The sequence below is a fragment of the Lepidochelys olivacea genome (genome assembly GCF_965140295.1).
Source record: "Lepidochelys olivacea isolate rLepOli2 genome assembly, chromosome: 17".
NCBI classification, from domain to species: Eukaryota; Metazoa; Chordata; order Testudines; family Cheloniidae; genus Lepidochelys; species Lepidochelys olivacea.
In genome coordinates, this window is record NC_140427.1 from 13,659,519 (window position 1) to 14,236,234 (window position 576,716).

Consider the following 576,716-nt stretch of genomic DNA (forward strand, 5'->3'; position numbering starts at 1 on the left):
TGTAGCAGAGTCAGGGGTTGAGCAGTGAGCAGCCCCCTAGGCCTCCGGCACATCGGAAAGTTGGTGCCTGTAGCTCCAGCCCCGGAGTCGGCGCCTAGACAAGGAGCCGCCGATTAACCTCTGAAGAGCCGCATGCAGCTCCGGAGCCCCAGGTTGGCCACCCCTGCTCTAACCATTAGCATGCACTGCCAGACCCAGGATTGGAATCCAAGCGTCCCGATTCCCATTTTCCCTCTCGGACTACTCCCAGAAGAGGCAACAACCAGAGCAAATGCTAGAGATACAACACATCCCACAGGCTGAGCACTCAGCTCATAGATGGAGCATCATTCAAGAAAGGCAGACACTCCACCAACATCCTTGGCACACTCCTCTAGCACGGCGGCTACCTTCCTTTCCCTCAACAGAGAAGCTGTTGCCACCTGGCTGTTTAGAGGCTGGAGCAAGCTGAGCTGGTGGTCCTAGTCCAGTCCTCACTGGATAGGGATCTACATCAAAAGCCACCCTCCTCATCATGGACGCTTAGCTGCCTCTGCAGAGAGCCTGAGGATCGAACGGATAGGACGGCAATTACTTTTCTGAGGCTGAGGAAAGAAATGGGGAAGTATGCACGAAGGGCCTGATTCAAAGTCTACTCAGGCCAGTGGTAAGTCTCCCATTGGCTTCAGTGAGCTTTGGGTCAAGCCCCCTGTTTTGCACCCTGCCCTGTGGGTGAATGGAGGGCTTCTGGCAGAGCTGCTTATTCAGCCCTTTGTAGGAGAAGAGCTGAGTTCTGGAGCAGCTGTGACGTTACTGTCCCTGCATCAGTAGAGGGGGCAGGAAGAGATGCTTTTAGAACTCTGCGGAGCACAGTCCCTCTCCTTTGGGAGAAGAGAGAGTGGGCAGGAAGACACACAGTGCCTGCATTGCCTTTAATCTTCTGTGCAGCAAGCCCAGAGAGCAGCATAAGATGACGACAGTGATTCACCCTGCGGGCGTTCTTATGGGAGGGAGAGGAACAGATGAAAAGAACTACGAGCAGGATGCGGAAAGTCTCAGATGAGCCCCCGCTTTGTGGCTGTATTAGTCTGGGGCAGTGAGAGCCCTTTGGCTCATGGGCTTAGCATCGCAGAACGAGAGAGAAATAACATCTTACACACTAAAGTATGCCACAAACCCTGTTCTATCTAGCCTCATCCTTATCTTTCAGGTATCCCTGTGCTACACGTGTAGGGAATTGGTCTGGGATTGAGAAAAACTGGCTCTGTTGTATGACCATTGGCAAGTGGTTTTATCTCTGTTTCTCCTTTGTCTTGTCTGTCTATATTATAAGCTCCTCTGGGCAAGAACTAGCTCTTCCTTTGTGTTTGTACAGCACCTTGCACAATCCTATTTAGGGACTATAGATGATACTGTGATAACAGTAAGTCTCAGGATACGGTGTACCTTTACTCTTCAAGGTAATTGTTATGTAACTTTAAACACTGCAGCAAGAGCTACGTTCATCAGCATGCATCCTACATTCTAACCAGTGTTCTATTTAGATAGTATCAACCATGGGCCCTATAAATCTTCACAAAAAAAAAACAAACAAACCAAAGCCGCCAAATATCTTGCACTTTTAGCAAGGTAAAATCACTCCCAAAATATAATTACACTTTGTATTGTACTTCTATCCCAGGCCTCACGAGAGTCTAACATTTTAATGAAATGTAGTTTGGTCACCAAACTATTCCATCAGTAACTTTACCCTATTACTATAAAGGACAATGCCAGAAATATTCTCACTCCTAATCACAATTGGCTTCTTGGGTGATGACTATTAGCATTGTTGACTAGAACGTCTGTCTTATTGCAATTTCACGGCATAACTGAAGAGAACTGGATGAACCTATTACTTTCATTAATTTTACAAATAAATTTGCAGTGTGGAAGAAATTGTTCATTAAAATACAGAGGGAAGCTTGTTTGATCTTAAGGACTAAGGATAGGCTGTGAATAATTAATGTATTTTACCTGTCACGTATCTAGGAAGAAAATCAAATACCTAGAAATACTAACCTTGACTTTGTACGGAATTAAATATTAAGTAACATTTTAGCAGGCACTTTCCACTCTTCCCCTTGCAATTGTAGCACTTAAATAATTCATGAGAGGCTAAAGAGAAAACCCCTTCTCTTCTGATTAGGATGGGTGGCAACTGTAATTTACATCAATTCACTGACAGCCTACACTTTGGTCAAAGAAAACTGGTGCTAAATCTCATCACCAGAGGTGGTGTCAAGGCCATAAGTTTTCCCAGCACACCAAGACCACTTGCACAACGACTGGGGCTAGAACAGTTAATAATTAGCTTCAGAAATCAGCCTGATTTTTTAAAAAGTGTGCGTCTCAGAAAAACTGTGTTTTCCCTCAATTGCTATTGTTAGTGATCACTAGCCTAGCGGCAGTCAAGAGATAGCAGCTGATTAATATCAGATCTCTAGGAGCTGTTAGAGATCCATCAAAGGCCTGAAGAGCGCCTCTCTTGCCTATTGAAACACAGTTTACCCACTGATGGGATTATAATTATCTTGCTATCAACTGCAACAAAGCCGCTCAGCATGAGCTGCTGCACTTCAGCTGCGGAAGTCACCAAAATTACACTCGTGGGAAATGTACCACGAAACTATGAGACTATCACGAGGCTCATCGCCCAGCATGGTCTACATTATCTTTGTTATCTGGGTGGCGGTAGTCCCTAGGAGTCATGGGCGACCACCCCATTGTGTGAGGTGCTGAACAAACACAGAACAACTTCCAGCGGAAAGCTATCACAGGGGGTGATTCCCTTTCTTGGTTGCCTCCACTCTAAGGACTCGTGGCCCAAGGCACTAGAGTTTTGACATTAGGACAATTCCTAAAAACACAGAGGGCCTAATTCGGCTTTTCACACTGCTCCTGTGAAGGGCTGCTCAGGGGGAGGAGGGTTGGTGAACAGCTCTATGCCATACTTCTGTTAGTCCTTCTTCTACCTCCCCCCCAATCCCTGGCATAGGGGAGACAGCTGGGGAGCAAAGTGTGTCTGACGCATTCTTTGCTCCAGCTATTCTGAACATGCTCGAACTTATGTTAAGGAGTACTTGTGGCACCTTAGAGACTAACCAATTTATTTGAGCATATGCTTTCGTGAGCTACAGCTCACTTCATCGGATGCATACTGTGGAAAGTGTAGAATCTCTTTTTATATACACACAAAGCATGAAAAAATACCTCCTCCCACCCCACTCTCCTACTGGTAACAGACTCCAGCGAGAAACTGTTGAATTGGAATTCATTTGCAAATTTGATACAATTAACTTAGGCTTGAATAGAGACTGGGAGTGGCTTAGTCATTATGCAAGGTAACCTATTTCCCCTTGTTTTTTCCTACCCACCCCCCCCAGACGTTCTTGTTAAACCCTGGATGTGTGCTGGAAATGGCCCACCTTGATTATCATACACATTGTAAGGAGAGTGATCACTTTAGATAAGCTATTACCAGCAGGAGAGTGGGGTGGGAGGAGGTATTTTTTCATGCTTTGTGTGTATATAAAAAGAGATTCTACACTTTCCACAGTATGCATCCGATGAAGTGAGCTGTAGCTCACGAAAGCTTATGCTCAAATAAATTGGTTAGTCTCTAAGGTGCCACAAGTACTCCTTTTCTTTTTGCGAATACAGACTAACACGGCTGTTACTCTGGAACTTATGTTACTGACTCTTCCATTTCTCCTAGATTCCTAGAATCCAAGGGGCCACAGTGGTGGCCTATAATTACCTTGCCCCTCCTATGAGGTGCCAAACTCATCTAAGCACTGCTGAGAATTAGGACGAAAGGCTTGACTTTCTCAGCTGAGTCCCTGGCAGCTCCATCACAAGGCTGATGTTCCCCTCTATCCCTCCATCCTCCTACTCAGGGTCCCAGATCAGTTGCTCCTTTCTGGCTGAGATCAGGATAGGGCCCCTAAGTGGTCACCGATGAACAAAGAGAAACACTGCTGCTCTTGCATCAGGAAATGCTGCTGTAAAACTGATGTGGGAAACTGTGCACTGCATACCCTATTGCAGGGCCGTTCTATACATGACCACGGAATTTGGTCCACAGAGCTTTTAGAGATGACCGTGACTAGATTCAAGTTCTCCCACCTTCCCCTTCTCAGAAGTGAGCCTCACAACCAAACACACATTTCATTCAGCTTATGATTTCCCCTCTCTTGGAAACTGGGATCAGCACCGCAGGCTTAGTTCTACCTTTTCTGAATTTCCTTCTCCCCTGTGTGCATCTCCATCCTCTTCCCACATGCAGCTTCTGGGAAGTGAGGGGAACCTCATTTTTCTGAAGCTCTGCTGGCAACAACCACAGCTAAGAGTTCCCAGTGCTTCTGGAAATCAGACCCTAGATATTTCTTCTGTGGGTGACCAATAGTTCTAATCTTCAAGTTCAAAAAGGAATTATTTGGGGGAAGGTCTTGGCTTGTCTTGGTGCAAGAGGGTCAGAGCAGATGATCACAATGGTCCCTTTGGCCTTAGAATCTATCAGTGTAATGAAAAGCAACAGAGAGTAGTTTCTCTGGAGAGAGACTTGTCTTCAAACTCAGTGCTTTGTAAAGCTTGAAAGTCTTTTCCCTTGAGTTGCCAAGTGCACGACAAATGAGGTTTTCTATGGCTCCAATTGAAATAAGTGTTCTCACTCTAAGATAGCCAAATAAAATGCCACCTTATTTTCCGCCCCCCCCCCCCACTATGGTGTAATATCATGGGTCTGTCTCTTCTTGGCTTTGTCTACACTGGGAAATTAACAAACAAATTACAGTGGTTGCTACTGGTGTTAGTGCTGGCAGGAGCTGTAATGTTGATATAAGGACTGGCTTGGTTTTACCATTAAATTACATGCATAATAGGATTAACTAAAGTGGTGGTAAAACCGAGACTGACTTTAGGAGCCTTGCCTATTAACCCCATGAGAGCACTGTTGGGAATTATTTTGTTCATTGTAGACACAGACCTTGGTATTATGGCCTATATTTTATTAGAGCTGGGAGATCCTGGAAAGTTTGACCTCCATAATAATGGCCTGGATTGCTAGGAGTGGACTTACCCTTTCGAAAGCATTTGTTTTTTCTTCTCAGGAAGCGGTATTCCATGATATCAAGTCCTGCTCTAGTGCAGTCCATTGTCACCGGTAGTAAACATTTGGGGCAGCACTGTAGGGAAGAGAGTCTAACACCCTGCAAAAGGAAGCAGCTTTTAAAATCTTTTAGAGGCTGATTCTCAGTTACACTAAGGCTCCTTTCCATGCTGACAGTTTAAAGGGACCGTAAAGTGGGTGCCCAGTACGCTGCCAAAGTGGGACTAAATACAATAAGAATATGCTCATTGGTACCTCCCTACTCTGCTATATATCTTGATCTCAAATGGTGCTGGCTCATCAGAGCTGGGCAGATATCCGTTCTCTCAGAGCTTCTGCTACATTCATCAGCATTCTAGAGAAACCCCAGAGTGGGAAGAAGGAGTACTGAAATAAGCTAAAAACCCAACGCATACTGCACGAGAGCAATTCAGCGTTGATGTAAGGCCGGTTTTGTGTAACTCTGAGAACACGAGTAGCTGTGTGGACACCCATTGATCAGCATTAGAAAGTCAATGCATTTGGAATACAGACACTAATGACTAAAATTTAGAGAGAAAAATATTTAATCATTATACCTAGGTTGGATGCAAACCTCCAAAGGGAAACTTAAGAGGAAAAACAGAGGCATAGTTACTTAGAGGCAATAGAGGAGAAATCTAAAGAGCAAAATGATGACATATAAAGAACAAAGCAACTAGACTAGAGAACCTAATTACAAAGAAAACAGAGCAACAGAAAAATAAGAGAGAGGAGACAAGACATAGAGGAACAAAATAACCAGAAGGGGATGAGTGGAAATAAGCAATTAAGAGAAATGGCAAGAGAAAAAAGACTGAACAAAGAAAGATACATGGAAAATAAAGGGACTGAAGAGGATGTAGATGGAACAAATCCATGCTGAGAACAAAGAGCCAAATCTCAGGCAGCCAGAGTCACTAAAAATAAAACAAGACAGCTAAAGGCAAAGGGAGAGGAGGACAAAAATAGCACTAAAGCTGAAGACATGACAGGAGAGAAGGTAAAAATGACATAGCCTTAAAGACAAGGGGGGAATCTCTCCCCCCCCGCAAGAAAACCCAAACAACAGAACAAAGCACAATCCCTGTGAATATATACAAAATCATCAGCTGGTGTGATCTGGTGTAGTTCTACTGAAGCTAATAGGGCTGTGCTGATTTACACCAGCTCAGGACCAGACCCAAGTCACGTTAACGCCCTGCTCCCAAGAAAATGCAAGGGTTGTTCTCCACATGTGCCCTCACGTTTTATTACTGAGAGTTAAGAGACAGCTCTCTGGGTGCTAGCAGCATGGGTGGGCACTGCTGGAATAACATTATTAGTTCTAACTGGGTCTGTGAGCCATAGGCTGCAGTGAGAAAGGGTTGTCCCATAAATAGGGCCACAAAAGGTATATGCAAGGAGTTCTCTCAGGAGTGGTGCATTTTTACATCCCAGGCCCATCTGTTCCATCAGATGATCCCCCCTATACTGGGTTGATCATCTCATGGCTTTTCAGCAGTAGGGTCCCTTTGTACCAGAGGAGTAGTGAAAAATGACCCCGATGCACAGACAAAGCTTGGAAGACTTAAAAAATTCTCAGGACTTAAAGTTTTTCTCTGTCATCTTCACAGCAGATGACTCATTATTTCTGACCTGAATTTAGAAGCATTTTTGTCTCAGCAGAAGGGGATTTCCTCTTGCTATTTTATGTACCTTTTGCCTCATGCCATTCTAAAATCAGTAGAACCATAAAGCAATGAATGGAGCGACAAAGAGACTCCTCTATTGCCAGCCACAATTAAGAAAAACAAATCACCCGTCAGATAATAAACTTGTCACCACCCACATAATTCACTTCTGTAAATCAGAAAGTACAGGTGTGTATCAGTCATGCCCAGGTTGAACCAGCCAGTATGCCAGCCCAGATGTCAGACTCTCTTCTCCTGAGGTCCTATCCTGCAGGCCTTTGCTCAGTCAATGACAGAGCCTCCAAAGGGGCTTGTTATGGCTTCCTGGGACTCATCAGGTCACAGAGATGCCCTCTGCCAGCTGCACTTTGTCCTGGCCACATCCCCGCTAACTGCAGGGAGGGGGCTTAGAGGAAGAGCAGCTATACTAGCTCTGTTCCATCAGATGATCTCCCCTATACTGGGTTGATCGTCTCATGGCTTCTCAGCAGTAGGGTCCCTTTGTACCAGAGGAGTAGTGAAAAATGGCCCCGAAACACAGACAAAGCTTGGAGGGCTTATAAAATTCTCAGTGTAGCTAGGTTTCAGAGTAGCAGCCGTGTTAGTCTGTATCCGCAAAAAGAAAAGGAGGACTTGTGGCACCTTAGAGACTAACAAATTTATTTGAGCATAAGCTTTCGTGAGCTACAGCCCACTTCATCGGATGCATGTAGTTCACGAAAGCTTATGCTCAAACAAATTTGTTAGTCTCTAAGGTGCTACAAGTACTCCTTTTCTTTTTTCAGTGTAGCTATGGTACCCTCAGAGATTGCCGCTCAAAATGCAGAGTTGTTTGAGGTTCATTGCAGGTTTCCACCCAGTTGAATATTAGTATTGCAAAACATGCTGGTATTCCCATATTCACCCTGTCTGAAGAGCGTAAAAAGGAATTGGTTCCTGCAGGTTTCAGAGTAACAGCCGTCTTAGTCTGTATTCGCAAAAAGAAAAGGAGTACTTGTGGCACCTTAGAGACTAACCAATTTATTTGAGCATGAGCTTTCGTGAGCTACAGCTCACTTCATCGGATGCATACTGTGGAAACTGCAGAAGACATTATATACACAGAGACCATGAAACAATACCTCCTCCCACCCCACTCTCCTGCTGGTAATAGCTTATCTAAAGTGATCACTCTCCTTACAATGTGTATGATAATGAAGTTGGGCCATTTCCAGCATTTCCCGCAGAGTTTCTCGGCTACCTATAAGACACTTAAACATAACAATAAAACCTAGTTAGAATAGCTAGGAAACCAGTTTTCAGGCTATTATCCATCATGTCTCAGAACATAAAATGATCACCAAGTGGGATTAAAAAAGAAATCCCTAGGGAGTTACTCATATGCATTATCTTTTATTATTATTATTATTTTGCCTCTCTCTGAACATCTGACATAGGCCCTTGCCGAAGATATTGCACTGAAGTAGAAGGACCGTTAGTCTCTTCTGGGGTAACAATTCTTATATTCCTTCCAACCAAACATTTAGCATATTAGGAGATATAAGAGCTAGTGCCCCAACTGTTAATTTGTTGACAGTACATATAATATATGGCAGACAATGAACTACCAAAGATCTCGGCCTGGAAGATGGGCCAGATCCACAGCTGGCATAAGTAAGCATAGCTACATTGGATTTATAGGGTCTGATTCTCATTTATATTAGGGTCCCCACTTTACACCAATTTGGCATTGTAAAGGGGCTTTATGTGGGTGGAAAGCAGCCAGAGGGTAAATGTGAATCAAGTCCATTCATGCTTATAATCTACAGACCAAATAGTCCAGTCCTTAGGCAAAACTCCCTTTGGGGTTAATAGAAGTTTTGCCTGTTTTAGGCCTGAAGGCTTGGTCCCAATCAATATAGAAGTCACTTTAACCACCACTGAAGTGCAACCACTTTTTGGAGAGAAACATTTATCCGTGCTCCCACCTCTGGAGAAAAAAAGCGTGGTCACCAAGGTCCAGAGCACAGAGTTTAACAATGTTCAGCAATGCCATACCATAGTTCAGACAGACAGTAAAGGGACCTCCATCCAGTTGAAACTATACTGGGAATTTGTGAAGGAATCCATCCAGGACACTGCAGTTAACACCTGTGTTCTTGAAAAAGAACCATAGGATTTTTAATGAGCACAAATAGTTAGAGCAACTGAGTCTATTTTTTGTTAGAAGTTATTTAGTCATTCTGTTTCTGAAGCAACGTAATTATTTTGCTTCTATTGTAGACCCTAGTCCCCCAAACATTTACACACATTAGTATCTTTATGCACCTGAGTAGCCCCATTGACTTTACAGTGCTGTGTAACTCTTCCCTGTAAATGTTTGTAGGACTGATTTTGGCAACCATCTCCCCCAAATAAATACCTCCAAAGTGCTCAACCCAACTTTCAATTTTCTACCAAAGCTGAAAATTCTGGAAAGCTGGGGAATCTCTCAAAACCTTGCCTTTCTTCACTTGTCAGGTGGATGGGGCTACAAGTGGGAGAAATTCAGATCAGCGAACCTGACAAAAACGTAATCTGATTGTTTATGTACATTTACAAAACACTTTGGTTCAAATGAGGGAGGTCTGGCCCCCAGTGGATTATTCAGCTAGGCTTGGAATTTCAGCTGGGATTCCTAATGGTCACATGAACTTTCTGTACGTTGCATACAAAAGCAAAACCAAGGTCTCATCTACAGTTTTCATAGTTGCTTCCGAGCGCTCGGTATAGGGATTTCACAATGCTTAATTTCACACTGCATAATGGAGTGCTTAACTCCATACCCATTAGCAGTGGATGAATGCCCAAATTACTTAGTGGTCAAGCAAAGAGGCTTTTCTATTGGGAGTTCATGAGTCAAACCTGACTTTGAAAGCAGTCGAACAGTGAAGTTTCTGAAAGCTTGGCTATCTGCCCAGGGCAGTGGCAATAAAGTTACTGCTAAAGAGTTTTGACTGTAGGAATAAATGCTCATTTTTGACTTTGAAGTTCCATAAAATAGGTTGGATTGTATAGTTCTCTCTGGCCTAGACTGGTCCATCATAAAATTAGAAACTTACAAAACTATATGGCAATGACAATGCAGGAGTTCTTCCATTAGTCTTGTAATATCCCTTAAAAGAGCTTTTAGCATAACCCCAAAAGCCCCTCCCCTGTGTGTGTGATGACTTACTCACAAACAATACCTCTGACCAGGTGATTTTTCATCTCCTCAGTATATAATTTCATTATCTTTGTGACTGACAGACCATATGGAGGGATGGAATGGCAAATTAATCTGTATAAGCAATCTCCCTTTCATTCTTCTTTTTCTAAAATTTAAGTTCCATTTCTATAAAAAAAACAACCCACCTTTGTGTTAAATAGGGAGCAGAGGATAACGAGTCCCTCCACATTTCAGTGGCATCCAATCCTTTCTAAATTACTTGAGAGGCAAGCCACCTGGACACTGCTTGTTGAAGCAATTAACTAGAGAGAGAGATGCAAGATGCAACATTTAGATCCAGATCTGTAAAAGCACCAAAGTTTGAATCTCAGGTTTTGTTTTTGGCCTGTCTCTGCATTTTACAATCCTAAATGTAAGAACTTTAAATGAATACAAGAGGTAAAATCCTGGCTCCATTTAAGTCAGTGGTAAAACTCCTGTTGACTTCAGTAGAGCCAGGATTGCACCCAGGTGCTTGTCTGCTGAAGTTTTCTTCTTGATCTTTTTAAAGCCTTCTATGTATGCTGATTGGAAACCAATTTAGGGGAATTTCTTCCCTCTTCCCAAACCTATATCCATTTGAATACCAAATCAGAAATGCCTTGTTCACTTCCAAAATCCTCTTCACTTTTCATTTTCTTACATTTACTTATATGATAATTTATAAAATGATAATATCAAAGAGCTTCAAAATACTCATTGACAATCTCTTCTTAAATGGAATCCCATTACAAAATAAGTCCCGTTTCTTCCCCAGAATCATCTCTTTCAGACAAAGCCCGATGCAAAGAGATGGGTCTTAGTGGCTGACTGTATTACTTCCTGGTTCTATCCAGAACTGGAAGCAGAAGCGATAAAACAACAGGTTCTTCTCAAGCTGTTTCTGGTCAACAAGAAGTACCCGAACTCTCACAGAGAACTGTCTTCACCATGAGATCAGCAGTCCAAATATCAAGACTCACTCGGAACCCAGTCCTGCAAACACTGACTCAATTACATAAGTAACTTTACATGTGTGAGTAAAGCATTCTACATGCCTAAGTGTGGCAGGACTGGCCTCTGGGTTTGGAATAGTCATAAAAGTTTCAGATAAACATGCGAACTTTTGGGGTGGTTATGCTGAAACATTTTGAGTTCTCCCAACACTACGCAATACATGATTTCCACGGCTGACCTTTAGCAAATGAATTGCTCATTTAGAGATAATTGTACTGCATTTATCATTAATTTTGTCGCATAACCCTCCCCCGCCACCACCGCAAGTTTTTTCAGTGAAAAGTTTCTTGGCAAATTATTTTCGTTACCAGGTGGCAATGAACAAGAGGGGGAAACTTACAGACATTTTAAAACATACACATCATGCTGGTTTTGTAAGTGCTAAAATTTATTACACAAGAGATGATGCAACAGCTAATAAGAGAGCAAAGTTTTACAATGACTCCGTACTGTGCAATTCAGGATAACTGAAAGATTTCACTTCATTAAGGACAGCAAGGGTGAAAAAATCAGAGAAATGCCAATGGGGAGTCTTGTCAAGCATGATTGAACAATGATGTTCATTGCTGTAGAAGGAACAATGAAATACATCTGCTTCTGTTCAATAAATTACTAAAACATCAGCTATAAACCTGTTGCATGGCATTGAAAATGAAACTCATTAAACATCAAGGTAGCTTCATCATGACCCGAATGGAAGACAGGCACGAGTGCTCTGCAGCAAACAACTCTGGGTACATCCAGTCTTTGGGAATGATATTTACACGTACTTCTCATATATTAATATATTTTATACTTACCCTGACCAGAGGGCAACCAGAAAAATTATTATTCTGTGAGAAAGACAAAGAAAAGAGGTTCCCCCCTCCCCACAACAGACACAGCTTGATGTGAAATGAATTCTTTTAACGTTCATGTGAACATTGGTAACTTGGTTTGTCACTATTCCCCCTTCTCAATTACCCTGACATTGGGACCCAAACGCAATATCTGGGGGTCACCTATCATGGCTGAATAAATTGGGTAGTGCATATTCTTGTGGTTGAAAATTGAGAACGTGACAATGCCACCTTCACTGTGTTGCTGTAATTAGCCTTGATGGCTGCCAGGGCAGGAACTTGTGGCAAATCAGCATTGAAACAAACTACATTCATTTATCTGTTTACCTCCCTCCCCTGACTTAGCCAAAGCTCATGAAGAATCACAGAGGCCAGGATTGTGGCAAGCAGGGATACACCAGACATGGTACAATGAATGTGCTCGAACACCCACCACAGGGAGTAGGACTAAAGCACTACGAAGATCAGGGGTTTTTATTATTATTTTGTCTTCATTTGTCACGAGTGTATTTTTAAAATTAATCCCACTGCTTCACTCAGAGGATTGCCTTGGTAGGATCTTCTCTCCTCTTACTTGTTCTTGGCATGACCTGCAAACAAGCATAATTATCCTCACTTTCAAAAGAACAGCAATAGGATAAAGAAGAATTGCAGGAGAGGCAGTTCTGGTGCTGAAACTACAGTGTGGAGCAAAGCAAGTCAGCGGCTCAGCATGCTGTTGGCTGGTCAGCATCTTGCTGTTCAGCTGATTGGCTGCCCCTTGGGAAAGAAGACTTCCATTGGCCATCCTCACTAAGAGCACACTGGACTGGTCCTGCAATGGGGTAATCATTTGAAATCAATGTGAAGGAGCAGCAATCACTTTGGGGGGAAAACTGGAAGGTGTTTTTAGAGGAGAACGCATTCAGGAGGGTGGTGGTGGGATTTGGCTGCCATTTGGCAAAGGCGTGGGAAAAGGAGATCCATTCTGCATGTGGTGGGTTACTGCAATTGTTAGAAGGTGGAAAGTACAGGAGATAACTACTTTAAACAGCCTTATAGACTGAAGCAGGGTTTTGCTGTTGCTGGAGGAGGCATACGTGTTAAGTGGAGGGGGAAGCAACAGAAGATCATATTTTTTTTATTTCAGCTGATTTAGAGTAATGAAAGAATTGGCATGAGATAAGAATATATGAATGGCCACACTGGGTCAGACCAATGCTCCATCTAGCCCAGTTCCCTGTCTTCCAACAGTGGCTGGTGCCAGGTGCTTCAGGGGGAATGAACCGAACAGGGCAATTATCAAGTAAGCCATCCCTGTCATTCAGTGCCAGCTTCTTGCAAACAGAATATAGGGGACACTTAGAGCACAGGGTTACATCCCTGACTCTTGTGGCTAACAGCCATTGTTGGACCTATCCTCCAGGAACTTATTTAATTCTTATTTGAACCCACTTATACTTTTGGCCTTCACAACATCCCCCGGCAACGAGTTCCACAGGTTGACTGCATTGTGTGAAGAAGTACTTCCTTATGTTTGTTTTAAACCTGCTGCTTATTAATTTCATTGGGTGACCCCCTGGTTCTTGTGTTATGAGAAGGGGTCAATAACACTTCCTCATTCACTTTCTCCACATCCTCCCTTAGTCGTCTCTTTCCTAAGCTGAGCAGTCTCTGTCTGTTTAATCTTTCCTCATATGCAAGCTGTTTTATACCCCTTATATTTTGTTGCCTTTCTTGGTACCTTTTCCACTTCTAATGTATCTTTTTTGAGATGGGGAGCAGAACTGGACACAGTATTCAAGAAGTGGGTGCACCAGGGATTTCTGTATTGGCATTATGATATTTACTGTCTTATTATCTATCCCTTCCTTAATGGTTCCTGACCTCCTGTTAGCTGTTTTGACTGCCCCAGTAAACTGAACAGATGTTTTCAGAGAACTATCCATGATGATGCCAAAATCTCTTTCTTGAGTTGTAACAGCTACTTGAGACCCCATCATTTTGTATGTATAGTTGGTATCCTGCTGTTGGGAGAGGGAAATCAATGGGCTATTTGGAGATGCCTTTGAGACCTGTCACTTTAAAGCATGCCTGTCCCAGGATGAAGAAGAAGGTGGATAGGAGAGAAGAGACATTTAAAAACACCTAATGACTTTAACTCAGCTCACTTTAGGCTTCCAAACTTGGCAATCTTTTTCTGTTTTAGACAGACAAATGCTCTTGCTTGACAAGTGGGTTTGTCCAAGGTCTCTTAACTCTGGTCCTGGTATAAACCTTGATGGCCCTTGCTAAGAGCTTCAAGTCATTTGTGAAAGCAGCTCTTCCCCGTCAATAAACCATCCATAAGACTGCACAGGTTTCATTCCAGCAGAAATAAGTGATACCTTGAGAGCTCTTGCTAGATGAAACTAACAGTTCTGACCCAACTTCACCCAGTTGGAATCAGCTGTGAGAGACTAATAAACAATAAAAAAAACTCCACAAATGCCCACTTCCCCCAAGGTCCTCTCCTGATACCGTGAATAAAGCTCTGTTTTTATATTTATTTCCAAAGCTGTGAAAAGGATCCCTGTCTGATTGGTCCAAGTCACTTGTGTTGTGAGTGAAGCTCTTCAGACTGCTCTGGCCCTTACACCTTTACTTGATGAAGTTTTTAATTGTCCATCTTTGTCCCGTGCAGCTGCGAAGAATTAGATCAATGCCGGACATTCCTTTGCTCTCCACTTCCAAGCAGCGCCCAGTCCCCTTATTCAGGATCGCACCATTCTAAAATCAAAGATATAGGTAAGAACTTTCTGTGTAGCCAACAGGTGACTGCATGCCATCACTGGGACAGGGACTATGTCTTCCTCTGGACCTGGTAAGTGCTTAACACTTGGTGGGCGGGCACTAAGGCAAACTAAGAAATAATGTCCATTAAAATAATCCATGAAATCCTTCAGCCCTCAGTGCATACATCCCTGCCACTTCAGCTAACTGAGAAAATCTGTAATATGCAAGTAGCAGGGTCTTAACCTCTGTGTGAGGGAGACATGATCACACACATTTAGCCAATATATTACACACTCCCAACATAGACAAAGGCAATTTTCAGTCTCTGAGGTCTGCCTGATCCTATTCTGGGATGCCATTTTGTGACGAATCTATGGCTGCATGGCGTGAATATCGATTTCTGGGCCTTATGCACCAGCAGTACAAGACTTAGGAAGAAGGAGAAACATCCTTAATCTCACCAACGTTAAATTGTTCTTAGGCTGAGCAATTTCTGTGAGAGTAAAAGTAGCAAAGGGGGCACAAAAACATCTCCTCTCGCAGCATGTTGGCTCGTAGCCCCTACCTCTGAAGAAATGCTTCCTCCTTGCTATAAAGACGAGGCATAGGTAAAGGGAGGAGAAGCAGGCGAAAGCCCCAGCCTCACAAACCTGTATGAAATTCCAGCGTTTATGGAGGCTGCTCTTGACCTTTTCACAATCAAGGAGCTGAGGGAGCCGGCTTTTCATGTTATCCACCAGGCAGCGGGTATCTGGCAAGAGAGTCGTGGTCCCAAGGGCCCCTAAGTGAAGAAATCCCTCCTTGGTGTAGCGGGCAAGCTGAGGGGATGGGAGGAAAAAGACTGTTAGCGTTTCTCGAATGTCATTAGAGAAGAGATGCAGAGGGGACTGAGCTAGTGAGTACAGGAGATGGGCATGACATGCAAAAGCCTGTACTCAGGAAATTTCTAGCTCAGTTTTGCAGACACATGCAGGTGACCGGGGGTGGGGGTTGTTTGATACCTAAATACCTTTATGGATCTGAGCTTTAATAACTAACAACCCCCTGGGGGGGATCCTTTGGCCTTTATTTGGTATTGATACTATCCTAGTCATGGTGGTTTTAGACTGTAGCCAGTTTGGGTCATGCTGGACCATTCTATTGATTCTGAGATGCTTAGCTGTGGGTTCTTCTTCTGACAACTAAATGCCTTGTCGGTGTGTCCAGAGCAGCCCTCCAGCTATGCTAGGCATAGTTAGAAAATAGCAGCCAATAGGTAAGGGTAGCCAAGTGAAGGATTTGATTTGTGATCACGTCCCTCACGAACTGATCCAATCTTAGATCCCCCATATTGTTCACCATATGTGTGTACAGCTATAGATGATATAAAAGCCTCCTGGTGTGACCATTTCCAACACACTAGAGTATCCGTCAGTATCCTGCTAATGCATAACTGTATATCTCGTTTCCCCCATGCACCCTGAAAATTCTGTCTGTTCTGGAGGAAATGTTGAATGATAGCACCAGAGGAAGGCATCAGAGCTGTCTTGTCCTCAGCCATGGAAAGAGTGAAGTCTTGCTACTGGTCAGAAATTAGCTATAGGAAGACAACTGCCCCCCTCACGTCCCTTCCTGTTGTTTATTGTCCAACGATCTGCATTGTTGTTTAAGAAAAGGCTGATATTTGCAAAGTTTAAAAAAAAATATTTCCCTAGACGTATTTAAATTCACAGAGTGAAAAGAGATGAATGACAGCAGCCTGCCTTTTATAATTCAGGGGAAAGATATACACAGCTGCTTATTTAAATTATGAATCAATCTATTATCCAGCAGACAAATGAGAAGTATTCAGCACATTAATTAACTGAATATATCTGTGACCCAGATGCTTAAAGAGAGGCAGTAAATCACACTGGGAGTTGTGGTTATCTTTGTTGGAATAATTAAACATCCAAAATCAGGTTAAAAACGATGTAAAGGGGTTTGACTTGAACCAATAAAAGCAGATCCCGCTGATTAAGGTATTTGTTTCTAATTTCATCTTTACTTCACTATGTTGGATTTAGACATACAAGCACATTGCTCTGGGTTGCCGTGCATGATTGTGTCTCTAGAGGCTTGTGACTATAACAGCATGCTATTTATCAACAGCTCATCGACTCCTTCAGATCATTTGGCAGCGTTGTGGTGTGTTTGGTGCTGAAGTTCCCAGGTTTGCTCTCCAGCTGGGACAAAGGGGGCTGGATTCTGACTAAAACTGGCTGAGAACAGGAGAGGGCTATGCAATGCCAAGCCGCCACTGCTGTATGATTCCTTAAGAACATTATACTAGTGTCGTAAATCTAAGCAAGACCTAAGCTATAACTCACAACAAAACCCACTGTCCCCCACCATTCTGCCCACCATGCTCTCCTTGCACTGAAGAAAGCTCTGATACAGTAAAACACATGACCCTTTAGCTGTAACATCGTGATCAAACTTCCCCTGACTGTGCATTGACAAGTTCTTTTTCCCTGTGGTTTTGGCCAGAGCCCTCAGTTGTGTTAGGGTTGGGTCTGTGGAACAGGAGGGAGCGCCTTCTAGAGGTTAATGCAGCACCATATACATCAGGACTGCTGGGGTCTATTCCCAACTCTGCCACTGACTCATTGAATGGGCCCTGGGCAAGACACTTAACCTCTCTGTGCCTCAGTTTATTCATTTGCAAAACAGGTATAATGCTCACCTGCATCACAGAAGCTTAATTACTTCAACTCTGCAAAGTGTGATGAGACTGTCTGGCAACAGGGCTACCATATGAACAAAGCAGTAGAATTACTCCAAGAGCAAATCAAGTATTGCAGAATGGTGAAATTCTGGATTATCTGTTTTTATTGGCGCTGATGTTTTTGTTTCAAATCCTCAGCAGTGAAATTCTTGACTGACAGTTTGTGTTTTAGTAAAGCAACCAAACTGAATTAGTATTTGAACAGTAGCTCACAAATTTTTCAAGGACTAAAAAAATCCATCTGCAAGCGCATGCATGCAGTGCAAGTATTTTTCTTTATGCCGCTTTTAAAACCTTAGTGACCACGTATACAATTATTGTATTAGGCATCTTTCCTTTCATTATGTTTGGCAGCTTCTCTTTAGCCTGTTGGCCTAGTGCCCACAAGGCAATAAAATTTCTGTGCTTAGATGTTATCTCCTTTTGAGGTGGGAAAAGCAACTAGAGCAAAAATCAGATCAGGTCTTGAAGGCAAGGGACAATGGGAAAATGAAATAATCTGAGGAACAAACATGGATCTTATGAGAAATCGATCACAATGGATATATTACATGTGCAACCTATTTGGTATAATAGCCAGATAAATAAAGCCCAGATTGTATTTCTGGATTGACTTCAGCGTATTGCATACTATTTGATCTACCTCACTGTCAACCAAAACAGAGCTTGCAATTGCTTTACTCTTCAGTCTTTTTCATCAGCTCAAAGCGGAGGACAGTTATTCCTGGAAAGTATCACTGCTGGAAAAGGCTGTTTCGGAGAGTTAACGTTGTGCACGTGCATTGATGAGTTAAATAAGTTTAAGGGTGTGATTTTCAAATAAGCTCCAGTGATTGAGGAGTACAAATCCCCTTGTGTTCTGAATGAAGGATGCATGAAAGGTGTGATGTTTTGGTTCTAAAGTTAGGGCCACTATTGTTGAAGTTGCAGTTTTGGTGCCCTCAACTGAAGTAACGTACTCTGCCTTCAGCGTAGAGGTGTGGGTAGGGGGGAAGGAGACAAGTGTATATGGGCAAACTGGGGGGAGGGGATGCAGGACCTAAAATCTATTTTATAACTAACTACATGGCAAGTTGGCAGCAGGGTCCTTTAGCTTGCAACAGGGGTTGGACACCCTCTGCCTTCCTCCAATCCCCACAGCAAGGTGCGGGGGGCCTGACTCCTGTAGTCCCAAAGCCAGCTGTGGCTCCAAGACCCCTGGAGGCATTGTAGGGGGCTGGCACCACCAGGGCTCCCTTGTCCCAGCCCTCTGCTCTTCCCAGGCCCCATTCACCTGCAGAAGTGGAAGATGAAGGCCCTGTGGTCATGCAGGAGCTGTGTTGCTTGGGGGGCCTGGCCCACACCAGCTGGCAGAGAGGAACCATTCAAGGCCATGGCCACATGCAGGTGGCAGCAGAGCTTGCCCCTGAGCCAGGGCAGCAAGTCCCCCAGGGAACCTGGCTGCAACTTGCATGCAGAGCCTAGGCCTGACTCTCACAGGGAGCCTGGCCCCATTCCCCATCTCATCTGCCTCCACCACTGCCCCTCCTCCTCCCCCCGGACTATATGCACCAGCCCACATTTCAACAAGGAGATTGCATAGAAGTCATGGGGAGTGTGGGAAGTCACACTTTCCACAGATCAAAATGGCAGGGTGTGAGATGTTACTTCTAATGGATGTACTCTACACTGCTAACTTCTACAGGCCACCTTGTTCATATTCTTGAATGGGTCCCCCACTGGCAAGGACTGACCATGTTGCAGAGGAGTATGGACATCTCTAGGGATTAGGGAAAAGGAGAGGAAGTAAATCCATAGGAATTACCATATAGACCTCTATGAGTAGGTCTACACTGCATTACAGACCCAAGTGAGACCCAGGCTTGTGGACTTGGTGTTTCTAAGCTAGTGCTCGAGCATCTATACAGCACTGAAAGCCTGGGTTTCAAATTGCTGAACCCGAGTCTCTCAGTCATATTCATGTGACCCTTCTGACTTGAGGCCATGGCTTGACCTGCGTTCACATTGTAAAACAGAGCTTGGACCGGCGTCTCAGTGGGATTTTGGGGGCACTGATCAACCCCCTCAGCAGTGTCTGAGAATTTAGGTCCTGAGTGTACGCTGACCTGAGTGAGACTGATCAGTGTGGACAGAAGGGGGGCTTGAACTCAGACCTGAGCCTGCATTTAGCGTGCAGTACAGACCTACCCTATCAGGCCACTAGGATGTGAGGAGTTCTAGAAAGGGGGAGAGAGAGAGAGAGAAACAGGGGAAAAGGGAAGAAATCCAAGAGGAACCCTTAAGAAAACCAACAACGATCTAATGACCAAACCGTTAAAGGAAATTAATATGGAGTGACACTGCCTCAGGCTCACTGCTGACTTTGGATAAGGTTGAACATGTCCACAAGTAGCCCCATAAGACTGTACCTCTCAGCAAATGCTCACCAATGTAAGGGTTGCACAACCTAACCCTCAGATTAATAAGTGAGGATATGCTAAGAGCCTGGCCCTAGAACCTCCAAGTATCACTATTCTAAATCTCTTTCCAATCCAGAAGGGGATGGTGTAACCATACCTCTGTTGAAAGGGGGTGGCAGCTGCCTGTGTTTTTAAGAGGGAAGGAGGGGGTAAAGTAAAGATTACATAATTTAGCTAACCTGTAGCTTCTGCAAATTTAAACAGTTGGGTAAGCCTCACACTCTACAAATGCACTGTTGCATCATTCAGTTTGATCTCCTCATTTGTAAACCTGACATTAACAATATACACTCTTTGATTACTATTTCTGGCTGATTGCTCCTCGGTGATGGAAGAAAGTTAGACTTCTTCGGACCTGGGAAATAAGTCGTGATGATGTTCCTTGACTATCAAAAAATAATATAGAGTTGTTTAGCTTTTTCTGCAGAGGCCAGCTTCTCAACTAGCCACAATACATAAAAGAGTACAGTATTTTCTTTTTTAAACAACTCAATCTAAATGCTACTTGTCCCCCAATGATACACCATTCTTCTGGATTATTTCAGTATTAGTGGCTTTGTCCCAGGGTCCTGCTGCTTAACAAGTTTGTTTGAGGAAAACATTTTATCCTATAATTAAAGGGAAGGAAGGCACTGCTGGATGGACATTATCTTGTTTTATAGTGCCTTCTATTATGCCAATATATCACCACAGTTCTGTCACTCCAATGACATTACTGTAATACATCATCAAAAATACTTTGCAGTAATGATATATCACTTAAAAGATGCAGCTAACAGAAAGTGAGTCCAAGAACAGATTCAATTTAATTACAGGATAAAGGGATTCTTCATCATTCACTCTTGGTGATGAATTAACCTAGAAATGAATGAAAGCCTTATATGAAAGAAGAGAGGAAGGAACGCTAAAGGGAAGATAAACAGAGGAAACAACAAAAAGGGAGACAAATGCGGCCATAGAGATACTTTGAGCAAAAGCAAAAAAAAAATCTTATCGGCAATACAAGCTGCACTATGCATCTGACCGCAAGGCTCTGAAGCCAGATTGCATTTTACCAGAACACCAAAATCACTGAGCAGACATATCTAATGCTTTGGCTTGTAAATGTTTGCTTTATGTGCCCAAATGCCATTCTCTTTTTTTGAGCAGCTGGGCATACCATTAGATGCCCACATTAATTGGGGCTCATTGTTTCTTTCATGGTTTGGAGAGGAAAGGAACAATGTGGATCAGAAAGAAAAATCTGCTTTGAGCTGGTTTCCTTGAGCCTGCCAGTCAAACAAACAGTAATGCAACATTTTAATGCAGATCACCACACAGGAAAAGAAAACATCATTAAGTTTAATAAAAAAAAAAAAACCCAGTGGAAGGAAGAAATAACCTGCTTTTAGTCATTCATCTCAAAGTCCAAGGTTAGCAGGCAGTATCAGTTTAGTTTCTCATAGTCAGAAACTTAAAGGCATAAGCTTCCGTCTACAAAGTGCAATATGCAGTTTGTGCATAATTTGTTATTAAATGGCACATTCACAACAGTGGCTAAGTTATACTTAGTAAAGAGAGCTACATCATTGGGTGATCTAGTTTATCCTTCCCTTTGTACAAAGAATAGGATATCCATCTTCGCCTTAAGGCTTAACTGTGAATTGATCCCATGCTAGGTACAGGTGGCCCTACAAAAGTTTTCAGTTCAGCTTCAATGCGAGCTAGTATCTCATCACGGAGATGTTGTATCCCATCACTATTCTACCCTGGTGAATCTTCAAAGGTCAGGCTGGAAATATTTTGAGGATGGCTCTCTTAGGGCATTTCTGGCACATGGGCAAATGTTCCAGCTGAAGGCCAGAAGGGAAGACTACTTGTATCTGAACACATCAGAGCCCGAGATTAACCAGGGCCTTTACAGCAAGGGAGGCTTCTATTTATTCATTTTCTTGTGTATTTATATGGCCCCTTTCATCATACTGTCCAATCGCTGCATAACCTTGAATATATTTATCTTCCCAAGACCCCTTTGAGGTAGCTCAGTGCTGCTATCCCAATTTTACAGATGGGGAGCTGAGGAGGGGGAGAGAGACTAAGTGATTTGCCCAAGGTCACAACTGAAATCTGTTCTGGAGCTGGGACTTGAACTCAAGTCCCCCCAAGTCCTAGGTTAGTGCCTTAACTCGAGTACCATCTCTATGGTAATAGTGTTGGTGAACCAGGTGCCCTGAAAGGTGAGCTGAGCAGCTGAGCCCATTGCTGGGCACACCACGAGGGCCAATATCAGGCCCATTCTTTGGGCAAGTTACCAGTCACTGGATCAAGTCTACCTGACACCAGGGCCTTTCTGTAAACTTGAATGCTACCATAATCATCTCCCCTTTCATAAAATGGGAACTCCTTTGTAAAGAGCTCTATTATGGACAGATGGGGAAAATACTATAAAAGAGCTTGATTATTATATGCAAGTGCTACCACAAGCGGGAGGAAGAGAGACTATTTTCAAACATGACTTTGACAAACATCTCTGGTAGACTATCCTACCACTGCTAAAGCTACAGTATGGAGCCAGAGCATGGCTGGAATCAGTTAAATAGGCTGGAACAGCCTTTTGCTCAGCCAGAAAACTAATGCTTTAGCTGCAAATCTTTTCAGTGAATTAATTACCTCAAACAAGTTTAGGAACCTTTTGGTCTTGCAGGAGACCTTTTTGCCCCCCTCGCACTCCTTTCTGGTGTATGTGAGAAATTGATTTCCCTAGGCAAGCTTCTTATTATGCAAATATCTGGTGAGCACTTACTGTGATGGTCTTTATTGTGTTAAATTTCAGAGTTTTGATCTTAATGAATGCAATTGCAGCCCTGAGCGCTCTCATGTAACACTGATGGAAGAAACAGCAGAATAAACCTTAGAGCCTCCCTTTCTCACAACTTCTAATGAGAACCTCATTGACCAGAGAAGAGAGATGCTGGCTTACAGAACAACTGGGACCAGGAATTAAGACTTCACCCAGAGTCCTTGTGGGATACTTATGCACTTTTTTTTTTTTTTGGGAGATGAAGAAGGCTTGATAGGGAACTTACTTTGTAGGTAGGAGTGAACTTGTCAAACAGTGGCAGTTTATAAAGGCACCTTGGAGCTCAGATTCTATTCTGCATATTTTTTTATACCCCCTTATTCCTGTCATATCGGAATGCTTTTCAGTGATGCATTAATCAAGGTGTCATGTGTGGCTAATTTTGTTGCTCATCCTCTGCCCAGGGCAAGAACTGTGTGGCAGTGTAGTGCTTTGCTTGGGTAGAGTTGTTTTTAAATCTACCATTAGAAGACATGGTCATGTATAGGGTGATATACATGATGCTGTCCATCTGGAAGACAGAGGGAATCAAAAAACTAAAACCAACATAGTAGAGCAAGGGAAATAATAATATACATCACATGCAATAAAGCTCCCAGAGCCTCTGGAAGGATAGTCAGTCCTTCCTCTCCGAAAAACCCCACTCAAAGGCAGATGACTTGCCTTCTAATAAATAGAACTCTACCTGGATGTTAAATATGCCTAGATAGAGTGGATCTTGGCACACTTATGGTCCAGGAAAAGTTTTTCTAGCAAAAGGCAAATGATGTAATCCCTTCAGTTCAGATGTTGAGCCAGAGGCAGTAGGGTGAGTAATGCCTGACCTGATTGTTCAGTGCTATGCACAAATTTTTAGTAAGGTAAAAAGGGGAGCAACAGAAGAAAAGAGAATTATGACAGATGAGATGCTGGCAGGTTTGCCTTCCCAATTCTATCTGTAGCCAGTATCTACTGGTGCATTCATTCTCTGAGCACATTGACTGTGGAACATGTGATCTGTATCCTTTCCACCTCACCTCTCACTTGATTATGCTCATATAACGATGGGTAAATCTCAAGCACTTCAGGAGGCTGAAGTTTGATGCACACCCAAAAACTTGGATCTTTAGCTAAATTATCTGAAAAACCTCTTGGGTGTATATATAGAGATTGGGCTGCAGATCCCATGAGAACAAGCTCCAACAGACCCTGGGTTTGGTCAGGCAGGAATTTCATGATTTCTGGTGTCTCCTGCTTTTAGTCAAGCAGGAAAAAAAATGAAACAAGTGGCCTATTGTGTTATGGCTCTTTTACTGCCAGAAGTATCATGAACTTGCTTAGGACTCTTCATTCATATCCCACCTCAAAATGCCCTTCTTCCATGGAGATGAAGGAAGGTGATGACTACCTGGCACATGTGACCAGGACTGTGATCCCCGGTTAAGAGGAAGCACAAAAGTAGACACACAGGTCAGAATGAGAGAAGGATGCAAAGTAACAAAGGAGCCTTGGCAAGTTATTCTTGGAGGCTTGCAGATCTTGGAAGCACAGCATAATCCCCCAGTTTTAAAGATGGATGCAATGGCACTGTTTGTGCTGTACCTGTTCTATGGCAAAACATAGGATTTCCAACTCCAAGGCTGTCCAGCCAGGACTATTCAACTGTAGTGAATTTACTAGGTTTCTTTTTAAAGTATCGAAGGATAAAATTATATCACAGGCTAAGGTAAGCCATCATATCACAAACGCACACCATGACAACAACAAAAGTTAGGGAACTGATCTTTAGCCCAGAAGGTGATTTGAATTAAGACAATGGTCCAAAGAGTCTTTTGGTTGGCCCATACTTTCTTGGGCAAGTAAGAGGTGTCCTACAAGCATGAGGCTAAGGTCTAGTAAGGCTTCATCTTAAGCCTTACCTAGTTGAAAAAAAAACAAACAAAAAAAACACATTCTAGTTATGTCATCAGAAAAAAAATTCCACCACCGTTTGCTTTGTTTTCCCAGGGGTCTCTTTGTCTTGCTGGCATATGAACAGAAAAATAAAATGCCTTAAAATGTGTTGCATGAGGCATGTTCGATTTTGCCGATTGGCTATTTGCTTCGCCTAGCTCTCTCAAGATTACGGTAATTTAATTTAGAAAACTGCTCTAAGTAAATGGAAAAAAAAAAAACATACCCCCCCCACCCTCTTCATTCTTAACAGGAAGACCAGCCTTGTCATTTGAAAGTCTGAACGGATCAGACCCCACCTCACATCTTTATTATGCTTTGCAGCAATCTCGGCCGATTCTCTGTTATTTGTGCACACAGTACGACAGAAAATAAATCCTAACCTGAGGTCCCCAGCCGTGGCACGGATACAGTATTGCTGTGTGGTTCTCCTGCGGACCCTGGTCAAGACATACCTCTTTCGCTTTGTTGTTACGAAGCTGTAGAAACAAACATTGCATATTTACGTATCCGTCCCTTACAGGAGGGAAGACTGGAACTCATGATCACAGTGAAGTCCCTGGCCTTTAGTGTTATGGAAAAGAAGATGCTTTACACATCGTTGGCAATAGGTTTGTGTGCTGCATATGCGATAGTTTTAATAACTTGCATTTATACAATAGCTACCACTAAAAACTATTGTTTACTGACAGTTGCAATGATTTCAGTTGCCTCTGTATTTAGGATATGAGACATGTGTGGTGATATGTTTTCAAGTCTTCCACGGTATGGTGTGGGGGTCAGGGTAGCACTCTTTATTCCTTATGCTGAAGTGCTCTAGAAGCCCTGAAATAAAATTCAGGGTGTCTTATGTGGGTGCAATGGAGTGTGGGGGAAAAAGGACACCAGGAACCCTTTTCATGCTACCATGAGAGAGCAGGATGGGATCCAGGCCTAGCGATTAGGCAAAAGTCCCAACTCCTTTGCCCAGGGGCCCAGAGGATGCAGTCAGCCATCTTGGATACATGGTCAGAGCTCTCTGCTCTTGTGCCCATGTTGCAGTTGGCAGCAAGCACTGGCAACACCCCTTTTTGGAAGAGTAATAGAGGGCATAGGGGTCAATGCAGTGCTTCTTGTGGGCAAGACTGCAGAGTGTTTATAGCTTTTAAATCATCCAGATCATAATGCTCACCTAAGCTGTGGCTGTGAGTGAAACTGGTGCAGTCTTGCCATTAGTCAGGCATTTTTAAGGAACTTAGGAGAAGGGTGGTAACGGAGAGGTGGGCAATGATGTACACATATGCTACTGGTCTGAGGGGGGGTGGGGGGGAAGAAGAGAAATTGAGGAAACTGAAAAGAGCTTTTAAGGTCAAGGAGAAGCTTGCACATACTAATACAGACATTGTGTTAAATTTATACTGTAAAGTGAATGAAGTGTTGAGACATGAGTCAAGCAATGAGATTTGCTCATGTAGTCATTTGTTCTCCAGAATCTCCCCATACAGACCAAGTGAAGTTATAACACACATTAAAAATTCCTGTCTCTGTTTTCGGCTTAAAAGACATAACATTGGTGCGGGACATGTTCTTGGGATTCATGACCAGCTGGGATCCCTGGGCAGTTTTGGCAACTCTGCCCAGGCAGTCACTATTCCATGGGAAACGAACTGCAACGGATCATTATTACTTAATTACTGTGAATAGCTGTTTTTATAATTCTCATGTGATCCTAATGCCAGTCAATACTGAATTCCATCTCTTTACATGGCACAAAGGTATGGCTTTGGGGCAAAGGATTACACCCTATAGAGCACATATGTCCAGGCCCCTGCAAACTGGCAAAAGTTAGGTCAAGTGTAAGTTAAGAAATTACTACAATAGGACAGCACATTCCAAAAAATATTTTTTACACACACGCGCTTATCCAATGGAGTTAGAAGGGACCATGCACAGTATTGTGGTAACTATTTACATTTTAGAGCATGTATGGGACCCCAAAATTGGGAATGAACCTAAAGCTCAAAACATTACAGGGAACGGTGAACAGATTCTAAAATGCAGCTCTTCAAGTTCATCTTGAAATGGGTTTCTGATTAGATACACATTGGCATGCTCATGTGTCATTTCTCTATACAGTACGATACTTATTGGTGTGCGTTAAGAACATGCTTTGTCTTAATTACCTCCCCATAGGCAATAGTATTATTGTATCTCCTCATTTCTGGGTAAACATGGTCCAGGTACCACTGGAAATTCTTACACTTTAAGCTTTTTCTTAATGCTTTTCTCTCCGAGACATCCCCAATGTCAATGCCTGGATTCTGAAAAAGACAGACACACGCAGCACCTTAGGTAAGAGTTTATTCTTGCCATGTTATTTAAGGGATTGGATTTCCTTGAGTTTTGATATGGTTGCTGAACAGCTTGAAGATTTCCAAGCACCGCTCTACATACAGGTGAACTATGCTATTTTCAACCCCCCACCCCATCCATTTCTAAAAAAACCCTTGTCCAAGCAGGTTAATAGAAAGGCAAGTACCTCATAGCCACAAACAGGAAGAAATATACATTTTAAAAAAAGTGTTTAAAATCATTCTTTCAATTGTCAACACCTCAGTACTCGACAGATTGAGGTGAAGTGGGCAGGAATTCAGAGAAGACAAATAAGATTTAGGAAGCTGGAAGAACTGATTTTGAGGAAAGATTAAGAGACTATTAAAGTCAGTGGGCTTTGGATCAGTGCACAAAGTGTTCAGAAGAACTTAGTTCCCATTTAGGCACCCAAGTAAGAGTCCGTCTTTCCAAAAGAGCTCAGTGACCAACGTGCTGATAATCTGGTCATAGGTTATTAGAGTGGGAGGGACTGAGTGTTGAGCTCTCGTGAAAATCTGGCCCCAGTTGTGAGGGCTGTACGCTTAAAAAGCTGTCCCTCCTAAAAGAATGAAATTTGTGAAACTTTGCTAACAGATGGCTGAAGAGCGAGCATGTTTAGGAAGGTGTAAAAGAGACTCAGGGCATCATGGGGGGGGGGGAACCCAAGAGTAATAGAATAAAATTATGGAGACAATTAAATTTAGGTTGAACCTCAGGAAAACCTCCTGACAACTATTATACTTGAAATAGTCTCCCAAGGGAAACAGTAGAAGCCCCATTACTTGTGTTGATTTGAAAATGAGTAAAGCTATTGTATATGTCCCAATGTGAACAATCCTACAGTGGCCAGGAAAAATGACTCAGATTATTCCCATCTTTAACTTCTTTAAGTAATTTCAAGAACTAGAGTAATAGTTTGGTCTGAGAAATTAGAGGCATGATACAACCATCCTTATTCCTTTAAACAGGAGTCTTTTATACTTTTGTATTTTCAAAGTTCATTAGATTCAGTCAGGAAAGCAATTTTCTAGGACAACACTTGTAATGATCTTCTAAGGAATTGTTCACTCTGCTTTTCAGAAGAGAGCATTATAAAATGGTACCAATAAGTAAAACTAAATATGATTCAATTTAGTATAAAATCTGGATGAAGTGAGCTGGGATGATGTGCTAAGCAGGCCCATAAACCAGTCAGACTGAAATATTCAGAGCATGGCGTTTTACACTGAGCAAACATGTTCCACATTTTATATAAAAACAAAAAGAAGGGGTCAATACATATTTGCACTGAGGAAGTTTTGTAATGGTTATGAACAAGGTACTTTAAAATTAAACCCTCACAGGGTGACTAATAATGCCCAAAGAAAATTCCTGAACCATTTGAAAAAAAGACTCAGCTGCTCTTTTAAGACCATTTCTAGTGAGATTCCCTCTGCTCCTTAAGCATAGAGCCCTACTGCCCTCAAAGCTTGGGATCTAATTTTCTACTCTCCCTGGTGTGCTCCTAAAACCAAAACCACTCAACTCAAATGCAAGCCCCCCAAAGAAACTTTTATTCACTTGCCTCTTACACAGAAAGGTCTAAGGCTTGGGTCTGAGCCCACTCAACTTGCTTAGAACCCTGTCCCAAGTTAGGCAGGAATGACTGCAGTTACAGCCTAAGAAAAGCCAGAAAGCAGTCAGACTCCTGATATCTTTCCTTCTTCATCACAGGCACTTGGAGTACTCACAACACTCAGATCATATAAGCCCCAGCTCATCTGTTTAACAGCATTTTAATTAGAGACCATCTGCAGTCCCCAGCACGTCAAATCAGGAAACCCTTTCAGAAGGTTAGTACCTAATCAACTGCACTGAGGAAATACTCTTTGTTCTCTGACAAAGAACAAAGGCTATGTTACTGTGTGTCCAGATGCCAGTAAATCTCCTCAGACTTAACCTTTCTTCAGACTACAGTCTGTAAACTGGCCCACAGAGGCAGACACTTATGCCTGTGCAAAGTCCTGCTGAAGTTAACGGAGTTCTGCACAGAAGCAGAGGTTGACCCACACAGATCAGATTGCAGGAATGTAGCCTTTGTGAGTAACAAAATTGCTGCAAAGCAGGGTTTCGGAAGCTCCTGGCTTCTAGCTTCTGCAGGGAAGCCACAGGAAGTTGTCACAAGAAAGGATTTAACTAAGAAGTTTTTGTTAAAACTCAGTGTTCAAGCATTTATGTGAAATAAACATAGCCACCAAGGATATCACAATGTATTGTACTATTTAGAGCAGCTACACAAACACTAATCTGTTGGAATTGGAGCCCATTTCATGAATAGCTGTTCCATTGTCTTGGATGTTTGTGTATCTAAGGCATCTGTAAACATGGTTTCTAAATGCTGTTTGTCTCTAAACTGTAAGGTCTTCAGGGCAGAGACCCTGCTTAGCCTATGTTTGTGAAGCACTGTGTTCAAGGCTGGGAACTTGGAATAGAAATGGTTTTTCCAACAATTTTTGTAGAATACATTCTCAACAGAATGAGCTTGGGCTACAAGTTGGAGAATTTACAATGGTGTTATTATGGAAGTGATGGATTCCTGTTACTATGGGTCTGTGGAGCAAGGCATGCAATGTACATTCACCACATGAAACAGTGTGTTAAAAAGACATTTACTGACTGTGCAGAAAGATTTGATCATTTGCTATCTTTAATCCCACAGAAAGACTAAATTTACTGGGTAACGTCAGTGATATAAATGCACAACAAATATGAATTGAAGCATGAGGCAAATAAATTGCGTGTTTAATCTTCAGAAACAACAAGCCAGACCCTCAGCTGGTGTTAATCGGCATAGCTCCACGGACTCCTATGTCCTCCAGTAATAGCTCCGTTGAGGGTATGTTTATTTACACCATCAGTACCATGATGCAAAAAGACAGCTACGTACTGTTTATTTAAGATCTTAAAAAGATAAGAGTAAGACTACATGAACTGAGGGAAAGGCTGTACCTCCAGTGGCAAGTTCCACGCAATGTAAACGTGAGACTTGTAATCGTCCATCCACACTTCGGCCACTCGCAAAGCATTCCGCTTGGTGTAGAAACCAATGTTATTGTTGTAGGGCTTCTTCTTGCGTTCAATGTGAGCGACTCTGGAGCATGGCAGGACTTCCATGCTGCCACCACACAGCCACACCTGAAACAGACCAGAATAAGACATGCAACACATTGGTTTAAGGACTGAGTTTTCAGATCAGAATCCAGCACGTTAATCTCTGCTGCTCTCAGAGTTCAATCATCCAAAAATGGAAGAGAAGGAGAGAGAAGGGCTGTTTCTCTCCCTCTCCACTCCCCCACCCCATGAACTACCACAGTCTGTTGACCAGCGTGGATGGCAGTGTCGTCTGATAAACTGAAAAGGCTCTGTAATACCTTGGAGCCCAATCCTTGCAAATACTGTCAGCGTAGTGCTTACCACTGTAAATCCTAATTAGACTACCCATCGTAGCAAGCATTCTGTAGGGAGAAATCTGGGCCCCATTTAAAATCAATGGCAAAACTCCCAATGGACTTCAGTGGGGCCAAGATTTTGCACTACATTTGGTAAGTGCCTGCAGGATTGGGCCCTTAGTTTACATGGCTGTTACTCTTGACCAATAGAGTGTACACACCACTTTTTATTCAAGTCATAGTGGTGTGTGACGTATCAGCATTATTGATGCTGTCAACGGCACCAGAGGTCTGGAAAGGGCCCAATCCAAGCTCACTGACTTCAACTGGAGACTTTCCATTGGTTTGGATCAGGCCTTGAATTCAATTCTTAGCCATGTCCAAACCTGGGAATCTGTTGGGAAGGAAGCAAAGCCCTAAGCCTTTTCCACAGCTGTAAGTGCCTACGGCATTCTGGGTGACCAATGGAATATCGGCAATGTTTGAATCTACAAGAAAGGTAACTCAGTGAAACAGATTGTAGGGACAGATTTCTCTAGGAAACATTTGCTCATGCTTCCCCCGCCCTGCCTAGGGTGACCAGATGTCCCAATTTTATAGGGACAGTCCCGATTTTTGTTTTTTTTTTGTTTTTTTTTTTTAAATATAGGCTCTTATTACACCCCACCCCGTCCCAATTTCACACTTGCTGTCTGGTCACCCTACCCCCACCTAATGGTTTAAACTTCTTTAAATCACAGTTTATATTTTATTACAATAACTTCAAGTCTTTTCTCTCACACAGAAATGGACTGAGGCATACAACACACAATATATTCTTCCCAGAAACCTTTATGTAAAGTCTTAGCATACCTGTACTCTACAATCCCTGCTTTTTCCCCCCCATTGTTTTTCTCCATCTTAAATTGATAATGGATCATACCCAGGGCTCTAGGCACTGGACAGTTATGGCACAAACACATGACAGGGATGCCTAATGATCATGGTTGGGCCTATTTTGTGGTGTTATTCATTAATGTTTTGCATAATTATTACAGCACCCACAGTTTGATATTATTTCCACGCCCACCACTTTTTATTCCATCTGTGTTCTCCAATTTACATTGGCCTCTTTCTGTATGGCTCTAGATAGTGCTGGGATACCAGTTGCGCCATGCCAGCCCTGCTGGGTCAGATTCTGATCTCCATTACCCTGCAGTAAAAATCGAGATTAATTGCATTGGCCCAAAAGGCACACGATTCTAGGAGACATACGAAAAGAGCATATATGTGTATCCATTCAGAACTCTATGGCTACACAGAGGTGGCCCTTAAGAGCTCACCACTTGTATCTAGGAGATACTACAGTAAGCTGCTCTAGGAGTTATTCCCTTGCACTTTCCTACGTTAATAATGCCCAAACTGAAAATAAATATTTAGTTATCCAAGGCAATTAGCCAGTTTTTAAGAACCTCTGCTGTTTATTCAAATGGATAGGTTCAAACGCCTGTTTTCATGCACAAATGCGGAACTACAGTGAGCAAGTGCGCATCTTCCAGGAACACCCTGTAGCTAGTGCTGTACCTTCCTTGCTCTCAGCAGCACATACACCCTATGTATTATTTGTATTCCAGAAGTTCCCAGGAGCCCAATGCACCTATTAGGGTCCCACTGTGCTAGGTGCTGCACAAAACAACCCCCCAACACACCCCAAATATACCCTGATCCTGAGGTTTGCCCTTGACTTCAAACACCACCAAAACAAAGACAGAATTCAGAATTGTGTCACTTTTCATGCATCTGAGCATCCCTGCGAGCATATTTTATTTCAGAACCACCACATTTCAGTGTTTCCAAAAGGAAATATTATGGGATTTCAGTTTCAAGACAAATTTTCAGATTTTGGCTTTTCATCCTGATTGAGGACAGAATAACTCTGACAACATGAAAGTGTTCACAGAACTAAAATTCTTTTCCCCAAACACTACTACTTAGTAGGCTTGGGATGCAACTATTATGGTCTTGTGTTTTACTCACAATCACAAACTTTTCATAGGGGACAAAGTTTGTTTCAGGAATAAATGTACAAAAAATGCACAAACATATGGTAGTAAACTAAGGGATAATGTCTCAGGTATCATTTGAAGGGCACTGATGTGTGTATGTATACACACAAGTCTGTTGCAGTAAGATCAATAAGGTTTATTTTTAAAAAGGAATTATAATATGGATGACCATGCTCTATGCACAAATAGATCAAGCTGTCATAATAAAATAAAAATTGACACATCTCTACCAGATATTTCCTACCTGATGAGAACGGTAGCAGAGAGAAATAATTCCAATGTGATTTAAAACCAAAATTTGTTTAACTACTTGTATTTTTATAGAACTTTTCATCCTAGAAACACTTGTATCTAAGCCTTACCAAACTCCTGTGAAGTAGGCAAATATTATTAGTCTTCCCATCTGAACAATGAGGACAAGGCACAGAGCAGCTGTCACTTGTACTTGCTCACACAAAGCCAGATTGGGTTTCCCTTACTGACACTGGTGGGTAGTGAAGTGGCCGCACTGAAGTGGCCCAGAGGGACTAGGCAGGGAATAGAATCCAAGTGTCTTGCCTTCCCTTCTTGTACACTAAGCATTAGATATACTTCTTTCAGTAAGTTCAAATTGATCTATTTCATGCATATCTATACCCTGTTTACAAAGGACTAACAGTAACTTACTTTGAACATGGAGTTTCCATATAGGTGTTATTGGAGCAAAGAGAACAATATCTGGACATCTTCCTACTGAGAAGTACAGGACTAACCTTCCAATTAAGCCATCTTCCCAATGATCCCAAGAGCCACTTAATGTGGGTCTTAAAGTGACGCAAGTGCTTGAAATGCCATAAGCCTTTAACACACATTAGTACTTAAAGCCACCTATATGTTGCTGGGTCTTAACCTGCCTTAAGTCTTTAGACAGCTTTGCACATGTAATTGAGAAGTTCATTGGAAAGGGCTGTGTTTCATTTACTCTTCACTTATATCCCTGTTGAGTGTCTCTCAGTTAAGCTTTCAAATAATGGGGATGGTCCCCAGGGAACCAGTTTAAGTGGATTTCCCAGTTAAGTGTATAGAAATCTAAATGTCTAGATCATAGCAAAAAAAACCCTGTGCCACCATGAGGCATTGTTTGCTACAATAACTCATATTAACTAGTTAATGTGTCCCACACAGTTATGTTGACTGTATGGAGGATTTTTCCATTACTCACAGCTAATGTTTGATCCACTGAAAGGGAGAACATAAACCAAATCACAACACTTAGATCAATGAGGGGAAAAATCCACTTTTAAATTAAGTCATGTTTGGCCATTTAACTTGGCAGTGTCCTTTGTACATATAGTTACAAAAGGAGCAAATTGTGGGTGTTAAAAATATGCATGCTTAGGATAGAATGCAAGTTTCAAAAGTTTACTATGGTATATTTCCTGGTGGGAAAAAGAATCATGAAAGTCATTATTTTTCAGCATAAGACTCAAATATGCAACAGCTATTAGCCAACCATTCATCCATCCAGAAAGAAGTAAAACTGGATGCATCTCCCTCCACTAGTTGATAATGGTGACTATGTAACCTCTTGTCTGTCAAGCATAGAAAGCCAGGCCATGGGGATACTAGAATGCATAAATAATTTTTTTGAACTAAGCTCTATAGAGCAAATCTCAAAGAAACAAATCAAAAAATAAATCTTTCACCCACAAACCTTTGAAATACACAACAAAAGAGTGGTGGGTGATGCATTTCCAATTATCTTCCAAACAAAAATTTATTGCCTTAGGAATTAATGAGAAGAATATATAATGATTTGTCTTGCATACTGACATTTACTAATGATGTTGAAATGATATCAGTGATCTCTTCTCTAGACGTTTGTCATATGTGAGAAGGAAAAAAAGCGGGGCGGGGGTGTGTGTGTGTGTGCTGGAAATGGCCCAACTTGATGATCACTTTAGATAAGCTATTACCAGCAGGAGGGTGGGGTGGGAGGAGGTATTGTTTCATGGTCTCTGTGTATATAGTGTCCTCTGCAGTTTCCACAGTATGCATCTGATGAAGTGAGCTGTAGCTCACGAAAGCTCATGATCAAATAAATTGGTTAGTCTCTAAGGTGCCACAAGTACTCCTTTTATTTTTGCAAACACAGACTAACACGGCTGTTACTCTGAAGCATGAAAGAACCACTCTATGGGAAATGTCAGGCAGGTTCTTTCCAGAGTTAAAATACTTGCACTATTGGTTGTGATGGGGTTTTTTTGTTTTTGTGTTATGCCAGACCTCAGCGTTTTTCAATGGAATTCATCCTGACAAGCAGGTAGTGTGCATCTGGGAAGGCTCCATGCAATCGTTTCAGTTTGCATTTTCAAAATAGGAGAGGCATTTTTACATTGCTCTTGCTGGAAAGGGAAGCCATTTGCATTTATTTCTCTCAAATGACAGCTAGGAATCATTCACTGTGCTTGTCAGTATCTTTATGTTTCAGGATATTCACATGAGTGTAAGGTCTATGCACTCAGGACTGAGATGGGACTGGAAGATGAAGCACTCTGTAGCCTGTTAGAGAAAAAAAGACTGTGCTGTCTGATTGCCACCTGCTAAGATTTCACTATCTATCTGCTGGTCAGATAAGTGACAGCCTCCCAAGGCTTCTGCAGCTAAGAGGGTCCCTACGCCTTGTCCCTTATTCGTCTTTCCGCGGAATTGAGTGACCGATCCTGGCTTGGCACCGCTGGAATCGAGAGATGCAAGGGGGGTAAGAAGCACCCACACCTGATCTCCTATCTTTAGTGTACACATATTTTGAAATAGAGCTCTATACTTTGTTTTCTTTCTTTGGGATTGTGGCTTCAGTTTTGTAACTTGTTTGTGTGTGTAACATCTCTACATTTAAATAAGTAGGCACTAGCAATTTTGTAACCACATGATTAGAATCTAGCTTAATAAATTTTGGTAACCATTTATGCATAAGCCTGACTTGTTTTCTCTGGTTTACTGTAAAGCAGCCAACACAATTAAAGAACCTCAGCCGTTTTGGCTCTAAAGCCTGGCCATTAGGTGAGAGTACTAAGAGCCTAGCGTTGAGTTGTGCCGCCTCCACGGGGCAAACTCTTGGGGCACCTGTCAGTCAATCCTGGCTGCCCGCTGCGAAGGAGCTCTGAGCTCTAGCAGTTAAAGTCACGGGTGTGGAGAGGCTCTTAGTGCTGCCATTGGGGCACCTGTCAGTCAGTATTGACTGCCCGCTGCGAAGGAGATCTGAGCTCTAGCAGTTAAAGTCACGGGTGGTTAGGACCTTGGGGCATCCGTCAGCCTAGCCCGGGCTGCCCGCCGCGAAGGGACAGTGCATCCTAGCGGTTAAAGTCACGGATGGTATAAACGGGCATAGCTGGCACCTCACCAAACATCCTTGGCCGTCGGCTAACAAGCCATCAATTTGCTTTGCTACTGTTGGACAGCAGCAGCCATCACCCTAAAAGGAATGTTCTTTAAACAAAATGACCCTTCACAATCAGTCTAAGATCAAAATAACTTCAAGCAAAAAGCATAATCCAGGTCTAGTGATCAGGGCTGATCCTGCTCTCATGAAGTAGGTAAAACTCCAAGCTTAGTGGGAGCATCCCTCTGCACAAGCACTGGAGTACAGGGTTTGTACATCTTTTCAGTACTCTCTGCTACATTGTGTGAACTCCCTGGACTGGGACTCTAATGCCTGTTCTGCCACTGATTCACCCTAGCTGAATCCCTGTACATTAATTTCCTCATCTGTAAAATGGGGCCAATGTGTGCTTGATTTACTAGCTAAGCTCATCCTTTGAGATCCATGAAGGAAGACGCACTGAAAGTGCAAAAGATTCTTACTGTTACAGATGCGGTCTTTGAGGAAGGAGACAGACAGGTTTGTTTTGCGCATATTATTGAAGTGATTTTATACTTTAATACACAACTTGTGTGGTATGTAGGTCAACTGAGCCCTAATCCTACAAAGCACGTGCTTTACTGCTCCTGTGCTTCAAGTTAAGCACATGCTCAAGTACTTTGCTGGATTGTGCCGAAGCATAAACGGCAATGTAACGCGGTCAGCACCTGCCTCTCGTGAGCACCCCCTTCCCTGGCCAATAATGCCTAAAATCACAGTTCTTTTGAGCAGGTCTTCAGTGACTCAGCCCTCTGAGTGAGCTGCATTCACAATCCCCCGTTCCAGGGTATACAGTCTCAGGTTCTTTCCCCAGCCTTGGTATGGGGCCATAGCTCTAAGGTTTCTTCCCAGATGCCCTGTTTTCAACAACCCAACCCAGGCTCATCTCTGTACCTGCAGGTAGTGTCCTTTCAGCAGTCCTCCCCGGACTCAATCTGCAACCAGACCCCATCTCAGTGCCCTTACCAGGTTGTGGGCTCAGCCTGCCCACACTGACCTGTCTACAATCCTGCTGCTCAACCAGCCAGGCACCTGGTCCTCTTGGAGCTCCAGGAAGAAACTGAACTCTGCTCGCCTGCTTGCCTTTTATATGGCCCTTCTGACACCTGATTGGTCACTCCAGCAGCCCCTCCAATTGGTTGCTTCTCTGTGGCCACTCTGGCTGCCTGGAGGACTTCTCCTCTACTCTGTTCTGGGGTGGGGTAACGCAGACCCATGAGGCCTCCAAGAGAGGGCCTGCACACCGAGTCCACCCCATCACAGGCAAGATGAAAAGGTGAGTGGTTTTGATTCTCTCAAACAATGATTTTATGGCAGACGGAAGGGGTATTTCCCCAGCCCTATCAAAAAAGTTAGGAAGTGAACTAATTAAAAGAGTCTAGCTTATAGAAACCAATCTCCCAAGCAATTCACGAGAAAACAATACTAGTTCTAACATGGGTAAAATTCTACTCCACCCCATTGACAGCCAGACCTGCTGTTGGGAGACAAAAAAACCACCCCATCCCTGCCAATATGGTGATGAGTGAAAAAGTTGTTCCCAGCCCTCCAAGGAAAATGGCAACTAGCATAATGCCCACAAGTAGGTCAAGAGAAGCCTGGTCTCAACACCAGGCAGACAAATCAAAAGTCAATTCCTTGGCTAGTTAGAAGTGTTTACAGAAGTGGAAATTAACGTAACTTTTGGAATGCTGGATTTGGAAACAAGAAACTGGGGGAATTTCCCAGAGATAAATAGGGGACAATACTAGGGCGGGGGGAGGAGGAAGGGAGAAGAAAATGGGACAGAAAACGGGACAGAAAACACTCCTTGTGGAAACATTGATGGAGCTTCACCCTGATTAGCTAATGAACTCTAACACCTGGGCTTGATAATGAGCTGGGTGAAATCTTTTTTTGGCAAATAGATGTTTTGCCAAAAAAATGCATTTAGGGGGTCTCTGAAATTATTTGCAAATTCAGGTTGAATTTCACGAATAGCTTTAATTGATTTTTTTTTAAAGTCAAAACATGTTATTTTGACTGGACTTAGAAACAGCATTTCATTTTTTCATTTGGCCAATATTTAAAATAACATGAATCAAAATGAAAAAAAGTCTAAGTTTCTTTTCAAGTCAACTGAAATGTTTTGTTTGATTCTAAATGAACTTTTGAGTTTTTCAAGTCAATGAAAATTTTTGGAAACGTTGGTTCTGATTTGAACTAAATTTTATTTTATTTAAAAACCAAAAAAAGCCCCCAACCTTTTGGTTTGGCTCCTGAAGCAAAAAAAAAAAAAAAAAAAAAAAAAAAAAGAGAGAGAAATCCATTATGTACTCAGTTCTGGTTGTTAAGCGGAGGGGAGGTAGGGTGGATGGGGGAGAGAAATGCTCTCTGGACTTAAAAGTGGAAGAGTCAGAAAAGGCCTCCCTTTCTAGAGATGTAGATTTTCTTCTCTTTGCTGTAATTAAGCTAAGGAAAGCCTGTCTCACTGGGCTTTAGTCAAATATACTGATATGTAAACCATTTCTTTTAATCAGATTCTCTGTTTTCGAAACAAATCCTGTTTTTTAAGAAGGGTGCTAGCGGGTTGGTATTGCGCAGAGATTTCCCTGGAAAATGCAAAGCCCTTCAACCTCCACGGAAAAGCAGAGAAGGCAAAAGGTGAGATCTGAGGCCTGAGCCTCTATGCCTATTCTTAGTCAAACATGTGTCCCTCGCCAAGTGAGAGGTGTTGCAAAGGCTATGCCAGGCACATGCTCAGGGTGAAGTATAAGGCCCAAAACAGAGACATGAGTTGTGTGACAGGGATTATTAATTTTTATTTAATGTTTCTGAAAGGTGCCAGATTGAAAACCTGGATGACAAAGGGCTTTTGTTTATCTATAACAAAAGTACAGGATGGGCAATGGTAGTGTCAGATTCAGCCAACTCATGCCAAACTAGTATGCCTCAAATCCTCACTTGAAGGGGCCATTTAAAGGGCTGGCAGGGGGGAAAAAGGGTAATATACTAAACAGACAAAATAATATATTCTTGTGATGCTTTCCCGCTTCTCTCCCCTATCCTTAAGCTGCGTGCTCTATGGGGCTGGAGACTTCTATTATGGGTCTCTTCTGGTGCCATGTAAACAACAGTAATGCCCATATAATTCCTGGCCTTACTGATGAGACTACCATATTAAAGCCATCTGTGGTGGCCATTTGATGTAACCACCTAGCCAGTAGGAACTGGATTGGGACCAGCAACTCCCTATACAAAGCCCACAGTATTTTAATATAAAGTATATTTTATCGCTGAAACTGTGCAAGGAATATAACCAGCTTAACATTTGACATACTGGAGAATATTACAACAAAACTTTTTAGGTCTATGCATTCTACAGTTGGTGGAGCTGAAGCAATTATTGCTCTGTGCCACCCCCTGTCCAATCAGAATGATACATACACTTGGTAATTGGGTTTGTACAAAATTAAGAATTAATGTTGTGTTTCTCCAACAATCCCCAAAACAAGCAGTTTTAAAAAGTGCACCAGTGCCAGCTACCATGTGCATTGATTTGACTGCATCAGCAAAAGATAAAATATTAAAGAATGACCTTTGGCGGAAGTCTATATTTAAGAGACTCCCAATCGCAGATACACTGCACTAGTTGCTATGATGAATTTCTGTACTCTCAGCTCTGAAAAAACTATAGAAAAAGAATGTACCACTTCTTAACCCCTTTGGGGTTGATACTTAAATTGTTACACAGTTAAACTACTGGCATCTAGAACAACTGCATGATCAGACCAGAATTTTGTAATCTTAACTCTAATAGTTTATCCCTCTTTTACATTAGACTATTTCTAAGCAGGCATCTTGGGGAGGTATCAAATTTATCTAACCTGAAGATATAAACTAAATTCAGCCTGAAACCGGAATCCCAAATCCTGCCTGAAACCTAAACTGCAACCAAAAACCCATCTCCTCAGCACATCTCTGGCCTTGGCCACACAGTAACATAGTGTGCAGCAAGCCATGGTATGAATGTGCAACGTGCTAGCCTGCTGCACACTAAGGCTACGTCTACACTATGAGCCAGTGGTGTGACTCCCAGCTTGAGTACACATACTGCTGTTCAAAAGGTCTCATTGAGCTATCGTGAGTATGTGAAAGACACTATGGACATTTTAGTATATGGTAGGGTGGCCAACATGACCACTTAGCGTATGGCACATAAGCGTGCTGTAGATCTACATCCTGGCTTGCTGTGCACTAACTAGTTAGACAAGCCCACTAATATATGGCCAAGTTCTATGGTCCTTGAATGAGCAAAACTATATTTGTGTGCATAAGTTATTCCTAGCTATTGTGATATAAAATCTACCACAGATATGCACAGTACTTAAATTCCCCAACACATTGAGGTTACATGACCAGTCTCATCATAACAAGGACCCTATTATGTTTTAACAGTACAATACAAACATTAGAGGCTTATAAAAAAGATAGTATTTAAAAAGCCACTGTAAACCATAATCACTATCCCCTATGGAACAGACAGAAATAGCCAAACCCTGTGTGTTACCAGGATAGAAAATAGTCTCCAGAAATTGATCCTAATCTACATAGCAATTTTATTGCAGGTCACACACCAAAATAACCTTGATCTTATTTTTCTATTATTGCATCCAGTAAGTATATCCAGTCACATAGTGATACCAGTAAAAATGGCAGAAGATGTTTAACAGAATTTTGATGTATTTTTGATGCAAAGAGGCTGCAGAGCAAATTAGCCATAACCCGTTATTTAGGATAGCGGGGCTCAACGTTGTGTGTGCACATGTCATATTAAGTTTTAATCAGAAGAGGCAGTTCTGAAACAGAATTATTTATGCAGAGACAGGCACCAAGTGTGATATAGCAGCTCCTGTGCTGACAGTGTGCCCACATCCTTCAGCCTATTATTATTCCTCTCAACTCCTGCGCATCATTAAAGTGGCTTTTGCTAGCTGTAATTATAGATAGCCTATGAAATCATTCAGTAGCTTCCATTCAACACATTCTCTGTTCAGATCGGATGATAGGCTCTCTGTTTTCATGTAAGTGATTCAGATCTATTCTTTCTAACGGAAAACCAAAACAGAAAACTTGCTCAGGTAACTCACCATGAAGGATAGAGAATGGGATTAGCATGTACGTATACTTAAGGCTTCCAAACACTTTAAAGCACAACTGACAATAATGCTCCATAGGCTCTTACAAGTTCTTTCTACCATCTCCCTTGATTATTAGTTTCAGTCAGGGTTTAGCAGGTTGTTAAACGGTTTCCTCTGGAACAGCCCACCTTGCCTGTAGGTGCTGTTCCTACTTGGAAAGGTTTAAGTGGGTTCTGCCTGCTCAGTGAAGCATGTATCCAAGTGGTGTAACAGACTACAAAGGAGGAGGCAATGGTGCTCTAGAGGAAAGAGGCTCTGGAGTGTGAGTTGAGAAATCTGAACTAGGAACCCTAGGTGCTGAAGCACCTTGGAAGCAGTGCAAAGTTCAGACCCAAGCATGTGTTATTGTTAACATCTTTGTTAATAAAGCCAAACCCTAGGAAGTATTAAGAATGGCTATTTGCAGTACACAACAAGTTCTACTGATTGTCCAAAACCCAGACACTATCCTACATATTCATGAGCACCATCTACTGACACTATATCTATTAATGCCCCCTCTTACATATGCACAGGTATCGAGCATTTTTGTAACAAGAAATGGATGAGTTTCAGCACTGCACATCTGTCTTTGTTTAAGAGCAGGTTGAGAAAGGCATCTGCTCACAACTGTACGTAAAGAATACTAGTTTGTAGTGACAGTAGTATGGACGGCACAGCCTAATACATGGCCTTCTGCAAAGCAAAAAGTCTGCTAGAGACCTCAGATGTGTGCAGTTTTAAAATCAGGACTCTATAAAGGTCCTAAACAGATGGCCAGGGACTGTAGCAGTTCTGTCATATTTTTGCCATTCATTCTGCCCGTCTTCTATAGCAGGCTAAAAAAATGACTTGCTTAAAATGGAAGTTAAGTACAAGATGACTCCTCAAACGCACAGCATGGGCAATCACTGTGGTTCTGAGGTTATCAGCTATGGAAATAATGTTAATTTCTTACACTTCCGCTGAGTATTAGAGCTCAACCAAAAAACTTCTCAAAAATTCAGGCACATGTGATCAAGTAGCATCCAGAGGCTCGTAAGATTAATAAACCACCAGCGGCACTTTTAAAAATAGTAGACACGGTCATATCTTGACCACTCCTTAAAGTACAGCCAACCCAGACAGCATTTACCTCCAGAATTAGCACTGGAAAAGCAGTTAGGCTGGAACTGTGATTTTAAATATGGAAGTACTATCTTCAGGGGAGCGCTTAATGTAATGAAGATAATGCAGCCATTGGATGTACTGATGGTCCTCTCCATGGCCTACAAATTACCTTTGGTGATAGGCTATCTAGATTCTGTTGTCTTGATAGGTTTCCAAAGCTCGTGGCTCATGAGCTAGTTCAGTATTTATTGATACATGTCTGTTTGATGGAGTCCCTATTATTCACTGGATTCTGAATTGCTTGGTGCCCAACTCAGACCTGATGGACTGAATGCAAGTCTGACTTCAGGGGCCTCACTTGTTTACAGCTGCTAAGAATTTGGCCCCTGGCCTTTGAACATCACACAAGCAACAGAAAAGAAGGCTGAAGGCTGTGAGGGGCATTTGGAATGAGTTTTAACTTTGTCTGTGGACATAAAAATGTGTCTGTTCCAGACAAACAACATATATTAGCATAGTGGGTTTTCCACCTTTTGGCTTATTGGCTAAAGAGCACTCATTTTTATTAAGAGCAATATTCAACACTTTCTGTCAAATCGAGTTCCAAATTAAGGCTTGTTTAGATTCTGAGGGTGAAATCCTGGCTGCATTGAAGTCAACAGCAAAACTCCCATTGACTTAAGGGAGATCAGGATGTCCTCCTGTTTCTATAATGCCAATAACCACAGTACGTTTGCCAAATACAATGTGTTTAAGTATCAGCATGGTCCTAGTTAGGACTTGGGGTGGCAGGAGAGAGAGAGAGAGAGAGAGAGAGAGACTTCCCTATTACTGTGGGAAGATCAGTGTAAACAGGGAGTCTTCGGTTGCATTCTCTAGAAACAAAAGACAAGTTCATCTTGATCTTGCAGGACATTGAGCTCCAGAGCCATATCTTCTTCTTAGTATCCAAAAGATGATTTTGGATCTCCATCCACATTGAATTTTCATATGGATAATGATAGCTTATAATAATTGTAGCTGGTTGGAAAATGCCAATTGTTTCTTGCAGGAAATGTCTTTTAATTTCTCACAATTGTGAGAGTACCTGTCCCCCAAACAAAAAACCAACCCCCCCCCCAAACCCAATACTTTTTGGGCTTTCAGTAAAACATTGTTGAAAACTGAATCTGACTTGAATGGGACTTGAAGATATTCTTAAAATGATGTGTACATCCTTCCTGAACAGGGATACTTCCCTGGATTAGGGTCAAGGGCTCCATTTGTTTGTAGCTTTTTTGCTGGAAAGTTTGACCTTCTTAAGGTCTGATATTTTGGATACTATGATCCTTCGCTAGTTAAAGAAGTCAATGGATACATGACCTACTAAATGACAGCCCATTACACTGCCCGAGATTGAGAAGGTGGGGCAGACTGCTTCTTGTACAAAATTGCTTTCATGACTGCACAGAAATCATGCTGCTTTGTTAGGCCCCGTTATAACCTACGTTGCAAATTGTTCCTTTGATCTCCGGGACCAAATTGCCATGGTAGAGATCAAAATTATTTTTAAACATTTTTCCCACTGGCTGACTTCATTAGCTTTTTACAGCTGACCCCCTACTCTTCAGTAACATGTTCGAAAGCTGTTTGCTTGCTATCTCACTCCAGAAACCTCAGCCAACAGGGGCTTACTGAATATATTTCTGTTTACCTTGGGGTATGGTCACAGCATGGACCCTACTTGGTTGAGCATCATCACTAATGATTTTTTGTGTAGCAAATGCTGGGACACTGTTGTGCTCATTATGCCAGATCTTTTCAGTAGAATTTAATGGCATTGAGATCCAAAGGAAATGTTCTCTCCATTGTCCCTAGATGACTTCTTGTTATTAGTCTGCTCAGTTAAACATTCTGCTATGTTAGGATGCCACTTGTATCTGCCTCAGATGAGGTTGCTAGCTTGGTCTCCATGCTGTCACAATGTGTGGCCATTGTCGGGATGTTTGGCTGAAGGTTAAACTAGACAAGAAACTAATTTACAGCAAGTAATATTTAGAATAACTATTTTTAATACTTTCCTACCCTTGGTGGATTCACAGGGATATAAAAAAGATAAAAAATATGTAGTTTTCATGCAGATAGGTTTTTTATATTTTTAATCTAGTCTCAATAGTCAGACTAATATAGAATATCTACAAGAATCTTTTCTCTGCATAGGTCCTATAGAGTAGCAAAGTACTACTCTTCTAGATATGGGTCTGCTCCAGCATTTTGCTCTTTAAATGATCCATACGAAGCTCAACTCATAAAAGCCATGGGAATGGAGGATGGTGAAGACCGATTACAGCACTGATGTGGCTGTGTACACAGGCAGTAAGTGAGATGCAGTGTGGTCCAGTAGACATTGGACTAGGATCCTAGAGATCTAGCCTCCTTTCTCAGCACTGCCAGTAGCCAGTCATTTGGCTGCCTTTGGACAAGTCATTTCAGTGCTGTGTATCTGTTTCCCCTTCCATGCATTATCGGTCTTGTCTAATTAAAAGTCAAAGCTCTTTGGGGCAAGAGCTACCTCTTATTACAGGTATGGATAATGCCTAGAACAATGGAGCTCTCATCTTGATTGGGCCTCATGATGCTACTGTACACAAACAATTTCAGATAGGTATTGGGTTTTCGGTGTGTGTGTGTGTGTGTGTGTGTGTGTACGTACACACACACAGCCTAGTACAAGAGGGTCTGAGCTATGACTGGGGTCTATAGGTATAACAGTTCAGAGGGGAATATAAATGGAAAGGTTCCCTTTTTAAGGTTAGACAAATCTCTACCCCTTATTTCAACAGAACACAGATCTTCAATAGAAGTTACACCAATAGAGAATTTGGTTCAACTATTTTGCAGGGAGAGTGATGAAACATGGGCATGTGCCAAAGCAATCTATGGGCAAACCTTTTTTAAAAAAAGGTGATCAGATCTGCACCAAAAATGTCTTGGTATTTGTCAGAGCTATTCAAATTTCTTGGGTGAACCTGTGTTAGAAATCTGTGAAAGCAGTCTTTTCCTAAAAAACTTCCAGTGCTTCCAGATTCAGGTGTTTTATTTTATTCAGTTGGCCCATTCCAAGATTAAGCTCATTTATTTGAAAAGTTTTTTGGGGCCAACATTATTTTCCTTGCATGAAATATGCAGAAGCGAAGCAGTGGCAAAAATATGTACTAGCACCTCCATATCTGTGAAGGTGAGAATGTATTGTTTACTCCCTTAATAGCATTCTGCTTATCACGCAAGCATGCACTTTCCCGTACAACATTATTCTAAGGTCCCACTAGGCATTTCATAGATTTTTTAAAAAATTTCTTCCAAGTTCCCAAATGCACAGTAATCACTGAGAAGACAACAGCATTTAAATTCCTATTTATATTGCATTTCTTTGTGTTACTAAACATTAAAAATTGATTCCATGTAGACTACTGAGTAGCAAATAGAGTTGGTCAGGAAAGGAGTATTTTTCCATTGGATTTCTTTAAAAAGAAAAAAAAAAAGCTCAGTTTTTTAAATGCAACCCCGCAAAATGGTTCAATTTTCAAGTGACTGAAAACCAAAAACCACAAAGAGTTTGAAAATAGCTATTATGTCTCAATGCAAGTTTCCATGGGAAATGTCAGTTTTCCAGTAAATATTTGGAGTTCAGTTTTTCAAGGGAAACCTGAAAAATTTAATAGTAAAAATAAACAAACAAAACAAACAAACAAACCAGTCACTTCCAAAGGAAATTCTCATTTAGATAAACAGATCCACTTTCCAACTCTGCCATAAAAATTTCAATCACCTCTAATAGAGTTAGTCCACATCATTTTGTTTGGTGTGTACAGAACATTTTCCAAGCCCATATTTTATTATGAATGAAATATCAGATATTTTTATGAAGATGACTTATAGACATAATTAGGCTGGAGTAACCAGAGCATGTGTGGGTTTCCCAGCTCCATTCCAACTACTGTCTGTGCCCAAACAGAAGCTCTATCCAGCTTTAGAATCCAGTTCAAGCTTTTACTCCTGCCTCTTCCAAGCACTGACTGCCAGCTCATGAATTTTGAGCTATCTGTAGTTAAAGACCAAAAGAAAATTCTCCTGAGCCAGAATTGCAAAATGAAGGACCCTCATTTCAACCTTCTGTCTCTTAATACTCCATTCTCTCTTCCTGTGCCTAGCAGTACTAAAGCAAAATTCTGCTTAGGGGCCAACAGGACTTAACTCCTTTTAAATGCATTTTAAAGTGTGCTGAAAAATGGAGGCTGCTGGTTAAAACAGTTTTTAACAGCAGCAATAGTTCGGCAGTGTCACTGCTCATTTTCCCACTAGGAGACTCTGCTGCACAACCGATACACGCGACACACAGGGACAGTGTATCCTTTCAGTACTTTTGGATATTTGTCAGGCACTTGGCTTGTGAAATCCTGGAAAAAGCTTGAAGACTGAGCTGGTTTAAAAATTTTCCCATGTCAGAAAAGATGTACTGTGTCAAAACTGAACCTTTCTACAGGACTGTCAATGAAATTTCATTTCAAATGTTGTAAAAATGAACTCTTTGGATAAGGTCAGCAATGTTGTGCTTTGACCTTATTGGTATGTAGCGTTTAGATTTTTCATTTTGAAATGACTGTTTCAAAATCTATTTCAATATTATTCCAGCAGAAAGTTTTGCTTAACCTAGCAAAAAAAATTTCAATTTCATTTCATCAGAAACAGATTTTGGTTTTTTTCCTGATTTGGAACAGAAGCAGCTATTCTGCGTTTTAACCATCTCTACTTGGAAACTGGAACTCTATCAGTAAATCACTTTGGAGAAAAAGATGAAAAGATGAAAACAACAAGTAAACCCTATTATCTCCAGCTATTATGAGATCATCCGATTCCTTTTCAGTTGGCTGTCATGTGTTCATATTTAAATAACTGGACAATGAGTTATTCCAGGCTCTAAGCATTTTTGCTACTCATAACCTAGTCACTGAGATCCAAAACAGCAGCACATGCTTTCCCTCCCCACCCCTGCAAATCCATACAATCAACAGGGGAGGGAAAACAAAATTAAAATATTTCCTCCTAAATGCAACTGGAAACCCCCCTCAAGACCATTCCAGTGCCCTGTTAGAAAAGATGCACTTTGAAGCAGGCCTAGAGCTATTTCAGAGCGAGAAAGTGAAGTCCAAAGTTGAGAGGTGCTCAGCGAAAGTTCCCTGCCAGAGCAGCACCTACTTTTCTACATGTAAAGGGACTGTTGCCCCCTTACTAACATTCAGTGGGGGTTTTTTAGTTGCTAGCTCCTAGTACCAAAAGGGGAAGGGTCAATGGGAAATCAGGATTCTGAGACTGACAGTCCCCAGGTACAATGGGGAGAGGCCAATGCTCCAGGTCAACCTGAATGACAGGATGGGCAGGCTAATCAGGGAGTCAGGAGGCCAGGGAGGTCCTGTTCTCCAGTGTGAGCTGGATTTGCCTGGGTCAGACAGAGCAGGGCCAAACTAAGGAGAAAGCAGGGGCCCAAGCTAAGCTGGGGAGCAGAGCTGTGCCAGATCCAGAGAGCAGACCCTGTCCTAGGAGCAGAGCTGCAGCCCCAAAGCCAGAGGCACAGCCCAGAGAGAGCAGACTTGCCCTGGGCGCAGAGCGGCAGCAACCAGAGCCAGAGGGGCCAGAAAAGCAGCCCAGGAAGCAGAGTCACAGAAGCAGCCTGCAGAGCAGACCTGTCCTGGGAGCAGAGCTGTAGCAACCAGAGCCAGAGGAGCCAGAGAAGCGGCCCAGGGAGCTGGAGGCAGAGCAGCAGTGCAGAGACAGAGTGGTGGAGCTGGGACTGGAGCAGTCCGGAGCTGGGTGCGTGAGCAGCTGAGGAGAGCGAGGGGGACCCTGGGCAGTGGGCCCAGCGGAGGGAGACGCCTCAGCCAAGGGGCTCTACATCGTAACCCCGACAGGGCGGGGGCGACACTGGGCAGAAGGGTCCTACCGCTTAGAGCCTGAGAGTGTGTAGCCACCACCAGAGCGAGTGTCCAACCCACAGCATCCCTGCAGCACAGCCAGGGCCTGAGCAGGAGGCCTGGGACTTACAAGGAGCAGACTGAACCGCCCTGACATTCCAGAGACACTGTTTGTGATGTTGCCTGCCACAGAGCGGGGTGATGTGTTTCCTTTAACCTTTCCCATTTTTTCCTTATTCTTTTTAAAAGTAATTGTTGATTAAATAACTTGCATTTGCTTTAAATTGTATGTAATGGTCAGTGGGTCAGAGAAGTGCCCAGTGCAGAGAGAGTAACCCGGAGTGGGGACACCCTAGCCCCTATCCTAGGTGACCACAGCAGGGTTGGGGGGAGGGTCGAGCCCCCACAGGAATCCTGGGCCCAGCCTTGTTGGGGTTACAAGGACTCTGCCAGACAGGAGAGTGGAAGGGGAGTCCTCAAGGGCAGCAAGGCCACTGGGTAAAGGAAGTGGGAGTGAGGACTCAGATCCTTTCGCTAGCCCACTTCACCAGGATAGTGCAGAAGCCAGGAAGTTCCCCACAATAGCAGGGCTATTCCCCTGCTTACATACAGCAAAAAGGCCCCAACTCAAGTACCTCCCCTGAGCTCTGCTGTAGTGGTGTTGAACAGGACAAGGATATAGTCTCTTAGGTAAGACAGTCCTAGGCCATTCAGGGACTTTTAGGTCAAACACATCACCTTACATTCCACCTGGAGGCCAGTGGGCAGCCGCTGCAGATCACGAAGCACACACTGTCCGTGTGAGATCACTAGACCCCTGCACAGATACAACTTTATATCCGCGGAACCGCAGAGCTCTCCTGGGAGCCGTAGCGGTGAAAGGAGAAAAACGTGGGGCTGCCACTCCCAGGGGCCAGCGCCCCAGGCCGGCAGCTCCTCCAGCATGGTACTGCCCTAACCCCCCCCCCTCCCCCTTCCACATGGACGTTTGTCTCCTGTCTGGGGCGTGCAAGCTGCTTGAACACAAGAGTGTGACCAGGGACAGCTGCCAATGAGCATAGTGCCCGCCCCAGTGGTTGGGGCTGGGGTACAGCTGCACTGTAGGAGCTGCTAGTGCAGGGCACTGGCTCCTGGGAGTGGCAGCCCCATGTTCTGCTCCTTTCCCTGCTGTGGTTCCCGGGAGAGCCCTGCGGTTCCATGGATACTGATTGATATTTGCATCTGTGGATATACAGAGATGGAGCATGGCATTTGCATGCAAGTATAGAATTGCATGTTTGTGATGGTCTTTGGTCATGGGAAGCATTGCCTAGTGGTCTGAGCTTAGGCCCTTCAACATGCAGTGAGAGGGTTTGGTAGGGAAGCTTAGGCCCTCCCACTCTACAGGGCTCTGGCCCAGGGCCTTGTGAAGGCCACACAAGGTCTGACGCTCAAGAATGCCTTAAGGCTGCCCTCCCTGGGTCACCTCTTATCACTTCACTATTGCCTGAAGTTTGAAGTCGATCACAGGAGGCAGTGAAGGGCGTCAGCTCACCACTTGGCATCTCTTCACAGCTGAGCATGGTATGGTAGCTCTCCCCCTTTTGAGGAATGCAGCTTGGCCCTCTGGCCAGGTCAGTTCCAGGCCTTCCCCTTCAGGGGTAATCCATAAATATGGGGAATCAATACCAAAACTGGGTTAGTAGGGGAGGGGGAAATGCCTCCCTCTCCAGGTATAACCTTCCATCAGGGAAGGGCCTTCAGGCAAGTGTGAGGGAGAGATTCTGCCTTCCCTCAGCCCTTTTCTCAGGAGCTGCAAGGTAGAGGTCCCTTCCCTTGTCTGCTCACATAGGAGCTGTTCTGCTCCCTTTTAACTCCTCATCCACTCCATGCATCTCTTGCAGTTGTGGTGGGGCAGGGCTGGCTGCTCCCTAACCCCTTGTTGCCCAGTGTAGGGTTTTTATACCCCATCACAATGCCTATCACAGCATACCACAGGATGTCATATGCCCACCATGGGATTCCCTACACTACAGGTTATGTCACTATAACTTGTCCCCCTCAGGGGTGTGAATAAGCCACCCCACCCCCCCCCGAGCGACAGAGTTACACTGACCTAAGCACCAGTGAGGACGGTGCTATGTCTGTGGGGAGCCTCTCCTGCAGACATAGCTACTGCCTCTCGGAGGCGGTTTTATTACACCAGTGGGAGAGCTCTGTCAGCATAGAGCGTCTTCACCAGACCTGCTACAGTGACACAGCTGCATTGGGTGCAGCTGCACCACTGTAGCGCTTCTCGTGTAGACTAGCCCTTAAACAGGCAGCCATTCTGCACCAGCCTCTAAAAAGTCTTCCAGCCTGAGCCACAGCTTGTCAGAGTCGATAGAAACACTCCGATTGACTTCACTGGGCTTTGGATCAGGCCCCTAAGCTGTAGCTGCAGATATGGCACACTGCAGCACTTCAGTCTAGAGGTGACAAAAGCTTGGATCACAGTAACAAGATTTAAATCGCAACGTGGTAACAAGTAATATCTTTACTGGATCAACTTCTGTTGGTAGAAGAAAATCTTTCGAGCGTCAGAGTTCTTCAGGTCTGGAGATCCATAGAGGGACACACTGCTTTGGGTCTGAGGTGTAATTTGTGAACTTCTTTCATTAGTTTAACTAGAAGCATGCACACACTGACCTTCCCGGTAAGTCAGCAATCAATAGAATTTAAGCACAGTTATGCATGCCACACGGGGGGCAGAGGAAGAGGCTATCTGTGTGCTTGCCATTGCTCTGGCTTTAGCAGAGATGCCTGTGGGTGTTGACCATTTCTCCACAAAAAGAACAGGAGTACTTGTGGCACCTTAGAGACTAAGCTTACGCTCAAATAAATTGGTTAGTCTCTAAGGTGCCACAAGTACTCCTGTTCTTTTTTGCGAATACAGACTAACACGGCTGCTACTCTGAAACCTGTCATTATTTCTCCACAGTCTCTCTCAATTTCAAGCCTTCTTTCTGAAGTTAGAGAGAAGGAATCTCCTTCCAATAATGAAGTAGTTCAAAAAATATTTTCAAATGCCTAATTCCCTAAACCAATCACTGTGCTTCCATGTGTCTATTTTCATCATTCCTGAGCTGGCCCATCTCCTGATAAGGCAGCCAAAGTCTTTAACATTTGAAGGAAAAGAAAAGATCAGACTTGTTACCACCAAGCAAAAGTCTGAGGCAAAGCAGTGCATTACAAGCGTGTGTGCAGGTGCACACACAGAATTTGCGGTTATTAACATTACACATTGTACCAAGGATAATAGGTTTTTGTACATGTTCACAAAGCATGTAACTACTTACCTTGTTCTCATTTGCTGTACTCTGTCATGGTTTGGGTGCTTTTAAATGTCTTTAGAATTACTCATCCCCATGCTACCATGAAATGAGAAGGTGAACTTGAATTGCTAGCACATTGGTTGTCACGGACTGTGTTGATCTCTGTATAATTACTTGGAGATAGATACCCTTAACATGGAAAGATGATTCAGCTTTCAAAGACTAATGCTCTTTATATGCCTCAGACACTCTTTGAGGTGCACTAGCAACCTTGTTTGCAGGACTAAGCTCTTTGGGGCCAGAACCATTGTCTTTGTCTATGGCAGTGATACTCAGACTGTGGCTAGTGAGCCGCAAGTGGCCCTCTAATGTGTCTCCTGTGGCTCTTTGCAGCACAGAATATTAAAATGATGTGATTTAATTAACAACCAGTCAGGATGCTTTTTCTGTGTTATTATCCAATTAAGTTATTAACTTATTTGCTGAGAGAATATATACATACATTAAATATTTCCTATCATACTGTTTAAACATGAATACAGTAGAACCTCAGTTATGAGCACATTGGGAATGAAGGTTCTTCGTAACTGAAACGATTGTAACTCTGAACAAAACGTTATAGTTCTTTCAAAAGTTGACCACTGAACATTGACTTGATTCAGCTTTGAAACCTTTACTATGCAGAAGAAAAATGCTGCTTCTCTTTTTTTTTTTTAAAGTAGTTTATGTTTAACAGTACTGTACTTTCTTCTCCCCCCTGCCCCTTCTTTCTGCTGTCTCATTGTGTACTTCCGGTTCCAAATGAGGTGTGTGATTGACTGGTCAGTTTATAACTCTGGTGTTTGAAACAGGTTCTACTGTAGTACTGTAGTGAATGAAAATTAATTCACATGACTGATGCCCTTTTGGGTAATGCTGAACACTAACTTGGCTCCTGAACCACTGAGGTCTGAGAATCACTGGTCTAGGACTTTGGTCCTGCATAAAGCTTTGTATGGGCAGGCACTTGGGCCCACACAGAAATATTAAATTAATCTGAATTTACATAGCTCCCAAATCATGAAGTCACAGAAACATAGGGCCGGAAGGGACCTCAGAGGTTCCTCTAGTCCACCCCTCCATGCTGAGGCAGGATTGAGTATACCTAGCTATAAAATATTATTTAAGACCATTACAGCTGGTTAAAGGTTGGTTGTTTTATTTCAAAAACCAATACAAATGTCTAGCCAAAAGATGGTTTTTTGACCAAAGTTAAATTTTTCATTTTAGTCAGTTTTTCTATTTTTGGATGAAAATGGAAAAACTTGTCTTCAGGGTTTGGTTGTTTTTGATACCCTTCACTTTTCTGCCCCTTTTCTTCTTAAAGGAGAAAAGGAAAAGAAAACTGAAGGTTTTATTTCCAAGTTGTCAAAAAACAGAAATACTGAACATAGTTTGACATTTTCCATAGAAATATAGCATTTTTCAAATATCTTTAAAGATATTGTATTGCACTATGTTGGTAGCTATAGAAAAAATAAAAATCAATCAATCTAGAGCCTTACACCTGAGCGTTTGGGTTTGTAATGCGTGCGTTCATCAACCTGACCACTCTACTTGTATGCTGAATCCCAATTCCCCCTCTGCCCACACACCCACACCACCCTTCGCCTATATTTCTGGTGTCTGTCCACAGACTTATTCCTGAATAACTGTGATAGATGCCCAGAATGTAGTTGAATCCATTTTTAAATAGATTCAACTGTAAAAAGACACTCTTATTCCAGAATAAGAATGACCACATGGAGTTACTCAGGACTGGCTATACTGCCTTAAATTCACACCCTATCTTAGGATATCTCTACACCAGAAATACTACAGCAGCATGGCTGCACCTGCTCTGCTGTAGCACAGACACATCACTGCAAGGGAAAGGGTTCTTCTGTCATTGTAGTAAATCCACCTCAGAGGCATCCGGTAGGTCACTGGAAGAATTCTTACATCAACCTAGTGCCATCTCCACCATGGCTTGTGTGATGAAATTTAGACAACCTAAGGCATGAAATTTTTCACAACCCTGAGTGAAGCAGTGGAATCTCCTGAGTTTTGTAGTGTAGACCAGCCCTCAATTTGCAGTGATTTACACATGTGAGGGCTTGTCTTCTACATTATAAGCTCTTTGAGGTAGTAAGTGTGGTTTACATGTGCCTATACAACAAATAGCACATTTTAGGCCTGAGGCAATCCCCAGTGAAATGACTTCAACACACACTGAATAAGGACTAAGATGTCCAATCAATGGAAGACTTCCAAATCCTTTTAAGATTCTCACTGAAATATACAGAAATTGGTATAAAAATGGAGGGGGGCGGGAACAATTCTCATGGACAATTATCCCTTGACAAAATGTAATCATTACATATGATCATTACCACATCAAAATTTGAAACATGGTGATCAGACCAGCAAAGTAGAGTAAATAAATAGAGTTCAAGAGATCCTACTGAAGATATGAACAATACTGTAAACAAGAAATAATTCAAAGAAAAAAAAAAAAGACCATCTTCATTGACAGATGGTTAACAAAGAGCTAGATTTCAGATCTCAGCAAAATAATGACCTTTGTCTGGTACATGCTAATTATCTGAAGCCCACTTTCAAAATTAAATTTTTTATTTCATTCTGTATGTTCATTTAAGTGACAAATATGCAGGATAATAATCCCACAGTATAGTGCACAACAGTTCCGATTCACTTAGGAGTCAGGCTTTGTGAAAGAAGGAAAAAAGTTCTGTTTCTGTTCTCTGCCTCTAAAAAAAGAAGAAGAATGTATTTTAGGGCAGTGGTAACTTCACACAGCCCCCTCCCAGATATTACTGTATTTGCCGTAACTACAGAAACAAAACAAGCTGCAAATACATGCATAATCAGAATCACACAGCCACAACTGTGGCTGTCCTAATGCTTACGGATTTTCTGACCTCATGTATAAAGTCAGTTATATACAGCATATAGAACACAGTAAAAGAAAACTGACAGAGTGCAGAGTAAAACTTCTTGTTTTTTAAAAGTTTTCAGACATGTCAGTTCACAGAAACTGGAAGATGGCAGAAAAAGTGGGAACTGGGTTACTCAGTGAATAAAAGCTTTCAAATGTAGCCGGTTCTATGAGGGCTGAATGGCGAACCCGCAGCTCACACCGGTGAGCAGTTACTCACATAAGCGATTCCACTGAAGTTAGTGGGTGTAGTTTTATAGCAATGAGCTGAGAATGACCAATTTACAGCCTGACTGTGAACCCTTAATTGCCACTGGTCATCTGGTATGCAGTGGGGCTGCTCATGAGTAACCACCCACCAAAGTAAAAAGGAGACACAATCTTGGATCTAAGTGGAATGAGTTTGGCAGTCTCAGCTCAGTCCCTGGTGATTTCATTCCAACTCTTAAATCTATTGGCTGCAGACCATAAAAAAAGCATGAAAGACATTCCTGGTCCTCCACTGCCATCTGCAAATAATTACCTAGCAGTCCTAAAAATAATTAAGTGCAAATGGTAAGAGGGGGCAAACATACTTTACCTAAAGTCTTTTAACTGGACTTATTAGAGGCCTAAGTGAAGGAAAAAGATTCCAGGTATAGCAATTACCCACGTGTACCTATTGATAGGAAATTTCACCTCACAACTTTTCTTCAGTGCACACAACAGGATTTTGTGCCCCGGATCTTGCCCCTTTTAGCATTAGTCACAGGATTTATCTGCCTAAATTAGCAGCTGGCATGAGACACCCAACAGAGAAAGAATCACCATCTCGCTGTACGGGACCAGCTTAAGGACAAATGGAGAAAAGCTGTACTGCAGAGGCAATTTGCTGCATGTTTAATATTATTAAATGCTCAGGTACTACAGTAATGAGCACCAAAGAAACTTATATGCCTAGATCTTGCCACCTTTACAGTATGTTGATACACACATTTGATTAATCAGAGAGACACAAGGTGGATGAGGTAACCTTTTATTGGACCAACTTCTGTCAGTGAAAGACCACAGAGCTCTTCTTCAGGTCTAATTAAACTAGCATTTCCCTCCAACAAACAGGTTGCAAGAATCCCAGTGCAGAAGGAATGTACCCCTATAAATAAGGGGAAGAGGTTTGTTTATGACTCTGTCCCAGAACAGGTAATACAGTGGAACTTAGATTAAAATGACCAAATCAAGACCCAGGACAAACTGGCTGCCTGATTGGTCTTTAACCAAAGATTGCACCAAATTATTCTGGAGAGCACAATGGGATACTTTAAGGGCACTGCTTAAGAAAGGGGTTTCTCCATGAGAAATAGGGTCCCTAGTGCAGGTTTCTGGGCCTGATTCGCCACTCACTCAGACCAGGTAATTCCACTCAAGCCAATGCAGTTATACTGTAAGTGAAGTGAGAAGAGTATCAAACGATACATATCATGATGCTGGAGTAGGACCTCCAAAGCAATGGTTAAAGGGAATACAAGGATTTGGGTGAGGTCACAGTCTTGTTCGCCATCTGTTTAAAGCCATTTCCCTGTGCCAGTCCTGCTTGAAGTCTTATCCACACCTCCCTTAGCACCGCAGGTGAGCACGTGTTCACTGAAGTGTTTAAAGCTTTGTGACTGTGCTGAAGATAAAAAAGGATCAGTGAACAAACACTTTGGTGGATTTCTTGGTCCACACCCAAGTATGATTTGGGCCACTTGGCACTGGTGTGGTGTCTTATTTCTTTTCCTCAATTTTGCGAAGTGAGGGGATTAGCCTAGTGAAAGAGTTTGCTGGGCTGGTATCTAGTGCGATCTTTTGGACTAACTTTCACACTTTCCAATGTGAATCATGAGACTGGAATAAGTGAGATGGAGTGCTGATAACTTGCTTTATCCTACCATCACTGGAAACATAAAGCCCCCTTTTCTCTGCAATGGTGATTAACAGGGAGCAAAGGCAGATAAAGCCAAGGCACACAGTCTGCCATCCCTGCTTAATCTTCAGATAACTGTTCTTAAAACTCCCTGGTCTGGCTGCTCTGCATCCCCAGCACAGTGGTCACCGTAAATGAGTCTGTCTAAAGAAGAAGGATAAGGACGTAAAGGAAAATAGGAAGATAAAGAGATGGGGAAAATGCCTGGCATGCTAAAAAGGGTGGTGGCCTACAAAGCTATTGCTTAGAACCAAAGTGGTAACAGATGAAAGGAGAAAGATTAACTTTTGTTGTTCAATTGGATGAAGGCACTCGGCTCAGTTTGAGTGAACAATGCTTCTTGCTGAATGTCGTATAGAAAACCATCAGCCGCAGTGTCTAAAGGGACCAAATGTAGGATTTTGAAGCTTGATTCTCAAAACTACATTAATATTTATTCATTAAGCTAATCTATTTAAATGTCATAGCCTTTGAAGTTTCCTATTGCCTCAGTTTGCGGATCTGAGAGAAGGAGCACTGTCTTTAAAAAAAACCAACCAACCAAAACAAAACAGACATTTATTTAGTGATCCTGAAAGTTGTGGCTACACATACCTACAGAACAGATGCAGCGCAGGCAAAGACAGTGCAAAGTTCCCCATACCGGAGGGAAGGTGACCAGATGTCCCAATTTTACAGGGCCTATCACAATATTTGGGGCTGTGTCTTATATAGATGCCTATTACTCCCCACCCCACCCCAATTTTTCACACTTGCTTTCTGATCACCCCGCCCATACCACACATTGACAACGTACACCAAACTCTACTAGAGCAACCAACTCAATCGTCCATGACCATTCGGTTCCTGGACCTTGTTGAGGCTGGGAACAATGGACGAACTTGTGATGGAAGTGCTTTCCATGACACAGATGTTGTCCACTAGGAATTTGATGGAGACCAAAAATTCATTCCACATATGCCAGCAATTATTCCCATAGCCCCATATGACTGCAGAAATAGGTCCCTGCCTCACAAAACATGCAACTTGGACAAACACTGGAAATTATGGGAACAGACAAAGGAGTAGAGTAGGAGGAAAGAAAAGGAGGAAGAGGATCGACTGAAACAGCAGCTAAGTAGGTAGATAGAATCAAAGGAGGGAGTCCTTGAGATAAAAGCCATTGTGAAAGACCTCAGATACTGATGAGTGGACATATGAAAAACAGACACTGGCTTTTGGTCACTCACTTCTAAAGCTGGTTAAAAAATGGCAGTTATTTTTCACAGGAAATGTTCAAAATTTCCTGCAAATATTTTTCAGTTTTTCAACAAAAACCCTAAGTCTAAAATATTTTTATTTCAGAAAACCTGAAACTTTTAACAAACACAAATGGATTTTTCTCATGAATATGTATTTGACTCACTTCCAACTTGAGTATTATGGTCTAGGTATCTTGGTCCTGTCTCAGCACAGGGCTAGATGACCTCTTGAGGTACTTTCTAGTCTTACATTTCCATGATTCTAAAACGCAGTGACCTAGTAGTGAAAAATTGCATATTCCACACCCATTTCCCAGAACCTTATTGAAACAGTTCATTCATGAACAAAACCACCTAGACAAGTACAGCAACACTAATGTCTACGGGATTACCAATTCTACTGCACTTACATGCCATCAGTAATGGGCATACATACTACAAATGGATTAAATACTGTAGACAGATGTTTGATTTGTTTTTCTTGAGCCTAAGACTACACTCCTAGAGGCTATTTTATTTTTTTTAATCCAAAAATGAAACATTAATGAGCACTCTGGATTGCATTAGAGCATCGAAACAACCCCCCCCCTCCCTCAACATCATGGCTCTTATAAAATCATTGTTAAAAAATTTAGCCTGTTTTTCCAAGTCTGAGTAGTCAAAATATTTTACGTGTTCAGTACTCGTGTACACTTATGGTTGCCAATGATCGCTTACTAGCAGAGACATCTGGAATATCTCACATTCTTACTTGTGAACTCCTTTATTCATTCCGTGGAAACACTTGATTCTAATTGTCTATTACAGGCGGGTAAACAAAATGCATTTTCAATAGGACGCCCACATAATGCATGTGGGCGACTACATACCAGATGAATCAGCCAGAATGGAAACTACTAGATAGATTCAGAATACCTAGATAGTTTGGGGTATGGTTTCCAAATAGTGTAGCAGTGAAATCTTACTGGGAATAAGTATGTGGCAGAATTTTAGCCAAAATTTTAACATTTGCTTTGACTAATCTTCAGAGGCACCTCTCGCTGCACAAGTATCTACAGCATAGCTGGATGTGAGTGCTGCTTATCTCGGTGTCTTGGCAGTTTTCACAGGGATCTGGCACAGTTTGGGGTGGAGGAGAATTTAGAAAGAGGCCCCATTTCCTTGTTATCCTTCCCTGGAGAATTTCATGTCAGACTCACCCAGTATCAGAGAGAGACAATTAAAAGCCCCCAAAATTAAATGGAAGATTTGTGCACCTACTGGTCCAGATCCTCAGTCATGTAAATTGGCCCTGATTTACACCAGTTGAATATATGGCCGTGTCAAGGTTCCTCCCCCACTCTGAACTCTAGGGTACAGATGTGGGGACCTGCATGAAAAACCTCCTAAGCTTATCTTTACCAGCTTAGGTCAAAACTTCCCCAAGGTACAAAATATTACCCCCGTTATCCTTGGAATGGCCGCTACCACCACCAAACTAATACTGGTTACTGGGGAAGAGCTGTTTGGACGCATCCTTCCCCCCAAAATACTTCCCAAAACCTTGCACCCCACTTCCTGGACAAGGTTTGGTAAAAAGCCTCACCAATTTGCCTAGGTGACTACAGACCCAGACCCTTGGATCTTAAGAACAATGAACAATCCTCCCAACACTTGCACTCCCCCTTTCCTGGGAAATGTTGGATAAAAAGCCTCACCAATTTGCATAGGTGACCACAGACCCAAACCCTTGGATCTGAGAACAATGAAAAAGCATTCAGTGTTTTACAAGAAGACTTAATAAAAAATAGAAGTAAATAGAAATAAAGAAATCCCCCCTGTAAAATCAGGATGGTAGATATCTTACAGGGTAATTAGATTCAAAAACATAGAGAACCCCTCTAGGCAAAACCTTAAGTTACAAAAAAGATACACAGACAGAAATAGTTATTCTATTCAGCACAATTCTTTTCTCAGCCATTTAAAGAAATCATAATCTAACACATACCTAGCTAGATTACTTACTAAAAGTTCTAAGGCTCCATTCCTGTTCTGTCCCTGGCCAAGACGACTACAAACAGACAGACACAGACCCTTTGTTTCTCTCCCTCCTCCCAGCTTTTGAAAGTATCTTGTCTCCTCATTGGTCATTTTGGTCAGGTGCCAGCGAGGTTACCTTTAGCTTCTTAACCCTTTACAGGTGAGAGGAGCTTTCCCCTGGCCAGGAGGGATTTCAAAGGGGTTTACCCTTCCCTTTATATTTATGACAGGCCGTGTGTCTGTTGGATGAGATTTAAAAAGTGATGTTCCGACCACTTGTGATCATTAGTGTTCCTGTGACAATTTTTATAAGAAAAGGGATGTTAACCATCGGTGGGCTGGCCGAACACAAACTCATGTGAATAGTCAGCCTAGCTAAACTCAATTCAGTTCTTCTTAACTTCCTCTCCTAAACTACTGGGCAGGATTACTATATGCTGCTCAACAGTTACTGTGTTCAAAACAGAAGGCTGCATTTTCATGGTGGGTGAAATGATCCCTGCATATAGTTTGTAACACAACACTGGTATCCGTCAGGATCAAAGGCTCTGTATTAACTTAAGCGAGTGTTATCCACACATCACTTTGAAAATAAAATTCCTTCAGTTATCAAAGGCACAATAAATCATTTAGAAGCGTTTGTTATCTGAAACTCAATTATAGTCAGAGCACCCACACTACCAACACATACATTTATTAGGCCTACTGCTACTGCCAAAAGTACAGGGAAAACCATAACAGTTGGTCAGCTAAAATAAAGAGTTGCTTTGTACTTTTTAAACAAGTGTTCTGCAGCCCCAATTCCCTCATGCCTGCTTTATAAAGTGAGTTGCTTAATTAGCCCATGATGAGGTATTGCAAACAATAATAAGTGAAGCTACAGCGATGAGAGAACCTGTAATTAAGCATTCTGCTGCTGCCTGGTTCTGCAAATAAGCTCTTTAAGACTTTAAAAAAACCCAAACCCTCAAATTAAAGGCAATCTGAAAATGAGTTCTGTGACAGGGGAGTGTTTACTCACCATTGGACAGCTCCTCCTCTTGGAAGTTCTGGGGTTTAGCTCGGCCAGGCCAATACCCCTTCCCTCTCTCTGCGGTTCCTCTCCTTTCAGGAGCTGCAGCCTTCTCTTCGCGACTCAGCCTTCTAGCCAGGCCATGAAGCGGTTTCCTCTTCTGTGGTGGTCTTTCAAAGTCTCTCTCCACGAGCAACATCTGACAATCCTCATACCCACTGCCCTATGTCACTCCTGCTGTCTTCCTATTCGCTGCCCTTAGCAGTAGCGCTCTCCAGTGGCTGGTGGGGGAACCCAGGGCCTCTCTCTATCATGAGCTCTACTGCACAGCCTTGTCATGAACACTTAATATCTGCACTTAATATCATCATGAACACATATATTAATGAACACTTAATATATGAACATCATGTTCAGAACCCTAGACTTCTTCCCCCTTACCTAAGGAGAAGGACCACATGCTTCCTCCCTGCTTCTTGTCTTCCTGGCTTTATAGAAGCCCTGCCTATACCCTCACAGGTAAGCTTCCTTCTAATTAGCTCCCTCCACACAGCCTAAATCTCCACCCTTTACAGCTTAATTGGCTGGTTGAACCCACCTGCCCTAATTCAGCTCTGGCAAGGCTGGTGTGGGGAGCACATTCCCCAAACTGAAGGGTATTTATATGTTTGATTTTTACACAGCCCCCATCCTCCTTTACAGAGGCTTCTCTGTCCATAGCCAAACACCATATGAAGACAGTCAAAGGAATGCATCCTGAACAGATTAAAAGAGAAGGAGGATGGCAGGATCTTCCTGAAGTAATAGGCACTCCAAACAACACAAGTCTCATTTAAAAGAAGGAGTGTCTCCTTCTACATTAGGTGATTTTTCCAGCAAGTCCTTCTGAAAACTTGGTCTCATGTGGTCATACAAAGACCAGGCCCAGGACAGCACCTCACAAAAGGTACTGTGCTGGTTTATCTTGACATGTGTTTCGTTTTCATTTAGGAGAAGGAGAGTACTGTCTAGCAGTTACAGATTATGTAGAGAGTAAAGGTCATCTTCCTGACTTTGCAACGGACCTCTTGCTTGACCCTGGGCAAGACACTTAACCTGAGTGCACCTCAGTTTTCCTTATTTGCACCCTGGGGAGCTATTAGTGGTGTAAAACATTGTAAGACCTTTGAGGTGAAGGTACCAGAGAAGAGCAATGTCTTATTTACAGGAATATTTCACTCGATCATGGTAAACACACCGTACAGAATAACTTCTAAGAACAATAAATTCTTAGTCATCTGAGACCTCACTGTGGCATTCCTCTGTTGCAGTGTTTGCTGAGGAGTGGGTGAGGCTGGATTAATTTTTGTGGAATCTAATTGGCTGAGAAGTGAAGTGAGAATTAGGAAGGTTCTGCTGCACAGGACAGAATTTAACTTGCCAAGAGTACAACATAGAACCTGCCTGAAGGCTATTTTGGGTATTTGCACTGGGAGCCCCTCGGTAGTGCCCATAATATTATATATGCAGTGTTGGTAAACTTGCAAGGATGACAGTCAGTATGCTAACACAACCTTACTTGTAATCATTCGCTAGGGCTCAGGAAGCCACATGGTTTGTATTAATAGCAAATGCATATTATTATTTTTATTATTTGTATTACAGTAGTGCCTCAAAATCCCAACTGAGACTGGAGGCCCAGGGTGCTCAGTGCAGTACAGACACACACTGAGAGGCACAAAGAGCTCATAGTTGAAAAAGAAAACACAAACTCAAGGTGGGAAAAAGGAAGCATTGACATGCCCATTTGACAGAGGAGCAAATGAGGCACAGTGATAAGAAGTGACTTGCGTGAGGTCACAGAGGAAGACCTGTGCAGAGCCAGCAACTGAACCCAGAGCTTGAGTACCAGTTCAGTAACTAGACCATAGGCCACCTTACCACTAGTCCAAAGAGTGATATATCTCATGTATTTTCCAAGAAGTGCATACTTTTAATCACAGTGAAGACCCATCACCAGGAGATGGTATGTTTGATCCCTTGGTGGGAGGGGAGTTGGGACAAGCCTTGCATTACTTTCCTGCCCCCCTCCTCTGGAACAAAGGAGCGGGTGAGTATGGCCATTGGTGGGTCCCAGCAAGAGCCAGCCAGCCAGCCAGCGCTCCCCGACAGAGGGACAACCGTCTAGAAGGGGGCAGGTGGGGAGTTGAAGAGGGGAGGGACAGAGAAATCTTGGGGAGGATTCCTTTTCCCATTCCCTTCCCCATCAGAAAAACAGCCATTTCTATCACGAGGCTCACAGACAATGTTCAGTTTGTCCTACAGTGAAAGTGTGATGCGACTGTTTCGTTTCAGGAAATTTATGATGTCCCTGGAATGGGATATAGACTTGGACTTGGCCAAGAAGTTAGACTGTATTGAATATCACCTGGGGGTGATGGGGGGGGGGAAGGAGAAAAAGTCCTTTCAAGTTGGTTCAATGGATTAGCAAAAACCAACATTTACTCTCAGAGGCTATTACACTCTGACAGGGGAAAAGGCAGAGAAAGTGATTTGTCATGCTGGTTCAGTATTTACAGCTTAGATAAGCTTCGCTACCTTTCAGCGCACGTGCGCACACACACAGGACAGATCCTCAGCTGGTGTAAATTACCGTAGGTCCATAGATCTGGCCAGGCTAACAGTGAATCATAGCATATGCTTTCCCCCTATATTTTAACTGCCATTCCTCCCTAATCCTGTGTCCCCACTCCACACACACACCCAAGCAGATGTGGCTTTTGCAGTAATTGTTAATGATTCTTTGCATGCATCAGAAACCAGGATTAGGAAAGCAACAGAGCCAGACAGAGACAGATGTTGAAAGCTCTGGTTCTGTAGTGCAAAGAGGCCAATCCTGCAAGGTGCTGAGCACCGTCACCTCCATTCGCTGCCAACACCAGGCCCTAGATTTTTAACAGAACAAACGGTTCCTTGCACAGAAGAATTCAGTTAGAGCCCTGGAATGCTCCCTCTCACAAAGCTGCACGCAGACAGGCCCATCCATTTCTGCCCACAATTAGATGAGTGGAGAAAAAATATATATTGAAATCGAGGCTCCTGAAAGAAAACCTCATTCTCTACTGACCAAAATTCATATTCGGCTTCCAGACAAAGGCCATTGCCAATCGATCAGCCTATCTGTCAGCATTAGCCAAACCAGCCTGAACAAGTGTTTAAAGTGCAAGATGCTGAACCTGGTGAAAACTTGAAAATGACAAGAGCAGGCGGCTAGAGGGGGAAGGAAACAGGCGCGTGTAGCAATGGGAGGTTATGGAGCTGCACAGAAAGAACAACATAATCTAAATAACCTTGAAGTCAAGCAATCGTCTTTGCAATGTACTCTAGCTTGAATTTGGTTACCTGCATTTTCATCTCTCTTCACGTATTTTCACTCCATTTATTTAAAAAAAGCTTTTAATGAGTAATCCTGACATTAGCGGAGGCTTTTGGAACATGTTAATGATGATGAACCTGCTAATGAGAGTGAAGGAACTGAAGCCCTTGTAGTTTTCCATAAAGTAAATTCTTCTGCGACAAATGCTTTTTTTTTTTTTAAACTCCTAATACTTAAAGCTTCACGTTCAATATTATGAGAAAGGTGAAGCAGGGTGACAGGGTTCATTTATTCTGCTTTGTGTTTCACTTCTGAGACTTCTCTAGAACTGAGACTGTTAATCAGAATGTCCTTTCAGATGTGTGGTGACTTTCTATGCGGCCCAGTTGACATTTGTTCATTAAAGATTTAACTGTGGCCATGAAGCTTATTTTATTCAGGGCTTCAGGCAAGCCCCAAAGCGAGATGATTTTTTTTTTCTTTCCCGGCAATCCACCAGCTCCAAGCAGTTCTCAGGTATGTGATGGAAACCACATAGACCCAGGGCATCAGCACCTCTGCTGCAACTCAGGAGGAGTTTAAATATGAACAGGACGATGCTGTGTACTCTGTGCAATCTATCTGACTACTTTAACTGACTGCTGGATACATTGTGATGGTTGTTAGAAGGAGAAATGATGCTTTGGGGAGAAAAAAGCCACAGTGGAGAAGCATCTTTCCTCTGTGCAAAGAGCAGGGCAGGACCCCGAAGAACGCTGTGAAAGTGATAGTAACATACCTAGTTTTTATTTCTAAGGTATTTCTAAGGTACTTACTATTTTTAATGTGTTTATCTTCATAACACCCTTGTGAGACAGGTAAGTGCTATTACCCCCATATACAGATGGGAAACTGAAGCACAGGGACACCCAATGACTTGCCCACAGTCACAAAGGGAGTCTTTGGTGTAGCAAAGAATGAACCTGGGTCTCCTGAATCCAAGACTAATGCCCTAGCTAGTGAACCAGTCTTCTTTGTTAGCATATCTCAGCCAATGATTTCAAAGTGATTAACACATAAAATATTATTACTCTCATTTTACTGATGATGAGCCTGAGACACAGAGAGACGAGGTGACTTGTCACACAGTCATCCAGGTCCCTTGACTCATATTCCAGTGCCTTGTCCACTCACACTCTCTCTCTCTCTGGATGAGCAGACAATTAACACACCAGTCATGGATCACTTTCCCAAAGATACATGGTGTTAAGCAGATTAATAGGAGTTTCCAGGTCCACTCATAGTTGGCGACTGCCATGATATACTGTAGATTTCTTATTTTATCCCAAACCAGATTGCTTATCCCTCTGTAAAGTAAGTTCTTTGATTTATTAAACCAGCCCTTCACCCATCCTTCTGTACAAAGAAGTGTTTTATGCAACAGATCCAGAGTTGAAGCCAGGTGTCGTTGCTACTGACCACTCTTTGTAAAAGTTCAATTGCTTACAGAACTCAAAATGAATGTGTCTGTTCTTCTGCTGGCAAATATAAAGTCTGAGAGTCAACTGGAGTTCATACTCTCTGCAACAACGACAGAGAAAAATGGTGTCAGAGACAGCCAAGGAGCTAACTTTTGGCTGTTATAATAATGGGGGTGGGGAGGGATGGCTTAAGCTAGTTGGGTGTAAGAGTTGGATATTTTTCTGTATCAGTTTGAACTTCATAAAGATTACAAGGAATAATCAAACTGCAAGCATTTTAGCACTTTACTCTAGTTATTTTAAATATATATAAAAGTTTCCATAAAAAAGTATTACAAGAAACCAAACTTTGAGAAAATATACACAAGCTTCCATTTAATTACACCTTTTGTTTTTGCTAGGCAAAATGCCTGAAACAGTGGTGTGTGTCTGTCATTTTCCCTGATAGTGTTGGCAACTGTTCAAATGCCCCAAAAGCACGACCAGCAGGGTTGCAAAGGAACATTGCCAGTGATTAATATTACATACTGGTTGACCTGCTGTAATCATTAAGCTGTTTTCCCAGATAAAATTAAAAACATTTCATTCTCACCTTAACTTGCATGTTATTCACCTGCATATTCCATGTTTATTACCGCATTCAGCATTAGAATAATTAGGCTAAAGACTGAATGTAAAATTGAATTTCATTTCCTAATTGCTGTTCTATACTTTATAGTCTAATAATTTTTATATTAACTAGAGCTGTGCCAAGTTGGGACTTTTTTTGTGTGTGTGCGCAAAGTTTTCTGTAAAAATATTTCTTTGAGGTAATTTTTCAGCTCCAAAGTTTTGCTTTTGCATGCAATGTTGGGGTGATGGATTTTTTTCAGATTGATTCATTGAAAAGCCAGTGCTGGGTGAAACTGTGAACAGAAGAAGAGATGGGACAGCTGCCATCTTAGAGACTTTCATTTTGTGGGCATAGAGTGGGAGAGGCAGGGAGGGAAATACTTAATATATTTCCAGAAATGGCTATGGTTTTCAAACAAATGCTTTTGTGCTTCCTCCACATGGCATTCCTCGTACTTGGGAGGAGCTCCCTATAAAAATCCCAAAGCTGCGTCATTGTTCTCCTTCAAATCCCTCTTTAAAACTCTCATTTGCTGTGCTGCCTACAAAAAAACTTGACAACAGGCAGTTGGAGTGCTGAGACCACTGGCTGTCATGCTGACCCATATTGTCTTGTAGTTTCCTTTTGCTCCATTTCTCTCTATATCCACCCGTTGTTTCTTGTTTTATATTTAGATAGCTCTTTGGAGTAGGGGACCATCCTTATGTTCTGTACATGTACAGCGCCTAGCACAATCAGTCCACGACGGTGCTACCCCAATAAAAAAAACAAACAAATAAACATCATTTTGTGTGTGTGTGTACGCATGCACCACTGTCCTCTATTGGGTAGAATCAGAAGTTCTCACCTTTGTGTCATAGAACCTACAGCTGCTGGAAACTCTTCTGTACTTCAAATGGTAGGGGGCATTGCTTGTTGGGACAGAGGTTCTGATTGTATAAAACAAGAGCTGAAAAGTTTTACAGAAAGTCTGCACCAGTTTTTCTTTTGACACAGGAAGGAGTCTGTTACTGGCACAGTTTTTCCACCTCCTGAAGCACTGTGTGAAACTCATGAAAAAGTTTCCACATTGAAAAATAATAGTTTCATTGTTTTATTCCAGGCAATTTTGCAGCTCGTTCAATGAAAACGGAAAAATTGGAATGAGCTCATTTTCACTCAGTAATGGGTCCTTTTTCTTCCCAAGTGAAGAGTTCGCAGATCACGGTTTATTTTTAGGTAAAATTGGGTCCATTTTCTAGTGCACAACAACAGCAAAAAAGTAAAATCCAATTCCAAGTATCTTCTACTTTCATTGCAAATAGTTCACACATTTCTAAGAGTTAAGCCTCCAGTTCCCTTTCAGGAATGTCATATCTGGCTTTGCCAAACAGATTTCATAGTCCAGGTGAGGCACATCATTTAAAGTGGGTTTAGGAGGTTGCAATGTGTTTTTAACTTCTAGGGAAGCTTCATGAGAGCTCTCAGAATCGGAAAAAACAACAAGGAGTCCGGTGGCACCTTAAAGACTAACAGATTTATTTGAGCTTAAGTTTTCGTGTGTAAAAAACCCACTTCTTCAGATGCAGAATCTTATTTCAACCTCTTCAGGCACTGAGAAGTTACACAGCTCGCCTGAAATCAACCTATCTCCAGTACTACAGAAACAAGACGAAAAACACCCAAGGAACCTAACAATGTGTTATCTTTTGCTCGTATAGGCAGGAAAATACATGAAATTCAGCAGTGCAAAACTGAAGTAAGGGAAAATTCAGATGTTTGGAGTGAGTTTTGCTTCAAGGTTTTTGGTACAAGCCCACTAAAAAAAGCTTGTATGACCCTATGGGGATGTTCTTCCTTTACGTCTGTTGTGGACAGCAGGCAGGAGGTGGGTCTGAGGAAGGTTCTGAGCAAAAGCTCTCCAGTGAAGAAAGGAGAGATAGACAATAGTTATGGGGGGGAACACCATTCAGGGTTAGAAGAAAGTGCCTCTATCTCTGATTCTCACTATTGTCACAGAATAAAACACCTTTTAGCTGAAGCTGCTCAGGAAGTGATCTGATTCTCTCAGTGACTTCAATAGGCCATAAAGTTCATTTTTCCTTGTTTTGTTCCAGATGTCTGAAATTAGAATTTTAGGGCCAGAGTATGATCTCATTTATTCTGGCCTATTGACCAGGAGATACCATTTTCACAGATCACGATAATCTACATTACCCCAATTTAACGGAGACCAGAATCTGGTTCTTAGATCAGACATGCTTATTCCCTGAACTGCAACTTTTCTAAATGGCATTTCTCCAGAGTGCTCAGACTCACATTACTTTTTACTGTTTGAGATTTTCTTTCCTGGTTTTAGTGTTAGAGAGAGGTTTTGAGATGTCAGAAAGAAAGTCTGTTTTTTCACTTCTCCTAATAAGCTCGCACTGTGATATGGAAAACAGTTCTACTGCAAAGCAATCTCGAAAGGAAGACCCCACTTTGAGGGATTTTTCTTTTGCTTCCTAATCATTTCAGTATGCTAATTTTTGCCATTAATGATCACTCACTGCATCTGGTCTGTTAGACAGTGATTGCCACTTGAAACGGTTTCCTATATATCAGACACACTTATTCTGGCAGGGAATTTGATCTCTGGTAATGCAATTGCCCTAAATTGGGTAAAACAGACAGTGTTAGTTCTGGGTTGTTTATGCCTACTGTATTGTAAACATATGGCATAAAAATATCCCCTTATGATCTGAAATTAGGGGTAGCCTAACATGATACCCCAACAAAAGATGTGAAATTTGGAAGATGCAATGACTAAAAGCATCCTTTGTTCCGATGACGTGGCTCAGAATCAGATTTCTCTGTTTAGCAATGGATAAGCCAGATAATTTGTTCTGCAAATCACAAACAGATGAGCACAGGTGGTGGAATTAGGTGTGCTACCGCACCCCCTTGGCCTGAACTAGTAATAACAACTCAAATACATGATTTCCTCCTTCAGCACCCTCTCGCCCCACATACACACACTATAAAAATTGCTCCAGCACCACTGCAGATAAGAAAACTGCAGGGAGAAAAATGTGCTAAATAATTAAACCATCCTTCTATAGGTTATCAAATTTTGTTTAAAATAGTTTAAACAAATACTTAAAGAAGAAGACATAACTGAATCTGCACTACTGTGTGCAGTCAATAGACAGTCTTTTTAAAAAAATCTTTTACTTTCAAGGAGAAATAATATAGTGAAAAACAACAGTCTGCCTTCCATTCTGGAAATAATCTGTCTTCTAGTAAGTAATCCATCATTCCAAACTCCTCATTCTTTCAAGTAATTATTTAGAGTTCACAGTTTATTAATTTGACAGCGCATCTCATCTACCTAGTATGTTAAAAAGCTTACATTTAATCAGAAAATCAGCACCACGGCTTGCTGAACAATGGCACCTTCTCTCAGTCCTTTGATTTAACTGATTTCAACATGCTTATGAAGGTCCTTTATTTATATGCAGGTAGTGCAAGTTAATGCAAAGCACATTAACTAATCTTAAATGCCACATTGGCGAGTAATAGAGCTGGGCAAGCTATTCGTAGGGAATAACTTCTCCAATGTATTTAAGCCCCATTTTTCTGCTTATGAATTTTCAGCAAACAGATACATATAATTGTTTTGTGAGCTCTTTATGTTAACATACTGTAACCCAGGGGTATTAGCATGCACTGTATTGCAGTTGTACTTAGGAGTGCCAATCATAGCCCAGGATTCATTATGCTAGGCACTGTACATAATCAGAACAATAAGATGACCCTGCTCCATACAGTTTACAAGCTAAGTAATAACAGTAGCTAACCGTAGGGCAATTATTGAACTATTCATTTCAACTATGTATTCTACTGTTCATTATTTGTGGTCTGTGATTGGTTGCTTCAATTACATGGTATTGTCTCAGCTCCTTGAACTGATGACTAAAACTGCATGAAATGAGGATGAACACCGTTGGTGCAAATAATATTTGCTAATGGATACCCTGGATCACCAGCAAATAGTGGTATTTGCATGAAAAGTAGCGGTTCCCCAATGTCACTCATCTGAATGAGAGCCCAGGAGCACAAATGTTAGTGGAAAAACTACCGTAATCTAAACCGTTTTTTGTAATTCGAGGAAGAGATTTTCAAAAACTGCTTAAGGGATTTCGATGCACAATTCCCTTTAATTTTAAGGGGAATTGGGAAACCAAATTCCTTAGGCAGCTTTGAAAAACCCAGCATGAGTATCTGAATATTGAACATTATTTTGCAGTATTCACCAAATTCTAGCTGGATTTGTATACACATGGTAGTCATTTTATAAAAGATTCAGTTGTATGCTGGTAGATTATTAACAGTAAAAGGAAATGTAACATTGCACCCGTAGGTGGGTATTCATCAGCATGGATTGACTCTGGGATCTCTGATTCTAAATGCTCAGTTAGACGAGGCTGTAAGTAGGCCCATCAACCTCTATGTGAAGACCTCCCACCACTAGAGGGGGATAGAGTCACACTGAGCGAGTTACATAAAATAGGAAGCAAATGTGCGCTGAGACATCGTGGTATGGTGGAACTGTACTAGAGACAATCTCCCACAGTTCTCCTGGTCACATTTTGTATTAGGTTCACATGCATAAAGGGTTAATAAATTATGAATACATGTTATAAGCATAAAAGAAAAGGAGGACTTGTGGCACCTTAGAGACTAACCAATTTATTAGAGCATGAGCTTTCGTGAGCTACAGCTCACTTCCTCAGATGCATATCGTGGAAACTGCAGCAGGCTTTATATATACACAGAGAATATGAAACAATACCTATTCCCACCCCACTGTCCTGCTGGTAATAGCTTATCTAAAGTGATTTCCAGCACAAATCCAGGTTTTCTCACCCTCCACCCCCCCACACAAATTCACTCTCCTGCTGGTGATAGCCCATCCAAAGTGACAACTCTTTACACAATGTGCATGACAATCAAGCTGGGCTGTGTAAAGAGTTGTCACTTTGGATGGGCTATCACCAGCAGGAGAGTGAATTTGTGTGGGGGGGTGGAGGGTGAGAAAACCTGGATTTGTGCTGGAAATCACTTTAGATAAGCTATTACCAGCAGGACAGTGGGGTGGGAATAGGTATTGTTTCATATTCTCTGTGTATATATAAAGCCTGCTGCAGTTTCCACGATATGCATCTGAGGAAGTGAGCTGTAGCTCACGAAAGCTCATGCTCTAATAAATTGGTTAGTCTCTAAGGTGCCACAAGTCCTCCTTTTCTTTTTGCGAATACAGACTAACACGGCTGTTACTCTGAAACCTGTTATAAGCATGTTACAGACACAAGCAGTATGTGTCACGGAAAGCAGGCTGGTGCTAGCCCATCGGGGGCCCCAAGCAGGAATATTTTTGTGTCCTTCTCCCGGCCGCACACTATAATTAATAGGTGGCCTTCTTCAGCTGCTCAGGGGCCTAAGCAAGTGTTTAGTCTGCTTGTGCCTAGTGCTGACTCTTTCTATTAGAAAGTTATAAGCACATCCGTAGAAGGTATTAGAGATGGTTGTAACCAACCGGTTGAAGTCTATAACAAACAATCACCCACTGACTAAAAGATCTACTAAGCATTCATTATTCCTTCATACAACATTTATAAATGGAAACTAACTATAAAATATGCTATTGTGTTAATATAAAAATGAGTTTCTCACCTAGACGCCACAGTAGACATATAGGGAGAGAATGGATTTAATAGATTCTTGTACTTTTAGGGAAAATTAATATTGAATTCAGTTGAGCTTACTTTTTATTTTTCACAACAATAATTTTTTAAACATTGCACACAAATAATTTTCGTGACTGTATTTCCCCAGTATCCCACTGTATAAATCAGAGTGCTGGGTAAACATACAGCAACATGATGCTGCATCTAGCACCCTCGCTTCCCCATAGATCGTGTTAGAAAACACTGCTGGCTGCTTCATTAGCAGGAAGAGAGGAGCCAAATACATTGTTGGAATATGAATATTCCTGAAGTATGGCACGCTTTCAGAGCAAAGTGTTTTGTTACTTTTCTATTAGACCTTCCAATCATATACATTTACAATATCAACACTGCACAGACCACTAATCCATAGACTGTCCCAGACCACAGGCCCATGATTGGGTAGGATAAGAGATCATTGTATGGGCTTTGTACATTTTCTGGAAAAAGTGGCAAGAGCTGTCCAGTTGTGAAAAGTTTAGCAGAGCTCCTACTGGCATTTAGCTCAGCTGACAGGTCTGGTGGAAAGATAAGGAGAGACCTGATGGAAGTCTTTATGGTCATGTGTGGGATGCATACACAGAGGCACAAGATTGGAACTCAGAGCCCAGGGAGAAGGGAAGTGACTTTGGCTATAAGAGTCTGTCCTCTGCAGTGCCTGCACCCACGGTATGCATCCGATGAAGTGAGCTGTAGCTCACGAAAGCTCATGCTCAAATAAATTGGTTAGTCTCTAAGGTGCCACAAGTCCTCCTCTTCCTCTGGCTGAATCAGGAGCTTTTATTCCTCTTTGGCCTTTTAACTCAGCTGACCTCACCCAGAAAGCCCAGATATCCAACTGGGGAGGTTCCACTAACTGATTAAGTCTGCTTCTAGTGCCCAGTCATCAGTTGGCTAACACAACAAGTCAACTTCCACTTGTTAAAGTAGTGAATCCTACAGAGGTATGGCTGAAAGATCAGTGAGGTGGGGCTAGCCACAAGAACAAATTGAGACACTGCTGGATAAACTGAGTTGCTTTTAGGAAAAATTCCTAAATCAGCCTAACTCACCTCAGTATCTTCCGCACTTGAAATCCTTAATGCAAACAAACATGTTGGAGATCAAAGTTACGCCACACACACTTGAATAGCTAACACTGCAAAGAAACAAGAAAAGATCTCAAGGTCACACCTGTGGAAGGTGGGGGTGGGGTGGGAGGGAAGGACCATCTAAGTGTTTAGAATCATGGGTTTTATCAAATCCTGGCTATGCATGTGAACCGGAGGACATAATTGAACTTCTGTGTACCTCAGTTTCCACAACTGTAAAATGGGAATAATGGCCCAATCTCATCACCACCAAAGCCAGTGGAAAGATTCCTGTTCACTTCAGTGGAAACTGGATTAGGCTCACGCTCTCTTTTACTGTGGCTACCTCACAGCTTTGTAAAGAACTAGAACATTATCTGATGCAAAGTCGTACCTGTGGAGGTTCAACCTATTATCATCATCATCATCAATCTCAAGACCAACAGGAGCATCCAATTCCACTAGGACTGATGATTTAATTTAATCACCATCCGTGAAAATTAATTGAAAGAACAAGCAAATATGAAAACAGAGGCTTAAAGACTGCTCAAATGTTAAGGGAAAATATAGCTTTAGACACTTTATTAAATCATTACCACCCAAGGGGGTTGTTGTTATTGTCACAGGTAGGCAGCCTCAAGCATCTGACTGAGACTTTGAGACTGGAATGCTCTAATGCCCACATCTTAATTTTATTTATAATATCTGTGCGTTAGCAATTAGAGCACAGTCCTGTTTTACCAATGAAACAGTGTCACTATGGCTCACTGACCAGATGATAAAAGAATGATGATATGATTATACATCCACATTACCTCGCTTAGGCCTTGCCCACATGGTGTCCTAGTGTGCACCAGCAGGGGTGTAAAGTCTAGTGCCCACCAGCAAGTCACACACTAACTGATCCGTGTGGACCTTGTTGATGCCCACTAAAAGTTCCTTAGCATGCGCTGACATAGTCCCACAATACTACATTAATGGGCCTGGGGGGAACTTTTAGTGTGCGTCAGCAGGGTCCCTTTAGTGTGTGACACACTTGTGCACTTGAGAATTTACCCTTCCCCCCCAGCTGGTGTGCATTAAAGCACTGTGTGGGCCAGCCCTTAGCATCCGTTAGCCTATCTGCAGGGGAGGGCTGAAAAGAGAGTAACAGAGCAAAATGAAAAAGCAGGCTTTCCTATTCACACACTTAGGTCCCAAACTCATGCTAAGCCCCTCTAAAAGTTAAACAGGGATCTGTGTGTATGGTTCCTAGAGCAGGACTGGGTCCTTAATTTCCATTGCCTAGAAATTCTTTATCACTCTTGAAGAAATGGGCCTGGGCTGTAAAGTTTGGTTCTGGATCTGAACTTTCCCTAATTTCTGTGGCACCCAGATGTGGTGTTTTGTTTGTTTACTTCCTCTAGCTATTTGATGTGGGAGCTCTCTAATAATTAAGGGTTTAAGAACAATCCTAGGGAGCCAAATATTTAAACCTTTACTGTCTGTCTTTCCTTGGGAAAATTCCACTGAAGGCAATAGTAACTGAAGGGAACAAGAATTTTGCTGAATAAAAGCTGCCTTAGGCTTCAGGATTTGGCTCAATAAAAATTTGAAGGATTGTTCCTCAATGAGATCCACAAAACAAACCAAGCTGGGGAAAAATTGTTTCCACGGTTTTCTGTGCACAACATATCTAAGTGGAACCTTGGGAAAAGCGTTCTTCCTCCTGCTTTTTACACGTGCATAACTCAAAAGCACACAGCTGGATAGATTTTACTGAATCTATCAACAACAACAAAATTTCCTCTTGGCTGAGACCAGGAAATGGGGCAATTTTACTCCAAAAAGAAGTTGTAGTGAGCAGCTGAAAAAGCAGAATTGTAACAAAAGTTACATTTTAACTTTAATGACAGTGGACACTTACTGCTCACTTACTGTGCCTGCAAAAACATAAAACTGTGTACATGTTCATAGTAAAATAAGTTAGCTTATTCTTTAATGTAGAAATATTTCATTATTATAACTCCTTACTCATTGCAATTGTAGTAAATCGACAATATACAGCAACTTCAGGACAAAATATCGAAGATATTTTTACCTCAGAAACTTAGCTGTTCAGGGTGAAGAGGAGGATCCTTACATCAATGCATCCCTATTTTTTAAAAACCTTTTTGTCTTTCAAAGGGAGCACGTGAAAGTGGGTGAGGTAATATCTTTTATTGGACCAATTTCTGTTGGTGAGAGAGTCAACTTTCCAGCTTACACAGAGCTATTCTTCAGGTCTGGGAAAGGTACTTAAGAGTGTCACAGCTAACTACAAGACAGGTGTAAGGTGCCACAAGTACTCCTTTTCTTTTTACAAGACAGAACAGATTGTTTAGCATAAGGAGTTAACACATAATTCAAGGTACCATTCAAGGTGAAGTGGTCTGTTAACACCTCTCCAGTCATAGTGGGGAAGGGAGAGAGGGGGGGAAAAAAGCTGAGGGGAGTGAGGTTTAGTGGGTTACATATTGCTATAATAAGCCTTAAATCTAGTGTGTATGTTCAGGCCATGATTTCTAGGGTCTAGCGAAGTTATGAATTTAACCTCCCAGGCTTGTCTTTTGATGGTGTCATGCAGGTTTCCCGTGAGGACGATGATCGGGAGGTCAGGTATAGAGTAAAAAGAAAAGGAGTACTTGTGGCACCTTAGAGACTAACCAATTTATTTGAGCATAAGCTTTCGTGAGCTACAGCTCACTTCATTGGATGTATACTGTGGAAAGTTTAGAAGATCTTATTATATACACACAAAGCATGAAAAAAATACCTCCTCCCACCCCACTCTCCTGCTGGTAATAGCTTATCTAAAGTGACCACTCTCCTTACAATGTGTATGATAATCAAGGTGGACCATTTCCAGCACAAATCCAGGGTTTAACAAGAACGTGGGGGGGGGGGGGTAAGAAAAAACAAGGGGAAATAGGCTTGAATAGAGACTGGGAGTGGCTTAGTCATTATGCAAGGTAGCCTAAGTTAATTGTAGCCACTCCCAGTCTCTATTCAAGCCTAAGTTAATTGTATCCAATTTGCAAATGAATTCATCTGATACAATTAACTTAGGCTTGAATAGAGACTGGGAGTGGCTTAGTCATTATGCAAGGTAGCCTATTTCCCCTTGTTTTTTCCTACCACCCCCCTCCAGACCTTCTTGTTAAACCCTGGATTTGTGTTGGAAATGGCCCACCTTGATCATCATACACATTGTAAGGAGAGTGAATCACTTTAGATAAGCTATTACCAGCAGGAGAGTGAGTTTGGGGGGGGGGGGGGTGAGAAAACCTGGATTTGTGTTGGAAATGGCCCACCTTGATTATCATAATCATTGTAAGGAGGGTGAATCACTTTAGATAAGCTATTACCAGCAGGAGAGTGGGGTGGGAGGAGGTATTTTTTTCATGCTTTGTGTGTATATAATAAGATCTTCTAAACTTTCCACAGTATGCATCCGATGAAGTGAGCTGTAGCTCACAAAAGCTTATGCTCAAATAAATTGGTTAGTCTCTAAGGTGCCACAAGTACTCCTTTTCTTTTTGCAAATACAGACTAACACGGCTGTTACTCTGAAACCAGGTATAGAGTGATTGCTTTGTGAAAAGTGTCCACCCACAGGTGATATGGTATTTTTGTCTTTTATAGTTTTGCAGTGTCAGTATATTTGAGAGCGTAGTGATTGTCTGGTTTCACTCACATAGTTGCTATTGTGGCATTTAGTGCACTGGAGGTTACACCCTATGTTGTGAGAGGCATGTGTAGGACCCATGGATCTTGAAAGGTGTGTTGTAGGGGGTATTGATCATCCTAGCAGTGGAGATAGGTCTGCAGGTTTTGCATCCGTTGTTCTGGCAGCATCTGGTGCTACTTTGAGCTGGTGTGTCCTGGTCTGTGGGGAGCTTGGTTCCGATGATGAGCTTGAGATGTGTAACAACTTTACCATCCCAGAGGTCCCGCTTGTGACCTTTCCCAGTGATCTCCTGCATTCAGGCCCTGGGACTCCAGACAGATTCCCACCTCTTTCAGGGCAATAATGTCCTTCAAGTTCCAAATAATGTCCTCCACCAGCATTAAAGCAAATATAGCAATCCTCCAAAGGTCTTCTACCTCTTCTGGGACTTCCCCTCTCCAACCAAACTAGACTCCAAACCATAAATACCCCTGCACCTCTTTGACCCCTCTTGAGTTTGAGGTTTCAGCCTCACCATCCTGTCCCTGGAAAAATCATGGAGCAGGTCCTCAAGGAATCAATTCTGAAGCACTTAGAGGAGAGGAAAGTGATCAGGAACAGTCAGCATGGATTCACCAAGGGCAAGTCATGCCTGACTAATCTAATTGCCTTCTATGACGAGATAACTGGCTCTGTGGATGAGGGGAAAGCAGTGGACATGTTGTTCCTTGACTTTAGCAAAGCTTTTGACACGGTCTCCCACAGTATTCTTGCCAGCAAGTTAAAGAAGTATGGGCTGGATGAATGGACTATAAGGAGGACAGAAAGTTGGCTAGATTGTCGGGCTCAACGGGTACTGATTAATGGCTCCATGTCTAGTTGGCAGCCGGTATCAAGTGGAGTGCCCCAAGGGTCAGTCCTCGGGCCGGTTTTGTTCAATATCTTCATAAATGATCTGGAGGCTGGTGTGGATTGCACCCTCAGCAAGTTTACAGATGACACTAAACTGGGAGGAGTGGTAGATACGCTGCAGGGTAGGGATAGGATACAGAGGGACCTAGGCAAATTAGAGGATTGGTCCAAAAGAAATCTGATGAGGTTCAACAAGGACAAGTGCAGAGTCCTGCACTTAGGATGGAAGAATCCCATGCACCGCTACAGACTAGGAACCGAATGGCTAGGCAGCAGTTCTGCAGAAAAGGACCTAGGGGTTACAGTGGACAAGAAGCTGGATATAAGTGAACAGTGTGCCCTTGTTGCCAAGAAGGCCAATGGCATTTTGGGATGTATAAGTAGGGGCATTGCCAGCAGATCGAGGCACGTGATTGTTCCCCTCTATTCGACATTGGTGAGGCCTCATCTGGAGTACTATGTCCAGTTTTGGGCCCCACACTACAAGCAGGATGTGGAAAAATTGGAACATGTCCAGCAGAGGGCAACAAAAATGATTAGGGGACTGGAACACATGACTTATGAGGAGAGGCTGAGGGAACTGGGATTGTTTAGTCTGCGGAAGAGAAGAATGAGGGTGGATTTGATAGCTGCTTTCAACTACCTGAAAGCGGGTTCCAAAGGGGATGGATCTAGACTGTTCTCAGTGGTAGCAGATGACAGAATGAGGAGTAATGGTCTCAAGTTGCAGTGGGGGATAGGTTGGATATTAGGAAAAACTTTTTCACTAGGAGGGTGGTGAAGCACTGGAATGCGTTACCTAGGGAGGTGGTGGAATCTCCTTCCTTAGAAGTTTTTAAGGTCAGGCTTGACAAAGGCCTGGCTGGGATGATTTAGTTGGGGATTAGCCCTGCTTTGAGCAGGGGGTTGGACTAGATGACCTCCTGAGGTCCCTTCCAACCCTGATATTCTATGATTCCTCATGACATGCACTTATTCAGATTCCTACCTCAACCTGACCACACCCACCCCAGCTGTACCATGTGAGCTCCTAGGCTCCTTAACTCTTTCTCTGCCCTGTTTGTTTGAAGGACCATGTGCTGTGGGCAGCAGTTGGAAGCTATGAGCTTCTAAACAAGAGTTGAAATCTAGAAGCCTCTGTTCATTGGCTGAGCCTTAGGCAGGGGGCGGGGCTATCTAGGAAGCCAGGGCTTTATAAAGCAGTGAGCAAGCAACCAGGGAGGTTTGCAAACAGGGGCCGCTAATAAGGAGTTTCGAGAGGCAGTTGGGAAGGGGATTGGGAAGGGGGCAAGGTCCACCTGCCATTCTTTAAAACCTTTACACTAAACTATTATCAAAACTTCTTGATTTAAACAAAAACCCCATCATTAACCTACGTAGCTGTAGGAGAAAATGCAGGCAGAAGCCCAGCAACAGAGTAGGGGCTACCCTGTTTATTGCACTCAGTGTAGCATGTATGATTACCTGCCCTGGGGGTAGGTGGCGTATGTGTGCATTCGGTGCAAGGAGCTCTGGGCCCTCAGAGACTGTGTATGGGCTTAGGAGGCCAGGGTGGCAGAACTAAAGGAGCTAAGGGAGGCAGAGAGGTATGCTGATGAGGCTTTCCGGGACACTGTAGATTTGTCCCACCTCTGGTCAGACATCCCCTGTGCTGTTAAGGAGGATGAAAGGCACAGAAAAGGAGAGCAGTCAACAGGAACAGAGGGAAACCTTCCCATAGTTGGGACCCTCCTTCCAGATGATGCTGGGGTATCCTCTTGCACTGAGGTTACCTCTCCACGGGAGGGAACTCCAGTCATTAGGAAAAGGCAGGTGTTAGTAATGGGAGATTCGATCATTAGAAACATAGATAGCTGGGTTTGTGATGACCGGGAGAACCGTATGGCGACTTGCCTCCCTGGTGCAAAGGTTGCGGATCTCTCAAGGCATCTAGATAGACTTATCTGTAGTGCTGGGGAAGAGCCGGTGGTCGTGGTACATGTAGGTATCAATGATGTTGGGGAGGGTAGGAGAGACGTCCTGGAGGCCAAATTTAGGCTGCTAGGAGAGAGACTGAAATCCAGGACCTCTTGGTGGCAGTCTCAGAAATGCTACCAGTTCCATGCGCAGGGCCAGGTAGGCAGGCAGAGCTTCAGAGTCTCACTGCGTGGATGAGACGTCGGTGTAGAGAGGAGGGGGTTAGATGTATTAGGAACTGGGGAAACTTTTGGGATGCGGGGAGCCTATACAGGAAGGATGGGCTCCATCTAAACCAAAGTGGATCCAGACTGCTGGCACTTAACATTAAAAAGGTTGCAGAGCAGTTTTTAAACAAAGAGACGGAAAGCCGATTGCTGCAGGGGCGCACGTGGATCAGACAGAGACTTCTCTTAGAGGAGAGTCTATTGATGGAGATTCTCTAGGTTTTAGTCAGGAGGAGAGGATGAAAGAGGACAAAGTATGGGCCAGATCAGATGAGAAACATTCACCAAAGAATCTGACACATCAGAAAAGGGTGGACAAATAAACAGTGACAAGTTTTTAAAGTGCTTGTACACAAATGCTAGAAGTCTAAATAATAAGACGGGTGAACAAGAGTGCCTCGTGTTAAAGGAGGATATTGATATAACAGGCATCACAGAAACCTGATGGAGTGAGGACAATCAATGGGACACAATCATTCCAGGGTACAAAATATATCGGAAGGACAGAACAGGTCGTGCCAGGGGGTGGGGGGAGGGTGGCACTATGGCATGTGAAAGAAAATGTAGAATCAAATGAAATAAAAATCTTAAATGAATCCACATGTTCCATAGAATCTCTATGGACAGTAATTCCAGGTTCTAATAAGAATATAACAGTAGGGATCGATTATCAACCACCTGACCAGGACAGTGATAGTGACGATGAAATGCTAAGGGAGACTAGAGAGGCTATCAAAATAAAAAACTCAATAATAGTGGGGGATTTCAATGATCCCCGTATTGACTGGGTCCATGTCACCTCAGGACGAAATGCAGAGACAAAATGTCTCAATACTTTAAATGGCTGCTTCCTGGAGCAGCTGGTACAGGAACCCACAAGGGGAGAGGCAACTGTCGATCTAGTCCTGAGGGGAGCGCAGGATCTGGTCCAAGAGGTAACTATAACAGGACCGCTTGGAAATAGTGACCATAATATAACAACATTTAACATTCCTGTGGTGGGAAGAACACCTCAACAGCCCAACACTGTGGCATTTAATTTCAGAAAGGGGAACTATGCAAAAATGAGGAGGTTAGTTAAACAGAAATTAAAAGGTACAGTGACTAGGGTGAAATCCCTGCAAGCTGCATGGACACTTTTCAAAGACACCATAATAGAGGCTCAACTTAAATGTATACCCCAAATTAAAAAACACAGTAAAAGAACTAAAAAAGAGCCAGTGTGGCTTAACAACCATGTAAGAGAAGCAGTGAGAGATAAAAAGGCATCTTTTTAAAAGTGGAAATCAAATCCTAGTGAGGTAAATAGAAAGGAGCATAAACACTGCCAAATTAAATGTAAAAATGTAATAAGAAAAACCAAAAAGGAGTCTGAAGAACAGCTAGCCAAAAACTCAAAAGGTAATAACAAAATGTTTTTTAAGTACATCAGAAGCAGGAAGCCTGCTAAACAACCAGTGGGGCCCCTGGACAATCGAGATACAAAAGGAGCACTTAAAGACGATAAAGTCATCATAGAGAAACTAAATGAATTCTTTGCTTCAGTCTTCACAGCTGAGGATGTTAGCGAGATTCCCAAACCTGTGCCATCTTTTGTAGGTGACAAATCTGAGGAATTGTCACAGATTGAAGTGACACTAGAGGAGGTTTTGGAATTAATTGAGAAACTTAACAGTAACAAGTCACCGGGACCAGATGGCATTCACCCAAGAGTTCTGAAAGAACTCAAATGTGAAATTGCAGAACTATTAAGTATGGTTTGTAACCTGTCCTTTAAATCAGCTACCTGTCCAATGACAGGAAGATAGCTAATGTAATGCCAATATTTAAGAAGGGCTCTAGAGGTGATCCTGGCAATTACAGACTGGTAAGTCTAATGTCAGTACCGGGCAAATTAGTTGAAACAATAGTAAAGAATAAAATTGTCAGACACATAGAAGAACATAAATTGTTGTGCAAAAGTCAACATGGTTTCTGTAAAGGGAGATCATGTCTTACTAATCTATTAGAGTTCTTTGACAGGGTCAACAAACATGTGGACAAGGGGGATCCAGTGGACATAGTGTACTTAGATTTCCAGAAAGCCTTTGACAAGGTCCCTCACCAAAGGCTCTTACGTAAATTAAGTTGTCATGGGATAAGAGGGAATATCCTTTCAGGGACTGAGAACTGGTTAAAAGACAGGGAACAAAGGGTAGGAATAAATGGTAAATTTTCAGAACGGAGAGGGGTAACTAGTGGTGTTCCCAAAGGATCAGTCCTAGGACCAATCCTATTCAACCTATTCATAAATGATCTGGAGAAAGGGGTAAACAGTGAGGTGGCAAAGTTTGCAGACGATACTAAACTGCTCAAGATAGTTAAGACCAAAGCAGACTGTGAAGAACTTCAAAAAGATCTCACAAAACTAAGTGATTGGGCAACAAAATGGCAAATGAAATTGAATGTGGATAAATGTAAAGTAATGCACATTGGAAAAAATAACCCCAACTATACATACAACATGATGGGGGCTAATTTAGCAACAACTAATCAGGAGAAAGATCTTGGAGTCATCATGGACAGTTCTCTGAAGACATCCATGCAGTGTGCAGAGACAGTCAAAAAAGCAAACGGGACATTAGGAATAATTAAAAAAGGGATAGAGAATAAGATGGAGAATCTCTTATTGCCCTTATATAAATCCATGGTACGCCCACATCTTGAATGCTGCATCCAGATTTGGGCCCCTCATCTCAAAAAAGATATACTGGCATTCGAAAAGGTTCAGAGAAGGGCAAATAAAATGATTAGGGGTTTGGAACGGGTCCCATATGAGGAGAGATTAAAGAGGCTAGGACTTTTCAGCTTGGAAAAGAGGAGACTAAGGGGGGATATGATAGAGGTCTATAAAATCATGAGTGGTGTGGAGAAAGTGAATAAGGAAAAAAGTTATTTACTTGTTCCCATCACATAAGAACTAGAGGCCACCAAATGAAATTAATGGGTAGCAGGTTTAAAACAAATAAAAGGAAGTTCTTCACACAGCGCACAGTCAGCCTGTGGAACTCTTTGCCTGAGAAGGTTGTGAAGGCTAGGACTATAACAGGGTTTAAAAGAGAACTGGATAAATTCATGGAGGTTAAGTCCATTAATGGCTATTAGCCAGGATGGGTAAGGAATGGTGTCCCCGGCCTCTGTTTGTCAAAGGGTGGAGATGGATGGCAGGAGAGAGATCACTTGATCATTACCTGTTAGGTTCACTCCTTCTGGGACACATGGCATTGGCCACTGTCGGCAGACAGGATACTGGGCTGGATGGACCTTTGGTCTGACCCGGTATGGCCATTCTTATGTTCTTATGGGAGGTTTATGTACCCCATTATACACAGGAACAGGGAAGCATTTAAGGAACTAAGGTCCTGCTCTCAGAATGAGAAGTGTATGGGCAGATCTCTGTATCTGTGTGGAGCCCTACAGACTTCAGTGGAGCTGCATGCAGATGCCAGGGTCCACCTGAGTGAATTTCATTGCAGGGCTGGGTCCTACACAAGTCCTGAGGTACAAAGAATATATAAGATATCAGGTAAATGATACAAACAGGATATTTTACTTGAGGCCTGGCCTGACATGAATAAAATTAACACATGGAGGGATGCCTCATTTCTTGGAAAACAGAATTAGGGAGATAAATGAATCATTGGGTTGAAAACAGAACATTTGTGCTAAATAAAATAAGTAAATAGGGTCAGTAAGCTAAGAAGACAGAATGTTTGAGTCAACTAAGATAAGAGGGAGAAACAGCCAGGGACTTATTTACTATGAATTAGATAACAAAGGACAAAATAAGTTAGAAATGTAGAGATGAGGTCTGGAAGTTGAAACATGGACAGAGTATGTAGTTCAGGGACTGGTTCCTGCTAAGTAACCAAGCCAATCCTAAAACATATGATACAACGTATAGTAAATGCAATGAGATGTGAAAATGTATATAAAGAGAGACAGTTTCTGTGTAACTTTGGAGCCGTGATGTACGCTCCATCCGCCTCCACTCCTGGGTTTGAGTCTGATGAATTCAGTGTAGCACTGCTGTATGCTAAATAAAGATACCTGAGTGATGAAGTCTGGTGTCAAACTGAGTTCTTGGGAAGCTGAACGGAAAGAGCTCTTGGAGGGAATCCCAACAGATATAACATAGGGATAGTCACAGTCAAATACTACACTGGTCTAAGGCACACTAAACCAATAAATCAACAAGCAGCAGGCAGACACACAGGTGAGTAAGTCTATTCTCAGAGTTTGGCATAGCACTCTTATACACAACAAAGCCTAGCTCTTTGTATATGATATGTAGAGTGAATGCTTGCCTACACAGTGGAGTGATGTGCTTATGGGAGTGTGATTTCTAAATTAAACTAATGTGCCACACATTAATTGGTCCAGTAGACCCTGCTGACGTGCACTAATGGTTCCCCAGTGCACTTTAACACGTTACTATTTGAAACACAGAACATTAGTGAGCTTTAGAAATCACTCCCCTGTAGAGAGCATTACCCCCCTCTGCCCAATGTAGATAACCCCTAAGTGTCATGTTGTTCCCCTGGGAGTCTGGAATCAGTTTGCATTGATATTTTAGTTCAGTGTCAAGGTAGCATGTCTGTTGTGAGTTGTGAGTAAAAAGTCTGCTCAGACCTCTTTTCCTTGAACTGAATTTGAGATTAGAGAGTTAGAGATGGGCTATGTTTTTCTCCACCTCTCATATTGACTTGGTTTTTTTCTAATTTTTTCTAACAACATTTCAATCACACAACTCTTCTTTGTGACGACACATTCCCTAGAAGCTGCTGTTGAGACTTCAAATTGGTGTTATTGCAGCTGTATTTATTTCCCAGAATATGTTGGATTTTTACTCAAACTGCACATTGATGATATTTTTTAAGTGATAAACTGAAATTTTGGACCTCATGATGTCCCAGAAAAAATTTGCTTTTTGACCTCTTTGCCTGCAATCTCTCTATAACACATTTCTGTGTGTGTGTATGTACATGTCTTCAGATTTGCACACATTTTTTATGGCACAGATAATACCCGCTAAAGAGGCTTAAAATGAAAAGGCTGACACACCATCTCTGGCTGCAGAACAGGAGTCCCATAAGCGGTACGCTTATCAATTGTATTTTCCCCTTTGTGCACACGCGCTCTCTCTCTCTCTCTCACACACACACACACACACACAGAGAGGAATCTCTGGTGAGGAAAGGTGAGATGATGAGCAGCAGCAGCAGGAGAAAAGTCAAACAAAAAGTCCACGATGTTTGCCGACACCCACTTATTATTGGTTCAGACAGGTGATGGAGCAGCCGTGCAGAGAACACATGTCGTGTGCAGCCAAGCACGCTAATCTGATTAGCGGATTACTGAAGGGCAGAGCTATAGGAAGGATATGGGTAAAGGGTTAACAAAAATTCACAATTCCAGTTGCAGATGTGAGGACTATTTCTGCCTCGATGATGAAATGACTTTAGCTTTGACAGATTTGGGTCTGGAGTGCTTAACCTGCCCTGCAAAGAAATTTTGAGATTATTTGCTTTGTCAGAAGAAATCCTTACTGGTGTGCACCTTCCCATACATATAAACACTTGCTGGTGGCAGAGCACAAAGCCTCCTTGAAAATCACTTGATGTAAAGTTCTGGGCATTTTCTGTGCTTTATGTGTTTCCTAGATTGCAGTTATTCTGTAAATACAGCAAAGTTCTGGAATCTGGGACAACATAAAGACTGGCACTTGGATGCTACAGTGAGAGGCGCAATAAGAAAACCTAAATTAAAACAGCTTAATTCAGCAGTGACATAAATAGAGGGGTCACTTAGTTGGACACAGTTACACTGCAAGTTGCACAGATTTGGCATTTACTGTAAAATGAGTGCGCATTAAAACCGGGGGACAGAAAGGAATTGCAGCAAAGAAGGCAACGAAGAAGAGAGCACAAGATAAAGCAAGTCTTTCCTCTGCTTTGGGCCGAAACTTGGTTGCACTGTGATTCCTGTTGCCTCTGATAGCACAAGGATTTGACACTTTACTTGATACTTTCCTGTTACTTTTATCTCGTACCCAGATACTTAGAACCCATGGAAAACAAGTAGGTAAAAATGAGCTATTTTTATTTATTTCGTCTTTTTTTTTTTTTTTTTGAAGAATAAGGGGCCTCTCTGTCCTCCTCCCCCACAAAGGAAACTGGGTGCAAAGTTAATGCAGGGCATAACCATACAGAAAAGCTGAGAGGGAGAAAGAACCCTAACTGGTGCATCTGATCCTGCATCAGGCAGTGGGTGTGCCAGGTGCCCTCTAATGTCAACGTCCATGTTTGCGGTATCAAATGCTTAAAGGGTAACTTCAGTACAGACATCTGAAAACTTTTGTAAAGAAGCAGCACACTCTCTTCCTTTTGAGACACTCGCCATTAACAAAATAGGCTTTTCATGCATCTGTGGTGTAAGTTATCAGCTATTCATTTCGGTCTGTTCTATTTACATGATGCACACTTACCAACAGGAAAATGCTTTCAGTGAGAACAATGCATTACATGTTACTGGTTTGGAAGGGACCCCTCTGTATTTCTTTACAGTGACATTTTGCAATAATGAAGATAGGGAGTCCTGAATGTTTCCAGGACATATGAATCTCTCCACAGGATATTCTTTCTGCAGGATTTGGGTTTTTTCTTTTTTAAGAGAGTGTAAGCACTGCTTCAGTACCCCCTGCTCTCATAGAACTATTTGTTAAACTATTTCTCGCTGGGAATGAAGTATGGAAATGCAGGAATGCCTCATTTACACAGCTAGTGGCCTGATTCAAACCCCAGAAAAATCAATGGGAGCCTTTCCATTTATTTCAGTGGGCTTTGGATCACGCTCAAAATACAAGTTCCATAAAGATTTCGGTGTTTCTGGAGATCTGCTGCTATGTGCCAGATCTTTGACATCAGCTGAGGATCAGACCCTATAAATAAAAATAAATATCAGTATTTACACAGATGTGATGTATGTATGTATATCTATATCAGCATTTCAAGTAATATATAAAGCATTCATAGTAAGGATAATTAATCATTGGAAAATCTTACCTACAGTTGTGGTGCATTCCCCATCGTTGGCAATTTTTAAAGCAAGACTGGATGTTTTTCTAAATGATATGCTCTAGTGAAAACAGGAATTATTACGGGGAAGTCCTACGAAGGAGGCCAAATCAAATGATCACTGTGGACTCTTCTAGCTTTACCCTATCAATATGTACTCTATGTCTGTGTATAATGCACCATCACTTTAAATTTTGCTCTAAAATAGGTTTCAGAGTAACAGCCGTGTTAGTCTATATTCGCAAAAAGAAAAGGAGTACTTGTGGCACCTTAGAGACTAACCAATTTATTTGAGCATGAGCTTTCGTGAGCTACAGCTCACTTCATCGGATGCATACCGTGGAAACTGCAGCAGACTTTATATACACACAGAGATCATGAAACAATACCTCCTCCCACCATTTGTGCTGGAAATGGCCCACCTTGATTATCATGCACATTGTAGGGAGAGTGGTCACTTTTTGGATGAGCTATTACCAGCAGGATAGTGAGTGTGTGTGTGTGTTTTTTGGAGGGGGGTGAGGGGGTGAGAGAACCTGGATTTGTGCAGGAAATGGCCCACCTTGATTATCATGCACATTGTGTAGAGAGTTGTCACTTTGGATGGGCTATTACCAGCAGGAGAGTGAGTTTGTGTGTGGGGGGGTGGAGGGTGAGAAAACCTGGATTTGTGCTGGAAGTGGCCCAACTTGATGATCACTTTAGATAAGCTATTACCAGCAGGACAGTGGGGTGGGAGGAGGTATTGTTTCATGATCTCTGTGTGTATATAAAGTCTGCTGCAGTTTCCACGGTATGCATCCGATGAAGTGAGCTGTAGCTCACGAAAGCTCATGTTCAAATAAATTGGTTAGTCTCTAAGGTGCCACAAGTACTCCTGCTCTAAAATAGGTTATTTTTATGGGCTTATAGCTTATGATGGTTTGTTAATGATCATTTTTCTTCTTAAACTTATATAGTGGAAAGCAGACCAGTTGTAGAGGAAAAAGAGGGAGCTAGTTTTATGAAAAAAACAAAGGAGCGAATGTGGTTTACAGCTTATTACTATTCCTGTTTCTCCTGCAGATGTTTTAACATCTAAACGACTTTACATTTTAAATATATATTTTCCCTGACACTCAGTAGTTATGACTGGTTTTAGATAAACACGAGTGGTGGAAATATAACTGAAAATAATGACATGTTGTAGATATTGTATTATGCATTCAGCTTTATAGGGCTTGGCTAATAACCATGTCACAGAACTCTGCTCAGTAAAACTGTGAGAAAGTTTTGTAATGACAGCAAAGCTGACCATTTCTGCCTTTATACTGAATTTGTACAAAAGGCTAAAAAACATCTGAAATGTTACAAGTCTTCAGAATTTTCCATTAGCAAAAAAAGCTGTTTTCACTTTTAAAATGTCACAAAAAAGCTTCTATGCAAAGCCCATAAATGTATGTACTACTATGCAAACACTAGGAAACACAATTCTGATTAAATCAAACTAGCTCACATTTGCACTTCTCATGTTTTTGAGTGCATGTGAAATTCATAGCATTTCATAACCGGAGCTTGGCTGTGAGGAGCAACTTGGTACAAGCTTATCATCCTCATCTACATCATGTCACCCTGAACTGGAAATGTGTTTATTATTTTGTAAGTGAGGGGCTGACTTAATGAAAATATAGAACCAGAGGTTCCTTTGACCTTGCATAGACTCCTATGGTTCAGAAACTAGATATGTATTATATTTCATTGGGCCCTAACGGTCAATAAGTTTTATTCTCTCATACTGTCTGTGTCTGTCTGAAAGAGGCGGGGGCTTCAGGAGAGACAAACGATACACACTAAAGACCAAACTTTAAATGCCAATTCCTAATCTGGCAATTTTTTATGCGAGGTTTACAACTATTCATATTTTCCTTCAGAGCATAAATTTTGCTTTTAATTCTGAAAAAGGGTGGTGGTGGGGAGAAGGGGACTCCATTTAAGTGTCACTCCCATGGAATGGAAAGTAAATTTGCTTTCAATGGGGGCATTTAGGAAAATGTTTAACAATAGTGGTTGAGATTTTGGAGGACCCTGTGGATTTAGACATAAAATGCCTGCTGCTACCTCCTCTTACGCAAAGCTACCCTTCAAAACTCTCTGTGATGTGGCTTACCCCACAGCACTTGCAAGGCAAAGGAAAGAACTCAATAATCATGCTCTGCACAAGTATTGGGGGTGAGAACTCATTATCTCTTGGCTAGAGGTAGACTGAGGGAGGTAATGGGGAGACAGGTCTCTCTGATTGAGAAAAAAAAAAAAGGTATCAACCTAGGGCTAAACAGGCAGGGTACACCAGGGACTACAGTGAAGCCTGAGAGGGGTGGAAGGGCTATTAATTTGAAGATTTGTTTGAATCTTTATTAGACTTGTTCAGGCCGGAAGGGGCTTAGACTTTTCTGCGACTTGGCCAGAGTGTCAAGCCACAGAATACTCTGAAGGGGAGTCAGGAGAAGAGACAGACAGAGAAAGGCCATTGCTGATCCAAGAGAGATCTCAGCAGGGGCTGCTAGAGTTGAGAACTCCATGCAATGCTGTGACCAGAGTTGAGGGGCCGCCCACCAGGCGAGGACACGCTCTCACACTCTCTCAGCTCCCTCACTCAGCCCATTCACCTGTTGTTTGTCCTCATCTGGAAGCATTTCCCACCCACACTGAAGAATACAAATAAATCAATCACAAAATTTAAAACAAACAAAACATGCAGTGGGAATTCATGCTCCCCTTCCCCCAAATAATACACACACAGAAAGGAAATCTTTCCATCCTACCCCAGGTGACTGGTCTAGGCCACCAGAAAATGAATACGAGTATTAAATACTACCTATTGCTCCTCCTACCCAAGGGGAGCAGAGAGTTAACATTCTGTGCAGCTTTAGCTATTGCTGAGTATGCTTATGCTCTAGGAAAAAAACATTATTTAATGGCAGTTCTTCAACTTAAAAGGTAGTTTTCTTTTTAATGCTCGCAAATGCTGCTTTTATATCGTATAAATGCTAATCCCCAGTGAACAGCCATTTGCTACTCTTATGTAATCTAAGCAGACAACATAACTCTGACAAGACACTCCGCCTTAAATTTGGCAAAAGTAGCAGATGATCTAAATGAACAGTTCTGAAAGGCTTTGTTAAATGGCTCAGTCTCTATGTTTTCACTGACACCAACACTGTTGTTGCATTGTCCCAGCTCAGAAAGGTGCATTCACTATTGCTTTAGCTGTACTAACTTTTCACAAGTCTGGATAACTTATAAACTATGAAGAAATGATGGGCTGGGCTTGATTTTTTTCATTGCAGTATTTTGGAACTCCTGCTCCTTGTTCTCAAAAGTGCAGAGATACATTGAAATGAAATTCTGGACCCGATTGTGGCCTGTCTAATGTTCCCAGGCAGAGAAGCAAGGGGGCTCCAGGCATCCCAGGTGGACCATTCAAGTTCAATTCAATGAGACTTTATCGGCATGACGAACTATGCAAGTGTTGCCAAAGTGTAGACCCCCATACCAGGTCTGTCGGGGCAGGTATGACCCACGCAGGAAGGATACGGTCACATACTGTGTTTACGGTTTGAGCCCGTGTGTCTCAAGACAGTGCAAGGGAGAAAGCAGCCTTCCCAGAGCTTCTACTCCCACGCCTACAGAGGGTGTGAGGGGAGGGAGTGAACTGGGGAAGAGAGAGGGCAAAGCCCCTGCCCGCTCCACATGCTAGCATACTGGGGCAAGTCTGGAGAGAATCATTCCATGCCCCCAGAGCCAGAGGGAAACCTGGAAGCAGCATGCGAGTCTCTCAGTCACAGTCTGCTTCCTGGGCTGCGACAGCAAAGCCAAAGTTTAGCCCTTAATGGGTGTTGAATGAGCAGAAGTTTTCTAGTTTTCTAAAGATAGTTTGGTTCAAGATTTGGGGAAAATCTCAGAAACGCTCTTATTTTATGCTAATCTATTTAATTCAATGTTTACTTAATACAATCATCTGTAATCACCATTAAAATACTCCTGAGAAACTGTAGGGGGTCACAGAGTGTTAGCACCAGTCACTCAGCATGTCTGACTGTGGGCTGATGCTGGCAGGAATAGAACAACACTTCAATACTTGCCAAATTCAAGGTTTGCCAGGAAGTCCCCACAATGAGACACTAAAGAACCTTCCGCTGAGTTACTGCTAACCAGAACCATGCAAACATTCCACAAAGAACCCTTTATGTTTTAGCCCAACCCAAAACACAGTTCAAGGTCCTGAAAAGATTCACTAAGGGCTTGTCTACACCTGAAACACTACAGCAGCACTGCCTAGACCTTACCTATGCCAACAGGAAGGGTTCTCCCATTGAGGTAGGTAATCACCTCCCCAAGAAGTGGTTGCCATGTTGATGGAAAAATTCTTCCATTGGACTAGTGCTGTCTACACAGGGACTTAGGTCAGTTTAACTATGCTGCTCAGGGGTGTGGATTTTTCAGTAGCCAAAGCTTTCTGCGAACAGGTATCTAGTTTCAAATGAAAGCCGCCAATATAAGCTTTTGGATGGAACTGAAATGGAACGTTGTAGTTTTACACGGGTTTGACCTCACAACTGATAGAACATGGTGGTTTATACATCTCATTTCTTCCCATTGGAAAATGAACATAAGTTGTATTCCTTGGAAGAAACACAGAAAATATTGGTATTCTTTTACACAGTCAATGCGTGAGTGAGGCAGAGACGGCAAACACCTAACAGAAAAGCAATGTTACATCCAACATGCTGAGATGAATTTGCCAATCAGTGAATCTACTCCTTTTCTTCCCGCGCTAGCGAGCCAGAGCTCAAGGTGAAGGGTCCATGGGAGTTGGGAAGAAACAGACCAGAGACACCGTGTGTCCAGAGGCCCCGGTAGGAGTGTGGCAATGGACAGGATGTCATTCAGGTGCTAAATTAGCAGTTGAAGCATCTACAGTGCTTGTGTATGAGTAGGACTCCTGGCCAGCCACTGGGGATTGAGCTATCACAGCACTCTAGCTACCCCATAAGTAAGGATGGATCACAACGGGAAAGGATATTATCCCAGATAAACTGAACACATCTCAAGTCAACATGGAGAAATCCTTATTTTACTACTGTTTGGACACTGTGATCACGAGAAGTCTTGGAAAGGTAGGGACTTATTGGACTTAAAAAAAAAAAAGGCGTCAGTTTAAAGTTTACACTTGAACTTAAGTTCAGCTGTCTTCCCCTACTTTAACCCTGTGGCTTTGGCACAGCAAAACAGCTGTTGCAGAAGGAAACATGGTTTTCCATCCTGTAGGAAATCCAGACAGAAATTTCTCAAGTGGGATCCCATATGGATATTCTGTTGCCACGCTTGTATTGTTTCCAGCAACTTCTGCAGAGTGGTGAAACCCCTCCATACCCACCCACACTGGGCTGCAAGGCATAGATCTGATATACCTAGCGCAGAGCAACCTTCTTTAAAAGGTAGAAAATGTAACAGAAATGCTAATCTTGAAATATTGGTTTATACTACTTCATTTGCATGTGCTCATTCACAACAATGGGGTTAATTAATACATGTTCTGGGTTTTCAGCTGAATATGAAATAGTTACTGCATTGAAGCTTTAAGTATAAATCTATTTAAAATACAGATTACCTTGCTTCCTGGTGTCTTATCCCTGCATTTTCTGTGCAAATGATGTATAATAACTCTCAAAAGTAGAGCCACATGACCCAATCCAAGAAGGATGCACATATAATTTAAAGCCAGAGCCAGGTAATTAGGGCATCAGGCAGAAGATTGTTTATCATCTTTTAAAACTTGTTCAAACCTATGTTCACTTCTAAGAAAAATAAGGTTGAGTGTTTTGCTTCACAAATATTGGTTCTTAAAATGCTTTGGTTCAAGTTTAACTCTTTAAGGCATCGGTCCAACAATGCACTTAAGCATGTGATTAAATTTACAGCATACAGACTAGTCTTAAAGAAGTCAGCATGACTTCTCGTGTGCTCAAAAGTTAAGCATTTGGCTGGATCAGGGCTTATATGGCCAAAGGTAGAGTTCTGGACTAGCTCACCCAAACTCTTTTTCCTTCTGCTTCTGACAAGCATAGGGAGAAAATGTGTGGCCCTAATACTGGGCCAAATCCTGAGGTCCTTATTCTTCCCTATTTTAGTTCTTCTACTGCACACATCACCACAGTGTCTGAGTTTTTAAACAAAGCCAATAAAAGGATGGTGCTTCTGTTGGTCAAGCCCCGAGTCATTACAGAGCTTAAGGGTGGACAATGACCTATAGCCTACTACCAAAGAGGTGCAAGGCAGGAGATGGACTCATACGTTTGGAAAACAGCAACAATTCTCATGCTGACAGCAAGAAAGGAAGCACAATGCACACCATAGTACAGAATTGAGGGAGGTTATGGCTGACACACTAAAACCATGAACCCACTACACATGTGAAAAATAATATAAAAGCGTGCCTTTATCTTTACAGAGTTATTAAATAAGGCTGAGCACTCTCTCGTCAGTGAAATAGCTGGGTTGTAAGTATTTTCTGCTGCTTTGGAACTGCTTGGAAAGCAGTGATGAGAAAGAGACCTCTGAAGTAGCAAGGAGACAAATGAGAACTCAGTGCATTGAGTTATTGAGGTTAACCACCTTTCATGTATCATGGAAACAAGTGCACTGCATGGATTTGATTCTGTATGAACTAGAAGCCTTGCCTTGAATAATAAAAACACCAATGGGAAGCCAGCTAGTGTGGCACTCTGCTACCTTCATATTATAGTGAACTTTGCCTACGACTGTGATTAAAAATGAGTCCCCAGGAGCAATACCCTTGTGATGTCCACAAAACATAACAGGGACACACAAAGGTGGAGGATAAATTCATAGGGATGCAGGACATACACCTTCAGAAATTATTCTATTGTTGTTCTAAATACCACACAGAACAAGTCTCAAGTTATATCACATTAAGAATAACGCATGCTGATCTGGTCATTTACTATCTCAAGGAGAGGACAGATTCTCAAAGGTGGCTTGAGGAGTGAAGCAACCAACTCCTGCTGAATTCTGATGGGAGCCTACGTGCCCTTTGTGCCTTTGAAAAGCTCACCTGAGATTGTTGGGATTGTAAGAATGGTGGCAAAAGTGACCAAATAATCTGAAGAGATGACTAATAAAGAAAGGTTTGTCGTCATTATTGGTGGTGCCCAAAATTCTCTGGACCATTTCCAAATACATAAGATGACATAATTCCTGCCCCAAAGAGCTTGGTCTATATGGAAAATACATAAGTATCACAGTAAGAGCAAACTAAATGTGAGCGGATGGGTGAAGGAATCCACTTTTCACAAAAGAAATCTTGAAGAATAACTGAACCAACACCCAACTGCTGGAGATAGTGGGCCTGATTCTCCATTGACCTGTTCTGTTGTGACTGAAACCCAAATTATCTCATTGGATTTATGCTTCTAAGGACCTAAATCTCTTTTGGAAATGAGACTAAGGCTCCTAAATCAGGTAGGCTTTGCAATGTTGAGCACAGCAACACTAAATACCATTAAAAATCTGGGCCTAAGTGTTTTATACCCACTTGGCTCTCATAGTGCACCGATGTAAATGACAACACATGGTGTCAGGCAACAGAGAATCACGCCCAGTAGTTAAATGAAAAACAAAAAGAGAGGAGAAGATTGGCATATGAACCCTTCAGACGAAATTTCTTTGCACAGAGGAAGCTTGGAACAACCTGCCGAATTCAGCAGGAGAAAGCCGTTGTAAGACAAGTGCCAAAAATCACTCGAGAGGGAATTAGATGTGTGTCTGGAAAAGGACCATCATGTTCACAGGAACTCTGGGAGAAGATGCACCAATTAAGAATCTACCGCTCTAATGTAAATTTTCAACAGTAAAAAAGGTTGAGACCAAGACATTAAAAAGGGGTCGGTAATAGGTGACTAATCTGAGCCCTGCAAAAAGGGATGAAGTCCTACAGAACAAGTGAGGAGCAGGAGGGGAATTGTGATCAGAGTCACAGTTCTTTCCCAGAACTCCTCCTGGGGGAGCACACGTATGTGCTACCCCATTTTCTGAGCCCTATAATGAGAATATTTGGCCATGGGTGGCACCCAGCCTTTAAAAAATAATACTGTGCAATTATTTTCAGAAAGCTGGTTGGAGGGAAATGTCACCTTATTATTCAACATACTACTTTCCTTGCATGGCTTCTTTGTTAGAAAAAAAAAAAGGGGGGGGAAGCAGATATGACCCAGATATATTTTAATCCTGCTAGAATTGCAGAGCCAACATCTATGGACAAGGAAGCCTGATTCTACCCTGTCTAGAAGCATCACCTACCGAACTATCAGCAATGTTTTCACTGTTCTTTACGGGTGATGATTTAAGAGGCAGAAGGAACAGCCTGAGTTTTTGTCAGAGCCCAGGTTTATGTCTGCAGTGCTGGCACTTAGAAAACTGTGTTCTGACTTACGAAAATGAACAGATTTGCTTGGGAAGTCCTTGAGAGAGGACAGATAGGAAACCCCACATCGCTATTTATATAGTTACACTTTTCAGAGTGTAACCTCATGTCAAATTTTCTCTTATCTTTCCCAACGTGCACTGTTTTTTAAATAAGAAGGCAACATTCAGTTTGTTTTTAATGGTTTCGTTTTCCACTTTATAGGGCAATTTATATCTCAGACATTCCAGGAACTTAAGATGAGTTGCTAGCCCATTGTAATAGTGAACAAGGGAGGAAAGTTGGATTATTGTTTCATGGATTAGGGATATTTTAAAGGACAGTTGTACTCTCAAAAGGGATTCTGTAAGAACGACATTGTGGCGTTCCATCTTTGTGGTGGCTCAGTAATTCTCGACTGAATTGCTAATAAAAGGAGGTTTATCTCCAACAATCTTAACCTGTCCTCTGAGAGCTGGGTTCATTCTGGCTCATGCACCATGACCACAGTAATAAATGTTCAGCAAGTGAAATTTAACAATTCTGTAGATGATGACAGGACAGGAATGCAGCTCAATCTCCCAGGACTGCATTGAGTCAGAAGGGCTAACAGCAGAGGTGAAAGTAAGCTGGTAAACCATGCTGCACCAGACTGGCTTCCCCAGGCGGTGATTTAAAGGGCTCAGGGCTCCCGCAGTGGGCGGAGCCCCAGGCCATTTGAATTGCCTCCCGAGCCCCGCTGCCGGAGCCCTGGGGTAGCGGTGGCAGGGATCTGGTGGTGATTTAAAGGGCCCGGGGCTCCAGCCACTGCGAGGAACCCCAGGCCTTTTAAATCACCGCCATAGCCCTGCCACCACTACCCCGGGGCTCCGGCAGTGGGGCTCAGGCAGTGCTTTTAAAGGGCCCGGAGCTCTCCTGAGGTAGCAGTGGCTGGAGACCCAGGCCCTTTGAATTGCCCCTGAGCTCCCAGCTGCCTCTGCAGCTGGGAGCTCCGGGGGTGATTTAAAGGCCCCGGGGCTCCCAGCTGCAGCTGGGAGCCTTTAAATCTTTAAAGTCCACACCTCTTCCGGTTGAGGCCACACCCCTGCTCAGGACTCCGGCATACCGGTAAGTCCTTTTAGTTACTTTCACCCCTGGCTAACCGGAATGGTAAAAACATATCTGAGTCAGAAATACAAGCAGATCTAACTCGCAATGCACTGCAGGACCAGACCTGTTGAACTTTTCTTGTTTTCTGACCATAACTGCATTTTCAAAGGGCAAGTTAAATAACTTACACACACACACACACGCTCAGTGTTGGCCTAACTCTGATTCCATTGAAATTAATGGGAATTATTTACCATTGGCTTCAATGGAGCAGAGTTAGACCAGTGCTGAGTGCTTTTGAAAATACCACTGCATAGAGTACAGATCCTAAAGCAGGGGCGGGCAAACTTTCTGGACCAAGGGCTACACCTGGGTATGGAAATAGTACGGCGGGCCATGAATGCTGATGAAATTGGGGGTTGGGTTGCAGGAGGGGGTGAGGGCTCTGGCTGGGGGTGCGGGCTCTGGGGTGGGACCAGAAATGGGGAGTTCAGGATGCGGGAGGGAGCTCCGGGCTGGGGCAGAGGGTTGGGGTGCGATGTGGGGGAGGGCTCTGGCTGGGCGTGCAAGCTCTGGGGTGGCGCTGGGGATGAGGGGTTGTGGGTTCAGGAGGGTGCTCCAGGCTGGGACCGAGGGGTTCGGAGGGCAGGAGGGGGATCAGGGCTGGGGCAGGGGATTGGGGCGCAGGAGGGGGTCAGGGGTGCAGGCTCTGGCTGGTGCTTACCTCAAGTTCCTGGCCAACGGGTACGGTGCTCGGAGCGGGGGCGGTGCGCGGAACCCCTTGGCTGCACCTACACACTGGAGCTGGAGAGGGGACACGCTGCCTCTTCCAGGAGTCACGCGGTGCCACGGCACGCATTGAGTGGGGCAAGCCCCGACTCCACTCCTTGGTGAGAGCTCAAGAGCCAGGTTAAAACATCTGGGGGGCCAGATGCTGCCCCCAGGCTGTAGTTTGCCCACCCCGTCCTAGACACTAGGCCAGATTCTCCCAAACGAGCCAGTAATGAGAGGTGTAAATCATCCCTGGCCTGAGCTATCTAATCCCCTGAACTCAGGAAGGTGAGATGGTGCTGCAGCTTTCATCCTGCCTTGTGGTTTTCTACTCTCTTTGGGTTCTGCAGACCCACATACCTACAGGCCCTTCAGCAGAGGGCTGCTCTCCACAGCTGGAACATTTGTAAGAGCGGCCTGGAGCCTGCAATGACAGTGGTGGAAGATGGGGCTGTCTGTCTGATTCTGTACGTCCAGCATTAAGTCAGGCCTTTGGCAATTTTTCAATTAGTATTCACAAGAGGCAGCTTATAAGCGCCAAAAGCTCAAGCGGAAATTAAGGGGTGCATAGTCTTGAGAGCAGGACCTCTGTACACAGAAGTGAATTTCATCTGCAATATACTGCCAGTTGGATGGGAAGAGCTAATATTTTTCGATGAAAATGATGAACTTTTTCCCTGCATAAAAAGAACATTGTCGGTAAAAACACTAGAATCAGAGTGGGTGAGAATGCTCCTTTCACCCTTCCTTATTTGAATGGAGATAATGGGCAGGGACAATAAATCATTTTCTATCAGGAGACAGCGAGGGAGCAGCATAAGCGACATGACTGCCTGCTTGCAATTTCCCTTTCTTAAAAGAGACAGCTCTAAATTGCTCACACCACTGCAACTCTAATAGAAGAAAATAGCGTAAATGTCTGGCTCACAATGCATCAGAAAATTAGAGTGACATTTCCTATAAAACATCCTCCAGCACCTACAGTAAATGCGGCACTGACAACAACATGGAGCAAACATTCTAAATTCACAATAGTACCAATTTCTGTGGTTAAAATAAACTTTTCCTGATTGGCTATTTGTCAACAGTGGAAATATTTCTTTCAACCACACAATAATGCTGGCTGAAGAATAAAATCAATCTTAATACAATGGGGATACCGACCGATATAAATAGCATGTGACCAAGCACATGGGCGCATGCGAATTGGTGTGCTGCTTTATTCTAAAGCTATGCTTCTAAGACATTTTCCAAGGTCAGTCTTATTCTATTTCTTCATTTGCTCTGAGTTAACAATATCTTTATCTGGAAATGTCCTTTGTTTAAAAAGTTCCCACTTTCAGTAGTCCCTGTGGCTTTTGCACATAGATTCTGTGGTATTGTGTGAGCCATCCAGGGTCTTTTATGGATCCTGCAAGTTATGCAGGTGCTTCCTTGTTCCTTGAAAGCAGGGATGAAATGGACCCATCTTCATATGTGGCTTTCTTCTTCCCATTCATAGAATCATAGAATATTAGGGTTGGAAGAGACCTCAGGAGGTCATCTAGCCAATCTCCTGCTCAAAGCAAGACCAACACCCACTAAATAATCCCAGCCAGGGCTTTGTCAAGCCAGGCCTTATAAACCTCTAAGGATGGAGGTTCCACCACCTCCCTAGGTAACCCATTCCAGTGCTTCACAACCCTCCAAGTGAAATAGTGTTTCCTGATATCCAACCTCGACCTCCCCCACTGCAACTTCAGACCATTGCTTCTTGTTCTGCCATAAAGCTTGCGCTATTCCCCAGACCAGACCACTCCATTTATGGCTCTCCCACTCCTAAGACTTCATCAGCCCAATGTGGTATCCTGCTTGCCACCCCTCACATCATGACTATCTGCATCTGGCCTATACCCACTTTATAAAGTTTATAGCTGTTCAGTATACATGCTAAGATACATCAGCTGATTAGGCAGACGGGACAGACAAACACCAACTGCATTAGGCCATGAAGACATCATAATGTACGTAATTAATATCTCATAATTCCAGCATCAACCCGCAAAACTCATTTATGGCACATCTCCTTTCCAGGATTGACTGAATCCATGGAATTTGAGGTATATATGCCAAGCCATTTGAGATGTACCAAAAACCAGCCAAGCACACTAAGAAATAAAATTAAGGATATATTCCAAGAGTGAACTCCACTTAAGATTTGAACCTCCATCTCTCTCAGAAGTTTTCTCTGATTCATCCCTAGATTGAAGATCTTGCAGGTGGAATTTCAAGCAGATCAGTTTCGTTTTGGCAAAGTGAGAGTTGGGTGGGTAAAAAAATTGCACATCATTCTAATTGTCTCTTCACGCACTCACAGGGCTAATAAAACCACCCCAAAATGTTTGATTCCACCTATTTGCATATATTACCTGGAGCCAACCTCTCAGAATTCACTACCCTTATTATTTATTACCTTAAATATGGGACCATCCTTCCTGTATTCACTGATGCACAGAACATCATGGAGCAAATTCTCTGTCCTATTCCTCTCCCTTTGCTCCGCTTACATGGCACAAATGGCCGGAGACTTGCTGCAACTTGGTACCACATAAAATTTTGATTGAAAAACTTAGAACAGTATAAAATTAACGTGGCACATCTTAAAACGATTAAAAACTGGCTAACTGACGGGTCTTAATGTATAATTGTAAATTGGGAATCGTCATCAAGCATATGTGTTTCCAGTGGGATCCTGCAGGGGGTTGGTTCTTGGCCCGATGCTATTTCTCATTTTTATCAATGACCTGGAACAAAACATGAAATCACCACACTCCTCCTTTGCAGATGACACAAAATTGGGGGAGTGGGCAAATAATGAAGAGGACAGGTCACTGATTCAGAGCAATTTGGATCACTGGGTAAACTTGGCACAAACAAACAATATTCATTTTAATATGGCTAAATGTAAATGTATACACCTAGGAACTTACAGAATGGGGGACTCTCTCCAGGGAAGCAGTGACTCTGAAAAAAATTGGGGAGTCCTGGTGGATAATCAGCTGAACATGAGCAACCAGTGTGACACTATGGCCAAAAGAGCTAGTGCAATGCTGGGATGCATAAACAGGGGAATCCTGAATAGGAGTAAAGAGGTTCTTTTATTTCTGTATTTGGCAGTGGTGCTGCTAGAATACGATGTCCGGTTCTGATGCCCACAATTCAAGAAGGATGTTGATAAATAGGGGAGAGTGTTTGAACTGAGAATGATTAAAGGATTAGAAAACCTGCCTTAGATTGAGTTTTTGAGTCTATCATTATATTTCAATGACCAAAGAGAAGGTTAAGGGGTGACTTGATTACAGTTTATAAATATCTATATGGGGAATAAATATTTAATAACGGGCTCCTCAATATAGATGAGCAAGAACTAACACAAACCAGCAGCTGGAAGCTGAAGCTATACAAATTCAGACTGGAAATAAGACATATGTTTTTGACAGTGAGGGTAATTAACCATTGGAGCAATTTGCCAAGGGTCGTGGTGGTGGATTCTCCATCACTGACCATTTTAAAATCAAGATTGGATATTTTCCTAAAAGATTCGTTCCAGGAATTATATGGGGGAAGTTCTCTGGCTTGTGTTATACAGGAGGTCAGACTTGATGATCACAGTTGTCCCTTCTGGCTTTGGAATCGATGAACTCTCAAGCTAGCGTAGAGGAACTCAGTGGAAGCCGAAAGATTCAGCTGCTTTCAAAAATCCAGCCAAACTTCTTTATTTTATTCTTAGTAAAGAGTGATAGATTACATTAATTTTATGCAAAATATACAGAGAAAAAAACATTTGATTTTCTAAATACAGAAATACATGAGCTCCTCTGTGCTAAAAAGGAAATGAAATATATTTTTTTTGTTTCTAAGGCCCTGATTCTGCAAACACTTAAGCCTGAGAGTAATTTTACTCATATAAATTCAATGAGACTATTTATGGGTAAAATTCACCCTGTGCACAGGGCCCACCCCGGTAGGGTGACCAGATGTCCTGATTTTAAAAGGACAGTCCCGATATTTGGAGCTTTGTCTTATATAGGCACCGATTCCCCCCCACCCCCACCCTGATTTTTCTCATTTGCTATCTGCTCACCTTACACCCCGGACTTATGTACCACTGAAGTGCCAATTTGAGAACTTATGTGGGAGTTAAGGGGTGCACAGTCCTTGCACCCTCTGCACAGGGGTGAATTTCACCCCTAATTATAAAGTTGCTAATGTGTATTAATGGTTGTGGAATTAGAGCCTAAATAATTATTAATAAAATAACAACCACCCCAAAATGTTTGATTCCCCGCATGTGCATATCTTACCAGGAGCCAACTGCTCAGAATTCGCTACCCTTATTGAGATCAGTCCTCCATTAGCACATATGAATGTTCAAATGGGTTCACTGGGTTACCTCTTTTGCATGCACAGCTGCTCATTTGGATGCGCACATCTGAGATTGACATGAGACATTTAGGTGACTAGTTAGGAAAACCTGGCGTTTGAAATGAGAGAACACTCTTTTTTCCCCTCTAAAAAAAGAAATAGATAATAAATGACCAAACCCAAACTACAATCGATTAAACATTCACATAAAACAAAGACAGAGTCATCCACTGAGCCTCAAAGAAATCCTTGAATTGTACTTTTCTTAATTAAATCTATGACTGATTCTTAGTATACAAATAAGGTGTGGGATGGATCAGCTAATAAGCATTCTGAGTTAATTGTCTTCATCAAGTGACGATTTGTACAAATGATACTATCAAAGGAGTAATAATATCCTTATTGATTAAATTAATCTCTAAAAGACAGCTTAAATGAGTTTAATTAGCAATGCATGACATTGCTGAAAACAACCTTGTAACCCATCCCCAGGGCTTGAAATGATGGCAACACACACAAAATAATCCTTTGTTCAAAACAAACACCATATATAGTTTCCTGGGGCATCTCAGTAACTCGCTGTGACCAACCGTGAAAATCCATACAACCCTCACACACAAAGAAACAGCATGATGCATATTAAAAGCAAATGGTTTCCTTGCAGTTCAAACATTCACTAAAAACCGTATCCACAAACAATCTTCATTTAAAAAAAACACAAAACAAAAGTGGGAATGGAAGTTTTCTGAATAGATTTTTTTGCCAAAGTTTGCAAAAGCAGAAGGGGCACTGTTACAGCTCCAGGAACCTGGATGGAGCCCAGCTACTATCCAGACGCAGTGTGTAGTACTCCTTGTGCGAGCTGGTACCTGTTATCCAGCTGCCTATCCCCATAGCTTAAACACACACTCTCCCAGAACCCCACCAAAGGTGGTGAGCCTTCCAGTTTACTGGTTAAGTCTCTCACATTTTGCCTAAAGCTTATAACACAGACTTTGCACAGAATTTTAACACCCTTGCTCTTTCACCTAACTAAGCACAAGAAAGTACAAATTATTTAGAAAACAATCAGCAGTCTAAATGCAATGCCCACCACTAGCTCACCATTCCCTTGGGAGTCCTTGGGGGCAAGTAGGCACAGTTCCCTATCTCAACAAACTTCTACATGCTGGGCTGCTTCTCCCTCATATTGAGCGGGAGAAAAATGGTCCCCTGAGTAAAACAGCTCCTGCCCTTTTATAGCTTTTAGCCTCCTCAAGTGACTTAATTGCCAAGGCGACCTCTCCTCTGATAGACCAATTCTGCTGGTTAGGAGCCAGTCTATTTTTAGAGCTATTCCATTTCAATAGGAGTGCACTTTAAGTCAGCAATCCTCTTTTCTTATACCTTTGTCACCAGCCTTTTCAATTTGAATTCAACAAGGAGGCAAACAGACAACAGAGAAGGCAGGGGGGCTGCATATTCAAAATGGAGTTTGCAGCTTGATAAAGCTGCAAAGCGTTCATAATCATACACAGAATCCATAAGTTATAGAGGCAGATTCCCCACATCCTCACTGGAGTGGAGAAAAGTCTGTGCGTATTGAGGGGACCAGTTATTTGAGGGAATTGGGTAATGCGTTATAGATTCTCACAGGCCAATGTCACTGGACTAAATCTGTCTCCATTAAGCAATGAATGGAAAACTCATACTGATTTGCCATATTGCTGGCCACCTCAGGAAAGAAGCTACCAGAGCAAATGTTCCTCTCACCACTATAGCAGTACTATGGCTGATAAAACAGTTTTGATATAAAATTTTTGATGTTGGAAAATTGGATTTGTGATTAAATTTTTCATGAAAAGTATGTGCTTAAGTTCTTTCCTGCATCGAGGCTGGAACTGCATGCATAATATACAACCTTGACATTGGTAAATGCCCAAATCTACCTCTGAAGTCAAGGGGAATTCTGAGACCACATTCAAGGGCTTTACATTAGTGAAGTGAAAATGTCCACAGAGTTCAAAAGCTGACGCACTCTTACAATTGCCCTTCACTCAGACATCTAGGGCTTCGATATTCTCCAGCCACAGCAGGTAGAGCTTGTGACCAACTCTGCGGTTGTGGAATAACCGTGAAGAGTAGAATTTGATAAAATGGCCTGCTGTGGAAGGTATTTGTTGCTAACTCTAGGGAATGCTGTTCAAATATACAGGCCTGGCATGCGACAAATGTGGTAAGACCTAGCACTGGGATAACTCAATGTCCAGGAATAGCTTAACATAAATGAATGAATAAATAAATAAATGAATGCTGTTGAAAACATCTCCGTTGAAATATTACCCTGAACTCCTTTGCCTAATGGACACCACCATTTTCTCTGCCAAGAACAGGCTGATAGCGATTTTATTCCTTTTTTTTTTTTTTTTTTTAATGCTGCCTCAGGATATGAAGTCGTCCACTTTAGGGACGAGGAGCAAGACTAAGCACAAGATGAGAACTCCTTCTAGAGTCACTGTAGTGAGATAAAAGGAATGACAGTAATACAAAGAACAATCTGTACTCTATGCCAGGGCCAGGTTTACCCTGCAAGCAGAACAAAAAATTGCCTAGAGCAGCTAGAAATTAGAGGCAGCAAAATGTTTAGTGGGTTTATTATTATTTTAGTGATTACAGGGTAGGAGGATGTTTTCCACTTTGTACAGGGCAGCAAAAACCCTAGCGCCAGGATTATCTGCAGCCCTAACCATGGATAACTTTTTTTGTTAAAGTGAACCACTTAGCTAATCAGTCAATGCTCTCATTTGAGCTAATTAGTAACAGCAATTAAATAGATAGTTTTCTTTATTGCATTTTATAGCCATATGTACTGTATCTATATCTGGACATATTTATAAATCAGATTCTTGTAAAGTATATGTTCTTTTTAAATATAGGACAACATAAAACATTATTTTAGTACTGTTATCCTTTTTGTTTAGATCACCTTCATTTAAATTGTACCATAACTGTGTTTCTCAAATGTGGCCACCGTGGCTGCATGCCACCAGGGGCTTTTCTTGAGGCCACAGCCTCCTGGGCAGTGATGTGGGAGGGGGTCAAAGCAGTGCCCCCTCCCCTGAGGCTGCCAGCAGGGGAGACACAAATGCTGGAGGAACAGGCTCCTACTCAGTTCCCCACCTTCCCTGTGGTGGTGGGCAACAGGCTTTGGCCCTGGGCTCACGCCCGTCCATTCTCCCTTGGCCCCCATTGCCTCCCCCAGCCCCCTATCCATTCTCCCCATTGCCTCTGGCACCCAATGCCTTCCTACCCTCCTCCCCATCCAGAGATCAATTTGTCCTTGGGCTTGCCAGGGCTGAGTAAGTGTGCTGCTGTGAAAAGTGATATTTGTATGTTTGTTATTATCATTTTCACAGCAGCAGCTTACTATCTAGCAAATCTTTAAAACAGAAACCAAAAAAGTAAAAACAAACAACAAAAAAGACAAGATATGCCCTTATTTGTGTTTTCTATTCTGTTTAGGTCCAGTAAAGAACAGAGACGTGTACATTATTTTTATTATTAAGCCTGCAAAAAAATCCCAACATAAATACATTTCAATGATTTGGACAAGTATTTGCATATTTATTTGTCTTTCCTAAACTTAGTTAAAATTGTAACAGCAGCCACCAGCAAGAGTTGGTGGCCGCAATCAGAGGCCACCAAAATATTTGTTGTGAGAACCTCTGCCATGGTTTGTTTAACTGATGTTTTTGCTGGATGTCTGAGATGGTGGGGTTTATTTGTCCCTTGGTCTACTGTCTAATTTTTGTACTTTAAAACAAATGTATACATGCACCCAGAAACATATGATGGGGTTTTTAGTGATATAAATATTAAACTATATTAAAATACAGCATGATTTTCAGAAAGAAGGTGGAACTTGCAGCATCACCAAAGAGAAAACCATTATCTTTGGACTTGTAAACTGAGCCAGTTTTGAGCTGAGAGGCATTGAGACAGAGTAAAACAAAGAACCACACAATTACTTTTTGACAACTGCCACACTTTAAAATTATTCAGCAACCAATCAAACGTTTTATATTAAGATAAACTTTAGCAATGGTTTCTGAGGGTTAATAGGTGTTATAAGCATATTATAGATGGCTGTAAGCCAGAGTTTAAAACAATGTATTGGTTGGTTGGATGCTATAATAATCTATAATTAATGAACCATTTATTAAAATGTCTATTAATTATTTATTAACCCTGTATAAACCATCTATAAATGGAATCTTGATATAAAGTGCAAACCAAACCAAACTATGACAAGAGCCACCACTCTATTGAATTTCGGAGCAAAAACCTATCGACTTCACTGTGAGCAAGACTGGGACCAAACGGTGTAACTGTAAGCTTTACAAGAAGGCCAACATTTTCAAAAGTGACTAGAGATTTTATTAACCAGCACTTTTGGGTGCCCAACTTGAGACACCTTAAAGGAGGCTGATTTTCAGAGGGGACAAGCTCAGCACCATTTGAAAAGGAGGCCTTTTTAAAAGTGTCATAAGTTTCAGCCCCACATGTTTATACACCCAAAACCACTAATTACTTTTGAAAATCTTGGCCAGAGTGTGTGTGTGTGTGTGTGTGTGTGTGTGTGTGTGTGTGTGTGTGTGTGTGTGTGTGTGTGTGTGTGTGTGTGTGTGTGTATGTATATATATATATATATATATATATATGATTAGGATAGGGGTGGTGGGAATTTTCAAAATCTTTCAACTAGAGATATTCTAGTTCTCCTTTTAATAGATCCACAATGTCAAAAAAAATATTACATCTCTGATCATTGCTTGTGCCTTGAACATCTATCTTATTTTTCCAGCAATCTCCCATGAAATCCTCCAAGACCAAAGAGACGGGTTGAATTATTAACTAGGAGAAGAAAATAGTTCTACTAAATACTATACCATCTCTGTCAATCACTGAATGATAGCAACACAAAAAAGTGAAAGAAACAAATGAAGGTGGTGACAAGAGAGTCTGATACCTCTAGACCAAGAGCGTCAATTGCATGCTCATGGTGCAATAATTACCCTATAAAGAGTGGAATTGCATGGCATATTTAAAGGCTTTATCTTCTATTCTCTTGTTTAAATGAGATTACTATTCCTCACACCCAATAAAAATAGATTTTATCAATTGCTTTTTATTTTTTAGCAAAGCAAATACAAGTTGGAAAATCTATGAAATAAACAATGATTTTTCATTTTTTATAACAGCAAACAGTTAATTCAACTTTTCAGATATGAGCAAGTCTCAAGTCTCTCTCACTATCAGTTCCTTTATCTAACCAACAGTATGTTCTAAGCCCAGGCTTGATTGGATCTCCATAGACTCTGCCTTTGCAAGCATTGAAATCTTTTGTATATGAACCACTTTGTGATATATTATGGATAGGGCCCTATCACATTCAGGGTCCATTTTGGTCAATTTCACAGGTCATTGGACTTTAAAAATCGTTAAGTTCATGATTTCAGCTATTTAAATCTGAATTTTCATGGTGTTGTAATTGTAGGGGTCCTGACCCAAAAAGGAATTAGGTGTGTGTGTGGGGGGGTGAGGAGGAAGGTGGGGGTGTTGCAAGGTTATTGTAGCAGGGGGTTGCGATACAGCTACCCTTACTTCTGCACTGCTGCTGCTGGCGGCGGTGCTGCCTTCAGAGCTGGGCAGCTGGAGAGCGGCGGCTGCTGGCCGGGAGCCCAGCTCTGAAGGCAGAGCTGCGGCTAGCAGCAGTGCAGAAGTAAGGATGGCACGGTATGGTATTGACACCCTTATTTCTGCGTGTCTGTCTGCAGAGCTGCGCCCTCAGTCAGGAGCTGCCACTCTCTGGCCGCCCAGCTCTGAAGGCAGCAGCGCAGAAGTACGGGTGACATGGTATGGCATTGCCATCCTTACTTCAGCGCTGCTGCTGACGGGGCACTGCCTTCCGAGCTGGGTACCTGGTCAACAGCCACTGCTCCCTGGCCACCCAGCTCTGATGGCAGCGCAGAAATAAGGGTGGCAATTCCACAACCCCCCTAAAATAACCTTGGGACCCCCCTGCATGTCTCTTTTGGTCAGGACCCCTAATTTGAGAAACGCTGGTCTCCCCCGTGAAATCTGTACAGTATTGAGTAAAACCACACAAATGACCAGATTTCATGGGATGGAGAGGGGAAGGAGACCAGATTTCACAGTCCATAATGCATTTTTATGGCCGTGAATTTGGTAGGGCCCTAATTATGGAAACAATCAAATCATTAAACCACATCTAATATCTTTATAGTAATGAATTGAAGTTGCACTGGTAGATATTGTAAGTAGGAGTTTCTTGTGTAGATTTATTGTGGCAGTTACTGAAAATATGTCTATTGATATATCATAATTAAAGTGGGTTACACCAATTTATACATGTACTTTATGTTGTGGCTGTTAAATGTCTGTAAAAGATGTTTTAGCATTCAAATCATGCTTGTGGTATTCACAACGAGTAGCCCCATCACCTTCCATGAGTCTATTTCTGTGAGAGACACAGGCATGATATTTTCTTTGACACTGGATTTGATATTTTGCATATCTATAACTTGTTATCATGAACTGATGCTATAGACCTGATCCAAAGCCCACTTAAATAATTGAAAATGCTCCCTTTGGCTTTAGCAGGCATTGCATAGGCTCCATATGCAAATGTTGGGGAACAGGAGAAAATATATGCTCCCAAGAAGTAATTAAATGTTTTCTGGACTCTTTCTTTAAGGTGCCACTGAAAGTATCGTGCTCGATTCTCATGCAGATTCTAATTGATTTTGGTCTTTAAAAAAGATCCTTGTGCATGAGTTTTTTAAAAATACAATTTCAAGAAAAACTGCACAGAATGGTAACAATTTCACAAACCTTGATTCCTAGCTCTATGTTCTCTCCTCCATATACATCCATTCCAGGATCCAGAAGACCTATTTCTCCAAAGAACTTCCTGTTTACAACAAACGAACAGCCAATCATAGCAGGTGTCCTGCAGGAAGAGAAAAAAAACAATAGAAACAGCATTATCAGCAATGCAAAATTATTAGTTGTCATTTTTCTTTTTCTTTTTTTAAAGGACTATAGGTTTATTTAATCAATGGAAGTTACCAAATACCTAAAATAAGGCCTGATCCTGATGCCATTGGAGTCTTTGGAAAACTCCTATTGACTTCAGTGGGGCCAACAGCTTCACAGTAGTAAGCACTATGCTTATAGAATTGGAGCATTATTTGGGAGATATTATTTTGCCACTGAAGTAAGACTGCACAAAATTCAACTGCCTATATACGTTAAAGGGAGGAAGGAGAGTTCTGTGGTTACGGCACTGAACTTAAGAGAGCTGGGTTCAATTCTTGGCTCAGCCACAGACTTCCTGGGTGACCTTGGGCAAGTCACTTAATCTCTCTGTGCCTCAGTTCCCCACTAGCAGAGTAGGAATAATACTACTACCTTTCACTCCCCCTTTTTTCTCTTGTCTATTTAGAACATAAGCTCTCCAGGACAGCAATTGGTTGGGTTTTTTTGCTATGCATCTGCACAATGCCTAATCAAATGGCGCCCTGATCGTGGGTGGGATCTGCAGGGTGATGTCAATTATAACAACAATATAATTCCAGAGAAGGAAATATGCCTCACTAATGAATAACAACGACAACCATGTGGCTGAATCAAATTCATTAATAACATTGGACAAATATTCACACAATATTTTGTTGCATAATTTTCCCAGCTCTACCAATAGTCAGAGTTACTCTCAAGTGGGTGGGTGCGAAAGATTTGACTCCAGAATGCTGCAAAAGTTCTTGCTCTCTAATTGATGAAGCAAAATTATTACTCTCATCCTGTGGAAGGCCAGCCAAGCTCACGGTATCCATTAAGGGAACAGGATTAAGAAAAATGAGAGTGTGTCAGGTGCTGGCATTAACATATGCACAAAAAGATAATAGAAGAAATATGGTCCCACTGGATATATTCTTAAGAACTATAAAACATTAAGGGCATTCATAGGTAGGTGTATTTACTGCTGGTGCCAGTTTTCTTTCTTTCTTCTTCAATAACTAGGATAGAACAACTGTAAATATTGTTTGAAAACATTGGGGCAGATCTTCAGCTGGTACAGATGGTTCACTGGAAACAAGGGAGCTATTCTGATTTATGCCAGCTGAGGATCTGACCCATTATTTTGGCATGGTTGAACAGAACCCCATCCCTAAAATTATGATTTACCACACAGCATGTGGCTTAAAACAATTAGATTTTTATGCTCTTGCTACTTTGGGGTTTGCAAATCTGTTGTGGTTGTGGTATATGGAAAGTTGAATTCTCTGGGGTATTTTCCACTGTAAAATGGAATAATAAAAGACACTCCCCCTCCCTCCCCATCTAACCTAGACTCTTATCCTAGCTGTAGAAGCAAAGCCTGAACCCCTCATGGATATCAGCAAGGAAAAAAAATCAAATATACCTGTAGTATTTAGGGGTGCAGAAGAGTCACCAAAGCACCTCAGTCTTAAATTATTCCCATACACAAACAGAGTTCTGTCCCCAATATCCTTTGAAATCAGGAAATAAGCCTAGTATTTAAGAGGTGGTATTGTCCTCACTAGGGTGAAATTCACCCTTGAACAGAGGGACAGCACAAGCCTACGCAGCAGTTAAGCCCATGACTAAGCAAATAGGCCTTGGGTTGCACAGGGAAGAATTTCACCCCTTAATGCAAATTCTGTCATATATGATCATTAGAAAACTCACTGTATTTCCCCATAAGCACATGTTGTTTCCTATAAGGCAGTCTGGTCTTGTGGTAGAAGCCAGGCAGCAGGAGTCAGGAAGTCTGGCTTCTATTCCTGGCTTGACCACTGATATGCTGGGTCATACTTAACAAACATGCTTTAAATGAGGCAAGTCACAGAAAATCCCTGTGCCTTGGTTTCCCAATCTATAAAGTTGCTATTTACAGTACTTCTCTACCATGTCTAGGGCCAGACAGTGAGACTCAGGTTGGGTTGTACCTTACACCATGAGTCATCCTATGGGAGTCAATGGGAGGCAAATACTACGCTACCCAAGTAAAGGTATCACTCGTTGACTCATAGATGGTATGAGGCCTAATTCATTTTTGTGAATTATCTGAGATCCTTGGATGAAAGGTGATATGTATTAAGTGCAGATCATTTCTATTATTTATAGTCATTATAAAATTTAACATAGAATAACAGAACAATTGGCGTGTTAAATTAGTTAATATAGGAACTATCAATAATCTACCTTAAATAGAGTCTTTTTCAGACAGCTATCTGACCCTTAGTTTCAATAAGCACTACAATACTTCATGGCTTGTTCTACTCTAGTACTTAAGAATTCAATTTCATTGCTTTAGTTGTGGCAAGATTACTACATTAGCAGAAACAATTCATTTTGAAACGATAACCACGTTAGAGATTCCAACATCTAATAGCTCTGTTATCCTGGATTAGCATCAGGAATTAAACAAAAGGAAAAGTCACACTCTTTCTGTCACAGAATGTGCACAACCTCTTTTCTCTTTTGTCTTCTGACCTGGGAAGCTGGCATGGACACTTCGAGTCTGTCTACACAGCAACTAGATTCCCGCGGCTGGCCTGGGCCAACAGACTTGGGCTCACGCTGTGGGTCTGTTTCATTGCTGTGTAGACTTCCGGGTGAGCCTCTCGCCTTGCAGGGTTGTAGAGCCCGGCCTCATCCCGAGCCCAGAAATCTGCACAGCAATGAAACAGTCCTCATCCTGAGCCCGGTGAGCCTGAGTTGACGGGCACGGGCCAGCTGCAGGTGTCTAGTTGCTGTGTAGATGTACCCTTTGGGATCTAGTTATGGGAGCTCTGGGGCCTTTTGCTTCTACATCAAATTTAGTTTAGGTCATTAGTGACAGAAAGATACTAATTAGTTCTGGTCAAAAATTTTCCAGTGAAACTTTTTATCAATGGAAAATGGTGGTGTTTACAAAACAACATTTTTGACAAAAAACTGAAAGCCTGATAACTGAAATATCTGGATTCTGAAATGCTGCTGCAGTGACTCGTGGGATAGAGAGTATGAGGTATCCGAACTTTCTCCTCTATGGGCAGGGCTGACCAACTGGACTTCATGATGCACCGCCTTCCCATACCAAGAGGAGAAAACACGGTGCATCATGGGAGATGCAGTCCGACGAAGGAGCACGGCCTATAGAGGAGAACAGGGGCATGAGGCACATGAACTACAACTCCCGTGAAGCACCAAGTTAGCTTTACAAACACTTTTAACCAAAAAAAATCAATTTTTTCCCAGAAGAAAACCCCCAGTTTTCTAACCAGCTCTAATACTAAAATCTCATCACGAGTGGCTTGAGTGAAATCAGCTGGTGGCCACAGACCAGTTCTTAGTGAACAGCGGCCCGCCCATGTGCACACCCCCTCCCGCACAAATTGTTATCCTTTTTAACAGCCAAATATTTTAAGGAGAAAGCTCTGATCCCGCTAATACTCATGTGCTTAACTTAATGTACTGTGAGTAGTTCCACTGAAATCAGTGGGAGTATTTGCAGTGCACAACATTAAACATCCATGCACATCTTTGCAGGACCAAATCCAATGCTTCCTGAAGTTAGTGGGCAGTCTTTCCAATGACTTTATTGGATCAAGCCATAAAGGTCCAACCTAAGCATCCAATAAAGTCAATGGGAGTCTTTCCACTGATCTTTCTGAGCATTAGATCAGACCTTAAATGAACATTAAAACTGAAATTATCCTCTCATCCCTGCTAATGGCCACTCCCTCCAAAGCCAGCTGAGACTCAGAAACAGTGATGAAGCTGTCAGCACTGCTTTGTGTGCATGTTTCCTGGATATACAACAGAAAACATGTCCTTTTAGAAGCTCTGTCTGTGAATAATCTGACAGATTTTATAATTTCACCTCCAAATTTTGCTCAACTATATCACGCTGCATATTAATTTCCGACCCAATGATATCGTTAACATGCAAAACGAGCAAATGCAGCATTCCTGAGCTCCCTTAAGCAATACAAATTAAGTGCTACATTCTTCTTCATAACAATGGTTCCTTATCAAATAAATGAGGGCTCATGTGGCACACTGGAATTTAAATGCAAACTACATTAGATTTAACAGCAAATCCTTCAAAAAAGGTCGACATTTAGAACAACAGAAGCCCTATCCACAATGAAATAATAGCCCGAGGAGACTGGATGATAAAGCCCTTCATTTTCCCTACCCCTTAATTAAAAGCATTAGCACCGTTTGTTTTGAAAACACACAGATCAACTCGCACTCAGTGCATTTTTTATCTGTCCCGATGATAGCTAATTTTTCTTTAATGTGCAGCAAAAAGTAGAATTTGGCAGAAAGAATATTAACAGAGATGATTCATATTTAGTGGAATTATTGGCCTTATATCCTGAATTCCATGGCTTGTTAGTTTCTTGCTATTATTTCACTTGGCTCTTATACACAAATAAGAGACAAAAGATCAAAAAAAGCTGGCTGAACGATCCTCAGTATGAATCTCTAAATACAGATAAATAAGACAGAGGCAAACATTTATCCTAGTCTATTAAGTGACTTTAATATTCTTCCTTTCTCTGGTTCACAGTTATACTCTAGACTTCTAAACCAGTCTCTTGAACTGAAGAGGAAATACAGCCTAGTGAGCTCTCTTGTACAATTAGCACTAGACTTAAAGTACAAGTTACAATACGTATATAGCAAGTAAGGGGTTTTGGTTGGGTTTGTGTTTTTTAAAATTTTCATGTCCATACAAGTAAAGGCTGACAGTGTAAGAAACCACAATGGGCATGGTCAGAGCCATGGCAATCACATCGAGTGGGCAGAGCAGGGGGTATCAGAGCTGGAATCAGGAGCCCAGAGTGGGGCTGGAACAAGGCCTGAGCAAGAACAAGGCCGGAGCAGGACTAGAAACGAGGCTGAAGCAAGAGCAAGGCAGGAGGTAGCTAAGGCTTACGGAGTGTGTTACCACTGACAGGCAGGGGAGAGTTCCAATCCATGAAGCAACATTGAGTAAAATGAGCTACTATTTCTGCCACAAGGTTTATATACCCGCCCCAAGTGTCACCAGACCAGGTCCTGGCTTGTGGATTGGCTGGAGCCTAGCACAGGAAGGCCTCATTTATTCAAACTCTAGTTCAGGGATGACTCATCACCTTACAGGCGGGCTGAAGGAGACCTATTGAATATAGCTGCTGTATGTAGCTTCCACTAAAACGATACTTCAGCCTTGGAATCACTCCATGTTTAGTGCTCTAATCCTGAGGCCACAGCAGGCCCCATGGCTGTTTCCCAGCTGTTCCATTTGGGGGTAAACCTGGAGAGTTTGTCTAGAAACACATCTTCTTGCCCTGCGTCTGCCTCATCCCCTGCCCTTTGCCCATCCCCGCACACCAAACTCAAACAAGCATTTCGATTTTGAGGTTCCAAAACCATAGGAAATTTGCACCCACTATCTTTCATTTTTGCCTATCTCTGCACTTTTGGGTTGCAGCCAGGAGGTATTGCAAAGTTTGTATGGAATGAGAAAAGACTGGGAAAATCATTAAAAAGCCTGTTCTCACAAAATTTTTGGCCCAAATTTGCAAACTCAGAAGGAGATTCAGCTGGTTTGGGTAAATATGAATTCCATTCTCAATTACATTGGGACATTGGGATTACAGTTGGATTTATGGTGACTGCATTGCTATTACATCTGGCTTTATATTGAAGTGAGAACAGAATCAGGCTTACTTATCTAGCAAGCTTCAGGTAAGTTGTCTAACTTGGTTGTATTAACAAAGTGGCTCCCATGTGGTGGACCACCAATTATTTTCTTCTCCCTAAAGGAAGTCTATGTTGGAGATAAGAAAAACAGATTTTATAGACAGCTGGTCTTGGGCCAAATTTTCATTTGCTTTCTGTCATATCTTTGACTGCTTTTTTAAAAAAAGAGCATGTATTTATGGGCATGCACTATACACAACCAAAGAGATTTTAAATTAACTACATCATTGGTCAGTCTCCTGTACATCACTGAAACTCTGTTTGTAAACTCCGATCTTTCTGAGCCATGGGGAACAGAAATCAACAAATCAAGAAAACACAAACTTCTCTTTGAGTTTAAGTATTAAAGCAGAGTGGATAAACAGTTCAATCAGTGGCTAACAGTAATCTATACTTGAAAGCCTTCCTGATCTGCTTTGCGGACTATGCATGTACTGTTCTTGCTGCTCAGTAGATATGCACAGTATATGCTTATTTATAGTATTTAATTTTCTTTTAGCGATGGACAAAATTAAGGACCTAATTTGTAAACAAAAATGACTTGTTACTGTTGTATATGTGTGTTTCTACTCACGGGGTGTCTGGTGCACAGAATGTAGAGTTAATAAAGAACTGGATGCATAACATAGGGGGTTGTTCCAGGGAATGTGTACTCTTAACACAGTATAGCAAAAATCAAATCCCAGCATGTGGTATTGAAGAAAGCCTTTTTCAGTTTATAGCAAGGTTAATACCTTGGCCACAGATGCTTATTCAGCAACTGATAATAGCTATCTAGCTGCCTATTTCTGCTTGCGTAAAGCAAGGCTATAGAAAAAGAGATCAGTCATAACAGTTTTCTTGCGTATCCATCACCCCTAAATACAACAGACTTTCTTCTGAACAAAACTCCTTAGATTAAAAATAAAGAGAGAGCATATTGGTGGAAATAAGTCTCCTGTACCTTCTTTTTGCGGATACAGACAACACAGCTGCTACTCTGAAACCTGACAAACTTCAGTTTCCCATCCAAACGTATTGATGAGGAAGTCATTCCGGAAACATCACACGATCAGACTGTCTCATGAGATTTCAGTACTTTTGGTATTGCGCTGGTCTACAAATACCAGAGAGGACAGCTTCTCTCACAGGGTCCATCCACTTCTGCGGTTGGTCAAAACCAGTTCAGAAGAAACTAGGTACTATCTCCATTACGATTTGCTGATTTAATGTGCCATGTCAAGGACTGTAGGAGAGAGGGCTTCTAGATAGAGAAGGTATACTTTGAACCAGAGTTATGGGCTTCAGGCTTCCTTCGCTTGTATGTCAATTATGTCAAGGATGTCTCTTCCTTCTTGGAGACTTGTATTTGGCAATTCAGTGTCTCAGGCTATGAATACTTGAATTCATGCTCAGGATGAGACCATTAGCTTTACTGAATATGTCCGCAGAGCCTAACTACTTCTTCCAAAGATCATCCCAGCATGCATTGGGCCTGGTTTAAAACCAGGCATGGATTCATCAGGGGTAGCCTTTTGTTTGATTGTTCTGAAATCCTGATCTGGAAGCTGCATCTTCCCAGGTTACTATATCATCATTGTTGGAAGTGAAATGAATTTTAAAACTTCTATTGTGTTAGTGTAATTCCCAGATATAAACTCTTGGTCCCCCGATCCCACAATCACAGCTAGAATTTTTAGGACAGTCATTGGGATCATCAAGTGGACAAGCACAATAATGGAATTTATGTTGGTAATTGAGGTCCCACAAAGGGTTACTGTATATAAATAGGTTTCAGAGTAACAGCCGTGTTAGTCTGTATTCGCAAAAAGAAAAGGAGTACTTGAAGAGTGGTCAGTTTGGATGAGCTATTACCAGCAGGAGAGTGAGTTTATGTGTGTATGGGGGTGGGGGGATGTGAGAAAACCTGGATTTGTGCAGGAAATAGCCCAACTTGATTGTCATGCACATTGTGTAAAGAGTTGTCACTTTGGATGGGCTATCACCAGCAGGAGAGTGAATTTGTGTGGGGGGGTGGAGGGTGAGAAAACCTGGATTTGTGCTGGAAATGGCCCACCTGATGATCACTTTAGATAAGCTATTACCAGCAGGACAGTGGGGTGGGAATAGGTATTGTTTCATATTCTCTGTGTATATATAAAGCCTGCTGCAGTTTCCACGATATGCATCTGATGAAGTGAGCTGTAGCTCACGAAAGCTTATGCTCTAATAAATTGGTTAGTCTCTAAGGTGCCACAAGTACTCCTTTTCTTTTTGTATATAAATAGGTTTCAGAGTAACAGCTGTGTTAGTCTGTATTCGCAAAAAGAAAAGGAGTACTTGTGGCACCTTAGAGACTAACCAATTTATTTGAGCATGAGCTTTCGTGAGCTACAGCTCACTTCATCGGATGCATACCATGGAAACTGCAGCAGACTTTATATACACACAGAGATCATGAAACAATACCTCCTCCCACCCCACTGTCCTGCTGGTAATAGCTTATCTAAAGTGATCATCAAGTTGGGCCATTTCCAGCACAAATCCAGGTTTTCTCACCCTCCACCCCCCACACACAAACTCACTCTCCTGCTGGTAACAGCCCATCCAAAGTGACAACTCTCTACACAATGTGCATGATAATCAAGGTGGGCCATTTCCTGCACAAATTCAGGTTCTCTCACCCCCCTCCAAAAACACACACACACAAACTCACTATCCTGCTGGTAATAGCTCATCCAAAAAGTGACCACTCTCCCTACAATGTGCATGGTAATCAAGGTGGGCCATGTCCAGCACAAATCCAGGCTCTCACCCCCCCCCCCCTTTTTCCGGGACACACACACACACAAACTCACTCTCCTGCTGGCAATAGCTCATCCAAACTGACCACTCTCCAAGTTTAAATCTAAGTTTAACCAGAACATCGGGGGGGGGGGCAGTAGGAAAAAACAAGGGGAAATAGGCTACCTTGCATAATGACTTAGCCACTCCCAGTCTCTATTTAAGCCTAAATTAATAGTATCCAATTTGCAAATGAATTCCAATTCAGCAGTTTCTCGCTGGAGTCTGGATTTGAAGTTTGTCTCTGTCTGAGGGGTTGGAGCAAATGCGGTTGTATCGCAGAGCTTGGCTGTAGACGATGTATCGTGTGGTGTGGTCAAGGTGAAAGCTGGAGGCATGTAGGTAGGAATAGCGGTCATGGTCCTACCTGCATGCCTCCAGCTTTCACCCTGACCACACCACACGATCCATCGTCTACAGCCAAGCTCTGCGATACAACCGCATTTGCTCCAACCCCTCAGACAGAGACAAACACCTACAAGATCTCGGTCAAGCTTTCTTACAATTACAATACCCACCTGCGGAAGTGAAGAAACAGATTGATAGAGCCAGAAGAGTTCCCAGAAGTTACCTACTACAGGACAGGTCTAACAAAGAAAATAACAGAACGCCACTAGCCATCACCTTCAGCCCCCAACTAAAACCCCTCCAACGCATTATTAAGGATCTACAACCTATCCTAAAGGATGACCCAACACTCTCACAAATCTTGGGAGACAGGCCAGTCCTTGCCTACAGACAGCCCCGCAACCTGAAGCAAATACTCACCAACAACCACATACCACACAACAGAACCACTAACCCAGGAACTTATCCTTGCAACAAAGCCCATTGCCAACTGTGCCCACATATCTATTCAGGGGACACCATCACAGGGCCTAATAACATCAACCACACTATCAGAGGCTCGTTCACCTGCACATCCACCAATGTGATATATGCCATCATGTGCCAGCAATGCCCCTCTGCCATGTACATTGGTCAAACTGGGCAGTCTCTACGTAAAAGAATAAATGGACACAAATCAGATGTCAAGAATTATAACATTCATAAACCAGTCGGAGAACACTTCAATCTCTCTGGTCACGCAATCACAGACATGAAGGTCGCTATCTTAAAACAAAAAAACTTCAAATCCAGACTCCAGCGAGAAACTGCTGAATTGGAATTCATTTGCAAATTGGATACTATTAATTTAGGCTTAAATAGAGACTGGGAGTGGCTAAGTCATTATGCAAGGTAGCCTATTTCCCCTTGTTTTTTCCTACCCCCCCCCCCAGACGTTCTGGTTAAACTTGGATTTAAACTTGGAGAGTGGTCAGTTTGGATGAGCTATTGCCAGCAGGAGAGTGAGTTTGTGTGTGTATGGGGGTGGGGGGCTGAGAAAACCTGGATTTGTGCTGGAAATGGCCCACCTTGATTATCATGCACATTGTAGGGAGAGTGGTCACTTTTTGGATGAGCTATTACCAGCAGGATAGTGAGTTTGTGTGTGTGTGTGTGTGTTTTTGGAGGGGAGTGAGAGAACCTGAATTTGTGCAGGAAATGGCCCACCTTGATTATCATGCACATTGTGTAGAGAGTTGTCACTTTGGATGGGCTATTACCAGCAGGAGAATGAGTTTGTGTGTGGGGGGGTGGAGGGTGAGAAAACCTGGATTTGTGCTGGAAATGGCCCAACTTGATGATCACTTTAGATAAGCTATTACCAGCAGGACAGTGGGGTGGGAGGAGGTATTGTTTCATGATCTCTGTGTGTATATAAAGTCTGCTGCAGTTTCCACGGTATGCATCCGATGAAGTGAGCTGTAGCTCACGAAAGCTCATGCTCAAATAAATTGGTTAGTCTAAGGTGCCACGAGTACTCCTTTTCTTTTTGCGAATACAGACTAATAGCTGTTACTCTAAAATCAGATATGTTGGAGTGTCTCACTGCAATGTTATTATATGCATTTTAAAGACTCAAACTACCTTTTCAATCGGATTTGATTTAGTGTGACTCATGTCCTCTGGTGATGCCCTCCAGCTTCCTAACCAAGACTCTGAATAACAGAAAAGAGACACTCCAAAGAATCCAGTCCCAACTTTTACAAGAAGCCCATACAAAACTTCAGTGTATTAATTTGAGCAATTCAAGAAGCTTTCAGTGTGACCATTGCATAGTAGTCCACAGGTGCGATGTGATCTGGATCACATGGGAGTCTGCATACTTATGTCATTACAGTCATTTGTGAGTGCTACCTCTCCAAGAAAAGCTCAAATATTCCTCCGACCTCATACATGAAGGTATGCAGTTACACAGATGAGAAACTTCTCTGAGCCTCGCTCCATAACGGCTTGGGCAGACACTGGCTAGATTTCATTCATAAGAGTGTAATAAAATGTGCACAGAAGGAATGACGGTTTGGCCGCTGGCAATGTACCTTGGTTAATAGTATCCCCGGGTTAGCATTCAAAATAGTTGTTTCTTGAATGATCCTAGCTTCCTTGCGCCAACGACCTTGCTTAATTGTCTGTTTCAAAGGGGCTGATTTTTCCACTCTTGCTAAGTGCTAGTATCCGAGAAACAAATTAAAAATAAGAGCTATCACTTAAAGAGCTTAGATTTAGTGTCTTTTTTGAAATTTGTATGAGTTTAACAAGCCTTAAAGAAACTTTTCATGAAACGGAACCCTTGAAAACTATATATTTTTGAAAGTCTCTGTCAGTTCTACTTATGTATTTGACCTGGTCAGTGTTGTGTAAATGGTTCTATTCCCAGTTCTACAACAGACTCCGTTTGGGACCTTAGGCAAAGTATTTAACCACATGTGCCTCTCCTTCCCATCTGTCAAATGAGTGTAACATCTATGGCGAGCCAACATCTATAAAGCACTTTTGTGATTCTTGGATTAAAGCTGTTACAGTAACTGTAACTATGGTTACATGTGCCACGCACACAGATGCACTACTTCTGTGACGAGAAAAAAAACCAGTAGTTCGGACAGTGTGAGCTGTAACCTTATGACTGAGGAGTCACTCCTGGTCTTCCAACTCCAGCACTGCTTTAGCCAACCAGTAACAATGGTGGAACACATGTTTATTCTTTCTATACCCATGGTGTATTAAGGTGCAGCAGCTGATGCTGTAGCAAATCTTCTATGAAATTTCCAAGCTTCAGGCTTTCAACATAAAATTTCACATCCAACTGCTACCAAGGTCACAGCCTAAGGGCATTTTTTTCCTTATAATTTAAAAACAAAACAAAACAAAAATAACAGAGCAGTCCCAGCATTTTCTATGACAGGACACCCTTAAACACTCACAATTTCCTTGCACACCAACATATTTTTAGGGATATTTAGCAAGGGTTTTAGTGCAGACATGCTTGCCATAACAGACTTCAAAATGTCGGATTACTTCTTGGCATCATATGGTAGGTTATATAGAGTCCCTGATTCTAGTCTATTGCAGTCAATTAGATTTATAAACTCTGTCCAGAACATCATTTGGTGTAACTTGTCCAGTGAAGTCAATGCAGCTATGACAATTTACACCAGCTAAGAATCTACCCTTTATTTTAAAAGGTTTGTAAATTCACAAGGCCAGAGTCTCTGGCACCTTGCTCATGCTGAGTAGTATCTGAATCAGCAAGAAGTCTCACTGAAAACAATCAGACTTTCTGTGGAGTAAGATACTTCTGAATGAGGATGTTAGACTCTGGCCCATATTTATGTGATAAAACACATTAAATCTTTGTCTCATCTTACTGCTTTGTACTCTTACTGCTTCTTGTGGCTTTCCTTTTATTTAACTTTTCAGGCACCAATTCTTACTCAATTTTTCTATTGGCTAACCCGTCACAGGCTACTGTTTGATCTTTTAGATTCTCCCTTTCTTTCCACCTCCTTACTTTTACCCTGTGGTCCAGTTTCGAGCAAAAGTCTATTCAAATGCAATAGAATGCAAATACAGAGTAATCAAATCTGACTCCATTTGCCCTTTTAATGGAATTTGCCAGTAAGCCCTACATACTGATGTATCAGAGGCTGCACATAGTAAATTACACCTATAGGTGTTCATGAGTAAAGATGAGCCTCACCTGAAGAGATGCAGCAGCACCTGAATACAACAGGGAAAACGAAGTTTGATTAGAGCCCAGGAAAAGGGCTGAAGACAAAGTGAAAGAAGATAGACCTCCAGATGGCCTGTGGAAAAGTTGCAGGGAGAAGATTTGGTTTGGGGTTTATGTTGGAGTTTGAGTAAAACTCTGGAAGTGATGTTCTTTTAGATTTAGCCAAAGGGTTAAATCTCTGCAATGACCCTGCAGCACTGGGAGCTGGTGAATGATTGACACTATGGGGAAACTGAGGCAGAGGCCCGACTTAGATTTAGAGAAATCCTACTACAAATCTGAACCAACACCTAGATCCAAAGAGTTCCCAGATCTGAATTTTGCACAGGATAGCCCTCTAGGGGGACCCCACACACATCCTAAACCCTAAACAATGGGCTGTCTGTCTATAATCCAGACCTGCTGTCACAAATGCTCTCAGCTTCGGCCTCTTCATCACCCCTTTCCCAGCTGGCCTTTTACCCTTGATGGAGTGCTAACTCCCAGATCTACTTTCCCTAGACCTTTCCTTCCCAAAAAGTGTTACAATAACCAACCCGAAATAGTCTTGTGTTACAAGATTTTCATAAATGGAGGTTTATTGCATCACCATTAACAGCCACTTGATCATTTGGACCATTCTCTTCTCTTTCCTTCACCCACTTACACCGCTAGCATACCAGGGACAATCAGACCTACAATGCTGAACGAAAAGTGTGTTGGCCTTATCTCTGAATTCCTTTCTTTTTGCTGATTAAAGCAAGGCCCTTAGCAGGCATTATTTGTATCATGCAGTTTGAGCAAAGGGACCCAGGGTTTTATTCCCAGATCTATTGCCAATTCACTGTGTAACATTAAGCAAGGCATTTCACCTCTTTTTCCCATAGTTTCAGTTCCATGCTTTGTTAATATGTGGACAAGAGAGGAGCAATGTTGCATCAAATTAATTTAAAGATATTGTTATGAGTTTGAGGACATCACAAGACACTTGTATGGCAGCCCTGCTGTGAAAAGTCATAGTGGATAAGGCTCATTGGATAGTTACCCTTTAAAATGAGACTGTTTGTTTGGCAAAGGTCTTGAGAAAATTTTACAGCAATTATCTGATTCTTAAAAGCCCAGCTCCCTCAGGATAAACTTAAAAGATGCTATTCAACATCAGCTAATTTTAAGCCATGTTCCAGGGCTATTTCAATACAAGTGACTCCTTACGGCAACGGGAAGATAAACGAAAAGGGAGAACCTAATCCTTTTAAATTTAACACAGAAGCTTTGGCCTGAGGTTATGGGATTCCATGTGCTGGCCTCTGACCATAGAGGGAAAGGCTGTGCTTGCTTTGACAGAACTGACAACATGCAGGAACCACTGAAAGCTACAGTGTCTTCTGCAGTTTCCACGGTATGCATCCGATGAAGTGAGCTGTAGCTCACGAAAGCTTATGCTCAAATAAATTGGTTAGTCTCTAAGGTGCCACAAGTACTCCTTTTCTTTTTGCGAATACAGACTAACACGGCTGTTACTCTGAAACCAGTAATAGGGCTGTGCAGTAGAATTTCCCACCATGCTAGAAAGATTTCTTCTTCTTGCAATCTCCTAGTTCTCAAAGGCAGAGTTGTGGGAAGTAATACGGCCCTTATAAGCTGTGATTTATTAGCGATATTCCTACAGGGGAGAAGGCTACACAGAGGTCTTGGAGTCTCAGATGGAGATAAATAGTGCATCATTTTAATATATATGCCAAATAATAATGAAGCCACTGAAAAATACATGCAGAATGACAGGAACAATACATTCCTGTCTGAGAAGTTATTGAACAGCAAGAATCATGAAAAGAGAGAGCTTTAAAAGGAGACTTTTCCTGTGCTCGGAAAGTTGTGATTTGCCTTTTTGTTTTTAATTCCATTGTATCACTGGTCGCCTAAAAAATCCAGCAAACATCAACTGGTATTAGATTTAAAGGACCAAACATTGAAAAACAGCCTCTGAAATTGCTCCTGGATATTACATGCATGTGTAACATATTGGCAAAGTGTGTACTGCAGTTAGCTCCACTGGCTAGTCCACCAGCCTTGAGTGAGCTAGGCTAAAGGTGTGTTTTTCACTTCGTGTTTGCTAACATATGGTAACTAACACAACATAAATTCCTAGTGAAGACAAGTCAGCTTGTAGTTTTAACCTGAGTTAGATAGTCAAGATAAACCTTGGACTCCTCCATAGTCTTTAGTTCAACCTGTTAACTCATGAAAAGAATGTACCATTTTTCCAAGTGAAGCTTCATTCCTGTAGGATAACAGCCAACTACTGCCATCAGCTAATGGAATTACTTCTTCTGCTCAAGTGATAGAAGTGCATGCTGTGGTACAGAATGTCAAGAGTTCAAACCCTGTTGACTACTTAGGTGGGGGATCTATTACACATACAAACCTTCCATTCACAAGAGTGTGTTGGCATATGCAAATCAGGGTTATTTATTTGATTTGTGAGAAACAGAACTCCTGAGCACAAATTTAGGGAGGGAGTTGAGGCCTGTTTTAAAATCTGGCTAAAAAGCTAATTTCATAATGGTGACAATGACTAAGGGCTTGTCTATACAGGGAATTAAGCTAACCCAAATTGAGGCCTCTAATTCTGAATCAGAGTGTCCACATAAATTTAATGCAGTTTGATTAATCCACTTTAAATTCACATCTTTAGGGCTTGTCTCCACTTGAAACGCTACAGCAGTACCTCAGTGTAGACTCTCACTTCAGTGGCAGGAGGGTTCTCCTACTGGTGTAGGTAATCCATCTCCCTGAGAGGCAGTAGCTAGGTCAATGGAAGAATTCTTAGCTCTGTTGCTCGGGGTGTGGATTTTTCACACCTTCGAGCAATGTAGCTGGGTTGACTTAACTTTTTTAAGTATAGACCAGCCTTAGTTAATGCAGGTTAACTTTCCCGAGTATCCCCATGAAACAAGCTCTAAAACTGATCATTTCAAGCAGTTCCCACAAATAACAATTAGTGGCTACAATAGACCTCCAAGATAACTGTATTTGTACATGTCCCTAGTTAGCAAACCCTTCAGATTTCACAACAGGACACCACTTCCAGATACTTTTCAGGAGGACTTCTTTTTCTTCCCAAATTTCCCACAACCCATATGAGAATTAGTGTTGGATGAACCCCAAAATTCCAGAGATTTGGCTAAGTACCCAAAAGCTTGGATGCTTATTTGACATTCATAGTTCTGCAAAACTGAGAAGTAGTCCTTCTTGTGAGCTTTCTGGCACTTCCTGTTTCCATTTGAATTGGAAGTACAGTGAGAACAACCTCTGTCATGGTGTTTCATCACCTCCGCTTCTGGACTGAACACAACAAATGAGAATGGAAAATAGCAGAGAAAATATGTATCTAAATTTTTTTAATCTCAGAAATGTTTGGGGTGGAGATCTTTGTGTGTGTGTGTGGGGGGGGGGGCACATGTTATTGGGGTAGGGATCATCTAGTCCTAATCTGTGAGTTTTTCAAATCAAAGCACCTAATTTATTATGGAAGAAGCAAACCCCCACATACAGCAAATTAGCATCTGGCACTAAACTAGAGCAATTCTGCTACCACCTCAAAACAAAGCCTCAGTTGGCGTAGCTCCATCAAAATCAGCAGGTAGCTCCACTGACTTTACTGAGCTATGCTGATTTATACCAGTTGAAGACCTGGTCCAAAATACTTTTATCATCATTTTACCATGAACATATCGGTTTATTTGGTAGTGGTAATGAACTTAATGCAACTTCCACTTCATTGAACTTCTATTATTACCAGACTGCTGATTAAAGGAGAATTGCTTTTGGATGTAATATGTGTAATTAACGTACTCTGCAGGAACATGTTATTTACTTTGCTCTTTTTAATGTGAACTTAGTTCTTGTTAAAGATGCCAGAATGACAGACTTGGAAATGGATAGCCTGTATTTATCCACCCAGCACACAAACCCCAGGTAATGGCAGAGCCCATTTCTCACATTTGCCCAACAGTGTGTATCAGGGGTGATCCGGAAGGGCAACCATACTCTAAGTGGGGGAAAGGGTGATCCAGTGGTTAGGGATGTAGATGGATCACAGGAGATCTGTATTCAATTCCTTGCTCTGCCATGGACTTCCTGTGTGACCTTAGGTAAGTCATTTAGCCTCTCTTCCTTAGTTTAATGGGGATAATAGCACTTCAGTATCTCACAGGAATGCTGTGAAGATAAATGCATTAAAGTTTGTGAGGTGTTCACACCCTGTAGTAATGGGACCATATCAGTACCTTAGATAGATGGGGTGAGTTAAGTTTCCACGGCCTTTCAAATCTTCCCTGGATAACTGAGCAGTGATAAACCTATCATATTCACACACGGCACTGTATAGTCAATGACCAGGACTGAATCAGAATCAATATCTCAGAAGGCAATGGCTCTATATCCCATTAACAATCATCTGCACCGTCCAAATCTCTCACAAGAAAACCATATTGACCATGAAAGTAAACAATACTTTTATTATATTTGTCCTATGCCACTTAAAGTGTAGTACTAATCTGAAAACTGACATTGACATTGTTTGCTTTATTGGCTCTGCAGAACTAAAAGGAATAAAAAGCAGTCTAGGCTTGATGTTGTCACTAAATTAGTAGCTAGGGTTCTGAACACACACAAGGAACAGATCTGTTGAGTAAGAAGGTACTATTTTGCATAGTAACTTTTCAACAAGTGGTACTGCTTTTTTAAAAATATTTCGGGCTACATCCCCAGCTCATGTACACTGAATTTAGTGGAACTACACAGACATACAGCTGACAATCTGACCCTTTATTATTAATTTATCTTATACAAGCCAGCATTGCTCTCAGATATGTACAGGTAATGGATATAGAAGTCAACAGTGCAGGGAGAGAATTTCCTAGGTATATCTGAAGACTGCATTTAGCCCACTGTGTTTGTGTTTGCTATAGTCTGTTACTAAGGATAGGAAAATGAGTAATGGATATTGACAGATGGAGCAGTCCCACTTTGTGGGGAAATAAGAGTGCACTGAAATAGCCCTGTAAGCACCTGAAAGAAGCTGAGTAATGCATTTATTCTGACAAATACCGGATGTGATTCTGTTCACAGGGAGGGGGTAACACTCAGGTTTATTTTACCCTTCACACACCTATGGTATCACGGAACAAGAGGGACTGATCAGGAAAATCATAAATAGGCATATTTGGGGCCTCCAGTTGTCAGTGATACTCCTATTCTTTCATTTTTCTTTTTTGAAATTTTAAGGACCAGTTCTCTCTAATTAGACATGAAGTATGCACATTTAACAGCATAATTAAGTTTTCCCTGGTAGCTGTAAAAAGAAAGAAGGGGCAAGGGAAGGAATGTATTGAGAATCTAAAAAGAGAAACAGTGACTAAGGCAGATGAGGGGGGAGGGGAGAGACCGGAACCTGGAGGAATGGATGGAGGATACAGTGAAGAATGGACATAGATCCTCTTAGTGGTCACTGACAGGTAAGGGGCGGGGGAGGGACTGAAAGGGGTTCAGATTTGGATTCATTTCCATCACAGAGAAAACAGATCTGTCTGCACACAACTTAACAAATGGCCCGAGTCTGCAAACTCTTCCTAACAGCAGGAGACTTTGTTCACAAGAGCAGCTACACTGATCCAGATCCACAACTGGGTGTACATCAACATTGACCACAATGGAGTTATGATGATTTACACAAGCTAAAGACCTGTCCCACTGGCTTCAGTGGGGTGACTTGCTTGCAGAAGCCCAGGCGAATCAGGCTCAAAGTTGATAAGTTATCTGAGGTGTTTCTATTAGCATGAGCCACACTTGGTTTGTGGCCTGGTAGAGCTAACACACACTTGAAGACAATTGTTTACGTCTTTTTATATATACATATATATACACACACATATACACACACACACACATATATATACACACACACACACATATATATACACACACAAAATTTAAAAATGGAAAGTGAAATTCTGGCCCTAAAGAAGTTAATGGCAAAATAAAAATTGCTTGTAATTACGGGAGACTGATATGAGTAACTACCACACACTATGCGCCAAATTCTTCTTTCATGTTGCTGAAAATCAGGCCACTCTCTCCACCGAAGTGAATGGAATTACACAGGTGCAAAACTGGTCTGGGTGAGACAGGAACTGGGCATCATCATAAGTTAGAGTTGCAGAATGAGGCCCTTTATTTGGGGGTTTAAATATGAGCACAGTGTAGGGGAAGCTAGTCTGTACTCAGCACCCTCAGGAACCAGAGGAATCTTTGAGCAGGGGGTTGGACTAGATGACCTCCTGAGGTCTCTTCCAACCCTAATCTTCTATGATTCTATGAATCTGCGAAAAGGGACCGTTTTGCCCTTTCAAGTTGATCTCACAAGGGATACAAACTGTTTATTGACTGCACAAAACTGAATCAGGTAAGTCAGCACATCTTTCATCGGCAGCCACATTTTGGAGTGTGCAGCCCTAGCCGAGGTTCATAGAATGAAAAATGATATGGACAAAGAAAGGTTGAGGCAATATCATTCCCCTCCACTCTTCCCTCCCTGCCCCCCATCGTATTCTGCACACCTGGCTTGGCTAGGACCCTGTTGTGACAGATTGACAATATCCCGCAATATCCTGAATGAACTTTACTGAATCAAGTTAACTCTCACTGAATGAGGTGTTAATACCTTTGGGGTCCATTGTATTAAAAATGAAATTGTTGTCGTTATTCAGAGATTGTATGTATGTCCACGGGAAAGGTAAAAAGGGGCACAGCAGAGGGGGATTAGGCAAATTCACTCAGATGGTAACATCTCCAGGGAAACACTGCCGAATTAGAGGTTTGGATATACTAGCTCAAACTGGATTCTCCAGGGACCAACTGACAAAGAAAGAATTTTTAGATAAATAACCTAGTTTTAAAACTGGCTTATGGCCTTCTTCCTGATCCAGAAACGGCCAGGACCTCTGGTCCACGGAGAGCCCCACTCCTTAGAATATGGTTGGAAGTACTTGGTCTACAAAGGCCTATAAGATGGATGCTAATTCTGAACTGATGTTATTATGAACCTGTGTCCATAGAAAAGCCCTTCTTTTGGGTGGGGGTTTGAAGGAATGCTCCTGCCAGAGCCCATGTTGGAGGTGGGGTGAAGTCTGGTAAATGTATTCACATGCATGTAAGTTCTTTTATTGTTTTTAGTAGGTTTTCTCTGTAGTGCTTTTACCTCAAGAATAAAATAGGCTTGCACCAAAAAGAGCTGTCTGGTATCTATAACCGTGGGCAACTGTGCTGTTAACTGTCTCCGAAGAGAAAGACAGCAGGTGTGCTTGGGCAGCCTGTCTCTGCCCAGAACACCACAGTGAAGGTAGGGAACTGTGCAGCCTGGAAATACCACTCAGAAGGGAGTGAGATGCAGGTCTCCACCCAAGAGAGGCAGCTCCTGGGGAGCTAGAAGACTGAGAGTGGGTGCCTTTGCTAGATCACGGAGGGAAAATACAGGTGCTGTTGTCCTGAAATGTGACACTGTCTTTCTTTCTAAGGAGGAACGGTGGCTGGAAATGAAAAGTGAAGGGACAGTGAAGACTTTTGTGGTTCCCAATGTGATTAGTTTTTAGGAAGGGCACACATGGTGTGATGGCTCAGTCCCTGGCTTGAACATTGTGGTTTCCTAGTCCTGCCATTAGGAACAAAGAACTGCTGAAGGGAGCAGAGTGGGGAGTGATTCATATTTTCTTACAGCAAAAGAAGGATTAAAGTTTTACAAAGGGAACCCTAAGTGCTTTACCATTTGTGTTTTGCTAACAGATCCTTTGTCTCACACTACAATACATTCATGGCCAAAGGACTGAATCTTTTATTTGTACTTTGCCTAAAACTTAAGCAATACCAGATTCCTTGGCACAGAGAATCTGCAGTTTGCCCTGGCAGCACTCCAGCATGCTGCAGGCTTTAAACAACTCAAGACTTTGTGAGTGAATCCACAGCCTAGAAAAAACTGAAGGGGGTGGATGTAAGTGTTTGAACTCGTACAAAAGGAGAAGTTGTTCTGATTAGAAAGGGAAGCCTTTATCAGAGGATCATCTGAGGAGTCCTGCAAACCTAAGATGAATTAGAGATTGTCTAATCAAATGATGGGTTTGTCTTTGATTCCAATTCATATTGTTAACACACACTCCAAAATTCTAGTCCTGACTTACTCCTGATTCTCTGTGGCGGGGGGGAAATTTGGTTTAAATTCTATTTTGTAATTTTTTTGCAGTAGGTTCCTGCTTGGACAAAGTTAACAGTTGGAGAAAAGAAGTCATGGTAGAAATCACTGCCAGATATTGCCTGGAATGAGAATTATGTCCACTATTTATATAGTGCCTTTCATGCCAAAAGGCTCAAAAGCACTTTCAGTCTGTTTTTGTTCAGTCTTTAATGAGGCCAAATGTTTGCTGACCGTAACACGAGTTTTATCCGAGTAAGGACTGAGGAGGAACTCGGGAAGATTTGACTCAGCGGGTGCAAGGTCTGTAATAACTTCACCCACTGCTGAAATGCAGCACTTTCTCGGAGTGGAAAGCAGCTGCTGTTTAACAGCACACAACACCACAGACAGCAATGCAGAGAGTGAATAGCAAAAACATATCGCACTGAAACTGAAGGGGCAATTGAAGTAGGACCCGTACAAAACTCTGTACAGAACCTAACACAATAGAATCCTAGTCCACGAGTAAGGCTCATAGGTGCTATGATAATACAAACAATACATAAACCAGGCACTTTGTATGGGTACATTAACCATATGAATTTATTCTGAAGAAACTTCTTTATTCATTTCTTAATATTACCATATTTGTTTGAAATAAAGAGCAAGAATTTGACAGTTTAAAACTAGAGGGGCCAAATCCAGGATTGTAGGATATGACTAAAAAATTAATTCTAGTAATTAGGGTCGCCAGATCAAAAGAAAAAAATGTGTTTCTGGTAACAGTCTAAAAAGCACACTGATTGGTTTGATATATGTCTTTAGAAGTTGGTCTAGAAAATAAAGATGGGATATTGTCAAATTACAAATCATATAGAGTGAGAGTCTTAAAAGCCAATCATGTAATGCTCTTAACACAATTTACATCATTTATGGAATTTGTGGTACTCTGTTCTTAGCATCATGAATTATTGTAAACACCACAAATGAGGTATGGATCCTTATTTTAGTCAATAGCCAATTTTAAAGCTGCTCACTGTATTTAACCCCAAAAGGCTCTTTATTTTCATTAATACCTAGATGTAAGCAAATAAAGAGTAGTGAACAATTTGACAAATTTGGGTCCTGATCTTGCAATGACATTCCTACTTTAAAATGAATTGTGTTAATTAAAATAAGGTCTAAAGTGTGATGATTTTAAATGCTGAATTTTTAACTGTATAGATATTTATTTACATCTGCTCTTCATTCAGGTACTGATTCAGCAAAGCATAGGCTTAACATTAAGCACATGAATAGCTCTATTGACATAAATGGGAGAAATCACATGCTTAATGTTAAGCACATGTTTAAATGCTTTCCTGTATTTAAGCCGCAGCTTGTATGATTAACTTACACTGGCCTGTTTCTGGTCATTCTCATGTCCTAGCACAGTACTGCAGAGTTTAGCTTCAAAGTCTACAAGGGAATATTCAAATTAAACAAAACAGTTCATTGCAATTAATCACGAAACCACTTCCATTCAAATGAAGTTTTGTAAAGCTTTTTTTAGACTGCCAAACAAAAAAACCCCAGTCCTGCAAACACTTACACATGTAACTTTATTCATGCGAAGAGTCCCATTGAAGCCAGCGGGATCAGACCCTAAATTTGGATCCAGAGGGTCTCCAATCAATACAGTAATCTGCATAATGAGTGCTGCAGAGCTAATGTAGGAAGAGAAGGATTAAAACAAAAGAATGTGAACTATCAGACAGATGTGATGATGCATATATCAGGATAAGGTCTAGACTGTAGCAAGAGCAAAGTAAAAATAGGATTTTACAGCAGAATGATCCTATGTCCCTTATTACCTTTATTTTTCATATTGCGACATTAATCTAAGCACATTAGGATTTACCTAATTATTCCTACACTCCTGTAGGATGTATAGGGTGCTTTCCTCTTTCTGATGATAGTCTCTTCATTTGTTATATATGGCAAAGCAACAAACCATTCCTGCTTTCCCTCACCCCACCACCCCCAGTTTTCTCTGCAATTAAAAATAAAATTAAAACAAACAGAAGCTTTGGTGACATAATGCAACTATCATTACCTTTGCCTTAATTATTTCTTCTGTGTGAAATAACACTTGTGTCCATGGTATACATTAACAGCATCACTATTATGCAGCTGCAGTAGCTCGTGCCAATGGATGTCTGTTACTGGGGCTATTTGATCTGGAGCCACTTCATGGCACTCATGAAAGTTGTGAACAGTAACAGGACACGGATAAGATTATAAGTGTTCCTGGAAACTTGGTCCAGTCAGTAAAATTGCCAAACCATCGGCTCTCCTCTCATAACTGTTCGCTGCTCTTTGAAACTAGAGGAATTCCAATCTTTGCTTTTTCCCAGGTGGCTTCTTTCTGCTACATTCATCCTAGCCCAAGGGAAAATCACAACTTTCTCTGGTAGAGCTCAAGCACAGAGACAGAATCAGACACTCTGAAGGAGGATTCTAAGCAGAACTGGTAGATGTATAATTAACAAAGATCTAAAGACAGCAATAACCTAATAAAACAAAAACTGGGCTGGAATTTATCACTTGTGCTGTTATTTACTTTTCAATTTTCCTTTTACTTAGAAAAATGACTCATTGCAATATCCCAAATAAAGAGCTAGCTTTTAGGGTGCCCAATGCATTCAAAGAAAAGGAGGCCTTTCTCTGCATTAACAATTGGAGTTCAGTAGTTAATAGCAGTAAACTGTCCCTGCAGCCAGGACTTGAACCCGCATCTCTGGACTCACAGTCCAACCCTACGAGCACATCACCTCCCAGGACCACATACAAATTATAACTCAGAGTTATAATGCAAATATCGCTACTTTTTCTTGTGTGTCAGAATCCTCCAGTGATGCTATTCAACCAAACAGAAAAGCTGCAAGGGTCCAAACACTGTGGTATTCAACTGGCATTCAGAGGATCTCAAATGTTTTTCCCATTAATTTAATTTAACAGGAAATAGCAAGAAGGCTTTTGGTTCCCATGGGGACAAGTGGACACACAGTAGAAATATTTCAAGGCAAAAGGAAACTTAAGCCAAAGTAAGAGGCCTGTGGCTACCCTTTTGTGTTATTCTACACAGCAGCTTTTCCTATTCCAATCAAATTTCCTGTGCCTTATATGTTAAAATAGGGCTGTTTTTTACACCTAGCATGTGCGTGCACATTTGTTTCAACCTATATTTGGTATTTGGTTTAGATGATTTTGATTTAAGTAGAAAAACTTCTTTTAACTTTTTAGTAAGGCAAAGTTAACACACTACATTGTATACTGCCTATTAATTATTCAGAATGCACTTAATATTCACAGAATCTGGCTCAAGATTCTGGCTTGCTGGCTAGGATCCCTCCTCCTCAGAGTAGGCTAAAAAGGGTGACAACATTTCTAAATACTTTTCTATTTTTGTAAGATTACCTAATTACGCATTCACAGTAGACTTGGCAGTAGGTCACTAATCATGTAATCACACTCTTCTACCCCATTTCCTCTTGACGCCACAGAACCAGTAGTCTAAACCAAATTCTAATCCTGCTATTTCAAAATAAATAAAAGTGCAACAACAAATATTTCCTTAATGGAAAAATTGCAACTCTGTAACACTGACCTTTTTACACCCAGGACGGTGTGAATTTAGTAGTAGTTCTTGTATACAAGCTCTTAAATCCTTCTGTTTGTTTGTATTACTCTTACTGGTGTTTATAAGTTTAGGCAGATATTCTGTTCAGGCACTGGCAGTTCACAGATGAGGCAGAAAGTTTTAGCTACTTTCCCAGTGGTTAACTAGAATTGTTGACTAGGTTTAAATTCAGTTGTTGACACCCATTATACAAATGTTTCTTGAGAGCAGAAATAGGTCCAAACCAAAATCCCAAACCTGAACATCTCTGAACTATAAAAAAGTTTATATCTAGATACCAGCTTTTCCAAACTTTGTGGCTGCCTTTCTCTTTATAATGAGCTGAACCAAATCCAAGAACTCAAATACTCCCACACTTGAAGGTTGTGTGGATTTGATCTTTGCGAGGTTGTTTGAAAATGATCAGGTACATTTCTCTGCCAGTCGATGCGGAGAATTGATCCAGGAGTCCCAATTGTCAGATACAGACATGAAAATGGGACAACAAAACTTTGCATTTGGATGTTAAAGTCAGCGCTTATGAGTGCAAATGCCCATTTTAGGTGCCTAAGTGTATATTAAGATACCTATGGTGAAATCTTGACCACACTGAAGTCCATGGGAGTTTTGCCATTGGTTTCAATCGGGGACAAGATTTCACTTGTTAAATACCAGATTTCAACATCTTATATAGGTATATCCACATTTGAAAACTGAGCCCCCCATATCTGAAGCAGATGCCTCCACCACCACTAATGGCATAATGTTTTCATTAAAGCAGAAACCTATCCTACCAAATCCTGATCTCAGTTACATAAATGCAGAGAACCTCCATTACCAACAATGGAGTTACTCTGAACTTACACCAGCAAAAGAGAGATCAGCATTTGGCCCATCACCTTATAAGGAACATATTAAAAACAATAGCTGCAGCATTATTCCCTATACTTTTATTAACCACCTACTTCAAACAATATAAACAATGAGTACTGAACTGTTACTGGAATGTAAAAATTTTCTACAGCTGAGGCAGGATGTTGACTTTCAGTGGAATGTAGGCTCCTAACTCACTTAGAGGTAAAGTTTTGCACAGATCCTTTATGAGAGTCATGAACCACACAGAAGAACGCTGTTTTCTGCTGCTCCTAAAGCAGGGCTTCTAACTTTCAGTTCCTAGTAGGGTGTAGGTTTGGATTAGATTAAGTCCTTGCTGCCTAGAGAATTTATATTCAATACATTCACCAGCTCATTCCTATTTAAAAACATAGGGAGGCTGGAATTAGAGGAGCTTTGGGTTTGCTTTGGAAAACTCTCTCATCCACCTGACTCCATCATGGCCAAAGAAGGTGTCTCTGTCACTCTGCCCATCCCACACTGAGAATGATGGTCCTAGAACCAGAGTCACCAAAAGAACGAAATCAGTAAAGCCTCGAATGCAGCTGATTTATCCTATTGTTTCTGAACTGCAGCTGCGTTGTCATACAGTGATTTCACTCTGGTATTCTTTCAGTCTGGGTCCCCTCTAGTGAGCTATCAGAAGGAGCAGGCACAAATAGTGCTTTGTTTTGTTTTATCCTGAACAGGCATAAATGTTAACATTTGATTCAAACTGTCCCGTGGCTCACCTCTTTTTCATCAGGGGCTCTTTGAATGAGGCAAAATAATCATGATCCATCTATATAGAGGCAAGTGCCAACAGCAACACCAAAACAATGGATTTACAACCATAGATGTAACTTAATTTTTATAGACGGTATTCAAAAGCAAGAAAAATGGGGATACTGAAGAAACACAAATCTACATTCAGGTGTTTCCCAAGACAGTTCAGCAAGGTTTTATTTGATCTGCTTCCAAATACAAAATGTCTGTGTCATCACATCTACCTGTCTACCTATCAGTTTGACACTGATGTAGTATATGAGTACCTTCCATGTAAAATAAATAGCAGTACTGAAGTCCCTATACGCCATTGTCAAGAAACAAACAAGGATTTTCTTCTCTTCCAGAAAACTGACTGGATGGCTGAAACAATTCCCTGTTGACTTCATCTGTACTTCTGGCAGATGTATGTTTTTTGTATACTGTCAGGCTTGGCAAATTATACACAAGTGAATCCTGACTGCTGGTGGAAAGAAGCAGATGCTGATATTTGTTGGGATTTTTGTGGTGACTGTGTGATGACCCATCACAGATCATCATCAGGTTTTGAAATCTGGGCCTTCAGTACCAAAGCACAGACCTCCACCACTTAACATAAAGGAGTAACTCCATTAGCTGTCAGTAGTGGTAGACTTATCACCTATGTGGACAAGGCATAACATGAGTTTGGGGTGAAAATATGACACACTATTTACAAACATGTTACAAACACACATGATAGATAACGCTAAGTGGCAACAGGATGTCATAAGCCCATACACAACACTCAGCTTGTGGCCAGCTATGGTATATGCCTGGAGATAAAGCCTGTCTGGAATAGTCCCATGCTTGTCACAAGATCTTAACACAGATCTAGAAGAGATATTGGCTTCAATGCTGATATTACCTCAGACTTACACAACTGCTGAGAGGAATCTGGTGAGTTGACACTTTCTGTACTAAATCTCACTCAAAATCCACGGGAGATGGGTGCCTAACTGCCTTTTGTGCCATTAAAAACTTGGTTTACCCTGTCTACACTAGAGCTTGGCACTGCTGCAGCTATAGTGCTAGATGTAATCAGGGCAAACAGAGCAGACGGACTTCCCAGTGTTTAAACAGCACTGGGAACTTCTAAATGTAAATAAAGGCTACAAGGTTCTGAAATAAGATCAGGCTGGCTGGGTAACAAGAGATGCACACCTTGCAAAAACAGAAAAAGAAAAACCCACAACACTCAGTAATGAACCTTTTAAAAGAAGATTAATTTGATAGTCAAAGAAAGCTGTTCCTTCCCTCAGGTTAGGAAAAAAAAAGGGAAGACGGATAAAGGTGATTGATCATTTCCTTTCATCACTTCAAGGAACAGGATGGATCTTTTGTTGCCATTGAATTCCCCTGCAGGTTTAGAAGCTTTTAAATCAATGTTATTAGGTTACTTGATTCTATCTTCTGTGTACTTTTCTGAGCTGTTTGCCATACTCTACTGGCTGGACCTGGAAGCAGGATTTTTTTAAGTCCACTGTTTGGTTCCATGGAGATTTAGAACCCATGGGGCGAATGAGGATTTATGATACGAATGTTTGTTATATATGGGCCTAGTTTACAGGCACTGTTAAGACAATAAAGGTTATTTTCTGTATTATCAAGGCACACAGTGTCAACATTTTCATCATGAGCCCCAAACTTCAGAGGCTCTATGACTTGGCCATAAAAACTGACCCTGGGCTGAACCTTGACACAAAGTTGCAGTCTTCATTTTAAATTGGTTTAGCATTTTTAAACCACATATATAAAAGAGAAGAGTGTGCTTTGGGATATCAGATGCTTTTTTAAAAAGCAACATCTTAAACGGAGACGAGATGCTACCATCGACCAAAGGACAACGGCAAGAAGGAACTCAGACTATGATTTATAATACTAGCGCGTAGCTGAAGAGCCTTCCACTGGTAAATTATGTATATGATATACCTAAGGGCTTCAAGCAGTAACAATGGAACTTGCTTCTTCAGAAAATAACATCCTAACATTCTGTTCTGCACTGTATACACTCAGGAAATATGCAAAATGATTAAAAAAATTTTATGGAAAATTACTGCTATCAGCTAATTCTCTCTCCTATTGCCACTCTTCCCCAACCCCAACTGGTGTCAAAAACAAAAAGGCCCAAGTAGACTCCGGTCTAATGAGTTGTAAAATTTAATTAGTAAGATGGGATGCTACATCTGTATTTCTGGGGTGCAACCACAGAAAAGAAACCAACAACTGCCAGCTTTTTAAAGGAAGTTCTCCAACCGCCCTGGAATAAAGTGAGGGTCTACCGCAATGCCATAAAAGTGAAATTGAAGATAAATGAGCCCGAGGGAGATAAGTGCTTATTTTCAATGGGATTTGAACACCTAACTTCCTTATATTCCTGTGTAAACCTCAGCCTAACTCACTCACTATGCTGAGCTATTGAGTATAATACTGCACAGTGAACAAGACCTAAGACCAGTCCCTTCAGGGGATGACCTCTACACTCCGGGGAGGGAATAAGGACACAGTCCCGTAATGTTTTCAGTGCCCTTAGCTCCTACTCCAGTCATTCATCACTAGATCAAAAAGGGGGGAACATTTTCCATGAACATTTTCATGGAAATTCCATTCTTGTTGTGTTTCCCCCTCAAGAAATATAAAATTGTGTCAAAATGTTGTCTTTTTTACCTTTTTCCAACCAGATCTAGGGCTGATCAGAAAACAGAATTAATTTGGGGGGGAATTTTTTAGAAAAAAGCAATCCCTTTGTTGTGGTTGAAATATGAAGTTTCAACAAAAAAGGTAGCTGAAAAAATTAAAATTTGGTAAAATTTCAACCAGCTCTGCTCAGCACCAATCAGGTGAGTTTAGGATGCACAGGCAGTCTTCGCTCTGATTTTTTTGTTACTTTTCTTATGTCAAAGTTTGACTCAGACTCACAATTTATCAGACCACTCTGTTTTATTAGCAAAGCTGCTCTGCTAATACATTTAGAAGTGAGCCCCCCGAGTGGGGCTTGTGTCTCTTAATTTATAAAGCTTGCTGGAGAACAAGTTACAGAGAAGTTACAGACAAAAGAAGAAAAAGATTTTAGTCACCACCCTTCGAGATCCCTGAGACCAGTCACGTATCTTCAATTACCTGCCACCCTTAACAATCTCCTTTAACAGCTTCCAGTTAACTTAACTAATTGCCCTTCACACCTTCCATTCTGATGCCTGCTTCTTAGACGTGCTGGCTCTATCTTAATTGCTTCTCCATTCAAACGCTAACTGTCCCTACGTGTGCTCCCTCAGATACTTGGTAACATGTTTTGGCATGCCCTCTCGTATACAATGTATCCAGCATGTCCCCTTATACAAGGTTATACAATGTTATACTTCCACACTTGAGAATTGCCCTTCTATTTCAATCAGATCATTGCTACTTGACATCTGAGTTGATGGCAACAGCACTGCATGTGGAGCAAAATGTTGGGAATAACTAAAGAGCATTAGTTATCTAAAAGCCTTCTTACAAATTAATGGCTTGGTCTATGCCTCAGTGGACATCTGGGACCAGATTTCCAAGAGTTTACTACCTCTCACTGTGGCCAGATTTTCAGAAGATCTTAGCTGCACTAAGGCACCTAAACCAGGGCCATATTTTCAAAGATGCTCAATGCCTAGTAGCTCCCACTGGGATGCTTATGGCCAGTTTCTCTGCTCTTCTGAAAACCTGGCCCATAATTCCCATTGATTGCACTGTGAATTGCCTAGGTTTATCTAAGAGCAAATCAGGTTTATGTCTTATCATAAGCAGAAAGGTATTTAGTATACACATGAATATATATTAAAAAATCACTAAATAAAACTGTTTGCTCCAGACATTTGACCTAGAAATCACATCTGTGTTCTTAGCAAATATGTACAGTACACTACATTTGTGTGACCAAAGATTTAATGCTTGCCACTCTCCCCTTAGAGCAGATGCTTTACAAAACTCCAGGGATATAAATAGGGCAATTATTTACTAAAGCCATATGTTGGAAGCACATAACATGTGCTTGGTTAACTTAAAAACCTTCAAATAACAATCATAATAATAGGACTGAACAGATCTCAGATTTAATTTATCGATGGAACTTTTTTGTTTGGGGCACTATGCATGAAAAACTGAAACAACATGTACACAACTTTCCCCTGCCCCCAAACCATCTTCTCCAGTAATATTGGTGAACTAGCGGGTCAGTCTTCAGGGAAAGCATTGAAGATGCCAGGAACTAAAGAGACCCAGAGGTTCCTCAGTCTTCTGTTGTGGAAATGATTTTACTGACCATTTGGGAAAGCGGTTGTGAAATGATCCCCTTTGTTCTGGTTGTGACATGACCCCCTTTTTGTAAAGAGAAATAAAAAGTACAGAGGAATGTGTTGGGAACAAGGCAAACCAGACGGAAACAGTATGGCTCCTGGATCACTGGTGTTTCAAGTTGAGGAGAGAAGGCGGAGGGAGACCTATCCTACAGAACAGAGCTGGGAGTTGTAACCCAAGGTCATTATTCCTGCAACAAAATCACCATGGCTCATTCTGAAGCGCACAGATTCTCTGCGCAGTTACCGTGTGACTGTTAATGCTAATAGGCATTAAATATACTGAAGTCAATGGAATTGCACTTGCTTATGCCAAGGGTAAAGTCTGGCCCAATGTTTTGAACTGTGCTGAGAGGAGAGGTAGGTGTGGAGGCCCAGTCTAAAGAGCATAAGCAAAAGGGCTTCTACAGCCCCAAGTTCAAGTCAACAGACTGATCATACATTACTGGCTTCTCTTTGTCCTGGCTACGATCACACCCAGAAAGCTGTTAATATCTCAGTCTTCCTGCAGTCCTTCCTAGCAGAGTCAGTCTCTTATGGGGTTCACATGTGCGCTGGGTTTGTGGCAATATCTCCAATGAGGGCAGATCCATGAGTAACAACGTCAGGATTTGGACTACAGAGATCCAGACAGGACAGTGTATTTCTATCCTGCCCACCAAGGCAGAGCTGTACCAAAATGCAAAATAAAGCTTCCCTATATACTGCTCACATTAAAGGGAGAACCTTCTCCCTTGCCATCTAGACAAGTATTCCGGCATTTCTCCATCTTAATGACTCTCTATTGCTTTTTCATATCTCATCTAAAAAAAAATCTCTATAATCTCTGAATGTCTCTTCCACTGGGATTATTTGTTAGTTATCTTTCTTCAGCGATCTGCAAATTCTGTGACGTTGTGGGGGGGAGGCAAAAGAGAAAGTTGAATTTTATTGTTGGGGTGACCAAGAGCCCAAGAGATTCACCCCAACTCAATTATTTAAATGTCATTTTCATTATGCAATGCAATGGATGAACTTTGCTGCCCAAAAAACTGTGTCATACTAGTGGTGATTAATAAAATACAAAATTTACTTTATATGAAGTTACTTTTGATTTCTCAGATAGAATCCCCTTCCTTTCACTATTCTCCCCCCTTTGAAATTTCCTCCTTTTTGGGGGGCATGAAATAGTTTCCGTTTTTAGTTTTTAATTAAAAGCCAGCTCTGCCCTACATATGGGGCCATGGAAAGTACTGACTGCCCGGGTCCAGGAGCAATAGTGGCAGGAGGAAGGGAAATCAATACATTCACAACACAAACCTTACAAAGCTTGTGAGCAAAAGCAGGAAGAATATGGTAATGAGGTTTGAGATAGGCCCTTGTTCTATTTCTCAGGTGCCCTAAGGCAAGGGGGAAATGAATCCGGACTTGACATCCACATGGGAAGCATATGGTGAATAATTCACAATCCATCTCAAGATTTCATCGGGAAAAGAAAGCCTCAGCAATAAAGAACAGGAAAGTACAGTACCTATGGGCCTGAGCCTGCAAGATGATGATCCCCTCATCTGAGCTGCTGAGCAGCTAAAAATCCATTTAAGTTAATGTGAGCGGAGATTGCTCAGCACCTTTTTCCCCAATAGCAACTTTTCTGATGCATGCTGAGAGAGTTTAGCTTTCCTTGCTGTTGTCAAAGTACATTTTCAAGCTCACTGCCTAATTTCTTTCCCCCTCTCTCGTTTCAGAGGCTGCACACTCCGTACCTGAGCATGCAGCACTATGCATCAAAGAGGGATCTCTCGTGTGGCTCTAGAATATACTGCTCTCGATAAGAAAATCAAGATGCTTGATTTTAAAGTATAATTGTTATTAAAAAAAAATAAATTCTGCTTCTTGGGAACTCTGTACAGCAAAAAGGAAAAAACTGCTTGTAAGCCCAGAAACAAATGGAGTGTTTACAGCAAAAAATATTTTTACTCTGAAATATGCCTTAATTTATTATTGAGGGGGAAAAAAATGTTCAATGGAGCGTAGGTTCCATTTTCAAAAGTGAATTAGGCACCTAGGTCTAATTGATTTTGGGCAAGTTCTGTCAATTATCTATGCTTCAGTTTCCCCATCTGTAAAATGGGGATAATGAATCTCCTTTTGTAAAGCTCTTTGAATTTATGGATGGAAAAGCACTGCTTAAGAACTAGCTATTATCTTTAAGCCACCTTCTATTCTATTCTGGTTGTCATACTGCTCTTCCTACTGTAGAGCTGACTCCCTTCCAGATGTGTGTTAAGTGATGGTAATAGCATTTGTCACGTGCAATTCTTTCATTTTTTTTCCTCCATGGCGCTATGAGGGGATCAAGGCATTATGCTTCCCCATGATCCTGCTCTGGCTGTGAGGGGTTGGTGCTGAATTGACATCTGGAACAAATTAAAGCAGCCATATGGCTGCTCTGACTTACAAGTAGAAAAGTCCTTCATGGTCCATTCTGCTTGACAATGATCGGTGGAGTGCACCATTCTCTGGTCTCCCCTCATAACACAGATCTGTCTCCGCTTAACGCAGCAAGCCCTGATACATCTTCTACACCAGTTTTATGCCACCCCAGATCTCCCCTTGCTGGGAGTATCCTCAGGTGCCCTTTTCGGGCATCTTTAAGGACACTTTGTGCTGTGCCAGTGTGACAAAGCAACCTTCAGCCAGATTCTGATCTCAAGTTATACCAGTGCAAACCCAGACACTACTGATTTCAAATTTCTTCCTCCAGCTATATTCCCATATAACTGCAATCAGAATCGGACCTCTCTCGTTTCAGAGGCTGCACACTCCGTACCTGAGCATGCAGCACTATGCATCAAAGAGGGATCTCTCGTGTGGCTCTAGAATATACTGCTCTCGATAAGAAAATCAAGATGCTTGATTTTAAAGTATAATTGTTATTAAAAAAAAAAATTCTGCTTCTTGGGAACTCAAAAGTGAATTAGGCACCTAGGTCTAATTGATTTTGGGCAAGTTCTGTCAATTATCTATGCTTTTTGGACCTCTTAGCAGGGTCCAAGATCAAGGCCAACAAATTGGAAAGAACTATTTCAGCGCTTCCTTGGGGAATGATGTTTTATAGGGAGATAGCACCACAGCATAAGATTTTCCTCCATTCTTAGCAAATGGGGTTGTGGCAGTGCTCACTGCTTTTCATTTGAATGAAATAAATGAAAACTCACTTTGCTTTGCTGAACTTCTTAAATCTGTCTCCTACCAGGTAGGATGCCTTTAGTACCATGGGAGCAAAAAGGCAGAAATACTAGTCTTCGCTGGTGCATTGCGAAAATGTGTTGTGTAGCCAGTCTACTATCATGGAAGTAAAATGTTCTGCCTGTTTCATTTGTGACTCCTGTTATGCTGGTGGTGTGGAATACAGCTTTGACAAGCTGTTTATGGGATACCTGACAGTCTCTCTGGCTCACTGCATCAGGGCCCGAAAGACTTAGTTCAGAAGTGACAAAGATGCCTTGTACACAGTCACAAAATGAGCCTCATGCATTATACATGGCAAGCAGGCCATGTTTCTTTGAATTCATTATACTAGTTCAGTCAGCACAGTTCCACAAAGAGCAGGTCATGTCATTCTATGACATACAGCATTTACTTTTTAAGTGTCCAGCTCTCACATCAGTACAGCAGAGTGGACCATCTGTAGCACTTCAGCAATCTAGTGTCGATGTGCAGCTTTAGCTCTGGAAGTCTTTGGAAGTTGTAAAATACATTTTTTTCCTCACTGCATCCTTCTTTTGATTTCTTCATCACATCTTCGCTCTGATGTTATTACACCACCCAAACAGGGAACCCTATTCACTCATTCCACCACTTGACTGCCAAGATGTAGATGTGACCTACCTTGTGCCTCACTGTGTTAACTTATTACTGTCACTATGTATAGTGCCTAGCAAAAGGGGATCTTGTCTGGGATCTGTAGGCATTCCTGTGATATAAATTAAATAATAAATAAAAATAACTCCAGAGAAGAAAACAACTAGGATGAAGGTTTTTTAAATGTATTAATCATCATTCTTCATCTTTTTGTGGAAAAAGTGAACAGACCAGAATGAGGCTCAACCAGTGAACTTGAAAATAAAGGCCTGGGATTCTCATGAGGAAATTAAGAAACTATGATCATGGGAACATTTTTCAGCAGATACGATGCTTTTATATACCAGCTGTTACGATTTTAGATCAGCTATAAAAGCAACTAATGTTTTCAGTTGATAATGTTTGTAGTTTTTAAGAGTGTTTTATGTAGTTATAAGCTAATGTTGGCTCATATGACTCACATTGCCTTTAGTGAAATTCTTCTTCTTTAGGAAATAAATGACATACCTGATTCATCTCCTGTTACAGTCCACAGCTTTTTCCCCCAAGTACACATGGCCCCCTGACAGAGTTCTCAGCAATTAGCATTCACTAGTGGAAGCTAGATAAAATCTAATGAGCCAGATCCACAGCTGGTGTAAAAAACAATGGATCTATGACAGTTTTGACCAGCAAGAGATTTAACCCACACAATTTTCCGCAAAGAAGATTCCTCATAATGACCATCACTCAATTGCTTTGTGTGACATTTCAAAGGCAGTGTACACAATTGACTACACTTTTCTCACCCTATACCTGCCCTCCAAATCTGGGCAACAGATTATCATGAATGTAGGAGGCCAACCAAATATTCAGTTGCCTGTTGTACTCATTTGCCAGAAGGATTCTTAACAGATGTCATACTTGGTGGGATATGGAGAGACGTATATGTGTCAAAGTCCCTTGTTCACCAGCAGTCTCAGTCAGTCCTCCCATTCACTGCCCCAGGTGCCACTCCCTCAGTTGCTGGTAGGGGAACACAGGCCTGCCTTCTAGTCTGGGTTCTGGCTCAGGGACTCTCTAAATAGCAGTTCCTTTCTGCATCTTGCTGCCTTTCCCTGAGCCTCTTCCTTACCTCTTGGCTCTCCTCACTCTTCTGGATTTGCCAGCCTCTCAATTCCCTCCTTCCAAGGAACAACCGTGGGCTACTTGTCTCTATAGATCCCAAACATCTCCCTCCCCCCGGGGCAGACTACTTCCCTTCAGCCCCCCCCCCATGCTTCCAATTTCCTGTCTTTATATAAGCCCCCTGGTCCTACACAGGTGAGCTACCCCTAATTAGAGCTTTCCTCCCAGGCTTAATTCTCCCAGATTGCAGCCTAATTGACTGATTGGGCCCACTTGGCCCAATTCAGCTCTTTGCAGTGCCAATAAGGGGGGTACACCCCATCACTGTATGTCATGAATGAAAAAAAATTAGCCCCCGGTGGCCATTTGATCACCTTTGAAAAACAACACACAATTCAGCATGACTGAAATCCTCCTTTCAGGAGATGCCCAGCACTGGGATAGCAGCACGTTTACACAGCAGGTCTGAGATATACCAACAAAGGTGTAGGATCCGGCAGCTGCCTGCACTATGCTTAGTTTTACACTCTCTCTTCCCTCACTTTGACAAGCATGAATTTCCTTAAGAACATTACAGAAAACACAGGAAGCCATAGACTCGGAGCGGGGGGAAGAACATGACGGTGACCTTTAACATAAAAGTTCACAGCACATAAGCAGTCAGGGAGCAATTCCAAACCAAGAGTCTGATCTGGAATGGTGCTGACCATCTGCAACACCTGTTGACTTCAGTGAGCATTGCTGGTGCTCAGCTCCTCTCAGGACCAGGCTGTGAATGGTCTCTATGATAGCCTGTGCCACGAATCTCGAGCGATTTCGTTGAAAAAAAAAATGAAGGTTGTTTTCTCAATTGCTTCTGCATAGCATGAAAGATTATGCTGTCCTATTTTAAAATAAGAATGCCACTACTTATTTACCCAAGTGCAGAATCATGCATACTGTGCTAGTTAGTTAAAGCTCAATGGAAAAGTAAATCCTTAGGAGCAAGAGCATGGGACAAAAATAGATCAATTGATTTGTGAAGACAAGGTGGTTTGTTTTGAGCCTTATTTATTATTCTAGAGTACTTGAACCAGGTAGAAATTCCACTTCATTTTCTTTTACAGCTTCCATTTGTAGCTAGAGAAAATAGATCAGTGAGAAAAGAGAAGTGGTACATGATCTTGAGAGATTTTGCTTCAGAGGAAAGAAGTACTTGTGGCACCTTAGAGACTAACAAATTAGACTCATGGGTTCCAGCATTAGGACTATCCGTCCACAGCTTCACTCTCAGATGGGATTAGACTGTATGACACATTTGTTGTCTAGTGTTAATAATGAGCACAACACATGTACTGTGTGGCCAATGCTACCCCTGGGCAGGCAGACACAACTTCCTCAGAAGTCAGCAGAGGTTTGCAGGCAGTATGGTACTGGCAGACAGACACATATATAAAGCTGAAGGCAGAATTAGGCTCAGCAGGTTTATTAGTGGGGTGGGCATTGCATCTACTAAGGAATTTTATGAAGAGGTATTGCTCTCTCTCCAGACACATACAGCTAAGAGGTGACTAAGAAACATGGGACCAAATTCTGCTGTGACTCATGCCACATGTAACCCCACTGACACTGATGGAGTTACGTGGAGTGTGGCAAATCACGGTACAAACAATAAATGCTTCATCTATCACACATCTATGCCTCACACTGGAGGAACTCTGGGCTAACTCATGCCTCGGTTACACTGTTGCAGCCCCACTGAAGTCATACAGGTTATGCGATTTTTAACTGAGGCTAGAACTACTCCCACTGAATTTGCACAGGTCAAAAGGAAGGCAGAATTTGGTTTTTTATTACAAAATCCTATCTGCAATCATGCAGTAATGCTCCATAAGACAGGGTCTGTCTTGGCTGGAAAAGTGAGACTTCAAAAGAAGTTTAAACAACAAAGACACTTGAAAAATGACAATCTGATTAGAAGCTATAGTTACAGTTCTTTTAATGAAATGCACTGCTTTATTTCTTAGTCCTTAGTCTAGACTGCATGATTACTTCATAGCTGTAGTTCTTTGTTCCTCATTTACTACGGAAGACATGAGAAAGGAAAAAAAATCTCTCTCATCACTAATATACACATTAAAAATCATTATCTAAATACATTTAGTGTAGCTGATGCAAAGAAAGGGCACTGATGCTCTTAGGAAAATTTTTACCTACTGCAGCCTTCATCCACATGTCTCAAAGCACCCTACAGACACAAATTAATCCTCTGTGAGGTAGGTATTCTTATACCTCAGGAGAAACTGAGGCACTGAGACAAAGTGACTAGCCCAAGTTCACAGAGCTAGTCAATAGCAGAGATGAGACCATAACCCCAGAAGTTCTGATATTGAATCCTTTGCTCTCTAAACACTCAGCCACACTTGGAAATCTTGTTGTTCCAACCACTTTGGTGAATGCAGCCTCAGCACACTAGAAGATGAGTGCAATACAATAAAGGGAACTTGAGCTTTTCTTTATTTGCATGCTGCTCATTCGGGATACCTGAACTCTAGTATAAAAACATATTTAAAAGCAGCAAAGACCTGCGCTGTTTTTCTAGTGGCAAGGAAATGATTCCCCAAAGAATCAGAAAAAAGCCAAATATCTCATCCAATTACAAAATGTGTACAAATTAGATCACATAGCTATTTAATTGTCAACTACAGGCTTAAATCAGACAAGAGGTTCAGACCATTTCATACTGCAAGCAACTTTGAAAGATAAATGTGCTCTATTTGCCATTTTAATAAACTTCATTTCTGTAAAGACTCTTGTTATTTATTACAGACTGAAAGGGAATGATAGAGACAGATGGAGAGACCAGAAAGCCATTCTACAGCTAAAAAGAGATTAGGCTGGCAAAAAGTTAGGGGGCTCAAAACTAAGGTAGTAAGTCATATAGGAAAGACCACCAGGGCCCTACATTTAGATATAGCAGAACTAGAGAAGTGGCTTAGCCAGTACAATGAAGTTGAAGGTCACGACACTGGAGGAAATTCAGAAACGGAGCTGGATTCTAACTTTGCAGCACACACTCATCTTTGCAAAATAAACGCCTTAAAACACATTGCAAATAACATCTTGAGCTCTTAGGTCTAGATGCACTGCAAGGTCCAGGCTGGCAGAAGATGTTGTGGACTAAAGCACAGGACACATCAGTGCTGGAATACCCTCTAGATGGGAGCTGTTCTGGGAGGTTGTTGCAACAGAAACAGGTCATTGTGGCACTCATCGCAGGCCTTGTCTACACTTGCAGTGGCGTGTATTGTTCGCCGCAGTGAAAGGCAAGCTGCATTCACACAGCGATGTGTAGCTACCCATGGCAGTGAAAGGCTCTAATGGGGGGAGGCAGTTGGGAAAATGTTCCAGCAGCAGGACCCTACAGTGCAAAAAAGAGCAGTGTACATTTAGGAAGCACTGCTTGGGTGAGTAGAGAGCCATGTAGGGTACATATCCTAGGGTTCTGGCATGTCTGAGCTTGCCTAAGCAAAGCCTCATCATCTACACTGTTGTTTATACCCATGTTGGCTGGGCAGGCGGGATCTGTACTCTACATGCCACTGTAAGTGCAGACCTAGCCATAGGCACAGATGCGGATGCATCACTGTGACCCAGGAACCTCATGATGCCCACAGGCAGAGGGTACAGGCGGTGTGCAGAATTTTACAGGGTTGGATATATACATAAATAATTCACTCAAGGGTGTCATCTGAGGTCTCTACTGAGACCAGTAGCTCACTGATCATCATACTCAGTGTGAAATGTATGTATGGATAATATTTAAGGAGTTATGTATCTATACTGAAAATTATGTTCTTAAGGCACGTAACCAGGAAGCGACACATCCTAGACAGGTTCCTTTCAAGCAGGAGGTAACAGATGCTTATTTCCCTGTCTGGTCAAGTGCACTGGCTATCATGCCTCACAACTGATGTCTATTTACATTCTTAACATGACACTGATAAAAACATTGCAAAATCTACAAGAGAGGGAAGTCACGGGGGGGAATCAAAGGACTGTTCTGATACATCTGGGGGTGCAAACAGACACCCCGAATCTTTCACCCTGGAGGCAAGCTGACAGTGTGATTTGTCTTGAATGGATCACAGCCAAGCCTGACTGTAAAATGTTGGAAGGACTTTGGGAGAGCTTTGCTGTATAAGACATGAAAGTATCTAGTTGAGTAAGTTTAGCTTCCAGGATGCGTATTATGATTTTATTTTATATGTAACCATTTGTTTCAATACTTCTATTTGCTATCACTTGAATTGCTGTGCTTTGTCAAATAAACTCTTATTTGTTTTCACTATAGACATATCTAAGTGCTGTGTATTAAGAGGAACTGAGTTGTAACTGGTAAGCTGGGGTGTCCTGCTTCTTTGGAAGCAGCGAATCTGTGAATACTGCATCCAGTGGACCAAAGACTGGATATTCCAGGGAGACAGAGGCTGGGTGATGGAGTGTGCGTATCACTAACCTGTAGTGAGAGAGTGGGGCCCACGTAGGCCTAGAGGGAGTGCTTGTGTTTCCCATGGCCAGTGGAGTTGGGGACTTGACCCGCAGCCGGCAAAGATAAGGGTTCTTCATGCTAAGGGCAAGTGGTAGCAAGGTGCTTCCAAACCCTGGGTATCCCTGGGAAGCATCACAATCACTCCAGATGGAACCCCCAGTGGAATTTAAAGCTGTCTCTACCTAATGGAAACTTGATGGGAGGGAGGACACTACAGCAGTGGCTGCCCTCCCTCAGATTGAATCTCCTGCTGAGATACAAAGAGACAAGTGGGTAGAGGCTTTATCTCTTTCTGCACTAGCCCAAGAGAAACTGACCCTGAATGTCAGACATTCCCAGGAGAGCACAGAATTTATTCTGTTGCTTAGATTACACTAGATTGTGTATGAAAGCTGTGAAGTTCTCCCTTATGGAGTATTTTCACCTTGCTTATCCTAACAGGGAATTTAAGACTCACAACATTTGCCTATTAAAAACATCCCTGTACAATTGTTGATGTTTCTTGCTGCAAACATCTGGAGACATTTTTCTTTGAATTTTCAGTCCTCCTAATTCCATCTGGAAAATGAGCCACGACACATGAGCCATTTGCAATTCACGGCAACTATGACATCAGTCAAATTTCCATGGTAACACTCTCTCCCTCCCTAGTTATAGACATGCATTCCCTACAGAGTTAGGTTGCAGATACAGATCATTATATTTAATCTGAACAAATGTGTAGTGGAGCTGACTTCTAGTCCATGAAACTGCATAAGAAATTAAATTACACTCACTGTTTCCTTCTCCTGAGTCCCAGTGTCATTACTTGCAGCGCTGTGCCATTATCTGCTGGCATTTTGCATCAGTACATAATGATCCAATATCAGATAATGTTAAGATGCAAAACCATTCAAAACACCAGACAGCAATTTTCTGCTCAGTTTCCCAGTTTAACCTGAATTGATGCTACACTGCAAATTTGGATGGGGTTGGACTACTCTCATTATAACAGCATCTTGGGCAGCTGTAGTCACTTGCACATGGCCCTTTTGATATTGGCCTTGATAGTGCAATTCAGAGGCAAAGAAGAAGAAAACTTAATTCCAAGATTTATCCTAATCAATAGTAAAAAAAAACCCTGTTCAATCTCTATTGACATTCACTGTGATTTATAAATACCTGCTTTGCTAAATAACATGTTTTTGGGTTTAACTTTAAATCCTTCCATTCCCAATAATAATGTGTGGTTTAACTGTCAACAGGCCTGGCAGGGTCCCATATTCATGTCTCCCAGTGATTTGCAAGTTAAAAGATTGTTTTCCTAACTACCAGCTTGGCAAATTCACCTTGGGCTCTGAGAGTCTTTCCACCTCAGAGACCGTCACCAGAAATCATGGTGCTGCAGGACCAGTGATGACTTCAGTGATACCTATGCAACCCCATTAACCTTAAGTGGGTTTGAACAGGTCACAGAGGACACAATCTGAAGACAATGGAGTTGTACAGGTGGAAATGAGGGTACCATCTGTCCTGTAGTCAAACCAAAGAATAGCTCAGAGGATTGCCTATCCTTCCTGGGCAGTCCTTATAGTTTTCCTATAGTTCCTGTATAGCAGTTAGATGTGAGGAGAGAGAGAAAGATGTAATTTTATCTATAAGGACAAAGTGAGGCCTACTTTAACAGTACTGAATTACTGAGGCCTAAATCTCAACCTCCACATCTGGTCTGAGCAGCCTGAGCAGATGCAGGGAAGAAGGGGAATTACTTCCCCCAAGCCATGAATCCAGATTTAGGAGCCACTCTATCATCAGTCCTATGGATAAAGTAGCCTCCGCGGAAAATTATATGCTCCCAATTCCCAACTCCCCTCCTCCCACAGCAGTGCCAGGTGGGAGACTGCGCATGACTCCGCACAGCACAGGGGATTCTGCTCTTCCACATTCTCTAGCACTGAGCAGCCCACCAAATCCTGCCTCCAAGAAGCCCTTGGGAATGAGCTGGATTTTAATCCTCTAAAACATTTAAATTACTGATCCATATAGCTCCCGATAAAGCAACTGTTCTGTGGGAAACTTTGAAACACTTGTGCCCTGCATGAGAAGAGCCTTCGGAAAGAGCCTGAATTACATGAAACAGCCAAATAAAGGATGATGGTGGATGGGAAACTGGCATATGGGAAGATAAAACATAATTGAAATAGAATGATTTAACATTTCATCTACCTCTATCTAAATTCAGCTTGTGGGCACTTTTGCATGTGTGCACACGTGCACGTGTGTGTGATAATCTCTTTTACTGGATGCCTGTAGATGGTATTTTATGCATTATTAGCCAAGTCAATAAAGATGAAGCAGAATAAATCGCTTTCATGTCTGGTTGGTCCATTTTGGTCCAAATTAAGTCTCATCAAAGTAATTGGAGTGAATCTGGGATTTGTGTGTCTAAATCAGGGGTTCCCAAACTTAGTTCGTGGCTTGTTCAGGGTAAGCCCCTGGCAGGCCACGAGATGCCTTGTCTACCTGAGTGTCTGCAGGTACGGCCGCTTGCAGCCGCTTCCCGCAGCTCCCATTGGCTGGGAACGGCAAACCGCGGCCACTGGGAGCTGCATGTGGCCATACCTGCAGACGCTCACGTAAACCAAGCATCTCGCGGCCCACCAGGGGCTTACCCTGAACAAGCCACGAACCAAGTTTGGGAACCCTTGCTCTAAGTTTTAGATCCATTACCTATTTCTTTGACATTCTAATTGACATATTTTATGCCCTGCTCCATTTCAAAGCTTTGTAAAGTACAGGTGCACAGGATTAGGGTTCTGAGGATGTCACAATAACAAATAAAATCCATTTGGAAAGAGTATGATTAAAACTAAAAAAAATAAGGTTTTCTGCATCCATCATCATATGAACCAAGTTTTGAATATATGCTCAAGTCAGATAATCCTTGGTTTAAATTTAGCATTTTAGGATGATTTGAGTCATTGGACAGTATGATCAAATGCTCAGGACACAGGCTGCCTTACCTTAGATGCATGCTTGCAGCACAGCATAATGTCCAATTTTCTTGTAAATGGCTTAGTCAAATGAACCTGTCTCCGTTTGAAGTGGTGCCAGGAAGACAGACAGGGGCAAGATAACACCTGTAGAGCCATGGTGTGTATTTACATTTTAATGAGCCATCCTCCTGTGACATCACTGATTAGTCTCTTGGATGGCATGCCATGAGTTGCACGGAGGTAATGGTATCACAACCTGCTCAGTATATATTTCTAGGCATAACTCTATTTTCATTTTAGCTTTGCAGTTTGCCTTTAATAAATCATTTTTCCATTAAAATAAACGATCGCGGTGTGCTGTTCATTCATGCATATGAAATTGAGTCATTGCACATACTGTAGTGCTAGTGGGTCATGGCACCATACAAATGCTTCTCGGGGGTGCTGGAAGCATTTAGCTAAGTTTGGTTCGAGTCTGCGGAAGATGTAGTGAGAGGTGGTCAACAGTTTTAATCAAAACATTTTTGAAGTGAAAAAAATCATCAAAATGAAAGTTCCAAGAGGCGAGATTTTGGGGGGCGGTGAGGCGGTCAAGAAACTTAAAACTCAAAAAACAAACTATTTTTGGTTTTTTGGCAACCAAAATCTTTCAGCTGAAAACTTTTAAAGAAAAATTTCACCAATTTGTTTTTATTTTTACTAAAAAAGTGGGAATTTGAGTTGGCTTTTATTTACCTCTCTTTAATTATTATGATCCTTGTTACTGAAGAAAAATACAACTGCCATTAATGCTGCTATAATAATTATAATTTATTATTTGTATTACAGTAACACCTAGAGCCCTGATTGAGATCATGGCCTCAATGTGCTTGTGCTTTATAAACACACAACAAGAGATAGTCCAAGTCCTGACGAGCTTATGGCCCTGACTCAGTGAAATATTTTGGCACATGCCTCGCATTAAGCATGTGATAATTCCATTTAAGGTACTCTTGTACTCAGAGTTAGTCAGGCATTTACATACTTTGCTGAATGGAAGCTGAAACAGATGAGCAAGGAAAGGTGGAAGAAAGAAATGATCATCATCGGTTTCAGAGTAGCAGCCATGTTAGTCTGTATTCGCAAAAAGAAAAGGAGTACTTGTGGCACCTTAGAGACTAACAAATTTATTTGAGCATAAGCTTTTGTGAGCTGCATCAGATGAAGTGAGCTTGTAGCTCACGAAAGCTTATGCTCAAATAAATTGGTTAGTCTCTAAGGTCCACAAGTCCCCCTTTTCTTTTTTTGATCATCATCCTCATTTTGAAGGTGGGGAACTGAAGTGCCAAAGGATGAAGGGCTAGCTTTGCAAAACTGATAAAATTATTTTTAAAAATGATATCTTCTGTGGGCAAAATGATCACCTCATATCTGACCTTTCAGTCCTCATCCTCAAAGGAACCTGCACACCACCTTCAAAAGATGAGCCTGAGAACTTAAATTCATAACTCTGCAACATGGCCTCTACTAAATCCAGAACTCATGGATTTAATACAGACTCTGGATTTATGGCTCATTACAATAATCTGTAACCCACTAACCCTCCTTTGTCCCATGACTGTAGAGGTGTTAACTGTCCACTTCACCTTGAAGTGTCTCTTGCACCTTGAATGGTCTCTTGTTAATTCCTTATCTGTTTCATCTGTAACACTCTGCGTACCTTTCCAAGATCTGAAGAAGAGCTCTTTGTAAGCTCATACATACATACACACCCACACGTATACATGTCAAAAATGTCAACCAATCAAAAAGGATGGGTAAAAAAAAAAACTTGCATCAGCTTGAACTTGAGTTGATAGATGAGAATATATTCCTTTCCTTCAAAGTGTCCGTTTCCTTTCCGAGAAAGAGAAAATGCAGTAAGACCTCTTTTGTCAATGCAGAAGTTGTTTGCAACTATACACAGAAAAATGAGGGGAAAAACATATAGGAAAACTGCTCTGTCATCCCAGGCTCCATTTCAGAGTGAATCAACACACACTTTTCAAGCTCACTTATCAACACCCTATGGTACCAATTTATTTGGCACCTTTCATTTTGAGCTTCCTACAACAGGCAACTGGATGCAGTGTGTGTGCATGTGTGTAATTACTTAATTGTATCAATTGAATTAGTATCTCAGAACAAGCTTGCTCTGTCAAGTTCCATCCTTTCCTATCTTCAGATGCAAGCAGTCCATTGAATCACAGCCAAACAAAATTCTCCATTAACTGCTAACATAATAATAATGGTCCAAATCCCCAAGCCCTTTACGCACTTCTAGGCCATTAGCTGTGTGTTGGGTTGTTCCAAAACACTTGTGATCTGTGGAGCAGTTCAGATCCAAATCCTAACATCGCACCTAGGACCAGTCTCTAATTCCAAAGGGTGAATGGCCACTTGAGTAGAGTCAGAGACTTTCAAATTTTCTCATTCACTCAGCACTCTGTAAAGGTCATAGCTGACACTCTGGGCAGCATGTGACATGGCTTCCTGACACACTATCTTTGCTCACTTTTCACACTTCATGGGAGATGTGTGTCTTGGTCAATAAGAGACTAGTTTTATTATTAGAAAGAAAAGAAAAGACAACCACCAAACTTCTTTCCTCTTTTTAAAAAAAAGCAGGAAGCTGAAATCCCATGTGGAAAACATATTTGTGAAGAATCTCAGCAGAGCATCTGGAAACCTATCAGACATTCTTTTCTCTCCAAGGCTGGACCTGACAAGAACATCTATTTTAAATAGCAAATGAGATAGAAGACAATTATACAGTGCCCATTTGTGAAATTGATTGATGGCTTTTCTAAGTGAAGGGAAAAATAGAAGCAGAGTGGTGATGGTGGTTGTGGGGAAACAGATTATTTCCCTTTCTAATGTCAATCCACTGGTTTAGAAAAGAAAGAAAGAACTTACAAATATTCATAGCTGGTGACTTTATTCTCATTTTCTAGGAAAATGGGCTTGTTGAAAATTAACACAGAACTTTCATATCTTGCTGCACCAATCCAAGAGATTGACAGTCATTTCCTTGAATAGTTTATGTCATTTCTTTCTGAATTACTTGACTTGGAGGGAAAACAGAGATAAAGAGGGGGTACTAAATTGAGGTTACAACTGCTGAGTCATCAACTAGTGCCTGGTAAATGCCACCACAAAAGGATTGTGTTGGGTAAATTCAGAAGTTGTACCATGGTTTTTTTTTCCTTCTCCTGCCAGCAGACTGCACTGCATGCAGTAAAGATGGATGAAAGATGGGTGGGTAGGGAGATACCATGGAACCAGACACCTCAGTGAAAACACAGGGGCTTATAGAACTGCAGGAAACGCAGATGGAAAAGCCCATCTGAGTCCAACCCACCGCAAGACAGCTCTCTCCCTAGTGATGCACAGATGCAACAAAGCACAAGCAGCACGTAGCTAATCCCACTGGCTTCAATGTGAGTTTTATACACCATACTTAAATTGAAGCATGTGTGTAAAAGGATTGGGACCTATTTTACAGTACCCTCCTCCTACCAGACCAGGTTTTGCTCTTGCTGAACGAGCTCCCTTCCTGAGCTTTCTCAAGGAATCCAGGGAAGCTGTTCCCAGCAGGGTTAGTTGTTTTATTTTAAGTCTTCTCAACAAACCAACCAAACCTTGCAGACTCTTCCCTCAAAGTCCATGCAGGCCAAGCAATCCCTTCCCCAAGTCTGTCCCTCACTGCAGTTACTTCAGTAACCCAAATTTCCTGGCTCTTACCTCAGAGCCTCAGCAATAAAAGACTCCACACAGTCTCCCGCTATCTGTTCAGTTCCTGGAACAATTCATCTCTGCAGTAGCTCCAGCAGCAGTCCGTTCAGAGCCTGGCACCCAGCCCCATAGCTTTCTGGTCCTTCAGGTCCTCCTGCCCTCTTTTATAAAGGTTTCTAGCTCAGGTGCAGTGGGTGGGGCTAATCAGCCAGCCAGTCAGCTGCAAGTCTCTGATCCCCAAGCAATGGTATACCTGGTAAATACTTTGCTCAGTGAGGCTTGACTGCTGTGGGACTAATAAGTTATAGAACAAAATACAAGATGAGGGCCTCAACAGACCAAAAACTGGAGACAAACATGTCTGAGAAGGCTATGGTATGGGAGTGAACCTCAGAGCTCCTAAGTGTTGTGGCCCCCCATATGTTAATGGCTTTAATATGGAGTGGCAGGCTTTAACTAGTCAAGCAAATGATGCATGTATTCAGGAATTAAGAAGAACAGTGTGTGTGCTATTTAGAGACAAATATGAACAACTGTAACCCTATCACTCATTAGTAAGAATTTGCTCTCTCTTAAAAGTGGATTGTCTCCAGGGCACTTGGGAACTTAAATAGGCGTAGGGCTCAAAACATAGCATCTGAAATCACATATGGTGAGCAGTGAGAGGGCAGGACGGTCTTAATATACTCAGTGTTGAGTGCTGTGCTATTCATCATGCTTGAGGGGAAAAACAGAGAGCGCAACGAGGACTCAGCCCCCTAATAAAATAATTAGGATCAAAAGCAATGTTGTTACTCTAAAGCCAGTACCGTGGCATTGGAGCATTAAATGGGCAGGGGGAGATTCAGAGTTCATAACTGCCTCGTCGGATACTTGCTTTGTCTATTCAGAGCCAACGCACTTTACATGCTGTCCCTCTAGAAGAGATAATTTTGTGGTATTTACTAGAAAGAGATTTGCTTTGGATAATCAAAAATGCAGTTAGCATTTTTTGGAGCATGTTTTCATTTACATATGAATGGATACCATCAGCAAAAATATCCTACAATCCTGAGTTATTTTTTTTAAGGACATGCTAAGTGCTCTGCTTTATCAGGCTTTCTCAAGGGTACCAACTAATTGCACAGAAGTTAGCCAGATGCCAGTCTCTCCTTTTTGGGGAAAAAGATGACCCTGTAACAAAAAAAGAGCTGACTCGCTCCCAGTGTCTTTCCAAAATACAGCTCCTGCTGGTGCAGCCTGAAATGCATTCCTTGCAATATTCTGTTAAACGTTTGGAATGTTTTGATGTGTGACCTATAGGCAAAAATGCTGGCAACAAGGACTCTATGTTCCAGAGTTCCGAAAATTGTCTCTTTCAAAGCTCAGTTCTTTTTCAGCCATGAGACTAGTGCGTGGCCCACAGGGCATAGCAACAGTGCCTTGCAGGAGCCTCCGCTTGCCCTCAATAATAGCAATTTTGATAGCTGTTGCTAGATCCAGCCTTAAATTCATTTTAAAATGAAATGTTTCAGTTTGATTTGATTTAGTGCTTTGCACCCAGCAGGAGAGACATGTCTGAATCTTCCATTGATGGCAACTTACTCTGAAAAAGCCTGCAGCTTGACCATCTTTCATGTATACCTGGCCTGTCAGGGGTGTGACTCTTCTGTCAACTACCACGACTACTCAGCCCAAGGACATCTAACTATACAGTGTTATCTTCTCCCTTTACTAGCTAACGGGCAAAATTTTAGCTTAATAACTGTCTTTCCATATAACTGAGGTGCTCAAGATCCCATATATTTGTTTTCTCAACTGCTGATCCAAACCAATCAAGCAGGCATAGATTCAGATTTATAGCTGCAATGAGCCACGAGGGGAACTCAGAAGGAGAAAGCATTGGGGACCATCTGGACTTTAAATAACTAAATAAATAAACTCAGAAGTGCTACTGCTTAACTCTTGGATTAGACCAATAGCTTCCCTGTCACCTCTACTGGAGTATGCTTCATATACCTGCTCATTGAACGGGTTCATCCATTAGTAAGAACTGTTTAACAAAGAGAGCTCCCTAGAATCAATGTGGCTACGTGAAGGCTATGAAGTAAGGCCAACTGGTGAAAGAAAATATTTTCACTGGGAAAAAAAATAGTGTTTTCTTTGACTAGCTGAGAACTATTGAACAAGAGGCCCAGAGAGATGACATGTACAGCAGCTGCTGTTTCCGAGAATCCTAGGTCAGTTTTTGATGCTAAAGATTTTAAAGCAGGCAAAATGTATACAGTCATAAGTACTGTGTTGGTGTCCTTGATGAAAAGATTTGGTGGTCCCCATTCAGTTACTTCACACAAAAAACCCCTGCAAACCACTATCACTATTAGCGCAAGTCTGAATAGAGAGGCCAAGGTAACAAAAACTTCTCCTTGTTTTCTAGTGAGGACACGAGGGCAGATAGAGGTTTAGTGACTTGCCACAGTCACATATGGATTTATTGGCAGCACGGGGATTAGAACTCAAGTCTCCTGAATCCCAGTCTCTGTGCTCTAAGGACAGCTCCTGCTACCTTCCAGTGACCCATTTTGTCCATAAAACATGTAAGTTGTGTGAGTACATTTTGCAGGCACAATGTAGCTACTTGTTTCAAAATTTAGCTCAATTTAGACAGGCAAATACAGAGATCAGAAGAGTTAGGTGCGCAGGGCAAAACTGGGCCAATACAGTTTGTAAAGCCTCCAACATTCCAGTATAGAGGCAGCATGGAGCATTCAGGGAGCAAACACTTATGGATATGATAATAAGGATCTTTTAATTTAAACTATACCTATTTATGCAACACTGAGTGAAAAAGACAGTGAATTAAAGTGCACATAAAAGGAAATCATAGCCCCCAGCACTCTCTCTCAAAGATTCACTTTTAAGTCTCTTTGATGAAGGGCTGCTATATTTTGTCACTAAGTGCAATCGACTCTATTATCACTTCTTTGTTTTGAACACCCACCTCAGAAGTCATTAAATACTTGGCTTCTTAATAAGAATAGCTTATTCTTAGCCAATAAATCATTTAAATGCCATCTGCTCAAATAAAAAAGAAATTCAAAGAGCCAATTCACCCCCCAGTATATTTTCCTTCGTTTATGTTTTAAAACTAAAAGACATTAGTATAATCAATCAAAGATAGCTTTTCTCCTAGGGGAAGTGTGAACAGACCACAGAACAGGCTCAGTTTGACTTTGACTTACACATCCACTTTATGCACAACTTATAAGCAATTCTTCCAGCATGACACAAATTCAGTACATTTCTCTTGCCCTGGGTTGTTTTGTTTGTTTGTTTAATTATTATTGAGAATATTTATTGTTATTTATCTTCCATTTATTTAGTAACTTTTATCCCACAAACGCTTTACAAATTATGGGCCAAGTCCTGATTGCCTTACTTCTCCAAGTAACTTTGACTTCGGTACGGCTACTTGTGTGACTGAGGCCTGGTCTACCCTTACAAGTTTTACTGGTAAAATTAGGGAGGAAATAATTTTTTACTGCAATAATTACACCAGGAAAAACCCTAATCTGGGTAGTTATACTGGTGTAAAAGTGACGTATACTGGTATAGTTATTTCCTTTCCCAAACGGGAATAAACTATATAGGTAGAAGCACTTTTATACCAACATAACTGTGTTCATGCTGGAAGGGTTGGACTGTTATACCAGGTACAAGCCCTAAAGGTTCCCTGTATTGGGCCCAGTTTTAAAGCCTTCAAGAAAGGTTTCTGCTGACATCAGTGGGAGCTTTGCTTCAGTAACGACTTCCAGACTTGGTCCTACCAATTCAAAAAGCAGTTATACACAAGCTTAAGTCCCACTGAATTCAATGGAACTTAAGCACGTGTCTGAAATTGACCATATAATTAAATGCTTTGCTGAATAGGGATGAATTTAAGCATATGCTTGCCTGGTTTGCTGAATTGCAGCCTGAGAGAGGAATCACTTCACTCACTGTAGAAATGCAGCCACCTCTGGGGTGAACATGCCAGCTATTTAACACCCTACCCAGCACCTTAGAACGAATTCAACCCCACCCCCCAAATCTCCACCTAGGAATGTTTTGTCAAAAGAGGCATGGAGGAGATGCCTTTCTTGAGACGCATTTAAGAAGACCTCGTTGTCCATTATTTCTGCAGCTTTTTAATCTTGGTTAGTTTATGTCAGAATCTCTGTCATTGCTACACCTGTGCTGACATACAGACAATGTATGAGACCCTGAACCAAAGACCATTGATAGTCTTTCCATTGGCTCCAGTGGGTATTGGATCAGGCCCTTGGCTTCCAAGTAGACCCACCTGCAGCTGTCATTCCTAATCACAACAGCAGCCTTAGGAAAGAGGAGAATCTTTGAAAAAGGTATAATATTGATATTCTTGGAAAGGATGTACTGTTTTTCATCCCATAGGTCTATTACTAACATCTCCCTCTATTAATTAAAAGGAACAGCTACACATAGTCACAGTCCCGATACTTCAGTGATGAAGGGTATTTAGCTCTTCGGGCAATGAGACAAATCTGTTAATCTTATTAAACCAGACAACATTACAAACGATCAGATGCTCCTTTTCCTGACACTTTGCACTAAATTCCGCAACATTAAAGATGACCGGACATAGAATTCTTTATAAAATGACCGGACATAGAATTCTTTATAAAATGCATGACAGACAACCAAAGCTGTGATAGCCTTCAACTATCCAAACCTCACACAGAATTTCCTTAGGGAATCTGCAAAGTTTGGGAGCTTAAAGTATCCCTCTGCAGAGTAAAGTCACCTTTTATAAATGGTGTGTGTGTGTGGGGGGGTATTCTTGCTCAGTTCTCTCGTCAAAATAAGTCATTCGCTATTTTCTCTCATTTAAAAATCAATTTAAAATTAAAATCAAGAAAATCAACTAGGCTGTGTTTTTCGCGTAGCTTGGATTGTCATTGCAAAGCTTATCACCGAAAGATAAATCCAAGATAAGGGAGGTGAAAGCTTCCTGTAAAATAAAGTACTTTGAAGGTGGTAAAAAAATGTATAATTGTGGTTTAACTTTGGGATGGGTGAAAAAGTAAGATCCTAACCCAAATCTGTCCGTCCTGTGAGCTGAAACCAGACCAACCTGTTCTGAGTTTAAAAAAAAATAAATCAGTTCACTTCTTCCTCCCCACCCTCCATTATTTTTTATTTTCATATGCCTCTCTTCTGCTTCGTTCCAGCCAGGGGAAAGTTCTGAAATACATTAAAAAAAAATGACCTAGCTGTATGACTGGCCCATTTGGAAACCAGAATAACTGGAAATTGCACTAAATAAGGCTCTTGTATGATTTATTCATTAAAAAGTTTAAATGTGTAGGTGCTTATTACCAAAGGCCTCTCCAGCAACAGTAAATCACAGTGAAATCAAGCATAAGCCTGCAAGCAAGTGCTCTTCCCAGCCTGGTCTAAGGCTCTGATCCTACATACTCTGCAGTCAATGGGAATTTTGCCTTTGATTTCAATTGGTGCAGGATCAAACACTAAAACAATGTCCATGCAACGCGTATGGTATAGTTGTTACCTCACTTTCTATAGCCCAGTATAAGTCTTCCATCTTCATTAAATAAACAGTTCTTTGCCCCATGATGCCACTGCACTAAGATTTAAAACCTGCCTCAGTTTACAAGCGGGAGATGGCAAGAGAGTGTACTCAGTGAAGGGCCCTTTGGTCTAAAACAGGCTTCTTCTGTTGTCTGAAATTACCCAGATTTATTGACCTTCAGGACAAGGTGCAAGGCCAAGCCATATACGCAGGCTGTTGCAGAGGTGGGTTTTGGGAGGAGAGGATTTTGGGGGCTTGTGAACAGCTTGATTTTGTTGTAGCAATTTATTGCACGAGTACATAGAGCTTTGGATAGGTGCCCCTCCCCCTCTTTGGGTACGAATCTATATAAATAGTTCAGATGATAGCTCTACAGTTGTTATGAAGCTGTCACTGCATTCATACGTCTCACATATAACACAAGCAAAAAGCTACACAAAGTGTTCTTCAGAAAGACCAGGCTGGGATTTCAAAAGCATTCGATGATGGTCTATCACTGTCTTACATTGAAATCAAGGGAAGTTTCACCATTGACTTCAATGACAGCATCGTCAGGCTGGAGCTGAAAGCTTCTGAAAATTCCACTCACTGTGTTTACAAAGGAATAAAAATCTTATTGCAGTTTGTACCATCTCATTAAAAGCAGTAATCCTGCCAGAAATGAACAAAAAATAAAGTATTCCTATGTTTTGTCTAAAGTCAGTTTCCAGAGATGTTCTGGGACTGTTCAGAATAATTGACACCAAAGAAACAATAAATAATCACAATAATTCTGCCTAATCTTATGAGGTCCAACCATTGTCATCTACGATTAATGGTCTGCATAAACTCAGAGTTACTAGATGTCTTCTGATAAAAATGCCACACTAATAGTTTAATGCTGGGTAAAATATTCATAATAGCTAAGCAAGCCTGCCTAAATCAATATATTGCAGTTTTGATGTGCTGCCATAATAGGTTAACCTGTAAAAGCTTACAAGGCAGAATGGAAGTGAGCTCCCCTGAGCCTGAAAACTCATTTGCCATCAAAATGCATGACTACAGATGTTATTCTGTGAAATCTACTTGATAGTAAAGACCAATCTAAAAATATGTGCTTGTCCTGTGCAAAACAAATACTTCAGACTTGAAGTGTCGCCTGCAAGGATTCTCAAGGGCTAGACTGGGAGAAGACGGAATCCACCAATGAGTGGCGATAAAGCAAGCACATTTACTGATAGGATTGAATCTGCACAAGTCCAGAGTAAAGATCAACATCAGCAGATGAGTGCTTCGAGAACTAGAAAAGACTTGGGATCTGGAATCTTAGGGCCTGATCCAAAAACCAGCTGGCTTTCCATTGACTTTAGTGGACTTGGGATCACATATTTAGAGCTGAACCTAATGGGAAAGCAGTCACCTCACCATAAGCATACTGACCACTTTGTTGGCCATCTCAGCAAAGAGGCTGAATGAGTGAATATGATGACTGAAATATCTTTCTACCTCTGGAGATGGCACTTTTCACAGTGGTACATTAGCTGAGAACTTCAAGGAAAGCTTGCCCTACCTTCTACGTGTAACAGGCGCATAAAATGGAGAACTCCACTTTCCTGTGTCATCAGTGTGGCCCTTTTCACTATCATTAAATTCAATCTGAAAGTCAAAGTCTAAGAGGAAAACATAGGGGAAAAACACAAGATAAATGCTGAAAAATTTATTATAATAAAACATTATGTAAAGGTAATAAACACACACATAATCCCCTCATTCTGGGTGAAATTCATTATTGTGCAGGGGTTCATCACAAGATCTGTATGCCACTTAAGCCCTATGATTGATACTATAACAATATACAATAAACACAAAGTCCATCTTTTAAAATGTGGGTGATGGCTAAAGATAGACACCTAAATCCACACTTAGTCCCCAATATTGCATCAGCATCTTTGATAGCATACACCCTTGTCTGGGTGCAAATTCCCATTAACCCACCAAGTCAGGATTGGGAGAAGCATTAGGAAGTCAATGGGCTTTGGGACCTGCACTAGCTTTATGTACTAAAAGAGGTTGCAAGGTTTCATAGGTACTGAGCAGCTGCAGCTTCCACTAACTTCAAGGAGGAAGGATTAGTCATGTCAAGCTTTACAGAGTATTGGTAAGCAAAATTCCCATTGACTTCAGTGGGGGCAGGATATAACTATATATATATGCTCATTGGGGCTTTACAGTGTGATTTTTCTCCCTTGCACCAAAAGGGAAACGTAATTGTGTTAGAAAAGTGCATAATACCATAGAATATTGCATTGTCTTGTGGGCACTAGATTGGTACTCAGGAGATCTGGGTTTGATTTTCAGGCCCAGTCTGAGACCTGGGTTCCACACCTGGCTTGGCCTGCTGGGTGACCTTGAACAGTGACTTCACCTCTCTTTGCCTCAGTTCTCCCATCTATAAAATGGGGATGGCACTTAAAGATCTACTGATGAAACACTACATTATAGGTAGGTATTAATTATTATTATTGCCAGCTCTGTCAATGGGTGTGTATGTCTGTGGGCAAGTCACTTAATTTCCCTGGTCAGAATTTTCAAGATTAACTAGCAGTTCAACTGGAGACACCTTAATGGGGCTTGATTTAAGTGCTGGGCACCCATGCTCTGAAATTGTGTCCTCTCAAGGTGTCTTATGCTTGGCAACAAAAAATTGAGGCATCCAGAGTCATTGGTCTCTTGAAAATCTTGGCCTCTTTGCCATCTGTATAACAGGGATAATATTTTCCTCCCTGGCAGGTACATTGTGAAGATAATGCCATTAATGTTTGTAAGGCACTCAGATATTGAGGTGATGGATAATCAGGTGAGTTATTTCGGAATGAACCTTGGCCATTTTTTTTCTTCTCACGAAAGAAATCTATCCTGCATTCCTAGTTATTGGCAATCAATAACTCCCAACAATGATTTCCATTTTAAAAAAATTACATTTAAATGAATAGTCATCTGTCTCTCAACACAAAGAAATGAAATACTATGTAAAACAACAACAAAATGATATAGCATTATCCAGTTTAATCAACCAGCTGTTTCAGAGCTGTCATAATGTACACCAGGCTGTTTAAATAGGACCCTTTGCTTGTCATCTTTGAGACAGCCCTAGAAGTGCGCTTTCAGAGCTCAAGGACATTAAGTGGGTGTTTTGCAAAGTAAGTAAAGGTATTCAGCAGCAGTGCTTCTGCATGTCAGATAGAATTGATCTGTCCAGTCGAGTGTAGAAGGTACACTGAAAATGTCAGGAAATCCCATTATAACCATTTGGGAATGTTATGTTCACAACACTGTCAATGGACCCACAGACCGTACAGCAGAGTTCCAAGACATTTCCTTCTGCATAGGGGCTAGCATATTCTACAACCACTATCAGAGAAAAATGACAACTCCAACTCTCAAGTCAGGCAAGCATCCCTGTTTGAGAAGGGCACTTAACTTTACACATCTGCTGAAGTGCTCTTATATTGAATAAGGAAGGATTTAAGCCTGTGTTTTATTGCTTTTCTGAATTGGAGCCCCAGGGTTTGAGATGTCCTGCAAATATACAGATCCTAACAAACCATGAGGCTGTCTTGCATAGAGTATGATGAGCGTGTCTGGCCATAAATCTTCCCAATATTGGTCACTATATAATGGTTCTGTTTCACTGAGTTTGACTTCAGTGAACTGAAAGAGTGAGAGAGGAGAAACTGGTACCTTTTGAAATAGCATCCCAATTGTGGGAGGCTGAGAGTCCCACCACTGTACTGTAAAAGGCCTGGAAGTCAAACTCTGCCAGCTATGAAATTAATAATTCTTTGAGCATTGTGAGAAGATAAATTTCAGCTTTGGAATGTGCTGTTTTTAGACAAGATAATCAATCAGTGATTTCACAGCATTTCCAAGTGACCTTTTGGTGCATCCTGCACAATACAGGAGGTGTTAGGTTATTTTCTTTTTCTTTGAAGTATTATGTTTCTTTGAACTCCCAGTAAATGCTGATCAATAACCATTAATGACAAAAAAACTGGATACACACAGACACAATATTTTGTGTATACACACACGCAAACTAAAAAAAATACTCCATCAAGAAACGCAAATCAAGAGAGCCCAATGGTGATGATCTAATCATAAGATGATTGTTTCAAGTATCACTTACTGACTTCTCATGGTGGGAGTTCTAATTTAGATGTAATCCATTATATTGTAATCATGATTTTATCTTTTTGGCAGAATTGGTCAACAGCAGCTCAGTTAGCTTGGCAAGGAAGGTCTATTCATAAATCGTTTGCATGCATAAAAGAGTGCTAAGTGTCAGGACATCTTTATATAGCAGATTCTTTCACATTATAGGAAGAAACATGAAAGAGGAAATGTTTCATGGAATCCAAAAATTACACCTTATCCTGCCTAGTCATTTAAAAAGCCTACTTTAGGGTCACATGGTACTCAAGAGAAAGATGGCTACTTAGTCCCAGACTTCTTGACTCCTCACCTATTGAAAGACTCCTCATCTCTAATAATTATTTTCCTAGCAAATGGGCAATAAGTTTCTGTCATAAACATTTAAATTAATCTCCTGGATAAAAATCAAATGATTGAATAAGGATTCAAATGAAAAAATGAGAGGCAATAAAATATCTAAGCCTGAATCCATATCTAAGCCTGAATCCACTATGCCGGGGGGGGAGGGGGGAGGATGGAGACGGGGACGGGGGGACTTTTTGGCCTGAGGGCCACAGCGGGGTTCCGAAACTGTATGGAGGGCCGGGTAGGGAAGGCTGTGCCTCCCCAAACAGCCTGGCCCCCGCCCCCTCCCACTTTCTGCCCCCTGACTGCCGCCCTCAGAACCCCCGACCCATCCAACCCCCCTGCTCCTTGTCCCCTGACTGCCCCCTCCCAGGACCCCCCGCCCCTAACCACCACCCCCGGGATCCCACCCCCTATCCAAACCCCCCACTCCCTGTCCCCTGACTGCCCCACCCCCTACCCACACACCCTATGACACGCCCCCCGGGACTTCCACGCCTATCCAACCACCCCTGCTCCCCATCCCCTGACCGCCCTCCCCAAACCTCCGCCCTATCCAACCATCCCCTGTTCCCTGTCCCCTGACTGCCCCGAACCCTATCCACACCCCCGCCCCCTGACAGGCCGCCCAGGACTCCCACGTCTATCCAACGCCCCTGTTCCCTGTCCCCTGACTTCACTGACCCCTATCTACACCCCCACCCCCTGACAGACCCCCCCAGGACTCCCACGCCCTATCCAACAGCCCCCTGTTCCCTGACTGCCCCCCGGAACCTCCTTATCCAATCCCCCTGCTCCCCGTCCCCTTACCAAGCTGCTCAGAGCAGCAGGACTGGCAGCCGCGCAGCCCAGACGGAGCCAGCCACACCATCATGCTGCCCGGCAGGAGTTCGCAGCCCCGCCACCCACAGCGCTGGCCACACGGCGAGCTGAGGTTGCGGGGGAGGGGCCGGGGGTGAGCCTCCCCGGCTAGGAGCTCAAGGGCCGGGCAGTATGGTCCTGTGGGCCGGATGTGGCCCGCGGGCTGTCGTTTGCCCACCTCTGCCCTACACAGATGAAGCAAGAGACGACAAGGTCACAGCAAAACCTAGCCCAAGCTGTCTCAGCCCTGAAAGAATTCCTCACAGACGGATAGGATTCAATCTCAAAAGGTGTAGGTGATGTAAAATCCTGAATGGCTTGCTTGGAAGATGAGCTACAAAAGACACCCATTGAAACCAGCGAAATTAAAGAAGAAACTGCCTCCTTAAAGCTTAGACTAGACAAACATTTAGAGAGCTGATCACCAGGCTGGCCACAGGCTAAATGGCGCTGCCCCCCTTCATTTGTAAAACTTTTGAATACCTTATTTTGTATTGAATTTGTAGCCCATTTCACGACTTTGACCCACGATTTGCCTGCATGATTTATCCCTGTCATATTAAACGGACCGGCAACACTCTACCCCTTATATACCCATGAGGGCAGGGCTGACAACATTCTAGGAGGTTTGAGGTAGTTCTCAGAAAGTCTGGAAGGTTCCACAAGATTCTACAAAGGTCCAGAACATTCTAGGAGGTTAATGAAAAATGAACCCACATATGGAATACCTGAATCATGCTACTTCAAACATCCTATTTTCCTGTTTGTCACTAACAACAAAAACAACACCCCAAGCCCGGTGTCGCCCCCCAGCCTGGCATCCCAGGAAGTTGCCTAGGTCTCCTGCCCCTAAATCCAGCCCTGAGCATATTTGCTTGATATAAAGCAGGAGCCTGGAGCCATCTTGAGGCTGGGCCATATTTTAGATGAGTTGCCTGCTATCATCTTGCTTTGCCTGGATAATTATCTCTTATGAATTAAACAGGGGAGAAAATTGTCTCCGAACACATTGTCTCCAGCCTCTGCTGCTGCATATTCTGTAGGTCTAGAATAAAGATTGTGTAGGACCAGATACCCAGGAGCAAGTCAGACCATTCCTTTCCACCTCTTTTAACACATAAGTCTTGATCAGGCTCTTCAAGGACTGTTAAAAACCAAGCATGTCAAAAATTCAAAACTGAAGGAAAAAAACAACAACAAAAAATACTTAACTCCTTACTTCACTCTCCTTCCTTTATCCTAAAAGGTCAACTATCTGAAATAGGCAAGATCTTTTTAACTTTGTTTTGCATATTGTAATTTAAAATTTTCCCATGTTTCCTTGCATAATTACAGAGTAAAACACAGCCATTCCTTTCAAGTAAACATTGCCATAAAATGTACAGTGCAGAGCACTATACAGCAAATAATCTTATTAATAATAATAATTGAAGCAGTTTATTTCTGTCTGTATACAGAATTATACCCATTATAATGGAAAGAGGCGGTATTTTACACATTTATCTTCCTCATAACGCTTCTCCTTTTGCATATTAATAATGCATATTAATAATTAGCAAGTTGTTAAATTATTTAACATTACTCTGAGGCTATTGTCTCTGTTTTGGCATTTCTTTTCCATATAGCTATTGGAAAGCATTGTGCCCTGCAATCCATATTCTCTCTAAGCCTTTGACTCTTACTTTCAAGTGATTCAACTCTTCTCAGCTTGAGGGGTCAGTGTCCATGTTACTGGACTCTCTAATGAAGTGAAGACAAATGATTATGTAGGCACCTCTTGCTACTGCTCATGTGGGTCTGTAGTGTATCTCCATCAGTCTTCACAGATCTCTGCTTTTCTGTTTAGTCCTCCTAAGTTTCTTGCACAATAGCAAAGGTGGCAGTCATGAACATCGGAATTGTCACAGTGGACGAGCCCTGAGATGCACTGAGTCCAGGATCCTGTCTCCAAAAGCTACCAGAACTAGATGCTCCAGAGGCAGACGTAAGAACCCTGCAGTAGGCAGATATGGGGTCATTTGCCCTCCACATAAGGGCTTATCCTGATCTCGGATAATTGAGACTGTCTTAAATCCTGAAGAATTGGGTTTAATATCACTTCCACAATTTTTTTTATCATTTATAAATTTTAAGGCCAGAAGGGACCATGACAACAGTCTAGTCTGACCTCCTGAATAACACAGGTCAAAGAACCTGACCCAGTAATTTCTGCATCAAGCCCCTAAATTCTGTGGAGAATATTCATCTGCTCCAAGACAGATTAGATGGCAATGAACACTTGCACACAAAGCACAATGCCTTCCACTACTCCACAGAGCCATTGCATCCATAGAATGAATTATGACCTCTGGATATTCTCAATATCCATGTAAATGTCCAAACCCTTTTTTAATCTTGTTACATTCTTGGCCTCAACGATTTCCTATGGAAGTGAGTTCTATAGTTGGGGAACCTCCCGCCCCCCGGCAGAGCCCCCACTCGGGGCTCCCGCATCTTAACAGAAGAGGTCATTACTGGATGATCTTCTGTGCTAGTCATTTGTTTTCTTGTGGAATTTTTTTTTTTAAACAACAAGCTCTTAATCATCAGGGAAGTATCTGTGCTCCCTACAGTACGTGGGAGAGCCACACCATATCCATAAACAGCAGCAACGGCAAAAAAATGCAGAATTGGATCAAAGGAGGCCTGTTCTGGTCTTACATTATTTTAAAAGAAGCGCAAGAGTTACTTAGCAGGGACCCTGCGGATCAGCTGCCATAGGGCGAGACAAAGCAGGTGAACGACTGACTCCTGACTCATATGGAAGGTAGCAGCTCTCTAGCTCATCTAGGTGATGGGTGAGGGAGGGAGAGGTAACAGATCAGCCTGACTCCTTATCTTTCCTCCAAAACCCGCTCCATTCCTCCATCACTGACACAAGCACCATTCTCCCCATTGCTCAGACCCATACACTGTGTGTTATCTTTGACTCTGCCTTCTCCCTTGCACACACATTCAGACTATGTCTGACTTGCATCTAAAATTGGGCCTTATTTCTCTGCATGCACTTCACTCAGAGCCCCTGTCACTCACATCTCAGCTGTTGCAATCTCTCCATTTTGCCACCCCTCCCACACACACTCCAATGCAATCTCCATGCAGCTGCTATTTGCCTACAAAAAGAAAAGGAGGACTAGTGGCACCTTAGAGACTAACCAATTTATTTGAGCATAAGCTTTCATGAGCTACAGCTCACTTCATCGGATGCATTCAGTGGAAAATACAGTGAGCCTCTAAGGTGCCACTAGTACTCCTTTTCTTTTTGCGAATACAGACTAACACGACTGCTACTCTGAAACCTGTCATATTTGCCTACAGTTTCCCTGCCTATTGCTCTGACCACATCATCCCCATTTTTCATATCTATCCACTGACTCCTCGGCTCTCCACAGCCCTCCCCTTCCTCAATCAGCCACTCTTCTAGGGTTGCCAGCAGTCTGGTTTTCGACCAGAACACCCGGTCGAAGAGTTACCCTGGTGGCTTCGGGGAGCACCACTGACTGGGCTGTTAAAAGTCCAGTGGGCAGCGCAACAGGGCTAAGGCAGGCTCTCTGCCTACAGTGGCTCCGTGTGACTCCTGGAAGCAGCGGCATGTCCTCTCCTCCAGCTTCTAGGCATAGGGGCAGCCAGGGGGCTCTGCGCGCTGCCCTTGCCCCAAGCACCAGCCTCGCAGCTCCCATTGGCCAGGAACTGCGGCCAATGGGAGCTGCAGGGGTGGCACCTGCGGACGGGGCAGTGCGCAGAGCCACCTGGCCGCGTCTCCACGTAGGAGCCAGAGGGGGGACATACGGCTGCTTCCGGCAGCTGCCTGAGGTAAGTGCTGCCCGGAGCTTGCAGCCCTGACCCAGCCCTGATCCCCCTCCCACCTTCCAAACGCTCGATCCCAGCTTGGAGCAACCTCTATCCCCAGCCCTACCCCAGAGTCTGCACCCCCAACCAGAGCCCTCACTCCATCCTGCAGCCCAACCCCCTGAGCCAGACTGGTGAAAATGAGTGAGTGAGGATGGGGAGAGCAAGCGACAGAGGGAGGGGGGATGGAGTGGGTGGGGCCTCTGAGAAGGGGGAGGGCAGGAGCGGAGCAAGGGTGATCAGTTTTGTGCAAGTATAAAATTGACAATCCTACACTCTTCCCTCTTATTGCATTTCCCCCCTTCTCATCCATGCTGTGTACAATGCCAGTCTTCTCCTGTCCACCTTTCACCCATGTCTTTGTGCTTCCAGGCTGCTCTCTATTCATGGTACTCAGCTCCAACCCTTCAAATCCCCTTCGACACCTATAAGAAATCTATCAACCAATGACAGCTAGGCTTAGGGGAGGGGGAAATAATAAAATGTCTATTTGTACATTAACATAGATTAAACGGGTTATTGCTCTTTCACTCACTCTTCCTATGTCCCATATTATTTATATAGTAAACTCTTAGGAGGAAGGACCACGCTTGTCTCTGTATACTATGAAGAAACATCAATATTGGGACCTTGGGGCACTAGTAAAAGATCAGTAATTTATCAGTAACAATAATGCTATACATAAGTGAACAATAGCAATAACAGTTCTCCATTCCCACCCACTGCATTCTTGGGGAAGTACTTTGGGGAAGACTTTCAAAGGTACGTATGGGAGTTTGGTGCTCAGGTTCCACTGTAAGTCCATGGGAGCTAAACATCTAATTCACATTTGTGGCCTTCTCTATTGCTAGTGCTTCCACGTCCAACATTTCGGTCACTGAAAAGTTACTGTGGAATAGGAAATTATAGGGGTGACCACACTGTTAGCATGTCCTTAGGACCACAGAGTCCTAGAGCTGAAGGCCAAAAGGGAACATTACATCATCTAACCTGAACCCCTCCCACCCCCCACGTATCACAAGTCATTAAATTTCACCCAGTTACTCCTGTATTGTGCCCAATAACTTGTGTTTGGCTAAAACATAACTTTCAGAAAGGGCTCTAAGTCTTGATTTGAAGTCAAGAGACGGACAATCCACAGTTTCTCCTGGTAGTTTGTTCCAATGGCTAATCACCCTCACGGTTAAAAAAAACCTGCCTTATTTCTAATTTAGATTTCTCTGGCTTCAGCTTCCAGCCATTAGCTCTATCTCCATTACACCATTTTTCCCAAGACGGATTTTTCCAGGATATACCTGTTTAGTGAGATGATATCCTGATCATTTTGTTGTCAGCAGGGATTTAAAATCATATTTAAAGAAAATAGATTATAGGCCTAGATATTGTGTTCTTGGAGTTGAGAGAAAACGTAGGTGTTTTCCCATGCCTACATTTGTAACAGCAGGCAAAATATGCCTGGTGGTAACACCCCCTCAGCAGCCAAGCCCATAGCAGCACATTATAAAAGAGCAATATACTGTAGCAGGTAAAAACAGTCCTGTAGCTGCTTAGACGTTGTCCGACAAATTACATTATATGAGAAAAATCAGCTCATTCCTGTGAATTTAAAAAGTTAACAATAAATATAATAACCTGAATTATTTTCTAGTAAAGTGACATTTTAAAATCTACAATTAAAACCTCTGCTTGTATAGTGCAACGGAGTCCTGATTCCTTACCGGTTCCCTGAGTATAAATGCAATGTGAAATAATATGATGGTCCTCCACTTGGAAAAGTGAAATCCCTCACCACAGTAACATATGAACACAGACTCTACTCTCAGTCTATGACATTGTTGCCACAACTTCTGGGCCATCTTCCTTATTCTACAAGTCATAGCGAGCAGATCGAGGGACGTGATCGTTCCCCTCTATTCGACATTGGTGAGGCCTCGTCTGGAGTACTGTGTCCAGTTTTGGGCCCCTCACTACAAGAAGGATGTGGAGAAATTGGAGAGAGTCCAGCGAAGGGCAACAAAAATGATTAGGGGTCTGGAACACATGACTTATGAGGAGAGGCTGAGGGAGCTGGGATTGTTTAGCCTGCAGAAGAGAAGAATGAGGGGGGATTTGATAGCTGCTTTCAACTACCTGAAAGGGGGTTCCAAAGAGGATGGCTCCAGACTGTTCTCAATGGTAGCAGATGACAGAACGAGGAGTAATGGTCTCAAGTTGCAGTGGGGGAGGTTTAGGTTGGATATTAGGAAAAACTTTTTCACTAAGAGGGTGGTGAAACACTGGAATGCGTTACCTAGGGAGGTGGTAGAATCTCCTTCCTTAGAGGTTTTTAAGGTCAGGCTTGACAAAGCCCTGGCTGGGATGATTTAACTGGGAATTGGTCCTGCTTCGAGCAGGGGGTTGGACTAGATGGCCTTCAGGGGTCCCTTCCAACCCTGATATTCTATGATTCTATGATTCCATTTCACTGGCTCTCTTTGATTACTGAGCATGTCCTGGCTCCACAACATACCTGATTGGCAGTGAAGGGTCACCAGCATCCCACCAGTCTTTGGGAGGGCTAATGTACATGCACCATAACTCCCAGCTGTATCCATGGGCAGAGTTCTCATAACGCTGCACCTCAAAGTTGTCCTGCTTGATATTGTCGATGGATGGAAGAATAACCCTTTTCCGGTTTTCTTGGATTCGTGAAAGAACTGGCTCAGCCCTAAAAGGCCAAAAAGAAGGAAACAGAAAAGGGACATGAACTGCTGTTACAACACAGATGGACACAGTAGCACTTTAACAACCCATGTACCTGATGGCAACACTTAGGTTATGTGTATGCTGCAGTCGGAGGTTTGATTGCAGGACAGATTGGCACACCTGTGCTAACTTTAATCTACCCTACTGGCTAAAAATAGCAGTAGAGACATGGTGGCATGGGTTTCAGTGTGCGTTATCCAAGTCTGCCAGGGACCCTCCATCCGTACTGGCATAGCCAGCCCATGCCAAAACCCAAGCAATTACACCTCCATCTACAGTGTAGACATACCCCTAGTGAATGCCTTACTTCTGCTAGCTCGGACAGCACCCCTGTAGGACAGGGCAAAGAAGAAGGACCCATTTCTGTTCTCACTTAACATGGCATAATTCCAGTGACTTGTTGGAGTTACAAAGATGCAAGGGACAGCAGAATCCAACCAACAGAGGTTAAGTGACTGGCACTAGGCCACACAGCTGTTCAGGGTTTGTCTACACTACAAAATTAAGTTGACTTTATCTAATTCGACCTCGAGCCTCAGAATTAATTAAGTCGATTGTGCATGGCCACACCATGCTCATTGTCTCGATGGAGTGTGTCCTCACTAGCAATGCCTGCATCGATGCACAAAGCAGTGCATCGTGGGTAGCTATCCCAAAGTGCAACTTGCCACAGTGTGTTTTGGGAAGTTTGTGCAATGCCTCATGGGATCAAAACATTGTCACAGGGGAGAAGGGGAACACTGCGCCAACATCGCATGATGCACTGTGCTCAATGGCAAACAACCCAGAGGTTTTTGTGCCTTAAAACTGCCGCACGTATGCTGTAAGCCCAGAGGCATGGAGCCTGCTCAGTTGTGCACTCTTGCTGTGAGCATCTCAAACACCTTGTGCCTTCTCCTGCAGTATTTCCAGGGCTGAAGAAGGGTTGCTGTGTGGTACACGGCGATGTCCTGCAAGCAGCCCCATCTTGGCACCAGACCACCTTGCCAAAGAGTACATAAACTGAAAGGGATACTTTTCAATGGTGTTGCAAGCACTGGTGGATCACAGGAGCGTTTCACCGACATCAATGTAGGATGGTCAGGAAAGGTTCATGACGTGCGCATCTTTAGGAACTTGGGTCTCTTTAGAAAGCTGCAATCCGGGACTTTCTTTCCAGACCACAAAGTGAACATTGATGATGTTGAGATGCCTATAGTTATCCTGGGGGGACCCAGCCTACCCCTTGCTCCCATGGCTCATGAAGCCAATCTCTTGCCATCTGGACAGCAGTAAGGAACAGTTCAACTAAAGGCTCAGCAAGTGCAGAATGGAGGTTGAATGCGCCTTTGGTCATTTGGAAGGGCGCTGTAGAAGTTTACTAACAAGGTTGGACCTTTGTGAAGAGAACATCCCCATGGTTATAGCTGTCTGCTGTGTGCTCCATAATACCTGTGGAAAAAAAGGGGGGAAATTTTCCGCAGGGGTGGGCAGTTGAGGCAGATCGCATGGCAGCCATTTTTGAGCAGCCAGACACCAGGGCAATAAGAAAAGCACAGCAAAGGGCGCTGCGTATCCACGAGGCTTTGAAAAGCCGTTTCAATAATGAGTCACCATGGTGGAAGAAATAAGACTGCCCTGCCCAGAAACCTTCTGCAAAGGATTGCAGAGTACCTCCATGAAAGTTTCCTAGAGATATCCATGGAGGATTCCTGGGCTATCCCACCCCACATAAACACTCTTTTTCGGGGGCCACCCTTTGCGTAGCTGGAGCAGCCTCTTGGAAGCAGAGAACCACAGCACCTCGGTTTTTCTTCACAGTAAATGTGCAATACCACCGAATGCGTGCGCCCACTAAAGTTTAACTGGACTTTGATTGTAACTGTATACTCACCAGAGGTGCCTTCCCCAGCATCACGGTTGGCCACCGTGATGTCCTGCAACCCACAGGGCTCCAGGGTTAAAAATATTTCCTGGCTCTCAGGGAGAATGGATCCACCACTTGCCTGTCTCCCATTCTCCTCCTCTTCCTCCGCCTCATGCACCATACCGTCTTCCTCATTGTCCCTAGACTCACCACCTGTGAGGTGTCCATGTTGCTTGTGGGGGTACTGCTAGGGTCACCACCGAGAATCGCATGCAGCTTGCTGTAGAACCAGCGCGTGTGGGGTTCAGCCCCAGAATGACTGTTCGCCTCCCTTGGCTTCTGTTAAGCTTGGCAAAGTTATTTTATTTTCACACGGCACTGCTATGTCCCCCTCGTGTAGCCCTTCTCCCCCATTCCACGAGCGATCTCTGCATAGATGTTGGCGTTTCTTCTGCTGGATCGGAGCTCTGCTGCACACAGACTCTTCTCCTGACAAAGCAATGAGATCCACCACCTCCTGGAGCACATTTGGGGCGTGTAGTCTCCATGATCAGCTGTGCTCAAGCTGGCATGCTCCCAGTGCTGATCAAACAGGAAATGGGAAATCAAAAATTCCCAGGACTTTAGTAGAGGAGGGGCTGTTTCCTGCGTACCTGGCTGCAGTGCAGCAGAGTAGAGAATGATCTCCAGAGTGGTCACAGATGAGCATTGTGGGACACCACTTGGAGGCCAATTAAGTCGAATTACACAATGCTGCATCTGCACTACCTCGCAGTCGACACATGAACATCGAATTAAGCACTACGCCTCTCGCAGAGGTGGATTACAGAAGTCGACATTAGAAGCAACTTAGGTCGGCGTAAAGGACCCGATAGTGTAGACACATACATTATCAGGTCGACTTAAGGCGGCTTCCTTCAACCTAATTTTTTAGTGTAGACCAGGCCTCAGTGACAGAGCCTATATTTGAATTTGAGAGTCCCTGGCTCGCAATGCTGTGCTCAATCCATTAAACCACCCTCTTATAAACATACTCGGAGTAGAAAGTGAACACAAAAACCAGAGGCAAAGGAAAGTTCTTCATTTTCCTGAGATTAAATGGATACTTTTTAAGGTCTGCAATGCAGCTTTATCAGCCACCAGGAAGGCTTTAGAAGTTTCCGAGCTTCCACTCCATGGGATTTCCTTCCTGGGAGAAGCATGGACATATCAATTATGTGGAACTATTATCAATTAGGCTACAGGGGACAGCTGCTGCATATGGATTTCAAATAGCAACATACCCATATGTGTTAGGGTTAGGCTCTCTCTTACGCAATTGAATATTCCTGTGCAAAATTCATGGACCCAGTGGAGAATACCACAGTACACACAAAGAAGCAATTTCACAAACCAGGAAGAATTTAAGGTATAAAGGCTTTACGAGATCCTCCAGAGCTGGATATGTCCCTTTCATGCAGAGACAACAGAGACAGTCCATTTTGTAGTGGCTTGATGTGGTTACAAAGTGTTATAAACATGAATTCAGTTGTGTTTTAAAGACAGGTTTCAGAGTAGCAGACATGTTAGTCTGTATTCGCAAAAAGAAAAGGAGTACTTGTGACACCTTAGAGACTAACAAATTTATTTGAGCATAAGCTTTCGTGAGCTACAGCTCACTTCATGCATCTGATGAAGTGAGCTGTAGCTCACGAAAGCTTATGCTCAAATAAATTTGTTAGTCTCTAAGGTGCCACAAGTCCTCCTTTTCTTTTTGTGTTTTAAAGAGCATTTCCCCATCATTTTAACCAAGAAGGTATGATACCAGGCAATGTGGTGAATAAGGGCTAGTTTTTCAATACCGTCTTCTGACATTCCACCTACAAAGTCAGAATGCGTACAGTGAATATCTGTATATGCAGATTGGCTAATTGCACAATAGTGTTCATTTGGGAGTACAATTACCTGCTTTGCACACAATGGTGGCACTTCTGCACATACACTGTGCATGCACACTTTGCTGGAGAAATTTAGGAAGCCCATTCTGAAAGCATGCCAACAGAGACCAGATTTCCCAATATGAATGCTTAAATTGCCCTTGAGATCCTCAACTTGCTTCCACAAGTGGATATTGGCAGTAGGTGCAGGCAAATTTTCTGGCTGCACTTTGCTTCCTCCTCCCCCACCCCCACTTCTGAAAATGTGTCTCTAAATATAAGAAATAAAAGTAAATATAGGCATGGCTGTGCCGCTATCCCAACAGCGTTTCCTTGAAACATGCACACGGAAAACCACATATGGACCCAAGCCACAAAATTCTGATCTGGAACCCTGCTTCTGCTCCAGCTGAGAGTGTTCAGAGCTGGGGTTTGGGATCAGCCTCCCCTTTGTGAAAACAAGAACCACTGAACAGACAGGGCTCATTCTGTCTAGGATCTAAGCAATCAGTGAGAGCTGAGGATGTTCAGTGTCTGCCAAGATCAAGCTCATAATGCAGTCAAAGGAGCAATCTGCTACTCTCATTCCTTACTGATCAGAAAAGCTGCTTCAACAGTGAGTTCAGTAAATTATACTTTCCCGTACACATGCATACAATCCAGTTTTGAAAAGCTAGCAGCCTAATCACTGCAGTATTTAGATGGGAATACAGGTACTGGTGTGAGAAACAGCCTTCTATGTCCTTATTCATACGAAAAATGCGATAACTCTACACAGAATGTGTTTTCTATTTGCAGGTGATAGCACATTTTCCTGGTAAATGATTTTTTCTTTTCCTCCCTTCATATCACACAATGAAACATGCATTAGCCTTTCCAGCCTCCAATATTCTAAGCATGGCACACAGTGTTTTAAAAAACACATTTTGTTGCAAAATATCATTCATGGAACCTTCTTGTTGTGCAGACTTAGAAACGTAATAGAATTTCCTCTGATACTTTGTGCTCTGGATGCATCAATCCCTCTGAAAGAGTCCCTTTGAAACACTTTCTGCTGTCCTTGCTCTTTTGAACTTATTTTCAATTTAAGAAGAATCAAACCAATACAAAACATAAGCCTTCCCCAGAGAGACGAAAGTAGAAAGGCCTATAACATTGGAACCATTCTCTTTTTCAATTCCCGGCTGCCTCGTCTTTTTAGCTTACAGAATTCACTCAGGTCAAGGAGGGGGCACTGATCTGAACAAAATAAAATGTGAGTGGAGGTAGGATAAGTACAGAAAACAGGGACTTTAGCAGTCCTAGAGCGTACTGCCTCACCCAATCCAGGGTACGTTGGGGTAAAAGGAAGAATCTAGCTTTACTAATTTAATGGCGACATTTGCAAGAACGTCCAGGCTAAATCATACATTTTCAGCATGCCTGATTTATTCCCTTATAACCTAACCACACCATGAAATCATTACATCTGATTTTTTTTTTTTATTATACTGACCAGCCAGCAGTGAATTCCACGTGGGCATCAAAGAATCCAGTGATGTGGCCAGTAGCGGCTTTCCAACCTTCAATGCGAGCTCGGATCAGGCCTTCTCTTTTCTGGTTGCGCACCACCTTCACGAGCCCCGGGTATCGTTTGTTGACATACTCTTCCAGAGGTGCCTTCAATTCCTCTAGAGGAGAAAACCCAGAGAGCCAATTCAAAAGGAGCAACAGTTTCCATAGGGAATCTAGTGCATTAATCAACTCTTATCACTGGTGAACATTGGCGGAGCTTACTGATACAGGATACCTTAGGGAAGAGGCTAGTAGGAAATGCAATACGTAGAAAAGGATTTAGGCCTAGTCAATGTTAATTGGGGAAAAGGGAATTTCAGGGAGCTGTTAGAAGTCTGAGCTGAGTGACTAAAAGGACAAGAAACAAGTCTTTGACCAGGATGTTGCTATTGTGTTACATCTAGGGCAAAATTTTCAAAAGTGACTAAGGCACTTAAGTACCATTTTCTAAAGAGTCTTAAGCTTTTAAGTGCCTAGCTGCCTTTTGAAAAGGGGACTTAGGCACTTTTGAAATTATACCCCTACTTCTGAATCTTTGTTCCTAATTTCTGAGCATTTGTTTAACCCCCATTAACGTCTTGGAAAGTCCCTTTACACAATTTCCTTTTTTAATACTTGTTTGTAAATTTGGGACCAGATTCTTTGCCCACAACCAGTTCCTTTGTGACATTCAGACAGCACTAACGAGCTGGCATGTGGACGTATGGCCACCACGTAGATGGTGTAAAGCCAGCATCGCTGGCTCCTATGCTGATACCGAATAGGACGTGCTTTCAGGGGTGTGTGAGAAGCATTTTCTTTGGGATCGTGGCCAGCTTGCATAACTTAGGACAGTACCTAGGCTACACTGATTTATGCTACAATTGGGACTGGTTTGGTGCAGATCAAGCCAACAGGATGAAGGAGTCATCCAAACTCTCCTGTGTCAAGTAATTCCCAACAGTGGAGAAAATTAATCTTAATCTTTATTGGCTTTCCCCTCTCTCCTAAATGCAATTTTAATGTATTTTACCTTTTTCTCATCAGCTATTTCCAGGTTTTTTATCACTCTGTCCTCTTTGCAAAAACTGAGAGGCTTAGAGCAAATACGAAGGGACAAGGCTCCGCAGAGTAGCGAGAGACCAGGTAAACGTCCCTGCTGTACTTGGGACACTGTTTCATTATAAAATAAAATGTCACCAATACTGTTAAAAGAATCAAAGAAATACTGTGGCTGATGTTAGTGATTTTGCCTCCTGTAGGCTTGAGTGGACTGCTGTGAACATTGCAAAATGAGATCAGTCGACTGGCTTAATCAGCCGGTGTCATTTAAATTGCTGCAAACGGCACCCCTCCGTTTCTCCCTTTCCTGTGGCTCAGCCTTGCTATATCAATATCCGTGTTGGTTGCATACAGACTTTGCCCTTCGACTACCTGAAATCCTTCCACTTTTATTTATAGCAATGAAGAGATTTCTGCTTCATTCAGCAGAGCCTAAATATCATGCACTCTAAGTACTTCTACTTACTGGGAAACTGCTGATCATTTAATTAAGTTGTTTAAGACGGCGTACGCTCTACTGCTGAGTACATAATGGCTCTAAGTTTCTAGAGTCACTACTGGTACCAAACTTATTAGTACTTTCTGATGCCTGTGGTGTATAAAAGACATGTAATGTAAAAGCAATCTCTAGGGTACGCACATGGAAGCATACAAAAATAAATAAATAAATATTGAATGTTGGAGTGTCAGTTCAATTATGGAAAAGCACCCCAAAATCTGGGTGCTTATCCACACCGTACTGGGACCAAAGCTCCTAAGTTTGTAGCGCTGGACTGGAAGTCTCATGAGACTAGACTCTCCTGGGAGATTTCCACTACTTCCTGCTTCCAACTAAATTAGAAACACTCGGCAGTCCTGCTTCTAGCCCCGGATACAACCTGCCTGCAAAAAAAGGAGAAATTGTAGCAAGTGTTTTTGATTCTCAAAATAAGGTTTGGTTTTGAGTTAACAACATGCAAAACACTCAGGCTAGGGGCCTAAACCCCTGATTTGCAAGGTATATTCCATTGAATACTACTGAATTCTCTGTTTTTTTAAAAATGCTCTACCTTTTTGCAGAATAAGAGGAATTTTAAGGATGCAGGACTGTATCACAAATTCTGCCCTTTCCCATGAAACTTTACATGGGGTAGTATATCTGATTTGTCCACAAAATAAACTAATGCAGAATAGTTAAAATAAAATGCACAATACTGGATACAATCTTTGATATTGTGCCAATCATAAACAGGCCTCTATTGTGCTGAGAATTGAACAAAATTAGTTTACAATTCTGACTGCAACCGAAACATGCCAGGTAAGGGAGGCTGGGTGATGTAGTGGATAGAGGACTGACTGGGACTCAGGATATCCAGGTTCTGTTCCTAGCTCTGCTTTGTATCCTTGAGCAAGTCACGTCACCTCTCTGTGCCTCAGTTTCCCAATCTGTAACATGATGATACTTGCATCCTTTATAAAGCACTTTGAGATCTACTGATGAAAAGTGTGATATCAGAGCTAAGTTTTATTATGTACCGAGACAGACTGCAGGCATCATATTGTTAAAACAAATTGCTGGAGAATGACCCTCATTTCTGCAGAACTCAAGGGCTCCATGATATTATCTTATGGCATAGCTAGGAATTCCTATGCGAGGCTTATTGACCTATTCCTGCCCCCCACCTTTCAGAAGAATCACTGTTAATGCAATACACAAGGTCAGAATAGTTGCTGAGATATGAGTGGAAAGTAAGTTGCTACTTTAAGAAAACACAGCAATGGAAAACAGAGGAGTAAACAGTAAACCCCATCTATTATGCTTAGCCAGAGAAGTCAAAGGAAATGGGATCAGCTATTCCCTCTCCTCATGCATTCTTCCAAGCACTTAAAAATAGTGCTTTTGTGAGACTATCTTTCTGGCATTGTTCCTCCTCACATATTTGTTTCCCTCAGGTAGAGTCTCTGTCTCTTATGCTGAAATAGGGAAGAAGGGGGAGGGGAGGAAACTTGCAACCCTAAGCTTCTGCATCACATACATATATTATTGTGGCAACTTCGGTTTCATGCTGAGCCACTCATAGGAAACCAATATTTTATGGAGGTGACATCCCCTCTGTGAGAGGCTTCAAGGCGACAGAGACACAAAATTTTTTGACAGACATAACCCCACATGTATAGCATCAGTTTCTGAAGTGTTTTTGTCAGAAGGTAAGCCATTAATGTTGCATTATCATGGATTTATAGGCCACATTAAACCATGGGTGCTGGAACAATTTTTATAGTGTGGGATCTGAGAGCCACTGAACGAAACTATAAACCAGGGATATAATGGAAACTACTTCAAGCCCAGGGGTGCGGTAGCACCCCCAGCACCCTTAATTCCAGCACCTCTGCATTAAACAATGACAAGACTTTCACGACTAGAGTTTAAGTTTCTCTGCTGAAGGAAGGAAGGAAGACAAGTGGGGAAAACGCTAATGGGAGTTAGATGAGGAAGCCGAAAGTTTAATGTACCCAAGAGTGACAGAGGGAGAAGGAGTGTTAATATGCAATTTGGGATACATCTATACTGCAGCCAGGGGTGAATGACAGCTCATGCAGACATCCCAGCACGAGCTGTATGCTAGCAAGCTTGCTAAAAATAGAAGTGAGGATGTTGCCGTACAGGCTACAGCACAGCATCTACTTGCTCGTACAGCCTGTGCTGAAGCCCAGGTCACCACGCCCTCGCTTCTACAGGAACTCCTCGCTTAACGTGGTAGTTCTGTTCCTGAAAAATGCGACTTTAAGCAACACGATGTTAAGTGAATCCACTTTCCCCAATTTTAAACAAGCAATTTAATACAGGTATTAAATAGACTGGCAGCCCCCCATCAGCTCCCCTACACCTCCCCGCAGCGCCTCCCACCCACTGGCAGACCCTGCGGATCAGTGCCTTTCTCCTGCTCCCCTCGCCTCCTGCCTGCTGCAATCAGCTGGCTTGCAGCATTCAGGAGGCTGGGAAGGGAGGGGGAGCCTGCGCGCTGCGTCCTCACTCCTCCCCCCTCCCTCCTGAATACCACAAACCAGCTGATTGCCGCGGGCAGGAGTTGAGGGGAACAGGGAGAAGGCGCTGATCTGCAGGGTCTGCCAGCGGGCGGGAGGTGCTGGGGACAGGCGTAGGGGAGCGGATCGGTGGGCTGGCAACCGTGCACAAAGCAGGTGGCCAAATGACATTATAGCAGAGCATTGCACAACTTTAAATGAGCATGTTCTGTAACGGAGCAGGGATGTAAGATCGAAACAACGTTAAGCAAGAGGACGTTAAGTGGGGAGTTACTGTATTTTTAGCAAGCTCACTAGAGTCCAGCTAGAGCAGGTACACATATTTGAGCTGCCATTCACATCCCCAGCTGCAAAGTAGACATATTCTTAGTGACGGGTGAACCTCAAGTGGCTTAGAGTTCTGGTTTGGTACAGATAATCACCTAAAATGATTATACAAATGACTTGGATTGGCAAAACTGCAAGAACAGACCTGTGTGCAATGCTACATTCTTTCTCTATTTTATCTGTGCATGGTTCGTTTGGTAGATAAATAGTAACTGTATTTCAGCTAACACTGATGGTCAATATTGAGATGGGACCCCAGGAAGAAAACTCAGGTGGGGGTTAGACTTTGGATTTCGACTCTCAGCCCATCCAGAACTGAGGCTGTCTCATTAGAAAGACAGGTCCTACCTGTAAAACTTAGGTGCAAGTGTAAGGAGTGAAAACCTAGCTCCACTGACATCAACGGCAAAACTCTTATGGCCTTCACTGGAGCCACAGTTTCACCCAGTGATCCAGATTTCCATTCCTCCAAATAGATGAGTGGGGGCTGGTAGTAATCTGAGATTTCGGGTCCCTTAGGTGCTTTTAAATACACAGGTATGTCCATCCCATTTAGATTGGATATTAGGAAAAACTTTTTCACTAAGAGGGTGGTGAAACACTGGAATGCGTTACCTAGGGAGGTGGTAGAATCTCCTTCCTTAGAGGTTTTTAAGGTCAGGCTTGACAAAGCCCTGGCTGGGATGATTTAACTGGGAATTGGTCCTGCTTTGAGCAGGGGGTTGGACTAGATGACCTTCTGGGGTCCCTTCCAACCCTGATATTCTATGATTCTATGATTGGCAATCAACTGCAGCCTACCACTCACTTGGGATATGTGAAGCCCGCACTGCTCAGTTTCTGCAGAGGTTGATTTTGTACCATTCCCTCTAGATGAACTCTGCTGGATTGTAAATCAGAAGTCACTCTCACATCTAATCTTAACTAAATCATGGTAAATTATTCCTAATTTTATCTTGCATTTGTTGTGTTTAGTGACTGACATTAGCATAACAGGAAAATAACTCAATGCCTGCCAACATGGCATCGTCAGAACATGTAGCTTTAGGCTCTGAATCCAGAGGGCTATTGCATTTAGGTCAGTAGCAGGAAATTTATTCTCTGTCTTATAAATTATCCCAAATACTGGCTGCTTTATCCCAAAATATTGCATTTTTATAGCGTAGCCCAGAGCTCACATTATGTAACAAGGTTGGGAGGTTCAGAAATAGCATGCCAGAAATTAGATGATTTCAAAAAAGGGGTGGGGGAGAGCCTCCCCTATGAAGTTGGCATTCACATAAATTGGTTACCCTGCCCTGGGCTTCACTATTTTCAAGGCTTCCTGCTAATTAGAGTAGGGGAGAAAATGGCATACAGTTCAGAGAACTGACTGCAGTTCTGATCAGTTCTTTTGTGCACTTCATTATAACATTTTGCTCTTCCATAACACCACTGATGACCAGAAGATTTAAACGAGCTTCACAAAAACACTAAGTCTCACAGTATCTCTACGAGACACTTTAGCATTATCTCCATTTCACCATTTCCGTTTGTAAACTGAGGATCACAGAAGCAAAGCGACTTGCCCAAAGTTACAAAGTGAGCCAGGAGCAGAGCTGGGGCTGGAACTGAGGCTTCCTGGTTCCAGATCCATTTTTCTAATTACTGGGCTATCTAACTATCTTGCTCCCCACCATGGTATTTGAGTACATGGACCTTACATGCCTTACAGATGGGTAGTGTGAGACATTCTCTCTTAATTATAACCCTGTTCTCCACATTGGTGTCCATTCTGCTCTTCCCTTTGAAGAGGGCTGGATGGATTCTCTTTCAGCTCACATCCACATGTTTTTTAAATCATGTTCAAGTTGGAGATAATAAAAATTAGTACAAGAGGAGGTGAATTTTTGGTATTTGACATTCCATGAGCAACTTCCAACTGAGACGGATGCTCCTGGTAAACATGCCAGTAGACTCCATTTCAATGATCTCTTGATTCCTATCTGACTCAATTAATCTCTAGTGGAAGATGAGTCCCAGGAGCTAGACGCCCTAGAAACCAATATATCTGCTGCTCTGTTAAAAAACTTGTCTGGCTGGATATTCAGGTTATGTTTGTCATTGGCAATTTTATTGTGCCACCAAAGCTTTTGGCAACCACGTGGTCTCCAGCTGTTACCTTCCAACTGGTATCAGTTATACTATCAATTGGAATTGATAATACAGAAGGCTTGGCCAGCTATATAGGCATTTGAGAAGGTTACTTCTGGCTAGAACTAAGATTTTGGCTTTGAGAATATTGGTTTGATTTTCAGCCAAAGTAATGTGCAAGAAGCACAGAAGAACAGTAGACAGTGGATGAGAAGGGTCATCTAACTGATTAGGTTGGCCTATCACTGAACTAGAGTTAGGGGGGAGCTTTTGTAACAAGACTTGGAAATGGGCAAAACTCTGTGAGTTTTCATATTTAGTTGTATACCTTTTAGGTGAAGCTAAGGGAAGGGAAGCAGCTGCCAGTGAGAGAATTATAACATATGGATTAAACTGTGCAAAATGTGGTGACTTAGGCTGCATTACGTATCAAGCCTTGGGTTCCATAGACCCCAACACACAGCAAAACCCAGAGGGATACAAACCAAACTAAAAGGTTTGCCAAGCCCCTATGTACATTGGTACGGTCTGCACAACTCTAACCTGGACACAATCTAACCAGCATAATACTAGCTGTAATTAAACAACTTGTCAATTAGAAGATTTGAGGTACCTTGGGATTTGTGTTGGCTAAGGGAACTTTGATGCCTAACAAGACTTGGAAGGCTCTTAACTTTATGTAAGTCTATTAAAACCTTCCCCTTTTTAATGTACTCTTCTTCCAAACCCGTAAAACAGTCAGCTCCCAAAAGAACACATAGGAAGCATTGTTGTTGCTGAAATGAGCTGCGGAGCAAGATAATGATATATCCAGTCACAGCAAATATTGTTACGCTGAAGTAAATTACAATCAGTCACATGGATCACTGAATGTACCTAGGTATTTTAAGTAGCCTTTTATCTTGCAGTTTTCTTTTATAAAATGAGGCTTTCTTTTCAAAGAGATGTTATTCCAGATTAAAAACATTTACAGGGAGACCGCAGAAAGGCAGGCGATGCTCAAGCAACAGTCTCAAACAAGGTATGTGACTGTGAGATAGCATATTGTCTAAGGGGCATATTCTGTATGCCTTCAGCGACCTAGGAAATGTGTTATCACTCAGAAACACAAGCGGTGTAGCGTCTTTGCAATTATAAACCAGTGCAACAAAAAAAACAAAGCCAAGTACAAAACAAGTCTTTACATAGAAGTATAGTGTGACTTGCAAGGGAAAAAAGTTTCAAAACTGAAACTCTCTCAGCATTTGCCTTTAGGGGAGGAACATTTTGTTGCAGTACATTTGAGTTTCTGTCTATGTTTACAATGCAGGTATACCCATTAAGAATTGTTACATTTAATATATCTCTGTAATATATTTGTGTAAATCTATGTTTGCCATGTTTATTGTATATATCACCATGTAGTGATGCCAGGAGGAAGAAAAATCTAATGTGTCTTTAAAAATAAGTTTATTCTAATCTGGATCCACAAACATCAAACCATTGGATGGTGTACCTATAAGGCAAAGTTAAGGATGCTTGAGTGCCTGAACTGTGTGTTTCTTACCTTTGCATATGTTGAGATTTCTTTTAAATGTAATCTTAATTCTCAGTTTCCTTGGTGTTGTTATTGTTGATTTTGGGAAAAATTAAAACATCCCTGTAATGTCTTTTACTCTTAAATTACTGAGATATACTTTCAACCTCAACTCCATCTTAATGTAGTTACGCAGGTTTTTTTGTATTTTATACAGACACACGCAACTCCAAAATCTGAAAACCAGGAAGTAGAACACTAACTTTTCAAAGGCCACTAGTGATTTTAGGTTCCTCAGTTTTTGGGTGCCCAACTGGATATACCTGAAAGGGTCCTGATTTTCAGAAAGTTCAGAGCATCTGCCCTGTGAAAATCAGGTTCCTTTCAGGTATCGGAAGTTTGGCATCCAAGATCTCTAGGTCAGTGATTAAAGCCGCACACCTACAAGTCGTCTTCTCACTCAGCCCCTCAGAAATACAGTCTGCCCATTCATAAGCATCAACAATAAAGCAGCCATACTCAACCACAAAGGCATATCCTGAAAACTTTAACTCTGAAAACTTTAACTCTGACCTTTGTTTACTCCTAGGATTCCTGGAGAATTAATCATTATTTACTATAACCTGTAGTTTACAATGTGGAATAATTTCCCTGTCAGAACCTTACTCATTTTATAACATCCATTTGCTTGTAATATTAGAAGAGTGAACCCTAAGATGTTGTTCTTACTATGAGGAACTATTTTCTGTCACTGAGGCTTCTTGGGTATATATCAGCAGCATGGTTTGTGGAGCTCTGGTATGTACATTGCTTTGTATAATTTACTATTATTTTGGCATCTCACAGGAGGACAGAGTCAAGGTTATCTGGCTTACGGTTGTGACTCTGGCTGAGGGATGCTGCAAGGGGCTCTGATGTAAGTCGGAGTGCTTTGACAAAGCAGCACTGAAACAAGCCAACCTTTTCCAAAGCTCTTCGGGGCACTAAAGTTAACCAAACTCAGTTTGTGCCTCCTTCCACCCCCCACACACATATTGAATATTGCTCAGGTTTCTATCCACCCTCTGACCTGCCCACAGAAATCACTGCTTGAGTTAGCCCAGTCTTCCTCAGAGCAGACGCTAGTCAAGACAGTGCCTTTTAATCTTAGCAGCGGATAAAGAATGAGAGTTATTTAATTTTGTATGCTCATGGCCAGCTGCAGTTTCTGCTATTCAAGGAGCGACGTTTTTTAAAAGGATTCATTTCATTGTCCGACTCCTTTCATACGTGTCTCCAGAGCTAACCAATAGCATTTGTTACCATATTAGCTTCAGTGCGGCATACTGAGTATCTGACAGAGACTGTTTAGCTGCATATTGCTTTGCACAAGGCAGGGACTATGGAAGATAAGTAATTAATACACATGGGTTCTCCTTTAAGCCATACTTCACTCTCTGTCAAGTCAATGCAGTGTAACTTTGTGGGGTACGTGCAGGATTTCATTTTGATATTTTCCAAGATTTTTTTTCCCCTGTAAAACAGAGGATATAGCAAAGACTGCAAACACAAATCACCGTCACCTTTCTTTACTGGCCAGATGAGGAGAGAAATGCCCAGCTTGTGTAAATCATCAATTATTTTTGCTGACTTTAATGAAGCTCTGTTGATTGCCATCAGCTGAGGCTCTGACCACAGTTCCGCCTTCCCCTGAGCAATTCATCAGTTTTCTGTGGTGCTTATTACTGTCGTTCCTATTTTCACAGGCTTGAGATGCTTACTTTATTCCAGTTTTATCTTGTCACATCTTAAATGCAACCTCTCAGCCTTCTTTGGAATGGAAAATCAGCTATCATTCCCCCAGTTCTTCACTTCCAGTTGTAATGTATCACCTAGCTTTTATGCAGTGCTTTTCATCCATAAGTCCCCAAGCACTTTACAAATGGAGGCCGGTATCGTCATCCCCAATTCACTAATGGGAAAACTGAGGCACAGGGAGAGGACATGGCTTTCCCAAGGTCACTCACTAGGTCAGTGCAGAGCCAGGAATAGAACCCCCACCTCCTAAGTTCTAGTGTGGTGTTCAATGAATGAGGCCATCCTATCACATTTAGATTGTAAGGCTCAGATCCTCAAAGGTATTGAAATCAGTGGGTGTTAGGCTACCATATACTTTTGAGCATCTGAGTTAAAGCTTTTGGGGGCAGGGACTGCCTCTTACTATGCGTTTGACAGTGTCTACAATAATAACAATAATTAATTAATGCTCTCTGGCATCCTTCCAACACACTGAGATAGTTCCTTTTATTCTCCTGAAATACGGATTGCTTGCAAATTTATTTAGAAGTCTAATTTGAGGTTTGATTTTGGTTCCACTTATACCACTGCAGCTGATGGAATGGATGCTGACCGAGGGGTGGGAAGAATTGTATGCTGAACAGCACCTGATCTTCCAATGCATGCGGCTCTTCACATCATGAAGCCACTGTCCTCTTATCATGTTGAACCTCTTTATGTGGTTTTGGAAACAAATGTCCTACTGGACCTTTTGGGGATCAAGTGCTCCATGTTTCGTTAAGAGCTCAGCCAGCCTTACCTTCATCGCTGTTGTCGTCCACAAGTATAATCTCTTTCAGGAGGTGGGCTGGCGTGTGATTAACAGCACTGTGCACGGACCTCAGGATCACTGACAACGCTTCATTCACAAAGATGAAAATAATGGAAATCTGGGGCAGATCTTTCGCATATTTCAGCTCTTTGCACCTGTAGCACGAAAAGGAAAGTGGGTTAACAGGATGCATGCTGGACCGCTGCAGTGTTAGAAGCTGAGCACACAAGCAAAATATTCTAAAGGGCAATTTATCAAGCTTTACAATTGTGTAAAGTTGCATATTCTTGCAGACCCCATGTACCAGCTATGCTCTACATTACAGGCATGGGCCCTTGTGCTTTGGGAACATAGAAATGTCCACACTTGCTCAGACCCGTGGCCCATCTAGTCTAGTCTCCTGTCTCCAAATATAGCTAGCTGGGGAAAATTTCCCCTTAAGGAACCTCAGGGAATATGGCTAACTAAGTGTTACAGTTAACTACAGTTGGGTAAACCAGGGATGAGAGAGACAGAGACAGAATTACAGAGACACAGACTTCTTTTTTTGTATATTTATTTTTCAAATGTTCTTTCAACATGGCAAAAGCCTCTGATTTTATAATTCAAAGTGAAGTCTCCATTCTGATTTAGTTTTAAGATGAATGGATGCTCAGAAATTTGCCTTTTTCTTAAGCTGCACTACTGTGTTTCTTTCTGTTTGGTTTTTGGGACTTGCCAGAAGGAAATTAATTTAGTGACCTATGGTCAAACAGCTTTAGCAAATGTTTGCAATGCTCTTTGCTGGCTTTCTTATGCATTTTCTCTTCCATTGGAACATTCTACTCGAATGTCAACTTGAACTGGTGTCTTTGCACTTCACATCTGTATGTGAGTTTTTATGCAGTTCCATAAGTACCTTGCAGTGTTTCAGCATTAATTGCTCAAAATGAGCTTTACTTTTATGGCTGGACATTTATTTAGCTACTTTTCTCTGTGCTGGAGCTAGGAGGTTTTCACTCTGCAGCCAACTTCTTTACTGACAACCTGCACGTTTATGTTACATGAACAGCTACACTCTGAGTTTGTGAATAGGAGCATGATGAACAGGATTAAAGTAGTTAGAAGTGGACGAGATCTTTAAGATAATTAAATCTGTTCCCCGCAAGGGCAGGAGATAGTGTCTGCATGAGAGACAGCAGATATTAAATTAATGCTGCTTTTGATCCTATCCAATCTTAATACATTCATCACATAATGCAAACAGGTGACCATATACAAGAGCATTACAGATTACCAAGGAGATATATAATAAGTAGGGCTGTCGATTAATCGCAGTTAACTCATGTGATTAACTAAAAAATTTATCAGTTTACAAAAATTAATTGCTATTAATCGCAATTTTAATCGCACTGTTGAACAATAGAATACCAATTGAAATTTATTAACTATTTTTGGATTTTTTTCTACATTTTCAAATATATTGATTTCAATTACAACAGATAATAGAAAGTGTACAGTGCTCACTTTATATTATCTTTATTACAAATATTTTTACTCTAAAAATGATAAACAAAAGAAATAGTATTTTTCACTTCACCTCATAGAAGTACTGTAGTGCAATCTCTTTATCTTGAAAGTGCAATTTACAAATGTAGATTTTTTTTGTTACATATCTGCACTCAAAAACAACAGAATGTAAAACTTCAGCGCCTACAAGTCCAATCAGTCCTACTTCTCATTCAGCCAATCGTGAAGAGAAACAAGTTAGTTTACATTTATGGAATAATGCTGCCCACTTCTTCTTTACATTGTCACCTGAAAGTGAGAACAGGTGTTCGCATAGCACTGTTGTAGCTGGCATCGCAAGGTATTTATGTGCCAGATGTGATAAAGATTCCTATGCCTCTTCATGCTTTGGCCACCATTCCAGAGGACATGCTGATGACGCTCATTAAAAAAATAATGCATTAATTACATTTGTGACTGAACTCCTTGGGAGAGAATTGTATGTCTCCTACTCTGTTTTACCCACATTCTGACATATATATTTCATGTTCTAGCAGTCTCGGATGATGACCCAGAGCATGTTCATTTTAGGAACACTTTCACAGCAGATTTAACAAAACGCAAATAAGGTACCAATGTGAGATTTCTAAAGATAGCTACAGCATTCGACCCAAGGTTTAAGAATCTGAAGTGCCTTCCAAAATCTGAGAGGGATGAGGTGAGGAGCATGCTTTCAGAAGTCTTAAAAGAACAACACTCCAATGCAGAAACTACAGAATCCGAACCACCAAAACAGAAAACCAACCTTCTGCTGGTGGCATCTGACTCAGATAATGAAAATGAACTTGTGTCGGACCTCACTGCTTTGGATCATTATCGAGCAGAACCCATCATCAGCATGGATGTATGTCCTCTGTAACGGTGGTTGAAGCATGAAGGGACATACAAATCTTTAGCGCATCTGGCACATAAATATCTTGCAACAGTGCCATGTGAACACCTGTTCTCACTTTCAAGTGACACTGTAAACAAGAAGTGGGAAGCATTATCTCCTGAAAATGTAAACAAACTTGTTTCTCTGAGCAACTGGCTGAACAAGAAGTAGGACTGAGTGGACTTGTAGACGGTAAAGTTTGACATTGTTTTACTTTTTAATGCAGTTTTTTGTACATAATTCTACATTGGTAAGTTCAACTTTCATGATAAAGGGATTGCAATACTGTACTTGTATGAGGTGAAATGAAAAATTTTATTTCTTTTGTTTTTTACAGTGCAAACATTTGTAATAAAAATAAATATAAAGTGAGCACGGTACACTTTGTACTCTGTGCTGTAACTGAAATCAATATATTTGAAAATGTAGAAAACATCCAAAAATATTTAAATAAATGGTATTCTATTATTTTTAATCGTGCGATTAATAGCGATTATTTTTTTAATTGCAATTAATTTTTTAATTGCTTGACAGACCTAATAATAGGGTCTCTCTCATGAACAAGAATACTCAAGCCTTCAGAGCCTCCCAATAGCTGGGAGCTCTGGACATTCAGGTCATTAATCCCCTCTCATCTGCCTTTCTATAACCCTCTAAATAAGGTTTATCTTCTTCCTTATGAACCCTGTTGGGAGGATTCTATCACCATAGGGCCAAGTCTGGGACATGAAGTTTGCCCTTGTGAACTATGCAGGACCACTTACTACTAGGGCTAAGTGAGCCTATTGGGATAAAATGAAACCTGACCTGGACCATTGTGCAAAACAACCCGAAGAGAACTAAACCACTGAGTTTCAGAAAAAGTTCAGTAACAAGTCTTCATTCCTGAGCCCCCTACTGGGAACCATAATGCTTCATTATTATGGGCCAGATTTTAAAAAGCACTCAGCATGATAGGAGCACACTGGGTGCTGAGCTCTCTCAAAAATCTGTCCTGAAGTGTCATAATGGGAACTGCTGGTATGTTAAGAGGGGATGAAGATCTAGCCAATCATTTCTACGTACAGAAACATTTTATACATATATATATATCCACCGAAAATACATCAAGTGATTATTTAACTCCTTTAGGTAATGGTTTCTCCTGCTTTCCTTTAATTAAATGGGGAAAGGAAAAGAAAAAGAAGAAAAAGAAAAGGGCATCATGCAAAGAGTCATTCTCAATATCATCTGCGACAGATTAGACGTAGAACACCCATTAATGTTAGCTGCAATATAATTAGTATTTATTTATCAAATGAATCCTGTGCAGATAAAACAAAGAAATAATGTAACAATCTCTATGACGTAGAGTTTAAAATTAATTGACTCTCATAGAATATCAGGATTGGCAGGGACCTCAGGAGGTCATCTAATCCAACCCCCTGCTCAAAGCAGGGCCTAATCCCCAACTAAATCATCCCAGCCAGGGCTTTGTCAAGCCTGACTTTAAAAACCTCTAAGGAAGGAGATTCCACCACCACCTCCCTAGGTAACCCATTCTAGTGCTTCACCATCCTCCTAGTGAAAAAGTTTTTCCTAATATCCAATCTAAACCTCCCCCACTGCAACTTGAGACCATTACTCCTTGTTCTGTCATCTGCTACCACTGAGAACAGTCTAGATCCATCCTTTTCAGAACCCCCTTTCAGGTAGCTGAAAGCGGCTATCAAATCCCACCTCATTCTTCTCCTCTGCAGACTAAAAAAATCCCAGTTCCCTCAGCCGCTCCTCATAAGTCATGTGCTCCAGCCCCCTAATCATTTTTGTTGCCCTTCGCTGGACTCTTTCCAATTTTTCCACATCCTTGTAGTGTGGGGTCCAAAACTGGACACAGTACTCCAGATGAGGCCTCACCAATGCCAAAGAGTAGGGAATGATCACATCCCTCGATCTGCTCGCAATGCTCCTACTTATACAGCAATGCTCCTCATGATCACTTATTTTATTTTTAATTTTGCTAGATGTTTCTTAGGCCACAACAGGCATTGTATATGCTCTGAAATGGGAGAGAGGAACTCAGAAAGACTTCCACAGCAAGACAGTTGCCAGATGGCTTATATGTGAACCTTCTTTAGTAGAACAAGTACCTCATAAGAAAATAAATCTACGTTTTTCCATTGTAACAACTGCCTTCACCCTAGCTGATGCAGCCTCTCCAAAGGGAACATAAAATCATCTAACAGAAACAGATGCTAAAACAGCTTTTTGGGAAGGATTTCTTTTGAAAATGCATCAGCAATGGGCTAAAACAAGAATTGATCCTCAAAATGTCAAACTGAACAAAAGCAATTTTCTGATTTGCTCCTGTGCCCTCCAAAACACAATAAACCGTGTAAATGGATAGAGACAGAGAGATATAGAGATAATGCTTTATTTTAATTTGCATACCTCTGCACTGTTCTTCCTCCAGGCAGGCTATTCTGGTGGTATAACCAGCTCAGTTTGTGACTACTCAGAGAAACATCCAAACCAAGTGATTTAAGGTTTGCCCACTGTTAATTTACATTTAAATTACATGCACCACTCCTGTCATATTCCGTCTGCCCCTGATTATGGAGGACAAATGGATAGAGACTGGGACAACAGCTACCAGGATCTTTAATGTGCATAATAGTGAAATCCTCATAAGGCAATCTGGCAGGAGGCAAGGTCTTTCCATAAATACAGTGCTCTCATGTGGCCATGGCTGCAGCCACAATAGGAGGCAAGGTAGAAAGTCAAAAACAAACAATTTCCAAGCAGGTAAAACAAACTTAAGCATCAGTCTTCTTTCAGTGTTCTGCCTTCATTTGTTGGCACAAGGAGCAGCTGGTCCAAGTGTAGCACTCAGCCTGCAGCCATGTGCTATTGTTCTTCAACTCCTCTAGGGCACACCGCGATAGTTTGTTACTGACAGACTGACATGTCAACAAATATTCATGTGTTCATTCAAGAAAACACCTGGTGCTTTTGTTCTCTCATGGGGCTGAAGGAAATAAAAGATTTTAAAAAACCCCACAGTGCTTCACCTCAGCCATAATTAGAGGGGCCAATGGAGAACTTATTAAAAGCAGCAGAAATAATGAAAGGTACATTACATTGGAGACCGTTTTATTTTTTTCTTAGCACTTGCAGTAAAAAGGGACTGATCTGAGCTCCATGCTTTATTTATGCAGAGCATGTGGCTCAGTATAGTTACAAGCTGTGGTTTGGGAGGTTGGCAGCTCCACTCAGAAATATTTCTTGCACATTTTGAGATATTAGTGTAGGAGCAACGGGTCTGCTATACGCTATAAGCTCATCAGTCTGTCAGAACCAGAGAACTGCCGTGACCTCTAGCCATTACTGGCAGATAATGAGAGGAAGTTGGAATGTCTGTAATGGATAGGGTGAGAGAAGAATTCCCTGCCAACCTGGAACATGACTATGCCCTGAAGCATGAGATGCACTTATTGTCATCTTAGCAGATAGAACTATATTGTTATAAGAAAATTCAGCCCCTTTAAAAACAAGAGAAACATGTTACATAAAAGAGCTGTTGTGCCTCTCGTTAACTGAGAAGAATGAGTCTTCAATGGCCACTGTCCCTTCAGAAGCTCACCAAGAGCAGAATGAACAGTGCCTGGGGGAAAACCTCAATAATACTGCAACATTTCAACCACGCTCAAGCTATTAAAATGATCTTTTAAACCAGTGGTTCTCAACCTCTCTCTTTCCGAGCCCTCCCCCTGCAACATGCTGTAAAAACCTCCATGGCCCACCTGTGCCAAACCAACACATTTTCTGCACATAAAAGCCAGGGCTGGCATTTGGGGATAGCAAACAGGGCAATCGCTCTGGGCCCCGGCGACTCTAATGCTGGCCCTGCTTGGTGGACCCCTTGAAACCTGCTTGCAGCCCGCAAGGGGCCCCGGACCCCTGATTGAGAACCACTGTTTTAGACCACTCTATTAATACAGGAAACACAATCCTTGGACGTGGTTCAAGGTGGCTGACTTCCAGACAAAGCCACAAAATTCTGATTCAGATCTGAAATGCTCCCCAGGTCAATGGGAGTTTAATTTGGGACTTTGGTTCAGCTTGTTAGTGAAATCAGGACCCAAACCCCAGATCTGGAATTTAACGTTTTATAGGAGTGTCCAGATCTTGATCTCTGGGCCTAATTCGGGAATGAGCCTATCTCTAACTATAGTTTATGTATCTATACAGCATTTCTTATGGGACCAGCAGTGAAAGTACTATAATACCATGACAAAGGATCTTCTCATGGTAATTCTGAACCTAATGAGAAAGAGGAAATATCATGATAAAATATGTTTTTGCATATTTCCAGGCTAATACTGCAGTCCAGAAATTTGCTTGTTTGTCTCTGTCTGAGGGGTTGGAGCAAAAGTGGATGGGAATCTGGGAGGCAGTGACCATGAGTTGGTTGAGTTCAGGATCCTGACACAGGGAAGAAAGGTAAGCAGCAGGATACGGACCCTGGACTTCAGGAAAGCAGACTTTGACTCCCTCAGGGAATGGATGGGTAGGATCCCCTGGGGGACTAACATGAAGGGGAAAGGAGTCCAGGAGAGCTGGCTGTATTTCAAGGAATCCCTGTTGAGGTTACAGGGACAAACCATCCCGATGTGTCGAAAGAACAGTAAATATGGCAGGCGACCAGCTTGGCTTAACGGTGAAATCCTAGCGGATCTTAAACATAAAAAAGAAGCTTACAAGAAGTGGAAGGTTAGACATATGACCAGGGAAGAGTATAAAAATATTGCTCGGGCATGTAGGAATGAAATCAGGAGGGCCAAATCGCACCTGGAGCTGCAGCTAGCGAGAGATGTCAAGAGTAACAAGAAGGGTTTCTTCAGGTATGTTGGCAACAAGAAGAAAGCCAAGGAAAGTGTGGGCCCCTTAATGAATGAGGGAGGCAACCTAGTGACAGAGGATGTGGAAAAAGCTAATGTACTCAATGCTTTTTTTGCCTCTGTCTTCACTTACAAGGTCAGCTCCCAGACTGCTGTGCTGGGCATCACAACATGGGGAATAGATGGCCAGCCCTCTGTGGAGAAAGAGGTGGTTAGGGACTATTTAGAAAAGCTGGACGTGCACAAGTCCATGGGGCCGGATGAGTTGCATCAGAGAGTGCTAAAGGAATTGGCGGCTGTGATTGCAGAGCCATTGGCCATTGTCTTTGAAAACTCGTGGCAAACGGGGGAAGTCCCGGATGACTGGAAAAAGGCTAATGTGGTGCCAATCTTTAAAAAAGGGAAGGAGGAGGATCCCGGGAACTACAGGCCAGTTAGCCTCACCTCAGTCCCCGGAAAAATCATGGAGCAGGTCCTCAAAGAATCAATCCTGAAGCACTTACATGAGAGGAAAGTGATCAGGAACAGTCAGCATGGATTCACCAAGGGAAGGTCATGCCTGACTAATCTAATCGCCTTCTATGATGAGATTACTGGTTCTGTGGATGAAGGGAAAGCAGTGGATGTATTGTTTCTTGACTTTAGCAAAGCTTTTGACACGGTCTCCCACAGTATTCTTGTCAGCAAGTTAAAGAAGTATGGGCTGGATGAATGCACTATAAGGTGGGTAGAAAGTTGGCTAGATTGTCGGGCTCAACGGGTAGCGATCAATGGCTCCATGTCTAGTTGGTAGCCGGTGTCAAGTGGAGTGCCCCAGGGGTCGGTCCTGGGGCCGGTTTTGTTCAATATCTTCATAAATGATCTGGAGGATGGTGTGGATTGCACTCTCAGCAAATTTGCGGATGATACTAAACTGGGAGGAGTGGTAGATACGCTGGAGGGCAGGGATAGGATACAGAGGGACCTAGACAAATTGGAGGATTGGGCCAAAAGAAATCTGATGAGGTTCAATAAGGATAAGTGCAGGGTCCTGCACTTAGGACGGAAGAATCCAATGCACAGCTACAGACTAGGGACCAAATGGCTAGGCAGCAGTTCTGCGGAAAAGGACCTAGGGGTGACAGTGGACGAGAAGCTGAGTCAGCAGTGTGCCCTTGTTGCCCAGAAGGCCAATGGCATTTTGGGATGTATAAGTAGGGGCATAGCGAGCAGATCGAGGGACGTGATCGTCCCCCTCTATTCGACATTGGTGAGGCCTCATCTGGAGTACTGTGTCCAGTTTTGGACCCCACACTACAAGAAGGATGTGGAGAAATTGGAGAGAGTCCAGCGAAGGGCAATAAAAATGATTAGGGGTCTGGAACACATGACTTATGAGGAGAGGCTGAGGGAACTGGGATTGTTTAGTCTGCAGAAGAGAAGAATGAGGGGGGATTTGATAGCTGCTTTCAACTACCTGAGAGGTGGTTCCAGAGAGGATGGTTCTAGACTATTCTCAGTGGTAGAAGAGGACAGGACAAGGAGTAATGGTCTCAAGTTGCAGTGGGGGAGGTTTAGGTTGGATATTAGGAAAAACTTTTTCACTAGGAGGGTGGTGAAACACTGGAATGCGTTACCTAGGGAGGTGGTAGAATCTCCTTCCTTAGAAGTTTTTAAGGTCAGGCTTGACAAAGCCCTGGCTGGGATGATTTAATTGGGGATTGGTCCTGCTTTGAGCAGGGGGTTGGACTAGATGACCTCCTGAGGTCCCTTCCAACCCTGATATTCTATGATTCTATGATTCTATGAAATGCGGTTGTATCGTAGAGCTTGGCTGTAGACAATGGATCGTGTGGTATGGTCTGGATGAAAGCTGGAGGCATGTAGGTAAGTATAGTGGTCAGTAGGTTTCCGGTATAGGGTGGTTTTTATGTGACCATTGCTTATTAGCCAAGCTCTACGATTCAACCACATTTGCTCCAACCCCTCAGACAGAGACAAACACCTACAAGATCTCTATCAAGCGTTCTTACAACTACAATACCCACCTGCTGAAGTGAAGAAACAGATTGACAGAGCCAGAAGAGTACCCAGAATTCACCTACTACAGGACAGGCCCAACAAAGAAAATAACAGAACGCCACTAGCCATCACCTTCAGCCCCCAACTAAAACCTCTCCAACGCATCATCAAGGATCTACAACCTACCCTGAAGGATGACCCATCGCTCTCACAGATCTTGGGAGACAGGCCAGTCCTTGCTTACAGACAGCCCCCCAACCTGAAGCAAATACTCACCAGCAACCACACACCAACAAAAACATTAACCCAGGAACCTATCCTTGCAACAAAACTCGTTGCCAACTGTGTCCACATATCTATTCAGGGGACATTATCATAGGGCCTAATCACATCAGCCACACTATCAGAGGCTCGTTCACCTGCGCATCTACCAATGTGATATATGCCATCATGTGCCAGCAACACCCCTCTGCCATGTACATTGGCCAAACTGGACAGTCTCTATGTAAAAGAATAAATGGACACAAATCAGACGTCAAGAATTATAACATTCAAAAACCAGTCAGAGAACACTTCAATCTCTTTGGTCACTCGCTTACAGACCTAAAAGTGGCAATTCTTCAACAAAAAAACTTCAAAAATAGACTCCAACGAGAGACTGCTAAATTGGAATTAATTTTCAAACTGGATACAATTAACTTAGGCTTGAATAAAGACGGGGAGTGGATGTGTCATTACACAAAGTAAAACTATTTCCCTTTGTTTATTTCCCCTCCTACTGTTCTTGTAAACTGCTGGAAATGGCCCACCTTGATTATCACTCCAAAAGGTCCTCCCCACCCCCCGCACCCCGCTCTCCTGCTGGTAATAGCTCACCTTTCCTGATCACTCTGGTTACAGTCTGTATGGTAACACCCATTATTTCATGTTCTCTGTGTATAAAAAATCTCCCCACTGTATTTTCCACTGAATGCATTCGATGAAGTGAGCTGTAGCTCATGAAAGCTTATGCTCTAATAAATTTGTTAGTCTCTAAGATGCCACAAGTACTCCTCGTTTAGTCTAAGCTTCTGCATACCAAAAGCCACACCCAATAATTTCTGCATCAAGCCCATAACTTCTGGCTGAGCTAAAGCACCTCTTCTAGAAAGATATCCAGTCTTGATTTATAGAATTCAAGGGATGAAGAGTCTTCCACATTTCTAGGTAAATTGTTCCAACGATTAACTAACCTCACTGTTAAAAATGTGAACCTTGTTTCAAGTCTGAATTGGTCTAGCTTCATCTTACAAAGGTTGGATCTTGTTATGCCTTTTTCTTCAAGATTAAGAAGCTGTCCATACTACCAGAATCTCCTCCCACTTAGGTACTCATGGACCATGATAATCAAAGATGGACCTGAGCCAAAACCAGAAGTCATTGGAGCTATGCCAGTTTACACCAATCTAGGACCTGGCCAATTAGATCTAAATATCAGACTCTGGAAGAGTTCAGATTCAGATCTGATTGCTCACACCCTACCTTCAGCACTTAACTAGCACTTTACGTCTGCAAAGCACTTACCAAAGTTGGCAAACAGACCACATTAGCTAATTAATACACTTTACACAATGGCATTTTTACTAATAAATCCTGCTGCTTCCCTTCCTCCCCCACAGTCAAATGTGCTATGGCACCTTCTTGTAGGATTTAAATAAAAACACTGAAAATCAATAAGGAAAACCAAAATTTATCTGCTGGCATCACTTACAGTTTTGCCTCTTACTCAGATGCAACCATTGGTTTGAATGAAAGGCACTTCTATGCCCCATTAAATCATGACTGACAAAGGCTACAACTCTTGGCAAATGCTCCTTGCCCCTAGCACACATTTTATTGGGGATCCAGTTAAGAACATATTTAAACTGTGAACTCGTGTTGTCACCTATTCCAAATTTGTGTTACTGTATCATTGGCTCCGATTCTCTATTACACTAAGGCCCCCTCACACCATTCTGGCAGAAGAAAGGAGCCCTAAAGGGGACAGAAGCATCTACACCAAACCCGTTTTTAGCCCCTGGTATAAGGGTATATTGAGATGGGCTGGGTGAAGGGCATTGGAAGGTGAGATCAAGCCAGGAGCATGGGCATGGCCAATGCGCACTAGACTATAGCCATTCTCCACTTCACAAGGCCCAAAGGAGGGGTCATGGGAAGCAGACCGTAAGGTAGAGCAGCCATGAGGTTGCTTGAATGTATGCCAGGGGCTGCACCATCCCCAAACAGCCCCACTATACCGCAGGAATACAGTTGCCTAAAGTTCAGCACAGAAATGGAATAACAGAGTTGGGCCTGCTAGGAGCTGGTAAATGTCCCCACAACCCTGCATACACACAGACATAGGCCTACACAATCTGAACAGCTACTACTGCAGTCCTAGAGATGGTATGAAAGATTTTTACATCAAATCCAAACTTGTAACCAGTAGAATACACAAGGAAGCAGCTGGAAAGGAGGGATACAGCTGAATATAGGAAGAGAGATATTTTTATAAATAGCTCTTTCCACATATTACACTACTCCTTTATAGAAATAACCATTCAAGTGCAAAATAGAGGAGGAGAGTGAGAGAGAAATATGACTGGTTTTATGCTGAACAGCTTTGGGTATATCAGGCCATATGAATCACATCAGCAAATTTCAGAATAAAATAAAGATTTGTTACTATGTATGTTTGTGTCTGCTGGACAAGTCTGTCATGAGATCCACTGATCGTTCACTTTTATCCTTGCCATGTCGTTGTAAATATAGTGCAACATGTGAGATCAGAATGTTTACTGACTGTCCCAGTAACAGTAAAGGGGATATCACATAATTTACTGCTTGGTCCTCCTGCTGGGGTGAAAAATATCTCAGTATCACAGAAAATGTTCTTATAGCACAGAGAGACTCGACGCTAGCAAGCAGCCTCCTAAAATTACTCAGGCCTCCTCACTGATTTAACAAGGCCCCATTTGGTACTTCTGAGTTATCTTCGGAGTTCTAGGGTGCAATACCATGCCCGTGTCACAAAATCTATCTCTACCATGAGCCCAAAAAATCATTCCATTCCTGCATTGGTTAGACAATTAGCCATCTGAGGATGAGATTATTTCTTCATACTCCCAATCCACATCCAGTCCATCTGTCCTGCTTCATCTACGTATTGCAATTTGTCTGCTACACACATTGTGAGCAATGTAGGGCATGGGCTGTGTCAGGGTTCCCTCCCCACTCTGAACTCTGGGGTACAGATGTGGGGACCCACATGAAAGACCCCCCCTAAGCTTATTTCTACCAGTTTAGGTTAAAAACTTCCCCAAGGCACAAATCCTTCCTTGTCCTTGGATGGTACTGCTACCACCACCAAGTGAGTTAGACAAAGATTCAGGAAAAGGACCACTTGGAGTTCCTGTTTCCCCAAAATATCCCCCCAAGCCCCTTTACCACCTTTCCTGGGGAGGCTTGAAAATAATATACCAACCAAATAGGTAAACAAGGTGAGCACAGACCAGACCCTTCGGTTTTTAGGACACTGAAAACCCATCAGGTTCTTAAAAGCAGAAAAAAGTAAAACAAGCACCTCTGTAAAATCAGGATGGAAGGTAATTTTACAGGGTAATAAGATTTAAAACACAGAGGATTTCCCTCTAGGCAAAACTTCAAAATTACAAAAAACAGGAATAAACCTCCCTCTTAGCATAGGGAAAATTCACAAGCTAAAACAAAAGATAATCTAATGCATTTCCTTGCTATTAATTACAATTTCTGTAATTTTATATGTATCATTTCAGTAGAAGCTGGATTACTTGTTTGTTCTCTCTCTTTGTCTTGAGAGGGAACACACAGAGAGCACAAACACACTCACCCCCCACCCCGCCAGATTTGGAAGTATCTTCTTTCCCCATTGGTCCTTCTGGTCAGGTGCCAACTAGGTTAATGGAACTGATTAACTCCTTACAGGCAAGTGATTCTGTACCTCTGGCCAGGAGGGATTTGATGTTACTGCATACATAAAGGTTGTTACCCTTCCCTTTATATTTATGACAGTTTGCCTTCCTTGCTATTTGTCTGTATAGCTCCAAGCACAATGGGGCCCTGATCCTTAAATGGGCTTTTCAGGTGCTACCATACTATTTAAATAAATAACAAGTGATGAGACAGAGAGGCCTCCAAACCAGCAGAGAAAGGATTAACGAGATCCTATGATCCTAATTAGCCCCATCCTGCTGTATCTGTAACCAATGCCAAACCTGGAGGGGGAATAAAAAGAGAGAGAGTCGCTTGCAGAGTTGTGGAGACATAAGTCTGATAGCTGGAGCAGCCACTGGGGAGGAACAATTAGATTTCAAGCAGCGAGCAACGCATGAATCGGAAACTGCTTGGGAAGCAAGCCTGAAGGGCAGGAACGCCCCCCTGGAAGACTTGGGGATGGTCCAGTATTAAGCTAGGTTTCGTTCTTCTTGCTCCTCAACCCCACCCAGAAGGGGATAAAACTGGAGGGACAATTAGCCAGATGGCTGGAGCCCAGCTCAGTGGGCAGCAGAGACAGAGATTCTCCCCACCCCTGGGAAAAACATTCTAACGCTATTTTTTGTATTTAAAAAATCATATTCTTGTATTTAAAGTGGGGTCATGACTGGGGTGTAGTGTTCTTGGTATATGCTGTGAGGTCCTTGCTTGTGTTGTTACACCCTTGTAGGATGTAGAATAAAATAAAACCCTTGTAGAATAAAAATGCTAACTGAACATAAAATTAGACTCTGATGAACATCAGAGTATTTATACATCGATAAGTTCTGCTAAGTGTCAAGGAGTTTGGATTCTTTTCTGTACCTTTTTGCTATGGAATTTGGGCTTGGAATTTTATGAGAACGGGATCTGTCAACATTACTAGTACTAGCGAGGTGTGGATCGAGTCTGCTGCCTGTGGCTGCTGTAAAGAAGAAGCACAGAGATGCTTTTAAGTACAAAATAAGCTTTTGGAATCTCTGGAACCACATACACGAGCGTGTGCAAAACCACAATGTTTCTGGCTTGGGTTTGTTGAAGATTTTGCGTGAGTTCTTATTCTCTCTGGACCAATTTGCTCATCCGTACCCAAAACTATAGAAATTTGAGGTGTAACACCAGTGAGGCTATCAAAAGTTTTCACCATCTTTACTCTGAGCTCTCAAAGGCCTAAAGCACTTGCGCCTGACCCCTTCTGCAAAGCTCCTCTCCAACTCTGCATCCATATCTCATCTTCTTGACATCCCAGACGCTGACTGATCAGCATTAGTGAGTTCTGAACCAAAGGGCAAGTCTAAGAAATGCCAGTGCAAACGTGGAATGTTGTTGTCAATGCACTACATATAAATCCAAAATCCCCCTCCTGCTTATGTTGGTGTGGTTATAACTGTAAGACTCTGGTCCCAACTCTACTACATTTTTGCCATGTTATGAAACCATTTTTAAACATTGGGTTTAAGAAAAAAATCTTTCCATCATTATGGAGGCAAGTTTGATAGGGGCCAAAGTTTGGTTGAACAGCTTCTCCAACCCCTTTTTAGGACCTAATCTTGATTGTAAGGGTTAGTAGGATGTGTAATTCAGATCACGCAATATGAGAACAAAAGGGCAAGCAATGAAACCGAAAGACAGTAAAATTTAAAACTGGTGAAAGGAAATACTTTTTAAAACAATGCTTCATTAACATGTGGAACTCCTTGCCACTAGATACCAGTGAGGTCAAGAGCTGGGAAGGATTCAGAAAAAGATTAGACATTTATATGATTAATCAGACCATCCAGAGTTACATTTAATTATAAGTGATATAAACCCTCATGCTGCAGGGCATAAGCCAATTTTAAACTGGTGGAAGTTAATTAGATACTTCTACAGTTATTCCCAACTTAGGCACTATGTTTTGTTTGCACCTTTTTCTGAAGAATCTGGTACCGGGTTCCATTACAGACAGGATACTGGCCTGAACTAGTGTCATAATTCCCAAGCAGGCCAACTACTTGGGGGGCTGCAATTTCTGCACCCTATGGCCCCATATTGATTCAGTAACTCACAAGCCAGCCAATCTTCCACCATAGAGGCAAGGTAGAGATTGTTCATTTTAAATAGGGCTAGCTGGCATGCATGGGAGAAATGGGAAGAGTTAGAAAATTCATGGTGCAATTTTCCCACTCCATAAAGCAGCACAGGGCACCAGAGATGCATAATACCTGCACACTCCCATACAAGTCATGACATGTTTAATACCTTTGTAAATACATACAAACTTTTTTATTATAAAACACATCCCTGCCTCGTCTCTCCATCTACCCAGCAGGCTGCCAGCGTCCCTGACTCCAGAAAACAGAACTGGGAATGTTTACAACCGTCCAGATATTCTGGGGCTATTGGCAAATTTAACAAACATTCCAATGGATGAGAACTGGACACAGCCCTGCCCATGAGGAGAAATCATCTGCAGAGCGTTCTCTATTGAAGCACTTGGAGCACTGCACAAACCATTTACACTCAGCGAGAAACAGCAGCATTCAAGCGTTATAGAGTCAGTGCCCAACAGAAAAACCAGGTAGGATGCCAAAACTCCAAAACACAGTGGAAACATTAAATAAAAAGGGGAGAGGATCCCCCACATCAGCTGGTAAAAGTCCATCATACAATAGCTCACCAGATGTGCATATGCATTCACGACAGTGACTTAGAAGAATTGCTACCTAATACTAATTACTGAGAGTACTTTGGGCAAATTAGATTATTCATTCTGAGGATCAACCAAGATTGTGCAAATGTTAAGCCTCAATGAAGCATGAATTATTACCTCCGTTTTACAGAAGAAGAAATTGAGACACAGGAAGGCTAAGTGACTTGCCCAAGAGATAGCAAGTCATTCTCAGAGCAGGAAATAGAAAAGCATGTAGATCTCCTTAAAAGAGAAAGGCTATTTACAAAAATGGATCCCTCTTTGGTAAAGTTTGTCCCTTGTTGTCCTCCTTTTCCTTGTGCTGCTTCATCAGCATGAAGCAGATGGAAAGATTTCCCCCAGACACAGTGCAATCCTTAGGAGGCTCAAAGCCTTCCTTGCCAGTCGTACACCACTCGTCCCCCATCGAACTGTCTTCAATTTCTCTTAGTGGAATATGTCCCTTGGGTCCAAATTTTCAAAGCACTCCTCGTCCATTTCAGCATCTAAACCAAGAGACCAGATTTTCTAAAATGCTTAGCACCCAGATGGCCATCGAAATCTAGTTATTAATCATTTCTTTGCTGGTCACTATACAAAATAAATCAACCTAACATGCTTATCCAGGGCATATCCTTGGACATTCCCTTCTTGCATGCAGTTTTGTTGTAGCCATGTTGGTCCCAGGATTTAGAGGGACAAGGTGGGTGAGGTAATATCTTTTATTGGACCAACTTCTTTTGGATGAGAGAGACAAGCTTTCGAGCCAACACAGAGGCCTTCTTCAGCTCTCTGTAAGCTTGAAAGCTTGTCTCTCTCACCAGCAGAAGATGGTCCAATAAAAGATAATATCTCACATTCCTTTCTTGTGGGAGGCTTGAAGGTTTGAATATTTAAGTGGGCAAATGATATTTTGATTATTGGAATAAATGATTTGTTACTTATTGTGTTTGAGAACATCAATAAAGTGGGGTAAGTGCTGAACTATTTGGCTAAAACTTTTGTAGTTTTTCTATAAAACTTGGTCCAATGGCATAAAGAGAGTTCAGGTTCATAAGTTCATAATATTTTTATGCCTCTCCTTGTGTCTCTCAATGACATCTGGTGTTAAAATGCAAGAGTAAAGTAAAGTGCAATAAAGAACTCCTCAAAGAACTTTTGTAGATTTGACAGTGGAATTCTCTCAGAAATTATCATAATTTAATATAGATTCATACTTAACCATGAACAAATGCATGAAGGAAGAGAATATTCTATACATAAAAAGATGTATTATTAATTATACCTTGCACTTTTGCCAAAGTCTTTTTCACTATCTAGTAATCTCTGTCCTTAGGTGGCCCCCATCAGCATATCAGAGCACCTCATAGGCATTCAGGAATTTATCCTCCCAACGTCCCTATGAAGTAGGGAAGATTTATTTTCCCTGTTTTTCAGACGGGAAACTGAGGCACACAGACAAAATGTCTTATCCATGGTCACACAGGGAGTCTGTGGCAGAGCTGGGAATTGAACTTACATCTTCTGAGGACAGGTCTACATTTAAAGTTTAGATCGGGGTGGGCAAACTTTTGGGGTGCGAAACTGTATAGAGGGCCCGGTAGGGAAGGCTGTGCCTCCCCAAACAGCCTGGCCCCCGCCCCAGCCCCCTATTCGCCCCCTCCCACTTCCCGCCCCCTGACTGTCCCCCTCAGAACCTCCGACTCATCTAACCCCCCCCCCCCGCTCCTTGTCCCCTGACTGCCCCCTCCTAGGACCGCCCCTGCACCAAACCGCCCCCCCCAGATCCCATGCCCTATCCAATCCCCCCATTCCCCGACCCCTGACCACCCCAGAACCTCCGCCCCATCCAACCGGCCCCTGCTCCCTGACTGCCCCCGACGTCCCCCGCCCCTGACCGCCCCCTGCTCCCTGTCCCCCCTACCCAGCCCTCCCACCACCGTGCACACTGCCACCGCCACCCCCTTACCAGGCCACTCAGAGCGGCAGGATCTTGCGGCCCTGCTGCCCGCGCAGCGGCAAAGCACAGGGAACAGCAGGGGAGGGGCCAGGGGCAAGCCTCCCGGGCCAGGAGCTCAGGAGCCGCGTAGGACGGTCCCGTGAGCCGGATGTGGTCCGCGGGCCGCAGTTTGCCCGCCTCTGGTTTAGATGGACGTAGCTATGTTGCTCAAGGATGTTAAAAAAAAAAAATCACATCCCTGAGCACCAAAGCTATGCCAACCTAACCCCGCAGTGCAGAAACAGGAAGGCTGGTGGAACAATGCTTCCGTCACCCTATCTACCGCCACTCAGGGAGGTGGATTACCTGCAACGATGGAACTAAACCTTCCGCCGTTGCTGTAGGAAGCATCTACACTCTCGCACTATGGTAGCACAGTGACAGCTCTTTCGCTGTGCCGCTGTAGCTCCTGGAGCACCGACAAGGCCAGAGTCTCACTCAAGAGTTTAACCACAGCCTTCGTCCCCTTTAACGAAGACATGAATTATTTAAGCTCCACAAGTCCCTGTCTGAGGTTAGCATATCAGCCCTTTAAACTGTGGCGCACAAAAATTAAGTGGTTAACCCCAAGGTCACTGTTGCGGAGGAATAGAACCCAGGAGTCCAGATTACCTGCTATAATCACTAGAGAACTTTTAATTCTCAGACTGGGGTTACAGATGAGAAATTTTTTTTAAAGTATGAAAAATGCTCTATCAGGAAATAGCTGAACACAGACCTGCTATTTTGAAAATAAGCACTTAATATAGCCGGTGGTCTTGATGAAGGTCTGCGTGCAGTACTTTACAAAAACATGGCTTGATGCTCTAGAGAGCGAAGCACCCTCAGCTCCCATTTGATTTAATTGGGAGATGAGAGCGCTCAGCACCTTGAAGGACTGGGCTGCAACACTGAAATCTTGGAGCCAGTACTTCCAAATTCTGTTCCTGGCTTTGCTACTGAACTGCTGAACACGCTCCCTGGCTCAGTTTATTGGAAGACTTGCATCCCATCAGCGTACTCAGTATTAAGGTGGGAAGAATATTGACTGTACCACAGAGGGGTTTTCTGAGACTTACATTAAAGTGCTTTGAGATCTATGGAGGTGTAAATTGAACAAATCTAAGCTTTGACATTCTCTGTGGGGCACATCAGATGTTCATCATGTAATTTAAACGTAATATGGTGCCTGAGAAACCCAGTTCATTTACTCTAGGTTAGCAGTGATATTGGTGGGAGTTTAGTGAAAAGCAGCTCATTGCCTCTTTGCTTTGCAGATCAATATACAACTACTGAAATATTTGCCTGCCAAATTTAAAGTGCAATTATTTGTATATACCATTATATAAGAACTTCTTATCCTAGTGGGCATGTAATTTTGGAACATATCCCATATGCGGTAAGGACAAATGTATAAAGTAGGAGACTATAAAGTTTGCATAGACTGGAATAGTGTGAGGAATGATGCCATTGCTGTAATAAGTATTGATGATAAATTTAAAAGAAATAACTGAGTTCATAGAAAATTATTTTCTCTAATAATGGATCCACATTACTGAGTGCCTAGAGGATGGTTTAAGGACTGGCAGGATTAATTTTTGCCTTCTACTGGTGTCTGTAAAAGTTTTCATATAAATTCACTTAAGCCTGATCATCGAACAGGTAAGTCTGTACCATTGTGGTGTTGCTGAGTGATACTTGGCAAGCTTTCAATTTGCCCCCTGGTGGAATCTGAAATCGAAAAGGTCTTTAAAAAACAGAGTCAACCAACGGAAGCCAGTCTTGACATGATCTACACAAATATTTCCATTTCTCACACCTCACCTCATACATCACTATCAGCTCATCATAACTAATTGCCATATTGCATCACAAAAGCACATAGTTTAATGAGACACTACCTGCGTAAGCTTGCTTTGGAATGAAAGCTGGCAAATAGAAATGCTGTGATTGGTGATAATAATACTTGTTCTTCAACTGACCTTCCAAGGATCTCCAAACATTAGTTAAGGTAAATTATTAGTTAACTAATCAATTGACTAGTAAAAGGTATTCCCTCGCCCCCTTTTACATTTGGGGAAAATGAGGCATGGAGCAGTCAAGTGACTTCCCTAAGATCATACCATTAATTAATGGCAGAGTCAGAACAAGATCTCAAGAGTTCTGACTTCTGATCCCCTTGCTGTAAATTCTCAGACAACATGCTTCCTCTGAGGTTCCTGTTCTAAAAATAACAGGCAAAATCAACCCCGCAAAAACTCCATTGGGACAGAGTCTGCTCTCAGTGACACAGGTTTAAATCCAGAATATCTTCCCTACCCTAATGAAGTTACTCAGGGGTTGAATTTGGCTGGTTATTTTTCCCCCACCAGGAAAAAGGTATGTTTGTTTTATGTTCTCTAATCCAGTTCCCACTACCCCACCCTTGTAATACATTGTTGCACATGTATGAACTAGGGCATCTTTATTGTGAGCTGTCTTCAAATCTCAGCAGAAAAGCAAAATCCTTACAATTCTCCCTAAACTATAGGTACATATGTAATTCCATAAATTAAACCTATTGATCTGAAGAATGTTCAATTCACTTGCTCCACACAAATATCAAGTTTACTCAGGATATTAATTGATCCTCATTTTCATCTGTAAAGATTATGAACGGGCATAAAAGAAAGAAAACCTTCAGACTGCTATTCATGATGTACTTTCCTAATCATGCTGCATTCTCTGATGTGGAGGCTTATTTTAGTTTGTATTTCGCTGATTCAGTTGCACATGTCTTCTTGTAAAAGGAGTTATCAATAGAAAATCAATGACATAATTTATGAAGTAGAGGGAAAAGTAGAACCTCTTTCTCCACATAAACATATTTTTAAATGGCTTAATAGGATGGTATACTGATAGCTTAATACTTAAAGAATTCAGAACACATGTATTCCAGCAAATATTGTATCTCCGATCTTTAGCAAATGTTATAAGGAAAATTTTTAAAAATTAGGTAAATAGATTAGAAATTTAAGCAAGAAATGTTTGAAAGATTTCCCCATGAAATTTGCATTTTAATGGACCTATTTTATTTCCAGCACACAGTAATATTTTTTAAGTTATGTGACAAATTATAAAATAAGGAAGTACTGAAATATGCATTATAATTTAACTATACAGGTATATAGGGACATTTTAAAATGTACGTTTACTAAATAGGAGCAGTTATGTTCCATTGAGAAATGGTATCCTGAGCAATATGTAAAAACATAAAAAATAAGATAATTACGGAAACATTTTACAGAAACAAAGTTGCTACAAAGCAAGTAGAAAACCGTAATGAAGGCACCACCGTCGTTATGGAGTTACCAACAACAATTACGTCTCCCGCCCGCCCCCACTCCCTCCCCCTCCCACACACTTTGCTAAAATGTATTAAGGACTGGAAAAAATAGAGAGTCACTGAATTTTATCAATTGAAAGTAAATGAACAAGCAAAATTTTAAGAAAATCAAAACTAAATATCACAAAGTATGCGTTGTTCATTTATTTTCACAATTATAGTTTCGTTGTAATTATTTATGATAATATAGTAACTTCCATTCATGGCCCTGATTCAGCAAAACTATCAACATGTGATTAACTTCAAGCACATGACTAATCCTATCCCTATTCAGCACTGCACTGAAGCACTTAATTTAACTGAATCAGGCCCTCTGCTAGCAAATGTCCTATAGTATGTTTTGTAAAAATAACATTTGTTTTGGTAATATGAGACTTCATGGCACCATTCTGCTATGAAATGTTTAAGAAGTAGGAAACATTGGTTGTTGCTGTCAATAAGTAGTACTGATCAGAAAATTGACCATTAGTGATATCTATTGTGCGTAAGATATCTGTATAGCTGTGTGTATGTGTGTATATATATATATTTATTTTAAGTAAATGAAAATTCATGTCTTCCCAAAACTTCAAAAGTTATTACTTATGCTGCACAACATGACCACAGATAATTTCATCACAGCCACGTAAATAGAACCCAGAGATTCTTATTCCGAAAGCAGTCCTCTACCAACTAAGCTAAAGGAGACCCTCCAGCACTTGTTAGCAGTGGAGGGCTTAAGACCCATAGTTAAAGCAATTCTGATTCCATCCTGTAGCTGGCAGCAATGCACATACATATTTGCCAAATACAGTATCTTTGGACACACGTATATAAACTTCTGGTTGAAAAATAATGGTGAAAGCCAGACAATGAACTCCCAACTTCAAATAAAAAGGCTCATTTTATGTTTACCTGTTCTCTATCCACTGCTATATTCAGATTTTAAAACTAAGGATTTGTTTTTATCTACAGGTGTTATAAAGCACAAAATAAAAACCTCTAGTTATGTGATGATCTTTAAATTTTATTCATTTTAAATGGGGTTATATACAAGTTCAAGTAATCAGGTCTCAGAACTCTGTGCTCGTATAGACCATGTAGCTAACTCTGAACATTAATGGATATAGCCCGAAGTTACAAATGAAAAACAGGTGGTACCAACACCAATTACAAGTGTCCAATTCTTTAAAAGTTTGTGTGCACATATTGTTCAAACAGGGGAATTATTGAAAATCTAATAACTTTCTCTACATGCACACAAATTTGGATACATTTAAGAACAAAGATAAAATACTGCTACTTATTTAATATAAAGATTTTATTAGTATCAGAGCTGCAGAGCCAACATGGTAACCTATGAGAAAGCTGCAGTCTTCTGTGCCCTATGCATAATCAACAAAAGAAGCTGCTAAATTTTTATTTAAGAGGCAGATAGAGCACATTTTGATTTTCAGATTTCAGATTGCATTTGCATGTGAAAAAGAGGGCACAATTTGCTGGTGATGATGCATGAAAAGGAAAGAACTCATACTGATTTTCAGATCTCAAGTTGCGTTTGTGAGGCTAGCAGTTGGTAAGGAGCAAATCTGCTCTGGCAATCACAGAGAAGGGATAAATATGGAAAACCTCCAATGTTCAAGTCAGCATTCAGAGTCTAAGTAAGGGCCACACCTCAGCTGGTGTAAATAGGCATATGGCACCATTGAAATCAATAGACCCACCCCGATTTACACCAGCAAAGGATTTGGACCAAAGTCTGTAATGTGTGGCCTTCCTTGTACGCATCACCAAAGGTCTAAAAGAATACAATGGGGAGCAGCAAATATCCCTCCACTCACACTACTCTGATATTTCCAGAAGCAATCTGCATTTGGATAACATTAATGTATAGCTGCTAATGCCCAACCTGCTCCTTTTCTGCCAAACCTTTGTATTTGATTCCACCGTTTGTCCCCAAGAAATGCCTTGAAAAAGCTGAAACTGTTTGATTTTAGGGTGACCTTTCCAAGGTTCCCTACCTTGTCTATGTTAAATTCACAGCATAGCCACAGGAATGTTACATTAGAACATAAAATACTCTTTCTGGAAGGTTACAATGTGACACTACTTTATTTCTTAGAACCCATAACCCTAACATGCACAAACAAAAACCGAGAGAAAAAACAAGTCTGCTCTGTAACAAAGTGATGCACAACTCACCACAACTTGCTCTTGGCTGGCTCTTTGCAGACTGGCTGCTGAAAACCCAGATCACACACTTCCCTACAGAACCCCCCTAGCCTGCAATCAGGACCAAAAAAGCCATTACACATAATATAATAGTTTGTAATTTTAACACAGTTTTCAATAAATCACAGGCTACCTGAGTGCTGTCGGAGGGGGTGAGGGGAGCTATAAACTTGGTTCTTCTATTTACTTTGCTCTGATAGAGTGTATGATGCTTGAAAATGCAGAGGTCCAGTTTTCCACAGCTCCAGATGAAAATTAAATGGGCTTTTACATCCTGTAAATGCTGTGGTGGCTTCTCCCTGATTAGGCTTTCCTGCACTCCTTGCAAAAAAAAATTTTATTGCATTTGACTGCAGGAGAGAAATCACTGTGCCTTAGAATGCTTTCGCTTGCTGCTTTATGCATGTAGAGTAGCACAAAACCTTCATAAGAGTCATCAGAATGCAACGTGAGAACGAGACAGAGATCAGGAGAGTTCTTTCTACTGTTTGCAATGAACGAACAACAAAGATTGTGATGAAACGGCCTTGAAGCTCCATTCCCTGGCAAATGTCATTCTTGCAATTTTGAATTGAAGTAAAGGTAAAAAATGTGCTCTCTTTCCCCTCAGCCTCATCTCATGAATGCTAGCTTTAAACACAAGGAGCTGTGACACATGGGCAGGACTTGATTTACTGTAACCTGCACACCTCGTGGGCATGGTGCTCCATCCCATCTAGTGATACTGAGACCAATTAATGAGTCTGCTACAGTCTTAGTGAAGGGCCATAGTAGAAGCTCATGCATTCAGCTCCAGAAGTCCCAGGTTCGATCCCGCCTGGGGTCAGTTGGTATTACATACTTGACACAATACCACATATACAGTAACTCCTCACTTAATGTAGTTTCACAGTTACATCGCTGCTCAATTAGGGAACGTGTTCATTTAAAGTTGTGCAATGCTCCCTTATAATGTTGTTTGGCTGCCTGCTCTGTACACTGCATGTAAGATTTTGTGGAAGAGCAGCAACTTTACAAGGGAGCATTGCACAAGTTCCTCTTTTCTGCCTCCTCCCCACACTTCCCCCTTAGAACTTTCTGGGAGGGAGAGGGAGGAGCGGGGAAGCGCTGCATCTCCACTCTTCCCCCTCCCTCCCAGAAAGTCCTAAGTGCGAAGCACTGGGAGGGAGGGGGAGCAGCGGGGAAGCGCCACATCTCCACTCTTCCCCCTCCCCCCCCCCAGAAAGCCCTTAGCACCACCAAACAGCTGTTTGGCAGCGCTTAGGACTTTCTGGGGGTGGGGAAGGAGCGGGGATGCGGCATGCTCCAGAGACGAGGTGGAGCGGGGACGGGAAGAGGTGGGCCTGGAGCATCCCCCAGCAAAGTCGGCGCCTGTTCTTCTCCGAGTAAGCTGCCACTGCTGCTGCAAAGGTGCTTCCTAGCGTCCTTGCCTGCAGCGGGCTGTGCCTGTTGGGGTAAGCCGGGGCACTTCCCCAACCACAGTACAGTACTGTACAGTATATAATGCCTTTTGTCTGCCCCCCCAAAAATTTTCTTGGAACTTAACCCCCAGCATTTACATTAAATCTTATGGGAAAACTCGATTTGTTTAACATCGTTTCACTTAAAGTTGCATTTTTCAGGAACATAACTACAACGTTAAATGAGGAGTTACTGTTTTCAAGTGAGGAAGCATTCCATCCATTAAACAAATTAAGGAAATTGCTAAGAGAATAATGCTCCTGCCTGCTACACCAGATCTATATCTATTGCAGGTCTGAACCCAAATTCACCAGAACTAAATCGCCCACAGGAACCTGTGTCCTTGCAGATGTAACAGACAAAAGTACTTTGTCAACAATCTACTGGGGCCTGTATACCTCTTACTTTAAAGAGAAATAAGATACCTGGACACAGAAGGATTTTGACAGGGAGAGGGAAAAAAAGGTTATATATAGTAGCCCAATAGGTCAGTCTCAAGTTCCATCTACCAGAGTCAAACATACCTAATTCCCAACACAGTTACTTCCTGGTCTGAGCCAGAAACAGCACCAAAATGCTGGAGGGTGTTCCTGCACTGAAGCACTTACAAATCCTATGGGGGTCTTCAGATTCATTCATTTTAGTCATCAGTACAGAACTATGTTGGCCTGATGCTCCCACCCCAAGCCAAAACACATCTCGAGGAATATATTCCTCAGGATACTATGACAGGGTTGGGCCAGATGGCTATAGGAGAATGATAGAAGGCAGATATATTAGCCCCAGGCTAAGTGGGTCCCTTTTCCCTGGGTAAGGCAACAGGGAAGGTTCCAGAACAATCAGGGACTTTCTGGAAACAATTAAAGCAGACAGGCTGATTACAACACCTGCAGCCAATCAAGAAGCTGCTAGAATCAATTAAGGCAGGCTAACCAGGGCACCTGGGTTTAAAAAGGAGCTCACTTCAGTTTGTGGTGCGCATGCGAGGAGCTGGGAGCAAGAGGTACAAGAAGCTGAGAGTGAGAAGGCGTACTACTGGAAGACTGAGAAGTATAAATATTATTAGACATCAGGAGGAAGGTCCTGTGGTGAGAATAAAAAAAGTGTTGGGAGGGGGCCAAGGGGAAGTAGCCCAGGGAGTTGTAGCTGTCACGCAGCTGTCACAGGAGCCACTGTAGACAGCTGCAATCCACAGGGCCCCCCATCCCTCCAATTCCCTACTTGATACCGGAGGAGTTGAACTGGACTGTGGGTTCCACCAGAGGGGAAGGTCTCTGGCCTTTTCCCTGATCCACTAGGTGGATCAGCGGACACTGCGGGGATCGTTCTTCTTCCTTTCCCCATGCTGGCCAGTGATGAGGCTAACTGAGTGAATGGCAGATTTGAGCCACGAAAGTGGCCAAACTGAGGGCTGCCGTGAACCTCTGAGGCAAGAAAAACTGCCAATAAGCGCAGGACCCACCAAAGCAGAGGAGGAACTTTGTCACAATACTCAAAGTGTGTTTTCTTTACTAAGACTCATGCTTACGTCTGCCTAAAACCCCACAGCAAGGAAACAGAAGTGCCTTTCTCTCCTTAACTGAACTTAAACATCTCAACCAGCTCTTAGGAATACTAGCGTTCTATGGTGGGACTGTTTAAGTGCCATCCCATTGTATGTCTTAGATTCTGTGGGAGCAAGTTCCAGAGATTTAAAAGGCCCTGACTCCAGCACACACGACAGGGGTCACAGGTTCTGGGTTCCTAAGGAGTGCAGATGTCAAGGCACATTGAGGTCCCATAGTTGTGAATGTCAGAGGTATTCCAGAGCCATCCTACTAAGGGCTTGAACCTGTCAAGATATAGCTTACGCTTAGTTAAATGAATGCCTATCAACAGATTGCATTAACAATTGCATGATAATTAAACCAGTTGAAATTTCAGTAGTTTCCTATTTCCTACAATATTTTTCATTGGAGAAAATCCAGAGGAAAGCAATAAAAATGATTAAAGGTCTAGAAAACATGACATATGAGGAAAGATTGAGAAAAAATGGGTTTGTTTAGTCTGGAGAAGAGAATACTGAGGAGGGACATAAGTCTTCAAATATGTAAAAGGTTGTTATAAAGAAGAGGGTGCTATATTGTTCTACTTAACCACTGAGGACAGGACAAGAAGTAATGGGCTTAAATTGCAGAAAAATAGATTTAGGTTAGACACTAAGAAAAACTTCCTAATTGTCAGGGTAGTTGAGCACTGGAACAAATTGCCTTGGGAGGTTGTGGAATCTCCATCACTGGAGGTTTTTAAGAACAGGGCAGACAAACACCTGTCAGGGATGGTCGAGATAATACTTAGTTCTGCCTCAGTGCAGGGAACTGGACTAGATGACCTATTGAGGTCCCTTCCAGTCCTACATTTCTATGATTCTATGTTAGAGCATAGTTAGCTCATGGGGGAATGCTACTTCAGCACAGATGCTTTTAAATGGAGGCTCCAAATGTCTCTGAATGGTGATGTACTCTTTTTTCCAGATAAATTTTAAGATTATAATGATGAGATATTACATTTACCTGCTAAGCACATAGAGAAGGGTAGACAAATGAAATGCCAAATCATTTTGTTAAGAGTCTGGGCACAGACATTACTGGAGCTTATTTTTATTAAACTTAATTTTAGATATGTCTTACAGAATGTTCTCTGAAATGGGAAAGCATCAGTTTGTCTGTGATGTTAGTGAAGGCTCCGATCAAATGTGTCTAGAAAGATTAGGACACAAAAGTTATATATTCCACATTCCATGTCATTAGGTTAGTAACAGATATTTTTAATTTTTAAGCAAAACTTTGTTGAAAACATTGCGGGGTTTCAACCAACTACAGGGCCAGTTGAAATTTTTCAACAATCAAAAATTGCTGATGGAATTCTGAAGAAACAAAAACCAAAAATTAAACATTGTTTTTTAAATGCCCAGGAAAATTTATATTTAATTTTTTTTAAACCAGCTCATCATAATGTTTTGAAATCAACTGCCAAGGAATCTGGCTTCCAATTCTATCTATCTCTGACAGATCCAACCCTGATTTTATTTTTTGACTCTCAATCAGACAATGAATACCTTGTAACAGGGGGGCCTGCCCCTTCAGGAATAGAATCCTGGGTCCAGCAAATCCTTATTACTAACGAGGCACAGCTCAACAGAGATCAGAGGCTGCTTTAGAAGCGAGTAGGTTCCAGCAGCCTGGGAGTTGGGACTGAGACTACAGATGGGAAAGACTTGGGAGGAGCCCTGATCAGAGGGTAAGTACACAGACTTGAGGAGACTTTCTTTTGTAAGAAAAAAAGAGAGCAAAACACCACAGGAATAAGACAAGATTTTAGTCGGGTAGAGCTGAGAGCAGCCTGTCAAGGCAGGGAAGAATTTCAGAGAGTACAACTGGGAGAGAAGAGTTTTGTGTCACTAAATTAGACCCTGGGAGAAGGAGCGTTATTGGAACAAAACCCTTGTGGTGTTTATTTAAGGAGCCCCTTGAAGGGGAAAATGGAGGCGAGGGGGTGATTGAGAGCAGCAACGCATTCACTCACTGGTGTATCTATCTTGGGACATCTGCATTCACGTTGCAGCTACAGCAAAAACATCTTCTGCAACATGCTTCACCTTCACCAGGATGCCAGTTTGAAGAAAAAAGCTTCCCTGAACCTCTTAAACTCTCGGTGCTTTCTTCCATCTTCCACTCAGAGAAAATCCCTGGAGCCCAAGAGCTACAGCAAAGTCCACAGGAATAAAAGCATATGAGGCCAAATGGTGGCAAAGAGCCCATTATTCAGAGACTATCAGTAAAGGCAGCTACAGAAATGAACTGTGTTGGTGACTCAGAATCGGGGGAGAACTGAGGCTAATGGCTGTGACTCAAACCCTGAACCCGTTACTTGGAATGATTACAATAATTAGTGCCCCTGATATGTCATTGGATATTTCTTAGAAAATGACTGTGGATGATGATCCACTTCTCCTGCTCATTCCAGTCCCCAAAAGCCATGTGGGCTAGCTAGCAAATACAAGCTCGAACAGCTGCATACTGGAAAAGACACAAGTCTATCTGTGCCATGCCTTACCCATGTCCTGCAAGGACCACATGGCAGCTGGTGAGTGGAGCAGAGTGTTCCATTAAAGAGGAAATACTCAGAATAATTAAAAAACAAGTTATGTGCTTTTTTTCTCCTTCCTTACCTTTGGATTTTTTCCCTTCACTTTAACCTATTCTGTTGGCTTTAACAGTGTCGTTATGCTAACAACAGATGTTCAAAGTACAGCAGGAGTACTTCACCTTCCCACAACTTGTCACAGTTCTGGGCAGACACAACACTTGTGGGCATTGTTTTTCTTAAATCTAGTCTTCATTCCCATGTCAAAATACCATTGGACCAGAATTTATTAGGATTCAAAAAGGTATTAGACATTTATCTAGATAATTAGAACTCCACATAGTTATATTAGACAGGATAAAAAAAAACAATATAAATTAGGGATATAAACCCATTGGTTAAGGGCACTCACTAACAGGGGTGAGAAAGAAATATAACCGAAGGGCAGATGGTTTCATAAGTGAGCTGTAGCTCACGAAAGCTTATGCTCAAATAAATTGGTTAGTCTCTAAGGTGCCACAAGTACTCCTTTTCTTTTTGTCCATTGTATGGTTTCTTGAACCTTTCTCTGAAGCATCTGCTGCTGGCCACTTTCAGAGACAGGATACTGGTCTACATGGTTCACTGGTCTGATCCAGTCTGTCAATTCCTACTTTTCCAGTAAATTTAGGAGGGTGTTATGTTCTATTAAATCAGAGTGTTCATGTATCACAGCACCACTGTATAAAGCAGAGGTGCACAAATCTGGCACCACAATGCGCTACAGTGGCCATCCACCAGGAGCCCAAAAATTACATCTTATTTGCATTTAAATGTGCCTTACGTTTAATATAAAATAAAACTCTCATCATCCTGTTTTCATGTACTCTTATCTTCCTTCACAGACGAATAGATATTGCTGCTTGAGTTCATCAGCAATCAACCCTGCAAACAATTAGCTTTTTCCTTCAGCACCAACTACATGCTAGAACATACAACGAGAGAGTAACACTGGCCTGCATTTCAGGGCATTGTGGGTCACGTAGAGACTCTGGGTAGCACTTTGAGCACTTCTGGTCTAATGGAAGTCAAGCCTAAGGCTCCATTAGCTGACAGAAGTAGTAGGCTCTTATCCTCCATGTAGATGTAATTTACACTTCATAATAGCATGCTTTATTGACATGACCAGCAGCTTTTGCTCAGTAGGTGACTGGGGTCAGAAGAATCAGTGTCGCAAAAGATCAGGATTGAAGTTTCACAACCAGATCTATCTTGAGGATGTTTGCATGGCATCAAAGCCAGTTTTATACCTGACGTGATCCAATATTATTATCACCCTCCTTTCAGAAAGGGTTCGAGACTGAAACCCTGAATCCAAACTCTTAAAACCGAGGACAGTTCAGCTCTGGAGCTGAGCTACTTTTATTCAGGAGAAAGCCATGCACTCCTTCTTTATCTTTTTCTTAAAATAACAAAAGAAAGAACAAGTGCCACTGAGTAGCACAAATTGCTACCTATGAATAGTTTGAGTCTGTGGGCATTATAATTGCCAAGTAGTCTCCAGTAGAGACGAGTATGTTTTTACAGTGATATTTAAAATTAATACATGCTTTATAATGCTTATCAGCCAGGGCTTTTTTAAACAGTTTTCCTTACTAATGTCGCAATTTTAAATCCATTTAGGCTGATTTCCTTCGACTTGAATCTATTTTAATCAGAGATCAGGATACTTGACTGAATTGGTTTTATAAAACTCTTCATAAAAATCAGCAATAAAAGAGCATTAGGAAAATAGAGAACAAATCTTGGAACAAGATGGGAGGGGGGAAATGAAAATTTCCAAATCCTCTAGCAAAGTCATAACCACTCCCCAATCAGACAAAACACCCACCTAAAATGCCAGGATACTCAATCCCTGAAGAAGCAAGTGCAAAAATATACTATGGAATGCTTCACAGAGACAAACACAAAATTACTGTACCCAAAAATGCCCCAGGTCAACCCTCTCCCAAAATATTAGCCAAGTCGCACAATCATTTTTGTAACAAACCCAAAAACTCAATGGGAGGGAAATACAAAATAACACACGCCAGATGTGACTGTTGTTTCTGCAGAAGAATCAACTGGGGTTGTGATAAGCTAAAAATGTTAATGAATTCAACCTCTCCTGCCCAACATCTCAAAGAATATTAATTCCCAAACTCAACTCACAAATTAACTGTGCTAGAGGTAAGAATTCTGGATGGGGAAGTTTGTGTAAGGAGCTCATATTCAGGTGTTAGAGAAGGCTCCTCACCAAGGTTTTTCAGTGTAGTAGGATTTGTAAATCAGGTAGCTAGAGGTGCAAACCCTTTGATGTGTATCTCCAGTTCATTTTGCTGATGCACGTGTAAATTGTGCCTGCACAAAGGAGATTTCGGCTTCAATCCCTTTGAAAAAATCATCTAAATATTTCTGTTTTCATTGTTCAGGGGGACTTGGAAACCATTGGTGGCTGCCTGAAACTTATCCAGCATGCAGATAAGTAAAGGACTTCAGCTTGTCATGACATTAAGTCCTTAACCCTTTCCCAGCATGCTGTATGTATTTAACCATATCTCCTTTTCGCATGATTATCAGTGGTCTGCAGATTCCACGTAATATCTCTGTCACTAACCTAATGACATGGAATGTGGATATATATCTTTTGTGTCTTAATCTTTCTAGACACATTTGATAGGAGCCTTCACTAACATCACAGACAAACTGATGCTTTCCCATTTCAGAGAACATTCTGTAAGACATATCTAAAATTAAGTTTAATAAAAATAAGCTCCAGTAATGTCTGTGCCCAGACTCTTAACAAAATGATTTGGCATTTCATTTGTCTACCCTTCTCTATGTGCTTAGCAGGTAAATGTAATATCTCATCATTATAATCTTAAAATTTATCTGGAAAAAAGAGTACATCACCATTCAGAGACATTTGGAGCCTCCATTTAAAAGCATCTGTGCTGAAGTAGCATTCCCCCATGAGCTAACTGTGCTCTAATATAGAATCATAGAAATGTAGGACTGGAAGGGACCTCAATAGGTCATCTAGTCCAGTTCCCTGCACTGAGGCAGAACTAAGTATTATCTCGACCATCCCTGACAGGTGTTTGTCTGCCCTGTTCTTAAAAACCTCCAGTGATGGAGATTCCACAACCTCCCAAGGCAATTTGTTCCAGTGCTCAACTATCCTGACAATTAGGAAGTTTTTCTTAGTGTCTAACCTAAATCTATTTTTCTGCAATTTAAGCCCATTACTTCTTGTCCTGTCCTCAGTGGTTAAGTAGAACAATATAGCACCCTCTTCTTTATAACAACCTTTTACATATTTGAAGACTTATGTCCCCCCTCAGTACTCTCTTCTCCAGACTAAACAAACCCATTTTTTTCTCAGTCTTTCCTCATATGTCATGTTTTCTAGATCTTTAATCATTTTTATTGCTCTCCTCTGGATTTTCTCCAACTTGTCCACACCTTGCTCAAAGTGTGGTGCCCAGAACTGCACACAGTACTCCAGTTGAGGCCTTATCAGTCCTGAGTAGAGTGGAAGAATTACTTCTCGTGCCTTGCTTACAACACTCCTGCTAATACATCCCATCCTGACTACAGAGCCTAAACCTGAAAAGAAAATAAATAATATTTGGATCAACCTAACCTGCAAAGATCACTCTTTTGACCCATATGTTAGGCATTTCCTCATATCTCCCTTCTGCTACAACTGTGTGGTTGAACAACTAGCCTGGAGTTGGTGAGGAAGGCAATTGACAGCTGCATGAGAATCCGAGATGCCAAGCCAAATGGCAGTATTACAAGTTAAGTGTCTGGTGACTGTCTTAATAGGAACATAAGGACATAGGACTGGAAGGGACCTTCTGGGTCATCAAGTCCAATCCCCTGCTGTCACAGGCAACCCCATCAGATTATTTATTTGTATTATTGTAGCACCTAGCAAGGAGTCCCTATCATGGACCAGGACACCATTTTACTAGACTCTGTGCAAATACAGAACAAAGAGACAGTAATCCCATTCATAAACTTAATGTGGGGTACCTCGGGTTCAATTCTTGGGACTAAATTCTCATTCCTTGGGCTAGCATGCTTGGGGAGTGCAGCAAAGGCAGAATACTCATCTATCCATTTGGTGATGGGAGAGAAGGGCCTCTGGGTGGATTAAAGCACAGTGCAGGCTGGCACTGAAGGGATGCCCATCAGACTGACTCAGCTAGAAGACTAGTGAGGCATAGTGCAGGGGGCAAATAGTTTATTCTGGGAACTCTAGCAGGACTAAGGAGCTGGCAGAAAAAGAAAGTAGAGGCTCTTTGCCCAATTCTAAAGAGCAACAGACATCTGTGAAAAACTGTGTCTGATACCACAGTGGGCGATGCTCTGCTGCCTGGAGTGGATCTTGGCCTCTCCTATCATTACCACCCACAATTTTACAAAAGTAACATATTAAGTTTTGTCCTGGTAAACTGTCTCTTGAGTTTAATCCCAACCAATTAAATTGTTCACTACTGAACGAGATTGTCTAGTGACTGAGTTAAGTGGGAAGGGAGAAAGCATCAACTGAGATCATGGATCATTCTACAAATACACTAGAAGCAAGAGGAAGACCAAGGACAGGGTAGGCCCATTACTAAATTGGGGGGGGGGAAATAACAACAGAAAAGCAGAAATGGAAATGGCAGAGATGCTTAATGACATCTTTGTTTCGGTTTTCACCAAGAAGGCGATTGGACGTCTAACATAGTGAATGCCAGTGAAAATGAAGTAGGTTCAGAAGAGGCTAAAACACGAAAAGAGCAAGTTAAAAATTAGGTGGACAAATGAGATGTCTTCAAGTCACCAGGGCCTGATGAAATACATCCTAGAATACTCAAGGAGCTGACTGAGGAGCTATCTGAGCCATTAGTAATTATCTTTGAAAAGTCATGGAAGACCGGAGAGATTCCAGAAGACAGGGAAAAAGCAAATATACTGCTCATCTCGAAAAAGGGAAATAAGGACAACCCAGGGAACTACAGACCAGTCAGCTTAACTTCTGAACCCGGAAAGATAATGGAGCAAATAATTAAGCAATCAATTCGCAAACAGCTAGAAGATAATTAGGTGACAAGTAACAGTCAGCATGGATTTGTCAAAAACAAATCATGTCAAACCAACCTGATAGCTTTCTTTGACAGGGTAACAAACCTTGTGGATGGGGGGAAGTGGTAGACATGGTATATCTTGACTTTAGTAAAGCTTTTGATACTGTCTCGCATGGACTTCTCATAAGCAAACTAGGGAATGCAACCTAGATGGAGCTACTATAAGGTGGGTGCAAAACTGGTTGGAAAACCATTCCCAGAGAGTAGTTATCAGTGGCTCACAGTCATGCTGGAAGGGATAACGAGTGGGATCCCACAGGGATCAGTTCTGGGTCTGGTTCTGTTCAATATCTTCATCAATGATTTAGATAATGGCATACAGAGTAGACTTATAAAGTGTGCAGATGATGCCAAGCTGAGAGGGGTTGCAAGTGCTTTGGAGGACAGGATTAAAATTCAAAATGATCTGGACAAACTGGAGAAATGGTCTAAAGTAAACAGGATGAAATTCAATAAGGACAAATGCAAAGAACTCCATTTAGGAAGGAACAATCTGTTGCACACATGCAAAATGAGAAATGACTGTCTACAAAGGAGTACTGTGAAAAGGGACCTGGGGATCATAGTGGACCACAAGCTAAATATGAGTCAACAGTGTAACACTGTTGCAAAAAAAGCAAAGATCCTTCTGGGATGTATTAGCAGGAGCGTTGTAAGCAAGACACAAGAAGTAATTCTTCCACTCTATATCATGTTGATTAGGCCTCAACTGGAGTATTGTGTCCAGTTCTGTGCTCCACATTTCAGGAAGGATGTGGACAAACTGGAGAAAGTCCAGAGAAGAGCAACAAAAATGATTAAAGGTCTAGAAAACATGACCTATGAGGGAAGATTGAAAAAATTGGGTTTGTTTAGTCTGGAAAAGACAAGACTGAGAGGGAACATGATAAGTTTTCAAGTATGTAAAAGGTTGTTACAAGGAGGAGGGGAAAAATGTTTTTCTTAACCTCTGAGGATAGGAGAAGAAGCAATGGGCTTAAACTGCAGCAAGGGAGGTCTAGGTTGGACATTAGGAAAAACTTCCTAACTGTCAGGGTGGTTAAGCACTGGAATAAATTGCCTAGGGAGATTGTGGAATCTCTGCCATTGGAGAGTTTTAAGAGGAGGTTAGACACAACACCTGTCAGGGATGGGCTAGATAATACTTAGTCCTGCCACAAGTGCAGGGGACTGGACTAGATGACCTCTCAAGGTCCCTTCCAGTTCTGTGATTCTATGGAGGAAATCAACACTGCTGGCTTATCACTCACACCAATGGTTTTGAGATGTCGATAATAAAGGATACTTACTTGGTTGGACGATAATCCGGTATGGAACGATCCAGTGAAATTTTCTCACTGAGGTAGGAATTATAGCCATATTTCTCATGTGGCCCCTTAGCTTTCTCTTCCTCTGCCGGGGAAAGGGTGGCAGGAAGCCCACCTTTACCACGCCCACCGTAGCCTTCAATGAGACCAAGCGACTTAGACAAACCTTGGGAAAGAAAAGAAAGATAATTGTTGTAGAGTGCTTATATATCAAATCACCACCACCACCCTTCTCTGGGGCGGTAGGTAGATGCTCTTCCTAGTAGCTGCAGCCAAATAGTTACACATTTCTCCCGGCAATAAGTGAATGTCTGTACAGACCAGCAAATCAGATGAAGGTACTTTAATTAAGGACTAAAGTTAGATATTCAGAGTCTGTCATACTCATTTTCACAATCCCATTTGTTTGGAGGGATTGTACATTTTCACAAAGGATATACTGTTACGTGTCTGTTTGTTCATATATCTACTATTTTAGTTTTCAGAGTAGCAGCCGTGTTAGTCGGTATCCGCAAAAAGAACAGGCGTATTTGTGGCACCTTAGAGACTAACAAATTTATTAGAGCATAAGCTTTTGTGGGCTACAGCCCACTTCATCGGACGCATAGAATGGAACATATAGTAAGAAGATATATATATATAGTGACAAAGTTCCTCCTCTACCTTGGTGGGTCTTGTGCTTATTGGCAGATTTGCTTGCCATGGAGCTTCATGGCAGCCCTCAGCTGGGCCGTTTTTCTGAACCCACAGTCCAGGTTGACTCCTCCTGTGTCTGACCAGGAGTTGGGAGGTTTGGGGGGAACCCTCTACTCCGGGTTCCAGCGCAGGGCTCTTTGGAATGCAGCTGTCCAGAGTGCCTCCTGGAACAGCTGTGCGACAGCTACAACTCCCTGGGCTACTTCCCCATGGCCTCCTCCCAACGCCTTCTTTATCCTCACCATAGGACCTTCCTCCTGGTCTCTGATAATGCTTGTACTCCTCAGTCCTCCAACAGTATGCGTTCTCACTCTCAGCTCCCAGTGCCTCTTGCTCCCAGCTCCTCACACACACACCACAAACTGAAGTGAAATCCTTTTTAAAACCCAGGTGCCCTGATTCGCCTGATTGAGTCTAGTAGCTTCTTGATTGGGTGCATGTATTCTAATCAGTCTGTCTTAATTGTCTCCAGAAGGTTCCTGATAGTTCTGGAACCCTCCCTGTTACCTTACCCAGGGAAAAGGGACCTACTTAGCCTGGGGCTAATATATCTGCCTTCTATTACTCTCCTACAGCCATCTGGCCTGACCCTGTCACTATATATATATATATATATATATATATTATACACACACACACATACAGATAAGTTGGAAGTTGCCATACAAACTGTGAGAGGCTAATTAGTTAAGATGAGCTATTATCAGCAGGAGAAAAAAACTTTTGTAGTGATAATCAAGATGGCCCATTTAGACAGTTGACCAGAAGGTGTGAGGATACTTAACTTAGGGAAATAGATTTTAGTGTCCATCACTATTGCAAGTATGTGCTTCCCAGTCATGCAAGCAAGGGAGTTGAGAAATTCATTATCTGCAGGGATATACCCCAACAGTTAACTAAAATGCAGTCCTGGAAAAAAGTTTCCCATCAGTAACCAACATGATGATCCCGCCTGGAGAACTGTACATACTGCAAACTCTATTTAGTTGTTAGGGAAGTTATGGTTATTTATACCTACTTCTCTTTCTCAGTGGGGTAATTATATATAAGGTTAGATGTCCCTAGGAGGAGAATGGGCTGAACACAGAATAAGAACAGAAACAAGTTGGGTAACTGCCAAGTGAATAATTTTTTTACTTAGTATGAACAGTGAATAGCATACAAATGTTGTTGATTTAAAAACAATTTTCCCTCCTAGCTTTCTTAAAGTGTAACCACATTCTTAGACCTTTATCAAAAGGATTTATTCATTCATATATGTGTAGCTGTAGGAATTAAACAAGGTTCAAGAATGAATCAAGGAAAATAAGAATAATAATGATTGGGGAGGTTGTGGGAAGCCAAGTTAAGACTTGCTTCACTCGTGATATAGAGCACCTGACATTTTAACATTTTTCACTAGTGGAGATTCAGACCTTTCTCTTTGGCAGATATTAAGAAGTTTGATGGATAATTTTTTTTTAAAACCTTGATATTTCCTTCTTCATTTTTATTTCCGAGAGCCCTGATTCGCAAAGCAGGGCTCTCCATCACCCTGCTAATGCTTAAGACAAGAGAGGATGGTCTTGTAGCTAAAGCACAGTAGTTGGAATTCACAGATCAGAGTTCTGCTCCCAAATTTGCCATGGACATCATGTGTAACCTTGGGCAGATGACTTAGCCTCTTTATGCCTTAGGTTCCCCATTTTCAAGACAGGGATTTTAAATACTTCTCTACCTTAAAGGGTTGTTGCCAGGCTTAATGAAAATCATTTGTGAGCATAAATCACCATGAAATCCTCTGACAGGAGGTGTTATTATTATCACAGCTTCTGAGAAGGGATCTCTATCTTGCCAACTCTCCAGATTTTATCATGAATCTCATGATATTTAAGGGCTGGAGTCATGCAAGTACACGAAAAATCTCAAAAAACCAGAAAGCAAATTGAACCCCTCCCCCCCAATAATTTATTATTTTTTTAAAAACCCTCATGATTTTAAGCTACTTGAGATTTTTGGGGGCTGACTCATAATACCTGGGGTTAGCAATACTATAGAACCAGGTCTCACACTTTGCTTTTAGGACAGCCTGGGCCATATTCTGATCTCACTAACACCAGTGAAAATTCAGAGTAACTCCCCAATGGATAGATATACTCCAGATTTGGACCCATAATGTTAATTCATTCTTCTTTACCCTGTTCATGAAATATTTCTACTGAGAACTCTCTGTGATGAGTGAAATTACCCTACTCTCTACCAGTGCTATTTCCTGGCTGGTAAGAATATAGCACAGAGTTATGAAATATTCCCAGGATGTCTTGCGTGCAGTCACATTTTATTATAGGTGCCTTAAGCTCCTGCCAGTTAGCTTTTAAAGTGCTGACCCCTTAACCTGCCTGGGTTTTATTTATTTACTTACTTAATTTACAGCTGTGCTCTTCCCTTACAACATTTACCAATGTTGTTTTTAAAAATATAGGTTTAAGAAGCACTTAATAGAATTATGAGCTCTCCATGCAAAAGTACTGAGCTAAAGTTTTTTTCTTCCTCTTTGGAGACCCCTTAGATGACCCTGAGGCTACATGTTGACAGGGTTTAGAACTTTATCTACATTAGGGGTTTGTTTAAGCAAAAGCTCCCTAGAGTTGCTAGCCCCAGCATAACTCACTGGTATGGAATGGTTGTCAGAATTTTTAATATCCTGTCTCACCCAACTCAGAGCAGGTCTAAATCACATGGTGTTAAAAATCTTGGCAGCCACAGGAGGTGTCCACCATCACTAACAGTGGTGGATCTGTATCGGTGCTCACAACGGTGGGACATCTTTGCTAAAGAACCCTAGTGTCGTCAAGGTTCTGTGTCTTGTGAACATGAAGCCTCACGGAACTGCGGAAGCTCCACAGAGTAAATAGCAAGAACTGACCACCCGCTCATCATCTCTGAATGAAAAAGCTCATCCTGTCATTAACTATTTTATTTTGAGAGATGAGTCATGATAGAAAGACACACAAGTGTTGATTCATATCGACCAACTAACCACGGAAGCTAATTTCCAGATATACATCTTTCTACGCTACTCCTCCATCGGCTCATGGTGTTACAGCAAAAGCTGATAAACTGATGTCAAACCATTTAATCAGTGAAATAAATAAAATATGTAATTCAATCATTCTGCACACACTAGGCAAGGGATCTGCAGTGAGCAAATATCCTCTTTCAGTGCCGTCCTATCTGATATATCAAGGCACCCAAAGGGGTCATCAGAAAAAATGAAAATCCCCAGGTGCGATGTGACAATTAGGATCTATGCATTTTACTCAGGGTCGGTCACATGCCTCCTCCCCCAGCTTAAGTTGTCAGAAAGGTTCACCAATGCAGCTAAAGTGTCACTTTGTTTTAAGGTGCTTGGAACTGAGGATCAAGAAATGTTTGGCGAGGATGTTAACAGCCCAGCTCTAACAGGAAAATGAAAGAGACAACATTTGTTTCCAGCTGGTTGAAAAGCTGTCTCCAAAAAGATGAGATTGAAGAGAAATAGTCAGATAGAGACCCTGATCCAGCAAATCACTTCAGCCTTTTTTCATTTTATTTTATTTAGGTAAAAAGGACCTTTAGGCACCCTTGGGGTAACTTAAAAATACAGCTTAAGTGCAGCAGTACAATTTCAGCTAACAACTCCACTGAAGCCAAATAACTTAAAAACTCAAATCCTCCTCAAACAATTCACCAAGCTCGTAATTCCTCCTCCCAACCACTCCGTTTTCAAATGCCTGGGAAAAGAGAGGAGTCTTTACACAACATTCCAACATACCAGTTGTGCCTCATTGTTTGCTTGTGCTCCCCCCACCACACAAACCCACACCTATTTTTTCTCATGTTGTTCTCAGATTATAAACTGTCTAGGGGCGAGAACTATCGTTTTGTTCTGTGTTTTTACAGCACCTAGCACAACAGGGTCCTTGTCTGTGACTGGAAATTCTAGGTGTTACTGCAAGACAAAGAAAGAATAAGTGTGCTGGAGATCATCAGATTTGGGCTATTTTGGACTATAAGGAAAGTTATTTCCAAAGATATAAGGCCATTAAAGAGAACAGTCTGCCAGGACCCCCCTCTCATTTATACCAATAGGACTGTGGTTTTCGCACCACTGTTGATATCAGCTCTGACAGTAGGGCGCATACAACATGCCTGTAGCTTTAAGCAAGAGTGGTATCATTGAGTTCAATGGGACTAGTTGCATGATTGAAGTAAAACGTGTGCTTAAGGCCTTTATAGGTAGTAAATATATTTTTAATTCTCTGTTTGCCTTTCACTGCTTCTAGGGACCCTATGTCTGGGTCTCAAAGAGTGAGTGATCTCCCCTACCAGGTCCATGCTGCTGACAGAGAATGAATCATTAGATGCTTCTGGTGATTTAGAAGCAGGGAAGAGTGAATTGATTCTGAAAAAAATAGAACTGACATGAACTTTTCCCAACATGTAAACCAAATCTTTATTATTCTGGCCAGGCACAGAAACATAACTGCCAAACTGCTGCCAGAAAGGTGCTTTTTTGCTTTGGTTCCATCCTGTCTAGAAGTGATAAACACCATTAATCTCACCAAGAAAGCCTGATATTAGGTGATTCTCTGCCCAATTTTACAAACTCAGGAGATTCAGACAGTTTGGATAAACGTCAGGTGTTGATCTGGACCAGATCTCTGAATATTTCTGAGCTACACCCATCATTAAATTACATTCTCCCAAATAACACCTCAGAAAGGGTATTTTACTCAAAGTCTCCCCCATTATTTGAATTCTGGGGCAAAGGAGCATCCAGCTCTTACACTGCTGCAATAAGTCTATGCCTGCAACTCTAAATATCTGAGCCACTCCCGCTGAAAAGCCAGAAATCAAATTCTCCAAGGACTTGCAAAGTGTTGGTTTTCTTAATGATAGTATAAAAATTTAATTTCTATAGCAAAATTATTCCTACACTAACACAGTTACAGTAGCTATATTCTTCTTCTCTTAAACTAGCAGTATATTTCATAACGAGACAGTAGCTTTCTCAGACAATAAAATACAATATAATGTGATACACAATCTTCGTTTACAAAGCACCCAGTCAAACAGACAGCCCATGCACAGTGCAACTAGGAAAATTTTTTTGCTATATTTCAGCACAACTGAAAATTAACATTAATCTGGCTTGGATAAATATTTAGGGAGTAAACTGCCTTCATTTAGACAGGGAGTTTGCAATAGAAAAGGCCTAAGGGTGCAAATGATCATTTACTGGCAAAGATTGTCCCAAGCCATAATCGTTGGATCCAAATTAAGAACTGAGTTTCTCTAAAAGGTCAGGACTGTTCAAATTCTGGGGTTCAGTTCAGACCGTTATAGAGCTTAGGACCAGCTGAAAAGTTTGGATCAATTCCAAACTTCTCCAAAGTCTGAGACTGTTTGCATCCAGGATTTTTGTTCATACCCTGGTCTTGTTATTAGCAGAATAAAAGCAGGACTTAGCAACAGAAAGCAACTCAGAGTTGGAAGACCTAAGAGACCTGGCTGGAATAGAGCACACAAGAAGGGCTGCAGCCATCCCACCTGGAGCTAAGATCTCAATGGGTCTCATAAGCTAAGCAGGGAGACTAGACAATACTTTGATGGGACACCATGAAGGAAACCCCAAGACACTGCACGAAGTGGTGCAAGTAATTTAATAAGGACCCTCTTCCTTCCAAGCATGTACTGAAACAATTGCCCCCAGCAGGTATTGTGCTTCTGGAGGTGCCATCTTTCAAATGCACCTGATCACTTCTGGTCACTAAAGATGCATGTTCCTTTTTTTCCCCCAAGAGAACCGTTGTCCCAGACAAATTCTGAATAAATTACATACCACCACCCTAAATTTTCCATGTAGTTTCAAATGGATATAGTATTCCTTTGCTCTTCCTAATTTCTTGTGTACTGTTGCGGGGTGGTTGAACAGCTGTTATATTCCATTCCAAAGTGCCTACATACCAGTGGTGAAGTGATCCTTGAAGATGGTCTATAGTTTGTAAAGCTCAATGGGATAACATACGCTGTAATAAGTCATATTAAATCAGAAGGTACAACATACATTATTTGAAAGAAAGGCTCTACATTATACAGTCCATGCACTGATACTTTGAGGCCCCTGACAAGTAATGGAGTGACCCATACTGTATGATCAGATGACTGTCTGTTCCAGGCATCTAGATACTCTGTTTGGATCTGTATGATTCAGAAAGTGCATTTGCAGGAAGGCCAAGAGAAAGAGCATATTTCAGCAATCCAACCTATTTATAATGACTGTATGAATAAAGCTCACAGCACTGGGCAAGGTAAGGGAACTCCTTAACCTGGCAATATTACTTAAGTGCTATTCGTTTTAAGAAAAAAAAAGCTGATCAAGTGGTGGCAAGAAATGCTCAACTAAAAGGAAACTCAGCGTCAAAAACACAGCCAAGATCTGTATGGATTTTGCTGACATAAAACCCAAGGCATCCAAATGCAAACCAAGGAAGTTCACCTTAGTCAGCCTCTGCCTAAGACCAGCCCACAGAGATTCATTCGTAGTAGGATATAGGCACAACCAATTTTTTCCCCTTCTACAGGAATGAATTTATGTCAGATGTCTAAGCCAGTCTAACAGACTATCATACATGGACAGGTGTCAAAAGGGGGGAAAATAGTTATATCTATATTGATAGTAGGAAAAAATCTACAGCACACTGCCTCTCGTTAAAAACTGAAAGCAATAACGACATACAAAAATTAAATACGGGTGCCCGTGTTGCACTGTCATTTCTAAAGGCACAAAATTGCCTTCAGGGTCAGTAAAATCCAACTTTTTGACACAACTGTATGTTGATGCCCTACAGAAACATATCTTCCTCATCCATGTGCCGATGTCCAGATTTGCCTATGTATTAATGAACTTGGCAGACTTCCTCTAGTACAAGTACTGGGATAGAGCCTTAGAAGGTATCTATTGGTATAGCTCCATTTAGTTGAGGTTCTGGCCAGCTACACTTATTATTTTGTCCTCTCTAACTTTTCCCTATCTGCCGTGCTCCCGAGCTCTGTTTGTTCTTTGTAAGCAATTCTGGAAAAGGACTCCGTCTTGTGTTGTGCGTAGTGCTGGTTGAAAATTTTCCCACTGAATGTTTTTCCATCAGAAAATAATGATCAGTCCAAACTGAAAGATTCTACGGGATCATGTCAACTTTGATGAAATTTTGTTTAGGAAAAAAATGGAAATGAATCATTCTGATAAGGTCAAAAGGTTCAGTTTCAATCATATTTGTTTTGACCTTATTAGAATGGTACGTTTTGATCTTCCTTTTCAAAATGACTTTATTTTGAAGTTTATTTTTATTGTTATATTATTTTTTATTTTTACTTTATAATGTATATTTTATGAGTTTATATTTATTATTTTATTTGTATTTTTATATTTTTAATGTTTCTGTTTTCTTTCATAAAATAATTACAAATAAAATGATATAAAAATAATAACAAATGGTGTAACTGACCCAAAATGAAATGGTTTCAAAACTGATGTGTCTTGGGAAATTTTGAAATTCAATATTTCATTCCGAGTTGGAATAATTTCCCCCCCCCTGAAATGGCAGAAATTCCAGTGAATCCTGGTTCTCAGACAGCTCTAGTCATTGGGGCTGGTCTATGATTGGGGTCCCCAGACATTACCATAATACAAATAATAAATAATAATTCTACTCACAATTGTTGCTGTTGAGAGATGTAACATGCACCTTTCTCAACCCCTCTCTTCTAGCCTACTCTTTCAGCGTATGAAAGAGTTATCAGGACAATACTCCCAGTCCCTGCCAGCTCAGAGTAAATGCACTGGATCTGGATGGAATACAGTTCTGCTTGGCAGGCTGCATCCAGAGCTAATGGTATCAGCATATTTTTTTTTTAAAAAAAGGCAAATTTCTCCCTCTTGCCCCTATTCATTTAAATGGGAGAAGCACCTGTGTATCAGAGGGCAGAAGGTGACTCTAAGAGTCTGTCCTGCAGAGGTCGGAGAGCAAGAATCAAGGAAAACATGAGGACAAGCATGAGGAATGGAAGGGTTACTGAGAGGGTGGGTGAGAAGATGTTGGAGGGAAGGTCAAAGGTGCGGAGGGATAAAAAATATTGGCGATCCAGGTCCCATTTAGTATTGACACACTATCTACCTGTCAGTGCATTTCATCACCTCTAGGACACTTAGCTGGCTCTGTGTATTGTTTTTCCAAGGTTTCTCACTCCATTTATTGTGCAGTTTAACTTGGCTGATTCATAAGTGTGACAATTTGTTTCCTCTATGGCAAACAGCAAGAAATCCCTACAAAGCCCTTCGCTCTAGTTTCTTTCTCATAGGGCTGGACAGCTCTAATCATGGCTGATTTGGTCTGTTTCACACTCTTCTCTGAAATATAAATCTGTTGGCTATTTGTTGAGGCTCCAAGATGGAGGAGGGAGGCGGGGGAAGGAAAGTCCAACATAAGCAACTGCAACTGTGAATGATCCACTAACCTTGCTGTCTTGTCAGGGTAAATTTTCAGCACAGAGAGTTAGACCCCATGGCGCCCATTAACACTGATTGAAACAGTGAGTTTAAACTGCCATGCTAAAGATTTCTCTTGCAAAGCCTCTGGAATGAGATATATTTATTATATGCTCTCTAAAATGTTATACAGAGAGATTGTTTTTAATTATATTTAATATAATCAAATGTGTAACATTATAGTATTTTACATTACAGACAACGTAACTAGGCTGATAATGCCTAGACACACGTTGGGTGCTTTACAGTTCAAAAAGAAAGACAAGGCTCTTGCCCCATGCAGCCTACAGTCTTCCACCCCTATTTAGCAAACATGTACAACCAGTAACCATATGCACATGACTAGTTCCAGCAGTGTCCCAGATCTGCTCACATATGTGAGTTTTGGCACCTAATCTTGATGAGAGGAGTTAACAAACAGTAGCAGCTACAGATAGAGAAGGCCATGATGTTAAAGTAGGAAGGCCATGGGTTAAAGTATGTGGTTACTATGTTCAGGCATGTGCATATCTGGGCATTCCCATAAAAAGGTTTCTCTAATGTAGGGGTGGGCAAACTACGGTCCGCAGGCCAGAGCCATTTAAAGCCACTCCCGCTGGGGAGTGGGTTCTCGGGCTTGCCCCGCTCCGGCACTCCAGCCGGGGTGCCAGGTTGGGGGCCACACCATGCAGCTCGGCTCTGCTCCTGTGCTCCAGCCAGGGTGGCGGCCACACCATGCGGCTCCCAGAAGCCATGGCATGGCCCCGCTCTGGGGCACAGGGTTGGGGGCCACACCACGCGGCTCCCAGAAGCAGCCGCGTGGCCCTGCTCCAAAGGTCGGGGGCCGCTCCACGTGTAGGGGCCGGAGAAGGGACATGCCACTGCTTCCAGGAGCCGCTTGGGGTAAGCACCACTCGGAGCCTACACCCCTGAGCTTCTCCCCACGCCCCAACCCCCTGCCCCAGGCCTGATCCCCCTCCCGCTCTCCAAACCCCTCATATCCCAGCATGGAGCACCCTCCTGCACCCCAAACCTCTCATCCCCAGCCCCACCCAAAGCCCACACCCCCAACCAGAGCCCTCACTCCCTCCCACACCCAACCCCAATTTTGTGAGCATTCATGGCCCACCATACAATTTCTATTCCCTGATGTGGCCCTCAGACCAAAAAGTTTGCCCACTCCTGCTCTAATGTAATAATCACAGGCTAGATTCTGACTCAGGCTAAGTACCTGTGCAAGGAACTAAGACCCACCTTACACACACCCATATTGAGCTACCTGGAATTTAGCTCTAAGAGTAAGCATGACAACTTGCTTGCTTACTGCCTACCCAGAAGAGATGGGTGGGGATTACATTTTCACCCTCTCCAAAGCCCCTTTACGATACCAGAATGGTGTAAAGAGACCTTAGTGTGACTTTCAAGGGGAACTGTGAGTTATTTTGGGGAAGTTGTATGGCCTGTGTTCTACAGGAGGTCAGACAAGATGATTACAATGGTCCCTTTTGGCCTTAGAATCCATGAATATGCACTCATATTAAAAATCAGGCGATCAGTTTTTGATTTCTTTCTGAAGTTCTGTCCAAGTGGTTAACAGAAATTATTCTACATATTTTCCTCCCACAGAATCTATTATTTTCAGGTCAGATTTTCTCAGGAGAAGTTGTTAATTTAGAAAATCCACATAGCTTTTCCCCCCTTTTCTGTGAACCACTTTTGTTGTCTGCAGGGGGGGGGAAATCACCTCACATATTATGTGGGCATTTATTTTTAATCTGGCAAGAAAGGAAATGCCACGTTTTAGTGCACGCATTATAACTCACCCCATTCCCTTTGTTATGTGAATGGGCACACATAATACATTCTTGTTCACACCAAGCCAAGCTATATTTCCATAACAGAGCCTTTGATAACCATGAAAAGAAAAAATGCAGAGAACTCCACAAAGTTCACTGGAGTTCTCACCATACAGATCTAATTTAGCTACAAAGACCCTAAGATACATTGAGTTTTACAATGGGACTCAGCATATATTTCTACTTGAAGTTTCTGCAAAAGGCTAACAGAGCCATGTTCCATATCATCCTCCCAGGTCTACAGTTCAACATTTCTCATTAAAATGCTCTTTAAAGTGCTGGTTACTTTGGACTCAGTGTCTCCCAGAATGGCCAGTCCGAAAAGAAATAAGAGCATCTCAATTCAAATATGTAATTGTTATGCAAATTTATCCACAGAAAGAGAAACTTTGGGTCAATATATGTATTTTCTGCAATCACCTACATGTGTTTTCCTGCTAATTCCTTTACTGAGCTATCGACTTGTTACTTTTTAAGGTCAAGAAAATCTATTTTACAGGGTTTTGCTCAGTACATTTAATCTTTTATATAGGCTTTTCTCTGGCTGTGCTTGGACACCAAGTCTCACTTGGAGACTTAACAATTCATTGGTGGTTCACCAGTGGGAATTTGGACCATTCAGATACAAAGGGCACCCTAGAGAGTAATTTTCCTTCTTCTCATTTGTTTGTGCTTACAAATAGGTCAAAAGGGTGACATGGCAAGACTTGTAATATCTGAGGGCACTTATAAGAGATGCAATTCAGTAACAGAAGAGGAACATTTTGTACTGTGATTCTTCTTCCCCTTAGCTCCCCCCCTCTCACACACATAGTATGAAATGCATACTAACCATATAGGATCCAAAATGCACATTATTAATTAATCAAGATGTTGTATGTAATAAAAATATACTAGTAATGAAACAGTACATGTATATATAGATATATATATATGGGTATATGCATATCAGCACCCCTTGTAGGACAGAATTATAACCGTTCAACTGGATTATAATCTCTGTACTACTTACAGTGAAAGTAGAGTGTCATATAGCTCAAGTACTAGGAGCCAGAGCTTTGGAGTCAATGAGACTACTCACATGTTTAAAGTTAAGCATGTGTATATGTGCTTTGCAAGATAGGGGTTTTGAAACAAGAGATTCAGCATTTGCTCTCTACTGTCAATGCAAAATTATGAATGGTGAGATTGCACAGCAGAATGATAATATGGAATTCCTAGAAGGCCACAGATTTGTGTCTGATAAAAGGCTCTAAGTGCTTTAACACATAATTCATGTTCAAGGAAGCTAAATATATTACTTCGATTTTAAACTCTTTGAGGCGGGGACCATCTTTTTGTTCTGCATTTGTACAGCAACTAGCGTACTGGGATTCTGGTCCATGTTTGGAACCCAAGTTGTATGCTTCTGCAATACAAATAAACAACAACAACAACAAATTCCACCCATTTTTCAGATGGTCAAACAGAGGTTGAATAACTTGTTCAAGGTCATTCAGTCAGAAAATGCAATGTGTAGGAACAGAACGCAAGAGGCCTGTCTCCAAATCTTCTGATCAAACCATTAAACCACACAAGCAATTTATGAAATCTAAAAAGTGTTCTACATTCAGAATAAAAACCTGGGCAATTGGACTTCATTTAATCTTATATACATGAAAAATGTCCTGAGTGTATAATGTTATAATTTGGTGACAATACTTCTACTTAAGATATTCTCTTTTCCAAACTACACTTAATTTTTCTGCACAACACATGCCTTCTTCCTGTGGTTATCTTTGTAAATTGCTGCATTTTAAGGTGAGGTAATATACTGCAACGTACTGTAGTTCTAGTCTCCTTGAACATTTAAATCCCAGTTATTTTGCTTAGCCAAATTCGTTTACATGGTACATAGCAGCCCCTTGATCTTAGTACATGTCCTCCACAACTCAACTGCTGTTTCACAGCAGTCAGAACCGTTCAAATTCCTAAGTAGATGCTGCAGGGTTCTACATTGGGGTGGGCAAACTTTTTGGCTTGAGGGTGGCATTGGATTTCGGAAATTGTATAGAGGGCAGGTGGTGTGGCCCGCCTCCCCCCATTTACTCCCCCCCCCCCCGCTTCTCACCCCCTGACGCCCCCCCGTAACTCCTGTCCCATCCAACCCCCCCGTTCCCTCACGGGCCCCTGCCCCATCCACACACACCCCTGCTCCCTGACCACCCCCGGAACCCCCGCTGCCCCATCCAACCCCTCCTCTCATTCCTGATGGCCCCCCTGGGACCCTTGCCCCATCCAACCACCCCTTCTCCCTGTCCCCTGACTGCCCCTGGAACCCCTGCACCTGACTGCCCCTCGCCACCCCATCCAACCACCCCTCCTTCCTGACTGCCCCCCCAAGACCCCTGCCCTATCAAACACCCCTTCTCCCTGTCCCCTGACTGCCCCTGGAACCCCTGCCCCGACTGCCCCCCACCGCCCCATCCAACCCCCACTCCTTCCTGACTGCCCCCTGGAACCCCTGCCCCCATTCAACCCCCCGGTTCCCTGCCCTCTGACTGCCCCGACCCCTACCCACACCCCGGCCCCATGACCACCACCCCGAACTCCCCTGCCCTCTATCTAATCCCCCGTGCTCCCTGCCCCCTTACTGCGCTGCCTGGAGCACTGGCAGCTGGAGCTGGGCCACGCTGCCGCCACCACCGTGCAGCACAGAGCACCGGGTCAGGCCCCAGGAGCTCGCAGCCCCGCCGCCCAGAGCATCACGCCGGCGGCGCAGTGAGCTGCAGCTGCAGGGGAGGAGGAACAGTGGGGGAGGGGCAGGAGCTCAGGGGCCGGGCAGGAGGGTCCCACGGGCTGTAGTTTGCCCACCTCTGATCTACATGAATCTAAACAAATATATGGAGACTAAATCTCATCTTTGAGTAGATAATGTATAGGGATTCAGCCCACTCTACCGAATAATGCCTAAACTGGCCAATACCTGGCTCGAAAGAGCTGTGCCTTCTATTTATTCCTTATTGATATTAGCCTAAAGAAACACCATTACTTATTGTTTCTCTGTTTGTAGGTGATTTATTTACCAATTGGGACATAATTCGTGCTGCAGATGTAGGTCAGAAGAAAAGTCCGAGTGGTACAAATTTGCTTACATAGGAGACACTGCTTTCCTACAATGCCTAGCAGCTCCTCAGTTCTGCAATTCAAAGGGAATAACAAATGACCAGGAGTAAGCAAGGGAACAAGAGAGGAGGCAGCCAGCAGTTTTACCAACAGGTCTTTTATACTTGATTTTTTGGTTTTTCAGATATATTCTTAGACCAACGTGTACAAACCAAACCAGTTTTAAGCATTTGGAAAATCCACTTATAGGAGCAATGTCAAAAGTAAGGCATCTGTAATAGCTTCTCTGGAAGGGTCATTGCGACTTTCATTCTCTCCGTGATAGAAGAAAGGGCTTCTTTAATCCTGACATGACAACATAGCGGAAAGCTTGTCTTTCCACTTTAACCACTGCTGGCTTTTAGGATGATTACTATCCAATGGTTCATCTTCTGCCAATTCATGTTCTTTACAAGCTCCCTTCACTTTGGTCACCATGTTTGTCCTACTGCCTCTCTTCGCAATACCACCCATATATTTTTCTTTGATTTGCTATCTATCCTGTCCCTTTTGCTTCACTTTCTTATGGCTGTTGTGTGCCTATGTTTCAACCACATGTACCATGACTGGCAACACATCTTCAGTACCTTGGACCTCTCCTGGAGCTGCTGCACACGTGACACTTATGCTGAAGTCAACAGGAGTTGTGCTCATGCAGTACTGCCAAGAATGGGCGCCTTTAGTGGGGTACTGGAGTTCATTCTCCTTTTTTTCATTCTTCTTTTTCAAATTCCTCTTTCTGGTTTGAATCCACATATGAGAGTTGGTTAAGGCAACCAAAGGCATTAAACCTCTTCTTCTTTTACCAATGTTACACCCAACATGATTTCATTCTCCTGTATATTCATTCTAACTCCACTTTCTTAACTCAAAAAATGCAGACCTATCAGGATTTCAAATATCCCAGTGTTCAGGCCCATTGAGACACAGGGTGTTGGTTTGGCCCATGATTTATCATCTGGATACCCATCAGATTAGGAAACAGAAGGGGGTGTTTAAATCTGGGGTTTGACCCATATCTGCTTTGTAGTCTTTGGGAAGGTGAAGCAAATATTGAGAGCCATCTATAACCTTGATGTGACAAGGTATCCTTAAGTGACATTGACACCCTCCCACAATCAACCTTTACCTTAGATAAATAGACTATTATTATTTGGAGGAGCCCATGTGCTAAATGGCTCCTGCTCTAAATTTAATGATAATATATGAGGTCATCTCAGTATTTGCCAGCAGTCTCTATACTTTCCTATGCAAACTAAAACAAATGCCTAAAATACAGAACCAAGGTTACTTAGGCTACATCTGCACTTGGAGTTGGGGCTCTGATTCGCAGCTGGAACAGACATGCTCTCGCTCGCTATCATAAAGCTAGTGCACCACAGTAGCATGACCAATGGCAGGTTGAAGCATGGGCTAGCCACCCCGAATGCATACCTACAGGGTCTGATGCACTTGGATATACTCTGCTTTGAAACAGGAGTACATCAGTGCACACAAGGGAACTTTTAGTGTGTGGTAACAGGCTTCACATGGACAGCTAGTACATGGCACACTAGCATGCTGCAGATTTACACCCTGCTTGCTGCTCATTAACTGTTGGTCTAGGCGAGCCCAAAACCAATAGGCAATTTGGCAAAGATTACCACTGTAGATCAATTTAGGGATGAATGTAGTGATTACAGCATAGCTAAACCAATCTGATTTCAGACCCTGTCTCCACTGTACCTAACCCACTTTATCTCTTTTTATTCATCATCACACCTTGAAGCTGCAAATCAGACCAAACAGTCCCCAGCTTCTATTACTAGCAGGTAAACAACACCATAAACCATAGTTTTCAGTGTGTGCACAGACAGATATAAATGTATATTAGTAAAAATAATAAATATGTTTTCTCCTTGGAAGCTCTAAGCACATTCTTGTATGGCTCTAGCTACAATGCTGGCAATCAAGAAGCACTTTAATATGATTTAGTATTTAAAACTTTGCCAAAAATTCATTTTTAAAAGGTCAGATTTCTAAAATGATAAATTTAAAAGGACAATGTCAAGTCCTTTAGGCCAAACAATTGAATGTATTTTTGAATTTGTACATTCTTGTAGGAAACATGGTCCCCATTCCCATGGGGTCAGTTATACTCTTTTAAAATTGATCTTCCCAGAGCAGACTCATTTGAAAGCAAGAAAATTAACATATCCTACACATAAACAAAGAAAGAATTACACAATAAGGCCCTCATCCTCCAAGTGGATCCATACAGGCAGATCCCTTACACCTGAGCAAGTCTGATTGAAATCAACAGGCTCCACCAGACATCAGAGTCCACCTGCAAAAATGTGACTGCCAGCTCGGGGACTGTGGTATGAGAAGGGATTTAATACATTGGGGTTGGGTTTTTTTTAAGGTTCTAGAGTAAATTCTGCATTTTCTGGATGGATTAATTAGTCTAATTAGCTATTAGTTGACTAATTAGATTGTAAGTTCCTTGGGGCAAGGAATGTTTTATTATGTGTTTGTACAGTACCTAACAATTTAGGATCTTGGTGCATGAGTGGGTTTCCTAAGCACTCTTCCAATATAAATAATAATAAATACAAAATGTTTAGGGACAGTAGGACAATTCATGGAGTAAGATGCTGCTAATCAGTGTAAAAAGTATCAGAATTGGACCTTAGGGACAAGGGCTGTCTCCTTTATTATGAGTAAAATGTCTCTCTCAATGGGGATTTGATCCCTGATTGGGACCTCTATGTGCTACCTCAATACAAATACATACATAATGATGCCAATAAAAAATACTGGAGTGAAACTCTAAACTGTACAGAAATTGATAATTGCATCAATATATTTCTGGCTTCAAGCATTTAACAGCACTTTAACTGAAACATATTCTTATCCTTTAAGATTTCCTAATTTACATCTCCAGCCACCAGTTGGCTGCAACTCCATTGACCTGTTTTGTAACAAATGAATGAGTCTTTTCTCTTGAGTTGGGAAAAAAACAGCTGTTCCTCATTTGGAATAGAAAACAATGTCTTCAAGCCTATGTCCTTTCTGTCCTACATTACTATTGCCCAACAGCCAGGACTCCAGGAAATACCAGAATTATATTCTTCATAGCTTGGGAGAAGTGTGCAACTATTTCTTGGCATTCTATGAAGAGACTATTGGTGAATACTTGGGGTAAGCAGTCCCAGTGTTTAAAAAAAGAAAGCTAGTAATACAAACAAAAACATTTGTAATAAGGCAGTGGAATTTTAAAGTCAATATCTCAAAGACTCTATTACATGAATAAAAAGCTCTGTGGGGCATTTTCAAGGCAACTGAAATCTTTCCCTTAAAAATCTTACAGCAATGATACATCACTTTAATGCAGTTCTGTGCGTGTGGCATGTTTGCCAGTAATATGGAGAACGCATGACTGCAATGCAAAACCCTTAGCATCTATACTGATTCCATAAAATTTCTGCACAGAACAGAGTAGGATAAATGCTTTCCATATGCACTTATGAATCCGAGTTCAGCACTCATTATCTCATTTGCTGTTGAGGTTATAGGGATATAACCAATTGCAGAAACTGACCCACTGTTTGTAAAAAGAACCCCCTATTGTGCATACTTCCAGTTAAAACCGCCAGTGTGAATTTGCTATTAATTTTATAGGTTAATCAAATAAAGTGACATGCAGCTGAAAATCATTGCAAGTATACAAGGTCTGGCCCAACAGAATCGTAGACCTTTTAAAATAAAGTACTACATAGTGTTTGCTACTATTGCCAAGAGCTCAAGTCCTGAGATCCTTGTTGAGTTTTCATTTAATCCTGAGTAATGACTATGTAAAAACTTAGGAAAGTCCTTCTTGGGATTTGGCACAACTTACGTATTTCAGTGCTGTGACTAGTGTAGTTATTGTTTTTCAATCCAAAATAGGTCTGTTATGTTTTTACATTAACATGCATCATTGTTACATTAAGTTTGAAAAAAAATAGAATCAGGGACCGAACAGAAATCCTGAATGGCTCCAAGACTACTAGCAATGGCTTTGTAAAGCTAATTTTAACCTGCTTTCAACACATTAACCTTCTGAAGAACACTGTTTTATGAATACAGCATAAAGCAACACCATGCAATAGTCTACACAAGGAGTGAAAAAATCTTGTATCTTAAGTTGTATACTGTGTCCCAAAGTTGTAGGGAGACAGAATGATACTGGAATTCAGCGAGTTGAACTGACATCACTATTCTAGTAATAACTCTGGGTTCTTAAATCCATGTTCTTGACTGCTTGTGGTCATTAAAGTCTCTTCCAAAAGATGTCATCTTCAATAACATACTATTATCACCAATAAGAATCCCAGCACTCATGGGACTTGATCTTCCAAAGAGTGTAGACTGATCCAGTGTTAATTCAGAGGGCATAGTGCCATCTAATGAATTATGTATTAACACTACCTGCAGTACTGTGAGTTTCTTTAGAGGTCTTTCGTCCAAGCAGTAGCTATGTTTAGCCCTACTTAGCTTGTGAGATATGTTAATACTCCATGATGCAATGGCTGTACCTTAATTTAATAAGAAAGGTAAGGAAAGGAAAATATATGAGTAAAATAAGAAAAAGAAGATAAATGAGTTAATGAGAAGATCCAGTTACTACCCTGCAGATTAGTATTATCCAACAGGTTTATAGCAGAGCTACCTACAACTGCTTGGAAGGGAAAATATCTAATAGTATCATTTCAGTGGTTGGATACATACTATGCAGAGCCTGATCATGTCTCTCAATTATATTCTGCCCAGTAATCCATCATCTGCCTCCCCAGGACTTAACCTAACATTCCACAGCTCTGAACAACTTAATTCTTGCAATTAGGGTGACCAGATGTCCCAATTTTATAGGGATAGCCCCGATTTTGGGGTCTTTTTCTTATATAGGCTCCTTTTACCCCCCAACCCCGTACTGATTTTTCACAATTCCTGTCTGGTCACCCTACTTGCAGTGGACATGTTTTTCCATCGTACACACATTCACACAAAGTCACCTTCATCTAAGGTGTAAGATTGGCAATAGTCTAGTAATTGGTTTAAGGTCCAGTATTTCATGACATTTTGCAAACCACACAAACAAACAGAAAGACTAAATCTGGAAAACGTCAGCCCGAGAGGCGAACGTTTCAGAAATTTAGAAATGCCTAAAAACATCTGTTATAATAAAAATTCTCTGGCAACCTTCCTTTAGCTGTCACTAGCATTCCACCAATAATAATAATATAAGTACGAGTCCATCTGTAAATACAGTAAAGAGCACTGCACAAGTTATTCTTGTCCAAATTGGTTACAATCACTCACTAAAAGCCAAGTCTGAGGTACCCATCCTAAATTATTGTTGGACAAAGGCTACATCATGATTTACAGCAAGGAAACAGGATATATGTGAGGGAACATAAAAGTCTTATAGTCACCATTCAAGTATTGGAGACTGCTGCCAGATGGAAACGCAGGAAATATAAAGGGATAAATGGACAAGTGCAGGAGTCACAAATTCCTTTTGAGCTCCTCTGTGACAGGCCTAGGGATTGGTAAAAACTAGGGCTGTGAAGCGATTAAAAAAATTAATGGCGATTAATTGCACTGTTAAACAATAATGGAATACCATTTGTTTAAATATTTTTTGATGTTTTCTACATTTTCAAATATATTGACTTCAGTTACAACACAGAATACAAAGTGTAGTGTTCACTTTATATTTATTTTTATTACAAATATTTGCATTGTAAAAAACAAAAGAAATAGTATTTTTGAGTTCACCTCATACAAGTACTGCAGTGCACTCTCTTTATCATGAAAGTTGAACTTAAAAATGTAGAATTATGTACAAAAAATAACTGCATTGAAAAATAAAACAATGTAAATCTTTAGAGACTACAAGTCCACCCATTTCTACTTCAGCCAATCGCTCGGACACACAAACTTGGTAACAATTTGCAAGAGATAATGCTGCCCGCTTCTTGTTTACAGCATCATCTGAAAGTGAGAAAAGGCATTTGCATGGCACTGTTGTAGCCAGCGTTGCAAGATACTTACGTGCCATATGTGCTAATAATTCATATATCCCTTCATCTGCAACCACCATTCCATAGGACATGCGTCCATGCTGATGATGGGTTCTGCTCGATAACGATCCAAAGCAGAGTGGACCAATGCATGTTCATTTTCATCATCATGAGTCAGATGCCACCAATAGAAGGTTGATTTTCTTTTTTAGTGATTCGGATTCTGTAGTTTCCGCATCTGAGTGTTGCTCTTAAAAGACTTCTGAAAGCATGCTCTACACCTCCTCCCTCTCAGATTATGGAAGGCACTTCTGATTCTTAAACCTTGGGTCAAGTGCTGTAGCTATTTTTAGAAATTTCACATTGGTATCTTCTTTGCATTTTGTCAAATCTGCTGTGAAAGTGTTCTTAAAACAAACGTGTGCTGAGTTATCATCCGAGACTGCTAGAACTTGAAATATAAGGCAGAATACAGGTAAAACAGAGCCAAAGACATACAGCTCTCCTCAGTCACAAATTTAATTAACGCATTATTTTTTAACAAGCATCATCAGCATCGAAGCAAGTCCTCTGGAATGGTGGTCAAAGCATGAAGGGGCATACCAATGTTCAGAAATACCTTGCAACGCCAGCTACAACAGTGCCATGCGAACGCCTGTTCTCACTTTCCGGTGACGTAAATAAGAAGCAGGCAGCAGCATCTCTTGTAAATGTAAACAAACTTGTTTCTCTTAGCGATTGGCTGAACAAGAAGCAGGACTGAATGGATTTGTAGGCTCTAAGTTTTACATTGTTTTGTTTTTGAGTGCAATTATGTGACACATGCACAAATCTACGTTTGTAAGTTGCACTTTCATGATAAAGAGATCGCACTTCGGTACTTGTCTGAGGTGAATTGAAAAATACTATTTCTTTTGTTTATCATTTTTTACAGTGCAAATATTTGTAATAAAAATAATAATACAAAGTGAGCACTGAACACCATGTATTCTGTGTTGTAATAGAAATCAATATATTTGAAAATGTAGAAAAAATCCAAAAATATTTAATAAATTTCAGTTGCTATTCTATTGTTTAACAGTGCGATTAATCGCAATTAATTTAAATTTTTTTGGGTTATTCGCGTGAGTTAACTGCGATTAATTGATAGCCCTGGTAAAAACAAAACCATCCGGTCAGTTACTAGATTCTGCAAAATAGAAAAATGGGCCTCTCTCTACTTCGGAAGCAAAGTCCATTCAACAGCAGAGATGGGCTAGCTGCAGCGGTATCATGTTCTAGCAGCAAAACCAGCATTGTTCTGCTGATACAGTCTACTAGGACAGCAGACTAGTGATGGAGTGGAGAGATGACCCTGTGCAAACTCAAGGTCAAGCACACTGTCAGCACTTTAAACCAGATTAAGCCAAGAACAGCTCTGATTATTTGTCTTTTCACTTAATATTGGTTTCTGCTTCTTCCAGTTAGAGATAGTGACACACAAATGCATGCACAGAGAGCCACACTGAGGAGCTAGATCTTAGACCATAGAGCAGAGCAGGTATGGTCACCGAGTCCTTCTAAAGTGGCCTGGATAAGTACTGCCTAGAGCTGGTTAAAATCGTTCACAAGAGACTTTTTCTGGCCAAAAACTCTGTTTTGGACCTCAGGAGGTCATCTAGTCCAACCCCCTGATCAAAGCAGGACCAATCCCCAATTTTTGCCCCAGATCCCTAAATGGCCCCCTCAAGGATTGAACTCACAACCCTGGGTTTAACAGGCCACTGCTCAAACCACTGAGCAATTCTGGCAAATAAATTTTCCTGTAGGAAATGTCAGAACAAAAATTTCCAATTTGGCTTTTCAGTTTAAAAACCCCAAAATGAAAATTGCTATTTCACTTTTTGAAATTTTCTGTGGGAAAGCCAAACTTTTTTGGAATGAAAAGTTTTGGAGGAAGAGTTTTCTACAGACATTTCTTGCAGGGAAAAAATGTTGGTCTTCAAATCCGTTCTAATGATGCCCCATATTCAGGGCACTGAACAAAGGCTTAATCTAACCCTCAGTGGCAGTTTAAAGCAACCCTCTGGAAAAACAAAGCAGAGCTTGTCATCGAACTGGTAACACAAGAATAATAAATAAAACACCAATCATATGAAAACATTGTTTAAATACTACTGGATAGGAGGCCTTGCTTAACACACAATTAAGATAGGAAATGTGAAAACCGTGCCAAGAGTCACTATGGGAAGATACAAAGGTCAAAAAGGACGTTTACTAGAGTGGATTTCAACTGCATAGATCCTAAGTGATCTCCTGTATCATCTCCTCATCAGATTGCAGAAGCACATCAGAGCCTGTTACATAGGCTTGCATCAAGCTGCACATTTCTAAACTTGTGTGTATCAGTGGATTTGTCACGTAGGGAGCTCTGAACTTGTTTCCATTTCATCCTGCGTCTAAGCACGAGGCTCACATTGCCAGGGAGATCTGGCATTCTGCAGAAGCCTAATGCCTCAAAGTGACAGTTTCTCATTGCCACGGAGACAAGAATCTATTGAAGGAAGTCCACTGTAAACTGCATAAAGTCCACTGCATACAAACCGCATGCACGCACAGCCGCTAGGTGGTTGTGGTGTTTGAGGGAGAGCGCCTATTCAGCTCTCTTCTCACTGAGTGTCTGCTTCAGAGACAGAACTCTGATGTCTGGTAGCACAGACAGTTACACACAAACAACCCCTGTACTCTGGCCAAAACAGAAATTGACTTATTTTAGTCCTCACAACACTCCTGTGAGGTTTTACAAGTGGGGAACTGAGGCATAGGAGGATGAAGTGGCTTCCCAAGGTCACACAGGAAGCAGGTGGAATTGAATCCCAGTTGGCCAAGTGACATGCTAGCCCCCTAACCACTGGCCCACCCTTCTTCTCTATACATTAAGAGACCTTACAGGGCAAGGACGAGTGAGTGGGTAGGAAGAGAAAGTCCATTGAAAAAGCAACAGCTTGCAGAACTCGGTGTGGAAAATTCAAGAGGCAGACATTTTACTGGATGCTGGTGGTGTCAAGACCTCTGCTACGGTGAGGGGAGAACTGTCTGGTGGTTCAGGTTCTTGTGTCACAGCAGAGCCCTGCCTCAGATGCAATTCACAACTTGGGGTGTCAAGGGCCCAGGCTGCACATCATGAGACTGTGGGCCTGGGCCCATTGTGCTGACAGTTAACCCAGACTTGTATTAAATGCGAGTGACTGAAGGCCACAGGCAGCATGTCATGTCACTGAAGAGCCACCCAATTTCATCTGAGTTGGTAGAATCATTCCATTTGCTTAGATTTTTCTTGACCTCATACAAAACCTGGCCACCTCCCCCATAATGATCTCAACAGAGAACACACAATTTGCAATCCTATTTGCATACAAAGATTACTGCAAAGTGCCAGCTAAGTTTCACCATTCATCAGACTTTACCTCAATGGTGTGCAAGTGACTAGAATTCAGCTCTGTCTATCTATTTAGGCACTCATCCCACACTATTTATGGTACTCATATGGCCCTCGATACTGTAGTATTTAAGAACCTTGCAATTTTTATTGCATTTATTGTCATAACATCCCTGGGAGCCAGGAGATGGCTGAGTGACTTGATCAAGGTCACATACAAAGTCTGTGGCAAAGCAGGGATTTGAATGCAGAGCTCACAAATTCTAGACTAATGTCTTAACTAGTGGGCCAGCCTTCCTTTCTTTGGCTACTCAGCCCTGTTCTGAGAACCACTGAGGACCTACTCACAGCCTCACCAGCAGCAGAATGCCAACCTATGTACAGAGGTATATAGATCACTTTTAAAGTAATTTAGATGATTACTCTGCTGCACCAAGCCAGTTACAACTTTGATATAGCCAGCACTGGAAGAAAATAAATAATAAATGAAAATTCTCTTATTCTCAACTGCATTAGCATTTTGGAATGAGACCCATAAGGGGTCTTTTTCCCCTTTAACCAAGTCTTTGTTTTTCTAAGAAATATTTTGGTTATGTGGAAAGCTATGCAAGTGCAGGTGAAGTGGTAATTTTGGGCCAGGTCCAGTAAATCACTTAAGAATGTGCTTTTCTTTAAGCATGTGACTTCAATGGGACCATTCACAATCTTAAAGCTAAGCACATGTTTAAGTGCTTAGCTGGATCTGGGCCATAAAACATTATCATGAGCTAATGGAATATGTATTTGTGACGAAGTGGGGATTTTCCCTTGTTATGTTGTATGACAGTCTTACTATTGAGCCTCTGTGAGTTCTACTGTTTCGTATGAATACTGTGTGTGCCTCAGTTTCCCTGGGTGCTGCACCAATACTTCGTGGTGGGAATAGGGGTGTGTGACTTTGGCTGAGACCTCTGGGGCAGGTGAGGCAGCTCCAGCTGCCGGCACCTATGCGATGGCTGGTGCTCTTAGCAACCTGAGACCCAGGAGGGGGATGCTCTTAGCAACCTGAGACCCAGGAGGGGGATGCAACCAGGTGACGACCAGCTGACTCTTTGCCTGGGAAGCGAGACAAAGACAAGAAGGAGAAGCGATGGGGGTGTGTGAGGTCGGGTCACTGGAAGCTGGCAGTCTGCTTGGGGGGGACTGGCCGCCTGGCACAGGATTCCCCAAGCTGGACTTGGCTGAAAGTCACTTATTTCTGTGATAGCAAGCTCTGTTCTATGCTGTGTTTCATTCGACTAATAAACCTTCTGTTCTACATGCTGGCTGAAGAGCTGGGGTGCAGGGCCCTCTGGCTTCCCCAGGAGCCCAGCCCAGGCAGACTCACTGTAGGAAGCACACAGTGTGCAAGGGGATGCTGAATGCTCCAAGGTCAGCCCCAGGAAGGTCAAAGCTGTGTAAGCTTCTTGTCCTGGAGACAGTATGCTCAGAGAGAGGAGTCATGCTCCCCCAGAGTCCTGACTGGCTTTGTACGGAGTAGTTCCAGAGCATTGGCCTGGTGACTCCGTGACAGTATTCATAGTGGGGCAGATTTACCAAGGCAGTCAGGTGCCTGCCTAGGTGGAAGCCAATTGCAGTTATGCACCCAGCTGTCATCTATGCCTTGGAAAATCTACCTTACTGTACAATTGGGATAGGCAATCTGTTCAGATGAGGAAAAATAATCCACCCAAACCTTTGCCTAACACTCATACCAACCCGTTCTAAAATCATGCATATGTTTAACTTCAATGGAAACAACAGGTGCTTAGCACCTTCAAAAATCAGACCAGCTACCTGATGTGAGGCACATAATTTATGCACCAAATGTATGCAACTTTTCTGTATACAACATTGTATTCTTAAAATGGGGGAAGATCTCTCTGAGACTCTGCGTTCCAACAGAGGAAAACGTTTAGAATCATAGAATATCAGGGTTGGAAGGGACCCCAGAAGGTCATCTAGTCCAACCCCCTGCTCGAAGCAGGACCAATTCCCAGTTAAATCAGTTTCGGTTTTTTGTTTTAATGCTGCCCTCAATAGTACAGCTTGTCATGTGGTTTTAAAGTACATTTAATTCTGGGGGAAGAGGCAGCACGGACACTTCTGGAAGCCTAAACCCGAAAGAGTCCTGCCACAGAAGCTATTTTTAGTCCGTGCTGAGGGGAAGTAGCTTAATACACTTTAGAAGAGGTAACTGTATAATTCATAAATGGCAGGGCAGAGCAAAGTGAAACCACAATGGCTGGTGCATGATCACTTGTAACTCATGAGTGAATGCAAACTAAAAAGTCCATTTGTGTTTATACACTTCATGGCACTCTATACTTCATGCACTTTCTTGCCACCTTGACAGGGAGCGTGAGGAGAAAGGAGGGAAAGGCCATTGAGTAAACCCCCAGCATGGACTGATATCATTTTGCAGGATTTCAGTTTTAAGAAGGACAATGCGACCCAGGGACCTTTTGGTGCCAACTGGCACAGGGCACAGAGGATATATAGAGTTTTACAGAGATCCCTTGGGTCAGATATATGCCTAATAATTCATCAAAGCATGACATATGAGGTCTCGACCAAAAGCCCACTGGTCATCACAATCACTGTGAAATGAACATATGGATAATATTTAAGGACTTATGTATCTAGATTGAAAATTATCTTCTTGAGGTCCTGGAGTTAAGGCAGGTCACCAGAAAGTGACATGACTCAGACATGCTCCTTTCAAGCTGGAGGTAACATATGCTTATTGCCCTGTCTGGTAATATGGGTATTATGTATTGCCTGCCTCACAATGGAGGCCTCCGCAGACTGAGACAGGTGCCAGTGGAAAGCTACAAGAGAAAATCTACATGAAGAAACAATACAGCAGTGAGTGTCCTGGTTATGAAAGAAGACAAAGGATGGGACTTGTGTACCTTGGGAGGCAAAGGAATACATTAAACCCTTCATGGCAGTATGTCTGTCTCAAGAGGGGACGATGACAGCCGTGCCTAGCTGTAAAATGCCCCCATGACTTTGGGTGAGCATTGCTCTATAAGACATGAGAATAACTAAGTCTAGATGCATCACACAGGATGATCTTGTGGTTAAGACACTGGTCTGGGATCCAGGAGATCCTGATTCACCTCATGGCTCTGCCACACAGACTTTCGCATGGGACCTTGGGCACATCATTTCCTCCCTTTGTGCTTCTCTTCCCCATCTACAGAATGGGGATTGCATTACTTCCTTTCTCCAATATTGTACCTTGTTTATTTGGGCCAGGGGCCTGCAAAGAGTGAAGGTGAACTCTGTGCCTGCAACGGGGTTCTGCCTGGATGCAGGTGTCTGCCACACAGTTTTCTTTGTGGGATCAGAGCTAGAGACGCAGATCCAAGTAACTCACATGCTTAACTGAAAGCACATGAGTAGTCCCCTTGACATCAACGGGACTACACACGTGCTTGAAGTTAAGTGCATATATAAGTGTTTGCTAGATCTGGGCCTTCGCAGTGCACTGGTCCACGCTAAAGGGGTGTAAATTTTAGTGGGCTAGCATGTTTCACACCAAGTGGTCCGTGTACACCTTGCTGGTGCACATAAAAAGTTCCCTAGTGCATTTTAATATAGTCTCCTGATTGAAATGGGACTAGATGAATGCACACTAGGGAACTTCTAGCGCCTGCTAGCAGGGTCCGCAAGACAGTGCACTACACGAGTGCACACAAGAACTGACACCCTTCTAGTGCGGACTAATGCGCCATGTAGTCAAGCCCTTAGATTCAGCACTCCTTGATGCAAGGAGAAGCAGTTCTCATAGTCTATGTCCGTGCGGTGCCTAGCATAATGGGGAACTGATCTTGGCAGGGGCAACTGGACTCAACTGTCATATTTTTTAAAAAGGGGAAATAACAAAGGAATAAAGATATAATAAAGGTAAAAAATGGAATAAAATTATAAAAGAGGTTCTCAATTATCACAAAATTGAGTGTGAGAGACAGATGTGTGAGATCATCAGGATACCAGAAGCCATAAAAGAGTGCAGAGACTCAAGTCGTTCAAGCAAAAACATTGCCATACAAATATCCACTATAAAGACAAAATACAAGAGGAGGAAAAAATGAGGCAATAACCCCAGATGGCCAGACTTTGGTCCCCCTTACCAGGCCCTGGTCTCTTAAATTCAGATAAGTCTTTCCACAACCAAAACTTCTACCAGACTAACTCCTTTTTAGTAATGTTCCATGTTATATACCCTGAATATGTTTCCCAGTCTGCTCTGCACTCAAAGAAGAAACTCAAATAAGAGTTTGTCCAAACTTTCTCTTGCAGAATTTCTGGGAGAAAAAGGGGGAAGATAGGACAGACTAGGACAAAAAATGTAAGTACACAGATAAACAGATAGATATACAGTCAAATGAAGGCCCTGATTCAGGAAAGCAATTAAGCATATGCTTAACTTTAAGCATATACTTAAATGCAGTCCTGAAAGCAGAGGTAGAATGGGTAATATTTTGATGGATAAGAAAAAGAAATATAAATTACTGCTGCATGGTCATGAAAAAGCAGTAACATCATAGAACAGATAGAGTAGATGGATAAAGAAACGTATATTTTCAGCAACGGCTGCTTGCAAATTGGCATTTGGCTTTGGAGTTTTATATACAGATAGAATCATTGGTCATGCAGCCTTTAGAAATAATATAGTACCAAAAATGTGTGCACGTACGTAAGTAATTCAGAAAGATAGACTGAAGAACACAGGATAGTTCAGGTATTGCCTGACATTTATCTTTATGGGTACAGAGAGACCTAACAACTGAGGACTGGCGTAGTGGGACTTATTGAGTCTCTAGCTCCTTAACATCATAAAAGATCTAAGTAAGCATACATTATTCCAGTGTTGCTTTCTGGGGTTGGTAGATAGAATGCTGTCAGCCTTTCCATGAAAATCATGTTTTTAAGTTGAACATATACATTTGCTCCAGGCTGAAACCTGACATACAAGTTTCTGCCCAGGAGCAAACGTTTTAGAAAATTTATTGAAATCTTTTGGCTTTGTTTGTGGTGACAGAACAGAGCAATAGGGAAAAAGAAAAAGTCTGAGAGTTCGTTTTATGTTAATGTTTTGGTCACAATGTAGCAAACTTTCTATAAATAAAAATAATATCTGTTTCAGGTATTAAAGCCGATATTTGCAAACTTGGGTGCCTACATTAGAACACCTCAAATCATAGTTAGCCGGGGTGGTGGAACAGGTGGCGGGAGGGAAGGGAGAACAGGGGAAGCTAGCGCTGCGGCAATGGAAATATTGTGGTGGCACCAAAAGCTTGTAAACTTGTGCTTGCCTCAGGGGCTGGAACGGCCTTTGCCGGGCCTGGGATTGGACCACGGAGCAGGACCAAGAGGGAGTAGGTGGAAACTCCCAGGATAGGACCCTGTTTCCTAGCATGGAGCTGGCTGACCCCACCACCCTAGTCTCAGTAACTCCCCTCAGTCCCCCTCCGCCTCTCTCCCGCTATCCCCCCCAATATTGAGAGACTTAGGGAGAGATCTCCAAAGGCACAAACAGGAGTTAAGAACTCTGGGTGGTATTTTCAAGACTCTCCCTCTTCCATCTCCGTAATCAGGAAGGAAGGGTGCCATTTCTAAATCTGGGCTCCACATATGTAGCCAATAGAATGCTCTTCCTAATGCAAATGAGGACAGGAAACGGTTTTAATGGGGATTGCTTAACCCAGTGACTCAGCAGGGGACATAGAACGTGTATCAGAGGCAACTCGTGGGAGCTGCACGAATGGCCACAGGCATCGCCCCAAGGTCAAGTGACCCACCAGCAGCCGGCCCAGGCGGGGAGACGAAGGGGTGGGGCCAGAGCTGGAAGGGAAGGGGCGGGGCCAGAGCAGCATCCCAGCTCTCTGGGAGAGTGCCTCCCACCCAGGCTCAGCTTCTGGGGACAGGAGCCGACTTTGAACATGCCAGGGAGAGCGGGGGGCTCCGACTCGCTCAGCCGCTGTCCCGGAAGCCAAGCCGCTGCAGCCAGGCACTCTCCCAGGCAGCTGCTGTGCTTGGCTCCGGAGTCTGGCCGCCAGGAAGAACAGCCGAACACGCCAGGGGAGCCGGTGCCGCAGGAGGGGAAGGGGACAGGGAGAGCGCGGGGTCTCTGGGCTGGGGAGTAGCCATGGGGGGGGGTCACGTGCACCCCCTTTAGCTGGTGCCCCCTTTGTGTCCCTCCCACACGTCTCCTATGCATGTGATCCCTGACTCTATGTCTGAGACAGTATCTTTCCATGCCTGTGGATTGGGGAGTATAAATTGGAGTCTGTACCATCAGCCCAGGGCCTGACTCCTCCCCCATCTCAACACCTGGAAGATCATTTCGAAGATAAAGACTTTGAATTGAAGAGATTGGTCCTGGGATAAGAAGAGTATTCAGTATGTATCCTGTGTATTAGGAACTGTAAACTACCTGGAACATCCTTACCAGTGAGTTTGTCTAAAGTGCATGGGGAATCTGCTTAGATTACAAAGGCTGTTGCACACCACTATCCTTTGACAAAGTGGCGAACTAATTAACGTGCTTCCATTGCTCAAGAGAAGATCTTGAGCAGTATAAGATGGCACGTTTCTGGGGTGCAAGGCTTGGGGGCTGGGGATATTTGCTGGTGTCTCTCTGCATAGTTCATGAGTGACTTAGAGAGTATTCATGCAAGTTAGCTGGGGTGTCTCTGCATGCTGTTGGCTGAGTGATCACAGCACCTGGTGGAGTTTGCTGCTTGTCACTAGCAAGGCATTGTAAGAGACAATCCAGGGAAGAGAGTGAAGGGGACACAGTGGTGCCACAAATCCAGGTTGCAACCAGGGGTACGTCACAAATTCAAGAAAGACATCACTTTTGTGGAGAAGTTTGTACAACCGCAGACTATGCAATGCATCTTCTGTGGATTATTAAAAGAGTGGTTCCGGTCTCTAACACTGTTTATTTCCCCTTATGGAAAAGTCCTATATGATTTAATATCACACGATGTTTATTGGCCCATCCTGCAGAACTGAAGAGAGAATTATATGCTCACTATGGTTCAAAACCATATAGAAATGATCTCATTCTCTCTTAAATTCTACACCTTTCTAGAGGGATCTATGCAGCCTATTACATTTCTATAGAAACTTTTATCACTTCACTCCTGTTAAATTCTATGGTTAATATTTAATTTTAAGGGAAGCAGTGTGTCAAAATCTCCTGGACTGCTATGAAAATCTCTAGCTATTGGACTCTCCCATCCCTTCACATAAGCAGAAATTTCAAGTAGGAGAAATTTGAATGGCAGGTACTAGCTGAAACTCATCATGCCGTGCTGCGGCCACAGCGGTTTATTGATGAACCCATATGTGCAGGTCTCTAGTTAGAGCTAATACTGTAGCTATCTTCCCACTTATATGATATCATCTGCTCAGTTAGTCATTGCATGAGTATGGCATGACATTGTATTATCTGGTACAACAAAACTACATGTGAAGAGTAGGTTAAAAGAGGGCCAAAGTGAAATTAATTGGAAACTAACTATTGAACCGCTACATCCAACAGCGCATAAACAGTGTAGATAATTTAATGCTGCGTTTGAAAGTATCTGCAGCAACAATAGCCTTGTATGGTTAGAAAAAATAAAAACTTCAATAATACTTCAATACTGTACTGCTCCCACATTCTCCACCAATTCTGCTCCTCAAAAGTCGCAAGGGTGGGGATTTATGCTGCAATAATAGGCAGAGACACTGCTCTTTAGTTATGTGAGATGCTGTCCCCCACCTTCCTGCCTTTCATGGACTTGTCTGACCTGTCTCTATTGGCTTGGATAGTGACTCTGGAACATTGATGAGATAAGATTGTCACTCGAGGCTGGATTCTGCAAACACTTTTTACTAGGCGAGGCCTCCTGCCACGCAAAGTCCGTGGCAGTACTCTCAGCACCACACCAGTGCTAATAAGCTAATAATGCAAGACTAGTCCCTCTAATGGTAGGTTGTTATGGGTTCAATTCTCTTATAGAATTGCTTTTTCCTCATGCAGTCCTATTTGCTTTGCTGATATGATTAGGGAAGGGGATGATCACTATCAAAAGGCTGTAAATCATATTTACAAAAATCACTACAGCAAGTTTTTCTTATGACTTAGCCTCTCCCATCCTTGTCATCCTTTGTCAGATCAATCATGCCAAGAAAACAAAGCCAATGTCACTTGTGAAGTCATGAACAATCCACTACTCATATCAATACTGCTTAGGGAAACACACTCTGCCTATCATTTAAACACTCACTCTTTTTGTTTTGTTTTGCTTGTTTGTTTTGAGAAGAAAAGGGGAGAGGGTTAAAGGAGGATGACTGTTCTGTGCTCCAAGATTTGACATCAAGCCAGAGGCTTATCCAGATATACCTAAAAGAGCAGATAAACCTCCAAAACCCCTCCACCAATCACCAATCCACCACCCCTCCAACAATCACATAGCATTTGACTGCACTTGCAATCTCAACACCACGCTGCCATTGTGGATAGTTTGGACCGACCACTTGAACCAGCATTGGCATAGGAGGAACTTTGGAGCTGGGGCACATGCAGAGGTAGGCTTTCTACAAAGAAGCTTCCTCTTGACACAATGTTCATCTGTTTCTGAGAATGGCACCTATCTCAGTGGCACTAAGAGTAACAAGCCAGATAACAACAACATCTCCGCCCCCTCAGGGCTCTTTCTTCTCTTTGCTCTGAAGAGAAAGTCCAGGGTTTACACATAAACACATTTAAAACTGCCTTCCCTAAACAAGAACACTCCACCAGAGAAGTAGATCCCATCATGCAACAGGGCACCCAAATACCCCAAGAGAATCTGCTTCAATACAGGAAAAAAAACTCCATTGACCACACCCCTCTAGTTGTCACCTACCACCCCACAGAGGAACCCATATGGGGGTCTCATCAAACTACAACCCTTACTCAATGCGGACCACACCCAGAAGGAAATCTTTCCTGACCCCCTCTTCCAGCCTTCAAACAACCCCTCAGCCTCTTCAAGCTCATCATCAGAAGCAAGATCCTCACAGACCAGGACACACCAACTCAAAGCAGCACCAGACCCTGCCAGAACAACAGATGCAAAACCTACAGATGTATCTCCAATGCTACGATGAGCAATACCCCCACCCTCCAACACATCTCTCAAGATCCATCGGACCTATACATGCCTATGAGAACTTGTGTTGTACCTCATCCAGTGCATTAAATTCCCCAACAGCAACGACATTGATGAAACCAGACAAGCACTACACACTCAAATGAACTTGCACAGAAAAGGACATAAAAAGACAAAAACACCCTGCTACCCATGGGCAAACACTTTTCACAGAACTGTCACTCCATGTCTGCCCTGTCAGTCCTCATCCTCGAAGGAAACCTGCATAACACTTTCCAAAGATGAGCCTTTACACTTACATTCATAACTCTGCTGGACATTAAAAACCACAGACTTAACAGAGATAGGGTGACCAGATGTCCCGTTTTGGGGGACTTTTTCTTATATAGGCGACTATTACCCTCCCACCCCATACCGTTTTTTCACAGTTGCTATCTGGTAACCTTAAACAGAGACAGTGTATTATAGCTCATTACCGTGATGTGTAACACACCCTGCTGCTTGCTAACCCTTAATTGCCCACTTCATTTTGAGTGGTCTCCTACAGCATATGCTTAACAATCTGTCCCACCTTGTATTTAGCTCAGACACTCTGGTTACCTTCTTCAGACCTGAGGAAGAGCTCTGGGAAGCCCCAAAGCTTCTCCCTTCCACCAACAGAAGTTGGTCCAATAAAAGATACTACCTAACCTACCTTGTCTTTTTAAAGTATTTTAAGACCTTTTCAAGTAGTGGTTTGGATAGATTGGGAGAGACTTCTCTCCCTCTAATGCTCAGTCAGATTATGTGAGGGCAGCAAGAGAGGAGAAAAGATTTAATTCAACAATACCAAAAAAAAACTGAATGAAGGACGAGGAAGAAAGAGTCTTGTCTAATACTTCTGGCCTTTTCTGGCTGCAACTGAGCTGAACATTTTACAGCAGTGGCTATATCTGTATGCACTGGGCAGAGATTTTTCATTTCATACATCATTTATTCCTGTGGTGATTCCATGAAGTCACTACATGTCCTTAACACACACACACACAAAGAGAGAAATTCGTTCTTGTCGTGATAAGGGTAAAGGCTGGAGATACTGATCAGAGATTTCTCTGCACAGCCACACCAGTAGCTGCAAGGATGATCACTAGCCCCAAATAGAAAAACGCAGGTTAAAGATAGGAAGGACTAAGATCCTTGCAATAATTGGAGCATGGTTAAACAGGATACATTTACCTGCTCCTAAAAGGCTACTTGAATTCAATGCTCCAGCAAGAAGGGAAAAAAAACCACACTCTCTTGAAGGTCTCTCTCCCAATCTGTTGTAGAAGAATCAGTGCTCATGTGTTATCAACAGTCAGTATGATTAAGCATCCAATCCTATTTATATACCATGAGATACCATTGATATCTCCCTAAATGTTCGTCCTGTCTCAATACTCACAGAATTAAACCAATCAAAGGAACAATTACATTTTTGTTGCCAACGTTGGCAAGTTCAGGTTCAGCAAAGGAGCGCTCTTTCCTGGATTTAAAGATGAGCTAAATTGCCTGTCCGCCCTGTTGCTCCACCCCATCACCTGCATTAAATGGCTTGGCAGAAAGAGCCATCTCTGCAATATAGCTTGTAAACCAGTGAGGGTGACAGAGTAGAAGATATGCGGTGTATCTGTGGCAGAGGTCCAACTCCAGGAAAGAGGCAGTCTCACACCCACGCCCACCTCTGAAAAAGGACAGAAAAGAGTATGAGGAAAGGAAAGACAAGTTTGGGGGAAGGATTTAAAATTTGAACAAGGGGGAAACCAAGTGATCAGATGCAGAGATTTCACCGCAAGGCTTCCAGTCTGAATTCAGTCAAAGTCAGAAAGGAAGCTCTTTGACAGCCTGGCTGAAATGGGGATCTAAGTCCTGTTCCTAGTAAGCCGAAGTTCCCATTTTAAAAACCAGCGCCACCACTGGAATGAACTGGGAACCTTGGCTGCAATCTCATCAGAGAAGCCTGGGATCAAACTGCTTGGAAAGTGGTGGGTTTTTTTTTTTCCCCTAATGGAAAATTTTCATCAACATGCAACATTTTTCATCCAACAACCTTCTAATTTTTTCAATTAAAATTCAAAATGTTCCACAGAGAGCCAACGCTTTTTGCAAAAATGTTTGTTTTCTCAGAGACCTAATCTGCCAGCAAAAAACAGTTTGGATGGGAAATTTTCAACGAGGGTGACTCCTCCCTCCCACATGAAAAAGCAACGTGAGAGACGCTTGCCTTGCCAACACCAGTGCTGGACTTCAGCCAGGAAGCTTATCGGTTCATCTTCATCTTTCTGAGACATACTTTCACTTTGTTTTTCAATACGGGGCTGGTGGGGAAGGGAGAAAATATGGAGGCAGGCAAAGTGGGGGAGTGTTGAAGGTAGGTTTCAAACCGTGGAGAAGGGAATGACAGAAGGATGGTGAGAAAATTAAAAACAACAATAGGGGAGGAGAGTTAATTTTCTAAAAGCCCATTACAATGTCATTTATGTACCTCTGTTTTCTTTCTCAACATACTGATTATCAGTAATTAGCAGAGATGGGAGAGGAAATAGAGCAGGAGTACACAGACTAGATTAAACAAGATGAAAATTTGTGCTTATATTCGGTATACCATATCATTCTGCCTACCCGGCAACTGCTGACATGTCCTGCATGATAAAACCAAAGTCAGCAGGCTGGCATCCATCTTAAGCTGCTCCGGGAAATAAAACAATTGTCCAGCGAACCTCATCAGAAATGGGCTAGAACCAAAATGACAGATCCAAACTGTGGATCTGGATCTGTGGCTTGGGGGCTATTTCTAATCCTCAACGGTAAATATGAGAGACACTCACAGTTGGTGCTTTAAATCATCCTCTATCCATTAGGTGGGCAGCAGCTGAAGGAAGGAGCCAAAAGGAAGCCCTCCACCACCCAGACAAGACAATAAGAGTTTCGCTAGTCTAGTGACTGTCCCACTGGATAGGTGGTCCTCCATTCTGCTCCTCATCCTCCTGAAGTTGAATGATAGTCGACAGCCAATGGGATTTTGTGTGTGTGTGGGGAGGGAGGGGGAGATACTAAAGTAGTTCTAAACCACTTAGCAGAATCCCCCATGTGGTACCTGCACTCTGTGCACGTGTCCTGCTCATTATTGTTTGAACCTGGATCTTCTCGATCACCATAAGGAGATCTTTAACACGGGTGCCAAAAAAGAGCGTTCCTTGGCTGGGCTACTAGAAGCAGTGCTAAGCTCCTCTTAGTTGCAAGTCTCTTTGCATGCACATTGCCCTTCCCTTCTGGGAACTGGTCCAGCTGGAAGCCTCTCTCTGTGCATCTTACACCATCCTCTTTTACACCCACATCAGTCCAAGGGAACAGTCAGAGCCCAGGGGATATATGAAATGGCAAAGGCAGACTTTCAGGCAGCCCAGGAGTGGGTGACTGATCCAAAGTAAACACCATGGCATGGAAAAGGAGTCACGCAAAGCACACGCAACAAATCACCCATCTGCACAGGCTTGGAACAAGATCACTTGCAGCACAGCTCTGCCGCCTGCTAAACGGTGCCATTTGAGATGGTTTCCAACAAACTGCTCATTAAAAATTCATGGCTGCAGCTGACCCCAAATTAGAATGCATTTCATTGAATTAAAACATCCATCCCAGAAATATAGGTTTGCTTAACAGACACAAATGATTTGGGGACCTCATGTTGCAAGCTGTAAAATAAAATCAAACTGTGGTAAACCAAAAGAAATTAAGCCATCAGCAAAAGGGGTGGGAGGGACACAGAGATCTCTCGCCAAAGGGAAGCTGTTTATCGCAGGCCTGATACAAACCAAAAGTCCCCACGTTTGCTACATCCGGAGAGCAATTTAACTGAATGAAGAAAGAGACAACTATACAAATCTTAGCAGTAGATGTGAGGGATACTCAACATATAAAGAACAGGAAGACTTGTGGCACTTTAGACACGAACAAATGTATTTGAGCATAAGCTTTCGTGAGCTACAGCTCACCTCATCGGATGCATTCAGTGGATATAAAGAGACTCACTCAACAGGTCATAGGTGCAGGTTTTTCCTTTGGTAGTTTAATATGTTCTCAACCTTTCTGAATTGGTTTAATTACTTATCATTCATTTTATAATAGTGAAAGTGTACTGCTGTTAAGGTGCTCAAATCCTTCCTGTATAATTCAGGCATCAGCAATACAAGTTCTGTCTAGGCTAGACATTTATATGCCACCCCTCCCCAAGTATCTCTTTCTCTCTCTCACACACACACACTTCACCACACTACTTGTCACACTGCTGTAGAATCTGAACACCTGACAATCTTTAATATGTTTATCCGTATAGCCTTCCTGTGGGGTATGGAAGTGTTGTTCTTCCCATTATACAGATGGGGGAACTAAGGTACAAAGAGACAAACTACAATCCATCGGTGATCTTCCTGATAACACCATCCTGGCCACTATGGATGTAGAAGCCCTCTACACCAACATTCCACACGAAGATGGACTACAAGCCGTCAAGAACACTATCCCCGATAATGTCACGGCTAACCTGGTGGCTGAACTTTGTGACTTTGTCCTTACCCATAACTATTTTACATTTGGGGACAATGTATACCTTCAGATCAGTGGCGCTGCTATGGGTACCCGCATGGCCCCACAGTATGCCAACATTTTTATGGCTGATTTAGAACAACGCTTCCTCAGCTCTCATCCCCTAACGCCCCTACTCTACTTGCGCTCTATTGATGACATCTTCATCATCTGGACTCATGGAAAAGAAGCCCTTGAGGAATTCCACCATGATTTCAACAATTTCCATCCCACCATCAACCTCAACCTGGTCCAGTCCATACAAGAGATCCACTTCCTGGACACTACAGTGCTAATAAACAATGGTCATATAACCACCACCCTATACCGGAAACCTACTGACCGCTATTCCTACCTACATGCCTCCAGCTTTCACCCTGACCACACCACACGATCCATCGTCTACAGCCAAGCTCTGCGATACAACCGCATTTGCTCCAACCCCTCAGACAGAGACAAACACCTACAAGATCTCTATCAAGCATTCTTACAACTACAATACCCACCTGCGGAAATGAAGAAACAGATTGATAGAGCCAGAAGAGTTCCCAGAAGTCACCTACTACAGGACAGGCCTAACAAAGAAAATAACAGAACGCCACTAGCCGTCACCTTCAGCCCCCAACTAAAACCCCTCCAACGCATTATTAAGGATCTACAACCTATCCTGAAGGATGACCCAACACTCTCACAAATCTTGGGAGACAGGCCAGTCCTTGCCTACAGACAGCCCCCCAACCTGAAGCAAATACTCTCCAACAACCACATACCACACAACAGAACCGCTAACCCAGGAACTTATCCTTGCAACAAAGCCCGTTGCCAACTGTGCCCACATATCTATTCAGGGGACACCATCACAGGGCCTAATAACATCAGCCACACTATCAGAGGCTCGTTCACCTGCACATCCACCAATGTGATATGTGCCAGCAATGCCCCTCTGCCATGTACATTGGTCAAACTGGACAGTCTCTACGTAAAAGAATAAATGGACACAAATCAGATGTCAAGAATTATAACATTCATAAACCAGTCGGAGAACACTTCAATCTCTCTGGTCACGCAATTACAGATATGAAGGTCGCTATCTTAAAACAAAAAAACTTCAAATCCAGACTCCAGCGAGAAACTGCTGAATTGGAATTCATTTGCAAATTGGATACTATTAATTTAGGCTTAAATAGAGACTGGGAGTGGCTAAGTCATTATGCAAGGTAGCCTATTTCCCCTTGTTTTTTCCTCCCCTTCCCTCCCCCCGGCGTTCTGGTTAAACTTGGATTTATGCTGGAAATGGCCCACCTTGATTATCATACACATTGTAAGGAGAGTGGTCAGTTTGGATGAGCTATTGCCAGCAGGAGAGTGAGTTGGCGGGGGGGGGGTTAGAAAACCTGGATTTGTGCTGGAAATGGCCCACCTTGATTATCATACACATTGTAAAGAGAGTGGTCACTTTGAATGGGCTATTACCAGCGGAAGAGTGAGTTTGTGTGGGGGGGGGCGGAGGGTGAGAAAACCTGGATTTGTGCTGGAAATGGTCCAACTTGATTATCATACACATTGTAAGGAGAGTGATCACTTTAGATAAGCTATTACCAGCAGGAGAGTGGGGTGGGAGGAGGTATTGTTTCATGGTCTCTGTGTATATAATGTCTTCTGCAGTTTCCACAGTATGCATCCGATGAAGTGAGCTGTAGCTCACAAAAGCTTATGCTCAAATAAATTGGTTAGTCTCTAAGGTGCCACAAGTACTCCTTTTTGCGAATACAGACTAACACGGCTGTTACTCTGAAACCTGTCAACTGACTCAGGTTCACGAGCCTGAACGTCTACACCGCTCGTTTTAGCCCACCAGGCCGAGCCGGAGTCACCTGACCCAGGCTCTGAGACTCGGCATCTCAGATTTTTCTTTGCCGTGTAGACGTGTGGAATGCAGCAGAGGCAGGTCTCGATTAGTATTCAGCAGCTTCATCCCGGCTCAAACTTCACAGTTTAACAGGTTTAAAGAACAGAAGCAGGAAGAGAGAGGGGGTTGTTTTGTTGCTCATTAGCACCAGTTTATTTTAGGTGATAGTCTTTGAACATGCCCTCTGTATACCTTCCCTACCAAGGTGGGATCTCTTGGTCATTTAACTTACGTCTCATTTCATGCATCATTTATTCAAGCAATCACTCCCAAGAGTCTGCATTTCTTTAACACAAGAGAAGAAAGAATTGTGTTTTCCTTGCAGCCATGGTAGAGGTTGGAGATCGTACTCATGGATTTCCTGGCACTGTAATTTCACTACCTGTGGAGATAAGGTAATTGCTGGCCCTTAACTCAGGAATAAAAGAGAGGAAACAGTATGGACCATTGATGCTGGACTCCATACATTACAACACAAGCTGCCAGCCCAAAATGCACTAAACAAAACAACACACAACACAACACAACCAACCTATTTCACCAGTTTTCTAGGTGGATATCAGGAAAACGTGGGTTTTCAGATAACTGTCTACTGGGACCAGTGGCAGGAAGGCTCCAACTCTGCAACTGACGGAGGATATAGGTTGCCATACCACTGGGAATCCCACTGAGGCCAACAGAGCTCTGTGTGGGCACAATGGTGCACTATCAATTCTGTGGCTGGGCCAAAATAACCGACTGTTATTTACGATTAAGGACGCCAGTCAGGACTGGGGCCCCATTGCGCAAGGTTACAGCAGTGTGCTCCTGGAGTGCACACTGGTAACGGGCTCAGTTCTAAACTCACCCATGACACCACAACACTGCAATTTTGACATAAGCATTTCTGGGGGATTTCTGCCTCTCATTCGTATGCCGGAGCTGCAATCTCTACATGGTCCCTCTTCCTTACAAAGCAATCTTTCATCTCATTCTCACTTCAATCCACCTCCACTGACCAGTAAATAGGTAAGGCAGAAAGTTAGCAGCAACAATACTGATTCAATCTGCCTTGTTACTTAATCCATATGGAAGGAAACTGACAAGTGTTCGAAAGAGAAAGACATTTCAAAATGTAAGGCTGATTGCAACCCAGCATGAACTAAGTCGACTCAAACGGAAAGACAAGAGGAGGAAGCTGTAGTGGTATGAGCACAGGGCTGAGGCCCAGGATGTTCTGAGTTCTAATCTTGGCTCTGACACTCAGAGCCAAATTAATCTTGGTCTTCCCTATTCAGGATCAGGATTGGCCCTGGGCACAGACTCAGACAACATCCCCAACTCTATACACCCTGCTGCCACAGCTCCTACTGGGCTTGCAAAAATGGCGAATGACAGGGACCACTGCAACTCTGCTCCCCCCACCTCTAACTCTTCCCTCCTGTGAGTCACCGGTGGCATAGCCCCGTGGGGTTTCTACAGGGACAGTGCAAAACTGGCTCTTTGTCTACAATAGAGTCCCCTTGTCCACCATGGGTGTCAGACATCTATCCTACAGCCTCTTGGTGTTGGTCATATTGACACTAAGGAGCCATAGATCAATGCTGAATGTAGTCCCAACTCCCTGGGCAGCTCATTCAAATGCTCTGCCTCAGTTTCCACATCTGTATCATTGAACATACTTACCAATCCCACAGAGGTGTTATGGGGATGAATTAGTTACCATTGATAAAGGACCTGGAGAATTAAGAACCCCATAGATGTACAAGGATTCTTAATAATACTGAACGTGCCTGTTTTCCCACTCAAATAAATAGGAAAATAGATTTAAAAAAACATTGTCTTGTTATCTCTCAGGCATTTGGGCTAATGAAAGTCCACTTTTGTAAGTACTGAATTAAATTACATGCAATTGAAATGAATCATTCCATTGTAGAAACATTTGTTTTAATGGTATGGAATTATATTATAGAGCTTGTTCTGATTTATCTGTTTTGGGTTGGATTGTTTATATTCTGCTGTGTATGCATGCACAGAATGTCAATATAAATATTATAGATAACTGCTATAGAATTCAATAACGTATTGTTTTCCACCATTATACCAGGAGTAAATGGATTGTGGGATATTGAAAAGAATGAGTTGGTAGCATTTGAGTCTCATAGCTATGTGTATAAGAGGAACTGTTGTGCAGTTGTGAACGGATCAAGATCAGACTTGCAGAAATCTACCCATCAAGAATTACAGAAATTTCCAGATCCTATACACTCAGGGCTTCAAAAAAATCCATTTGCCTCCTCATCTGTAATGGATAAGACACTTTCCTGGATAGTGGCATCAACTTCTGCAGAATCCAAAAGCTGTCATTTAAATAATAATAATAAAGGTCAAACTTTTCAAAAGTGGCCAATGGTTTTGGGTGCCTTCCATTTTGAGTGTCCAGCCTAAGGCATCTTAGGTCTTATTTTCACAAATATGAGACCTTGCAGCTCCTATTCATAAATTTTACACAGGTTCATAGATTTTGAGGCCTGAAGAGACTGACCTCCTGAATATCACAGGCCAAAGAACCTAGCCCAATAATTTCTGTCTCAGGTCCATGACGTGTTCTTGAGCTATAGCACACCAATTTCTTGTAGAAAGGTTTACAGACTTCAAGCAACAGAGAATTCACCCCACTTTCAGGTAAATTGTTCCAATAGCTAATTACCCTCACTGTTTAAAAACCTGTGTCTCATTGACTTCATCTGGAGCTCATCAACTTCCGAAACCAATGCCCTGGGGGTATGAAATCAGGCGCCTGAAAATGGAGGCACTGAAAATCATTGACCATTTTTGAAAATTTGGATGGAATTACATTTACAGTTAGCGCCATGTAAAGGTGCCTTGGTGTAAATGAGACTCTGACCCTGCATCTGTAATTTACAAGAATACTCTCATTCATGATGTGAAGCCACAGAGGTGTGCAAGTTCACAAAAGCTGTAGGGGTGTTATTATTCCAGAAGTTAAGTCCCTGACCTTGTACTCACTGAAGTCAGTGGGAACTTTGCCATTGTTTGGAACAAGTGCAGTATCACACTCTAACCCAAATGGGCCAAAATGGCTGGAAAAAAAATGTGGCTTTTGCACTGAAAGGAGAGGAAGACGCCATTACATTCTTTACCCATTTTGAGCCCTTCCTCCAGCTGTCCTTCCCTTACCCTTTCCCTTCCTTCTCCTACATGCCTAATATGCATTGTCTTTGGCCACTCTGCATGTTGTTTTGATTCTTCAGTGCTACATGCGGCTGCATCAGCACAAGCTATGTCAGCAGTCCCAACACATCAGATGCTATAGGCACTGCTGAGGCAAACCCATGGGCTGAAACAAAGACTTGGGAAGCAACATGGGGGGAAAAAATTCATGGAAGTTATTTTCTTCTAAAATAAACCCTCAGGATTTCCAGCTTGAAAACCCAACAATTCAAAGGTAACAAAATTACAAGAGATCACAGAAATAAATAATGTGTCTGGCGCCTGAGGATTGGATTTCTTTATGCAGTAATGTTTGGTGATATATTTAGGGGGGTTCCTTCCATTTTCCTAGAAATTGTACAGCGTCATATTGCCAACATATGTCCTAGCTCCTGCGTTCATGATTTGGAGCCCAATCCTAAAATTTACTGGTCACCCACTCCCCCGCCATTTCCACTGGCTTCACAATAAGAGTAGAGGGCATCACAGGTCTGAGTCCTTACTGGCTTGTGCGCTTGTGTTACAGACCTCCTTTTCTCTCCCGCTGCTGGCACCACTCCCTTCCTGTTCTGGACACCTCTGCCCTGATCAGTTTTGTATGCTTGGGATGGCACTTCAGTGGAGCCTTCCATGGAACCTAGCCACATTGTTTGTTCACTATTTTTACTGGAAGTACAAGGAGGGTGTGCAGTGGGATTATATGTCAGAGAAACATTTTCAGGAGCTGTAGTTAGTTAAAGAGTCCACGTCCTAGTAGAAAGTGGTGCAACCAACAAATCCTTGGGAACCAGCTTAAGTCTCTGGAGAAAGGTACATGGAACAATGCAGCCAGTTGAACAGTTCATGTTGCAGAAAGGCATTATTTTTTCCTATCATGTCATAAGCCTAGCTGTGGCTTTGGATAACTTCCCCTTTGCAATGGGTCACTTAGGTTTCAGAGTCTATTAAAAAGAAAAATCCCACTCATGAAATGCCTCCAATTTGCAATTCTTAATAAATTATCAAAGTTAAAAGCCTGGAGGTGAGGGGGGGAACCAACCCCACCACCACCACAATGGGACAAACTTCTGCTCTTAAGAAGGATGTCATGAGGTCATTGTAAATACAGAACAAAAAGGATTTTTGAAGTCTCATCTGAAGGAATCACCTTAAAAATGCTGCATGGAATTCAGTCTCTCTTTCCTACCTTGTTAGGATAAACAACTCAGTCAAGACTGCCTCAGTCAGAAGCTTAGACCGATAAGCCTCTGTCTCCAGTATACATATCAGAACAAAATGTTTGTTTCAGTGCAACAGCAGCATATCAATACGTTTCTGATCTTTTAAAGGCTCAGATCAGGATGGTTTCTCTTGCAGGGAACATGCCGCACCTGACCCAGTTCTGACTCAGAGAGACTGTACAGGTAATCTTGCAAACGACCTCCGCCACTCACGACTTTCAATTTGGCAATAAGAGTTGCTGAATCAAACCAAATTTAGCAGAATTATGGTACAGTGAAGAGCCTTTAGAGCACAAGCAACTCCATTTAGAGCACATCAGCAGCCCTGACTAACCAACCAAACACTGGTCCCTTAAATAAGTTATGCAATCAGTGACCCTGATTCATTGCCTTTCACCTTGTGTAGCCATTTATACCCGTGCATAGACAGTCTGATTTGGTCACATTTTACATCCACTTTGCACTGGTGTAAATGACGGCACAAGATGCAGAGCAGCCCAGGCCCAGGGATTACTTTACACGTTGCTGTTAGTTTTCCCCAGAGTCCCATGCACAGTATGAGCACTCAGTACACTCATTTTGTTTCACAAAGCTGTTACCCACCATATTCAGAACACAATCTTCCAGAATCACACACAGGATCATTAGCAGGGGCAATATTTCTGTTCAGGCAAGGAGGCCACATAACTAAACTGTATATATGTCATAGAATCATAGGATTGGAAGGGCCCTCAAGAGGTCATCAAGTCCAGTCTCCTACACGCATGGCAGGACTAAGTATTATCTAGACCATCCCTGACAGGTGTTTGTCTAACCTGCTTTTAAAAATCTCCAATGATGGAGATTCCACAACCTCCCTAGGCAATTTATTCCAGTGCTTAACCACTCTGACAGTTAGGAAGTTTTTCCTAATATCCAACCTAGACCTCCCTTGCTGCAATTTAAGCACCTTGTACCATCCTCACAGGTTAAGAAGAACAATTTTTCTTCTTTTTCCCTGTAACAACCTTTTATGTACTTGAAGACTGTTATCATGTCCCCTCTCAGTCTTCTCTTCTTGAGACTAAACAAACCCAATTTTTTCAATCTTCCCTCATAGGTAATGTTTTCTAGACCTTTAATCATTTTTGTTGCTCTTCTCTGTATTTTCTCCAATTTGTCCATATCTTTCCTGAAATGTGGCGCCCAGAACTGGACTCAATACTCCAGCTGAGGCCTAATCAGCGCGGAGTAGAGCAGACGAATTACTTCTCGTGTCTTCCTTACAATACTCCTGCTAATACATCGCAGAATGATGTTTGCTTTTTTTGCAACAGTGTTACACTGTTGACTCATATTTAGCTTGTGATCCACTGTGACCCTCAGATCCCTTTCCGCAGTACTCCTTCCTGGGCAGTCGTTTCCCATTTTGTATGTGTGCAACAGATTGTTCCTTCCTAAGTGGAGTACTTTGCATTTGTCCTTATTGAATTGAATTTCATCCTATTTACTTCATAACTTGATTATCATACACATTGTAAGGAGAGTGATCACTTTAGATAAGCTATTACCCGCAGGAGAGTGGGGTGGGGGGAGGTATTTTTTCATGCTTTGTGTGTATAAAAAGATCTTCTACACTTTCCACAGTATGCATCCGATGAAGTGAGCTGTAGCTCACAAAAGCTTATGCTCAAATAAATTGGTTAGTCTCTAAGGTGCCACAAGTACTCCTTTTCTTTTTGCGAATACAGACTAACACGGCTGTTACTCTGAAACCTTACTTCAGACCATTTCTCTAGTTTGTCCAGATCATTTTGAATTTTAATCCTGTCCTCCAAAGCACTTGCAACCCCTCCCAGCTTTGTATCATCTGCAAACTTTTTAAGTGTACTCTCTATGCCATTATCTAAATCATTGATGAAGATACTGAACAGAACTGGACCCAGAACTGATCCCTGCGGGACCCCACTCATTATGCCCTTTCAGCATGACTGTGAACCACTCATAACTACCTTCTGGGAATGGTTTTCCAACCAGTTTTGCACCCTCCTTATAGTAGCTCCATCCCAGCTTTGCTTACTTGATTATAGACATAAAGTCATGTTTCCCTTGTTTAACAGACTAAGGCTAGTGCAAAACCCAAAATTATACATATACATCATGAGCTATCTGTTGCTGAAATCCTGCTCAACTCCACTGGAAAGTCCATAGGATCGCTTGCATCACTTGGCAAGTCTCCCCCTTTACTCCTTGAGAATTTGTTACTGAACATTCCGTGCTCTTGATATCCATGAGCTCGGAAACAGGGCACTCTGTTACTTCTCATTTAAGTGAAGTAATTAATTAGATTTCCTACAAATGTTAAACTGATTAACATTCCCCAAAGTCATATCCTTGACTTTTTCCCTTCTCTCCTAGATCTGAGAAGCCCTTTGACATGTTTTCCCAGCAGCAACAAAAGGGTACACCATGTTCTTCCTATAATTAGGTGGGAGATGAAATGGCTTGCTGGGTGGAAAGCCTTCTGGACAAAAGGTAGAGTCACATCACTAGATCCCTAATGCCAGGCAACATTATAATCAACTTTTTTTTTTAAATGGAGAGAGAGGAGAAACAACAGAAAACATGTGGCCTTCACAATGCTGCATTATATAATACAGCCTTGGCAAACACAATGATTGCGTGGTGAGGCTTTGAAATATACATGACAAACAAACAGATTAACATTGTGTACCCTATGTGTTGTGCAAATGTTTGATTAATGGAGATCAGGGGATTTCTATGGCCTTTCAATAAGGTGATTTGATTTTTTAAAAAAATGATTTTTTTTGTTTTGCATGAGGGGATCTTTTCGGATTAGGAAAGCAAAGGGTCACTTTGACCTCCTGCTCCTAAAATTTCAGATAACATGGATGTCGGTAAGCTACCAAATGCCTTGGTGCTGTGCTATGTGGTCCTGTCACAGCCAGCAATACAAGCAAAACCCTCTTAAATACAAAGGAAGCTCTTTAAGGACAAATTCTAGCAATACAAACAAGAAACCTTGTAATACAAATGAAGCTCTTGAAGGACACATTTGTGTTTTGGCTCTATGTCCTGATTTCTGCAGCAGGAATGTCAGGAGAGGGCTTAGTGATGGGAGCCTCAAAGCAGATCTTTAAAATAAATACATTAATAAATAGTTCCCCCCTTCTAAGTAGGTCACTCTGCTAGCTATGGAAATCAGCTTCTCTTCAAAGCAGGTTTGCTTCTTTCTTTATCTCCTTAATGCTAGAAATGTGCAAAGCATAATAACAGCAAAGACTAATTTCAGATTCATTTGATTTATTTCTGCATGGTTATAAATATGAAACAGTATTTGTTTGTGGGGGAAAAAACATTTGTTAGAAAATTCAATGAAAACTTGTAATATTATTTCCAGAACAGCTATTTCTGAATTTGATGCATGATTAAAAAATCCAAGCATTCAACTTTTAGCACATTGCAAATGGACTAATATGTGCTTCTGAGAACCTAATGAAATAATCACTTGAATCAATTCGCAAAACTTTAAGGGGCCGATTTTTAGAGATGCTGAGCACCCACAGCTCCCAGGAACTATAGCTGAAGTTTGAGAATTAGGCCCTAAAACTTTCAAGATATCATAACCCCACAAGTCTCATTACTAATTGAATGGATGGTTAATAAAGCTTTTAGGACAGGGCTGGTCCTAATGCCACTGATATCAATGGGAGTCTTCCCATTCATGTCAGTGGGCTTTGGGTCAAGCCCTACATCGATTGTCTGTAATGCAGCATGCATCTTTAGCTGTAAGTTAGAATTCTGCTAGTTTTCCCTAATTTTCCACATGAATCACAAAGTTTACTTGGAAGGTCAGGATCCAGTCACTAGGATGGATTTAAAATCCAGACTTCACCGGTTACAGGTTTGTACAATGGTATATGACTGACAATGAGTAGACAGAGAGAAAAATATTCACTTTTACTCTGCCAAGGACCAGCTGGATAGGAACTAAAATTTTTGCTCAGCTTTAATCAAGCTACAGCAGCAGCTTATTTACAGTCCTCCCACAGCAGCAATGAAGTGTTAGCAAAGAAGAGTCACACATAAGACTCACTCCAGCCATCCCTTTATGTTCTCACACCTCCTACAATTTTTATAATGTCCTATATACAAAGCAGGGAGTGAACAGAGAAGAAAAATTTCACTTAGCTTGCTATGATGACTCACACACGAGCAGTAAGGGAAAGATGGGAAAAGATGGGAAAGAAGTAGCAGGATTGGAAATCACAAGCTCAGTGTGAGAGGAGAGAGAAAGGAAGGAGTCAAAAACTATGCCCAGGTTGGGCCCCTGCGTGATAAGGACGTGGTATGTTCAGAGGTAGCAGAGGTGGGAAAAGTGGAAAAGGGGTAAAGAAGATCTTATTTGTAGCCATGTCAAGCTTGAGTTGTCACGAATCCATCCAGGCAGACTGAGCCCCAAATATGGGACTGGAGAGAGGGAAACATGTCAGGTGTGGAAAAGAGGCTATCTGATTTATCAACATACATACGACAAGTGAAGCCATGTGAACAGAAGAGGACACCCAGGGATAAGTTACAGAAAATTAGGAATAGGGAGCCAAGGCAGTAAACACATGGTTATTAGGAGATACTTGGAGAGGATCCTAGAAATAAGAGCTAAAAGAGACATCTTAGGGCATGTAGTGCAATTGTTCTCAAACTATTTTCAGGCGGTGGAACTTTTCATGAGAGAAAGAGAGAGAATCTCAAGGATCCATCAACAGCCCAGTCCTCCAATGCTAGATGTCACAGTTCAGGGCAACTGCACCTTTATTCCCCCTCATGGTCCAGCCAGTGGCGGATTAATGATTTTGCCGCCCCTAGGCCCAGAAATAATTGCTGCCCCCCCACCCCCCAGCTCACTTCCGCTCCACGTCTGTCTCTTCCCCTGAGCGCACCCCCGGGTCCTACTTCTCCCCGCTCCCTGCCCGTGCTTGTGCGTGAAACAGCTTTGCGAAGTAGGGGCAGAAGGCGTGGAAACGCAGCGTGCTCAGAAGAGGAGGCGGGGCTGGGGTGGAGATTTGGGGAAGGGGACAAATAGGGGCAAGGAGGGGGTGGGGAATGGGGGCAGAGCCGGGGATGGAGGGCACAAACCAGCACTGGGGAAAGCAGCCTCTGGCTGCTGTTATAAATTTGCAGCCCCTGCAAATTTGTCGGCCTAGGTGTTAATATGCCGCTGGGTCCAGCAAGGACATCCCCTCTAGGCTTCTCAGCCATCACCTCTCTTGCACAAAGACCCATATCTCTCTCCCTAAGGACTGGGGCCCTCTCCATGGCAGAAGTTCCTGTTTGTTTGCTGGATCAGAAAGAAGGCCCTTAGTCAGTTTATACTCAGGCTATTTATCCAAAAAGTCCTTTCTTTGTCTGTTGGCTTCTGGAGAAACCAGTTTGAACCGGTATATGCAAGCCTCCCAGGAGGTGGTACTTCTCTGGAGGTGTTATAATGAGAGTAAATTTGCCTAATCACTCCCCATATTCTTTGTCCCTGGAGGCTGTGGTCACTGTCCCCCATGAAATGATATACAATCTCTGGCCCACAATGATACATACATTTAATACAGTAAAATCTCCCAAAGACATTGCTGGAAATTGCCTTATCTGTCACACTCGGTCCTCAAAAATATTTGATTTTGAGGCCCACCAGGAAAGGTTCCACAGATGTCAATTTGAGAGCTGCATGCCTAACCCATCCTCCCACCAGTGCAGAACTGTAAGCTACAGTATATTATTTAGCACATTCTTCCTTGTGAGATTGCTCCACTGCCTAATAGATCTAAAAAGATGTAAATGTACTTCTGCCCCTTTGATCTGCTGTTCCAGGGAAGGCATGAGGTGGAAACTACCATTTGAGATGTTTACATATGCAGTCTCTCTCCACGAAAGCATTCACATGGGTAGGAGGGCCTTATGATTTTTTTAATAGCTTTGAATCAAGATAAAAATCAAATATAAACTAAAAAGGAAAAACAATCTTCATTCTTCTGCTGAGTAACTCAAAGACAGATTTTCATAGATTCTAATGCCAGAAGGAACCATAGTTTAGTTAAAGCACAGGCCATAAAATGTCTCCACAATAATTTCTGGAGCAGATCTTTCAGAAAAACATCCATTCTCGATTTTAAAATGTTAGTGATGGAAACTCCACCATAACTCTTGGTAAATTGTTCCAGTGATTAATTACTCTCACCATTAAAAATGTAAGCCTTATTTCCAGTCTGAATTTGTCTAGCTTTAACTTCCAGCCATTGGAACATGTTAGACCTTTCTCTGCTAGATTGAAGGGCCCGTTATTACATATTTGTTCCCCATGTAGGTACTTAACAGACTGTGATCAAATCACCCCTTAACCTTCTCTGGTTAAGCTAAATAGATTGAGTTCCTTGGGTCTATCACTTCAAAGGCAGGTTTTCTAATCCTTTAATCATTCCTGTGGCTCTTCTCTGAACCCTCTCCAATGTATCAAAATCCTTCTAGAATGGTGGCCACCAGAACTGGACACAGGATTCCAGTAGCAGTCACACCAGTTCCATTTCATATAATTTAAAAAGAATATAATAACTCTTTATATCAAAAGATCCCACAAGATCTCACTATATCTGATTAAAGCAAATATTAAGGGACAGACTTTCAAGTCAGCACCCACAACTGAGGTGCTGAGTACCCTCAACTCTCACTGACTACCATGACTGTCCATGGCACTCAGCATTTGGCTGGGTTGAGCACCAAAATGGCAGTAAATGCTACGCAGGAAGAGCAGCAAAGAAACTCCAGTGTGCATAGAGACAAATACTAAAGGCATCCATCTTAGAACACTGGAAAGGAAATCCAAGAAGATGAACAATGACTGCACTGTTAATTATCATTATTAGGCCCATGTTCTTGTGAGCAACTTTAAATAGCAGCATCTTAAAACCTGAGTGTCCAAGGGCATTTCCAGAGACAAAAAACATTCAGTTTATTCACCACGCAAGATCTCTGCGTGGTGCAAGATCCTGACACAGGGCATCCAGCAAAGTCCTCTGAGCTCTCAGTTGTGCAACTTCAGCCTTCTCCTTTGTTTCACTGATCAGCAGGTTGACAACAGCTGATCTGGGAGGTTTCTGTTTCATGAGTTTCAGCTCTGAAGGTTTCGTGCTAAGGCTGGGTACAGAGACTTGACAAAGACAAATGCAGGAGCAGGCAAAAAATACATATGTATTGAAAAGCAGAGACCAGAGCCCTGATCCTTCAATGGGTCCAGACTCAAGCTCTATACCTAGATGAAGTCTATGGCAAAGAAGTCAGTGGGTGGGAAGGCTAGAAACAAGCACTGAAAATAGATAACTGAATTAAAGAAAACCAGTGTGTACGTCAGAAGTTATGGCTGGCTCACAGAAGGACTGCAGCACATCACCCCAGGCCTTGATAACAGCTTGCTCTCTCAAGTCATAATTAATTAGCATTTCAAGGGATGCGATGCGGAAGAGGCCGGGTAGATGGTATACACTAGGAACATATTCAGTACTTAGGTCTAAGTATGCAGGTTAATAAAACAGCGTGAACTCCATCTGGGAATGATCTCTTCACATGCAGGTGTTTAGAGGCCCATACAGAGCCCTATATTTCACTACCAAACACACACACTGTACTTGCCGTCAACTGGGTGGGCAAATTCTTGAACATTCTAGTTGATTTACTTAACCCACTGATTTCAGAGTAGCAGCCGTGTTCGTCTGTATCTGCAAAAAGAAAGGGAGGACTTGTGGCACCTTAGAGACGAACCCATTTATTTGAGCATAAGCTTTCGTGAGCTACAGCTCACTTCGGGTCATAATCTCAAAATGGATTAAAATGTCTCTTGCTAAAAGACACGCCGAGCTATTCCTACATTGACAGAGGCAAATTAGGTAACTGCACAAGCAAATGGGTGAGATGGACAATTTTGGGGCCAAAGTTTCAGCATTTACTTTTGAAAATCTGGCCCAGGAACTGTAATGCAGGAAACAATGATTTGCCTATTTGTGTCCAGACTTCAAACTGGTTCCTTGCAATGAAATAGTAAAAGTAATAATAGTAGTAATATTTCTAGTTACTTTAAGACTTTTTTTTTAAAAGATGAACCAAAACAAAACCCCTGAGCCAAAACACCCCCAAAATTTTGGGCTGGTTCAGATTCGAACTCCAGATCCAAATTTTGAAAATTTGCCTGTATTGTCATAACGGGCCAATGCAAAATACAGTATCTGTCCACCTCAGAGCTTTGTGGGTTTGAAATTTAGGCTTCAGTTTTGTTGCACACACCCATCTCCAGGATTTCAATTTTTATGATTAAAAGGTTTGGCTGTGCCTCTGTATTGGCTCATTATTAGCAAAAAGAACCCCTTGAGCATACAGCATATTTTAGCACAGCATTGTCTCTTCTCTATGCACTGAGCAGCAATTCTTCCTGTCATACATCATTAACAAGTTGCAATGATTCCAAAGAGCCACATAACCTTATCACAGTGACACTAGAGACAGAAAAGGAACGTGGTCTATTTACGCTTTGGGATGTTGTTCTTTGGGCACTTGGACTGGCGTGAGTAGGTGGGATTGGATTCAGCAGGAGAAGGGGCATTGCAGATTGTGTCTCATCTTTTTAGAGGGTCATCAAGAATGGCTGCCACATTTAACACCCTGCCAGTATTTGTAGCATCTAGCATTCTATAGGGCCTCACTTGTGAGCATAGTGGAGTCTAAGCTGCAAAACTCAGACCTAAATACAGATCCACACTTCAAAGCCCAAGTGCACTGAGTCCATCATAAAGATCAGGACTCAATGCTTTTGGGACTCAAAGCACTGATCTGAAAAAGGCAACTGAAAAGTGCAGTAAAAAAGCAGGTAGGTGAACTGCCAATGAACCATACAAAGGACACGCCTTCTGGGCTAGATGGACTTCTCTTATTCCTAGTATTTCCAATATTCTTAACGGCCGATTTCCTGATTTCCCTCTGAATGTGCCACTCTTCTTAATTAGGTTTCCCTTTAAGGTCATAAGCCTTAATACTTCCGTACCACTGCGGCTTTTTACGTGTTTCCTTTTTTCTCTTCTGCAGCGAACTCTGCCTGCCTGTTTGAATTTAACATCAGTGGCCCAAGCAAAATGAGCACATGGTCTTAAACTAATTCTCCTGGTCCATTGGTCCACGTCACAAAAACACCTAACTGGCATCCATGCTGGCCCTTCCCAGGCATCAAAGGGACTATGGAGAATAAGCAATCTTTTCGTTCCCTCTTGCACCAGAACAGGTGAGAGCCTCGCTGGTGAGGCAAGGAAGTTCACACTGCTACTGCCTGGCTGTATCTTCTAGTCAGTGAAAAAGAGGGCTTCAGCCTTTAGAGCTGCCAGTCCAATCCAGCACATTTCACTAGTATTAAGTTCAACTGAAAATTTAAAAATAAAAAAAGAGAAATAGAAAAGGGAATCCTGAATCAGAAAGTGATCCACATCCGCTCTCACAGGCTCAGCGTGGTTCTGAGACATAATCAAAGCTCATTAAAAGACTATAAGCTTTTTGGTACTGCAGTTCCTCTGCCAAGTCCGACTCAGTCTACTGTCACTGGGACGCTGTACATGAAAAGACCGTCTCATGAAAAACAGTAGGAGGTCAGTGCTTAATGCCAGTCTGAGAAAATAAGTGATACCACTGAATTCTCAGACAAAAAAACCCAACTTGATTAACTTGAAGTTATGTTACTTACTGCAGAAATCCTAACAGTTACAAATGAGAACTACTGAGGATATTAAATAAATGAAAGCCAAGGATTAGAAAATATGGAAAAATCTAATTCAGATGATTATTCTAATACCACAACATTTCATACATAGAAATGTGAAAATTCACACTTGACTTTCCACCCACCACCTTAACTCTGACCACCAAGGCAGAACAATACAAGTAACATAGCACTTCATTATTAAAGTTTTATTCAAATTGTTTCAATACAAAAAACACCACTATTCTACAACTGTCTTGTACTACATGACAAATATATCCTTCATGGTCCAATGCACACACATCTTTTGAATTGTACAGAATATAAATATTTTAATCATCAAATTAAGGAGACATGACACAAGAACTCTGTTTTCTAACTGATATTAATGTAGATAAGATCTTTCTAGTGTATTGCTTTGATATAAAACATATGGTTAAAAAATAACACACAATCCTTGCATTTATTGTCCTTCCACAACTTACTATAAAAACTACTGAACAATATTATGACATCTTAATCTTTCCCCTACCAAAAATTAAAAAGAACATGGAGGTCGGAATCAAGATTATCGGGATGTTTAACATGAAATTTCACATCTAGATTTTTGTTAGAGAATGTATGGATTGCATGGATATGAGAATAATTATTTATATTACCTTATGTTTACATTTCCATATATTATAATGCTGAGGTTGCATTATTTGTAGTACCCTTGATATTGCTTTATTCTTTTGGTTGTTACTTACTGTAGCAATCTTAATTTTAAGTTAACTAAGTTTTTTGTCTGGGAATTTCCCTATGTAACAAAAATACAATAAAAGAACATTCTTCAGGTTGCAGAGTCATATTAATAATGTTATTTCAACATAATTTTATATGTGTAATTTCATAGGCTTTTTTGAAAAGCAAACTGAAAAACCAGAAATTCCATCACAAAGCATCCTGTTGCAATGCACATGATTCATCAGCAGGGTTGGAGCCTTTAGAGCCACCACACAGGCCTCTGCCATTTGAGCTAATGGAGTAACTGATAGAAATTGCAAACTTTCATCCTCTGTGTGGACCAGCACTAGAGGTGGAGAGAGAGACACTGCCAGTGGATTTCACAGGGGTCTGCTGACAGCAGAGGCGTGGTGAGACTCAGGAATTTTGGGTTCCATTCCACGTTGGTGGTCAGGGTGCTATTGTTGGCACAGCCTCTTCTGTCTGTTTGCCCCAAGCTTGACCCCTTCTGCCCTGTCCCTGTCTTGTCTCTCCCCCACCCCGGCTCCTTGTTTCAGGCCTATTTTCGTTGCCTACTCAATCCCAGTCTCTACTCCTCAGGCTTCTCACCCCAGTCTCTTTGCCCTGGTCAGGGTTTGTTGTCCAATTCTCAATCTCCCCGACTCCCAGTTGCTTCCCTCCCTACACTCAGTTCCAGTGTCCTTGAACAGCCAGTCCCTGTTCCCCCTCCTGGCTCCAATCTCATCCAATCTCTCTCACCTCCTCCCACGAGCTCCCAGTCCCACTCTCCCTCCCTGAGCTGCTCATCCAACAGAGAGCTTTCTCCATACTTCCTCCCTGGCTCCTTGTCCAGCCAGTGCCAGCCTTCCTCCTCCCCCAGCACCTTGTCTGATCTCATTGTTCCTCCCACTATTCGATCATCTCCTTTTTTTAGTTGTGTGTGCAACAGCTATTCAGTTCTCCCCAAAAGTCACCTGTTGAACTGGGCCTTGATCTCAAGACTCTGAAGACTACTGAAGTCAATATGCCCTGACCTCACTAATATCTTTCACATATAACACTGAACAGCCAGTAACTACCTTCAGTCACTACTAACATGGGCCAAAGTATCATCATAACAATCACTCGCCTGATCCCCCCTTAATATATCTGTCATGCTGAGGATTCATCAGCTGATAATGGTTTGAATTGTATCATTCTTGTTTGAATAATTAACCAACCTATCCCCAAACCTTCAGGTTCAATTACCTACTCATCACTCTGTGTATGCAGAGTTCTTCTTCTGACCTTTACTGACTGGTTTAGAAACCAGCTCTGACTTCTTAGGCGTTACATACACACAAACCTGTTTTATCCAACTATCACCTTCTCTACCACGGCCACCAAATGATAAACTTGAATGTATGTCCCTGCAATATGCCTCCATTATCCCCCATTTCCTTCATACAAACTGATATACAACAGAAACTTTCCAAACATTGAGGCAGGCCCCAAGTGTCCCCTATGCCCCAGTCGGTCAGGGTAAATAATGTTTCTGGAAGCGAAGAAAGTCTCAAGAACCCAAGTGACTTCTCTGGCAGAATTATGCCTTCAGGGTCCTTTTGACACCAATGAAGTAATTTCATTTGGAAACGCTCACCCCTCCTGCCATCCATCATTGCTCTGTCCTTCCATTCCTCCCTCTCTACCTTACTTTCTCATTCACATGTTTTTGCTCTATTAAGTCATTCTCTTCTGCATTCCTCCCTCATCACAACCCCAAAATATATTTAATAAAATAATTAAAACAAACAACAAACAACGGAACTAACATTACAGAGACAAAGTGGGCGAGATAATATATAAAATATATTACCTCACCCACCTTGTTTCCCTAATATCCTGAGACCAACATGGCTACAACAACACTACATACGTGGAACTAACATGACATTTGCCAACCATCACTCTGACCATTCTGCATGGATGTTACAAAGTTCTCTAGTCCTCCTCCCTGCTCTTTCGTCTGTCTTATCTATTAGACAGTCAACTACTCAGGACAGGGACTGTCTCTTTCTGTTTGTACAACACCTAGCATAAGGGAGCCCTGATTTGATTGGAGCCACCGGGTACTGCCTTAATAAAAATAAATAATAATGACCATCAAAAAATTAGCTATAAGTTATGGCTGTTTATCATGGTTAGGCAGAGGAGCGGTAACTGTTCCACTTCCCCTTCCTTCCTTCTCCTGTCCCCTATCACCCCCACTCCTGACATTATCCTCACCGTACCTCTACCACTAATACAAAATATTGTCAGCCAACCACAGAACCTCGGCAGAAGCAAAACATGTAACTATCAAAACCGAGGTTGTTGTTCATCTGCTTCCTATCCCAACCCTTCATCTCTTTATGTCTTTTAATCAGTCATTTTTGACAATGGGACTCCAGCTCCTAAGTCACTTAGAAGATTTTTTTAAAATTTTACCCTAAGTGATTTAACCAAGGTCACATAGGAAATCTGTGGCAGAGCAGAAAATTGAATCTAAATCTTCCAGTCAGCACCTTGAGCACTGGACCATCCTTCTTTGTCTTCGCCAGTGGACTGCAGAGCCTGTACCGAGTCAGGGAGGCTCTATGCAGGTGCAGAGGTTTGCCTGCGCATTGTACGTTGCAAGTCCGGGAGCTTAGCTTCTAATTCTTCAGGGAGAGAGAGTATGGATGAAATCCTGACCCCACTGAAGTCAATGGCAAAACTCGCACTGACTTCCATGGGGCCATGATTTCACGCTTTTTCTGTGTTTGTACAGGGCCTGGCACAAAGGTGCCCCATTAGAGTAATTTGGCCAGTACAATGAATGAATCATCATCATCATCATTTCCCTAACAATACACACATGAAAAAATAGAAGTAAAGTTTAACAGAATAGGCTTTTTATAGTTAGCCTATTTTACGTCCCTTAGCACTTGGTTTATTGTATGAAAGGAGGTGGCACAGTTGGAATGTAAAGGTCGACCAAAGTTATTTGAAAACCAATCATGGTAAATTAGCAAGCTCACAGCATTGCTAAATGGCTTTTCACAATTTTCTTCCCTTAACTCTGTTTTTATCTTGAGAGCACAATCAAGCAATTGTTTGGAAAGATAGTGTAGTAATTGGGCACAAACATAAATGCTTTCATGATTTAATTTAAAGTACAACACATCCAAAGAGCCAGAAAGACAATCTAATTGTTCCATTTTTAAACTAACCTTTCACTTCATCTTTCTGTTCTGAAAACATCAACACCCACATAAGGAGGTTATGCTGATTGAAATGCTACTCAAGAATCTAAGATTAAAACCAGAGTAAAATAAGTTCTGCCAACAGTCATGCAAGAGACCTGGATTTGATTCCCAGACCTGGCCACTCACTCTCAGACTGAGAAAATACTTAAGATAATATAATAGGGACAGCTCTGGTCAATTGTTTGTATTTGGATTATTCAATAATCAATGGTGTATTATGATTTTGCATTACAGTGGCACCTACAGGCCCCCAACCAAGACCAGGGGCCCATTGTGTTCAGCACTATACAAGCTCATAGCAAGAGATAATCTCTGTCCCGAAGACCTTACCATCTAAAGAGAGACACACACAAAAAAGAGAAAAGAAGCATTATCATCCCCTTTGTACTCAGAAAACTGAGGCAGAAAGAGATTAAGTAACATGTCCAAGGTCATAATGGAAATCTGTGGCAAGGCTGGGAAATTAAACCCAGATCTCCTGAGTTCAAGTGCAGTGCCTTTACCACAGGACCATCCTTCCTGTTAACTAAGGAGCCATGAGAGTCGGACAGATTTAAAACTAAATAAATAATCATACACCGTAAGGGGAAGGAGATAGCTTGTAGAAAGGTATAGGCTATGAAAGGTGAGAGAAACTGAGGTATTGAGGACTCCTTGAGATGCAGTACACTGGTCCTCACTGTGCTAAGAATTAAGCAATAAGATGCAACACCATACCAGTGTATTGCACACCTTGTGCCTAACTACCCAAGCATGGAAATCATCCCAACACAACATACATTTGCCTCTGGCTTTGAGGAAAGCCTGCATTTTCACCAACCAGCAGCTGTGACAATATGCCATGACACTCTAGAATGGCCCTCTTTTTAAAAAAAATAGCCCTTAGCAAAAGTTAACATGAACTGTTCCACGCTGCATATACTAAGCAGCTGCAATTATTTCCTAGCCCAAGTACAGATGAATATGCAGTATCAGATACCCTACGGCAGGCCGACTAGTGGGGCCAGGTGATATGCACAGAATAAGTACCTGGGGAGACAGATCCACAGGCCACTGTGTTGTTTATTTAGTAAAGGGGAACTGCAAAGCAGTCATTGCAAAGCCTAGGGGAGGCAAAGGATCTGATTTAATTCAACCCCCTCCTAGTTTTAAGGATCTCTCTTCCTTGCATCTCCCACTGACAGAAATGTAAAAGCTATTGGACAGCATCAGGAGTCGAGTGTGTAATTGCCCAAGTACAGTGTGGGCTCTTCACCCCAGTCTGCACTTTGCTTTAATTTAACCTTCTCCATAGAGGCTCTTGTCACTTCATTACCACGTTATTTTTAGATAATGTGTCACTGTAATGTCAGAACAGGGGTCGATGGCTATTAGATTTATTGCCAGAACTAGCAGCAAATGTGTCAATAAGATAGAAAGTGTATGACAGTTTGTTGAGAAAATCTGACAACAGGGAGTTGGGGTTATAAAATACGGTTGCCTGTACTGACAAAACTGTTTAGGAAAAATAACATAGCAAAACTAGAATACATTACTAAAGCTAAATCACCACTGTCAACTTGTGGTGGTGTATTATGGGGATACACTTGAAAGAGGTCTTCGCAGATTTTCTTAAAGACCTCTTGTATGGCCAGATTATCACATACTGGCCTTTCACCTTGAATCCATCGCTCAAATGCTGGCTCCCAGAACACAATAGTAACATGTGTGGTGGTCTCATTCATATTTTTGTTTATGCACAAGACAAAACCAGCTCCCAATTTGGCTTGATTAACAGTCATTCCTCAAGAGATGCCATGACTTCACACAGCTGCGGGTATTGTAAGTTAAGACCCTAGATGTAAGTTAAGGCCCAGCAGTGCAGACAAGCAATGCTTACAAATGTCCACTTCAATTTTCTCTTATGTTTTGTTTTAGGAAGAGATCGAATGGTCCAATGGACAGGCCACTAAAATAGGGTCCAGGAGACCTGGATTGTACACCCAACTCTATCACTTCCCATAAAGGGATTCTCTCTTATGATGCGTTTGTACAGTACCTATCATAATGGAGCTTTGATCTGCGTTAGGGCTTTAAAATAATACTGTAATACTTAATAATTAAACTAATTAAATTACTTAAAATAATTAAATAATAATTAAAAGGGAGGTTTTCCCCTTGGGTAAAATTTCCAAAAATGCCTAAATGAGTTTGGAGCCTAGATCCCACTTTCAGAAGGGACTCCGGCATGTAGGCGTCTAAATCCCATTTACCTCAATGGGACTTAAGCTCCTAAGACACTCAGGCACTTTTGAAAGTGTTCCCATGTATCTAAACTTTTGCTGATGTGCATTCAGATTAATATGCAAGAATAAAATACCAAAGTTATGTCTGTGACCTAGTCCCTGCTGCTACAGCTCAAGATCAGTGTGTTGTTTCTGCGTGATGAATGTGTCACCGATTTATTACTCATCCGTTGCCAACACCAGAAAATATTCGGATAATAATGCCAAACAATAATTGAAAACAAAATTATCTATCAGTTCCTTGTCAGCCTGGTTGTCATCCAAATGTCACATTAACTTCTAAACTGACAGACTATCAGAAGACTAGTCTGTTAACTCTATTATTCCTTTAAGAAGTATTTATTTTTATCATTCTGTGATAGATATCAGACTTCCTTTAGATGCTCCTGATAAGAACAATTTACTTTAAAGTCAACAGCTCTCATGTTGCTTCAGGGGATGAGTGAAGTCTATAAAACCTGTTATCCTGCAACTTAAAAGTTGGGCTGAGATTTCAAAAGGTGCCTACAGGATGAAGATGTACAATTTCCATTAATTTAATGGAAATTGGGGATCCAAATCTCCTTAGGTACCTTTTGGAATAACCTCAGCTTTAGTGTTTAGGATGGAGTTACAACATTATGCTTTATGTGGACAGTGGTTTTCAAACTGGGGTACGTGAGAAATATCCAGTAATGGCAGACAACACATTTTTTTAGTAAGACTTGACAATCTAAATCTAAATGTGATATAAGATATTATGAGCCTATCTTAAATGGGGGCACCCGGTAGGCTGTGTTATTTGGAAAGGCGTATGCAGCCTAAAAAGTTTGAAAATCAATGCTATATGAGATACCAGAATCACTTCACATTATAAGCACAGCTTGGGGGTGAGGGGAAAATCAAGGTATCTCATATACCACTGTGTGACAGCTGTTGGTGAAATTTCACAATTTAGCAGCAGCATCCACCATATCATTCTATATAATTACTCGTAACACCATTTTCCATACCTATGGGCCTTACCCAGCAAGATCATCCCCTTACGAGGAGTTTTTTTGACATAACTTGTGAGTAAAGCTTTTCTGGATTGGGCCCTTGTTCTTTACAAACAGCATATCCCCATTCTTCTCTTTTTGCTTTTATCTGTTTATCTTAAATCAAAGACTCTTTCATCCCTTTAGTGGTATATTACTTACCGATTAGGAAATCTGAATGTAACTACTCTCTGCGGGTGCCACGCTGCTTCATACCAGTAATAGCTGATGGATCTGATGGTAATCGGCTTTTGTTTACATGTACAGTTGTCATAGTCAGTAGTTAGCTAATGTTTGTAAAGTACTTTAAAGATAAGTGCTGTAAGTGTCAAGCATTATTATGCTCTGTAATATGTGAGCAAATTCACATTTCTTTAAAGTATTTTAAATGAGTGCCATTTTAAAAAGACAAAACTATATTTCAGTAAAATCATCTAAAAGGCCACATTTCAAAAAGTGCCTCAATTTTGCTTATGCAATCCCCACAAGTTTCAAGGACAAATTGGGTAAACAGCTAACTATGCAACTTGTGTGCACAAATGTGGTTTGCTTGCACCAGTTTGGAACTGAATGTGTGCAAATTATTGCACATGCAAAGGTGGAGATGTAAATTTAATGGATACTTTTTTGCAAACTATGATCCTACATTATTCAATTGGAAAGTAGTTTAAAGTTCTAATTTGCTTTTTAACATTTATATAATACCTATTTGCCTTTGTGCATTTCTTCCAGATAGGAGGCAACTAACTTCACTGGGCAATTTCATGTTCCTTTCTAGCCAGTTTCATGTCCTACACTGGCATAAGGGTGCAGTTTGAAATTTTAACACTGCAGAGGGATGTTTACTCTTTAACATTCAGAGGTGCGCATATTAAAAACAGCTTTAAAATAATTTCTATTCCTATTACATTTTGTAAAATATCCATTTTGTTTTTACAAACAAAATCTTAAATGTTGGGCCTAAAATGAGTTGTGGTGTCCCTTTAGAGCGTTCGTCAGTATTCTCCTAAACATCTGGATTTGTGCACAGAACTTTCTTATACTAAACAATTAATTTTTCCCTGCTGAGGGCTCTGTTCAGCAGCGTACTGACCACTTTCACTCCCACTAATTTCATACACTGAACAGCTTACTGGATGGATCCATTTGTGTAAATCAAACAAAAAAGCACTGAACAGAACTGGTTATTCAGAACTCTTACTCATTGAACCTGCTAATAATACAGATGGTTTCTAACACTCCCAACTTGAGGGATGTTCAGATCAGGATCTTCATTCTGGGCCTATCTACATACTTACATGGCCCTGATTATTGCGGTATCTGAGCACCTCACAATCGTTAATGGGTTTTATCCTTAACACCCCCCTCATGAGGAAGCGAAGTATTATCCCTATTTTACCCCTGAAGGACTGTGGCACAGTCTAAGTGGTAGACTAAGTGGTTCACACAGGGAGCCTGGCTGAGAAAGAAATATACCCTGGTTTCCTGAGTCCCAGTTCCGTGGCCTACCCACCAGACCAGGGGTGGACAAACTTTTTGGCCCGAGGGCCACATCAGGGTGTGAAACTGTATGGAGAGCCAGGTAGGGAAGGCTGTGCGTCCCCAAACAGCCTGGCCCCTGCCCCCTATCCAACCCCTCCCACTTCCCGCCCCCGACTGCCCCCCTCAGAACTCTCCACCCATCCAACCCTACCCCCGCTCCTTATCCCCTAACCATCCCCCAGGACCCCATCCCCTATCTAACCCCCCCTGTTCCCCATCCCCTGCCCCACCCCAGAACCTCTGCCCTATCCAACCGCCCCCTGTTCCCCATCCCCTGACTGCCCCCTAGACTCCCTGCCTCATATCCAACCCCCCCGGCCCTGGCCCCCTTACCTTGCCTCTCAGAGCAGCATGCCTGGCCGCCGTGCCACCCGGCCGGAGCTAGACACACCGCCACGCTGCCCTGCATGAGCGCAGCCCTGCCACCTAGAGCGCTGCCCAGGTGGCTGGGGGGAGGGGGGGAAACGGGACAGCAGGGGAGGGGCCAGGGCGAGCCTCCCCGGCTAGGAGCTCAGGGGCCGGGCAGGTCAGACCCAACACTCTGCACCAGCTCCTGCACCAAACTCCCTCCCGGAGCCTGCACCCCCTCCTGCACCCCAACCTCCTGCCCCAGCCTGGTGAAAGTGAGTGAGGGTGGGAGAAAGCAAGTGACAGAGGGAGGGGGGAATGGAGTGAGCAAGGCGGGGCCTCGGGGAGTGGGCAGGGTAGATCCTGGGCTGATCTTAAATTCAAAAAGTGATCTTGTGCGCAAAAAGGTTGGAAACCACTGGTGTAGACACTCACTACAGCAATGGAAGGGGTTTTCCCATCACTGAGGTTAATCCACCCCTCAAAGAAGTGGTAGCTAGGTCAACGGAAGAATTCAGAGAATCCCAAGATTGCATGAGAAGTCCATGGCTGAGGTAAGAATTGAATGCGTTCTACTAAGTCCTTATCCATTAGACCATCCTCCTTAACCTATGTCTATTATGCACACACATACACACACTCTCTCTCTCACACTCTCTCTCTCTGAGAGGGTTCACACTGCAAAGTTCTGATATTTCTGCATGAACTTCCACAACTTTTGAGGCTATTTGGACCACAACCACTGCTAAATTTTATGTAAATGTAGAAGCAGAGAGAGATTAAGTAGGAGTAAAAAATAAAATTGCAAACACTAACTGAAATAAAAGCCATAGGTTCCTTTCAGCAGTATTCACAACCCTTTCATTAGCTTTTCCTGAACATGTGCAGTATAAAGAAAACATCTGCTTATCAAAAAAAAAAAAAAAGTCTGCAGAACTTAAAAGTCTCTCAAATACTCTTACAAATGTATATATTCCCCAAAATACCCATGTGGGGGAGAGAGAACACATGGCCACACTTATGGAAGATCTTTGATAGTATAAAGTTATCTGATCGGGGGCTGGAAAACACACACACACACACACACACACCCCTTCTGTGATGAATCACACAGCAGGAATAGAAAATCAGAAAGAGCAATACTTATGGCCAATAGTTCACAAGCAAGCCGCAGGCTGAAGTATGCTTATGACTAATTCTGAACAAACAAATTTGTAAAGATCTAAGTCTGCTCAGGGATAATTTGAGAACAACAAAAAGGGAGTGAATTAATCAAATCTACCCTTTACAATGAATAGTTACTAAGCTGTAATACAATATTGCACACACACACAGAATTCATCTGACTGGCAGTCTGGAAAAGGTCAGCATTCCAAGGGCTAAATTACATAGTGGCTTGTGCTGCGCCGAACATAAGAAGCAACCCCACTTCCACCCAGCCTCAGCCATGTGTAACACCTGCAAAGCAAGGCCAAATAGGCTCTAACTGCCTCACCAATTTTAAGCTGCAGTTTACATTTTCAGAAACTCGTATGGTCTCTCCTGTTCCTACTGGTCTGCAGAGTCATTTAAGACGGCAGATCTGGTTCATGTCAGAGAATCCCAAGGTCTTGCAGAAAAGTCTAAGAACTAAATGTTTTTTACTGAGTCCTTATCCACAAGACCATCCTCCCTTAGCCTGCATGTCTGCCCAGCCCTTCAACCCTTGCATAAAGACATGTCCATTGTGGGCAGGGGAGGTTTTGTGCTGGTTACAAAATGTCATTACTAATCAAATATTAATTCTGTAGCACAATGCAGTTATTAGACCATCAGCACAGAATTCCATTGATTCTGTCTTGGAGGCCAACATTCACCAAAAAAGTTTCAAAGGAGAGATGGTGGGTGTACAGTTTGGCTGGCATTTCTGACCTGCTTTATACCATATCTTGCAACAATCAGAAACACAGGAATTGCCATACTAGATCAGAACAATAACAAGCTTATATTTATACAACAGAGCTTTATAAATGGTGCACTTATTTAGGAATTGCTTCATCCACCCCTGAAATGGAGCCAACTCTGAGTGCAACACAGCAAAGTAGAGCAGCACACAACAGTTTAGATTTAATTTATAATTATTATCTATATTACCTTAGCACCTAGAAGCCCTAGTCATAGGCCAGGTTTGCCCAAACACCTCCTACTTCCTCCAACCAAGTGAAGCTATAGGAGAAACACAGGATTCCCTTAAAGTAAGAGGATGCTACATTCTGTAATAGTCGAAATTTGGCACAAAACATAACATCAAGGCCTCGGGCAAATTATAAAATAAAATATTAATGGGTACTGTGAAAGAAGAATGTAATTGGCTGATGGATTTTGGAGGGAGCTATTCTAAATGCATGGATTAGGGCTGGCGAGTCAGTTGACACCAAAATGCAATTTTTAAAGATGAAAAGTTAGAAAAAAAAAAAAGCATAAGTGAAGTTATACTAGATACCTGCACGTCTCAAGTTGGTACTACAGCAGAACCTCAGAATAACAAACAGCAGAGTTACAAACTGACCAGTCAACCACACATCTCATCTGGAACCAGAAGTACACAATCAAGCAGAAGAGACAAAAACAAAACAAAACAAAAAAACTGCACAGTACAGTACTGTGTTAAATGTAAACTACTGAAAAAAATGTAAAATTACATTTTTTTTACAAGATAAGCAAACCATTTCTGAGCTAGTTTCATTTAAATTAAGATGGTTAAAAGTTCAGTTGTAAACTTTTGAAAGAACCATAATGTTTTGTTCAGAGTAATGAACATTTCAGAGTTATGAATAACCTGCATTCCCAAGGTGCTCTTAACTCTGAGGTTCTACCGTAGAGCTTCAGTCTTGGTAACTCTTTCTCTTGTGAATGGAATTAATTTTAACTCCAAATTTAGACATGGGGAAATTCTCCCATAGAGGAGTTGTTCCATCTTCCTCGGGATCATCACAGCAAGGATCATTTGGGCACATCTCACTACTTCCTGCAGTTGCAGAGGACAGGCTCTAGAGAGCGATGGTGTTTCCTATTTTCTTTATCCTTCTCATTCAATCAGGTCTAATCACATGCCTTGCTGAAGCACAAAGCACACATTGGCCAAATTGGGCAGTCTCTACGCAAAAGAATAAATGGACACAAATCAGGCAACAAAAATTATAACATTCAAAAACCAGTCAGAGAACACTTCAACCTCCCTGGACACTCAACAACAGATTTTAAAGTGGCAATTCTTCAACAAAAAAAACTTAAAAAACAGACTGCAACGAGAAACTGCAGAACTGGAATTAATTTGAAAACTGGATACCATCAGATTAGGCCTGAATAAAGGCTGGGAGTGGATGGGTCACTACAAGAACTAAAAACTAATCTCCCCATGCTAATTTTCCCCCTACCGTTATTCACACCTTCTTGTCAACTGTTTGAAATGGGCCACCTTGATTACCACTACAAAAGTGACTCTCCTCCTGTTGAAAATAGCTCACTTTAATTGAATTGTCTCGTTAGAATTGGTAATGCAACTCCCATCTTTTCATGGACTATGTATATATATCTTCCACTCCATGCATCTGGTGAAGCGGGTCTTAGCCCACGAAAGCTTATGCCCAAACAAATTTGTTAGTCTCTAAGGTGCCACGAGTATGCCTCGTTGTTTTTTGCTAATACAGACTAACACAGCTACAACTCTGACACAGTATTCAGTGGATAGTGTGCATAAGCAAAATTAACAGAAATAAATTGTGTGTGAACCCCAAAATACACTTGATCAACACCCCTAACTTACACCACAGTTAAACTTGAGCCTATTGTTGAGCCAGACTCATCGATCAATATTGCTACAAATTGTACTTGTAATGGCCATACAGATAAGTAGCTACCTTCATGCTCTTGAGTTGCAGTCCATCCGGGAAATCATTTGTGGTTTGGACAAACATATTGATTCCATCCCCTTTCATAGCGTTTAAGTGCATAGCAGCATTTTCCAGCACCAGGCTGTCTCTTACTCTACATTCCAAATGCACACCTGCTGGGAGTGTACTACAGAAACGGCCAATTCAGACCTAGGAAGAAAGGCACCTCTTGCACTCAATGGTGTGTTGGGGGAATCAATAGGCACCAAAAGGTCTAGTTTGCACCCTCAAGGATTGGCCAAAAGTAGGGAGTCCTACAGGTCCCCAGCTCTTAATCCTAAGGAAAATGGAAACACTTCTGATGAACTCCCACTTTTTATTTCTGGGAACACAAGGAGACAAATGCCAACTAAGGTCTTGTTTTGAGCTCCCTTGCTAGGTAGTGCAGGTAGTGTTATATATTGCACCAGAGTAATGAGATTTCATTTTACCAAACATTTTTAAAGCACTATCATTTAGATACACTATATGCCAGCTGTCCTTACAATTCCGTTCAGTTGCCATAGTAGAACTGACCATTGCTGCACCTAGTTGAGCATCTTGACGCTCATGGTGGCTAATGTCAGCACTCCATTATGTAGTTCTCTCCAGTGTGTGTACAGTGCCTAGGAAAACCTCTCACTAAGGCTGCTAGGAGCTACCCCAATGCCCATATTTAATAAATAATAATGATAGTGGTGGGAAGAAATATCTTGCTGGTTGTTATGCTCTGAAGATTGAGGACTGATATCCCACAGATTTTTTAAGTTAAATATAACTGCGGACTGTCTTATTTACAGATATGCCTATTCCTTTCTGAAAAGTATTAAATTGTTTGCCCGGCTATCTTGCAGCAATGCATTTCACAGGTTCATTACACCGAATAGTATAGAATCTTGTTATCCTTTTACTTCACTCCTCACATTGCCACGCAACACTGTTTCAGCAGCTTCTGTTGGATAACACTGGGGTTTAGATTAGGTGTCATCCACCTTTATAAGCAGGAAATTCTTCTCACACATGTGTATGGAGTAGCAATGTAAAATGATCCGTTCTCGACTGGCTTAGTGCATCTCAATTTATACAACACCGTTCCCAAACCCAGAGATTAACCAAGATGATGATTATAACTAAAGACAAAACACCAGCATATGCCTGCTGCATTCCAGTATATGCCTAGCATCCACTGCCTAGTATTGCCATCCATCAGTAATAGTTCTGAGTCAGTACACAAATGCAATTCACAAGGTGCTCCATTCAACAGTACAGAATCATGCCTTAGTTTAGTATTCAAGAATCAGGGGAGGGGAGAACATACCGACATTACAGAAAATATTAACTATGTTAATTTTGCAATATTAAAATCTATAGTCTTTAAATCCACAGAGACTGGAAGCTCCAAATGGGTTGGCTGGAAGCTCTAAATCACATTGCTACTAGTGAATCTATGGGGAACACTTAAAAAAAATAGCTCTTTAGTCTGTGTTTTAATTAGATATCTCACCTCGATTTCTTACATCCCCACAACATGTTTCGGTATCCCTCATGGCATCTTTATGCTCCCTTTCTACATCTCCGAACTATTGAACCTGGTGAGATTTTAATAGAAATCCCTGCACTGTGCTATAAAGAGAAGCATTACGGGAGGTTTTAATTAGCATCTGTCAAGGCTGAGCCATAGGAAACGTTTGAATTGTTTGTTTAACTTATTACCGAAAAGTGCATTTACTGTCTGGCTGTCTGCACTTGGATGACACAAAATGCTTTAGACTTTTGAACCCCCTCTCCCCAAAAGTTTTTAAAAAATAGCAAACAACAAATTTCTGGTGGTAAAAAGCCATTTCCTCAATCAATACACAGCATGCTTCTTCAACCCTATATTTGGCTGCTGAACTAGTTTCTGATCTCCTGAGGAAAAAGTCATGATGGTATAATTTCCTGACCGGAACAACAAAACTGAGAGCCAGCATTATATTATTACACATTCCTCCCATTCTGTGCAAGGTACTTGCAATCTTTTAAGAAACTAACATAGCTTAGAAATTAGAGACTACGCTGATTCACCCAGTTATGTCTCCTAAAGATATAGCTTGCATGAGAACACAGAAAACATATCTGATGAAGTGGGTTTTAGCCCACAAAAGCTTATGCGCAAATAAATTTGTTAGTCTCTAAGGTGCCACAAGGACTCCCCGTTGTTTTTTCTGATACAGACTAACACGGCTACCCCTCTGAAACCTGTCACAGAAAAGATAGGTAAGTAGCTCTCTACTTTTGCTAACTTCAAGAATCATTGTTCTCTATTATATTTTTATTTGTATTTCCAAGTATGTCTGTGCCCGAAAGGTAACAAAAGAATGACAGCTATTCCTACCATTTAGCTGCCTGTAGACTATATCTTCTAGAAGGGAGAGCCTTTTCAGTACTGCATCCTGGATAGGGCTGATGCCATGGGCTGTCAAGTTGGCCACTTCTGCCCTGGGATGAATTTCATGGAAGGAATCCCCGCTCTTGACGGTGATGGGTCTACACTTGGCCAGAAAGAGGACAAAGCCAGCCACTGCAATCAAGTTCAACACCAACAGAACTTTGACTCGCCTCAAAGAAGCCATCAAACTCCCAGTGTGGCCGCTTCTGCTGCTGCTTAGCAAATGAGGGGTGGCGTGTGGGGAGGCGCCTGGCTGGAGATGCAAAGGTGGCTTGGGATGGGAGGTGGCTGCAGGTGAGAGCACATCCCACGTCCCCGGGAGCTGTGGTCTCAAGCCCAAGCAGGGAGCGTGCAGGACAAGCGGCAGCCGCAAAGCTGGGTGGTACGGAAAGGTGCCGGCTCAGGAAGGCTTCCTAGTGCCCCGCAGGTGCAGAAGAGATGGAGAGAACCGTCCGGGTGCGGCAGCCGCGGCGCCCGGAGGGGAAATGCCCCCGGGATGGGGAAGCCAGAGCCGCAACTCCTGGTCCCCTTGAATGCGTCCTGCGCCTGCTGCCCCCCGTTATTCCGCACAGCTCAGACTCCCAGCGCCGGCCAGCTTCCCGTGGACGGGCTGGGCTCCAGGAGCCGATCCCCGCAGGGCTGGCACAGGGCGTCCTTCATGCCGAACGGCAACTCCGGAATGAAGGTGGCTTGCGAACGAAGGGGCGAAATGTCACAAGCTTGGGTCCCCCCCCCCGTCCCCCGTTTAAGTCATTCGCTCGCTCAATCCAGGCGGAAGGTAAACCCAGCCCCGCTCCATCCTCCCCACTGCATCCCTGCAGCCGCAGCCGGGGAGGGGCTGGGGTGGTTCCCCTCTCACGCGGTGCACGGCGGACCTAGGGTCCCTCCCGGCCCCGCAGCAAGTCAGCCACCATCCTACGCCTCCTCCCCGCACCGTCATCCGGCTGCTCCGCGCTCGGGAGTCGCCGCTGCAAGGCGAGAGGGAGGGAGGGAGGGACGCTGCGGCAAAGGCGCCCCCCCCCCCTAAGCGGGGCGCGCGGGCCAGGTGGGCCCCCCCCCCCGAGCCCGGCGGCGCGCGCGGGGCAGGAGCGGCGCGCGAAGCCCGGGCGAGGGCGGCTGCGCTCCCTCCGGTCCCAGGCAGGCGCCGGGGCCGGGGCCGGGGCCGGGGCCGGGGGCAGCGGCTCGCTCTCGCCTCTGGGCTTCCCGGGCTGGGGGCGCCTGAGCGGAGGAGACCCTCCCCGCCTGTGTGCCCGAAGCCCCGCGGCCTGCCCGGGGAAGGGTTGGAGGGAAAATCCGGGCTGGAGAAAGGGGATGTGTTGCCGGTTGGTACGGTATTGGCGAGGGGGAGGCTGCTGGGTGGAAAATAAGGGAGCGGGTCCGACCGTCTGTCTGGCCTGTGTGTCCCTCCGGCTGGTGGCAGAGTTAGCACCCACATCTTTTTTTTTTAAATAAAGTATTGCCCTGCCCGTGTCTCCCCCGGTACAAAAATACATGGGGAGAGAGGAGCAAAGTCAGGGAAACTAAGTCACAGCTCAGGCTCCTCCAAAGCAACACTTAGAGAGGGACATTTCCTCTAGCCCAGGTAGCAGAAGTGACTCCAGTTCTGCAGTCAGCCCAGCCCCGGAGACCGTCCTTCTTCAGTTCGCTTTGTTTTTCCCAGCATTAGACCTTTGCATTTTCTTTTAAGGCACAGTTAAATTGGGGGACTCCCCTTCCTTTCTTAAAAATAATCTGCAGAGTGCCGGGCACTGGAGACTTAGATTTGGCTTTAAAACTACAAACAGCAGCACAGGCAGCAAAGTCAGTCAAACGCAGAGCATATGTCTGAATAAAAACACTGCAAAAATATTGTTCAAAAACAGGCAAACCAAATGAATACATGTTCAAAATATATACAGGCCAGATCCTCAATTGGTGTAGCTCCATTGAAATCAACAGATCTACACTTATTCAGAACAATTCAGCGTTAGGCCCATATAGAGAAAACTCTGAGTTCATGCATTTTATCTTTACATGGAGGCAGACCTGAAGGTATTTTTCCAGTTTCTTTCTTTTTTTTTTTTTAAACAGACATTATTAGTTATAGAGATGAGAAACTTTCCCAGTCTGATGCAGAGTGACCAAAAGCCCCCTTTCCCCTCCTTAAATTGTCCTAATTAGAAACAAGTGACCATAACATTCTGATTCTCATAATAATAAAAATCACCTTGGATTAACATAACAGCAAATTATATAATATCAGTATAATGATATGTATTGAGAAAAGGGGAAAACCAATCACATGCGTACACACAAACATAACTTTTTTTTAAACACACACACAGGCTTTCTGTGTTTTGTTAATCTGATGACCCTTAATCCAGATCTGGAGAGGGTTGTTCAATCTTCAAATCTCCATGTTTCTGCTTCAGAACAGGAGGATGGACTAGACCACCTCTTGAGGCCCATGCCAGTCCTACGTTTTTATGATGTCATGTTCATTCAGTCATTAACCTTTCTGGTGGAAAGCCAGGAAGGGTATCAACTGGAATAATGGATTGAGTGATAGTGACCGCTAGTCACTAGCTGGAGACCACTGTGGCACTCAACCCTCTTCAGAGTGGAAGTCACTGGGATGGGTTTGAAATAAATACCTAGAGGATGGGAGTGAGGGGTTAATGGAATGGTAAAATTCTTCCAGTATAAAACTCCATAAGTCGTATTTCAATGCCTATAATATTTTATCCCAAAATCATGAACTCTTAAGAGGACAAATCCATATAGTTACAGCTGTCATTATTGAATAATGTGCCATTATTAAACTTTATTTTCAATGAAATCACGATATAAAAATGCAGCAGAAATTCAAATCCAGGTTGAAGCATGGTGTCAAAGTAGAGTTGGGCGGAGAGGGTTTATTTTAAAAATATTCCCCCTTCCCCGCCTCTCCCTCCCCCCCCCCAAAAAAAAAACAACACAAACAAAAACCTTCAAGAGATTTGACATTTCAGATGATGGGATACAAAATCTTTTGCTTCTAGATTGCTGGTTCAAATCCAGTCTAAGGTTGATAAATGACCAAACATTGCTACAATAGACTGCATGAAATGGTCCCTCCTCAAGTTTCCAGTGTTCGGGTGTCCACATTTCAAAATCCATTTCCACCATCCACAATTCCTCTATTCACCAGAAAGGCCAAGCTGTGAATGGCTGTGTTTGCCAAGAAGAATGAACTACTCCACCCTTTTCAGATAAGGACTGAAGGAGGTTGGCAAGGAAGTGTGAGAAAGTCTACATTGCATCTGCCTGTTTTTTACCTTATATGTGAAGAAACAGAAGACTTTGGTTTCCAGAGACGTCAATCCAAGCACTTTCCCCCAGCAGTAAATGTACTGATTCAAAAAATAATAATTAGAGCTGCTAGAGCTGTTTACCAAAAAGAAAAGCAGCATAGCACTCAAAGCAGAGAAAATTTCCTATTCACCTGCATATTTTTAACTGCTGCTTTTTGAAAGATGGGGTTCAGTCTTGGAAAGATAGGACCCAACCCATCCTGCAAGGTCTTCATTGCACAGAACTCTCACTGAAGTAAACATACTTGCATTATATACATGTAGCAAAAGTGGAGTTTTAATTATAAAGCTCTAATAATAAAAGCTTAGATTTAAAAGAAAAAGAATGACACACAACTTATAATATGACCTTAATGCTGTTAGTGTTTTCAAAAGTAAAATGCTAATTCTTAATTTCTATTCAAATTTTCTATTTTCCTCTTACTCAAAAGCGGCTGAACCACTTTTGCTCAGTCTTTCCAGAACCACTCACTTTGGGGCAGATGCTAAGCCTGGGAAATTTCAGTCTGAAAACTTTCAGGAATAGAGAGTGACTGAAAAGCCTGGAATTAGAAAACCATTATGCAGCTTTAAGTATATCCAGTCCAAAATACTGAGCAGCAATATGGCAGCCTCCTTCAATATGAATTACACAGGAGGACCTGGATGATTTTGTTATACAGAGAGGGACAACTGCTTCCAAATAGTCTGCTGTGAACTTTGTGATCTTGAGAGCTGCTGCATTAGCATACCTTTCCGTTAATGCCATTGTATTCCCTAGGTGAGGAGGAGGCAAGGAACATACCCTGGATCACATACGAGAAAATTCCACTGAAGCATACAGAAGGTGCCATATAGCATTGAAGGAGACCAGAAAAGAGGTTATGCTCTGTGGCATGGAAATCTAGAAGAAAAATACCAGGTGCACACACACACAGGCTACCTTAAGTGTGGCTAACAAACGAGCGCTCCATTAATACCGTACAATACTATAAAAGAACTGTGGGAATTCAAATCCAAATAGGGAATTTTTTAACGTATGGGGAAAATGTGAAAACATCTTCCACAACTCCACAGACGTAGGATGTTGGTTCACAGGGGGACAAGACTGAGACCAATCATAGCTTTGTTTTTCTCCCTCGGCCTATTTCCATTTTTTTTCTAGAAATTGCTGCATAAAAATGTTATAAAGCAAAGAAGAAGTGGAACAAAGGGACATTTACCATTAATGTGTGTCTCTAATGCTCTGGAAAAATTCTATTTCTGCCTAACACACTAGGGTATCAAAAGTCAATAGCAGTAATGTATAGCCTCTATATATGCTGGCCAAAATTATTATTTCCCTGTATCTGAGAAAAAAATCCACTATATCATTATTCGGCGGTTCAATTACTGATATTAAAATCTTCTAGCTCAAAGCTCTGCTCCTTGAATGCAACGAGCATGGCTACAAGAGTTTTGGCAAAGTAACTTGGCTTTCTGAGGTTATGCAGTCCTGATTCTCCTCTCACCTAATGGTTAGCAATGTGGAGGGACTTGAAGTAACTGGGACAGCTGCTCTTCACTGCTCTGCTACATCTGCACCATTCAAGGTGCAAATGTTGCCCTCAAGCGAGCTGCTGGGGATTCCCTCAACATTAGGGAGTTCCCAGAAGGGATACAGCTGGTAGAGCCAGCTCCTTGCACATCCTCCCCACAGCTTCTGCAGGAAGTTTCAGGAACTGGGGAGGGGAAGGGGGCACTGAGGAATAGGCCAGAGCATTCTCTACTCCAGTTGGTGAACAATCCCTTGGGGGCCATTGTCATCTTGCTCAGGTTGCAACAGCCTCCAGTCTGCTCTAACCTGGTCTCAGGGCTGAGGAGAGAATAAGGGTATTATAACTGGCTCCCTGGACATACATTGGACCCAGCAGTGTAAAGCTAGTGTAAGCGAAAGGACAGTTAGGTCTTTTATGTATCAATCCACTTGGCCTGCATTACTTAACTTTGACTTTAAAACCTCTTACAAAAGCCATTATAAAAGAAGAAAAATAGCAGCAGAAATAAAGTCTTCAAATTCTCCCTCCAAAACTCAAAGTACAAGTTCTGCCTGGATGATTGGTTTAGTGCAATTAATTTTTTTTTTTTTTTTTTTACTTCAGGGGTGCATTAGCTTTAGTTGATGTTCACGATTTGTCCCTCTCTAACACTGCCATGAGACTCTTGAGGATTCCTTATTACTGTTTAAATGTAGTTCTACTTCCCTAGTGCGTGCAGCCATTGGGGAAAGGATCTCTCCCCCAACAGTTCTGGAGAATTCAAATTTCCCCCGCCATCTGTGGATTTTTTTTTTAAATTTATTGGACTCAGAATTCAGTCCTAAAAGGTGTGACACTTCTACAAGATGTCAAGTCTGCTCAACTTCCACCAAAACCACTGGGATTTGAAGGCACAAAGTAGTTTGCAGGGCAAGATGGTTATAATCTGAGAAATTATACCCCTTGCATAACCTACAGAGTTATGCAGCAATGTGGCTTTGTGGGTGTCAAGCTTTTCTTGTTGCACATACAGTAGGCAGTTTCAAAACTTGTTTTCAAACAATAATTCAAATTGGGAGATTCATCAGAACTGGCTCTTTCCCATGAACAGTTTCAGCTTATCAGCATTTTCCTATGAAAAATTGTTAAATTCTTGACCAGCTCTAATTATACACTGATAATGTAACATGTCTGCTTCTTATTCTAGCTGGAACACTGACACGGAGAGCAGCAAAAGAAAAAGTTAAATTTTGGGTCAGTGTTAGCAAAGTTCTCACTGTTTCTAAATGGGTTCGTCCATCCCTTATCTGAGCGAAGCCTCTTCAAATCTTTCGAAGAAACCGCAGAAGTGCTGATCCCTATAGATATTGGTAGAAGTACGTGAAACTTCTGTTTTAATTTCTCAACCTAAAAGCAGAATGCAAAACATTGTCCATATTCCAGCCCATTTCACTAATGTGTCATAATTTGATGAGCAGCTCACGGTCACATGCTCTAGTTAAAATTTAATAAAATGTGAATAGAACGCTTGTAGCATGGAAACAAAATGAACCCCCAAAGCTTTAAAGACTTAGCTGTAAGTAATATTTCTTTCTTGCTGTACCTGCTACTGTGGAGAGAGAAAGCTGGAAGGCTGGAACTCAGGGATTTACTCTCAGGTGTTAAATACCTGCACAAGTTAGTGGCAAAAGACTTCAGAAAGGGAAAACTTTAATATGGCTTTCTTTAAAGTCCAGTCTTGCAAGTTGTTTAGTTCTCACACAGGATTGGGCCTCAACGGGACAAAGGAAACCAAAGTTTCAAATTTCTAGAGAATGTCGTGCTTTGACTTTTTGAAACAAAAAATTTCATTTGTCTGTTCAAAACATTTCATTTTGAAATTCTAGTCCATTTCAACTTAACAAAAAGTATAAAATAGTATGAAAATGTGACAATCAAAACAAAATGTTTTAAAATGATCTTTAAGGAAATATTTAGGGTGGCCCAGTCCAAAAATATTTTTGGTTTACTGATTCATGAACATTTTCAAGATTTTGACTTTTCATCATGATCGGGATGGGGGGAAAAATGTTTGAAATCTCAAAAATTCTCACATGACAGGAAAACCATTTCCCATCCAGCTCTACAGATTGTACCACGCCTCCATTAGCATAGTATCTAATCACCTCACAGTCCTCAATGTAGTGGTCCTGACGACACCCCTGTGAGGTGGAAGAAGTGCTAAGTATGCCCATTTTACAGATTGGGAATTGAGAGACAGAGAGACTAAGTGACTTGCCCAAGGTCAAACAGGAAATGTGTGACAGAGCAGGGAACTGAATCTATGTCTCCCTAGTTCCAAGCTACCACCTTAACCACTGGAGCATCCCTCTTCTCTTCACAACAATATCTCCAGGCCAACAGAAAACAAGGCAATCCAGAACCTCATGAAAACTAATTCTCCTGAGAGTTCTGGTCTAAGAATCCAATCCTGCTCCTTTTGAGGCTAATGGCAAAATTCCCTTTAACCTGACTTTCAGCAGAGTCAGAGATATGATAGTGCAGAGTATAATCAAACCTGTCACTACGGACCTAATCCTGCCCTCCCTGATGTCACTGGGAGTTCGGCCCCTGTTTCAGTGGGACTAGGGTCAGACCTCAGCTAAAATGGAGTTATGGGACACAGCATTGTCCCCTTATCATGGCAGCAATATGGAATTGTTAATACTTTTGTAGTGCCTATAAAACCACTCCAGCACCTGCAGAATTAAATCCTTTCTGGTAAGAAAAGCTGTTTACTGGGCTCAGAGGTGGTTTCTTGATACTGCAGCCAACAGTCAAGTTTTACAATGTTTTTCCACCATTTACCCTCTCGTAAGCAGTCGGGTGTGGCACAAGGGGATTCCACAGGGCCTGGGGAGAGAAATCATATCCCGCAGGTGCAGATTAGCAGAGCTACTCCACGACCAGTAATGCAGCTTTGAGTCCCTGCCACTCTTGTGTACCAATTCTGCAGGGTCAATGAGTAATGGGTCCACATAATCACAGACCCCCTGGCCCTAGCTGTTGGGGCTGAGCATTGAGCTCTCGGTGACATGGGTTCCTCAGTGTGCAGGTGATGTACACCCACTATGCAGCACGCTCCAGTGCAGACAGTGGAATTTCACTGGTCCCACTGCAGCTGGGGCCATTTGATACTATGCTGTGGGGAGAGGCGAGTGGGAAGACATTACAAATCTTCCGCTTTGAGTGGGAGCATTCAATAGAACGCAGTGGGAAAGAGACAGGGAGTAGGCATCGTTCTTCTGTGGACGCAGATATGAAAGAAAACAGATACTTAATTCTGCCTTCTTATCTACTAAAGCCCTCCATATGTTATTGCCTAAGATATGAAGGGAATAATTTTCAGATTGGCAGCTGTTAAATAGGGTTGCTAAGTATTTTTAAACTAATTTTATAGGCTGGAATTGTGAATAACCTGTTTCTATATTTTTTTTAATGAGATCCTTTAGAAGATAATTAAAGGATCTTTTGCCCTGCATTTGTGCTTAAGCTATGCTATAGTAATGCTAGGGCAGTTTTTACCCTACTGTGATGCTGAATGTTAGTTGACTATCTGTAAGTAATAAATCATTTTAACCCTACAAACTTAAGCCCTCCCAATAAAAAGTTACCATAAATTGCAACAACTAGTAATCCAATACCAGTCCGCTGGTGCAACTGCGTTTTTCTAATTTCATCTCAATGAGAGCTACAAAGAAACTTCCTGTTTCAGGCTTTAAAGAGGCTTCTTATACAAATTTCAAGAAACCTGCATTCCAGCAAGAAATACTTCAAAGCAGTTCCTAAGATTTAGAGGTGCAAGTAGGTCAAGAAAAAGAAATATGTTTGTTTACATTCGATTAAAGAGTTGCATGTCCTCGTCATGTAGTATGTTCATGTGCACACATGTAGGAGACAGACAGATACGTACGTGTGCCTCTGCAATGTTTCTGTACATGGAGTGACAGTGGCCTAGCAGTTAGAGCATCAAACTGGGTTCTATTCCTAACTCTGACACAGTTTTCTTGTAACCTTGAGCAACTCATATTTTCAGGTGTTCAGGTCAGATTACCAAGTATACAGCGCCTACATCTGGGGACAGATTTTCAAAGGAGCTCATATCCCAGTATGCACCCCCAACATGCTAAGCTGTTTTGAAAATCTGGCCACTTATTTTGGTGCTTAGAGGGGAGCTGAGCTCTTTTGCAGATCTGGCCCCAGTTGTGTGCTGAGCTTCTCTCTCTCTATTGCCACTTTCTCATCTTTAAGCAGCCTTGCAAAGCACTAGCTGAAGAAGGTAGTTTGTGCCTGCAGGACCTGGTATGGATGGAGGGACTTTCCTTAGAGTAGTTCCTCAGAGTGGTGATGAATATCTGCTTTTGATCACCAGGTGTTCTCTTGCCTGTGGAGCGAAGTCCTGCCACTCTCTTCTGTTTAATGAAATTACTGGGAGAAATTAAAAGATGATACAGGGAACATCATGACCAGTTTGCAGATGTCTCTCAACTCCAAGTCTCCTTTTCTTCTGTCCCTTACACTGCTGTCAGCAGGTTTATTCAAAACCTAGAAGCAACTGAAAACTTGGGTGAAAGCCAGCTGGCTACAACTCAATCTGGTCAAGACTCTGGTGAACCTGGTCACTGGAGGGTAGGGGGCCGTGCTTTCCAGAATCTGGCAAAATCTGTGACTTGCTCCATGAAATGAGGGTTTATGCCCAACTACCAATATAATCACATCCACAGACCTTCCTAGCTTTTCATCTGAATTGCTGCAGCAGGTCTGAGCACAGACGAATTGTAAAAGCAACACCCAAGCCGCACATCTGTGCTCCACTCGCCAGAGCAACTGCCAATCAGACTGCTAGCTGAAACTCAGTATACTCAACGCTCTAAATGAACTAGGCCCAAATTGATGGAACAGTTGTTACGCCTTTGGCCAGGTAACTGCAAAATGCTGCTTCACTATTTCTGACCTACTATAAAATATAAGCTTATTTAGAGTGCTGGAGCATGCTGTCCCAACGGTGAAGCTCACAGGATGTGCAGGCAAGGCATTATGGGTACTAGACCCTGGCCTGCTTCTGGAATATTTTTCCTTCATAAATATGGGACTTGTATCCTCTTTTGGGACTCCAGCCTCTAGAGACCTAGACAAATATTTGGGCAGGAATAATTCCTTCTAGTTGAGGGCAGCCAGCCAGTACATTACATCAGCCAATGCTGCACATAAAGTCTATCCCCCATTATCATAGCATCTAATTTTTGATTAGACCACACAATTACCTCACAATTTTGTATTTATCCCCATAACACCGCTGTGAGGTAGGGAAGTGCTATTGTCCCTATTTTTACAGCTGAAGGACCGGACGCACAGAGAGATTAAGAGCCTTGCTCAAGATCACACCTTAAGTCTGTGACAAAGAAGGGATTTGAACGTGGGTCTTCTAAGTCCCCGACTAGCACCCTAAACCTCTCTCGCTGTCTTCCCCCAACCCCCCTTCTCACACACACACCCCCCTACCATCCTGTTCAATAAAGAACCAGAGAAGAGCAAAACAACAACAAAAAGGGTTCATTCTGACAGCCATTAAAAAAAAAAGTACACTAAATGCAAGTCTATGAAAATGCATCAACATATCCGTCATTTCTCCTGGCACTGCTGTGATTTCTAGTGTCATGTCCACGTTTTCTCCCAGTCCCCATGAGTGGATTCTACTTACGCACAGATGACCCCGACACCACCCTCACTGTTAATCATGTTATACTCAAACGCCTCTAGGAGACTAGTCCTGAAAAGCTGGGGTCTTTTGGCTTGTTGTGGAGGAAGGATTTCTCACCCACAGTCAGTATTTGCTTGCTAATAACGCCATTCTTGGAAGAACCTTGCACTGTCAGATGGAAACACTGCTGTGCTGTGTGTTCTTCTTTCCTTAACTGCCTTTTTAGCATTTTAAAAACACGATATACTCAGGAAAGCTTGTAAAACTCCCCATACATAAAGTTTATTCCTCTACAGGGTTAATTGCCGAATACCTCCTGGAACTATGGATAAGTAACTAATCTTCAATCCGTCACCAGCAGCCACTGACACGTTTTTAAAAAGCTAATTATTACCTTTTCAACCAAAAGCAACACAGAATTTGATTTGGGGGAAGGCACTACAAAATACTGAAACTGTTTGGCAACCGTACCTGGTAAGCAGGTGGAAGAGCTGGAAGAGACTGGTACCTATTTCGTTCTGCTATATAAAGTCTATTTACACAGTCTCTGAAATCTTCATATACAAAAAATGTACTTCAAACAGACACTTTGAAAAATGGCTGAACAAGTCAAACAATATGGATTTGCTGGAAAAAAATTCTCCTTTGTTATATAGCACGGGTATTTGAGGGCAGGTGGTAAATATATATTTAAAATAATAAATGATAACGATCCTTTGCATTTACACAGTGCACTGCATCTTCAAAGAGCATAAGAAACATTAACTAATTAATTCTCAGACATAAGGATTATTATTTCCATGTTACAGAAGCACCTATATTAACCCTTAGAATGCTGGGCAGTCAAATCTGCTGCTGCTTTACAGGCTGGCTTATAAGGCTGCTGTAGTAGGAAGGATGTATATGGATGCTGGAAGGAGAGTCCAGCTCAGGATTCCAGTGAGAAACCAGTCCTGGCTTACCTTGCTGGATATTTCCATCTTCCCTTCTTCTTCCTGCAAGTCTTGCCCCACCCTTCTCAGCTGTCAGGGAAGATCAAGCTAGGAGTGGACAGAACAGACTGAAGCCTCAACTTCTGGGCATGAGGAATTCTTGCTAGGTACAGAGGCCAGGCAGCTGGGGAGGTAAGGCAGGTGTGGAACATGAGGCTGACATCTCAGAGGGAAGGGGGTTCTTTCTAATGTTTTCCATGAGGGAAAGGGGGTAGCATGCTCAGACTTAGCTTTCAAATAATTTTTCCCAAGGCCACAGAGGGAGATACTGCAACAGTCATGAGCACAACTCAGAAGAAGTTCCCGGCTCCTAAGCCTGTGCTCAGACCACTCTTCTCGCTCCAGCGGTAGTCCCAGAGCTGCAATGAGCTAGGACTGGTGAAAATCATCAGCAGGCCCGAGTCGGAGCATCGTCAGTGACCGCATTCCTGTGTGGGTTTATTTTTGGCTTGTGCAGCACATTTGCATTCTCAGCCTCAAGTGGCTACTGCAGAAGGGACAATATTTGTGAGAAAACATATTTTTGGTATTTTGCAAGGAGGCAGCCAAGTATGTGCAAAAAAAATACATTTTTACTGCAAAAATGAGCTCATCCCTACTGCCTTATGCAGGGGGCAGGAGGATGCATGGATAATTAACAGGAGTGATTGCTCATCTTGTGCTGCTGCACCTGCGAGTTTGGGGGCATGAAAATTAACAGTTCGGCGGTGCCGCTCTGATTACAAATGCGCGCGCGCACACACAGTTTGAGCCTGAGCACTGAGCCGCTTGTAAAGTCAGCGACCAGCATGGCCCTTGTGCTCGTGTAAGCCGTGGCTGATTTTACAAGGCAGGAAGCAACATGCACCTGTTTATCAGAGAGCAGGACCAAACTAAGTGCTTTAGTTTACAATGTACCTCCATTTTCAGCAGTGTGTGTTTACGTTCCTATTCATACTATCTGACATGGTGGGGTAGGGATCCAGGCATCAGGCTGCAACAACTAGAGGCAAATCCCAGCAGCCGGACTAATTCAAAATTACTGCCAAAGCTGCAGCCACAGCGGGTCTCTGGGACGTAGGAACCAATGATAACATAATGTTTACTGCTCAAGTGCTGCATTGTGTGGAGTATGACCTGCTTTCTGCTGGCTGTATGCTCTATGGGGACAATAATTTGTGGCCAGGGAGACATCTCCTTTGTCACGGCTCTGGCAGGAAAGGAATTGTGGGTTCTTTTTTGCTCCTCTTGTTTAGAAGCAAATCTCCCTTCGCTTTTTCCTACAGTTGTCTCCAGAAACGTGTACCAATTTTGGACAAAGTTCTTCTCCTCTCTTCAGCCCTCTGCAGGTCCCAGCTCCCATGCTTTCTCAAGATGAAAGGTGTTTGGTGCAGGGAGGAACAAAGGAATTGCCACCATGAATCAGACCAATAGAACATCTAGTCCAGTACCCAGCTTCTGAGGGTGACTAGATGTTTCAGAGGAAGGTGCAAGAATTCTCAAAGTAGACATTTATGGAACATCTTGCAGATAGAGAAAATTTCATTCTAAGCATATCACTCAAGAACTGTTAGACAAAACACTCGTCAGGGATGATCTTAATGGATACTGCTTCAGCATGGGGGACACAGACTAGATGACCACTTGAGGTCCATTCCAACCCTACATTTCTATGCTGTACCTGTTGGTTTATCCCCTGAGATAAGGTTACACACTGAATCCTGAGCCTTGCACATGGGTTCCCATATATAACTGTCCCTTCCAGCAGAGTCATATGACTCAACCCTTCATCGGCAGATACACTAAATTCCATAGAGTTTACAGTCTCTTTTGGGGGAGACTTGAAAAACAAAGGGCCAGCCTGCTCTTTGTGGGCATTAAACAGTACATGACACTTCATGAGTGGAGGGATTTGATCCACTGCTTTTGCCCAAATATTTTACCATCGTTCACTCGTGTACAGTTTGCTGACCACTGCTGGCCGCCCTCTATAGAACTTTAGTGATGCTCTATGTACATAGTTTGCAAAACACTGCAGAAGCCTTTTGTGTCCAATATGCTGTATAAGAGTGAAATATGGTTACGTATTTTACATGAACTTTCACAAAAAGTGACACTATATATTTGAGTTATTTCTGTAGATGCAATAATCCATACTGTGCAATATGGATTCAAGCACTATGAAAATCAGGAAAGTTCAAATGCTATGATGTACGTTCAATATGGACTTTAATTACATATAAAAAATTAAAAGAATGTTATGGTTGCAAAGTCAAGCTTTCAAAACTTCGGTAATGCCTGAATTAAGGTTGCCTGAGCAACTTTAATTTGGCCCACTTGTATGTATGCATAATGATACAGACTTTACTTACAATGATCTCATTTCTTCCCCCACAGGACCTCTGCTGGATAATGGATAATGCTTTGGGAATTAATGAGGGTTGTGTAGCAACTGAGGATGTTGTGTGTTGTCTGCAGGATCCCTGCCTCACTGACCTCCTTTGTCAAGCATTTTGCGATCCACTGATGAAATTCACTATATAAGAACCGGGGATTATTACTATCATTATTATTTGTTACAGAAGTTGGATGGTGTGTAATGAATCAATCAGGGAACATCCACCTAACATTCAGGCTAAGAGTGATCTGGAGGGTTCTAGATACAGACTGGGAACACCGTAAAGAGAGCTGGGAAATAGAGCAACAGGGTACAATAGGATTGTGTTGTAGCAGGATACAGATTAGGGAACTTTCTGAAACACGGTGGGATGATTTTGCTATCTTTTATACAAGTGTATATCTGGAGTAACTGTATTAATTTCAATGGAGTTACTCCAGATTTCCTTTGGTGCAAAAAATAGAATTTGCACTCCAATATGCAGTTCTTGGAACATTGCTCTGCTGTACGTTGATCAGCTTAGGCAATGTACGATACCAGAACTAAAGCCAGTATATATAATGGTGAAAGGACTGCAAGAGTTTCACCAGGAATTTTAGATCTAGTCAGAAATAGGTTATATTGATACAAAATTTATGCCTGTGGCATCCCTACATTCAGCAGTGCATAAGCAATACAGAGCTGGTTCATTCTAATGTCGCTGTCACGGCATTTTAAATGTTACAGAACAGGAGGTATTTGAATTAAGGAGGAGACAAGCTCTACGAAATTTTAATTCAACCCACAGATGTCTAGTAAATAAGCACTCAAACATCAGCAGCCTGGGAGACTGAAGAGATTCTAACAGTAACTTTGCCAACCATTTTGCCATCATTGGTAAATATTCTATCCCCAGAGTACACACCGAAAAGCTGTAAGGTTAAGCTGTTTAAACATAACTTGTATTATACAGCGATGTACTTGGGGAAACAGAACGCTGTGTGGTTGTTTCAGTTGATATTCTCCAAAGCTACTACAGATCATTTAAATTTACCAAACGTACAGTTCCTCGTTCTAGTAGTCGAACACAGAACAATCTACTTCTGAAAGGCAGACGAGTGATTCTTTGCTATCTATTTGGCCTTCTCTAGCTCCAGTTCATTGGGTTAAACCTTTAAGCCCCTTTTTACACCATCTGCACATAACCATGGAGAAAGGCGGGCACATGTGTAAGCACAGACAGAGAATTAGATACACAACAGATTTAAAATGGATACAGATCTGAGCATGCACGTACGCCTGACACACCCTGCTTGTGTACACACGTGGGTGAAAAGTGGATTTCAAACTGTCCATTTGCAATTTCCAAAAGAAAAATTGTAGGGGTTGATTTCTTTCTGCCTGGTCAAATTTAGATAAAGGAAAGCACTGACTAAGTCATTTTGGAAATTGTGTTTGTGTATAAATTAAAGCAGAAAAGCCTCTATTCACTCAGTTTTGCCACTAAGCTGCCTGTAGCAGGGATTGCATTAGATGAAGAAGGGACCACAGGCAGGATCAGCAGGCAATGCTCAATGAAGACAAATTATGAAAGTACACAGAAATATACTAGCTATTGCTTTCTGAACCACAGAGATTAATAGGATTTAGATCAATACAGACAGACCATTCTTGATTCTGGCAAAGGTTTTTAAGTAAAATTATCAAGCACAGCAGCAAGGATGTCCTTTTACAGCTACTTGTTGGAACTCTTAGGCGCTGGGTCCTGAGTGCTGCTCACTGTGGATGAATCTATACACCCACATAGAGCCCCATGAAAGTAATTGGGAGTCCACCCACAAGAAAGAACTTGCAGAAATGGGGCTTTAGACCCCGATCCTGCAAACAGTTTTGCATGTGCCTAAAATTAGGCATATGAATCGTCCTAGGGAAGTCAATGGGCCTATTCACGTTAAGCATGTGCGTAAGTGTTTGGAGGAGCGCGGTAATGGAGATTTTATCTCCATACCGATGCCATTTAAGCCTTTTACTGGAGATGGGAAAATCATTCAAAGAGAACAAATTATTCAATGGATTTAGCCCTTTTTTCTGTTCATGAATTGCTTGTAAATATGTTGATTTCACTTATTTGATATTCTCTATAATTCAGTGGATATTTGGGGACACAAATTGCAGCCTGGATTGCTCACTAAAGGTGAAATTTGCTCCTTGCAAAGCGCCAGCACAAGACCTATGCACCATTCAAGTCACGTTTAAGCCCTACATTTAAAGTTTCACCCCAATTGCTCACTAAATTGAATCCTGCCAGTTCTAAATATTTGCAATTCGATGTCTGAGTTGTTGAACTGGCCACCGGAGTCACCAGGTATCATTTCTGCTGACTTACTGAATGATCCAGCAGCTCTAAATCATGATTGAGTCACAAGGCAAACTCTGTTTTGTGATTACATGAATTTCAGTTTGGGGATAAATTACTTGGGTAATTTACACCCATTTATAAATAGATCATAAAGTCTAAAGGACTGCCTTCCTCTGTAGCATAGGGCACGGGTCACTTGCTGGAGGATTCTCTGCTCATTGAAGTCTTTAAACCACAATTTGAGGACTTCAATAGCTCAGACGTAGGTGAGAGGTTTTTCGCAGGTGTGGGTGGGTGAGATTCTGTGGCCTGCGTTGTGCAGGAGGTCAGACTAGATCATCATAATGGTCCCTTCTACCTTAATATCGATGAATCTATAATAAATCGTTAATTGTTTTAAAGTCCAACAGGTTTACGGGTCACTTATAACTCTAATATCTTCTTTTTTTTGCTTACAACACATACTACTCATGTCCGTAACATGCTTATAACATCTATTAACTCTTTATCAACCATTTGTAAATTGAACCTTAATATAAAGTGTGACTATTAGTTTTCTGTGAACTTTCATACAAACAAATCTGCACTCAAGTGAATATCCACGAAAAGTGAATAAAAGAGGAGAAAACATGGATAATATAGCAGGTCTAACATTTCTTTCCCTGCCTTCCTGCCTCTGAACAAGATTACATCATGATCCAGTTTTGCAAGACAGCAAAACTTGGCATTTTAACCTATTGTTACAATTTAGGTTAGGTAGGAAAATAATGATATTTCAGCTACGTTCAGAAGAAGGCGGGAAGGCTTGTGGGCAGATGTATTGGCTCTTGCTCTAGGGGTAGCTTTAATCACTAGGGAGCATGGTCAGGCAACTAAGCTTGTTGATGTGTTATTGCCATATGAAACAAGGAGCTTTCATCATTCCTTTAAAGAGCTGCTTATGCTGGGGGTGGAGGGAGAGACAACTCCAGTAGCATTCTGTTTGTGAAAAAAAATACCTAGGTCACATGATCTCTATTGATCTCCTCTCGTTCTGCATCATTAAGGGCATTTGCATGAAAGCAAATCTTTTTTAGGAAGCTTGCTTGCGCCTGCTGCTTATTCCCCAATAGGGTTATCATTCTCATTTTCCCAGCAAACAAATGGCGGTGTCAAACAGAGGAGGAGGACTTCACGGGAGGGGAAGATCAGATGAAACCCATAAAATGTCCTCAATAAAAAACACCTCCCCCGAATAGTTGGTATGTAAGGAAAAGGCTGTTTAGTGGAATATTTTCCCGAGCGTTTCTTGGTAATGGTGCTCTCAAGGGAGGAAACTATTACTAGCCTGTGCATTTGCTTGGTATATAGCTGCAGATAAAAGATATATTTAAAGGGAAGATCAGAGGCCAAGAAAATTAACATCTCTCACCCTTGGCATAAGCAGTGGCCATAAAATGCAATACTTTTATGGTTTATTAGATGTAGGGGGTACAGAGTCACAATGGGAAGAAGTGTCAACCCACACATCATTTGCATTTTTATAACGCGTCAGATTCAGACATCCTTATTTAGTGAGTAGTACCTTATTCCAGGAGTAATTTCATTAACATCACGAGGCTTCTCACAGAGTAAGGTAGAGCTCAGTGTGAGTGAGGGTGTCAGACGCCAGTCCTCTATGAATACATCAAATGCAAAGCATCATTATTATGCTTAGTACCCATTATAGTGGTTTAAACTCGGCAATGTTACCCATGTTCATAAAGATATCCCTAGGATGCAACCTATATATAACAGCTAGCATCTTAAATTGATACTTATATGCATAAATGCCTATTTCACATTCCAAACTGCTATTTTGTTCACCCAAACATGGCATGAGATGTCCTGTTAAAGAAGCCAATGTTTAAACCATATTCCAAAACAACAGAGTTACAGAGAGAAACCACAGCAAGAGGAAATATTATAAGTGGCCCAGACAAGGAACAATGACGTTTTGGCAGGTATTTGAAATCAGATGATGAAGAGTTATCGAGAAGGAGAAATACAGGACAGCTGCTTCAGAAGATAGAAGCAGCAATGGAGAAAGGTCTTGCATTGACAGAGGAGAGACGGAGAATTCATATATTCAGATACACACATGCTCTTTTTTAATACTGTTGCTCACTGTCTGTAGAACAAATAAAGGTTATGTAAATAAGGAGTTTGCAATGAATCTGGAGTTCTACTAATTCAATTGATGATTATTGACTGATAAAAATCTAGCAAATTTACCCAAGTGTCAGATTTCTTTTGTCCGTTTATTACCTGGAGACCATGGCATTGAGAACAGAGGTCAAGCATAGTGGAAAATACCTTTGCCACGAACTACAACAACAGTTTTCAGCTCCCAAGAGTCTAGATGGAATTTAATTCAGACTCTCCAATTTAAACACACACCGGGGCAAAATCCTGGTCCTATTGAAGTCAATGGCAAAACTCAAACTGACTTCAATGGGGCCAGGATTTCCCACCTGATGATTTTTTATCATGTATATATATTTGTGTGAGAGAGAGACACACTACTGATTATACTGACATTTTAGGAACTGCCAACATTGTGTAGGGGCCGTGATACAGGATTAAATTTCAGTATCTACAATTAATGTTATATTCTGAAATGCAGACATTTTAATGAGGTAATACACTTGGGAAACACAATATGCATTTGTGTGGATAACCAATTAGAAAGAGCAGCAGCTACCCAGCCTCCTCTATACCTCAGGCGGCATACCCATTTGCACTCTTTAATAACGGAGTATGATATTGATTGTTTTTCTTTTGATCAAGACAATTAAACCAGCAGTACATATTTATCTAGTGCACTTCGTCTCCTCCCCAGTGGGAGAATATACATTTTTTTATTTTGATTTTAAACTACCTACTTAGCACTAGGGGGCTTCATACAAATGAAACAATCTTAAGTAGTAAAGTTAATACCATCATCCTTCTAGGATTCCCAGTGCTCTTGAGAATCCAACAATCCCACCAAGTCATCAAAATAATTATAATCCTGCATCAAACCTCCATATCCTGAGACAATTTAAACAACTCCCTTCCTGCAAAAAGGAGGGCTTTGCAGCATGCCCGCAACATTAACCAGTCTGGGTTCTGATGGACCAACAAGGGGGTGGCTTCCAAAGCACAGACCCATGCTGCCCATCACTGGAGTAATGGAGCACCGCACATCAGTAATTAGCTTGATTCTTACAACACCGTTTCGAAGTATTATTCCCATTTCACAGATGGAAAACTGAGGCATGGGGTAGATTAAGTGGTTTGCCTAGTTCCCACAAAAAAGTCTATGGCAGAGCCAGAAACCTACATCTCCTTCCTTAGAAGTTTTTAAGGTCAGGCTTGACAAAGCCCTGGCTGGGATGATTTAATTGGGGATTGGTCCTGCTTTGAGCAGGGGGTTGGACTAGATGACCTCCTGAGGTCCCTTCCAACCCTGATATTCTATGATCTCCTCAGTCCAGTGTCATAATCACTAGGCCTTCCTTCCTCCCCGTCACTGAAAATTCTCTGCCAGCTGATCCCTTTAAAAGCAAGGGGTCATCAGCTTTTGAGCACCTCTAATGATCTCAGTTGCAGAGGTACTGTACAAAGAGATACGTGTGTAATGAAATCCCAAACCATTGAGGTGTCTTAGATTACTGGGTCCAAACTATTGTAGAATATAAAATATTATTCTAGGATACTATTAGCAAATTGCTGACTGAAGGAAAACAATGGTAAGTATAGAGGGAGATGAGATACTTTAGGTAGAAGAGTGATAGATGAAAGTGATCTCGCTCTTCATAGAAATGGATACCTTTTGGTTCAGTTATTTGGGAATCCAGGCAGGAAGACTTGATATCAGAAAGATCAAAATATCTGTTTCAAATGTCCTGAATCAGTGGTATGAACTGAACTGGAAGGTCACTTTTCTCCAACAAAATAAACTTGGGGAGAGATGATGGGGAGAGAAAAGGGATCCGGGAGGGGGTGTAGAATCTCAAACTTTTTTTTTTTTTAAACCATCTGAGGGGAATGGGGCAGAAATAATCACATCTCACAAAACATAATTACCTTCCTGGTGTTTAAGTAATACAAGTTTAATTTATATGACAGAATTTATAGCTACCAAAAAAAGTGATACGTGGGAAGCATTTTTTTTACACATTTCCTGATGGGGCTCATAAATGTCTGTCACGAGATTACTGATTTGGCTGTTTTCTTCAGGTAAGTCAGACTGAGGGAAAGGCCAATTTCCTAGCAAGATGAGGTCTAAATAGCATTGATGATGGAAGCAATGGGACAATGTATTGGCCGTGTACAAAGGCAGAGCTGACACACAGGAAGCAGGAAGTGAGAGAGGAACTCATTTTGCATGACTGCAACCAAGGTTATTAGCTGCCCTAATACTGTAGGTGCAGTTTATTATGCAAAGTAAAGTGGAAAATGCAGACATTTCATAGAAGCCCTCCTCAAACCAAAGCCTTGGAAAGGACGTATTTAACTCAACAGAAGCAGTAGCATCTAAACGAAGCTTTTTTTTTTTTTAATAATTTAGGATTCCTCTGCACATTTCTCCCCTTAGGGTTCCAGCTACCCTAGCTCTTTCTGCAGCCCATCAGTGGGTCTGCAGACCCATTACTGCAGATCTATGATCCGTCTGGAACTCTGTTTACTATGTAGAAACATGTTGTCCTGCCCTTACATTTCCTGGCCAACTCTGGTTGCACTTTCAATAAAGCAAGGCACCCAGAATTATGTCGCGAATGGGGTGAACTGGTGTTTAGTGATTTCCAGGGAGCTATCTGTTTGTGCTATCAAACCACACCACAAAACCATGCACCTGGACTTTCACCAAAAAACAAACAAACAAACAAACAAACAAAACAAAGCCCCCACTGCTTTGAAGTCTTCTGAGAAATCCTATGATTCTGAGATGTGCAGTGATGTTTGACTGGAGATTAATGCAAAGAATGTGCCTTGCCTTAGAAGACATACATGACACATGCAAGGGATGTTAAGCTACACTAACTATAATTGGTTGTTTTTCAAATGAGGCCTGAGCCTGGACCTTTGAATTGAAGTGGAATAGGATGAGGCCCAAAATCCCAATTGGTTCAGTTGGAGATGGTCATTTAACCTCATTCCTTGAGGGCTTAGAACTGACCCAGGATCTACCTCAGTTCAAGGAAAAGCCAGGTGAGGAGACAAACTGTCACTACTGTATCAGAAGCAATTGAATAATGGTTATTTCTATGCTAGAAGAGAATGAAAATATATTGGGATATGACCCTGAATGAAAGGGTGGGTGAAATGCCATCCCACGCAAGAGTATCTAGGGTAGGACACAGTGAAATATTTTGGATGAATAGTTTACTTGCCGAAAAATGCAGTTTCAGTCAACATTAAGCTAGTCACAAATTTGCTGAACGGTTTTAGTAAAATCGGGGGATTAGATTCACGAAAGGGCCAGGAACAGGAGGGTTCTTTTATTGCTCCAGCCACCACTTCCTCCTCTGGCCATTTTGTGAATCTAACCCTTTAAAAGTGCCGCAAAACAAAACATTTAAGTGGGAATAAAACACTGAGTTCAACCCAAAATGAACTTTTTTGATTAGCTGAAAATTTTGAAAAAGTTTGGATTCGATTCAGGGTTTTTTTAATTTTGTATTTTTCAGAACTGCCAGTGAACTGAGAAATCAGTTATTCACCCAGCTCTAATCCAGTGACCTGTTCCATTAACAGTGGTCAAAGAGAGGTCTGGAGGGAGCTATTGTTATATTTTGATCTGTAAGAAAAGCCATACATAAAATAACCCTGAGCATCTTAGTGGCTCTTTCAGAGTGTTGCGTGTTTTTCGATTTTGGGCAAGACAATAACTGTGGAGTCAGTATCTATCACTCAAACCGTTCATGTGACAAACACGAAGCTATGCTCAAATATCTGGCATTTCCCCTCTCCTCTCCTCTCCAAGTCACCAGAACAGCTCAAGTCAGCTGGAACACTCTAGCAAACAGCTAAAGCAAAAGAGAAAGATGGTAAAAGTTGTGCCCTAATTTTAGGGAAGTTTTTAACAGTGTGGATCTAGAATGTTCCTACTCCGCAAATTCTGAGCCTTATTTGAAACACAGGAACTGTAATTTGAAAATTAAAATATGAAAAGTAATATTTTCATTTTCTCTAGGCAAGTGTATGGTAGTCACCATTCAGGGTATGTCTACAGCATAATGAGGTACCTGCAGCTGGCATATGTCAGTTGACTTGGTACTCAGGCTGTGGGGCTGTAAAATTGCAGTTTGGGCTCAGGCTGGAGCCTGGGCCCTGGGACCCCATGAGTGGGCGAGGATCCCAGAGCCCTGCTTCACCCTGAGCCCAAATGTCTACAGTGCAACTGTATACCCCACAGCCCAAGCTCTGTGAGCCCAAGTCAGCTGACACGGGGCAGCTGAGGGTATTTCATTGCAGTGTAGACGAACCCAAAAATTCTACAGTTACATCTGTGGTCTCAATCCTGCAAAGAATTAAGCATGTGCATAAGTCTTTGCAGGATCAAAGCCTTTGATATCCAAGTATGAGGTATTCAGAATATTAAATAAATCCAACACTGGTAAAATGTTAGCGTTATTCACAGTAACCATTGTGTGTGCAAACAACACTATAAAGGAGATGAAATTTTAATTTCAGACACCAGGGTGGCCCCTTACCTCAGTACTAGAAGTGCCATGGGGTCCTTAATATACTTGCAAAGCAGTCAGGATGTCAGTTTTAAGGCCCTTATCCATGGAACTGAACACATTAAAAGCCTACATAGTTCACTGGTCTAACTGGGAAGACTGAGGGGGCTGAATCAACCCTATAGGAGTTGGGTCCAAAGAATAAGATGATTCAGGGAAGTTCAAACCAAACCCCACTTCTATCTAAATGGAACATTCTATCCCCATAAGGGCCATGTGTTTGCTTTAAAAGCATCATTATACAGCTACAACAATGCTCCCACAGGAGCACTGTATAAAGTAGAAACCCTGCTCACAGGACAATTTTCACTGAACTTACAGGATGCCTCATTCACAGCTAGTACTGCTCTGCTTCACAGTTTTAGAGCCCATTATCACTAGCTCAAGAAGGGTCATGTTTTAATCCCAGCAAAAGCAACCTCAGTGCAAGGTATGTGTGTACTGAACAGCAAGAACAATTCCGCCTCAGTACAGACTAATTAACTCAATGCAAGGCAATGGGTATCAGACAACGGCAAATTAGAATTTCAAAAACCTCAGGCCAAACCCCTGAAGCCTGGACTCAGTTAAATCTCTTATTAAAGTCGGTGGGAGTTTTTTTTCTGAGTAAGGGACTGGCCCCTCCTGTGTGCAATTCAGAAATCCATAACCCTTTCTTCAAGTTCTGCAAAAAGATTTCTCACGAACTAGTTGAGAGACATATTTCAGGCAGGAGCATTTTGTCCTCCGGAGTCATAAACCCTAAATAGGGATTTACATATAAAGTCAAAGACTGAGAGATTCACAATATTGATGCCAATGAGCATCCCTAGAATATATTACAAATAATTCCGTTTTCTCTTCAATGTCTAGAGCCACCCGGTTTTTGGCTGTGATCCCTGGAGATGTCACAAGCTAACCAGAGGAGTGCCCTGCATTTTGGTTAGCACTTGGAAGGAGGATCTCCAAGAAAAACTTTTATGTTGCAAGAAGGTGTGACAGCAATGCAGTAAAGGGAGCTCTTCGCTTGGAATCAGGACCAAACTAATGCCACCCCATAATGCCAAGCATGATGTGCGACTGTAAGTGCTGTTTCAGGTCAGACATGAAACTGACAGAGTCACTAAAAGGTACTACTGCCCCTTTGATACGAGCAATTAGCCAATGTTCAAGGCCTTGCAAGACTGTTTACATTAGGAGGAGAAAGGGATGATACTGGTCAGGCATATTCTCTGGTGCAACCCTATTTGTTTTCAAAGAATAAACTCTAAAGGTCCGTTGCCCTGAACACAGTAGGAACAGCAGCAGGCAGCTTCCTTGCTCAGAAATCCCCAGGGTGGCTTTTCCAACATGTTCTATGCCCAAAGAAGGAGCTCTAGCTCACTGCTTCATCTTAGAGCTGAGCTCATGACTGCTTCTCTTGCTTTCATGCTGGCTTTCTGCCTCTTACGAACACACAGTTGGTCTTCAGCCCCTACATTTTCAGCCAGTCCCAGGGAAACTCCTCTTATTCTCCCTGGGTTAGCTCTTGCTCAGGCTCTTTGCCACATGGGTCTCTGCTAGGGTGATCAAATGTCCCTATTTTATAGGGACAGTCCCGATTTTTGAGTCTTTTTTTAATATAGGCTCCTATTAACCCCCACCCCATGTCCTAATTTTTCACACTTGCTGTCTGGTCACCCTATTCTCCGCCTTGTGTAGTCGTTTCTATTGTTTCTGGATATCACTACATAAAAAGGGATTAATTGCTCCTTCCACTTGGCCTGAATGGCATTTAGCACACCCAGGTCTGCGATATTTTATCGATTCTATTGATGGCAGTCATTAAAACCTTCCAGCATAACAACACTATTACAGAATCTTACAAATTATCTGTAGACATAGCTAAGAGAAATGCTTACTGTTAGTTTAGGTGCAATTCATTTTAAGTCTATTTTCTGCCTTACAGCTTGATCCAAAGCCCATTGAAGTCAACAGACAGACTCCAGTTAACTTCACTGGGTTTTGGATCAGGTATGAAGGCTCTCTGCCCAAATCTTTCTTTATGTGCAGCAGCTTTCTACAGGCTATACACAAGCAAGCAAACAGAACGTTTCATGGTGGCATAAACATGATACTGATCCTGTGAGATTTTCAAGTTTCCTGGGCAAGCTACACTTTAGACCCCATTTAGTCTTTTTCGATTGCACCCCTCAGGTGACAGGCATGGCTTTTTGCACGTCTCTCAAGGGTCACTCAGTCACTCTGGGACTGGATCTCTCCTGTCTATCAACCACATTAATTTGACAAGCCCAAGTGTTTTAGGCACATGTAAGCCCTTTTCCTCCAGGAGTCTGTGACAGCAGCTGATTGAAGTCATTCAAAAACAGCAACTTCAGAACCAAGGATTATTTATTCATCCAAAGGGTACATAGCATGCAGAGCAACAGGATAAAAAACAAAGGCCTCTATGCACACTTCCCCTTAACTAAACCTTACTCTTCCCTTGCAAGCTCTGCCTTCTTGCATTTTCTTCCTCCTTCTGTGTGTGTCTGTCAGTGTCTCCAGACTGAGCAGCTGCTGATGGACAACTCAACCCCCCTTCTCTCCTGTGCCAGCAATTTGAAGGTTTTAATATCCCCTTTAATCCTATTTTGGTTCTGGGAAGAATAAACCTTGCTAGCCCAGTTGGAGCCAGGCAGGGGCATTCCCCAGTTAATAGCTCCACCCCACTGATCCCTTAAAGAGCCTGATCTCTGCATTGTTTTGTTTCCTGGTTTCTCCCCCTCACCCCACCTGCCACCTTTGATTTTTAACCCTGTGCAGTCAGATAGGATAATATTAAACAGGTATATGGAGGCACATATGAAAAATACAAAACTCCTTCATTTTCCACAAGATTATTAAGCATGCCATGGCACTTTCCCTGAGCAGGAGAGTTAATTCTAAGAGCATGAGAGTTAATTGTAGAGTCCTTCCAACTCAAATAATTAACTTATATTTTTATTCCTGATATTTTCCCTCGAAATTTCAGTTGGAGCTGGTGTGTTATATACTAAATCATTCTGAAGGGTGGCTGCCTGCTGTTAAACAGATGCTGCAATTCATCCCAGCAAGTGAACTGACCCCTGTATACAGTTTCCATTGTTTTTAAAGCCTGATTTCCTTTTGAAAGAAAAGGAAGCATATTAAAGCAAGCTGACTTATTGAGTGTGCTGCTGGTGACAGAATGCACAAACAGAGAAAAAAAATATGTTTAAATACCTTTTCTAAATTGAGAAGACTCCATTCATCTTAACAACAACTGAAACTGGCAGTTCTTTACATGCCATGAATACAGCAGATGTTAGAAAGCTGTTTAATCTTTCTCAGACTGCTCTGGGTAAAAAAATCTGTGACTTGCAAATATGTACCAGGAAGGTCAAAGAACTAAGATGTCTTGAAATAGTTTTGCTTGAGGGCCAATGGGATCCTAAGTGACCTCCATAATTTCTCAAGTTCCTAAACTTCATTACCACCAAGCCCTCTTTTTCCTCTTGATGTTTTTCCTTTGCAGAAGGTGGGAGTTGCCTCCAGCATATCTAAAAATTTGAAAAATTTTCAATTTATTCCACTGAAAGGTTAGTATACCTGAGGCTGCAGCTAATGATCGGAGATGCACTGAACTGTAGATTTACCATAATCACTTTTTCAACTTTACCATTAGGACAGCCCTTTAGTTTCTCTTGGGTATTTTCAAGAATAAATGTAATATTCTCTCCAAGTCGGGCCTCAAATTAGCTCAGGCCACAATAACTATTTCTACATTAAATGTATAAAAGCTTCCTCTCACTTCATGAAATGAAATCACCTTATTCCAATACCAGATCATTGTCATGAAGAATGCCATGGCCCACGTTAAAACATCTGAGAGATGATCCCTTGTGGACGCAATATCGTTATAGATATAACAAACAACTTTAATGGTCTCATGAAACATGAGACAGGTGCTTAAAGCAGAGAACCTTCCAAATATACTTCTCCTTTGTTCAAGTCTATGCTAACTTTTGGGACTTTGTCTGGTTTACAGTAGCGAATGAGCTGACCTTCCACTACATACCCCTATTTAAAATCATTTATACAACTTCGTAATACAAATTCCTTCCAGGATAGTATTTAGTACCTAATCTTAGCCTCAAAATGAATTATTCATCCAAGTCTGAGTCAGCCATTGACTAAGGGCAAGGCAACCCTCCGAGTTGTACTCTTTTGTACTACACCAGTGGGGCTTTGAATAAGAGGTAATATCACAAATGTGGTACTAGCCCAGCTCTCATCCTCACTAAGGCTGGTTTTGTTCATGCTCACATGAGAGATGTATTAAAGAACGGCTCAGCTAAGAAATTACAGGATTTAACCGTATGCGGTCCAGAGCCATGAAATGCTGCACTGTCAGCTAAAGGCTACGTCCTGCTGACCTGTGCACACAGTACTCGGAAAAAGGGATCAAAGCCTTGGGCTGCACTTGTGGGAAAATGGACGAAGGGCCTGATCCAAAACCCACGGATATCAATAGAAACTCTCCTATTGATTTCAGTGGGCTTTGGATCAGGCCCTAAAAGCACAGCTGCGAAGGGAAGAGTAATCCTTTGTCTCAATCCCCTGCTGTAGGGACACGATCTCAGTGGAACGTATCCAGGGCCAGCTCTACAGTTTTTGCCGTCCGAAGCAGTGAAAAAAAAACCACCACCATGGACGGCAAGAGGAAGAAGACCTGTTGATCTACTAAAACCTTGTTTGTTTTACTACCACCCTGGGCCTGTGTCTGAACTTGCCAGTGGCCTATTTACCAGTGCCCTGAGCTGTGCCCATTTTGTTCCACCTCCATCTATTCACAATTAAAACACAAAACTGTGAGCGATTGGGTAATTTCCTACAATATATAGAAATGTTAACATTTCATTTCACCCTATGCATCGTTTACCAGCAAAACGATTTCTGTATTGTAAACTGGGAGAAAGACAGCCACAAGATCTGAAAGCCGCACTGGGTTAAGTTGCGCACAAGCTGTGATTCCGAATGCTTCTACCAATAGTAAGTGTCACGGTACTTATTAACGGTGGCCAGCAAGCCTTTCTCCCAGGCACATACGTTGCATCGTGAGAGTAAAATGGGGCATCGTGACTTTTATCTGATGGACTCCAGCTGATAAAACAACATGTCATGCCTCCAGAACAGGTTACAATTCATCCCTTTATAGGCATTCAGAATGGATTATGTGAGTGGACACATCACTAGTACGGCTGGTCCTCACTCATGGCTTATTCACGTGAATGGGCAATTCAAGGTTTTCCCCTAGGACTTCTATAGCCAGGACTGGTCTGAGAGCCAGCTCTCAAAGACCGCATCTCCCTTTGCTTGTGCTTGTGAGAAGAATGATCTGCGTTCTAAGGCAGAGCATCTAAAGCAAGGATACTCAGACTGAAGCTCTTGAGCCGCAAACGGCTCTTTAACATATCTCCTGTGGCTCTTCGCAGCACATGATATAAAAAAAACACTGTGTGATTTAATTATTAACCCATCTCAGTTAGTAACAACATTCTGATTGGTTAATAGGTTATTAACCAATTGTAGCTGATAAAATAATAATACTTGGGTTATTCATTTTGCTGTGATAATAATAGATAGTAAATGAAACAATGAAGTCACATGACTCCTGAACCACTGAGGTCTGAGTATCACTGGTCTAAGGAAAGGTGGAAGAAGCTTCCACCAGAGAGCAACCCGAGATACCTTCAGCGTAAAGTGTGCTTCTGCCCCTCCGGGATTCAGAGCTCATGATCATCCCAGATGTCCCATGTTTTTGGCATCTCATAGGTGGCAATCCTAGGCTGCACTTTAGATCCCTTTTAGCCCTTCTTGAGTACACCCCTTTGGGGACAGGTTACACTATCTTCACCCCTTTCTCAGTGGAAGCACATGCCAGTCTTAGATCTGATCTCTGGCCTGCAGCCCCCTGCTCATCAAGAGTGTTTACGATCTTTTCCTCTGGAAGCCTGCAACAGCAGCTGATTAAAATGACCCAAGAACACTTTCTTTAAAACAAAGCATTATTTCTTCACCAAGAGGGTACACAGCACTATATAGCATGTAGAGCAAAGGATAAAAATAATAAGGGGCCTTTATTCTTTGACTATGGGACTACTCATATACTCATGCTTTGTGGGAGGGGGACCCCAGATTGCTCAGCAAATTGCAGGATTGAGCCGTGATATAGTAGGTTAATTAAAAGTGTGGTTTACTTTAAATCATCATATAAGGCGTAAGTGCTGTGATAACATAAGATGGAGTGCCGAGGGATGTGCAAGGGGGATTATATGTATACTCCGATGATTTCAAAAAAGTGGGTTATGCACTCCACGTTTTCCTCACTAATCTTAGCCCACTATTTTTTCACTGAAAATTAAAAAAAACTAAACAACCCACAGTCTGGCACGCACGAGAAAGTGAACTACCTTGTTGGCTCCAGAGCAGCAGTTAATTAGCTAAACCGTTCAGCAGAGCTGTGCTGCCAGATAAATCTGGCAAACAGAGAAATAAATATGGGCCAGAGCTGTGCAGTTCTGATCTGAATGATTTATTTATTTATTGTAGGTGCTGTCAGGGGAGGATGGTCCCTGATCCTAGGAGCTGACAGTCTAAGGACAGATACACACATATGGAGAGAGAGAGAGACAGAGACAGACTAGGGAATGCGGAAACACCAGACTACTTACATGCAAGTCCACTCAATTCACTGTAGCTAGCATGATGGCCAAAGTAGGTATTTAAGTGGGACCTAAGGGAGGGTTGGATATGGGCTTTGTGGATGAGCTCAAGGAGGTTGTATCATGCACAGGGAGGAAGTTGGGACAGTTTCAGAACCAGTCTCCAACTATTGACAGGAAGTGGTTTAAAAAAAGATCCCACTGTGAAGGGACTTTTGTCCCACTTCTTTATCTCACTCATATTTCACATATCTAGTGAGGGCATATTTGACATTGAACAGCCTGGAACTGCGTACACACAAAGTAACTTCACACACACACCTAGATTCTGGGTGCTGGTCAGGGAACAACAATGGAACACAGATATCCAGATGATATGAAAGTGCACATTACAGGACTCAGACACACTAAATAAGATGGGTGTGTGCAAAGGAAAGTAAACCAAACATCTCCATATTCAAATACCTGCATCTTGTGGAAGTTTCAGTGCATATTAAAGTCAATTCCACATGCCCAAGGACGTAACAATAACAGCAAAATTAAAATATGCTCTCCTTGCTAAAACACAATTCCCCTCAAACAAAACAACCTCGGTGGGTTTTTGTTTGGATTATTTAAAACATATTGTGACAAAGTTCCTCCTCTACCTTGGTGGGTTTTGCGCTTATTGGCGGATTTGCTTGCCTTGGAGCTTCACGGCAGCCCTCAGTTTGGCCGTTTTCATGAACCCACAGTCCAGGTCAACAACTCCTGTGTCTGACCAAGAGTTGGGAGGTTTGTGGGGAACCCGGGCCCGCCCTCTACTCCGGGTTCCAGCCCAGGGCCCTGTGGAATGCAGCTGTCTAGGGTGCCTCCTGGAACAGCTGTGCCACAGCTACAACTCCTTGGGCTACTTCCCCATGGCCTCCTCCCAACACCTGATTAGCCTGCCTTAATTGATTCTAGCAGCTTCTTGATTGGCTGCAGGTGTTCTAATCAGCCTGTCTTAATTGTCTCCAGGAGGTTCCTGATTGTTTTGTTCCTGTTACCTTACCCAGGGAAAAGGGACCTACTTAACCTAAGGCTAATATATCTGCCTTCTATTACTCTCCTATAGCCATCCAGCCCGACCCTGTCACAAGATTCATAATTCAACACACGCGCACACACACACACACAGAGTGCCATTTAAATTCCTCCTAACTCTGCAGTAAGCAGTTTAGTCCAGCCAGGAGCAGGAACAGCTGGTTCTAAGGATCTGCAATGAGAACTGTACTTAAGGCAGATAATGTCTTCAGTACCTTGCTCAAATCAGGATGAAAGGACCCAATCTTATTCTCCTTGGAGTCAATGTCAAAACTCCCACTGGCTACAATGGTTCAGGAGTACGCTTTAATTTCACTAATTCCCTAGCATGGATATCAATGAAGGCAAATGATTACATTTCCCTACCACTTGCTTGTATCAATAGTTACTTTTTATAAGTCTTACTTCTGAATTCAAAACTTACTTTTTTTTCCTTATTAATTTTTGCAGGGAGCTCAGCATCTCAAAGATAAGCATTATTATTTTCATCCTTACTAGAGTTGGGCAAAACTTTTTTCCAACAAAATATGCAGGTCAATCAAAACATTTGACAAATGTCTGTCAAATTTGCCAAATTATTTACACCCAAAACCAAAAAAAATAAAAACCACAGCTCTAGTCCCTTCCTTATTAATAAGGCTACTTTCTTGCTAGTTCTTTTTCTCACTTGATCTATTTATAAATATCCTTCTTCCTCCCTTTACCTCATGTGCGGTTTCCATTTCAAAGCAGGTGAAAATATAATTTAGTACTGAGAGAGCTTTTAGCACTTTGCACATTTATTGGCTCAAAAATTCCAGATTAGTTTAGGTTCCTACTTCTCCAGGTGTTGAAAATGTGTACAGTAATTCATACACTTTTCCTATCTTACCTGTCCTTTAAAAATATCACACACACAGGTCTGTCATCTCAAGAATTCAATTACTCAGCTTTCTCCTTATGCCAGAACGCAAAGAGTTATTCACCATAAGAATTTATCCTGATGTGCTGCTCACCAGCTGATGCAGAACAGAAAAATAGGGCTTCGCACTTGCAGAGTCAGTGATAAGTATGAGACAGATCTGATGAGTGATGGCATGAAGAAGCACAACTCCTGGCAAACCTGAACATTGTTGGTAGGCTGGCAGACTTGGCAACAGGAGCAGCATTGAAGAGGCTATCAATTGACTGTGGGCTGAAGTGAATGTTTGCATCTATTGCTATGACCCAAGTAGATTTATCCTGTCAAGAATACCATAAGTGATTGGCCCACTGGGAACCAGACTGTGATAAATGAAGGGGCGGGCTAGCTCCCTTTTATGGACACCCATCCAGCCAGTTCGCTATAAAGTCCCTCTTGGTAGCTGTTCTCTACTTGCTTTACCTGTAAAATCATAGAATATCAGGGTTGGAAGGGACCTCAGGAGGTCATCTAGTCCAACCCCCCTGCTCAAAGTAGGACCAATCCCCAATTTTTGCCCCCAATCCCTAAATGGCCCCCTCAAGGATTGAACTCACAACCCTGGGTTTAGCAGGCCAATGCTCAAATCACTGAGCTATCCCTCCCCCCAAAGTCCAGGTAAAAGGAAGGGAGTGGGCTCCTGACCAAAAGACCCAATGAGAAGGCTAGAACTTTGTAAAATTGGGAAAAAAGCTTTCCTTTTGTGTGCTGCTGTTGTTCTCTGGGGAAGAGGAGAACAGGGAGCAGTTATGCTGTGAGAAGCTGAAGGCCAGATATGAAAATCATCAGAGCATATCTAGAACTACTTATTTAACAACCCAGAGATGTAAGTAGATCAGGAATGTTTAGAAAGACGTGATTAGGTTTATTTCTTATTGGCTTGTGGACTCCTCTGTACTAACCCCAAATGCTTTTTGTTTTGCTTGTAACCTTTAAGCTGGACCTCAAGAAGGTTATTTTTGATGTTTAATTTTTGTAAGTGGGTTTTTTAAATCTAGCAAAAGCCTAAGTTCCAGATGTATTTTCTTTCTTTTTGTTGAGAATAACATTTACCTTTTTTAAGAACAGGATTGGATTTTTGTTTGTCCTAAAGAGATTTGTGCATATGATAGCTGGGGGCAACAGCTAATTTACTTTGCTTTCTTTCTCAGCTCTTCCCTGGAGGGGGGGAGGTGAAAGGGCTTGAGGGTACCCCACAGGAAGGAATTCCCAAGTGTACCTTCCTGGGTTCCAAGGGGTTTTGCATGTGGGTGGTGGCAGCATCTACCCATCCAAGTTGTAACCTTGGGAGTTTAGCACAAGCCTGGAGTGGCCAGTATTAATTTTTAGAATCCTTGTGGGCCCCCAACTTCTGCACTCAAAGTGCCAGAGAGGGGAATCAGCCATGACACAGACAGATCTCACATTTCGTGCCAGAAATCTCATCCACACTGCAAACTACTGAATGTCATATATGAGGTTTGCCCTACAGAGGTTCATGAATGTGAAATACTGGTTTCTATACAAAAGAATACCAGAGCTAATACAGCTTATTTCTTTCAGAGGTTTAGAACGTCACGCTTTATTTGACCATGAATCATCATAACAGAATTCTCTGCCCAAAACTGCACATTTTTAATCTTCAGCTAGAATTGAGAAAGCTTCGTCCCAAAAGTAATTCAATCTCCATATTTGTCCCGATAATTACTTGCAAGTAATTTTGGAGGGAAGGGGTGACATGCAGTTGCACCCAATTCCATAACTTTGTGGTTTCTAGTGTTGTGAACTCAAATGGCTCTAACTGAATTAAAGTGCTGGTAAAAATAGCCACACTGCCCTTTAAACTGAAGTTTTTTGTATTGCCCCAGATCAGGTCCACTGCAGATAGGGGCAATGAAAATTTCCCACTCCCAGCCCATCACACCAGCAAACACAATGATCCAGAGTGACCTGAGATAACATCCGTGCCTTAGACTTTCTGCTGAGAAAGCCTCCATGTGTGCCAGCTCTGATATAGGCAACTATCCCCCAACAACTCATTTACACAGGTCACTGAGCAGAGGAGCAGCTCGTAATATTGGACGGTGGGACTGAGTCAGGGCCGAGAGCTTGGAGAGATGTACTCCTTATTCCTTCATATGCGCTCTAATTTATATTTGACATGGCAGTACTTTCAGGAAGATTTAGGGCTTTTATTACATTTATGACAACCTTACCCAAAAGCATTTATACATAATGAGCACATTCCCATAAAGAATGCCCTTTGATACAATATGTTCTAACTAAAATCAGTAATATAATAAAACTCTGTTGCCTTTTCACCTTGCAAGCTACAAGAGGCAACAGTTTAAACCCAAATAGGTTTTTAATCAGGAAGGACATAACCTTGTGGGCCCTCTAAACGTTACCCCTCCCACCCCTTTGCTCTATGAAAATAAAAAGGGCGACAGTGAGAAGAGAAGTCTGTGAGTTTGTCTTCATTGTGCATTTCCTCTTGCAGAAAACAAGAAAATTATTTGACGAATGAACTCATTGTGCAGCAAAGATGAAGCCCAAGGATTAAGGACAGGTGAATTCCATGCTGACAGTTCTACCCAGTACTCACTCCACCCCACTCATCTCCCCACTTATGACAGTAGTTGTTTTTTCTCCCTGCAAGATCTGAATGAAGGTTTAAGTGTAGTGGCTCACAAAAGGTAAGAGACTGAAATAGCAAAAACAGACTATACAAAAAGGTAAGGGGAAAGGGCAGGGGGACCCAAACAACCAGACTGCCAACAAAATAGTGACCAGCCCTCTCTTGCAAAGGGATTTAATGGCAAAAAGCTAATGAGCAACAGAAGATGGGGGTTCTGAAAAGGTGCAGAGGTTAAGCACACTGCTACCTGACATTCTTTAAGCTGCAGAACTGGGTAGGGTAGTCTCATGACAACACTTTTTCTATGGCAATTCCTGTAACTTCTCCCTTCCATTCAGGCCAGAGAAACCTGCAAGACCAGCCTCTTGGGGTATTTCAGAACGTCTGGCCAGAACCAAGAATTAGAGAGGCAGAGGCAAGATGACGCCTGGGAAGTCATCAGCACTGCTTACCAAAGAGAGGCTCAGCCACAGATTTTGCACAGGATTAAGAAGGGATTGAGCATGGCTTTTCTTAGAGCTGGAGCATGACCAAGATCAGGTGAAGTCCATAGAAAAGCTCCCATTGACTCCAAAGCTCCAAGTTCCCCCATGACCAGTAGGAGTCACTCCAAAGAATGTTACTGGGAGGGATCATAGCTGTTATCTCATACAGCAGACTTCATAAAGGACGGAGACCGGGTAACAACAACAAAACAATCTCCATCTTTGCAAGGGAACAATAAGCTTATGAAGCACACAACCGATACACAAGAGAAGGTTAGAGCTCAGCTGATAGCAGAGATCAAGAGTCGTGTTTTACAAGGTTCATACATGAAAAATGTTAAGTGGGAAGCACAAGAGAGGAAAGGCCCAGTATCAGTGGGATCCCCAGACTAATGAAATACATGAGCCACTCCTGACCGTTCGACTAGTAATGTTGGGTAGACCAGAAAGCGTGCAGAAAATGTGAAAGCAAAAAACAGCTGGTGCCCATGCTATGCTTTGTAGATAAAATATTTCTGTCTCCACTGCTGACTATTGGGTTCTTTTCATGAGTGCTAGAGTGAGATGAAAATAGTACTACTAAATGTGCCTGTGATAAGGCTTTATAAAAAAAAGTGGTTTAAAAAAACATATGTCTCATCTGTGGCTGTACTGCATCAGTTTAACCAAAGTTTGAGTTTGGATCACTTGTCTAAATCTGCTTATAATGCTATAGCCTTTTCTGAGCAGTCAAGGAGGAATTTGGTTTTGTTTTCGAGTTATTAGATAGCAAGATGCACTAGTTGGATTTCCCTCTCAGCCCATTGTGAGGTCCATAGCACTGAGAAATCAAGCTGAGTGTGCCCTGAAACAAAAGAGAATGCTGTCTATAACAAAGGCCAATGCTACCCCCACTGCTTGCCAACCAAAATACAACTGCATCGCAGTTAGGCACAAATCCCCTCCTAACCAGTGTGGTCTAATGGATAGAGCCCTAGACTGGGACTCAGGACACCTGGGTTTTATTTCTGGCTCTGATTTTTGGGCAGGTCACACCACTGCTCAATCTCTCTGTAAAATGAGGATGATAATACTTTGAGATCTATGGAGGAACACTCCATAAGAGCTAAGCATGACTATTATTACTGCCAGAGACAGCTTTGCTGGCTTAGATTGCTCTGTTTTTTGCCTAAATCTGTGTTCTTCCCTCCCACATGAAGCTTCCCTTGTGATACGAAGAGACGAGACTGAGGGGGCTCACTCTCAAACATTGATGCTACTGCAAAAGCAATAAGCCTCGGCCTAGGATAGATACAATCCTTACTCCCTCTCTCTCCACTGTTGAAGGGTCTCATTTTCCTGCCCACTTTTTCATCTCCTTGCTCTCCCCTTTTACTTCTATATTGCCCATATGTCCTCTTTAACCCCTCTCCCACCTCTAATGTATTAGAGTTCTCTTTCTAACAGACTGTGTTGCACAACAGTGTTTTCTGTATTAATTTCTTTGACAACCCTTTTCGTTAGTCCTACTTCTCATATAAGGGAATTCACATGGGATAAAGGACTTGCTGGAGCCCAACACGATCCGCGTGGACACCAATATTTCATATCGCTGCTCGTTGTTCTAATAAAAACTCACAGCTATGAGTTGAAGTTGTACAACTAGTTTGGAAATTAGTCAGCCTGTGACAAGCAAATAAACCAGGTGTCGATTGGTTGTTCCATCCCCATCCCTGGACCTCCTGTTCTTATGGCTTTTAGATGGTAACTCTCCAAAGCAAGGGTTGTATCTTTGTGTAGCACCCAGCACAAAACGGCTCTGATCCAGACTGGGGCATTTGCATGCAACTCTGTTAGAAACGTTTAATAGAAAACAAAGAAAACTTGAATGATTTCTTAAAATCCACTGGGGTGGGAAGGACAGATAGCTGTTTAAGTAGGGGCCAAGATGGAGATCGTGGGTAGTTGGGGGGTGGGTATACCGCCTGGGTTCAAAGTGCAACAGAAAAAGGAGAGAGATTATTATGGACCCATCTCAGCCTGACAGAGGGGCAGCACGTTCTCAGCACAGGAGTAGGAGCCAGAAGTTCCTGTGTTCTAATTTTAGCTCTTACACACAGTGACCCAGACTAAGTCCTCTATCTGAGTTCTCTCATCTGGCAAAGTGGGGACAAGAAGGTAGTGGCTACCATTAGCCACTGGCCATACAAGTATTAAAGTTTCACCCTTGAAATGGCACACAAAAAAAGTTATCACAGTTTCCCCTTATCTTTATAATATGAATTAACCTCAGTATTTCAAGTAGCATTTACCAACAGCTAGCATTCCACGGCAACTGGGACACCGTAGTTATTCCAGTCTATGTAGAGGAGGATGCTAACTCTGAGCCAGCGATGACATTTTAATGTTAATCACTATATTTAACCTACCTCAAAGAACTATGAAGATCATTTCATTCTTGCGTTGTTAGTCTGGATTTATAGAAGTGTAAGTGAAAACAGAACCTGGGTCTTTCAGAGCTTTACTGTGTGTGTGACAGAAACCACATGCTTTCAAAATAGGTGTTCATTTCTGCATCAGTGCAATGCCTGTTAACATGGGACCATATCATTGCTAGTCCTATTGATATGCACAGGTTCCCAGAAACCATGAGGTTTTTAAAGGGGAAAGAAGAATGTGAATCAATCAATCTTTTGGAAAAAAAAACAAAACAACCCCCCCCCTCCCCCACGGAGCTTCCAGAATGCCACTGTCACAAGTGTTATGTTAAATCTTAATTTAAACAAGATTTTCAACAGTACCAGTCAGCTCACAATCAGCTAGAGATGGAAGAAATCTATTGGGTCATCTTGTCCATTCCCCTGCAGAACTGTTTTCGACAGCAATCTAAGTGTTTTGTCTCAGGCACATGACTCAAGCAATAAGGCTTCTACTACTTCCCTGGGCTGATTATATCTTAAAAACTAAGTTTTCAAATAAATGCAATTTATGCCTAGAAACATTCATCTTTACCTTTTGAACTCATAGACTCCTAGATAGAACAAAATGGATACAGTTTTCTTTTAAAGCTGTATGGACTCCGTTCACAATTAGAATTCTGCCCTCTTGGAGAAACACATAAAAGCAAAGATACTTCAATAAAACAACAGTTGCAGATCTTAAAAAGGTTGGAACCCCATTAAATACACATGATGCAAGTTTACTTGAACTCAGCCCTTTTTTTTTAAGATTCTGATCTACTTTTGGGTGGGTTTGTTTTGTTTTTGGTGTATTTCCGACAGGATGGGCCATAGCAGTTTTCCTTTAATGTCTGCCTTTTCTGGAAACCCAGAGGAAATTATAAGAATAGCATAATATAGATGAAACATGAAGCCATGAATAGGTGGCAAAACTGAAAATTGTGTATATTATATTAACAGAGAAATATAGCTTCCAGGAAACTTCAGAGTAATTGTTTCAAAAATAAATCACAAGCAAATACTATTAGTGTTGCAGGAATTACTGTTGCCCTTTAATGTTATTTTTACTGATGAATTCCTAATTTATTTTTAAGCACACTATAATTAGTGGCCTGTGTAACAATTTAGGTAACAAAAAAATCAGAAGCTATGTAGGTCAAAAATCAAAGTTGTTTTTGTTTTAAAAAGGAAAGCAGGTCCTAGAGGGTTCTAAAGGTTGCTTTCCCAGGAACAGCTGATTAGTAGTAACGCGAAACCTTAATTGCTAGGTGAAATTGCAGATTTTAATTAACATGTTAGGTACAGAGAAAGAAAAAAAGAAAACAACATCAAAAACAAAAAAACTTTCCCCATTTTAATTCCTTGCATTTTTAGCAATTCTTAACCCAACGTGCTCTTTGACTGTTTTGACATTATGTCAGAAATAGAATATAAAAAGAGAGAGGTTAAGAAGAAGAAAGTTACTACTATCATTTCAGTGGTCAAACAGATTTTAGCTGAAACCATGTATCCAAGGGCAGATTAGGGACAAATTTGTGAACCCAAAAGAAACCCTATGCCCACCAATACCTTACGGGCAGCAAGGGAACAGGTACAACTTGCCTGAGGCTCGGATCCATAGATTGCCTCCATTGTTTGCTTGTGTGGTTATAGCATTTAGGCAGCAGCCATGCCTAAGAATGATTCTGAGAGAGAGAACACAAATGTTTTGGCAATATACTCAACTTCTAAAAAAACTGCGTCACAGTTAACAACAAGCAGTTTCTTCAAGATCTAATACGTATACCCTCACACAAAAACATAACTATTAAGACCACAACTATCTACCTAATTAGCACCACCACCAGCATAATTTTTCTCATCCACAGCAGAAAATGGTGATCCAAATTGTTTCAGTAACCTAAACGTAAGAATAATTCTAAGTGATGATAATAGATTTTTAAAGTTTCTATAAAGGTATATTAAAGGCAGATGAAAATATAAGGTTATGAACAACATTAAGCGCTATTCACTTGATGTGTTCTCAAACAGGATACAATATTCTTTCAGGCTTTGCTTAGTCTCTTATTTAAGAGGATATATAGATTAACAGCTTCTTCCTTATTCATAAGCAAAGTCACTTGGGCCCCATGTAACAAACGCTTATCCAGATATTTTTAAAAGAATGTAGATGTTCTAAACACATGAAACCTCCTCTCCACAGAGGGAAGTATCCCTTATGGGTGAGAAAGACATTTAGATAACTTTCTTCATTAGAGCTCCTAAAATATTTATCCTTTACAGTCAGAGGAATATGCATATGACGTATTATAATAAATTATTACACACACTCTGGATACAGATCATTAAGAATTTATGTTTCTCCCTGTGGACTAAAAACAACAACCCACAAAGAAGATAATTTTAAAATCTGACTTGTTCTATGCACGTAAACAGTACATTAGATTGGCTGTATTTATGTACATATTTATATCTTCTATATTGCCCTAGATTTCCGAAAGAAATTATCCTAACTATAGCCCTCTCCCCTCAGCAAGAGGGGAAGGCAAGTAAAGAAAAAATGCGCCCTAGTGGTCACAGTACCTTTCATTCATGTGGAAAAAACTCAGCCTCTTACTTATTATTTGTATTACTGTAATGCCTAGGAGCCTCAGTGATGGTGGAGGACACCATTGTGCTAGGTGCTGTATAGACGAAGAACAAAAGCATATCTGTCAGCATCTCGCAATTGCGTGAGGGCTCTTTTCAACATACATGTATGTATGCATGTGCTTCATTCTATTTGTCTAGCTTTGTAGGTGGTGTTCATACTGCACTAAGAACCATGGAGTCTTTAAAAAAAACCCCACCACCACCAATATGGTAGAGCAGGACATTTTGAAAAGCTCTGTGCTCCATTAATAACACCCTTTCTGTCAGATGTGCATGGCTGGTGACCGAACCAGCCCGATGTAGAAGCTGGTTAGAGCCTTTGTGACCCTAGAACAATAAGATACATAGAAGTGGAAATCTTTGAATGTTCAGGAATGCAACAGGGAATGAGACTAAAGATTTAGTATGTACATCTCATTTTCCAAGGTATCATTTCACGTAATATTTGGTTTTACCACCATCATAGAAAGCCCTTAGGAGCCTAGAATCTTTCAGCCTACGTCCTGCCAAAACAGAGTTCTCCTTATTTCCTGTCCAAGGATTCCATCTGGAATGCACCAGGGGAGAACCTTCTCCCTCATAGTGATTTGTGTGGCATCCCCTCCCTAAGCATGGAGAGGTAGCCTAGATAGGGCACTGAACTGGGAGTTAGGACTGCTGGACTCTATTCCCTACTTTGCCTATGTGAACTTGGGCACAACATTTGTCTCTTGTCTCAGTTTCCATATCCCCATTTTAGGAATAACGACACTTTGAGAACTAGAAGCACTAGGTAAGAGCAAGTCACAGTCCCTTCTTTGGCTGTTTTTAGAGCTATTGGGCTGGGTATGAGGAGGAGGGATAGCTCAGTGATTTGAGCATTGGCCTGCTAAACCCAGGGTTGTGAGCTTGATCCTTGAGGGGCCATTTAGGGACTGGGGGCAAAAATTGGGGATTGGTCCTGCTTTGAGCAGGGGGTTGGACTAGATGACCTCCTGAGGGCCCTTCCAACTCTGATATGCTATGATATCAGGGCATAAAGCCTTCAGTAAATAGTAAACTTTAGCTGGTACAGAATGCTGCAGCATGTCTCTTCAGCCACACTGGCTCCCACAAATACATCAAACCCTGTCCTCCATTCCCTGTGCTGGCTTTCCAGAATATCTAATCTAGTTCAAGGTCTTGGCCCTTATCTTCAAGGAGCTCTAAAAGATAAGCAAAAGTTCTGGACTGAAGACCCTGGTCATCAACTTTGCTCATCTGGCACAAGAGAATTTTCTACAATAAAGGTGAAGCTTGTCTGTGCAGAGGACTGAACTTTCTCGGTGGCCAGCCTGAGCTTATGGAACAAACTTCCACAGAAACTAAAGACTATCACCAACCTCAGCACCTTCCTTTCCAAGTGCAAGGCACATTTCTGTGACCTTGCCTTCTCAACGTATTTATATATTACACACACTCTCTGCTATATGTTTATTAAAAAAACCCAAAGGTGACAGGAGGAGAGAACAAACATGTGACAGATGTTACATTGCTTAATGCACTATGGGAAGGCACTCTGACTACCTGGTGATGGAGCATAGTATAAGAAAGTAGATAGAATACAAAGAATAGTAATTCCATCATTTTATTCAGGACTGTTTGACTTCCTTTGTTCTATGTAGTCTTCTAGCAGATGATGGAAGTGAAGATAGAGCTGAGTCATTGGCATTTATGATTTTAAAATAATGAGTTTTAGGTAGCATTCAGGTGCTTTGTTTGCAATTGGCCCTTTTTTGTGGTAATATATATACACTGGCTACAGTAAAAACACACGTACAAGCTACAAAAATATGTTAATGCGAAGAAGCAGTGAAAACCCTCCTAGGAAGAAGGAAAACAGAGTGTGTGTGCATTCTGTATATGCATATCCTTTGCCATAACATTTCTTCAGTATGTACTAGAATAAACCCACGCTAACAATGAAACAATGGTCACCACAGAGTAAAAGTGGTTCCTTTACTCAAGAAGAAATTGTTGCTATTAGAAAAAGGCAGCCTGAATTAGTGAAGCCATCTGTCAGTGATCTGAATGGATTTCTTTGCCCAACATCAGATTTCACTTTAAGAACTGTTGCTGATATATCTTGGTCTCCACTTCAAAAGCAACCAGTGATTTTGGATACCCAGCTTGAGACATCTTAAAGGAGTTGGATTGTCAGAGGGCATTGATCAGCAGTTTCCGGAAATCAACCCCTCTTTAATGTGTCTCAAGACGGGCACCTAAAAATGGAGGCAAACAAAATCTCTAGTCAGATTTGAAAATGTTTGCCTAATTGTGTTACTAGAAAGGGTTATTCCTGGTCTCCTACAGAACTAGACTTCTCCTTTAAAAGAAAAAGTGGAATTAGCATACGCTATGCTACATCTTGATTCAATATACTTTTAGGAATCCATTAAATAACATGTATATATCTTTAGGCTTACAGATATTTTCTAGTTTTCCATATTTAGAAAAATTTTGGCAAGAAATAATTTTTATCATCTACTATTAAAATATTGGGTCAAATTGAAGTGTAATGTGTTTGAAACAAATAATCACTAAATATACTAGAGAGACTCGTTGGGTCAGGTAATATATCTTTTATTGAACCAACTTCTCTTGGTGAGAGAGACAAGCTTTTGAGCTTACACAGAGTTCTTCTTCAGGTCAGGGAAACTACTCTGAAGAGGAGCTCTGTGTAAGCTTGATAGCTTGTCTCTCTCACCAAGAGAAGTTGGTCCAATAATAGATATTACCTCACCCACCTTGTCTCTCTAATATCCTGAGACCAACATGGCTACAACACCACAGTATATACTAAACACACCATAGGTGCTGGAATTAGGGGCTCTGGGGTGCTGCTGCTCATCTCTGGCTTGAAGTAGTAACAACAACCCAAATACATGGTTTCTGCCTTCAGCACCCCCCGTATAAAAATTGTTCCAGCACCACTGAGAAACTGGACCAATTGCAATTCTATCGGAACGCCTTTATTTTACTATCATGACAAAGCTGGTATGTTGAGTGGGTATTAAACTGATGCGTAGATATGAAATTCCCATCTCATACAGTATTTTAATTTGGAGACTCCCTTTTCTGTTGAAACGCAGATTGTGTTAAGTCAGAGGCAGAAGCTATATAGTCTTATAAGCACTACTCTTGTTCCAACCTGTAATGTAAGGAATTTTATGGTTAAAACAATCCAAGTTTAAGGAAGTGGAGCAGTCACACAATTGCCCGATACAATGCTGCATGATGGGCAGATGATACGGTGCCCCCATGACCTCTTCCTTTTTCCCCTCGCCAACCACTACTGATGGACTCATTTAGGGTGGTTGCTGGAGAGGGGAGGAGAGGTGGAGAAGTTTTGGCCAGGGGGAAGGTATGGGCCTGTATGCAAGGCAGGCAGTTCTTGGTGCAAGAAGAGGAAGGAAAAAAGTTGGGAAACGAAGCGGAGGAAAAAAAACACTATTTATAAATGACAAATTCCAGGGCAGTGGGTTTCTGAAAAATATTGTTATAGAAAAGAATTTAAAGCAGCATGCCCAGTCACTCATGCTATTGCCCTCCCAGCTGCCAATAAAAGTTATTCAACAAGGAGATACATAATAATAGACAAAGTCTTCACCATTGCATAACAGTGCTTGAACCCAGAACTGCTATTCAAGGTCCTTTCTTCTGTCCTGTAAGATTTGAAGGGAGATAGTGAGTATTTCCAATTAATTGTTTTTATGATGCTAATTGGGACTATGGAAAAGGTTATCTGTGCACACACTCTTATAGTTGGGACAAAGCCATGCACAGAATAAAGGCAGGCAGTGTTTATTCTGCAGGATCCATCAGAAAAGCAGGAAACTGGACTGCAAAAAAACACTCGAAGATCCAGAGTGCCAGCAAACTACACAAACATCAAAACATCAGCAACTTGCATCAGCCCAGGGCATCAGAGCAGCTTCAGAACACAGAATCCTCATTTGATGTGCGTCCCCATAATGAGGTGATCAGATTTTCCAAAAAGATACATACAGAAATATCCATCGGTAATTTTGGTTAGGAAGTTTCAAAGGACATGTTAAGTGCCTATCTGTTTAAGTGCGGAGTTCTTGAATCTTGACAGGCTACATGAAAGTTAAGAAATAGTCTTATACAGCTCTTCACATATGCAGACCTTAAAGCATTTTACAAAGGTGGGTGGGTTACTTCATTTCACAGTTGGGGAAGCTGCGGCATGGAGAAGTGAAAAGACTTGCCCAGGGTCAACCGCAGAGCCAGGGGAAGAATCAAGGTCTTCTGACTCTCAGCACGGCGTCCTATCCACTGGGTCACACTGGTTCCCATCGCCACAAGCACTTTTACAACAAAAGTTGTGATTTTGATGTGACGGTCATAAGGCGGCCCCTACTGGAGCGCTGTCCTGCTGCAGACCAGGGCATGACAAACATGCCTGCCTAGCTTCCCTCCTGAAGAGTCCACAGAGTATTTCTGAGGGCCAGTAACCCTTGCGGGGTTAATTTATTACTGAAGTCCTGCGCACATAAATCATAACAAAAACAAGTCCCGACCCACAGTTCAGAATTCCCCCAGCATCACGCAAACTGAACAAGCAACACGCAGCCCCAGCATCTCTCACCACACCCCGGCTCTCCGGCACAGCCCCAGAGTCTCCTCCTGTTCTCGTACCAGCACAGCCACCCCCTAACCCTTTCAACTGGAGTGCAACCCCACTCTTCCCAGTAGGAACGCGCCCCCCACCCCCCCAAGGCCTCTTTTCTGGGGAGCATCCCTCATTCCCCCAGCCCTCTTGTGGTTGCTCTGGGACCAGCTCTGCAGCCCTGGAGTTGACAGCAGATGAGCGCCTCTGCTGGTCTCCTACTTCCAGGCCTGCTCTGGCCCTTGGCTCTGGCTCTCCAGCTTAGAGCTAGCAGGCAACTCCTTCTGGTGCTGCTTCTCTTGCCTTCAGCCTTCTCAAGTGCTCTGGCTTAGGGATGCCAGCCAGCAAACCCCTCTTCAGCCTTCCCCAAGGAAACGTTTGCTGCTTCCTTCTAGGACCTCCTCCAGTCTCCTGGTCTCTGGCAGCTCTCACCTGCCTTTCTTGACTGAACCAGTCTGCTCTGACTCACTGAGATGCCTTCTTCACCAGGTCTCTCCCTGATCCTTTATAGCCCATCCTCTTCATTGGCCAAGTGTGACCACCTGTTCAAGCATCACCCTATGACTGTGGCCATGTGACACGCATGCTACTACCGTATATTTACTTACTACATTTACAGAAAGAACATTGGATTATTTGGCACTTAATTTGCACTCCCACCTCTTCTTATTACTCCTTTATATTTGATTCTATCCAATTTGCCCTCCATCATAAGAGCAAAAAAGGGGGGAAGGTTAGCTAGAATGTGGGTGGGTGGAGACGGGGAAAAGGGCCTTATTTTAAGTAACTAAAAAATGGTCAGACTTGTCTGCTAATTTGGGTAGTAGAGTTAGTTGAAAATTTCCCGACGGAACATGCTGATTCAACAACGCTGAATGTTTCACTGGAACATATTAATTTCATCAACATTTGCTGGGAGTCATCAAAAGGTTACATTTATATAAGGTCAGAAGAAAATATTTCAGAATATTAATTTGATTGAAAATTTCTGAGGTTTCATCGTTTCAGCCATACTTGAGACAAAATCACATTAGAAAATCTCAGAATTTCCCATGGGATGGAAATTTCATTTTTGACCTGCGCTGATAGCTAGTCAAGTGCAGTGGGTATGTTTATTCTTTAATCTGAACCATGGAAAGCATGAACAGATACCATAGTTATGGCTGCCTTGACAATGCCTATAGCCATAAACCCTTATGCAAAAATTGTAGGACTTAGCTTTTAGGAAATTCTGTTTTCTTTTGATGCATATGTGATTTGCCTCCCCTTTGCAAGCGAATAGTCAGGACCACATGAAGTGGTAAGAGTTTGAACTTAGACCCCAAACCAAGAAGCATAGCCCACAGTTTTGCGGGGGTGGGGGGGGGGAATGAAGGAGAAAAACAACCTCATCTGTTGAAGTTTTCATCTTTTCATACAGGGGGAAGGAAACCATGGGGGAGAAAAAGGCACATTTCTTCTTGCCTGATGTGTAGAATATCTCACAAGTCTCAGTCTCCATAGGTCTTTCAAGATCAGAGGGTATAAACTGTCCCCGCCCCCGAGCGGGGCAAGTTTCAGCACTGTAAAGTGTCAGTGTAGACAAGTGCTACAGCACTGGAGCTGCGACTACACAGCCACGTTGGCTGGGTATACACACCCTAAGAAAACACTCAGCTTGGAAGACAAAGAATCCCCGTTTGCAAAGCTGATTTTGCTTTTACTCGTGTAGCTGAAAATGACAGGCTCATTCTCTCTAGGTGGTAAATTATTCATCCTGAAATGTTCTCAATTTAGGCCATGGCACATACTGTCTAAAGCTGCAAAGTTAGTGCGTTATTCTCTCAAAGCTACCATAGTTTGTGGTAAACTGCACCACACTTATTTTTATTTCACAATACTTTTTTGTTAAGTACTAAACTTACCCACATCAATCACCAATTCTCATTCCATGACAGAACACTATTGTGCAGGGCGGGGGCTGTGGAATGCATAATTTGAAGTACAAGCGTATTTACATAACTTTGGCTAAAACTTCTTCCCTGCATGAATTGCATTTTTTTAATTTCTCCTGACAATAGTTAAGTATTATAGACAGGTCCAACCCAATCTGATCACTCAGAAATTTTGGAAGACATTCGCCATGTTTCCATTCCTTTTAGCTAAATGTAGAAACTATTTCCAATATTTCATTACTGATGAGGAGAGGATCTAAGTCCAGGGGTAAGCTAAGTCCCAGATCCTGCAGACATTTATATGGAGCTGTCAGCAGTCCCATTAACTTCAGTATGATTGCTCATGTGCTTTCAGTTAAGCATGTGTGTAAATATTTGTAGGACCTGGGCCATAGATAGTCCCTACCAAAAGGAATTTACTGTGTCTTTGGTCTCTTATCTTTGTAAAGCGTAATTCACATGTATGATGCTATCTAGAAGTGTGGAATAGTAATTAAAATTCACACATGTATTCAAATTCAGATTTAGAAAGACCTCTATCAACGCTACTGGAACTACTTATGTTTGCAAAATTGGACTGGAAAATGTTTTTGGTGCTCCCACTGTGATCTAGAAATAGGAACAACGGTAGTGCTTATGGATGAGGAGTAGGGAGGAGTAAGTGGAGATGAAAAATGAGGGAGGGAGTTTTGAATCACAAAGATGGCTTGGTTCAGCCTCAGCCTGAGTTTTTGAGCAAAGGTTCCAGCTGATTTATTTACCCTGCACTCGTTTGCCAATTTGCACTACCTAGGCCAGTCATGGCGTCGGCTCTTTTCTGTGGACAGCCAACTTCTAATGAACTCCTCTTCAAGTTCGCATGGCATCACTTTACTATTATTAAAGAGAGCCAAAATAATGCAGTCAGTTAATTCTACACTCCCCTTGCCTCAGGCTGAATAGTGCAAATTGAACTCCATACTAAGGGCCAGGGACAACCCAGCACAACCCAGACCCAGCTCATTGCCCAGATTCAGCTAGTGACCATGGCTTCCTGACTGGCTGAAGACTCCAGCAGGCACATTCTTCAATCCTGCAGCAGGCCTAGGTGCCAGGCTGCTCAATAGTCTTCCACTCCTGCAGCTGTTTCTCTGGCCCTGCTTCCCGCTCTCAGCTCCTCTCCTTCCTTATCCCTGCACCTTCTACTCCTTGTTCCTGGCTCCTGCTGATCCTTAATTCCTGGCGCTCAGCTCCAGGTTGCTCCCTGGACTTGGTTCTCTGCTTCGGACCATGGCTTTGACTCTCATCTCCAGCGCACTCCCTGCACTTGATAACTCAGCTCCTGATTTGGGCTCTGGCCACTAGGCATGGTCACCTCTGATCCAAACTCTAGGTCAGCCTCCCACCCTGATCATTAGGCAGGACTGCCCACAGCCCGGTCTGTAATAGTAATCAACACATGCCTTTGGTGCGCCATATTGAAGTCAGGGACATCGACTCTTTGTGGTATAAATGTGTGCTACGTACGCAACGCATAAATAGTGCAGAAACTATCACAGACATTCGTGCTAAACCATTAGTGATTAGCCTCTGATTCCTCTTGCTGATGTTAAAATCCATTTCTCATAACCACTCCAGGTGTTAGGTGCAGATGCTATAGGACTAACAGCAGCAGTACATCTACCATCCAATAAGAGAGAGAGAGACCTACTACCCGCGGTTCTTCAGAAAAAACAAACAAACCCACCACTGAAAAGAAAGACACGTCATTGTAGGGCGCCTCTTAAATCAGGCTTATAAAAAGTAGCCATGATCTCACTTTTCAGTACTGCATCATATTCAGCAAGTTATTCTAGGAAAGTACATGTAATACAATGCGGGGGAGAGCCTGGCCCATCTAAGGGAGTAGGAATTATGCCATTGACTTCTATGTGGACAGGATTTCAGCCGGCACCAACACTGTGTCACTTCCTATAATGAAATAGTTTTGGGTCTTCAGCATTTAGCCAGGAGGATGAGAGCAAAGTGAGAAACTTTGGTGGGATATGGGAGTGAAGTAGAAAGCCTTTCCCCACAATAACAGAGCAGAAGAGGAAGAGACACTGTAGAGAGTAGTAATTATGTGTTATATTAAAATTTATACATACGTAGGCTTCTTTTGAAGACATCAACTGACCATACTACACATTCATTCTTGACCACTGTCACCATCACCTTTCCTATATGGAACTGGAGTCTTCTGTGCTTTTATCATTATGTAATGGAACACTGGAAACACTCAAACACATGTTTGTTTGTTCTTTCTTTTTTACTTTTGCTGTTTAAGTGGGGAGGGACTCCTTGTGAAAGGGTACCAGGTGGGCAAACCCAGATGCAGAGCAAGAACTTAACCACTGCAGAGATTTGGAAACCACTATAAATTCCCATGGAGATAAGTTATTTCTTTGCTCTGTATTAGAAATGGACCACGAACACGCTTTTTTTTTGTTTTACGTTTAATTGCGTCTGAACATAGGCATTGGATGACATGTACATTAGAGATGGGTATTGGCTGTTCACATTAGCATCTGCACTGGGGTGCAGCATAATTTTGAATGACCTTACCTGTGATAACGTTGGCTATCCATGATCACCACCTCAAACTGACAATGCTTCCAAGGCATGTGTCTGCTATAACATGCTCTGCTCTAATACACCATGCATTCTAAATGCAGAGCATGCAGAAAAGTAGATGAAAACCCCCCAAGTACTTGAAACAACAGGACCAAGATACAGCTTTCAAGACCCCAGTCCTGCAGAGCTTCACACGGAAGAAGATCATGGAAGGATGAGAGTGTCTTTGAGTAGACTTCTCCCTACCCAATTTGTATGCACGTATCCTGTGTCCATGTGCAAGTTCTACAGTTTGCATAGGCAATTTACTGCACAAATATTTAGAATGCAAGAGTAAGTTCCTTTCAAACCTTAGCCCTGGTCACATGGAGAAGCTATCGTTTCTTGGCTATCTGCAAACTAGAATTTACTAGCAGTACTTTAGAATTATGCAGTTAGTGAATTCTTTAAATGCTCCTTTGGGGGGAAAAATATTTGATTACTAGTTTTGGAATGAGCAAACGTTAGAAAAAATGATTCAGCTGAACAATGTTATAATCAAGAGACTTACATGCCTAAAAGGCAAGTTAAAAACCCTTTTGTGTAAGGAAATATCACTGGGTGTGCTATGAGATATTGCTATACACATCTCGTTAGTAGACAGCAGAGTCAACATTCGGTTCTTTAAAATCATATTTGTCAAGATGCACTACCAGGGCAGCTGGGGTGAATAATGGCAAATGGTCATTCAGCGATTTATTCAATAAAGATCACAGAATTCATTGAATTATTCAACATCTATTATCTAACCAGAGTTAGTTGTTAGCATTGCAAAGAGGAACTGGAGTTACCAGGAATTAAGACCATTTCACAAAAAAAGGTTGATGCCTGCAAAACAGCTTTGCCAAATATTTTAAGCAACCCCCTAGCCCCCATATATTCTCCACTGCCCAGTGACGAGTACAAGACTGAAATAGTAGAGTTATGCTTTACTGCATCAAAGGACAAATAAATATATTTATCTTAAGTCTGTTCAGTCAATGAACAGTTGCCTAGCAACATTTCCTAGCAACACCACCACAGCAGAGAACCACACAGAAAGAGTATTTCGCTACAAGTCAATTAAATATGGTAATTTGTATGGGAAGATACCAATGTCCGTTCCAGTTAAAAACAATTCCTCTCTCATTTCTATATTTGATTAAGAGCTTTGTAAATTTATCCCTGACCCCATTTTGGTTTTGCCTTTGTTCATCTCCTCCTCCCAAAGTTACAAAACTTTACGTCAGCAGCAAGTCAAGGTTGACAGTATTAAAAGCAACACCTTAAAATACAATACAACCCATTCATTTTAGTTTCCAGCTTAGTGACTGGTTTCTTCTCTCTTACAAAAGAAACACGTAGAGAACCACAGCTGGCTCGTCCGTACACTCATGATTTGGGAACATTTTCAAAGGAAGACCCTTGGTGCAATTTCAAATCCTCGTATGAATAGGTGCATTCTGTTTACCCAACTTCCCCATGTGTAGTTTCAGCTAGACACAATTTTCTTCACTTCATGTTCTGACCTGTAATAATTTTGCAGCCTCTCCACGCCCAAGCCACAGCAGTGCTATCCTGCACAGGTGCTGTATTCAGTAGGAATGGGTGAAGTGACTGTGGTGAAAGAGCTGTTAAAGTGCTACGCAAACGTAAGATATCTGACATCACATTCTAAAATGGGACATCAAAACTAAAGGGGCAAGTCAAACACTCAGGGTTTATTTCTGTGGTTATTTTATTCTTTCAATTCTAGAAGCTGGCAGTCTCGGAAATGACAGGCCATCATCTCAAAATAAAATTAAATGGAAAAAAAATAAGGACATCAAGAGAAATTGTGACTATCTTTATTCCTAGTCCGGTAGCTCCCCCCACAAACTACTAATTACTGATATTTGCAAAAGAGGATAAAGAGAATTATATTTTTGATGCCAAAATCAACATAATTTTCAAGTTCTTTACATCTTCCAGTGCCAAAGGTCATCTAACTTTTCACAGTATAAAATGACTTAGCAAGAAGCCGCATTATCGTAGTCTCTACCCACTCACTCTTTTACATATTACTAGTGGTAATTTAAATGGAACCTGTGATAGGCTGCTCTACTCACTTCTGGATGGCACCACCTCCTGGTGGTTCTGGGAATTAGCTCGGTCAGGCTGACACCCCTTCCATCCGGTACAACCTGTCAGTTTCTCCTCTGCAGCCCCTTTCTTTCTCTCAGTAACTGCAGTTGTTCCCTGCACCTTGCTGCCTTTTTCTCTGAGCCACATCCATACCTCCTGGCCTTCCCCATTCCTCTGGGTTTGTCAGTCTCTTCACTCCCTCCTCCCAAGAAGTATCTTTAGGCAACTCATCTCTGCAACCCCTCAGATATCCCTCCCTTCTCCCAGGGAGGGGTTGTAGACTCTTTCCCTGCAGCCCCTTCTGCTTCCCATCTCCAGTCTTATATAGGCCAGTGGTTCTGAATCAGGGGTACGCATACCTCTGGGGGTAAAAGAGGTCTTCCAAGGGTACATCAACTCATCCAGATATTTCCTTAGTTTTACAACAGGCTACAGAGAAAGAACTAGCGCAGACAGTACAAACTAAAATTTCATACGGACAATGACTTGTTTATACTGCTCTATATACTATACACTGAAATTTAAGTAGATTATTTATATTCCAATTGACTTATTTTATGATTATATGGTAAAAATGAGAAAGTCAGCAAGTTTTCAGTAATAGTGTGCTGTGACACTTTTGTATATTTATGTCCGATTTTGTAAGCAGGTAGTTTTTAAGTGAGGTGAAACTTGGGAGGTACACAAGACAAGTCAGAATCCTGAAAGGATTAAAGGATTATAATAGTCTGGAAAGGTTGAGAACCACTGATATAGGCCATGCCGGTCCCACATAGGTGAGCTGCTCTCTAATTAGCTGTCTCCAGGCTGAAAACAGGAGAGTTGTAGGCTAATTAGCTGATTGGGCCCACCTGGCCTAATTCAGCTCTTGCAGGGCCAGTGCAGGAAGCAGACCCCATCACAGAGCCCTCTCTGCAAATTGAAGGTGTGGGGAGGGATTGAGACCTAATGCTTGTTTACAGAGTCAACTTGTAACCCTGTCATATCTAGAACAAGCCAGACATCAAAAAACCCATTTCTCTGCTATTAATGGGTTTGTTAGAGATACACCATCAGAACTTTAGATTTTCAGGCATCTCTTTTCAGCATCGAACATGAAGAATACCACCTACCTAGCTTGCCCATCCTCTAACCCATTCCTTATTGGCAGAGGTTGTGTTTCAATAACATGCATCATGCTGCCAACATTTCAAATGGCCCACGGCTTCAGGAGACTGGAAAAATATAATAAAAGTAAACGTCAAATCAGTAAGTGCTTTTACTAATAAGGGGAGTCACCATCTTATCCTACAATATTTTTTTAGTTGTAGATCATCTCAGCTCGAAAGCCAAAAATGATTAATGGACTTCTTACTTGAGAAAGGAAAGTAAAATTTGGCCCTTATTGTCTGTTACCATCGTACTCAAAAGAGTTGTCTCAAGAATCGTGATCAAAGTTTCTAGACCGCACTTTTTTTTATTTTTTTTTTTTTAAATGGCTATTGAGTTAATCCTGCAAGCTTTTAAAAGCAACGGAGAACCCATTTCAGGTTAAGATTCTAATTCCACAGCTCTTACTCAAATTAGTTCCTCAGAGTTTACACCATGGTATCGGTTCTATGTCGCACCATTTTTCAAATGGGGGTTGTACCATACAAGTTATTTACATTGTTTGACATTGTACAGTTTAATTAACATGATAACATCCTGTTTCTCAAATATTTTCTCAAAGCATAGGAAAAGGAGGTAGAGTTAAGCTTATATGTGCACCCTGAACTCTTGCATTTCCTCTTTTGAGTGCTTATCCATGCAACCACAACCTTAATCTTTATCTCAAGCAATACATAATCAGTTGCTGAGGGTGTTTGGTTAATACACCCATATAAGAGGCTTAGTTGGTCTAAAAAGCCTTTAAGTGGGTATGGCTGGATTATGTTTGACAGGTAGTGGTTGTTATTGACAGATGCTTCCCCCCATTGTAACAGAAGCAGCTCCGTAGACCACATTAACAGAGGATTTCATCAGTCTTTAGAGCACAACTTTGTAGCAGTATAATCACCAAGAAAAGATTTTCCACAGAATTCACGTTTTGACACTCCCTGGTTTACAAAACTCGCTGGACACTGATGCAATTAATAGAGGTTAAGAGTTGGTTAAATGATTTGTGATCTTTTTTGTTGTTTTCAAGTTATTATTTGAGTTCGTGTAACTTCTCCACTCAGAGCAGAGGAAGCCATTTTTATAAGCAAGAGCCTTTTACATCAACTGTGAGGCTGAAAATGAATATTTTCATTCCGCAGAAGGACAGAGATGACGGCTTCAAAAGAAATAGAAAAGGTAAGACCTGAAAGGTAATAATTGCTTTGAATTTATATTTTTTTAAAAAAGTAAAAAGTCTTCAGATGGGCTAGACAGAGGGCTTAAATTGTTTTGTTACAATCAGCCTAATTCAGCTGTCACAAAAATGGAAGGAAGGGAGAGTAAACAAGGTAAATACAACTTTTCTATACTAAAAGCAATGTGCTGCAGAGAGATCACAGATCTAGAAAGCCTTGCCCACAGGAACACCAAGCAGTTAGGGAAACTTTGAAGTTTAGTTCAAATCAATCACCAAAGAGGGACATTTAATACAGAACTAGAGAAAGCACTAGAAATATATCCCCTAAGGAAGCGCATCGGCAAGGTGCAATACATTACTGTCAGTGCATCCCAGACTGTTTAGGTTCTCCAACTACGCCCATTATCGTGACAAATGGCAGCTGGACCTCTTTCCAGGCTTCAGCTGAACTAATCAGTACCTGATGACTCTGATTAAGTCACATGGGCTGTAATATATAATTGATCTTGGAGGACACCCGGGTTAGGATACAGCCAAGATCCACTGTGTGAGAACTGGCACAGATGAGTCAGAGACAGGGAACAAGTAACACTGGGACCTGTCACTGTGGTCAGTCAAGACAAAAGAAAGAAAGCCAGTCGCCAGCCAGAGTACGGTTACTTGGGAACCACAGGAGAAGACACAGACCTAAAACACAGTAGGACTGTCCCCATACTTCACCATCTGCCCTCTCCCCTCACCATTCCACAATGGAGGCACTTTATACAAACTAGCAAACTGAATAAAGGAGGGAATTCTTCCTTAAAGCAGTAAATTGATCCCATTTGGTTTATTAGTAGACAGACACTGGAAAGATTCAGTTGGGCTGACAATAAGGAAAATAGATAATAGAGATCAGGACAAAAAAAAATCACCCCTGAATAGTATTGGTAGACAACTATAACATAAGCTCAAGAAATCTAGGAGCTATTCCTGAACTGTAACAAGGCAGAGGACATCAGATTTTCCAAGACCAATGGAAGATGTCTGAGCTATTGCAGCTCTTATGTCACTTCCATCACTGAGGAATAGGAGTGTGTCATAAATATAAAGGGAAGGGTAAACATCTTTAAATCCCTCCTGGCCAGAGGAAAAACCCTTTCACCTGTAAAGGGTTAAGAAGCTAGGATAACCTCGCTGGCACCTGACCAAAATGACCAATGAGGAGACAAGATACTTTCAAAGTTGGGGGAGGGGGGGGAGACAAAGGGTTCTCTCTGTCTGTGTGATGCTTTTGCCGTGAGCAGAGCAGGAATGCAGGTCAGAACTCCTGTAAAGAGTCAGTCATCAATCTAGTTAGATATGCATTAGATTCGGTTTTGTTTAAATAGCTGATCAAATAAGTTGTGCTGAATGGAATGTATATTCCTGTTTTTGTGTCTTTTTGTAACTTAAGATTTTGCCTAGAGGGATTCTCTATGTTTTGAATCTGATTACCCTGTAAGGTATTTACCACCCTGATTTTACAGAGGTGATTCTTTTACTTTTTCTTTATTTAAAATTCTCTTTTAAGAACCTCATTGGTTTTTCATTGTTCTGAAGATCCAAGGCTTTGGGTCTGTGTTCACCTATGCAAATTGGTGAGAACTTTTATCAAGCCTTCCCCAGGAAAGGGGGTATAGTGCTTGGGGGGATATTTTGGTGGGGGAGACGTTTTCAAGTGGGCACTTCCCCTGTTCTTTGTGTAACACTTTGGTGGTGGCAGCGTTTAACCTAAGCTGGTAAGAATAAGCTTAGGGGGGGTCTTTCATACAGGTCCCCACATCTGTACCCTAGAGTTCAGAGTGGGGAAGGAACCTTGACAGAGTGCCTTCGTTATTTGTATTACAATAGCACCTAGAGCCCTCAACCAAGATTAAAACCATTTTATGGTAAGGACCATGCTCAGCAAATTCCTTCCCCAAAGAGTCTACCCGCCTAACAAAAGAAGACACAGACGAGACGAGAGGAGAAGCAGGGGCATGGAGAGGTGAAGTGACTTTCACACAGCACATCAGTGACAGAGCCCAGCTCTTTTTCCACTAGACAATGCCACCTCTCATAGTGCCAAGCAGGGCTTGAACTCAGAACCTTCAATACCAAAACGCAGGATTTCCACCACTTGACCTAAAAGGAGTAACTCCATTAGCTGGAAGAATTAGCAGGCAGCTGTCTGCTGTGGACCAGCCATAGGGTGGGTGGGTCGGAGTGGGGGAGGGAACACAACACACTTGATTAACTATTACACAAGCATGTGTGACTTAGGAAAAGAAATAACCTGTTCCCATTTGCAGTTCATATTGTTGCCCCAAGCATTCTCTCAAATTTGAGCTGGTTACATAATCACTAAAAGTGTAGCTGTATGGATAAAGCTATCACTTTCCCAAAATGGAGAGCTATGAATTCCCACCTGAAGTTCTTAAAGAATTAGGATTCAAAACAAAATGCACCATTTCATGAGACAGACATACTAAGCTATCAGCTCTGCAAGTCTGCCCTTGTATTAGAAATTCAATAGGGTGATGGGATCTAGGGAAAGAGAAAAAACACACTTCCCATCTCTATATTGATAAGGGTGTTTAAAAGTCAAGATTATCAATAGTAGTTAGTTAAGCTCTGCCTTCAGTGGAGTAGAAGACTTGGGTTTCCAATACAGTCCTTCAGCCTTCAAGCTGTGATAATACTTGGCACATTTATATAGGATTTTCTTTCAGAAGGATTCTAAATAACTCTGCACAAATACAAATAAGTTATAAAAAAATCAAACAATTGTTCTGCATGAATAAATTTTAGTTATATATTTTCTGAACAAATTGGTTTTTTTGTGCCAGCAGATCAGGCATTTTCAGCACAATATATAAAGCCTGGCATTGCTCAGGAGACCAAAAAAAAAAAAGTTTAAGAACAGATGGAGAGATCTGAAAAGGGTTTCAGATATTTATCTGGTAGCCAGTGAGTTAAGAATAGCAAGTGCAGTTGCAGTAAGTTTGGAGTGAGTGAACTGTGTGATGAGGTCATGCAGTTTCCCTCTTAACTCTCTTCTAACTTTCCCTGTTCATTCTTTACTCAATGGGGAGAATAAAAGCACCTAGGAGAGACTCTACCATTAGGGCAACTGAGATATTGCCCCACTCATGAGAGAAAGAATATCGGAGTCAGAGCAATTTGTCTTCATTCAAATTCTACACATCATTCGCAGTCATTAATTTTTATGAATAGTTCTTTTAGATGAAGGATTTAGGTGGATGCCTGTGTCACTGTTGGATGTTACATGAGCTTCTTCGAGTAGGGTGCACCAAAGCCATAGCAGAAGAGCTTATCATTCCCAACACTGCCGTAAAGGGTATTTCCAAAAGTGCCTTAACTAATAAGCAGATATAGGACTAAGGCAAGTTAAAACCCCACGTTACAACTGCCTGGTTGCACATCCCAAAAACTGTCTTTAAATTTAAATGCAAAACAGTCTACAGGAATCTGCAACAGCTGAGACGGTGCTAGGAGACCAGCAATGATGTAACAGCGGGAATAAAGATATCTGCAATGGTTACCTGCAGATGAAAGGAACTAGGAGATGGTATATGAATGTACTAGCTATTCCTCTGAAAAGACATTGCCCTGAAGACCATAAAGGCTACTGGGTTTTCAGATCAATAACATACCAAAGGGATGTCCCAAGGGATTTTGCAGAAGCCTGGCAAACTGGCATCCATAAATAAAGCCCTGCGTAGATACAAAATTTGTATCCGCATCCAATCCGCAAACATGGCCTGCACCTACATCTGTAGATATAAAGCAGCTAACCACGGATTTGCAGCGCTCTGTCCATAAAGAGTAAAGGAAATGCTTTGCTCCATGGAGAACACAGTGCCCTGCTCTCTTTCTCTTCCCACAGTGATTTTTCTGGGAAGGCTAATGCAGCATGTTTAGAACCAGCTCTTCCTTTCCTCCACATTCCTGTCGTTGGGAGCAGCTTCTACGGACGGTCGTTGGACCATTTTCTTCATCACAGCCCTTCTGACTGCAGCCTTGTTAGGACACTCAGGGTTCAGAACAGCTGCCTGTCTCAGTACTACTCTCCCCCAGTGATCAGGAAATGTGACAGACTGAAGCTCCAGCAAGGAGTGTGGGAGGCTATGGGTAGATTTTTGCTAACAGGCTTTTACAAAACCTACCATGGTGTGCTGCTCAAGCGCATCCGCTCAATCAGATAGCTGCCTAGAAGGCAAAGGAAATGGAGAACTGTGACAGGACTGCAAATGGTTTATGAGCAGAAAAAAGGTGGGGGAGGAGGCTAAATGCCCCATGAATATTCGTTAGAAGTAGTAATTTTGACCTGCTCTGCTCTGAATGTGGCATATCCTGAAGTTATTTAACTGCAGATCCTTAGTCACTGAAGGCAATAGGTAAAATTGCATGTGCCGCCCTTATAACTACATTGATTTCAGATAATTTAACATGGCCCCTTGTCGGTCGCTCTTATTACCATGGAGTAGCAGTGCTGGGGAGTGGCAGGGGACAATGAATGTCTTCCATTGTCCTAAGACATGCCCTAGGGTCAGCAGAAGAGTGGTTTTAGAGATAGAACAAAAGAGAGCACAATGCACTTATTGTCTGGAAGGAAGTTGTGCAGATGGCCTCCAAGTGGGAGAGAACAGAAGGGAGCAGAACAGGAGTCTAAAGGCTGCGAGTGCCTTGCCCTGGAAGACACTGAGGTACATTCTATTTGTGAATAATCATTACTACGTTCTCTTCTCTTCATCACAAAACTAAAGCTATACAAGCCTGAACTCCTCAGCACAAGGGAACCTACAGTAAAGTGAGCTGATTAAAATGATATCACGACAGATATTTGGAGGGGGAGGTGCTCAAACTTCAGAAATACCCCTCCTACATTGATCTGTCAGCACCAATTTTAAGCTAAGCTTCCCGACCCATTTTCAGCAATGTTTTTTAGGCGGAGAACACCTGCAATAAACATTGAAACTTACTGTCTGACTGCCCCATGCACATATATGCGCACACATATTTTACGCAAACAGAACAAACACATCCAAAAAGGAAGAAAAGAAGAGGAAAAGAAAGGTTACGGGCAGCTAGCTCCCATTTCTGCTCCTTGCTATAGCCCAGTTTTAAGGTTTTTAGCTGGGAAAAGTATCTTGGTTAGTGATCCCTGAGTTGCCTTCAACACAATGCAAGATTTCCAAGGTTTCCCTGATGAAATGAGAAAGAAGTGTATTTCAGAGCAGATGTAAATATCATGACATGCGACAGAGTAATTAATCACTTCTACTACAATAGACTGGAATCCTTAAGTGGCCAGAAATGAAAGTTTTTCTCATTTCAGAAGCTGCCGGGCATCAATTTTAAGACACACATTTGTAATAGGATTTACACAGAAAGACACTGTTCTTTAAAAAAAAAAAAAAAAAAAAAAAATCTGCTACTCGAGATGTACATATTCTGATGCAGCTGCATCAGACTCATTTCTGGAGGTGAACCAGCAAGTCCTGCTCCTAGACAGTTCTAGTGCACTCTAGAACCTGGATATACAACTTTCGGATATTTCTGCATATTTCAGGAGTTGATACATCTTGGGTCTATTAAGTCGAGAGGCCTGCTGCAAGCAGTTGTGCAAGTTTTCTCTTTTCTGCCATAAGATAACTAATTTCCAACACAAACTATGAAGTTAGTTTTAGGTGTGCAAGTAGGTGCATCTCTTTAGCCAGAAGCGTTGCACTGTGGCTGGATGTAACACCCTGTATACCCATCAGAAAGGCCAAAGAACAGAAAGGAAACACTCCTTACCCGAAAGAAACACCCACATTAGGAAAAATAAAAATTAAAAATACCAAATAGGGTGAATCTCAAAGCAATATTGGTACACAGTAGAAGCCTGTGCGTGATTTCTTTTAACATGGGGAAGCTGGTGCGCCTAAAGAGACCACACAATTATGATAAGTTGGAGGTCTGGGGCCCAGTGGCAGCGAAAGTCCGAGACGACTGGAGATCTCCACTTGCTGCAGCCTTCATCTGCTTTCGCAGCCATTGAGGTCCGAGGACCCTCTTCCACCTGATCCACCGGACTTGGGGGATTGGACCGTGCTTTCTCTTGGATCTCCCTTCAGATTTGTTTGCCTTGGGATGTTATACCAATAAAATAAAAACCAGTAGGATCTTATTAAAGAGGAAAAGGCAAAATACCACATTTATTGTGAACACAGAAAGAATCATAGTAAGCAGTTAGTTATAGCTATCACATTCCATTCAATCTCATATTTATTCACACATTCATTCATACAAACACACAAACACACACACACAGGTTCTGCAAGGTTGTTATCATAGTTACCAGCCTTAGAGTTGCTCATGCCAAGCCACTGGCCAGGTGCCCTGGACATGAGGAGGGAGCAGGGCCTTGTCAGATGCTCATCTGATGCTCCTGGAAGTTGGTTTGCAGAATCAGACCCTCAAAATTCTCACTTTCCAGAGTCCATTTTTATAGGAATTTCTTCCTATGCCAGTCTATGGGAATTGCTTCATCATGCTGTTGCTGAATCAATCAGCAGATGGCACATTCCTTACGGCTCCGTGCTGCCAGATGTTATCTTGTTCTTTGGTTCTCACATTCTTGAGAGAGAATGTTGGGTGGATTCCAGTCTGCCCTCTGGGGGGGGGAGGGGGGGAGGTCCTCTGGTTATTTCCACTTGATGCCTTCTTCAGCCGATGGACACTGGATTCTTAGGCTGGCACCTCCCTGATCATTCAGTTATTATCCACACCAAGCATCCATCCACATATATCCTCTATCTCTATTTGAATCACAATTGTTAATACAACAAAAAGGCGGGGAGTCTCTGGGTGCTGTTTCTGTTGTTACAGAGTATTGCTTTGAGTCTCTCTCTGTGTGAATTGCTTTGAGAATAGACTCTGTCTTAGAATGTACTAACACAATTAGCAGCTTGCAAGTTTCACACATAGAGGGAAGGAAACGGTACCAAAAACCAAGAGACCTCTTAATTAGTAATACCCTGGAATTTTAAACTATGGTGAATCAAACTCATTTGTGATTTTAATACAGAACTTCTTTAATATGATCCAACATAATCCCCCTTTTGACTCTAAGATTTATAATCGTCAGTGTCACTTTCTATGTAGCCTATTCAAGAGAACGTACTGTGAGGCAATTTGAGTTTGTGATTCCAATTCATGCCACATACATGATCCTAGTGATGTATCTTTACTACAAGGTTCTGGGGCAACAGGCAAGGTGAGGCACACCCACTTTTGAGGAGTCCATTCAGTATAACCTCTAGTGTCCAATAGCTTCCCTCCCTCCCCAGCCCACTGGCTCGAGGTCCAGGGTAGCCAGAAGGATCCCATGTGTAATATGGGAAGTGGGTTAACTTTCAATACCTTTGCCTCCAGGGACGTTGGTGTGCAATTTTGACAACAATTTCTCCCATTAACAAGTCTGGTTTTACAATACTGGAAATGTATTGCATACATTCATACTGATAAGTATCAAACAATGATCTCTTCCTTTGTTTTACCAAATGCATCAAACCCTTAATATTTCCCAGTATGACGCAGAACATTTTGTGTTCCAAAGTAGCTAGTGCAAGTATCTGCATTTCAGTGCATCCCATGGCTACGGCTGTGCAGTTTCCTATTTCTAAATTTTTTTCCTTATGGCTAAGTCATGTGGTAGTATGAAGCCATTACCAAAGATTCCATCTGCCTTTTAGGTTACCCAGACCAATTTGGACCAAGTCTACATTGGCATGTACTTGTTTTTGTATCAGGCTGTCCTGTAGCTGGGACAGAAAGCTTAATTTATTTTTAAAGTACCTGCAGGTCTTCAGTATTTTTTTTTTAAACACACAACAGGACAAAACACAAGACAAAACATAGAACACAAAACACAATTTCTATTGTGACAGAAGATTCATGCTATTGGGTTGCTCTTCAGCTGGCATCAGCTTTTCCTGATTTTCTGAAAGACAAAAAGAACATGTTTCTACCCCTTTTGGGGTGGCAGATTATTGCTTAAAATATTTCTTTTACAAATACCCTTGCTGATTGCAGGCAAAACAGAGGAATTGCCCCCACATTTTCCTGTTTTTGTTCTATAGGCAGGCCAGGTTTCAATGGCTTCTATCTTTTACGGATTATGGGGAAATTATCCCATTGTTTAATCATTAAATCCCTGAGGTGGGGTACCTCAGTTTCCCTTCTTATACAGCAGACCAAGTTTATAACATTTTTCCTGCTGTGTTAAGCTTTAAGTTTATTTACAGGTAATAACTGAGAAGCATCATTACCATATGACCTTTAAAGGATTTTTCCAAAAATCATACACACTATACAGTGTTACAGGGTACTTATTATCATTAAATTTATTAAAATTATCTTGTTATCCCATGCCTTTTATTTAGACAATTTGTTTGCTGACCAGGTGTGTCCTTTATCTGCAGCTCCTTTGTGCTGCTAGTTCTTTCCTTCCTTTATCATTTAGGTAATTTGCAATTTCACAGACACTTCCTGCTTTTGGATTTAAAGCCATCAGCAGCTCAGAGACTCTATCTTAAAAGGGACACAATCAACTTTCACCAGAGTTTTGATTACTTTCATCTTCTGCTTCCAAAACACACAGCAATCTAAAAAAAGAAAACCCAACCTATTGTGGCTCCCTTTGGAGCCCTAATAGCATTTTAATTAAGTAGCAAGATGTTTGCATTTCTTTTGCCCCTTCTACAATATACCCTGCACATGTTCTGGGGCAAATGCACATTGCTTCCATAAAGAAAAGGAGTACTTGTGGCACCTTAGAGACTAGCCAATTTATTTGAGCATAAGCTTTCGTGAGCTACAGCTCACTTGCATCCGATGAAGTGAGCTGTAGCTCACGAAAGCTTATAGCTCAAATAAATTGGTTAGTCTCTAAGGTGCCACAAGTACTCCTTTTCTTTTTGCGAATACAGACTAACATGGCTGTTACTCTGAAACCATTCCTTCCATAGTTTAACTTCTATAACATTATCCATATCAATTTTTACATAAGGTGTAACTATTTCTTTTTTTTTTTTTTTGCTTACAGAGTTTTCATGTACCTTTATCAAAATGACAGTCTGATTACTCAGAGCCATTTTAAGACTCAGTGTTTCTAACATTGCTTTTTTTTTGTTTTGTGCACCTCACCCCTGCTGTTGCTTCAGATGGGCGCTGTCTTTTTTAAAAAAAATTTATTTATTTATTTTTTTACTACAGCTCTCATCTGCTATTTTGTTACAAAAACAAACAAACAAAAAGAAACCAGAATTTTTTTTTCTGATTTTGACTTCCCTGCTGCAGCCACAACTTAATAACATTTTAAATTTTGTAAAGCATTGAGTTACCTTTTAAAGGTTAAATGGCAAATCCCAAAGCCAAACAACACTAATTACCTGTGTCTAGCAAAAAGGTCTGTCAGTTTTGCAACTTTGAATTAAAGAGTCAAATGGATTTTTAGTGGCATTATTTAAAACAAAAACAAAACCAATTGGTCCTTAGAACTTTACATATTTACATACACATTTTCTTTTCCTTAACATCCCTTCCACACTGCTCTGTTTTTTACATCTTACATTCCCTTTATACATTTGAGGCAGTTAAGTTCCAATAGAACCCTCTTATGTTCTTTTAGCAAATTTGACTAAATTGTCCAGTCAAGTGATTTAAATCAGATAGTTTATTTTTGCCTGGCTAATTTACAGACATTCCTTTGGAAAAGGGCCCATTTTTCCTTCAGAATGGTTGCAAAGAAACCAAAAATGCTCCTTCTCCAACACTTTTCCTTTTTAACATTTTCACAAAGTTTAGCTGTTTAATTCTCTCCAGCCTCTGCAGAGTTAACTTTTTTTTACTCTCTTTTCTCTTTGTAATTATGCCTGGGGGTGCCGTACATAGGACCTTCTCCCCCTTTACCTGCGTCCCTCCAGCCTCTGCAGAGTTAACTTTTTCACTCTTTTTGTATTCCTAAAGTGCCTCTTTCACTATTTTCAGCTGGCTTTGGGTATTTGTAGCCAGCACCTTCCAATTGTCTGCTCCCTTTTCCATTTGTGCCTTTTCCTCTTTACATGAGGACAAGCGGAGGTAAGAATCCTTACATGCCTCCCACAACAACCAAATTGCTGCTGCATCTCTTTTGGCAGCACTAGAAGGTTTGTATATGAGGATATACTGAGCCAATCTATCCTCTAGGTCCGAAATAGTGCAGACATCAGCTAGGGCTTGTTTAGTCCAAGGACTGTGCCCAAATTTTTGAAGGATTTGTTTAAAAGGTGTAATTTCTTTAACAAAAGGCGAGGTTGGAGTTCCTTCTGACTCCATTCCTCCCTCTGGTACTGGCTTACTCTGTTTTCTTTTAAACATCTTAACATGGATATTTCAATCTCTTTGTCACTCCTGGTATTACTGAGCAAGTGACACAGCCTAGATTCTGAAATCATAGCTTAATCTATGCGTGTTTCCCCTGCTACCTTCTCGGAGGCCAGCAGGTCCCCTGCTACCTTCCCAGAGGCCAGCAGGTCCGGTTAACCTATTTCTCCCTGCTATCTTCTCGGAGGCCAGCAGGTCCGGTTAATCTGTTCTCCCCTGCTACCTTCCCGGAGGCCAGCAGGTCTGGTTAACCTAATAGAAATGCCTAGTTCAATAGAGCTGGTGGTGTGCACACCAATATTTACAATAACTGAGGTTTTTTACCAATATTCCCCTTTTCGCAATTCTCCACCAAAACGTTATACCAATAAAATAAAAACCAGCAGGATCTTATTAAAGAGGAAGAGGCAAAATACCACATTTATTGTGAACACAGAAAGAATCATAGTAAGCAGTTAGTTATAGCTATCACATTCCATTCAATCTCATATTTATTCACACATTCATTCATACAAACACACAAACACACACACACAGGTTCTGCAAGGTTGTTATCATAGTTACCAGCCTTAGAGTTGCTCATGCCAAGCCACTGGCCAGGTGCCCTGGACATGAGGAGGGAGCAGGGCCTTGTCAGATGCTCATCTGATGCTCCTGGAAGTTGGTTTGCAGAATCAGACCCTCAAAATTCTCACTTTCCAGAGTCCATTTTTATAGGAATTTCTTCCTATGCCAGTCTATGGGAATTGCTTCATCATGCTGTTGCTAAATCAACCAGCAGATAGCACATTCCTGACGGCTCCACGCTGCCAGATGTTATCTTGTTCTTTGGTTCTCACATTCTTGAGGCTGTTGGGTGGATTCCAGTCTGCCCTCCGGGGGTCCTCTGGTTATTTCCACTTGACGCCTTCTTCAGCCGATGGACACTGGATTCTTAGGCTGGCACCTCCCTGATCATTCAGTTATTATCCACACCAAAAAGAAAAGGAGTACTTGTGGCACCTTAGAGACTAACCAACTTATTTGAGCATGAGCTTTCGTGAGCTACAGCTCACTTAATCGGATGCATACCGTGGAAACCAAGCACACCAAGCATCCATCCACATACATCCTCTATCTCTATTTGAATCACAATTGTTAATACAACAAAAGGACGGGAAGTCTCTGGGTGCTGTTTCTGTTGTTACAGAGTATTGCTTTGAGTCTCTCTCTGTGTGAATTGCTTTGAGAATAGACTCTGTCTTAGAACGTACTAACGCAATTAGCAGCTTGCAAGTTTCACACATAGAGGGAGAGAAACAGTACCAAAAACCAAGAGACCTCTTAATTAGTAATACCCTGGAATTTAAACTATGAGGAATCGAACTCATTTGTGATTTTAATACAGAACTTCTTTAATATGATCCAACAGGGGGACCCTATCAGGAACATGAAGATCCCGACAACTTAGCTCTGAGTATCATTGGAACACGCAAGCCCCTTCACCACAAGAAGGTGATGGTCCCCAAAGAGGAATATTGGTGCAAGGTAACAGCAAAAACCCTTGTACGAATTAACTTTTTAACAATAGTACACTGCCTATGATAGATTATACATCTGGGCTTTGGTCCCCTATGGAGGTTCACCAGTGAACTGTTTGTTCAGAATCTAATCACCACCCTAGGGGGAAAAATGCAAGGAATAGAGGCATAGGATTTTATATTCAGACTTAATTGGAGAAAGAGACTCAGTTGTGAAGAAAAACCAACTTTATTTCAGTGAGAAGTGGGCATATTAGGAACCATAATCCCTAAAGAAAAGACTCTCTATGTGGGACCAATCGGAATGTCCCGCTTTGTCTGAGGGAAAAACCGAGGATGAGGAGTTCAAGCTGGTGGTTTTGAGTTTTTGTAACAGAGGAATCATCTGTGGATGCTTAGGTCTCCCAAAGCAAAGAGTCTTTAAGACTTAACCACCATCACATCAGACAGCATCTGTGCAGTGATTTGGATCATTACTGTACAATACTGCATTTTATAAAAGAAGAGATCCATTTAAAAGGGACCATACTGGGCTCTCATCCCCATTGGGTTGACCTCCAAGATCAAGGAGTTAATGAATGAGCTACAGGGGAGAATGCAGTTAAGTAGTTTTAATCACTAAGTCACATAATACCGTAGAGGAATCTGTGTAGTCCATAAATAGCCAGACATGCTGTGAGCAACAGGGAACTAATAGCCTCAGCTAAATTAAATGAATTAAAGCATAAAATTATACAAATGCACCTATACCTCTCACAATCTTAGGACAAACTAGGAAAGGGTGAAGCCTGGATTCAGTGGAAACTGCTTTACAAATTAGAGTGCTCAGGTAACCCAGATACAAAACAATCCCTCGTGTTGAGACACTAATGACAGGCTGTTGCAAAGCAGCATGGGGAGGCAAACACACACACACGCACACGGGTGGTGGATTAGTCTATTAAACAATGCTCCATGGAACAACTGGGGGAAGTGGATGAATCAACACAATACACAGCCCAGTACACTTCAATCTGTGGAAGGGGTGTAATCACAAACAGGTGGAATTTGTTACCAAGCCTGGTTGCGGATACACAAAACTTTCTTAACACACTCCATACCATAGCATTTTCCTTCCCCACCACTACTCCCTGCTACAAGCATTCCATAATTACCACCAATTTGCTCAGTAACCCAACCACACAAGAAATCGGAACGGGAAACGGGCCAATTCACACAAGGAAATATAATGCCCATCAAGTAAAGCACAGCCTGTTTAAATACAAGATGGCCACTGAAAGGCACCTTTAGGGAAGCGGTTAGTGGAAAGTACAGCTCTTCATTGCAGGGCTATCTAGACAATGGACAATAATATAAACTGAGGCCCTGTCCGTTATCACAATCAGTTTTAATCAACCCTCAGGAGAGGACTCGGTCACTCTGGATGACTGCAGGAGGAAAGAATTTATTTACAGGTGTACAATATCTCCTCATGGCTAGTTTAGCCATCAGCTCTTCTTTGCATCCACCTTGGACTCTCACAATGTCTACTTATAAAACCTGGATTCCAAGACTTACAAAGAACTCCCATTGACTGTGACAGAAATTTTGCTTAAGCAAGCACTTCAGGACCATAGCAAATACCTATTTTATACTGCATACTTCTGCTCCCCACCCCAGATCCTCCATGTGTTTGACCCTTATTATTTCCCCTCTCCCCCTTCCCCCCATATCTTCCATTCCTTGGCTTTTCATGATCTACAGAAGCCTCTTAAAATCAAGCCTTTTAAACAAATACCACCCACCCAAATGCCACTTTGCTTCTTTAAATATCCAGAATGAAGTTCAGCTCAGCCTTGGGAAAGCAATATTATTCCAGGCTGCAGCTACTATAAATAGGGGTCTGGCTGTGGAAAGGGGAGGAGGAAAAATATATAATGCATGACTTCACTGAGTCAGAGGCTCGGGCTTTGGCCCCCCCATCAGGGGTGGTGGGGCTCAGGCAGGCTCAGGCTTTGGTCCCCCTTCCTGGGGTCGGGTAGTAATTTTTGTTGTCAGAAGGGGGTCACGGTGCAATGAAGTTTGAGAACCCCTGGTATAAGCTAAGTTTCACAGTGGGACAGACTTTTATAGCAGGCCTATGAATCCCTGAAAGGTTCATAATGGAAACACCAATACAACATTAAATCAATACAGCACTCCAGGGTACTTTTATTACTTGATGTTCTGTAATATCAATGCTGCTGCTGAACTTACGGGATGACCTTGGGTACAAGTAACTTCAACTCTGTGACTCAATTTATTCAGCTGTAACATGCCGATAATTTTCTGTATCTATCTTGCACAGCTTTTAAGTTTCCAAGCCTTGGATTAAAGGTGGTATAAATTGTGTGTGCCAGGGTCTGATTATCTATAATAGGGAATCCAAATGGGAATGTAGTCTACAAGATCCTCTCAAAATGAGTATTCTATTAATTTGCATTTGAGGCCACGGAGTTAAATTCATTTGTATGTGTTTGCCCTGTATAGCAATTTTTTTTAAAAAAAATGTTGATTGTTAAAACTGTGCCCATCCAATGATCTTATAAGAATGTATTAAGCCTACCATAAGAAATTATGCCTTCTGGACTAAACAGGGATTTTATTACATTTAGGCGACAGCAGGAGGTAAAAATCCATCGCAAACTTATTGATTTCAACTAACTGTAAGTAGTCACACACAATTGAAATCAAGTGAAACACACTAACTGAGAATAAGTGGATGGAATGACAGTTCTCTGAATCCTGTTTAAAAACAAAATCCAATTGATTCCCAAACAGAAATAGTTGAAAACATTAATAAAATATGACATGGTATCTCGGTTTATTATGTATCAATAGGTCATTTTTATATATTTTAAACACAGTTAAACAGCAAGGTAATTATAGCATTACATTTCAGCAGAAATTTACACCCAAGCCTGAGGGCAAGTTAAATGGAATTGGACAAACACTGAGCTAACACTGAGAAAAGGAGAACAATTTGATATGCAAGATGCAGTTTAAGTGATTTCAGCTTGTGCTTAATATAGAAGCTTAAAGCTTTGCTTACTTTCCTCCCCAAAAGATGGTAAATTAAAGGCCTCCATTTTATTAAAACATGCCCCTCTAACCTCCAGATGAAGCATCCGAGGGAGAAAAATATAATTGTGAGGCAGAAGTCATCTTCACTGCATGAGATCTACCCCAAACGTTCAGGGAATTCTACTGGTCAATCTTCCTTGATATTTCATGTAACTGGATACCAATTACCCTTAGCAATATTATTCAGCACCATATTCAACTTCATTTCTAAACAACTATTTGAAGTTCTCTGCTGCCCTTTTAATCTCCCTGAGTGTAAATACTGCAAAGAATAGAATTCTTATTCCAAATGATCTTTCTCTCTCTCACATCCACAGATTTTGCCATTAATATTTAAGGTTGCAGGCATAGTTTTACTTGGGTTGCTTACTAATAACATGGTGTTACCCACATACAGAAGTGGGTTATGGAGCTAGGTACCCACTCCAATACCCAGTTTAGCTTTTCTCTGCTTCTGAAAAAAACCGAAATACTCATACCTCATGTAGAATTTTATGTAGAACTGGTGTGTTCTTTGAAACAGGCGTGCTAGTTGGTAGGACAGTAACCTTGAATCACAAGTAAATTCACCAGAATTGAATTAGAAACAAACTTGACATCTCGAGACCACAGTGTCAAAAACATTTCAGTAGCACTTCCCACTGCTGGATGTGTTCAGACAGCTCCTCATCAACTGCCATTTGGCACAACCATCTCAAATCTCAGGTGAAGTTAGATGTGAAGATGTAAACTTAGGATGGTTTTAAAAGAGAGTTCAATTTGTCATGTAAAGTAATTATTTATCGCCACTTAGAGTAGATTACATTCGTGATTTTGGCCCTAAGCCTGCAATGTGCTCTATACAAGTGGAATCCTGTATCCATACCTGGCCCCATTTAATTAAATTTAGTTCTACCTGTAGAGAGCACAATCCTGCACTGAGACCTTACTGGGTATATCTACACAGCAACGCTAAACCCATGAAACCCATGAAAGCCAACTCTGGATGCAGGGCTGGTTCATTGCTGTTTAAACTTCCAAGTCTGGGCTGGAGCCTGGGTCATTTGATAATTTTTTTAATGACCTAGTTTAAAAATAGCATTTTGCAGATAAGGGCAACATTCTTTTTTTTTTAAAACCTTGGGCACATAAAGTTTGGCACCAAATCAACAGTTAAGCCCTTAAATAGATGGCCAGCTTTTCAGAGGTGCAGCTCAAAGAGCAGCAAAAGTCATTCATCTGTAGCTGTAACTTACAGCCCTCCAGAAGCCGGAGAACTCAGCTGACTAGGTTTGAATGTCTGAGACAGCTATGCTATGCTATGCCATCAAGAGGGAACACAGAACATTTGGGGTTCTGAATGTAATTTGCACAGTATGTTCCGAGCAATGAAATTCCAAACTTAAGCCACATCAACACGGAAGTCCTTAATAAAGATGTAACAGGAGCTTAAGTAGCACATTTGGCCCTCCACAGAAATGAATTTTACCCACTGTGAAGACCTATAATAAATCCGTAATAAGTGTATGCCCTTTAGCTATGGATTTAGCATGATTTAGCTATGGATAACAGAGTTATTCTTTAATCTTAAACCACCAGAGCTTTAGCTGGTGTAGCTCTGTTGACTTCATTGCCAATTCATATTAGCTGAGGATCTGATCCACTATTTCCACGTCCAAATTCTTGCTAAGCAAGATTTTAAAAATTCTAGGGAAGATATTGCTAGAGATAAACCCAGTTTGTGAATTCAGGGTTTTGAACAAGCCTTTTTTGTTTTAAAGCAATGCCATTTAAAACAATAAAGCCATACTCATCAGTCTAAAAGAGCAGAGCCAGTGATCTGATTAGGAGATGCTCTGGACAAGTCTTTTGAGATTCGTGTTTGCATACATTTCAGACACTGCCCACTCTCACAATCAGTCCTCTAATGTTTCGAGCTCTCCTCGTGCATCACATGCCCACTTCAAGTCATAGTTGAGGTGTCTACATTTCTATAAGCCTAATTACCCTGAGGAGTATGTATTTCTTCTGTGACATCAGAAGAGTGATGTGTTAAAGACTTGCTCCCTCTACCACTTCCTGCTACATGACCCTGTTTGAAGGAGGGGCTTTTTCATTTGGAAAGATATATTTGCCTGCAATTCCTGAATTGCCTAAAAACACCGTGGCAGATCTTCCAAGGTTTACCTAACACCCTGAATGAACACACTATTTCATGACAGCCCTACTAGGGTCGGGGGTAGGAAGCTGGAGAAGTAATTAATTTTTCACAGGGAGGAAATCAACCCAACAGAACTGTCAAGTAAAATTAAACTGTTGTAAGGGAAATAAAATGAAAGCTGTTTGTGAAATAATGGGGTAGGTTGAGGGCACCAGCGTGGAAGCATTGAACTGCTCTCCCCGCGCACACACACCCAGACCTTTATCATTGTTGCTTTTTGCACCAGGTCTCAGAAGTGCATACCAGAGGGGTGACTGGCAGTAGGGTAGAGAAAAAGATTCAGCGTATCCAATGCAGGAACAGCAATGATCAGGGTGAGAATTCTAGCAGGGTCTTTGTAAAGGAAACATGGAATTGGCCAATTTGCGAGCAGCCTGATAGAGTCAAAGCCTGCTTAAAGTCCAAGCTTGTTTGCAAGCACTGCGCTTTGCAGATTACAATACCAGTGAGAGAGTCACTTGGCCCACAGATGCTGTTCTTATAGTGAAGTCTCCTCATGTTGTGCTATACGCTAACTTTGATATCAAAGGCCCAATTCATCGCTGCCCTGCACGGTGCAAGCTTATTCATGCCACAGCAAAGTGCAAGTTGGATCTAAAAATGCTACCAGATCAGAACGGTTGCATTGGTATAAACGATGACAGGAGGCGCATGGCAAAAAGGTGTTAGGTGGGAGGGTGTTATGGGGTCAAAGCTGCAACCCAGACCAGGCTGCGTCACCATAATGCTTTGCTGCTGTCGCTCCCAAGCTTGGACGCTCACAGTCAGCCTACAAGCACGCAGATCACAATGAGTGTGCACACGCCCTGGGCTGTCACTGAGAAGAGGGGACGCCAGCAGCCCGTCCACATCCCCATCCAGACACCTGGCCTCCAGCTCGATCCATTTCTCTTCCACTAGCAGGCTTTTCCACTCCAACCTCCATAGCTCTTGACCTCTTACCATTGCTAATGCCACCTTGCCCTGTATTAACTTTCTGTACCATTGTGGGTCAGGCAGCGTATGTAATTCCATAGGGAGGGTGGGGCAGTGACCACAGCCAGGAACTGAGAATAGTGCAGGGTGATTAGGCAAATTCACTCCAATTGTAACCACTCCAGAGAGGTACCACGCCTTGGAAAAGCTCAAACACAGTGGGCTAAACAGGATCGTTCAATGACCAGCCGACAAAGAAAGGACTTTTGGATAAATAGCCTGAGTATAAACTGATTCAGGGTCTTCTTTCTGATCCATCCAACGGACAGGCCCGTCTGTCCAAGGGGAGGGTGGCATTCCTGGCTGGAAGGGGTTGGCAGGACCCCATAAGACTTTTAGGGTGACCTCCGGTAAGCTTCTTAGCACGCGTGTAGGTTCTTTGTATTGTTTTTAAATAGGTTTTCTCTGTAATGCTTTCACCTTTAGAATAAAATGTGCTTGCTTAAAAAAAAGCTGTGTACTAACCTATAACGGAGGGCAATAACATGGTTCATGGCTTCTGAGGAGACAGCAAAGCATGGACTCTGGCCTGTCCAGGCAATCTGGCTTTCTGGGAATAATACAGTGTAGGCAGGGAACTATGCAGCCTGGAAAAACCGCAGTCAGGAGGGAGAGACACTCATGTCTCTACCCAATAAAGGTGATGATGGCCGAGAAGCTGAGAGCCCTTGGGGGGGACAATGGAGGAGGAATACAGTGCAGCTGTGACAACAATGTCCTTACTCAATGGGCCAAACCTCTTTCAGCCAGTACCACCAACCCAAAACCTCTCTCTCCAGTCCTCTCACAGGGCCACAAACTATGCTCCTACACTGGGACTTCTTGTCTTGCTTTCTGCTTCCGTCTCTCTGATCTTGCTTTGTGTGCTCTCTCTCCCTCCACTGTCCCCTCCTTATCCAAATACCACCCAGCAAAAAGCCCTCCACCCACACAGTTCAAATGCCGGGGTGTACTCACATATACCTTTGTTTTAAGGGGCACTTAGCTCTTAAACCTTGTTGTTATGGGTTAAGCATAACGCAATTCCCATCACCATATGTTATATGGGCACCTAACTCAGAGCTATGGATTCCATGAGGTGGCAGGGCACCTAAATGCTAGGTGTTGCAACACTGAGTCTATGACCTTTTCGTGGATCTAGCTCCTTGCCACTCTGTGTCTCAGTTTCCCATCTGTAAACTGGGCATAATAGCACTGCTCTACCTCACAGGTGTGTTGTGGGGATAACATATTAAAGATTGCAAGGAGCTCAGCTAATACTGAAATGGGGGCTATATAAGCACCTTAAATTTCAGAACACATGGCTTCTGTTTACCCCTAAATGCAGGAGAGGGATGGCTGAGACAAAGTGATATCCGTACTTTCATATTGTAAGTGATTCCAGGGAGTTTCAAGGAAGATTTGAGGTTCTGACCCAGTTCTAGTGCAAGTAAAGTGGGGGGGAAAAAGGAAAGAAAAAAAAACAAACTACAACATTGCAGTCCTCAAGTTTTAGCTTAAAAATAATTTTTTCCTTAAAGTTATGAGCTAAAAGTGAAACTGATGAATCCTCAAACACAATATGCAACCTTTCTTCTCTCCTCACAATTTCATCTTCCTTTGTTACTTCAGTCTGACAGCTTTCCCAAAAGTCTCTTTTTGACAGCCTGTTCCTTCTGGTCTGTTCCCCCATCCTCTCCCCTTGCAATACAGCTTTGGATTTAAAAAGAAAGGTGAAAGGTTGATATTAAAAATGAAAAAGAAATGCATGTGTGTGTGATGAAAATAGTGTGCTTCTGTAGAAACTGTCAAACAGATGAAATGTCTTATATCTGTCACACTATGAGAAAAATGTGTCTTTAAAATTCCATGACAACTGCAGAATGAGGTAGAACGTGAAATTGCCTACGCTGGTAGAATTGATTATTATTCAGGTGGATTCTGCTTAAGAAATCATTAACCTCTGCCAGACCATGCAGCAGCAGCCACAAGAAATTTGAATGGGGAAACCCTGGACAAACTCTGCTTTCTAAAAGTTTTGGGCCAGCCATTAGCAGACTGCAGAGCAGATATCAAACATTTCCCCCCTCCTAACAAAATAGTGAATCAGTGCCACAGAGTGAGGTTTTGGAGGAGCAGGGTGAACACCCCAGGTGCCGCAGGGAGTGTTGTATCTCCTGGAGGATCTAATCATCAACTATTATACAACCTCCCCTCTGCTGGGGTTGAGGGAGTTGGTCCCTCACACAGCTGGGAGCTCAGCTGAGGCCTCCACTTCTGAACAGAGGAAACTTATCTGGAGATAAGGAGTTGGGAAGGAGAGAGGCCTCAGCCCAACTGAAGGGCTGTGGCAGACCCTCCAACAGGACACTGGCACGTGGCCCTTTGCCAAGGAGTACAAGGCATGACAGCTCAATACAGCCCTGTGAGACAGGCATTGCTTATGCTTGGTTAAATCAATACTACAATGAATAAGGATGGTGGGCTGCAAACTCTACAGAGGACACACATGTCTGAACCCACTCTTGTCTGGGGATCTGCAAGTCGGCTGTTATCCACCACAGACCATCACTGCACTGCTCGAAATCCCTGCCTCAAGGGGGTCTTTCTATAGAGGAAGCATCAGCTGCATAAGTATGGATTCTGCTGATGCGATAAACCCTGGAAATTTCATCTGCGGCTGGACACACACCACGCTTGCATGCTCAGAGGCCAAAGACTTCCCTACTGTAGACACGCAAAGATTTTCACAAATCATTTTGTGACTTTGGGTATTTCAAGTTTTTGGGTGCCCAATATTAGATACGATGAAGTGTTCTAGGCATTGGTCCTTTAAAACAAATTATGACTCCGCTATGTAGCTAAAGCTGAGGCACCCCAAGTCACTTGTCAGTGGAGATAATCGTGGCTTCAGGACCAGATTAATTTCGCCACACAGTGCCTCAGTTTCCCCCCGAGCAATGCAAGTTTCGGTGCTGTAAATTGGCCACGTAGACAGAGCTGGTTGCTCCCAGAGCTGGTTGCTATTCCTCTCACGGAGGTGGTTTTATTACAGCTGAGACTACACAGCCACATTAAAGCACTGCAGTGGCAGAAGACATACCCATTTGTGGATGACTTTCAGCTTCTTCATTTGTTGCTGTTCTTTTTGACTGACAATCCCCCATTTCCTCCCTTTTACCCATTAGCGTGTAAGACAGGCAAAGGCCTGGGGGGGGTGTCACAGACCAGCAAACAGCAGCAAGCCCCCCAAGTGGGAAAGAGGTGTAAGACAGAGAAGTTTCACCCAGGATGTCAGATGCTTCAGAATCCAGCTCGTGCGCTGCCAAGACCCTCCCCCGCTGCTGGCTCCTGCCTCTGGCACCCCACAGCTGCCTGCAACAGGGACTGCTGCAGAGACTCCCCCAAAGAGCCTGGGCACAGGAAAAGGAAGGAGGGTCCCTGGCTCTGGTTCTCCCCAACTGCAGCCAGGTGAGCTCTCCCTCCCAGAGCTGGCTGAATAATGAACAAACCCAAGGGCTGGGAGCAGAGCGCAGCCCCCTGGGCATGGAGCCCAAAGCCACCCCTCCATCCTGCAGCGTGCACACAACAGTCACTCCCCAAGCTGCCTCGTTCCCAAAGGGCCCGCGCGTGTGAATATGCATGCTGGAAAGCAGGTGGCCCGCAGGAGAACCAGCCCAAGAGCGAACCAGGTGGGGAGCAAGGGGTTTCTGCACAATCACACTCCTGATACATTGCGCTCCTTAGACCCTCCCCGCCTGCCGTCTTTCAGCTCCCCTAATCTCCGAGATCAACTCTGATTCCCTCTCCAACTACGCTTAGGGGTGGTCGGTTTGCTTGTAGAGAGGGATGTTTGCCGCAGTCCATTCTGCCTTCATGGCGTTCACAACACTGGGCCCCTTCCAGCAACATCTCCACTCCGGTGAGTCATACTCTCTTAGCGAAGGCTGAATTATGCAGTGTGTGATTCTGCAAATCAACTACATTTAATTACATTGTTCCATCGGAGGGGACAGTCACACCAGGTGCTTTCTACTGTAAATTGCACACCTGACACAACAGACTTGACCAAGAAGAAGCAAGAGGTTACCATGATGGCACTCAAAAACTAACGTTCGGAACCACGTGAACATCTTCCACCTAACAAAAAGTAAAAACTGAAGGGGAGCATTTTGTTTCTAGAGAATGTAAAATATATTTAATTCAAGTGATAAATCTGACTTTTTGTTCTTACTACAGTTAAACCTAGACTATTTTACCCATTTGTACTGAATGCTTTGGTCACTTTCTTACCGGTACGCTGAACCGTCCTACTTTCCCCTCTGATAGGAGCCCTAACCTTAGCTCCAATCACCCTACCCATAGGAACTCTAACCCCAGGATGGGAAGTCCTACCCATGGGAAACCTAAATCTAGGGCAGAGAACCCACACAAACCTTATCTATAGCTCCAAGTACCCTACCCATAGGAACCCTAAACCTACCATTCTGATTTGGTGGCATTTGACACCAACTTCAACTATCATTAAGTAACATAAGAAGCCTGCAAGACAATGGGGAATTGGGCACCCATTGTGTATAGCAGGTTTTTTTTAAAACCCTGTTAACATTTTGCATTCACTGCTTGTGAAATGGTGGGGGAAGAGTGAGGATTGAAGAGTATGGAGCAGAGGCATGCATGCAGCAAAAGGGGGGAAAATAAAATCTAATAGGGCCATCTGGAGCCAATAAAGGCTAATAAGAAAATTTGACAGTAGAGTCAAGAACAAAATGTAGGTATTATCATATCAATTGTGAAGGATAAACCTACTGGGTTTGTGAATCCTATTCAATTAGCTGAGTGGATTAAGAGGTGTGTTGGGGATATTAGTAAAGCTGGAAGATTGCAAGGGGCTAATTTGCTGGCGAACTGTAAAAATGAAGTGAAAGCAAAGGAGAGAGAAGTGAAAGCAAAGGAGAGAGATTACCGATGTGGAAGGGGCAGGGGGCAGAGCAGAGAGAGGGGATGGCAAAAGGGGTGCTTCAACTCAGCATGATTTTCAGTAGGACTTGTGCTGCTAAATTCCCGTTGTCACATGTTACTAGCCCAACAAGAATTAAAAAGCAGATGCGAGCAGTTTCAATGGGATGAAGGTAAAGGCATGTAGCTTTGCATATTGCAAAGAGTATGCTTTCAGAGTCCTAGAGCAGAATCTGGGAAATAGTTTGTCTTTCTGTCTTGTCAAGTAGATAGAAGCATTACCAAGTAGATCACTTATACTGCCCTTGTAAGCCACCTGCATTAAGTTCTGCACGTTGACACAGTTAATCTGTTGGTTAATTAGGTTTGCACTAAAATCCATTGAAAAGAAAGAGACCACCACCACCACCACCACCACCACCACAAGGGCAGGAATTGATTGCCTGTAGCAAGTTTTATTAAGTTGTGCCACAGCCCCCCAGTCCCTGACAATTACTCAAATGTATACATTCCGATTTAGCATGCAACTGTAAAAATAATGAAGACGACGAGGCTGGGCTCAGAGAAGCACTATCCACTAGACTGGAACCAGACATCTCCAATACAACCAGTCACAAAGTTGCCAATGTTGAAGACAGAAGGCTGGACTAATATTCCATCTCTCACCTATAGGGTCTATTTACATTGGCCCATGCACCAGCAGATGCTAGATATGCACAATCATCAATATAGCAGCCTGTAACAGTTTTATTACCAATATGATGCTCTGCTATTAGGCAAAACTCCCTCTCCCTGTGTGTTGATGCACAAGCAACCAAAAACTAACGGAAACATATATATGATATAGTTTCCCCAGCACTTAGCATTTTTGCTTTTATGTTTCTCCTGTCACTTGAAAGCAAAGCAGAAGCCGAAGGACATTATTAAGAGCAGCAGCAGCTCTTTAAAGGATTAGGAATTAAGTTAACTGCACATTTGAGATAACATAGCACAGTGTTTGCCTTATGGTTTATTATTAACAAACAAGGCCATGGAGCTACAGAGTCAGATTAACGTCTTCCAACTTCTGATCATTATTGCTGAAAAAACCAGAGGTTGGTCTTATTAAAAACACAGAGAGATTATGTTAAAATTAAATGAATTTAGGGCTGGTGAAAGGTGCCAGCCTGCCAACCTTGGAGACAGAATTCCTTCATTTGACCGTAGAGCAGGCAGGGCATATGCAGCATCAGAATGAGTTCACCTACACAGTACCCCAGCCATGATTTGGAGAGACCAGATCTGGCGATGAAAGCATGATCAGTGACCCTGCTCATTCACTTGCCTTGCCCCCGCGGCCTTAACACGACTGAACATTCAAGTGTAAAGGATTGTAAATGATGAAATAGGCACTTCACAGACATTAGCACCTGACCCTGGTTCACCAAAGGCTCACCTGTACACCTGAGCTAACTGAGGCCAAGCCCTAGGGTGACCCAATATTTACAGCCAATTAGGCAAGAGGGCGACAGGGTTGGGGCACTAGCCTAGGACTTGGGAAACCCAGGAACAATTCCCTGCTCTGCCACACGCAGCTCGAGTCTCTGTGTGCCTCAATTCCCCATCTGTACAGTGAGGATAATACGTCACAGGGGTATTGGGAGGATAAATACATTTAAGGTTGTGAGGTGCTCAGATATTACAGCAACCAGGGCCCCATCAGTAGCTAGACAGATAGAATTCATACCTCGTACCTGGTAATTGACTAATGTGTTATAAGATATCTGAAAACTTAAGTCTACACAAAATTGCTGATACTAGTAATGCATTTGGGGCCACGTTTGCCCACTAGGTACTGGACTAAACTGCATTTGTACCAGTGACTTGGGGGCGGGAGGGAAAGTAACTGCAAATTCCCTCATCAATCCCTTACACCATCCAAGTCAACCCAGCCTCCATTGCCCACTTGTTAAATTTTCATACAAGCGCCTTTGTGCTTTCTCCCATGCTACCCCTCAGACTTGAGAGGCATTCCCTGTACAGCTGCCTCATTATCCTCCTTCAAATCCCTTCTTCAAACTCTCCTTGACAAATTGGGAAACTGAGGAACAGAGAGATTAAGTGACTTGTCGAGGGTCACATAGGAAGTCAGTGGCATGGGAAGTCAGATCTTGAAACCACTCCTAGATGCCAGTCCAATGCCTTAGCCGTAAGATTCAAAGAATTCTTTATGGACTTTCTCTCCTGCTTCCTTCTCCGTTCAGGGCACTCGAGCTGGGGATGTGATTTCCAGCTCAAGGAGACATACTTGCACTAGCTCTGATCAAGCTAGTATGCTAAAAATAGAGCACGGCTACAGTGGCACAAGTGATGGGAGGGGCTATCTGCCGAGACACGCCCCTCGTGTCTCTGACGGGCAGGCACTTGGGGCAGCTAGCCCCGCCCACCACTTGTGTGCCTGCAGCTACGCTCTACTTCTAGCTCACGAGGCCTCATTGAGCTAGTGTGGGTATGTCTCCTCAAGCTGGAAACCACATCCCAGCTCGAAGTGCATACAGCCTCTCTCTCTCTCTCCCCGCTCCTACAATCTCATCACGGTCACTTCACAAACCTTCTCCTTTGCAGCTCCTGCCCAGTAGGACAGCCTCCCTATATCTATTTCCAGGCATCTCCAAACACATGGTTCCTCACCTTCTTTCCCTCCCCCCCATTATTGATTTTATGACTGAGCACTTTAATTTATTCACCATTCCAGGGATATACATGGCTGTTCTCTAATTTATATTCATCCCACACTGTTATGCAACCTAGGCATAAAGTTTGCACTGAAGTGGCTGTACAGAATAAAGTGGTAGTGTGTTGCATTACTGGATAGACTACTATGGTCTGAAAGTAGATTGGTCTCCTATGCAGTCATACAGAAAAGTCTATTTCCCTCTTCACTTTGTGTACAGGCACAAACTCTCATGGTTGTTCATGGGAGTTACACAGAAGTAACCAGGGGAGGCTATACCTAAGTCAAGGTTCATGCAGTTTTAACTGTAAAACAGCTATGCATGTGCTGGCCAATTTTAATGCCTCAAAATGTCAGGGTCATATTTTCTTTCAAACTGGACTATAAAATGCTGTGAGATCAGCAATTCCTTAATTTCCCTGTGGCCTAGCAGGCTCCTTAAATATCCACCAGATCCTCGTAATTTGTAGACAGTGTTAAAATACATCTGGGTGAGGGATGGAGGAATGGGATGGGAAATAAATCGCAATCCACATCGTGGTTCTCTCATCTGTAGCAAATCATTAGCACTCATTCTATAGATGGAATTTACAAGATTACCATTTGCATTACAATAGTATCTCGAGAACCCACTGCACTAGGTTCTGTACATGCACATAACAACAGACAGTCCTGCCCTGAAGAGCTACATAGACCAGACAAACAAAAGGAATCCAATATACAAGCAGAAGGCTGCAAATGGAGCCCCCGGGAAATTAAATGACTTGCCCAAGGTCACACAAATTCTGTGGCCAACCTGGAAAATTAATCCAGCTCTCCTGACTCTCTTTCCAGTGCCTTGGCCATGAGACCATCCATCTCCCTTTTGTTCCCTGTTTGGAGTCTATAAAATAGCAGCTGTGTAGCACGGATCAGAAAGGGCAGTTTTGCCCTACTCTTCCAAGAACATTTCTAATAAATCTTTTATAGCTTTGGCAGATTCAGAAACTCCAGGGGTTTCTCTAATACTCAATAGCCAAAAGGTATTAATATTATTTTTGACAGGGCGCTAGCTGCTTACAGGGAAGTTTCTTAGCAAGCTTCAGTGAGAACACTTTTATACTCATGGGCGATATTTTTTTAACCCATCATTTGCAGGTTTTCGTACAGGGCTTCAGTTCAGACATTCATGTTGCAAAGGAGACTTATTGTACATGCAAAGACTTCTACAGTAGCCTGACTGGTTCACATGTACACCTCTACCCCAAATCTGTTGATCCGCAGTTGCATCAGATTCCTTTAACCAAGTGCTAGAGCAGACTGGGCAGACTGAAATTAGCAGCCATGACTGACTAATGAAATGAAGCCTCCTCTAATAATAATGCTATAAAATCCTCTGCTGCGAGGGTGACTTTTAAGAAATCTCATTTCTTTAGCACTCTGGATAAAGTTGGTTCTTTCATGGTCTTTGCAAACCAGCAAATGTCCACCATTCCCAAAACTTAAGTCACCCACAGAAAGGGTTACTGAATGTTTTGCTGTCATAGAGCACCAGACCTGGATGACTGGAAGAGCTAGCACAAGTGCTGACAAGCCAACTGCCTAGGCAGCTTGGCTAACACCCCTTCCAGTTCCCAAAACAAATGCTAGCAGCCAGTGCCACAGAAGCCTCAGAACCTCTTCCGTCTACTACAGTATAGCTCAAAAGGAAACATGTTAAAAATACACCTGTCGTACTCTCAGGTAAACAGCTTTCTGCTCCGCATTTAAGCCAATGCACCTGCAGTCTCAAAGCTCTCCCTACAAACACAAGTGCCCCGAATGAGAAAGAAAATAGCGGCAAAAACAAACGTGCTGCTAGGCAATGGGGTAGAGGGAGCTTTCCCATTTGAAAAAAACAAACAAACCCACCACCACAGAGAAAGCAGCACAGAGAAACAACCCCACCAACAATCATGATGGCTCTTTCCTACCTATCACATCTCTCTGTTTAGAGTTGATTGAACAATATTATTTCTCAGGCCGAGCTCTTGTCTGATGAGTTTCGTGTGGATTAGGATTGCCATTTATTGGAGTTTCAATAATGAGATGACTTTAACTAGAGGCCAGAAGCAATAAGTAATTAATAGGTGCCAGAAGCCACAGTAATTCTGTCAGGTATGGAAGAAAACAAGAGTACTGTGATTCCTTGCCCCCACCCCAATTAAAATCAAGCCTATTGGCTTTTGGTAACCCGCATTGGCATTGGGAAGACAGGTGACTAGATAAACAATAATGTAGGATCTTTGTTTTATTTTGCATTTAAATTCTCTGTCTAACACAAGTTTGTATGTTGCACCCCACAAACATGCATGCATGTATCGAGACATACAGTTGGGCATACATCCATGTGTAAGATGGAGCACAACGGCACTCATGATCTTACCATATAAAGACAGACCAGCTCAGCCCTTGCATATTCAGGCATAATTTGAAGTTAATGGAGTTTACACGCACCATACTAAGGTTCTGTTTGACTCAGAACATTTAGTGCAGGGGTGGCCAAACTGTGGCTCGCGAGCCACATGCGACTCTTTTACCACTGAAGTGTGGCTTGAGGAGCCCACACGCCTCCCCAATTCTCCACCTACCAGACTGGGGTGGGGAGCTCGGGACCTCTGCCTTGCAGTGGGGTGGCGGGTTAGGGGCTTCTGCCCAGTGGAGAGGGGGTCTTGGGGTTTCTGCCCAGCAGGGTCGGGGGTCTCAGGGCTTCAGCCCTGCAGGGCACACTTGCCGGGGCTCAGGGCTTCAACAGGAGCAAGGCTGAAGCCCCAGCAGGTGCTTCCCGTGGGGCTGCCCTCAGCCCCGACAGGTGTGCCCCGGCTTTCGAACTTCTGAAGATTGTCATATGTGGGTCAGAGGGTCAGTAAGTTTGGTCACCACTGATATAGTGCATGGGTACCTGTACCCAGGAAGCACATGGCAATTCAGCAAGGTGTTCAAATGGAAATGGATCTGTCCATTTCAGACAATACCTAATGGAGACTAACTATGCTTCCTCTCATTATGCAGACAGCAATTTGGATGCCAATTAAAGTCACTTAAAATCTATGATGAATGGGACAAAAATGACACCTCACCTTTAAATAAACATTCTATGACATTTGTCCAGTGCAGAATTTTACATCACAGATTTCATGCTTTGTAAGTGATGAGTGGTATGAATCTATAGCAATTATTGCAGAGCCATTCTTAAAATCTGATGCTCATCCTGAAGACAATTCTACAAGTAAAACAACAAAACCAACCCCAAAAAACTTATTTACTGCATCGTTAATCAAAATTGTTTAGGTCACAAATTGGGCAGCAAATATTATTTAGAACTCCAAAAAAACCCCACCGTCATGCTTTTAGAAAGCACTTTTCATCAGTAGACTTAAAAGCGATTTACAAAGGAGGTCAGTATCATTATCCCAATTATACAGATGGAGAAACTAAGGCACATAAGAATGGCCATATTGGGCCGGACCAATAGTCCATCTAGTCCAGTTTCCTGTCTTCCAGTAGTGGCCAGTGCCAGATCCTTCAGAAGGAATGAACAGAACAAGGCAATTATTAAGTGATCTACCCCATTGTCCAGTCCCAGCTTCTGGCAGTCAGTGATTTAGGGACACCTAGGGCATGGAGTTGCATCCCTGACCATCTTAGCTAATAGCCACTGATGGGCACAGAGACCCAACTTGCCCAATGTCACCCACAGGCCAGTGGAACAGCCCAGAATCAAACCAATGTCTCCAGAGTCCCAGTCCAGTGCTTTATAATACTACCTTGCTGTTCTATATGACCCATCACCAGATCTCTAAGTGCTTTACACAGATTAATTTAACTGCAGCACCCCCATAAAGTAAACAAATAATATATCCATTTTACAAATACAAAGTTAGGCTACAGACCTAATTTAGCAAAGCACTTCACCTTTGGCATCTCTGTATATACATGAGACTGACCCAGTGGCTGCAATGGAAATAGAAGGGGTAAGAGCTTTACATTTCAAAACTTGAACCAAAAAATGGCCTATTTTCTAAAACAAAATAATTTTGTGGAAAATTTTCACTCTTGCAATTGTCCAGAAAAATCTTTCAACGCAGAAAAAAAATTCAGTTTGTGTTCCCTTTGCTTGCTCCCCCTTTTCCTGACAAAATGGGAAAGGAAAACAAAAACAAAAACTTTAATATGAACAATTTGGAATTGCACGTTAATAGAAAACTGCTTTATAAAAAAAACATACTTTTTTCCCCCCACCTGCTCTAAATGGGGCAACTTATGTGGTTGAAGCTATACCTGTGTTTAACTGTTGTGTTGTATCAGAAGCCTCAATAGATTGCACTGGGTCACACAATGAGTCTATGGCAAGACTGGAACAGAGATCTGACTCTCCGTCCTCTGCTTCAAACACTAGGCCATGCCTCCCCAGAAATGCATTGATGAAATTCTTAATAAAATATCACATAGAAGAAGGGATTTTCTGTTTGCCTTTTACTGACAAAACAAATGGCACTTGCGTGTCTTCTTTTCCTTTATTACTTCCAAGGAGATGGGTAACTGGAGATTTTAGCAGCTGGATTTAGCGTGTTCAGAAATGTTTCCAAGACACTTGTTAATATAGGCATATGTACATCCAATCCTAAACAAGTGATAGCACTTTGGTGAAGGTCTGTTCTACTCCAATCCCATGAAGGCCAGAAGTCAGAAGAATGGGATAACTCAGGCTTGCCTAGACAGGGCACAGATAACCAACCATATTTCTTACTGGGCCAGAGTGGTAGCATTTCACACCCATTTTGAATGGGGTTGAAAGACTACAACAGGTGCAAGTCAATAGAGGAGTTGGAATTGGCCCAAGATTCTGAGGAGGGGGCATGTTGCAAAAAGGTGTGTGAAGGTGCACAGCTGCCTGGGTTAAAAATTAAAAAAGAGCAAATGAATGTTTAAGATTCCAGATATTCCACTTCAAAACCAGTCACATAGACATGAGAAATGATTAGATGTGATCAGTGAAAAGAACAAAGTCTGAGTAGGCTGTGTTATACGCAGTACTGTAATTAGCAGTTTTGCCTACAAGTTTGGGAAGCAGACTCCCTCTACTGTCTGAACACTTCCTGCAGGACCCCGAGCACACTGTATATACTCTGGCCTGAAAACATAAAGCTCTGTACCAAGACATTTAAACTCACCCACATTGCCCTCTGCAGCACATCATCCAGTACTGCATGGGCAATAATTTCAATAAAAAGAAAAGGAGTACTTGTGGCACCTTAGAGACTAACCAATTTATTTGAGCATGAGCTTTCGTGAGCTACAGCTCACTTCACGAAAGCTCATGCTCAAATAAATTGGTTAGTCTCTAAGGTGCCACAAGTACTCCTTTTCTTTTTGCGAATACAGACTAACACGGCTGTTACTCTGAAACCAATAATTTCAATGAAAGCTTGGTCCTCTGATCTACCGGGCCAAGCAAAAATGATGTTCTCTTTTGAACCATAAAATGCCTATGCTTCATTGCAGCCTGGCTGGAAAAATAAACCATTTCTGTCAGCCCTTTCACAGGAAATACATGAAAACATAGTTTTATATATAAAACTATATAAATATAGTTTTATATAAAAATATAGTTTTAGCATGGAAAAATTCACTGACACTCTCTTAGTTACAGGCCCGGTCCACACTTAAGACATATCAGCACAGTTCAGTTATTCGGCGTGGGAGGGGAGGGGGGAACAGCCTTGACCAACATATCTCTGCCAGCGTAGCCACAGTTATCCCAACAATAGAGCATTACAGTCAGCATAGCTAATGTCATTCAGGGTGCTCCTACATGGCAGGAGCACTCCTTGTGTTGGTGTATGCTGCCATTGGCTCTGTAACGCAGACACAGTTGCAGTCTCTTGCAGTTCAGAAATCCTCTGCACATGTCTGGGATAGCATAGTTATTTGAAATGGAAAGAAACCTAGTCACCCTTCTGAAACCTGCAAAAACATTCCCTCCAGCTTGGGGCATATAAGGGGACCCATCCCTTGAAACTTTGATCCTCAAGGACAAGTACATAATAACAACTGCAATGAGTTTGAAAGTGCTCAAGTTAAAGAACATGAAACCGCACCAACACCAGTGGCATCTAAACTTGCGCTATACCTTAGACCCCACGAAGCTCTCTCTCCAACGAAGGTTTTCGGTCATCAGGCATGAATTTGGGCTGTTGTGGAGTTGCACTAAAGCTGCATTTAACCCAGCTCCAGGTTTGTCATAGCTGAACAGGGAGCCTGCCGCTTCTTGTTGTATTCACGTCTATGGGAAAAAAACAAAAACAAAAAATCATCCTGGAACACACAGCCAACAAAAAGGAGACACCCTGGACCCCAGTGAGGTCTGGGAGCAACAATATTAAACATCTTCTATTTTGTGCACACGTCTCGGACAGTACAATGAGACCCGATCCAAAGTGGAACACTACTGTAACTCAGATAATGATGATTTCATACAGTAGTCTAAAAAGACATGATCAAGGAGTCTTAGAAGGAGCACGGGAACACTATGGAAAGTGTGTGTGTACATATTATGAACACACAAATTTCTTCTTCCACAGTATTTTTGCTGAAGATACTCTTCAAAGAAACACAAGTAAATTAGTATGTCACTACCATAGTCAGTGGACCCCATTACAAAGCTCTAAGTGGTCTATAAGCAGCGAAAATATAGTTAAGTGGAATATGAGTCAGTTAAAACCACAAAAAGAACAGGAGGACTCGTGGCACCTTAGAGACTAACCAATTTATTTGAGCCGAAGCTTTTGTGAGCCACAGCTCACTTCATCGGATGCTGTAGCTCATGAAAGCTCATGCTCAGATAAATTGGTTAGTCTCTACGGTGCCACGAGCCCTCCTGTCCTTTTTGCGGCTACAGACTAACACGGCTGCTACTCTGAAACCAGTTAAAACCAGAGTGATTCTAATAACGTTTCTCTGACAAGAAGATAACGGCCTCAGGAAGCAGCCTGAGCGCATCACAGGGGCAAGGGCACAAAGACACCAGGAGGGCGCGACAGTTGCCATGGAGGGCACCCAGTGATGTCGTCTGCAATAATGGCGGCGAAAGGGGATGCAGGGGGTAAGAGGCACATAAAGGAGGCGGAGTCCAAAGGTCTGAATTGGGTGCTCTGTCAAAGCAGAGTACTGGACCTCGTGACTTGGGGCTTCTCCTCCTGGCTCTGCCACCGACTTACCGTTGCCTTGGGTGCATCACTTCCCCTTTCTGAGTCTCCAGTGACCCAGCTGCGAAGCAGGGACGTTTCTGGTCAACTTCACACCAGCCGTAGCGAGGCTTAGCTTCATACAAACTACTTTTGAGGCCCTCTGGGTTAAAAGCAGCGGCACAGGTCCAGATGCACGTTTCTCACCGCTCGGGCACAAGAGAGCCGCCGTGGACTCAGCCTGCAGGTGCCCGGCGCTTCGGGGCGGTGCGCCGCGCCGCGCCCGGTTATTTGTATTGGTTTGGCGCCATCTCGTGGCGAGACCACCACATGACACCAACACGGCTGGGAACGGCGCACCGCGTCCAGACGCCTCCTTTGCTAGAGATCGTGCTTAGGTCGGTGCTGACTTGCGGAGGAGCGGGAAGAGGCCCCGGCAACCCTCCTGCCTCTGCATTTACGAGTTTCATCGCACAGGAGGGGGCGCGGCAAACTGGCCACCTGGCTGCTCTCAGGCGTCTGCAAACGGGTCACACCCAGCTCGTGGGTCGAGCCAGCCGGCTTGCACGGCCCTGGCTGACACCCGGGCACGGCGCGCTTCGCGGGGAAGGGGCAACGCACCTGGCCGCCCGCTCCAAAGGAAGGGGCGGGGCGGGGCGGGGCGGGGGGCGAGGCGGGTTTGCCTGGCTGCTCGCCCAGGTTCCCATGAATGCCGCCCTCCTTGTAACACGCCCCTGGAGGGAAACAGGCCCCCTCTCCTCGCGGGGGCGGTGCATTGAGAGAACAAGGGGCAGGTTCCCCAGAAATTCACCCCCTGCAGCCGCTGGCTGGGGAGAGGCGGCACTTTGCCTTGGGGATTCCCCCCCGGGAGGGGGGAGCTGTGGGATAGTTTTCCCCGGGACATGAAAACAAACGCCAGCCCTTACCAGAGCAAGGCGGGTTTCAGACACCCTCCTTCCGCCAAGGGAGCGGAGCTCTCCCGCCTGCGGCTGCCTCCTCCGCTTTGCTCCTCTGCCGGCTTCTGCTCCTCGCGTTCCCCGCTCAGCAATCTGCACCCAGCCCGACAGCTGCTGCTCATGCCTGGCCTGGCCCTCTGACCTGACCTCCCCCCCCCAGACATGCTGGAGACACGCTTGGGGGAGAGAGAAAAACAAACAGCTAGAGCTGTTTCAAGGGACCACTATGTCCCTCATGGGGCAAAACCACCCCCCGTCTCCGCCCTCAGACCCTACAGAGCTGCCCCCCCCCCAGGACACAATCCGCCAGGAGCCCAGTTTGGTCACCACCGGCCTGGTGACCTATCCCATCCTCTCCGGTCTTGGCCCTTGACTATTGCTCCTGTCCCAGTGCCTTACTGAGGGAACGCAATCCCATTCCAGTGCATTCTTCTCCCAAAGCCCTCCGGGGACAGGCAGGAGCAATTTTACAAACTCAGGACAGCGCTGCTGCTTTCCTGAGGTGGGCCAACAAGATAGTCAAGGTCCGATGCAGGTGTACGTAGAGTGTTGATGTAGAAGGGCCGAATGCTCTGCTGGTGTAAAATGGGTACCTCCATTGCTGGCCGTGGAAGAGTAGCATAAGACAGTAGATATTTTGACCCCCTTTTTTCTTAATGTCCAAACCAGCTTAAACCCCCTAGACTGTGATGGCCACATTTTAACCTTGGGCCAGCCCTCTCCAGAGCCCGGTGAGTGGATGCAAGAAGTAGAGGCTCTTAGGAGCTAGTAGCTGATGCTGTTGAGGCTTTGAGCAGCACAGATGTGCTGGGTCACGCTGTTTACGCTATTTGAATGGAGAGAGATGCCTTTCTATTTAACTTAATGCTACAGGCTGTTGATAGGTTGTAACAATCTATGCCTAGGGTGGAGCAAAGCAGCTTTCAAACTGGCTGAGCTGGCCAATGGATGAGTCTCTTTATTGGGGGAAAAAAGAAAAGGAGGACTTGTGGTGGCTTAGAGACTAACAAATTTATTTGAGCATAAGCTTTCGTGAGCTACAGCTCACTTCATCGGATGCATTCAGTGGAAAATGCTCAAATAAATGTGTTAGTCTCTAAGGTGCCACAAGTACTCCTTTTCTTTTTGCGAACACAGACTAACACAGCTGCTACTCTGAAACCTGTCTTTATTGGGGGAATTCCCTTCATCATGGCTCCTTCATCACTCCTTCCTGGTCCCTGCAATACAAGGAGGCATGGTGAGGTCACCCCTACTCTGGATGATCACTGGCTGCCACAGCAGCCTTAGGACTGCTCTGTTTTGTGCTGGGGGATGGGATGGTTCCTCCAGGAGCAGGGGAAGTATAACGTTAACTTACAGCCACATTCATCTCACCCCTACCTGGATTTGCACTGAATGTAGATAGCTCAGCCCCCATCCAGATGATATTTAAATCTCTGCTCAAGCTACCCTCTTGTGGTGTCTCTGAAGAATGACACCTGAATTTGAGAGAACAAAATAAATCCAACCATACTTGGGCATTCTGCTATACCAAACTCAAATAAAATATTACTTTCCGGGGGAGAGCAGCGCCTTAGCTCTGGGAATCTGCCTCAGGCAGGCTGAGGTACTTCAACCCAACCACTAGTATACTTTCCATTTCTATTGTATCATCCACCCAGGACACACAAAGCCCTTTTCAGGTATCAGTGAGTGACTCTGTCTGCTAGCGCTGCCCAGCCACTAATTTCTTATCCTTGGGCAAAATTAGCAACTGCTTTTACTCTCTAAAGCTCTGAACAACATAGGACCCGCCTTCCTACAGCAACAATCACTTCCTCCCTGCCATAGCAACTGGCAGAAGGGAGGCTCATATGGGAGCCTGATTGGCATCAAAGAAAGGGAACTTCTGGCCCGGTGTTTGCAGTGAATGACCTCAGCTTTAGAATCCATTGCCCACCACCACCGCCGAGCTATTCAATAGTGACGAGTGAGTCGACAAGGCTCAATTCTGGGTCCTCAACATGAGACACCGTGAAAGGGTCTAATACTCAGAAAGTGCTGAGCACTCACTCTCTGCAAACCAGGCCCCTTCAAGGTATCTCAGGTTGGACACACCCAAAATCACTAGCCATGGCTGAAAATTCAGGCCTTTAGTCTAAAATATCCTGTAGACTTGGCCTACCCAGGGTCAGATTTCTAAAAATATTTAGGTCCCTATAGTTACAGATTAAAGGTGCAGATTGGCATCTCACTAGATGCCTATCTGTAACTATAGGCACCTCAATACCTTTAGAAATCTGAATCCTAGGCTTTTAGGGCTTGATTCAACTCCCACTGAAGTCAAATAAAATCTCCCATTGACTTCAATGGGAGCTGGATCAGGGCTTCAAGGAAGAAAAAAGCCAGCTGAAAGCTGTTTGTGATGAGAGTAATATTTGATACCTGATATTTGAGTTTCCACTTAACTGTTGCTTAATTATTTTCTGGTCCTAGCGTGCAAAGCAGCTGCTGCCATCTTGCTTGTGATTGTATGTTAAATTTATGGCAAAGGTGCCTAGAGTATAGGATAGGCTTTTTTAAAAATAAATCTAAACAAACAGACCACTAGATTGTGACTTGGTTTGGAACACTCAGACATGTCGATAACTTACAAATCCATGCTGGGAACTATATTGTATCTGTCCTCCGTAAATTACTGACAGAATGATTACAAGCTCAAACAAGTAAATCATTTCTACTTCTCCAGTAAATGCTGCACTACGCTTAGCATCTACTGTATTATCCTCTTAAAAAAAGGAATGATCAGGCTGCCTGGAGTTCCATCACACTATTTCCAGAAGCAAATCTAGGCCCCCTTTAAGCTGTTTTAGTTCTGCTGGTAATTTTACATCACTGGAGCCCATTGTGTTTAAATAAATACAATGGACTCTTACAAGAAAACCATCTGTTAAAATGAAAGTAAAAGTCACTACAATCCAGAGAGAGAGAGAAAGAGAGAGCTGGGTGGGTGCATGGAGGGGAGACAGAATAGGGTGGGGGAGTGGGTTCTGAGTAGAAACTTAGAAGTCCTGATCTTCTACTGGGCTCTAACACTAACTCCTGTCTGTGGCTTAGGCTAATCACTTACCTCACCTTCCTGAGTCTGCTCATCTGTAAAATGGGGATAATGACACAGTAGAATCCCCATTACTTGAAGACTTTGGGTACCACCAAATATGATCATCAGAGCATGGAGAGGCACTATCAGGCAGTTAGAAAGGAGGGTTTGGGCAGCAAGGGGTTTATATAGTCCTATGTTCTGCAGTGTGTTGCTTAAGTGCCCATCACTACTGCTCCCAAGTGAGTGCATTTAATATAGATGCCTGACCTACTCTGCACTATGCAGAAGGGTTTATTCTCTCTGGCAGGCAACTATCTTACATTGTGCAGCAATCATTTTAATGTATCATATATGGCAAGGGATTGGGCTGGGATCAAATGCACAAGAAAACTGAGAAGCATATATATGAGTCGTGCGGAAAATGGAATGTGATTTAGATTGCACAGAGTCTCTCTCAGTGTGTGTGTGTGTGTAATGCCTACAATAGGGCCCCAATCTCCACTGGAGTCCCAGGTCCTGCCTAATTATTGTTATTTACATCACAGTAGCACATAGACATTCCATTCAAAATTATGGCTCCATAGTGCTAGATACATACTAAGAGAGGGATTATAAGCCCTTTAGGGTAGAATCTAAGTAGGCAGGACAGGACAACACATGGGAGAAAAGTATTAGCTGTATTTTACAGGTGGAGAATTGGGGCACAAAATGATTACACAAGTCACCTATTTTTTAAATAGAATACTACTAAAAATCTATTACCTTGTTCCGGCACCTCAAGCAGCATTCAGCACAGATAACCTGCATGTACAGAGAGATAGTTAGAGTCCACAGTCTTGCTCCCGCATGCTATGAAGATATATATTTATGTAACAAGACACATTCGTAGAGCGTGAAAACACTAGCAAAAATCTTACCAAACCTTCACTTGTCTTTCCTTGAGTCCAGTTTTCACTACCTCATCTGGATGGAGGCAATAAGGAATAAAAACCTACTGTAAATGGCTAGGGTCTTTGGAAAAAAAATCACCCAAAATTATAATTATTGCATATTAGTGGCTTTAAATGTGATGAGCTGTTAATCAGCAAAAAAGGCCAAGAGTAAATTACAGTATCAATAAAGTTTTGATAGTAGCAAACCAGACACCTAGTAATCAAAGACAATGAAGATAATTAGTAAAAAATTATGCGAGGAACAAGATAAACATTGCGTCAGGGACCAAATGCTATGACTGTTCTCAAAGAATCACTTCCTATACACGCTTGCATTATCTGGCATTCCAGTTGGGTGGTGTGATGAAATCTGCAAAACAACAAACTGCTGGGAAGGAGAGAGGATTGACAAAGGAATCCAAGACAGTGTGTTGTGTGGGCATAGTAGTCCATTGACACAAGGATGTTATACACTTGGAGTGTTTCATGCTCTATGATACGATACCCTTTCGGTCCATATAATTTTCACAGCTATTTGTACTGGGCTTTGCATAAACCTTATTGCTTTAATGTTAGATAGTCCAAAAATAGGATTTAAGAGAATTGGGTCTTGAATGGAGAAACCCTGTTAAAATGATTAATTTGTCTACAGCAGCTGCTAACTTCTCCATTTCAGACTTTTATTTTAAAAACATGTTAAATCTCATTTAATCTCTTATATGTAAGGGCACATTCTTGTGTGTGCCACACCTGATAAGGACTGTCTACTGGCTTCAGTAGAAAGTGAGGATCATCAGCAGGAACATACTTTGCACCTCACATGACTGGGATCATAGTTTATACGATCAGTCAGGGATCAACTTTTCTTCCATTGAAATCATTGAGAAAGCTTCCATGACTCTTAGCAAAGCGCTCTCTGGGATATGTCTGGAAGAAAGACTCTACGTAAATGTAAAGTCATTAGGCATTGCTCGCTCTGAGATCCCTTCTCCATGGATTTGTGCACGTAGATGCTTCCATTTCCACAAGCTTCCTTCAGTAGTTTCCATTCTTCCTGATCCATCTAGGACTCTGGCTTCCTTCAGAAAGTCAGAATGATTTTTAATGACACACATGCAAAGACCAAGACCATCTCCTTACAAAGAGAAAAGGAAGCAATTTTGTTTCATTATGCAACAACTGTACATGCTGCTGAGAATATGCAGAGTTCACACAAAGTTGAATTTTAAATAAGTGATAGGGCCATCTTTTGCTCTTAGTTACACAGGTGAAAATCCAGCGTTACAGGCGTTAAACATCAGATTTAGATGAGTGTAACAGCAGAATTTGGACAACGTTTCACGGGAGGAAAGATCTACAGTACAAGAGTATAATTTGACGAGCAAAATGACTTGAACGTATGCTTGTATACACCAATTGTACACAGCAATTATGCTTACAAAGAGAGATGTGCTGTGTGTATTAGAGAGGAAGGACAGATGTATTAGATCTTGTTCAAGATGACAAATTTAAGCATCACAATTACTTCTGCCAAAAGTTACCTGGTTAAAGGCTTGCAAAGGGCTTCCAACAAATGCAGACTAAAAACCTGAAAGTCAGACATCAACAGGAGCTGACATTTCTAAGCAGAATGACAACAGTAAAGAGCAGTGCTAAGTGGGGCTGAACCATTTTTAAACCACAAAAAATATTCATGTATAGATTAAAAACCATCTCCTATGCACAAAATGTTGATTTTAATGGAGGGAAAACATTTAAGGCCATATCCTCAGCTGGTGTAAATCGGCAACACTTCAGTGACCTGAGTGGAACTGTGCCAGTTTACACAAGGGTTCCAATTCATCGAGGTACTTATGCACCTGCCTAACTTTGAGCACCTGATTAATGGCACCAGCTTCACTTAGAGTAAGGCAGGCATTCAAATACCTTGCACAATTGGGATTTCACCAAAGATCTGTCCTCCTCTTTCTTTCTCCCTCCTTATAGTACCAGGCTTATTTCTACAGCATGACCCATAGAGAGTTTCTTTTATATTTTTCTCATGGCTGCTTATTTCTTAGGAACAAAAGCCCAGTCTTGGGAAGAAATATGATTTCTTCCCTATAGCAATGATGGGGCACTCCACACAAAGAAGCACCTGGCAGTTTAGTTCACATTTTTTAATAACATGGCACAATTTACATTACACAAGTCTTCGCTGATGAGGAAACATGCTGAAGATTCAGAGCCGCTTCACTTTTCTTTTCACATAGGATCTAGAAAGGACTTTTATTACATACAGGATAAACAGCAAAAAGGTTTGTATATAACAATCTCTTTACAATACTGAAAGCTACCACTACGGTTCCAGTGTACATATTCTTCTGGGTTGGTTTTTTTTGTTTTTTTTTTGTTTTTGTTTTTGTTTTTTTAATTTTTTTCCCTTTTGTTCTTTAAAAAAAAAAACACCGCACAACATCTGGAGTTCACAAAATCTGAAGCTCACAACTAAACTTTCAGTTGACTACTAAAATAGATCTCTGATCATTAGAAACAACTGTCTGTCGTTAGACATTTTTTTCTTTTCTTTTTTTTTCTTTTTTTTTTTTTGCCAAAACAGGATAACAACTTCAGATAGCACTTTAATACACTAGAAGACCAATGGAACTAATTTTATTTCATACATATATTTTACAGTCCAGTAGACAAGATATTGTATTCTTTCTGATAAAGTCATATTGTCTCCAAATATTTAGACAAGAAACGTAATGCATTATAAAATAGTGTGTTATGAAAAGACAGAAATTTCAGAAGATTGGTGCATTTTTTTTAAAAGGGCCATTTCTCCTGTGATCAGGGAAAAACAAAGCTGACCTATTAGCTATTCACAGACTTTATTACCAACTGAAACACAATAAATTACATTATGAAATCTGCACTGGAGTTCAGACTAAACTACTGATCCACAGTGAAAATATATCCATCATTTTAGGAAAGTATTAGCTTTCTTGTAGGATTTGTTTCAGTGTAGCTAAATTCACTTAACCAAAAAAAAAAAAAAAAAGAAGTGTGTGTACAGATAAAAATGACACACTGATCATAACAACAGACTCAAATAGCTATAACGAGATGTTTTTCCAAAAATAAACTTGACATGTTAAGTGACAAAAGTTCCAGGAAGTATCCCACATTTGATTGTTACTCTGTTTAACCCAGGTTAATAGGACTGAAAAACCATCCATCATATTAGACACTATGGTGTCAGTGATTATATTTTGCTAACCTGCACAAGGCCTAAGAAATGACATGTACTACAGTAACATTAGTATCTTGATGCCAGGGTTCATATGGAAAACTACACTTCTAATGGATTGTTTCATCATCAAAACAAGCAAGGAAAACAGATTTATATAATAGATGAGCTTGTTCAGGGAAAATATGACTTTAAGTAGGTTGTGTGTTGAAAGGCTCCTTTGAGTTATACAGGCTTTTGTGAAAAGCCTTAAAATTCATTGCATAGTTGAAGGGGTTTAGCTGTCTATAACAATATATGTAACACAGTATAAGCAAACTGTGTTGATCAATATTAAGTTTGCAAATAGCACAGTTTAAGAAGTATTAATGTTTTATGTGACTTAATTTTATCTATTTACATTTGTACAAAGTAAAGCTTTCATCTTACCCTTTTTGCATATATGAACCATTACCCCATGAAGCAATCTTTTTACACAAATATCTACAATTGTCTTCACTTCTGGTCTGAAAGAACTTTGTACGGTTGTTGTTGGTTTGTTTTTAACCAAATTATGATGATTGATGCCTTGTTCTTCAGTTCAAATTTTGAAACTTTTAAACTAGAAATAAAATAGAGTAGGAGACACAAGGAACGTATGGACTTGGCTAAAAGATCTGGAAAATTTCAACATGGCATATACAAAAAACCCATTTCAAAATCTTTGCGCTTGGGTCTATACATTTTGTACAGCGGAATCACATCCACAGTCTGCGTCAATGACTAGCAAGAAGCTCTTTATATCGTGTTCAGTATCTCCTTATTTTTTATTCTCTTTATCGAGCTTCAATGTCCTTAAGGGTGTGAGAAGGAGGCCTCTCTCTCATCTCTGTCGACAGAGGAGTAGTCCTTCTGGGAGACCCAGGCCGAGGTCCCAGAGTGGAAATAAGAGGAGGAGGGGCGCTGAGAGCTGCGGTGGGAGGAGTTTTATTGAGAATGCCATTCTGGTGTCCTGTCGGGGGACTGACTCTGGGATAGTGCATGCTGGGAAGTCCAGGTGTGATTAAACTTGGGTGAGGCAGATGACCATCCAAGGCGGCAGGGTGAACTGAGTGCAGGCGTGCATGTTCGTAGTCCTCTCTGAGCATATGTAACCGTTCCCTCTCATCCAAGTGGTTGCCCCTCTCATGCTCACGTCGAGGATCCATGGACAGAGAATGGTGGTGGTGGTGGTGGTGGTGATTGTAGTCATGAGGTTCCCTGTCCCTGAATGACCTATCGGCTTCATATAATCTTGGCGTGGAAAGACGATGAAGGGGATCGTTTCTTAGCAAAAAGTCTCTGCCCAGAGGGTCTCTCCGATGAATATCGAGCTCTCTGTAAGGATCTCTCAAGGGATCCCTCATCGGATCCCAGTGGAAAGACGGGTAGGGAAAACGTTCTCCACCTGGGATTGGGCTTATTCCCATAAAAGGTGTCATCATGCGAGTCCTGTCCAGGCCACTGATGCTGTTCATGGGGTGTATACCAGTTACACCTACAGTCATAGGCATAGACACTAAGGAACCTGGATGGACGTTGGCTGTAGATATTGGTGGTGGCTGGTCAGATGACCTATGAGTCTGAGGTCCCTCAGGTGGAACATCGTGGTCTTCCTTCCGTTCCTCCTTCACTTTGACTTCACTGCTTTTCTTCTGATTATCGTATGCAGTCTCAATCTTTCTCTCAGCCTCACGGTTGGAAGTACTACTAGGCCTGGTGCTCTCCACAACAGGGGGCCTAGCGTAGGGTGAAGGTACCCTGGACATTTGCTTAGACTCTTCCACTGCCCTGCTTTCATGGCCCAAGCCTTCTTTCTCTGACGAGTAGTTGTCCTTCACCTTGTGTTCTTCAACATTCATGTCTTTCCGAGATTCGGAGTGATCCCTCTCTCGTTCTTTGGGTTTCTCTTTCTCTCGAACCTCAGGATTGAGATGGCTCCTGATCTGCTCAGCTGAGCTGCGGTTATGTCCAAGGGAGTTCACTGGATGGATAGGTGCTGGCGAAGGATGACTGGAGTGTCTTTTCTCAATACTCTCCCTAGAGAGAGCAAAGTGTAAAGGTTAAGGATTTGAGAAACTCTGAAAATAAAACAAAGCACTGGGCTTCTGACTCCCTATTCACTGTTGTGCGGAAAGCTAGTAATGTGCTATTTTAATGCATTATTTCCTTTGGCAGAGGCATATGTGGCATTGCTAGAACACCCCTTCTCTACACTATGCTTGTTCTATTTATCTAGACCCGGGAGAAAGAAGGCCCCTAGAGCTGCTTTACAAACCATCTGACCAAATCCTCAGCACTCAAGTCAATGGAGCTATACCAACAGAGATCCTGGCCCCCTTTATCTGTATAAGTTTTAAACAGCAGCCTCAACAGTTTGTAAGAAGATAAGCAATGAATAAAAACAACTTAACTCTAGCCTCAAAAATAAGTGAAGAAATTAAATTTAAATGGCAGGAGTTATATGATTTTTACCTGACTCCTCCCAAATGTATTTTAATAGAAGTTGCGGGGTGGGGGCGGGGAGAAATGAAGAGACAGCATTTGTTTTGCATTGATTTATTGTTTAAAATCTCTACACCCTACATATCTAATTTCTTTATGTATATATTCTGCATCCTTCTTGCTTTACAATTTGCATTGAAGAGTTTGAAAACATAACAAAATATACCCTCCATAGTACTACTTGATGGAGGCTTTCAGCATCTCCCTTAATGTGCCAGCATCTCTCTATGGGTGAAACTGATCCCAGTCCAAGAGGTCAGAAGGGCCTAGCACTGAAACCCTCAAACTAGGCCTTAAGTGGGACATCAGTGGTCCATAAATCTTGAGCTGACTACCTGCACAGGGGTGAATTTCACCCTTTATGAACAGCTATGTCCCTCCTCAAGAAGATATCTCCCTAGACCCTGATAATCTTGCTAATAAGAGCCCTGCTTCTAGCCTGCCTTTTTAGGAAGACCATAGAGTTGCCATAATCTTTCCATCTTTCCTGGACCCATTTTATTTTAGATCTCTATATGGTACAGAAATAGCATTAGACAACGATCTCCTCCTGGTGACAGATGTCTATGCTGATCCCTTTAGAGCTACAGTATCAGCTGTCCTTTGAAACCAACAACAACAACAAGGTAGAGTAGACACCGGGGCAGTTTCTGGCAGTGATACACAGAGTAGCTTCATTATGTACTCTGTAAAAGGGGTTGTGTTGGGCCATCGGCCATGGGAATTCTCTCATGTAGGGTACTGCAGAATTCTCTTCTGTTAAATGTGTAGGTTAGGCTATTAGGAAGGACAACAAGGTAGCCTGAGCAGTGTCACCCTCCATCTCTAAGTCTCTGTTATCAGACCTGGGTGAGGCTGTCTCTCTGCTTTCTCAGTGTCTAGCCATGACTGGGACTTGCGAGAGGCTAGGTGGTTGAAGCTCAATCCAGAAAAGACAGGAAATGTGGCCTTGGAGGTTGGAGGACACATCCAGAGGAGATATTTAAGAGGTTATCTTCCCTGTCAATTGAGCAGTTTGGCTTGCCTTTTGTTAATAAGGCACCGTGTCTAGGGCTCCTGTGTATAGAATGTAGCTGCTTTCAAAAGGTCACTTAGCAGCAGCAATCAAGGGGATGATATCCTTTCATCTATGCGTAACCTCTTGGATACGGATCTCGCCACGGGCATTCATGCCTTTGCTACCTCCAGACTAGATTATTGCAACTTTAACTTCATAGGCACACATCGGAAGACTGCTCGGAAACTTCAGTTACAGCAAAATGGAACTGCTCAGCAATGTGTTTCTAACAGCGTGAATTTGATGCCCACACTGATTTACTACACCTTAAATGTTTGGGACCCTGGATACTTTAGAAACAGTCTCTCTCCTCATGTTCTGTACCAACAACTGAGATTAGCTGAGCCATACAAGCTGGATTTGAACATCTGGAGGCGGGGATTTTAATGAATGCCCCTCAACTTGCGGTCATGATTCCTTTGTTTCTCCAACAGAGCGTAAGTTTGTGGACTTCCATGGCACTCTGCAATGACGACCTATTAATATCAGCTTTTGCTTGGGAGAGTGATTTAGGGACTTCTTGGTATTTTTATTTTAAGGGGAACCTGCTGAGTTCTTTAGTTAATGCTAAATCAGTTTGCTTTGTAATTTATATATTTTCAATTGTGCTTGAAATAAATGCTTTCTGTAACCAACATGAATAAATATATTCAATTACCATACTTTTGGATGAATGAAATAACCATTTTCTCTGCTGATTCTGTCCTATTCAATTAAGCAACCAGCATATACTGATGAAATTATCTCAAGATGCACTAAGATTCTATCATTACACAATAACTCAGCTAAGTAAAATGTAGTCTAGTGGGTACAGCTGGAGACTGGGAGTCATTTAACCTCAGATCTACTTTCCGGTCTGTCACAGACTTGCTGTGTTAACTTGGCCTAGTTTCTGTGCCCCAGTTTCCAGTATATTGACCAGGCAACATTTGCTTTGGAATCCTCAAGTGAACATGCAAAGTATTGTTATTACTAAATATAACATGTAATGTCTGTTGCCAAACTGTATATTGCCAGGCACCTATTGAGACATCTCACTATGATTATTCTACTGCATTTATGTTGCTAAAAGAGTCAACAAGACTCATGATATTTTCTGCTCTGGGATTACAATCACCTGAATGTCATCTGCAAGAATGGAACTTGTTCTCTGGTGCCTTTTAGATTACCTATTGTTGCTGAGCACAAGGGTTCTCACCTTGTACTCACTAGCTATTGTTTTCTTTCTAAATGCTGTAATGCAATGGTGGATTTCTTGAAAAGAAAAGTGACACTGATACTAAAGGACAAAGAGTGTACTATATCAGAATATACCAATGTAAAATTGGAGCAATTTTTGGGTCTGACTGTGATTTACCTATGCTGGTTTCATATGAATGCAACTCCGTCAACTTCAGTGGAGTTACTTGTAATTTACACTGGTGTAAGTGAGATTAGAATCAGGCACTATCGCCTAATCAGGCTAACATAATTGCTGCATGAGGTTTGGTAATTATCTGCGCATACCTAAATCCTGTAGAAAAGAAAGGATGGTCTTGTGATAAAGGCACTGTAGTGGAACTCAGGAAATAAGTCCCGGCTCTGTCATAGACTACTTGTGAGATTTGTGGAAATCAGTTTATTTCTCTGGACCTCCAGGTCTCAACTATAAAACGAGGCTAATACGTCCATACTCCACAGGGATGTTGCGAGGATAAATTAATTAACATTCTTGAAGTGAGCAGATAGTATGGTGGCCCCAGAAATATCTGGATAGCTAGTACGTTTCCAGACTGGATTTTCCAGCATCTTCAAGTACAGGTAATAGCATTACTATATTGCAAAACAAAGCTCTTGAAAAAAAATCACCTTTTTTTCTGTTTGATACATTATCATACTAGGTTAGAGAAATCAGTATTCTACTTCTATAAAGCTGACAACTGTAACTGTGCAGAAGTATGATGTATGAATGAAGCTTAATTTTTTCAGACTCTGAAATTAGGCTGATCGTTAAAAAGAAATATGCTTGGAACTATGACATGGAGTTCAGAGCGATGCAAAAGCAGCTGGCAAGAAATATATTTCTGAAAGGGATTGTCTTCAACAGAGACACACGTTGTAACAAAACAACAAAATACCAAATGAAATACTTATGTAGTTCTAAAATCTACCCACATCCACAGTAAGTAAAATTATTCACATGGCTAAGTGTCTGCAGGATTGACTCCCCAATTCCCTTTGAAGCATTAAAACTAGAGCTGAACAAAACAAGGCCATGCGATCACACAGAAAATGTTCCAAATGGAAAAATATAGTTGAAAAAATCTGTAGTTTGACTTACTTAAAAAGTTCTTAAAAATGTATTTTTAGAATATCAATGTGTTCATGTAACGTCCTTTAAAAAAGAGGTTACTCATGAGTATACTCGGTGGAGTAGCCAAAAAAACACATTTCCTAATATTCAAGAAAGAAAGAAAGTTAGCTATTACCTAGCAAAATAACGAATATACCATCTTAGCAGGAAAGCTGTTAAGCTACACTTGTTGAAAAAGCTGAAATCCGTTCTGCATGTTTTTCCAGCAGGATATGACGCTGGCTGACAAAATCTTATAATTTGGTTCTTAAATGTTAATAAGAATTGTGATTGATGTAACTATAATGGGAACATTTCTGAAAAAAAAAATTGACCCGTTTTAATTTTCATTAACCTTTTCCAACTTGGACAGGTTTACACTAGTGTCCGAGTCCACGTAAGGCACTGAATTAAAACCATGTTCTGAAATGTACAAAACCAATGCAAATATGTTTTTTTTTAAAAAAGGACTCAAGGAAATGTAATGTACTGTATGAAAACTAAGACTTACTATGTCAGTGAACCATGACATACCTGAGCATTTTCCAGTGTTACAATTGTTCATTTTAAATATTACAAATGGAAGATTAATACCTTTGAAAAATGTTGCTAATGCATGTAAGCCCAGATTTACAAAGATATATACACGCTGAAAGATGCAGATAGGTGCCTAGCGTGATTCAAAAAAGCACCTAAATCACATTGGCACTGGACACCTGTCTATATATTTAGGCCCCTAAATACCTTTGTAAATCTGCCCTGAAGGACAGGTAAGCTCTGTGGGTCTCAGTCTAGCCTCACTTTACACTGGCAAAGTTCTCCTGACTTCAGTCAAGTTACTTTTGATTAACCCAGGTGCAAATGAGAGGGGGATCAGCCTGTCTAGGCCTTCTAGGAAGCACCTGAACAAGAACTATGTCTTCTGTATTACTAGCCTAGTACCATCCACATTGACAGTGTTAGTTCTGCAGGGATTAAGTGCACAATTCGATCTGTGGAAGCTGTGTTTTAACCAGGGGCCAGGCTGGGAAGGGTTAAAAGCTGAACAGAGCCCCCACGCTTTGAACTAGACAATTCTTGGAAGCGTTCTTTCGTACCTTTCTTTGTCATCTTTACTAACAGATGAGTCTCGTTTATCTACATCTCTATCTCTGTCATGAGCTGCAGCAGATGAACTGCGCTCCAGCTCTCCTGGCTTCAGCCAGGGCGGAGGGGTCGGGAACGAAGGAGGAGTTCGGTGCAGTCGGTTCCAGGGTTCATGAGGGTTGCTAAAGCTCTGCATACTGGGGCCATCCTTGTGGCCGAACATTGAGTTGGGTGCTGAAATGGTGAAGTGGAAAACAAAAAGGTTTAAGAAAAAGGTATGCTTTAGTGAAGGTACTTACCAAAAAAACTTTTACAGCACTCAGAGTTAAAATGAATACATATTATTGGAGGCTGGAAAAGGAAAGGAGATTAACAGAGATTCATTAGAGGCTCTTATTCCTAACACTAGACAGGCAACTGACAGCTGTTTAACTGCAAAATGGAAATTCTGTATATAAGGGGAGAAAGGATCAGGCAAAATTGACATGTTTCTTATTCCAAACATATTGGAGGCATCAGGGAATGAAAATGATACCAATTCAAGATACGGGCTTGCTATATTCAGTCTGGGACCAGTGCAGAATACATGTTTAACATCCTATACCTTGCAAAACCTTCAGATTCGAAACACATACTGTATACTACTAAATTTGGAAAACAGCCATTCTCAGCTTTTCAAAAGTATACAAAGCATTCATTTCTACCATTGGCTGGTCATTAGTGAGCAGCTCTTAAAATCATGTCTTTCTGGTTACCATCCTGCTTATTTCATTTTCTCTACTTAAATTTCAACATGACTTTGGCAGTGAGTAGCTATGTCATAATTAGACATTAACATGCTGTTACTGTTTGAAAGCTAAGATCCTCAGCTTTCTAGACACATAAATTCACTAGAGCCTTCTAGCTCTAGTTTTTCAAGATGGGAATGATGAAAATAATGTCGGATTTGAAGGGGGGGAGAGAGGAAGCATGACAAAAGGAAGAAAGATGTGATTTTTAGGGACTGATCTTTTGTGATTGGCCAAAACTATGAAAGATTTAGGTGATTCAGTGCAAATAAGCACAGGACCAGTAAGCATTTTCAAGTTCAGTTTCTGGATAAGTAGTCAGAAAGAAAAAAATATTCCCATCTAAGGCTAGATAAAGCAGCACATATTAACTGTTTTTGACCATTACAATGGAACTCTTAGGAATTTCTCAAGTTAATTAAATTCATGGGTTCTAGATTACTTTTGTCTTTTAAACTACATAAGGTATTGTTACCAGTTGCTGGTATGTTTAACCTGAACTATGAAATACATAAAGAATAATAATTTGTTTCTGAGCACAAAATTGCATCCTCTAAAAAATAACGTCTGTTTCTGAAAATCAGGTCCTTTGTGACTGTGTGATCTATGTAACTAGTACAGACACAGCAGACAGTCACCTTCACTCAAAATTTTGAGTCACGCAATGAACAAAAATAATCAAAAGGCAAATTTCTAGAGAAAGAGGTTACTCACTAACTGTCGGGTTCCCAAGTCCCCCGAAGGCATTACCACCCACTGCAGCAAGACCGGTGAACGTAGCTGGTCTATTAAAAGGCTCTGAAATCAAATGGAAACAATTGAAAAACAGTGGCATGTTGGTAACTGCAATGAAGCATTAGTGAAATATCCAACTGTATTATGTTTGCATATAGTGAAGTCCACAACTATAATTAGCTGAACATGATCCAAAATATGGCAGTGTTTAGAGAAAAAAAAGAAATCTTTTTTCAATGCCAGCACAAAGGGATCATTTTATTAGAAAGTCTCTGCTTTAAAACAAAAGCAAGACTTCAAGAACACAGAGTCTTGGGGCCCCTGCGTTATTGGGAGTGGTTGCCAATGTGTTAAAGCTGAAAAAAACCTCCCTTTTTATTCCACTCCCATCCCATATCTATTCCACGTGCTCGCTCATGAAATGCTCCTGGCTAACAGGCATTGCTGGCACCATTGATCCTATAGAATACTTTTACGCCGTGTGCTGGTCACGTCTTCTAAACCACATTCAGGACCCAGCTAGGACAGAATGTCCACATTTACTATGCTATAGAATCATGAGATTGACCTGGGCATTTTCCAGTGCTGCGAGGTTTACTGTTAATGTTATATATGAAAAAGTAGTTTAGAGCCTTTGGAAAGCGTTGCAATCAGTCTTTTTATTTTATTTTTCTTTTTAAGTATCTAATGTGTGTAGGACACAGGTAAGCTTTGTGGGTCTGGCTCTCTTTTCACTTTACAGTGGGGGAAGTCTAGTGACTTCAGTGAAGTTACTTCTGTTTTACACTGGTACAAATGAGAGGCGAACCAGCCCCACTGTTTTCTAATGGGTAAGTTAAAGGATTCCTGGTGCAGAATGACAAACCGTTTCCATGAGTTCAGCGTGACATCTCTGTGACCCTCCCAAACCCTGCCCGTCCAGAAACGAAAGACTAATTTAAAGTCTCAAACTCTGATTCACAGGCGGTGGCATGTTGTATTATTGCAACACTCTATGTCGACACAGAATGTAGCTTTTCATTTAATGCCTTGAATTATTCCTTTTTTAAAACCATGGTTGCTGCTTTTCACCAATGCAGGCAATTACACTTCTTAGCATTATTTTAGCAAGAGAGTTTAAGTCTACTGTAGTCATGACTACAGTGAAGCTGAATCAGTATTGTCTGACTTCACTCAAAATTCCAGGTGGATGATTTCCAAGTGTTTTTTCTGATTTGCTGTTATTTGTACCTAGGGCTGCTGCATGGTAGAAAAGAGTCTACTGATTGATATTTTTATTTAGTTTTGTAAATTTTGAATAACTGGCAGGGCACGCAGAGTCTTTGTCTGGGCAGTTTTTAAGAAAGAAAGAAAGACAGAAAGAAAGACAGAAAGAAATTATTTTTGAGAGGGGTAAAGCATGACAGCTGTTTAACAATACTCTGTGATCACTGGAGAACAGTTTAGAATAGGGAGTGAAATACAACGTAGCCAGTTGTCATTTCAGTGGGTATTTAGGAAGGCAGAATGTACCTGCCCACACTGGAATTTGGTGAGGACACAAACTATGCTTATACATTATTTCCCAGTTCTGTTCACAGTTAATTCTTTACTGAGAATCTGTAACTAGTTCTTGCACTTACCCAAGTGAGCAGCTGGGTTGAGAAAGTTGCTATGATGGGGTGGAGGACCAAAAGGGGTGCCAGCTGGATGAGCAGCACCTACCAAGCAAAGCCAAAGGAAACAATTTCCTGAATCAGTAAATGAACCACAGTGCTCTTGGCTATATTCACTGTTGTCTGTTATGAAATGACAGCACATGTACATGGCAGAGGTTACCTTAATCCCTGTATGCGGCCTGACTCACTCTCTTTTTCAGGTGTCCTCAACCTGGGGGTTGTGACCCTCAGGTAGAGGTCACAAACAGATGCCTCAGGTCACAGCCATCCTGTCCTTCCCATATTGCTAAATAAGGGGTCTCCGCTAGATTGAAGGGGGGGTGCAGAAAGTTGCAGTATGGAAAACGTTGAGAGACTCTGATCTGTCATATTTCTAATGCGCTATCTTCATGGCATGTAAGCTACATCTGTGTGGAAGTTTTCTTTCATTCAGAGTACGTCTGGCAGCTCATCAGGATCCTCGCTTTAAGTGTGGAAAATAACTACAAGATTCAATGGACCAATAATCATTAAGCTCATGAGAGCAAACCTGATTGGACGTTTCCTGTTAGCACCCATGGGATCGGCCATCCAACTAATATTCCATAAGAAGAAACATCTGAGCTTCTTGAGTACTCACCGGCTGCAGAGAAGAGAGTTGAAGGGCGGGCCAAGTCATGGGGGTGGTGGATGGCTCCGAAGAGGCTGGGACCTGGTGGTCTGCTCAGAAACTCAGGTTTCAGGCCAAAGTCCAGCTTGTGTGGATCAGACTGCATCTGTTTCTGAAATGGAAAATGGGATTCGAAACGAGACCTTCCTAAGAAGGAGCAGTAAAAGGCACCTTCAGAATCATATGGTTGCAGCGAAGTAGTAACACTGAAAATGGAAAGATGCCTTGCCAGGGAATGGTGTAACAGGGTGTCAGATACTGGGATCCTGAACAGAAATGCAGAGAGATTCTTGTGATTCTTCTAGATAATCACAAAAGGCGGAACAATCAAAGGGCGAGAACAAGAATCAATCTCAGGCTCAGGTTGATGTTTTCTTAGGGTACGTCTACATAGCAAAAAAATCCCCATGGCAGCAAGCTCGAGCCTGGGCTCTGTAACCCGGCAAGGGGAGAGGGTTTCAAAACCTGAGCTCCAGCCTGAATGTTTCACTGCTATTTTTAGTCCTGTAGCACAAGACCAAATCAGCTGACCCGGACTCTGAGACTTGCTGCCACAGGATATTTTTGCTGTGTAGACGTACCTTCAAAGGCCCCAATTCAGTGAAGCACTTAAGCGTGTGTTTGAATCCCACCCAAGGCAATGAGATTTAAGCAGCTCTTGCTTAACTGCTTGGGTGAATAAATTAGGCCTAACCGAATAATAAAAGCAAAACCCAGGGAAGGCGTTAGTTTGGACCATATTCTGTGCGTGTTTGTACAGGGTGTGGGCTGTGCTAAGAGCAGGGTGGAACTACCACCAGTTTACAAGTGTATCTTGTCAACATATGCTTTCACAATGACAGGAATCGTATACCAGTAATGTTAAGTTTGTAACTTAAACCTACAAAAGCCAGAAGTATCAAATTTAATGTTGAAACCTCCCCACTGCATAAACATCGGTCTTCGGCAGCGACCCCAGACTGCAAACACAGGCAGAACTGGTCAAGTTGGGGATTGCGGCTACATCTATACTACGAGCGAGGGGTGCAATTCCCATACTCCCGCACACATACTTGCACTACCTTGACACGAGCGAGGGAGCGTCTAAGTCGCTGTGGTCGGACACGTAATGGCGGGGAGGCACAGCTTAGCTGTGCTGTGTATAAACCCACCTGAAACCGGTGGGTACCTATTCGGCACAGTTAAGCTGTACATCAGCTGCCAGTCCCTGTGCTACTGCCTCTCCATTGTTATTTACACCCGTAGTAGCTCAAGGCGAGCTAGCAGGCGTATGCGTATAGGAGCAGCGAAATCACACCTCTAGCTCGTACCGTAGACATAGCCTGAAAGGAATCCAGTAAAGGATGGACCGAGTCTTAAAATCTAAAGAATGTTTGATTTCTGACTGTGTGTATCACAAATTCGAAGCAAGGCGTTGTATTCCATTTTCGTTATTTACGTGGTATTGGAATTTGCTGATTAATTGTGCAAGTCCAGCGGAGTGAATTTTAAGATGCAGAACACTGAACCAATAATCTTCACGGTAATGCCGGAACATGTCACGGTTTATAAATCAGTATTTAATACCGTGCCAGCTCCGAGGACGGACTTTACAATGACATGAATATGCATATTTAAAAGTTATGACCAAGTTAATGTGCACGCCTCGTGGCTGCTTTTCAAGTGCTAGTAACTTGTCCAGGTAGATGTAAGAACAAAAAAAGGCTCATCCATGTTTGGATCTAATAGTCTGCAAAATATTAAAATGCAAATGACACCTGATTTAAGGGCAAGAAGTACAATTTTAGGGCTTGAATAATTAAAAAATAGTCAAGAGAAATACACACTTGTCAGCGGAGTCCCTGCATGCCAGATATTTAGCTTATAAACTTTTTTTTTCAGAACAATTAATTTATAAACCCCTGAAGATAATTGCTCATACTAGCAAAAGCTGGCAGGTATGTTAGTTGCAGCAGTATGAACAGTGTGGCTATAATAATGAAAAAAACCACAACACTCCCAAATTGTATTGATAAAGGACCACCACAGATGGATTAAGAACTAAGCACCATTTGCTGAATGTGCTGGCTTACCTTACAAGAGCACTGAAGAAGAGCTGATATACTTTACATTGCGCCCCAATGTAAAGTACATTAGGCCTGGATTCAGGAAAATATCCCTGTTCGGGAACGCCCTCACCCGGGTGTTTCAAGTTAATTAAATGCTTAAGTGCCTGATCCAATGCCCACTGAAATCACTGGAAAGACTCCTATTGATTTCAGAGAGTGTCAGACCAGGCTGTAAGTGCATCCCTGAATTGGGATGGACTTAAGCATGTGCTTTCCTGAATCCAGGCCATAATGGGACTGTTTTTTTGTTTCTATATTCATACAGCACCTAGCATAATGGGAATCCTGGTCCATGACTGGGACTCCTAGGTGCTGTGGGAATACACATAGTCAATAATAATAATAGGCCAGATTATGGCATATACACACTGGCCTGTGTAAGAGGCAATGTAAACTACCGTGGGAGCTTTAGCAAGGCTTTTAATCAGCCGGACTATGCCTCAGGAGCTCCCTGGTATTCAGGAAGAATGCACAGGCTGCATAAGACCTTAGGATGATGCAGTTTGCTCCCCTCTTATTTGATAGTGTGGAGGAGAGCTTTCTCCTTCCCAAACCTGGGGCTCTAGGAGTCTCTGTGCTCCTCCAGCCACTGAGACTGCAACTGCACCTAGCACCTTATGTAAGGCTGCACATGGGAGCAAGGATCCTTGTGTCCTGCCCCAGCCTGACAGCTACACCTGGGCAAGGCCCAGTCTGGTTTAGTCATAGAAAGCTGTATGAGCACAAGTGCTGTTTGATGTTAATATGCTAGGTTGCAAAGCACAGTTCCATTAACTTCTTGGGGTGCAGGAAGCAAACTGTGCCTTATGGAAATGATAAAAAAGACAGACCAATGAAGGTTTGTGTGTAAGGAGGAGGGCGATTGCCACCAGCAAGTTTCAAAAATACCTTTGGAACTGAATAATGAAACGTATTTTCTGGGCATGTTTGGAAAAGTGAATAGAATCAGCCTCACACAGACAAGCAAAAGCCTCCATAGTTCTACTCTGCATATTTAAACATGGGAGTGTAACTGAAGCATTAGATAAATGCTTCACCAATGCAAAAACAGCACCTCGTATGATTTAGAAGTTTGCCTACATGATCTTTCACTGAGCATCAAATCACAGAGGATTCAAAGAATGTAGATAATGGCAAAGATAATTTCATTTCTAGAAAAAATCCTTTCAATATTTTTTTTTTAAAAAGACATAACTCTCTAGGTCAATAATTGTCTCTCTTTTTGGTAATGGGAAGATGAATGAAGATCACTGGCAGGGGAAACATAAGGAAGCAAAGAGGAGAGATTCATCTACTGCAGCAAATTAACCTGTCAACCTTGTTTAAAAGGGTTGTTTTTAAACTCTGCTAGCTCCAGGCTTTAGTAACTGTTCAACATCTCCATATACTGTATAGATATGACTTGTTACAATTGACTCACATACTCAGGATCTCTAAAGTGATATGAAAACCATGTTCATTTTGCAACATGTACAAGTTTCTAACACACAATCAGCTCAGCCTACGGACTCATCTGAAGTTGAAAGTATTCACAGCAGAGAATCCCAATGGCTTACTGACTATTAATTAGCTCAGAGGTTCAGGAATTATTTGAAAAATATAATGGAAATATCCTAAAAGGAAAAAAACAAAAACAAAATCACACACTCACCAAGCCACTGGACAATCAAAACACCATTATAATATGAATGACAATTAACCCTAACGATTAAATTCATTAGTTATTTTATGTTTGTACAACACCTAGCATAATGGGGCCCCAACCTGGTTGTGCTTTTTCAGTGCCACAGCCAACAATAATTAAAGCTGGTGAAGATATATTAGACAGCATGGCAGAGGGAGAAGAGGGAAGCTCCTTGTGCCTTCTAATATCCTGGAACACCATTAAAGTCAACAGAAGATATGCATTTTAAGCCCCAGACTGCTTTTTAACATCTCAACCACTGTATTTTCACTTCTGGTCTATAAATAGAACAAATCTCGCAGTTCATACACATCCTCCACTTAGCTCTTCCCAGTCACCAGTTGGCGTTGAAAGTTTATGTTCTAATGTCCCTGGCCACTAATGACACAGACATTTCCTGAGTGATTGCGTCTAGGATCCTACAGATCAATTAAGCCTTCAACGTGAAACAGAAATAAGAGACTAAAATGTTTCTGTGCTCCACAGTGTCATTTCAATGATGGTAGAGCAGAGCTCAGGATGAGTGGTGAACCTTTTCCACCACAGATTTGCACTAAGCAGCTCCCCACAGAGGAGTGACTGCCAAAAGGACTGACCTTGACTTTTTGTTGGTGATGATATATCTGCCAGGCGATATGAACGTGCATAGCACACCACTTTCCAGGTTTCTGGAGAAACAAAGAAGTGACATGAAATCAAGAACCATCAGAGACACGTGACACTTTTCTGTGGTTATAGGTTACAAGCTTCACTGATTCACTGCATCCAGAGAAAAGGGGCCATGAGGGACCTGGTTTTGGCTCCCTGATTCTCTGCCATGGCACAGACCCTGATTAGGCAACTATCTCCTGCTGGAGATAGCCAGCCATTTCCTCCCAACTCCTGTCCCCTGCATTAGGAAGGTGGCACAGGAGATGCCTTTGCCAGTGTGAGGCCCACTGGGGAATCCCTCACATCAGGACAATGGCAGATAAAAAATGTTGCAGGTCGTCTTTGCTTCCTTTGCACCGCCACAGGAGCAAAGTGGGGCAGAGATTCTGCCCCTGGATTAGGGCTTTCTCTGTCCCTCCAGAAACACTATGGGTCATCACCTTCTCAAAAAAACAAAAATCCATCTTTCGTTTTATCAGCTCTTCTAATGCCAGCTAGCGCTACTCAGCTGGCTGAGAACATGGCTTATCTCAGCTAAAATCAATGATGCGGTATATGCTAATCTACATCAGCTATTTTGCATAAGTAGAGCACTTCACAACTGTACATCAAGTGCAATGATTCTAAAACACTAGCTTCATCAACAAAGAGGTGAAAAGAAATCACTTTTTTTTTAAATCACCCCAGCGCTTAAAATGAGCCTGACTCCCCACTATAACTTCGTCAACTTTGCCTTCAAGTCCTTCCACAATTTACTTTTAGCTGTGGGATATGTTGAAGAAGTTCGCAGGCCAGTCAACTCACCCTTGTTGTGTGGGTGAAACCCTGTTTAACCTCACCCTCTGAATCTCTCCTCTAACCTGTATTTCATATTATTACTGAAACACACGCTGTAAAACACCTGCTAGTGCTATTTGTTTGTCTGCTAAGAGTTCAGGAAGTCATTTCTTAAAAGGACACATCTAGGATATTCCTTCCCAAACACTGTTAATTAACCATATGTACTCCACATCTAACATCTGTTCAGATACAAAAACAGTCATAGGAATGAGGAGAATTCTTCAAGCCACCTGTGGCTTAAAGGCTGTACAATCTGGCAGTATTCTTATAAGCCTGAACTTCATAGGCAGCATAACATGGCAAACAGCTCTATTTTCTGTTTCTATGTTTTTTTCTTTTTTAGAGCTTTTATAGAGCAAGCAATTATTACAAAACAAAAACACCCAACCTTCTGCACATCCATTGAGTCGAGCTATGCTAGTGACTATATGGAGCTCTTGTCTCCGTATTTTCAAAAAGTTAGACCGCCAAAGAAACTTATAAAAATTAAAAAGGCAACAGTACTGCTTTGAGGTGATCTCTTAATTCCTGGCTTTTCACGTCTGAACTGGATTGTCTGTCTAAATTTAACTGTAAGCTTCTTGGGGGTAGGACCCTTGTCTCAGTTCAAGTTTGGTACAGCACTGAGCAACACTGATATTGCAAAATAGATAATAAAAGACTAAATCCAGCAGTCTTTTCTCAGGTAAAACAAAAACAGAGTTTTGCCTGGCTAGTATTGCAGGATTTGGCTCAGTAAACCTTGTGAGTCAGAAAGATAGAAAGCTCATCGTATTTAACCTCCAGAATTCATTGTGTTAGTGGGTTCTGTGAGAAGCACAAACATTAACTTCAAAACCATGCATATTTCACTTGAGCGACCACAAGATAGAGGTATAGAGGGACCTACCACGCTATTTAACAAACATGTCGCACATGTTCCAGATAAAACAGGGCACTCCTTCATAATTAGTCTGCATTTTTAACCCACTGGGAGGAGTGTATCAGAGGAAAGTGTCTTACCCTCAACATGGGCCTGAACGGATCTGTCAACTGTGAAGAAAAAATGACAACTTGGTTACATGCCTGTCACTCAAACAATTGCTCTAATTAACAAATTTGTATTGCCTCATTAGGAGATGAAATTAAAATGTTATCATTTTACTTTCAAATGAAGTCCTTTTGGAGAATAATTAGTCCTTTTCCTCGGTATTAGAACCAATCTCCTTCCCCCTCCCCCATGACTGTTGTACATAAGTGTTGACAAGTAACTAAACAAGTCTCATAAAGAGCATTCTGCCCTCCGGCACTATTATTAATTTGTTGATTTAACACTATAAAAATGGAAATTTTGCTAATTTGGAGAAAAACATGGCTAATGCCTTTGGGCAAATTTCTGTTCATATATTTCTAAAGTGGCTAACTCGGGAGGAAATTGGGAAGGGGTCTTGGCCACCTTTCTGCAGATCTGCTGGAAAGGATTGGGTTGGAACTGGCTGGAATGGCACTTTGAAAGTGCCACCACAAACCAGCAACTGTGTCCGTTCAGTGACTATGGTTTTAAAAAAGGGCACCTGGTGCTCTACTTATAAAATTTGAATAGACAATACAGACTGGCATTGACCGGTTGTCGATGGTTTCTCTGCAACGGATCAGCTTTGACTTAAAAGAGGGATTTTCACACTGGAACAAATGTGGATAAAGAATGTTTACACAAAAAGCATTTTTTGTTTGTTTGTTTTTGGCCAGATATTTTCGGTCATCCTCCTTTGCTCATGCTTCAGCTATTTATGTTTTGACTAGCTTCAATAAATAGCAATGAAAATATAAAATAAATTCATTAGTTATTTCTGACAGGTTTGGATGTCCCTCTTGAAATGCCGTGATAAAAGGGAAGGGAGGATTACAGATATAAGAAGATGCTTTGCAGGAAGCAATGACAGCATACTATATTATCTTGGAACAATCAAAACTATGCTACAAGTTGAAAGGAAGTATACAGCTAAATGACTTAATGGAAGATGCTCTCGTTATCTTTTCAACTAGATGAATACACAGAAACAAAAATGCACAATTTGTTTTGGTACAAAGCCAAAGTGCGGCACCAGCTGAGTTGGGACCCAGCATAAAACTCATAATTCAACACCTGCAAATAGCCTTACAATACATAAAAGCTGGGCCACCTATAGCAGCATGGATTTTTTTCATTGCTTTCAAATAGGGAGTTCTGCTTAACAACTGACAGGATAACATCACTCATTGTAAACAACAATTAACAGATGAATATAAATTCCTAGCCTGCCTATGGACATTCATCACCAGGATTCATTTTCCTGTAAAATGGAAAAATGCCGACAGCTGAACGGTCAAGACCAAAATAAATAATTAAAATGTGCAATTTGGTCTTAAAAATCCAAGAGTGCCAAACGATCAACCAAGTGCATCAATATTTCATCATCATAATCAATACTATAGTAAATATGGGACTACATGTCATAATCCAATTATAGCCTATCAGCATAAAACTTGTGGATGTTTATAAACCTTATAATAGATTTGGAGTTTATCCTTTTACTCATGAGGATGTTACAGGAAAGGGCTTTTCCATTGCATGGTATATGCTTTGTGCTAATGATTAAAGACCATTCCTTTAAGTTGTTATGAGCCTGATCATCCACCCATTGATGTTAATGGTAAAATTCCCATTGACTTTAATTGTGCAGGATTAAGCATTTCTAATGCCTTGTCTACACTTTATGGCAGTGTGCAGAGTATAGGCACTTTGTACGTAGCAAAATGCTGCTGTGAAAGGCCAGCTGCGTCCATGCGTATCACTGCAGTGTGTAGCTGCACAAGGCAGTGAAAGGCTCCAGCAGGTGGAAGAAGCAGGGAAAGGTTCCGGCACCGGGGAGCTTGATCTTTTCCCAGCTGCCTCCTTGCTGCCAGAGCCTCTCCCCGCTACCAGAGCCTTTCACTACAGCAGGGAAAGACCCCAGCAGCAGGAAGGCTGTGGGACACGATGCTGCTACAAATAGCAGTATTCAGGTGGGAGGCACTGCTTGGTTATGTAAAGAGCAATGTCTGGTATATACCCTAGGGCTCAAATGTGGAGTGCACTCTATTCTACTTGCCTAAGCCACGCATCACCATCCACACTGCTATTTATACCCCTCCTAGGTGGGTGTGCAGTGCCCGTGCTCTACAAGCTCCCATAAGTGTAGACCTAACTTAAGATGCTCTTCTAGGTACCTGACGGGTCCTACCTCAGCACGGGGGATGGCCTGGATGACCTCTAATGTCCCTTCCTGCCCTACATTTCTATCAATCTATGACAGAGTCTCTCGTATTACTAAATTATCTGGATTATTAGTTTTAGTGGCATTCTCATCTAAAATGGCATAACATTTCCAACATACCCTGGGGTCTTTCTGCAGGAGGGTATGTGGGACAGTTCCCGGTCTGGCTGCGACATCAATAGGATTGGAAGTCTACAAATGTTACAAGAAAATGTCGTGAGTTGTGACAAAATTAGTGGGTAAAAATTCCCTGTTTAGCGTTAATATTCCCCAAAGAATAAAGGTGGCATTTTAAAAGGGAAGGAACACATCATGGTTTAGTAAAATGTATAATACAGCCTCAATTTTCCAAACTTCATTGTCTGAGGTCTTCTGGTTATTCAAAACAGGGTGAACAGAATCATGTAACACAAGAGCAATAGTTACACTGAAAGTTCTGTCCATAGTCCAAAACTTGATTAGCCAGACTTATACAATGTCCGCAGTGGTATTTGGAGCATCAAGCTTGTACTGTATTACTCATCAATTTTAGCACCTGGAAATAATCCACTGATGGCTGTCAGTGACATCAATACACTGAAACAGACTAAGGATTCTAACTTCATTGTCAATACACAATTTATCAGTAATTTTTTTAGTTGTTACAATGCTATCATAAAATGGCAACACCTCTTTAAACAAACAAAAAGCCTTTCCCATGGTTTAGATTTAAATATTCATCCACTATAACAAAATGCATCACTCCAGGCATTGTAACTTCCCACATTAAAAAAAACCAAAAAGAATAGAAATCAGCTGCAGTACAACTAACAATTAAGCAGCAGTGTTGTTAACAGCCTGATTACCATACATATGAAGAACTCCACTAATGAACTGCAATCTACATATTCAATCAATAAACTGGATGGGCCTATTTAAGAAAAAGAAAATCTTCTCTGCAGAGATTTACGCCCTGATCCAGCAAAGACCACAGGGCTATAGAGCCTGATTCTCTTCTTACTCAAGGATGACTTCATTAAAGCCAGAAGAATTACATTGGTTCACAGCAGATATAAATGAGGAGAACCAGGTTCATGGTTTTCGGTAATGGTGGAACTATCAGGTAACAGTAAATCAAGAAATGAATTTAAAAAAAACTTGTTTATTAAATGAACTTGCATCAGTTTTCAGATCAGTTATATCTGAAAATTAGTTGGCTAGATTCTGAACTGAGCTACCACAGTATAAACCTGAACTCCATTAAATTATTTCTCATTTCAGTTACACCAATGTAAAACTGGAGTTACCCAGCTATCGTCAGTGGGATTACTCCTGAATTACATTAGTGCAACTGATATTTGAATGGTTTCAGAGTAGCAGCCGTGTTAGTCTGTATCCGCAAAAAGAAAAGGAGGACTTGTGGCACCGTAGAGACTAACAAATTTATTTGAGCATAAGCTTTCGTGAGCTACAGCTCACTTCATCGGATGCATTCAAACCCTAAACCTAAACCAAATGTGAACAAATGCACAAGTAATTCTTATTTTTACCTTAGGTTGAAATGCTCCTTGTAGTGAGCCAAAAGGACCAGTGGGAGGAATCATGGGAGGAATACCTGATACAGCTGGAGGATAGGAGTGAAACAGCTGTAATCAAAAGATAAAAGAACATAAGGAGACGTTTTCTAAATACAAATCTAGTAATTCGAGAGAGAGAGAGAGAGGAAGAAAGAAAGCATTCTTGTATAATATTAAGGAAATGAGACATAGAGAAAATTGAAAAGCACTGAAAACATGATCTCACTGCAACAATGTTAGTTAAAGCAGTCAATGAAATGTTTACAAATGTCATGAATGTTTACTTTAGAACTTAAAAGTAGTTTACAAATCAAACAGCCAGCAAACTATTCCCTGGATTAGGACATCATAATATAAAAGGATCTTTTGCAATTGTTAATTTTTAAATTGGATAGAAGTCGCAGATTTTAAACTATATCAAAAAGGAGGGAGGAAGGCTAAGCCAAATAAGACTCTCAGAAAATTACTACTTAATTGAAAAAACAATTTTCTAAGGTTTTACTCCATTAAAACTCAATTAGTACTTTAGATTTTAATAGTTATCTGTAGGAAATCAGAAAATATACACAATTCTTACTTCATTAGCCTGTCTTAGAGGATATCCTGTCACAGCTAATATTAGAATAGAGATAATCTGATTTGCCAAAACCCATCATTTAAACAAATAGTTGTGGCAGCAAAAAAGTCTAAATTTAGAGTACCAATTTCTATAATGATAGAGCCCTGGAGCACAGAGGCACACAAATCTCTAGGGAATATATGCCTGAAATATACTCCGCTGGCCTCAAGGTACCTTCTTGTTTTAAATGAGCTCAGTCACACAAGCTTTTCTGTGTCGTGCACATGCGCAAACTGGAAAACAAACCAAATCAACCATACTGTTCAAACCTCATCCTGCCTTTGTGATCAGACTGTGAATCCCTTACTCATATGGAGGAGCTGTTCCTCATGTAATCAGTTCCACTGAAGTCAATGGGACTACTTGGGCAGCTGCCTACTGTGGGAGTCAGGGGTTGACAGTGTGACCTAAGGGTTTGTCTTCACTGAAGACTTAGCCTGGGATTTACCTGGGTGTTGTTCCTAACCCTTTTCCTGTCCACATACAAAAAATTCTGACCCAGATTTGGTGGTGCTTTAAACCCAGGCTGGCGGGCATGTGTGTCATGTGTGACTGTTAAAAATCTACCTCCTAATAGAGCTGTTCTAAGATAAATCCTCTGTATATGCTACTTTTAAGATCAAAATAAATGCTGTTTTTCATGAGTTATTGGCTAATTGAATAGAAGTGGGACTGGGCAAAGTAAAAGATTGAACATGCAGAATGGGCACACACGAGGAAACCACATTCCCGTGTAAACCATATGTTTCAAGAGTTTTCATCAATTTATTTCATGTAATATACATATGTACATAAAGATAGACCTTTTTTCTGAGTCCCTTTTCCCTCCATTATCCTCTCTCACAAGGTCAGTTAATCATATTATAGTGACTGAGCTAATAAATTATTTCAATATCATATCTGTACCCAAAGGTTTATTATCTAAACAATATGGTATGAAGTCTCCTTTCATAGCACATTCCCATCGTTGCTTTTAATTCTGTTTTATTTGAACCTGCTCTTTTCAAAGATGCAGAAAACATTTCCGGATTAGCTAATATTGAACTGAAGGCATTTGAGAAGTCATTATTAGGCAAGTGTCCTCCTTTACAGTAACTTTTAATGCCTAAAATGTGTTTGAAATACGCTAGTGTCTACTGCATTTAATTCTCCATATAATGTGTTCATTCCAAAAGGTGGAGAGAGACATATTATTTAATATGACTAATAATAAGGAATGGTTTCCTTACAGTTCTATAATTAAATATACGTTATCATTCCTCAAGGTCAGAATTATTATAAAACACAGATATTTCTCAATTATCTCTGTATCAGTCAAACTAGGTTAGCATTTATAGGTTATTTTTCATCTTCAGTGTTTCCTTTTGCCCTTGAATATCCTCAATTTGCACAATCTTTTCCTCTTCAGCTTTCCTCACTGGAAAATTCAGTGGCCACTTGTAAAATTGGACTACAGCTCCCCTGACATGCACCCCAATGATAATGCAAAGGCTAGTGGTTGTTTCTCTGATCTTGACCCAGCATCAACCATTCATAAGGGTAATTTCTTACTGTATTGCTTTAAGGTCCTGAAACAGAGAGAGATACTGTGACCAAAGAGGTCAAGAAAGGAGAAACAAATTATTTGAGCCTCTGCTCTAGACCACATGTATCTTTCTTCCCCATGTATTTTCAATTCTATGACAGATTGGATTCAATCCAAAACTGGCCTTACATTTGTTCTCCTGCAGTGTTAGTTTATTTGGTGAATGATTCTTCTTTTGGCTTTAAGACAATTGCCAGATTTTCTCAAGGTAAGTCTAATTATCAGGGCAGGTCTACACTAGACACTTCTGCTGGTAAAGTTGGAGTGTGATTTTTTCACAGACATTTCCATGCTGCCAAAAGCCCTAGTGTCCTTTTTGGCAGTATAAGCTTCGTCTACACTAGTAGGGTTTGCCAGTATACATCAGCAAGCACCTCTTCTACTGCAGACTAGGCCTTAGTTTAAATAAGGATATGAATCCAGTGGCAGTATGTGACAAAAAGGCAACAAAATCTAAGAGTTTACAAAGCATCAGTCAGAAAGGCCATGATTACTTAAGCTATGTCTACTGATAGCACTACTATCAGTAAAACTTTTGTTGCTCAGGGGTGTGAAAAAACACCCCTTGACCAACATAAGTTCACCGACAAAAGTGCCGGGGCTGATAGCGCTATTTCTGTGGGAGATGCTCTCCTGCCGACATACCTACTGTCTCTTGTTGGAGGTGGTTGCATTATGCCGGCAGGAGACCTTTCTCCTGCCGGCAGAGAACGGCTACATGTGAGACCTTACAGCTGCAGCGGTACCGTTGTAAGGTCTGTAGTGTAGACATAGCCTTAGATTGTAAGCTCTTTGGGGGAAGGACCATCTTTTGTGTTTGTACAGCACCTAAAACAATGGGATCCTGGTCAAAGATTGGAGCTCCTAGGCTCTATAATAATATAAATAATAAAGAATAATAATATTTTACACCTTTTTTACTGTCACATTCTATTATTGGCACATCATTGAACATAATGGGCCAAATTTCCAGCAGCTGTTAATTGGTGCAGCTCTACTGACTTCAACAGACACCCACCAATTTACACCAGCTAAGGATCTTGCCCCATAGGCTAGCAGATAACAACACAATGCCCTCCGTTAACATTTAGAAGGAAAATGGCATGATTTAGTTTGGTCGGATTTCTAGTAACTGCAGTTTTCATAAGAGAACTTGTCAATGTCAATTTGAAAAAGCTTATATAGATAAGTCACTCAATGATTTTCTGTAATCACCATTGACTGCTGTGCTTTATTTGCCTAATGCACGTTTATCTATTTCTCCGGTTCTGCATTCTTGCTTGAATCAACATGCCACATTGATGATAACGTATCTTATAAACTGATGTGAAACCCAGTGACTAAGGGTGGAGTCCTGCTTTAAACAAATCATATAAGCATGTGAGTGATTTCACTCATGTGAGTAAAAGTGCTCCCATGCATGCATGTTTGCAGGATTGAGCCCTAACATTTCATACAAAGGCCTCAATCCTGCAAAACACCTATATATGGACTTAAAATTACGCAGACGAGTCTTATTGAAGATCAATGGGAGTATTCACATGCTCGAAGTTAGGCATGTGAGTAAATTTTTTTCAGCGTCTGGGCCTAAATAGGTTCCAAAGTGAGCAAAACAAACAATAAAAGAATCCAACCATCATCTCATTTTTCTTGCCCAGTTCCACTTCTAAACAAAACCAACATGAAAAGCCAAGTGCTTTGCAGAGTTCTGAATAATACTGATGCAGTAACTCATTCTCTAATCAAAATATCATTATGAGAGTGAGAAAATTCTCTCCGTAGCCAATCAAGAACTTGTCTTTTACCAATACGATGAAGCTCCTTACAATGGAGAAAAGCAACCTAGATTTCAGCAGATAATCAATCAATGATACAAACTGTAAAACCAAAAAGCTTGACAATTAAGTGAAATCTATTGATTTACAATATATTTTTGATTTATAACACACCAGCTATTAAATTACAAGGTTTTTATTTTGTAGTTCTTAACCACAGTGCTAGATTCTCATTGATGTCAGGAAATAGAGCTTTCAAAATGTAACAAGCCCAGTGGCACAGTTACGACTTTTGAAATCTGAAGCACACAAAAGACAAGGATTTAGTTTTTATACAGTGAAATATATTAGTAAAACTATTGGATTATCTAACCCTGAAGGGTATGTATGATAGTTTGTCATTTCATTACAAATTTCTTAGGAAGAAATTTAGTCTAATGGCTTATGACACAACTGAAAAATGGTGATGAAATTACTGGTGTATCCTGCTTTATGTGGCATATTTAAGCTCTTATGCCGCATCTTCACATCAAGTTGGTCAAGCAAAAGATCTTTTGATTAAAAAAGATGATACTGCATCTTTATCAGAAACCAGCACCACAAAGGCAAGCCTTTAAAAGGCAAAGCTAAAGTGACCAAGAACGATAATGGTAATTCCTGGAGTGATGATTAAGAACAGACTGAACATTCTGCTAGTTATTGAGCGGCAATCCCAGCCCACTATGGAAAAGCGATTAAGTCAATTTTTAAACACAGTAATAAAACTCACACTGTGACGGTAGAAGGGGTCAACTTTTGTAGGGTATTTGTCAAACTGCAAAGGGATCAAAGCACAAACTAGTTACTTTGTATTTTGTTGTTCATACCTTCGCTTCTGTTGGTAATATCAAAGACTGCCTTTCTACTATTTAGCAACCAACAGAGATAAACAAAAACAGAATAAGCAAGTCTTGCATAAGACTGTGCTTTGGATTTTGCATCCTTCGGAGTAACATGACGTCTTTAGGCAATAGAGGAAAGGAACAGGCACATGAGAAGTATCACACGTTCCAAGCACTATAGTATGTTGGGTCAACAGGCTAAATTCATCAGCCTAAATGCTGCCATTCGGTACTTATTGTTAGTTATCAGTACACGTTTGAGGAAGGAGGAGGCCTTTTTGCCTCTAGCTAAGGGTATCCGGCCCAAAAGCATTGTCTTTCCCTTAAAACTGAGATTTTTGTAGTTTGTAATAAAGAATAGAGTCGTGCTCTACTTATCCTCACATTTCTGCCTGGGGTACGCACCATGGGCGGTGCCGGCGTTGGCATGATGGCAGTGGGCGGGATGGCGTGTGGGAAAGGCGTGAAGGTATGCTGGTGTGTATGTTGGTGTGTGTGCTGGTGCTGATGCTGATGCTGGTGGAACTCGGTCCTCAGGTAGGGTGGTGGCCCCAGAGAGGCCCCACGATCTGCACTCTGGGAGGCCAAAAATCGTGTGTTGAGTTCCTGACGAAGAAGATCTTGCTCTGAAACAAAGAATAAAGCCGTGAGTTCAGGAGCTTTTCTGCAGTCCCCCCTGGTGGTTGCTGGGTTTGGCTGCCAGAACTAAGTTTAGGTTTCCCTTATGAGGAGAAAACTATCTTCTCCCAACTACCGCGTCACAAAACATGAGGGTCTTCCTTGGATCTTCCCAAAATGCACTGGAGGCAATAGAACCATTCAATTTCCCCTTTCTCCCGGGGTTTGTCTTCACTGCAAAGTTAACTCAAGCTATAACTTGAGTGTTGTCTCTAAATCGGGACAGGTCAACACACAAAAGTCCTTATCTCAAGTACTGTGCTGTTTTTAACTAGCGTTGACTGGCAAGACTACACAGGCTAAAAACTGACTGAACCTAACTTGTCAGCTTCTAACATGACCACTCCGTAATATGTATGCAGGCTAATGTCACTCGAGTGAAGCTACTCCTCCAGTGCCTTCCCACAATTCCTCCCATGGGTCCAGGAAGGAGAGACGTTCTCCTAATATTTCACAGAAGTCTTACTGCCACACTCGAGTGAGTACCGCACAGGTGTGGACACAGTACCTCAAGTATCATATAGCAGTGTGGCTGCTCTCACTCTATGCTAACTCGAGTGGAGTAACTCACGTGTAGATAACTCAGGTTAACTCTGCAGTGAAGACAGATGCCCAGAGGGTTCATGTAATGGGAGCACGCACTCAAATATGATTTTACCATGGAGAGAAAAAAGAAACACAAAATTTAGCCTCCCACAGATATTCTTTCCTAGGGTGGAAGGAATATTATTGGGACAGGCTGAACTGATGGTTTCCATTTTTAACACAGCCCTGAGCATGTCAGTGGGTACATCCTCTGTCAAACGGCCAACCCTTGTTGTATTGGTCAAAATAAATAATTTGACTTAAAACCAAGAGCTAGTTTTGTATGTCGTTCCACGAAAACGTTTTTCTCCCGTAACACATCCAACTCTTACCTGAGTAAGTACTACCAGCTGGATGTCCTGCAACCTGCAGTGCCCCTGAAGTCAATGGAGGTGGAGGAGGCAAAGCCGTAGGAGGGGCAAACATATTGGGGTGATGCGAGTGAGCAGGAGGTTGGAGGGTGGGCGTGAAGGTGTGCAATGGGCTGTGGCTGGGTAAAGAGAGGGGAAATGGTGAAGCGGAGGGGTGGTGGGCTGTGTGTGGAGGAGGGGCCTGAGTCTTGGCTGGAGTACTGCTCCTGCTGCTGCTGTTAATGAAAAGAGGCGGGAGGGAATAATTAAGCAATGCAGGAAAAGAAGAAAAGCCTCATCACGCCCCACACCCCTCCCTGCACACACACCAGAAGTTACTTTTGGAACATGCTAAACAAACCGTAACTTTGAAATTCCCTTTTTATTTCCAATCTACTCTCTAGTCAGAGAAATTGAGGTTGCAAGAGGCTGAGTTCCAAAGTTAAATGGTATCAGCCTTGAAGAAATACATGAATGGCACACAAAGGAACAATCCACTGTGTACATTTATTACTTCACTGTCAATTCCTTTCGGCACGAATGCTTCTGAACTGTTGTTCCAGGTAACTGAAGCTCAAATTAGTGATCTTTGCACTAATAGAGATAGTTATCACTAAATAAAATGAAAGATCGTAGAAGATGAGAGACAGGCTGGAGAAAATGGTGATGTCTACCTGCTTATCATATAATTAATGACTCCCTCTCTTCTCCCACAACATAAAGATCTAGGTAGATTACCCAGCAATAAATATTTGTGTATGTACTGGTTGAAGTTTTTCCCCCTTTAACATACTCCAACATGACTTTTTTAATGTCTTAAAATAGCTAGTGCTCACGTTTTACTTTTCACTATGTCATGTAATAATCATTCACGCTTCTGCTGCATGGGACTCTGAAGGAAAAACAGACTGATTTTGGTTTAAAGTAACTCAAGAACTTGAGCAGTTGTGGGTCAGATTCCACCCCTCAACTCAAAGCACAGAGCAGCCAAATCATAGAATCATAGAATATCAGGGTTGGAAGGGACCCCAGAAGGTCATCTAGTCCAACCGCCTGCTTGAAGCAGGACCAATTCCCAGTGAAATCATCCCAGCCAGGGCTTTGTCAAGCCTGACCTTAAAAACCTCTAAGGAAGGAGCTTCTACCACCTCCCTAGGTAACGCATTCCAGTGTTTCACCACCCTCTTAGTGAAAAAGTTTTTCCTAATATCCAATCTAAACCTCCCCCACTGCAACTTGAGACCATTACTCCTCGTTCTGTCATCTGCTACCATTGAGAACAGTCTAGAGCCATCCTCTTTGGAACCCCCTTTCAGGTAGTTGAAAGCAGCTATCAAATCCCCCCTCATTCTTCTCTTCTGCAGGCTAAACAATCCCAGTTCCCTCAGCCTCTCCTCATAAGTCATGTGTTCCAGACCCCTAATCATTTTTGTTGCCCTTCGCTGGACTCTCTCCAATTTATCCACATCCTTCTTGTAGTGTAGGGCCCAAAACTGGACACAGTACTCCAGATGAGGCCTCACCAATGTCGAATAGAGGGGAACGATCACGTCCCTCGATCTGCTCGCTATGCCCCTACTTATACATCCCAAAATGTCATTGGCCTTCTTGGCAACAAGGGCACACTGCTGACTCATATCCAGCTTCTCGTCCACTGTCACCCCTAGGTCCTTTTCCGCAGAACTGCTGCCTAGCCATTCGGTCCCTAGTCTGTAGCTGTGCATTGGGTTCTTCCGTCCTAAGTGCAGGACCCTGCACTTATCCTTATTGAATCTCATCAGATTTCTTTTGGCCCAATCCTCCAATTTGTCTAGGTCCTTCTGTATCCTATCCCTCCCCTCCAGCGTATCTACCACTCCTCCCAGTTTAGTATCATCCGCAGTTAAAGCTAGTTTAACTGGCTCCTGCGTAGGGGAATCCCAGCTTGGATAGATGGAGGAGGATCCAGTGGTTAGGGCACTAACTTAGTACTGGGGAGACCTGGGGTCAAGTCACTGCCCCACCACAGACTTCCCGTGTGACCTGGGCAAGTCACTTAGCCTCGCAGTGCCTCAGTTGCCCAGCTGTAAAAATGGGATAATACCTCCCAGGGGTGTTGTGAGGATAAACACATTAAAGACTGTGAGGTGCTCAGAAATTACACTAATGGGGGTCTTGTAAGTACTTAAGATAGATATACAGGGCCAGTGTAGCAGCTCCTCCTTTGTCGTAAGGTCTTCACCCCAAAGCAGCAAAGGAGATTAAGCTAACAGCGGTTCTCAAACCAAAGTGAGTCACCACCCCTTTTTAACAGGGGAACCAGGGCTGGCGTTAGACTTGCTGGGCCTGGACTTGAAGCTGATGTCTGAGCCCCACTGCCCGGGGCTGAAGCCAATGCCCAAGGGCTTCAGCCCTGGCTGGTGCGGCTCAGGCTTCAGTCCCCCGCCCTGGGGCCAGGTAGTAATTTTTGTTGTCAGAAGGGGGATACGGTGCAGTGAAGTTTGAGAACTGCTGAGCCAAAGCAAGCTAAGGCTGCTTTACTTCTGAAGGGTTTAATGTGCTTGAACTATGCACCTTTAGTTAATTCCTCTGAACTTTCCTAAATGTCCCAGGCAGACAAGCCCTGAAAAGCATGTCCTCCTATGTGCATATTCAGCTAACAATTTGGGCATCTTCGCCACATTTTAATAGGCTTTCCTTTATTGTTTGCCATAATAAATAACAGTTTGCCTACCTTAAACTGTTGAGGCTTAGGCTGCTGCTGTTATACGCTGATAAAGGCTGAGAGAGACTCTGTGAGGAAGGGTGAGGCTGCACCAGCGGCAGGTTTTGATGGACAGATTGCAGAGGGGACTGTGGCCTGGGTGGACGTTGCACTTGAGGCTGAGGTGCAGGTGGACGCTGGGCTTCTTCTGAGCCTTGCAGCGGCTGTGAGGCTTGAGGCTGTGGTGGCTGGGCAGGAGCCTCTGTACGCTGAACCAGTACAGGGCTTGGGGAAGGTGCTTCAGGCTGTGGCTCCAAAAGATGTTGGGCCAAAGTCTGAGAAACCTGAGGACAAGCGTCTTTAGGCACCACAGGCTCGAGTATTGGTTCTTTATTGCTGTCCTGGCTCTTCTCTTGACTCCTTTCTAAGCCTGATATTTTCGGGACAGCCGGCCCCCTAGCATCTTGGTTGTCATTTTCAGCTAGCGTGCTGACACCTAATTCTTTACCTGCAACGCCGAGAGAAAGAAAGACAAAATGTCTACGCATGCAAAGAAGTGAGAAAAACCATGTGAACCCATTACATTCTAGGCAGTTTCAGTATTTTCTCATAGTAGACTTTTACAGGGATAACGTCAACTTGAAATGCAGTCAACTTCCAAAAATGAGTTAAAAGTAATTTCCTGTAGTACACCTGTTCCTGATATTTGTGGTTTTAAAGTCACTTTTTACCATTAATAGATCTGTACCAAAGTATCTTCCCCCTGCCACCTTTATTTCTCAAAAGATCTGCACAGTATCTAGCACAATGGGATGCTAGGTCCATGACTAGGGCTCCTTGGCACTATGAAAATACAAATAATAAACAGCAGAAATTGACCACATTCATGATCCAGCAAACGCTTATGCACCTGCTTAGAGCTACACATGAGTAGTCTCATTGAATTTAATAGGGCGACTCATATGTGGTATTGCTAAGCCCAAGACTTCATAAATCATGAGCTAGGCCCCCCAAAATCATCAAACTGGCTTAAAGAAAATTATTTTTTTAATAATACATTTTGGGGGGAGGGGGAGTTATATGTCTTCTCATTTTCAAACATTTGAGGTTCATATTTTCAAGCTTCTCTCTGCAGCCATGAGGGCTGGAAACATTTTTTTTTAAATAAAACTGAGAAATTCATATAATCCCATGACCCCAGGAGTTGCAGTTTAGGAAAAATTCAGGATACATTTGTGAGAGTTGGCAACGCTGCTTATGCATAAAATGAAACGTGCAGAAGTATTTGCAAGATCCTGGCCTGACTGATTATACAGGAGAAAAAAATGAAACCAACTATTCACAGAGTGCTATCAAATAGTGGGGGAAACGAAAAAGATTTTTGCTTGTGACCTCCTTCAGTGACAGTTATTTAGGAGCTACTTGTCACAATAATAGCTACAGAAGATAAGAGAGCACAATGTGATTTTTTTAAATTGGCATGTCCCATTCATATCAGTGACTTATTATTATACATTTAGTACCGCGGAGCCTATGCTCATCACTTCTCAACAACAATCTCTCACCTGAAAGGTATCATACTACCCTTAATTTTTAAGGAGGTGTATTTAATCCAAGTGTGATAAAAAGGTTGGAGGGAGATTCTAAAGGAAAATTATTGCACTTGCACACTGGGAGCTTGATTTTCAGAAGTGCTGAGCCCATGCAATTCTCACTGCAGCCAATTGGGGCTTAGTAATTGGGCCTGCTATGTCTTCGACAACCACCAATACCGTGAAAAAGAAATTTAGGCAAAACTATTGAAAAGCCCCTAGGGCTCAGGATGAATATACCGTTCAAAGTGTACTTGAGGTTCTAGATACTTCCTAGTGAGGAAACCGTTTCCTTACCCTTTTCCCAGTTTTTAGGTGGGGAAAATACAACCGAATACATAAATGATAACACGTTATACAGTATATTGAAGGAGAAATTGTTCATAGCTATGTTTCTAACTTCTTGAAGAAGGGATGCGAATAAAAATAATGGAAAACAAGCTATGCATAAAGTCTACTATGGCCAGCAAACTCAATTTTCTTGTGATTCCATATTTGTTTTATGGGATTGGTGTGTTTTTTTTTTTTAAAGCCCGAGCTGTTGATTTCATGAGATTGAAAGAGAATCTGACCCTCCATTCAAACAAAAAGAATAAGTTTCTAGCTTTCATGGTTAGGGAGAAAAGTCTGAAATCGTGACGTGAGTGCATCCTAAAGGCTCAGAAACCAGAAGGCAATTTTAAAAAGCCCCTACATTTATTTATTTCTTTTTAAATCTTATGATTTTTTTTTAGCCAATCCCATCATTTTGCAGACCAGATTCATGATTTTTGAACGGATGGGGGTGGGGGAATACTACTGATATGTTCATACTCTGTGGGCTCAAATGTATGTCTCTTGTGGCCTTTGCTGTGGAACTGAGGGAAGCACAATGGAGCAGCAACTGCGCCTACAGACATTTTGCTTATTATTTCTGGCTCTGAGGGAGTTTGGGAAGAGGCATTCCTTGCTGTTTCTGTTCAGCAAGTGAAAAGAGCTCCTTCCAACCCCGAAAGACCCAGCCTCCCTTTCCTCATGCCCATCAGTGAAGCCAAACTCAGTTATGGCTCCTTTTTGTGCAGATGTTCAGAAAGCTCAGGTGGCGTAGCAATGACCTTTTCCTCTAAGTGCTGCCATATTGGAGTGGCCCTTATAATGTATATCATAATGATATCATCAGTCTTTAATTTAATAAAGAGACCATAGACAAAGGTGTCCCAGGAAGGAATCTGTACGTCAGTGGCACTGAGCAATTTGCTAGATCAGCAGAGTGGCAAGCAGTTTGGTGGAGTAAGCTAGGAGGGTACTGGAAACTGTACAGACAGGAAATGGAGAAAGCCGTTGTCTCAGGGGGAATTGTGACTTGAGCTGGTTGATACTGATGCATTTAAACTTTTGTTGTCCCTGGAGCTGACCAACAGGGAACTTTGCTATTTGTAATAAGAGATCCAGGGAATCTGGATCAGAAAAATACAGCAGTACTGGGACTTTATAAGAATAAAAAGTAATGACTGTGACGTGTGTCCAAGGTGTAGCTCAAAGCAATTAAATTGTAGGTTATCAATAACTGAAACTCAGTTTGCATTAATTCTTTGGATCAGTTTTGTTTGATCAAACACTATTAAAAGTTAAACAGAATAAGATCATCACGTTTGTTAAGACAGGTCCCAAGCATGGAAAGAGAAAAAAATAAGCAACAGATTGCTTAGGATGACATGGTACGTGTCCCCAGTCCCCAAAGAGCTAAATTATTAGTTAGAGTTTTAGTGAGAAGGCATGCCAATTGTGGCTTTGAGGGATTTGTTTTATCATTAGAAACTGCCTACTAGGTGAATACAGTGGTGGTCTGAAAACACAGCAGAGGTGACACCTTCAATTCCAGGGGAAATACCTTGCTCTCGGAGCCATTCATTTAACCTTCTTATCTGATATTTTTAGTGTCTCTTGGGTGCACAAAATTTATTCAGCACATCCCTCTTCTGTGAAGTGAAATTCCTTATACAATACCTACTCCTCCCCTGGAGAAAAGACATTATGAGTCGTGGTGTCCCCTGTGTATTTTTTCCACATTGGTATGTATATCTTCAATGTGCAGCCCCTTAAGTACTATTCCCATGTGCATTAGTTAACAGCTTAGAAGACATAACGTTTAGTTGCTCTCAATTTATTTTATTTGGGAGATGTCAAACATTGAACCTGCTCTTTCTCTCAAACCATTACATCTATACTATACAACTATACATCTATCACAAAATGGTATCAAAGGTCCAGGAGTTTTTCTTGTGTCAATGTTCCTAATAAATGTATCTTTGCACAACCAATAATTAATGTATATAGTCCAGCAAGAACACTGTAGTACACAGTATCCGTTTAGAGAGTTCAAATCCCACAGCAATGCGATCTATTTTATGATTTTTGTGGAGAGTTTTAAATCTTCTGCAGCAGCATTTCAAGGTCATAGATACACATTTTCCCTTAATTTTCTAAGACTTTTTACACATATAATTATTTCTGAATATTTAATTCACTAGCCACTGGAAACTGGAAGGAGAGAGCCCTTTATTTCTTCATGACATTGGCCACTCAATACACAGCTTTCTTTTCTTCTTTAGACCACAAAGGAGTTTCTTTCCATCCACGCAAATTAAAGAATCAGGGGTGTCCCATTTTTTTTTTTTTAAAAAGCACTCTCATTAGACAGTTTTGGGGAAAGTCAGCTTGCTGAATCAGTAAATTACAAAAATAATAATTATGTCTCTGATATGGTGATATAAGATTTCCTTTCATTATTGTCGTGATGTTGTGCCAATCAGCTATGAGAGTTTTATCAAAAGAAGAATAAAAGAAAGTGCTGATGATTCTTTGAGTATTGGAAAAAATCATTTGCTAAGCTTACAGACAAATGGCATGCACATGGAATCTGCATTCAATTCTCTCTCACACTGTCCTTCCATTTCTCTAATGTCACCACTTTTCACTTGAAGCAGAGAATATTGTGATTTCTCAAGGTATAGGACACAGATCCCAAATTAATCCAAATGAAGTTACCAAATAAGTTTGCTGTGTCTACATGATTATTACTCTGTCATCTCAATAACACCAGAGAAATAGGCCTGGCTGTTAGAACATGATTATCACTCTATCAGCGAAACATCCCTCGAGAAATGAAGACTTGTAATACAAACACAGAGTTGCATGTGAAATACTGACACTCTGTATTTATGAGTTTATGATATTATATATATATAAAAATACACACACTTGTGTTTTCGTGTGTGTATCTGTAATATGTAATATATGTGTGCATATGTATTTATCCCTTTCATATCTATCAGTATCCATAATATATCTTGTAAATATCTATGTGCATACAAAAGAACGACACAATGCCCACAAACACATGTTAATTAAAGCACCAAGGTTTGTACAATGAATACAGTATGTATGTGGCATCCTCCCGAAATCACTTTGTCAGTCTTTCTAATCTCCATAGAAGAAAACATGGAAATATGGGCCCAGGTCCTCTTCTATAATCTGGCTCCTTCGTACAACTCAGGCAGTATGAGGGAGTTGGAACCTGGACATAACTGGCCACCTTAGAGTTCATTTTGTAGGGGAAGCTCTTTGTAGATATACAATTTGCTCCTACTGAACTTCTCTGGTAGCACAGAGAGCATGTTGAGACCAGTGAAAGGCATGTCATTGATGCGGCAAAGATCCTCCAGTCCTCAGATGGCATAGATTAGAGCAATTCTTTGGTTACTCTAATTTATAATAGTTCTGGAAAATCTATAGGACTAGTTCTGGAAAATCTATAGGACTAGTTCTGGAAAATCTGCAGCTTCAGAAACAGAGATCCATAACTAGCTCCATCACATTCTTGGGCTTCATGCTAAGAAGTCCTTATGGGACTGATTAAAAGTCAATAATGAGTCTTTCCATTCATTCCAGGGCTTTGGACTAAGCCCCAAAAGCTCTAATATCACAGAGCATAGTAATAGAGGAAGTAGAACTGTTATACCCATCTTTGAGATCAAACATGCCTCCCAAGGCAACCTCACTCACATTTCCATAGCATTTTTCTATTTTGAATTAGTATTAATTTTCTTTTCTTTCTCTGATAATATAAGCTATTCTCTGTGGTGTCACAGGCATGTTACTATAAAATCTTCTAAGACAGGATAAAGAGCTGGCCGCTCGAAAATATACAACTCATTTTATTGTTTTTTATTGTTCTGTTTTCCTTCAGCTTTGACATAGAGTGAGATTAATTTTTTTCATATGGATAGTTTATTTGCAGAAAATTGCAGTTTCGGCTGACTCAAAAAGATTCACAAATTTGGCATGAATTCACAGATTAGTTTCAGACAAAAACAATTTTATTTTATTTTTTTTAGCCTGCATTCGCAAAGGCCTTAGATATCATTCATAAAACAGCCAGATGAGCTGAGGTTTATAATCTTTTACCCAGTAATGAGGGCACTCGCCTGGGCTGTGAGAGACCTTGGTTCAATTCCCTTGTGTCTGATGTGGAGAAGAGATTTCAGGTTGGGTCTCCCATCTACAGGAGAGTGCTATGGCCTGGTGGCTAGATGGTGGTCTGGGTTGTATGTGTCTCCATTTCTCCTGTTGAAGCTGTTTCATTTTGTCTAAAATACTCAAATAGTAATTGGGCAAGAGAGTGAGAAGGACTCTACAACCTGGTGGTCAGGGGGACTCACCTGAGAGGTTGGAGACCCAAGTTCAAATCCATGCTCCAAAGACTGTTTAATTACTCACACACAATGGAACAGCTTTAACAGAAGAGATTGAGCAATACCTCCCTCAGAATATCCCATAGCCCAGTGGATAGGGGCACTTACCGGCAAGATGAGACACTCACGTTCAAATCCCTGCTCTGCATCACAGAGATGGGGGGACTGAAACCAGTTCTCCTATTTCCCATGTGAGTCCACTGGGCTAAAGGGTGGCAGTGGCCTCTCCTCCATTTCTGGCAGTTTCTTTTGCTTCCTTTTTAAAAATGCCCAGATAGAAAACAAAACATTTTGTTTGACCCAAAACAATTTTTTTTGCAGAATTTTTCAATTTGCCAAAAATGTTTGGTTTCAGATTGACCTGTTTTTTTCTGAAACTGCCTGCAAACCAAAAAATCAATTATTCACCCAGCTCTAGAGAGGACAGATCCTCAGCTGGTATAAATTGTCATAGCTGGTGTAAATTGCTCTATTATGTCTAGCTGTGACAATTTACACCAGCTGAGGATTAGCCTTGAGATATAGGCATATATGTCTGAGCAGGGGGTTGGACTAGGTGACCTCCTGAGGTCCCTTTCAACCCTGATATTCTATGATTCTATGTTGCAACAGTTATTCAGATTGAAAATCTGATTATACATTGCTTAATCAAACATTTGGATAAATAAGCTAGTAACAGAAATTATTATTGGAAAGGACAAAGGACATCCTGTTAGGTATCTCACCTATCATACAGAACAATGGCCTCAGAGTCACTCATCAATTGTACTGGATAAAGTACACCTTAAACAGAATTTTTTGTTTTCAGCACATAACCATCTTTCATCCTGAGTCCCAAGGACAGTAATAAAATTATTGATTATGCAAATTAAAAACATATTAGAAAATAGAAAAAACTTGCAGCTCTGTCATCTGCTGACACCAATTAGTCCGTATTACGCAAGTATTTGTACAAGGGAATAGCAAGCCTTGTGACGCAATTTGTACTTAATTATCAAAGAGAGAAGAATGTCATCTGGTACAAAAGACCTTGCTATTGCCTGTTAAAATGTTTATCTTTTGCATTGAAATGGATTTAATTGTAAACAATAAAGCTGAAGATCAATGAAAAGAACCACTTAGTGAAATTGAACAACTTGTTGACACTCCTTCAGTCATTGAGCTGCTTCTAGCCTTGATCTGAGAATGCAGAACGCTCCAATATTTCACGTGAAACAATTTATTTAATCCAGTCATTAAACAGAAGACACATCATAAATGTGCTACCTAAATTACCAGGAATATAATACTGAAAGCCCTTGATTTTAGATTATTTTCTTTTAAAAAGCCTCTTTACTTAACACAGGGTCATAGCTTTTCAGAGTAGAGGTGACGTGCATAACATCTAAATTTCCTTCTATCGCAAAAATCTTGTCAAATGGAAAATACTATACAGTACATACATGCAATCCCTGAAGAGAAAACTACACCATGATAACTCAGTCCTGCTCCAACCGCCTATAGAAACAAATAACCACAGCAAAAAGGTTAATTTCTAACAGACACACCTCTTGATTTTCTAACCTATCCAACTAAGAAGCTGTAAATTAAATAATTAATTTTAAAAACAACGAGGAGTCTGGTGGCACCTTAAAGAGTAACAGATTTATTTGGACATAAGCTTTCATGGGTAAAAAAATCACTTGTTCAGATGCAACATCTGAAGAAGTGGGGTTTGGTTTTTTTGTTTGTTTTTTTACCGTTTATGGCCAAACAAATCTGTTAGTCTTTAAGGTGCTACAGGACTCCTCGTTGTTTTTGTGGATACATACGAACACGGCCACAACTCTGATAATTAACTTTGCAACTCTGTTAAGCATCCAATAGCTAGCTAAGAGCCAGAGACTGTTTGTTAAAAGAAACTTTTCTCAAATGGGATGACAAACTTGCCATGTGGGAAGAAAAGGAAGGCAAATTAACATTCAATGTTAATAAACTGTTTGAGTACTAAGGGTCTCCTTTCTCTCCTTGTTTCATTTAACATGTAAGTTAAAGAGATATGGGTCCCCTCAAACCACACCATTTGTACAGCATATTTAGCAAAATAGAAACACAAGAATTGCCAGACTGGAGCAGACTCAACAGCCATCTAGTTCAGTATCCTATATCTGAGAAGTGGCAAGCACCAGATGCTTCAAAGGAATGTGTACACAATAAACAGATGTGGGGTAATCTGCCCCTCATATTAGAGATTGCTTTAAGCCCTGAAGCATAAGGTTTAATATCCCTTCAGCAAAGTTTTTGTCAGTGTTAATTATAACACTGTATATTCTTGATAATCATATAAATGTCCAATCCCTTTTCCAATCTTGCTGAGTTCTTGGCCTTAGTAGCTTTCTATGGCGCTGTGTGAAAAAATATTTCCTTTTATCAGGTTGGTATTTTCCACCTTTTAATTGAATTATATGTCTTGTTCTGAGACAGGGAAAACAGAAGTGGTTCTATCTCCCTTCTCTAGACCAGTAACCATTTTATATACTTATATTATATCTCCATTTATTCATCCCCTCCTTAAAGTGAACAATCCCAAACTTTTCAATCTCTCTTCATATGAAAGCTTTTCCAGGCCCTTGATCTTTCTTGTTGCTCTTCTTGACCCCCCCTTTAGTTCAGTAATATCCTTTTAGAGATGGGGTGACCAGTACTACACACATTATCCACATGAGGCTACGGCACTGATTTATAAAAAGGCATTTTAATATTCTCTTTATTATTCACCATCCCATTCATTATGCATCCTAACTTCTAGCTTATTTTTTTATTTCAGCGGCACCCTGAGCAAAGGTCTTCATTGAACTGTCAACTATGATACCCAGATCCCTTTCTTTATACCGTTAATTTAGAACCCCATAAGATCTATGAGTAGTTCATTTTTCCCCGTCCATGTACATTTTTTGCATTTATCATCTTGAATGTCATTTGCCATCTTTACACAAAGTAAAACTATTTTCCCATGTTTATTTCCCTCCCCACCCCCACCCCCCACCGCTCCTCCAGCGTTCCTGTTAACTGCTGGAAATGGCCCACCTTGATTATCACTACAAAAGGTTTTCTCCCCCTCCTACCCCCACCCCCCCCCCCCGTTAATAGCTCATCTTAAGTGATCACTCTCCTCTGAAACCTCTCCTTACAGTGTGTATGATAACACTCATTTTTTCATGTTCTGTGTGTATATAAATCTCCTTGCTGTATTTTCCACTGAATGCAGCCGATGAAGTGAGCTGCAGCTCACGAAAGCTTATGCTCAAATAAATTGGTTAGTCTCTAAGGTGCCACTAGTACTCCTTTTCTTTTTGCGAATACAGACTAACACGGCTACTACTCTGAAATTTGCCATCTTGTCGCCCATTCACCTATCTTGTTTAGGTTTCTCTAAAGTTCTTCATACCCCTCTATGATCCTCACTAACCTAAATAACTTTGTGCCATCTGTAAATTTTTCAACCTCACTACTGACCTCTCCCCCGCCACTTAAAAAAAACCCAATGACATAGGACATGGTCTGAATCTTGAGGCCCCCCACTGTCAACTTTTTGCCATGGTGAAAACTGCCATTTAATCTTACTCTTTGTTCTTTGTCTCCTAGCCAGTTTTTGATCAATGAAAATACTTTGCCTTTCACCCCATGATGACTTTGCCTTTCATCCCATAGCTTCTTTAAAAGCCTCTTGTGTGGGGCCTTGTCAACTGGTTCTCCTCTATCCACTATTTTATTGACATGTTCAAAGAATTCCAAGAGACTAGTGAGACACATTTTTTCTTTGCAAAAACCATGCTGGTTAGACCCCATCATGATCTTCCAGATTTTTTATATTCTGTTTTTAAATATGACTTTAACCATTTGCCACATTCTGACATAAGGCTTACTGGCCTAAAATTTCCTCAATCACCCCTAAAGCCTTTTTTAAACAGAGCTACAACATTTGCTGCCCCCCACTTCTCTGAACAGTGAGTGTTTTAGTGAGAGGTTGCACATTTTGTTAGTGCCTCAGTCACTTCATACTTGAGTGTCTTCAGAACTCTTTGGTGGACCATCTGGACCAGGTGACTTATTGCTTTTTAACTTAACAAGTTGCTCCTCTTCTTTTGACACCTCAGTCTCTAAGAGTACCTCATCTTTATTATCAGGCATCCATGCACTTTAGGGCCTGATAACACATATTGAGCATAACTTATACCACTGTTAGTAGTCCCATTGACTTTTACAGGACCACTGTATTTATTTGTTTGGAGGCTTTTCTAGTGACCCCTCATCAACATAGAAGCTCTGAATTCCTTTCATGCATTAAATGCATGTAATGAAAAAGCCCATTTATCAGAAAGTCTCTGTGAAGTAAAGGAGCATTTATCCCATTTGATGGAGGGGAAGTGAAGCACAGAAAGACTAAGGTCAACATTTTCAAAAGTAGTGTCTGAATCTGGTGCCTCACTGTGCAACTGCCGAATCTGAGACCTCTTGGGCTGATTTTCAGAAGCACTGAAAACCAATACCTTATAATGAGTCAGTGGGAGATGCAGGTGCTCAGCACCTCTGAAAATCAGGTCCAAGGTGTCCCAAATTGGATACCCTAAAAAACCAGAACCAGCTGTAATCAGAGAACAAGGAGTCTGTAACACAGCTGGGAACAGAACCTGGCTCTCCTGAGTCCCAGGCCAATGCTGTAACAATAAGACCCTCCTTCCTTCTCTCGGAGAGTAGTTAACGCTTGCACTGTGAGGCCCTCAGCCTATTAATTCCAATACATGTAACACTGAGTTTTGTTTGCTCGGGATAGGACGCTCCCTCTCATAACATATATACAATCCTTATACATAGCATAATACTGCTTACCTACTGCAATTACTACTAAGGAGAAGTGTGAAGGGAGGGGTTTTGGGTTTTTTTTTTTTTTAAATACTGAATAAAAATAAATCAATGGAAACACTGAATACTAGATAGTAAAAAAAAAAAAAAAAAAGGGAAAAAGAAGAAGAAGAAGAAGAAACAGAAACAGACACCATGATAAGGCTGGATTTTTATGTCCCATTTTCAAAAGGTTCCAGCTAACCTTAACATACAAGTAACTTTCACTGAGATGAAAAATAGATTGGTTTTATCTCCCCTTCCTTGCCCATTGATTTGCTTCAGCCACACAGCTACATAAAATGCTCATGACATTAGCTCACCCAGCTTGGATGTGACAGGATTACTTGAATGAGCTTGAATAAAAACTGGCTTTCAAAAGCAGCTTGAAAAGTATCACCTTATGAACATTGATCGAATTTAGCATGGCAGCTCAGTTTAATATACTGAGGACAAAAAGAGCTGTGTGATATGTTTATACGGAAGAATAACACATTTATTCCCCTAGAGAGGTGTCATAGCCATAACTCACTAGCCACATAACACTGTGTTTCCTTTGTGAATTTGTTCTGTAGCGCCAAGAATTTTCTCCCCTAGGTCTTACAGTGAAGGGTTTCAGAGCAATTTTTAAAGACAGTGTCAATACAAAACCATAGTTTTAAAACTGCTTTGCTTCTCTGGCTATCACCACCTCTATGAAATTAACTGTAAAATATCAAACAGTAATTACCACAATTTCAGTGGCTTGCTTTTTACCGGAAGTTACACTGGGTTTGCACAGTGAAACTCCACTGATCAGCATCACTGTGAGGTGTAATCATGCACTAGCTTAATACTAATCTGCTTAAGCTTCCAACATTGCAGAGGAGATGTCTGAAATGACAATAAAACTCTTTCCACGTAAATTCAGGAGTTCATGGGCAGAAACTTGTTCACCTAATCGGGGGGGCAGCTAAACCTGTGAATTGAATGGGGCTATTCATGTGAGAAAAGGGAACAGGGCTAGACCTCACACAAGTACATCTAATTGTATTAGGTGTGTAAACCAACCCTGTCTCCAGCCTTCCATCCCTATCCCCTTTTTAAACTGTCTCAATTTGGGTTGTGAAGCTACTTAACAGCATCCTTTTAAAGAACTATGTGCTGGTGGTAAGTTGAGGCCTATACGTTATATGCATGTTTTCTCTGGCTCGCAAGATTTCTCTGGAGCTCCAGTAATCCAGAACATCAACTTCCTCCACTTCTCCAAGTGAAAGCCTGGTAACATTTAAGTGTATTTTTTAAAAACTCTATTATAACTGAAAGGCAATTGGGATGCAAATGACTGACGTGCCTGCAGTCTTAATTTCCCCTTTGCCAAGTTTCCTGTATAGAAAATCCTCAGAAGGTGTAAAACATGTGGCTCTACTGAAATCAGATATATGTCCCCCTTGTTTTTGTCTGTTTCTTTATTTCAAGATCACTGATATTGTCATTTAAAGCTTCTTTCAGCATGTAAAAAATGTCCTCATAGGCCAAATTCTGTCCTTAGGGGAACATTCATAGCATTTAAAAGAGATTAAGCAAGTAAGATTCTACAGAAATAATAATAATAAAAAAACCCTATAAAATGTAGCAGAAAATAAGTTCCTTTCTATAGCTTAAAAAACAAACAAACCAAACAACCCACCCTATAGGAAATATAGCAGGGACATAATGTTCTAGGAAATTCCATAGACTTATTCAAAAACATCTGTTGAAAGGATCTCATTTTTTATAAAATCCTACAGGATTTGCCATGAGGTTACCCAAAGAACTTCCATATAATTCAGTGGGAGGTACACCTGTGTTTCTGAGGGCCCTGTGCTGTCCTATGGTCTTTCACGGTCATTCTCCATCGGAAGGAGCACCAAGTATAAACTACAAGGATTTGCTCCACCTAGACATCTCCTTTCCTTGCACCTCTCTCCCTACTCCCCTGTTCTTTAAATCTATTGAGCACTGTCTGGTTTGTTCCAATTACTGGCACTGACAGGCGACATCCAGGCTTGCGGCTGTCCTCTGTCACTGAAACGGTACAAACAAATTGAGGGGAACCTGACTATTTGTTTTAGTCAAATTAATTTTCAAACATTGAGGCAGGGAGATGACGGGAGCACAGAGAATTTCCACTTTGTGCATGTCCATCTGTATAAACGTTAATCACAATCAGGGAGGCTGCGCCGTAGGCTGGCTCTCGTTTCATAGACCTCAGAGGAGGATCAAGGCTCCTATTACAGCAACCTCCAGTATAGCGAAGAGTGCATTATGGCATAACAAGTTCTATATAATAAAGCAAATGGTATTGGAATGAGCTGAATTAGCCTTACAAAACCTAAGGCGGGGAAATACATACAAGTATAATACAACAGGACCTAGCACACGGGACAAGACCTTTGATTCATCTAGTCCAGCAGTGGCTAGGTACTTGATGCTTGTGATGCAGGAATAAAAAACCACAATGTGCCTACCCAAACAAACAATGCCATACAATAGGGGAAAATTCCTTCCTGACCCCTTTGGGTGATCAGTTTACAATATAAAGCATGGAATTTGGGTACCCATATAATCCCATGGATATCACTTTTAGACATGCGTGCCCTCTTTAATATCATCTTCCTCTGCTGCACGGAGTAGGTTAACATTTCACTGACCACTATCTGAGTTTGTTTTTAAGAGTAACAGCCGTGTTAGTCTGTGTTCGCAAAAAGAAAAGGAGTACTTGTGGCACCTTAGAGACTAACCAATTTATTTGAGCATAAGCTTTCGTGAGCAACGGCTCACTTTCCACAGTATGCATCCGATGAAGTGAGCTGTAGCTCACGAAAGCTTATGCTCAAATAAATTGGTTAGTCTCTAAGCTGCCACAAGTACTCCTTGTCTTTTTGAGTTAGTTTTTGTTTCTCGATCTAATGTTTTGGGAGTGATCCAATAGCAGGTTCAGGGGAGATTAACGACACCTTTAAACTGGATGATGTAGTTCTCAGGTATGCTCTAACTTAAGCTCTTCATCCCAGACCTCCATATGGAGGAAGAAGAGCGCAGCCAAAGCATAGCATGTATGCCAGAGTTGTGTAAAGGGACCGTAGCATGACAGAGAATCATCCCTAAATTGTACAACTTACTTGTTTCTAGTCGTTCATGGGCTTTATGTTAATTAAAGTAGCAGAGTGGTACAGTAATGACAGCTTCTAACTGTCTGGCAGAGTAACCTTATTCCAATAGAAATACACATACAAAGACTTCATAAAATACATCAGCATGAATTATCATGGGGCCTTTAGGAAAAGTAATCATCTTCTGATTAATGTGAGTTCAATACTTGGCTAAAAATAAACCAATAAATCCTATGTACATTCCCAAGGTAAAAGACATGCAATCCAGACCAGTTTCAAGTATGATCACCCATGTTTTTATTTCTGCTATAAATATAATAAGGTGGATCAATTGGCTGGATCTGACATTTCTATGGAAAGCGACCACCTTGTGTGTTGAAAGGGGCACTACCAATGGAATATAAGGCCTGAATATGGAGACAATATTGCCTACTGGAGGTCCTTTTTCCAATCCAAAGGGTAAGTGTTTTCCTTACTAGCTTAAATCTTTAATCTATATATGCTCTAGTATACTGTTTGAATATGTCATCTGCTCCTCACTTTGATGTAGCTTTTGTAGCCCCTTACTGAGGCTAATTAGTAGCCCGTCAATGGTGCACTTAAAGACACAAGACTTGCATACTGTGCTTTCTCCATTTTGCACAGAACTGTAATTTTTAAAGGATTAAAAGTTTACAAAGCACATCAATGTGAGGCAGAAAATGAATTGCTTACTCTTCTCATCTCTCTTTGTGAATTAGATTACAGGTTCCAAGTGAGCTGAAACACAGAATGAGGCAAATCCATGTGATTAGCTCACAGGTGGCCAGTGAGCCTTGTCTTTGCTTGAAGTCTAGCTGCCTCCCATTAATAACAGTAATCAAAGAATGTATATTTATCCTTTGGCCCAAACCCTGCCCTGTGCCAACATGGCTGCCTGCTGTGCTAATCCTCATACCCAATATAATCATCCTCAATGGTTATTTCATAAGTTTGCTCAGCTGTCATGTGGAATATACAGTATGTGTGGTAATGAATTTGTGCTGTAACTGTCATTGAGAATCCATAACAAAATAGGTTTCTAATTCCTTATGATGCTATTAATGGAAAACAAGAATTTTCATGATAATCCTGGGCAGTTCTATGCTTTGAGAGCTGGTTTCACTGCTGTTGGAGGCAAGGCTCTCCATATGAATAAACAAGCCACTCCATTAATCAGAAGTGCTTCCTATTAATTAATTAATTAATTAAGAGTTTCAATGTATATTCTGTCTCAAAAATGCATCACATTCTAGGCGTGTTAACTCAGTAAAAAATACATCGTCCACTGGATGAGAAAACAGGAACGACAAATAACTATTCCAGGATCTGATGGCGGAACTGGCCAGTAGTGCATCACACCAATGGGACTCCATCAAGTCCAGTCAGTACAGGGCAGTATCAGATCCTTCACAGAAGGATGTAAACACCCCAGTCATGAAAAATTAGGCGATAACATGCATCTGAGGGACTTTCCTACTGCATTTGTCAGTTAGTGGTTGGCTTATATCATGATCTGTGAAAGTGATCTCTCTCTTACATAACTGTGGATAACATATTTTTATTCATATAAATGCCTAATATGTTTTGAACTCTCCAGCTCTTTACCTTAACAATATCTTATGGTAATAAGATCCGTGGGTTAATTACACATTGTGTAATTATTTCCTTTTATCGACTTTAAATTTGTTGCCTTTAAATTTCATGGGCTGTCCCCTTATTCTTGTAATGTAGGTTAGATGGTTAGGTAAGTTAATATAGGTCAGAGTTTCATTTATAGGCTTTTTAGTCCTACAGATCTGATTCAGAAATAATGCTCTCTCCTGTTACATTAGCGGGAGATGGTTTGGTAACTTCAGGAATGCTGAATAGTGAAACGTGATTGGTGAGATCCTCTTGCATATTTTCCTCTCATGTCATAATCTTCATAGCAGTGACAACCTACCAACTTTATACGCCCTAATCCTGCAAAGGCTTAAGGGCCTATTTAATTTCATTCATGTGAGTAGTCCCATTGAAATCAACAGCACTAGTCATGTGCCTAAAATTACTCACATGCATAAGTCTTTGCACAGGCTCAAGACCTTATTTGTAATGATGGATTGGTGGCCAATTTTTGATTTTCCAAAATAGATTAACAAGGTGGATGTCAGTAGCAGTTTGAATGGTACTTTGGAGAAACTGACTACCAATGCTTTCAAACTGAAGGGATATTTTAGCAGAAGCCACCAAAAACTGGGTTTATAATGGAAATTCATTTGCAACATTTACTACAGATTCCTGGCTGTTGCACCAGAATTTCAGATATTTCAATCATCATTTTTAAGATTTCAGGTTTCTTCTTAGTAACTTTCAGTTTGAAGAAAGAAATCACAAAAACACATTTGAACAATTTCATGGATTCTGTGTGCATCTGTACTACGTACATTTAGATCTTGCAAATACACATGTGAACACATACATACAAATGTGCAGTATTGGGATTAAAATCTATAACAAATTACAGGTTTATATATTATACATAATGCTTAAATTGTACAACAAAACTGTGATGAAGAATGACCAGGCCATGCATAAAATCTCCTTGCCCATCCTTCATGATGATAGAAATAATGAAATATATATATATAAAAAATAGGCAAGCAAAATATCAATTTGCCTGCGGTGAGTGGGCAAAAAGAACTTTGCAATGCTGTATTTACTAATCTCTCTGTCATCCTGAATAATTCTGTCTTTGGAATTCATCAAAAACAAATATTAAAAAGTCTATTCACAGATTATTATTCAGCTCAGTCCTCTGCTATATGCATCTGGATTTTAATATTTGGATGTCAAATTCAGAGTCAGTGAATATTTTCTGCCTAGCTCAGTTTTCACTTGTATCTAAATAGTTTTGTAACAATTTGTTTTATTCTCCCCCTCTTTATACCACTCCTCTCTAAGACCTCAGTTCTGGAACGCATCCTCATTCAGGACAACTCTTCAACATGTGCTTAACTTCGAGTATGTGCTTAAATCCCACTGACTTCCAAGGGATATCCTGAATAGGGATGGACTTAAAGCATTGATTATGGGTTTTCCTGAATCAGTGGGTAGGCCTGGTGTTGGTCTGAATTCTGTTTTTGTTCCATCTGAAACCTGACAGTGACTCGCCTCGCCACTACAGAATGAATCTAAGATCTAACTTCTCCAAAGGAGTTGAGTTTGCTGCTCCCATACAGAAGCTGCAAAACATCATGCCAGGGTCCTGAACGTTGATCCGTTTATGATAGCATGTTGTGCTAATACTAGAGTCCCTCCAATATATTTATTTTCCTATGAAAATACAAGCCAAACGATTTTATTTACCTGCCCCTTCAGTGCCCCCCCCACCCCCAGTTGTAACAATACAAAGGTAAAGGATAAAGAGTTAGAAGAGGTAAATCTGTGAAATTAGCCAAAGATTGAATATTGTCCCTTTACCTTAAATATGAAAACTATGTGGTTTGTTTTTAAATCTCCAGAAGGAGGAGACATAAAACAGTTTGAAGTTAATTATGTAAATAGACTTGTAGGGCAGATGTTTAACCAACTGGGATTTTAGGCATTTTACCATATTCCGTTTGAATACTATTGGTGCTTCATATTTGTATATAAACTTATATTTATATACTGCCTCTAATGCTGAAGCATTTGACAAATATCCACAAGACTCACTTCACTTTCCTGCAACCAGATCTGGGGTGGAACGTGGCTACTGCTTAACAGTACAAAGCAAAAGCACTCAATGAAAGTGAAAGGCCTGGATCCTGCGACAGGTTGCACTGGGACTCCTTGAGGTACAGAGATCCACAACAGTGGGTTTTGGCACAGGACTGGGGTCTCTAAAAAGGAAGATTACGACCAGACCCCATCCACAAAGTTTGGATCCAGAGTTTCCCACAGTTGAGGAGGTTTTAATTTCTTTAGAATTTAGGTATGGTAAACTAAGCAGAATGGCTAGTTAGAAAGATACCAGGGAACAACATAATATTGTTGCATAATATCCTAGAAGCTCTAAACTACATCAAGGCCCCAATCCTGCAAACTATTTGATGCAGACACACTCCTATGCTTATGCAGAGCTATACTGAAGGCGATGGGTTTCCACATGGGAGCAGGGGTCCCACTGCATAGACTAGCTTGCAACCTAGGGTCCATAGTTTCCACAGTAATTAAAAACAGACCCATATGTAGAATTACGTTTCTAAATTAAGAAAAATGCCTCTTAAAAATAAGATTGTCTACTTATTCAAAAAGACTATTTTAAAATTAGAGAAATTACTTTAAATTTGACGCTATTTTAAATTCCTTCCACAAGGGATGCCAAACTGAAAACAAATGTTTACTGGATGATGGGAGACCGAAGCAAGCATATATGATGTTTCAACAGCAGCCCCAAAAATAATCAATGTCTTCCAATTCATATTATTGACTTTTGTCACAGGCCTGGAGGCATAAAACTTTATATGAAAGCATAAGAACCACCATATTGTCCAATTTGCTAGAATTCAGACATTTTACACTGCACTTTTTTTTATGGTGGTATGGAAGCTTGTTCAAAGAAAGCTCTTGAAATAGCAAAGTGGACCTTAACTCCTTTTATTCCATGTGCCATGACAGGAAAGATCCTCTGTGCTTCATTTCAGGGCAGAGGTTGCTAACCTGTATAAACCGACACTTCTTCCAACACAAAGCATGAATATCGCATATCCATAATACCCATGTGAAGAGCTTGACTGCTGTGCATTTCTCCTTAAGGCCAGTCCCATGAGACCTCACAAGCTGGATAATTTTCCATTCATATCCCAAAAGTACCACAAATATTTCTCATTTTTCAACATATATATATATGGTAGGAAGATGGGCATCCATGAACCACTGACTCACCATGAGGAAACATTAAGTTCCAGTAAAGCATGGATCAGCATCACAAATTCTTCATATGTAGACACAGAGTGTGATCAGCTTCCACTTGTACCTGTCTTTTCTTTTTATGAGTCAGTTTCCAGAATATAATGCTGTATTGCACAACAGGAATGATAAATAACCATGCCTGAACCCCTGCAAAACAGCAGGATCCCATTAAAAGTCATAAGAGAACATTTGCATCCATTTTAGCACAAGAATGATGTGCTCCGACATAGGAAAACCCTGTTATTTAGCTATATAACTGCCACGAAGATATCAGGTTTAACAGGGAAGAGACTGTCAAAAGCACACATTTCTTACTAGGTTGTAAATAGCTGTTAGCAACACCTCTAGAAGATGTGTTGAGTAGATTGATATTCCAACACTATCTTCAAATAGATAAGGGAAATAACTTCAACTACATGAGAATCATTGTTGCAGGCGGTGAACCTTACACCCTTCTCCTTTCCCATGCAAAGCTGTGAGCAATCTACTCCTGACGTCATGTCCTTCCTCTAAAAAATGCAGGGTCACGTAATATACGTAAAACCATGTTTAGGATCATGGATTAACCCAAAATCATATAGCCTGACTGACAAAGGCCTAAAGACCTAGCATTATAAAAGCTCTTGTTCCTTCCGTCCAGCTCTAACACACCATCAATCTTCAGCTCGCTTTCTCTGCAGCATGTTTTGCTCATCAGTGGCATAAACCCGCCAGGCATATAGAATTTAATGGTCCAATCCTCCCGCTCTCACAAAAAACAGATTAGCTTTAAGTTAAATACTCTTGTTCCTTAAATTTCCTCCTTGTCAGAATACCCAGAGAAGCTGTTAATCTTACAAAATAGCCCGAGGACGTTCGGATGCCTCCACGTGAAGATAGAAAGCAGTCCAGACTGCCAAAATAAGGCTGAGGGAGTAAGATATTCTCACAAACCTGGGAATGTACATGCAGCAGGGATCACCGCTGTTGCTCTTTGTAGCTGCTAGAGGGGGGTCATTAACTGTAAATAGGGCTTTTGTTGTCACAAACCAAATCTCAGCAGTCACCTGCTTTGGATCCATCAGACTGATGCGCTGACAAGTCTTCAACCTGCCTCCTTTGCTGTATATTCTGAGTGGCAAAGTAACAAGCTCACCAATTAGACGTAGAGTCCTATCTGTGAATTAAATTCCTCCAACTTGCCTGCACAAGGCATGTTAAACACAATCTTATACAATTCTGGTGACATGCGCCTCCAGATCGTGCTGTGGCAGACCCCCAATTTGGCATAGAATGTGGGCCTCCCAGTTTAGTGCTAGGGATCTTTCACAAGTAGAGAGATAGGGCTGCACACCAAAATTCATGTTCAAAAGGTTGAAAATGGCAGTCTGATAATGGGTGGATTTATATTTGATGTCTTGAGATTTTAAAATTTCCCTCACAAAGTAAGGCATTCACCAACCGAAATATACAAAGCACAAATGAAGGCATGTATGGCTCTAAGATGCACAGCCTATGCGTTCCCCCTTCACATAATTGAGTAGAAACCTTCAGAACCAAAGAAGAGCAAAAATTACAGAGCATGCAGAGAACCACAGCGAATTTATGGAAAAGCACGCTGTTTATCTACAGCCTCCCCATCTACAACCCAAGAGAGACAAAGGCAAACCATAATAGTCTTATTATGACTTGAATGAAATTCACTGTTGACTAGGCCTGAGTAGTTGCTCCTAATTCCTCCATATAACAGGATAATAGATGAAAGATTATTTAATTACCATTAAACCTTCTTTTACTCTGCACACTCCTCCAGAACATGATACTGATGGACAGCGAAATACAAAGATTTTCTGGGTAACACGGAGCCAAATCCACTCTTCTGCACGGTGAAGGTGTTTACATAAAACTGAAGAAAATTTAAAGACTAGTTTGCAAGATCTCAATGATCCACGTTGATCAGTAAACTCTATAAGTTGTTCTGAAGATGTGATGCACACGGAAAGAAAGGCCTGTTCCTCTCCCATCACTAGATAGACTTCCTACACATTACACAAAATAGCATTTAGCTACTGGTATTTCAACTCCATTATGAATTTTTTAAAAGCTATTCAGAAGTGAAATTCATACACACAGTTCTCAATGCTGCCCTCTTCACCCCAAGTCCCCTTAAATAATCTCCCTAGGCAAAGGTTTAGAAGACAGAGAACCACCTTAGAGAATACGTCAAAACAGAACAAATCCTCAGCTGTTTTTGTTGCTATAACATTCATCTATTTTTAATCACACAGCAGATTAAAACCAAACGATGTACACAGGCTGTGCAAAGCATTGGGGTGAAAGTCTATCTCTGTTGCTGTTACCACTCCCCACCATTCTGGGTAAAACACTACCAGTGTTTGCATCTGTCCTGGAAATTACATCTAAATATGCCATGAAGAAAATAATCCTATGGTTCAAAGCAAAGTAGTTGTTATGTTTACTTAAATAAATGGATGCATTTCACAAAGAGGACTTGACTAACATGAGGGTGCTACAGGGAGGAGTTATATCTCAGCATGTAACTAATGTGGATGGCCCGTGCTAATTAAAACATTAAGGGCAGAATTTTCTGAAATGCTTAACTCCCACAGCTCCAGAGAGAGTCAGTGGAAGCATAGTAACTCTGAAAATTAGGATTCTACAGGTTTGCTAGCGTCAGGAAACCTGGCAAAATATTACTGCAATCCTGCGTTTTGATTGCTCAATAGATGCGTACTATGGGCACCACCTGTGGGAACATAGTTACTCAGCCTCAGCACTGGCCTTAAAAAAGCAGTGGAGTTGACCAGTCAAAATGCAGGATGCTTATCCCAAAGTTATGGAAGGCCTTACCATTTCCCCCTACAACAGGCTTTGGCTCCTCACTTTTATCTATGGGTCTCTCTTCTGGGGGGCGTAGTGAGGAAGAAAGACGAGTGGCCTGCTCTTATGATTGAGAGTAGAGGGTAGGTCTGTTTCACCTCTGACATGTTTGCGGAGAAATGGTCAACTACTTCCTCTCCCTAGTTATCTGCTCCCCACAGAACTGCACTGAAAAACCACAGCAGTGGACCAGCAGGTGAAGCACTAAACAGCAGCTGGGCTGGAACAGAAGAATAAACCGCTACAATTCAGCAACAGCCACAAGAGTCAACTGTAGCGACTGCAAGAAAGAACTACAGCCAAAACACACTGCTCACTCCTGGCTGCTTGAGACATACTGGCTGCTACCTGTGACACAAAGACTGTCTGTAACCACTGGCTAGTATGCCCAAGTCATAGCAATATACCTACCTAACATGCTTCATTTGGTTGTGTATGCTTGACTAAGCTCTTCCAATATTTCCAACCTCAAGCATTTAAATATTTTGAGACAGGCCCACCAAAAAATCCTGAGTTTAAAATAAATAAATAAACGAATAAAATAAATTTGGGAACTTTTTTATTTTCCTTCTGGTTTTTGACCCTTTAGGTTTCACATTTTTAAGTTTCTCTCCAAAACCAGGAAGAAACCCTAGAAATGTATATTAAAAATAAAAAAAATGAAAGTCACGATTTTCACTTATTCATTTGACTCCAGGAGCTGAGTTTTAAGAAAAACACCAAATATCATGAGCCTAGTAATAAAATCATGGGAGCTGGTAATTCTGCATCTTCTTTTGGTCTGAGAATTAGTCATGCCACTTCACTGTGACTCAGTTTGTTTTGTTTTGTTTTTAATATTGGCAATGCCATGTAGCAGGTAAGAATGTTAATGCCCTCTAAAATCTTAATGATCTACATGATGTAAGAGTGGAGCAACTGAATTGCTGTTTCTCTCCAGGTGCTTTATTAGAGACTCTAAGGTTATGTCTACACTACGGAATAAGGTTGAATTTATAGAAGTCGGTTTTTTAGAAATCGGTTTTATATATTCGAGTGTGTGTGTCCCCACAGAAAATGCTCTAAGTGCATTAAGTGCATTAACTCGGCAGAGCGCTTCCACAGTACCGAGGCTAGAGTCGACTTCCAGAGCGTTGGACTGTGGGTAGCTATCCCACAGTTCCTGCAGTCTCCGCTGCCCATTGGAATTCTGGGTTGAGATCCCAATGCCTGATGGGGCTAAAACATTGTCGCGGGTGGTTCTGGGTACATATCGTCAGGCCCCCGTTCCCTCCCTCCCTCCGTGAAAGCAAGGGCAGACAATCGTTTCGCGCCTTTTTTCCTGAGTTACCTGTGCAGACGCCATACCACGGCAAGCATGGAGCCCGCTCAGGTAACCGTCACCCTATGTCTCTTGGGTGCTGGCAGACGCGGTACGGCTTTGCTGCACAGTAGCAGCAACCCATTGCCTTCTGGCAGCAGACGGTGCAATACGATTGGTAGTCGTCCTCGTTGTGTCCGAGGTGCTCCTGGCCACGTCGGCTGGGAGCGCCTGGGCAGACATGGGCACAGGGACTAAATTTGGAGTGACTTGACCAGGTCATTCTCTTTAGTCCTGCAGTCAGTCCTATTGAACCGTCTTATGGTGAGCGGGCAGGCGATACGGACTGCTAGCAGTCATACTGTACCATCTTCTGCCAGGCAGGCAAGAGATGAGGATTGCTAGTAGTCGTATTGTACCATCTTCTGCCAGGCAGGCAAGAGATGAGGATTGCTAGTAGTCGTATTGTACCATCTTCTGCCAGGCAGGCAAGAGATGAGGATGGCTAGCAGTCGTACTGTACCATTTTCTGCCGTGCAGCCATGAGATGTGGATGGCATGCAGTCCTTCTGCACCGTCTGCTGCCAGCCAAAGATGTAAAAGATAGATGGAGTGGGTCAAAACAAGAAATAGACCAGATTTGTTTTGTACTCATTTGCCTCCTCCCCTGTCTAGGGGACTCATTCCTCTAGGTCACACTGCAGTCACTCACAGAGAAGGTGCAGCGAGGTAAATCTAGCCATGTATCAATCAGAGGCCAGGCTAACCTCCTTGTTCCAATAAGAACGATAACTTAGGTGCACCATTTCTTATTGGAACCCTCCGTGAAGTCCTGCCTGAAATACTCCTTGATGTAAAGACACCCACTTTGTTGATTTTAGCTCCCTGAAGCCAACCCTGTAAGCCGTGTCGTCAGTCGCCCCTCCCTCTGTCAGAGCAACGGCAGACAATCGTTCCGCGCCTTTTTTCTGTGCGGACGCCATACCAAGGCAAGCATGGAGGCCGCTCACCTCACTTTGGCAATTAGGAGCACATTAAACACCACACGCATTATCCAGCAGTATATGCAGCACCAGAACCTGGCAAAGCGATACCGGGCGAGGAGGCGATGTCAGCGCAGTCACGTGAGTGATCAGGACATGGACACAGATTTCTCTGAAAGCATGGGCCCTGCCAATGCATGCATCATGGTGCTAATGGGGCAGGTTCATGCTGTGGAACGCCGATTCTGGGCTCGGGAAACAAGCACAGACTGGTGGGACCGCATAGTGTTGCAGGTCTGGGACGATTCCCAGTGGCTGCGAAACTTTTGCATGCGTAAGGGCACTTTCATGGAACTTTGTGACTTGCTTTCCCCTGCCCTGAGGCGCATGAATACCAAAATGAGAGCAGCCCTCACAGTTGAGAAGCGAGTGGCGATAGCCCTGTGGAAGCTTGCAACGCCAGACAGCTACCGGTCAGTTGGGAATCAATTTGGAGTGGGCAAATCTACTGTGGGGGCTGCTGTGATGCAAGTAGCCCACGCAATCAAAGATCTGCTGATATCAAGGGTAGTGACCCTGGGAAATGTGCAGGTCATAGTGGATGGCTTTGCTGCAATGGGATTCCCTAACTGTGGTGGGGCTACAGACGGAACCCATATCCCTATCTTGGCACCGGAGCACCAAGCCGCCGAGTACATAAACCGCAAGGGGTACTTTTCGATAGTGCTGCAAGCTCTGGTGGATCACAAGGGACGTTTCACCAACATCAACGTGGGACGGCCGGGAAAGATACATGACGCTCGCATCTTCAGGAACTCTGGTCTGTTTCAAAAGCTGCAGGAAGGGACTTTATTCCCAGACCAGAAAATAACTGTTGGGGATGTTGAAATGCCTATATGTATCCTTGGGGACCCAGCCTACCCCTTAATGCCATGGCTCATGAAGCCGTACACAGGCAGCCTGGACAGTAGTCAGGAGCTGTTCAACTACAGGCTGAGCAAGTGCAGAATGGTGGTAGAATGTGCATTTGGACGTTTAAAGGCGCGCTGGCGCAGTTTACTGACTCGCTTAGACCTCAGCGAAACCAATATTCCCACTGTTATTACTGCTTGCTGTGTGCTCCACAATATCTGTGAGAGTAAGGGGGAGATGTTTATGGCGGGGTGGGAGGTTGAGGCAAATCGCCTGGCTGCTGGTTACGCGCAGCCAGACACCAGGGCGGTTAGAAGAGCACAGGAGGGCGCGGTACGCATCAGAGAAGCTTTGAAAACCAGTTTCATGACTGGCCAGGCTACGGTGTGAAAGTTCTGTTTGTTTCTCCTTGATGAAACCCCCCGCCCCTTGGTTCACTCTACTTCCCTGTAAGCTAACCACCCGCCCCTCCTCCCTTCAATCACCGCTTGCAGAGGCAATAAAGTCATTGTTGCTTCACATTCATGCATTCTTTATTCATTCATCACACAAATAGGGGGATGACTACCAAGGTAGCCCAGGAGGGGTGGTGGAGGAGGGAAGGAAAATGCCACACAGCACTTTAAGCACAGCACTTTAAAAGTTTACAACTTTAAAATTTATTGAATGACAGCCTTCTTTTTTTTGGGCAATCCTCTGTGGTGGAGTGGCTGGTTGGCCGGAGGCCCCCCCACCGCGTTCTTGGGCATCTGGGTGTGGAGGCTATGGAACTTGGGGAGGAGGGTGGTTGGTTACAGAGGGGCAGCAGTGGCAGTCTGTGCTCCAGCTGCCTTTGCTGCAGCTCAACCATACACTGGAGCATACTGGTTTGGTCCTGCAGCAGCCTCAGCATTGAATCCTGCCTCCTCTCATCACGCTGCCGCCACATTTGAGCTTCAGCCCTGTCTTCAGCCCGCCACTTACTCTCTTCAGCCCGCCACTTACTCTCTTCAGCCCGCCACCTCTCCTCCCGGTCATTTTGTGCTTTCCTGCACTCTGACATTATTTGCCTCCACGCATTCGTCTGTGCTCTGTCAGTGTGGGAGGACAGCATGAGCTCGGAGAACATTTCATCGCGAGTGCGTTTTTTTTTCTTTCTAAGCTTCACTAGCCTCTGGGAAGGAGAAGATCCTGTGATCATTGAAACACATGCAGCTGGTGGAGAAAAAAAAAGGGACAGCGGTATTTAAAAAGACACATTTTATAAAACAGTGGCTACACTCTTTCAGGGTAAACCTTGCTGTTAACATTACATACATAGCACATGTGCTTTCGTTACAAGGTCGCATTTTGCCTCCTCCCACCGCGTGACTACCCCCTCAACCTTCCCCCCTCCCTGTGGCTAACAGCGGGGAACATTTCTGTTTAGCCACAGGCAAACAGCCCAGCAGGAATGGGCTCCTCTGAGTGTCCCCTGAAGAAAAGCACTCTATTTCAACCAGGTGACCATGAATTATATCTCACTCTCCTGAGGATAACACAGAGAGATAAAGAACGGATGTTGTTTGAATGCCAGCAAACATACACTGCAATGCTTTGTTGTACAATGATTCCTGAGTACGTGTTACTGGCCTGGAGTGGTAAAGTGTCCTACCATGAAGGACGCAATAAGGCTGCCCTCCCCAGAAACCTTTTGCAAAGGCTTTAGGACTACATCTAGGAGAACCGCAAATGCCAGGGCAAAGTAATCCTTTCACATGCTTGCTTTTAAACCATGTATAGTATTTTAAAAGGTACACTCACCAGAGGTCCCTTCTCTGCCTGCTGGGTCCAGGAGGCAGCCTTGGGTGGGTTCGGGGGGTACTGGCTCCAGGTCTAGGGTGAGAAACAGTTCCTGGCTGTCGGGAAAACCGGTTTCTCCGCTTGCTTGCTGTGAGCTATCTACAACCTCCTCCTCATCATCATCATCTTCGTCCCCAAAACCTGCTTCCGTATTGCCTCCATCTCCATTGAAGGAGTCAAACAACACGGCTGGGGTAGTGGTGGCTGAACCCCCTAAAATGGCATGCAGCTCATCATAGAAGCAGCATGTTTGGGGCTCTGACCCAGAGCGGCTGTTCGCCTCTCTGGTTTTCTGGTAGGCTTGCCTCAGCTCCTTCAGTTTCACGTGGCACTGCTTCGGGTCCCTGTTATGGCCTCTGTCCTTCATGCCCTGGGAGATTTTCACAAAGGTTTTGGCATTTCGAAAACTGGAACGGAGTTCTGATAGCACGGATTCCTCTCCCCAAACAGCGATCAGATCCCGTACCTCCCGTTCGGTCCATGCTAGAGCTCTTTTGCGATTCTGGGACTCCATCATGGTCACCTGTGCTGATGAGCTCTGCATGGTCACCTGCAGCTTGCCATGCTGGCCAAACAGGAAATGAGATTCAAAAGTTCGCGGTTCTTTTCCTGTCTACCTGGCCAGTGCATCTGAGTTGAGAGTGCTGTCCAGAGCGGTCATAAAAGAGCACTCTGGGATAGCTCCCGGAGGCCAATACCATCGAATTGTGTCCACAGTACCCCAAATTCGAGCCAGCAACGTCGACTTAAGCGCTAATCCACTTGTCAGGGGTGGAGTAAGGAAATCGATTTTAAGAGCCCTTTAAGTCGAAATAAAGGGCTTCATTGTGTGGACGGGTGCAGGTTTACATCGATTTAACGCTGCTAAATTCGACCTAAAGTCCTAGTGTAGACCAGGGCTAAGGAACATTTTCCTCTTTCCAGCTCTCCCTCTCTCTCCATCTCTCTAAGCATTTACACCCCTTTTAAAAATGAACAGAGGGGTTTTCATACTTCATGATAATACGAAGTGCTGCCCTGCAAAATTTAAATTATTCAGAGGGGTCACTAATACATAAAAGAAAGAAAAATGTCAGTAGCCCATAGAGAATTCCGAAAGAGATTAGGCAAAAATATTTCACACACAAAGCAGCCAGACTTAGGGAGGCATTACAGCAGTTGTTTAAAAGTTCATTGCAACACTAACTGAAACTGCAGGGAGAATTTAGGTAGGCAGAACATAATTAACCAAGTTTGAACTGGACCAGAACACCAGCGTTAGCAGCCCAACTCTAACAAAAAGCACCCAAGAATATTCAATGATAGTAAGAGCCCAGGACTTCTGTTTGTGCTTCATCCAAAATACATCCCCTATTTTGAAAAATGCATGCAGAAACATGACTTGCAAATCACCCACTTGAGTATATGTATTGTGCACTATGCATGCACATCACAGGCGTTCATGCTTTTCAAAATTTGAACCCGTTGTGTACACCTAGCCTTCTAGCACCATACTATTCCTTAACTCCTGATGGGCGCACTGAATAAGCTCTACTCAAAGGGAAAAGTGCCACCTAGAATGCCAGTTTAAGATAGTGTCATCTGGTAACAACAGGTAATGATTCCCAAAGTGAGCAGAAGAGGTGGCATGTTATTAGCAAGCCAGGGGTTGGATTGCAATGAAAATAGATGGTGTTAGCCAGTTATAAACGTAACATGCTTCTCCGAAAAAAGATAACTAATTCTGAATAAACTAGTAATCCTGCTAAAAGTTTCATTCTCAACATGACTCCCTCCATCTAGCAATCACGCCTGCACTGATTTAAAAACAGAGATTTTCTGTTTATTCAATACAAATACATGGGATGTTGTCAAGATTCTGTTTTAAACTGACCATGTGTTTATATCACCCTTTCACTACATCTTATCTGGCTGGTAGATGCAAGGCACTAACTGTGTTTCCAACTTTTACCTGTCTTGAGGTGAAAGATTACTCAATAAGCAATGAACTGAGCCAACCAAAGTTATATTATTATATTAATATATTTCTTCTTCATTTTAAGGTCATGATGATCTTCCCAATCCAGCAAAGAATAAGGTAGTGTTCTTATTTAGATTGAAAGCTCTTTGGGGGCAGGACCTTCTCTTTGTTCTGTGTTTGCACAACACCTAGTACAGTGGGGTCCCTGGTCCGCGACTGGAGCTTGTAGGTACTCCCATAATAAAAATAATAATCTGCAAGGCTGTCAAAAACCCTGCATGCAATCTATGTCGCTGGAAAGACATATGGATTCAACCAGGTGCTCTTCAGTACTTCCTTAGCAGGTTCATGCGGTCTCTTGCAGTGCTGAGTAACACAGCAGATAGGAAATTTTCCACCTCCATTTCTCCAGCCTACTGTTCTCTTCTGCCTATAGTAATGTGCAGTAAAGCCGTGCAGCTTCAGCTGAATTGGACGTATCCATTAAATTAAAATAAACAATCCGCGAGAGAAATACGCCTTATCTGATGCTCAGTTCCTCCTATCCCAACTCCAGAGTTTAAGTACAATACAGAAGGATTACAGTATTTCTGCATATGGCTTGTGGCAGCCGAAACAGGCACAGGCAGAACAGATGTAGAACTATGAGCCAAAAAAACAAACAAATTACTGCAAAATTGTGGCTGAGATTTTTTTAAAGGCACAAAATCAGCAATTTCAAATTGATGTCGGAGTTATATGTAAAACCACAGAAGTTAGCATCATACAGTGTCACACAAAACATTCCATATGCTCATCAGGGACAAACGGTGTTTGCGGTAGGAGCCATCGCTTTAAATCTATGCCTTTGAAAGTCACCCTAATGCTGTATTGACAATTTTCTTCTATTAAGAGTAAAAGGCAGATGGAACAGGCAAGAGTGAACTTTGATACCACTCCGTTGACTGTATTTAAATGATTACACATCTGTTGTATATGGAAACACATTCAAACAAACACTGATAACCTATATCTGAATGCGTAATCATCAAAATAAATGCAGCTATTTTTATTTCAATGTGTAATAGTCCAGAAACACACATCCATGTGAACCTCTCTAGAATCGTCACTTGCTACATTAAAAGAGAAAATCCATATTTGTATGTGATTTGTCTGATGTTTTACAAATAATACTAGTAATGCCTAGCTCTTCTACAGCATTTTCCTTGCACAGAACCCCAGTTCTTTAAAAAGGTGGGTGAGGATCTCTCTTTTCTTTGACCAACTTTGGTTGGTGAAAGAGACAAGGTTTCAAGCTTGCACAGAGCTCTTCTTTGGCAAGCAAAAACCAGTTTGTCTGCCTTGAGCATAGAAGAACTCAGTGTAAGATCGAAAGCTTGTCTGTCTCCCCAACAGAAGTTAGTCCAATAAAAGATATTATAAGGTGGGTGAGGTCTCTCATATATCCTGGGACCAACACAGACACAACACTGCAATTTACAAAAGAGATCAGTAGCACTATCCCCATTTTACAGAGAGGGAAACTGGGGCCAGGGAGGGAAGTGACTTAACCAAGCTAGTGGCAAAGCCAGGAAGAGAACCCACATCTCCACAGTCCCACATCACTTGCTCTATCCAATAAACCACATAGATTCCCCTTTAAACTTCATCTTTTCAAAACCAAACAAATATGTCACCAAATGTGTCTAAGACATTAGCTCTCATCTTGAGCCATGCTTAAAGCTTTAGAAATAAGCTATAGTTGAGATGTCAGTATAGAAAACAGAAATGCCTGACAAATACCCTAATTGATTAAACCCTCCTTTATTCATACTTGGATAACTCAAATATAACCAATCAGGATTTTACTAAACTTAACACTCACAAAGAAAATATGCATCTACAGGCCCGGAGCATCATGAAAAATATTTCTAATCTGTAATAAACATGTACAACAGAAATGTTTTCTCAACCATATATATGAGAGTGAATTTTTCTTCTCCCCTACGTGTAAATATGGTTTACTTATTGGAAAAATGTTCACAGTTCTTTAATTTTATGGGGCACCAATGTGATGTATCCAAAAACTTTGGGTCAGTCAGTGGGGGGGTTCTGCTAAAATGTTATGACACACTATGGCTCAATATTAGGCTCTAATTCAAGAAAGCACTTGTGTACATGCTTACATTGATCCCTATTCAGCATTGAAACGTATGCAACAGTCCCTATGATTTAAGCACATGCTTAAGGGCTGACCTGAATAGTAGTCAGAATTCGCAAAAAGAAAAGGAGTACTTGTGGCACCTTAAAGACGAACAAATTTATTTGAGCATAAGCTTTCGTGAGCTACAGCTCACTTCATCGGATGCATAGGAATGCTTTCCTAAACTGGCTCCTTAGACATGATTGCATAATTTAAGATCCTGAATTATTTTTACGGACTCAGAAAGCCAACTGGTGTGTGTAAAACAGCAAAACATTAAACTCAGTCTTAAGTGGACTAAAAGGTTCTTGCAAGTTGAAATCAACTGTTGGCCTTAGGCAGGTTGATTCACAAGCTCTCATAATTGAAAACCTACTGTATTAGCTCCTGATTTAGAAAAGCACTTAAGTGCGTGCTTAAACCCTTCCTTAATTGGCTACACTGAGACTAAGCAGGTGCTTAAATTTTTTAAAAAGTATAAAATTTAAGCTTAAATGTGTTGATCTGGTTAGGGATGCTTTCCTGAATTAGGGCCATAGACTGCAATAAAGTCCTTGTCCTCCTCTGCGCCAGCACGGAATATTTGCAAGAATGCCTTTTTATAAGTGATTTGTAGTATTTATTATTCTCCAACAGTATGATGGGAACTTTACAATACAAACAGAAAGGCAAGATCGCAACACCCAAGTGCTTACAACCTGGAAGGTGTATTCTTGAGAAAAGCCCAGGTCAGGATTGTAATATTTCTTTCCAGGAGGTAATCCTAATGCTCAGTTTTGAAATTTACATTTGCATAACTCCTTTGGTTAACAGCAAGGACAGCAGAGCAGCTCTGGCTAACAATTCAATGAAGTTAATGTCCCCATCCTTCTGCTACGAGGAGAGTAAGTGGGGTGTTTAATTTCATTGAATGTAGTTTACCAATATGTTATCAGTCATCAAACATCACAATTTAACTCTCAGTAAAACACAGCACCCATCGGAGAGAAGAAAGTATTACACGTCAATTAACATTTCCCCCCATCATTTGATATATTTTGGAATTAAATATGCAAGGAATTAATCTTTAAACTGATGTCAATCCTTTCATTACTAACTTCCTGTCATACATCATTAAGGATTCAGAGAGTAGATATATATCTTTTCCGTAATGTGCATAACCTTTTTTCTGCTAAAACCACTCAGTTCTGAATAAGAAATTGATTTTGCAAAACACATCCTCTCTCATTTTTAAAGGATATAATTTGCCTTTTCTATTTTGAACTGGACTAGAGTCATCCAAATTAAAACAAAATGCACGCTTCATATTTTTCATTAACAGACCCAAATCACAGTGCAAAACACTTACAATAGATAATCTTCCTGCTGAGATTATCCTCCACATACACAAGAAGAGAACGTCATTTTGATGATAATCAAATGACAATTGATAAAACTGCTTATGTTTCTTGTTTATAGTTAATACTGCTCGCATCATGGAACGGTTATTGATCAAGAACAGCATTGATATGCCAACACAATCCCCACTAAGAAGTAATTTAAAGAGGCCCATATTTGACATAGTTTTACTTTCCGTCAAAACAGTGCATTCAGCCACTTAATCCCTTTCTGAGACACTGCATTTGAGATTTAACGACTTTTTGTTTTGTTTCATTTTGTTGCCATAACAGATGACAGAGGTCGTAAAAGCTGCCCCTTCCACTCTGATATGACACATCAGAGGTTGTTAATCCTGCCTCAGGGTCAGATTCAGTTTATCTTTCATGTTCACTTTTTGAGGAAAATGCAGCTATGGGAGTAGGCAGCTTTCCTCTGGGAAATGTAAAATAGTCTGTAATCAGAGAAGTATGCTGAGAAAACAAGCTGGTGTGCAAAAATGTTGATGGTTCTGAGAGCGGTTGTATTTTCACAGAAACATGGCTAAAGATAACAATAATCTCTGTTCTTCACTCCCTGCACAGTCTGACCAGTTGAGAGACTATGACTGCAAGTGGAAAATACATACTGAACTTGATTAAATCAGTCTCAAATACTGGATTTGTAGCTCATCACAGGACAGGAAGCCAGGAGATCTGGATCCTAGTCCCAACTCTGTCACAGACTTCTCGTGTATGAGAAGCTTGCCACCTTGAGTAACAGTTTACTCCAACAGCAGCTGAAACCAACGGTACTTGAAACAAGGTATTACTTAGGGTACCAGGGTACTACTGAGGGTGCCAGAATCGGCCACTCTGTGATCTTGCGCAAGTCACATCCCTCTCTGTGCTTCTGTTTCCCCTTCTGTATATAAAGGTTTATGAATGGAATAGTAAGACTTATCTCACAAGACTGCTGTGACGCTTAATTAATTAGAGTATTTTGACATCCTTGGATGGAAGGTGCTATCTGAAAAGCCATATGTATGGAGGCTCACATACTTTTTCGTTAAAGACTCTAGCGAAGAGATTTTCTCCAGGCCAAAGGTGAGTTAGGCACCCAAGTCCCATTGAAAGCCAATATGAATTCAGCACATACCTCATCTATGTTTTACAAAACCTCCCTCCAGGTGACTAAAAGGCAGCGAAACAATAAAAGAGATTCCAGCTAACTAGACTATTTGTTTTTAAATGCTCTCAATGGCCGGCACCAACTTTTCTTTTTGTGTCTCTCAAGTTTCAGCAAACTGTCCCTTTTACGTGGGAAAAACAAACACATGATTAGAAAACAACCACTGTCAAATCTGATAACAAGCTGACACTAATCGCCTCAGGAATTCTGCTGCCAGGGATGTTTTGTATTGTTTAGAAAATATAAAAAGGAGGACTCCTAAGGGAAGGTGGGGAACACACAAACAAACAATTGTTTTACATTCCATTCATAAACCCTTACAGTCCATGCTGCCAGCTCCCTAAGCCAACTTTATAAAATGGCATATGTCTTGCCCTGCTTAAAAACAAAGTGTACAAAAACTACTCTGAAAACAATTACAGTTATTGGCTTTATATTCTTCTCAAGGCCAGTACACGTGCTTTACAAGGGAAAACTCCTTCCACCACTCTCTGCTGGCTCTTGCCTTCCCCTAAAACCAGCTCTGAAAGCTGCAACATCATTTCATGTCCAGTATAAGTTTACCTGCACAGTTCTTCTGTGTGTGGCAGGATCCCATGAAATAAAAATTACTAACCACGCTCTTCTCCCCTAGTCTATTGTACCTCTATCATGATTTTTGTGCAGGAAGTAAGGAAAAGAAATCAACTGAGCTACAATACAAAAATGATTCGACCTAACCAAACTATTGTAAGGGCTAAGAGACAGATGTAGGCATTTATGTGTTTTAAAATAAGAAAGTTAATCCAGCCTGTTACCCTTTGCACCTGTCTCTCAAAAGAATAAGTTTCACTGTCCACAGATCACTAAGAGTCTCATAGATGCTACTGTGCTCATTAAATCTTTCTGACTTGACATCATGATGCTTAAGCAGGGAGATTCAAGCATTTTGGGACTGCTCAAACAGCAACGAGCTGAGCAGGTAACTCTAGGTCACGGGATTTTTTTATTACATTTTTATCCGCTCTTGACTAGATTTTTGCAGCACTTGGATTTGCAGAGGAAGGTTCTGCCCATGTCAGTGGATTATGTCACTGCAGTAGTTAATTCACACAAATTTAGGGCAAATGGAGTATCAGTAACCACAGAGAACTGATTTCCAAAGGCAGAAATTCTAAATGGAGAAACATGAATTTTAGATTTTCTAGGGCTGCTCTTTAGTAGTTGCTTGCTTAATAGAACCATAGTAAGATGCTGTCTGTTCTCTCCACCAAGTGACATATCAACTTTTCTGTGTAAATATTGGTGTTATTTATATTACAGTAAAGCCCTAGAGCCCTCAAACAAGGATCAAGAAATTATTGTTTTAGGCACTGTACAGCTGGACAGAAAATTCCGAAAAGTTGGATGTTTTCACCAAAACAGCCATATGTGGCTGACATTTTAACAAACACATTTGCCAATTTTAAAATCAGCTTCCAAATACAAAGCACAAGATTGTATGCTATTTTGGGCAAGGACTATATAGTTAAGACAAGATGTAACCAGTGGACATAATAAACAGCAAAAGGGATAACAAGAGAGAATGAGGGAAACTCTAAGACCATCTTGTGTTTACTTTGGCACAGCCAAAGACCTCTGACATTTTCCCCTCAGAAAATAAGGTTTCCTTGATCTTAAAATTTTCCAAGGCACAAATTAAATTTCAGGGGAATTTTACATGGGAAAGTCAAAATGAAAGTTTTTGTTTTGGGTCAGGTTGATATTCATCTCTGCATCCACCTGAGCTGTGCCTCATGGGATTTTAATTCAGGGCCTTCATGCCTCCATTCTCCCCTGCTTCCCAGACATACTGCATCTCCCATGAGGTACTGCAGTTGCTCCCTGTGGCTGAGTCATGTCTACACTGCAATGTAAACTCAGACTCAAACTTGAACCCAGACCCTGGTTCCGTCTACACACAAATCTCTCAGATTCAGGCTCAGAGACCTACAGTCATAGCGCCCTGAAGGGCTGAAGGGTCAGAGCCCAAGTCAAGCCGTGACCCAGGGTTCAAACCCTACTGCTCTGCAGTGCAGACACAGTCCCTGGTTCACTGAGTGTCCCTGAAGTCAACCAGATACAAAAAATAGACAAAATGCATAACCACCCCATCTGAAACACACTCTAATTATTGAAATCTCTCTGCCTTTGACAAAGCCTGTATAATCATTGAAATACATCTGTTAAATATCCATGCCACGTGTCCAAAACATATATTTAAATTGCTCTAAATTTAAGCAAAAGGCTAAGGAACCCAGAGACTGGATGTTACTCTACTACAACTATGGTGATCTCTTATCCATAGCATGTGAACAAGTCGAAATGGCATGAAACAAATCTAAATGAACACAGAAGAGTGCACTAAAAGAATATTCTAATGCAAGGGAAAACAGCAAAAATACAAGTGTTACCAAAATTATCATCGGCAAATTTTCAAATCTTAGTATTGCGGTTACACCTACTAATCCCATTTATTTGTTTAAAGGATTTACAAATATAACATTGCAAAAAAAGTAAACTTTAAGTTCGATTTCTCTCACTTTTTTTTTTTTTGGTTTGTTTTTTGTTTTTAAACACATGGGAGGATGCGTACAGCTTGTGGTATGCAGAAGGCTGATAGTACTTGAGACAGACCTCTCTTCAACCTCAGGCCATCTGAGCACATTGCAAGCCTTCCTCACACTCCTAAATCAATGCATTTCAACTACAGCCTGGAGGAATAACTCTTGCCCGATGTAAGTGTATATCATTTGCCAAGTTTAGTTTCATTTTGGCCATGCCTGCTAGGAAGGTTCAGTTATAGTTTCCATAATCCCTTCCTTGTCTCCGAAGATTATAATTTGCTCATTGTAATTCACATCAAGCTGCAACTTGGCACGCACATTAGAAATCTGAATGCAATTTTTTTCCTTTTTGAAAAATGGATATTTATTCAGTCATTTAGATGAAGCACAATAAAAAAAGAAGAGGCAGTTTTAGACCTTATGGTGGGATTTGACACTGTTGATTTTATCTTCTATCTTTTATCTTTTAACACTGTTGATTTTAATGGTACATTCAATCCACCAGGACTCATGGACTTAATTCTGTCAAAGAGTGCGGGATTGTAAATTACATGTCTCATCAGCTTGCACTGAGACCTTAGGATACCAATGAAAATAACCCTTATTATACATCCATAGGAGTTTTTTTTGTAACTACACTTTGAGCCACATCTGTCCTTGAAATTTTGTGTGCTACATTCTGCTCTTAGCTATGCACACGTACATGAGAACAAAATTTGTCCCTTTCCGTTCGTTTTCTTTAAAAATATACATAAAAAGTTAGGTTAAAACATATTCAGAATTTTACAGCAATGAAAGCAAAACAGATGCCCCCAGTCAGCAGTGCATCCCACTCCTTTGATTCTTTCAGCATACTGAGCCATTGGCACACCCCTTTGGCCTGGGGCTACACACACATGCTGCGAGGGATTCCACAGTTAAGGTTGCTAGTCCAACTTTTATTCATCTTGTTGTACCTAGATATTAGAGGACACCTGACATTCTCACTGCCAGACTTTGGGCATAATAGGAAGAGTTTGTCGACACTGGCAAGTGAAAGACAAAACTTTTGTTGTTCAGAGGTGTTAAAAAAACACCCCACCCCGAAAGACAAAAATTTTGTCGATGACAAGCGCTCTCCTGCCAATAACGCTAACGCCGCTTGTTGGGGGCGCAAGTGTTTGTCAGCAGGAGAGCTCTCTCCCGCCGACAAACAGCAGCTACACCGCGCGCCTTTTAGCAGCACGGCTCTAGCGGCATGGCATGTCACTAAAAGCTGAGTAGTGTAGACAAAGCCCTAAAGACGGACGAGCAGCATTAATGTTCAATCTCACCTGTTTTTAATCACTTTGTTGGGCTGTTACAATATTTAAGGTTTCAGAGTAGCAGCCATGTTAGTCTATATCCGTAAAAAGAAAAGGAGGACTTGTGGCACCTTATATAAATCTGTTAGTTTCTAAGGTGCCACAAGTACTCCTTTTCTTTTTACAATATTTAAGGCAGTTTTGCAGTTAATTTGATTTCTACAGACCTCTGATGTTTCGTGTTGACATGATTGCTGTGTCTTTCATTAGTTCCTTGCTACCTTGCAGGAAACATGGTTTCCACTTGGATGTACCACAGCATTCAGGGTCTATCCTGCTTGTCATTCACGCTTACCATATATATTCAGAAAGTACATTCCATCTAAGAGCAAGTCTGTCTGTAAGCCTAAATCCTCATCCAACCTGGCTCTGTAAATCACTGAGTATGCTCAGTTCTAAAGCTCCATTCTTATGAATCAATAAACATTTCTCCAACTTCAACCTTATCATTTTAAGAAAGAATTCTGTGTAAGGAGAGGTTCTACAAGCAAGATCCATTGAACTACTTGATTACTCATTTAAACTGTTAAAACAAATAAACTGCAATTAAAATCATACATATTTGCCTTTGGGTTCTAAAGTATTTGACAGCCCAAATTAAAGTTCTTTGGGGTCCAATCCTGTGAATGAGTAAGTAGTCCATGGGTCTGCTCACATGAGTAAAGATTTGCAGGATCAGACCCTTATGATTTAAAAAGAACTGCAGCTTTGAAACATGAAGGACTTGTTGCAAATTGTTCCAGAGACTAAGTCTTGTAAAAGAGCCAGCATGACTTTTTGACATACCAATGAAAGGCTAAGTTTTCTCAGGGACTATAAAGATTTAAAGTCATAGTATAATCTCACCTCCGGGTTACTGGGCCCCACTTCCCTTATCAATTAACCTGTCAGTTGACAGCCAAGTTTAATTACTTAAATCCCTTTTTAATGAAAAGAGTCTGCCTTGAGCAGAATTTGCCAGCTCCAGAATCATTTAACAATCAGGAGCATGTCTCAACAAAAATCATTTTTGCAAACTAAAACTCTTCTTTCTTGCTTTAGCAGATAAGTATAATGATTTTTTTTTTATGTTTGTATCCCATTGCAACACAGGAGCTATTTGCATCTTACTGTATGAAAAGCTAGAGCTGTATTTGGCTTCAGTGATCCTTTGCTTCATCTGCTTTAGAAGGGCGTGCTTGCGAATCTATAATATTGATATGCACAACCCTATTAATTAGAAATGTTCACAAACCAAAATACTGGATCTGTACACCCTGAAAATTTATTTTTCAGGATCTATCCAGCAAGATGACTGTGAAAATATTCAATATGGATCATTCATGGTACTGTACAAACACTCCATTGATAACAACTAACTGTAGTTCTCACAAAGTGCCAGCCGCAGAACTAGCAGGAAGAATTATGAGATTTTTTTAGACCGCTCTCTTAAATTCTATAGTAGTGTGAGCATTAATGGGGCCAAATCTTCAGTCTCTGGAAAAGGTATGTGTATGAAGAGAAAGAAGAACCAATGCACTGTCGCTGGTATGTATATTGTCAAAGTGGGATGAGAGGACTAGATGGGGGAAAACAATTGTCTAAAAGGACTGGATAGAACATGTACTACTTCCTTCGCTAATGAGCTCATTATTCCCATTGCCTTCATTTTTCCCACTGACTGTATTTTATTAAAGGGAAAAAAGGAAAAAGCTCAAGTTATGTAAGTGAAGCGTATCTTCTAGGTAAATCAGAGTTATGATAGTAGGTAATTACATAACATATTGCCCTGAACACCAACTGGTATCATCCAGGTTTGGGGTGACCAGATAGCAAGTGTGAAAAATCGGGACGGGGGTAGGGGGTAATAGGAGCCCATATAAAAAAAGCCCCAAATATAGGGACTGTCCCTATAAAATCAGGACACCTGGTCACCCTATCCAGGTTATGACTCCTTAGAATAGGTCTTAAATTCCTTTCAAACGCGAGAAAACAGAATCTGTAATGATATAATGGACCACATTCTGATTTCATTTATACTCACAGAAATATGGTGTAAATTAACTCAAATTATTCTGGATAGCGTCAGTGACGTTGCAAACAGAATTTATCACAATATATCAAGATGTAATTTTAAATAGGTAAGAGAGGTTACGTGAATACCTTTATATCAGATTAAACTAGGCCTATTTCAGTTTAGTTTAAATTGATAAGGAACCATTTTAAACTAAACCAAAATAAGCCACTCTTAAGCTGAATTAAGAATGTCTATACAGGTTTAACTAAACCAGTTTAATTGACCCAGGGCAAGTTTGTGTGTGGACAAATCCTGGACAATATTAAATGAAGCTCCCTTGGAATTCTAAGGGCCATATCAAGAAGTCTTTAATTCAGGCAAAAGTCCTAAAGAAGTCAATAACAGTTTTTCCCTGGGCAAGGTTTGAAGAATTCAGTGTCTAATAATAATTTGTATAAGCCGTAGAGTATTACCAAATGATTGGTTTGTTACTTAAGTCTCATCTTATTTTACAAACCAATCTCATATTAATAGGGCGGTAGGATTTATTTCTTAATATAATTAATTTCCTATGGACTTCCAGCTCTAAGTTTGTCTCCTTCAAAGTATGCTATTTTGCTGTGTCTATTGCATATTGTAATGTTAAGAGATATATTTTTTACATTATTCTTAAATTAAAATGTTGTATCTAAACAGGTAGGAGCTAAAACTAAGCAGAGTTTGACCTGATGGTGTGTCAATAATGAATCATTACCCTGTAGAGTTTGTTATGCATTTAGCACAATGTCTGTTATTGAATAACATAAGTGAGTAGTGTTCCTGTTTAAAGGGCAGGGAGTGGCATGTTACTCCATCAAATAGCCTTTGAAACCTTTGCCTGTAGGCCAAGTGTTCCTGCAATGAATAGAAAAACCAAACACACCATGTCAAAAAGTATATGTGGATGCATACACCTTCTGTTTGTCCTCCGGGAAAAAGGTAAATAGGGTTTAAGCAATTTCCTTCTTATTTCTTCTTCTTTTTAAGTAGAAACTGTCTGATTTGTTGGAAACATTTACCTTTTGCCTGTCAGAGCAAGTTATCTGCATGTTTATTATACATTAAAATAACAGCCGAACACAACATATTCACACTCTGTCTATAAGAGACAGAGTTTAAGTTGCAGCAGGAAAATGAACATACACTAATAAACTGATTTTCAGCCGTGATTCTACCAAACAGTTTATATTGTAAAGGGCGTGTGCGGGCAGGCAGGAGGGAAGAAGAGAAGAACATAAGAATGGCCATACTGGGTCAGACCAAAGGTCCATCCAGCCCAGTATTCTGTCTACCGACAGTGGCCAATGCCAGGTGCCCCAGAGGGAGTGAACCTAACAAGTACTGATCTAATGATCTCTCTCCTGCCATCCATCTCCACCCTCTGACAAACAGAGGCTAGGGACACCATTCCTTACCCATCCTGGCTAACAGTCAGGAATGGACTGAACCTCCATGAATTTATCCAGTTCTCTTTTAAACGCTGTCATAGTCCTAGCCTTCACAACCTCCTCAGGTAAGGAGTTCCACAGGCTGACTGTGCACTGCGTGAAGAAGAACTTCCTTTTATTTGTTTTAAACCTGCTACCCATTAATTTCATTTGGTGGCCTCTAGTTCTTATGTGATGGGAACAAGTAAATAACTTTTCCTTATTCACTTTCTCCACATCACTCATGATTTTATATATCTCTATTATATCCCCCCTTAGTCTCCTCTTTTCCAAGCTGAAAAGTCCTAGCCTCTTTAATCTCTCCTCATATGGGACTCGTTCCAAACCCATAATCATTTTAGTTGCCCTTATCTGAACCTTTTTGAATGCCAGTATATCTTTTTTGAGATGAGGGGACCACATCTGTATGCAGTATTCAAGATGTGGGCGTACCATGGATTTATAGAAGGGCAATAAGATATTCTCCGTCTTATTCTCTATCCCTTTTTCAATGATTCCTAACATCCCATTTGCTGGCATAAGCGGGGGGGGGGGGGGAGCAAGAACTATTAACTTCTATTTACTTTAATCCTGAGAAGTCAACTTAAAGAATATGCAGCAGATATTTCTGACATGTGCTAATGTTTCTTTACCTATGCATGTTTATTAGAAAGAAGAAAACTAGTATGAACACAAGTAAACTGCTAACCCAAACCATCATTTAAAAATTAGACTGCAGGTTTTTCTGAGCTTTCACAGAAACATAGAAGAGTCGGACTGGCAGGAATCTCAGTAGGTCACCTAGTCCAGTCCCTGAAGTTCATTTAATTACTCTCTTGAATTTGCCTTTGCACTTTTTACTGAGAGCTGTAAAATATCGAAGCAGCACAAAACATTTCAGAAAAGGAAGTCATGAGTGCACTGCTGTACGCTTGTGTAAATAAACAATTTCTGTCTGTGTTAGTATCTTTCAGAACTATTTGCAACATTGCATGGTGCCCTCCCAACGCTTAGTATTGGCTACCCCTAAAGAGAGCAAAACATGCTGTTAGCACAGAATGTATAATCATTTCTTTAGTACGCTGTCAATATTCATGTCTGCACACAGAAAGGGTATTTCTCTAGTTTAAAAATTTGACTATATAAATACACACACACACAATAAATGCAAAATGTAACATTGACATTGAGAAATCAAGCATTCAAAGCTCAAGAAATTCCAACAGTTATAGTTATATATCCAGTGTACTTTACTACATAGAGAAAATTGCATGGGGTCAGATTCTGCACTCCTTATATTGTCAAAATTCCCAGTGAATTCAGAAAAAAATCCCAAGATCTGCACAATTGGGCCCATAAACAGCAATATATGAAAGTTTCTCTCATGCCTTTACTAGGGGCAGGTGTGTTGCTGTAGGTGAGGATGTGTTTGGCGCTACTGCCAGGTTCTATGGCTATTCTGCCCCTGGAGAAGGCTATCATTCCATGGCTATGCTGATAAATGACTCCGGTAGCTGACTTCTGGAAATGTAGCACACACTTCCTCCTGCCCTGGATTTTGTCCATATGCGGGGGCAAACGGGGCCATGGCGCTGCCCCGTCAGGTCGCCTGACACTGCTAGCAGCACTCACATACCCTTTTTTCTTGCGTTCAGGCAGCAGGGATCAGTGCTGTTCCCTGTGCACATACGCAAAGGTTGACCTTTAACAAAGAAAACAGGAACTGAAACTACTAGGTACGCACAACATGGAGCCTGATTCAGAGTCCACCTAAGTCGATGGGAGTCTTTCTATTGACTTCAATGACCTTTGATGAACAGGAACAATGTCCCAGAGTTAATGCTACGGTGAAGAAACCTTCAACTGGGGGGATTTCCTGACTTTTTAAGTGCTTGATGACCACAACCTCAATGTTGCACTAATGCCTGTTTCTGTATTTAGTTTTCTCTGTGGGATAATACACTGTCAAACATGCGCCCTTGGAAACAAAACAACACATTGCTTTTGTTTCAAACACCACAGCCCTAATAACCATTATTTGTGATTTTTTACTGGGCAATCTGATTTTTACATATATACAGCCTTCACATCACTCAATTTTAAACAGATTACAATGCCAGATTAAAAAGAAAACGAGGTGAGAAATTTCCTGCCCCGGACATAAACCTTCCTAGAGGACCACATATTTCTGATTTTATTTATTTTTTTTTAAATGCTATTGTTCCACCTCTGTTGCAGGATGTCAGCCATTCACCTGTATGAAAATGACAGCAACTTGTCATAGCCTGCATGAGAGGCCTACCTGACTTGCTGCAATAACTAGCATGCTATTTCCAAAGCTGTCATTCTTGTGTGTCATCCCTATCTGCTGCTCAAAGATTTTCTCTGACATGAGCCAGTCAGAGCTGTAACTGTTATTGTTGAGGACTCTGCACACAGCAGTCCGTGTCAGCTGCACTGTGCTTAGGGTTTGTTTCACCCAATTATTTGTTTGTCATTTAAAGTCCTTGGTGTCGAGCAGGTGTTGTCAAGTTATTTTTGGCCCCACAATGTGCTGGCAAAGCATAATGAGGCCTTCAGGTGAATACCCATCTCCTCAGCTAGATGCTAAGAGGATGTGCTGTTGAAAGACTCAATAGCAGTTAGGTTATCAGAATAAGATAAGATACCGGGGAGAATATGTGAAGGCAAAGAAAACCATCTTAACTTTTAAAATGCAAAAACCCTGAAGTAGGCAGCTACATATTCAAAACAAGGTCATCATGTATTACACACAGGACAAACTTGAATTTATATTACCCCAAAAGCATGTACAGCAGAAGAGATTTGAGGTATAGGCCATGCTAGGTAGCACCAGCCTTTTCAGGCAATTATAACACCTTGCCAAAGAATTAATAGCATTTAATAGTATAGAGCAGGATCCCATTGTGCTAGGCGCTGTACAAAGACAGAACAAAATGACTGTCCCTGCTCTCTCCTACAAAAGCTTACGATTTAAGTAAGGAAGCCTCCCAGCAAAGAAATAAGACTTCTCAGACATTTGAATTTCTTTTAGGTAATTTGGCGCTCAATTACATCCTCCTACACGAACAGGAAAAAAACCTCACCTGAGGGGCTGATTCAAAGCTGATTGAAGTCAATGGGAATCTTTCTGGTAACTTCAATGAGCTATGGAGCAGGCCCTTCTCCACTGATGAAGTGTTCATTTCATATGAGAGCAGGAATGGGTAAGGTCACATGCTATCTGTATGGGTTCAGCAGTGCAGCAGCTCACAGGTAAACTTGTAAAAAGAAAAGGAGTACTTGTGGCACCTTAGAGACTAACCAATTTATTAGAGCATAAGCTTTCGTGAGCTACAGCTCACTTCATCAGATGCATATCGTGGAAACTGCAGCAGACTTTATATATACACAGAGAATATGAAACAATACCTCCTCCCACCCCACTGTCCTGCTGGTAATAGCTTATCTAAAGTGATCATCAGGTGGGCCATTTCCAGCACAAATCCAGGTTTTCTCACCCTCCACCCCCCCACACAAATTCACTCTCCTGCTGGTGATAGCCCATCCAAAGTGACAACTCTTTACACAATGTGCATGACAATCAAGTTGGGCTATTTCCTGCACAAATCCAGGTTTTCTCACATCCCCCCCACCCCCATACACACACAAACTCACTCTCCTGCTGGTAATAGCTCATCCAAACTGACCACTCTTCAAGTTTAAATCCAAGTTAAACCAGAACATCTGGGGGGGGGGGGTAGGAAAAAACAAGAGGAAACAGGCTACCTTGCATAATGACTTAGCCACTCCCAGTCTCTATTTAAGCCTAAATTAATAGTATCCAATTTGCAAATGAATTCCAAATCAGCAGTTTCTCGCTGGAGTCTGGATTTGAAGTTTTTTTGTTTTAAGATAGCGACCTTCATGTCTGTGATTGCGTGACCAGAGAGATTGAAGTGTTCTCCGACTGGTTTATGAATGTTATAATTCTTGACATCTGATTTGTGTCCATTTATTCTTTTACGTAGAGACTGTCCAGTTTGACCAATGTACATGGCAGAGGGGCATTGCTGGCACATGATTGCATATATCACATTGGTGGATGTGCAGGTGAACGAGCCTCTGATAGTGTGGCTGATGTTATTAGGCCCTGTGATGGTGTCCCCTGAATAGATATGTGGGCACAATTGGCAACGGGCTTTGTTGCAAGGATAAGTTCCTGGGTTAGTGGTTCTGTTGTGTGGTATGTGGTTGTTGGTGAGTATTTGCTTCAGGTTGCGGGGCTGTCTGTAGGCAAGGACTGGCCTGTCTCCCAAGATTTGTGAGAGTGTTGGGTCATCCTTTAGGATAGGTTGTAGATCCTTAATAATGCGTTGGAGGGGTTTTAGTTGGGGGCTGAAGGTGACGGCTAGTGGCGTTCTGTTATTTTCTTTGTTAGGCCTGTCCTGTAGTAGGTAACTTCTGGGAACTCTTCTGGCTCTATCAATCTGTTTCTTTACTTCTGCAGGTGGGTATTGTAGTTGTAAGAAAGCTTGACAGAGATCTTGTAGGTGTTTGTCTCTGTCTGAGGGGTTGGAGCAAATGCGGTTGTATCGCAGAGCTTGGCTGTAGACGATGGATCGTGTGGTGTGGTCAGGGTGAAAGCTGGAGGCATGCAGGTAGGAATAGCGGTCAGTAGGTTTCCGGTATAGGGTGGTGTTTATGTGACCGTTGTTTATTATGTTTATAATTGGTTAGTCTCTAAGGTGCCACAAGTACTCCTTTTCTTTTTGCGAATACAGACTAACACGGCTGTTACTCTGAAACAGGTAAACTTGTGTACTCTAAGGACTGTTCACCATTTTGGCAACCAGACACAACAGGAGAATGTTTCAAAGGAACTTGTTAACCTGCAAGGTAAAGTAAGGGCTGGCACAGCCTAAAGGAGAGCACTTGGGTGGCTAACAGGCTGGTGGTGTCAGGGCGCTGACGCCCAGTGAAGCACAAGCAAGCAAGACTTCCTCACGCTGGAGGCAGGGATGTAAGAAGGCGACTCTCAGTCCTGGTTACCCTGAGAATCATCACAGTACACAACAGTTCCTGCTTCCCAATCAGCCAACTTGCCAAGCAAGAGAAACCCAGAGTTTCGGTATGGTACAGAACACAGCCCTTGCTGTCTAGATACTCCCGCCTCCGAGTCAGTGGGCAGGGAGGAGATATAGAGTAGGCAGAGCTCTGGTTACACACCCCCATTACTCCATGGCCAGATATGATGGGAAGAACTTAGCATCACCCTTTCAAAGGCTTCAGTAACTTATTCTTCTTCCCATCCCTCCCGTCGATCTTAGGTTTTTATACTGCTGCCCATCACCATAGTATCTGAGTTCCATCTCCCAGAAGCAACTCCCTGAGTCACAGTTCCTTTCAGGGGCTCACACCGGGGAGAAACAGCTCTGCGCCTCAATGTTCTAACTAGCCCAAATTAGTGAAACATATTTCAATTAATATATTGCACTACTAGTATACTTTCTCTCCCATTCTCTCAGAGAAAGCGTAATGCACTGTCAAAACCCTAACACATATATTGTTGCACAATCATCCATATCCACAACTCAACAACTATGAAATAATGCATCAGGAACGAAGAAAGAAAGAGTTACTGAAGTATTATCATATACAAAGGTGCTATAGTGTTGTTTAATATTACCCAATCCTGGAATGTCTTATTACAAACAATAGTGGAATCAAACTCTGCAATTATATACCCCCTTTGTGGTAGAAAACCCAGTGAGATTTGAGGGCAGCATGACTGTGTGAACAAGCAAATTATGAAACAGCAAGCAAAGGTAAAACTAGTGTTTTAAACCACCAAATTAGTTTTAAAATGTTGTTTCTTTTTAAAAAATAAAGTTGAAATGTTTGCATGATTGACCTAATAAAATAAATCAACTAAATGAAACGTTTCCTTTTTATTACTAACTTGAGATAGCCTTTTACAGATGTTTCTTAGAATGCAACTTCATGTGCAACAGACGTTTTCTATTCTAAGCCACTCACCACAAAGTATTTAGGCTCAAATTTTCAAAAGTATCCACTATATTTAAAAAAAAAAAGGAGGACTTGTGGCACCTTAGAGACTAACAAATTTATTTGAGCATCAGCTTTCGTGAGCTACAGCTCACTTCATCGGACGCATTCAGTGAGCATAAGCTTTCGTGTGCTACAGCTCGCTTCATGCAACCGATGAAGTGAGCTGTAGCTCATGAAAGCTTATGCTCAAATAAATGTGTTAGTCTCTAAGGTGCCACAAGTCCTCCTTTTTTTTTTTTGCAAATACAGACTAACACAGCTGCTACTCTGAAACCTGTCACTATATTTAAGTGTCTCTGTTACTATCGTCCTCAACTTGAGGCACCTACTGGCCTGATTTGCAGAGGTGCTAAGCTCCCACAATTCCACAATGGGAGTGCTACAGCTAAAATCAATGGGAGCCATGGCTGCTCCGCACCTCTGAAAATGAGGCGTGAAGTTGGTCGTGCAAAAAGCAAAGCATCCAAAAAGCTAGCTGACACTTAAAACTCCAGGTCTTAATCTTTAAGAAAGAAAGAAATGATTGGGAAAAACTATTTTTCAGATGACAGTAGAAGAAAAAAAAAAACTAAGGACAACCACCTCTTGCATCAGTCTATTAGCACATACAACTCAAGGCCATTTACTGTTCAAAATGGCCTTTAAAGCAATTTATTTGTTATCTCTTAAGTATAAGTTTACACTGGCCATTTAAACAGCTTGTTGAGCAGTGTACAACACCCCTTTCACAAACACAATCACTCACCACTTGATGCATTCCTCTGTGTGCTCCTGACAAACTAGTTAAATTTAGCTTAGAAAACAGTTTGTGACAGCAAATAAATTTCACATGCAGCCTGATACTGAGGATATGTCTATACTACAGCACTGCGGCTGTCCCGCTGTAGTGTAGATACTTCCTACATGGATGGAAGGGGGTTTTCTATCCATGTAGGTAATCCATCTTTCCAAGAAATGGTAGCTAGGTCGATGGAAGATTTCTTCTGTTCGCCTAGCAGCATCTACAACTCGACCTAACTACATCACATAGGGTGTGAAATTTCTCACAGCCCTGAGCGATGCAGCTAGGTAGATCTCATGTTTAGGTGTAGATCAGGCCTGAGTCAAGTTCTGCCTTCGGTTACACAAGTGCAGTCTCATGTGAAGTCAATGGGAACTACACCTGCAGTAGGACTAAATAATGAGAGATTCATGAGAAGCTCAAAGTGTTCAGTGCCTCTCAAGATTTGTCACTAGGACTCTGATCCATCAAAGCACTAATGTAGAGGCTTAAATTTAACAAGTGCTCAAAAATAAGCACATACTGAAGTACCTCGCTGAACCGGGGCCCAAAATAAGAACAAATTAGGGAGCATTTACTCAGCTATATTTAATAAGTACTCAATCCTTCAACCCCCTGCATACTTTGGGACAAGCTAGTGTAGGTCTTTATAATATGAACCTTCTCTCATTTCTTACATGCCCTGATGAGCAGTGTAAGAGTTAACGCTTTTGACATTTAAGATATCACTGGTATCTGAGTTAGCTGCCACTGAAATAAATAGAGCTGTTCACGCCTCAGAGCCTTTGTTTCAGGCTCTTCACACACTTAGGCAAATATTGCTGCATTGCTGGGTCACATTTAAGGGTTTCTTCACAACCATAATATCTAGAGACTTACTTCTTTTCCCCCTCTCTCTTCAAACAGAAGCGGAGAGCTTATCTACAACATGCATTAGTCCACACTAGAGGGGAGTAAATTATTGTGCACACTAGAGTGTCACTCACTGTCTGTGTGGACCCTGCTGGCGTGCACTGAAAATTCCCTACTGCATGTTAATGTTTGCATGTTTCAAACAGTACTATGTTAATGTGCACTAGGAACTTTCAGTGCATGCTAGCAGGCTCCACGTGGGCCAGTTAGTGAGCACTAGAATTTACATCTCTAGTGCAGCATAATACACAGCTTAGACAAGCCCTGGGACTCTGGTCTGGTCTACACTACAGACTTCCGCCGGGATAGCTGTGTTGATAAGGGGAGAGAAGAGGTGTGACCCCTGACCGATACAGCTGTGGAAGCAGTAGCCTTTGTGTAGATGCAGTTATACTGGCAAAACTATGCTTTTACTGATATAGCTCATGGGGGGTGGTTTTACCAGTATAGCTGTGTCCACACTGGGAGCACTTTGCCAGTACAGTATATCAGCATTCCCACACTGGTAAAGTATTCCTACAGTAGACATACATGCTGGAGAGCAATAGGGAGGTATGTCTTTGCTACCTTCACTCCTTTTCCCACACTTTGGTAAATACTAACATCAATAACCCCACTGACTTCCATGGGGCAGCCGGAATGAATACATACCATCATGCTCTATGGGATTATTTTACATGAAGAATCATATTACAAATACTCTGGTGCTGTGACAAGGCTAAACAGCATTTCTGTTCAGGAGTACAGTTGACAACTGAAATAAAAAGCCTATCTGATTTGGTTTTTGAAACAACTTTTGAAGGTATTTAAAACTGCTCCCTAAATCTGTCGACATTAAATGTATATTTTCACCCAGGGTTGCGAGACTTTGCTATATAGCTGTAGGCCAGTGTGATGCTCGATCTATTTTTTGGTTAACTGATGGTAGTTTAATACAAAATAACATGAGTAATGGCCCCAAAATGGCCGGGCTTTAAGTTAAGAGGGATATTAAAATCCACAGAGTCCATTGAGGAGGAAGGTTAGATTCATTCGTATGGCTAGGTTAATGGTATACTTCATATGCGAGGCATAAAAAATGTATAACATATTAGGACAATATATGTTTCTCAAGAGACCTTTGGAGAAAGCCATATAATACATCCTTACTGGACAAAAGGCCGTTTATCAAGTAGGGCACTTTAAAAAAAATTAAATTAGGTTGTTCGGTAATGAATCAGGCTGGTCACTATACGAAAGCTGTTTCCTATAAAGATAAAGATAAATTAGGGTCCATTCCTAATCAGTACTTTTGAGCAGGACACAAGGTAAATCTGCAGTATGGAGCCTAACTATGCAGTGCAGTTAGAGGAGGTGTTACTCCTTAATCAGTAACAAATAGCTGTTTGCACTGTTGTTTGTAGCTGTGTTGGTCCCAGGACATGAGAGAGACAAGGCAGATGAAGAAGAGCTCTGTATAGGCTCAAAAGCTTGTCTCTTTCACCAACAGAAGCTGGTCCAATAAGAGATATTACCTCACCCACCTTGGCACTGACAAATAGCTGATCAATTGCTTATCTTGCAGGAGGAGGAGACTGGGCTGCCAGAGAGAGTGATCTTCCACTGGTGTGAAGGGGGCCAAGTCTCAAGAGTTGGCAAAAGAAGCACAGAACACATCCACACAGCATATTGCTGGGTGGGCCCAGGTTATTTACCGAAATTAACTGAATCAATCAGATAGCATTTAAAATATAAATAAATTTAAAGGAAATACAGTGGGGGAAATCAATTAATATTGTTCAATATTTTCTTAAATCACATATACATTACAGCTGTGTATGTTCCATAATTCTCCTCTAGTGTGTAAAAGAGGAGTAACTTCATTGAGGTCGACAGCTATGCAGGTGTAAAATTGATGAAAGTGAGAAGAGAATCAGGCTCACATGCCCTGGTCTTCAAAAGGTATTTAGGCTCGTAACGTCCACTGATTTCAATACTAGTTAGGAGCCTAAATATGTTTGAGGATCTGGGTCCATAGTCTCGAGTCTGTAGTCTTAAAAGAACATTGTTGTGCTTTTCCGATTGAAATGAAATATATCTGTTAAGATAACAAATGCATGGTAAAGTATATTTAACTTATGTAAGGAAAATAAAAGAGATGGGGGGAAAATCTTGGGTAAACAACAAAACAATACAGCTTTATCTAATCTCAATAATTTATTGCTGCTTGTCTCTCTCTGTGTGTGTTTTACTGACAAAATAAAATAAATTGAATCAGCTCACACATGATAACATGCTCTTTCCTAACTCATACTAATTGCTTGGCTAATTGATGTTTGTTGAACTTTCTCCATTTCATTGAGTGATTAGGTACAAAGCTAACAGTTGACATCTGTAGGCGCTTAACTGGCGTCTGTAATTACTGTTAATGTTAAATAATTGTTAGTTAATTGGAGTGGTAACTGACTGAATAGAATCCAGATTGTGAAGCAAAAAGAGACCCAGTTAAATAAACATACATTTTCCGAGAAAACAACGGTTTATTACAGTGGAGTGACTCACAATAGTCTAGATACAGGAGGTCGACGGGCCTTTTCATTTATGAAATTTTATGCCAGAGTCCAACTTGGACTTCACTAATCTAGAAGTAGTTCACGTCAAAATCTTTGTAATCAAAACACTCTATCCCAAAGAATTTTTCCATCTTATTTTGACTTTATTTTTGTGGTTTCTGTTATTTTGCAGTGCAATGCTGAGAAGTCTTTCTGAGAAAATCAAATAGAGCTTAATCTACAAAATAAATACTGGAGCCAGAACAGATAAAATTATGCTTTTGTAAATATTGCCATTTTGCTCACTGATACCGGATTAATTTGACTTTGCTAAAATCAACATTTCCAATAAATTCTTAAAAGAACAGGATCAGAAATTCAGAGAAAAGGAGTATCTGATAGTTTTATTAAGCTATCAGTAAAAATGGGCAAGGCCTCTTAAAATTACATTTGCAAATAATAATTTCAGGCACCCCAATAAAAAAATATCATTGCTCACAGTTACTTGAATTCGCAAAAAGAAAAGGAGTACTTGTGGCACCTTAGAGACTAACAAATTTATTTGAGCATAAGCTTTCGTGACCTACAGCTCATTTCATTGGATGTATTCAGTGGAAAATGCAATGGGGAGATTTATATACACAAAGAACATGAAACAATAGGTGTTACCATACACAGTGTAACAAGAGAGTGATCACTTACGGTGAGCTATTACGGGGGGGGGGGAGATAAACATGGTGAAATAGTTTTACTTTGTGTAATGACCCATCCACTCCCAGTCTCTATTCAAGCTTAAGTTAATTGTATCCAGTTTGCAAATTAATTCCAATTCAGCAGTCTCTCGTTGGAGTCTGTTTTTGAAGTTTTTTTGTTGAAGAATTGCAACTTTTAGGTCTGTAATCGAGTGACCAAAGAGATTGAAGTGTTCTCCAACTGGTTTTTTAATGTTATAATTCTTGATGATGCGTTGGAGAGGTTTTAGTTGGGGGCTGAAGGTGATGGCTAGTGGCGTTCTGTTATTTTCTTTGTTGGGCCTGTTTTGTAGTAAGTGACTTCTGGATACTCTTCTGGCTTTGTCAATCTGTTTCTTCACTTCAGCAGGTGGGTATTGTAGTTGTAAGAATGCTTGATAGAGATCTTGTAGGTGTTTGTCTCTGTCTGAGGGGTTGGAGCAAAAGTGGTTGTATCATAGAGCTTGGCTGTAGACAATGGATCATGTGGTGTGGTCTGGATGAAAGCTGGAGGCATGTAGGTAGGAATAGTGGTTAGTAGGTTTCCGGTATAGGGTGGTGTTTATGTGACCATCGCTTATTAGCACCATAGTGTCCAGGAAGTGGATCTCTTGTGTGGACTGGACCAGGCTGAGGTTGATGGTGGAATGGAAATTGTTGAAATCATGGTGGAATTCCTCAAGGGCTTCTTTTCCAAGGGTCCAGATGATGAAGATATCATCAATGTAGTGGAAGTAGAGTAGGGGCATTAGGGGACGAGAGCTGAGGAAGCGTTGTTCTAAGTCAGCCATAAAAATGTTGGCATAATGTGGGGCCATGCGGGTACCCATAGCAGTGCCGCTAATTTGAAGGTATACATTGTTCCCAAATGTGAAATGGTTATGGGTAAGGACAAAGTCACAAAGTTCAGCCACCAGGTTTGCCGTGACATTATCGGGGATACTGTTCCTGATGGTTTGTAGTCCATCTTTGTGTGGAATGTTGATGTAGAGGGATTCTACATCCATAGTGGCCAGGACGGTGTTTTCAGGAAGATCACCGACGGATTGTAGTTTCCTCAGGAAGTCAGTGGTGTCTTGAAGATAGCTGGGAGTGCTGGTAGCATAGGGCATGAGGAGGGAGTCTACAAAGCCAGACAATCCTGCTGTCAGGGTGCCAATGCCTGAGATGATGGGGCGTCCAGGATTTCCAGGTTTATGGATCTTGGGTAGCAGATAGAATACCCCAGGTCGGGGTTCCAGGGGTGTGTCTGTGCGGATTTGTTCTTGTGCTTTTTCAGGGAGTTTCTTGAGCAAATGGTGTAGTTTCTTTTGGTAACCCTCAGTGGGATCAGAGGGTAATGGCTTGTAGAAAGTGGTGTTGGAGAGCTGCCTAGCAGCCTCTTGTTCATATTCCGACCTATTCATGATGATGACAACACCTCCTTTGTCAGCCTTTTTGATTATGATGTCAGAGTTGTTTCTGAGGCTGTGGATGGCATTGTGTTCTGCACAGCTGAGGTTATGGGGCAAGTGATGCTGCTTTTCCACATTTTCAGCCCGTGCACTTCGGTGGCAGCACTCTATGTAGAAGTCCAGTCTGTTGTTTCGACCTTCAGGAGGAGTCCACCCAGAATCCTTCTTTTTGTAGTCTTGGTAGGAAGGTCTCTGTGGGTTAGTAAAACCAACCTTCCACACAAACTTCCTCGTGGCTGGACTTTACAAAAACTAGACAAGCCATTTACAACACACACTTTGCTTCTCTACAAAAGAAAAAGGACACTAAACTCTCTAAACTACTGCATGCCACAAGGAGCCACAACAGTGGTTCCCTTAACCCACGTAGCAATATTGTTAATCTATCCAACTATACTCTTAGCCCAGCAGAAGAATCTGTCCTATCTCGGGATCTCTCCTTCAGCCCCTCCACCCCCACGAACATAATACAGTTCTGTGGTGACCTAGAATCCTATTTTTGACATCTCCAACTCAAGGAATATTTCCACTAAGGTGCCACAAGTACTCCTTTTCTTTTTGCGAATACAGACTAACACGGCTGCTACTCTGAAACCAGTTACTTGTATTGTATTTTTAAAGCTTAATTTGAGAAATTATAGCTAATTATAGCTACTGTCTCTTCCACACTTGGCAGCCCTAGCTCACTCTCCTGCCCTGGAGAACTCTCCTCTAGAACTTTAGCTGTGGGGAAAGAACACAGTGTAACTGCGGATGGGGAGAGGATAGAGTGAAAGTGTACAGAGGAGGCGGCGGCTGTGATTTGAGCATAGGAGGGAGGATGGCATGTAGGTGTAGAGGTGGACCTATGCTCCCTTACTGAGAGCACCAGAACAATTTCACCATGTCAACAGCTGGCTCTGCCAATGCATCTTGCATTCAGTAGTGCAAAATGTATTCATGCTGATGGATATGAACTGCACAGTTGCAACACTACGCAACAAGCTTTTTGTTCAGATAAAGCCTTCAGAACACAAGCTAACTAACTCTCTTCTAGAAATTAGAGCAAAAGGCAATCCCAAAACAACCCCCCCCCACACACACACTTTTTTTTAAACTCTGAAGTTAGACTCAAACAAAGCAGTCTTTCTCCTAGTCCAGTTGGCAGCACTGCCTCATTACAAGAACATCGGGGTCTTCGAAACAGCAAACCTCATCAAATGGTTTGTGATTTTCAGCCTAGCCTCTAACGGACAGGATGGCAACATTTAATGTCATGGATATGGCCTGCCAGATGAGTTCGCCGTCTAATTCTGCATCAGGGACTCCTTTGTGACCCAAAGCCCACAGACCCAATTCACAAAGTCTCCTTTGGGGACATGCCTTGGTCGCAGTCCCATTTACGGAGTGAGCCCTCTTCGGAAGCACAAAGAAAATGTTTCCGGGCAGGGAGCTGCTCTTGCAGTACGATAATTCCCGGGCTTCTCTGGCCAACCGACTGGATAGTTTCCAAGGGTAGTGGAGGCACCACACACACAGCACAGAAGTAGCAGGCTGGGGATGCACACACCACCCGCCCTCTGTAGATCTACAGAGATGTGAAGGTGGCAGCCAAAAAAAGGAGGAGAAGGTGGTGGTGGGTGAGTAGTTTGGGGAAGCTTGCTCTGGATTCCTGAGAAGAGAGGGTAAAGGGCAGAAAGGGGGGCTGTCTGTCTGCCCAGTATGGGGTGGTGGTGGTGGTTTTTTGCTATACTTAGGTATGCTGAGATTGTGTCCATGCTTTTTGTATGTAGTGGTGAATCCGAATTACACTCCCTATGGGAAATGGGGTGAGGTTGGTTCACCTGGAGAGAGAAGCACCTCTCTTCCACTACAGGAACTCCTGTGAACCGGATCAGGGAAGAGAAATATTTCTCTGTTTCACTTCCCTGTCTGTTTGCAAAAACAGATGTGGCAGGGGGTCTTAAAGAAATGATGTACCAGACAGACATACGGGAGAAACAAGAACTTGTGCCTATTTTTCTGGAGGACAATCTCTCTCCAGAGCAACCTAAAAAGCCAGAGCTTGCCATGAGCAGCATTTCAGCTGCTACGGCCAACTGGTAACCCACACCTATCTATCTACTTCATGCTGAGAGACTAAATATTTCCCTGACAGCTGGCTTTGGCACTAAGGCAGATGGATTCATAAAGTTTACATGAACATCCTGTAAACAATTTGAACATAAAAAGCTGTAACAGCCTAACTGGGCTCCTGATCAAAGAAAACTTCAGTATAGTATACAGAATAAAACTTCAACAGTTTGAGAATCATTTTTTTCCCCTACAGGAAAGGCTATTTTCTGGGGAGAGGGGTTAACATACATTGAGTACAGAGCCAGTAGGAGAAATTGCCGGCTCCAGAACTGTGACTTTGAAGTGTGTCTGTTATCGAAAGATAATGGAACTTCATTACTCTGGGAAATTACACTACAAAATTTGGTTAACAACATTCAATACATGGGCCAGGATTAATGATGTTAATGTTGATGCTTTCAGACCTCAAAGGAAAGTTGGTATGTCCTTTTAAAGCACCTAAGGCAGTGGTCTCCAACCTTTTAATGCCCAAGATCACTTTTTGAATCTAAGGGCAAACCAGGATCTACCCTGCTCCTTCCCCGAGGCCCCGCCCCACTCACTCCATCCCCCCCTTCTATGTCGCTTGTTCTCCCCCACCTCACTCACTTTCACCGGCCTGGGGCAGGGGTTGGGGTTTGGAAGGGAGTGCAGGCTCTGGGCTGGGGCCGATGGGTTCGCAGTGTGGGAGGGGGCTCTGGGCTGAGCCTGGGGCAGGGGGCTGGGGTGCAGGAGGGGATGCAGGGTGCGGGCTCTGGGAGGGAGTTTGGGTGCAGGAAGGGGCTCTGGGCTGGGGCAGAGTGTAGGGGTGCAGGAGGGGGTACAGCATTCTGGCTTTGGGAGGGGGCTCAGGGCTGGGCTTGGGGTGCAGGAGGAGGTTCAGGGTGCAGGCTCTCGGAGGGGGCTCAGGGGTTGCAGTGCGGCCTCCCACTGGGCAGCACTTACCTCCAGCGGCTCCCGGTCAGCAGTGCACGCAGAGAGGCTAAGGCAGGCTCCCTGCCTACCCCGACGCCACGCCGCTCCCGGAAAGGGCCAACATGCCCCTTCAGCCCCTGGGGTGGGCTTTGCCGTGCATTGCCCCTCTCTGCAAGCACTGCCTCCGCTGCTCTTCCAGCCAATGGGAGCTGTGGGGGCGGTGTTTGCAGGCAGGAGCAGCACGTGGAGGGAAACCCCTGCCTCCCCGCCCCTGGGGCCGCGGAGCTGCGCTGGCTGCTTCCAGGAGTGGCTTGGGGCCGGGGTAGGTAGGGAGTCTGCCTTAGCAGCAGCCACACTGCACCACCGGAGATGACAATCGACTGGTCGATCCTCTAGGATCAACTGGTTGGTGACCACTGACCTAAAGGGCATATCCTGCAATTGATTTTTGTACTCAGACATACTGATTGAAATCGACTGGGAGATCTGCCAAACATCACTAGCAGACTATAACCATGGACATACCTCTTAATCTGCCAAATCCCAAATGAGAAAGCAGGTCTTATGGTTAATGCACTGGACTGGGACTCAGGAGATCTGAGTTCAAGCCACAGCTCTACCGCAGACTTCATGTATGCCTTTGAGGAAATCATTTCATCTCTTTATACCTTTGTTTCCTATTTCTAAAATGGTACTTCCTTTCTTGTACTCTTTGGCTGTCTTGTTTATTTAGATTCTGAGTAACATTTTCAAAAGCACCTGTTACTTAACAGCAAGTATTTAGGCATCTAAATCCCCAGTAGGAACTGAAGGGTCTAAATATCTTTTAAGGATCTGGACCTAGGAGCTTAAGTCCTATTTTCAGTGTCTTTCAAGGAAACGTAGATTACTAAACCTCTAAGTGGCTTGAAAATTTTGCCCTAAACTTTTTGCAGCAAGGACTGTGTCCTGCTGTGTGTCCGTACAGAGACTAGCACAAGGGCCTCTGGGTGCTACTGGAATACAATAACTAACCACATAATAAAAGGGAATACAGTATAGGACAAATACCCAAAATGAAGGACACAACCGATTAATAATTAAAATGCAGTGGAAGTCATTCCTTTTGTGCAAATAACTTTTTCTGTCGTATCAGTTTCATAATCTTTTGTTTCCGATGCAAATCATTTTAAAACAATAAATGTGAGAGAACACCACATTTGAGTAGCATGTAGATAATTTTGAGGGATATTTGAGAGGCAGACCAGGGATGTATGCTTGTCATTTTGCCATACCTTGTCAGATTGTTCAATCAGCCAGGGGCTTTGAAGATTTTCGTCGCGGTTTACCAAATGCAAATTTGACCTTTCTTAGGCTGATTTTTATTGCTTCTGGCAAAAGGAACACTGGACAAAACAGGAGAAGAGCTGGCTCTAAAGCAAACAGCCCACTTTGCAAAAAAGAGAACTTGAACTTGAAATGCATCAAACTGACAGTTCTTTGACAGTCTACTCAACCATACATCCAGCAGACACTCAGAGGACAGACTAACAACAAACCCCAGCCCATAATGAGAATCTCTGCACCTGTCTGGAAGCAATTATTGACATTATCTCTAAACAGTGGATCTTTTTGAGATTATTTTCCTGATATTTAGCGGTTTGAATGTTAATCCCTTTAACAAAACTGTCCCCTGTGCTTTTTCCACCCTCTTCCCCTTAATCTCTTTCTTCCAGTGGGGAAAAAAAAAACCACCCAAAACAAAATGAAACCAGTCAGCCTAGTTTTTCAGCACCTGGATTTGCACTGATTCTCCCCCTTGTCATTCATGTTGCCAACAGGAATTAGCATATGGCTTGAAGGGGAAACTCAGGAGGAGAAAAGAAAGATGCCATTTTGATGGAAATAAGGGGGCAAAGGAATAATCTACCATCAACTAAAAAGCTTATTTGTGTATGGTTTCCCAAGCAAAGCTTCGAAAAGCCTATGTTGATTTTAGGCTACACAAAGAAACCCTAATCCTTTCAAGGGAACTAAATCACCAAAGAAAAGTACCTCAGAAGAAAAGGCTCCCTGTCAAGCATGGTTATTCACAACCTAATAGATGCCACAAATCAAACTGGGTAAGTAAACAAAAATAAGAATGTGGGCAATGTGTTTGATTCTAAAAAGAAAACGAAAGGAAGAGGAACAAGGGCCTAGTCTTCATCAATCACTTTTCATCCTTCAATTGAAGAGATCCCTTCAGCCTAGTTACAGGCTATCAGTCAGGAATGTTGATTCACTGGATTGGCTTCTATTCTATTCTGGCTCAATCCCAAGAAAGGACTACTCAAATTCCAAAGCTTTTTACAGCAAATTAGCAAAATAAAGGTGCAGTCACATGTAGTTTGGAGGTCTGGGGTCCCTGAACACACAAAAGTCTTCCTCTTTTTTATTTCTTTTGGTGACCTATATTTTCCAGGGAGGAGGAAGGATGGCTGTAAATTCAAATTTAAATAGAATAGATAACATAAGTTTGCCAAGTTGGATAACCTATTTCAACCAAAAAAACCCAACCCCTTCAGATTGTTCTTCAAAAGGATGTTAATACATAAAACAGGAAGACAGGTCCATAAGGCAATTAAAAATAGATATAATTCAATATGCATCAAAGTAATTTCAGAAGTAGTGTATCAGCATGGGAATCCCAAATATAAGGGGCTGCTTAATGCCCTCAGGTACACCTTCCGCAGCTCTATGGAATCAAAAGGTACAGAAATTGGCAGGATGTGGCATTTTTCACATTTAAAAATGATCCAACAGGACAAACCAAAACAAAAAACCAACCAACCAACCAAACCAAAAAAGCTCTATGTGAGAAGGACACAGTATAAGTCACCATCCAAATTATTCACCTAGATAACAGAAAAGGCTTAAATTTCAGTATAATCAAGCCTGTATTTTCTACTCAACCCTTGCTCCAGTGCCCCAATGAAATTATAATTTAAGACTGTATGAGATTAGAGCTGAAAGCGCACACCTTCTTACTAAGCAATTATCATGCACTGCCACTAAACAGGTGTTGGGGGAGAGGGGGATTTGAGAGAAACGATCAAATAGATTTTATGCAATTTAAAGCCTTTGAATTATACACCTTGGCTCAGCTAGTGATTCAGGACTCTCTCCCCACTCTGCCCTCAAAAAGAAAAGCACCCCCACATTATTTTCAACAATGCTGCTTCAGATAAGCACTACACAGAAGCCCACTGACACTGATTTAAGGCAAGTATTCCTTTAATGTACTGTTAAATCATTAGCCACTCTCTCTTTATATTGCTGTTTGGGAGATATGAATGGGATATTGCATATTTAAAAGTGGTCTCTATATCGTTTATTAACTTTACAGAAAGCATACGGCACAGCAAGCCATGGTTTATTACTATTATCCTGTGAATACTAAATGCTGGCTGGTTATTACTGTCAGCAGTACAAATTGGCTATTCATAATTCCATGTCTATCATGTAACTGATGAGTAACAATCATGCTAAAACATTTTGAAAACAGTTGCCGTTATTTAAATGAGCTTAAATTAAAGCCATTTGTAAAATAAACTATTCCCTAATATTGTTATTTAAATTAATTCTGACCGGGCAGGCAATGCATTATTTAAAGTCTTTATGTTATATTGCTCTGGCAAAGCAATTATGAAGCATATAGAACATGTCTGAAACCAAGGGAAACATAAAAAGCACTAACAAGCTGATTGCTACATTCCTGCACAACAAGTTACATTTTATCTCAAATTGAAATTGCCATGAAAAGAAATGCATGTAGAAAAAATATATATGCTTATGATGGGGATTGCAGTCTTACCTTTATTTGTAACAGTGTTGAATAATTTTTCAGAGCTGGCATCAGATGCCTGAAATACCAATGAAAAAGAAGGTACACGTTATACATATTATTAAAATATGTGTATATTTATATACCTTAGAAAAACCAAAATAGGTTGACAAAACAAGAAAGCTGATGAAAGCTGTAGCTCCAGAAAAAAACATCCATAAGATGGTGCTATTTGGCTGTGTTTCACTGTCCTGCAGTGCAGATATTTATTTGGAAAGATTCTAGTTAATAAATTAAAAAATGATTCCTTATTCGACATATTAGCTGCACACAAAATATATTTTTGTACTGTGATACATAAGGCAACCCAACTTGTTCTGACAATGATTTTGCAGCCTATGACAGATACCATAATTTTGAATTACTCATTCCAGTCTCATGTGTTTGCAGTTCTGCGCGTTTCTTTCTTTTTAAAAATTCTTCTTTTAAGACCCAGTGTATTTATCATTTCAGACATAGGCCAGTGTTTGTCTGAATTGCTATAACATGCTGTTTATTAAACAAGACATTATTAATGTTTAACGGAAATATCTCAGCATTGGACTCACTTTGGTCAAAATAATCTAGACACTACTCTATCTGCATAAACTGATAACTATTTTGTATTTTTTCCATCATGCCAGCTTGATCTTTGCTTATTCTGAAAAATACCCATTTCATAATTATTACTACAATTTTCACATCAGTAGGCTGACTAATTTTTTATCAATAAAACTGAAACCTTATTTAAATTTCATGTAAAACAACTGTGTATCTCTGTTCCAAGAACTAAATGTTAAGAAGTCAGCCAAGGGAAAATATCCCTGTAAAGGTTCTCCTTACCAACAACTTACTCCCCTAACATTTAAAAGTTCAAGTCTATTTATGTTTCTGTTGTGCACGTGTGTACATATATGGGTATATACATACATACACACACAGACACACACACTTAAAGTTTAAATCTATACAATATCTGAATTTACAAATTATACAAAAAATAAAGCTATTAAAATTTAACCATATTTCAGGTACAACTTTTTTTGGGATAATCAGCTGTTTGACATTTTATACAATTAAATGTGCTTATTAACAAAATATTCTATTAAGGACATAGGGGAAAATACAGACAGCAAAATTTGTAAAATATTTTTAGTTTCTTGGTGTTTGGCTATGATACAGCATTGTTTTCCATTTTCATTCAGTGAACAAAGCTTAAAAACATCCTGTACTTGGAAAGCAAATAATTATACATATATACTTAAATCAGGAGGTCATTTCTGAAGTTGTGTCTAGCAAAATTAATTTATTAGACATATACTATATTACACAATGCATTATATATAAACTGATATATATATAAATCTATCGAGAGAGAGATACACACGTCAGTTTATATACAATGTATTATAATGTAATAACAAGCAAGTATTCATTAATTTAACATCAAGTTAAAGTATCTTTTTTATATTCTTATTTATTAAAAATTGCTCTATTTGCTCCCAATTCTAAATGGATTTTGCCAGATTAATGTTGTATGTATTATTTAAAAGGTAAGCTAGGATATTTCTTTCTAATTAAATACCTTGTAAACACTGGATTTATTATCCAGTGATGCCCTTCTTGAAATTAATGAAAACATGGGAACAAAGTACAAATTGAAGAGATCAAGGAAGCCATGTGTTTTAAAGAACAGTTGGACATTCTTCCAACACATTAGGAGATTTTTCCATATTTTCATAAACGTGAGAATCATCCTGTTCTCTGATTACAAACAATAGCCTTTCAGGCTGGATCTCATCTGCAACTGCCTTTCTAAAATCAGTTTCCCCTTAAAAGTCAAGTTCTTCCCAATTCATCCTGCTTTTGAAAAAAATCAAGCCTGAACTACTTTTATTGTAAAAAATTGCTTATAGGTTTTGAAATTCTTTTATTCCAGCATTTCAAAATGAAATAGCCCAGAAAATGTGTGTGCTTCTTAATAACTCCCCCCCGCAACAATGGGAAAAGAGAGAAATATTTTTTTAAAGCTTGATCTATGGGGAGGGGGGGAGCTTTTTTCCAAGCTCAGAATATCCAGGTGACAATTTTTTCCGGTTCATTACAAAACACAAGAAACTCTGCTGTGAAGTCTGCCTGTGACATTTGTTAGACCTAATGTGGTACATAATACATTCTGCATGAACAACCTTTACACCTCAACCCAAATTAGGGATGTGATTATTAGCAGGGCTATACAATAAATTAAAGATAATTTTACAAAGACAGAGGTTACTGGAAAGTGAATGCCTCTTTTGCCTTATTAACTGCATTGTTGACTCTAACAGTACCAACTTAAAAAAGAAAAGAAAACCAAAAAACCCATCAACACCGCATGTGTTAGGATGCATATAGACAAGAACCGCCTGGTTAGCTCGAACAGCAAGTTAGAACTTTGTTTTTAAATATGAAGCTTCATTGGGTGAACAGCAAAGTACACAACTAATAGTAAAAAAAAAAAAATCGTCACCAAACATGGTCCAATAATTAACTAATTCCTATACAATTATTACTTTCTTTACAATAATTAATTAGCCCAATCCAGTGGCACCTACACCTAACAAAAACAAACCATTTTCAAAAAGCATTCAATACGAACGCAAAAAATCCACTAAAATACAACGCCTGCAAGTGTTCTTGACTTAAAATCTCTTGCACGACGACAATGAAAATCTATTGGCAGGAAACGATAGCGTGTTTCTACTTTAGTGACTGATGATTTGAGGGAAGTATGTTGTCAGACCTTGATTTTTTAAGAAACGGAGACTGACTTGGATATTTGAGACATTTCCATTCCATGAGAAAATGTGTGTTCGTTCACTACCATCCGGATGATTTCCACTGTTCGAGTCCTATCTGAGGAGTTACTGGAAAGACACCGTCTCTGGTGGTGTCATCACATTTCTGGAAACCCGTGAGAGCCTGCATGCAGAACACGCACTCTGCCAGGAAAACGTCTCTTTTCTGTTGAGCATCATCCTCTAGCCTTGTCTTGGGCAGCGTGAGAAATGCTGCTGAAGCGGATTATAAACCGCCCCTTTGTACTTTGCTTATTTCAGTTCCCAAGCCCAGTTTAGCCCTTTACAACACGAACGACAGAAGCCAGCAATCTCGGGGGCCGACAAAAAAATAACCTGCTCCCCCCATCTCGGAACGTCCTTCCATTCAAGGGGATGTATTCCTAAACCCTGGCCTGTCCAGGCAGGCGCCCTGGCACAGAGGCTGTTTAAGCGCTTGCAAACCCGCCCACTCTCACATGAAATACTTCCGAACCGGGCTCCCCGCGCACCTGTCCACCCCACCCGCCGGGTTTACACGGAAGGGCTCAGGCTGCTTCGCTTCCGCTCACTCCTCAATAGCGCGGGGGCGCATTTGCCATTTTCTCCACCCGCATGCAAAGCCCCCGTTAGCGAGGGGCATGGAAACCGAAGCGCAGCCCCAACTTAGGCAGTGAAGACCCCTCACTCTTATGTTCAGAGGGAGCCTTTGAGTCCGTGTCCCCCCCCCCCCCCAGCGGTGGTCTATTTCCAGCGGTAGTCCCCAGAGTACGGGGCACCTTCCCCCAATTCCCCCTCCTCCGATCACCTTCTCTCTCTCTCTCACACGCAAACTCCACCAAATGTCAACAGTGAGGGAACGAGCCAAAGGCTTCAGCCCAAATAACGCTGCGAAACACCCAGCAACCTCAGACCTGTCAACAGCTCTCTCTCCCCCTCCCCGCTCCGGGTCTGGACCGCGAGAGCAGCGATCCCAAACGCAGCCCAAGTGCACACCACCCACCCATGCCGCTTGCCATTTCCAGGCGTCCGGGCCGGGCGCGTCCCGACAGTCCTGTGCCAAGCAGCCTGAAGCTCATTCGGCGAGGGAGCAAGCAGGGATCCCCGAGGCGAAGGGGATATGAAAGGGATCCGCGCGCCCCTTCCTCCAACTCGCGCCAGGTCGGCTTGCCGGGGGGCGCCGGGGAGGGAACACGTTTGTGAAGAACGGGATCCAGACTGGGGCGAATCTGAAATTGCACATGCCTGAACTGCCCAGAGAGTCCCACATCCTGCTGGGAGGGTGGGGTGGGAACAGAGACGGTGCTTGCGGACAGAGGACCCCCTCGAACCACACAGAGAACATCCCCCCCCCACCACCCAAAGGGAGGGGATCAATAAAGCCCCAAGAAAGCGAAGTGCAGGCAAAACAGTCTTCGAACCGGTGCAAGCTTCCCCCCCACTGCCCCGGCTGTCAGATCTCAACCAGGTCCAACCCGCCAGCGGAGAGCGGAAGATGCAAAGGGGGGAAGGGGGGGGATTTACCTGATCGCAAAGGGTAAAGCGCTACTGACAGCCCTAAGTGCATTTTTGGTGCTGGCGTGCGTGTGAACGCGCGTGCTCCCGTCTCCAGCGAACTCCGATCCAGATGGGCTTTTTTTAAAAAAAAAAAAAAAAAAAAAAAGTCTCCAAGCGACACCCAAACTAATCCTTCAAAGGCCAGTTCCTTCCAGGCGGGGAACCCGAAGCACACAGCCAGCCATCCTTGCTGGAGAGCGAGCGAAGAGCGCGGAACAGCCCCCCTCTCCCGGCAAGATGGTTCCCAGGGAGGAGAGGGAGCGAGGGGGGCGGGCGTGAGCGGGCGCGGGGAAAGCAGCGGCCGCGGAAAGCTAACCAAGGAGCTGCGGCAGCAGGACAAAGAAACCCAGGCGGAGCAGCAGCAGCAAGCCGCGGGGGGGTCGGGCCGCGCTCCAACCTGCGCCCGGTGCCCCGGGGACGAGCCGCTTGGAGGAGCTCCGGATCCCAGGCGCTCCCCCACCCCGGACTCTCACACTCCTCCCTGGGCTGGGGGGGCAGGCGGAAGCCGGGGGTGGGGTGAGGTGTGTGTGGGGGGGTGTCTTTTTTTTTTTTTAAAAAAAAGTCTTTGGATTCGTCCCCCCCTCTTCGGAGACAAAGCGGCTGCCCCCGGGTGTGCCCCAGTCCCCCCCCCCGCGCGGCGCCGGCCCCTGGCTCTCCGGCGGCCGGGTTCAAGTGAATTCCATTGGAAACAGCGGCTCAGGGGGGTGAGAGCCGCCCAGCCCCGACGCTCCTTCCCCGCCACACCGCGGCCCTGCACCCGGTAATCCTGAGCCGGACGCGAGCCCCCGGCGCTGCGCCGCACAAAAGGAGGCGCCCGAGCGGCCCCCGAGCTCCTGCCGAAGGGCTCCCGGCGGGCGGCGGCGGCATAGGACCCTCTCCCAGGGCCGCCCCAGCGCGCTGCAGCGGCCGCCCCCCCCCAGCGCCGTGTCTAGCCAGGAGCGCTCCACAGGCAGAGACTCCGCCGCGCTCCGAGAGGGACTTCCCACCCGGCCTCTGCTCCTCCCCTCCCGCCCGCCTTCCCCGCCCTGCTCCTCTGCTCCGCCGCCAGCCTGACAGCCAGCCCGGCCCGCGGCACCGCTGCCTGGCCGCCTGCGCCCTGCCCCACCTATGCCCCAGCCTGGCCGCCTGCGCCCTGCCCCACTGCGCCCCAGCCTGGCCGCCCTGCCCCACTGCGCCCCAGCCTGGCCGCCCTGCGCCCTGCCCCACTGCGCCCCAGCCTGACCTCTCCGTGCCCTGCCCCTCTTCGCCCCAGCCTGGCCGCCCTGCCCCACTGCGCCCCAGCCTGACCTCTCCGTGCCCTGCCCCACTGCGCCCCAGCCTGGCCGCCCTGCGCCCTGCCCCACTGCGCCCCAGCCTGGCCGCCCTGCCCCACTGCGCCCCAGCCTGGCCGCCCTGCGCCCTGCCCCACTGCGCCCCAGCCTGGCCGCCCTGCGCCCTGCCCCTCTTCGCCCCAGCCTGGCCGCCCTGCCCAACTGCACCCCAGTCTGCCCTCTCTGTGCTGTGCGCCCTGCCCCACTGCGCCCCAGCCTGGCCGCCCTGCCCCCTGCCCACCTATGCCCCAGCCTGGCCGCCCTGCCCCACTGAGCCCCAGCCTGGCCATCCTGCGCCCTGACCCACTGCGCCCCAGCCTGACCTCTCCAGGCCCTGCCCCTCTGCACCCCAGCCTGGCCACCCTGCCCTACTGCACCCCAGCCTGCCTTCTCCGTGCTGTGTGCCCTGCCCCACTGCGCCCCAGACTGCCTTCTCCGTGCTGTGTACCCTGCCCCACTGCGCCCCAGCCTGACCTCTCGGCGCCCTGACCCACTGTGCCCCAGCCTGTCTTCCCTGTGCCTCCACTCCGTCCTACCCTATGCTTTCCCACTATGGTTAAACGCACCTGCTCCCCTCTAGCCCTAGGCCTGCCCTGTCCTACTACACACCAGCCTGACCCTACCCCTGCTCAACTGGCCACCACCACCCCCCGAACTCCAGCACTTACCTACCTAATACTTTGTACTATCCTGCAACTGTACTGTCCCACTCTGGGACCAGAAGCAGCTCCCCTGCATGGCTTTCTCAACATTTGGGTGCAGGTGCTTATCTGGTGCCAGGGTGACTAAGTTTCTGGAATAAGTGAAGCTGGATAGGATACATGAGACTATGAATTATGGATGGATGTTCTGACTACAGGGCTCAAACGCCAGAGGAGAGTTGCAGGGACAGGTAGATGCTCACACAACAGCTCTTCATTTTCCACTTCATGTGAGGCACAGCACATGAGCAGGGCTAAACATCTGTGCATGCTGCTTCAGTGGAGTTATAAAACCAAGGCCCTGATCACTTGTGTTCATTAAAGATCTCATGGCACTTTAGGCAAATGTAGGAATCTTATTCCTACTATCCTGGCAAGATTCAAACTTGAGCTCCAGTTTTGCCTGACTGTCTAAAGCACTCCATTAATTTCAATGAGGAAAAGGGATTTGACACTTCCAGACCTAAACTGTTGTGCAGTACTGCTGCCAGCTGCTAAACAGCGGCCACATTCAACTCCACAGCTGGCTACGTTTCAGTGGTAGATGAAGTGAGCCCATTTGTGGGTTATGCCCACTACAGCTAAGATTGCAGACGAAGGTAAACGTCAATTGGTAAAGCTTTTGAAAATCTGCACAAGAAAAGATGCTAGAAATTGCATTGTATATTACTAATACCATACATGCACCAACATACTGAACACATTATTATTGTATAAAGAATTAGACATTTTTATCCCCTAGGAGAAATGTGTCATTGGTTTTAAAAATGAAACCCAGAATTCTCAAGTGTTGACAAATTGTGAGTGCCTCGATTTTGGGTGACTAAACTGAGACACTTTGGTCTCTGAGATTAAGCAGACACTGCAGTGATTCTTTTGTTTTTGCATAGACTTCTGCTATTTTAGTTCCAACACCAACTGTTAGGACCACCAGGAACTATATTTATTAATCTAGCCACTGTACACCCCCCACAGACACTTGGGAAGATCCACAACAAAAATAAAAACACAAATACATTATTATGATTACATCTGTAATAATTCACTCAAACTACACAGTAGCGGTTAAGCCTCCTACGAAGTTAGCTGAGCTGGAGATGGGAAGAAGTGCAGATGCTGAAAGGTATATATCAATGTTTCATGGGTATCGTGGGGAGGTCTCTAGCTCATTGGTTCTCAAGCTTTCCAGGCTACTGTACCCCTTGTAGGAGTCTGATTTGTCTTGCGTACCCCCAAGTTACACCTCACTTAAAAACTGCTTCCTTACAAAATCAGACATAAAAGTACAAAAGTGTCTCAGTACATTATGACTGAAAAACTGCTTATGTTGTCATTTTTACCAGACAATTATAAAATAAATCAGTTGAAATATAATGTACTTACATTTCAGCATATAGTATATACAGCAGGATAAACAAGTCATTGTCTGTATGAAATTTTAGTTTGTACTGACTTCACTAGTGCTTTTTATGTTGCCTGTTGTAAAATTAGGCAAATATCTAGATGAGTTGATGTACCCCATGGAAGACCTCTCAGTACAGGTACCTCTGGTTGAGAACCACTGCTCTAGCTAGCATCCCTGGCTACGCCTTTACCATCTAGGGATGGTGAGCACAGAAAGCAGGCTGAGTGGGCGCTGGGAAGTAAATTATAGCTGCCTCCTACTCACGTATGTTGAAGGGTAGGGGGCGGCAGGTTTATACATATGCACCTTCCCAGTACACACCCATGCAAGGACAGGTCTGATTTAACCATGGGAATTTTGCTACTGATTTCTATACTATGCTAAAACTAGTAGTCCATATGAACAATACGTATCCAAGTACAATGTCTATACTATGGCATCTGCAATGAGATCATAACATTTCTTCACTGGGAGTCGAATCTAAAGATTATATAGACACAATAAGGCAGTAACTTGTGTATCATGCCAACAGCTATTTAGAAAGGAATCTGGGGATAACAGCATGATGGACTCCAGTGGCTTTGCAGGACCAACCAGTTTCCCAGGCCCGTGCCCAGCAAATCTATATTTTAAAGGTCCAGGTTGCAGTTTAAGTGGATGGGGGGGTACACAGCAGCAGCAGAAGCCTGGGAGGAATTCTGATGGACTCAGCTCTGTTAGCTGATGTGTGGAGTCAGCAGGGTCATGGTCTTGGTCTCATTCTGCCCCTCCCCTTGGGCCTATGTTCTCCACACTGACTGCACTGGTTCCCCCACAGGGGGCAGTTGAAGGCAGGGAAGACTCCTTGTCCTCCTTCTGCCACTCTTTATCAGACTCAAGCTGGCCTAAGAATTTTGGAGCCTGATCCAAAGCCTACAGAAGTCAGTGGCAAGGTTTCCACTAGTACCAATGGGCTTTGGATGAGGCCCCAGGGGAACATTTGGATATATGAATAAAGCTGTTGATTCCTAAAAGCTGCAACATAAAAATGTAGGGAGGTAGTAAGCCATGCAAGCTAGCAGAGCTATGTCAACTGCTTAAGAAAAGCCTTCCTACTGGTTTCTGATATATGATTATAGGATTTTATGCAGAGATCACTCAGTTCCTGAGGGTTCCACTGTATGATCCCTGAAAGATGACTTTTTTCCCCAACATTATTTTGTGCCTTGCCCCAGAATTGATATTTCAGGTACAGTTGCATGCACTACAGTGGTTTCCCCTGGGACAACTAAGTGGGAATGTGCACAACAACAAAACAAATAGTACTAACAGTAATAATAATAACAATGTGTTCACGACAGCCCCATATAAACACAGTGGTTATAAATATAACATGCAGGGTGATTATTACATGGCTGTTAAACAGAGGGTGTTATTTAGTCAAACTGTGATAGAAATTCTAATCCTTCAGGATAGGATCAGTCTCATGGTCCAATTCTGATCTGAGTCACACTGGTGTACTACCAGAGGGACTCCACTATAACAGTGAACAGAATCTGACCCTCACTATTTTACAGCTTTTTGAAGCTCTTAATATACATGTATTGTAAATAACAATCTTGCATTGGCAATGGAATGGATTACATGACCTCCTACTGGTAACGGGATGCAGAAGATTTCACTTCTAGCTACTTGGTTAAGTCTAGCTGAGCTGGGCAGTGACTGAAAGTCATTACTCTCTAATGGCTCTTTCATGTCCAATTCTTAGGGGACAGGAATCCCCATTACAAAAATAATATAAACAGAGCTTTTGTAAGCACTATAAGCAAAGTATCCAAGGACTGCATGGACAGTAAGGCCTGGTCTAGGATTAAAGGTGTAAAATTAGACCAAGTTAGCTAACATATCTGAGCACATTTGGAAGTTCTGTTGTGGACAAGGCAGTGTATACTTTTCTTTAGCCACTGTGCCTTGTCTACACAAGACTTTTCAAACGTATTATTCAGACCTGAAACCTTAGTCTACACGAAATCTAACACTGAATTACCCTCTCCTCTCCCTAAAGTAGATTGGCAGGGCAGTGGGCATGCCTGTGCTCATCATACATGTCCTGTGGATAAGTAGTGGGGCCCAATTTTCCTGCTTGCATGCGCACTTTAATCTTTAGAATGAAAGGATCAGATCTTAGGGCTTCACTCAAAGCCAACTGAAGTCAACAAAAAAAAAACTCCACTGACGTCAGTGGGCTTTGGATCAGGGTTACAGACTCAGAAAAATAGGTTTTCAATTATACCAATCCTTTCCATTGAATAAAAATCTGGATTGACTAGGTTTTAAGACATTTCTGTCCCTTGCCCTGGTAAGACCTTGCCCAAATTCTATTTTAATTTATCTGTGGTCTCTGAGAAGGTTATCACTGTTTCTGCAGCAGCTGTGGCCTACAGCCATCTGATGAGACCCAATGAACTTGTGTCAGAACTGACCCCAGAATTTTGTGGTGTCTTTTAAAGATGCTTGGAGGTATCTAGGTCCAATGCAGCTTAGTTAGGACGACTTGAAGCAGCCTAAATGCTGAGCAATACGTGGACAGCTTTGCTTCCAAACGGTGCAGTAGTTCCAAAGAATTACCCGTCTCTGTAGCAACGTGCAAATGAATTTTAAATTTATGGCAGATTATATTGTATTAAATCATACATGGCAAGCTCTCTCTCACCTGGAAAGCTGTGCAGTTTATTTCCTGGCCATGTGAAAACTGGCTATTCCAATACTTAGGTATTCTGTTGGAAACTGGAAACATTTATGGTTCCTCTCAGTGGCTTATCTTTTCAAAAAGCATTACAGTGTCTGAATTGTGAATGTGATGATACCCTATAAAGTCCTTAATAATGCTTTGAAAATATACATAATTTTATCTGTTAGAGAATATGAGATGGAGGGGGGGGGGGTTATGAGGAAAGAATTTATGGAGCTATAAGTGTTTTTAAAGAAACGGCTTCACACAGCTAGTCTGATGGTATAATGTCCCAAAGAGTAAGAACCCGAAGATAATGTAATGTTTTACAAAATAAACCTGTCCCTAGTAACGACCTAGATGAATGCTATCACAAACAAAATTACAGCTCTTGTATACATTAAAAGGTGGCAACAGATGTCAATAAAAAAAATAGGCTGGATTTTGCCAGGGGGATTGAATCTGCTCTACTGTGGTTACACACTCAGCCTACAAGGTAAACGACTGCCTCCCCAGGTGGGCTCTTGGCATGAGATGAAAGTGAAGCTCGACTGCCTTTCGGGGGGCAAGGGGAGGGGAGGAAAGTGGTCTTTACACTAAGGGAAGACGGGGGGGGGCGGGGGGAGAATGCTGTGCAAAATGTAAATTCTTGACAGCAGCAATTAGAAAGAAACAGAATTGACATAGTGTTGCAGAATAACATTTAAATTCAAGACAAGTTTTCAATTTGACAAAGCAGAAAACTTTCACAGGGGAGTATTAATGACAGTGCAACTTTTATTTATTTATTTATTATTTTTCTGCAGCATTTGCAGAACTAAAAACACTTTGTAATCCCTTCTTTTAGGCAGAACAGATTGCAGTTTTAAGCAGAGGCCCATAAACTGCAGGTTCAAAGAAACCTGAAACTGAATTAGCATAAAAGCTGGAATTCTCATTTATAGGAACAGCATCAGCGAGGCAGCCACTCTGCAGGCAGTTTTATGATTTGGGTTTCAAATGGAAACAAAGAATAAAAGTGAGGCAGAGCTGAACAGCAGAGCTTTCTTCTCCTCCTCCTTGCTAAGGGCGGGGCCTGATCCTCTATAATGCCGAGTGCTTTCCACTAATTTCAGGGATGATGGATTCTCTCCCCAAACCATTAACAGCCTGGGAAAGGAAGCTTCACTGTCCCACCTTGATTATCACGACAAAGGGTTCCCCCCTCTCTGCCCTCCGAGCTCTCCTGCTGGTAATAGCTCACCTTACCAGATCACTCTCCTTACAGTGTGTATGGTAACACCCCCTGTTTCATGTTCTCTGTGTATATAAATCTCCCCACTGTATTTTCCACTGAATGCATCCAATGAAGTGAGCTGTAGCTCACGAAAGCTTATGCTCAAATAAATTTGTTAGTCTCTAAGGTGCCACAAGTACTCCTACAATTGTAGAGACATTTCACTTTGCCACTTCCCTCCCAAACTTCTCCCAATATAGTCACATATTTAGGCTAGAGTGAAGACAGACATTCTCCTTCTTTTCTCCCAAATATGAAAAACAAAAATTGCCAAACTGTTTTCTGGCTACAGCTTTCCAGCCAGGGAATATATACCTTCCCCCATCTCTTCTATATACCTTTCATTATGATTACAAAATGCTATTTACCTGGTTTCACTGCTTTGAGAATTTCTTGTGGCTTTTTAACCAGATATATTACATAGTTTAACTGATGTACATTTGTAAACTCTTCTCTCACAATAAGAAGATATCGTTAAAACCCTTCCCCCACCAACTCTGAGGTAAGCAGGTGTTATAAATGCACCACTCAAAAAAATTATACTCTGAGCATCATCTATCACTATTTTCCAGCTGCCATTTAGTTCTGAAACTAAAAGAATATTTCAAAAACATTTGTTTACTAATATCCTAGCTCACGTATTCAATATTTGTCATAGTCTGTTCCATAGTCAGGGTAACAGAATCTCACAAAACAGAAGAAAGCAGCCATCACTGAATGCCATAATCCCGCTCTCTGGTAATCAGACCATTTTTAATCAAGGGAATGCTGAATCAGCACTGGGAACCAACTGAGTCATTTCTTTCATTTTCTAAAATTTGAGCAAAATAATGAAAATCGTGTCTAATTTGGCAAAGAGACTATAAGACATAAATCTCAGCTTTTCTGGATAATTATAAAAGAGGTACACTTGATACAGAAGTATTGTTCCAAAAACATGTGGCAACTGTATGATCTCTTTCACTGATCAGATAAATTCCAGCTTTGACTATTCCTTCATCTTTCGATCTGAAATTATAAATAATCAGGCTGTACATTTGGTGTCTTTGCACCATGTAGAAGCCAGTTCCCGTGGCAAAAGAATGACCGTTACACTGATGAACAAAACATCCATCTAAAATATTCATATACAGTGTGATCAGATCCAATGGGCAACATAATAACTTCTTCAGAATTCAAATAACTGAAATGCATATGAGCAAAGCTGTATTACACCGCACGTAAGAGGAGTTATTATGGCACTGTTTGAAGAACCAACAAATGAAAAAAAAGGCTTGATAAATATTTTCCATAACAAAACACAATTGGTTTCAGTGGGATACAGCTCTGTTTCTCATTAGTTATCCTTCACTTGTCAGACAAGTTCCATATTTCACTGAAACCCACTGAGTATTCTTTATAGTTTGCTGGGGAAAGTGACTATATATTTAGCACATTTCCTTTATGCGGTGTGTTTTCACAGGTCTGTCTTTAAACCATAGTGTACAGGCTTTTGCTTCTTTCCCTTAGGATAGTGGGTTTCAACATCCAAGAAGAGTTTAAAATCAGGTAACAAGTCATCACTTTTGAAGTTGCAGAGGAACTAAAGAGGTGCAATAGCCCCAGCAGCCATTATCAGTACCTACCAGGGTGCCGCAGTATCAAGTTATATGATAAAGCACTCAGCTGACACCAGAAAAGTAATCGTTCTCTCTCCCCTGCACCACCCACTTTTTCACAAGGAGGCTTTTTACACTCATTAAATGCAACCTTATCTCTGAAACACTGCAATCCTCAGCAAATGACAAGTGCGCCTAATCTCATTTTCTGACAAGCGATTCTGACAGCACCTTCCTTTTGATTTCTAAGACACGTAGCTAGACATATATTAATCTGTCAGTCATTGCCCTTAGGAAAGATGAAAGAGAGAGAGAGAGAGGTGAACATTTTTGAATGTGAAGAGAACAAGACAAGAAAGAGACCAAGGGCCCTTTTCTGGCTATTTTAATAGATGCATGTGCATTTCTTTACTCCTCTCACCCAAGCACCTTCTGTGTTGCACAATAGTGTGTTTACTATGCAGAGATCCTACAACATTTACACCAAAAGGCAACTCTGGGTTGGATTTGACCAAAGATGCATCCATCTCAGGGAGGCAGTGTGGTGTAGTAGCACTGAAATGGGAATCAGGCCTATTCCTGGCTCGATCACATTCCCACTGGAGTGACACTGGACAAGTCACTTCCCCAATCTGGGCCTCAGTTTTCCTACCATTGAGATCTGTGGATAAAAGCAGTAGATCAGAGCTGAGTATTATTTTTATTTCTACACACGTCTGTTGTGGACAGGGCACTCCCATTATTGACATTATAAAACAGAGAAAGTCTTAATTCAAATAAATTTACAAGATTGCCAAGTGTTTTGCCCCAGAGAAGTAACCTCAAGCTAGATGAGCCCTTGTTGGCTTAGGGTACCAAGACTGGTTGGAGGAGCGAAGTCATTCAGATGCTCTTCCAGTAGGAATGAGAACGAAAGCACCAAACTACTGTCAGATCGTAACCGCCCCTGGTCAGCACCCAAACTGGTCTAAATACAAAACAGTCACCGGGATTATTTAAACTCAATACCAATGTGGTTACTACAGAGAATTATTTTCTGCGTATCTGGCTGGTGAATCTTGCCCATATGCTCAGAGTTCAGCTGATCACCATATTTGGGGTCGGGAAGGAATTTTCCTCCAGGGCAGATTGGAAGAGGCCCTGGAGATTTTTCGCCTTCCTCTGTAGCATGCGGCACGGGTCACTTGCTGGAGGATTCTCTGCTCCTTGAAGCCTTTAAACCATGATTTGAGGACTTCAATAGCTCAGACATAGATGAGAGGTTTATCGCAGTAGTGGGTGGGTGAGATTCTGTGGCCTGCATTTTGCAGGAGGTCAGACTAGATGATCATAATGGTCCCTTCTGACCTTAATATCTATGAATCTATGAAAGCACCAAACTATCATAACCACCTCTGGCCAGCACCCAAACTGTTCTAAATATAAAACAGTCACCGGGATGTAAATCCGCCCACGTGCCAAATTTCGCAGTGACACAGAGTGGCATAAAATTGCACATTGGGACTATATAGTGCTATGGGTCTTCAAGCAGAACTCCCAAATGAAATAATTGGGGGAATTCTGCTTTAAACCTGATGACATTAAATAGCCCTGAAAGGAAGTGGTAAATCAGTGTAACTGGCCCTGATTTGCCATTCAGTGAGCCTGTAAAACAAGTGTACCTTATTTGTGAGGTGGGGGAAGGGGGAAGGAAAGGAGGGAGAATGTAGCAAGAAAGGCAACTAACAAAAGGGTGTAAAATAAAGTGGGGGTTCTGGGAATGAGGTTCAAAGGAGGGAATATAATTAAATGAGGTGGCAGAGAAGAATATTTTACCGTACACGCTCCGGTGAGTTACTTTTTCTAATAAATCCTCCTCCTCCCCTTTGGCACATAAGTCACGGTCATTTGCATACCCTCTAAATGCACAAGTTACACAGATTTTACCACTTAATGCCTCTCAGTTTACACCCAAGTTGTAACATGCAATTTTGCCCAAGGACATCCATAAACATGGCTGCTGCCAACTACAGGCTGAATATGCCACTCCTAAACCCAGAGCCTTTCCGTCCTTCCCCACCCCCTCTTTCTTGAATATTAAAGTGCAGGTGGAACTTCCCTGTTCCTAACAGGATGAAAAAATCTGAATGAAAGGTAAGTACAAAGGGGCTCAATCCAGTGCTTTAAAGTGATGCCATTTGCAGAGTAATACAGTCGTTAAGTACTTGTTTGATGGTGCAAAAAGTAGGCAAAGATCTTTTCTAATAGATTTTATTAATCAATACCTGCAATAGGAAGACGGGAACAATTAAAGTTTCTCTTCTAGCTCAGACAAAGCAGCATAAAGCTTGTGATCTACTTAAGTAGCTGCCAGTCAATGGAGAGATGAAAAGACTTCTTTAGTTTAACTTAAGAGCTGAAATGATGTTAATACTTCTAGTGTTTAGTATCTGGTTCTCAGAAAGACAGTAAATTAACATTGACAGGAAAGCTGCCTGACATTGCAAAGTCCCTGTTCTTGCATTTATACAATGATGTCATAATAACTGGAAGGCTCACAAATACATTCTTGAGTTCACTGAGCTTGAAAATAACACTGGCTATATTTCCTTTGCAGTGTATAACTCTTTAATAAATAAGCCTACCAGAAACCCACATTTACTGCTGATGTGCCTTATAAGGATAAATGCAAACCTGCCACTCACCTAGTTTATATCTTTGCCTGCTCTTTTATTAAAGAGGGATTTTCTGGCTGGATCTAAGACAAGGGGGTGAAAAGAGAGAGAGAGGAGAGACAATCTAGTGTGGAAAAGTCTCCTCCTGTGGGTAAAAAGTCAGCAGAGGAGATCAGGTCCAGCCCTCCCTCCTCATCCCAAAGAGACGGGGGTTCTGAGCTCACAATGGGTGAATCATATTCTCAGTGTCCAGGGCTTCCAGGGGGAAGTCAGGCTATATTTTTTCAGGAACCTAATGTCATCTGAGTACCTGACACTTGCCTCTTTTTCCTCAGCAGAATGGTTTATTACTATTATTATTTATGGTATGTATGACATGTTTTTACTGGCTCCGCGGTGCTAGGTGTTGTGCAAACACACAGGAAGAGAATGTCCCTGGCCTTACAATCTAAACAGACAAGACAGAGGATGGGGAGGAACTATTGTTATATTTCACATATATGAGGCACAGAGATGAAGTGACTTGCCCAAATGCCACCAGGGAGTCTGTTCAGAGCCAGGAACTGAACCCAGATCTGATTCCCAGCCTTAACAGGAACTCTCTTCCTCTGGTGGGAGATTCCCCTGGCTGCTGTATTAGTATTCTCTTTCTTGGCAACATGCCAGTACTCCACACCCATTCTAATAGGTTAGAAGGAAAGTATAAAAAGGTTTCAATGCTTCTTGGGGCAGAATGAAATCCACCAGATTAGGAGGGGAGCATCCTATAAAGTGGATGCACTCTCCAGCTCCGTCCTTTCCCAGTCATGACAAGCCTCTTCCTTACCCAAAGAACCTCAGACACATAGTTTGCTGCTGCACAGATAGGGATCTGAATAAGAGATTTCCACCTTACCACCCAACTGCTTCTATTGTTTGCTCCTGCAGTGTGATCATAATTCAGTGTTTAGGATATCACAGTCTGCTGATAGGAAAGTAACTTGGGTGATCACACTTTCAGGCTTCTTCCTAAAGCACAGGAGAGAGGAAAGCATGGCCATAGAAAAGGTTTGTGTAGACAACAGGTATTTTTGGCACAATAATGAGCAAAAGGAAAATAGCTCATTTTATTTTGTAATGCCAAGAAATACTCAAATCAACATTCGACACACAAAATTCTGGTCTGCCTCAGGACTTTGGAAGCCTTGGAAGCTGGCTGGTGTCCCGATGCAGTATTAGTTCAGGTCTACCTCTTGTTCTAAGAACGAGATATTTTAAAAATTCCTCTAGGATTAAATCTATCAATCATCTTAGTTTTTCTAAGGCACCTATTAAAATTATATTTGAGCCTTGCTAAGACCTCCTTTCTCAAGGCTCCTGTTTCTCAGTATGCACAGCCTCAGCTTCCACTGACAAAGAGTACACTCAAGGCACATTGGGAGGTCAAAAGATACATGTTGGTCATAACGAAAGGTCAAAAAGTCAAGTCTCTCTCCCTTTTAACCCTCATCCTTGCATCCAAACCTCTACATCAATGGACCTTTCTAACATCCTCTGGGGGAAAAAATCCCCCTAACACCAGAAATATTTTTGCTAGCTTTCAGAAAGTCCTATTTTTCTTTCATTTAAGATTCTAACAAAACCCTAGTTCTTTGTCTCTCAAGCATCCTTGAGATCTTTTGCTTTCAGCTGTTGCATAAAGTCAATTGGCTGCACCTCTGTGCTTCACAAAGACGTTCCAGATCTTCTGATGTGCCCTCACTATGGAGGTACGTAGGGATCAATCTTATGAGGTGCTGAGCATTCTGACGCCAAGCACTTAAGTATTGTCTTAACTTTAAGCAAAAGGCAGCCCCTTTAATGCTAATGGCACTACTTATATGCTCAGAATAAGGCATGTGCTTAAGTGCCTTGCTAGGTCGGGGCCAGTCCTCTTGCAGGATTGAGTTTATAGTTAGGTACAAAGCGAATAAGCGAGAAGTACATAAGGTATGTTGTACAGTCTAATGAAAAGCTAGGAAATGCACAGAAGAGTTTTTAGATAAATTATGAAAGGTCCCTCTATTATTAATGAATATGCCAATCATGTTGCCATGTACTAGCATATATTTTATTGCTATTCCATTCAAGAACGTATGCTTCAAAATGAACAGATTTGTTTTCTTTTTTTCCCCATGTAGTGTTTCATAAATAGAATGGAGTATATTAAGGATCTGTAACCATGAAAGCTTCATATCCACTGGAAAGTAAATTGCTGAATGTTTACAATAGGAACGGGACAGATAGAAAACAAGACAAATAAAAATTAAAGGATAAGACCATGAAGGTGGGCGAACAGTAATAGTCAACTTGACACTAGAGATGAGCTACTACTGGTTCATGAGATTTGGTTAATCAGTTGATCTATATCCAGATAGGATTATTCCAGTCATTATTGAAGGAGATGTATGTAGAGTATCTAATATCATACATTAGAGTGATGATAAAAATTTAACCGGTTTTGATAACACTGCTGCATGGTCTACTTTACACATAGCTCTAAGACAGACTGTCAGAACTGACCACAGTTGGTTATTAATGTTGAAAGAGAAAGAAAGAAAGAAAGAAAGAAAGAAAGAAAGAAAGAAAGAAAGAAAGAAAGAAAGAAAGAAAGAAAGAAAGAAAGAAAGAAAGAAAGAAAGAAAGAAAGAAAGAAAGAAAGAAAGAAAGAAAGAAAGAAAGAAAAATTGTTTTTAACAATTTGCTTTTCCGAGCAGGGTGCTCATTTAATGGCAGGAAGATGTGTAACAGATCAAAACGTACATGTCAAGAAACTCAGGTAGATGATGTTTTTGAAATAATATTTTGTTACCAAACTACCTCTCTATACAGGGCTTGATCCTGTTCCCATCCAAGTTAGTGGAAAAACTCCCACTGATTGACTCCAATGATGGAAGATCAAGTCCATATTGCATATAAAGCCGAATTCAAATCCCAAAGCAATCAGCTGAAAGACTTCCATAGGCTTTGGATTCGATCAGAGAGAATATATGATGGTGGTGTTTGGTAAACAGATTTTATCTAAATGAGTTTGATTTGGTCACATTACTTGTAAGTGGCAAAGTCATGAATAAGTTACATAGGCCATTCCAAAAAACTGCTAATACAACCTTTAGACTGCATCACCCCATCAAGTATTTTGTACATGTCATTCATGTAACTGCCTGTGGGTGGGGGTGTGGGGGGGAGGATATTTTAGGGAGTTTTTAAAAAGTTGGAGCCTTTTTTTATCTCTACCCTTGAGGGATAAAAGCAATAGTTCAACTGTACATAGTTCAGAAGGAGAGAAAAACTGGAACAAATACATTTCTAAAACTTCTGCAATAGAATTACTTAAGTAGATTTCTCCAACTTAAAAACAAGATGGCAGTCAGAATTTAGGTACAATATTTAGCATTGCTATAGTGCTTTTAGTTCATCTTCAAAGCACTGTACAAACATTAACTCATGAATCTTCACAATTCATCCTCCCCATTTTACAGACGAGAAACCCAAGACCAGAGAAGTTAAGTGACTTGTCCAAAGCCATACAATGCATCAGTGGCAAAGCCAGGATTAGAATCCAGTTTATGGCCCTCAGTCCATACCCAGTCCTCCTGACCTAAGTGCCTCAGTGTTTTGCAATACTTACGTAACATTTATGATGTCTTTTTATGACTATTTACTTTTTTAGGAAATTTTAACAAATTTCCAGATTATTGCCATGTAAACAAGAGAAATAAAATGTTAGCAATTAGAAAGTTCAGCATCTTTTTGTTTACAGAAACATCATGAGTAATATAATAATAAAATTTTCCATTTAGCAGGGTGTTCCCATACTACAGTGAGCCTCTGTATATCACCCTACATGTGCACAGATTAAAAGGCTATAAAAAGCCGGCTGAGGGTTTTTTTTAAGAGGGCTTCAAACTGAAAGCCTCATCTCTATCTTGGGCCTGGCAGGAAGGCTCACAAGAAGTCTTCCATTTTCCTATGACAATGTTCTTCTTTTTCATTCAAACAATTTGTCTGGTAGAGACAAAGAAACAAAGTGTCCAGGTCAATGGAAATGTGTGACAAAGACTTTTGTGCTAGGCACACACAGGGACAACTCCACCAGCTGTGTCGGTTTTTTTTCAAATGGCTAAGACAAAGGTCCTGATTAAAGGACCTCTAGGAGGGACAAAAGATGGCCCAGGACTTCAAAGTCAACAGACTATTGGACAGCAGGGAGGTCCTTTTTTTCCTTTCAGCTGAAGTTCCTGCTGGCTCTGGAGGGGCTTCTATTTGCATTTCACAGAGAATGAACAGAACGCAGTCTTGTCTTCCACACCGCAGTGACCCTACTGGAAACAGGACAGGATTTGAGACTTCAGAATGGTAACAAAAAGAATTTATCGTGTCAACAAGTCATGCAAAGATAAGGAGGAAGCCTCTTGGGTAATGCAAGAATGGTGCCAACTGGGCAAAAGAAAACAAAAAGCTAAAAGAAGCTTGACATATCATTAAACCTACTGGAGTAAGAAAAATTGAGCTTTGTGTGTTCAAGTTCTCAGTAAACCTCCTCAGCCCCTCGGCCAAAAAAATAAATAAATAAATAGTGAATACTGAAAAATGAAGATGGATTTAAAAATTAAAAGGGACCAATTCTGCAATCCCTTCCACGCATAGAGAGTTGTGAGTAGTTCAGGTGAGCGGATAGGGCCTGGTATCAGAAATACCATACGCCTCTGAATTGTGAAGTGGAAACTTGCTCTGTTTTAAACATACATTTTCACCTATCTGACAGTCTGTAAGGGAAATGCAAAAGTCAGATAAGGTATGTAAACTACATTCAGAGTAAAAGCACCGGGCTTATTCCCTTTACTCACAAATGTACACTTTACTCTTACAAGCCGTTCCTTTACTATCAACCTGACCATTTGGGGGAGCAAAGATTACTCACACAGGTAAGAGTTGCAGGATCTGGCCCTGATTTACCATTTTAAGTAACTTCCCCACCACCCTCAAAAAACAGACACAGAGGAGCCAAGAAATAGAAACTATTATACCAAAAATCCCTCAAAACGGTACAAACCATATTACTTAGGTACAGATCACATACATTTAAACTCAGGAAAACATTTACTAAATCAGCCTCCCAGAGCTCCCGGGTACTGGGGGGAAGCATTTTCAACTCTCCTTGCTCCCCACTCCCGCCACAGCTAGTCAGCTGTTGTGAATGGCATGGACCAAAGCTCCACTCACTTCAGGGTGCTGTGTACCCAGAAGGGAGTAATGAAGGAGCACCACCCAGCACATGGATGCCATCCTGCCCAGTCCCTATGCAGGCTATATAGGGTGTCAGGAGGTTCCTTATCCCCTCCCTCTCACTGCACACCAGGCAGCATTTCAGCTTTTAGAATGTAAAGTCTTTGGGGCAGAGAACACCTTTTACTGTATAGTCGTACCGCACCTCACATCTGCTGCCCAGATTCTGATTGGGGCCTCTGGATCCTACTACCATTGTTATTTATTTGTATTATTGTAGTCTCTAGAAGCCCCCATCATGGACCGGGACCCTGTTGTGATAGGTGCAAAACACAGAACAGAAAGACAGTCCCTGCCCCCAAATAGACCATAATACAAGGAACAAATAAGAACAATGCCAATAACTGGTTGGCTGAAGGTCAGACATATTCATTTTGCTTAACTATAACTGAATAAATATTATTAAAACTCATTTGGGTCATCTCAGGTGTCTGTGTGTATACGTATGTGTGTCTAACAGTCTTTTTAAAAGGGCAAATTGCCTGTACAGATGCTTATTTCTGAAGTGCAAACATCATAGTTCTGTGCTGTGCAATCTGTGTGTGTAGGTCAAATTCCTTTCATTGATTCTTTTCATTTACATTGACTTCAGTGGAGTTCCTCTGGATTTAGACTAGTGCAACTAGATGAGGCTCTGGCTCTGGATTTGTCTGTGAATATACAGTGGTTCATTTTAACAGACATGGTGTAGCTAAATCCCCTGCACCACTTTGAAAATCCCAACAGGGTTCCCCACTCATTACAAGTGGACCTGAGACTGATCCAATATGCAACATCAATAGAAAGCTATTCACAGCTAAAGACGGTTGCATTGACCGGTAGAGTGAACACATTTTATTGTGCTTGAAAAGGGAACCTTTGCTCACTGACCCAGGTCTTGCTGCTGAGACACTCTTCTCAGCAAATTGCAAACCTAATCAAATTACATCCAGCAAAATTTAGGTAGCCCAAATACAGATCTCCAAATGCATAGGTGGTAAGAAGTTTTGCTAAAGCCCTTTGGCATATTTGTTGGTTTTGTGTGTTTTTGTTTGTTTTTGTTTTGAAACCATGAGTAAAGCTCTAAGTGGCTTTAAGGGATGAGGAATAGGAGTAAATCAGAAATCATCGAGTCATGGTACAGTATGCCAAGGTGTTATACAGACTATATACGTAGTAGTACAGATATTCCACAGGATTTAGTGTTTGAATTTGGCTATTTTAATGTTTTCAAATACCAAAAGGACCTGTATTAAGATACATGAGCAAACTGTCATCACAGCAGGTGCTGAGTTATAGGAGAATAAAGTTAGGAAGAAAATATTTGATATTTTCTGTTTTCTTATTCCCTGGCTTGGATTTTCTTTTCTTTTTTTTTGTTTCACCGTAGCGCCTAGGAGACCTAGTCATGGACCAACACCCCATTGCACTTGGTGCTTTACAAACAGTGCATTCAAATTTGAGTGTGGAAAGAATTTTTTGCATCTCAGGATGAGACAGATCATGAGATCCACACATATATGCCTGCTTCCCCATGCTGCACAACAGCACACCCTACTATAGTAAAAATACTGACAACCAAACCGCAGTGCCAGTGGAAGTGAATGAAAGGCCAGCACTACAAGCATTCTGTAGCCTCTCACATGGCAGCATTAGACCCCCAAATGAAGTCAGTTAACTGCTGCTGATTCATCATGCATTTGTAGTTTGGCTTAAGAAAGCCCCAACCCCCATTTCTTTCTGTACACCAAATAGGCCCATATATCGAATGTATGTTTTTTCACACTGACGACAGTGGAAAGCCTCATGCTCACATCCATATTATAATAAATGCATTATAAATGATAAGTAGGAAACAGTAAGGAAATGATGTTTTACTTTTAAATGCTAATTAGGGAGCCCTGGTGCAGTTAATGTGCAGGGTGTTCTGTCAATTTTTAATGTTTATGCCAAGTGTAGTCTTCAATTTAACATGAGCTTTTAATCCTTTGAGTACTAAACTGCCTTTTAATGCTTGCAGCACAACATTGTGTGTGCACAAAGTCAGGACTGAAAAAGTACTTAGTACAACGTGCACGCGTGTGTGGAGGGGCAAGGAGGTACAAAGACGGGGTGGTGGGGGTTTGTTGTTGTTGTTTTTACAATGCTATTAGAACACAACAAGGGAAAGCAACTGCCTGTCAGGATGTCACTCGACAACCCCTGTGAGAAGAAGCAAGATTCTATTCTTGAGTGAGCCCCTTTATTGAAACAGCCTGAGACACAAGTGCCAGTTTGATCGGAGACGCTCCATCCAAAAGTTGTACCGAGGAGTAATGGCTCATGCCAATAAAGAAAACCTCAGGAAAAATATGATGAAGGGAATAATCAGGCATCATGATGAGCATGACCAAAATAGCTAAACAGACAGAGAAAAGGAATTCTCCCATTTGACAATATAGAAAAAAAAATGTTTCCACATATGTTGTTCTGAGAAAGAAAATACAACGGAATTGGATACAGTGATTTTTTGTCTTACTGAAAAATGACAGCTTTTGCTAATAGATCTTTTTTTTTTTCTATTTGCCATCCTAATATGGTTAGTAATGTAGTTACGATATGGAATGTGTAGCTAAAAATCTCTCTGGTCATACATGCGCACACAGCTTTTCATCTCATATTTATGCTTCATAACCTTTTCACAATCTACACTAACCACCCCCGAACAAGAGATCAACATGTGACACCTACGTTCTTATGACTTTACTATGAACACAACGACAGGTGATAAAAGTGAACATGACGAGCATCATGTATCTGTCTACTCTCACCCAACTTCTGCCATGTGGATTGTGATGTATGCACACAACACTCACCCACGCTTTCAGAAACTTTATGGATTGAACTTCATCACTTCTGTCCTCCTATTAACAGCTACTTTCACCTTTCCTCCCTTACACCTAATAAATTATAAGGGACTTAAAGCAGCTGTTGTGATTAATGCATCTTAAGTAGCGTGCTGAATACGCCTTTGAAAGTGATACTGTCCAGGTTTATAAAGTCCCAAATTTGATTTTCTTTCACAGCAGCCATGTTTGGAATTCCAAGATGCTTTTATATTTTTCAACTAACCCTTTTTCTTTAGCAAGAATCCGCTGTACACACCTACCCATACCCACACCCCAGACCTTATAAGGTAAAAATATGCAGATGGGTAAGGCAGGTCAAATTTTGAATCTATAAATGCCTTGAACCTGTAAGTCCCACTAGGACTTCCCCAGCTGTATTGGTGAGGTGGATCCCCAAGAAGAAAGAGCAGATTAATACCACTCTCTGTCACCTCTCTCCAACCTTCCAGCTTTTGAGGAAAAATTCCCCATATCTGACTTAAAAAAAAAAAAATCAAACAACAAAAAAACCACCCATGCCCCGTTCTACCCCACTTCAATAGGCAAAATGATCACAGATGCTCCAGTGTGCATTTCTTGCTATCCATGTCAAAGAAGTTATATGGAAGGAAGTTTCTATTTACTTCCAGGTGATTAGCCATTCAGAGATCAATGGTCACAAACCCAAGCAGGGTAACCTGCCTAATGACTAAATAAAAAGTTTCTAAAATTTGAGCATAAAAGAACACCTTTAAAATTAAAGCTGGTTTTAATTCTGACCAACTCCACCATGGTTGATAAAAGGGGAAAAATAAATTAAAATATTTTAACTTGTAGGCCAAATGTATCTAAGACCATGGTTCTAAACACATTTACACAAGTATACAGGTTTAGGCACCTAAATAGTCCATTGAAGTCAATTGCCACTACCTTATTAATGGCATTCTGACGGGAATTCCTTGCCTTTTGGTGGGGAAGGCTGGATGCTGAGTCTTGATTTTTTTCCCCCCTTGTTATGTTTCTCTTTAGGCCAACGTTTGCAAACTTCACTCCCAACAGGAATGGTTTAGAAGCAAAAGTCCAACTGACTTTCAGTTTTCCTATACTACTTAGATACATCTGAAAATCCCACACCATAATCCATATTTTAGGCTCCTAAATAAGGGGCCTGATTTGGCTATTGGCTTCCATCTGGCCACTTCATTTAGGTGCCTACCTTTGGATTTAGGTGCCTAATTTGAAAATGTTGGCCTTCCATTTTAAGAAAGGGGTTTCTGCTGAGAGGGAACACATGGACAAGGGAAACCATCTCTGTCCCCTTGCACACAAATAATATCAGAGTTTATGATGTTGGTAGCTCTGGAGAAAAGAGGATGGTTGTACAGGTGTAACTGAGTACAGTGTAATGTTAGAAATAATATTCAGCACATTTTAAATATATCTTGCATCCATCTTTATACCAATAATATGAGGCTTTAAAAATAAACCATCTGTCATCAATGGAAGGATAGTGAACACCACAATATTGAGTTTGGATTCATTTGCTGAGATACAGGGCACTCAGATACCATGGTAATAGGAGTGACAAACACCTAGATGGCTTCCATCTTCTTGACTTAGATGTTAGTCTTGTATAGACACTTATGCACATGCTTAACATTAAACATGCAAATTACCCATTGACTTTAATGGGACTGTTCATGTGATTAAAGTTAGGACTGAGGCCTTCTGCATTCATGAGATGTTTTTCTCTCAAGCATGACAAGATAGATTTATTCTTCTTAACTTTTGGAATCTGTTAACTAAATACCCCATTTTTATCATTCAAGATTGCTCCTCCTCTTTCTGTCCCTTTGAGGCACTCTGTATATTACAGGCTAGATCTCATTCATTAATGTATCTTGGCATCTCATTTTCCATTATTTCTGTATCTTTTTAGAAAGAAAGAGAAATTACAAGGTTTAGTAATTTCCCTTATACATGTAACAGAAATAATACAGCATGAAATTACAGAGCTGTGACTGATTCTAATGAAAGTACAACATTTGTAGCTGCTAAACAGGTTTTTTGTCTTTTTAAAAAATTGTACATATGGTCAACCACACCACATTTTGGTGGAAAGCAACACTACGCTGTCCAGCTAGAAATATTCTATGATTGGAAGGACCCACAATGCTACAGCAGATAGAAATTACAAAATTAGAATGTACTGACATCCTGTAATTTCATAGTAATCCAATAATAGGGATTGGATAAGCACCAGAATATCTGGATGATTATTCAGATTGCCTGTCTCTACAAAATTGTTTGGAGATCTTGGGTGAATAAGTACTTTTGATGAACTTTCTGGTTCTAGTGTCTAGGATGTGACTATAAGACTAGCTTCTCCGATGAGTTTTCCAGTGCCCTTTGCATCTGACTGGGCTGCAGAACTGGACACGTTACATGGTTCTAAACCACAAGCTGCGCCTTCTTGTAGCACATCAATGGTCATAGAATCATAGAATATCAGGGTTGGAAGGGACCTCAGGAGGTCATCTAGTCCAACCCCCTGCTCAAAGCAGGACCAATCCCCAATTAAATCATCCCAGCCAGGGCTTTGTCAAGCCTGACCTTAAAAACTTCTAAGGAAGGAGATTCTACCACCTCCCTAGGTAACGCATTCCAGTGTTTCACCACCCTCCTAGTGAAAAAGTTTTTCCTAATATCCAGTCTAAACCTCCCCCACTGCAACTTGAGACCATTACTCCTCGTTCTGTCATCTGCTACCATTGAGAACAGTCTAGAGCCATCCTCTTTGGAACCCCCTTTCAGGTAGTTGAAAGCAGCTATCAAATCCCCCCTCATTCTTCTCTTCTGCAGACTAAACAATCCCAGCTCCCTCAGCCTCTCCTCATAAGTCATGTGTTCCAGACCCCTAATCATTCTTGTTGCCCTTCGCTGGACTCTCTCCAATTTATCCACATCCTTCTTGTAATGTGGGGCCCAAAACTGGACACAGTACTCCAGATGAGGCCTCACCAATGTCGAATAGAGGGGGACGATCACGTCCCTCGATCTGCTCGCTATGCCCCTACTTATACATCCCAAAATGCCATTGGCCTTCTTGGCAACAAGGGCACACTGCTGACTCATATCCAGCTTCTCGTCCACTGTCACCCCTAGGTCCTTTTCCGCAGAACTGCTGCCTAGCCATTCGGTCCCCAGTCTGTAGCTGTGCATTGGGTTCTTCCGTCCTGAGTGCAGGACCCTGCACTTATCCTTATTGAACCTCATCAGATTTCTTTTGGCCCAATCCTCCAATTTGTCTAGGTCCCTCTGTATCCTATCCCTGCCCTCCAGCGTATCTACCCACTCCTCCCAGTTTAGTATCATCCACAAATTTGCTGAGAGTGCAAACCACACCATCCTCCGGATCATTTATGAAGATATTGAACAAAACCGGCCCCAGGACCGACCCCTGGGGCACTCCACTTGACACCGGCTGCCAACTAGACATGGAGCCATTGATCACTACCCGTTGAGCCCGACAATCTAGCCAACTTTCTGCCCACCTTATAGTGCATTCATCCAGCCCATACTTCTTTAGCTTGCTGACAAGAATACTGTGGGAGACCGTGTCAAAAGCTTTGCTAAAGTCAAGAAACAATACATCCACTGCTTTCCCTTCATCCACAGAAGCAGTAATCTCATCATAGAAGGTGATTAGATTAGTCAGGCATTCTGCATAGATGGTCTGCATTCTGGAAGATCCTGATTGACCCCCAAGTCTTACTGAACGCAGTGGGAATTTAGGTTGTTCACCACATTGCAGGACGTACTGAGACCTCTTGTTCTCAGGCCTTAGATGATTAAACAAACAAAAGCAACATCCAAACAAAACAGATAAAGCAAAGTACAATCCTCTGTCTTTTCACATGGATACATGGTGATAATGAAGCTATATTCCATCTCAGGGTTTTCATGAGCTTTTTAATTAGTAATCACCCATCCAATATCTCCCCAGACTACTGGTATCATACACTGAGAATGTTGCAGTAGCTACGAGGATCTTCCCCTACATCTCTGAGACACTGTGGAATCAAAATCTATGACAAGGTTACATTAGCCATGGTGCCATATTTTCCTGGACTCTACAGCAGCGTTAATGAGACCGTGTAGCTGGCCGCACATTCTCGGCTGCAAAATGCACTCTCAGCTGTGGAATTAAAAGAAACATTCTCACTGTGGGATTTGTACATGGAGCCAGCTCATTGCAGAATCCTCTCACTAAGCCAGGATTTCCGAAAGAAGGATGTCCGCATGATGTTGCTTTGGCATATCATGTAGCTGACAACTGGCACTGCTCCTCCGCCCCCCGCCCCACCCTCTTAAATGTCTGGAGTCACTCCTACGGTCATGCGTTTTCATACCATTCACCCGCACACCAGAACTGGACAATGACAGCCCTTGTATGAGAAATGAATAATTGGGATGTTTAGCAGAATCTTCTTATTCAAGCCTCTATAGAGTACTCATGCTGTGTTGCCTACTGTTAGAATTGGTCTCAGATTTCAATAATAATTCAATCTGGTGGCAGATTTTAACACTGGGCAACACAATTGTTTAAGAGAGTTTTAAATCAAGATGTCAATTCTCCGAATACATGCGCACGCGCGCACACAAACACATATTCACACACTCTACAGCCATCTCTGTTCGTTTGGCTTGGTTTCACCTGCCAAGAATGAAGGGCTTATTGACAGAGCACAGGCTGTGTAACTATTACTCTATGCACTGACAACAGTTATAGGTTAAAGAAGGCACCAATGCAACCTCTTGGCATCTTTCTCTTCATAATGCCAATATGGGTTCAGGATCCTCAGCTGAACTGGCTACAATTTCAAACACTAACTCAACTTCATGGGGATCACTTTCCAGGGCTGTAGTCACGGAATCATTGAATGCAACAAGACCTGGGTGTTAACGTCACACAGCAGTGAAGACCATATGTTACCAGTCTATGCTTATTTAAATGTATTTATAAATGTTCCTAGAAAGTTTCAAGCACATACTCTAGTGTGATAATATCTTTCAAAAGCTGAGGATTTCATTAAATCATTTTTACTATCCTAGCTGACTGAAATATAAACACTGCACATAAGAAATATGGCACTCATTCTAATAATACCATACTGCATGCATATAGGCCCACACAGCTATAACATAATACTTCTGGAAGACTTTTGATCTGTCAGATTGTTTTACAAAGATGGGTCTGATAGGGAAACTGAGGCGCCAAGCATCAGGTTCTGATCTCCATTATTCCAGTGTTAACCCAAAATAACTCCCTTGAAGTCTCTTTGGCCCCAAAATGTTAAGTGACCCACAAGAGCATAGGCTGGAATAGAACCCACGTCTCTTGACTCCCAGACCTGTGCTTAATCCGTAAGCCCCCAAAATAATTATTACCAAGACACTACAGCACATTGAGGTGTACAGTGCCTGATTTTACTCAGATTAACATTACATTTATTCCCTGAAAGAGCGCCTAACCCCCCCTCCGCCAAATTAAACCCATGTAATGATTTAACTATCCACATTTTCTACCAACACTATTTTTAAACAGGAAGTGAGATGGTAGCTAGAAGTCCTTTCACTTGTAAGGATGAGTGAAGGCTGGATTCTTCACTCTATGATCCTTTTGAAATTGCCTGTGCTTCTTCAAGTCAGCCCTTTTAGTCTATTACACCTCTTGTGCAGGTTTCCTCCTATGATAATTCCCTCCCCATGCAACCCCAGATAATACAGTGCATTTTCTCTTCTGCTTTTGGTGCTTATTTGCAGGTGTAGCCATAGAATCACAGAATATCAGGGTTGGAAGGGACCCCAGAAGGTCATCTAGTCCAACCCCCTGCTCGAAGCAGGACCAATTCCCAGTTAAATCATCCCAGCCAGGGCTTTGTCAAGCCTGACCTTAAAAACCTCTAAGGAAGGAGATTCTACCACCTCCCTAAGTAACACATTCCAGTGTTTCACGACCCTCCTAGTGAAAAAGTTTTTCCTAATATCCAGTCTAAACCTCCCCCACTGCAACTTGAGACCATTACTCCTCGTTCTGTCATCTGCTACCATTGAGAACAGTCTAGAGCCATCCTCTTTGGAACCCCCTTTCAGGTAGTTGAAAGCAGCTATCAAATCCCCCCTCATTCTTCTCTTCTGCAGACTAAACAATCCCAGCTCCCTCAGCCTCTCCTCATAAGTCATGTGTTCCAGACCCCTAATCATTCTTGTTGCCCTTCGCTGGACTCTCTCCAATTTATCCACATCCTTCTTGTAATGTGGGGCCCAAAACTGGACACAGTACTCCAGATGAGGCCTCACCAATGTCGAATAGAGGGGAACGATCACGTCCCTCGATCTGCTCGCTATGCCCCTACTTATACATCCCAAAATGCCATTGGCCTTCTTGGCAACAAGGGCACACTGCTGACTCATATCCAGCTTCTCGTCCACTGTCACCCCTAGGTCCTTTTCCGCAGAACTGCTGCCTAGCCATTCGGCCCCTAGTCTGTAGCGGTGCATTGGATTCTTCCGTCTTAAGTGCAGGACCCTGCACTTATCCTTATTGAACCTCATCAGATTTCTTTTGGCCCAATCCTCCAATTTGTCTAGGTCCTTCTGTATCCTATCCCTCCCCTCCAGCGTATCTACCACTCCTCCCAGTTTAGTATCATCCGCAAATTTGCTGAGAGTGCAATCTACACCATCCTCCAGATCATTTATGAAGATATTGAACAAAACCGGCCCCAGGACCGACCCCTGGGGCACTCCACTTGACACCGGCTGCCAACTAGACATGGAGCCATTGATCACTACCCGTTGAGCCCGACAATCTAGCCAGCTTTCTACCCACCTTATAGTCCATCCATAAGAAGCTTTAAATACGTATAACACTACAGTAAAACCCCTGTGGCCCACCACGTAGTGGACTGGAAAACCAGTTTAGATTTGCAAAGAAGCTGGTATTAAAATCACTGAGGACTTGGTAGCTCAGCTTGTCATGCATTTTAAGACTTGTCAATAATAAAAGGAGTGCTAGTAATTCTGCTAAAAAATGAAATTCCTCCATTTCTGCAGAATAAACAAAAACAAAACAATGCATTAGCCATGCAGTATTTCTCAGCATTATGCTCTGAGTGTGTCATTAAAGTCAGATTTTATCTATGACTATTTTTTAAAATAACTAATATATGAAACTTTACATATACATTTCATTTCCTTCCTACTTTCTCTCTGTGGGAGGTGGACTCCGATTAAGCTAGTATAGCTAGTTTCACCAGTTCTTGGGGGTTAGGAGACCTATTTGTTACAGTTCATGTACTTTATATTGTGCTCTAAACTAAATCCTTGGGTGGTCTTTGCCTGTAAGTATAAAACTTCCTAGACCCTGAATGTAAAACACTTCACAGATTTTGGAAATTGAAAATGACTAAACCAAGGCATGAATATAATCTCACTGAGGCAAAAACAGACCATCAGGTTCTAGGTTACAATTTCTGGATTTGTAGTCTTACTGTAAGATTCTGATTTTTAGAGATATTAAGCAAACACAGATGCCACTGACTTCAACTGGAGTTTGTGCACAGCACATCTCAAAACAAGGCCCTAGGAGTTAAAAGGAGAGCTGTATTTGAGCAAGCAACAAAATGGAGCAAGACTATTTTTGTAAATTTTACATGAACAACATCTTAGTGGGTCCATTGCTTTCAAAAAGCAGTGGGTCTCAACCTGTTCCCATTCCAATCAATAGGAGTACTGCCTCTGGTTTGGGCAGGGACCAGCTATGACCCTATGAGACACCCCCCTCCACTTCCAGTTGGTGTAACTCTGTTGACCTGAATGGAGCTAGACTGAGTTGCAAAAGCTGACGGTCTGTCTGCTTATTAGATTGTATTATTAGGATGTCCTGGCACATAGTATTCTCCCGTCACGGGTTTTACTTCACTAAAGACAGAGTATTTATGCCACCAGGGATTGGTCCAGCTTCATCACACTGATAACCTCCCCCCAAGACCCGCCCCAGATCCTAGTAACTCAGTTTAGGACAAGACTTTAAATTAAATGTATAACTTGAATAAATATTAAAAGCATCATGGGCCTGATTCTTCCCTCAGCTACACCAGTGTTATTTGGGAGTGATTCCCTTAAAGTCAATGGCATTACACTGGTGTGAGTGTGAGGACTGTTAGGCACCTCATATGTTATTTAAAACCAGGCCTTTCATTCCAAAAATACAATTCAAAATAATCCACAAAGTACTTAAATATCATGCAGCATACACATGGTCACACTGGACTCAGCATTTGGGGAGGCTGGAGAATGACAGTGTCTATAGCAGCCGTACTCATCTGTCACGTAACTCCACTGACTTCCCTGGAGTTGAACCAGGGATGTATTTGGCAGCCGGTACTGTGATGATAGCTGTCAAGTAAGTCTAGTCACCTGATTTTTAAAAACATACACCACTAGCCAAGGATATTACAAGGTTACTAATAAAACACAAATCCTTAGGGTAGTATTCAAGAGCAATTCCTCAATCAGTAGTCAATTCCTGCTGTAGAATGTCACTCACATAGAAAGCCATGATGTCTTGATAGGTTTCGCAATTCCCCATCAGTTATCCAGCTGCTAGGCTAATCAGATATTATTACCTCCTTTGTGTTTTCTTTCTCAGTGCGCGCTCTCTCTCTCTCTCTCTGGCAAGGTTGCTGTAAAAGGGCTCTATAATGATTCCTATCTAAATATTTCACTTACAATACAACTTTGCGCTGTGCATCCCATGGAAAAAAATGGTGACTCACCTTGGCGTAACTGTTGTTCTTCGAGATGTGCTGCTCACATCCATTCCAATTAGGTGTGTGCACGCCGAGTGCACAGTTCGCCAGAAGGTTTTTCCTCGAACAGCACCCGTCGGATCAGCTCTGGAGCCCCCTGGAGTCGTGCCTTCATAGAGCTCAATATAGAGCCCTGCCACCCCTCCAGTTCCTTCTTGCCGGATACTCCGACAGAGGGGAAGGTGGGTGGGTTTGGAATGGACATGAGCAGCACAACTCGAAGAACAACAGTTATGAGAAGGCGAGTAACCCTTCTTTCTTCTTCAAGCGCTTGCTAATATCGATTCCAATAGGTGACTCCCAAGCCTTACCTAGGAGGTGGGGTCAGAGTTCATGGAATCGTTAATTGAAGTACAGGCCTGATGAACACCGCATTGTCCCTGGCGCGCTGGGTGATGGCGTAATGTGAAGTGAAGGTGTGGACCAAAGACCACGTAGCTGCTCTACATATCTCCTGGATCGGTACCTGGGCCAGGAAGGCCGCCAAAGATGCCTGAGCTCTGATGGAGTGTGCAGGCAGAGCGGGGGCAGGGACCTTTGCCAGGTTGTAGCATGCCCGGATACAGGACGTGATCCACAACGATGTCCTTTGCGTGGACACTGGGAGGCCTTTCATCCTGTCTGCCACTGCAACAAACAGCTGGTTCGACTTGCGGAACGGTTTAGTTTGTTCAATATAACAGGCCAATGCACGCCACATGTCCAGGGAATGGAGCCTCTGCTCACGGGTATTGGCAGGGGGTTTTGGGAAAAAGACTGGAAGGAATATGTCTTGATTGGCGTGGAAATTCAAGAACACCTTTGTGAGGAATGCCGGGTGAGGTCGCAGTAACACCATCTGTAAAAAATGTTATATAATGAGGGTCGGATGTGAGAGCCTTGAGCTTGGACACCCCCTTTTGGCTGATGTTATTGCCACCAAATGGCCACCTTATAGGAAAAATAGAGAAGTGAGCACATTGCTAGGGGCTCGAACAGCAGCCCCATCAGCCTCCAGAGTACCAAGGTCCAAGCAGGGGTGGACTGCCGAATATGAGAATATAATCTGTCCAGCCCCTTGAGGAACCACTGCACTACTTCGTTAGTGAAGATGGTGCATCCACGCTCTCCTGGGAGAAAAGCTGAGAGACAGCCAGGTGAATCTTTATCGAGGAGTGAGATAGGCCCTGCTGTTTCGATTGTAGGAGGTAGTCCAAGATAAAGGGGACCAACGATTGTGTTGGAGAGATATGACTCTGCGAGCACCAAATGGCGAATCTTTTCTACTTGACCAGGTAAGTAGCTCTGGTCGAAGGTTTTCTGGTACCCAGAAGGACCTCCCTAACAGGGTCTGAGCATGTGAACTCTAGTGGGTTCACCCACACAGCTTCCAAGCCGCAAGGTGGAGAGACTCGAGATTGGGGTGTTGAAGCCTTCCGTGATGTTGAGTTATGAGGTCCGGAACTGGTGGTAGAGTGATTGGAGTATTCACTGATAGCTCCAGTAGCATGGTGTACCAATGCTGACGGGGCCCGGCCAGTGCCACCAGGATCACCACGGTTTCATCGCTCTGGATTTTGAGGAGGACCTTGTGAATCAGCAGTATGGGTGGGAACACACAGAACAGGCAGTCCTTCCATGTAAGCAGAAATGCGTCTCCAACAAATCCAGGCTGTAGTTCAGGAAGGAGCAGAATTGAAGGCACTTCCTGTTGGCGCTTGTGGCGAAGAGATCAATCTGGGGAACTCCGCACCGCTGGAAAATATTGTTTATTACATCTGGGCGGATAGACCATTCGTGATTGTGAAAAGACCTCCTGAGGTGGTCTGTTAGTTCATTCTGTGACCCTGGAAGATGGGACGCTTCCAAAAGTATGGAGTGTGCTATGCAGAACTCCCAGAGCTTGAGGGCTTCCTGACACAGGGGAGAGAAGCATGCTCTCCTGTGTCTGTTGATATAAAACATTGTTGTTGTATTGTCTGTTAAGACCGATGTGCACTTGGCCTCAAGGAGAGACCTTAAGGCCTGACATGCCAGCTGGACTGTCCTGAACTCCCTTACCTTGATGTGAAGCATCAGTAACTCTTGAGACCAGAGGCTCTGAGTTCTGTGCTCCTCAAGGTGTGCCACACACCCCATGGCCGAGGCGTCGGCAGTCAGACATAGGGACGGAAGGGGGTTTGGAAAACGTGACCCCTGCGCAAACCAAGTGCGGGTCGAGCCACCAGTGAAGAGACTTGAGAACCTCTGGTGGAAGGGTAACCACCATGTCTAGACTGTGCCTGATTGGTTAATACACCGATGCCAGCCAAGCTTGAAGAGGTCCAAGTCTGAGCCTCGGTTGCACTTCATGTGTGCAAGCTGGCACGTGACCCAGGAGTTTTAAGCAACTCCTTACTGTGGTTATAGGGAATCGTTTGAGGTCTTGTATGATGTCGTGAATGGCCTGGAAGCGAGATTAGGGCAGGAACGCTCTGGCCTGTGTTGAGCCTAGCACTGCCCCATGAACTCTATTCTGTCAGTAGGAGTGAGAGTTGACTTTTGAGTGTTTAGGAGGGGGCTTAATGTGTTGAAGGTGGATCTTATGAAGGTGACCTATTGATGCACTTGGGTTCTGGACCGGCTGTTGACTAGCCAGTCGTCTAGGTAAGGAAATACCTGAACCTGCCTTTTCCGCAGAAAAGCGGCGATGACAGACATATATTTGGTGAACACCTGAGGTGCCGATGATAGGCCAAATGGTAGTACTTTGAATTGGTAGTGGGAACTCCCGAAGGCAAACCTCAAGAAGCGCCTTTGGGCGGGATTATAGATATGTGGAAGTATGTGTCCTTCAAGTTGTGAGCGGCATAGCAATCTCTGGAACCAGGGACAAGATGATATTGCCCAAAAAGACCATTGAAAACTTTAGTTTCTTCATGAACCTGTTGAGATTGCACAAGTCCAAGGTGGGTCTGAGGCCCCCTTTTGTTTCAGTATTAGGAAATACTGGGAGTGAAACTCATTTCCCCTGAGCTCCGGCGGAACTCCTCCACAGCCCTTGTCTATAGGAGGGTTTGTACCATCTGGACAAGAAGTTGCTTGTGAGAAGGGTTCCTGAAGAGGAATGGGGGGTGGGGTGAGGAAAATTGAAGAGAATATCCCATTTCTACCGTGCGGAGGACCCAACGGTCTGAGATGATATGGGACCACACTTGGTAGAAATGGGACAGACATTCCGAAAATGGGAAAGAACAATCCAGTTGAGAGGTTGGTATAATGCCCTCTGGCACATCCTCAAAAGGTCTGCCTAGGGCCTGGTGGCTGCCTGGATGACCCAGATCCCCTGTCATTCAGGGGTTGGGGTTGGCAACGGCGGTTCTGATTTCTGGGACCCCTATGGTTCTGGTCCTGCCTAGACTGTCCCTGGTATGGTCGTGTCATGGGCTGAGGCCAAAATTGTCTATGCTGGATGGCAGGGGTGTGCAGTCCCAGTGATCTCAGAGTGGCTCAGGAGTCTTTCGAACTGTGGAGTCTTTTTTCTCCAAAAATAATGCGGCCCCCTCGAATGGTAAGTCCTGAATTGTCTGTTGGACCTCCCTGGGGAGGCCTGAGGCCTGCAACCATGAGCAATGGTGCATTGAGATGCCCGAAAACATAGTACGCATTGCAAAGTCCGCAGAGTCTAATGCCGCTTGCAGCAACATCCTAGCAACTGTCTTGCTCTCACCCATGATAGCTGAGAATTCCGGCTTAGAATCCGGTGGGACAAGGTCCAATAATTTGGACATTGCGTCCAATGACTTAAAGGATCACTTGCTGGTTTGCAACACGAAGCTGGAGCCGTCTGGTGTAGTACAGCTTCCTCCCGAAGAGGTTCAGCTTCTCTGCATCCTTAGGTCGAGGGGTAGGCCCTTGTTGCCCTCGCCTCTTCCTGGAGTTAACGGCCACCACTACCAACGAGTCTGGAAGGGGATGGGTAAACAAATATTCGTAGCCTTTGGAAGGCACAACTCCCTCAGCTGTAGGAGCCAGAGAGGATGGTGTCTGCCAAGGAGTTTTTGTGTTCTCCTGAATGGTCTTTATCGGGGAATGGCCACCCTGGTGGGTCCTGCCGGGGATAAAATGTCCACCATTGGGTCTGACACCTCGGTGACCTCTTCATCTGTATCCCAAGGTTCTGAGTGACCCGCCTCAAAACTTCAAGGGGGGCTTTACTGTTGGGAAGGGGAGGCCCCAAGGATGCTCCTGCCACTGCCTCACTTGGAGACTATGTTGAGGAGCCCCAAATATGGGAGGGCCCCTTGTGCCCTTCCGGGTCTGGTGTCAGTACCGGACACGGTGCCAATTGTGGTGCTGGCAGCGGTAGTGGTGGCTAATGCCCAGGAGAAATCCCTGGCCCTAGACGCAGTCCTTCTCTCAGACGTGACCAAAAAGGAGCGTACCAAGGCGGACCCCTGGGACTGGTGGTAAGCCCACGGGGTCCAGAAGGGCACTGAGTTGGCATCTGAGCTGGTACTTGCCATTGAGGTGGCCACGGTACCGGGGGGAAAGTTTGGGTTATCCCCGCTGTCTGGGAGTGCCGGAGGCTACAGCGTCAGCTTCTTTGGGACACATATGAGTCAGTGTCCGATTTGGACTCTGATGAATCCGCGTGCAGGGACAATGGCGGCGCCGTGCCTGTCTGTGCCTGGGATCATTGCCAGGCCAATGTAGATTGTTGCCATGTCATATCCGGCTTGCCCCTGGGCTGCACCAGTGGCTTCTGAGTTGTTTGGGGCCTTGGGACTGGTGCAGTGACACCATGGTGGGAGAAGTGTGGACCTGTCAGTGTTATCAGGTCCCGCGCCACTTCATAAGTCTCGGGTGTAAAAGGGAGGTCCAAATCCTCCACCTGGTCTCCTCCAGTGGCACCAGACTCAACGGTCCCTCCCGTGGGCCTGGAGTTGACTGTGCCAGCTGTTGAGCTGGAGAGGAGATGCGGTCTTGCACCGGTCCCCCTCCCTTGAGTACATGTTCCCGTGCGCGGGAAGGGGAGAGCCCTCTATCAGTCTTCCTGTGTTTCTTCTTTGGGACAAGAGACTGTCATAGGTGCCGAGAGTGATCCTGCGCTGTGCTCGGCGTTGGGGAACGCCGGTGATGAGGGTCTCTGATCGCAGAGTCCTTCTTCAGCACTTCCCGGACCGAAGCCAGCACACTGATGCTCAGGGGCCCGGTGCTGTGTCCATGGGCTCGATTCAGACTGAGGGCGGAGAGCTGCTTCCATTAGCAGTAACTTTAGTCTGTGGTCCCTCCCTTTCTTTGTGCGGGGGCGACAGCTCCTACAGATCTTGCACCTGTCCTCTTGATGGGACTCCCCCAAGGACTTTAGACAAGCTGAGTGTGGCTTGTATCCCTGGGTCCAAGGCATGCCCCGGACTTGGGAGAGGGAAACACCCCCCAGTACCCCAAGTCCAAACGTCTATCTAACGAACTACAACAATTTTGTAAACTATCTTTAACTATTTACAGAAAACTATGCTAGAGGATTGCTCGTTGAACAGGAGAGATGAAATGCTCCAATGACCGTCACTGACGGTAAGAAGGAACTGGAGAGGTGGCGGGTTGTCAGGGACCTATATGCAGCGCCACGAAGGTGCAACTCCCGGGGGCTCCAGAGCCAACCCGACGGATGCTGCTAGGGGGAAAAACCTTCTGGCGAATTGTACACGCGGCATGCAGACACCTAACTGGAATCGATATGAGCAAGCACTTGAAGAAGAACTTACATTGTTTTGGTAGTTGAGAAAAAACTCCCCTGGCTCCTTGGGAGAAGAGCTGATAGTTGTACCCAGTCCCTATGTTAAACCACCCAAACTCAGGTTCTAATACAGGATTTCATTTTAAGCCATGCAAGCCCTGAAGAAAGAGTTAAATCTGAAAAGTTGTATTTAAGTCTTTGTGTTACACCGAGGTCTTGCAGTAGATGGCAGGAACACTAGCAAGCCATAAGAAGTCAGACCATTGGTACTGTGCTTCTAGTCTTCCTCCAGCAATGACACGACATCACCTGTTGACTGCAATTCTCCTCTGAGGGGAACCACGTGAGCGAAAGGCACATTTCGATGGATGTTCAGAGGTGTTCGGTGTTGGCTAACTCTACCACCATTTAAGTTAGGGGGAGTTTTACCATTAACTTCAATAAGAATAGAGCTAGGCTGAGCTTTTGAAAACCCCACCTTTTGACTTTATCTCCCAGTTTCCCTGCTTTTGTGGATTTACAAGACAAGGTGGGTGAGGTAATATCTTGTTGGTGAGGAAGACAAGCTTTTGAATTACACAGAACTCTTCTTTTGGTCTGGGAGAGGTACTGAGAGTCTCACAGCTAAAAACAAAATCAAACAGATAGTTTAGGGTAAGTAGTTACAAGAGACCATTCAAGGTGAAGTGGTCTGTTAACATTCCTGTAGTCATAGTACAAAAGGGGGGCTTAGCGGGCTACAGAATGTTGTAATAAGCCATAAATCCAGTGATTTTTAGTGTCTAGCAAAGTTATGAATTTAAGCTCCCAGGCTCATCTTTTGAAAGTGTTGTGCTGGTTTCCTTTGACGATGAAGACTGTTAGGTCAGATATAGCATAATCATTTGTGAAAAGTGTTCACCTACAGGTGATAGGGTGTTTTTGTCTTATCATTTTCCTGTGCGAGTTCATCTAAGAGCATAGTGATTGTCTGGTTTCACCCACAAAGTTATTATTGGGGCATTTAGTGCACTGGATTAGGTACATCATATGTTGTGATAGTTGTGCGTAAGACCTATGGATCTTGAAAGGTGTGTTGTGTTGATCACTGTAGCAGTGAAGATATGTCTGCTGGTTTTGCATCTGTTGTTCTGGCAGGGTCTGGTGCCACTTGGAGTTGGTGTGTCCTGGTCTGTGGAGAGCTTGCTTCTAATGATGAGCTTGGAGAGGTTGCGGGGTTGTTTGAACGCCAGAAGAAGGGGTTCAGGAAAGATTTCCTTCAGGATGGGGTCCCCATCGAGTATGGGTTGTTGTTGTTTGAGGATACCTTGTATGGATTCCAGTGTGGGTTGGTAGGTGACGATTGGGGTGCGCCATCAAAGGGGGTTTTATTTCTGTACTGAAGAAGATTCTCTCGGGGTATTTGGCTGGCCCGTTTCATGATGTGATCTACTTCTCTGGTGGAGTGTCCTTGTTTGGTGAAGGCGGTTTTGAGTGTTAAGGTTTATATCCCAGACTTCCTCCTCAGAGAGATTCTATGGTATCTGAGTGCTTGGTTGTAGACAACAGATTTCTTGCTGTGTTTGGGATGGTTACTAGATCTATGAAGATAGATTTGGTGATCTGTGGGTTTCTTGTATATATTGTGGATTTATGTCAGAAGTTCAACCCCGGTTGGACTCGAGACATGTGAACCAATTTGGATTAAATAGGAATCAACACAAACTGGATGTGGACTCAAAGCATCTTTCAGCTTGGAAAAAAGATTCACCTCCTAACAAAGGACAAAAATCTTTCCTAAACTAGGAACCGGGCCCGGGCAGGTAGGCTGAAAGTGCTGCCACAGCAACTAAAACAGCAGCTGTAAACACTTGCTACAGAATTTAAGGCACAACCTCTTGGCCACTGAAGTCAGTGTGGGGCTTTCCTCTGATTGACGTAGACACTGGATGAGGCCCTTAGTGCTTACGACCATGAGTGGCTTGTATGAAATCAAGGTGGCTGCTTATGGTAATAAATCGTTGAAGGACTGAACCCTAAAGCAAAATAAAAAAATAGAGATGTGCTGTATAACTTATTTGTAAAAATTCGGCGAGAATTTAAAGGGTCTTTATGTGCAGTTTCTATCAGTTTATTATTATTGATTGAACACTACTGGTATGCATGGCATTTTACACAGGTATATACCTGCATACACATATGCATAATTATAGTGTGAATCTTAGCATAAGGTTTCCTAGTAAGGCACTGTCGACATCAGATAAATTTACACCAGTGTAAGGCCCCACGGTAGGTGCAATGTACTGGTAAATTACTAAAGTAAGCCACCCGCAGCACAATGGGTCTACATTAAGAGTGTGTCACTGTGTAATGCTGATGTAGATACATCAGTGCAAATTTCTCTAACACAGACAGGCCGGATTCTTAAGGCCATGTTAAATAAAATCACTTCTGTGCTACGGTTTAGGCCTGGAAAAAAAAAAACTGTTATAGACGAGTGATTACCCCGTGAAACAATGGGTCTGGGCAGAGGAAAGGTCAATGGAGCTGTAAGTACACCGTCCTGGAAGGCGCCGCTACAAGTTTATTATGTCAAAGAAGGAGCCATGATGTTACTATTTTTCCATTAAGGACAGTGATAAAAAACTATCCTCACTCTCAGCTCTGGGATTTACAGCATAGGTTTCCAACCTCCAGAGGCTAATTATTTCAAGTCACCCTGCAGTGCACCATGGGCAATGCTTTACAAAGTTAGCTTCATATGGTTGAGCACCCGTTACTTCATTGGCCTCTTGCTGTCATGATGCAAAGACGGACTACTACTTCAGGTAGCAATTTTTAAACAGAAGTGGATGATTTTTCAAGCAATTATAAGCAAAAACGTCAAACAGAAAGGCAGAGACTGCCTATCCTACTGAGAGGAGCCACTGAGGCAGAAAATATGTGCCAGAGCGGATCGCCTGAGAGATACACTGAGCTTGCTGTCAGGCAACGCGTTTTATCAAACTAGAAACACGATACTCGCCTGCTCATAATACCCTCCTTTAATGAGGTGGCCAGAGCAGCCGTGCTCTGCTGTATTCAAATAATAAACACAGTGGCTTTTCAGCAACTGATTTTAATCTCGTTTCCGGATCTGAGGAGGGCCAGAGAAACCTAACCCTGTTAAAAAAAAAAAAATGGGGTTGGCAACTTTGCCTGCTATCTTCAAAGGAAAAGTTAATGATGTCTAAGCAGATAGCAATGATACCATAGTGGGCAAGGGAACTCTTTCCATCTCTCTTTCACAAAGGCTCAGTTCTCAAAATACCAGACACTGTCTCCCATTCACTGGCAAAAGAGAAAAATCTCTAGACCCTCTTACAAGAACACATGTGACGGGCAGAAATCAGAGCACAATTCCACAAGGAGGAAAAGCAACTATAAAATGGAGCATTGCAAAGAATAACTCATTTACACAGTGTAGTCCTCCACTTGGACAATGGCTCCAGTGAGACACGACTGATTAAAATGATGTCAGTGAACTGAACACAGACAGGACGGATGGTCGTTTGAGGCTAAAACACTGGACTAGAACTCAGGAGACGTTGGTTCAAATCTCAGCTCTGCCACAGACTTTGGTGCCCACAATTCAAGAAAGATGTTGATAAGTTGGAGATGATTCGGAGAAGAGCCAGGAGAATGGTTAAAGGATGAGAAATCCCACTTTATAGTGACAGACTCAAGGAGGTCAATCTATTTATCTTAAAGAAAAGGTTAAGGGGTGACTTGATTACAGTCTATAAGTACCTACATGGGGAACAAATATTAAATATTGGGCTCTTCAATCCAGCCGAGAAACATAGAACGTCGATCCAATGGCTGGAAGTTGAAGCTAGACAAACTCAGATTCGAAATATCAGATGTCAATTTTTAACAGTGAGAGTAATTAACTATTGGAATAATTTACCAAGGATTGTGTCGCATTCTTCATCACAAATTATTTGTTTTTCTAAAAGGTTTGCTCTAAAACCTATTGTGCTCTAGAACTTAAGTTCTCTGGCCTGTGCTCTAGGGGAGGTCAGACTGTATAACCACAAAGGTCCCTTCTGGCCTTGGAATCTATGAATGTTGAGCAAGTCACTCAATCTCTGTGAGCCTCAGTTTCTCTGCTGTTAAATGCAGTTAATAACAACTCCTTTCTCCCACGTGTTGTGTTTGGGACAGGGACTACCTTTTTCTAGGTCTCTGTATAACATCCAGCACAAGATGGCTTTGATTTTGGTACAAATAAATGATAATAAGTAATAATAGCACCCAAATTGGACAGCCACCAAACTTCGGGCACAGCCAGACTTTTTGCGGTGAGCTGAGCTGTGCTGTTATAGTTGTCACAGGCCGAATTAAAAACCCACAGTGTGAACACGCCCAAGCTTTGGGAAAATTCAGGTATAAGTCAGGCCCTGTGGGAAAAAAACAAGTTAAGCAGCTTTAGGAATGAAGATAAAACAAAACACATACAATGTTTTAAAATAAGCCATCTGAAATAGAAACAAAAAATAAACCCAAGTTTAATGGCAACAAAGTGCATAGCACAAACTCCCCAAAGCCAGGCAAGTCCAAGTTAAATCCAACACTGCACACACCACCCATGCAGCTTATGATGTCTGGTGTTCACAATGCAGAGATGCATTTCAGTCTAGTCAGACTGGGTGGCTTAGATACCTGTTTATCAGCAGAAATATCTGAGCAGACAGAAGAAACATGCCATACGGCTGCTTGGCTCATTAATAGCACCCTCTTTGAAGGACTTTCCAGTTTTAAGAGTTGAAACGCTATACAGGGTTTAATGTTGTAAACAGAAAGTGAAGTCAGCCCTTTTATGATCTTCCTGTCCATGACACTGTGAAGGGAACCTCCTTGTCATTTAACCCTCTTCACCAAGATCTTATCTACACCCACAAATTGCACCAGGTTATCTTTGGTATTTAAGTCAATTTAAACTGACGCAGAAGGCTGTGTGGACACACTGATTTTGTTTTAAGAATGGTTTATTTTGATTACACTTAAAGCTGTTCCTATTTGACCTAAGCTAAACCAAAATAAGGCACTCAAACTGAAATATGAGTGTCCGCATGTGAAGTTGCATCCATATAACTAAAACTGGTTTAAAATCAGATCCTGAGTTAGTGCTAAATTATCCCCAAGAGGTGCATGTTGCTAGTTCTCACAGTGGCATCACAGCTTAAATTTCAGCCACAATCTCTGATTTTTCACCTAAAAGATGAGTATGGAAGTATACACACTCGACTCTACACAACAGGTGACATTCAGTGGACAGAACATTCTACCAATGATGTGGTACATTATTATTATTATTATTTATGTGCATTGCAGTAGCGCCTAGAGGCCCAGTTATGGACCAGTGTGCCAGGCACTGTACAAACACAGAACAAGAGGGTCTATGTCCCAAGCTGTTTACACTCTAATAACACTCAGCCTTCTTTTGCATAGATTCTTTCACACAAACTGTCTCCCCAAAACCTTTACAGTGTTAAAGGATACAAGTGCACAGTTACAATTAAAAGAAGAAGAGGAGCGGAGGCAGTGACATTAAGACATTTAGGCAAGGAAGGAAAGACATGTTGTCCAATGAAGTTATGAAAATAGTTGGAGAAACCTGAAGAGGAAACTACTTCAACCTTTATTGGTGAAACTGCATGAAAGGATAGAAAAGGTCCATGCAAGATGAGGAGAGGGGAGCAGAGAGCACGTTCATGGGCTAATACTTAGAAATGTATAAAAGATGCATTTCACTTCTGCATTAGGCTCTTCCCACTGGAAATGAAGACTGTTACTTTGCATTCCTACAATAGCACCTTTCATATCAGCATTTCAATGAACTTTGCAAACATTACTCGAGAGTCTCAGAAAAACCGCATGATGTGGAGTGAATGGTATTACAGATATTTTACAGAAGGGCCAGTTAAGGCAGAGAAAGGGATCATGAGTTAGAGAGCTTTAAGAACAGAAACCAGGTGTCTGGACTTGCAGTTTCAGGATAGGCTGGGTTCTTCTCTCATACATAATCCTTAAAGTTATTTCTGCCCAGTGCCGTCACTATAAAAAGCACCCTTCTCTTGAGTCCACTTGGTGCTTTGGAAACCTGTGTAATCCATTGAGTTCAGGCATAGATATTAGTGGACTATTTTGTGGGGAGATATAATAGAATCACGGAAACATGGGAAGGCCCTTTTTTTTAAATTATTATTTCTGGAGGCAAGGCTTTGGCTTGTACAGATCCATAAAACCTTTTGAGGTAGTATGGAGAAGCTTAATCTTTGGCTGACACCTGACATCTTTGCCAGAATTATGGTATTCTTATCCTGCAGACCTGAAAAGTGAGATGTGCCCTCGACATATGACCTGAGCAAATGTGAAGGCAATTTTATCGCTGGCGTAAATAAAATAAACTCTGACAGGCCTGAGGATGGGAGAAGTGGCGTGGCCCTGTGTTGTCCCCCTTTAGTTAAAACCCTTTGGACTTTGCCTTAAGCTCACTGCAGATGGCTGCTGATGCAAAGGGTGATATTTGCTTGTAATCTTTCCTTGGAAAGTAATTAGCTTCCATTTAGAGGGATGACAAATTGATCAGGCAGGAATCTCACTGAGCTCTGAATTGACGCTAAACTATGGTGTCTGGGGCTCTGGCAAGTCGGGTTTGTAAGTCTGTCAATGCATTTTACAGTTTCAAAATTCAATCACCCAACAGCAGGCGAGGAAAGACATTGCTCCAAGGGGGGGTAAGGGGGGGGGAGAACCCACCAAAGCCAACACTTCCTCCTGCAAGTTCATTATCGCCTCTCTAAAGCATGACGGTGGTGTGAAATGGGTTAGACGCACGGATGCCTCTGTTAACGGCCAAAGAAAAAAAAGTCGCACATCATTAGGAATGGAATAAACGATACCGAGGCACAGAGCAGAAATGATTTGATTAGCAATTTCCAGTTTTGAAAAGACCTGGAAGAGAACCAAATGACTATACAGAAGGTGTGATGGAGTTCTTAATTGCTGTAACTGCACAGGGAGACTCGATGATTTGTGACATATAATACAGCACAGTACGCTAACGCTAATAACTGTTAATTAACTGCAGCAATGATATACTCTCAAAATGCACATACAAGTTACCATAATTTCTAGATTAAAAGCTGCACTTTTCGAAGCCACAGGCAGGGAGGGAAAAAAAAAAGGGGGGGGGGGGACAGGGTTTTTTTTTTAACCTTCTTTGAGCACGGTTCACATCCCACCCAGAGGAAAGCAGCCAGACAACACTAGCAAAAAAAAATACTCCTGCTGAAATGTGAAACAGTTCCTGAATGAACCTCTCCCCCAAGAGAAGCAGTTATTAATTCTGAAAGGCTGCTGTTGCACCAGGCCATCTGGCTGTGCTGTGAGGAGTTCAGTACTGCTTGGATCCCATTTGCCCCAGCGACACCGTTCACTCGCCAACGTTAACGCACCGGTTTGAAATTTCATTTTGGTCCCTCCCTGGTCCTGTTTGTGGGTTTTGTTTTTGTTGTTGCTGTGTTTGTTGCGGGAGTTGGTTGCGCTGTCCCCTGCGAACACAGCTCTGTTGGAGACCTTCTCTGAGCCTGGAGACAGCAGTCTCTTCTAAATGATGCCAAGAAGCGAACGTTACTCTGACTCCGAATAGCAATGCTGTACATTAGACTGGAAGGTAGCGCTCAGCAACAGCTGCTGGATTGACAGCCCTGGAGACTGAAGGCCTCTATTTATCCATCCTGCAGGTAGAGCACAAAAACTTCCTCACATTGCCCCCTGCCAATATGGCGAGGCTGGGATCATGTGACGCTGATTAGCTGTCTGGAAATTGCTAAAAGACTTTCTCTTTGAGATCAATAGTACTAAAGAGGAATGTAAGATGGGTGTCAGGAGAGAAAAATTATTAATGTAGAGTTTCTGACCAGCACTAAAATACTTTTGGCCTGTTTCCCCACCAAATTTCTTTCAGATGTAACAGATCTTTAGAAAGTCTCTTTAAATGCTACAGTCAAAGCAAACAAAACCAAGCACCTCAATTACCCTGGGGGTGGGAAAGCTAACAGCTTAGTGCTTCTATTGGTCATCCATTGTCATGTACTCCATCTGCATCTCTCCCAAGGGACAAGTTAAGCCAGGTGGTCCACATCTTTGAAGGTACTGCTCTCTGTTTCACAGTAGGACGAGTACAAATCTGAGCCTTATTGTAAATATATTGGAAGAATGGAAAAAACACACACACAGTTGGGTTTCAGTGTCAGTGTTCACTGGTATGAGCTGAGCTACAGGTTACAGAAGAGATAAGAAACATGCACAGTACAAAGGAAAGAGGAGAGAAACAAAAATACTCTCAATATATGAAGAGGAAATAGAGACCAATGAGGATATGTGTGAATGGTCTGTCGACATATATAGATTACCCATCTCCGTAGCATCCATGTGCCACTGCCATGAAATATATCACAGGTAGACTTGTCTATCAGTCTAATACACTGCAAGCCAATGAAATGAAGGCATATCCTGTAAGACACTTGGGCTTAAGTGTATTTGTAGTCAGGACTCACTTTTAGTGAAGAGCACACAGGTCTTTTTAAGTATTATTGCTCCAATTACAGTGTTGTCAACCTCAGAAGATAATTCTCTCTCAACATACTAGCATTGGCTGTATGTGTACAATGGAAGAAAAGAAGAACAGATCTCCTTTTTATCTTGATATCAGAGCTACAGTAAATAGTACCAGTAAAAAAAATGTGGTTTTATATTTCAGAGAATCCTAGGCATGAAAGGAAAACATGGCCTGTTAAGTCATATACCGTCTCTGCCCTCAGGGCCAGTACAGAATTATTCCCTATAATATGTTCTCCAGTGCTCTGGCCAAATGTAAATAACTCATGCGATGGCATTTCTACCACTTCCCTTGGTATGACATTTCCCCTCCTTATTTAATCTCTGTCTCTTCCTACTGCTCCTAGTGATCATATCACTCCCAGTTTTGCTCCTGTGACTACCCTCTCCAAATCATATTTTCCTTACACACTAACAAGTACTTTTACCAGACAGATTTTAAATCTGACATGAATGCTATGTATAAAGATCCACACACTAGATATGTACTTAATAACCCCCCAGGGACAAAAATGCTTCTGTAACCACTAAAATGCATCCTTTGGGGATAAGTCAGCCTTGAGTAAAAAATTCTTAAAGACATTTTGTATGACAGTATCACTCCCTTTGAAAGTCTCAGGTGCCATTATAAAGATGAGGAGGAGGACTGTAATGCACTTTAAGAAATCAAGAATAATTAGCCTCGTGTATTACTGTTTTGCCATAAGATCTAAGTGATAAGTCATCCAAATTGCATGATTCTGAGTAATCACAAATGCTAGTGTTAAAAAAAAAGAGACATGAAGTAAAACTGCACATTCCACAGTTGTGTTGTGCTATATTAATGAAAGAAACCCCAAACATTTATGATCCCAGTACATGATTAAAAATATGGAGTCAGAAAGAAGGCTGACAAAGGGCTTGAGTCTGCTCTCAATTATATTGGTGTAAATCTGAAGTAATTCTCCTGATGCCAATGGCATTACTCCAGATCAACACCATTTCAACATTCCCTCTCGTAGGTCCCTCATTCTAGTTCCAAAGTTACCTATGTTCCACACAAATTGTCTGTCCCCTCAGCAATTTTATTGCTGAAAATTATTCACATATGGAATAAAGAATGAAAAAAACTAATGCGGTCTTGGGATGCATCAGGAGAGGTATTTCCAGTAGGGATAAGGAGGTTTTAGTACCGTTATACAAGGCACTGGTGAGACCTCACCTGGAATACTGTGTGCAGTTCTGGTCTCCCATGTTTAAGAAGGATGAATTCAAACTGGAACAGGTACAGAGAAGGGCTACTAGGATGATGCGAGGAATGGAAAACTTGTCTTATGAAAGGAGACTCAAGGAGCTTGGCTTGTTTAGCCTAATTACAAGAAGGTTGAGAGGAGATATGATTGCTCTCTATAAATATATCAGAGGGATAAATACCAGAGAGGAGAGGAATTATTTAAGCTCAGTACCAATGTGGACACAAGAACAAATGGATATAAACTGGCCACCAGGAAATTTAGACTAGAAATTAGACGAAGGTTTCTAACCATCAAAGGAGTGAAGTTTTGGAATAGCCTTCCAATGGAAGCAGTGGGGGCAAAAGATCTATCTGGCTTTAAGATTAAACTCGATAACTTTATGGAGGACATGGTATGATGGGATAACATGGTTTTGGTAATTAAATATTCATGGTAAACAGGCCCAATGGCCTGTGATGGGATATTAGATGGGGTGGGATCCGAGTTACCCAGGAAAGAATTTTCTGTAGTATCTGGCTGATGAATCTTGCCCATATGCTCAGGGTTTAGCTGATCGCCATATTTGGGGTCGGGAAAGAATTTTCCTCCAAGGCAGATTGGAAAAGGCCCTGGAGGTTTTTTGCCTTCCTCTGTAACATGGGGCATGGGTCACTTGCTGGAGGATTCTCTGCTCCTTGAAGTCTTTAAACTACGATTTGAGGACTTCAATAGCACAGATATAGGTGTGAGATTTTTTGCAGGAGTGGTGGGTGAAATTCTGTGGCCTGCGTTGTACAGGAGGTCAGACTAGATGATCATAATGGTCCCTTCTGACCTAAATATCTATGAATCTATGAATGATGAAGTGGAAGTCACAGAGTTATTCACATTAAAGGAAGGCGTCCCATAGCATTTTAAGTATCAATAAGTTGTTCATTTTCCTCCTTTTGGATCTGTATCATGCCTTATGTTCCAAACAGGGGCTTTGACACGTTGACAGATACAAATATAGAAGAAGATCTTCAAAGGCATAAAGGGGAGTTAGGCACCCAACCTAAAGTCAATGGGAGTTGGGTGTCTAACTTGCATTTTTGCCTTTGAAAATCTCTCCCATAACTCAGAACAGATTTTCACTCACAGGATGAAACTCATCCCTGTGCAGGCGGCCAATAAAATGTCTGGTGCTTAAGTCCCATTTAAGCCATATTTTGAGGTCTGAAGTGGTACTCAACTGATGTATCGATCTTATGCTGGCCATTTGCACAGGGTGAACTTCGCTCATGATATTCCAGTTGGAACTCCTTTGTTCGTGTCACATGAAAATGCCTCTGGGTCAGAGCAGCACGTTCTGTGCTAGCTGTACGAAATGCGCGAGTTACAATTAAACTGTTTTTTCCCCTCCAGACGAAAGCAAATATTTTCTATTAAGATTTGTTTCAAGCAGAAGCACACAAAATAAAAGCAAGAGAAATATTTGAGGGTTGCGTCGATTGGGGTATGCATGGAAAATTAACGCTCTGACATACATAATGTGCTTAATCTTTTGTGGCAACTTTTTTACATTTGTAAGAGTTATGGATTTTAAAAGTCACAGCTAAGATTGCTTAATGAACATTCACCACCCTGGCAGTGGAAGCAGGGCTGATGTGGTTTAGTCAGCTGTTAGCTTTATTGCCTCTCTTCTGTACTAAAAGTGACAAGTTGAACACATTATAGAGAGCTCAGATGTGTTATGTAGATGAAGCCTGCAGCAATATCTGCCTGCTCTCTATTATTTATGATGTCTATATAATACAATGGACTGAGATTTAAGCCATTGTGATGCAGTTTGTTTTCCAGGGCTCTGAAGTACAGCACATTTTACAGAGAATTGCATCTCTGTTACATATTAATCAAATCCATCTTACATGCTGCTCTTACACTGTAAACTAAAGAGAAAGAAAGATTAAAGCGCTTGGCTTTTCCTCTGCTGTCAAGGACTGGCAATAAAATAATAATAAGGGCTTCTAAATAATGTGTGTGTGACAGGCCTTTGCTCAGTTGTACAGTCCTTTATGGAGGTTAACTACAAAATAAGTTCCAGTGAGTGATTGGAAACAGGCGTGTGTGCAAGACTGTAATGCCAACCCCTGCATAACTCTTTGCAAAGTTCATTTGCAGAATTTCCCCAACTTGATAAAGCAGTGTTGTTGCCACTCCAATCCTTCCAGTCATCAGTGCGTCCTGCCCAACTTTACAATCCCCGTCCTTTTGAACTCACCTTCAGCTGTGGCCCCTTAGTGCAGAAAGCTAAACTCCAGTCACAAAAATCAGGCTTCCCCCCGCATTTTGGAAGTCATGGGAAAGTTATTTTACTATAGAATATATAAAACTCTGTAGAGGTCTGTGGTTTCGGATTTTTCTTTTTCATCATTATTTGGGTTTTGAAGATCAAGATGTGGAATTTTTAACAAAAGCCTGAAAAGACTGGAAGTTTTTAAGATGGTATGAATTGCAGCATTTATTGGATTGTTTCCCCCCCCCCACCAGATTGTTCTGTCAGGCCGCCTTTTAAAAGTTAAAAGTTAAGCCTGCTCTGCCTTATTATCCCCACAACAGTTGGGCTCAACACGCCACAGCTTGCAGGCGGTCTGCCTGCTTCTCATCATGTTATTTAGATGCTCGTGTGTCAAATGCATGGAAGAGAAGCTGCCCAAGGCATCTGAAAAGGAGCCATTGAGGCCATCACAACTTGCTGTGCTGGTGAGCCACTGTCAGAGTGCAGGACTGGGAATCAGGAGGCATGCATGGGTTTGATTCCAGGCTATGTCAGTGACCTTCTGTGTAACCTTAGGCAAGCCACATCACCTCTCTGTATGGAGGGTCCACTCTTAACTTAACACTTCCTAATCCAGAGATGAAAAGTGCTACATAAGCGATAAAGTACCACTGGTATTACGAACTGTGTAATAACTGAAAGAAAATAGAAGGCAATATGTTAAGTATATTATACATTGCACAGCTAAGTTAACCTGCAGAATCCACTTGGGAGAGTCGTCACTGGATCAACTTAAGGTGCTGCGAAGTTCAGATCTGGATTCTGAATGCCTCAAAGTTCAGTGGCTTTTGGACCTGGGGCTTTGCTTGAGTCAATTATAAAGATGAGGCCTCTTGAAAAAATATGTATTCAGATCTTGGTTTGTGTATTAATATCCCTGAACTTTAATGATATTTGGACCTAGAATTTTGGTTCAGGTTCAACTCTAAATCAAATAGTGTGGGAGGATTTTTAAAATGTTTGATACTTTTAGGACAGATAACTTCTGTATTGTAGTTATGCACCTTAAGATCATGGAAAAGGCAAATAAATGCCAACCTGCAGGGCATAAGATGACCCCTGCAGGGTCAGAAAAAAATCCTGACCTACATACCTATAGCATGGTACAAATGTCTCAGGTGCAGTATTCCCCCCACATTCTTCTGAAACATCAGGTTTTGGCTCAATGATGTAATGCAATATGGCAACTGCTATGTTTGCTCTCAAAGAACTGCCATATACTGCTGCTGTGGATTTTCCGAGGGTCATGGTGGTATTTTGAGACTGTAGTCATAAGATGATACTACTTTCCAACATCTCCATTATCTCTTCTAGCATACCTAGTCTCATTTGCTCAGAGAATCCTGAGTACTTTAGTTTTTTATTTCACAGCATGTTTATATGCAGTGATATCCATGTTTGATGGCTGGGACTCCTCAGAAGTTTGCAGGCGTTGCAGCTACCTCAGCATGATCAGTCTGGGGTTTTGATTTTATATTTCTTTTATCTCTTAGTATCTGGGAAAAAAATTAACATGTCTAAGCTAACTCCCTCTTCTGTCTCTCCCACTGCGTCTGGTCTTGCTTCATCTCCCACTTAAACCCATTTTCTGCCAGTGTAATGCCAACTACTGACTTCAGTGGACTCACTCCAGCACTGCACTGGTTGTAAAGGAAAGAAGAATTGGATGTATTTCAGAGTACGAATTTTCTTTATAATTATGGGTTATATAGCACTGGGCACAAAGGAAGCACTGAATAAATAACTGATGATAATGAATGAAAAGAATCCTGACTCTTTGGGTCTGCCTTGCCCACGGTGTAGCCATTTAAGCTTTGGCAAAGTGAGTATAAAACAGACCCTTAAAGGGTTTTCATGCAACTAATGGTAATTCTAGACTGGTGCCTCTACTTCACTGTGTAGCTCACCAGGTTGCCAATTCTCATGACATTTGCTATTTGTTTTTTGTTTGTGTATTTGTTTTAAAGTGTCCAGGCTCTTGGATTCACAGAGTTAGGTGAAAATCTCAACTTATACTGAAAATTTGAAAAATTTTATGGAGAAAAGCTTGAAAACATGAACCCTAAAGGCTCAAAACCCAAAAAGGCAAATAAAAAGAGCCCCAAATGAATTATTTGTAAAGAATCACGATTTTTAAGCAATCTCTTGATTTTTGACTTCCTAAGGGTTGGCAATACTCAACTCATTTCTTCAATTGCTGAGACCTGTCTTAAAACTTCTCCACCACCTGATCTACCTCTGACCATCCTCACCAGTATCCACGTAGGGAAAAGAAGCCTGTTTTGAAGAGCAGTTGCCAAGAAGAACCTCCTTGCTTTTATTTCTGATGAATGCGAAGAGGTAGAGAACAGAGTGGGCCATGCCTGAAATATATCAAGACTGATTTTATTTTGAAGGAGATTATGTTCCTTCCATTGTGGCAGCTTTTAAAACCATCTTCTGTAGATTTCCGACACCCAGTACAGTGTCACAGGGAAACGTTCTCCAAGTCCGGAGATGGTATCTTGAGGGATAGTCATTCTCATTTCCACATAAACCAGACTTTAAAACAAAAGAGAGAGAGAGAGAGACCTAGCTGCTTGTAGTAGTGGGGTAGTTTCTTTCACTCCACTCTACCTGGAAAGTGGTCAAAGTGCCACCCGAAGCTATGAGAATTCATTTCTCAGGCTTTGGGCAATGAGCTGGGAAAACATGAGCTCCAGCCTCCTGTGGTTTGTATGTCTGCATCAGGAGAAGCCTAGAGAATATGAAGGCAGACTCTCCAATTCTCTCCTTTACCTTGTCTTGAAAAGTAAATACACTGCTCCATTCAGTAGGGAATTACCACGGGGGGGGGGGGGAGGATTGGAAAACTCTAGGGGCTAGATAGGGGAAGGGGATCTAGCTCAGTGGTAGAGCGCATGCTTTGCGTGTATGAGGTCCCAGGTTCAATCCCTGGCATCTCCAAATTGCTTTGGGGCGGGGAAGGGATAGCTCAGTGGTTTGAGCATTGGCCTGCTAAACCCGGGTTGTGAGTTCAATCCTTGAGGGGGCCATTGAGGGATCTGGGGAGTTGGGGATTGGTCCTGCTTTGAGCAGGGGGTTGGACTAGATGACCTCCTGAGGTCTCTTCCAACCCTGATAGTCTATGATTCTAGGGGCCTTGCTTACAAACCCTTACATTAACAGGCAGCAGTGTGAAGAGACTGTCGCACAGGCTGCTGAGAACAGAGTTGTAAGTCACTGTGCAGGTTTGCTGAAGGAGCCTGGGAGCAGCTGCATCCCTTTATTCCCTAAATAACGTATTGATATGAGCACATGTATTTTCCTGTTGAAGTGGCTCACAGAATAAATGTGCATCCCATCCAAAGAGAGATTACTATGGCAGCAGATGTATGCTATACTGCAAACAATAAACGTATGGAGCCCTAATCCGATACAACACAATTTCGTTTCATACTAAATCCTTCATGGAAAGTATCACAAAATGCTTTACAGCAATAGGAGGTGGGAGTCCTGCTCAATGCCTAAAGCCCTAGGCAGTTTGGACTCCCGGGTTCTTTTCCTAACCCTGCCACTACCCCAGCCTGGGCTTCTTTTGACCCTGCCTCTGACAATGTGGGCAACTCACTTACGCACACGGTGCCTCAGCCTATCCAAACGGAACATGAGCATGCACCCAGCCTCACAGGGAGATGAGAGTCTTAATTCCTGTTTGTAAAGTGCTTTGAGATACCTGGATAGATGCTGTGTGCTATTCATACAGAGAGAACGCTTTACTGCACAAAGCTGGGGTCAGTGACTCCCATGCAGGGCCAACGACATACGGAAACAAAACAAGCGCAAATAAACTGCCAACGATAAAAATCCAAATTCATGCAGGCTCGTCATGACAAGACAAGAATGGAAGGAAAGCTGGAGTAGCGGGGGCAGGGATAGTAGCTTGGCATTTAGTGCTGGATGCAGGCAAAGACAAACCAGAAGGTTTTGAGGGAAGATCTGAAGAAAGGATGTGACTCAGGAGGAGACGAGGGAGAGAGTTAAATGGGCCAGCACAAATGAAAAAAGCAACCCCCAGCTGTGGAGAGTTCTGAAGAGAGGACAAAGAGGAGACCAAGATTGGAGGAGCGGCATGAGCAGGCAGGGGCACCAGAGGGTCACAGAGGAGGTCACAGAGATGGGGTGGTGCGAGTCCATACAGAGCACTGAAAACCAGGAGGGCAAGTTGGTATTTTTATTTGAAGTTGTATCGTAAATGGCAAGTGGACCTAATTGTAAACAGCGGGGCTTCCCCTTGCATGTCTTTATCCTTTGCGTTAAATCTTAGCTGAGAAACAGCACAAGGCACTGAAAACAAACACACACACACACACATAAACAAACTAAGCTTAGCATAGTTCAATCCCCACCTTGCTTGATCCTCCTCTAAACAGTCAACAGCCCAATGATATCTCTGCCGCTGATTATTCAAGGGCCATTACTATATCAGTGAATGACTGATTGCATTTAATTCAAGTACATCATATATTTGGAATTCAGTTTATCCTAGCTATTCAGAGCTCCCACACACAAAGTATAACAGATCATTTAAAACCAGTGCAGGTCACATCCTGAGTTGTGGCACTAACCATATAATTTCCTACTCTCCTAGGGGCATTAAATCCTGCAACTGCTGACCTGCCAGCAGGAGAGATGACCTCACATTTGTCCTGCTTATTTTTGGCTAATAACCATTAGGGACAATGGCAAGGGCTCACACCTGCTGCCCAGTACTAGTGCAGATCAGTCCCAGCAGGAGGCAAAAGCTGAAAATCTCCTCCCCTTTTCATTACAGGCTTTTGTCACTCATGCACGCACACAAAGCTACTCAGGGGGATTCTAAGAGAATTAAGCGTAAGTGACAAAGTGTGTCCTACCCCCTAGCAAGTTAGCAAACACTGTTGAGGGGTTTACACAACGTTGTCAAGCATCAATATTGATTAAAAGACATTTATATCACTTTTCCCACTTTTCACTTTCCCTAGAAGGTGTGCAGAAGCTAAAATACACAAGACACATCACCAACAAGGTTATTTATACCACCACAGCATATCTTTACATAAAAAATGCAAGCTCTATGCCTGTAAAGGGTGTGATCTAGCAGGACCCCTGAAGTCCACTCCTTAGATCTGGGTCTGGGGAATTCTCAGAGGTCACCTCAAAGGTCACCCTTAAAACCTTCCACTGGTACCGGCGCTAATGTAGGTTGGCCGCTTCTAACCCCGAGTGGAGCTGCAATGGGGAGAGGTTTTAAGGAAACTGTGAGTGCACACAAGGATTCGAGGTAAGAGCCACCAGAACGATCTGTCTGTGGCACTTTCAAAACGCACTAGAATCTAAACTCTTTGGGGCAGGAGCCTTATCTTAATACCAGTAAGGCTGCTTAAATACAGATGTCATTGCCACGGTACCTCTGGCGGATAGTGCATTGTAATGGACATTCTAGACCTCTACGCCACAGCTCCTGAAACTCACCTATTCTCCAGAGGAACCTTAGTAGTCCTTGTTTGTAAACCCCCTAGCACACTGCTGGTGCTAAACAGGTGATAAATACATCACTAATAGTAACTATTCTTTCTACAGACAAATCACACCCTGTTTCTGCAAGACCACCAATTTTGGTGTCTCGGTACATGAGACTGTAAATAAATACTGTATCCATATTTCTCTGTGGGCCTGATCTTACTACCGGCGTACCATGGCATAGAAAGAGTCTCAGCTGCTGTAAATCGGTGTAGGTCCATTGACTTCAAGGGAGCGCTGCCAATTTACATCAGCTGAAGATCTGGCCCTGGATGTATATATTTTTTAAGCTGGGCCACTATAAGTCTCTGCCTTGCACTTCTCTGAAGCAGGAGCAGCAGCAGCTCAGGTCCACGTTGCAGTGAAGTATTAACTCATACTGAACACAGTTTGTCTCCAAGGACCCTCTTGGCCCCTTCGTCATCCTGTGCTGACATTTTAATCGCGCTTTTGTGGGAGCCGGCTGGCAGTTTGTCATCAGGAATGGCGCGGCGAGGGGCCAGAGCGGGCTGCTAGCTGTGGCGGCTGCCGAGGGAAGCAGCCCATTCTGACAGACTGAGCAATAATCTGAACTTACTGCACTGAGCCTGTGGGACACCAGCCGGGCCGCTTTATCTTCTTCATTAAAGTGCGCTCAAAAAAAAAATCCATTTTCCTTTAAAGTCTCAGGAACAGATGGAGTAAAATTAATTGCGCCATTAAGTCCCGATAGACAATACCAGAGTGGTTTTCTTTCAACAGTGCATGTGTGTTACAAAGTGCTCTTCGTAAAAGGCAATTACTGCAACATTTGCCATAAAATAAAGGTTGCTTTAATGGGCAATAAACACAGGCTTCAAATTTTGTATGAAATGGGTCTCCAAAGGGCGCTGTTATAGGCAGCTCAAAGGCACAACTGACTTTAGTATTTCTGCTCTGGCTCCAGCTCAGCTAGTTCGGAGAACAATGATTTCCACCCTTGGATATTTTCTGATAGAATTATGTATGCGATGTTAGCTCATCGCCGGGCCTTTCAATCCAGTTTTTTCTGGTCAGGAAACAGTGGCGAAGGGAGACTCCAGCAGCTGGTCTGCTGGCTGCCATCAATCGCTTAAAAGAGACAGTAAGACAGAGGCATATGGAGAGCGGCCAGGAAGAAGAGGTAGGTCCCGGGGCCAGCTCACTAGAGGAGTGGTTCATTCCCTAAGCAGAAAATAACGAGGCCTGATTTCCTGACATCATCCCCCTGCCAATTAGAATCATTATTGGGTTGGTTTGGCACAGGATTCAATATTATTATTTATATTGATCGATAATGCAGTTGACATTAAAGAGCCTAGCAAAATGGACATCGAGTCCATGCAGATACCAGGGTGCAATGAGGCTATAAAGATAGCTGAGAACCAGAGGCAAAGCTATTTCTAAGCTTTACTTTTTGCTAAGGTCACTGAGCAAAACAAAAATCAACAAAAGTAAACCACCACAAGCCCAATCTCAAGGACCCTGTGGGTATGTCTAAAAAACCCATGGCTGGTCCAGGTCACAGGGTTCAGGATCGGGGGCTGAAAACTTGCTGTTTTGACCTCTGGGCTCAGGCTGGAGCCTGAGCTCTGGGACCCCGTGAGGGTGGAGGGTGCCAGACCATGGGCTTCAGCCAAAGCCCAAACATGTACACAACCATTTTTAGCCCTGCAGACCGAGCCCCGTGAGCCTGCTGTGAGCTGCGGTCGTGCCAGGGCTTTTATCCCCGTGGACATGTACACTGTCAAAGTGCAGTTGGTTTCCAAAACAAGGCTATTCAGTGTTCTAACCTGTCCCAAATGACCAATCTACTGCAGGTGACGTGAGAAATAGTACAGTCATTGTCTTTCTCCATAGCCTACAATTCCTGCCACACCCAAAGATTAAAACGAGGCAGTTTACACTCATATACAGCCTGCCTTGCCAAATTGCCGTGAAACTATAAACCACCTGCCCACAAAATCTACGTGCCCGCTCTTTAAAATGATGACTGACCCAAAACAAGAATAAATGATAGCTTTAACATCCCGTCAACAATCCTCTCATTCTGGTGGAGTATGGAAGTAAAATGTTGCATGGCTTTATTGAGCATGTGCACACACACCCAGACGTAATAAACGGTTTCTATCTGTTCCAACTTGCTCAGATTTATTTGAAAGGGAGTGTGTGTGTGTGTGTGTGGGGGGAAATAATTTCAGTTCATTGTATTTCCACATTCCAGTAATTACAAAGCGAGCATGACATATAAATGATCCATTAATTGAAATATGGGCTTCATGAACTCCTATATGTATCGTGTAAATCCATATTTAATTAAATAAAGCCAATAATGCTCATTTCAAAGGGAACATTTTTATTTAACCATGTGCTTTATGCCATATGTGCTCATTTCACTTTGACCATTCTTTATTAAATCACAGCTTGCAGGCAAGGCGGGGTGTAGGTGTACAAAGCAACTTGAGATATATCCAGGGCACCCAGGCTTTAATTATCTGTATTTATACGGCTACCTCAGGTCACAGGCTACTGTACGCTTTTTTAGGTAGCAACATCAGTCAACACCTCTGACTGAGCGGCATTAATAACCCACTTAATTGCCTTAATCACCTTCTACATATCTAAGAAATCACCACACTTCAGTTGTCTGAACCTGATGCAGTAACATCAGTATCACCCACTGGGTGCTAATGTTTCAGGATTCAAGAGTAACAAGGTCTAAGCAAGGGCTCTGGAGAGTGAACAGCATTGCTGCCGCTGTCTGCGAATATTCACAATGACCAAGAATTTACACTTCTGAGTTACAGACTGGGAGAATCAATGAAAGGTCCATTTAGGTCATCTAGCCCTGATCCCTGCCAGCACAGGATTTGTGCCCTGATATATACATTCTAAAGTTTTCTCTTGGCTTGTTTTTAAATGCCCCATATATTGGTGTACTCAACCCTTCCCTTGGAAGCCTTTCCAGCCTTCCCAGACATCACCAGAGAGAAGCTGCGCCTGATATTCTGCTTGTACTTTCCCTTTTTAAAATGCCATCCCATTTCTCCTTGTTAGGCCCTCTTTCAGCACTATAAACAATCCTCCCTTGCCTTGGTGTGTGTACACGTTACACGTGAGTAGATCATGTGCTCTCTCCATTAGTTACCCTATCCATATTTATCCCTTGCAAGATAAGCAGCAGGGAACGCAGGACTACTGAGCTGCAGCACAAGGGTGCACAGGGTATACGTATAGGTGCAAGTAATGTAAAACCCTAGCTGTCGTCCTCTGCCGTGAGCAGGAATAAACCACAACTACCGTGGATGCCCAAAAGTGCACTTTGAAGAAACCATGGGGTTAAAAAAAAGGAGTGGGCTGTAGGCAAAGAATGGGTGGGTGTGTATGAAGAGTCTTAGGCATATGTGTGATCTTTAGCAAGCCAATGAGCAAGCCTATTGCCTTTAGCAAGCCTATTGTCTTAGGCCTCAGTCCTGCTACTGATCAGAAGAAATTTCGTGGCAATTTAGCAGCGTTCTCATTAATACTGAATGAGGCTCTGGCTTAGCTCCGTGTCCTGCTCACCACTTCCTTTGTACTTATGCATCCAACTCTTGGCGCCTGCATTGGCAGGATCGAGCCCGCAGTCTCTCTTAAACCTCCTAATAACTGCTGTTGCTCTTTTTGGAGTTCTCACTGGGTAAGATTTCCAAAAGCACTCAACGCCAACCTAACTCTGCTCCCAATGAAGTCAACGGTAAAATGCTAGTGGCAATCAAGTCCCTGGCCTTTCTTGAGCAAGCCCTTTAACAAGCTTAGACAATGGCACACAAAGTGTTAATAAAATTGTCAAGCAGACACTTAAAGGTCTAAACTGGCATGAAGCAACGGCCCTGGTTTGTGGGCAGTATGGAATGTCTCTGTTCCAGTGTGACCTTTGGGTGGCATTGAGAGTCCCGGTGTTCTCTGGGTCCATGCCACCTTTACAGTGTGTGATCTCCCCCCACAGCCACTTAGCTCTGCCAACTCCCTTCCCCATTGAGGGCATACTCTTCTGGAAATCCCAGGGAGTTCTCCTGGCCCCCTTCCATGGGTTTCTCCAAAGGGTAGGGGCACATGGGCGCTAGGTTCTGCTGTCAGATGCAATCTAAAAACACTAGAGAGCAGCACTGACGCACCCCATGAAAAAAACCCAGTGTGCCTTCCACTTCTGTCACTGCTAAAGAGAAATGGTACCTGAGATCAAGCAGCCACCTATAAAGTCTTTGCCAAGCCGTGCATGTTAGAAATGTAAAAAAAAAAAAAAATTCTCCTTCTGACACCACCACCATCTCAAGACTTAAAGGCGACCTCAATATGAGCTGCACGAAATAAACAAGATGCTAAGAGCTTTCAGGAAATTCAAGCGGTGTTGCTCATAACAATTAATAATAAATAGTAATACTAATAGTTTGAGAAAGCCTGCACAGTGCGTCTTGCACGCTAATACAGACTCACTGCAACTCTCTGAGGTAGGCAACTATTACTACAAATGTTTTACAGACTGGGAAACAGCAGCACAGTAAGAGCTAAATAAGGAAAATTACCAAGAGCAGAACTTGGAATATAACCCAAAGCTCCTGACCCATTGCCCTGCTCTAACCATTTGGCAACATTTCTTCCCCCCAGACTAACTCACTAGAAGAGCTAGGTCAATGACACCAGAAAAACAGAAGCACAGTGTTGTATCAGCAGGAATTGTGAGCTGTGTATTGATATTCAGAAAAGGCTGCTATGGAGCACACTATATCAGTCCCAATTCTGAACTCAGCGGATGGCCCTGTTTACAACGGGGAACCCACACATCGGTGCAAATGGCTAAGGCAGATATGCTGCGCCAGCACGAAGTAGGGCTTGCAGTGCTGTATGTTACTGGATTAAACTGAGCCAATGGAAGCCTTGCTTTGCACCTGTCCAACATGTCTAGATCTGGTATTTGCATTGGGTTAACTACACAGTTGCAGTTCCAACTGGTGTAAATTTCGTTACCATCGACAGGGTCTAAATCTGCAGTAACTCCACGGAAGTCAGTGGAGTTGCCCCAACATAAAGCCAGTGTACATGAGGTTGGAATGAGTCCCACAGGTATAGCGCAAGTCACACGCACAGTCACTGAACTGGATGACTGATTTGCTGGTATAACGAATGCTTGGGTTGCATTTTTAAGTGAAATAAGGCAAGATGGCAATCAGTGATGGCTATTGCAATGGGGACGGACTTTGTTTCCACAAAAGAGATGTTGTCTATGCCCCTATCCCCAGAGAGTCTCGTGATTTTTTTTTTTGAGCAATGAGCTGAGTTGATAAAGTTATATTGCCAAGAGCTTGTCCTACCAAAACATGGCAGCTTCCATGGCTCTTGCTACAGCATGTTTAGATTTAGAAGTCAGTTAACAAGGCGGAAAAAAAATAGCTACACACACACGCACACACAAAAAGCAGCTGAATCTGTCAAATTCCCCACACTCCAGACGGGTCTGCATTGCCGGATTCACGGCTGTCTCATTCCGATCCCTCTGAAGCTAATTATTATTTAAAGGTCAAAATGAATAGCCACGCATACGCACAAAACTGTTCTGAGTATTTTTTTTAAAAAATCTCTAACTCACATGATATTTTGTGATTATAATTATGCTTCTTCTTCTCCCAGAGAGTTTGCAACCATTTGGTTTAATTATGTACTAAGAAGAAGAAGATGGGGGGCAGGGGAAGGAATCTGAAGCTCATGCTACTTCAAAATGGAGCTTCCTGGTGCACTGAAAGGTGCCTCTTAGTCAAGATAACAAGTATGAAGAGAATGTCAGCCCCTACGGGCTCCTTTAAACTGCTAAAAAAAAAAAAAAGGAAAGAAAAAGCTAAAAGGAAGCAAAAAAAAAAAGGGGGGGGGGCTGTTGGGGTAGGCAGCCCACTGACAGCAAAGAGTTAACAGCCCATTAGAAATGTCCTTCAGTTCTGTGTCTGTTGTTCCTCACAGAACATTAAGCTCAGTGGGGCAGTCAGAAACTCCTGTGGTGCCCCCATTAAAAAAGAACAAGTAGCACATGTCAATATCACAGCTTCAGCCATACTGTAATTTGTTTGACAGCAGCTAATGCTGTTGGTTGTGACCAGGGAAGACTGTTTGGTCTTTTAAAAAGAGAGGCCCAAATCCCTTAAAATATTTTGTGGTCAGACACACTGCTTAACAATATAAAGATGCAATAAGCTTTTCTCCCACTCCTCCCCTCCCACTGGAAACAGGATAAAACCAGGCACACCACATAATAATCCTAGTAAATGCACTGCCAATGCACTAACAAAATCCTGGGTTACAGTCAAAGCATTTTTTTTTTAATGCCAAAGGCATTAAAAGAGATGAAATCCACTCCACAGAGCTAGGTGAAAAACGTTAATCCATTGGCCTTACTTTGCTGGGAAACCTGGGTTTGAACGAGGCCCAAGGCATAAATGAAATGAGTTTAGTGATCTCAGTTTAATTCTTAATAGGCCACAACAGGCCTTGCAGATACGGAAGATAGAATATTAGGAAATCAAGCCCTTTCAGAATTGTTTTTTCTTTTTGGCTAATGAGGGTCAGGAGAGATTTGATGTAGAAACTGAAACACTAAGCAAACCTATCAGCATTAAGAGGAGTGAAGACCAAGGGAGATGCTTGCTCACCCGATGACCGGATTCACTCTGCAGCTCTGCTGATACTACAGGGCCTGATCTTGCAGACACTGAGGGCCTGATCAGAGTCTTTCCATTGATTTCAGCAGGCATTGGATCAAGCCCATATCTATTGTGAATAGTCCAGCCAAAGCAATATTGATAGTAAATGTTGGCAGGATCAGTCCCTTAGCTGACTATTTCTCATAAAACACATATCTCCAAATACATCAGGAGGGGAAACAACCACTCACCTCCCCCCATAGCTAAGGTTTGGAAAAATGGTGCTAAATATTTGAGCTAAAGGGAAGTTTCCTTCTTGTTTATAGGGAAATTTTAATTCCTTTCCAAATTTTCTTGGGTCTCATCACTGAGCAGATAGATATATCGATGGCCCCATGTGGAAAGTCAAACCTTTTACGTGGAGTTATTTTGCAAACATTAAATGTTGGTGCTGAGAAAAATCAACTTTGCTGCTTTTTTTTTTTTTTTTTTGCATAGGGAAAGGAAAACATACTGCAACTGCACGATAGAAGATAGATATTAGAAGATAAACCACAGAAAAACAACTATACATGAGTCAAATATTTTAATGTGCAACAACAAACGCTCTGGGATGAGCTCCTTAAGGATCTAACCCACTGGGCCTGTTTCTCTTTTACCCTGACCTTGTATAATCATTACATCAGTGGAAATGTTAAATGCTATTAAAACAGAATGGTAGCATTTTATAAACACTTTACGCCAGTGTAAATGACTACACAAGGTGCAGCGCAACCGAGAATCTGCCCCATTGGCTCCAGGGGAAGTTACCCAGCTCAGGATCGGTTCTAAATGCTGAATAGTTTCTCTAGATTTTTCCCCACCCCCAAGCTGAATGTCACCTTACTGCTGTGCATTTTCCCACATGCAACTTGTCAGAAGCTGCTGACTTCTCAGCAGACTTAAGCAACCGGAGGGCCTCAGTTCATGAGCTCCCACTCATGTCAAAGGGAGCTTTGTCATTAGCATCAATGAAAACAATATCAAGCTCTTACTATATTTAAGCAAAACATTTTTATTTAGAAAATAACACCCCTATGGGCCATATTCAACATTGCTCTGAGGTCCCTTTGCACCAGCTAGTCACAAACCACTGCAGTGTATCGAGCCTCATCTTCAGCATCTGCTCCAGGAGCCCCAGGCACAGGCTAGAGTGGAGGAATTGCACAGGCAGGCTGGAGGAGATTGGGGATTTGCCACGGAAGACCGGCATGACTGCAATTGTGTGCCCTGGTCATAGCCATTCCAGCAAGGGTGTAACCTAGGACAGCCCTGAGGGCCATTCGAACCTATGCCAGGGACTGAAGAAACGCCCCCATAGTCCTTGGACAGAGGAGGTACAAACTGCTTCCCCTCCATCCGTTGTGCTGACCTCTGCATCTCCAGGGATGGATCTGGCCCCACAAATCTACAACCAGAGTGCCCCTGCAGTGCCTGGGACCATAACTGTACTGATTTTTTTTTTTAAATAAGCAACAGTAAATTAAGGTTTCCAATTCTTTAAATTGGAAACAGAAAATAAAGCCAAACATTAAACCCTGGGTCATTAGTGGAAATGGGATGCTGACTGGGTAGTCCATTTTAACATAATAGAACAATGCTTTGCACTTATCTATAACTAGACGAGCACACAATAATTATTCTTCACAATATTCCCACGAGAGGTAGGTCAGTAAACACTGCTATCCCTACACTGCAGATTGGGAAACCAAGAGATTATTTCAATTGCCCAAGAACATAGAGGACATCAATGTAGAACCAGGATTGCTACTTAGGAGACATTGGGTGCCAATCTTCTTTGCAGGCCCATCTCATACTCCTCCTCTTTATGATTCCACCTGTAACGCTGTCTGCTTACCCATTTACATTTGCCATCCAGTTTAACCTTTATAACCTCTACTGAATCAGCACCAGTGGATGTTTGGATGAAGTACATTATTCAAGCTTTAGCTGATCTATTTGGGCTAGTTCGTTCAAAAGGCTCATTCCAAGCTTTCAACAAGGAGTGCAATAAAGTGCAAAAATACTGCAATAAAGCTCTAGCTCAGCTCATCAGGATAACGAAAGACTTATCTTATCAAACACATCCCCTACAAAGGTTTTATGGGAATAAACTCTTTAGGGTATATCCCTATTTCACTGCATCAGATTTATTCATCTAATTCCCAATACATCAGGATGGCCAAAAATATGTTAGTTATGATGGCTACAGAAAGTGGGCTCTTCTTTTAAAAGGTGGTAGCAAGGACTGATTTATAGATATTATATAAGCTTGCCAAAGCTCTACAAACCTGTTGTATTTTCAACTTGTTGGTCTAATGAATGCTTATGATTATGTCTACTATTACTAAAGCATTAAAGCTGGCAGTGGAATCTACAAAACGTGCTTCATTACCACTCAGTCTGTGATTTCAGCAAGGGAATGGGAATAATTTAAAAGTTTATCCAACAAATGAGGGCAAAGCATTTACACTGTGAACTGGCTTGAGCTAGTCTCTAAAGGTAATTGCTGCATTGAACAAGCTACAGGTTTGACTCCTGCCACTGTTGGTTACAGTGAGACTTGCAAACCCGCTACTGGAAGAGAGTTTGTTCAACCTAGACATGCCAGCTGGACTTGCAGTTTCCCTGGGGGTGGAGATGTAAGAACAGATTACTGGTTCAGTTCAGTTACACTGCCATGGTTCCAGAAGGGAGAAATCTTGCAATTCCACCTCACTTCAGATGGGCAGTGATATAGCAGAACCTGAATAAATGGTTAGAAACTAGAAAGCAGGGGCTACTCTATTCTCCCGATCTATCTATCTTAGGTTGTTGTGTGGCACCCATCACCATAGAAGCCAAGGGTTCAACAGGTAATTAAGAACCGTAAAGCACTGTTCAAAGGAAATGTTGTAATGGAGTCTGTTCTTTGCCTTCTTTTTAGACTTCTAGGTTTTAGTTTAATCCTCTCTCTTTTTTCTTTAGCGCTCCTCAACTTGGTGTTACCCAATGCTTCACAGAGACAAAAAATCTCTTTAACTAAACAACAGGCTCTGCATTTAAAAAGGGTGCACTCTATGCTGAACATACATTCTTGTGACTAATGGTCTAAAAGCACTATTCTCATGTATGAGTTTTTTCGATGTTATTTAGCCAAGTAACTGATCATATAAGCCACAGCTATTTAATATGCTTGAAAGAATTCTTTAAACACATGGGGCCTGATTCTCCTCTCACTTGGGTCAGTGTAAATAAGGAATAACTCCACCACTAAGTTAGTGGAGTCATACCAGGGTAAAACTGTGGGAGAAGAGAAGCAGGCTCTTGGAATGTGTCACATCAGAAACCTACATTTTCCTCAGCTCCAGCTCAAGAGCTTGTGAACCTATAGTCACTGCAGCTGTCACATCACAATGGGTTGCCATGGAGATAATTGCAATGTCGTAACTAAAGGCTAATGCCAGAACCAAATTTCTCAAGAAAATTACTGGATTGTAATTAAAATGTATCCAAAAATTACTACAACTTCCTTTACATCATGATCGAAAATCAAATTTGTAATTCATGTTTTGAAAGCAACATATCACAATTTCATTGTCTGGGACCTAGAAGAATTTAAGTTTTTGCATATGTATATTTTCTTGGGTATATCTATCTATCTATAACTTACATCTAGATGGATACTCAGATATAGATAGATATAGGAAATCAGGATTACATATAAACAGAAAACATACATATGTATACAGTGGTGAGCTGGAGCCAGTTCACACCGGTTCGCTAGGGACAACCGGTTCTAAAAGGGACAACCGAGGGACAACCGGTTCTAAAATGGCTTCTAAATTTAACTGGCCAAAAGTGGCGTCTTAGGCGCCGACTCCATGGGTGCTCCAGCCCTGGAGCACCCACGGGGAAAATTTGGTGGGTGCAGAGCACCCACCGGCAGCTCCCACCCCACCGCACCCCCAGCTCACCTCTCCTCTGTCTCCGCCTCCTCCCCGAACGCGCCCCCCCCCCCGCTTCTCCGTCCCCCCAGGCTTCCCGTGAATCAGCTGTTCACACGGGAAGCCGGGGTGGGCTGAGAAGCAGGCAGCGGCTTCCCGCTCAGGCCCAGGGAGGCGGAGGTGAGCTGGGGCGGGGGGGGGGGGTGCAAGGAGGGCAACCCACGCCGCAGCAGGTAACCCGGGGGAGGGCTGTGCAGGGGATCCGCTCCCCACCCCAACTCACCTCCGCCACCCTCAGCCTGAGTGTGAAGCCGCGGCCTGCTTCTTGGCCCTCACCAGCTTCCTGCTGAACAGGTGATTCGAGGGAAGCCGGGGGGGTGGGGGTGGAGAAGCAGAGCAGGGCAGCGCGTTCAGCAGAGGAGGCGGAGGTGAGGTGAGCTGAGGCCGGGCGCAGGGCGGGGAGCTGCCGGTGGATGCTCTGCACCCACCAAATTTTCCCTGTGGGTGCTCCAGCCCCAGAGCACCCAGGGAGTGGGCGCCTAAGGTGCTACTTTTGATGTGACTGCTCCCCCCCAGCTACGCTCCCCCGCCCCAGGAGCCAGAGGGACCTGCTGGATGCTTCCTGGGAGCTGCCCCAGGTAAGCACCTCCGGGACTCCCCACCTCGCCCCCTGGCAGATGCCTCTGGCTCTTCGGGGTGGGGTGGACACCTACTACAGTGGCCCACGAGACCCTCCTGCCTGGTTCTGGGGGGGGGGCGTCAAGGAACGCAGGGGGGTTGGATGGGGCAGGAGTCTTGGAGGCCGGGGATGGGCAACGACCCCCTCATGGGGTGAGGAGGGAACTCGTTAAGATTTTGGCAGCTCATCACTGTATGTATACACACACTGTACATCTATTATGCATACACTATATGATGCATGTGCATAAATGTGTTAAGTTGGTTGATTTGAACTTGGTTGATATACCTAGTTTTCTAATAATGTTAGTCAACAGTTTGAAGATGCACACTGGGCAGTTGTTACACTATTCTCTGGTAATAACACTGTTCTCTGGTAATGAGTCCAGCTGGAATTTTACAACATCTTGGGGTTCGATAAGCCCACATGTATTTAAGATGATCTATTCCTAAATCCAAAGTTAGAGCCTAATCCTACAATAGGGTGTGAGCAGACCATCAGTCAACTCAAAGGTGCTCCAAACACAGGCAGCCATCTTGCTGCCCTATGTCAAATGCTGGATCGCTGTCCTAGTAGTGAAAAATAATACTAAGTTCTTATACTTAAATTCTTATAGAGTATTTTCTGGAAACCTCCATGCCCTCTCCCACAACATGCTATAAAAACTCCAGCCGGTTTGAAAATATTTACCGGAGCTCTGCTCCAGACAGCTCCAGCTGAATTTAAGCCCTGGTTGTAAGCTCCTTAGGGCAGGGGCCATTCTTTTTACAAAGTACTATGTACATTTTTTCTTCTAGCATTTGCAGTGCTTGCCAAGCCACGCAACAGCAGCTTCATCAGCAAAATGAAGGGCCCTAAGGCCACCATGAAATCTGATTAGTTGAAAAAATGCACTGAGTGGCTCAGACCACATTGACAAAGTGGGTCGTTGTGCACACCTCATATGTAGAGGTTGGCTGCGCATATTCCTTGACCGGTTTGGAACCTCTTCAGCAGAGTCTAAAGGTGACCTGGCAGGTCTAATTCCGATGGTCCAACGGTTGGATCAGCGACAAGGAAAACATTCCAAATGTTGTTAGCTGATCACTTGTCGTTCCATAGGGCTGCTGCTGGCAGATTCTGATCTGGCAATTGAGACCACAAATGGATGCCTCGACATAAGTCGTGCTCTGGGGCAACTGAAGATGTCCATGTACAGTGGGAGTCCTGGATTGGGGGTGGATCAGCATTCACGTAGCATCCCCCATCAGTACCTGGCTAACCCCTGGGAAGCTAATGATCCAACCTAGCAGACCGAATTCAATGAATCCTGGTCACATTTATGGTGCTACATACAAATATAAAATACATAGGATCAGCAGCAGCCTCATCAGGGAAGTGCTTGCACTCTTCATGGTGTCATACAATCCCACGTTGCAGGATGCAACGTTCAAATGATCTGATGCAAAATTTAAAGTAAGAGTTTAATCAACCTGTACCCTTAAAAATCAAATACAAATGTGCATTTTAATCTACTCTCATTAATGGCATTCCTAAACTACTGAGAAAGTGATGCAATTGAGGCTGATTGCCAAGAAAAATTTCTTGCAGTGAGATGTGTTAGCCTGTGGAACAGTCTCCCCCTAAGGAGCCAGTGGAAGCCACATCACTTGGGACTTTAAATAATAGACCGGACAAAACATTAGAAAATGTACTGTAGGGAATAATCCTGCAATGGCAGGGAAATGGACTGGATGATCTAATAATTCCTTTCTACCTCGAACTTTTACGATTCACTGATTCAATCTAAATGGCTCTCATGGTCCACTTGTTAGTTTAGTAGCTAATACAGAAGTAGCTCTCACTGTGTCCCTGTTAAACAGTCCACTGACACCTCACTCAAAAAAAAAAAATCTCTTTAGAGATTATTCTGCTGATGCAGCAACATACTTTCTGGGTTTCTTTTCTACCCTCTTTTCCCTAAACTCCTAAACAGCAAAGATCCTGCTTCCACAAAAACGAATGAACCAGCCAACCAACCAAAAAGAGATCAATGTAGTCAATCTATAACACAAGAGAGAGATTTGGAAGATTTTTTTCAAATGTACACAAACTTTTTAAATCTTGGTGAAGGGAGGACTACTCTAAACTACTCTAAAAACTGTAGCAATTCCACCCCCACATCCCCTTTTTTAAAAATCAGCTCTACATAGAAGCCACTCCTCCTTTGCCCCATCATATGGAATGTCTGTCCCATGAGTTGCACTCCAGGACATGCATGGGAAGGAGGACATTTACCAGAGCAGAACCTTTTGTCTTTGGAATTTGATCTCACTTCAAATCCACCACAGCCCCCCCAAAATCACAAGAAATGCAAGAAGTGTCTCTTTATCCTGGCATTTTAAATGACAGGGAATTTATTGCTGGGTATTATCTGTGAAAGGCAGTATATAAATGGAAGTATAACGGACTGCTAGAGGAGCAAGAACAGGTCCTAAATAAACAAGAATGGTTTCCATGAAGTACCATTTGCTCTTTAAGAAAGTCAACTATTTCTTGTGATCACAACAGTAACTAACTTGGGGTCCTAAAGGGAAAAAGAAAATGTTCAAAGAGATACAAATTATACACCATAACCACATGACCAAACAAGAAGACACTACAATATGAGAGCAAATTACCAAGAAGTAATCCAAGGGTTTCAATAATTCAGTAGGACCATCAGGACATTCCTTGATGCACAGCCAGATTATTAAATAAAAAAAATTGTGTTTATAGCAATCAGCTTTGTTTGACATATTTCCCACAATTACCCTTTCATCAGCTGCAGTACTTCCCCTCAGTCATCTTTCGCTATCCTCTTAAGTTGGATCAGATTCTCTGTATGAATCACTACAGCCACTCATGGAGCCTTTCAGGCTGTGACCTCTTTACAGACGTGTTCATTTTTACAACAGCTTGTGTGTGTATGTGCATGACAGAGCAATGACATGCACAACACATAATTAACCTCTGGTACTCACTGCCACAGGTATTTCTGAGGGCAAGCGGTTAGTCAGATAAAAACAAGGATTCAGTATTTCTAACCTATCTGCACCCCAGTGCTGAGGTATTGAGCTCCTCACAACCTTTAACGTAGTTAGCCTCTCAATACCTTATAAGGTAAGATTGTGAGCGGCTCAGATACTATGCTACTTTTATCTCCATTTTACAGATGGAGAACTGAGGCAGAGAGAAACTATTTCACACAAGAGATCTCTGGCAGAGCGGGAATTGAACCCAGAACTCAGGCTGGGGCCCCAACCACCTGACTAATCCTCCATCTCTAGATCCCATTTATGGATTGGGAACATCCACAGTTAAGTTAGCGAGTATAAAACTGTGACAATCATTTGTTATTATTTATCATGTGTATTATGACCATGCCTAGAATCTCCCACCAAGATCAAGGGCCTATTGTGCGAGGTGCTGTACACACCCATAATGAGAGAACAGTCCTTGCCCTGAAAAGCTGACAATCTAAACAACGGGCAGTTCATTACATCCCCACATGGCTTGCACAGAAGCTGCAAGCCGTGGCTTGTGTAAATAGAGGCTGCTTGGTATTCCAACAGATTATTTTATAGCGAATTCACACCACAATACTTTTCTGAGCATCTTTTTAAATTGTACTAAACTGTCGTCAAAATATAAAGTGACAATAATGCGGTTTTAATGTTATTTTTTTAAACAATTTACACCCCGCGTCACGTCAGAGATAGACTTTCCCTGTACAGTCAGAACTGGAAAAGGGAAAATGCATTGTTTTAAGGAAGGGGAAAAAAATTCATGGCTCTTCAACCTTTTTTCCTCCTGCTACTTGGGCGCTTGTCTTTAATGAGCAGCTCCAAATGACAGCTTTAATCACTGCCTCTGGCCACTGAAAGAGGCCGCTAATGATAGGAAAGAACAGAGGACCATTTGCATCAATCAGCTCCAGTCTAAATCACTTTTTATGATAATGCACCGAAGCGAAGAACGTCTCTGATGTCTCCTGCATGATGATGTACCACAGTGCTGTCTCCTCATCTCAGACCTCCACATAAATCTCTTAAAGATGCACACACACCCCACCCTGTGCTGCCCGCACTAGTCCTCATTTTCTACACCATTAATGATCTACCACCAGGGTAGAGTCAGGAGAGGTTAAGCAATCAGTTCATTCAGCTCTCACTTTCTGTGGGGAATGCCCACTGCTTAAAAAAAGAAAAGAAAAAAAAAGGGGGGAAAAAAACCCACAGAGAAAACGTCTGATCTGTCAAACAATTATTATTTAGCATGAGCATAATTCCAAACTTGCAACTGATTAATATCAGGAAATGATACAAGAGAAATAATAGACCAAATTTTGTGGGGTGCTGTGTGCTCACTCAGCACCACAAAGGATTGCATCCCATCGAATGAATTAAAAGGCTCCAAGCCTGCAAACCTTTACTCATGTGAGTACTCCTTATTCACAGACGTGACTTCAATTATACTACTCACACAATTATACATTATCCATGTAAAGAAGGATTTGTGGGATCAGGTCCTGGTTTAAACAGAAGGCATGATCCTGAACAGGACAGTCTTGTGGTGAGAGAACCTGGATTTGTGCAGGAAATGGCCCACCTTGATTATCATGCACATTGTGAAGAGAGTTGTCACTTTGGATGGGCTATTACCAGCAGGAGAGTGAGTTTGTGTGTAGGGGGGTGGAAGGTGAGAAAACCTGGATTTGTGCTGGAAATGGCCCAACTTGATGATCACTTTAGATAAGCTATTACCAGCAGGACAGTGGGGTGGGAGGAGGTATTGTTTCATGATCTCTGTGTGTATATAAAGTCTGCTGCAGTTTCCATGGTATGCATCCGATGAAGTGAGCTGTAGCTCACGAAAGCTCATGCTCAAATAAATTGGTTAGTCTCTGAGGTGCCACAAGTACTCCTTTTCTTTTTGCGAATACAGACTAACCCGGCTGCTACTCTGAATCTTGTGGTTAGGGCACTGGTGTGAGACTGCAGAAACTGAGGTTCAATCATTAGCTCTGCCACAGACTCTCTGTGTGACCCTGGACAAGTCACTTCATCTCTCTCTGTTTCAGTTCCTCATCTGTAAAATGGGGTGATAAATATTTCAGCTATTTTGTCAATTACATTCTAAGCTCTTTGGGGCGAGGCCCATCTCTTACTATATGTAAGTACACTGCCCAGCCCAATGATGTCCTCTGACATCAGGGGAGACCTCTAGGTACTCCAGTGCAAGGTCAGGAAGTATTCTTCCTTGCAGGATCCAGCACTTACGTTCTATGTATTAAGTAGGGTTGTCAACTTTCTATTCACACAACACAGAACTCCCTTGCCCCGCCCCTCCTTCAAGGTCCCATTCCCCCACCCCGCTCACTGCATCCTCCCCTCCCTCTGTCGCTCACTCTCCCCACCTTCACTCACTCATTTCACCAGGCTGGCTCAGGGTGCTGGGATGCAGGAAGCGATGAGGGCTCTGGCTGGGGGTGCGGGCTCCGGGGTGAGGCCAGAAACAAGTAGTTCAGGGTGCAAGAGGAGGCTCCGGTGTGGGAGGGGATGATGGCTCCAGCTGCGTGTGCGGGCTCTGGTGTGGAGCCACAGATGAGGGATTTTAGGTGCAGGAGGGGGCTCTAGGCTGGGGCAGAGGGGTTTTGAGTACAGGAGGGGGCTCCGGGCTGTGACACGGGATGTGCGAGGGCTCTGGCTGGGGGTGCAGACACTGGGGATGAGATGTTTGGGGTGCAGGAGAGGACTCCGAGCTGGGGGTGGAGCCAAGGGGTTTGGGGTGCAGGAGGGGGCTCTGGTTTGAGGCAGGGGGTTGGGGTGTGAGATGGGGTGAGGGCTCCGGTTGGGGGCTCTGGATGATGGGCTTGGGGTGTAGGAGGGTGCTCCAGGCTGAGACTGAGGGGTTCAGAGGGCGTGAGAGGGATCAGGGCTGGGGCAGGGGGTTGGGGTGCAGGGGGGAGTCGGTGGCACAGGATCTGGGCTGCACTTACCTCAAGCAGCTCCCGGAAGCAGTGGCATATTCCCCGCTCCAGCTCCTACATGGAGGTGCAGCCAGGCGGCTCTGCATGCTGCCCTATCCACAGGCGCCTCCCCCAAAGCTCCCATTGGCCATGGTTCCCAGTTAATGGGAGCTGCAGAGCCAGCGCTCGGGGTGTGGGCACTGTGCAGAGCCCCCTGGCTGCCCCTACACATAGGAGCTGGAGTGAGGACACGCTGCTGCTTCCAGGAGGGCTAAGGAGCCTGCCTTAGCCCTGCTGCACCAACCAGACTTTTAACGGCCCGATCAGCAGTGCTGACCAGAGCTGTCCGGGTCCCTTTTTGACTGGGCATTCTGGTCGAAAACCAGATACCCTAATATTAAGGCTGGGATTTCCAGAAGAGCATAAGGTCACTCGGCATCCAAATCCCATTGAAATTCAATGTGAATTGATCATGCAACTCCCTTCGATGCCCTTGAAAATCCCAGCCTAATGGTCTGAGAATCTGCAAACCTTTACTAAGGCGAGTGCCTCCGTTGACTTCAACGTGATCACCTGTATAAGGACTACTAATTTGAGCCAGTGCTTGAAGGCTCAGTTGTCCAGAAAAGCTTTTTTAGGGCACATAATGCCAAAATCTCTTGTCCTGTCATGCTTCTAAACAACCTCATTTTGTCAAAGAGAACTAATAGATGCACCATCAGATCTACTAATGATTCATGTGGGATGAGAATAGACGCACATAATTTTTTGGGGGGTGCTTAACTGGGAGTGGGGGGAGGGAGAATCCAGTTCCCAGCTGTCCTAGAGTCAAAGGCCAGAAAGGACCCCCAGATCATCTAGCTTGACCTCCTGCATATCAAAGGCCGCCAATACCACCTAGCACCTGCACACTAAAACCAATGATCAAAATTAGACCTAAGTATTGCAGCCCAAAGGAGACTAGACTGTTAAGTGCCACAAGCAGAGAACAGGGAAGCCCGAGGGGCACAGTGCTTGATCCACCCACGGTACTCCCAGTAGGCACACTGCTGAATGGAGGAAGAGATACCAGCCCCAATGATGAGCACTTGATGTGTGCAGTCCAATGTTTAAAATGGTCCCCTCCTTTATAAAGGCCAGATTCAGCAAGTTCTGAACACCTTCAACTCCTTATGGCGTCCCTGGAGCCACACAGGAAATACTCAGCATCTTGTAGGATAAAGGGGAAGAACAGTTCTGCTAGCAAGCTGTTTTATTTAGCCTGCTGGTGTCCATGAAAATTTGTTGTTACACAGGGAAACAGGTTATACCTTTTAAGGCCTGATCTTCAGAAGTGCTGAGAACACACAACTCCAGTTGACATCCGTGGCCCAGATTCTGTCGCCCTGACTCACACTGATTTCAATGGGGTGTTTTGAGGAGTAAGGGAGGAAGAGTCTTGCTCATGGGAGTTGAGTGTGCTCTGAAAAATCAGGGTACTGTTAGGAAATTATTAATGCTTATGAAGGGACAGATTCTGCTGGCCTTACCCATGGGCGATGGGTATCAAAGGTAGGGGAAGGCTAAGCTTCCCAAACTGCCTGCATAACCCTGCCCACACTCCACCCCCAGACTCCCTCCTGCTTTCCACCATACTCTGCTGCAGCTTTTCCTTCCCATGTGGCCAGGGCCCCGGGTCAGTGGTGCAGGGGACCATAGCCCTCCCACTTTTTGAAAGTGGATAGGCCTGGCTCATCTACTTTTGCTGGGGCGGACACTACCCTGTCCCACTCCTCTTTCCCCTCCCCAAAAATCCCTACCCCCCACCCTTGACAGAAGGGGCGGGCCAGCCGACCTGCATCACATGGCACGATACACGGCAAGAAGTCCTACGGAAGTCAGCAGGACTACTGGTGGAGTACGTGCCTTTATAGCCTAAAGGCGGAAGAACTGGTCCTTATGGTCAGATCCAAAGCCCAGTGAAATCAGTAGAGCGGCTTTCATTGACTACACTGGGCTTTGGGTTGTATGTAAATAAAAGAGTAGAATACAACAGATATAAATAATTTTCTTAAGTTTATTTCATTTTGTGACAATAAATGCCAAAAGTTACCTTTGATCTGCCAACATGTTTTTCACTGTCCACCAGCAGTTCATTTAAGCTGCACAATGTAGCAAATACTGTATGTTAGGTTAATTTTCATGCCAGCTGTACAACGTAGATTTTTGTTACGTCGCTCGGCTGCTGAAGTTAACTCCTGGTGGCTGTAGTCAAAAACATACCAGCAGATCAAATGTATTCTGAAGTTTTCTGTAATGCAACATCTTTTTAAAAAAGGAGGAGAAAGCTTTTAAAACGTGTAAATGTCTATAGTTTGTACAGCCTATTTGAATTAGCTTAGCTTAAATGAACTCCTGACGGACAGTGAAAAACATGTTGCCAGATCAAATGCACCCTTTGGAGTTTATTATAATGAAATGAAGAAAGCAGCTGTAGTCAATGAGACCTGACTGCAGGATCAGGCCTCAGAACTGCACAAAATGTTGGCAAAGAAAGCCAAGTAACACATGAAACTCCATTGGTTTCAGGCTTCATTAAAAATCTCCAAGCTCAGACTAAGTTCTCTGAAATTATGACTAAGTAACCCAAGCCTTTGTGCTAACCCCAGATCCATAATGACATCCTACATGGGAGGTAACACCTCACAGTAGATGCCATTTTGTAGAGCAAAATGGTATCCTCCATACAGCAAGACCTTGCATACACTGTATGCACGGAGGACTCCATTTTCTTTCTGTACGTGATCCATGGAAGTGCTGCACAACTATGCATGTGGCCCACCTCAATGAAATGGTTGGACCCGGCTAACGTCATTCAGGGAGATGGTATTCCTACACTGGCAGAAAAGTTCCTTCAGTAGGCATACACGGAGTCTACTCTAGCAGGTTATGTTGGCATAGCTACGTAGACATAGCTTAAGTCTCTAAATTTTTCAGTGCCCTACTCCCCCCCCCAAACATGCACACAGAGCTACACAGAGCAAATATTTGAACAGCCTATGCTTTTAGGGCAAAGACTTTAAATGGCTCCACAATAACTATTTCTGAGACTTCTACTGGGAATTCATAATGCTGTGTTTCTTTCTGCTATCATCCCATACCAAGATCCCATTCTGGACAAAGTAATGAGTGTTGGAAACAGGACCCTCCACTCCAGGAAGTAAGAAGAACAAGACACTGTTGGTTTTGTGTGTCTCACAAGAGCAGCTCCCTTGTTTAAAAATTTCCCACATCTCTTAGTTCAACAACGATTTTGAACAAAACACTGCAGGACTTCTGATGAATGGTGCAGCTCAAAAAACTCTGGAATGATTTCTTCTTGCCATTTTAACTCACAGCAAACCATATACACTGAGGCTAACTGTATCGAAAATTCAGAATGTTGAGGAAATGTTACTTGTGATAAATATTTACCCTCAGGGTTTCAAAAAGAACCTGTAACAACTTATTTCTAACCAATACAAAACAGTTTTAAATTGCACGACACTGCAGCCCCAAACCCTATACTTTTTCTAACATGTACAAATCATTCTTTGTGAAAAATGTCATACAACATCCACTCACCACGTAACTGCCTATAATAATAATGTGGTATTTTATTCTCTTTTAGCACAATTTATCTTAAAACACTTTATAAAACAATGAATTGATTCTACAGTTGCTTACACCAGTTTTCCACTGGTGTACCTAACTGGACCTCAAAAGAATTACTCCTGATTTATACCAGTGTAAGAGGAAAATCAGTCCTGCAAATTCTTATTCAAATGTATGGTACTGTTCATATTCATGAAAACAATTCGGTGGAGCTGTTAGTGGAAGTCTGGACTCCCATGGAGTGAGCATGTGCAGGCTCAAGCCCTGTCTACATACAGCTTCAGTAAAAGGCAGCCACTTCCAGCACGTTCTAGAGTCTAGACTAACAATACACGGTACGTCACACAATGATGGTGAAGGGAGAAGTGTTATGAGCTCCAACAAACGCAGTGTTGTAACTATGTCAGTCCCAGGATATTATAGAGACAAGGTGGGTGAGATAATATCTTTTATTGGACCAACTTCTGTTGGTGAAAAAGACAAGCTTGCCAGCTTACACAGAGCTCTTCTTCAGGTCTGGGAAAGGTACTCAGCGTGTCACAGCTAAATACAAGGCAGAACATAAGCATAAGGAGTTAACACATACTTCAAAGGTCTATTCCAGGTGAAGTGGCCTGTTAACACCTCTCCAGTCACAGGGGCAAAAGGAGTGTGGAGGTGGGATGGGGGGAGGTTGTTAGTGGGCTACAGATTGTTGTAATAAGCCATAAATCCAGCATCTCTGTTCAGTCCATGATTTTTCATGTCTAGCAAAGTTATGAATTTAAACTCCCAGGCTCGTCTTTTGAAAGTGTTGTGCAGGTTTCCTTTGAAGATGAAGTCTGATATGTCAGATATACAGCACTTGCTTTGTGAAAAATGTTCACCTAAAGGTGCTGGGGTGTTTTTGTCTTTTATCGTTTTCCAGTGTGAGTTCATTTGAGAGCATAGTGATTGTCTGGTTTCACCCACATATTTGTTTTTGGGGCATTTAGTGCACTGGAGGAGGTACACCACATGTTGTGATAAGCATATATAGGACCCATGGATCTTGAAAGTTGTGCTGTGTGGGGTGTTGATCATTGTAGCAGTAGAGGTTTTGCATCTGTTGTTCTGGAGAGTGCTCGGCAGTCGATTTATCGCGTCTTCACTAGATACAATAAATCGACCCCCGCTGGATCGATCGCTCCGAAGGTAAGTGTAGACATGCCCTAAGTTCAGAAACCTCTCTCTCTCACCAACAGAAACTGGTCCAACAAAAGATATTATTTCACTCACCTTGTCTCTCTAAGGAGTGGTTATGGTCGCCAAGAAATGAGAGAACCTTGGGTCAAGATTTTCAAACAGAGATTCCCACAGTTAGACCCCCAAGATCCTATTTAAGCGTCTAAATCGGTAGCCAAAAGTGTTGCACCCTCAGCAGCTCCCACTGAAGTGCTTGTCTGAGAAGAAGAGTCTCTTTGTCCATACTTCTACTTGGAGATAAAACTAGTGAAGGACATGCATGGAAATTTAAAATGGCTTCATTTTGAGGCTGGCTTGAAAATTCAGGTCAGATTCACATTTCATATGGACCAGTTCACCCAGTATTCTTATTTAGAGCCTAAATTAAGTCAATTAAGCTAGTATTAGAACCAATGATTATGAAAGGAAAGATTCCGTCCTCTCTCTCTCTCAATCGCAGAAAACACCTCTCTTTAAATTAGGTGGTTTTGATCGAAACCATTTGTGATGCAAAAGAAAAGCTTTACAAATCCATATCACAGCCAGATCCTCATTTTGATGGGATTAGGGGTCAGCACAAGGGAGAGAGGTGGGCCTATAATGAGTGCTAGGCTATTTATATTGAATGAAAAATACTTAAAGTAAACCAGATAACCTTAATCACAACTCCAGTGCTAAAGCTTCCACTGGATGTCAATTCTGATGGACCAGTTGAAAGGTAAAGTTCATATGCCATTTGCACACATTTAAGAGGTTCACACATCAGACATCCTTAACCACATGGAACTGTTTTAAACATTGGACGCTGTGAATACACACCACACGTACTCTTACGTACCTACTAGATGCACACAAACACACAAAGGAGTCGTCAGAGGAGAGAGATTTTTGACCATTAAAAATAGTAGTAGAAATGCATAATAATAATCTTTCATTTTGATATAGCGTTTTTCACCAGTGGATTTCAAAGCACTTTACAAATTGATTACGCGTTATCATTTTATAGATGGGGAAACTGAGGCACACCGTCCAGAAGTCATGTGCCCAAACAGGCCAGTGGCAGAGCTGGGAGGAGAACCCAAGTATCCTGAGGGTAATAGAGTGCAGAATGGGAATGTCTTACATCTGGGAAACAGTGGAATTCACCCTGGAGCACAGGGGATGTAAATTTGATATGGGGAGAGAACAACAATCTAATGATCAGAGCAAAGAACTATGAATCAGGTCTTCTGGGTTCTGTTTCTGGCTTTATTTCACTGTGTGACTTTGGGCAAGTCACTTAAGCACTCAGTGCCTCAGTTTACCGATATGTAAAATATAATACAGCTTATCACCTCCCAGCTGAAGTGTCGAACAGCTTAACTAATATTTGCAAAGTGCTTTGAGATCTTCACACAAAAGTACAAAATACTTTTGATGATATTCCTAGCTATCTATAGATGCGTTCCTGTGCCCGGCTGCCTGGCCAGAAAATACAAGATGTTAAACACGAGTCTTTCTAAAGAAGATTCTGATTTGATTTTGGACGTGTGTATCCTCCCATCCCCAGGTTGTGTGGTGTCTGGATATGGACTGTGCATGGCCTTGGAGAATTCTCAGTCTCACCTGTTTACCCTGTTACAACAAACTTTTCTTTCAACATTTCACCCCTTCATTTCCACTGACAAATGAGTGACCTAAGGAATATTTTTGCATTATACTATTTTCTTGGATTCTCCTGCCCCTTACAAAAAAAACAGTGCTTGGACTACACCACGGAGTTAGGCTGACATAAGGCAGCTCACACTGAGCTAACTCTAAGGCCTTGTCTACACTGTCACTTACAGCGCTGAAACTTTCTCTGCTCAGGGGTGTGAAAAAACACCCCTCTGAGCGATGCAAGTTTCAGCGCTGTAAAGTGACAGTGTAGATAGCACTAGTAGCTATTCCCCCTGCGGAGCGGGTTTTATTACAACACTGGGAGAGCTCTCTCCCAGCTCTGGAGCCGCAAATAACGCAGCTGCGCTTTAATGTTGGCTGTGTAGACATACCCTAAGTGTCTACACTACAATATTGCTCTTTCTGATTTATGTCACCCACTACACTGACCTAATAACTCCACTTCCACGACAGGCGTAGCACTTAGGTCGATGTAGTTAGGGTGACTTACTTACATCGCCTGTTGCTGTCAGCTGCACACAGCTCTCACAGCTAGAGGGCCCCCTCTGCCCTGGGGCTGACAACCTGAGCTGTCAGCCCTGCGCAGAGCTCGCAGCTGGAGCTCCCCTGCCCGGGGCTGACAGCTCTCAGGTCTACAGGTAGTATCCTAAAATATGAGAGAACATAGACTTTTCATGCAACACTGTCCATAAAACCTGCATTGCTATGAACATTCCTATTTATCTTTAACACAGCATCAGGATGCATACCTGAATGCCAGGTAAAATGTGCTAAATACGTGACAGGTTTCAGAGTAACAGCCGTGTTAGTCTGTATTCGCAAAAAGAAAAGGAGTACTTGTGGCACCTTAGAGACTAACCAATTTATTTGAGCATGAGCTTTCGTGAGCTACAGCTCACTTCATCGGATGCATACCGTGGAAACTGCAGCAGACTTTATATACACACAGAGATCATGAAACAATACCTCCTCCCACCCCGTATTGTTTCATGATCTCTGTGTGTATATAAAGTCTGCTGCAGTTTCCACGGCATGCATCCGATGAAGTGAGCTGTAGCTCACGAAAGCTCATGCTCAAATAAATTGGTTAGTCTCTAAGGTGCCACAAGTACTCCTTTTCTTTTTGCTAAATACGTGACAATCTCAGCCCCCAAAGAGTATAGAGACAAAAGGGTCCCAAAACTATAAGCAATGGCCAAGGGACATTCCAATAACAATGCATGGAACGCATTCAGACATTTCCAGAAAAGACAATATGATTCCCCGCAGGGGAGTGGGCAGGGTTATGTAGCCCCCACGTACTCCTATACAACCGGACCAAAGGTCCTGGTAGCCTATAATGGGGCTAAAGGGGGTTCTTACTCTCCCTTAAGTCTGTATGTGCCTGCGCAGGCCAAAGGATAACTGAGACTATACAATGGTTTTTTACAACTTTTTCTATCGACCATAAACATCTGTAATTAACCTCCAAACAGGTATTCTTGGAAGAACAGGAGTTCAGAGGTTAAGATGCTCTATTGCTCGCTGGGCAGAGCTCACACTGTGAATGAAGCAGGAGTGCTGAAGCCCAGAGTCTCAGTCTCAGAGGCGGCGAGGCCTACCCTGATGGAAGAATAAGTGCCTTTGGGGGTCTGACACACTGAGGGAGGGGGTTCTTCCAAGAGACTGTTTAAAGCAGGAGGTAGCACCACACCTGTGGATCCGTGACAGCTTCTGATTAGTTTTCTAGTAGCATTAAGGCTTTGGTTTTGATCTACAAAACCCTGAATGCTTTGGGCATGAATTTCTTGAAAGCTCACTGCTCTGTCAGGGCAACACCATGACAAGTTGTGATCAATGGATGTTCTTGAGCTGACAGTCTCATGGGGCTCGTCTTCACTACAAAATTAATTCGAGTTATAACTCATGTGTTGCCCCTAACTCAAGTTCTCCCATATCCCCAGAAAGGACAGACAACTACTTCTCACAGTTCATCGGAAAAGAATGAAAAGAGCAGCTCAGCCTACTGCCGGCCTAAAAGCCCCCAAAGACTTAGAACCACACACGAGAGAGTACAGCACCTGTGTGGACATAGTAACTTCAGTGTTATTTGGTCTGCTCTCACTCAAGTGGAATAATATGAGCATAGACATTAAAAGTCTATAGCTGGGCATTTGCCATGAGGGTGTTCCGTATTTGTACGGTACCTAGCACAACAGAATCCTGGTCCATAACCCAGACTTCCAGGCGTTATGACAACACAAATTATAAATAATAATAATTAGGGTCTTTTTCTCTGAAACATACATCCCTCCTTGGTCTGACAAAGTCTGGATTTGTTAATCTTCTGAGCCCACTGCAAAGACAGGAGATTTAAGGTGGTTGGTCATGGGGATCTTATTTGACTTTCAACAGTTACTGTGGGTTATGGTATGAAGTGGTTCGCTTGAGAGAGTCTATTGTAATTTGTATCATTTTGGTGTCATTGCGATATTTCTCTAGTTTCTAAGATATAGGTAGGCATTTCCTATATTTAAGTAAATCAATCAATCAAATACAATATCCAAAAATGGCAACAGATCAAAAGTCCTGAACCTTGTGTTGTGATGTCTGCATATTTTATATGCACCCGCTCAAGAGAGCAGTTTTTCACAATGCCTGCCTTCAGAGCCCACCAGTGAAATGAAAAAGCCCAGTAACAATGTTATTAAATATTTAATTGATAAAAGAAAATATCAACCTGCCATATCACCAGTTGCTAATCACTTCAATTTAGATGGATGCAACACAGATGACATCAATGGAACATATTACTGCAATGGAACACCCACTGCTCAGAAACAAAACAAACATGAATTCATACTATCTTGAGACTTGGAGCCACATGGGAGGGAAGAGTAATTTTAGACTAAGAACCAAAACATTCCACAATTGATCCCTAACAAAGCAGTAAGGTGAAAAACATCAACACCTACTCCACAGAGACAGAACTGTAGGAAAGCTGTCTAACATGTACATGGGTTTTATTCTTCAACATTTGTTTTCAGAATGGCTATTCTCTGAACTTCCCACATTTCATGGACTTTGCAATTAAACTCTTGGGCTCTCCAAGCTGTGCAGGCTCAGGGCTTACACAATTTTCCATGATGCATTACAAACACCAATAAAATAGTAAGGATGAAAGAAGAACATTATCCATTGGTCCATACAGTTACCTCTACCACGGATGTGTATCACGTGCCTATTGGAAACTGATGGGGGCTAATTTCTCTTTTCTGAGAAGCATGCAGAATTATATTGTAATTAAAATATCATCGGTGTATTTGGCTGGGTTGGTGATAACAATGCCTCTTGCTTATGTGAGTTTGCAGGGTAATAACTCAAACAAAAAAAGTTATGACTCTGATTCAGAAATAGTTTCCAAAATTCAGGAGTACAACACGTAGGTGTATGCTTGTATGGTACGTATGGGGAAAAAGCATATTTTAGGGGTCTGATCACAGAACTAGGATCAAAAAACTCCTTAGTTCTAATCTCAAGGAAAGGTAGGACTGGAAGGGACCTTGTTAGGTCATCTAGTCCAGCCCCCTGCACCGAGGCAGGACTAAATATTATCTAGACCATCCCTGACAGGTGTTTGTCTACCCTGTTCTTAAAAACCTCCAATGATGGAGATTCCACAACCTCCCTAAGTAATTTGTTCCAGTGCTTAACTATTCTTACAGTTAGGAAGATTTTCCTAATGTCTAACCTAAATCTCCCCTGCTACAACTTAAACCCACTACTTCTTGCCCTGTCTTCAGTGGTTAAGGAGAACAATTTATCACCCTCCTTTTTACAACAGCCCTTTACATACTTGAAGACTGCTACCATCTCCCCCCTCAGCCTCCTTTTCTCCAGACTCAATAAACCCAATTTTTTCCATCTTTCCTCATAGGCCATGTTTTCTAGACCTTTAATAATTTTTGTTGCTCTCCCTTCTGGACTGTCTCCAGTTTGTCCACATCTTTTCCAAAGTGTGATGCCCAGAACTGGACACAGTACTCCAGTTGAGGCCTTATCAGTGCTGAGTAGAGTGGAAAAATTACTTCTCATGTCTTGCTTACAATACTCCTGCTAATACATCAGTTGGTTATTTCAAAACTTTGTACTGGATTGTAGAATACAATAGGCTCGATCCTTGGCTTCAATGGAGAAATGCTGATTTAGAACAATTGAGATTCCGGCTCCTCCTGGATATATCCTCCTGCATAACATATTATAAACTATAGTCATTAATGATAATGATTGGATGACTTCTATTTCACACAGCATCTTTCTGCCCTAAGCTTCCCATAGCATTTACATTTTACAGTACACATACAGGATTGACATGGAATTGCAGACAGCTCTGGGGTGAAACACAGCACCAGCATACTATAATGGGAGTTCTGTAAATGGTTACTGACATAGTAAAACTTGATGTTTTAAATGGTACAGTGCACTACTATGGAAGATATTAAAATAATAAATTGAAACTCCACTCTAAATTTGAGATTACAGTTGTCTCTGTCTATTTAGCAAGAAAACTCAGCAATGGCTATTTTCAAAAATAATGAAATAAGGAGCTAGACAAACATAATGAACAATTAAATGGCTATTCCAAACCTATACTGAGAGTGTATTTTGTATAAGCAGCATTCTTTGAACAAGGAGTTTAGATTTCTCCCAAACTTAAGTGCAACTCACACCAAGAACTTATTCTTCAGGACATAATAAGGTAGAGAGAGAGAGAGCACCACAGCCTATTGAAAATATATGTATAATTACAGATTTAATCCTAACACACCCAATCTACACTTCTCAGACTCAGATCACTTTTACCAGAAGCTAAGCCAGCTCTCTCAGTGATTCACATTTAGCGCTTAACTGCTCAAGAGAGACCATGTTCCCTGCACACACCCTGACAGCAAAACATTTTTCAGTTCAGGTTCTTTTTATTGAATTAGCCTGCTGCTGTATGTGTGACCAAATGAGAGAAAGTGACCCGATTGCTGCTCGAGATATGGGGTGTTCAGCATATAAGGGTTTATCAGGTTACATAAACATTTGATTTCACTGCATTTTCAACAAGTAAATTCCCTTTAACAACAAATAAAGGTATGTATTCTATAAATTGTCTCTTCTTTTTCAAATCATACCATTGGGAACTCTGTTAAAGCCTCAGCTTTGGAGCTTTCTAATGACACTTAGTTTTACAAATGATATGACTTCGATTACTGCCAGAGTCTGACCCACCATATTTTTTCTTTCCGTCATGAATCCATGCAACTTCCCACAGTTTTGAAAAGAACCCTTCCTAGACTTCGTTTTCATGCATCAGACAGTTTAATTCCTCTCATCCTTTACTGTGAATCGTGAAAAGTACACTATAATTATACAAACTCTTAATTAAACTGAAGAATTGAATGCATCTTCAATGTTTCTATTGCCATTGGTAATTCTACTCAATTAGGACAATAGACTTCCATTTATTACTGCACTCCTAATTGCTAACCATTTTCTCGGTTAGTAATTGCTAAATGCTATCAGAAAATGTATTTAAACATACACATGGTCACAAAATGATACTTCCACCCCCACCAGGAATAAAAGGTATAATGTTCAAACATTGGTTTGGATAATATGTCACAGTTCCCTCACTCCCTCCGTGCTTAAATAGCTGATTTTGTAAAGGATAAATATCTGCAATGAGTCCTGCAGCTATTCATATTTGTCGAATAATGGACTCACCACAGAAGAAATCAATGTTCCAACTGTTAAAGTATCCAATGCCAAGTACAAATGGGTGCAAAAAAATCCTGAACAACATGCGAGTCCTGCTATTCTGCAGACTGAATAAGTTACATGTCCAGAAGAAAACAGCAAGCTAGGTCTGATGAAGTGAGCTTTATGACAGAGAGAGAGTCAGACATGCAAAACATTCCTCTCTGGACAATGGAGGCTTCTGTAATTGCTCTTGATGGCCAGTGGCCAGACAAAACCTCTCCAAGTAAGCCTGTCTTTCTTCCCTTCCCTTGCATTCACTCTCTCTCCTTTGCAGATGTTTCTCTATGAGCATATACAAATCAGAGAGATGCTGTTTCTTCAGTAATCCCTTGCCAGATAGATGGTAAAGCTTGTTACTGTGTTCGCTGATCACCACCAGAAGTCAAACTGAAGCCATGAAAAGGTCATCAAACATTAGACTCTAGCTTTTCACAGTGCAGAGACGTCTAATTCCTATGACAAGACAGTTTGCAACATGAACTGCTTCTTCCTTCCTCACCACCTCAGCACTGCTCCACTCTAAGCCCCTACCTACCAAGTCAGCTTTGTGCTAACGTACACTGCCAGACTCTGATACATACACTAAGAGATCCGACAAGGCATCCCACTGACTAGACCAGAGCAATCTACCAAAGACACATTGATTCCCTTTTCCTCTCAGAAGAGAGCACCCACCTAAAAACCCAAGAAACCCCTCAATAGCTAGATTTCTGCGTCCTTTTAATTAGTCGACAGAACCCTGACAACGCGAGAGAAACATCTGCTACATGACTGAATGATTCCAAGCCGACAGCAAACCACCACAATTGGAGAGAGATAATTCCACCTAGCACGACCATAAACTTTCACTGCGAAACCCAGGGGGTTTAGGATATTGACTAATTCATTTTCCAGCTCTGATTTCATCGTGTTTGTCATTTATTTGAACTTGAAGCAGCACAATGGGGTGGCCTGGGGCAACGTGGAGGATCGTGCAACTAAAAAGGTATCTCAACAGTGTGCCACAGAAGGAATCCTTCCTTTTAGACTGTGGAGCAGCTACAGAATCAATGCCCCAGAACACTGCAGCCTTACTGCTAGTGCAGCCCCTCTGCGGCTACCGTGCATCCTCACTGCTGAGAAGGAGCCATGTAGATTGCAAATCTGGTTATGTTCCACTTACAGTGAAAGCTTTCCTGTCAAAAATAGCTACATCACTGTGAAAACATAAAGTTTACCCTGGAATCATGGAAGAAGTCTAAGAAAAGTAGAAACAGAAATTTCCAAAACTGGCTGGGGGTATCTAGACACCTAATTTCCATGGCCATTGAGGTTATGTCTATACTGCACACTAAGCCCAGGCCCTAACTCAGGTTTGAGCCCAATTGCCCCTTCTGCCCACACACCATCAGTCTGACTTAGGTCAGCAAGCACTCACGACCCATGTCCTAGAACCCTGTTAGGGGGGTGAGTCTGAGCCTGAGTTCTGCTGTGACTTGGGTCTAAGCCAGTGGTGAGCTGCAGCCGGTTCGCACCGGTTCACTGGAACCGGTTGTTAAATTTAGAAGCCCTTTTAGAACCAGTTGTCCCGCGAGGGAGAACTGGTTCTAAAAGGGCTTCTAAATTTAACAACCGGCCAAAAGTGGTGCCTTAGGCGCCAACTCCCTGGGTGCTCCGGGACTGGAGCACCCACGGGGAAAATTTGGTGGGTGCAGAGCACCCACCGGCAGCTCTCCGCCCGGCCCCAGCTCGCCTCCACTCTGCCTCTGCCCCACTCTGCTTCTCCACCCCCGGTTTCCCGTGAATCAGCTGTTCGCGCGGGAAGCCGGGGAGGGCTGAGAAGCAGGCGGCAGCTTCGCGCTCAGGCCCAGGGAGGTGGAGGCAGAGTGGAGGAGAGCTGGGGCGGGGGGTTCTGAAGAGGGCCACCCGCACTGCAGCAGGTAACCCGGGACAGGGGTGCAGGGAACCGCTCCCCACCCCAACTCGCCTCCACCTGGGCCTGAGCGCAAAGCCGCCGCCTGCTTCTCAGCCCTCCCCGGCTTCCCGCGCAAATAGCTGATTCGCAGGAAGACGGGGCGGGGGGGGGGTGGACAATCAGAGCAGGGCAGAGCGTACCTCAGGGGCGGAGGTGAGCTGGGGCCGGGCGCAGGGCGGGGAGCTGCTGGTGGGTGCTCTGTACCCCCCAAATTTTCCCCGTGGGTGCTCCAGCCCCGGAGCACCCATAGAGTCGGTTGCTCCCCGCCAGCTTTGCTACCCTGCCCCTAGGAGCCAGAGGGACCTGCCGGATGCTTCCTGGGAGCCACCCCAAGTAAGCCCTGCCGGGACTCCCCACCTCGCCCCCTGGCAGGTCCCTCTGGCTCTTAGGGGCGGGGCGCAGTGGGCACCCACTACGGTCGCCCACAAGACCCTCCTGCCCGGTTCCAGGGGTAGTCAGGGGACAGAGGTGGATGGGACAGGGATCCTGGGGGGCATCAAGGAACACGGGAGAGTTGGATGGAGCAGGAGTCCAGGGGGGCGGGGGCAGGCCACGACCCCCTCGTGGGGTGAGGAGGGAACCGGCTGTTAAGATTTAGGCAGCTCATCACTGGTCTAAGCCCCGTCATTTTGCAATATGGACACAGGACAAGTGGCTGACTGGACTCAGACTCTTGCAATTTTATTGCAAGTATCACTACAGTTGGTGTTTATCTGAAAAGCCCCAGCTCTTGGAGTCAAGTGATAATGTGAGAATGTCAGCTTTCATTAAAAATCAAACCCAACCAAATAAGCCTCCTGCTGGAGAGAAAAGTTTGAAAATGTGCACCCTAAAGGCTCAAAATCCAGAAGATATATTTATTATTTTTTAAATCTCATGATTTTTAAGTCACTCATCGATTTTCTGGGAGCTGACTCAATTTTTCAGTGGTTTGGGCTGACAACACTGCTAACTCCACTGATTTCAATGGAGCTGATCCAGATTTATACCAGTGTACATGAGAACAGATTTAGGACCTTTGATTTCAAAGGAATTACACCAGTGCTCCTTGTGTCTCTTCACTTCGGGCCTGATAGAAAAGCCCATTCAAGCCAAGATGAAACTTTCTGTTGACTTTAATGGGCATTGAACCCTAAGTGAACTTCTTGTAACAGAATTCTGCCTCATCTCCAGCTACATCAGACCTCTGGTGCTTTAATCATCAGGGCCAACTAGCGTTTATCCTCACAAAAGATACAGTAGCTAGCGCAGTGTGTTAAAATAGTCTCAAGAAACACATTTACCTAGGACCCTGGTAGTTGAAGAATCAGTGTTTTCTTTTTTTGCACTTTGTATCTGCACGGGCCCACAAAGGGTAATAAAAATAACTCATAAAGAACTTAAGTCCCATTATTTAAAACTTGCCCTTGGAACAAGACTTCTTGGACAGAAGAAAAAAGTTTAGCTGGGGGGGGGGCAGGAGGATTCCTTCTCCCCACTCCCCCAATTTTAAAATAAATCCAACATTACTGCATTTGGTATTCAAGCAATTATGTATTCACGAGCGGAAAGATTTCTCATCCCCATTAATCTGGGACTTCAACATGACGATTATGACAGTGCACTAGTGAGCTACCGCTGTCCCTCTGAACTCACCTCTTAAATTCCAGCACTAACGACTGGGGATGTGTACTTCATGCAGCAAACCTGAGACTCCTGTTTCTTGAATTTCCTCAGACAAGTGGGGAGTCCCCTGCCTTTTTACATTGCAGATATGCATGGTGACGCAAGTACAAGAAAGTCTCCATTCAGGTACGACCGTGAGCGCTTCCTGAGAGGTGCTATTGCTCAGTACTCTTTTTGGCTTGAGTGCGAGGGGCAGGTGCTCAACATTTGTCAGGAGGCAATCTAAACCTCACAGGATAGAGCTGTTACTGCATAGGCATGTGGTGCTATACCCTGCTCCTGCTTAAGTCAAATGGTAAAACTACTATAGACTTCAATGGGAGCTGGGTTAGATCCTTGGCAGCACTGGATATTAGCAAGACATTCCGTTTTAAGCACGTTATCTCAGCTGTTCTGTCATTAACCATTCCACTCTCAGACCCAGTGCTGACACTGAAACTCAGTACGAAGGGGAATGCTGTAAAATTAAAGGTCCCATGGTTGAAGAACAGGGGAAAACAATGTCATTAAAAAAAAATAATCCCCAAACTTCTAATATCCAAAGCTACTACGTAACACACAGCAGAATGCATAACAGCTGAAGTATTTCCCTGCAAAGTCACTGCATTCCCCCAGTACTTAAAAGAACACTAGGCACTACTGAATAAAATCTACTCTAGTTTATCAGATGCAGAACAAGGCCACTTCCTGAATCAATGCAATCCGCCACACAAGAGGCAGCCAGTGTTTTTCACCTTTTTATATTGTCATTTATTAATCTCATCAGCGAAGAATTAAGAGATCAATGCAATAGCGAGCCACATTTTCAAATTTCCAATCACACAGTTTTCTGCTTTGTTAACTGTTAGTCACTCAGATAATTTTCTTCCCGCATTTTAAAAGGTCATTCTTTCCTCAGTTTTCTTTGGTAGACAGAGGTGCGATTGCAAAAGGGCTCCTGGCTGCATTAGCCCCTGCCTCTTTCTGAACCACAGATATCTCTGTAGGAAACGCTCTAAAGGGATTCTGGAGACATACACTCTTCTACAAATGTTTCCAAGCAGATTCATCATTTTCAGTGAATACAAGCTTTTGACTGATATATAGGAAGAAGCCTGAATAAGCTCAGATCTGAGAATTGAAGGTTTTTCTAAAGAAGAAGCTCCAGAAATGCCTGCATTTAGATGGAAGGAAAATGTGTGAGACTCAAGAACAAAGCCATAAGAACCAGAGGGAGCGAATAACCTTTCATATCAAATTGCTTTCCCCACTAGACATAGTTCCAGCCTGTATGTTACCATTTGATGCAAATGTCTGTCAGAAAAGCACTAGTGGATAACAGATAAAAGATTATCTGTGACATTACGAAAAATGAAAGCTTAAAAATGGCTACAAGTTCCTTGGGAAAAAAAAATAGTCTTTCTGAAAGACAACAATAGCCCCTATGGTTTATTCAATACTGAAGCCCTGCTGCTGTCCACCATTGTTCTAATGACTTACACCAGCTCATCAGCTTTCAGAAGCCTTCCCTGCTGGTTTCTCTTTGCCAGAAACATAAGGTCCAAGAAGCTATCACAGTTATGATTCCTTTTCCCCAACTTGAAACCGGTGCTAGAAATTCAACTGGAGTAGCTCTACATGCTAGTCTCCCTCTGTGCTAAAGCACTGTGCAGCACACTTGATTTAACAGACGAATTATAGATTCAAGGCAGGGATTTCAGATAGAGGCAAGAGTCTGATTTTCATCCAGGTCTTTCTTGATTGGCCCAGCATGTCAGCCTTTCATTTAATGGGCCGGGCCCTGTTGAGAACACCTTTGCCATGCATCACACAGATTTGTTTTCTGAGCTCATCAGTCGAGAGCTATGTGGGAGTCACAGTCTAAGGGCCCAATTCTAATCTCACCCACACTGGTTTAACACCAGCATAAATCAGCTGGGTCAAACCTTCAGCTGGTGTAAATCAGCATAGCTCCATTGAAGCCAACCAACACCAGCTGAGGATCTGGCCCATTGATTTCTGTGGAGTTACTACTGATTTAGAGCAGGGTACGTAGGAGCAGAATCAGGACGTGTGCACGTGTGTGTTTTAAAGGGTTAGCTCTTTAGCTGACCTCCAGTGGAGCTATGCCAATTTCCACAACTTGATGATCTCACCCATTGTAATTGCATGTTATTTAATATCTACAAATAATGTCCTATAAAAAGACAATAGCAAGCTCCTACCTACTGGTTATATTTTGCTTGCTGTTTATGGTATCCAGTTCCTAATCGTACAGAAGCACAATCTATTACACAAAGTAATTATTCTAAATTTCAAAGTGCAATATACCTATATCTCTAGGATCACACAATCATTTACCTTTTAAGTTCAGTTTAACACCACCAAATTCATATACGCTGTTTTTATTAAATGAGAAACTGATGGAGGTCAAACAATACAGACACCATTCAACAGCTACATTTTCATTATTCAATAATTCTGTGTTGTAATATGCAATTAACATTTTGGCAGTCATGCTGAAAAAAACGGAAATTATATTGAAAATCTGAAAAGCAGGCCCTGACCAGTTCTCAGATACCGCAAAGATGGATAATCCTGATTCCTGCCATCTCAAGCAACCTATCATGATTACTCCTATATGCTGTCGTGGGGGTTGATTCCTTGAGGGCACCCTTAAGGATGAAGCTCATGTCTGGCCTCCATTTCCAGCCCACACATACGAATCTTTGCTGCAACATCCACCACCCACTGACAAAGACCAGGAGTCTTCTTTACTAGTGGAGGCAAAATTTTACACAGTGCAACGTAGCCCTCCTTTCTTACACATGTGCTCATTTCAAAGACCAATTCTGCAAGGTACTGAGCACTTCTTGAGAAACAAAGCTCACGCAACTTCCAGGGAATGAAATGAAAGTTGAGGATACTCAGAACCTTGTAGGAATGGGCCTTAATTTAAGATCCCTGCCTAACGCATCTCTCAGCGCTCCGTTGTAGATGCAAAGCTGTTCTCCTTCAAGTCCTACTGCTGCTTGGCAGGCTCTTACCGAAACATGCATTACACAATCTGGGGCACTAAAGCAGCTGCCCCACATATTGTCTAGTTCAGGAAGATGGAAGGAGTCCACTGTTAAATTAACAGCTGTGAATGGTGCGTAGAGTTGAGCTGACATTTAAGGTGTCCAACTTTGGTCATTTTGTTTTTCCCGAGAGGGGCAGTACTCCAGATGCCTCAATGGGAAAAACACAATTGTGATTTTCATTAACCTTTAATAAGAACAGGTCGTATTTTGTACTGAAATCCCCTTCAATCATGTTACCACGTAATTGGCAAGGTAAGAGAGCTATACCTTTATGTACCATACATATCTATGAGCGGAAACATTATGAATTGATTCAAAATCTTTTCCAATTAGCCAGGGATTGGGGGCGGGGGGAGAGAGAATAGAGGGCTGCATAGGACTAGTGGACAAATTCTAATCTATGCAACCAGGGCCAGCTCCAGCATTTTTGCCGCCCCAAGCGGCAAAAAGAACAAAACAAAAAACCTTGCCACCAAACACGGATGAGGAGTGATGGTGCGGCTGCTGAATTCCCGCCCCAGAGCCCGACGTCCTGCTGCCCCTTTACATTTGCCCCCCCAGGCGCCTGCTTGGTTCGCTGGTGCCGGCCCTGTATGCAACCTGCTTAATCTGCGGAAATCAAAATCGGGATGAAAATTTTTCTGACCCAAGCAGCGAAGTTTAAACCAGAAATCATAGGTTGAGAATCCACATGCAGCTTAATTAATAAATTCTCTGAAAGCTACATTGATCTGACTGCTGTGGAGATGCTGATTTTTTCACCATGGAAGCAGCTACCCTTTTGGTCTTGGTAAAAAACTCCTCTCTCTCTTCCTCCCCCTCCCCCTCTCCCCCCAGCAGTTAAAAAATGAGCCTCTAGCTACAAATTGGACAATTATAGATAGTATTGTAGAACAGCAGTTTAAAAAAGTGCTAATGAGCTGCAGGAAATCAGAAACAAAAAAGAAAATATTTTCCCTGTAGGCCAAACAAAATTAATTTTAAAAATTAATGTAAACCACTAATGCAGCAAGTGCCTCCATTAAATTATGGGGCTATGACATGTACAATGCTATATTTTTGCCATGGAATTTGTTATCTAAAAAGGTGTTCGTTGTTTATTATGGTGTGAAAAGCTGTTTTCCTCCAGATAGGCTGGTTCATTAAGAAATTGGATCCTTGCCATAGTCCTATTTCTTAGCAATGAAGCGATGCCCTGTATCAAAAAATGCGGAGACCAGCTCTGTTTAATATCTGAAAAGTAAATCAAACAAGTCCAGTCTGCTTTTTAAAATGGCTTTATAGAGATGAAACTCAACCAAAATATTTCACTTTGTTGCCTATCAAAACGGCTCCTGCAGATTCCAAGCCCTGCAAAATGATTAGGATCATAATACTATTACTACTTCAACAAATAATGAAGCAAAATATAGATCTTGTTTTAAGTGAAAAGTTGCAGCCTTCCGTGCTATTAAAACACATTTATTTCTAGTGTTTCATTCATCGTGTTGTGACAGGTTTGGTTTTAAGAAGAAATAAGACCTGGGTTTTAATTGAGAGAGAGAGAGAGTGTAAATCCCCCCCCCCCCCCCTCTGAAATAAAGCAGGACGTGTACAATAAAAAAAAAATGATGGTGAGTCAATATGCATTTCACAAATGCACTGAAAAAAACAATAGGCCCACCTTCTCATATTCTTACTTCTGCTGAATAGCACCTTACTCTACAAGAAGTTCCATTGATCTCAATGGGATTAATAACAACTCAGTCTGATGAAGGATATCAGATTCTGGACCAATGAAAATTACAGAATTCAGGCCATTGTGAACAGCATGGAAGCGTGTGCATTACCCAATGAGGATATAATGAAATGATAGGGGTTAAGGGGCAGAGAGGAGGAGGAGAACAAGTACAATGGCTGCTTTGGCTACTAGATTCAGAGGAAATATCAAAGCTTTCACCTCTAAATAACAGGGGGGAGGGGAAAAAGAAAATGAGGCCAAAAGCCCACTATTGGCAAATATTAAAAAAAAATTATTCTATTTAATAAAATTAGATATTTTGTTAGCCTTTATTTATGAGCCAAAACACCGAGGGGAACTGCTCACTAATGTTAATTAGTAATAAAATGCTTATAAGAAACAGGGGAGCCAGGACTAAAGTCCATGGGCCAAATTTTGCACTCACCAGTTTAAACCCAGAACAACTCCCAGATCTTCAATGAAGTTGCTCCACATTTACTCCAGGGTAACTCACTGGCTTTACGTCACAGTAAAGGGAAGGCATATTGTGCTGTGAGTGGCACATTGTGAACTGTAACCACTGTGCAAGGAACATTTAATCTGTTGTTGGGAGCCTTTTTATATGCTGGAGGCCAGAGTTATCCAAGGGATTCATGACTTCTCTGGTAATTTATTTATTTACTTACTGCCTTGATATAGAAAACATCCAGTTCATGCAGCGTTACTTGAAATTTTAAAAAAAGCACACCAGGAATTATTTAGTAGCCAGAAAAAAATAAAAATAAAAAAGAAAAAATTGTAAAAATGGTAGAAAAAATTGCTGATTAGTAATAAGCATATTTCCAAAGAAATGGGCTAATCCCAATGGACTGTGAAGAAACATACAAGGATGTCTTCCTGCAAGCAAGCACATTCCTATAGGCAGCATTCTACTACCTGCCTCCTTGAAGAAATGCAGGAATTAGGTCTTGTCTATACACTGTTTTTGTACTGCTGTAACGATATCTGTTTAGAAACCAATATAATGTGGGAAAACCCTTAGCATGAAGCACTATGATACCAGTGTAAAGGTGCTTATCTCTGTAAGGCTTATTGCAGTAAATTTGGGGAAGAAGTTATACTGACATAAGCACCTTTATACTGGGATAACTGCATCCACACTAAGGATGCAAGGATACCCATTTCTATAGTTAAAGCAGTACAAAAATGACACGTACACCAGTCCTAAGTGGTATACATTCCATAAACAACAATCCTTCCTGAAAACTAGAACAATGCATCTGATTCTGATTTCATTTTGCTCTGGTCTGATATCAGTATAATTCCATTGACTTCTGATTTGTACCAGTGTAGGTGAGGGAAATCAGGCTAATTTTCAATTCATGATAACAAACAACGTGGGAAATGGACTCAAAACTGAAATTTTCGTGAATTTTTTTGCAACAAAACCCACAACCATATGCAAAACAGCTAGCTTTGGGGTGCTGAACCTGGATAGAAGATCAGCTGAAATGCTGGATCTCATGAACCTTTCATCAGAATTTACCTTCTGATGTATCTGTGTCTTGAAAAATTCAGGCCTGCCTAGATACAGCAGAAATGGTTTCAGCTTGAAAGGTTTGTTTGGGACCAGTCTAGGGCTCCCCAACTGTGGGATGAGCGCACACTGGCAGGACTCAAGCTTGTCAAAAACCTTTGGCTGATCCAAGACATTTATCTTTTCTCTCTGCTTTGCTCTTCTGTTTAGGTTGTAACATTACCTACGGCTTCATGGTTGCCACTGTGCTGCTCTGCTGTTCTGAACACCTCCCCAGCAATGCGCATAGAAGCCAGCCCTTCCTGGTTGAAGGAACTTATCCTGGGAAGTGCCAAGCGCCTTTTCAGAGTTATCGAGTAAACTAAGCTGCCAACGAGTTGAGGATTCACAGTACCTCACAAGAGGCACCTTCCAGGACTGGGTCCCAAAAGCACAGGCTCTTACCATGTTATGCTAAATGTGTACAGAACCTTTGACACACAGAAGACCAGCTGTGATTCCATCCAGAAGAGGGAAGTGTTGTCCATACACACTTGACATTCATTATTTATGCTTGTTTCTATGCATCGCACACCCGATGCCTTAGCAGTGGGCATACTAAAAGTTATTAAATATATTGCAGTAAATAAAACAGTGCCAGGAAAAAACAAACAAGCAAACAAAATCATTTTCAGCTTTTCCCCATCAGCCAAGGGTCTAGACTGGATAACCCAAGGGTCATTTCTGGACAATTATCCATGAAACAATGAACAAACATCTCTTCCTACTCCAGTTACTAAAACGTTCAAATTTTCAGCCCAAAGAGTGCTGACAAATAGGCCCTACCCCCTGGACTGTTGTACTTTGCAACAGTTTTATGAATTTCAATGTGATATTGTTTGTATGTGTTAACCAAAATTCCCTGATCTTATATTACAAGGGATATGAACAAGCAGCTTTCAGCAACAACAACATTCAAAAAGGGACCAGGGGACGAGTTTGATAGCTTTGTTCAGACACATTGATCACACACACAAAAGAGAAGAGCTGCAGCTCTTTGCTAATCATGCAAGGTAGCATTAAAACAAAAAACATACAAAAAGCCCACACTGCTCACAACATTAAGTGCTGGAATTTCACTGGTTTCTTGTCTGTTATGTCAATGGTGGCCCATAAATACAGATCAATAGAGGTAGGGTATTTCTTCATGCTGGCAAGAATGGGGCCAAATTCTGATTCCAATTACATGGGTGTAAAACCAGAGCATGACTTCAATGTGGAGTTACTATGGATTTACACCAATGTAACAAAGAGCAGAATCTATCCCCTTGCCTATATGATGGCTCTCTGGATCTGACCTACATTGTAAGAACAAGAAGGGCAGCAGGAGCATTTGGAAGTGCTGCTCCTATATTAGCAAAGAGATTAATTAAGATGTCGCTGGGTGCTTCTCCACAGTCAGGCCCGACCGCTAATAGCCATTGATTTTTTTTTAAACAGCATGTACAAGTCTAAATGCTGTAAATTCTCCCAGATTCCCTTTCTCTGGCTTCCTCTCCCCTGTTAGGGGTTAACTGTGCTGGAGAGGGGGAAAAAAAGCTCAGTTCCCTCCTTCCTTTGCC

The 576,716-nt window shown here is 42.3% G+C and overlaps 2 protein-coding genes across 8 annotated transcripts in view; both read right to left on the bottom strand.

Moving 5' to 3' along the window:
• Nucleotides 1–11,425: 11,425 nt before the first annotated feature.
• Nucleotides 11,426–294,555, bottom strand: GALNT17 (polypeptide N-acetylgalactosaminyltransferase 17). 2 transcript variants are annotated; one of them, XR_014714398.1, is made up of 12 exons: nucleotides 293,519–294,555; nucleotides 224,426–224,609; nucleotides 188,803–188,969; nucleotides 178,128–178,302; nucleotides 172,635–172,832; nucleotides 108,299–108,416; nucleotides 29,951–30,136; nucleotides 26,773–26,910; nucleotides 24,994–25,089; nucleotides 15,285–15,452; nucleotides 14,031–14,628; nucleotides 11,426–12,470 (listed from the first exon to the last, which is right to left on the bottom strand). XR_014714398.1 is itself a non-coding variant. In XM_084651006.1 (11 exons), exons 1-11 carry the CDS (start codon nucleotides 293,754–293,756, stop codon nucleotides 14,500–14,502), a joined length of 1,797 nt encoding a protein of 598 aa, XP_084507132.1. In that variant the 5' UTR covers nucleotides 293,757–294,555; the 3' UTR covers nucleotides 11,426–14,499. The 2 variants fall into 2 exon arrangements, 1 of the variants encoding a protein (XP_084507132.1); XM_084651006.1 differs by having other exon boundaries at nucleotides 11,426–14,628.
• Nucleotides 294,556–387,337: 92,782 nt separating this feature from the next.
• The window catches only part of AUTS2 (activator of transcription and developmental regulator AUTS2), a 986,777-nt gene continuing 797,398 nt past the window's right edge, over nucleotides 387,338–576,716 (bottom strand). For 2 of the 6 annotated variants that reach the window (XM_084650934.1, XM_084650939.1), the window contains 14 exons: nucleotides 479,117–479,165; nucleotides 418,554–419,031; nucleotides 415,823–416,076; nucleotides 414,612–414,853; nucleotides 414,116–414,160; nucleotides 409,341–409,436; nucleotides 407,932–408,003; nucleotides 405,539–405,568; nucleotides 403,642–403,713; nucleotides 399,224–399,365; nucleotides 398,569–398,646; nucleotides 396,926–397,009; nucleotides 395,435–395,657; nucleotides 387,338–390,483 (listed from right to left, as the gene is read on the bottom strand). In XM_084650934.1, the coding sequence (XP_084507060.1) occupies nucleotides 389,241–390,483; nucleotides 395,435–395,657; nucleotides 396,926–397,009; nucleotides 398,569–398,646; nucleotides 399,224–399,365; nucleotides 403,642–403,713; nucleotides 405,539–405,568; nucleotides 407,932–408,003; nucleotides 409,341–409,436; nucleotides 414,116–414,160; nucleotides 414,612–414,853; nucleotides 415,823–416,076; nucleotides 418,554–419,031; nucleotides 479,117–479,165 (3,108 nt within the window). In that variant the 3' untranslated portion in view covers nucleotides 387,338–389,240. The remainder of the gene's footprint in view (nucleotides 390,484–395,434; nucleotides 395,658–396,925; nucleotides 397,010–398,568; nucleotides 398,647–399,223; nucleotides 399,366–403,641; nucleotides 403,714–405,538; nucleotides 405,569–407,931; nucleotides 408,004–409,340; nucleotides 409,437–414,115; nucleotides 414,161–414,611; nucleotides 414,854–415,822; nucleotides 416,077–418,553; nucleotides 419,032–479,116; nucleotides 479,166–576,716) is intronic. The other 4 variants (XM_084650935.1, XM_084650936.1, XM_084650938.1 and 1 more) reach the window with 4 other exon arrangements.

What these genes read in the sequence shown, in the direction of transcription:
- GALNT17 (XM_084651006.1), bottom strand. Translation starts at nt 293,756, where the DNA reads ATGGCTTCTTTGAGGCGAGTCAAAGTTCTGTTGGTGTTGAACTTGATT. An exon ending in GTGGAATTCACTGCTGGCTG is followed by an intron (nt 172,833 to 178,127) that starts GTCAGTATAATA and finishes TTGGCCTTTTAG; the next exon opens with GGCTGAGCCAGTTCTTTCAC. An exon ending in GACCCTTCACTGCCAATCAG is followed by an intron (nt 108,417 to 172,634) that starts GTATGTTGTGGA and finishes CTCTTCCTGCAG; the next exon opens with GACACCTGCTATGATTGGCT.